This window comes from Callithrix jacchus, chromosome 2, assembly GCF_049354715.1.
Source record: "Callithrix jacchus isolate 240 chromosome 2, calJac240_pri, whole genome shotgun sequence".
NCBI classification, from domain to species: Eukaryota; Metazoa; Chordata; class Mammalia; order Primates; family Cebidae; genus Callithrix; species Callithrix jacchus.
In genome coordinates this window covers 22159362-22720037 of record NC_133503.1, presented here as the reverse complement: position 1 = coordinate 22720037, position 560676 = coordinate 22159362, and the positions used below count along the sequence as shown (strand labels likewise).

The window sequence follows — 560676 nt, the reverse complement described above, 5'->3', positions numbered from 1 at the left end:
TTCTATCTGATATCCATGTTGGACATTCTGTCACAGGGACACACTCTCAAAGGTGGGTGAATGATACTTAGGAGAGAACGTATGGGCAAAGAAAGAAAGAAAAAGAAAGAAAGAAAGCCAAAGAACTTTATGTTCACATTTATCCAACATTCATTATGTCCTAGACAGTGTGCTAAACTCTTTTTGGAGTTTCTCATGACTCTTATGAGAGAAAGAATACACTCTTCATCATTTCTATTTCATGGATGGGACACCAAATGACAGGAAAGTTTAGCTGTTGTCCCAAGTCCACAAAGCCTGGAAGAGAGCTGCTGGGAATGGAACTCAACTGTGGGGTCTCTCTCAAAGTTGGGCATTCAGCTACTGTGTCACACATTTCCCCCTGGGTCAAGGTAGGGGATACATAGAGTTATTGATAGAGTTGCCTTTTGAAATTTTGAGTAGTAAATTTTGGAGCCTGAGCCACTGGTGCTAGGCAGGGACTCCCATGAATTGAGTGCTTACTGACAGCCATGCATTTACTCATTTTCTTTTACTCTTCACAGTTCTTTGAGACAAGCGTAACCATTCTTCATTGACAGATGAGAAACAGTGGTTCAGAGAGTCAGTTGGTTCCTGAGGCTGTAGCTAGCAGATACGCGGCAAAGCAATGGGTAGTGGCTGCTGGAGATTGAAAAGTGAAGCCTGATACCTTCTTTTACTCCAGTTCACAAACTTGTATCTTGGGCTTCTCACCTCCTGCTCTTGATCCTCATTATAACTTAATATTCAGGGGTGGGGAAGGTGGAAGTCGCTCAGGGTGACTTACACCTAAGCTTCTCAACCTAGAGGTAAGTTCTTAACCTCTTTTTATTTTTTGGGAAGGGGGGCAGGTGGTTGTCACACACCTATAGAAGGTTTACATTTTCTCCCAGCAAATGCACAGACTCCACAAATGTGCAAAATATACACTTTCAGGGGGTTTCCCTCCGGCTAAGACATCTGTGCTAGAGACAGCCCTGAAAATAGATTTTTTCTATTATAATCAAATTGCCCTACGCTGTATTTGAAGATTTGAAAACAAGAGATTCACAAGTTTGTAGTGATTTAGATCTTCAGAAGCTCTCAGAACCCTGTTTACTCTTCCTGTGTTGGAGGTGGTGAACTAGGGAAACCGACTTGGCAAGTAGGTCAGGTGCAGAGCCGGTTAGCAAACTGTTTCCCTGGCCTGCAGGATGGTGCTCCTTCTGCTGCTGCAGCCACGCATGACCTACACACTGGGGTGTGAGACTGGAACCACTTGGCAGCCCTCTGCCAGGGGTCTTTATAAAAAGGAGAGGCTGTCGTTTGTCCTGGATGGCTCCTGTACTGATCTGTCTGCAGATAGGAGCTGGCTTAGATGATCTTTTGAGATCCTCTAGCTCCAGGTGGTCAGCTTCTCTTGCTGGATAAAGTGGCCCCTGAAGGCACCTGCTGTCCTTTCTCTCAAGCATCTTCTAGAGTAGGGGTGAGAGTGAGGAATCATGAACTCAGTTCCCACCATTCCCGATGTATCTTCAAGTCTAGGGTAATGGGACTTCTCTTGAGCTGGTTTACTTACAAGGGGAGAGGGAAGAGGAAGAGAATACTGGTAACCTGGCACTAGCACAAAGACAGGGTGTAGGGGAGAGTAAGGGTGGGATAGAATGAAGAGCAAGTTCCAAATCCACATTTTGATTGTAGTGGCCCATTTCCCACTTCCCTGGGCATTAATTTCACCAGCTATTGAACAGCCAGCAACACACCATTGAATTTACCGAGCCTGTGTCGACATAATCACAGCTGCAATGTGAAAACTCAGCCTATCAGACATTTTTCTGTGGTGGCAAGAAGCCAGGAGGAAAAAAAATAGAGCAAATCTGAGATTCAGAGATGGTTTATCCTCATTGTGAAAGAAAATAGTTTGTTACCTAAATGAGAACTTATGTCTTGATTCAGGTGTCAGGATATGGAAGAAATTATTGAGCAGATCGACAAGTTCAAAATCCTTGCAGATTTCAGACACGTTGTCATTTACCGGTGTCTTTTGTGAAGGCAAAACAAACATCTCATTGTAAGGGAGACAGGTATTAGCCTTAATAGCAGCCACGTAGCAGGACCCCACTCAGCAACCTTTGCTAATGGTGCTTTCCTTGCTGCTCCTCCCCTCCCTTCGCTGGAGATGCCTCTTAACCCTTCTGGCTGATTTTTGACCCATGGACTTGACCATTTGTTTAGGTGTCATGAGAATATAGACGATATTTCATTTTCTCGGTACTCCCTGGGGCAAAGCCAAGCACAAAGCTCTGACTCACTCGACGCTTGTGGAAGAAGAATCTTTTCATTATCCGTCTTATTGCATTAGAAACCTCTGATGTTGCAGAACTCCCATTTCTGTGAACCCTCCAGGGGAAGCTGCCACTGAATTTGACCTGTGGGGAAACTGAAGCTATAAGAGATTCAAGGATCTGCTTAAGACATCTATGGGAGGAGAACTCTCACCTGTGATCTTGCAATTTTTCATGGTGCTCTCTCTAGCTTTCAATTCGACCAGGCATATAGAGGAGCATCTACTCTGTGTAAGCATCGTGCTAAGTAGCATGGGCGATTCAAAGATGAATTAAACCAAGCAAACAATAACCTGACACTGGGCTGGGTACTGTGGGAGATGATGATAACGCTAAAGCACCTTTTACAGAGTACCCACTATGTGCCAGGCACTGTGTTGGGCAATCTATATACATTTAGTCAACTACTCACAACAATGCAAGGCAGGAATTCTCCCCATTTTACAAATGAGGAAACTGAGGTTCAGAGAGGTTCTGTGACATGGCCACGGCCATTCAGTGAGTAATTTAGCATTGGTCATTGGTATTCAAACCATTGTTGTCTGGCTCCAAAGCTTGCATCCTTCTCTCTGTACCAGACTGAGATTAAAAAAAAAAAAAAGGCAGCAAAAGGCTCAATGTTGGCCTGAAGGAAATAACAGCAGAAAACAGAATGTGACCAGGGTCCTGAGTAAGGCAGAGGTCAGGGAGGGGAGGGCAAGGGAGAGCTGTCTGGGAGAAAAGGTTCCCCAGAAGAGCACCTTGGGCTAGTCTTCCTTGCCTCCCAGGCCAGCACTTGATCTGCTGAGGGAGTTGAGAGCTAACTGGGATTCTAATGTTTACTAATGTGATCTTGGGCGGGAGAGTGAAGTGATGAAGAGCTTGAATGCTGGATCAGACACACCTGGGTTTATGTCTCAGTTCTATAATTTATTCGTTGTGTGTTCTTCAGGAAGTCACTTAACCATTCTGGGCCCAGTTTCCTCACTTGTGAAATGAAGACCGGAATAGTTCCTACCCCTACAGGCTGTGGTGAGGATGACATGTGAATATGTGTGTAATGTGCTTACCACAGAGTAACAGTGGCACTCTCTGCTAGGAGTTAGTGCTTACTAGGTGCCAGGCATTGGGCCCAAAGTGCCTTATGTACATTATCTCACTTAATCCTAGTGATCACGTTGTGAGGCAGGTACTATTGAAGTATTTAAATGCGAGATTATAAAATTAACACAAGACAAAAGTATGCCAAATTGCAGGGTCTTTATTGCCGGCATCCACGGAGGACTCACGTCTCCCCAACCTGTGGCCCCGAAAAGAGGGTGACAAGACTCTTTTATACCCATAAACCACCTCTGGGGGTGGGGTGAAGGGAGTCAGATATTCTGAGGGCCAGGGGATTCCGTAAATCACCTCCCGGGCAGAGAGGAGGGAGCGGGTCTCCAGACATTCCAAGGGCTAGGGGACTTGTTGTCACTTCAATTCTTACCTAAGTGGTTTACAGAAGTCAAGATAAGCGTTTGTTTACACATTGTCTGGGCAGTGGTGGAATCCACAGATCTTAGTTACTTATTACAACTCACAGGGGCCAGGATGGAATTAGCTTGGGCTGCTTATTCTGGTCATTACTGGTAAGCAAAGGCCAGCAATTCAGTCAGTTACTGATAAGAAAAGGTAAGCAGCTTTACATAGTGGGCATTTCACAGAGCAAGCTAGCAGTTTTATTTACAGAAGCCACGGTTAGCAGTCATTGTGAGGAGAATGGGGCAGCCATTACAACTTATTTTTGGAAAACAGCTTTGTCTTTTATAAAATGGCGTTGTTCAGGTTCCAGCTATAGCACATTATTATTGTTGACATTTGACAGATGAGGAATATGAGTGACAGAGTGGTTAAATGACTTGCCCAAGGCCACAGGGCTAACAAGTGGCACAGCTGAAATACAAAACACCCCGTAAATGAGGCTAAACACAAAAAGGGAATTGGAGGAGTGAGGCATCTGCTTTCGGAGGTGCGCTAGGGTCTGTGGGGACTCAAAGGAGAATTTTTGCCCCACCTGTACCCCGGTGGGAGGATGAGTTGCATTCTTTCTTCTGGGTGGCAGACAGTAACTATAGCAAAGCCTTCTCTTCTACCTCCAGAGGCAGCAGGTCCGACAGAGACTCCCAAGAGTGAGGAGTGTCAGCTCCCTCTGGGAAGGACTGCTTTTTGTCTCTGGTAATTATAAGTTGTCACTCTGGTGAGCATGCATTCCCCCAACCCAGGATTTCCAGTCATACAGCATGCCCTGGTAAGGCAGAGAGAGCTCAGTGGCAGCCCTTTGCAGCAGGCTGGTGAAGATTAATTGTCAAGTCACCTAGTGGCTGAATGCACATCGCATGTTTGGGGAGAGCCTGAGAGCCCTGAGGCAGGGGCTAGGGTGTGAAGGCACAGGGTGCCAGTGGGAGAATCTAGTTCCAGAGACAGGGTGCTATCTCTGGAACTAGAGAGCAGATCCATTCTATTTTATGCCTTTATGTTAGTCTGGTGGGACAGTGTAAACAGGTTGTCAAAACCCAGCCATGCGGCTACAGAATTGAGGGCAAGGGGGAGCGCATGCTGCTCTCTTGAATGACTCTGGCTGACCCTTGCTGGCCATGGGTTTGCCACCATCACTTTGGCTAAAAGTCTGTGGTACCTCCAGAATTTCTCTGGAAAAGATCTTTAAGTTGCAATCTGGTTTGAAGGTGAGTGTGCAGCTGTTTACCCCATGACCTTCTCAAGATAGATGTCACTGTCCACATCACAGACCAAGGGCAGGGAGCTGACGGAGATTTTACTGGGGCAAAAGTCCTCCCAAGCTTCCTTGGTATTGCTTCTGCCAGGATCTATTTTCCAACTGTATGTCCTAAAGTCATCAAAGGTTGAAAACATAAAGATGAAAAAAAAAAAAGCAAAAAAGATCTGTGGCAATAGTTCATTACAGCAGACATTTCGGGACTTGGCCCCTCTGGGCTGCACTGCCACAAGTCGGGATAAGAGACTACAAAAGTGTCAGAACTAGAAAACTCTAAAGATCATCTAATCCAAAGTCTACAAACTACAATTCGTGGATAAATCCAGCCTTGTGTCTATTTTGCAGATAAAGTTTCACCGGAACACAGCTATGCCAATTTGTTTGCATGTTGTCTATGGCTGCTTTCAGGTTATAATGGCAGAGTTGAGTGGCTGCAATAGTGACCGTCTGTCCTGTAAAGGCTAAAATATTTACTCTCTGGACCTTTGCAAAAGAAAGTTTGTTAATCCTTCATCTAGTCTAATGCTCTTAATTTGCGTGTGAGAACAGAGGCCCAGGAAGAGGAGGAAATTTGTGTGAGGTAGAGCCAGGGTCACTAGCCAGGAGGTTTGACTCCGTACCCACAGCTTGTTTTTGCCACCACTTTCATCTGTTTCTGCAGCATGGTGCAGGCTCCACAGGCTCTGAGTTTGAATCCTGGCTTTAGTTGACCAGATGTGTGACCTTGGGCAAGTTACATAAACTCTTTCAGCCTCTATATTTTCATCTGTGCCTGGAGGATAATGCTTTCTATTTCTTAAGATAATACACATACTAGCTAGTTGTAAAAATTAAATGAACTATATATAACCTGTTTTGCTTAGGCTGGGACTTGGCTCTTAAAAATACTCAACACAAGCCCTCTATTATTATTATATTGATGTTCTCTATAATTTATATGTATCTGTATGCATGTAGAATATATATGTAAGTATATGTATGCACGCTTGTATATGTATGTATGTATATACATAAGTTATATCTCCCCCACTCCAGATTTCTTAAGGGAAAGGGCTATCCCTTACTGGTGGTTCTTAAACATTTTGGGTTCTAGACCTTATTGAGAATCTGCTGCAAACTGTGAATACAGCTGTGGATACGTTCTTTACCCTACACTTGCCCTGAATTCCTTCTAGGGGCATCCTCAGTGCCAAGTCCGTGGCAGGGTCCCTTGATAAATTGATTTCCACTTTGTTACTTTTTATTTTTGTTTGCAGACCATCTCTGTTGTAACTCTCTTTATCTAGGTGTAAACTCTTTCACTTTTGGGCAATAGAACTAATTCAGCGTTTTACCATTTGTCATGGAAGAGAACTTGAACTGAATATAATGCATCGATGCTGGCCTTCCTTGTCCTCCCGGAGTTTACAGTCTAAGATGAATAACGGGAATGTGCAATGGAGGATGCATGGAGAACTGTGTCTGACATTGAACGGGGATGTGAGTTAAACGAGGAAATAAATACATGACACACATCTCAAATTTCTCCATCCTTTCTCTTCTTCCTTTTCTTGTGCTCTCTGAATGAAGACATCCAATCCTTTTGGGGGATCTTCACTTGTAGCTACCAAGTTCAGCAAGGTCTAAAGGAAGTGGTGGGAACTTTTCCTTGGGGGCATCTAAAAATTACATCTGGACAAAATGTTAGAGCCCAGCTTTGGAGAGGACAGACCAGGCCCCAGGGGAGCAAGGCAAGGCAGTGAGGTCAGAAGGCGGTTTCTGCCTTCTCATCTCCATTCTCTGGCAGAGGTGGCAGTGTAGGGTCCTGGAATGAGTGTGGGCTTGCTTGGGAAATAGCATGTGGCATCACTTGGGAACAGGAGCATAGTAAAGGGGGGACCATGGTGAGAAAGAGGCAGTTTCCTTTGCCCATCTTCATCGTGCATTGGGGAATGCTAGGATGGGAAATGCCCAGCATGTCTCTGCTGTTTACTGGACAGCAAACCAAAAGATTTGGAAGGTTGCCTTGGGAGTCCTGAAAAGATGAGGGGAGAAAGAGGCAGTATTTTGGTTATTTGGCTCCTTATGGCACTTGTTGAGTGAGTGCTCGGAGAATGGGGAAGATTTGTGGAAACTTTAGACAGAGGCAGCCTGGTAGAATGGCAATGAGCTATGTGGTGTGAACTGCAAGTGCCTGGGAGGGCCCCAAATATCTCCCCTGCCCTTTGGAGTGCTACCCACTTACAGGTAAGCACTGCCTGCTTTCTTTGGCCCCATTCAAGTTAACTATGACTTACTGAGTGCAGTTAGACATGCAGCATTGTGCCAAGTGAAACCATATCCATCATCTCATTTACTTCTCAGAACACTTCTGTGGTGTGTCTTCATTGGTTTGCACTGCTGTAAAGGAGTATCTGAGGCTGGACAAGCTATAAAGAAGAAAGGTTTATGGGGGCTGTACAAGAAGCATGATGCAGGCATCTGCTTCTGGTGAGGGACCCAGACTACTTCCACTCCATGGTGGAAGGGGAAGGGGAGCTGGCATCACGTGGGGACAGAGCAGGGAAGTAGAGGATGTGCCAGGCTCTTTTGAACAACCAGCTTGTGCAAGAATGGCACCAAGCCATTCATAAGGGATCCTCCCTCACAATCTGAACTCCTCCCACCATGCCCCACTTTCAACACTGGGGGATTGAATTTCAACATGAGACTTGATGGGGCCAAATAAAACATATCCAAATCATATAGTATGGTTGATATATATATATATTTTTTGAGATGGAGTCTTGCTCTGCTGCCCACACTGGAGTGCAATGGTGCCATCTCAGCTCACTGTGACCTCCTCCTCCCGGGTTCAAGTGATTCTCCTGCCTCAGCCTCCCCAGTAGCTGGGATTACAGGCGCACACCACCGTGCCTGGCTAACATTTTGTATTTTAGTAGAGATGGGGTTTCACCATGTTGGCAAGGATGGTCTCAATCTCATGACCTCGTGATCGGTTTGCCTCAGCCTCCCAAAGTGCTGAGATTACAGGTGTGAGCCACCACACCTGGCCAGCCTGGTTGATGTTGTCAGCTCCAGTTTACAGGTGAGAAAACTGAAGATAAGAGAGATTGATTAACTTGTCCAAGGCTATTCAGAGATGGGATTAGAGCGCAGGCAGTTTGACTAGAATATTAATAGTTTTCACTTGCCAGGTACCCCAAATTTGGCTGCAGGCTGGCCTTGCTGCTAAACAAAACTACAGGGACTTCTGTGCAAGCCTCAGCAGACCAGGGGCGTGGATCCCGGGAGGCAGAAGTTGTCCTGGGCTGCGTGCTGCTGCACAACTCAAGTATGTGCCCTTCTCTCTGGTGATATCTGAGGATCGAATCTCTCCTCCTACCACCTCCTGGGGAAGCTTAAGTGAGTTTATATCAGGATCCTGCTTTAACTCTTCCATGAGAAATGCCAGTTAGAAGGGAGACCTGATTTAATAATTGTCTTTAGGGATAGCAAAAGTTATCGTTCTCGTGATGGCAACCAACTGTTGTCAACTGGGAGAGGGAGACACACACACACACACACACACACACACAGAGAGAGAGAGAGAGAGAGAGAGAGAGAGAGAGAGAGAGAGAGAGGCAGAGAGACAGACACAGAGAGAGAGACAGAGAGACAGACAGAGAGAGACAGAGAGACAGACCCAGAGAGACAGAGAGACAGACACAGAGAGAGACAGAGAGACAGATACAGAGAGAGACAGAGAGACAGATACAGAGAGAGACAGAGAGACAGACACAGAGAGAGACAGAGAGACAGACAGAGAGACAGAGAGACAGACACAGAGAGAGAGAGGCAGAGAGACAGAGAGACAGACAGAGTGAGAGACAGAGAGACAGACACAGAGAGAGAGACAGAGAGACAGACACAGAGAGAGAGACAGCGAGAGAGAGACAGAGAGAGAGAAAGAGAGAGAGAGAGAGAGAGAGAGAGAGAGAACTCACAGATATAGACTCCAAAGACAAAGACAGCATGAGAAATGCCAGTTAGCCCTAAGGAAGTAGCTTATTAAACACCAAACCGGTTTCATCCAGACAGATTCAATTCTAGCTCCTGCCACTTCCTGGCTTTGTGACCTTGGGCAAGTTACTTTATTTATTTAAGCTTCCATCTGTTTATCTGTAAAATGGGGGTTTTAACGGTATTTACCACACGGAGTTGTTGTGAAGGTTAAATGGAACTGTGCCTGGCACCCAGGAAGCTCCCAATAAATGTTAGTTATTGTAGATATTTTTGTATAATCTTAAAAGCACACAAAAGATTTCCCAGTATCTAGAGTATTTAGGTACAGATTTTCTCTGTTGATCTCTCAGCTACCCTTACAGCGCTTTACTTGCCAAATGATGGCACCGATGCTTTTTTTTTCTGACATAAATTGCCCTGAACCAACAGTGGCTGGGAAGAGAAAACAATACAAATAACAACAGCTAACATTTGCTGAGAGCTTCTTGTGTACTAGGCATCTGTTATATGCTTTACATGAATTATCGCATTCTAATACCAGAATCTTATCAGGTAGGCAGAAATAATATGTCTGGCCTTTGAGATGCAACTTCTGAAATTGCCATATCCAGAGAGCTGGGGCTTGTTGGAAATATTTGTATCCACAGTGAGGTTGGAGATCAAGCCGGTGTGGGTGTTGGTGAGCTTGGGGAATGGGGTGTGGCGGGCAGTTGGCCAGTGAGCTCGCTGTGCAGCAGGAGAGAAACCCAGCTCAGTTCAGTAGGCAGAGTGGCAGGTCCTTGGACTATAATTCATGGCCACTGGTACAGTTAGTGTCAACAGGAATTTTCCTTGTGTATCAGACCAAAGAGGCTCACAGACTATAAACCGTCTTATCAGAGGCTGGCCATTTGTACCCTAGAAGGGAGGGGGAGGCAGGAGGACTCATGTGAACCTCCATCTGCTCCTAGATACTTACACAGAGGACCAGGTCCATGAGAAGGGGATGAAGAGAAGGAGCAAAGGGCAAGGAATAAATGCCAATGAATTTGTATTTTCAATGAAATCTCAGGGACTAAGGGGAAAAGAAATAAAAGTATTCAGTCTGGAGCTCTCACGTCAGGCTGGGTAAGTTGTCCCTAAAACAACTGGATCATCTCCAGGTGTGAAAGTCTGGCCTTTCGTTGTCACTCGAAAACTTTATTTCCTTGCTCAGTCCAGGGAACTGCCCACTTTACCCCTTCTTGGTCCTGCTCCGTGTGTAGAGCCCTTGAGTAGGCAAAGGTTTGTCTGCCTAGCCAGCTATGCTCAGACTTTACAGGGAACAAAAATCACCTAGTGTAAGCCTTAAGATGCAGATTCCTGGTCCTCAGCCCTAGATATCCTGATTCAGGAGGTTTGAAATGGGGTTAAGGAGTTTACGTTTTTTTAAGTAACCCAATGATTTGATTGGAGAAGACTGCATTTGGAGAAACATCATTTTAGTCCAAACATCCCTATTTTTTAATTTTAATTTTAATTTTTTAAAATTTTACTTTAAGTTCTGGGGTATATGTGCAGGTCATGCAGGGTTGTTGCATAGGTGCATACTATATCCTGCATTTCTCCCCCTGTTATCCCTCCCCACCCTTCCCACACCCTGCTGTTCCTCCTATAGCACCCCCCAACTGCCCTCAGTATGTGATGCTCCCCTCCCTGAGTCCATGTGTTCTCGTTGTTCAACACCTGCCTATGAGTGAGAACATGTGGTGTTTGGTTTTCTGTTCTTATGTCCGTTTGCTGAGAATGATGGTTTCCAGATTCATCCAAGTCCCTACAAAGGACATGAACTCATCATTTTTTATGGCTGTGTAGTGTTCCATGGTATATATGTGCCACATTTTCTGTGTCTGGTCTATCATCAGTGGGCATTTGGGTTGGTTCCAGGTCTTTGCTATTGTAAACAGGGCTGCAATGAACATACATGTGCATGTGTTATTATAATAGAATGATTTATAGTCCTTTGGATATATACCCAGTAATGGAATTGCTGGGTCAAATGGAATTTCTATTTCTAGGTCCTTGAAGAAGCGCCACACTGTCTTCCACAATGGTTGAACTAATTTACACTCCCACCAACTGTGTAAAAGTGTTCCTATTTCTCCACATCCTCTCCAGCATCTGCTGTCTCCAGATTTTGTAATGATCTCTATTCTAACTGGCAAGAGATAGCATCTCAATGTGGTTTTGATTTGCATTTCTCTAATGACCCATTATGATGAGCACTTTTTCATGTTTTTTGGCCTCATATATGTCTTCTTTTGAAAAGTGTCTGTTCATATCCTTCACCCACTTTTGAATGGGGTTGTTCAACATCCCTATTTTTACAGATGATCCAATGGAGGTGCAGAAAGTACACATTACTTGGTTGGATGTCTCGCAGAGAGGGTTCTTATAGGATATAGGTCTTAAACCCAGGTTTCCTGATTGCCAGTCCGGCCAGTCTTGCCTCCACTGGACTTTAAATATGGCATTGTGGCTGGTATGGTGGCTCACTCCTGTAATCCCAGCACTTTGGGTGTCTGAGGTGGACAGATCACCTGAGGTCAGGAGTTCGAGTCCAGCCTGGCCAACACAGTGAAACCCTATCTCTACTAAAAATACAAAAATTAGCCAGATGTGGTGGCATTCACCTGTAATTCCAGCTACTCAGGAGTCTCACAGGAGAATTGCTTGAACCCAGGGGGCGGAGGTTTGCAGTGAGCCAAGATCGCACCACTGCACTCCAGTCTGGGGGACAGAGCAAGACTCCAACTCAAAAAAAAAAAAAAAAAAAAAAATGGCATCGACCTTCACTTGCTGTAGTTTATTCTTGCCTAGCGTTTCTCCATTCATCACATCTCAGTTCAGGGTCACTTCCTCAGGGAAGACTGTCTTGCCCCTCCCCACTCAATCTAGGCAAGGTTCCTTTGTTTTCCACTCTCTCCTATAACGGAGAGAGAAAATGACCTCTCTCTCCTTTATAGCATTCACCCTGTTTGTGGTTACACACTTCTGCATATGACTCTTTGATCACACCCTGTCTGCCTCCCCAGGCTTCAGGCTCAATGAGAGCAGGGCAGTGTTTCTTTTCATTCCTTCAAGGGCCTAGTGCAGTGTCTCATGGTTAGTAAGTGCTCAGTAAATATTTATTAGATCAGTGAATGAATGAATGAATGAAAAAGGCAGGTTGATCTCAGCCTTAACTGAAAGTCAAAATAAAGCAATATTTATGAAACTTTTGCCTTTCAATGGCATTCTCTTTTTAGTCATTTTAAAGTTGTCATTCTTGTTTTTGGCCCAGCCTTTTTGATTCCAAACGCCCATTGCATTCCTGAAACCTCAGCTTTGTTTGATCATCTATGTGCCCATCGCAATTTTTCTATTTCTGTAGTGAATTTTGTGTTAGAAATCCATTCTCCTCTCTGCAACTCTCCCTTCCTTTCAATTATAACCCCTCCCCAAGATCCCAATGCTCTCCTGTTGCTTTCAGCAACCCCCAAATCTGACGTTTTCTAACCTTTTGTTCTCAAAGTCTACCAGTCCAATGTCCTATTTCCTCCAGGCCTGGTGAGTGTTAGGAACTCTTCAAAGAGATAGATTCCTGCTAACTCTGGATAATGGCCAAATCTGTTCGCTCCTCTTCCTCCCCTTTCAGTTTTAACTGAGATCATCACTTTCTTAACTAGAGCTGCGTGCTTCAATGAGCTGGTCAGATCCTTGATGATAGGAGGAAGATTCTAGTGATTAGCAAATATTTATTGAGCACCGTGTTAGGGTCTGAGGCTTATACAAGAATAAATTAAAAGTATTTCTTTCTTGCAAGGCTCTTTATGGGAAGAGAGTCACGGACTCACATTTGATAATGGTGTGGCAGTTAAACAACACTTCAAGAGATTTCAGTATCTTGTTACTTGTCCAACAGCTGATGATCACAAGTGCTATGAGTTTAAATTAGACTGTGTTTATAATGCACTTTGGAGTGGGCCTGACACATAGTAGACTCACTCAGTAATGTTAATCCTTCTTCTGTCTAAGGGAGGGAGAGATTTTTCTGGGCTGGAGTAGGTCAGCTGGTCTCCATTGAGGAGGGGTCTTCCTTTAAGATTCTGGAAAGCACTCACAATTTGTGACGAAAGCTTTTCAGCTCAACGAGTGTCCCCATTTGCATTCAGGATTAATTTCTTTTTGGGAAGAACTACTTTCCTTGGATTAAAGCAGGTCTCCTAGAACCTAGCTTATCCACGCTTTTTCATTTGCTGTGCCTACATAGGAGAGAGGCATTTAGAATCAGAGCTGGAAGGGACTGAAGAAGTTGTGTAGCCCTTTCCTCATTTCCCAGGTGGGGAAACTGAGGCCAGACAAGTTATTTGACTATGGTCCCTCAGAGCCAGAACCAGAACTGAGGCCTCTACTGTCCAGCCCCATAGTCTTAAAAACAACTATATGTTATTTTCAGTATTGAAATACTAAACAAATGAAAGCAGATTAAAAAAATTATCAAGGTGAATCGTGCTCATTGCAAAACTATGGAAATACCACAGAAGACAAAAGGAAAGTAACCCTCATTTCACCATCAAGAGAGAACATCATTGTTAACATTTTGGCAAATGCTTTCTAGAATTTACACACACACAAGTGTGCACACACACACACGTGTGTGTACAGGTCAGGTGCCTTTTGTTTGGATCCCAGCCTACATTTAGCCTCCCTTTGTAACCGAACTTTGACTTGAGTCTTCCACCAGTCAGGCCCAGGTGGACCCTCCCCTCCCTCCAGCTGTAGGAGTGGACCCCTGACCCAGTCAGAACCAAGGAGTGCCCAGGTGCTCTTAAGATGTGGGATTTGAAGATGAGGGGATATGAGGTTTGGAGCCAGGTCTGGAGGTGTTGTGGTTGCTATGCAGCCACAGTGAGAGAGCTTGTCTGGGTGTGAATGGAGCTGAGTGAATGTGGCTGCCCTTCCCACACACTCCCATGGGAATTGCCAGAATAATTTCTACCCTTTAAAGTAGCTAGTCGGCCATTACCAGTGGATCCAATTCTTAGCCAAAGGACTTTGAAACCTCTGAGGCCAGTTTCCTCATCTGTAAAATGGGATAACGCTTGGAGGATCACAGTGAGGATAATATACCACCACCATTACTAATAAACATGGTAGTTAAATTTAGAGCTGTCTTTATTAATTGCTTGCTAGATATCAGGGCTATGCTAAGCAGTTGAATATACTGCTTCATTCAGTCTTCACATGCACAGAGACTGGAAGAAAGGATTTGCTTATCATTGCCTGTGTTTAGAGAAGAACTAAGACACGGGGCCAGGTCCCAGCTGCCCTGATTCCTGGTGCAGTCATTTGCCAACTGATTGCTTTTGCCTTTTTGAACATTTGGGGTGGGGACCTTGACGCTTTTCCAAGCCTCTTGGTTGGGGAGTACCTGGGTCCTTTAAAGGGACAGATCACTGGTTCCAAACTAGAGAATGGGAAGGTCCTGCTGGGCTGTCAAAGGAGAGGTGGGGACACTGGCCAGAGCCCTCTCTGTCTGCAGAGTCCCCCTTCCTGGCTGTATCCAGTGTTCCCTAGATAACTGTGAGGGATACAGCACAAATTAATGGGCCTGCTGATCCCAAGCAAGTACCTGATGTGTTCTGTCCGAGAGTGACAGTGTCTGATTCCTGTGTGACTCATCAGGAAGGGAACAGACAGACGCTGGAGGCATAGGAGGAAGGAAAACCCCCACATTCTCACCTCCCACCAGCAAAGGGATGGAGAGGAATTTCTCCACTGCACACACCGCTTAAAAGGCAGGTGTTTTCCACATTTTATAGGTGGGGAAACTGAGGACCTATTACATCCAGTCTTTCATTTGTTCCATGGACATCAGTTAAGTGAGGACTTTGTGCCAGGTATCATGTTGAATTGTGTGGGAGACACAAACTTGGGAAAAACCCTGACTCTACCATCACCTGGGCTGTTGACTAAGATGTGGCAACAGGGAGTGTGACCCAGGGTGGGGCCTTGAAGAGGGAAGGCCCCAGAAGTTAGCATGTCGGACGTTTGTCTTTGAATAGGTTCAACTTCACCTCATGTCAAACATTCCTTTTTTCTTTCATTAAAAAAGCACATAACATCTATTTACCTCTTTAACAGTTTTTAAGTATTCATCATAGCATCGTTAACTCTGTGCACATTGCTGTACAGCAGATCTCTAGAACTTGTTCACCTTACGTGATTGAAGCTGCAGACTCATGGAACAACTCCCCATTTCCCCTCCTCCAGCCCCATTCTACTCTTGTTTCTATGAATTCAACTACTTACGTCATGTCGGTGAAATCATATTGCATTTGCCTTTTTGTGACTGACTTATTTAACCTAGCCTAATGTCCTCAAGGTTCATCCATGTTGTAGCATGCATCAGAATTTCCTTGGGTTTTAAGGCTGAGTAATATTCTATTGTGTATATACTGTGTATATATCAAATTTTCTTTACTCACTCATCTGACATTTAGGTTGCTTCTGGACCATTGAGAATAATGCAACAGCAAACATGGGTGCATAAATATCTTTTGGAGATCCTGTTTTCAATTCTTTTAATATATACTGAGAAGTGGGTTTGTTGCATCCTATGGTAGTTCCATTTTAAATTTTTGTGGAAACTTTGTACTGTTTTCCATAGCAGCTGTACCACTTTACAGTCCTACCAAGTGTAAGGGTTCCGATTTTTCCTCAATCTCACTAACAATTGTTATTATTATTTTGTTAATAGTGACTATCCTAATGGGTGTGAGTGATAGCTTGTGGTTTTGATTTAATGTTGCATATCTTTTCTTCTGCTTGTTGGCAATTTGTATATCTCCTCTGGTCTATTCTTTTGCCTACTTTTCAATTGGGCTATTTATCACTGCAAACATTCTTTGAGCATCTACGTCTACGCACCGAGAGCAGAGATGAACAGAAGCTCCTCAAGATGCTTTCAGGAGGCTTTTGGAATTTTTCTCAAAGCAACATATCTGGTTAGTCATAAGAAATTTAAACTACGCAGAAATTAAAATTATAACTTATAACAGGTTCATTGGTTCATACTGGTATCTAGAAATAATAATAATTCTCCTCCTCCTCCTCCTCCTCCTTCAGTATTGATCCTATCGGGATTCTATTTGGCTTATATGGCTGTACTGGAAGAGTGAAGGATGCACCTGCTGAGGTCCCCTCACTTCTCCCTTTGCCTTATCCTCTGAGAAAGGCATTTCTCTGGGTTCTTGAAGAGAGTAGATTATCTTTGATCTCTACTCTTTGGGAGCTTAGTGGAATGATGCCCATTTTGCATAATGAATAATTATAAGTTAATGTGCCTACTTAAAAATAACACACATATATGTCTACTATCTATAACATGCATAACAGTAATACATAATATAATGACTATATATTAATAAGTATACCTATAGGCAGGTTTTTCCCATCAGAGTAGTCACCTCAGGAGGCCATGAGCTTGTTTTCATAACCCAATTAAAACTATTTTCTCTCTTCTTTCACTGTTCTTCTCAAACCAATCTGCACATTCTTGTGACCATCATGGTGGAATTAAGCACTCATTCTTTGAGAGTAGATATAATTTTCAGAGCAATCCGTAGTCCTTATGAAGACACTCTGAGCTGGTCCTTGGCCTGTCTGTCCCAAGTCCATTCCATGGCCTGTCTTTCTCTGCTCTGCATGGCTCGGGGGCTGCCTACCCCCTACCCAGGCTCCCTGTCATCTGGGTGCCAGCTGGGCTTGGTCAATGGGGGGCATGGCAGGAGGGATAGAGATGGGAGAAGTGAGGACATTTCTCCCCTTTGCCCACTGTCTCTCTCTCCCTCGTGGGCTATTTCTGATTAAGGTTCATCACTTTCATGACTCCCATATACCAGACAGGTCTAGTAGTACAAATACATCTATAAAAAAAAAATAAATGGCTTGCTATACACCAGCATGAACTTGCTATGAAATATAATAGAAAAGAGATTCTACTCACCACAACCACTAAATATGCAATGCCCAGGAATAACTTTAACAAGGAACGTACGGGATGTATGTGAACAAAGTGACAAAGCCTCACTGAGGGGCATAAAAGAGGCCTTGAATAAACAGAAAGATGTATTCTACTTCTGGGAGTACTGTAAGGGTGTGAATGCTTCTCAATTTAAACGATTAATCTAATGCAATCCCACCAAAAATATCCTGGCATTTGGAGGGAATTTAGGAAAATGATTCCAAAGTGTTTCTGGAAGAATAAATGCTTAAGAATAGCCAAAAAAATTTCAGAAAGGAAGGTTAGGTGGAGGGAATTTCCCTACCAGATCAAAAAGGCTTGATAATGTGACTGAAGTTGAAACAGTGCTACTGGCAGAGGGTCAGGCTGGCAGATTATTGGAATAGAATAGACTATTTAAACTAGATTCAGTGATGTATGAGAATGACTGTGTTGATAAAGGTATTCGTGAAGAATGGAAATATAACCTTTATCAATATATTAATTGGGTATTTGGAAAAAATAAAGTTACAGTCCTACTTTTCACCTTACATACACTCTGTATTCCAGATAAATCTCTTGGCAGAGAGTTTGGGGATCCTGTGGTCTAAACAGTCATTTCGCAGGCTGTAAAACTGAGATCCAGAAATGAGAAAGAGCTTTTCTGAGGACACACAACACATTAATAGCAGGGCCAAGGATTCTTCACTTCCCTTTAAAACCCATCTTTACAGTCCAGTTCAATGTCTCCTACCACAGTTTTCATTTCCATGAGGAGCAGGGCTGCCAGGTGCAATTGCGCAGGTTATGACTGTATCATTCCAGGGGGTCCATTTACATCAAAATCTATATGAATGGCACCCTTCGGAGCTGTGCAGAGCACAATCTATATGGGCATACTTTAGAGTGCTGTTCAGGAGGATGGATCTGGAATTCATTCTTCAGCAAGGATGGCAAATACTTATGACATGGGGTGATGATTCTTTCTCCAGCACACATAATAGGCATTGCCTGTCAATTATGTTAGTCTTTCCCAATGTGCCCAAACTTAATCTCAGAATCCTTCTCAACCCAGTCCTCTAAGTTAAGTTATCTCAACACAGTTCTTCCACTAGTTGCCTGCCCTCCCTCCCTCCCTCCCTCCCTCCCTCCCTCCCTCCCTCCCTCCCTCCCTTCCTTCTTTCCTTCCTTCATTCCTTGGTTCCTGACAGGTTTTCACTTTGTCACCTAGGCTGGAGGGTAGTGGCATGATCAAGGCTCACTGCATCCTCAGCGTCCCAGACTCAAGTAATCTTACTGATTCAGCCTCCGGAGTAGCTGAGACTACAGGTGCACATCTCCAAACTTGGCTAATTAAATTTTTTTTTTTGTAGGTTGGGGTTCCACTATGTTGTTCAGGCTGGTCTTAAATTCCTAGGCTCAAGTTATCCTCCTGCCTCCGCCTCTTAAGTGTTGGGATTACAGGCGTGAACCACTGCTCCCGGCCTCCACTAGCTTTCAATTGTAGCTGGCCCTTGAACTAAAATCCATTTGCTTTAACTGTTTCGAGTAGCTCAAATTTGGCCTCAGAAGGATGCCCCTTCCAAATCTCTTCCCAGCTTCTGTTCATTGATACCAACATAGACGGGGATAAAACTGCCAAACAAACCAATCAATACTGCCATGGTAACACTAGAGGATGTTTTAAGGATTAAATTCAAAAATGCAATTAAAATCCTTAGTGACTGCCAGTAATTACTATTTTCAAATAACAATGAGCTATTTAAAAATCACCTTGTTGAAGTCTATAAATATGTGTTTGTTTTGCTAACAGCCCCTAATATATTCTCAAGCTAACCCCTAGGTTACAAACATACATTAGAGATACAAACTGCTGAGTATTGTTGAGAATTAGATGTTTATCAGAGTTTCAGTCATCAAACACACACACACACACACACACACACACACACACACACACCCCACTTCTGGCAATCAGTTTCTGTGGTCCGGAAGCTGTTAAAATTTATGGGAGATAGTTCTCTCTGCCCTCCTGTGTTACGGCTGTCTCCTGAGTCAATCTCTCTCCCATTCCTCCCGCTATCTGTGTTCACAGGAAACCAGTGACATGCAGGGTTGTGGCAGCAGGAGGGGTTAGGAGCAGCGGTCCTTCTTGGTTCTTCAGTGGTCCACTTTGGCATTCCAGAAGCAACCAAACACATTTGCTGGACCCAGATGCCAGCACAACTGGAATCATCAACAGAGCCAGCAGAGACACCACAGACCAGCCTTGCCAGGGCTTCTCTGCCTGTGGTTTGCCTGCCTGGCTGGGCAGGGTGAGGAGAGAGGAGGAGCGGGAAGGGGGTGGGAACAGGAAGTGGCAGGGAGCCCTATTGGCTAAGGTATTAGATGCGGGAGCCACGCCAGCCCTGAGCCCTCTGTCATTCTAGCCTCTGGCAGGAACATTTCTGTTCAGGCGCCAGTGCTCCTTGTCCTTTCCCTGCCATTGGGCCTTTTATAAGTGGGCAAGAAAGAGGTGACCAAACCCCTTAGATATCCCCTTAGGTCAGAGTGACAAAGAATGTCCCAGCAGGAAGGGACTTCCAGGATCACATGACCCACACTCTTAATTTTACAGATGAAGACATTGGGATTCTGGAAACACTATCTTGACTCAAATGTTTATCAACAAGGACAGGCCTGGGCTCTGTTAAAGACCCATACAGAACAACTCTGTGGAAGGTTAGTAGCTGGACTTGATCTTGAGAAGTGGGCAGGGATTTTAGGAACCTTGGAAGGCCATTCAAGGAGAGAGACATTTTTGGAAGTGGGGAAATTCTAAAAATCACTCTACCTAAATGGCTACCTACTTTATACCCACAGGAGGGACCAGTCCTAAGCAGAGCTAGGTCAGTTAGTGGGAGAAACAGAGAAAATGAGGAAAACAGTTGCTGGAGTTTAAAAAGCTGCATTTTCTCCCCAGCTCTGTCACGTCCTTGCTGTGTGACTTTGGATCAGTTGCTTGGCTGTCTGAGCCTTGACTTTCTAGCCATTGCCAATAGGCTCCAGAGGATTGCTGGGAGAGAAAAATAAAAGATGGTCAAGCACAGTGGCTCACGCCTGTAATCCCAGCACTTTGGGAGGCCGAGGTGGGTGGATCACGAGGTCAAGAGTTCGAGACCATCCTGGCCAACATAGTGAAACCCTGTCTCTACTAAAAATGCAAAAATTAGCCAGGTGTGGTGATGCATGCCTGTAGTCCCAGCTACTTGGGAGGCTGAGGCAGGAGAATCACTTGAACCCGGGAGGAGGAAGCTGTGGTGAGGTTGTGATTGCACCACTGTACTCCATCCTGGGCAACAAAGCAAAACTCCATCTCAAAAAAAAAAAAATACGCAGGCAATTTTTCCATTGTCTTATATTAGATAAATATTTATTTGAGAACTGGGCAGAATTTGGATATGTGGAGGCGTTTTACTTGTTTTGATGTGCTGAGCATAGAGTTAGGTGCTTTTCCATGTGAATTCATTAAATATATGCAACAATCCTGCATCTTTCTGAGTTGGTGACTTAGAGAAATAAGACGGTTTTTTCTTTCCCCTGCGCTGGGCAGTACTGTCTGTCCTTGAGAATTTTGTCAAGGGGGTTGTTACATTTGGGATTTCAGTGGAGCGCAGCTGATGAGTATGTTACCCTGAGATGATCACATCATAAAACAGGAATGGATTTGACAGAGGTCCTAATATGCTCTTCAACATGCAATTCGTCTCACATCATATTTCATTTCCAAACCCTCAGAAGCACGGGGTGCCTGTGCTGCTACCCTTCCTACCCACTCTTCCATACCCGCATTCACTGAACCGTAGCTTTTTAAATGCTTCCTCTCTTCCCTGAGAAGATACCTTCCACCTGACTCAGGAGGAACACTTGAGAATTCCAGGAACACATTTAATCACTTAAAATTAGTCTTTGCCGTCAGTCTCAGGAGAATTGATACAAGAGCTGGGAATTACGGCAAGCACACTCGTGGAGGCACGTTCCACAGAAGATGGCTCCATTTGGGCTCAGGTGTGATTTCGTATCCAAAGCTTTAAACATTTTATGTTTATCTAAATTGATCTTAATGTCCTGTCTTCTTCCTTCTACCTTCCTTCTTTTAGGTTATTTATTTTTAACAGAAGGAAGTCCCATTTAAAATTCATATTCTTTTGAATTCTAGAAAGTAGAATGTCAAAATATTAGTTCTGGTTCATCTTCAAGTAACAGGACTGTTGTTTATTGATTCAACAAATATTTACTGAGATCCTTCTATATGCCAGGCACAGTGCTAGGTACTGGGAATGCCAGATTTATGGGTAGATACCAATACAGCGTTCCATTCATCCATTCACCAGCAAGTATTTACCGAGCACCTACCACAGTTGTCAGGCACAGCACTATGTGAAGGGGACACAGGTGAATGAAACAGAAGAGATCCTTGCTTTCATAGCCCCTATAGTCCACCGGGAGCATTGAACTCCTGACCTCAGGTGAGCCACCTGCCTTGGCCTCCTAAAGTGCTGGGATTACAGGCAGCACCTCACCTGGTCTGGGAGCATTGAAACTGGACCATGCCTTCCGGGAGCTCACAGCCTGGTGTATGGGGCAGATATAGCACAAAAAATGCAAAACAGTATGTCAGGGCTTGAATACATCTGGGCTGCGGAGAGCCCTGGAATGCCAAAGGGAGGTTGGTAATGATCTTTTTTTTTTCTTCTTCAACTTTTAAGTTCAGGGTTCATGTGCAGGATGTAAAGGTTCCTTACATAGGTGGACGTGGGCCTTAGCGGTTTGCTGCACAGAAAGGATGGGAATGATCTTAAGGAGGTGTGGGATTGTAAATACTGAGCACAAGCTTGTAAAGCTGAGGCCTGGGTTTGAATTCTGGCTCTGTCTCTAGTAACTGTGTGACGTTGGTGTCCCCTTGTCTTAGTTTCCTGTTTTCTAAGAGGATAGCGGTAGCATCTGGTTCCAGGTGGTGAAGCTTCAAGGAGGTATTGTTTGTAAAGAAAGCATGCAACACAGTGCCTGGCGGCTGCTCTTCTTCTGCTCTCAGAGTTAATTCTGATGAGGACAAGTTCCTTGGAAGGTGAAGGTGCCACTGGGCCTGGGATGTGGTAAGCTGACGAAATGGGTCCATGTGGTGTTTGCTGCCATCTTGATCTAGAAGGGCAATGCCTTGTGAGAGGAAGAGCATCAGGCTCTGGCTGGCTTCACGTGTCAGCCTAGGTCAGCCTTTCTCAGAGTGTGCAGGCTGCTTAGATAGCGCTGAAATGGTACAGAGGCAAGTGTTGAACAAATCGAAGAGCTGTGTATTTTTGTGTGTGTTACGGAGATACCATCTTACCATTTACAGTAGTTCTACAATGCTTCTGTTTAAGATAAATTTATATACATTAAAACATGATTTGAAGAACTAGCAGAGGTATGGGAACATGGTAAAATCAGGATGGTGCTTGTTTGGATGCTCTGTTGTGCTAAAGGGCACATAGGCAATGCTGGCCTGGAATGAGCTTCTTCATGGTATCAGTTCTCCTTTTCCTTGCCTGTGAAATGATAGTGACAACATCACCTTCCTGGGGCTAGAGAACTGACGTGACAGAATGCATGTGAGGGGTCCTGCGTGGTGAGTGGGCCCCTCCCCTGAAGTTGCTCTATCGCTACCTCATGCATGACTGTATTGCCCTCTTTTATTGTACCACAAACTAAAATTAATTTGTTTACAATTCCTCTCCATAACACTGAAATTCCAAACATTCTGAAAACTGAATGTTAAAAAAAACAAGTTTGGCATACATCAGTTTATTTTTGAAATGAATTTGCAGTTTTCGTAGCAAAATTTGACCTAAACCGATGCAAAACTATCTGCCTACTTGATTTATCCCTCTTAGTGTAAATATTTATATGTATGATGACAGAACTGTGAATGTGCTCGACTCTGATGTGCTGGCCTGGATTCTATGGAGTACAGCATATTATATGGTATTTGAACTATATAACCTCTCTAAAATGTGAAAAATTCTCTATCCCCTGAAACATCTGGTGACAAGCGTTTCTACATAAAGGATTGCAGACTCTTAGTTGTTTGTTTTCCCAACCAGCACATAAATCCCAAGAGAGCAGGGATCACATCTGTTTTATTTAAGGTCGTAGCCTCAGGCCGAGACCAGAACTGGCACATAGTAGGCGCTTAGTAGATGTGAAGGAAGCCACTGAATGGGTATCTCCCTGCGGGGCACCAGGGCCTGTCTGTGGGGAGGGCGTTTCTGGCCCTTCGGCAAAGTGTAGCTGTTGACTACTTGGCCCTTTGCCAGGGAGGTGGATGTTCTGGCCATGTGAGGCGCCAGCCTGAGTCCCCTGAAACTGAGTCTACCTTAGTGTTTGGTTCCAAGAGTGATTAGGTTTACTTGGGATGGTCCAGGCTGGACACACCACCCAGAGAAGCCTTTCCAGTCCAGGCCCCTGTGGCCTATAAACTCCCAGAACCTGGTGCAGATTCAGGGCCTGTGAAGCTATTCAAACTGTGGGGAAAACTTGCACGTTTCTGCTTGCTTCCTGACCCACCAGGGCAGCCCCTAAATCTCTGGACTGGTATTTTCAAAAGCCTTTTGATGACAGTGGAGCCCCTGACTGCCTATCGGCCCACCTTCCACAGACACCACCCAGTTCTCTGCTCCTTTTGGCTCAATAGAGCATCTTGCATGCAGCAAGAACCTAGGAAATACTGAATGACTGAACGAAAGAAAGAAAGAACTGACTCTTGACACTTCATCTTTCCCTTCTTCCTGGCTTAGTACAACTCCTACTCTTCACCTTGGAGGTCCCCGCATGCATGTCTTGTGCTCCACTTTGTTTTGCAACATACTCAGCTATCAGTCCTGGCTCCCAGGCTCTGGTGCCACTTGGAGCCCCTCCTTCCAAGCTGCATCTCCATTCTCATATTCATCCCTGTTAAGCTTTACTTCATCATTTCCTATGGATAAAGCCCTGGGCATAAGCTCATTATCTCATTTAATTGTTTTATTCCCTCTTTGCAGCAGGGTGAAGTAACTCACCTGAGGTTTGGCAGAGCTGGGATTCAACCCCGGGTTTGACTGGTTCTTCTGACAATCTTTCTACATAGCCTGGGTCTGTTACAGCCTCTCCATTTTCCTCCTGTGAGTTGGCTCTACAGATTATCAATATATACTCAACTTTTAGCTCAGCTTGCTTAGCCCTGAAGCTCAAGGCAAACCCTTGGACGCCTGGAACCAACCGCTCAAGTCACCAAAGGCATGAAAGTCACTAGAAATGGGTTCTACAGCTTTGTGGTTAATGAGTTAGGCTCTGGAATTCCACAGAGCTGTTTTTCAGTCCCAGCTCTAACACCAACTGCCTCAAAGAATACAAGCTTCAGGAAACCATGATAGGTACTCATTGACATGTGTTTAATTAATTCCATTAATTAATTAAGTTAAATAATGCTCATAAAATGCAAATCAAAACCACAATGAGATACCATTTCATACCAGTCAGAATGGTTATCATTAAAAAGCCAAAAAACACTAGATGCTGGCAAGGTTGTGGAGAAAAAGGAATGATTCTACACTGTTGATGGGAGTGTAAATTAGTTCAACTATTGTGCAAGACAGTGTGATGATTTCTCAAAGACCTAGAGGTAGAAATACCATTTGATCCAGCAATCCCATTATTGGGTATATACCCAGAGGAATATAAATTATTCTATTATAAACATACATTCATGCATATGTTCACTGAAACACTATTCACAATGGCAAAGACATGGAACCAACTTAAATGACCATCGATGGTAGACTGAAAAAGGAAAATGCGATACGGATATACCATGGAATACTATGCAACCATAAAAGGGAATGAGATCATGTCATTTGCAGGGACATGGATGGAGCTGGAAGCCATTATCCTCAGCAAACTAACACAGGAACAGAAAACCAAATACTGTATGTTCTCACTTGTAAGTGGGAGCTGCATGATGAGAACACATGGTAGGTAACAACACACACTGGGGCTTGTCAGAGTGTTGAGGGGGAGAGGGGAGAGCATCAGGATGAACAGCTAATGGATGATGGGCGTAATACCTAGGTGACGGGATGATCTGTGCAGCAAACCACGTTGGCGCACGTTTGCCTGTGTAACAAACCTGCACATCCTGCACATGTACCCTGGAACTTAAAAAAATATGTGATGCTCATAGAGCTGTTAGTTCAGTGACTGGCACAAACCAACCATCTTCAAAGGATGGCTGTTATTTTCATTCACCACGAGGAACCCCTTTCAAATTTCAGCATTGATAACTTAAGCTTTTTGACAGGTGCAAGTTACTCCTCTTGTAGCCATGGTTGAATCCTAAGGCAGCTTTCCCCTACCAAAATCAGGGCCTAGATCGAGCAGTCAAAAGTTTGTGCCCAATTCTGATTTCCCTGCTACCATTTTGTCCTTGTCTCATCCAGAGTCAGGCCAGGCCTGCAGCTGAAGACCTGAGAGAGCAGGGCTGCAGGAGGGTGTTATGAAAATCCTCAACAATGAATCACCGATGCTTTGCCTGAGGGTTAAAAGCACAGTCAATTTATTTGGTGCCTTTCCCCCTCCAAGTCATGCAGCTCCTGCAGGATCCCTAGCTTGGGAACATTAACTCGAGTGTGCCAGTCTCCCCTTCCTGACTGGGTAAGCACCTGCTTACCTGCTTTTCCCTCCCGCATCAACCAGATTGCTTATGTAGAACCCTACTTCTTGCTGAGGTGTCAGTCCCCGAGAGGCTAGCTCTTAACCAATGGCATTGAAGTCGGTGGAAATGGAGCTAGGGAAGAGTGGTGTGAGTGATTTTCAAGCCGTGTTTGTACTTGACACTGTGTAGTTTTATTTATTTACATTTTTCATCAGAAAAGTCATCTTGGAGTTTATTGATTTAATAAGCCTGTGCAAGCAAAAGCAGTGCATAGATAGCTCCGAGGGGTTCTTGAAATTAGTGTCGTTGGGTTAACGCTTGTAGCAGGGAGGCTTTTTGAGTTGACATTTGCGTGTGTTTATTTGTTTTTCTTCAGAAGAAGGAGCCAGAAGACCATCTGGAACTCACTGAGCATAGCTTCCCTCTTAGAGGGTGGGTGGATATAGGACATTCTGGACTCACTGAGGGGATACAGTTAGAGTGGCAGGTGCAGCATGAGTTGCTGTATGATCCAAGGAGAATGAGTCCAAGGAAGTCTTTTAAACCTGGGATTATTGAAGGTGACTGTGGTAGGAAGTATTTTCCCAAGGCAGCCACGTCAGTGGATTTCCCATCTCATAGATTTGTCTTGCAATGAGACATTAACACACCACCTTTGGGGTGGGGATGGAGGATTGTTTCTGTTCCCTTCCCTTGAGATGGAGCAGATCTTTGTAGCTGCCTTGACATATAGAATCTGGTAGAAGTGATGCTGTGTGGATTCCCAGGTTAGACTGTAGAAGGCAATACAGTTTCTGTCTGGCCCTTAGAGCCCAGCTGTCATGTGTAAGGAAGACCACATATATGTGTGGGTGTTTCAGTTGATGGCTAGGCCCGCAGCCAAGGGTCAGCATCAACAGCCAGACATATGAATGAGTGAACCTGTAAGTGAGTGCAGCCTTCAGCCTTCAATTTTCTTGCTGAGATCCCTGAACATTGTGGATCATGGAAACAACTCACTAAACCATACCCTTTCTGAATGCCAATCTTCAGAAATGATGAGAGGTAATAAATGACTATTGTTGTTTTGAGCCTCTATGTTTTGAGGTGATTTATTATGCAGCAATAGATGACTAATTTAATAGATGGCAATTTAGAATAGGAGGAGCAGGATAGTATCCTACCCTTGGGAAAATCCTTGGCTGATATTGGGAGGAGGCTGGGGGTTCTGAATTTGCAAGGGAGTAGAGCTCAGTTGTTTCTGACAGTGGTTTGGGAGATGGCAGGAAATGCAACAGAACAAGAGCTTCCTGGCAGGGTGAATCCTTGAGGGAGAGGCAGAAAAACAACTCCGTGTCTACTGCTGGGTTTGGAGCCTGACTTTCAAGGCAAGCACCCCTTGCCCGTGGTCATGGCTGGAAATAGTATGCTCTTACACCTCTGGATGCCGGAGGCTTGTTGTATATCTTGGCACCTTCTGAAGGCTTCTGTGCCAGAGTCTATTTATCTGCCATTGTCCATTTCTTTTGTATATCATAGGAGATGAAGCTCCCTAAAGCATTTAAACAATCGTAAGTGTTAAGTTCAAGATAGAAGATCTCTGGTTTCAAAACAAGGAGTTTATACTAGTCATGTTCTTGGTTACAAGCAACAGATGGTTATTCTAGATGATTTAAGCAGAAAATGAGATTATGGAAAAGATTTGGGTAGTTCTCAAAATCACTGGGAAGTCTACAGGATATGGGCCAAATCATATGACAGAACCTGTTTAGTAAGGATGTGGATGCCACAGCCATTGGAACTTAAATGTCATTGAACCCCAGATGCAGCCACTGGCATGACCACCATTATGGTTCTTCAAACCTGGATGTGGCTACTTCTGCATCAGGATGGAACCTCTCTGCCTCTACCTCTTTGTATCACTAGTTACACTGATTGATGGAGCCTAGGTCATGTGCCACCTCCCAGCTACAAGGGAAGCTGGCAAGACAGGGATCTAGAGTTTCATCTTCAGACAATGGGGAATTCCTCCCCAGTAGGAAGAGGCTTCAAGTACTGGTCAGAAAAAAACTTACAAATGCGGGCCGGGCGCAGTGGCTCAAGCCTGTAATCCCAGCACTTTGGGAGGCTGAGGCGGGTGGATCACGAGGTCAAGAGATCGAGACCATCCTGGTCAACATGGTGAAACCCCGTCTCTACTAAAAAAAAAAAATACAAAAAATTAGCTGGGCGTGGTGGCGCGTACCTGTAATCCCGGCTACTTGGGAGGCTGAGGCAGGAGAATTGCCTGAACCCAGGAGGCAGAGGTTGCAGTGAGCCGAGATCGCACCATTGCACTCCAGCCTGGGTAACAAGAGCGAAACTCTGTCTCAAACAAACAAACAAAAAACTTACAAATGCCCACTTCTGTGTGTTCTGGACTTGTTGCTATATGGGTACATCAGTGTGTAGATGTGTGTTTGTGGTGGGGAGAGGGAGGATAGATTTTGAATTTGAGAACTGTGAAGAATTGCTATAAAGTATATTACATTTAGAAAATACAGTGTGGCGGCTACTTTCCTGTTTATTCTCGGCACCATTCTTCCCCTTCCATGCTGTGCATCTCATGTCCTGGACCACTGCAAACCACAGACCCCAGGCTCCCTTGGTAGGTTCAGTCAGTGCGAAGCACTGGTAGGAGGTTGGAAGATGAGAGAAGGCAGGAAGCCACATTCTTTCTCTCTCACTGTTTCTCATGTGGTCTTTGGGAATGATGTATCTCTACCAATTCCAACTTTAGTCACAACTGTTCAGTACTAGCTTGGATGAGCTCTCTGTGTTGGCACCAGTACTGGCTTGGTGGCCTCTCCTTGGTGATTCCATCACCCTTCTTGGCACCCCCAAGACTTATGCACTTACGCAGTCATAAGTGCATTCCTGGGCTTAGATAATAATAGTCTCATCTTTGTTCCAGCCCTAGGAGGAGTAGCTACTTTCTGCAGTTCCTACTTTCTGGGTTACTTCTCCTTTCCCATTTTTTTCTGTTATTCTATTATTTTCAACAGTTTATAACTAGGTTTCAGGATGAAATCCCCTCTATTTGAAATACCTAATATGCTTCTTGCTTCCTGACTAGACGCTACTGATATACATGGTAATTTGGTAAGAATAATATATCTTACATTTATAACATAGTGGTCAATTCCAAATAGGTTTCATGTTTGAAGGAGCCTACTCCAAAGAGACTCCATTACTTCCTCTTTCCATATGGGGAACTCATATCCACTGTTCAAAACTTTGTTCAGACATTAGTTCTTCCATGAAGTATTCTCTGATATCACCGCCACACTCTGTCCTCCTAAGCTCTAAGGTGCCAAATACAAATACCACATACTCATAGTAGGTATGTGACAGCAATGTTTGTCGATGTGTACACTGATGACCATGAAGATTTAAAGTGTATGTTTGCAAAAAAAAAAAAAAACTTCCAATAGCCCTTTTTAGGCAAGTGTGCTAATCTCTAAGCCTGGAATTCTAGTCAGATTTTATTAGTAGCTAGCTGTGCAACCTTGGATAAGTCTTGACTTCTCTTGGCTGCATGTTTTTCTCCTGAAAAATAAATGGGTTCAATCAGAAGGGTGATTTACAAACCTCTTTTAAAAGTTATGAATGATATTATTTGTAAGCCCACTATGGAAAACAGAAATAGGTGCACTGCTTGAAGTGAGCGTTGGGCATTCTAGAATTCCGTGAACTCTACTGCTCCCTCATCCCCAAACCCTTGTTTGTACTTCCACCAAAATGCGACGGCTCCATGGAGCATAGTTATAACTCTGCACTAGATGATGTGTGTATATTCCACCTCTACACACAGAGGCTGGCACATGAGGGGATGTTTGGCTGCAATTAATCAAACTTCTGGCTCAAAGTGGTTTAAAAAAGGAAGTGTAATAGCTTCATGTAAACCAAAGTTCAGGTAAACAAGTAGGTAACCAAAACCAACCAAATATGATGCCCATGCAGTGCTCAAATTGTAGTCTAAGCATGGCCTGACTTACGACACTTGATTTAGAAGTCTGGGTGCAAGTCTTCCTCAAAATCATTGAAAACAAGGCATGTATATTTTGGCCAACTGGATAACCACACTCGACTCAATCGTGGATATAGAATCCTGGGGAGATCTTGGAGTAAGGATAGTTGAAGTCTTTTCAACATCAATCTGATAAGATCATCATAATAGCTTTGAACACTGAAGCTTAGTGGTCCTGTAACCAACATTTTCTATTGAAATTAACCATATCTGTGTTGGTTTATCTTTTCCAACCCCATACGCAGCCTGACTAATTGTCTGTACTTAGTTGAGGTGGGTGTTTGCCGTTAACACAGCTTGATATAATGGGAAATCATCTTTGTAGCCAACCACAGAAGAGCTGCTTGATGGTTTGGTTAAAGCTCAAGTGTAGAGAGATTGAACGATCCAAGATGGCCGATCGCTAACATCCCAGGATTGCAGCTCTCAGGGAAGGCGCAGAGAACTAGAGGACGCCACACTTTCAGACAAAGTCTGGTCGCTCACGGAGCAGAAGATCCCCCAGTGGTGGAAACACACAAGTCGCCAGTGCGACTCTCGTGGTGGGCGCAGCGGTTCCGCCGGCACCTCGAGGCGGCAGTGCTCGGCGCAGAGTAAACTACTACGGACACAAGAAGGAAGCCCGACAGGAGAATCCTGGGCAGAAAAGCACCATCAGTTTTAACGCCGCTGCTCTGGCTCTGGGAACTAACAACCCGGACGCCCACTCAAGAGACCTAATCTGAAAGTTGGTAATTTCAAAGACGACAGGAGGATAAATTTACAATGACGGGAAGAAACCAGCGTAAAAAAGCTGAGAATACTCAAAGTCAGAACGCCTCTCCCTCTAAAGATGATCACAGTTCCACATCAACAATGGAACAAGGCTTGATGGAGAATGAGTGCCTCCTGATGACAGAATCACTCTTCAAGGAATGGATAATAACAAACTTCGGTGAGTTAAAAGAACATGTTGTAGCCCAACGTAAAGAAACTAGGAACTTTGAAAAAAGGTTTGATGAAATCCTATTGAGAATAGACAACTTAGAGAGGAGTATGAGTGAATTCATGGAACTGAAGAATACAATACAGGAACTCCGAGAAGTATGCACAGGTTTAAACATTCGAATTGTTCAAGCAGAAGAAGGGATATCAGAGGTCAAAGTCCAACTTAATGAAATAAAACGTGAAGAAAAGATTAGAGAAAAAAGGATAAAAAGGAATGAGCAAAGTCTCCAAGAAATGTGGGACTATGTGAAAAGACAAAATTTACGTTTGATAGGTGTACCTGAATGCGACGGAGAGAATGAATCCAAGCTGGAAAATACCCTTCAGGATATTATTCAGGAAAATTTTCCTAAACTAGCAAAGCAGGTCAACATTCAACCCCAGGTAATACAGAGAACACCACAAAGATATTCCTCAAGAAGAGCAACCCCAAGGCACATAATCGTTAGATTCACCAGGGTTGAAACGAAGGAGAGGATACTAAGGGCAGCCAGAGAGAAAGGTCGGATTACCCACAAAGGCAAGCCTATCAGACTTACAGCAGATCTCTCGGCAGAAACTCTACAGGCCAGAAGAGAGTGGGGGCCAATATTCAACATCCTCAAAGAACAGAACCTTCAGCCCAGAATTTCATATCCAGCCAAACTAAGCTTCACAACTGAAGGAAAAATAAAATCTTTTATGAACAAGCAAGAACTCAGAGATTTTATTACCACCAGGCCTGCTTTACAAGAGCTTCTGAAAGAAGCATTACACACAGAAAGAAACAACCAGTATTAGCCTTTCTAAAAATACACCAAAAAGTAAAGAGCACCAACATAAAGAAGAATTTACACTAACAAATGGATAAAACAGCTAGTCAACATCAAATGGCAGTAACCCTAAATTTAAATTGACTAAATTCCCAATCAAAAGACACAGCCAAAACCCAACGGCATGTTACATCCAGACCTGTTTCACATGCAAGGATACACAAAGACTCAAAACAAGGGGATGGAGAAAGATTTACCAACCAAATGGAGAGCAAAAATAAATAATAAATAAATAAAAAGCAGGAGTTGCAATTCTTGTATCGGATAAAATAGATTTTAAAGCAACAAAGATATAGTGGTAAAAGGATCAATGCAACAACAAGAGCTAACGATCCTAACACCCAGATAGGAGACTTAGATTCAATGAGACAGAAAATTAATAAGGATATCAAGGACTCGAACTCAGATCCAGAACAAGTAAACTTAATAAATATTTATAGAGCTCTCCACTTCAAATACACAAAATATACATTCTTGTCAATACCACATCACACCTACCCATAAGTTTAAATGAAACATTGATTGGCCATTATTAATATCCAATTTTTTTCAAAATAAAGCAATATTTCCATTTACTCTCCCTCTTTCTCTTCCTCTTTCTTCCTCTCCTTTACTTATTATTATTATTTTTTTTCTTTTTCTTTCCTTCTCTCAAAAAAAAAAAAGAAATCAACTTGTAAACCTCTAGATCTAGGTCGGCAATGTCTCTTTCATTGCTTGATTTCCTTTCTTCCCTTCCCTCCCTCCCTCCCCGCTTCCTCCCTTCCTTCCTTCCTTCATCCCTTCCTTCCTCCCTACCGTCCTTATTCCCTTCCTTCCTGCCTTCCTCCCCCCCCCAAAAAAAAAGCTCAAGTGTACTGAATTGTACTTTCATTAAGGAGGGAAGAAACATGGTAACATGGGGCAAAATAGAGGCAGAGAGTTTCTTTGAATGAGTCTGACACCTGTCTTGAGCTGTTATCAAGGAGAATCTTTGACCATGAGAATTAACATATATTATGTATCCACTCGATTTTTCATCATGATCATGATCATGATCATGATCATCTTTGAAGTCAATATCATTATCCTTGAAGGCATTGAGCATTACTAGGTGCTGAGTACTATACTCATCATATCTGATCTCCACAACCAACCTACTCATATATACAGAGGAGGAAACTTAACTCAGGGAAAGTTCCATTACTCTCTCTTTTATTTATCAGCTGGCAAGTAACTGAACTGAGAGTCAGATCTGTAGGTCTGTATCTGCTTAATTATAAGACCACGCTCATAATCACAACACCCTGCAATGTAAGAGTGGGCTCTCCATTCGTGTTTGTTTTATTAGCATGATGACATTGCCATCATCAACATGTCTCCTTGCTCATGGACAATCTGAGGCCTATGAGGTCCCTGTGGCAGGGCCCCCTATGACTTATCCTTAGCACGAGGCAGCTTCAAGTGTTTGCTTTCTTCCTATGCCTGGAATTGCTGGGCACTGTTGAGTTGTCACCTGGCTTGGGAGACTCACTGAATCAAGATGAAATCAATTAGCATGGGAGACCTGCCAACTCATCCTCCATGCTCCCAGCAGACAGCTTAATTTCCTTGCTGGTAAAAACTCCTCATTGGCAAGGATCGCGCTCCTGTCATGGGGGATTTTCCAGGAGATTCGCATGTCTCTCTTTAATGGCTACAAAAAGTCAATTAACGAGCTGAAAAGGCAAAAATGCAGAAGAAGGTGGAAGGGAGATGAGCATAGAGAGCCAGAGAATGTGGTCAATGATTAGAGAAAAAGAGCCAGACATTTAAGGCAGTCTGCGGGTCCCATGAGAAAGGATCCCTTGGTTTAAGGTGATGGCAGTGGCTACACTAGCTCCTGCTCTCCAAAATCGTCATTACCTAAGCATTGAAAGATCACTGGACCTCAGTTTTAATCCCTGAATGATACTAACTTACTCTGTTTTTTTAGAGCAAGTTCTTCCCTTTTCTGAATTGCATAGCATGGAGATTAAAAGCACAGACCCTGGAGTCAGACTGCTTAAATTTTGAATCTAGTCTCTGTATCTATGAATTGATTCTGAGAAAGTCATTTAATCTCTCTAAGCCTTAGTCTTTTTCAACTGTATAATGAGGATAATAATAATATTGATCTCAGAGGGTTGTCACAAGGGTTAAGTGCAATAATGCTTCTAGAGTTCCAAGCACAGAGGCTGGCATGGCAAACACTGCCTAACTTGGGAGGTTTTTGGTTGCAGCTCATCAAACCTCCAGCTTAAAGTGGCTTAAAAAAGAATGTGCAATAGATTTATTTAAACTAAGTTCTGGAAAAGGATGTCTTCAAGGTTGGTTAAATAAGTGCCTCAGTGGTGTCATCAAAGACCTGGGTTTTCCTGTATTTCTGTTTAGTGATTCTGAACATTGGTTCCAACCTTAGGCAGATAGCAGGATGGTTATATCACTTCCAAGCATCACATCCAGATGTGTTAGTGTTAGTGTCCAGAGGAAGAAAAAGATGTCTCTCCTGAGATTCTCTATTTGAAATGAAACTCTTTTGTAGAATCCCATTAGCAAATACCTGCTTCTGTCTCATTGGCCAGAACTGGATCACATGTCTATTGCGACCGATCACTTGTTGGAAGAATTTGACCAATGGAACTCACCCTGGAGTTGAGGGCTACAGTCAGTTTCACCTGAGGCTAGATGGAGGGAAGTTGATTGGGCTTCTATTAGGAAAGAAGAAGGCTGATGTGGATGCTGGCTAGGCATCTGGCAAAAATCTCCAGAAAAATAAATAAATTTCACTATTATCATTTTTATTGTTACTGTTATTTATTCTCATCATTTTCTTGTTTGGACTGCTTGCTCTCCCAGTCTCTTTCCTGTTCTGACAGTCTGTGACTCTGATCTTACTCAGCGTTCTCAGTGTGGGCTGGGCTAAGTTGGTCCTGCATCTTCTGATGACAGGGCAGCTGAGATGTACCATTTCTGCTTCCAACTTTCTTTCCCCTCTTACAAACACTTCAGGTGGAATAGCCAAACACTCCCAGGTGTGCTGAGCTACTAAGAACCAGCCAGAGGAAATTAATTTCAAGATTCCAGCCTGTCACTCACAACAGTGAGTTGTGTAACTGAGTGTAGGATATAGTTGATTATGTGCCAAAGCATCTGCTTTTCAGTCATGTATATGGGAGTCCTTTCTCTATTCAAGATGGCAAGCCCATCTTAAATAGTGTTTTGGATTTGAACATTTCTAGTTCATTTGGCTAGCTTATCTGTGTTTTATGGTCACAGATTACATAGTTAATACATTTTTTTGGGTCTTCTTGTTTTTTCTTTTTGTGGAGAACAGGGTCTTGCTAATCGCCCAGGCAGGTCTCGAAGTCCTGGGCTCAAACTATCCTTCTGCCTCTGCCTCCCAAAGAGCTGGGATTACAGGTGTGAGCCACAGCACCAGGCAACACATTTTTTTTTTTTTTTTTTAAAGAAGAACCAGTGTGGCTAGATTGGTGAAAAACCACTCCCATTTTTGGAGAAACAACCATGTCTTAGTCTGCTTTGCGCTGCTATAACAGAATATAACAGACTGGGTAATTTATAAAGAACAGAGATTTACTTTTTACAGTTTTGGAGGCTGGGAAGTCCAAGGTCAAGGGGTCTGAATTTGGTGAGGCCCTTCTTGTTGTATTAACCCACGGCTGAAGTTGAAAGGGCAAGAAAACATACACAAGAGAGGGGAAAGGGACAGACTTATCCTATTATCAGGAACCCACTTCCGTAAGAACAAACCCACTTCCTGGATAATGGCATTAATCCTTTCATGAGGGCAGAGCCCACATGACCTAATCACCTCTTAAAAGTCCCACCTCTCAACACTGTTGCATGAGGAATTAAGTTTTCAAATTTCCAGCATATGAGTTTTCAACCCAAACATAATAGCATGCCATTTAGGGATTGGAAAAATATTCCTCACTTACATGGGACAATCAATTATTTTTTGTATCCCAATCCTGAAGCATAGCTTAATTTTACATCCATAATTAAATTGGTTTTTTCTTTTTATTTATTTTTGGCTTTAGGCCATAACAAAGGCTTCTTGTGGAGAAGATGGCACAGACCACTTCTCTCTGTTGCAAGTAATCAACTCATTCAACCATCGGCAATCACTCATCCACTGGTCAATTGGCCTGAGTCAACTAGAAAGTGATGTGTTCGGTATTGATGGTATATATGAACCTATTGCCTCATAGTGCAGATAACGAGTTCCTCCACAGGTCAGGTTAGACCCTGCTGTCTGATGTCATAAGCTCCCAGGCAAGTGGCAGAAATTCAGCACCATGGCAGTTCTCTCAAGAACCAGCCAGGAAGTCTCTGGAATCTGGTGAAGTGAATTATGGTTCATTGAGTAACATGTTCGTCACCCTCTTCTAAGAAATAAATTCCATTTGCATCATCAGGGAGTCATAGACTCTTAACGCTTGAAGTAGCTTTGGACATTATGTGTTTAAGTGTTTTTGCAGCCAAGTCCATGGGGAGGGCCTAATTTGTGTCCTCCTGCAGGGACTCTGACACAGAGGTCCTGTTTATATGGAGTCCCTGTAGGCCTTCCAGGAGAACCAGTGAGAGCATATGTTGGCACTGACTGTTGCTCTAGGCTAAATTTCTTCAACCAAGGTGGAGAACAAGAGCTGCCCTTTAAGTCTTACACTGAACTGACTCTAAGTTTGAGTCTAATTCTCGGTTGGCCTGTTAGAGAAGGGATAATCTTGGATGTAACACTTTTTGCATCTTGCCCTCTATTTCAATCCCAAAGAAACCTCTCTGAAATTCCTAGAAGAGAGGACATGGTAAAAAAATTACATGTGTGAGTCAAATAAAAGAATCATCACACCAGGCTGCAAGACACTGAGAACGCAGGGAAACTCTTCTTGGGAGTTTGATAAGAGGTGGGTCTTTTGATTATAGGAGTGGAGGCATGACAAGAACCAAGTTGGAAGGAGGAAAAAAGAGAAGGGGCAAGGGCCACTTGTGAGATACGAAGCTTGCCTGAGTGACAAGTCAAGACTTGGCTCAAGAGTAACAGTAAATATGGTGGCCTGGAAAGCCTAGAATCAGCCACTGGCACACAAGAATGTCAGTGGCCAGTGAAGAGGTGGTCATGTGAACTGAGCTTATCCAGTCTATCTCCCTCTCCTAGCACCTTGAATCTTGGGAAGATTGGTTGGCTGTCATTTATTCCAGCCATGACATCTTGATGTTGTCAGTTTGGAGAGCTTCTCAACATTCTCTCTCTCTCTCTCTCTCTCTCTCTCTCTCTCTCTCTCTCTCTCTCTCTCTCTCTCTCTCTCTCTCTTTCATTAGAGACGAGTTCTGTTGATTGCATTTAAATTGCCCTAATAGTTACAGGGTCCCTTTGCCAATTAGCTAATTGTAAAATGAACGGACACCCAAGAAGCAAGTTTGGCAGTTTAAAGAGCTTGAGCCCTGAAGCCACAAGTTCATCCCTGTTCTACAGCTTGATACTACCAAGCACAGCTGTATGATCAGGCTATTGGGTGATGGAAACATGTCAATAGTGAATGCCTGATGCTTTGTGCAGGTGGAAGACGCAGATGGTTAGCTCTCATGACAGTTTTCCTTGTCAGAAATAATTGTTCTCTTTTTTGTCTCAGTATGACCTGTGCCAGCAGAAAGAGAGCTCTGGGAGTCAGCACAGCTGGGAACCAGCACTGTCTGACCCTGGGCAAATTGCTCTACTTCTCTGCAATCAGTTTCCTCACCTATAAACCATTGAAACAATACATAGCAGCCCAACATATAAAACTAAGAACAGCAGAATTGCACTGCTGCCAGAGGATGCTGGTGAGTGGAATCCTGTCTACCCAGGGAGGATTCCTGAATACTTTCCTCCTACCTCCTCTTTTGGTCCTTGAGGTTCTTCTGGGAAACCCTAGAGGTCTGAGGCACATCCTTTGATGACTATGGGGCTAGATGATCTGTAAAGGGCTCTCTAGCCTACAAGTTTATTCATTTTTTAAAAATGAAACAGTCACATTTCCATAGTTTCCTCCTCTTCATCCCCTCCCTACTGCATAATCTTCAGTTCTGAACACATACAAACTTTCTCTATGCACACAGGGAGGAAAAAAAATGAGCTGTTTTTGTGTTACGCACTTGTGGATTGGATCTTCTGTGTTTCCAGAGATGGCCAGGATCATTGACAAGATGCCAAGGAGCCACAAATATGTCCAATGCGATGTTCTCCTGCAAGAGAGAAGCCTCAGCCCTTTCGGGCCACCCATGCCACTAGTCAGGCTTTCCAGGGCTTCATGGCCCTGAATCAGAATTTCAGAGGTGCACGAAGTTCTGAAAGCCTCCAGTTTCTAGAGCGCATGTCTGGACATCCTAAGGATAACATACTTCTCTGAGAGCATCCTGACCTCTCAGATCAATTTATAATACTGATATTTAAAGGTGTACAAGAGATGTCAGCATTTCTGTTCTATTCACTCATACTCCTTCCCAAAGATTCTTCCCTCCTCTCCAAGACAGCCTTTGAAACCTCACTAAAGAGATGTCTAGTGCAGCCACGTTTTGTGCTAGGAGGTTTCTCTCCACTGCCTGACAACCATTGCTGATAGGTCTAGGAGTGATCACTTGACCAATCGATTCCCCTCTATTAAGACACAGAGTCTCTGTCATTTAGATGCTGACCGACAGGAAGCTGTGTTGGGGTATGTCTTTGGGATAGCTGCTGTGTTGAGCCATGTGCAATAGAGAAAATTTGCATGCTAAGAAGAGAATGCAGTAGATACACAAAATGAAGGTAGATAGAACACGGGGGTGGGTGGGGGGAGAGGAGAAAGGGGCAGAGACAGAGACAGAGAGAGAGAGAGAAAGAAAAGCTTTCTGATATTGTTCTCATCCCACAAGCCCCTGTAATCGTTCTACATTTGGCTGTCTTTAGAGTCCCCTGACTCCCTCCATCATACCTGAATTTTTATTGAAGTAGCCAGAATAGACTGTTCCTGGCAACCAGGCAATCTTTAATTAAGACAAAAGACTTAATAAAGCAACTTATGGCACCATCTACCCTGAAACAGCTCATGTATCTCTTCATTCACTCAACTGATATTTACCTAACCTAGATGTGGCAGCACTGTGGGTACCAGCATGAAGGATACAGTGATGAACAAATATTTAAGGATTTAAAATAATTTCAAGTGTGGAATGGCCTGGCCAGGTAAGGAAACGGAAGATGACTTATTTGAAAGGCAGTGATAAGGAGGAGGAAATAGAACTGCTTTATTGGCTCCAGAGGGCATAAGAAAACTTGGATGGGTAGAAATAAAAAGGGGTAGATTTGGCCTCAACACAGAGAAGAGCTTCCTAGAGGCTGGCACTGCCTGAAGATGGAAACTCTTGTCTTGAGAGTTGAGATTCTCCTACCAAGGGGCTTAATGGCCAGTTTTCACAAGTTTTGTAGGGTTAGATGCAAGCATTAGATGGAGGTTTAGATGAGATGACCTTTAAGATTCTGCCCCAAACCCCTGAATTCACATTTCACCTTGGGCCCACGTGGTCTGTGTGATCTTAGGCCAGTTATTTAACGTCTCTAGGCCTGTTTTCTCACGTTTGAAAACTGGGATGGGAAACTCTCTTGCGCTGTTGTAAGGAATGAATTATGTGGCACTTAGTAAGTATCTAACGTAGGGAAGAAGGAACTCAGAAAATGAGTGTTTTCTTTACTCTTCCCTGTTATAGGTGAGGGGTTTCTTTTTATGAAGTGCTGCTCTCAACTGCTACCACCACTTCAGGGATTTTATTTGCTTTAAGCAGTTGTAGTTCGCGAAGATGATAGAGCTTGTGTCTTATTCACCTTGCTTAGCATAGGATAGTGCCCCAAAAGGGCCTTAATAAATGTAGATATGGTTTATTATCGAGCCTTAGCTAACATTGCCAAACTGAAACTTGTATAAGGAATGCATCTCTTCTCTACCCTTTATTTTTTTAATTTTTAAAGTTAAAATTTAATTAAATTAATTAATTTATTTTGAGACAGGGTCTGGCTCTGTCGTCCAGGCTGGAGTGCAGCGGTGGCACTGTCTCAGTTCACTGCAACCTCTGCTTCCCGGGTTCAAGTGATTCTCCTGCTTCAGCCTCATGAGTAGCTGGGATTACAGGCACTCACCACCATGCCCGGCTAATTTTTGTATTTTTAGTAGAGACATGTTCTCAACATGTTGGCCAGGCTGGTCTTGACTTCCTGATCTCAAGTGATCTACCCCCGTTGGCCTCCCAAAGTGCTGGGATTATATGTGTGAGCCACCGTGTCCAGCCACCTCTCTACCCTCTAAGCTTAAACACTGAGTCACAGGCAAGCACATATGTACACACACACACACACACACACACACACATGCATGCATATGAACTGCAACCAAGACAATGCACACAGCATGCAGGCAGATATGCACAGACGTTCACTTCTCCCTCCCTGTAATCAAGAAGATGGAAGAAGAATTGGCTCGTGGAATGAGTCACAGAGACAGCCAGGATGAAGGAAGGGCAGGATTCAGAATCCCCAGGGAACCTTTATTTATAGCCCTGGCTGCTGGAGAGGGGGCTGGAATTATTCCTAAAGAGTTTCAGTGATGGAGAGTGATCAGATAACCAAAAGATGTCATTCCCACCGCCGTGCTTAGAGGCCCGCGCCTGTTGCTGCTGGAGCCAGCAGAAGCGCTGTGTCACTCCAGAGCTGTGGTTCATGGGAGGAGCCGAGCTGACTGCATTCCAGCTGGTCCATCGGCAGTCGCTGGGCCCCTTTCCCCGGTGCACAGACAATCTCTAGGCTAATCCGAGCAAATCCTCCTAACCCCAAACAAACACAAATCTCTGGGACAGCAGAGACCATTGATTGCGGAGCATGCAGCTTAGATTCAAAATGATACAGTCTAATCCGTTGGTCCCACAGCCCTGCCTCTGTCAACAGTGTGGTTTCTGTAACGAGCAGAGAAAGTGGCACGAGGAAAATGCAGCAGCAGACCTGAACTGGGGTGGGGACGGGAGGAGGCAGCTGGCTCTTTGCTGGGTTTTGAGCGACATCAGAAAAGTCTAGGGGCCATGTGCAGTAAGTTTCTTGGGTACAGGCTGTCTGTCTCATCCATTCTGGCACTCCTGGCACCAAGCACACAGAAGATGTTAGTTGATAAATGGATGTATGCATGATCTATGCAGTACCTCAGTGTGTGAAGGCCCCACAGCTCTGGTTCCTGAGTAAGATACATGATAGAGAAGAAAGAACATCTTTTAGGGAGCTAAGGTGACTAGGACTCTAATCCTGTCACTTCTTGTAGAAGACCTTGCACAGGTCACCTAATCTCTACAATCCTCGGTTTGCTCACTTGTAAAATGGAGACTCCCTAATATTTTGGGAGTCATGGTAGGGATTAAAGATGGTGCAGTAGGTTACTTCACTTTCTTATATGTGCTACCTAGGGGAAATGAGGTATTATTATCAGCCAATAACATTTTAGCTGAATTAATTGGACAGATTGCACATGGAAAACAGGGAATCCAGAACTGCCTGAGATGGTTTGGTTTACTGGCTCCTTATTTCCCATCCTCCCTCCTTGGCCTGGATCCCTATTCTGAGTGGGAGTTCTCTTCTCAATTGGCTCAGATGTGAGGCTGGAACTTTGTTTCCAGCTGGGGCAGGAGGCCCCTTGGACTGGACCTCAGCTGCCCAGTGCAAACCCTGTGCTCAGCCCTCACATGCTCTTCTTCTTGGTCCTTGACTCTTACCTTGGCTCCTGGACCTGACGTAGCTTAGGTAACAGCTGCTGCTCATCTCTGGACCCGACTGATTCAAGAGGGCAACTCTAGGCCTGCTGGGCCTGATGTCCCAGACTGTCAGAGCTGCCTGAGATCGCCTCGGCATTTGGTCCTCGGATTCCTGGGGCTCGTTCAGCCCTGGAGTCCTGACAAGACCGAGCTGAAGAGACCTGAACCTGCTCTTCTAGGTTACAGAGCACCCAATCCAGCACTTGAGGCTCGGGTTGTTCCCAGAAGAGGTCAGAAAACAGGAAGTAAGGCTCAGAAGAGAAGGAAGAATCAGGAAGTGGATTTCAAGAGCACTCATTCCAGCTGCCATCAACACATCACTTCCTAGACTGGGAGAATAAAGTAGTAGTTATTAAAAGCCCAGACTTTTCAACTGAAGAGATCTGAGCTTAAAGCCTGCCCCTGTCGCTTGTGAACTGGGCAGCCCTGGGCACACTGCCCCTTCTTTCTGAGCTTTAGATTCCTTGCTTATAAAGTGGAGTTAGGAGGCCGGGCGTGGTGGCTCACACCTGTAATCCCAACACTTTGGGAGGCCAAGGCGGGTGGATCACGAAGTCAAGAGATCGAGACCATGCTGGCCAACATGGTGAAACCTCGTCTCTACTAAAAATATAAAAATTAGCTGGGTGTTTGGCACACACCTGTAGTCCCAGCTACTCAGGAGGCTGAGGCGGAAGAATTGCTTGAGCCTGGGAGGCGGAGGTTGCGGTAAGCCGAGACTGCGCCACTGTGCTCCAGCCTGGTGACAGAGCAAGACTCCATCTCAAAAAATAAAAATAAATAAAAAATAAAAATGAAGTGGAATTAGGGACAGTCCCTACCTTATGGGGCTGAGAGCATTGAGAGAGATAATGGATGCAAGGTGCTGAGCAGAGGGCCTGGTGCACAGTAGGGAATCAATACAATAGTGGCTATGATGACTGTGCTTTGATGGCTTTTGTGACCACTGCCCTAGTGGCTGCTCAGGGTCATCAGGAGGACATGATGAGGTAAGAGATTTGAATGTGTTTAGAAGGAGGCTGGAGAGCATGATGTCAACATGGAGTACTGAAATTACTATTTTCTCAGTTTTTGACATTTGCCAACTGATGAACTGTTGCATCCTTGGATTGGGTGCATGGCAGCCAGAGGGTGTGAAGGACTTCCCCAGAGCTGGCTCCTGGCATGACCTTCCCATCTGGTGCAGTGGGAGGGAAGGGGCTTGGACAGAGTTCTCCTATTTTTCCAGGATCTTTGGAAGCCATCAGCTTAGCTCAGTTCTTCTAGCTTAGCAGAGTGGTTTACAAAGAGTGGAGGGGAGGCACAGGGGAAAGGGAGCTGAAACTTTATTTGCTAAGTGTTTTTCAGAGCCTGTGGCTCTGAGGAAGTGACACAGGGCCAGGCAACAAGCCTTGATTTATGACCCGAGGCTCCCATTCCAGAAAACACATCATCTGTCCTTTTAGTAAAGAGCTTCAACCAGAGGGACTGCCCTTCTGACTGCAGGCCTGAGTCCCAAGACTGCTGTCAAAGGCAACCCCCTTTTATGCACCCCTTAGGGGAAGAAAATCCAGAGAACAACTTCTGGGCCCTTGGTAGGGATGGGAACCTGCTCTCTCCTGGCCAGACAAGTAACCAAAACACAAGCACCAGGCCCCTAACGGTAAAAGGGAGGAGTGGTAGAGTTCACAACAAAATGACCTTACTGTCAGCTGGTCATATAGAGTCCAGAAGAAGGGACAAATGGTCCTTTACTTTTTACTTATAGCCCCAACAGACCCCACAGAGGCAGATTCCACTCAGCCAAATGTTCAGTTTCCCAGCATTCCAACACAGAGCCACTCTAACAGAATCTCAGTATGCCCCCCATGGCCACACCTTTCACAAACGGTATGTGTCACCCACACTTACCATTCTCCCCATCTTCTTTTTCACAGAACTGTATCCACAGCAGTGTGCTAAGATGGACCCCCTCTGCTGGATCTAGGGAATGAGCCATGTTTGGTTTCACTCAGATACATGACAGTTTTATTCCCATTCACCAATGATTGGTTTAGGGATGGTCATGTGGTTCAGTTCTGGCAATGGGATCTGAGTGAAAGTCTTTGGGAATCTTCTGAAAAGATTTTGCTCCTTGATAAGAAAGAGACATAGGAAGAGAAATTTCATTCTCTTTCTTTTGCATGTCATTGTATGAGGATGGGGTGCTTGGCAGCCATTCTGACACCATGAGGAGAGAGCCAAAACCGTGGCAGAGAAGCTAATTCACAGTCTTGACATTGTTGAGCCACAATCTAACCCTGGAACTGCCAACTTGTAGACTTTTGTTGAATGAAGTAATAAAAGTCCTATTGTTATGTTTTATTTTGTTTTGAGACCAAGTCTTGCTCTGTCTGCCATGCTGGGGTGCAGTGGTATGATCTCAGCTCACTGTAACATCTGTCTCCTGGGTTCAAGCAATTCTCCTGCCTCAGCCTCCTGAGTAGCTGAGATTACAGGTGCACGTCATCACGTCTGGCTAATTTTTGTATTTTTTGTAGAACAGGGTTTCACCATGTTGGCCAGGCTGGTCTTGAACTCCTGTCCTCAAGTGATCTGCTGGCCTCAGCCTCCCAAAGTGCTGAGATTACAGGTGTGAGTCACCATGCCTGACTCCTTATCGTTTAAGCAACTTTTAGTTAGGTATTCTGTTCCATCTATACCAAAGCATCTGAAAAAACCATCAGGGAAAACTCTTCTCAGTTGACACTCCCATTTTCTTCTCCCTTCCCTGCTTTAATTCAGGGGACTCAAACCTGGATGCCTGAAGGGGCCATAGCAGAACTGTGCAAAACTGGAACTTGTGTGACATAAGGGAAGTGAATTAGAGAGCGTGTGCCCCTTGCGAAGGGGCTGGTGCTGGTTATTGAGTTCCAGTTGGTTCTGGCTATGCAGTAATGCTACCCAGATGTGGCCAGATATTTTTATTTTTCAGGAGAAATCGGAAAACTGGAATTTTAGGTCTCTCTCAATTTAGAAACACATGTTCAAATTTTAAAGTAAGACACTGTATATGAACCAAACTGACATATCTGTGCACTATGTGTGGTCTCAGGGTCATATATTTGTGACCTGGGTTTAACCCCAGAGTTTCATTTTTCCTTGAGCTTGACCCTTAAGGCTGTCAGTGACTTACTTCAGATTTTGCTGTTGGGTAGGAGCTGTCGTTGTGGGCTTGAGTTATATGGGAATGGGGAAACAGAGGAGGGTAGAAAAGGGAAAAAATGATATAACTCTGTCCTGACATTAAGGTAGGACATCTGCAAGCCAGCAAGCCTTTATCCTGCAGGGTAAACCTTCTCTTAGCATAAGTCTTGTGCGTGGTTTTACTGAAAAGGCCACTATTGTTTTCTCCACCATGAATTATGTTACCAAAGCCCCCTTCTCTTATCTAAATGTCAGCGTGAGTCAGGCTCTAAGAATGGGGGTGGAGGGGATCTATACTACTGAGCGACCACAAAGCTAGGAGTTTGATGTAACTTCCCAGAAAATTGTCATCCTGTTTGACTTAATTAGTGCTGTGAAGACACAAGTTTTGTGCAGGAGCATGAATTCTCAGTTCCCGTTTAGCCCAGTTAATGTTCAGTTCTTTTCAGTGAAAGAAAATATTCCATGGAAAATACGAGAACATACTCCTTTCGTGCAAACTGCATTTGGGTGCATGAGTAAATTCAAACAGGTCCCTCTAGGGAAGGCCTGGACTGCTGTGGACATTTTAGACCTTTGTTAAACTAAATTTCTACGGACCTGAGGACTCTGACCCTCAAGGGGGCAAGTCCAGAGTCCTTGTCCCTGCACCACCCACACAGGTTGATTAATTTAATTCTTCAGGCTGTTAAGTTGGGAATCTTCATGTTTGCCTCCAGGTCATCAAATTAAAAGTTTTGAGAGCACCTTTGTTGCAAGGCGTCAGAGAACAGCTAACGTGAACTTCACGGCGTGTGCTGTGTACAGCCCAATGATGCCTCTCGATGACAAGAGAGGATGAGTCACCACCAGCTTCAGGGATTCGGAAGAAATGTCAATGAAGTCATGAATAATAGGTGCTGTACTGACACCTAAGAAGGTTAAGGCCAGGAATTAGTCGGCAGGGAAGAAGACTGCGAAGGAGGCCACCCACAGTTCTACAGAGCTTCAGTAGCCTGTGTCATCTGATTGGATAGTGATGAGCTGGGATAGCCAAGAAAATAAGGCATTTATTTCATTTTGAAGAAAGAAAATGTGTGTATGTTGTTAGTGGTGGGGGTTTCTTTCTGGGGGCAGAGAGGTGGACTTGGTGGCTTCTGGAAGCCCCACCACGCTTCAGGTCTTTACATGGCTGTCGGAGCTGGCATTAGAAATCAGTGGGTCTGAGCACTTCTCCAAGCATCCTGGGGTCTTCAGAGGGAACCTTCTACAGAAAGGCAGAAACGAATCTAGGCTACCTCTAGAGAGAAGACCCCAATAGCCCAGAAGGGCTACAGAATGTTAGGTTGTGTTTCAGTTCCAGTGGGAGACACTATCAAGACAGTAAGTAGCTGAGAAGACATTTTCTGCCTTCTGCATAATAAACAAGAGGTGGGGCTGAAAAGCTGTTGGTTGTGTTTCCACTGACCTTCCAATCAAATACAAGTTTGGTGATTCATTCTGGGGGAATGAAGCAATGGATGATCTTCAAAAAAATGATGAAATGCCACACTATTTCATGGTGTCTCCACGTGCTGTCTGTCTAAATCAACCAGAAAAATCCCAGGCCTGCAGACTGTCTAGAGAAGAAAGGAGGTAACACGATGGTCATTGCCATGGCTTTCACTCCTGTTGCCACCATCTTCCACTATATGTGTAGACTGAGGGGCTCTAAGGCAAGCACAATAACAACCATAAGGCCTGTAATAGGCTGTCAGGGTCAGGGTTTGTTGTTTGGGATTGACACCTGGGGAAGGGAGAAGAAACAGGACTGGACAGAGGGAGAAGTCCAACTGTGATGTTAATCAGAGCTGTCCTCAGCGAGCCCAAAAGACTGACCCTTTATCAGTGATTGGATGTGTGCTGTCAGGGAACGGTACTCTCCTGGACAAGGCGGCTCTCTGAAGCTGAGGCCACCAAGCTCAAGCTGAGAGCCAAAGTGTCTGCTGATACCACTTGTAGCAGCAGGCTCAGTGACTTCTTTCCTGAAGGAGGCCTGAGCACAGCAACTTATGTCCTTCAAAAAGCCCAGATCTTGGGTATGTACCCAAGGGATTATAAATCATTCTACTGTAAAGACACATGCACACTTACGTTTATTGCAGCACTATTTGCAACAGCAAAGACTTGGAACCAACCCAAATGCCCATCAGTGATAGACTGGATAAAGAAAATGTGGCACATGTACACCATGGTATACTGTGCAGCCATATAAAAAAGAATGAATTTCTATGCTTTGCAGGGACATGGATGAAGCTGGAAACCATCATTCTCCACAAACTAACACAGGAACAGAAAACCAAACACTGCATCTTCTCATTCATAGGTGGGAGTTGAACAATGAGAACACGTGGACACAGGGAGGGGAACATCACACATTGGGGCCCGTTGAGGGGTGGAGGGAAAGGGAAGGGAGAGCATTAGGACAAATACCTAATGGATTCTGGGCTTAAAACCTAGTTGATGGGTTGATGGATGCAGCAAACCATCATGGCACATGTATACCTATGTAATATGCCTGCACGTTCTGCTCATGTATCCCAGAACTTAAAGTTAAAAAAAAAAACAAAACAGCTCAGATCTTGAATCCAGGGAAGGTTTTCTTGCAGATTTCATAGCCATGAAGCTGCCTCTTAGAACCTTAATCTATCTCCTGACCAACCAGTCAGACAGAGCTAGTGAAATTTCTATGATGGTAGTGAGAGCCAGGTAAGACCTGTCAAGACCTCAGGTTCATGGTTCAGACAGACTTGGATTCAAAGTCCACACTCATACTCACTAGCTGCATGACTCTACGCGATTATATCACCTTCTCTGAGCTCCATGTCCCTTTCTGTAAAATGGGGATAATAATAGTGTGCTGGCCTGGGGCCCACTTGTCTTTCCATCATGTCTTTCCCTTTCTGCCTCTGTTCTGTGTCACAGAGAGCTTGTCTTTGCAAACTGCAGCTCCTGGGCTCCTGTGTTAGCTGGCTTCTAGTTGAGTTTGGCCAGTGATATTTTGGGGACAAGAAGCAGCAGCTAGCCAGGGCATTTCTCTCTCCCTGCTTCGGATGGTGTCCCCAGCAGCAGCTGCATCTCTGCAAGCAAGAGCACTCATTAACATGGACACACTCCAAAGGCCACATGTGCAGTTTCTAACAATGCTGGCGAGCCAGTGCCTTATTTTATTATTTTAAAATAAGATTATTTTATTTGATTAATCATAAGAATATCTTAATCTTATAAGATTATTTTAGTTGATTAATCATCACTCATGTAGAGGATACGATACAGGTTGGGAATTTTGATTAGGACATGAAAAAGCAGTGTTGAAGTTTATCAAGTTTATTAAAGCTTATTGTACTGCAGGATCCCTAATGAGTACATAAAGTAGTGGGGAAGGGCTCCAGGGTGTCAGAGAGGAACAGTAAGGCAGAATAGGAGACCCTGTGGAGAGATGTTTAAATAGTATGGAAGTAAAAGTTGCTACCATCACAAGCCTGCAGAGAACTAGAACCTCAAAGTCATTCAAAATTGGCATTCAAAGCCTTTCAAAAAGGGGCTTCAATCTACTTTTATAACTTTTTTTCTTAGACTCTGTATTGGGTTGAATAGCAGGTCTCCAAAAGATGTGTCTAAGTCCTCACCCCACCCCACCACCCCGGTACCTGTGAATGTGACCTTGTTGAAAATGATGTTAAGAATCTTGAGATGAGAGGATCCTAGATTCAGGGTGGGTCCTACGCTCAATGACTGTTGTATTTATAAAATAAAAGAGAGGGAAAGTTGAGATACAAGCGCACAGCGAATTAGAATCACTAGAGGCTGGAAGAGGCAAAGGATGGAATCTTTTCTAGAGCCTCCAGAGGAAGTGTGGCCCTGCTGACACCTTGATTTTTGGACTTCTCCTCTCCAGAAAGAATCATGAGATAATAAACTTCTCTTGCATCGAGTCATCGAGTTTGGGGTGCTTTGTTATGGGAGCCTTAGGAAACTAAGACAGACCCCAACTGCCAGTTATATTCGGCCACTGAGCTGTTTCCTGAATAGTCCAGTTCTTTGCTGACCTCGGGTCTTTAACCATGTTACACTGGACACATTATTATGTTTATATTTAATGCATATACAGGTAGCTATTTAGTTGACCAGGAATAAAAAGAAGAGGTAGACTGAAAGAAGCTGAGTGCAGAGCAAATTGATGACTAAGCTGCTAGGGACAGCTCTGCCTGCTTTTCCATGCTGAGTGGTGAGTGCTGTCCCGAAGGATGCAGTAAACAAGGCCATGGCTACTCCTCCTCGCCACAGCTACTCCTCCTCACCACAGCTACTCCTCCTCGCCACAGCTACTCCTCCTCACCACTCCCATGGTCTTTCCACAGGATGAGCATCTCATCACACCATATGTGAGTCCAATGTGGAAGATTTCATAGTTTTCATACAACCTGGCCCCTTAAAGCAAGCTCACAAATTCAGCTGAAGCAACAACAATTGATTTCAGGACTACAGGACCCAGTGGCTGTATCGAATTTCTTGAGAGAGAGTGTCATTTTCCGACACAGTCTCTCATAAGGGACTTTCAAGAGAACTTTGGACTATCCTCTATTTATGACTTTTTTGGGGGGGCTTTATGCATTGATTTTAGAACACAGATGCTGAGTAAGATTTGATTCCTTTGAGTTCACTTTGCTTAAATCCCTAGAATACTTCAACATGCCACTTTTCCCAACAACTTCTCATACCCTTATTAGTGCTGAATTTCTAACTTTTAAAAATTCCATACCATTTCCCTCCATCACTCCCATGTATCTTCACTTATAAGAATTTATACACACATCAGCTTCTCTTGCAGAATTTTTTGACATTGGGTGCTACATATCCCTGAATCTCCCATTGGCCAGTGGATCAATAAATGAATGGTTGGATGGCTGGATGGATTTGCTGATGAGTTTATAGATTTCGGAGAAAAGTCTAATGGAATCTAATAGCCAAAGCAAAGAGAGCTTGTCTACATTTACACTGCCAATGTTAGGCTTGATGCACAAATTGGGAATCAGATTGCCAGGTGGTGCTACACTTTTGCAGATAGACAGCTTACTTTCCCTGTGGACTTAAAATAAGTCAAGCATGAGGGCGCTCCTCTAAATCACTGGTGCAGGGATGCATCTATACTGCAACTCAGCATAAGTGTCAGTTCCTCAAAGAACTCTTCCCTGCACCTCCCAGTCTAGATGAGTCTTCTTCCTCTCTGTCATATGCTACCATGGCATTCTCTTTTTCTCTTCATAGCATTGCCACATTTTGAAACTATATTTGTTTTTGTGACTTTTTGTTTGCTCTTTTTCACCCTCCAACCACTTGGCTGACTTTAAACTCAGGGAAGTTAGGATTGATGTCTGTTTTCTCAACCATGGTAATCTAGTGTCTAGCTCAGTGCCTGCCATTGACTGCACTATATTATAGCAATAACATATCACATATTACTGGTACTAATGTCTAATATTGTTTGATTATGCAATATGTGCCAGGCACTGTTAGAAACTGCTTTACATAAATCATCTACTTTTACCCTCACAATAACTCTCTGAAACAGGAATGATTATTATTCCCACTTTGTAGATGAGGAGACTAAGATACAGAGACACTAACTTGTTCAAGGTCTCACAGCTGGGAATTGACACAGTGGAGATTTAAACCCAAGCATGCAGGCCCCAAAGTCAGGAAGTGTTCACTAAATATATGTTGAAGAAATGAATGAATCATGATCCATATTACTGTGTAGCTTCTGGACTAATTGCCTAGCCAGTGCAAGGATGTCTTCTACAACTACTCTAAGAGTGAGTTCTCCAGATCTTTCTGAAATACTTCTGGCAATAGGATTCATTAGCTTTTCCAGTTGGGCAACTTTAAAGTTGATTTTCATTACATCAAACTGAAATCCACTTCTGTGGTAATTTGACCTATGGACACTTGTTCTGCTCTCAGTAGTTTAAACGAATTTCAGCCCCTCTCATATAGCTCTGATAAGAGTTTTTACTTAGATGACAGCCTATGTCTCAGCTATATCTCCAGCTTCTGGCCCAACCATAGTGTATGGTACACCTGTTAAATGGAGGCATCCACACCAGGACCCAAGGCTGTCTAGGCATGGGTTGTCTAGGGTGGAGTAGAGTAGGATTGTTCAGCTCTGCAACCCTGGGGACTGACATATGCTTGTTGAATTCAAATGAAATGCTTTCACAGTGGTGATAATAATTTCTTCACTTTGTAGCTGAAAATTACAAAATATGTATGCATGCTAGGCTTCAGTTGATTTTTCTCTCTGTTGTTCAATCTCTGGTACCTTTTTTATTTGAGGGTTTAGGATATTAGAGCTATAAGCAACATGAGAGATGCTTTGAGGTCCAGAGAGGTTGAATGGCTGGCTTAGAGTCAAACTAAGTTTCCTTTTAGAACTTACACTTTCTGGAAACTATGTCCTTCTTACCATGATCTCCCATGAACCTGGCGGTAACTGTGATCAAAATAGTGTTGGCAACGAACTTTCTATCATTGGAGGCGTATGAGCTGATAATGAGTCGGCTTTTGAATAAGGATGTTGTACCTCCAACAATAGTTGAGACATCTAATGAGTATTGGTCTAAATGATCTTTCAGGTAATGTAACCTTCAGCCTTATAAAAACTATGCCACCCACAGACTGCACAGGGGTCAGGTAGAGTTTTGGCCACAAAGCTTTAAAGACTTCTATCAACCAAATCCTTTCTGAATATAGCAACATAGTTTTTCACCATAACTGGTAGGAGCCAAGATCATCATCCTTCAAGACTGAAACACTACCAAAAACACACAAGTTTTCAACACTGATTCTCAACACCTCGTGGAAACTTCCCCAGATCATTTGCCCCAATCCTGTTTATTCTTCACACCTAGTTCATCTCCTATGTACTCTGAGCATCCTTTCTCAGTCCTCTGAATTGGAATGACTCCTTCCCTCCCGTATTTCCCCACAGGACATTGTAACTCTCCTGTAAAAGCTGTCAAAGTCTGCCTTATATGATGCATCTTCTCCCATTTCATTAAGCATTAACACTGATTCATCTGTACATCATTTGTCATTATTAATTGTGTACCAAGCCAAGTACTTTACATGTTTTGCCTTTTTGTTTTGTTTTTACCTTATTTATTCTTTGCAATGACCTTATGTGGTAGGTGTTTATAATATCACCGTTTTACATATAAGGGAACTGAGGCTTGGGGGTTAGTCACTTTTCTAAAATTATGTGGTAAGTTGGTGCCACCACTGGGCTCCCGAGTTCCTTTGGAACAGAGGCCATGATTCTCTCATTCCCTAGCATTTTGATTTGTTTGCAATGGGTGTTTAATAATTTTTTTCCTGTTGTTTATATATATGATCCAGAACACATTAGGCCACACTTTCAATGAAGAAATCCTTTGGTTTCAGAGAATCAAAGCCAGGTAGATAAGTTGGCAATTGGACCAAGGTGAAAGCAGTTCTTCCATTGAGTTAGGAGAGCACTAAGGAGCTCTATTATGATAGGGACTCTGACAGCTTTCATCATGTGGTCAAGGGAAACACAGAAGATAAAGAACAGTGGTCTACATCTTTGATTTCAGTCATGGGTTGAATAAGATACGGAAAACTTTTATTTTTTAGCCTATTTCTGTCTTAGCAGTTGGTTTGAGAATTCTTTCCAAGGAGAGATCCACCTTTGTGGAGAAAAACCCCTTGACAAGTCTACTTACTGTAAAGCACTTACAGCAAGTAGAGCTGTCCCTGAGTGAAGAGGAAGAAAGGGAGAGGGAAATATGAGAGAGGGCAAGGGAGAGGGTGGTGGAACCAGCAAGATGGTGAATCAGCTGTGCTGTACATGATGGAATCACTCCCCAGAACTGTGTGATCTTCAGTGAATTCTTGAAAGTTGGCAAAGGGCAGATACAAATAGAATTCTCATGTAAAATAGAGAAAGCACTATGCCTTGGTACACAGGGTAGAATGGAATTAGTGAGCCAACAATAAGATTTTCAACACCAGAAACATGCAAAGGTCTTGAGGACAGCTTAAGGCTTTCCAATGCTGTAGAATTGGAGGTAACATCATTGAGATTTCAAGGATTTTGGGGGAGGGGCAGTGGGCAACTGTTTGACATTTGGTAACATACCCACAAGAGGTTATATGATTAATTTATATTCAATTGAAAAGAGAGTAAGTAGATGTTTCTTGAGCACCAATCCAATGCCAGATGCCGTGCTAGGTTGGACATCACTTCAAGGCTGCTGGGGAGAAATTATGAAGTAGATCTATGGGAATACTTCTCTTTGTTCTCTTGAAAAACGTCTCTGGGTTCTGCTGGCCACTCACTGGTTCCTGAGATAATTAACCTGACTTATTCCTCCAAGATTGGAACCGCAGTTTAGGAGCTTTCTTTTCCTCATTTTCTTTTATCAAAATTTGTCCATTCATAAAATGCTGTAGAATGTTGTTAAGAATGTTCTGAACTTACATTTTGGAGACCTTAGACTTTGCAGAAAATTCTTACTCCAGAACACCCTGGGTGTTTGACATGGGACAAAACACGTAACTTTTGGGAGACATTCTCATTTTGGTTTGTGTCTCTGTAATGGTTTTCATGTGTCTGTCCCCCACTACACTGTGAGTGGCATAAAGGCAAATACGATTATCTTTTTATTCTTTTTCTGAGACAGAGTCTCACTCTGTCGCCTAGGCTGGAGTGCAGTGGCACGATCTTGGCTCACCCCAAACTCTGCCTCCTGGATTCAAGAGATTCTCTTACCTCAGCCTCCAGAGTAGCTGGGATTACAGGCATGTGCTACCATGCCCAGCTAATTTTTGTATGTTTAGGAGCAATGGTGTTTCACCATTTTGGCCAGGTTGGTCTTGAACTCCTGACCTTGGGTGATCCACCTGCCTTGGCTTCCCAAAGTGCTGGGATTGCAGGTGTGAGCCACCTTGTCTGGACCATCATTTTTTTTTTTTTTTAAGATAGGGTCTTACTATGTTGCCCAGGCTGAAGTGCAGTGGCATGATCATGGCTCACTGCAGGCTCGACCTCCAGGGTTCAAGCTATTCTTTTGCCACAGCCTCCTGAGTAGCTGGGACTATAGGCACAAACCACTATGCCTGGCTAATTAAAAACAAAAAAAAATTTTGTAGAGATGAGGTTTCTCTGTGTTGCCCAGGCTGGACATTATTATCTTGTCTGTATCTTTAGAACTTTTATACAGTGCGTGGCAGTCAATAGTTTGTTCTAGGAGTAAATTAATGAACGAACACACAACTCTCCTTGCTACTTATGTGTAGCTCAAATGAGTTAGTAAATATGAAAGAGAATTTAAAAGACCTAATTTACCTGTTTATTAGAAACCACGTTGCAGCGAGTTGCCACATCAGAAATAATTGAGCTAAACCACTTTTATTAAGGTGTTAATGTTTTAGAGTTAGCTTTATGGGTTATGTCTGCCAAGGGCTACTTGCGTTTTTGTATGTAGGTTTTGAGGAAGAGCATATTTTACAAAGAGAGTTTAATTGATGCATAGGTATTATGAACAACAGTGACAAGCATATTGAAAAAGGGATTTTTCTGAAAAAAATGGGGGCTTTCTGGGTTTTTTCAAGCAGGAAATAAAAATCTGCCAGTTTGAATCGTTTCCAAAAATGCCGCTACTGTAGCATCTTTTTTAAGACTCTCGGAAAAATGCAATGCAGTTGTGACAGGCTGTATCTTTAACGCAGTCTCCATTTAAAATGAAGCACAAGAAACCAGAAACAAATGGCTGAGACGTATAGAGATTGCGAGAATTAGTGATCAGTGTTGGCTACGAACCACGCAAGTTACGCTTTTCCTTAAGGTTTCACGCACAAACTTCTCTCATTTCATTTTAAGTTGTATCTGCTTTGCACAGTCGTTTTCTTTTTTCCCCCAAAGCACCATGAATGATTTATGACTTTCTGACGCCACATATCACAAGATTACATAAGGAACAGTGAAAAACAAGTGATTGAGCCAAACTTAAAAAAAAACCCCAAACATTCCCAAAGTGGATTTCATCCTGACTGCGGTCAGCTAATAGTTTTTGACTTACCAAAAGTGCTCCTTCATTCCAAAGTGTGCCCCATTTCTGTGAGGATCCCCTAGATTTTCATTCACTGTTGACAGCACACCATGATCCACTCAGTGTTTGGTTCCCAGCAATGTCCAGTTTTCCCAAATCCACCCCTTCTCTCTGAAAGTGAACTTTGCAGTTGGATTGCAGAAACAGCCTCATTAGTTTGGTTAATGATTGTACAAAAATACTGATAGGAGTAATAGCTACCCGGCTTGTCATTTCTTTCAATCATAGAATAATAGGATTTCAGAGTTTTCAGGGACCTGGGATTCCCTAGTTCTTCCCATTATTTGGCAGATAAAGAAGCCGATAAACAGAGAGGTGAAGTAACTTGCCCAAAGTCACAGAGCTAGGTTGCCCTAAGCAGAGTAATGGACATAATTCAACCTCACAGTGGGGTCATCTGTGAGTGTTTATCAATAAACTTTTATCTCCCTACTTAAGTGAAGTGACAACATCAGATATTATTTTTTAACTATAGGAATTTTAGAGCTTATCTGATGAACTTTCTGTCATTGAGTTGTTCATGAAGCCAGAGCAAATCTAGGGAAGTGGTGGGGAGGAAAACTGTTTGCAAGGCAAGGGCTGTGTTGATGGCTAGAGTACTGGGTAGCTGGCTGTAAGGAGTGATGTATCTTTCCAGAGTCTGTGTCAGAAGTGGCCAAATCGGGGTAATGAGGGTTTGTCTGAAACCTGAGGTCTGGGTCAGTGGCCTGTACGAAATTCCAGGTTTGAGGGGTTGGTGTGAGACGGCAAACTGAAGCTGAGTGAAAGGTAAGGAGTCAAGGAGTCACAGAGGGCAAGATGGCTGAGCTCAATGGCCCAGGTGTGGCGCTGTGATCAAATAGAGGGACCACCAGATAGAGGAAGTGCCAATTGTTGGCTTAAGGGAGCAGGATTGGGTCATATGATTTCAAGTTTACAGATAAGAACGGAAAATCCACCAGGCCGGGTGTGGTGGCTCACACCTGGAATCCCAGCTACTCGGGAGGTTGAGGCAGGAGAATCGCAGAGACTGCAGTGAGCTGAGATCTGGGCAACAGAGTGAGAGCCCCATCTGGGTGACAGAGCTTATCTGATGAACTTGTTTTTTTTTTTTTTGAGACGGAGTTTCGCTCTTGTTACCCAGGCTGGAGTGCAATGGCGCGATCTCTGCTCACGGCAACCTCTGCCTCCTGGGTTCAGGCAATTCTCCTGCCTCAGCCTCCTGAGTAGCTGGGATTACAGGCACGTGCCACCGTGCCCAGCTAATTTTTTGTATTATTAGTAGAGACGGGGTTTCCAAAAAAAAAAAGCCGAAAAACAAAACAAAAAACTTGCCACCTTTACCAATGAGCAAAGCAAGCACGTTACAGAATAGAGTGTAGCATATGACTCCATTCATGCATAAATCTGTCTCAGCCTATGGAGTGGAGGGAATCATGTAGTTCCCAGGTTAAGAGCAGAGACTTAGGAGTTAGACATTCTGAATTTGCTTCTTGGTTGCATTTTTCTAACTGTATAATGCCGTGCAAGTCACTTAACCCTTCTTTGCCTTCAGTTTCTCAATCATAGAATAAAGCCTGCTTTATCAATTTGTTGTAAAGATCTGAGATAATGTACATGAGGCACTTAGCATAGTGCCTGGCACAGAGTAAAGGTAAAAAAGTTAGTAGCTATTTTTATTTTTAGACTTGACCTTTGGAAATGGAGTCTGAATTTGAAACCCATTTCTGTCACTTTACTGGCTGTGTGCTTTTAGGCAGGTTACAACCTCTCTGAGACTCAGTTTCCAATCTGTAAAATGGAACCAGTAGCCGCCACATTGTGAGATATTGTGAGAATGAAAGGAGGCAGCGTAAAGGGCTCCACCCAGGGTAAAGAAAGGTGGTGCAGCTGGCTGCGGTGGCTCACGCCTATTATCCTAGCACTTTGGGAGGCTGAGGTGGGTGTATCACCTGAGGTCAGGAGTTCGAGACCAGTGTGGCCAACATGGTAAAACCCTGTCTCCACTAAACATACAAAAATTAGCCAGACATGCTGGTGGGCACCTGTAATTCTAGCTACTCGGGGGACTGAGGAGGGAGAATCACCGGAACCCAGGAGGTGGAGGTTTCAGTGAGCTGAGATCAGGCCATCGTACTCCAGCCTGGTGACAGAGCAAGACTCTGTCTCAAAAAAAAAAAAAAAGGTGGTGCTCAGCACTGAGAGCACCAGGATTAAGTTCCAATGTTCGGTGATAGAATCAGGGAAGTGAAAAGAAGGATGCTCATAAAATGTTGACAGTTATTTTAATTTTTTTCATTGTTAGTGTCTGCGCTGTTCGAAAAAAAGAATTGTGTTTACAGTCAGCTTGTTTTATTGGGAAAAAAAGGAGTGGTTAGTAAATAGCAAAATCCCAGCTAACAAAGATGAAACCTATTGCTGGCTTTGCAATACTTGAGTGCTAAGGATAAGTAGCTAAAACCAAAAGAGACAAGCTCAGGCTGCACCAGAGACACTCTGATGTCCAGAGACTTCTCTCTTATGTGGAAATCACTGTGGCTGTTTTGGACAGGAACACGATTTTACAAATCACCTTATCAGGCTGAGTGTTTTGAGGGTGTTGATATCATTACAGCCAGCAGCAGGGATATCCTGATTTTAGGTCAATTGATGTGATGAATTACAGAATTTTGGACACTGGAAGTAATTTCAGCCTGCCACTAGGCAAGCTGTTGAACTTCTTTTTCCCTTGGGCTATGGGCAAGGATCTGAGAATGCTCCAAGGAGGTGTTACTGTGACAGTCTTCTCAATTGCTACCAAATGCTGCTGACTTTTTATCACCCCTTCTTATTCTGAGCCCTGGACTGCATCTAGCAATCTCAACTTTCTCTAAAGAACTCAGCTTATCCAACATGCTTATGTGTGTACCATTTGAAAGATCAATGATGACTGAAAAATGAATTAAGAAGGCCTGCCAGGCACAGTGGTGTGCACCTATAATCCCAGTTACTTGGGAAGCTGAGGTGGAGAATCCTTTGAGCCCAGGTATTTGAAACCAGCTTGGGCAACATAATGAAATGCCATCACATATAAATAAAATAAAATAAATTAAAAAGCCCCAACTTTCCCTCAGAAGGGAGATGCATTTATATCTTCACATGATACTTCATTCAACAAATATTAAATAAAATTCTATGTGCCAGGCACAGAGCTAAAAATTAAAAGAAACAAGGAAAGGAAAGGGGGAAAAAAGCAGAGCTAAAGCAACAAAAGGCAGATTTTATTTAAAGTTAGTTTAGAAAAAGAGGCGATGGACCAGAAATCAGAAAAAACTGGCCTTTTAGCTCCAGACCTTTCATTAAATAACTGCAGTCCTAGGCAAGTCACTTCTTTGGGCCTCACATTATTTTCATCTGTAAGCTGAGGAGAGGGGGCAAGTTGTCCCAGGTAGAATGATCCATTACTTTTCAGCTTTGGAGAATAGAATGAGACGGCATGCTAATATCCACTGGGGTTCACACCAAACCATTTTGATTATTTATTTTCTTTTTCTTGTCAGCAGAGGGAATGCCGGGTGCTCCAAAGAGAATGAAGAAGAGGCGTGTTTCCCCTTGCATCCATAAAACCAGGAGGCGAACTTGGCTGTGTCACCTGATGTTCAGAAAATGTCAAGACCAGAGGGAAGGCAGCTGGTCTGGGGTTTTCAGTGTCGGCAGCAAGAGACCTAGACTCATGGGGGTGAATACCGTGTGTGGGATCCAAACATTGCCACAGGAAGCCCAACATGTCCAGCTCCTGGAGGTGGACACATATCTTTCCTTCTACCTCTTTCTCCCTGTCCATGAGTGTACGTTCCAATTTAGTGACCTCAAACTTGGCTTTCTAGCACAAACTTGTGCTTCTAATTTCTTCAGGAGTTTTGTTCCCAGCCACACCAACCCCTCAAGATGTGTTTGCCCAGCAAATCTTCCCAGGGACAAGGGGACTCAATTCCACATATGTGTGTCCAAGATGACAGCCCTTTGGCAGCTGTGAAAAGCAGCTTCTGTGAGAGTGACAACAGATGGTGCTGACATCCCCTTTGGCTACTAAGTTTGCTTCTGGAGCAATGGGACCCAAATGACATTGGACTTAACTGCTTGTGTTCTTGGAGACGGTTGAGGTGTCATGATTTTGCAATAATGCTTCTTCCTTTCTCCCAGTCTTGGGAAAGAATATCCCAGTCCTTAGCTAGGGCTACCCAGGTGCTTCCAGGGGAGGTTCTTAGTCTGAGCCAAAGCCCAGGGATGGCGCCCACCCTCGCTGGCCAACTCTCCCTTGGGCTACCTTTGATTTTCAGCACTAACTCATGGTTTTCTGCTTTGAAGAAGAGACTGAGATGGCACGCTAATATTCATTGGAGTTTACACCAATTAACCAGAGACAGAGCACTCAATTGTCCTGTTTGTAAAATAAGCCAATGAATTAGATCAGGACTTTCTATCCTGTTCTCTCAGGCACCTTGGATGTTCCTCACCTGTGTCTGTAGATAGTGGAGGGAGAAGATGGGGCTTTGGTCCTTAAATCAGCCATCTCTCCTTTAATCTCTTCTACATTTTGAACTTTGTTCGTAAGATTTCCTTTGAAGAAAGTGTCCCCCCTTTGAAGATAATTTTACAAAGTTTCGTAAAACCAACGGAATGAATGCATTCATTTACGTAACTTGATTTTTTTTGACACCAGCTATGTTCCAGGCATTGCTATAGGCACCAGGGATTCCAGCTGTGTCAGCTGCTCTCACAGTCCTGCTCCTACCCGCAGGGACTCATCTTTCCTTTGCTCCCCAGCTTCTTGCTGCATGACCCGGGACACTGGCACGGGACTTTCTCAGCATGCTTGGCCAATGTTAGGGCAATCTGGGAGTGCTGGGGACCTGCAGGAGAAGCTTCAGGAGAAGCCTTCAGTTAGCAGATGAGAGTTGGTGGAAAATACCCCATGGTAGAGGCAACTTTGAGTCACGTGCTACGTTGTCAACCAGAGGTCCCCAGTGGGAATCTGACTCAGTTGCTCATTAACACATCATGTTTTGGCTGCTTTCCTTTCCATCTTACTTTCCAAATCTCCTACTGTTGCTTTCTGGGATCAACCCCCAAATGAATTACTGGGGCTTATATCCTTGGCTCTGGGGATGCCCCTCGAAGGCACTGGGACATCCTGACCTGTCCTATAGAGCTTACAATTGTGTGTGTGCATGTGTTTATTAGAAAATGGCTGGGGTCTTCTCTAGCTCTAGCCTAATCAAGAATGTAGACCCAAGGACCTGAAGCTGCCTTTGAGTGGGGCAAACCGCAGTCAGCCTTTTAACCAGCCTCTTGATTGAGTTGCCACATATTTACCAAGTGCCACTGTGAGCCAGTGTTGTACTGGGCTCTGGGTAGGGAGCCAAGCATTGGACTGGAAAATGGATCTCTATGATTCCTCCTTTAAGATCCATTGGCATTCTCTCAACGTAGGGATACAAGAGAAAATTCTGGCCTCATAAGTTGCAACCTGGAAAGAGAAGAAAAGACTTACCTATAATCCAATTTAAGAATAAAAGAGTTATAGGAGAGAAAGGTTCTTGGGTTGTATAACAGTGAAATATGCATATGATATATATGTATATATACAATAGTAATATTAAATGTGCACACACACACACACACACACACACACCCCTACATACCCCTCGCTAAAACTGTTTGCAGAATAAAGGTACTAGTAGCAAATGGTTACCTGCCTTAGCCTTGGAGTCAGGGTGGGGCTTGGTTTCTTGAGCCTTAGCTAAGTAGATTGACCTACAGCTCAGCCCTCCGGTTGGGGTCCCTTTCCAATAAGCAGATCAAGGAAGTTGGGCTCCTGTGCTACAAAGTGCAATGCAAGCAGAAAAACAGGTCTAGGAGTGTTTGTTTCTAGGTCCTTTCAGTATTTGCGGGTGAAATTCAGTTGGGCAAGGGTCTGACTACCGTAGCAGGGTCAAGCTCCAAAGAGCGTTGCTGTCCACTGAGTTCCATAGAGCCTCGGACCTTCATTCCCACAGACTGCTCTGTTTGACTCCCTTCTCCAGCAGTCACATTGGCTCTTGGCCCTAGATGATTAAGTTACATGTTTCGTCAGCTCAGGCAGGCGTGCAAAGCTTTTCTTTGAGAAACTTTGCTAAGCTGCAGAAGAATATGAAGGCTGTGTTGCCTGGTATTCAAACAACTGGCCTATTTGTTCTAATAAAACGGGTGAATTCCTTTAAAGAAAACAAAACTATTGTGAATGGTTGTTTGGCATGATAAAGACGAAAGCTGCTAGCTGAAATAAGAAGTCCTCATCTTTCACGAAGAGGCCCTACAGTGTGCCGTCTCAGCCTCCCTATAACCACATTTGGTCAATTTTTTCATTTCCCTTTTTATTTTTAATAATATAAACTTTGGATTGGACAGCTCAGATTGCAGTTGGCTGGAAAGGATCTCCTTCCTTCTCTTGGCTCCTGCCACCCTCTCCCGTCATTGAGCTTATGAATGATCAAGTGGTCAGCTGCTGGGATTGAGCAGGCGTTGCTGATTGGGATGGAGAGGGGCTGCAGCCTGTCTTTGTTTCCAAGTCTAAGTCTGAGCCCCAGGCCAGCCGCAATTGTGCCTCCAGGCCAAGAGGCTGTCTCCCCTTTTATTCCCCCATAGGTCCAGGGAAAGGATTGCCTGAAGCGCTAAACAAGATGGAGTTGTTGGGAATGGGGGAGGTACAGGTAGATGTCCTCTGTGTGAGGTGTGGAATCTCCTGAGGGTCTGGACAGTCCCTCATAGACATCAGCTCGGTTTAACCCAGTTCCTGCAGCCCTCGGAGACTAAACCTAAATACCAAGTGAGGGCTTCTTACTCATTTGGCTCCCTAAGTGATCCTCTTTTGGCAGACAGAATATATCTCACTTCAGTGTGGTGGCAGAGTGAGGGCCAGAAGCTGGCCTTCCTGCCTCCCCATTAGGCTCACTTTCAGTCCAGAGGCAGAAGACACAATTCCTAAGGGAGGTCTCAAGTGAACACCTAAGCAGAAAAACAGGGTATAGTCAAAATTTCCCTCTGAAGGGCTTCCTTGCTCTTGTTGGAGACTGAGTGAATGCAGTCATTTTTCTCCCAGTCTTGGACCAGATCACTACTGCTTCTTGGAGCCTCAGATGATGTAGCTGGCTTACACTTCGGTGAAGTGTTTAAAGTGTGTCTTTAAACCCTAGAGTCACTCTCTGCATGCGGTGGCGGTGATGTGTATGTGGCCATGGAGGTGCCATCAAAGCACATATGCAATCTGACACTCATCTTGGGGTCCATGGTCAGTGGGAGGAAGGACAGGTGGGATCACGTTCACTGTTCACTTGTTTTTCTCTCTCTGCTTGTTGATTTATCTCTCTGCTTGTTTATTCAAATATATCTAGTTCAATTAATGTAAGTTACACGTGGCTACAGGTGAATCCACTGTATACCATGGTTAAAAGCAAGAGCTCTGGAGTTATGCTGATGTGAATTCAAATTTTGGCTCTGTCCCTGTCTTGTGATCTTGTGCTACTTACTTAATTCTCTCTATTCTGTTTTCCTCAGCTGTAAAATGGGAATAGTAATGCCTGCCTCATAGAGTGCTTGAGAGATCTAGATGAGAAAACCAACACGTGTGACATGTTAAGCACAGGACCTGGTTCAAATAGTCAACAGCTGCCAGCTCTGAGGTTGCATGTGAGGATGTGAGGACAGTAATTTAATGGCTTTCCTGGAACTGAACACTGTATATATACAGAACTTGCCTAATACGGGATTTCATGGAATATCTTTTCACTCTTCTTCTTCGTTTCCTCCCAGTCTCTTTTAATTTGGCTTTGTTTGCTCTTTTATGAACTGGTTTGAAAATAAAAGCAAAAGCAAAATAGCAGAATGTGCAAGTTCTTGTGTTGTACCGCAGATCCTAGGTACAAGGTGTATGTGTGCCTACGAGAGGTTCTCCATGTATCTGGATGTAAGAGAAATCTTTTTAGCCTATGTCTCAAAGGAGAAGAAGCATGTTGGACAGAGTGTAACATTGATCTAATTAAAGACAGATGGTTGTATTGAGAATATTAATTATCTAATAGTTAATGATTTAGACTAATTTATTTATGCTTAACAAACATTTGGAAACATAAAAGCCAGTCCTGGCTGGGCATGGTGGCTCACGCCTGTAATCCCAGCACTTTGGGAGGCTGAGGCAGGCAGATCATGAGGTAAGGAGTTTGAGACTAGCCTGGCCAGTATGGTGAAACCCTGTCTCTACTAAAAGTACAAAAAAACTAGCTGGGCGTGGGGGTGCATGCCTGTAGTCCCAGCTATTTGGGAAGTTGAGGCAGGAGAATTGCTTGAACCCAGGAGGCAGAGGTTGCAGTGAGCTGAGATTGTGCCACTGCACTCCAGCCTGGGCAATAGAGGGAGACTCCATCTCAGAAAAACAAAAACAAAAATAAAAAACCAGTCCCGTGTCTGGTAGATATTCACAGTGTGTTTTTGGACAAGTCACTTCTCTCTGGGCCTCAGCTTCTCTCTTTGTACAATGAAGATGTTGACTTATTTTTAGTAGTGAAAAACATTTCATCAAGCAAAATGGTACATACAGCTCCTATATAAAAAAACAGGTCAAAGTGGGGCCTTTCTAGTTGAAGAGCTCACAGGTTGCCTAGAGGCTTTTAAATTTGGGGTCTTCTATGTCTTACCAAAAGCCTCTTATGGGCCTTCAAGCTGCCCTCTGGCCACAAGAAAAGAAACTCTTTGTACAAAATAGTCTTAATTCAATTGTGTTCACATCTTTTCACAGTCTAGACTCCTCCAAATCCCAGTAAGGAGAATTCTGAAGTGACTGTAGGAGTGAGTATGTTATCTATCATTTTTGGACTGCTTTCTTTGAGAGAAGCCCTGTGCTTAGATTCTTTTTTTTTCTTTTCTTTTTTTTGAGACGGAGTTTCGCTCTTGTTACCCAGGCTGGAGTGCAATGGCGCGATCTCGGCTCACCGCAACCTCCGCCTCCTGGGTTCAGGCAATTCTCCTGCCTCAGCCTCCTGAGTAGCTGGGATTACAGGCACGCACCACCATGCCTAGCTAATTTTTTGTATTTTTAGTAGAGACGGGGATTCACCATGTTGACCAGGATGGTCTCGATCTCTTGACCTTGTGATCCACCCACCTCGGCCTCCCAAAGTGCTGGGATTACAGGTGTGAGCCACCGCGCCTGGCCTTAGATTCTTACAAAGGTCATCTCATTTAATCCTAACAACTGCTCTTGAAAGTAGCTACTATTATTATTCCCACTTTGCAGCTGAGGAAACTGAGACTCAGAGTGGTTAAGTGGCCCAAGGTGACAGAGCTAGGATTTGAACCAGGTCTATCTGTCTCCAGAGCCCACATTCCTAACCCTTTATTGAGCTTCCAGCTGCTAAGGTCAAGGAGGGAATTACTCAGCAGGCTTGAAGAGGCTGCTCTACTTTATTGTCTAACTCACTACTTAAAACCACAGTCACTGCATTTGTTTAGAAGTGGTTGCCAGATGTAATTTTTGTTAATGGAGCTGTGTAAACTTGCATTCTATGAACATAAATAATTCACACCCTGAATGAGCTTGTTCGTTGGTGCGCCCTCTTCATCAACAACGAGGCCCTGGAAGGATTTTTTTCACGGATACCCTTGGAGACAGATTGTCGGATCAGTTTCACGATAATCCAGTCATCCTTGAGCTGGATGGAGAAGGTTGGTTTTTCTTTTGGCTGCTGTCTTAGCTGTCTTGCATCACTGGCCAACTTAAGGAGCTCCTCCCCACTTAGTTGTCCAATCAGCTTAGTCGGAGTCAAACTTCTGGCTGGCCAGGCACCTGTTAATCAGGGTGATCCAAGCCAAGGGCAAAGCCAGCAGCCGTCTTGACATGTTAAATGATGTGGACAGCCCAAGAAACATATTGGCCCTGCACTGCTCTTCTGACTCACCACTTTCTACGTGACTTGACTCTCCTCTTCCCCTCTCCGCATTCTGGGGTGTCTTTTAGTTTGCAAAGCATTTTCAGTTCCATTGTTTCATTTGATCCCCCGGTAACCTCATGGAGCTAGATAGTCTTAGTCCCTGTTGTCAGATGTAGAAACCAACACCCAGTGGGATTCATGACTTGCCCCACATCTCATGGCTCCTAATTAGCAGAGCAACGATTCAAATTTAGGCTTTCTGTCTCCAAACGCTACATCCCAATTTTGGCTCAGGCTATGGGATTTTAAATTCTCTACCATTCTTTTCTCTCCTAGTTGGACCTCTGATTTTATAAGCTCTGGTTTCTCCACTGTTGGATTCCATTTCAGTGGCTGATAGTTTCTGCTTCAGGTCCTGGTCATTTTTCCTTATGGATAACATAGTGACTCCATTTGTCTTTCACTTTATTCCTTTCTGTCATCTGTTCACAAAGATTTATTAAGCACCTTCTGTAAACCAGGCACCGTGAATAAGAAGAACAAGGGACCATCCTGACCTCTCTGCCATGTTGGATGCCGTCAACTGGGTTCTTTTCCTCTATTTCCTTCATTGGCTCCTTCTCCTTAGTCAATGCCTTCAATGTTGGTCCAAAAAATAAAAAGCAAAGCAAAAAACTACACATACATACCCAAACCAGGAAGTGGGCCCTAGCACAGAAGTGCAGATATAGTGCACCGGTGGGGTCCAGGCTGGAGTATAGACTGGAAAGTCATTGCTCATGCTTGGCATTTGGAGATCAGAGAGAGCGAGACTGGTTAGGGGAAGGGACAGAGTGGAGGTGCCTGCAGGCTGAAGCCACACTCTGATGTTTGTGTTGAGCCTACACTGAATTTTGGAAAAAAGCAAACTAGTCACTGACATTTAAAAATCAGAGCAATTTACACAAATCTAGGTTTCTGGCATTTCTTTAGTGTTGAGAATATCTGCAATACTAAGCCTACATCACAAGGTGACAGGTGACTACAGCTGAGTTGCTGTCACCCCTTTAGAGAGGCAGGCACACTCCAGGTCCCCACTTTCCCCAGACAGCTCCCTCCTCCATTTCCATTCCCTGCCTGGCCACTGAGGACTTCCAAGTTTGTGATCCTCATATAGAGTAATGAGTGGGAAATACACCTGAGAACACTCACAGTCACTGGATAACCCCTAGGTAGATCTCTTTTTCTAGTTTCACTTCAAATTCTTCCTTTTTGCCCAGATTCTAGTCGTAAGACAGAAATTTGATCTTCCTAAAAGGAAGGAAGAAACTCTTCACAGGTGGAGAAGTTTAATAACATTGCTCATTGCGGCAGGTGCTTGACGAAGGTGGTTATTCATTCCTACTAATAGAATTAAGCCCGCTGTCTGGTTTCTAGTACACTTACAAGTAATCAATACCTAAAGGAAGTTGGAATTAAAAGGTCCCCAGCCCTGCCTGCTAACGAGAAAGAACTGGAGAGGGTTGGGAATTTGTTGTTCAGTTTTGAAGCCAGGAACCACTCAGACAGGGCTGGAAAGCAATTTGTTTTTCGCTCTCCGATTGCCACTGTACTGATTTTACCCCTGCGATGTAATCTTGTTATGCTATGGTTACACTGAACCACATAAATTCATCCTTTGTCCTCCAATGAAACAAATGCTTTCTCGCTTGCCCTTTTTGCTTTTATGAAAAATGGCATCACCGTATTGTCTGCTTTAGTCATATGCTTTTACAAAAAGAAATTAGGAACCCAAAGGTACATCTTACACATGCTCTGAAGAAAACTCATCCTGAGTCCTGAATCGTTTTTGTGCCTTGCCTGAATTCTTTGAAAACCCTGAAAATGACATTATTATTATTATTTTTTTTTTTTCCAAAAAAAGCAAAGTGGCTCATTGTAGTTGACGATTTCCATAATAATAGCTTAAGTACCAGGATGTCAAAGAAGTGACCACTCACTTCCTGGGGCACCTTTTAATCTGTTGATTCTTAAGACATGATCCACTTAGTGACCTGAATACAGTGCGTTAGGTAATATACTCAACTGGGTTCTGAATTCGAGAACCACTTGGCTGCTAGCTTGCTGTGTGACCTTGGGGAAGTCACTTTCCCTCTCTGGGCCTCAGGATTTCATTTGTAAAATGAATAAAGTAGACTGGATCAGACTTCCCAAAGTTTAGTTATTCAAGTACCGCTTTCACGATTTCTGCCACAACTTTACATTATCTGTTCTATTGTTAATACACTATTTTTGGGTGACTTTAAGTGTCTCTTACAAATATACTTCATATTGCTATTAAAAATGAAAAACCAGTATCATGTTTCCCAAGTAGAAAATAATCCTAAAAATAAGTACAATGAGAACAGAGCAATTATATTCAGTTCAGATACGGTCAGCTGCCACACAGTGGTTGCTCACATCAGCGGAGGGCCAAACCTGCTTCCTGTGAAGTTACTCATTGAATCCCCCTAGTAAGTCTATGAAAGAAGGACCACTATTAACCCCATTTCACAGACAAGACGCTGAGTCATGGAGAAGTTTATTTACTTACATTCCAAGGTCATAGAGTGCCTGTGTGCCTTAGCGGTGATTTTAACTCAAGCAAGCTGTTCCGCTTGCCTATTGGTGTGAGCCTGCTCTCTGTTTGTTAACAAAGGGAGATTGTCTTATGTCCAAGCGTGTTAAAGACACACTAACACAAAAAGAGAGTTCTTGTGGATGTCATCAGAGGTGGTGAAACCGGATCGGAAGGGCATTTGGCAACCTCCCCCACTTTGCTCCTCCTGTGTGTCTGCTCTCTTCAATGCCTGCCCGACTGCACCAAGTTCTATTTTGTGATTCACTTGCTCCGTACTTAAATCCTTATCTTACTCATTTTCAATTGCCGAATATCACATTTTGCCCCTAGTTATTTTTCTTAAACTAAATTTTAGAAGAAAGACACAAAATGGGAATTTTCACACGAGGCGGCTCGCCTCCATTAGGAACACAAAGGGAGTCTGAGATTAGTGGCAATCAGCTCAGTCCTCGTAATGCTACAATAATGACTTGGAGTATCTTTTAATAGCAGTTAACACATCCTGGAGGGCCAGTGTGGTGATTGTCATTCACATCATCCCACAATTCTTTCATCCCAGGTTCCTGGGGGATTCAAGGTGGTGGCTGGTGACAGCAGGTAGGAGTGGAGGAAGGAGGGTTGGGAGGTGGGCGGGGTTGGAAACCACAGCCTCAGTACCATCTCTGGAGTGAGTGAGCTGGGACTGCAAGACTGATTCATAGCAGGCCTGGGGCCAGAGTCATGAAAAGTTAATCCAAACATTTGTGCAAAGTGCTTCCCTGATGTGCAATAAAGGGCCCCCATAAATGTGACACATTCCCCACTCTCTATGAGAAGCAGAGTTGAGCACCGCTGGCAGGTGCAATGGCCTGGAACTTCTTGCCAGGGTGCGAATCACTCATGCTTGCCCAAGACCTCAAATCCTGGTGGCTTCCGGGGAGAGCGTCAGGTGACTGGGATGTGGTGAGCGGATTTCGTATATTGGGGGTTACAGACCTGCTCTTATTTTTACCTTAATAATCATACTAGAAACAGCTATAGAGCCTGTGCTGTGTGTGGGACATTGGGCTAAGCGCTTAACATGCATGATAGCATTTAATCCTCTTCAACACTGTGGAGTTGGTACTATTCTTATCCCTACACTACAGATGAGAAAACTGAGCCTTGGAGCAGTTAAGTAACTAGTAAGTGGGCAAAGCCAAGATGGGTAGCCAGGCAGTCTGGCTTCAGAGCCAAAGCTTTAAAACCTGTGATATGCAAAAGGAGGAGGTTTATTAGATCCTCCGTGGCTCACAGAATGAAAGCGAGAGGGACATTGGGTGGGACAGGAACCAAGGAAGATCTGGGACTTGTTTCTTTAGGCCATTGCCATGGAATGACTCAGCCTTCAGGAGTGAATGTTCAGCAGCTGATTTTCTGCTCTGTGGTTTGGAGTGGGAGCTGATCATAGAATGGGCTGCGTTTTATTACCTACTGCTCTGGGCTCAGCTCTGGAGTTGGAGGTAGAAGGACTGTGTGCTGTGTGACCTTGGGCAAATAATTTAACCTCTCTGGGCCTTAGTTTTTTTTTTAAATCTGTAAAATAGGGCAATAATAGTATCAATTAGATAGGGATGTTGCAGGGATTATATGAGCAAATACTTGCCAAGCATCTAGCATGGTGCTTGATACTTAGCAAGCACACACAGAATGATTGTTAATAAAGTGGGTGGGCAGCTGGTTGGGCCCCTACAGCTGTGGATCCTGAACACCTCTCCCTTTTGTCTACTTTGTCAGCTCATCCTGAGGAATATGACCATTTTTTCCATATGGTCTGCTAGAGAACCTTGTTACTCAAAGTGCGGTCCGTGGACCAGCAGCAGCAGTGAGCTGCTCACCTGCGAACTTGTTTGATATTCATAGACCCAGTCCTCTCCCCAGACCTCCTGAATCAGACTGCATTTTACCAAGATTCCCAGGTATTTTGTAGGCACAGTAGTTTGAGAAGCACAGCGTCATAACTTTGAAAAGCAAATAAAAGAAGAGGTCTAGAATCTCTTTATCATCATTGGAGATTCAGTATGAAGCATGTGCTTTTGTTTTCCCAAGCTACAACCTTTAGAATAATAATAATTCCCATGATGGCAGGACTTCACAACGTGACTAAAAGGCAATCACACTCACTTTTTTGCTTGCTTTGCGGTAAGATCCTGTAAGGTAGGCAAAGCAGCCAGTGTTTTCTCCATTGTACAGTTGTGAAAACTGAGGCAACGAGTCTCAAGTGATTTTCCAATGTTACCCTGATACCAAATGTCAGAGCCAGAAAGCAAGCTCAGGTCTTTCGACGTCCTAATTCAGGGCTCATTGCAATTTCTATTCTGTTGATGAACAATGAGAGAATCAATGCTGGTTCTTCCTCCTTCTCAGTTACCAGGACGTAGCTCTCACCAAGTCCCATGACTTTGTTCCTTTAGGATGAACTTAGATTCAGGCTTTTGTTATGATTTCCCTTGTTCTACCTTCAGCTAAGCTCTGGTGATAATAACAACAATATCAGTGATTGCATATTGAAGATTTACTCTGTTAAGTAAGAGCCTTTCTTGTGTTAATTAACCATTTCACCATCCCAGCCACCCTGTGAGATAGACACTGTTATTATCATGGTCTTATTAGAGATGATACAATTGAGGCTCCAAGTGAGAAAGTTGTCCAGGATCAAACAACAGCAAGTAGTGGAGTTGGGATTTGAGCATGAGGAACTATTCATATCTCAATTTCTGCACTAGCTTCTGAGATGGTGTGTCTATGCATGGTCTACCCTCCAAGCCTCTGTAACATGGGTCTCTGTCTTTCTTCTCTTCCCTTCTGCCTTCCCTAGGAAGCCTTTTTTTTTTTTTAATAGTATGTTCTAATTGAAGCCCCCCTGTTTTTGCATTCCTCAACATGCACTAATATCCATTGAGCTTGATCATAAATTACTTGTTAATTTCTTGTTTTTTATTCTCATGAGAGTATAACCTCCAGGAAGGCAGGGGCTTCTTGGTCACAGCTGTTGTCCCAGCACAGTGACTAGCACAGAGTAGGTGATCAGAATGTTTTTTTTTTAAAAAAGTAGATAGAGTTGGGGACTTACTATGTTGCCCAGGCTGGTCTTGAACTACTGGGCTCAAGCAATCTTTTTGCTTTGGCCTCCCAAAGTGCTGGGATTACAGGTGTGAGCCACCATGCCTGGCCACAGTAAATGCTTATTGGATGAAGACAGTTCATTGCATTAGTTTGGTTTCTTCATCTAGGCTGTAGTTACAACTGGAGAGTATCTAAAACCATGTCTGTATCTGCACCTCAAATGGTTCCAGAATGCCATACAGTTGATATTTGTTGATACAAAGCTATGTGTTCCCCTCAGTGCATTCATCGAGGGCCAACACAGCCATTGGTATTTAGTCCTCTGGGCTTCTTATCTCTGTCTTAAACAAGGTGAGGTGAGGTCTTCACAATTACCTTGTTTATCATCACCAGGATTCAGGTAGAGATTTCTGGCCAAGCAGGGCCTGCGGTAAGGAGATACCTGACTCCCGATAACACCGCAGGCTGAGCTTGAGAGGGCCTGTGTGATCAGTGGCTCCATTGACTACAGCCTGAGTCCTGGATCAGGTGCCAGGCAGGGGCCTGTGGGAGGTCCAGGTCTATCCCTTCCCTGGCCCCTTGGCACAAACCAGTGCTGATGAGCTAGAGGAGGAATTCCTGCCTTTGAGGCATGAGCCAGCTGGGCTGCTGCTACCTATCAGCTAAGAAAAGAAAAGTCATCCCAGCCACCTGCGGTTGACCCAAGGGCTGGCGCCAGAGTGGGAGCTGGGAAGGTCTTCTTGGAAGGGCTTCGAGCTGCTAAAGATATCAGCTGGGTTCAGGTAAAAGCTTTGTGGATGGGGAGGTCCAGACTCGAGAGTGGAGGATTAACACTTAATTTTAGGCTGTGGGCTCACAGTCTGCCCCTTGGTTTGTCTTCTAAGGGCTGAGAGGCCACGGCTTATGCATTTATGTGATTTGGGTGGGCAGGGACCCTCATCTCTGTTTCATAAGGTGCGAAGATCCTTCTGTTTGATTAGTTGGGGAGGAATGGGCCCATGCTCCCTTCTGCCTAGCAGTCCAATACTGGGAGTGTTAGTTTCACCCACCACTCACCACTCACCACTCGCCTTTTGCAAGAGTCCTGATCTTGAGGCCTGCCATTCTTATCACCCCTAGATGAAATCCAGTTGAATTTCCACAGAGATAGGTATAAACAGTTCTACCACCAAAGTTTCAGAAGAGTGCCTTGAAAGAAGAAGAGGCGGGGCAGGGGGCAGCGGTGACCATGAGGAGGGAGAAGGGTCTCCTAGTAAAGGCTCTGGGGATATGTCCTACCAGATGCCTCCATTCTGCCTCTGAATCCTTTAAAACCCTCCAAGACCCTCTTCAAGTTTCTGTCTTTCCTCTGGTCCTCATTCCCTCCCATTCCCCTTGGAACCTTTTTGTACATGGCAGCTGGCTCAGGCTCAGGCAGGAAGTGGGAGTGTAAAAGGCATCAGAATGACGTGTCAGGCAATGGCTTGTGATTTATTGGAATGTTAATGTGTTTTTGAATTCCCTCTAGTGCCTTCCTCCTCCCCATGTTAAACAGGTAGCTTGGGCTTCTTGCTTCAGGGACTCTTGTCAACAGAAGCAGCCTGCAACCCATGGTTCATCAGCATCTTGTGAAGAGATGCTCTTAGGTGTCCTTGTGGGGGAGAAGAAAGAGGAGGCAAGAAGAAATTCTCTGGAATGGGAAGGGAAGAGAGGTCTGGGGCAGGGGCAGCCTGGGGTAGGGACCGGGGGATGCATCTCCTAGGCACATTCTCAAAGAGTGGTGCTTTCCGCTCTCTATGGACATCTCTCTCGCCATGGGAACCTGTGAGCCTTCTGTAGCAGCTGCTTAAGGGGATAAAGAGACCCAATGGGGATGGCAGCTGGTGCCCCCAGGAAGGTGGGACCCTGGGGCTGGGGATCTGGGTCACAGTGGAGTTCTGTGTCCTATGTGGGGCGTCAAAAGAGAGTGGGCCTTCCATGCAAGGGGTCACTACGGATGTGGACCTAGAAGAATCAGGGGCTTCATGATAGGCTGGAGGTTACAGATGCTCTTCTTGTTTCAAGACCATCACACAGTTACACTGTGGTTCTTATTCATAGCTGGGAGAGGGAGGGAATGGGGTGCTCCAATAAGGACTTTACCCCTCCATCTCCATTCTTTGGGAATAAATTGATTTTAAATAATAAAGAAGGTGATATTCTTCTCAAACTTGAGTTTGAGGCCTGCAATTTGTACTTGCCAGCTTGATTCCAGGGTGCGGACTGATTCAGGAAAAGGGGGTTTCGTTCTTTTGACAATATTTCCTATACCACCTGCACACATCCTCTTTTGCTCTGGCACTTCCATTTACTCATTTTATCAATATTAATTGTGGATTTACTATTTATTAGGTACTGGATTAAGAGTGGAGGATACAATGATGCATCAAGCCGCCTGCCGTTCCCTGGAGACCTCACAGTCTCACAGGGAAGATGTGTTCATCAAATAATTCTACAAATGTGTATATATGCGTGCATACGCTGGGATAAAGCCTTAAAGAAAAATAGCTGCTGCTACAGGAGTGAGTAGTGTCAGGTCTGATGAAGTCTGGAGTTGGGTGGGAAGTGGAGGGGTCAGGAAAAGCAGGAAGCTCTGTTTGAGCTGAGATTTTAAGACCCATATGTGTGCATGAGTGCACGTGTAAATGCGAGCATGCACATAGGTATATATGTGCACATATGTACCTGTATGTACATGCATGCGAGAACGGTATTTTAATGAGAGGGAAGAACATTCCAGAAGGCCTTGAGGTAGGGGAACAAGCCAAGTTCCTTTAAGGAACTGAATCAAACCCAGGTGGCTGCACAGAGGTGAGGCCAAGGAGGGGACAGTGAAAAGTAAGGTCGCCTAAGGCCTGAGACATCGGGTTGAGCAATTTGGCCTTTATTGTAGGAGTAATGGGAAGCTATTGAAGGTTTTTAAGCCTGGAGGTAATAGAATCTGATTTACATTTTAAACAGATTATTCTGACTGCTGTGCTCAGCACAGATGATGGGAAGACAAGAGCCAAAACAGAGAGACCAAAATTTTGCAAGGAGATAGATTTATCTGTAACCACAGGGAAGATGTTCAAACATCATTAAGTGAAAACAAAAACAAAAACAAGTTGCAGAACCAGAAGTATGAGGCTATTTGTATTTTTTTCCAAGCACGTGCACACTTGTGCATATACGTTCACATCAGAGCAGTTTGCGCATGCGTAGCTTCTTTCCAGCCCGTTGCTATCAGGGGCACTTCATTGTAGAATGGAAAACATCTTAGATTTGGGGTCCCAAGAGCTTGGGCTACTGTCACTCTTTACCAACTTTGGGCATGTCATTTAGCCTCTCCATGCCTCAGTTTTCACACCTGCAAAATGAGGGTATTGGACCAGATGAGCTTTAAACATGAATTCCTTCAACCTTTGGATTCTTGTGACTCTGGGCAGAAAGAAGGTGTGAATAAGGGAGGTTGCATACATTATGCAGGCAAGTTGCCTACCCCAGCTCTGTTTTAACACTGCAGGGTTAGGGTGACATTCTAGAAGAGCAGCAGCAGGATTGCGGAGAGTGAGAACATCTCCCAAGGCAGCCTGACAGCAGGAGGAGTGGGCAGCTGTCTCTGCGCTGTGATTTACCACCTGCCTGGACCGAAATAGGCCCATCTCCTGGCCTGCTCCAAGGAGTTCCTTCCTGGGAAACAAGAGATTAACTTATCCAGGACTGGTGCTGGATCTACATCAAAATATTCCCCTCCAGGATCCCACAAGCACAGCTGAAATAATTTTACTGGTGGAAATGAAAGAAGGGGACCAGGGGAAATGGGGGAATCAAGGTCTAACCAATTTTGACAGAGAGTGTCCTGGTGGCATCCTTCTTATGACTGACCTGATTGGGGTGAGGGGTAAGTATCACTGGGAGTAGAGTTGGGGTGTTGTTTCCAAAAGGCTGTACTTGGAAGTTCTGCAGGATGCAAGGTATTATTCAACATGGGAATTCCCCAGTCAAGTAAGTTGGTGAGCTACTGGCTTAAATAAAGTTGAGCAGGTTTTTTTTTTAACCATAGGACTTTTTCAAGTTTTACTAAGCTAACTTCATCATGAATTCTTGAGAAAGGAGAAAATAATATACGCTGTACCCACCTGTTTACAAATGGCACTTTCTGGGATAGGTCTTCCACAGGTCACACTGTAAAAATGACAGACTAGGCTATAGGTTTGTGGGGAGAGAGGCTGGGTCTTATTTCTACCTGAACACCCAGTACCTATGACAGTGATAGTTCCATGGTGGGTACATGGACTGTGATGGCTATTGAACTAAAAACTTCCAAACAAACTTTGCCAATTTTAAGATGTGGCTGGTACACCCTGGATATTTAAATTCCCATCTAATACATCTTATTTCTTATCTTACAGGTCTCCTATTAATATCAGTAAGGTGACTATAATAACCTCATTTAAATGGCTTCCTCATTATCTTTAAGAGCTTTATCCTTTATTCTTGATAACATTTTCATGTTCATTCATTGCAAGGTAAGTGGATGACCTGAATATTAGGAGACCTGAATTCAAGTTCTACTGATTAACTATTAAATAGCTATGCTAACAAGCGAATCATCTAAAGTTTTTGGGCTTTGATTTCCTTATGTTTGAAGGTCAAGGATGGACTATGTATCAGCTTTGCAGTGATAACAAATGTTGCCTGGTCTCAGTGGCTGACGGTAACAAAGGTTCATTTCTTGCCAGTGTTAGCTGTGGACGTGGGTCTGCTGCCTGTCTTCACTGAAGACCGGGAATCTTCACTGTGGGCCCAGGTAGAAAGTGCAGCCCTGATGGAGGTGTGCTGAGTTGTGTAATGGCTCCAAAAGCTTCTGCTTGAACAGGGCCTACTTCACATATGTTCATATCCCTTTGTCCAAAGCAAGCTGCTTGGCTGAGCCTACCATTAACAGGGTAGGGAAGTACTGTTGTCACTCAGGTCCTCAGAGGATTGGTTCCAGAACCCTTTGTGTATACCAAGATCCAAGGATGCTCAAACCCCTGATTTAAAATGATGTAGTACTTGCCAATAACCTACACACATCCTCCTGTATGCTTTAAATCATCTCTAGATTATTTATGATACCATTTATAGTCAATAATTGCTTAATGATGGAAATATGTTCTAAGAAATGCATCATTAGGTGATTCTGTCATTGTGTGAACATTCTAAGACTATATTACACAAACCTAGATGATACAGCTTGGTACACACCTAGGCTATATGGGATAGCCTATTGCAGCTAGTCTACAAACTTGTGCAGCATACGACTGTACTGGATACTGTTGGCATTTGTAACACAATAGTAAGTATTTGTGTATCTAAACAAAGAAAAGATACAGTAACAACATGGTATTGTAATCTTATGGGACCACCCTTATATATGTGGTCTGTCATTGACCAAAATGTCTTTATGGGTGCTGCATGGTTGTACTATGTAAATAGTCATTATACTGTATTTTAAAGCGTATGTTTTTTACTGTTGTATTGTTTTTATTGTTTTTGTGATTCACAGCTGGTAGAATGAATGGATGCAGAACCATAAATATAGAGGGTTGACTGTATGTATGCCCCTCCCACAGGAGGGCACTGACAGCCACCAGACTGTGGTGAGGATGTCTAACTTTTTGACTGGGAATCATCGGGGACATGGACACGTTCTATCACAGATTACATGGTAGTTATGTTCCTTCTCCCCATTATAGGAGAATACCAGGAATAGCTTTAGTATTCCTGGTATTCTCCTATAATAAATCTAACCTTGATGCACAACATTGGAAATGATTTTTAGTGGACCTTAATGAAAGAGAGAGAGAACAACTTTCCACTTGCTGTCAGCTGGCAGCAAAATTCTGGAATGGGTTTTTGCATAGAAAATGATGAGCAAATGGATTAAGGAGTAGTTTCTGTGCTTCAGTTTGGTTTCTAAGAGGCATGCCAGAAAGAACTCATTTGGTTTTAGAGGGGTGGTGAGACTGGTGCTCTGGGGAATGACATGCACAGTGAGTCGGGGTTTCAACAGAACTTTGGCAGCGTCTCTTTTGGATATATGACTAGAATTTTTTTTTTTCAGAGTGACCAACTATATCTGGCCAGTAAGAATGAAGAGGTGGATGGTCGCCTCGGGGCTTTGCACTCAGGCTTTCCTCACTGGGGCCATACTTTTAGCAACATTGAGTTGAACTCTGGTTCATCAGATCCATCCCTGGCACTAACCTAGGAAGGGCAAAAATGCACAGTGTGATGAAATTGGGATCCTTAAATGATCATCATAGGTAAGAATCATGGGTAAAATCAGCAGGATGAAATTGAACAAAAGTAAATACTAAGGCACAATATTTAAATTCCAATAACTGATTATATAAATAGAGTATTAGGGAGCTCTGACTTCATAACTGGCCTTCTGCTAAAAGATTGTAAACCCTAGAAGTCTGGTTGGGAGCAAGTTTAACATAAACTAATATAAAGTGACTGCCATATAAAATGCAATGTCGATACTATATATATATATATATATTTGCCCAGACTGGTTTAAAACTGCCGGACTCAAGAGAGCCTTCCAACTTGGTCTCCTGGAGTGCTGGGATTGTAGGCATGAGTCACCATGCCTGACCAGTTAATGATTTTAGATTTTATAAATAGAAGTGTAATCAAGTCTTATTTCTAGTCTGTGGACTTGAATGGACAACTGGATTAGGGACGGAGGAATATAGAGAGAGAGACAGAGAGATGTTAAGAGTGGGAGAATTTAGCTTGCCCTGCCACGCTGAGTGTATGCCCTGAGTTGAATCAAAGCTGAGATTTGTTAATCTGCTATTACCTTTGCTACTTTCATTTCCTTTGTGTCTTTCCAAGTATGTGTACTTTTCTGTGTTGAGTCTGAATCTGTGGTAGATGCATATTTTAATGCCAAGTTTAAAGGGCAAGTGACTTCCTAAATGCAAGCAACTGATCATTTGATCTAGTAGAGTGATCTAGCACTGGAGAAATCTGAAGATGTTGGATTTCTTGAGAGGTAATAATGCTGTTCTACAAAGCAGCACATTTTCAAGGGTAGTTTAGGTAATACTCAGTTTTTGCCTTGTGCGCTAATTTTAGAGTATCCTTTCTTTGTGAGATATGACTCTATAGTGTCAAGATCTATGTACGTGATGGTTCTGCTCTAGTTAAAGAGGGATGTTGACAAGTCAGAGCTCATAAAAAGAAGGGTGAAATGTCATTACAATAGTTGAAGGAATTAGGATATTTTGCCTATATAATGAAAGCTTGAGAGAATTATGAAAACTGCCTTTAAATATCTACAGGGCTGTCATGTATCTGGATACACTCCTGTATTATTCTGAGAACAGTTGGTGATAGTTTATGCAAGTTATGCATGACCTTAGGTAAGGAAGGTTTTTTCTAGCAATTTAGGATAAAAGATGGAGTAAATTGCTTTTGCAAGGCAGTGAGCTTCCTGTTCCTTGCAGTGAATTGGCAGAAGTTGATTGACCATGTGTCTGAGATGTTCATAGAGACATCTCGTCTTTTGTTTCATCAGCATGCATCCACCCCTTCAGAATTCTGTTGGTTATTGCACCTGATTTTCCTCTTAGAACTCTTGAAAGAACTCCACTCGCAGTTCATCTGTCTCAGATGAAGTGATGTTGACTCCACCTTTGGCTACAGGGACCAGCCTGTGAAGTTCAGGTCTGGCATCACATTCTTGGCTACGGTAATTATTTGGGGTGGGCACAGGAACTGATTCTGGCCAAACAGAACTGCTGAGCAAGGAGCATGGCTTTCTTTCCCCCTGGGTTTGAAGCAGGAAGGATGTAAGTCAGGGAGAGGGTGGCCCTCTTGGCATCATAAAGAGCTTGAGAATGAAGAAATCATGGAGAGGGCAGAGTCAAGAGATGTAGAGGGGCCAGGCCTCGATGACCACCAAATCACCCCTAAAGTTAGTGGCCCTGCAGGGCCACCTGGTCACGTGGACCAGCACATTCCATTTTGTGGTAAGACAGTTGGAGGAGGGCGCTCCAAAATTGGCAAGCAAAGGTCCATGATAGTTACAAGATGTGCCATGAGGTTAGAGTCTGTAACTTTCCACATGGTGACTTACAATATTATTCACCTAGTTATCTCTCAGATGTGTCTGTGGAGGAGCTAAACACCATTGTGAGTTTCATGAGCAAGAAACACATTGCAAGTGGCAGGAAACTGAGCACAGAGTTGGAGTGATTCCTCTTAATTGCTTCTGGAAGCATCTTCTCTTATGCTAGAGGTGGAAGCAGAAGTTAAAAAAAAGAAGAGCATTTGATTTTAACATCTTTGGGTGTTGCCAAAGTCATTTAAAAGTCTTAGTTCATACTTACTAATTTTGCCAGAAGTGACCTATGTGAGTACATTTGGTGGTGAGGATGGGGGCAGGAGAAGCAACTGTGATGTGGGAGTTGGCAATTGCGTCAAAGGAATTGAATGAGCTCAGATATGACAAGAGCAGAGGGCAAAATGATTATAGAGTCATCTAAGCCCACAGGTGAAAAAGATGTCCTTGTGAATTCCAGGCCAACATGACTTATAGTGTGGGTTTAGTACACTGGGGGCTATGGGGTGCCCTTAGTCACTTCTAAATTCAAGCTCCAATTTCTTCTTTGTCTTTCATCATCGAAAAAAACCCCAACCACTCAGAGTGGTTGTTCATTCATTCAATAAATATTCTAGACGTTGCCTGAGCATGTTTCAGGTGCTGGAAATGCTTCAAAGTACACACTAAGTCCCTGCCCCTCATGGAGTTTGCATTCTTTGGAGGAAAAGGTACTGAATAAATAATGTGAAATATTGTAACATCAGTTTCCTGCTGTTAACATAGCAAGTCACCACAAACAGAATGACTTAAGACAACACAAATGTATTATCCTCCAGTTCTGGAGGTCAGCAGTCTGACATGTGTCACATGGGTTGAAATCAAGGTGTTTGCAGAGCGATGTTCCTTCTGGAGCCTCTTGGGGAGGACCCGTTTCCTGCCTTTTTCAGCTTATAGGAGCAGCCCGTGTTCCTCAGCTCATCCCTTCCCTGCATCACTCGGACCTCTGCTTTTATCCTCACATCTCCTCCTCTGACTCTGACCCTCCCGCCTTGCTATTAGAAAGACCCTTGTGCTTACATCGGGATCATGTGGCTAATCCAGGATAATCTCCCTTTCCCAAGATCCTTAACTTAATCACCCGTGCAAAGCCCCTTTTGCCAGGTTAGGTAACATACTCACAGGCTCCAGGGTTTAGGATGTGGACATCTTTGGGGGCTGTTATTAAGCCTACTAGAAGTAGGGGTATTTTTTAAATTATACTTTAAGTTCCGGGATACATGTGCAGAATGTGCAGGTTTGTTACACAGATATACACGTGTCATGGTGGCTTGCTGCACCCATCAGCCTGTCTCTACATTAGTTATTTCCCCTAACATTCTCCCTCCCCTAGCCCTCCACTCCCTGACAGGCCCTGGTGTGTGATGTTCCTCTCCTATGTGTTCTCATTGTTCAACTCCCGCTTATGAGTGAGAACAGGCGGTGTTTGGTTTTCTGTTCCTGTGTTAGTTGCTTCACCAGAGATAGTTATAAGGGTTATGAAGAAAAAGAAAGCAAGGTGAAGAAAGGGAGAATGAGGCGGGGAGGAGAAGGCCCCTGTGGTTGTGGTGAGGTTTGTGTTGAAACATAATGGAACGTCTTCCAAGTAGAGGGACCAAAGGAGGCAAAGGCATGGAGGCTAAGCTTGGGCTGCTTGAAGGACAGCAAGAAGGGCTGGGGTAGAGTGAATGAGGAGAACAGTGGTGGATGATGGGGTTGATAGGTAGGCTGGACCTGGAGTGGGGCTTTGCTGTTCCTGATAAAGGCTGTTGACTTGATCCCAAGCGTGATGAGAAAGTGTTGGTCAAAAAACGACGTGACCCGGATGAATGATGGAGAAGGCCACTCTGGCTGGTGTGTGAACAGACCGTGGGAGCAGAAACAGGGGGAGGAGTTGGGAAGCTCCTGGATTTTGTCCAGTGGAGGGACGAAGGGCCACAGTGTGGGTGGAGGTGATGAAAAGTGGTCAGATTTAAGATGCATTTTGATGTTGGAGCCTCGAATTGTACAGGAACCACTGTGAGATTGGAGGTGAAGTGTGAGGGAAAGACATGTGTTAAGGATGACACAGTTTTAGCCTGAAATTCTGGGTGAATCGGGTGCCATTTGCTACAAAGGAAAGCACTGAGGGAGGTGCATATACTTTTAAAAATGGGAGTGAGAAAGAGAAATTGAGAATTGGATTTGGTTTGCACATACTAACTTTGAGATGCCTGAAAAGACGTTCAAAGGGCAATGTTGATGAGAAGTTAGATAATCCAAGTCTGGGATTCAGAGGAAATGCCAGAGCAGAAGACAAAAGTCTGGGTTGAGTATATGGGTGGTATTTAAAGCCACAGGGCTGGATGAGGTCCTCAGGAGAGTAAGGACAGAGGTGGGAGAGAAGACCCAGAGCAGAGCCCAAGGGCCCTCCTACATCAAAAGGCCTGGAACATCTGGTAGCAAAAAAAAATTGACAAGAAAGTCCAAAGAGTTGATAGAGAAACCAGGACAGGGTGAGGTCCTAGATGTCTAGTGATAAGAGCGTTCCAAGAAGGTGGGGTGTGATCAACTGTGCCATGTGCTAGCAGCACAAGTAAGCATTATGGGGGCAAACCAGTGGCGACCCATTGGGTTGGTGACACGAGTTGGTTGGGGACCTTAGGAGGAGATCTTTCAGTAGAGTGGAGGATCGGAAGCCTTGCTGAAGACGATGGCAAAGACAGTGAGTCGGGGAGGGACTGCAGGTGGCAAGAAGACACAGTATTTTCAAGGAAGTTTGCGCTAAGGGAGGCAGAGGAAAGAGTATGGTGGCTGGAGGGAGATGTGGGTGTGAAGGTGGTGGGAGATATTGCCATGAGTCTTTATAGGCTTAAGGAATGATCCAGCAAAGAAGGAAAGGCTGTTCACATAGGAGAGAAAGGGGAGAAATATATCAGCAAAGTCTCTAAGTAGGAGAGAAGCAGCGGGGGTCCCTCAGCATGGAGGGTGTCATTGGTTTTAGTCTAAGGATCAGTGGGAATTTGAAATTTGTGGCCTGAAAAAGATAAAGAGACTAGCCAGCAGTGTGTGTGTCTTCTTCTGTAGCCACAGTGTGAGCTGCTAGGGGTTTTAGGAAGTGGACTTTATTTAGGGCTGGGGTTTTGCCAGCAGACTGTGACAGAGTGGGGTCGGGCAAGGAGTTGTTGAAGGTGTCTGCAGGGAGCCCAGTATGAATGCGGCTCCAGGCTGTGCAGACCCGACGAGTCTCTATTCTTCTAGCCTTCCTCTGGCTTTGTTTCCCACTCCCCAAACCCAAATGGGGCAGTGTTTCTCAGTGATGGCAGAAACACCCGATGCTTGTTAAAAAGGCAGATTCCTGAGCCCTATCTGCAGCCTACTGAACCCAGATCTTTGGGGATGGACCCAGTGTCTCTGTTTGAAACTTTGAAGCCAGGGCCCCAGTGGTCTTAGCTTCCCTGGGGTTGAGAGCCAATGCTTTGGGAGTATCAACTTGCTTTTATAAGAAATCTTTGCTTAATTTTCTGTTCTAGGTGATATTTGCAACTTGGTTTAGATAAACTGCTGGAAATTTAGATTCTTCCATCATTCTTCCTTCTCATCAGCACTGCAACATTCCTCTTTAAAAAAAAATTTACCTCCCTTCCATCCTGACATGCTACCACTAGGCACTGCCTTTCCGGTGGAAATTCTCGAAAGATGCTAATATTTGGTATCTGAAGGTTCCCGGGGTGTGGTGTGTTTGGCTAAGAAAGCAGAGCTTTGTGGACTTATGAATAAACTCAAAGGACATATTCTTCTCTCCTTGAAGTTTATTTCCCAACAGTAAAGCCATCTGTTTTTCCACCACCACCTCCCTCAGCTCCACAATATATAAAAGCTGGTCTGTCCCTTTCTTTTGGCCATGCTCATATTCCATTTGGTCTCACAGAGGTATCCATTATACTCAGAAAGTTACTTCACATGAGATGTAAATGTTTAAAATGAAGGCTAGCAGGACACATGTTCAAATGAACTCGTTCCTTGTCAATGGGTCATGCCAGTTCCTATAAGTATTATGATCTCTGCTCCACTGATGCCCCAGCTACCCTGTTCTGCTTCCAGTTTTGTTTTCTGACCGAGCTCTTCCTGCCAGGGCCTGTGCATGTGCCATACGTTCTATCTGCAAAGCTCTTCCTTCCACCCCTATTTCACCTGGCGGATTCCTTTCCTTCTTCAGGCCTCTGTTTATGTATCACTTCCTCGGAGGCTTCTCTGACTACCACAGTGACTGTAGGTCTTCTCTCACTACCACCTCCTCCATTTGGTATCTCAGCACCACGTGTTTCCTTTCTTGTTTTTGTTACTGTTTGTAATTGTTTAATTAATAATCACCTATATTCTACAATATTTTGTAATTAATAAGAGGGCAGCATATAATCTGCTTTGTCCTTTATGTTGTTCTCAGTGCCTGGCACCTTATGGGTCCTCAATCTATTGCTTGAATAATTTAGATATGTCTGACAGGGGGAGTGGTGTGATTAAAACACACTTTGGTTTGTATTTCTCCTCTTCCAATTAGGATTAGGCTCTGCAGCAGGTGACCCCAAACTAAGAATAGAGGCTTGAACAAGATAGGGCTTTATTTCTTTTTCTAATAGGGGGTGGTCCCATGGCAATCAGGGGTTCAGATTTCTGGCACCTTTTGGCTCTATTTGGCCAAGAGTGTGGCCATTGTACTCAGTGTTCAAGATGGCAGCTAGTGCTCCAGCCATCACATCCATATTCTAGGCAGAAGTTTAGAGGAAGAGGTTAAACATGATGGAAAAAAGAGGCAATGCCAGCTGCCTTTTCGGAAAGCTTTTTGGAAGCTGCTACCACAACGCTTTTGCTTTCATCTCATTGTCCAGTGCTCAGTTGCATGGCCGTATCTACCTTCTGGATCTGGGGAGGGGTGTGTGGTTATGGCTTCAGGGGCCAACCATAGGGTTCACTGCCACTGCAAGCCTGAGTTCTGAGCCACTTGAGGAAACCACTCGAGGCAAGTGAGGAACAAATGCTCACCTTCATTCTTGATTAGGCTGGTTGGAGAATGCAGCTTTTAGGTGTACTGGCTAATCAGGCTTTTAAATAATTCCACTCCTGAATTAGACAGACTCACCTGGTTGCAGAGTGAGGTCACCATGTGCTTTGCTGTGGGGAGGGCCTTTGCCTTTGATGCCATGGCAGGGTCAGCTCAGAGCACAAATTCTCTGCAGTAGGCAGGTCCCCCGGGGCTGAGCCACCCATGTTCTTTCCTCCTCCCAAACCTATCGGTCAGATGAGTTTACCTATTTCCCATTGCCCCTCTGAGGCGAGGCATGAGTAAGGAGTGGGGCAAGCGGCTAGGAGGGTTATCCTGGGAAAGAATCAAGGAACAATGTGAAAATCTCTAACCTGCATCATAAAGCCCAAGTTACTTTGCAAAGCATCTGAGCACCTTCGTGACCTGCCTGGAATCTGTAGTTCTGCTTGATGTCTTTCCTCTTCATAGTCTCTCTGTGCCAACATCTTCATTCCTCAGTGCCTTTGCTCTTGCTGTCTTCCTGCCTGGAGGACACTGCCTTTTAAACTATGCACATTAGACCCCAACTCCCTTTCAGAGTCCAGAGCGCATGTCTTATTCTTCATCAATACCATTAAACCAAACCATCTCTCTTTGCTCCTGTTCCCATGGCACCCATGCCACTCACGCTATCTTCTCATTCTTTACATATGCCTCCACACAGACAGACACTACACGTTGCTTAGCAGGGAAAACAACAGGAGGGAGGCTTGCATGAAAGGAGGTAGGTCAGGTGGAAGGCAGGGAATGGAGGGAGGGAGAAACACGAGGCTGCAAAGTGACTGCCCCCGCCAGACTAGACCTGTGCTCTCTGCTCACCACCCTGACTACATCACCTGCCTGGCCCTTGGAGGTGTTGGTTTTGGGATTGGTGTTCTACAGCCTCCCCTGGAGGTGGCTGAGGCCATTTTGCCTGCTCCAGAGCCTGAGAAATGCCCTTGTATGGATCAGCCCATTGTCTTGCAAACAGCCCTTAGTCTTCCTGTAACCGGCACTCAGTGGCCCCTGTCCTGTCTCTCGGGGGTTGCACAGATTATACTGCCTGCCTTTTGCATGTGACAGTCCCTTTGACATTTGAAGTTCGATGTGTCACTGTTGTTTCAATCTCCTCTCAAAAACCAGCATATCATAACTATCGGTTGTTTTTCTAAGTGATGTTAATAAATGATGTTATGACTGATTGTTAAATGCCAGCTATGAGCTTTTAGCAAGTGAAGCAGGCCTGGGGCAGCAGAGGCAAATCAGAATGTCAGAATGTTATGGACATTTTAGAAATCTTTAGGCTAGGGGTAATAGACGTGTGCTCATTTTGATAAGTGGAGAGTTGCTGCTTAGAGCACAGTGTAGGTTCTCAGCCCACGCCGGGGTTCACTGGGAAAGGGGCTGGCAAGGATGAGGGATGCTGCCAGGAAGAGGAAGGAAAGGGCAGCGGAGGGAGGTCAGCCATTCGCCATCCTTGATTGTACCTAATATCAAGGGCTCAGAGAGGTAGAAAAAGTCAGGATGGGATTTAGAATTCCTGATTTCTATTCTTAAGTCTCTTCCTTCTGACCAAACTGCCTCATTGCTGTTGGTGTCTTTCAGGGAAATTCAGATGATCAAGACTTTAGATTGTTGCTGTTGCCTCATTTTCTTACCTCCTAGCTCTCTCAACTACCTCATCCGTGCCGATTTTTATGCTAATCTGCCTGTGCATCTCCTTCTTTAGTTAAATAAAAAATAATCATCCTGCTTCTTCTGCCATTCTTTTTGGAAGGCACAATAATCAGTCTTTAATGAGCTTGTGACTCTGAACCGAGGTATAATAATTTCAGTGACTCTGCAGCTTCCGTGGATGGAAATATATTTATTTTAGAAACTGGTGACCTGTGGGAAAAGGCTATTATTCTAAAGAACATGATGAGGTCATGGGAGTTGGTGGAGGGCTTGGGGAGAGGGGAAGAGAGGGAAGAGAACCAGTGAAACTAGAATTGCTTATGAATGAAAATAGACTGCTTTCTATTCTGAGCAAGAGATCCTAGTTTTGTGATTTTTAAAAAGGGATATTGAAGTAAAATATACAGAGATGGGAGAAGTTTCTTGAGCTTGGCTCAACCCTTTGCTTAGTTCCTTAGGTGACGTGAAAGATGGTTGGTGAGGTCAGCCTTAGGTCCTAGGGTGGAAGACTAGAGGGTGCTTGGAGCAGAAAATGGGATGGTTGGTGAACATGCTTCACATTGTGTTTTAGACTTGTTCCTATATTGAAATTTTACATAAAATACTATACTTTTTAATTATATAAAAGGTAGAAACAAACAAAAATGCATAATAATCCAGAATCCCATCCCAGTCATTACCACTAAGCAGATACAGTATGTGTACACACACACACACACACACACACACACACACACACATACACACACACGTATATATATATTATACATACATATATATGTGTACGTGTATACACATGCATTTTGTAAGATGGGAATCTTCTCAGGCATACTCTTCTTTAATTTTTCAATGTATAGTATATTGTGATCATCTTTCATGGTCAAGAAATACAGAACTGTGATGTTGTATTGGACTTTCATTGATTGTTCTCTGAAAAACAAATCCCATTTTGTCATTTCTTAACAGAACACAGAATTTCCAAGCCAAGTGGTTTGCGTGAGTCATTCTACCCTAGCTCCAGGGTGCACTTTGATTAGCTTTGCCAATCAGCTTATCTTATTACCTAAACCTTGGCAATTGGTTCAGGATGGACATTTGACCCATGTTGGCCAGGTTGGTCTTGAACTCCTGACCTTGTGATCCACCCACCTCGGGCTCCCAAAGTGCTGAGATTACAGGCATGAGCCACCGTGCCTGGCCAGTATTTTCATGTGTACCAATTTGGTTTTTAAGTAATCTTATAAGTTAAGTAAGTATCTGTTTGGCAAGTGCAGAACTAATGGCCAGAGAGACCGATGGACCTACCCAAAGTCCCCGATCTGTCCCATGTCATACAGCCAGTTAGTGGCAGAATGAGGTTTTCTGATTTTTGAGCAGAATGTTTTTTAATCAAGCAGAGAGATTACGTAGTCCTGTGAATAGAATGATTCTGAAGGATGAGACCACATTATTAGGTTAACAGTAAGGATATAAAAGAGATTTGTCATGTGAATCAGTTGCAATCTAAGATGTAAGACATGAAAAGCTTTAGAGATTAAGTCAGCAGTTCTCAAAGTGTAGACTGGGGAGATCTTTTTAGGTTTGTAAGGTCAAAACTCTTTTCATAATAATGTTAAAATGATATTTTCTGTGTCATTCTCAATCTCCACTAGTGTACAGTGGAGTGTTCCATAGGTTACATGATATGTGACACACAACAGACTAAATGCAGAAGGAAATATGAGAACCCAGTTGTCTTCTAAAAAGCCAGACACTAAAGGGAAGTGCAGAAATTTCAAACAATGCTCTGTCTCACTACAGACAGATATAAAATCTGTTTGAATCTTTAATATTTTTAAGGTGGTTTGAGACCAGAAAGTTTGAGAAGCACTGGATTAAAAAATAAATATGATTTTCAGTGAAATTTCTTTCAGAAGACTCATTCAAGAAAGTCTAGTTTCCTGTTGGCTTCTAACACCTGGACTCAAGGCACAAAGTACAATGTGACTTGGAAACTAGGCAATTGAGAGGTAATAGAATCAATATGGTTTATACCAATTTGTACCACTTTGGTCAACAGTTCACTTTGGGATCTAATAAATTTGTTGTCTATATTAATGAAATTGGCCAGAAACTGGCCAATAAACAGAATTGTCTGTCAATTGCTTTGTAGTTTGTAGACATGCAAAGCCACTAGAGTTCTGTGTAGTAAGTGGTCTCTCGTTCACTGACAGAGCACACATCTGTCAGGTTTTCTGGGTGCAAGCAATGGAAGCTGACTCTGGCTGATTGGACAGAGAAGGAGTTTATCGAAAGGATATTGAGAGCTCTCAGAATTGTCAGGAGAGATGGAGAGGAAGGTCTGAAGGTAAACTTAAGGAGCAATGAAAACACTGCTCCATATAACTAGGCTGATGGGGAGACCATTGCCCCTGCTGTTATCCCACTAAGCTTCTAGGGCTTAGAAACTACCACTGTTGCTGTGCCAAGATCTCAGCCTTGCAAACATTGTCACCCCGAGTCAGACCTCTTGCTACCATCCTTGCCAGCACAGTGGATCCCTGGAATGTCTCTTTACTTGAGTTGCTCTCTTAGAATCAAGGTCTCATAGGAGTGTGTCTTAGAATCAAGGTCTCATAGGAGTGTCTCATAGGAGTTGTCCAAACCTTGGACACACTTTCATCCAGTCTGCAAGGAAGGCTCAGATTTGATTGAAGTCCTCTGGGTTTTGCCTTGGAGTAGTGGGATGCACAGGGCTAAAACTATTCCAAATATAGCAAAGGCATTTAACAGGAGCTGAGAGGTCAGAAAATAGGACTGATGTCTGCTGCGTATGGTGTATGAAGTCACAGAGTTACAGTTATGCAGAGTCAGGCAGATTTGTGAATCAGTTTCAGAGCTAGGGTTCTGGCTCTATTGCTGCTAGCAGCTGTGAGATCTGAGGCAAGTCAAACTCTCAAAGCCTCAACGATATCACCTGCCTCCTTGGGTAGATGTGAGGATTAATTAATTTCCTGGAGGCAATAACATGTAATATAATATTATGTATATGTAGTAGGAACCCAATAAATGGTAGCCATGAATATTATCAATTTTCAGACTCTGTCATAGACACTTGCTCTCTAAAGGGGTAAGAAAGAATTGGGCACAAGGAGACCAAGGGGCTTGCCTATAATTTACAGCTCATATCGGGATATGCTTCTGAGCTTACTGATTCTGGGTTCAGCTCCTATCCCAGTTCCTGAGCCTCATTACCTTCTCATGCAATCAAAAGGTGGCAGAAGTGACTGGGCACAGTGGCTCACACCTGGAATCCCAGCACTTTGGGAAGCTAAGGTGGGTGGATCATTTGAGGCCAGAATTTCAAGACCCACCTAGCCAGTGTGGTGAAACCCCATCTCTACCAAAAATTCAAAAATTAGCCAGGTGTGATGGTGTGTGCCTGTAATCCCAGCTACTGGGGAGGCCGAGGCATGAGAATCACTTGGGCCTGGGAGGTGGAGGTTGCAGTGAGCTGAGATTGAGCCACTGCAGTCCAGTCTGGGCAGCAGAGTGAGACGCTGTCTCAAGAAAAAAAAAAGAAAGAAAAAGAAAAAGAAAAAAAGGTGGCAGAAGTAATAGAGTAATAAAGAAATAGTCCACATCAGCTGATTATTTTAGGGTAGGAAGATTTCAGGTGAGTTTTACTTATTTTCCTTATTCTTTTCTGTGTTGTTTGAAAAGTTACTGAGTACATAGTTTAAAAATAATGTTAAACACTTAAAATTAGCAGTAAAGGTGTTTTTATCTCGGGAAAAACCATCTGTCTCAATTTGGGTTTTCTCAAAGCTGAGCCTGAGACAGAGATTTGGGAGCAGGTAAAAGGTGATCTAAGTCTAAATCCTGTTCTCTAATGCGCATTAAAGGGATTACTACATGAGCGTTTTCCAAGTGTAGATCAGTGATCAAGAGACTGCTCCTAAGGATTACCCAAATAACAGGGTCCAGAGTGAAACGCGTTTGGGAGATGCTGGGACAAGCAAAGGTATCTTTACTGTGCAGCTTCTCAGGGCCTTCCCTCTGCTAATGCACACAGAGAGTCTCAGAGAGGGACTCACACAACCAGCCCTCCTTTTCATCCCAGGGGACTTTGTAGGATTAATATTCTGGTGAGCACACTTTGGGAAATGTTGGATGATCTCAGAGGCCACTTCAGGCTATAAATCTGATGATTTCTATGATCTCATTTAATCTTTTCCCAGAGTAAGCAAGAGGAGAAACTGTGGTCAAAATCACTCATCAAAACCAAGTAGCCAGTTGTTGGTAGAACTGGGGCTCAAACTCAAATCTTTTGAGCTCCCATTTTTGTGCCCACCCCACACTAAACACAGTATGAAGAAGGCACCAGGTGTTATGAGTTGAATTGTGTCTCCCCAAAAAGATATGTTGATGTCCTAATCCCCAGTACTTCAAAATGTGACCTTATTTAGAAATAGGACCTTTACAGAGGTAATCAAGTTAAAATGAGATTGCTAGGGTGGGACCTAATCCAAAACAGCTGGCGTCCTTATAAGAAGAAAGGCAGGTACCGGGCTCATGCCTATAATCCCAACACTTTGGGAGGCTGAGACAGGTGGATCACTTGAGCTCAGGAGTTTGAGACCAGCCTGGGCAACATGGTGGAACCCCTTCTCTATGAAAAATACAAAAAATTAGCAAGGTGTGGTGGTGTGCACCTGTGGTTGCAGCTACTTGGGAGGTTGAGGTGGAAGGATCATTTGAGGTGGAGGTTGCAGTGAGCTGAGATTGCACCATTGCACTTCAACCTGGATGACAGAGTGAGACCCTGTCTCAAAAGAAAAAAAAAAACTGGGAGTGAATTTGGATACAGAGGTAGATGTGCACAGAGGCAAAGCTGGGAGGACGCCAAGCAGAAACAGTGGCAGAGCCTGGAGTGATTCTGTCACACAGCGCCTGGTGCCACCAGAAGCTGGAAGAGGCAAGGAAGGATCCCTTCCCTACAGGTTTCTGAAGGAGCATGGCCCCACCAGCGCTTTGGTCTTGGTCTTCCAGCCTCGGGAAGTGTGAGACAACACATTTCTGTTGTTCTAAGCCACCAGTCTGTGGTATTTCATTATGGCAGCCCTAGGACACTGATTCAGCAAGTATGACATGAGCTTACATGCCCCTTTTAAGCCAGACTCAAGTCTGAAGTCTGAGCAGAGCAATTCATAGTCTGCCTGTTGGGAAAGCCACTGGCCTCCACCCTGGAGAGACAGTGCTTCTGTCACACAGCAGGAACAAGGAGAGTGTCCACCCTTCCTTTAGACCTGGTCTTCCTGTTCTTCTCTCCTCTGCCTTGGAGGTTCTTAAGCCTTTTAAAAACAAGCAGAACCCCTAATGTCCATTAATCCTTGTGCCTGGGCAGGGCTGTTTCTTTGTGCTGGGCTGCCGGGCCTTGGAATGTGACCTCTCTCTGTGGAAAGAGCCAAGAGCAAGCACTGCCAGCAGAGTTGGCAGGTACGGAGCTACCCAGGGTGCAGTCACCTGCTGCTTGAATCTATTTGTAGAAACCTCCTGAGTGCTCACTGCCTACAGGAAGGGCTTGAGCTGCTCGACCACATGAGTCACTTCTGCATCGTTCTAAGCAGACTTTACAGTTATGTGCCCATCCCAGGTTCCTGGGGCCTCAGGGACACACCAATTGACTTAATGTCTGGACTGACTCTATAAGACAGAATGGCATCCCCATTCTACTGATGCAGAAACTGAGGCCCGGGTGAATGAAGGGACTTTCCCAGGGTAATAGAATTAATTAATTAAGTATATTACCTATTGATTAATTAATAGTCTCAGTTCTGTCATTAACTATACTAATTAATAGAATTAATTAATGGGTAATATAATTAATTAATTAATTCTATTAATTAGTATAGCTAATGACAGAACTGAGACTCTCCTTAAAAAGAAGCTGCATATGGGAAGAACTGGATGCTTACATGATAAAATCTAGGTGCAGGCGGCTGGGTACCTGAGGGGGCAGTAGAAGAGGCAGCTCCCAAGGGAAGCACTGAGAAACAGGAGACTGCAGGGCCAAGGGGCCTCAGCTTTGGAATCAAAGCCAGGTCTGCATCCAGGTTCTGCCAAATACTAGCTGTGCAATTGTGCGAGTGGCTCTTTGTGCCTTAGTTTATCTGATAAACAAAGAAAATAGTTATGCCTCCTTTGTGGGTTGTTCTGACCGTTAGATGAGAGGATACACGTATTTAACTTGGTGTCTGGTATCTGCGACTCATCCCCTAACTCACCAGTGTTATGACTATGGTGGTGCTTAGCAGCCTCTAATTACCCTGTGCCTTTGCCTGGAGCTGACCGGTGGCCATGGCCTCCTCTGTGATAGGAGGGGCCTGACAGCGGCAGGGAGTGGTTGGTCAGGGAAATGGGCCAGGAGAGGCCCTCCACAGCTGTTGGGAACTGGAGAGCCATTGGGAACCAAGCCCTCAGAGGTGATTTCTGTAGCTAACTTTAAGAGCCTGTGAACAAAACAAATAAAATCTGGCAGAAGTTTTCAGAATGTTCTCAGGTGCTGCCAAGCCTCAATATGTTTTCTGAGCCACACCAAGGCAGAAATTCCCCACTCCCTGTAGAGGCAAAGGACTGTGACCCTTTCAGGGTAAGAATGCATCTTGAGCAATGTAGCAACCTGGGCAGTACTTGTGCTTGTTCCCACAAGGAGGCCCTGGCTCTCACTCGTGCACTCTTCATGCTGAGCTGCACCTAATGGCAAAGAAACACGGCTAGGGTAAAAGCAGCTCTGCTGAAGATAAATATTAACTGTGGAGCCCCTCAGGTGTTGAATAAGAGGGCAAAGTTCCACTCTTCACTTTTTTCACATAGAAGCATCTATTCCCCACCTATCCCCCAGCATAGATCTGACAGTGACTCTTCCTTGCTGAAATCTTCCGTTGCTCCCTATTGCCCATACCCTGTGGGATGAAGTTGAAATTCCTTACCCTGGCATTCAAGGGCCTTGAGGATCTGGCCTCAGTCTACTTCTGGAGACTGTCCCTTGTTGGGTTCCACATGAACCTAGACTCCAGCCATACCCAGGACTTGCAGTTCTCCAGATGTAACCAGGAATTCTACCCGACTGTGTGTTTGTGTGTGCTTGTGGGAAGGATGGGTGTAGTGGAGACGTGGTGGGTCCTCAACACATGTTTGCTGAATTGGCCATACTTTGTCATCTTGTCATGTTTAAAAAACAATTCCTGACAACATCGTGAGCAAAATAAAATGGCTATTTTAAGCCACTACCTTTTAAGGTAATTTGCTGCATAGTAACAGGGAATCAGAGCATCAGATTAATTTAGTATCTTAAAAATAATCTAGTTATTACTCATCCAGTATTAAAGACAGGAGACAAGTCTTGATTTTAAAAATGAGGCAGGCTTCATCACTGAGCTTTTTGATGGCAGAATGCTCAACTCGCAGGGAGACTACACTCAGTATTAGCTTTGACAGAGAGAGAAAAGTGAGAGCAGGCGACTGCAGCAATGGTGGCGTTTAATCTGCGATGCTCTCTTTGTCCTGAGGTGTTGTGCTGGGACCTCTCAGTCTCTCTTTGCTGGAGCTGCTGGCTGTTTTCATTTCCTGCAGGAGAAGGCATGATGAAAACAAGAAACTTTCCCTCCTTCCCTCCTGCTCCTTTCCTTTCCTTTTCTTTCTCCTTCCTTTCTTTCCCTCCCTCCCTTCCTTCCTTCTCTGTTGCACAGGCTGGAGTGCAGTGGCGCACTCTCGGCTCACTGCAAACTCTACCTCCTGGGTTCAAGAGATTCTTGTGCCTCAGCTTTCGAGTAGCTGGGATTACAGGCATGTGCCACCACGTTGGCTAATTTCTGTGTTTTTAGTAGAGATAAGGGTTTCATTGTGTTGGTCAGGCTGGTCTCAAACTCCTGGCCTCAAGTGATCTGCCTACCCTGTCTTCCAAAGTGCTGGGATTACAGGTGTGAGCCACTGTGCTCAACTTCCTTCTATTTTTCAGTGATTAAAAGTATCTAAGTGGAAAAGCAGGCTGTAAACATGACCGTGTGAGGCCAGAGTCCCCTGACCAGGGTAAAGTCTGTTTCATCATCCTATTCTCTCAGAACCCTGGGATAAGTTTTGCTAGGATACCCATTAGCTCATCATTGGTATCTGCTAAAGATCAAATTACTCTCCATCTATTTCCCTTCTCCCTTTCCCACACCCAATATTTGGTTCTAACCCGAAATGTGATTATATCTGGAGATGGAGCTTTTAGGAGGTAATTAAGGTTGAATGAGGGCTTAAAGGTGAGGTCCTAATACAGTAGCATTGGTGGCTTTATAAGAAGTGAGAGAGAGGAGAGAAATCCCTCTCTCCCTCTGCATGAACACCCTGAGAATAGTCCGTGTGAGGATCGGGAGAGAAGGCAGCCTTCTGAAGGCCAGGGAAAGAGCCCTCACTAGGAACACTGATCCTGGGCATCCAGCCTCCAGAAATGAGAGACACTATCTCCACTGTTTAAGCCACCTAGTCTGTGGTATTTTGTTATGGCAGCCTGAGCAGGGTAATATGGCCTCCCATTTCTGTTTGGTCCCTTGTAGTCCATTCATACAAGAGCCAGAGGGGCTTTTAAAATTATAAAGTCAGCTTCTATCCATTGGCCTTCCACAGCAAACTGAATTACATTTGGATTCCTTATATAATTACATCAGACCCCAAATGATCTGACCCTTGTTTACCTCTTAACTTCATCTCCAAATTTCCTCCTCCAAAATTCCCTGTCCTGGAGCCATATCGCTATTTTGTTTGTTTGTTACTGCCTCAGAACCTTTGTGCTTGCTGTTCCGTTCTGAAATTCTTTTCTCCAGATTATCTCATGACCCAGCTCAACTGGAATCTGCTCAGCAAGGGCTTCGCTGTCCATCTCATAGTCACAATCTATGATAATCACCTCATTTAACAGTCTTCATAGCATTTAACAGTATCTGAAATTGTCTTAGGTATTTGTGTACTTGTTTATGTTCCCTGCTAGAAGGTAAGTGGCTTGAAAGCAGGACTCCCGGCTGTCTTGTTAATGCCTATATCTCAATGCCTAGGATGACGGCAGGCAATAGGAAGCTTTGATCTTTGGTGGATGAATGAATGGCTGAAGGCCTTCTTCCTTCCTGCTCATCCTCATCCGTTCAACGCCTATCCATCCTTCACCACCTGTCTACTAAATCCCACCTCGTTAGACCTATGTAAGTCCGTCCTTTTTTGACTCTTTCTAGCAAGTAATTCATAGCTATGATAGACTTTTTTTTAAAAAAATGAAGACAGTTTGTTTACTGAGATATGCTGTGTATACACGTTTGAGCCCCAAGTTCTCTACCAAGTTCAATTTGTGTCTGGGATCCAGATGTGGTCAAGGGCAGTAACATGGGGCTGCTTTTGCTGTTTTGCTCTGCTGCTTTTGCTTTTTGTTCTGATTTTCCCACAAGCTGTTGCCTCTCTGGATGTAAAAGTTTCTTGTCTAAAGCCAGGAGTGGTGGCGGGTACCTGTGGTCCCAGCTAACCAAGAGGCTGAGCTGGGAGGATCACTCGAGCCCAGGAGTTCCAGGCTGCAGTGAGCCATGATGTTCTGAAAGACTTATCTAACTCTGCCATATGTTTGGATTTTATGGGCTTTGTGTGCCCCTCCATGCCCTACTGTAATCTTTTTGAGATAAGGACTGGACTTTTTACTTGTGGTTATATTTCAGGGTTTCCTCCCGCCCCCTCACCAACCCTGCCATCCAGGCTGCATAGAATGCAGGGAGCTTTATTATCTTCCAGCATCCTCAGGGTAGAGATGCAGGCTTTGGTGAAGTAGATTTCACACCTAGTGAATTCTCAAACAGACAAGCGATTATTAAGGCAAGAGACTGTTGAGTCAGGCTATTGTTTGAGCTCCTCTAAGTGTATATATTTGGTTCTCCTCCTCAGCAGAACCAAAGAAATTATGAAAGGATATGAAGAGAGCTGCAAACGTTGCAGAATTCCAGGCTATCAGTGAAATGTAGTTTCTGATCTTCGGTCAATTGCTCTTCTAAGCTAGGCCTGAACAATGTTCTGAGATTCTCTTTTACTAGAATAATTCCACCTAAGAATAGTAAGTATTAAATTCAAGAGTTAGAGCTGGAAGGAAAATAATCCAGCCTGACTCTCCTTAAGAAGAGAAGAGGAATCTGAGGCTTCAAAGGAGTCGCATTCAACATTAAACAGAGATCAGGGGTGAATGTGGGATGCCCACAGAGGCCTCTTGACCCTGCGAGTGCTTCTACCATCCAGGGTTGGTCCCTTTGTGCTAGCTGCACTCCTGATATTGTCATATAACACTTTTCTACCTGTAAACTTCAAGTTTCAGTTCTTCATGCATCCTCACTGATGAAATGGGGACCCGCCTCCATGGCCTTATTTTAAGGACATCAGAAAATTTCCCCACCTGCTGTCCACCCCAGTCTTCTATCCTGGCCTTCACTGGTTCCTGAAATTGCACCATTAGAGACAAGACATTTTATGTTTTTCTTTAGACTAAAAGTTGCAACCCCAATTGCTTATAAGGACCAAGCAGGTAATATAAATGGTGAATTTGCATAGGTGGGGTTGTGGGGGACTGAGGAGCACAGGCCATGTCTCCAGGGCCTAAAGGGGCAGCTGCCACTCCTCCCCAGCCCACAGGGGCCATGTCTTCTGTGTTTTCAAGAGGAGCTAGAAATGTGTATGTGTGTGTGTCTTTTTAAATTTGGACTTTTCTGAATTTTAAATGTTAGCAACATATTTTCAAAAATTAAAGTACCATCTCACCAAAAACCAGACCAAAATCTCTGCAAGCTGGATTTGATCTTTCACACATGCGTGTAAAGCCATGTATAGATTCATTCCAATAGCAGTTTGGGACATGAGGTGAGAGACATCAAAGAAATAAAGTATTTCCCCAGGGATCTGCGTGGAAAGCTGGGTGTGAGTGGTGTGCGCAGAGCCCTGCGCAGGGTGAGGAGAGTGAGATGCCAAAAGGCTGCAAAATGTAAGAAGGTGCTTGCTCTCAGGGTGGACCCTGGACTTGCATGACCCAGAGGATGAACACCTCCTTAAATTTTGTGTCCAGCGCGGTGGCTCATTCCTGTAATCTTAGCGCTTTGGGAGGCCAAGGCAGGCAGATCACTTTTGCTCAGGAGTTTGAGACCAGTCTGGGCAACATAGTGAGACCCTGGACTCTACTAAAAATGCAAACAACAATAAAAAAAATTTAGCTGGTCATGTGGCACTGCCTGTAATTCCAACTACTTGGGAGGCTGAAGCAGGAGAATCACTTGAATCTGGGAGGTGGAGGTTGTAGTGGGATTGAGCCACTACACTCCAGCCTGGGTGACCAAAGGGATACTGTGTCAAAAAAAAAAAGAGAAATAAAGGAAGAAAAAAAAGAAAGAAAAAGAAAGAAAGAAGAAAGAAAGAAAGAAAGAAAGAAAGAAAGAAAGAAAGAAAGAAAGAAAGAAAGAGAAAGAAAGAAAAAGAAAAAATTATACTTCACTGGCTTCACCCTACTCCCAGCCCTGATTGTGGAGGGGGGGGCCAGGTGAGTTGGGAGAATCATACCTATAGGTCAGGTTGAGTGCAGTATGAAGTAGTGTGAAGATGAAGTGGTGTGAAGGCCAGTTTTGCAGGGTGCATGCTTCTGCTGTGACTTTCCTGCCGTGGAGGAGGCTGGGCACAGTGTGTCCCATGCTTACAGCCTCACTGTTTGCTTCCCTGATATTTCCACACCCTCTGGAAGACTTGACTCAGTCCTGCCCCAAGTGACCTCAGTGGAAAGTGTGAGAAAGCAAGGAGCAGCAGTTGTTTTTATCCCCAAACCAAGCAAGGAAAACAGTTGTTGACATAATGCCTGACTATCGGCTCTCCGCTCTCCTGACTGTCCAGGGTCCTGGAGCTGCTGGAGACCATTCTTGGTGTGCTGGGAAGGGGAGTCAGCTGACCCAGGGGCCCCAGGAGTGCAGCATCAGCCTCTGCCTCCTGTGAACCACCCCCACACCCAGGAGGAGGGCAGGCTTAGGAGGAGGGCAGGCTTGTAACCCTGGCGGTGCTGTCCTGGTTAATTCTGAGGATGGGAGGCTAGGCCTTTGAGGAGCACTGGCCTCCCTGCCTCTGGAGTGGAGCTTGGCAGGAAGCTGGAGGGGCAAGACTCTGAGCAGTTCCTCCTGCTGCCTCTTTGGCTCTGCAGCCAAACGCCTGCGGTTTCAGCCTAGTGTTGGAGACAGCTGGGTTTGTTTTGGTGTTGAAACTGGGGTGTAGGGGGAACATGGTTTTAACGTTGAAAAAATAAATTGTTTTTAAGAGAGGGAGAGAAGGCTTCCAGTGGGAGCTCTTGAAGGCTTCTAACCCCACGTGCTCCCCACGGTCAGCGAATAAACACCTGACAGGAGCCAGCAGTCAGCAAGCAGCCCTGGGGATACTGACAGCAATATTATGGGAGTGAGATCGTTACCCCTAAGATGTTGGGAGGGTTCACCTTACCTTGGCGCAGGGATCCTGGGGACTCCCTGATTTCCCTGGATCCTTGCTGCAAGCTGCATTCTGTTATCAATACCTGCAGCAGATGTCTGGGGTTGCAAATCCCATGGGGGCTGCTCCTTAGGCTGATGGGGAGGAGAGAAATGTGACAGCTATCTGCAAATGTTGGATGTTGGAGAAGCTGTCATTGGAAAGGGAGCAATAGGCATGTCTGGGATCCCAGAATATGTAATTAGGACCAGGAGCAGACCTAAAGGAGAAACATTTTCCTGTTATTAAAAGCGCTCGCACACATGCGCACGGGCGCGCGCAGACACACACACACACACACACACACACACGAAAGTGTAGTGATTAGGGTGTCTGCCATTGTGTCTCAGGTCTCAGTCACCACCTGCAGCAGAGTGAGCTTCCATTGAAGCTCCTTCTTCCTCCAGCTAAAGTTGATCCTCTTCCCAGTGATTCTGTCTCATTAATCTGTTTCTTTCTTGCAAATTACTTATCAAAGCTTATGCGTATCATGCTTCCTGCCTGCCTCCTTGTTGATTTTCTACCCACCAGTCTGGGTGATGAGCTTCCTGGGGCACAGGCCTTTGTGCCTTGCTCATTACTGCTTCCGCAGTGCCTAGCACAGTGCCTGGCATGTAGTAGGAGCTCAGTAAAGATGTGTGGATTGAACAAATGAAGAATGAGAATGAGTTAATACTGCAGGAGGAAATAAAGTCCCCACCGCTGGACGATTTAAGCAGAAGTTGAGTGGCCAAAAATCAGAAAGTCCACTGGCTCCTGCTTTGGTTAAAGTTATGCTTGCTGCTGGGACTAACAGACTATATAATGGTTCAATCATGAAAGAGAGTTAGTTTTGCTCATGTAAAGTTCTAGCTGGGTGTTTCTGAGGGGTAGGCAGCTCTCCTCTAGCAGGTGGCTCAGAAGCTCAGGCCCCTTTCATCTTGTGTCTCCATCATTTTGTATCTGTGGCTTTTTTGGTCACCATGCTCAATGGTACCAAAGAGTTTAGAAAGGAGGTGATTACAGACCAAGCCTGGAAGAGGCATATATTCCTTCCACTCACATGCCATTGGCTAGAATCCGTCATATCTAATTGCAAGGTTTGAGTCATGGTCCAGAAGGAAGAGGAGACAAGTTTGGTTCATAACGTCCCAGGCTCTGTCCCAGGCTCTGACATGCCTGCACTGGGCAGGAGGTAGAACCAGATGGCTTCTGGGAGCCTCCCCAGCCTTTGTGTTTAATGTTTTGTGCTGTCCTTCTGCAACAACTTAGCCTCAGCACTTGCAGTACTAAGGAGAAGGTACTTGTCACCCCTCTTCCTTTTCTAGCTTTGCAATTCAGTTTTTTTAGATGGGGTCTCACTCTGTCACCCAGGCTGGAGTGCAGTGGTGCGATCTGAACTCATTGCAACCTCCACTTTCAAAGCTCAAACAATCCTCCAACCTCAGCCTCCTGAGTAGCTGGGACCACAGGCGTGTGGCGCCATGTCCGGCTAATTTTTGTATTTTTAGTAGAGATTGGGTTTTGTCATGTGGCCAGGCAAGTCTCGAACTCCTGAGCTCAAGTGATCTACTACCCACTTTGGCTTCCCAAAGTGCTGGGATTATAGGTGTGAGCCATTGCACATGGCCAAGCAATTCTTCTTTCTTTTGCTGAAGAATTTCCTTAAGTGTTTCTGATATGTCATGATGGACGATGAGACCATCTGCTTAGGTAACTGCAAAAATGTCTAAGTCAGACAGACCAGTCTAGGAATCCCAGTTCTATCATTCTCTAGGTATGCGGCATTAGGCAAGTTACCCAACCTCACTGGCTCTCAGCTATTTCTTCTGGAAATGAGGATAATAACTATAATAATATCTACTTTGTAACACCATAAGGCTTGAAAGAGCAGAGTTGTATATCATTTATGGTGCATTTACTCTAGATTGTCGTCCTTAGCTTTATTTCTATCATTTAAAAAAGTTTTCACAGAAACACTGTGGAGTAGATCTATTATTAGACCTAGTTTTATAGCAGAGAACACAGAATTGCTGAGAGATTAAGCAGCTTGCTTAAAGCCATGCAGCTAATAGTTTGGGAACCAGGACTTGAATGAAGTCATCCAACCCTACTGCCCACAAGCTTCATAATCAACAGTAACAGTTATGAGGATGAAACAGATGATTTTGTTGTTGTTGCAGTTTGCTCTAGAGGCTGAGCCAGTCCTAGGCCTACTTCTATATAAGCAATGATTTGCAAAACATTCCACAGTCCACAAAGTGTCTCTATGGCTCTTAGCTCGATAGTTCCTCACTATAATTTTGAGTTAGTTTTACTGTTGTGTCCCCTTTATAGGGGATAAAAATGAGCCCTACTTTGGGGGAGCGGAGGTGGTTGGATCACGAGATCAGGAGATTGAGACCATCCTGGCCAACATGGTGAAATCCCGTCTTTACTAAAAATACAAAAATTAGCCTGGCATGGTTGCATGTGCCTGTAATCCCAGCTACTCAGGAGGCTGAGGCAGGAGAATCACTTGAACCCAGGAGGTGGAGGCTGCAGTGAGCCGAGATGGCACCACTGCACTTCAGCCTGGCAACAGAGCAAGATGCCATCTCAAAAAAAAAAAAAAAAAAAAGAGCCCCAGGAGGCATGAATCACTGGTCACTGGCTGGGGTCACAGCCAGAAACTGGTGAAGTTGGCTTTCAGATTCTGACTTTGGACAATGCCATTTCTCTAGTTAAATTCAAGTTAATATTTTTTAAACACTTAGAAGGGTGCCTTCATAATAAACATGAAATGAATGTTTGTTTAAAAACTGAATTAAATAAATAGCATACCTCACTTCCCTCTTCAACAACTATTTCTCTAGTACCTGCTACCACCTGCAAGGTTAGGGTGGCTGTGGCTGGGGCCTGGGTCTCCTCTTCCTCCCACTTTGTGCCCCGCATCCTCAGATTACCCCTCAGTTTGGCTGGGCTGGCCTGCTCACCTTCCCCCTTCACTCTAGTTGGCTTTTCTTGGCCGGTCCCTAAGATCTGGGCTTTTCACTGTAATAAAACAAATATGGCTGCTTATTATTCCTGCTTTTCAGGTCCCTGCTTGGTGGTTTCATGGGATCATCTTGTAGAAAGGTGTTAACTAATAAAGATCTTATGTGTCATAGTGCCCTCTCCAGTAGCTTATTTGCCTTCCAATGGGGGGATTCAATTAACCCGAAGGAATGATTGGTGGCAGAATTTCAGGCATCTGCACAAGCCAATAGGAGTGACAGTTTCCGAGGAGAGGGCTTGAAGTCACACCACAGAACTCACGAAGAAGGGAGGGCTCAGCCTGCTCTGTTGTGAAGTCCATTCTGCCTGGGAGGAGACTGACAAGGCTTCTCTTTTACTCTGCCCCCTTTTATAAAAGCTTTTCTTTAAGTTTTAGAAAACTTCTAACGTTCCCCATCAAATTGGGCTCACAATTATTTCTAACTCATGTTTTTAAAGAAATAGACCCAGAAACTCCCAAACAATGAGGAAACCAAATTGGGAAGCATGTAGACACTTATTCAACAAGTTTCACGGAGACTTTGTTGTATGTCAGGGACCATTTCAGGTGCTGAAGGCAAGGATAAGCAAGCTGGTCAAGGCTGCTCGTCTCAGGCTATTTGGGCTGCAATAATAAAAATGCCACAAACTGATGGTTTATAAACAGTAAACATTAATTTCTCACAGTTCTGGAGGCTGGAAAGTCCACCACCAAGGTGCCTGATGAGGGCCCATTCCTCATAAATGCACCTCTTAGCGGTGTCCTCACTTAGCGGAAGGGGAATACGAACTCCCTCAGGCCTATTTTATAACAGCATTAATCCCATTCATATGATGCAATCACCTCCCAAATGGCCCCACCTCCCAATATCATCATCTTGCAGGTTTTGGTTTCAACATATGAAGTTCTGGGGGAACACAAACCTTCAGACCATAGCATTTCCCCCTGGTCTTCCAAAATTCATATCCTTCTCGCATACAAAATGCATTCATTTCATCTTAATAGTCCCCCAAAGTCTTAACTTGTTGCAGCACCAAGTTTTAAAGTCTAAGTCCAAAGTCTTATCTAAATATCATCTAAATCAGAAATTGATGAGACTTAAGGTATGATTCATCCAGAGGCAAATTTTTCTCCCTGTGAACTATGAAAACAAACAAGTTCTGCGCTTCCAAAGTACAATGGCGGGACAGGCACAGGACAGACATTTCCATTCCAAAGTGAGAAATAGGAAAGAAGGGAGGGGTAACAGATTTTTAGCAGATCCAAAACCTTAAGTCTCAAGACTAATTATTGAGTCCAGGCTCTGCCCTCCAGGATGGAGTTGGGCCCACAAGACTCTGGGAAGCCATGCCTCCATTACCTTGGGCTGCCCTGCTCCTCCACAGCTCTCCCGTGTTGGAGTTGAGTGCTTACAGCCCTCCCAGGCTGGAATCTCATGCCTCTGGCTTTACTGGTCTGGGATCTCAGGGGTATCCCTATCCCAATGCCTCTAATGGGCTTTGCCCTAATGAGGTCTCTCTGCAGTGGACCTGACCCTGTTGTTGTTCTCTGCCTGGGCTCATGTCTCTATGGGCATCCTTTCAAATCTAAGTGGAGACGTCCACATCCCCTCGGCTCATGAGCCAGCAGAGATGGCATCTCACATGTATCAAGATTTACTACTTGTACCCTGAATGAGGAGGGGCAGTCACCATGGCTCATGAACAACTGGAGCCAAACCTGGGGCAGCCGAGTAGCACAGCCACCCACTGGAGCAAATCTTTGAAATCCTTCTGCCCCACAGGCCCTGACACTCTTGGTCTGTAATGTAAGTGCCAACCTTGAGACTCTAAAAATGCCTTTGGGGTCATTTTTCCGTTCTTGATGAGTAGCACCTGGCTTTCATTGAAAAGACCCATCATACCAAATTTCCTTATCAAAAAGTCACTTGATGGCAACAGGCTTTCTCATTTTTTCCAATATGAATAGGCTGAGAATCTACATTTTTATGTTCTATTTTCTTTTTGATTAAGAATTCTGTCTTTAAGTCATTTCTGTCTTCCTGCATTTTACTATAAGCACTCAAGGGAAGCCATTTTGCACCCTCAGCACTTCCCTAAGAAATAGCTTCTGCTAAATATCCAATTTCATTGCTCATAAGTCCTACCATTACATAGCGAGGATTGCCTTTCCTCCACTGTCCAATAACATGTTCCTCATTTCCATTGAAACCTCATCAGAATGGTCTTTACCATCCATATTTCTACTAACAATCTTTCCTGACTATTTAGATGATCTCTAATAGAAAATAGAAATCTGAAGTTTTCTATATTGCTCTCCTCTTTTCTTTCTGTGTGCATAAATTTATTACCAGAAAGGGGGCCTGATCCAGACTTCAAGAGAGGGTTCTTGGATCTCGCACAACAAAGAATTAGAGGGGAATCCATAGACTAAAGTGAAAGCAATAAAGAATGTCTACTCCATAGGCAGAACAGCAGCATGGGCTGCTTGGCTAAGAATATTTATTGTTACTTCTTGATTATATGCTAAACGGGAGGTGGATTATTCATGAGTTTTCCGGGAAAGGGGTGGGCAATTCTTAGAACTGAGGGTTCCTTCTCTTTTTAGATCATATAGGGTAACTTCCTGACATTGCCGTGGCATCTGTAAACTGTCATGGTGCTGGTGGGAGCGCCAATGCATTATCATTAGCGTATAATGAGCAGTGAGGAAGACCAGAGGTCACTTTCGACACCATCTTGGTTTTGGTGGGTTTTGGCTGGCATCTTTACCACAGCCTGTTTTATCAGCAAGGTCTTTATAACCTGTATCTTGTGATAACCTCCCATATCATCCTGTGACTAAGAATACCTTAACCTCCTGGGAATGCAGCCCAGTAGGTTTTAGCCTTATTTTACCCAGATCCTATTCAAGACAGAGTCTCTGGTTCAAATGCCTCTGACACTCTCACCAGAGTTGCCCTTAAGATCTGCTCATAGTAACGTAGGCCTCTTATAGTGTGTAACTCAAAACTCTTCCAACCTCAGCCCATGACCCAGTTTCAAAGCCAGTCCATATTTTCAGATATATCCGTATAGCAGCATTTTCATTTTTCAGTACCAGTATTCTATCTTGGTACTTTCAAACTGCTATAACAAAAATATCACAAACTGGTGGGCTTATAAGCAGAAAACATTTATTTCTCACAGTCTTGGTGGCTGGAAATTCCGGGATCAAAGTGCCAGCTAATTCAGCGTGTAGTAAAGACCTGGTCCTAATAGACAGCACCTTCTCCCTGTGTCCTCACATGGTGGAAGGGGCAAATGAACTTCTGTGGCCCTATTTCATAAGGGTACTAATTCCATTCACGAGGGCACAACCCTTATGACATAATCACCTCCAAAATTACCCCACCTCCTAATACCATTGCCTTGGGGGTTACATATGAAGGTTTGGGGAAACAAACATTCTGACTGCAGCACCTCCCCCAAGAGCTTCAAGACAGGCTGTAAAATGTGATTCTACTTTTCACACTGAAAGTGGAAGCTGCACCAAGCGATCCCCTAAGGTTTCTCTGGCTTTAGGATCTACAATCACGTGACATGATCACAGCAAAACAACAACAGCAACAACAAACCAAGACGATAGCAAACCTATTGTTTTGCTAGTTCAAAGAAGTCCTTTCTTCTACAAGTAAAGACATAATGAAAATGAGGTATGTCTAAGACCACTATTCATATCCTGTTATTTCTTCTTTCAGCCTTCCATAGTAATAGGACCCCTGATTTATAGAAGGACATTTAGCCACAGAAAATAAAGACCATGTTTTCCATTCTCTTATGCAGCTCTTATGCATTCTTTTATGCAGCTGGGGGTGGCTATGTGACTCCATTCTGACCAATGATATGTGAGCAGAAACATGTGTGCAACTTTTGGTCATGATCTTAAAGGGACAGGACATGCACTTTCCACATTTCCTCTTCATACAGGACAGAGTAAACGGCCAGCATGGCTGTGGGGATAAGGGCAATTTCCTGGGGACAGTGAAGCAACAAGATAGAAAGAGAGATGTAAACAGCTTTTTTTTGCTTGTTGGTTTAAGCTCCTGATATTTGGGGTCTCTATTATAGCACCCAATTTATTTTATCAGTTAGTGAGAAAGTGAAGTTAAAATATCCTATGATTTGATTATTAATTTATTCTTTTGATTCTGTCAACTTTTGTTTTATGTGTTTTGAAGCTTTTTATTAGCATTTACATATTTATAATTACAGTATCTTCTGGATGAATTTACCCTTTGTTATTTTGAAATGTCTCTGTTTATCTCTGATTTATTTTTTTGTTCTCCAAATAGGTTTAATTTAATTTAATATAGCCACTCCAGTCTTGTGTTTATTGTGTGCACGGTACACCATACATACCATGGATGTGTATGGGATATCTTCGTTTTTGATCTATGTGTGTCTATATGTCTAAAGTATGTCTTCTGCAGACAGCATATAGTCTAGTCTTGCTTTTATATCCATTCTGTTAATTTCTGGCTTTTAGCTGGAGTGTTTAGTCCATTGTTTCTTTAAAAATAAACTGTATCTTTTACATCAATTTTAGATTTGCAGAAAAATTACAAAGATACTTTGGAGAGTTGCCATATATCCCACACCCAGTTTCCCCTATTACTAACTTCTTAAGTTACTAGTCCATTACCTTTTAATATGATCATTGACATGATTGGATTTAGATCTATCATTTCAATATTTGGTTTGTTTTCCCCTGTGTTTTTGTCTTCTTCTGGATTTTTGAATATATTTTAGAATTTCCATTTAATTTCTCTACTGATTTTTTAGCTATGCCTCTTTGTATTATATTTTTAGTAGTTGCTTTATAGGACAACAAGATAACTTTTTTTTATTCTTAGAGTTTAATTAGAGCTAATATTGTGCCATATCACACGAACTATCTAACACTTGCAAAAATATAGTTCCATTTAGTTCTGGCTCCTACTCTGCGTTCCTTATGCTATAATTGTTATACATAGTCTATCTGCTTACAGTATAAACCCAGTAAGATAATACTGTAATTTTTCCTTAAAACTGTCATGTGTATTTTAAGGAAATTAAGGGTAAAAATAGCTTTTATATTTATCCAGATATTTACCATTTCTGATGCTCGTTTTCGTTATTTGGTTTCCCACCGTGTCATTTTCACTAGGTTTGACAAAGTTCCTTTATCATTTCTTGTAGTACAAGTGCGGTAACAAAAAGCTGTCTTCGTTTTCTTTTGTCTGAAATGTTATTTCAGCCTCCTTTTTGAAGTGGTTGCATATAGAATTTATGCCCCAGAATATAGCATGATAGACTGACAGATTTTGCTTACAGCATTGTAAAATATTGCTTCATTATCTTCTGACCACCCTGATTTCTGATAAGAATTTTGTGGTCATTTCAGTCATCAGTTCCCTATATGCAATGTGTTGTTTTTCTGGCTTCTTGGAAGATTTTCTCTTTAGGTTCGTTTTACAGCAATTTAACTACAATGTGTTAGGCATATATTTTTTTTATTCCATTTGGGTTCTGATGAATATTTTGAATCTGTACATTTATTTATCTCTAACAAATTTGGATAGTTTTAGCCATTATTTCTTTATGTATTTTTTCTGTTCTATTATTTTTTCCTCCTTTTTCTAAGAAATGACTTATCCATGCTTTTTTTTAATTGCATTTTAGGTTTTGGGGTACATGTGCAGAACGTGCCAGATAGTTGCATAGGTACACACATGGCAGTGTGTTTTGCTGCCTCTCTCCCCTTCACCCACATTTGGCATTTCTCCCCGGCTATCCCTCCCCAGCTCCCCCCACACTGTCCCTCCCCTATTCCCCCAATAGACCCCAGTGTGTAGTACTCCCTTCCCTGTGTCCCTGTGTTCTCATTTCTCCTCACCCGCCTATGAGTGAGAATATGCGGTATTTCATTTTCTGTTCTTGTGTCAGTTTGCTGAGAATGATGTTCTCCAGATTCAACCATGTCCCTACAAAGGACACGAACTCATCATTTTTGATTGCTGCATAATATTCCATGGTGTATATGTGCCACATTTTCCCAATCCAGTCTATCATCGATGGGCATTTGGGTTGGTTCCAGGTCTTTGCTATTGTAAACAGTGCTGCAATGAACATTCGTGTGCATGTGTCCTTATAGTAGAACAATTTATAGTCCTTTGGATATATACCCAGCAATGGGATTGCTGGGTCAAATGGAATTTTTATTTCGAAGGCCTTGAGGAATTGCCACACTGTCTTCCACAATGATTGAACTAATTTACACTCCCACCAACATTGTAAAAGTGTTCCTATTTCTCCACATCCTCTCCAGCATCTGTTGTCTCCAGATTTTTTAATGATCGCCATTCTAACTGGAGTGAGATGGTATCTCAATGTGGTTTTGATTTGCACCTCTCTAATTACCAGTGATGATGAGCATTTTTTCATGTTTGTTGGCCTCATGTATGTCTTCTTTTGTAAAGTGTCTGTTCATATCCTTTGCCCATTTTTGAATGGGCTTGTTTTTTTCCTGTAAATCTGTTTGAGTTCTTCGTAAATTCTGGATATCAGCCCTTTGGCAGGTGGGTAAACTGCAAAAATTTTTTCCCATTCTGTTGGTTGCCAATTCACTCTAGTGACTGTTTCTTTTGCCATGCAGAAGCTGTGGAGTTTGATTAGGTCCCATTTCTCTATTTTGCCTTTTGTTGCCAATGCTTTAGGTGTTTTGGTCATGAAGTCCTTGCCTACTCCTATGTCCTGAATGGTTTTGCCTAGATTTTCTTCTAGGGTTTTTATGGTGCCAGGTCTTATGTTTAAGTCTTTAATCCATCTGGAGTTAATTTTAGTGTAAGGTGTCAGGAAGGGGTCCAGTTTCTGCTTTCTGCACATGGCTAGCCAGTTTTCCCAACACCATTTATTCAACAGGGAATCCTTTCCCCATTGCTTGTTTTTGTCAGGTTTATCAAAGATTGTATGGTTGTAGATATGTTGTGTTGCCTCCGATGCCTCTGTTCTGTTCCATTGGTCTATATCTCTGTTTTGGTACCAGTACCATGCTGTTTTGATTACTGTAGCCTTGTAGTATAGTTTGAAGTCCGGTAATGTGATGCCTCCCATTGTGTTCTTTTTGCTTAGAATTGACTTGGCTATGCAGGCTCTCTTTTGGTTCCATATGAAGTTCATGGTGGTTTTTTTCCAGTTCTGTGAAGAAAGTCGATGGTAGCTTGATGGGGATAGCATTGATTCTGTAAATTACTTTGGGCAGTATAGCCATTTTCATGATATTAATTCTTCCTAACCATGAACATGGAATGTTTCTCCATCTGTTTGTGTCCTCTCTTATTTCATTGAGCAGTGATTTGTAGTTTTCCTTGAAGAGGTCCCTTACATTCCTTGTGAGTTGCATTCCTAGGTATTTTATTCTCTTTGTAGCAATTGTGAATGGCAGTTCATTCTTGATTTGGCTCTCTTTAAGTCTGTTATTGGTGTATAGGAATGCTTGTGATTTTTGGACATTGATTTTATATCTTGAGACTTTGCTGAAGTTGCTTATCTGTTTCAGGAGATTTTGGGCTGAGGCGATGGGGTCTTCTAGGCATACTATCATGTCGTCTGCAAATAGAGACAATTTGGCTTCCACCTTTCCTATTCAAATACCCTTTATTTCTTTTTCTTGTCTGATTGCTCTGGCTAGAACTTCCAGTACTATATTGAATAAGAGTGGTGAAAGAGGGCATCCTTGTCTAATGCCGGATTTCAAAGGGAATGCTTCCAGTTTTTGCCCATTCAGTATGATATTGGCTGTTGGTTTGTCATAAATAGCTTTTATTACTTTGAGATACGTTCCATCGATACCGAGTTTATTGAGGGTTTTTAGCATAAAGGGCTGTTGAATTTTGTCAAAGGCCTTCTCTGTGTCAATTGAGATAATCATGTGGTTTTTGTTTTTGGTTCTGTTTATGTGGTGAATTATGTTTGTAGACTTGCGTGTGTTGAACTAGCCTTGCATCACTGGGATGAATCCTACTTGATCATGATGGATAAGTTTTTTGATGTTCTGTTGCAATCGGCTTGCCAGTATTTTATGGAAGATTTTTGCGTCTATGTTCATCATGGATATTGGCCTGAAGTTTTCTTTTCTTGTTGGGTCTCTGCTGGGTTTTGGTATTAGGATGATGTTGGTCTCATAAAATGATTTGGGAAGGATTCCCTCTTTTTGGATTATACTTATCCATGCTTTAAAGAAATTACTTATACAGTTCTCTGAGGTGATGTAATGTTTATCAAATTTTTTTTCTTTTTCTGATTATATAGTCTTCATTGCTCTGTTTTTAGTTTACCAATGGTTTCCTGTAATTTCCATTCTGCTGTTAAAACTCATCCAAAAAGAAAGGAAGCAGGGAGGACATTTTGAGAAATATGAATTTTTTTTTGAGATTTGTCTCAAAAATATGTGTCTAGTACTTGTCCACAGATGGCAATTAAAGTCAGAATTCTATTTTCTGCAAAAAAAAAAAAAAAACAAACAAACAAAAACCTCATCCAATACTTTTTTATTTAAAAAATCAGATATATTTTTCAGGTTTTATTTATCTCACTTTCATTTATCTGACTTTCAGAACATTTCATTATCATTAAAATATTCATTTTTAATCTTCTAATTTAAGAATATTAAAAATGTTTTTCATTTATCTGTTTAGAATTCCTATCTTTAATTTATTACAAGTATTTTTTTCCTCTTACCTCATTTAGCAAGGTTATACTGCTTTGAAGTCCTTGTCTGATAATTCCAGTGTCTGGGTCATTTTGGAGCTTGGTCATCCCTAGAGAGTGATTCACGTTTTTTTTTTTGGTTCTTCGTCTGTTGAGTAATTTTGAATCATATACTAGATATTGCAAATGACACATTATAAAGACTGAATTCTATTATATTTCTTGCAGGAGCGTTGATGTTTTGTTTTAGCTGACAATGAACTTGGTTTGACTCAAAGTATAAACTCTTGCCTGTAATAGCTGACAGCTTAAATCTTGGTTTGGTTTTAGCTACCGTAGGGTACACCCAGAGACTTGGGCAGGGTTTTTACATATAATTTGGGGCACCCTTTTCTGGACGTCTCTATTCTGGGATTTTTCTCTTACTGTTTAGTGGCTGTGCTTGCCCAGTCTCTTGTCTTCTGGTTCTTCTGGCCAGAAAAATGGTGGATTTTCTCTGGAGTTTTAGCTGTTTAATGTTGTGCTACTATTGTTGTCTCACCTAAGGCAAAAACTACAAAAACCAGACACTCACTCTGTACTGGTCCCTTCCTTCAAGTTTTAATTTTCCTACAAAATATGTCTGCTTATGTTCATTTTCTGTGGCCTTCTGATAGCTTTTCTGCCCTCACATATTCTCCAGAGTTTATGTTATTTACAGAAGGGTCAGTCTGTTAGCAGTTTAATTTACCATACCAGAAATGGAACTCTGAATGTATTGACTCTTTATACATATCTCAAACTGTTTGAAAGAATCTAAAAATTCTGAATTTATGTTATAGGACATCAACTTTATAGCATATTATGCAGTCATTAAAAACAATTTAGAACAAATAGCAACCAAGAAACATACTTATGATTAAGTAATATTTGCATGATACCAAATCATATGTTCTCTTTAATTGCAGCTGTGTAAAAATTGGTGAGTACGCGTAAACAAGAATTGGAAGGAAACTTAGAAAAGAATAAAATTCTTTTGTATTTTAAACATAGTTTCTATTTTTCATCTTTTAAAAAAGCAATTCTGTTATTTGTTATAAATTTGAATGTTGCTAAAAATAACTCACTAAGAAATATATTCTCCCAGCTCAGAGATTGACTTTCTATTTTTTTGATTGTTTCCTTTGCTGTGCAGAAGCTTTTTTTGCTTAATGTAGTCTTTTGTTTTTGTTCCCTGAACTTTTAGTATCATACCCAAAAAAATTATGGTGAAGGTCAATGTCAAGAAGTTTTCCCCTTTGTTTTCTTCTAGGAATTTTATGGTTTTGAAGTCTTTAAGTCTTTTAAGTCTTTAATCCATTTTGAATTGATTTTTGGTAGGTGTAAAATAAGGGTTCAATTTTATTCTTTTGTATGTGGGTGTCTAGGTCTCCCAACATCATTAATTAAAGAGGCGATCCTTCCCCCTTTGTGTATTCTTAGTGCCCTTGTTGAAAATCGGTTCACTTTGTATATTTGGGTTTATTTCTCTTTCACTGGCCTATGTGTCTATCTTTATTTCAGTGCCATACAGTTTTGATTATTATAGCTTTGTAAATATTCTTTTTAATACTATTGTAAATGGGATTATTTTCTTGATTTTCCTTTTTGGGTAGGCAGTTGTTGATGTAAGAAGATGCTACTAATTTTCATAGAATGATCTTTGTATCTGGCTATTTTACCAAATTCATTATTAGTTCTAATAGGATTTTTTTGATGTGGAGTGTTTAAAGCTTTCTACATATAGAATCATGTCATCTTTGAAGAAGGATTTTATTTCTTCCGTTTTGATTTGGATGTCTTTTATTTCTTTTTCTTGTCAGATTGCTCTTGGAGTTAGATTAAAATGTGGTACTGAATTTGAACAGAAAAAGGAGATAAATTCTAATTCTGGGTGTTGAGAGAAGTATCACTGCACTGAGGCTTCCAGTAGAAGGGTGGAGAAGCAGAAACCAGCCAGGTTTGGAAATCACATGCACTTTGTGGCTTGGGACTTGGAACAGATCCCCTTTTCTCTGAGGCCAAGTCCTCTGCCCTTGCAAAAAAATCTAACTTCCTATTTTAAATACAAGTAGCTAGGAGCAACTCCAAAAGTCATAGATGTTAAATAGTATCTACAAAACATGGTGGTGAGTTTAGGAACTGAATCAGAAACATATGAATTAAATTTTGCCTGAAATTACATAGAGATTTTAACAGACAGAGAGGAACATTCTTAAGAGAACAAGTATGTTTTGGCATTTCTCACTCAAATCCCAAACATTTGAGAGATGCCTTTGAATAATTTCTTTAAGAAAAAAAGCAAAACAAACAAAAAAACCCTCTTGAGACTCAACTTAAAAAGTAGGCTGAATTATAGTAGTAGTAATAGTAGTAGTAGCAGTAGTTTTTTCCATAACTTATCTCCAACCACTTTTTCCATATAGCTGAGTATGTTCCTGGTATAATACTACATCAGCAGGCATCAAAGGAAAAATCAGGTTCTGTATTCAAGATCTGTCCTCTGCCTCTTGCTACCTCTGGGAATGAAGGAAGTTGTTTTTGTTGTATGAGTTCAGTTTTCTCATGTGTAAAATGGGCTATTATACCTTCTTTGATGAGTTCTAAATTAGACATAAAACACACAATCTCACTGTATAAAATTTCTGATTCACAGTTAACCCTTGATAAGGCCCTGGAAATTGTTATTGTTACGTTGTTAAATAAATGTGCTTATCCAACATGGAGTTTTTCTTATTAACACATGATAGTAGTTATAAAACTTAAAATACTACTTACTTTATTGTTGACATTAGAAGAATAGAGAAGTTTAGGATTCAGCTACAGAATTGGCTAAATATGCTATTTTAAAATAATCAGAACTGGGTGCAAATTCTGCCTCTATTACATATTGACTATGAAACATTGTCAAGGGAATTAACTTTTCTGAGCCTCATTATTTTCTTTTTTTACTGTATATATATATATATATTATTGCATTTTAGGTTCTGGGATACATGTGAAGAACATGCAGTATTGTTGCATAGGTACATACATGGCAATGTGGTTTGCTGCCTCCATCCCCATCACCTACATCAGGCATTTCTCCCCACGTTATCCATCCCCAACTCCCCACCCCCCACTGTCCCTCCCCTAGTCCCCCCCCCGACCTCAGTGTGTGATGCTCCCTTCCCTGTGTCCATGTGTCCTCATTGTTCAACACCCGACAGTGAGTGAGAACATGCAGTGTTTGATTTTCTGTTCTTGTGTCAGTTTGCTGAGAATGATGGTTTCCAGGTTCATCCATGTCCCTACAAAGGACACAAACTCATCATTTTTTATGGCTCCATGGTATTCCATGGTGTATGTGTGCCGTATCTTCCCGGTCCAGTCTATCATCACTGGGCATTTGGGTTGGTTCAAAGCAAAGTACAAGTCTTTGCTATTATAAACAGTACTGCAACGAACATACGTGTACATGTGTCCTTATAATAGAATGATTTATAATCCTTTGGATATATACCGAGTAATGGGATTGCTGGGTCAAATGGAATTTCTATTTCTAGGTCCTTGAGGAATCGCCACATTGTCTTCCACAATGGTTGAACTAATTTACACTCCCACAAACAGTGTAAAAGTGTTTCTATTTCTTCTTATCCTCTCCAGCGTCTGTTGTCTCCAGATTTTTTAATGATCGCCATTCTAACTGGCGTGAGATGGTATCTAAATGTAGTTTTGATTAGCATTTCTCTAATGACCAGTGATGATGAGCATTTTTCATGTTTGTTGGCCTCATATATGTCTTCTTTTGAGAAGTGTCTGTTTACATCCTTTGCCCACTTTTGAATGGGTTTGTTTGTTTTCTTGTAAATCTGTTTTAGTTCTTTGTAGATTCTGGATATAAGTCCTTTGTCAGATAGGTAGATTGCAAAATTTTTTTCCCATTCTGTTCACTCTAAGGATTGTTTCTTTTGCTGTGCAGAAGCTCTGGAGTTTAATTAGATCCCATTTGTCTATTTTGGCTTTTGTTGCCAATGCTTTTGGTGTTTTAGTCATGAAGTCCTTGCCTATGCCTATGTACTGAATGGTTTTGCCTAGGTTTTCTTCTAAGGTTTTTATGGTGTTAGGTCTTATGTTTAAGTCTTTAATCCATCTGGAGTTAATTTTAGTGTAAGGTGTCGGGAAAAGGTCCAGTCTCTGCTATCTGCACATGGGTAGGCAGTTTTCCCAACACCATTTATGAAACAGGGAATCCTTTCCCCATTGCTTGTTTTTGTAAGGTTTGTCAAAGATCAGATGGTTGTAGATGTGTGCTGTTGCCTCTGAGGCCTCTGTTCTGTTCCATTGGTCTAGATCTCTGTTTTGGTACCAGTGCCATGCTGTTTTGATTACTGTAGCCTTGTAGTACAGTTTGAAGACAGGTAATGTGGTGCCTCCTGCTTTGTTCTTTTTGCCTAGAATTGTCTTGGGTATGCAGGCTCTCTTTTGGTTCCATATAAAGTTTGAGGTGTTTTTTTCCAGTTATGTGAAGAAGGTCATTGGTAGCTTGATGGGGATAGTGTTGAATCTGTAAATTACTTTGGGCAGTATCGCCATTTTCACCATATTGATTCTTCCTAACCATGAGCATGGAATGTTTCTCCATCTGTTTATGTCCTCTCTTATTTTGTTCAGCAGTGTTTTGTAGTTTTCCTTGAAGAGGTCCTTTACATCCTTTGTCAGTTTTATTCCTAGGTATTTTATTCTTTTTGTAGCAATTGTGAATGGCAGTTGGTTCTTGATTTGGCTCTCTTTAAGTCTGTTATTAGTGTATAGGAATGCTTGTGATTTTTGCACATTGATTTTATATACTGAGACTTTGCTTATCAGTTTAAGGAGATTTTGGGCTGAGACAATGAGATCTTCTAACTATACAATCATGTTGTCTGCAAATAGAGACAGTTTGACTTCCTCTTTTCCTAATTGAATACCCTTTATTTCTTTTTCTTGCCTGATTGCTCTAGCTAGAACTTCCAACACAATATTGAATAGAAATGGTGAGAGAGGGCATCCCTGTCTAGTGCCAGATTTCAAAGGGAATGCTTCCAGTTTTTGCCCCATTCAGTATGATATTGGCTGTGGGTTTGTCGTAAATAGCTTTTATTATTTTGAGATATGTTCCAATAATACCTAGTTTATTGAGAGTTTTTAGCATAAAGGGTTGTTGAATTTTGTTGAAGGCCTTCTCTGTATCAATTGAGATAACCACGTGGTTTTTGTTTTTGGTTCTGTTTATGTGGTGAATTACATTTATAGACTTGCGTATGTTGAACCAGCCTTGCATCCCCGGGATAAAACCTACTTGATCATGATGGATAAGCTTTTCGATGTGCTGTTGCAATTGGTTTGCCAGTATTTTATTGAAGATTTTTACATCTATGTTCATCATGGATATTGGCCTGAAGTTTTCTTTTCTTGTTGAGTCTCTGCTGGGTTTTGGTATCAGGATGATGTTGGTCTCATAAAATGATTTGGGGAGGATTCCCTCTTTTTGAATTCTTTGGAATAGTTTCAGGAGTGGTACCAGCTCCTCTTTGTATGCCTGGTAGAATTCAGCTGTGCATCCTTCTGGACCTGGGCTTTTTTGGTTGGTAGGCTATTAATTGCTGCCTCAACTTGAGACCTTGTTATTGGTCTATTCAGGGTTTCAACTTCTTCCTGGTTTAGGCTTGGGAGGGTGCAAGTGTCCAGGAATGTATCCATTTCTTCCAGGTTTACTGGTTTATGTGCATAGAGTTGTTTGTCATAATCTCTGATGGTGGTTTATATTTCCGTGAATCTGTGGTGATAGATTTATCATTTTTTATTGTATCTATTTGATTATTCTCTCTTTTTAGTGGTCTATTTCGTTGATCTTTTCAAAAAACCAGCTCCTGAATTTATTGATTTTTTGAAGGGATTTTTGTGTCTCTATCTCCTTCAGTTCTGCTCTGTTCTTAGTTATTTCTTGTCTTCTGCTAGCTTTTGAGTTTTTTTTGATCTTGCTCCTCTAGTTCTTTCAATTTTGAAGATAGGGTGTTGATTTTAGATCTTTCCTTTCTTCTCATATGGACATTTATTGCTGTAAATTTTCCTCTAGACGCTGCTTTAAATGTGTCCCAGAGATTCTGGTACATTGTGTCTTCATTCTCGTTGGTTTTGAAGAACGTCTTTATTTCTGCCTTTATTTCATTGTTTATCTAGTCAACATTCAAGAGCCAGTTGTTCAGTTTCCATGAAGTTGTGCAGTTCTGAGTTAGTTTCTGAATTCTGAGTTCTAATTTGATTGCACTGTGGTCTGAGAGACTGTTATGATTTCCATTCTTTTGCATTTGCTGAGGAGTGATTTACTATCAATTATGTGGTCAATTTTAGAGTAGGTGTAATGTGGTGCTGAGAAGAATGTATATTCTGTGGATTTGGGGTGGAGAGTTCTATAAATGTCTATTAGGTTTGCTTGGTCCAGGTCTGTGTTCAAGTCCTGGATATCCTTGTTAATTTTCTGTCTTGTTGATCTGTCTAACATTGACAGTGGAGTGTTAAAGTCTCCCACTATTATTGCATGGGAGCCTAAGTCTCTTTGTAGGTCATTAAGAACTTGCTTTATGTATCTGGGTGCCCCGGTATTGTGTGCATATATATTTAAGATTGTTAGCTTTTTTTGTTGCATTGATTCTTTTACCAATATGTAATGTCCTTCTTTGTCTCTTTTGATCTTTGTTGGTTTAAAGTCTATTTTATCAGAGACTAGGATTGCAACTCCTGATTTTTTTTTTTTGGCTCTCCATTTGCTTGGTAGATCTCCCTCCATCCCTTTATTTTGAGTCTATATGTATCCTTGCACATGTGATGGATTTCCTGGATATAGCACACCAATGGGTTTTGACTTTTTATCCAATTTGCCAGTTTGTGTCTTTTGATTGGGGCATTTAGCCCATTTACATTTAAGGTTAATATTGTTATGTGTGAATTCAATCCTGCCATTTTGTTGCTAGCTGGGTGTTTTGCCTGTTAGTTGATGCAGTTTCTTCATTGTGTCAATGTTCTTTACCATTTGGTATGTTTTTGGAGTGGCTGGTACTGGTTGTTCCTTTCTATGTTTAGTGCTTCTTTTAAGAGCTCTTGTAAAGCAGGTCTGGTGGTTATGAAATCTCTGAGCAATTGTTTGTTCATAAAGGATTTTATTTCTCCTTCGCTTATGAAGCTTAGTTTGGCTGGATATGATATTCTAGGTTGAAAGTTCTTTTCTTTAAGGATATTGAGTATTGGCCCTCATTCTCTTCTGGCTTGTGGGGTTTCTGCTGAGAGATCTGCTGTGAGTCTGATGGGCTTCCCTTTGTGGGTAACCCAACCTTTCTCTGTGGCTGCTCTTAGCATTTTTTTCTTCATTTCAACCCTGGTGAATCTGATGATTATGTGCTTTGGCATTGGTCTTCTTGAGGAATATCTTTGTGGTGTTCTCTGTATTTCCTGGAGTTGATTGGTGGCCTGTCTTGCTAGGTTGGGGAGGTTATCCTGGATTATAGCCTGAAGAGTGTTTTCCAGCTTGGATTCATTCTCTCTGTCACATTCAGGTACACCTATCAAATGTAGATTAGGTCTTTTCACACAATCCCACATTTCTTGGAGGCTTTGTTCATTTATTTTTACTCTTTTTTCTCTAATATTGCCTTCTCATATTATTTTATTGAGTTGGTCTTCAATCTCTGATATCCTTTCTTCTGCTTGGTCAATTTGGCTATTGAAACTTGTATATTTTTCACGAATTCTCTTGTTGTGTTTTTCAGCTCCATCAATTCATTTATATTCCTCTCTAAGCTGTTTATTCTCATTAGCAATTCATCAAACCTTTTTTCAAGGTTCTTAATTTCTTTGCATTGGGTTAAAATATGATCTTTTAGCTCAGAAAAGTTTGTTATTACCCACCTTCTGAAGCCTGTTTCTGTCAGTGCAGCAGACTCATTCTCCATCCAGCCTATTCCCTTGCTGGTGAGGCATTGTGATCCCTTGGAGGAGAAGTATCCTGGTTTTGGGTGTTTTCATCCTTTTTGCACTGGTTTCTTCCCATCTTTGTGGTTTTATCTACCTGTGGTCTTTGTGGTTGGTGAATTTCAGATGGGATCCCTGATTGGACATCCTTTTTGTTTCTTTCTTTTTCTTAGTTTTCCTTTTAAAAGTCAGGCTCCCCTGCTGTAGGACTGCTGGAGGTCTACTCCAGACCCTCCTTGCCTGGGGATCACCTGCCATGGCTGTAGAACAGTAAGGGTTACTGCCAGTTTCTTCTGTTATCTTTGTTCCAGAAGTATACCTGCCAGATGTCAGCCTTAGCTCTCCTTTATGAGGTGTCTCTTTGGTTATATGTGGGTCAGGAAGCTGCTTGAGGAGACAGTCTGTCCCTTATAGGAGCTCAAGTGCTGAGCTATGAGCTCCATTGTTCTGTTCAGAGCTGCTGGGCAGGTATGTTTAAGTTTGCTGCAGCGGAACTCATAACTACCTTTCTTCCCTAGGTGCTCTGTCCTGGGAAGGTGGGGCTTTATTTATAAGTTCCTGTCATTCTCCTGCCTTTTTTCAGAGATACCCTGCCCAGCGAGGATGTAGCCTAGTCACAGCCTGCCAGCAGAGGCATTGCTGAGCTGCTGTGTGAACTTCCTTGAAGTTTTTTTTATAGGGGTATAGTTAGAACTGCCTCAGTAATGGCAGACTGTCTCAGTAATGGTGGACTGCCTTGGTAATGGCGGATTGCCTCAGTAATGCTGAACTGCCTTGGTATGGCAGACTGCCTTGGTAATGGTAGACTGCCTCAGTAATGGCAGACTGCCTCTGTAGTGGTGGACTACCTCAGTAATGGCAGATGCCCTTCCCCCAACAGAGCTGGACCATCCTGGGTCCAGCTGTGCTTGCTGTGAAACTCTCGATCCAGAGTGTTTCAGATTGCTGGTCTTTGTGGGGGTGGGACTGGCCAAGCCAGATCACCTGGCTCCCTGTTTCAGTCCCCTGTTTTTCAGTTGAACGGGTGACTCTGTCTTCCAGGTGTTCCAGTTGCCAGTTGAAACGGCACACGGATATGTGTGAGTTTTTGTGTGGAGACCCGCTGTGCCAGCTGAAACCGCTGTGCTGGAGACTTGTGGTGCTTTTCTGCCCAGGAATCTCCTGGTCTGTGGGCAGTAAAAATTCATTTGGAAATGTGGTGATCACTCACTGTCTGCATTTTCGCTGGGAACTGCAATCCAGAGCTATTCCTATTTGGCCGTCTTTCACCTCATTTTTTCATTTGTAAAATGGAATCAGTAGAAGCATTTACCTCTTAGTGCAGCTATGAAGATGAAATGAACAATGGTTATAAATTTCTCAGCATGGTAACTTTATGTAGTAATTGCTCATAAAATGGTAACTATCATAGTATCATCATCAATAGTGTATTAGAGGCAAATATTCTCTCATTTCTTTACTCATCCCCACCTTAAATATCCCAATCCACTTAAATACCAAAACTCACCATCTAAAATAAAACACTACATGCAAATATCCTGGATACTTAGGTGTTTTCTTTCTTCTCTTCTTGGGTCAACTCTACTTCACATTACTCTTCAAATTTGCTCCCAGGAAGGATTTGCAGCTACATTTTTGCTGGAGAGACAGTGTCTGTCCATAGATTCATTACAATTAAATTAATTACTATCTTGGAATTGCAATTGCAACACTTTGATGTCGTAGTGACTGATTACTGAAGGAACCAATTTCATGCTTCTTAACTTGAAACCTGGGATTCTTGGGCCATAATTCTACAAAAGGAACAGATGACTCTAGGTACAAATTTACATTCTGTATCTCCTTAAGGAGTAGTCTGTTGGAAGTAATTACAGCATGTAAGTCCTGGAAGACACCTTGAAGGCAATCTTTTAGCAGGTGTTTATCAATCACCTGCTCTAAGCCCAGTATTGTGCTAAATGCAAGGAATAAAAAGAAAAATTTCTAAAGTACAATCCTTGACCTTAGGGAACTCACAATGCAATTAGAGTATTAAAACCTACTAAAATGCAAAATTTTCCCAAAGGAGTAATATCTTAGACAGGCAACATGAACTAACTTGTCCTAAGGAACAAGTTATTAAGTATTTTACATGAATTATTTCATTAAACTTTTACAATGTCTTGTGACACATGTACTTTATTATCTTAATTTAACAGATAAAGAAACTCAGGCACAGAAATCTTATATAATCTCTTCCATTAAAAAAGTCAGACCAAGAAAGAAATGAACCTTCTGTTTTACAGAAAAAAAAAGTAGAACAAGCTTTTCCACTTTGTCTATGTGTAAAATGGGTCAATAGCTACTATCAAGCAAGGAACAAAAGAGACAAAGTGAGATCCCCTATAAGAAATACATTTTTGGCCAGGTATGGTGGCTCATGCCTATAATCCCAGCACTTTGAGAGGCCTAGATGGGTGGATCACTAGGTCAGGAGTTCCAGACCAGCCTGGCCAAGATGGTGAAAACTCATCTCTACTAAAAATACAAAAATTAGCCAGTTGCAGTGGCAGGGGCCTGTAATCCCAGTTACTTGGGAGGCTGAAGCAGGAAAATCGCTTGAACCTGGGAAGAGGAGCTTGCAGTGAGCTGAGATTATGCCATTGCCCTCTAGACTGGGCAACAGAGCAAGACTCCATCTCAAAAAAAAAGGAAATAAAATCATATATATATATATATTTTCTGTGACTAAAATCCTACAAAAATGTTACAGTTTATACTCAGTTCTAATTGCTAAGCCTTTTCCTCTTCCTGTGACAACTTCCCTAAATCAAGTTGGCTTGTAAAAGAGTACTCTAAATGTAGTAAAACATCTCACTTCACATAAAACACCATCCAGGCTACGTGCAGATAATTTTTCAAATAACATTTTAGTGACAAAAATCGACAAGTTTCTTGTTGGAACATCTTGGTCATTAAAAATACATTAACAGCTCATTATTCAAGACACTACTAATTCTACTCATTTCCTGTTGAAGCTTATTAAATACTAAGAGCCTAATCAACCAGAAGTAGGGTTCAGTGGCCACAAAGAGTATGCTCCATTAAAGGAAAAAAAGACTTATGACCAAAATAGTAATTATAATACATTGTATTTATCTGACACTGAGCTCCTCTAATAGGTTGAATAGCTTTGAAATTCACACAGAAAAAGGTTGAGGATGCAATTTATTAAAAAGTAAAATTAAAGAAGGGCGTGTGAATGTGTTTACAGTGACAAGCAATGAGGTCTTCAGGGCTTTTCAGAATTCTTCAGAAAAGAAAGATGGCTGAAAGTACTTGTGCAATAGATTTTTAAAAAGCTATTTTAGTATCTACATATCTAGATCATCAGAACCAATTCTGCGTCAGCTCATAACCAGATTTCTCCACTCTATTACTTATTAGCTGGGCATTCTTAACATTTTGTTTGACCTCTAAGTTTGATGATCAGGTTTGAAGTGTCAGTCTCTGGGACTCAGTAAAATCATACTAAAGTAATATATCATACTTTCATGGGTTGTACTAAGACTTAAGATTAATGTATATGGAATACAGGCACATAGGAGAGGCTCCATAAATGTTATTATTGTTTTCACCCTGCTAAGTGAGGATTTTTAAGGGCAGGGGTTGTATTGTATTCAACTTCGCACCCTTAGCACTAGGACTGCGTTTGGCATACAGTGGATATTCAGTATTTGTTGCACTAAACTAGAGTCTCAAATCTGGAGCAATGTCTGATCTTTAAGATTTCTCTAAGCATCATGGCATCTTATTCTCTGTGGATGCCGAATAAATGTATGTTTTGGACTAATCAATAAGAATATATCGATTACTGGTTACATACTGAGTTCTGTTTTCATAAATGACTTATAGTTGATTTGGGAAAAGCAAGGTTTATACACATATGAAATAATGGTAGAACAATGCTTACTATAGATTTTCATTCACCTCCGCCCCCCCTTAACATCCATTTCCTCTTTTGCTGGCAACAGACCATGGTTTTCCTTGGTGAAATCACCACTCCCACACTCCATGCTCTTAGGAGTTGTTCAGTGTTTTCCAGAAGAAATGTAGTATTAAAAGAATCCAACACTGTAATCACGTCTGCCTTGTGGCCATGTGCAGGAGCTCAGGTAGTCATATTACCCAGCCCTGAGCAACTGCAGCATCCCATATCTGTGGCTACAGTGATTGGTTCACAGATGAGCATGATGTCATCAGAAACCTGTCAAAAACGCATTTTCTAAACTTCACTCTTATGAAAGTTACAAATTACTCTGATAGGCTCAAAGGATATATTATCGGCAGAATATACCAGGAGACAACAGGCTATGGAATGTTCAGAGACTTCAACTTTTTGAGGGGTGCCAGTTCCTCTTGGAAGATGCTCTTAGGTTGGTGGTGATGAAATTGTCCCTGTCAGACAAAAGCTTCTATCAGCTTTCAGAAAGCTTTCTGTGAGACATACTATAAAACTTCAGCATTATGGTTGCAAAAACTGACTTTAGCAAGTCTCGTCCATGTCTTAGTTTGCCATTAACACCATCATGCTTCATTGTCCACAAGTCATACAATAATAACCAAGCATTCCTCTGCTTGCACTTTAATCATTGGATGACGACACCTACCTCCCAAGTCCAGGAGGAGGTGAGCAAGTGGGCTAACAGACAAGTGACCCAGTCAGAGCCAATGAGACTCTTTCTGTGTGGGGAATCTATGGAGCTGCTGGGAAAGAGAGCCCCTGCTTCCAGCTGGGGCTGTTAAGAGGACAAAATTCCACGTGGAGCTGCCTGAAGCCATCTTGCCATTCCAAGGTGGCGACTCTGCCTAAGAAACAGAGAGGCAGAAAAAATAGTGAGGCTGTCATCCTAGCTCCACCAGTCATGCCTGAAGTGAGATCTACTCCTGGACTTTTCAATTTTGCAGCTAACAAAAGATTCCTTTTTCTTATTGCTTAAGACAATTTAAACTGTAAATTGTAAATTGTCACTTGCAAGATATAACACAAACAAGTGCATGACTCAGATTACCAATGTGGTGATTTTAGTGAACAAAGCAGAAATTATGCCTAGGGTAACGGGGATAACTTCTTCAACAGCACATGAAATAGAGACTGGTCTTTGAAAGCTAGGAAGCATTTGCATAAGTACCAAAGGGAGGACTCCACGTGCAGGACAAATTAATACAAACAACATGGAAAAAGATTAAGTGAAGAAAGGGAATATGGATGTGATGGAAAGGGTGCTGGAAAGACAGAGTTGTAGTCCTTGTTCTGCCACCAACCATGTGACCGTGTGGGGAAAGACCACTCTTCCATCTTGGAACTCCGTTTCTCCTTATGTCAATGCACAGAATGGGACTTGTACCACCTCTAAGACCTTCTCTAACTCTACCATCGGTGAGCCTTTAGAATCTTGAAAGGTTGTTCATAGTCCTCTATGTTTAAACATCTCCAGAGTTACTTGCCGCCTTTGGAATATAGATTCTTTTTGGTTTTCTGCCTTCTCCTCTACTCCCCATTTCTTATTCACTTGGCAGAGAGTAGTCTTTCCCCTTCATGTTCTGAATGGAATGGAAATAGACAAGCTACATTTACTGAAGAGCTGTGGCTTTAAAGCTTTGAAAGCACTTGATTGTGCCCCCAAAAGGCTCATTCTGAGTAAGGGTGATGAAAGCAATGGGAAGGGGCCGCCTGGTTAATTACGCGTCTGTGAACATGAAAGAGCAAATGAAGAACTTTCAGGCACTTTGCTCTTTCTTAGCCATCTTTCACTGCCCTATTCCCCTTCAGTGGAAAAGGCTTTGGCACCCAGGTCTAAATTAAGATCCAAGATGCACTGTATGCAAATCAGGCACTGAACTAGGGCTCTCACTGTGCAGCCTGTAGCATTTACCGCAGTAGCTGTCGTGTGTCCCCAAAAGAAATATTTTTATGTTCACAATCCAATGAAGACCAGACACCAAATCTCATCTGTGTTCATGTCCTCAGTTAGAATGTGTTTTGGGTTAAAACCATTGCAGAAAAACTTGTAAAACTAATTTGAAATCTTCACATTGGACTTAAATGGGAGACTTACTCTGACATATTTCACCGAATACTGAATTCCCAAGTCATCATCTAATACTACTATGCAAATATATTCATCTATTTACTGTTTGTCACCATCTTGAAGGCAGAGATTTTATCTTATTTACCACAGTATACACAAACCTGGCATAGAGTAATTGATCAAAAAATGTTTATTGAATGAGTGAATGAACAAATGTTAAGTAATAAGGGATTTATGTAAACTCTTTTATTGAACCAGAAACATAAATAGGCATCTATCAGAGTTTTTGATCAGTGTGAGAAAACCATGGATACTACACAGAACTGATAGAATTTTAAACCCCAAACAGATTCTACGTTGTATATACCTTCACTGAAAAGACATGTGCAGAATTTATCTCACTTTTGGAAATATTGACAATAGTTCATGGTTCTATGGGTTCATAAAACCCAGTCTGGGTACCTTTGAACCTTTTAACCTCTGTATTTTGGATGTAAGGTATAAAAAGAGATTTGTTTTCTTAGCCAATGCCTGAGACTAACATTTAGAGAGAGTGCTGTGTGTTGAGACAATGTTTGATTGGAAAAGCCTGCTTGGGCAGGTGAGTCCCTGTAGTTCATGAATGTTGAGCAACCTCAAGGCTTCTGAAAAGGGGCCAACGCTGCTGCTCTGAAGACATTTTGGGGGTCTTGGGAGAAGAAGGGAGAAGGGAGAAGAGTTGAGAGAGCTGGGTCAGATGGGGCGGGGTGAGGGTGAGGTCGACTGTGTGCTGCGATTCCTCCCATGAACTCTGGAATTGTTTTTAAAGTCACTGAACCCACGGACTCCTTGCACTTTTCCTTTTTCTTTTTCAGATGCATAGGCCTGAGTTTCTTAACTGGGAATGCTGCTGCGGAACGGATAGGGACAGTTCTGTACTTGCAGATCCGAAGTCAAAGACGCCCGGGATAAGGCACATCCTTGAAGATTTAAAGAAATTATGGTCTGCTACTGGCAGCGGATGAGATGATGTCTGAGTCTAGGTTATTTAGATATCTGAGGGATGGGAGGCTTCAGCTGACACTAGGGCTGCATGCTGATGAGGAAGCTACGGTAACAGGACATTGGTAAAAACAAACAAAAACAAATGCACTTCGACAAGACAGAAAAGATTCAGGTTCTAGGCCAAATGCCCTGTAATCGAGATTGAATTCCAGCTGTCATATCCGTTCCATGACTAAGCAAGACAAGAGCCCCGGAGCCTCCATTTCCTCAGTCCCCATCTCAAACGAGAAAATATTCGTGAGCTCTTCACACAGAGCTCAGCAAGTATTGTCGTTGTTTTGAGGTTCAGAATTTGAGGCTTTTTTGTCCAAAGCCCCTAGACCAGAGAGTGTCAAAGCAAGGACTAGAACCTGACCCTTCTTCCACCCCATTGGCTGCCCTTTCCCCAGGGCAGCCTTCTGAAAAGGGGCAAACACTGCTGCTCTGAAGACATTTTGGGGGTCTTGGGAAAAGAAGGCAGAAGGGAGAAGAGTTGAGAGAGCCGGGTCAGATGGGGTGGGGTGAAAGTGAGGTTGAGGGATGAGCTGAAGCCCCATCACTGTTTTCCAGGTAACAACATAGACAGAGGCACCAGCTTTGGGTTTTGTAAAAGCCCAGCTGCTTCTTAATAAAAAACATCCTGCCCGATGTGGAGTTATAAAAGCCAGGACTTGACTATTTTAAATAATAGCAGTGAGTTATGACTTCCTTTGTATTTATTAGGACAACACTATAAATGAGAAATTGTTGTGGTTTCCTTGGGGAGATGCAGAATTTAATTCCATGGGAATCCCATTGTATTCTCTCATTAGGGCTCCCTTTGCTGAGGAGGAATCGCATTTATCATCTGACGTCTAACATGACATTTATAGTCTTGTTGAAGCTGTTTGCAGTCTTGATGGGTTGCGGACTAGAGTTGTCTGAGCCTGGAGCTTTAGCAAGGCAGTGAAGCAGGGACTCTGGCTGCACAGGGAGCCCAGTTATTTGGGTTCAAAAACCAACTGAATTTTTTAAATGGTCATAGAAGAGCCATTTCTCATCTTAGGGCCTCCAAGTTCATGAAAGCAAAGGGTTTAAAGGTTGGGTTTAGACAAATTTCAAAGATCCAGCTGGAGCATTATATTATTCTAATAATTGGAGCCTATTTCATAGCTGATCAAAAGGGAAGTAGGGCCTTTGCTGACATGGGCTTTGCTGCTCCATATGTAGGGCTTCTGCATGCTGACTGCACAGTAGACAGCCTTCCATTTTCCACGTGAAATTCGAGTCAGTTGGGCTCTCAGTTAACAGCTTTAAATTGTCAGCTTTGTCTGGTCACCCAGGACCCTCCTGCTCATTCTGTCCTCCATCCCTGGGATCTGCCTGGGTCTGTCCAATCAGATTCAGACTTACATAGAATTTATATTAGGTCTTCATTGAAGATGATAGACTTTTTGGAGCCTCAATGAGGAAAACGCTGGACATCACGTACGAAAACTTGTACATATTCTGGATGATCATCCTTCTCCCAAGGAGATTTTATTTTATTCTGGCTGGTAGGTAGAGCAGGAACAGATCAGGCTTACCCAGCCAGTGACTGAGATGGTTCTAAGCTGGGAGTTAGTGAGGATTGGTCTATGTCCAGTTTCTCCTTATTCTTGGGAGCCTCCTTCTTAGCATCTGCGAACTCCCTCCAAATTTTGTCTCTTTTGCTCTGTGAGATTTTTTTTAGCCCCTATGCAGATGCCCTCCACTTGGTTTCTTGGCCTCTTATTCTCACACAGTTTAAGATTCAGCGAGTACCTTAAGGTAGAAAATGGAACAAAATGCCAGGCTCACTTCTTGCTGAGTCTCTTTTCTCTGAGATCTTGTGTCCTCAAGCCCTGGCTGCCTTGATTGTTCTCTGATGCTGTTAAAAGACTCTTTATTGGTATTTAACTTTAATCTAACATGTACACTTGTTTTCAGTGGGAGGATGGTCTGAATCAAGCTACCTCATCCTAGTCAGAAGCAAAAGTTATGGAATGGTTTAAGTCATGACCTTCCAGAGGTGATTCCTGTATGCTACGATAGAAGAACCTCAGACACACGAAACCTAGCTTGAATATCAGCACTGATTTTCATGAATTCATTCAACAAATATTTATTGCATGCCAACAATATTGTAAGCACTGTGTACTCAGCAGTGGGGATACAATGGTGAACCAAACGTGAAGTCTTCTTCTCTTAAAGTCTCCTTGGGAAGTTGTATAGGGAACCCTTGACATAAGTGATGCCATCTTAGAAAAAGACTGGATTTTTACATTTCAGAGGGCATCATGGGAACAGGGACAAGATGTTCGCTTAATCAGTAGAGATAACATCCCACCAGATAAGGGCATAACCCTTCACTATCAGTCCTCATCAGAAGACTCAAGAGCCTTAAAATTAGCAGGACTTCACCCGCTTAAGATGGTTGTCTGGACAGACCCCATCTGGCTGTCACTCATGATCAGCATTTGCTGTGGAAGGTTCTGCCGAAATCAGACTCTTCCTTGCCATACATTGATGACTGTCAGAATCAGGCCAGGACACTCTCCTTGTCCACGTCACTCTCCTTGGACTGCTTTGTAAACCGCCCCCTCCCCCCCCCGGCTTTTTTTTTCCTATTCCTGTTTTCTCTTCATGTTAAATATCACTATTTGGTGTGAAATTTTAACCTCCAACATTCATATGTTGATGAAGTATACTGCTATGTATGGCTTGCAAGACTGATTGACCTTTCAGATGGCCTGAGCCTGTGTGCCCATGGCTCTAATGCTGAGTGAGAATCGCCTCCTCGGAGACGCCATGTAGCTCATGGCTTTTATGATTGACACAGCATCAACATTCAACAAATGGAAAGACACAAATAGGTATGCACCTGGTTATGGCCTGCATAAAGACCATGAGGTAGCCAGGGGCTTGATCCATCCAGCCCGAATAACCAAAAGTAAGTATGAATGAAGCACAGAAGACCGAGATAAAATGGGGTAGGATTGGCATAGAGACGAGGATTGCTGGCCCTGGCAAAGAGCTTTGGTTTCATCCCAAGAGTAGAAGGGGAGGCCTTGGAAGGTTTTTAAGCAGGGGGATAATGCGATCTGATTTATTTAATGAAGATCACCTGGCGTTTGTAAGAGAATGGATTTGCGTTGCGCTGGGCCAACAGTCAGGGAAGCTTGATCCAAAGCGTTTGTGCTGGCGCAGCTGAGACATGATGGGGGCTTGGACCGAGACAGTGGCAACGGAGATGGAACGAGGTAACATACCAAGAAGAAAAAGCATCAATAGGATTGGATTGGGGAATAAGAGAGAGAGCAAGGAATAATAATAATTCCCAAGTTTCTGGCTTGAATAACTGAGTGACTATGTGTTTGTCCACAGTTATTGCATTAGTTTGCTAGGGCTGCCGTAACAAAGTACCACATACTTGTGGCTTAAACCTCCAGAATTTTATCCAGTTCTGGAGGCTGGAGGCTGGCTCAAGGTGCCGGCAGAGCTGGCTCCCTCTGAGGGCTGTTTGAAGAATCTGCTGCAGGCCTCTCCCTAGCTTCTAGTGGTTTGCTGGCAATCCTGATGTCCCTGGGCTTGTAGTCACAGTACCCCCAGTGTCCTTCATCTTCATATGGCATTCTCTCATCCCTCTGTGCCTAAATTTCCCTGTTTTATAATGACACCAGTTATACTGGATTAGGGCCTACGCTCATTACCTCATCTTACTTAACCCAGTCATGCCTGCGAAGATCCTATTTACAACTCAGGTCACATTCTGTGGTTCGGAGAGTTAAGACTTCAGTAGATGGGTTTCAGAGGATACAAGGCAACCCTGCATAGTCTCAGTTTTTTCACCTGCAGATGGGGAACAAAAATACTTACTTCACAGGGAAGCTAGGAAGAATAAACAAGGAGAAGATATATTTAACATGCCAAGGACAGTATTTGGCACATAGGGGAATTCAGGAATTGTTGGTCCCTTTCTGCCCTGTTGCTTAACCTAGAGAGAATGGAGAACTTCAGATTAGAAGGGAGAAGAGGAGAATCCATTAGGGAAGGGCACCTGAAGTCTCAGGGTCTCCCTGATATAACCCAGTTCTAACAGCGCATGATGCCTCAGGGCTGAACTAGCCCAAGAGTTGGAGGAATGATTAAATTGTACCACCAGGGAAATAATACTGGCCTGGGAATTGGGACCCCTGAATTTGAATAACTGGCTGAGTAACTTTGGGCAAATACCTGCCCCCTCTGGGCCTGAGATTTCCGTTAAAAGTATCAAGTCATGCTATGTTGGCTAAGCACACGTTGAATGGCGAAATTATAGAGCCACTACTAGGTGCCAGGCCCTGGGCTGCAGGGTGTATCCTACGAAATGTCATAGGTGGGGAGACTGGGCCTGACAGAGGATTCAGTGATTTGTCTAAGACCACACAGGAAGTAGCGAATTAACATCAGGTCTGTTCTCCCTTACAATCTGGGTTCTAAACTACGATGCAGCCCAACTTCCCTGTTCCCTGGCTTCACTATTCTAGTGCCCCAAGCATCTCCTTGGACATGCTCAAAGCTCCTTCTTGGCCTCTGGTGCTCTGTTAATGAATGTGGGTGCTGGCACAGCACAGTCATGTGAGAGAGAACCCCACACCTGGCTGCTGCACCGGGGCCTGCTCGATTTCCCAGTCTTACCCGGGAAGCCTATTCAGCGTGAAAGGAGCAATTAGAAGCTGCAATCAGAGGCATATGAATCAGAGATTCTTTCCTTTTAAATATTTTGACTCACTTGCCATTTATTTGAGCTCTAATCTATATTTATGTCTCTGTCTTTTGAAAGAGACTTCAGAAGGAATGGGAAGTGGGAGGGGAGATGGAAGCTTTTCTTTTCTGGACAATTAGCAAGGATTGTTTACTGGAGGTTGATTTTACTGTTGGGTAATTGTGTAGCCCCTCCCTTCTTGTTGTTGCCCCTAATAACATTAATCATGATTTTAGCTGCCGATATTTGGGCAGCCCCCTGGAACAATAAGGAATTGTGTGATGATTCTGAGGCAGCAACCACGGCAGTACAGTTTGAATATCAGAACCTGAAAATTCCTTGCATGGGGTCCCTAGTATGGAATGTGGCTTTCATGGGTATACAACCCTCATTGTGCGACTTTCCAAAAGTGGGAAGGGAACCATAAACATAACAGGATCAAATAAAAGGTAAAAGGACAGTGGGAAAGGGGTAACTCCTTGGTTCTGACCTAGGGAGAATACATCCGCAATCTCAGAACCGCCTTCTTAATATCCATAATCATGATTTTTTGAGTTTACTATAAGGTAAGTACTGTCATCATCCCATTTCATAGATGAAAGAAATGAGGCTCAGTGACGTTATATAATATGCCCCAACTCACTCCTTGGTAGAGAGCAGACCTGGGATTCAATCTCAAGCTGTCTATAGCTAATCTTAGGCTCTATATAGCCAGAGCTCATATGTACTTGATCACTATATTTACAAGCTAAGATTTGCAGAGGAAAAGCCTTCTAAGGCTGCAGGAAAGCTGATGAGCGTCTCAGGTAAGCAGCACTGCCCTGCCTTAATAATCCTAATCACAGCCACAGCCATGTATCTAGGGCTTATGATGAACCACCTCCGTACTTAATAAATACTTCAATACATTCTTTCATTTAATTCCCACTATGTTTCTAATGAAGTGGGCACTGTTTTATAGGTAAAGATATTTAGATTCAGAAATAAAAAGTGGTGTGCTCGGGGCTTGCTCTTAGTAAGTGGTAAGGCCAGGATTCAAAGATGTATTTTATTTCATTTTCATTACTGCACTCATCATCAATGACTTGGAAATTTCTTTGTCAGCTGGAGATTTAAGTTGAGGGCATTTTCTCAAATCTCAGAGCAACATCCCTGTTAGTAAGTTTTGCAATCTTGTTTGTTGGAATATGTTTCGAGGAGTGAGTTCCTCTTTAGCGTCTTAAATACTATGGCCCTGATTATCATATACTTCCCGACAAGTACAGAGCTTTTGCTAACTCTAATTTTCTTCCTTTCTGGGTTCAGCTCACACCATTCTGTCCTCGGATCCTATAAGGGATGATTAATCCAGCATGGCTTAAATGGAGCCCTTTGCTGTATCCTCCTCCTCTCCTCTGACTTGGGCCCTTGCTTCTTGTAAACAACCTTCTTTCCACACCAAACTGTCCTCGGATCCCCTCCCACCTTCCTTCTCCAACACTCACTTGTGCTTACAGCACCAAGAACCCTAGGGTCTACTTTTACCCCCTGACTTTAGTGGTGCTTCATAAAGAAGCTCTTGCTCCCTTAAAAATATAGTTGAATTATTTCATTCATGCCTGGAGAGGGTCTCCCATGCTCCGCCAAAGGGACAGAACAATGTAGAAAAGAAAAATGGCTGAACACCCTGCATGATTATGGATAAAGGGGAAAGTCAGCAAAATCCTTTCCTGATATCCATAGTAAAACCTGGAGTAAAAGAAAGCAGCAGAATGTGGGATTCTGGATGATGGAATTTTCTGGATATTTCAGAATTAATCTTTCTACAGCGTACAAGTCCTCTTTCTGTAAGGGTAGCACCACAGTCATAATGACTGCTTCTGGATGGGAGATTCTGCACCGTAGCATGGTCATCGTTCTGGACAGGCATGGGCTTCTACGGTGACTGAGGCAGACCCACGGCTGGGATTTGCCCTCCCTTCTGAGATGTGCCACATCCAAAAAGTTTTGTCTTCTTTTTTTAATTTCTGGCACCTAGAGGTTCTCTTCTGATTTTTCAATAAGGTCAACACATTTTCTTAAAAATTCAAATATTATCAGTCTGACATCTCTAAATGTTGAAGGGGCAGGGCTTCATGCCTCAGTTCACACTGCCCTCTTGACTAGATGTGGCTCCTGTGTCTCTACCTAGTGCTCAGATATCAGGGCATTAATAAAGGCGGAGGGCTCTCCTATTTTACAGAATTTGCCCAATATTCATTTAACTGAAGTGAGCAAGAAGAGGTAAGGTAGATGATATGTATATGATGGAATACTACGCAGCCATAAAAAGGAATGAATGAACAGCATTTGCAGTGTTCTGGATAAGACTGGAGACTATTATTCTAAGTGAAGTAACTCCGGAATGGAAAATCAAACATTGTCTGTTCTCACTGATATGTGGGAGCTAAGCTAAGAGGATGCAAAGGCATAAGAATGATGCAATGGACACTGGGGACTTGTGGGGGGAGTAGGAGGGGGACCAGGGGTAAAAGACTACCAATATGGTGCAGTGTATACTGCTCAGATGATGGATGCCCCAAAACCTCACAAGTCACCACTAAAGAGCTTATGTAACCAAATACCATCTCTACCCCAATAACTTATGAAAAAAATTAAAAAAAAAATCCTCACCAAAAAAAAAAAAAAAAAGAAGTAAGGTAAGTGCTTAACTTATTAAGTGATTAGTACCTGTATTTTGCAATCCTTATAACAAACCTGATATATGGGCATTTGTTTTCCACATCTTAGAGCCTGGGGAAACTGAGGCTCACAGAGGTTCCCAAAGTAAGTTGTTCAAAGCCAGCAAGGTAGTGACTAAAACTTAGGATTCTTTGCCTTCAATATATTTGCTCTTCCCACTAACCCACATTGGCTAGGATGCAGTTCAAATCCGGAAAACCCATCCCTCCAACTTGTAGCAATCACTCTTCTTTCAGGTGGTGGCCTTGAGCAAGTGTGGGCCATTGGGTGCCTGGCAAAAACACATTTAGGAGGCTTCACCCTCCTTCAAGATCTAATGGCACCAGCACTGTCACGGGCCCTGATGTAGTGTATCACTCCATTTCCCAAGCTCTTCCACCCGCCCAGTTTTCTCCCCAGCAAACAGACTCTCCTGTAACGAGGCCAACCTGGGAGCAGTTTTCTTATCATCTCAGATGGGAGATCACTTCCCAAACCACAATGTCTGGTTATGCAACTTGGCCAAATCTGGTAACTTTTCTGAACTGAATTGACCCATCTGTATATAGAGATTAGTAATTCCATGCTTTAATTGACAATGTCCAAGCATGCCGCCATTACCATGGTTTTATCTTTTCTCCAGGAAGTTAAATGATGTTTTAAAAAACAGCTCACAGTTACTCAGCACTTTTTATGTGTCAAGAACCAAATCTCTTTATATTCATGTTGTGGTTTATCCTCACAACATCTTTATGGAGTAGGCAGGTCGTTATTCCCATGTTAAGGACTAGGAAACGAAGAGGAAGTAACTCATCCAAGAAGTAAAGGGGCCTGTCTGAATGGAGAGCTCAAATTCATAACTTCTGCCCTCTGATACAGGGGAATGAAGCATTTCTTCCATTGTTCAGGGAAGAGGACTAAGGCTGGGGCCCAGAGGTATGGTCTTATCAGTAGAATAAGGATAAGAACCAGGGTGGGCTTTACTTTAAGGTTATGATACAATCTTACATCTCTGTTGAAACTAACAAGGATGTGGAGACTTAGAAATGCAGTTCTGGTGGCTCCATGAAACAAACTATGTTTGGATGATGCTCCACTTCCCAGCGAGGTCTGGAGGCTGCCCAAGGTCTTTCTTAAAGCAGCCCCTTCTCCTGTTGTCCCTGCTCCTCAGGCGAGTCTGCTGGCTCTGTGCCCACATCCAGACCTAGGAATTATAGCCTGGGCTGCCCTCACAGCCCTGGGGAGACCTCGCATAGCCTCCTGACCCTGGACAGTGGCCTGAGGCACCATGAACCTGTCTTTTTTAGGAGGCAGCGCTTCCTGCCAAGAAGGTGCCTGCTTGGGGCAGGAGAGGAATGAGTAGAGAGACGACTTGATTCTGTGCCTTGATCTTGGTTAGGAGAGGTCTTCAGGGGAGTTTGAGTCCCAGTGACCAGCCCCAGAAGCTTTCAGGAATTTTAGATTCTTGATTTGGCCCCAAACTCCCTGTTGGATCTGCTGGTGTCTCCACTGCCAAAAAGCCTAAGGAGGACACGGAGGCCTCCCCCATGGAAACCTCCCACCCGCAGCCCTCTTGGATGTGCACACTGGAGCCTCCTCGCGGGGACATGACCTTCAGATGGCGTGCCTCAGGCTGGAAGGGCAGCTTGGGGAAAACAACATCAAACTCCAAAGAGTTGATGGTTCTGTTTTGTACTTCAGCTTTCACCCTCTTTCCTTCCTTCAACTTCTTAGTTCTTTTCTCTTCTCTCTCATGAAAGAACCAGTAAATTCCGGGCTCAAATACCAGCTCCCTTACAATCATCTGTGTGACTGTTGGAGAACTACATAACCTCTCCCTGCCTTGGCATTTTTAAACCTGTAAATTAGGGATGATAAAATCTTTGCAGGTTTAAAAAATCACAGAGTATACCAAATGCCAAATATTTAACAAACAGCAATAATGACAATAATATTTTAGCATACTACCATGTGGCATGGTAAAAACATTTAGCTAAAGGGATTTTATTTTATCTCTAAGAATTCTGTGGACCAAGACTTTTAGGAATAGGTCTGTAATCAAGGTTCAAGAGACTTAAGAGTAAAAATATAGGCATCTCAACTATAGAGAAATATTGCAGAGGTTGCATAAGAATCCATCTCACAGTCACCTCCATGAGTGTCAAGATATCTCTGTTAATCTGATCTGTCTGTCTCTCTAGGTTCCCACATACATGTCCTTGTCTCCTTTTACCTGTCACTGGACAGCATACACACACTCAGAGACTACTCCTGCCTTGGGCCCTTCAACCCCAAAGAGAGCGGAAAAATGGATTGTAAGTTGATTGCTCAAACTCATGGGAAAGCAATAAATCTGCTATGATGATGGCTGGGCTTGGGACTCCTGTCGGCAGGAGACTCTATTGGCTGATGAAGTTGACGGCAGGGCCGTGTTGGAGGTACACCAGTCCTAGGGAAGGCGGATGGCAACAATTTCTGGTGGGTATTTTACTGTCTCAGATTAGAGTCTATCCACATGGCACTAGGCTTCCGGTTCTCCCACTAAGTGACCCTCTGTGTGTCACTTGCTAGCAACAGACAACCAGATCCTAAAACAGGGACATCAGAAATTTAGCTCTGCAAACTGTGGGCCTTTTCAAGGTCAGAGAGGAGGGTGATAAGACATCAACTATCCAAATCAGGAGATGACAAATAGGCTGCATACTCCACACATTGAAGGCTAATTATTTAAGCATGCTTCTAGATTGAGAATGGAAGTAAAAAAATGAAAAAAGTAACAACAACAAAAAAGCAAGCTTCTTATCTGAAATTGCAGTCCTACCCCTGAAGAAGCACACATCTGGAATGAATTCCAGGGATTGAATTCCCTGAGGCAATGAGCCACAGACCAGCTCTCTACCAGGACCCGGCCCAGCCACCAGGCGCTGGTGACTGAGCGCAGGCTGTGCTTTGCGAGGGGTTGATAGAATTTTTCTTGGATAAAGATTCCTGCCAAAGTTAGTTTTTGAGCCATGGCTCATAAATATACAGTATTCCAGGGAAAAAGTACAGAATGTCCTCCTGGGGTTGACAAGCGAATAGTTTCATAAATAACCCTCTTGACACGTGCAAGATGTTAACATTTCTGAGGTTTGTGGCAGGGGCAGATGTGGATTTAATTGCTCAATTCAGTCTGGAGCCACAACTGGACTTGGATGTTACTTCTTGGAGGCCCATGGAAATGTTTTTCTTGGCTTGTGAGCCGTTATCCTGGTTGTCAGCCCCAAGGATAAAGGCTTCCTCTTGGAAGATTCTGGGCCAGTGTAGGGTACCGTACAGGTGAATCTGACCAGACCAACAATCAATGGGACCAGCAAAGGACATCTGATAGATACAATCCTTATTCAATAGGAGGGCAGAGCTGAGCCATAATATTGACTGTTTTAGAGGCACCGACAATGCCCAGCCTGGGGATTGTTTTCATAACAGGGAGAAAGTTCCAAAGAAGCCTCCTATTTTGATAGTGTGTTTTTTTTTTTTTTTTTCCTTAAAGGTAAAATTTGGACAGATCCTGAATAGGCTAGATCAAACACTAAGCCTATAGGGATTTCAGTCAAAAGCCCAAGTGGATCTTTAATCAGTTTCTGGGACAGATTGGGGTTTGTCAAAAATGTGTTTCACACTGACCCTATCATATTTCTAGAATTCTCCTCTGAAATGCATTGAGGTTCAACTTATTTACATGCAGAGTGTTATCTGGGCAAAAGAAATGAAGACATTACACTCTTAAGATGCTTGATAATCATTTATATGGTGCGTTAAGGTTTTCCTAAGCCCTCCCACATCTACAACTGCAATTGAACCCTAGAGTAACACCGTGGCACCTGATCAATAGGGCACCTGCCACCATTCCCATTTTACAGATGGGAAGCAGAAGTCAGGTGAGAGGAAGATAATTGACTAAGGCTTCCTGATAGCAAATGGAAGAACAAGGATTTGAATTTGGGTCCCTGGCCTTTTGAAGCTATGTCAACAAATGTCTTGGTTTATCAAACAGGCTAGGAAAGCAGAGAGCAGGACCTAGAGGAAATGAGCTCTGGGATAAGATTTTGAGGCAGGAACAATGAGAAAAATGAGAAGAGGGCTCTGAGCATTTTGGGGACCCTCTTCTGATGGGAGGCCAACAGCATCTGATTTTTATTATGCCTTAACCAGGCATCGGGAAGATAATCAGCCATGCCTGTCCTCACATGCTACCTTCCTGGGGCTGGAGCTGGTGGGAGACACAGTGTCACATGATGTTCCCAGGTGTGAGAAGAACCCTTGCAGGTCTCAATTACAATATATTGACAGGCTGCACGGCAGCCTGATTCTGAAGATGGTTCCATATTCACCTGCGAAGAGAAGAACTTAAAAAAAAAATTAAAACAGGATAAGAAGTCCCTCCACTCTCTCATTTACTAGGTATATTATATTTCTGTAGATTAACTTAAAAGGTCTAATCAGCCTTCAATGAAAGTTAAGCTAAAAATCATGGTAATAACTGCTGTCATCTGCCTGCTGAGCCATGTACTGGTCCCAGAGGTAAGCTCTTGATATGTGGAACCAGTTTATTGAGTGTACTGAACTCCACGAGGACACAGGAAATGATTTCTCTCTCCCTCAAAATGCTACACTTCCAAACACTCTGCTAACTCCCTCCAGCCCCTTGACGACATATTGGACAGAGTCATACTTTGGTTTCTCGTCAGTTTAGGTTAACAAGTACTGTTTTTATTCGGAACCAAACTTGGGTCTGCTTGTCTGGCTTAGTAAAACCAGGTACGTACCCCAAGGTTTGTAGTGTTAGAACAAAAGGCTTTTATTGTAGGTCACCAAGTGAGGGGGACCAAACAGTTGAATATTTAAATCTTGACCTTCCTGATGGCTTGTAGGCAAGGATTTTTAAAGGCAGGGGCAAACTACAAGAAAGTGGAAGTCACAGTATGAATCATAAATCAGTACATGAAGGTTACACATTGGTTTAGACCTAAAGGGGTAAGATATATTGCAATGGAACTTACGGCTCACAGGTAGATTTAAAGACTTTATGATTTGTAATTGGATAGGGAAGAAAAATTTGTTTAAACATTTGGGGTCAGTGGAAGACTGTTAAGTGGCTAGGGGTGTGACTTTTCTAAGCCCCCCGCCCCGAGGAAAAACTTACAATAAAGAATGATGGTTAAAGTTTAGTCATTATTTTCTCCTTATCCGAGATCTACACGTCAATGAATCTGTTCAGAAGGGGTTTTCTTTTCTTTTTCTTTTTTATTTTTAATTTCTTACTTCTTTAGAGATGGGTTTTCGCCATGTTGGCCAGGCTAGTCTTGAACTCCTGACCTCAGGTGATCTGCCTGCCTCGGCCTCCCAAAGTGCTGGGTTATAGGCATGAGCCACTGCACCGGGCTGGGGTTGATTTCTGAAAGACAACTCAAGGACACATGTTAAGATATTATTATTTTGAGGTTCTAAAAGCAAAAGTCTCTTGGACTGTAACTTTCTTAGCTATTAGTTTAGGCTACTGTTATTTTTTTGTTTAAGAAATTATTTACTTCTGGGACTAGCTAGGTGCCTGGGATTTCCCTGAAGGAAATCAGAATTTTCTTTATTTTTATGTTTGGTATCTGTAGGCTCTTAAAAAAGACCCTGCAGTCTTACTTTTGTCATTTATACTCAATTTCAGATGTCAAATGGTCTCTCAGGGCTATACCAAACTTCAGTCTCCCATTCTATTTAAAATCCCCCCAACCCCAACCCAGGCTATAGGGATCTGTTGTGGGTTGGGATTGGGCACATGGTCTCTTTTTTCACTTGTATGGAACTTTCTTTCCTGTCTCTGTGGTGGGCACCTTCAGAGTCAAGGTAAGGTGTGAATTAAGGAAGAAGGGAGTCACTTGCAGAAATTCTGGACTCAGTCATCAGTGCTACTTTGGGGCAGTTGCCCATGTGCTGGCACTCCAGGGTATACGCGCAGATTCTCAAAAGCCTTGAATGAATATTCAGGCATGCCTCATGGGACACTCCTCAAATCTGCATCCTATTATTTTTTTCCTAAGCATTGTCATTTATTAGCTTAGAAAAACAATATCTCAAAGCCCTTATCTGGGTGTGTGTCAGCAGTGGTGGGACCAGAAAAGCTCACTTAATTCACATCTTGTGAAAACTCAATCACGCCGGCCTAATTGACAAGCATAAATGGCTCTGGCGAAGGTGAGAGAGCCAAGCGCAAATAACGATGCCATCAGAGTTGACAACAGAAGTGTGATGAAAGAGCATGCTAACAAGTGTTCCCTGCATAATGTCAGTCCCCTCACTGATCTCCTACTCGTAGTCAGATTAATAATTATGCTCTACCTGCGAACACAGATCTTCCCTTTCAAAACGCATTCATATCTGTGATCGCTTTTATTTGCCCCCCTCAATAAGGCAGTCGCAGCAGGATCTGCATTACTACTGGCCCATTTTCACATCAGAAGACCGAGCCCTGTGAAGATGAAGGCATTCCTGAGCTCCCCCAGCAGGTGAATGGCAGAGTAAGAAATGGAAATCCCGTCTCCTCCCTCAGAGTCCTTAGCTCCAGTGAGACACCTCAATAGTATATTCAAAGATGCATCAAAAAAGGCAACTGTCCTTGTCTGACTATGAAGCTGGGGTTCCTGCTGGGCTGCTTCTGCAGGCAGAGGGAAGAGCTCTTTCCACCTCCTGAGGCTTGCTTTTGTTCAGGTTTCCTGTGTGCACACTCACACAGGATGTGTTCATTTCCTTGCATATTTCTTTTCTTTCTTTAAGGAGAAGGTAGAAGACAAACTGAGGGGCTTTCAGGTAGATAGGACAATCTTGGTCCTGTCTTCCTGTCTCTAGAGCACCTGAAGGCACAATTTTCCAAATTCCCTTCCCCTCTTTCTACGAGAAGCACTGGGAGAAACAATAATTTCGGCAATAACATCTATTTGTAGAGCACTTACAATGTGCTAAGTATGGTAGTAGGTGTTTTACGTGCATTCTTTCCCCCTCACCCCTTTCAAGTACTGGAGAAAGAGACACTTTAGGTCCATATTTCTTTTTTCTCCAAAACCATTGAGATCAAATGTGTTTCAGAATTCAGAAGTCCTTTTAGTTTTTAGGAAGGTAACATGGGTTAAGTACTGTACATAGTCTCACACGCTCAACAGAACTTGCAACAGCATCTTGCTATCAAAGACATTCACTTTTCTGTGGTAAAACAGAAATAGTCACAAAAGAAGGATAAAAAAAAAACATAAATAGCTTCAGGTCAATGCAGGTTGACTTTTGCACCCAAGTCAGTGCATACCAAACTTAACAAAGAAACTTATCCTTTTAGAGCTTTTTAGACTAGAGAATTGCAGATGAGAGATAGTGGGTCTGTATTCTTATGCTCATTTTACATTTGTCGATCAAAAGTTCGGAGAGTTTCTCATCCAAGCAACATGGCTGCTAAGTGACAGGGCTTGGAGACAACCCAGGTCTCCTGACTTCAGCACCTGCTCCCTTAACAACAAAGGTTCCCAGGAACATTCATCTCTGGAGGCATCAGACATGAGCATCTCTACCAACAAGCAGTTTAATTTTTATTCTTTGAGGGTGGGGGCAGCAGAACCGTTGAAATCTCTTGATCCAGTTTTAAGAATACATGTAATTGACATGTCCGGGCACCGCCTGCTCTAAATCCTTGCTACTAAAGTGTGGTTCATGGACCAGTGATATTGACACTACCTAGGAGCTCATTAGAAACTCAGGATCTCAGGCCCTACCTGTGGTTTGTGAATCAGAAATGCATGTTAACAAGCCCCTCAAATGGCTCACTGTTGCAGCCCAGTTTGAGCAGCTCTGGCCTAAAGCTCTTTCTTCCCTTGTGTGGTCTCATGTAGCAATCCTCACAGCAATCCTGTGCGACAGGCACTGTGGTCATTCACCTTAGACAGCTAAAGCAAGGTCCAGAGACAGTAAACAGAGTTTCCCGTTACAAACAGAGGTCAGCTTGACTCCATGGCCTAGATTGTTCACCACCATGCTTTCTTTTTTCTTGCAGGCAGAAAGTGAATCCAGAAATACCCTTAGGGGCTTTGGATGGGCCTGCTCCTCTTGATGGCTAAGGAGAGAGTTGAAACTTAAGTTGCAAATTAGTTGCTCAAAAGGAGCCTCCCTTCCACTGTCTCTCCTACATCCTGCCTCAGCTCTTTTATCTGACTATAGTAGCCACGGAGCTATTTATGCCAATTCTGGTTCTCCTCCTTCTGGGCACATGTTGTGATTTCACTTTCTTATTGCATTTAAACACAAGCAAGGCCATGTGACGTGCATCAGCCGTCAGCCAATGATAGGGGAGTGAAAGCGATGTGCTTCATTTCTGAGCATTTAATTGCCAGTGCAGGAGGTGCAGCACCCCATGGCCCCCTGCCACAGAGGTCCTAGAAGCATATGTGGAGATGAGGCCTCTGCAGCCTGGTCCCTGAGTGATGACAAGGAGCAGAGCCCCCATCAACCCACACTGGTTGTATAACACAAGGGAGAAATAAACCTTTGTGCTTTTAAGCCACTGAAATTTGGGGGGTTGTTTGTTACCCTGGCGTAACCTATCCTATCCTGGCTGATTCTCTGACTCATCTTCCTTCCTTCTGGAGGCACTGATTTACTCTGTGGGAACGCCAGCCAGCAGCTCTGTGGGTGGGAAAAATATACCTGCTTTTATGTGCCCAAGCTAATAGCTTCTTTCTCTCTACTGCCTGTGAGAGCTTGTCTTTCTCTCCCTTTCTTTCTCAGCACCAGATTTATTTCTGATTTGTTTTTCTTGTTGAACCTCTACAACTCCTTATTTTCCAAGGCTATTTTTAGTGGCTCCATTCTACCCTGAAGGAAATAGTTCACATCTTGGTGCCCAGGGCTTTTTTAGCTCCTTTTAATGGGAGAGGATAGGACATATCAACAATTCTTTAAGCCACCATGTCATTTCCCCAAGAGGCTCAGTGAAGAACAAAATGTCTCCATCAAATGAGTTTTCGATGTTCGTCTCCAGCCTTCTCATTGTGCATGACCCTCTCTGGTGTGAATAAAGCGATTTTAACTTTCCATTGCTTTCTTCCTTTTGTAGGTTAAGCCTGTTGCTTAAGCCTGGTGATTTCATAGGCCTCCTGAATCAGTCTTTGGGAATGGTGTTCAAAAATCTATGTTTTTCCACAAGCTCCTTGAGCGATTTATCTACCGACTACTTGAGGACAGGTATTTGGGAAGTCTTGGCTTTGTATTCTACCTACTGAGCTATGCGTTTGTGGTAACTAATCCCTGCTCATCCAAATGTCATCATTGATAAGAACTATAATTAAAAAATGCATTCCTCATGGATGTTTAGAGCACAATTTTATTCATAATTGCCAAAACTTGGAAGCAACCAAGATGTACTTCAGTCGGCGAATAGATAAATAAACTATGTGCATTGACTATGAAATATTCAGTGCCAATATCAGAGCCATGAAAAGACATAAAGGAAACTTAATGCCTAAGTGAAATAAGCCTGAAAAGGCTACGTACTGTGTGGTTCCAATGAGATGATATTCTGGGAAAGGTAACATTATGAAGACAGTAAAAGAATCAGTGGTTTCCAGCGGTGTGTGGGGAGGGAGGAATGAATTGATGGAGCATAAGAGATTTTTAGGACTGTGAAACTCTTTTTCTGTATGACTTTATAATGTGGAATACATGTCATTATATATTTTCCCAAGCCCATAGATAGAACGTACAACACCAAGAGTGAACCCATATGTAAACTACGGACTTTGTGATAATGATGCATCAATGTAGGTTCAACATTTATAATAAACATATCACTCTCATCGAAAGTGTTGGTAGTGGGGGAGGCTGCACAGTGTGTGGGTAGGAGCTATATGGGAACTCTCTACCATTCCACTTAATTTTGCTGTGCCAGCCTGGGCAACATGACAAAACCTCATCTCTACCCCTGCCAAAAAATATAAAAATTAGTTGGGGATAGTGACTCTGGTCCCAGCTATTGAGGAGGCTGAGGTGGGAGGATGGCTTCAGCTCAGGAGGTCGAGGCTACAGTGAGTGGAGATCATGTCACTGCACGCCGGCCAGGGCAATAGATCCAGACCATGTCTCAAAAAATTAATAATTAAATAAATTGAAGTGAACCTAAAAGTGCTCTAAAAAGTAAAGTCTATTTAGAAAAAGGAAAACCAAACAAACAAGCAACATTCTCTTCCATGCTTCTGGAAGAAATTATGTCTCCCTGTAAGCAAAGCTGAGGGGAGGAGTTGAGTATTCCAGCTCCTCTATGGGTTTTCCATTTGCCATTCAATGTCTTTCTCCTTACTGGGATTGCCAACCAAGACAAAAGGTGGATCAGTGTGGAGCTGTCGTTAAGTGAGGAAGTGCTCAGGCCGTGGGCTGGAATAACCAGGATGATCAAGGCCTTGTTTGCAGCAGGTTGTGACCCATTTCCTGTCTGGCAATTCGCAGCCAGACTTCTACACTCTCTCATCCTGAGGGAATGTCTGGGAAGCCACAGCTTTGTGTTCTCTGTATTTGTTATGCAGGAGCTACAATCATGATGGCTTGTGGAGATCAGGAAGGAAGCTAGGCTTGGGGAAATCAGACAAAAGGGGCAGCGTGTACTTCAGAAGCATCTGGAGGGGAGAAGGCCAAACAGACTATGAGCAGAGTCAAGCAATACACAGAATTTAGAAGGTAGCAGATCAGAAGCCACGTGAATAGACTGGGCCACGGGGAGGAGGCAGGAGCACCTGACCAGTGGAAAAGCCTCTTAGCAACTGTCTTCTTCTGGAGAGCAGATGTGAGATGAAGGCAGCCATCCTAGGGTCTGGTGCTGGCTTCGGGAGTGAAGACGCAAGTGGGGTAGCCTGACTGTGATGGGAAGGAAGTGCTCAGAGTTAAGGATGCTACTGACACATCAAGTGAACACATAAGAGTTTAACCAGTTTCCACAAAGTCCTGTAGGAAGTCAGCTGCTGAACTGAGGATTTTCCATCCCTGGGAAGGGGAAGAAACTGTTAAAAGACAGCCAAGGAAGTAAGTGGCTTCTTTAGATCACAACACTTATTTGTGCTTATAATTCACACACCCATGTGCTTCTAACCCCAAAGAAATCCCTTCCTCTCAGTCCCAATTCTATTTAAATTTACTGGCCATCTAAACCTTTCTCTTTGGTACAGCTTGTGAATATTTTAAGAGAACATCTGTTGACAGTTAAAATAAATGAAAACAAAAGGATCAGCTTGGTTTGTGGAGAGCTGTAATTGACAGTCAAGCTTACATTTCACAAAAGAAGCTGAAATTTGTTGGACTAGTGTTTATAGAGTGGAAATAATACTAATGGTAATAGTAGGAGTGGTAGTTTTAATAATAGAAATAATAATGATACAAATATATAACTATTGAGCTTCTCTACTAAGGTCAAAGATTTGCTGCTGGGCAGGTTTAGCAAACCTGGATTCTTTTGTGGTTTCCCAGCTTTCTTTCTGTTTATTATAACTCATTTTCAGCATAGGCTCTGGTATAATTTATGCAGTAGTGTAAAAAAATTTCAAGGTCAATGTGATGACTGTTTCAGAGAAAGTACTCTCTGAATCTTCTTTTTCTCCCCCCCCCCCTTTTTTTTTGAGATAGAATCTAGCTCTGTCACCCAGGCTGGAGTGCAGTGGTATGATCTCAGCTCACTGCAACCTCCGCCTTTTGGGTTGAAGCGATTCTTGTGGCTCAGCCTCCCAAGTAGCTGGGATTACAGGTGTGCACCACGACCCCCAGCTAATTTTTGTACTTTTTGTAGAGATGGGGTTTCATCATGTTGGTCAGGCTGGTCTCTTGACCAACTCTTGACCTCAAGTGATCCGCCTGTCTTGGCCTCCCAAAGTGCTGGAATTACAAGTATGAGCCACTGTGCCCTGCCTTTCTGAATCTTATTTTAATGATAGAATGAATATTTAAATCTGCTGATGTTGGACTTTAAGGTTGAGGGTCCAGGTTAAGGGGTAAATCTGGGGTTGGGCTAATATTTGGGAAGGTACAGCCTGGATGATGCTGGGACTTGTTAGGGACTCTCCCAAAAGTCCTTGAAATCATACAAATGAAAACCTTTATAAACTGTGAAAGACCATTCGATGCCAAAACAAATTAACTTTCTTATTACAGGTGACCAAGAGCAGACGCTGATGCCAGGGGAAGACAAGAGGGAGCTGGAGAAGTGAAGGCAAAAAGATGAATTATTAGCAATTTCTAAGTCTATGAAGCATTAGGGTACAAAAGTTGAGAAACAGCTGTTCTTTATAGCAACCAAAGCCAGAAAATAAGCATTAATGACAGCGGAAGATATAAAAGATATTAACTGCAGAAGAAGGTGGGAAATAGCTTTTATTCATGCAGTCATACAACAAATATTTATTGAGCATCCACTATGCTGCAGACATTGTGCTAGGTGCAGGGAGGGTAAAGATCAAAGCCAAATCCTGTGCCCATGAGTAGCTCGCAAAGTCATGGGTATGCTAGACTGTAAGCGCCTCCAGGGCAGGGGCACATGAACTAGATTGCTACATCTGCAGATATGCACCTTCCTCATAGTAGATGACTAATAAAGATTTGTTGCATAAATGATTGAATTAAGGTTGAGCCAGAAGGAAAGACAAAGATGCCATCTGGTAATCACAGATCCTTTTATCTAGCCTGAGGCTGATTTATTTCTGCCTGGCGGCAGGAGGGGAGTTGACAGAGATCTATATTCCCTTGAAAACGATGTGTCTTTAGTCTTCCTTGGTGTGCAGTTTTTTGGAGAAAGTTACCTGGTCTTTGGAGAAGGCCAAATTTCACAAGTCAGACCTGAAAGTCTACCAACCCTCTGAGTCAAGTTCTTGGGCCCGAGAGTTCTCACCAGTTATCTGCTGTTACAAGAACACAGAACACTGCTTCCAAAGTAGAGTTTGTCACAAAAGTCCCTGATACACTATTTGCATATGGCTGGGCATCCACTGGATAGAAGAGGCAGCTCTGTCTGTACAAATCCCAAACTTTTCTGCTCATCCAAAGCTGTGCCCGATTCCCTTGAAGCCCACTGGATGACACCCACACAAAGGCCTGCCTGCTCCGAGGAGCTCCTCCCCGTTGCTTTCTTTCACATCTCAATAAACCTTCTCATCTTATATTTATCAAACACGATCACAAAGGGACCACTTAATGAACAGGCTGCCATTGTATGGAGGATGATTTGGAAGCTTAAAGCCATTAAAGAAACCTCACACTGTTCCAGACAACAAAAACAGTGGGATACACCATCTGGGAGGGAGCTTCCTCCGAAACAGATGCCAGTGTTTCCGTGATAAAGAACCTAATATTATAGCATCATACTATATTTTGCCATTTGGTTAGGAGAGGCAGTCCTCCTCTGAGCGAATGTTCCAGGTCTCACCAAATCATTCAGCACCAAAATATTTGCTCTGGCAAGGGGCGATGATTTATTCTTCTCTTGGGTTTATTCCCCTGTGGAGCCCTTGCAGGGCTGGACACATTGAAGGAGCGCAAATAAAACTTGTGGAGGAATCTGTTGGCTGTGAGGGTGGCATATGGTCAGAGTGTGGTCACTACATGCATGAAGGAAATGGCAGGTGAGTTCAGTTCCAAGGGTTTATTTCAAGACTAATTGATTTTTGACACATAGGCTTTAACTTTGCTTCAAAACAAAATGCTGGATTTGGCCTTCTATCATTCTGCGTCTTCTTAACCCTTATCTCCAACTATTTCATGTTTAGCTTACTTTTAGTGAGCCCCTTACTATGTGCCAGGCATAGTGCTAGGATCTGCAGGAGGATGAAAAAATAAATACAATATAGATACTGCCTGCAAGCACTTAAAAAGCTTACATGATCCATTTGATATATAACTACTATTATTTCCCCTATTCACACAAGAAACGTGTACCCATTATAGAAAACTTAGGCTGGGCACAGTGGCTCACACTTGTAATCCCAGCACTTTGGGAGGCCAAGGCGGGCAGATCACGAGGTCAAGAGAGCGAGACCATCTTGGCCAACATGGTGAAACCCTCTCTCTCTCCAAGATACAAAAATTAGCTGGGCCTGGTGGCTCACACCTGTAGTCCCAGCTACTCGAGAGGCTGAGGCAGGAGAATTGCTTAAACCTGGGAGGCGGAGGTTGCAGTAAGCCAAGATCATGCCACTGCATTCCAGCCTGGTGACAGATTAAGACTCTCTCAAAAAAAAAAAAAAAAGAAAAGAAAAGAAAAAGAAAAGAAAATTAGAAAGCACATACAAGCAAAAAGAAAAAAAATAAAGTTGGCCGGGCACAGTGACTCACGCCTGTAATCCTAGTACTTTGGGAGGCCGCGACAGGTGGATCACCTGAGGTCAGGAGTTTGAGATCAGCCTGGCCAACATGGAGAAACCCCATCTCTACTAAAAAACAAAAATTAGCAGGGTGTGGTGGAGCATGCCTATAGTCCCGGCTACTTGGGAGGCTGAGGCAGGAGAATTGCTTGAACCTTGGGGGCGGAGGTTGCGGTGAGCCCAGATCAGGTTGTTGCACTCCAGCCTGGACAACAAAAGCGAAACCCCATCTCAAAAACAAAAACAAAAAAGAAAAAATTAAAGTTAGCCACAACCCTCAGAGATAAGCCTCTGAGAGAAACCTCTTTGTTTAATTCCTTTTAGTATTTTCTTCTATGTAGGTGGCTTCTGTATTGCTTCTCTCTTGTCATCTTAGTCTCATCCCTACATTGCTGATGACATCTTGCCCTTCTGGCTATGCACATCCTACTTCCTGCTAACTTCCAGGTCGACCTTCTGGGAGGCTGATCTCATCCTCAGTAGAAAGATCATGGGTTATGGAGATTGTGGTTTGGATCTTGGTTTTGTCAATTTAAGTAACTGTGGACATGGGCAAGTCACTTAATTTCTCTGAGTGTCAGGTTTCTCCTCATTAAGATGGAGGTTAGAACCTTGCAGAGTTATTGTTATTGTTTTTTCTTTGCTTTCTTTTTTTTGAGACAGAGTCTCGTCTCCTCTGTCACCCAAGCTGGAGTACAGTGACATGATCTCACTGCCAACATCTGCCTCCCAGACAATTCTCCTGCTTCAGCATCCCGAGCAGCTGGGATTATAGGCACCCCCCACCATGCCGGACTAATTTTTGTATTTTTAGTAGAGACAGGGTTTCACCATATTGGCCAGGCTGGTCTCGAACTCCTGACCTCAGGTGATCCACCTGCCTCAGCCACCGAAAGTGCTGGGATTATGGGCGTGACCCACTGCGCCAAGCAGCAGAGTTATTGTTAAACAGAAATGAGTTGTGAAGAATAAAGAGCAAGGCTCTCTGGTCCTCTCTGGTTCTCTGAATCCCCATGTCACTTGCCCAGCTTACAGGCAAGATGATGTCCCATTGTTCCTAGGATAGTCTTATTTTGTACCCAACTCTCTCTCTCCATTCTTTATTCAAGTCACACTGAGCTTTCCTCGAGGAGTTTGCCTGCCCTTTTCCCTCTGCCTGAAGCACGGCCTCTCCCGCTCCTATTTTGTTACTTTCTTTTCATCCTTTAGATCGTATGCAATTGTCTCATCATTAAAGCATTTTGTCCATGTCCTTCAGAATGAAGCAGTCCTCACCTGTCTTCTAATAGGAACACTTACCTGTGTTTGGGGGCACCCTCATGGTGAGAATTTCAGGGTTATTTGTGTCTTTTTAAAAATTAACCTTGCGGCCAGGCCTGGTGGCTCATGCCTGTAATCCCAGCACTTTGGGAGGATGAGGCAGTTGGATTACGAGGTCAAGAGATCAAGACCATTCTGGCCAACATGGTGAAACCCCATTGCTACTAAAAATACAAAAATTAGCCCGGTGTGGTGGTGGGCACCTGTAGTCCCAGCTCCTCCAGAGGCTGAGGCAGGAGCATTGCTTGAACCCAGGAGGCAGAGGTTGTAGTGAGCCAAGATCGCGCCATTGCACTCCAGCCTGGCTACAGAGCGAGACTTTGTCTCAAAAAAAAAAAAAAAAAAAAAGAAGAAAATCTCCATGAGAGTGGCACCATGTCTATTATTGCTCTCCAATGAATTTCTAGTCCCTATCACAGCACCTGGCACACAGTAAATGCTCAATACATATTGTAGAATAATTACATGAATTCTGTTTTTCAGTTGCAAGCACCAATGGATAGAAGCTTCTTAAAGACCAGGGCTGTGCCTCCTCTTCACATGGAGCCCATTGTAGGCCACTTGGTCCATACCCCAAGAAGAAGCTTACTACATTAGCCCTAGTCTTGCAAATGGCTCTGGCCTTTCAGGAGTGTCCATGAAGAGCCTGGATTAGGCGCTATGGCATCCATGCCATTTCCTAGTTGTTCCCTTTTCCTCTTCTGCAGAAAGTCTATCAACCAGGGCCAGCCTGAATGCCTCATCCACCAGGAAGCTCTCCCTGACCTCCCTTTCTCACCAGCAGGGCATTCATTTTGCCCTTTGGTACCAACAGAACTGATTTCCCTCTGTCCTTGTAAATGCAGCTGGCTATTGTCTGAGCTGTTGGCTCATTTGCCCTCTGGCAAAGTCACTAGTCCTCAGACAGGTGCCTGGGGTGACCCGACTCCCAGCTTCCTGTTTTCCACTTTTCTTCCTTGGCTCCCATTGCTGCAGGTATACTGAATGCTTTTCAGTTCTTCAAACCCATCATGATCTCTGGCACTTCTGGACTTAGGTACATGCTGTTCTCTCTGACTGAAACTGTCTTCCTACCTCTTCTCCTTATGCTTAACTTCTAATTAGCTTCCCAGTCTTGGCTACAAAGTTACTTCCACCAGGAAACCTTTGATTGCCTAGGTTAGGTGGGCGCTCCTTCGCTGTGTTGTGTGTGCCTCCAGCCTCCAAATGCAGCATTTCTCACACCTTGTGGACCCGTCTTTTCTGCTAGAACATGTGCTCCATGAGGGCAGGGACAGGTCAGTATTACCTCGCTTACCTGGCGTGTGGTAGGTGCTTACTAACTACTTGGTGAATGCACAGAAAATGAATGAAGACTGCCTTAGTCACCTTTGTAACCCTCCATCTGTCTTCTCTGCCATCATCCTCTGTGCATAGCAGGTGTCGAAAAGATTTGTTGGGTGGAAGAGGATGGAACTGAGTCCTCCCGCCAGGTAAATGCTTCTGGTCACATCTCAGAAAAAGTGCCGTACAGTGAGCTCCATGCAGGGGCACCACTCTCGTCCACCTCTATCACCAGCACAAGCCTGGGCATAGGCAGGGGTTCCACACTGTTGCAAGGTTACTATTTTACTGGGTATATTGAGAGCTCTGCCACGCCTGGCAAGCCCCTGTCCCTCTCTGGACTTAGTGCCCCATCGCAAAGCAGAGATAATCACGTGACCTACCTTCAGGGCTGTTTTGAGGGTTAAGTGAATGATGACCTTAGCACAGGTAGGAGAGCGATGAGTGTGAGCTACTACTCTCCCCTTTGCCACCTGCCACATATGTTCCCGCCCCCACCCCCGCCCCCCTCCCGCCCCCCAGTCGAGGGCTGGCTTTGAGCTCCAAGCGGTGGAACTCAGGCTGGGCAGCTGAGGCGCAGACCTCGGGTCTCTCTGGCTCTCGCCGACCCGGCGCCACGGTCCTCGCCGTTTTGCTTTCGAGACACACCTGGCCTCGGCCCCGCGCCCCGGGCGCCGCTGCCCTTGGCCCGGCGGGCACCCCCCCAGCCCAGCGCCTTTGTGTGGCCGGCGCTCGTCGAAGTTTCCGCGGTGGTGAGTCACTGCCCTTTTTTTAGCAGCTGCGGTGGATGTGCATCATTATTCACCGAGGCTCCCGAGAGCCCGGTCGCCGCCGCCGCCGCCGACGTCAATGCAGAAGAGCCCGGCGGTCAGCCCGATGCGAGGGAGGAGACTGTGGCCCGCGCAGCTGGGCCTCTGCCCTCGCTGAGCCGCAGCGGGACGCCCTTCCCGCGAGCTGGGGGCGGAGGGCGCTGGGGAGCGCGCCCAGGAAGCTCATCCCTCGGGGGCGCCTTGGCGCCGAGGAAGGGCAGGCTGTGAAGACAGAGCTGGGGAAAAGCCAGGAAGCAGGCATCTGGGTGTCCGTCCACCCATCATTCAGTCACCTGCTCTACCACGGGCCATTCAGGGTCTCACACTAAGTCACTTAAGACCCTCTCTTCCATCCATCCATCCACGCACCCACCCACCCACCCACCAAGCCATCCAACCGCCAACCCACCCATCCACCCACCCATCGGTTCAATCATTCATCCACCCGTCCACTCTTCTGCCAACCACCTACCTGCCTTGCCTTCTGGACATTTGACATACTAAGTTACTTAAGGTCTCCTCTATCCACCCGTCAATAGCACATATTTATTTACATCCCGTCTCTCTACCCATCTCGGTTCATCTATCCTTCCATCCATCCATCCATCCATCCATCCACCCACCCACCCACACCTTCACTCGTTTAAATTAGCATCTGCTATGCTGAGTGCTGGGAACACAAAGATAATTAAGGCAGCATCTCCACCTGATCCTCTCAGAATTAAAGAAATAGGAGTAATATAATTCTATTATAGTGGAGTAAGAACTGTAGTAATAGTAATTGGAGTAATATAAAAATAGTAATAATGTAAGATTATGATCATAACCCTATTACAGTAGGGTAATAGTAGTAGTGGTAGCTAATGTTTATTGAGCGTGATTTGCTAAGCAGTGTCCTTAGCCTTCTATGTGCATATCTTATTGGAGATTCACACCTGCTCTGGGAGGTAGGTGCCATTCTTATACCCAATTTTCAGATGAAAGAAACAGAGGCTCACAGAAGTTAAAAAAGTCCAGTGCTTACATAGCTATTGAATGAGCAAGATGATTAGAAGCCAGTGCTTCTCGCCACTATCCTGGCTGGCATTTGTTACCTGGAGAGGTTAGCATGTTAAAAGCAGTTCAGGAGGATCAGGTATGCCATCTCTCTGAGCCTTGCTTTTCTGTAAAAATAGGGACAACTTTTAGGGATAATGTGTACTGCATATTTAGCCTTGCATCCATTTGCAAGGACTGATGTGTCTGAAAAACTTATTACTCACTAACATTAGAGAATAAGAACAGGGCCTGGAGAAAATGAGATGTGCCCATTATTATTATCCGTGCTCATTCTAGAACAATGAAAAATAATCAAAAAGAAAATCTCTTTTGATTCCATTATCTAGAAATGACAGTTGCTGACGCATTGCTTTATGTTCTTTCAAATGTTTATTATCGATCTACATGCATATATGTGTACATTATTTTTCTTTATAAAATTGATATTATATATTTTCAAAATTAAAAAAAATTTATTTTAAAAATGTAATATGACATGAACATATTTCCCTGGATTTAACATACTTTAAAGAAATCTATAAAGAGAAAATAAGCTATCGCCTTGGCTGCTGCTTCCCCTTTCACTTATTTTCCTCCTCCCCTCCTCTTCTCATTCTTCCTTTTCTCCTCCTCCATAGTGGTTAGAAGTTCTAATTACAACAGAATCCATTCCAGTTAGTTAAGTAGGAAGGAATTCATTAATAAATAGATTGAAGTGTTTATTATTATTTTTGTTGCTATTGTTAGAGTATTATTACTAAATACTTCATGCAATTGTTGGGTGGGCTGAATAAACAGTCTCCAGGGCAAGCTTCCTGGAAGACAGCTTTGCAAACCACCACGCAGAACTGGCCACCAAAGGAGCTGCAGGATGAGGAAACTGCTGTCACAGCAAAACAAAAACAAAATGAAAAAAACAACCCCCCCCCCCCCCCCCGAAACAAAGCTTCTCTGCATGTGAAGCTGTTAACAGCCCATTGGCCAAAGCAAGCCACATGAGAAAATTCAGAATCAAGTAGTGGGGAAATAGATTCTCCCTCTTTTTTATTGAAACAGGGTCTCACTCTGTGGCCTAGGCTGGAGTGCAGTGGCATGATCTCTGCTTACTGCAGCCTCTGTCTCCTAGGTTCAAGTGATTCTTGTGCCTCAGCCTCCAGAGTAGCTGGGATTACAGGTGTGTGCCACCAAGCCCAGCTAATTTTTGTATTTGTAGTAGAGACAGGGTTTTACCATGTTGTCAAGGCTGGTCTTGAACTCCCGACCTCAAGTGATCCAGCTGCTTCAGCTTCCCAAAGTGCTGGGATTAGTGGCACGAGTCACTGTGCCCCACCCAATTCTCCTTCCTAATGGGAGGAGCTGATAAGGGACCCTGCAAAGGGTGAGGATGGAGAAAAGGGCGAAGTATTTAGGCCAGTTGTGCCATCTGCAACATCAGGGAAGACGTTTTGGAGGAGGTGGTAACTGAACTAGTTGTGAAGGCTGAATTGAGGTTGGTTAGGTGAAGAGTGACAGGTCTGTTGCAGAAAAGCGGTAATGCAGAGAAGATGAGGCAGCAAGTGCAAAAGGCAACAGTCCTATCTGGGAATTGCTAGTGGTTCCATGTGGTTAAAGGCGAAGAGTGTAAGAGGAGAGCAGCAGGAGATGATGTTGGAAAGGTAAGTAGGGAGCCAGGTTTTAAAGAGCCTTGAAGTTATTATACATTAATAAAAGTGATAAACTGCTTTTCTCTATACTCGGAGAACATTTAGGCAATTACATGAGTGCGTTCCCCCCTTACATTAAGCAATATTCTAGCTCTCTGGTCATCAACTGGTTGCTTTATGATTCAATTATGACACTAACTCCCTGGAGTTGCACAGAACCCAAAAGTTAAGGGCTCAGTCCCACAGCACCGATGCCCCCTTTCAGACAAAAGTCACAAGTCCCCATGATCTGTATTTTCTGACTGGCTATGAATCGGGGGTTCCTAGGACTCCCCTCTTTGGGTTTGACAATCTGCTAGAGTGGTTCACAGAACTCGGCAAAGTGCTTTACTTATTATTACCAGTTTATTACAAAGAATACAGTTCAGGAACAGTCAAATGGAAGAGATATATACAGCAAGGTGTGGGGATGCGGGGCTGTCTGGAGCGTCACACCCTGTCTGGGCTTGCTGCCTTCCCAGCGCCTTCATGTATTCACCAGTCTGAAAGTTCTCTGAACCCTTGGTTTATGTTTATTTAATGGAGGCTATATTACATAGGCATGGCTGATTAAATCATTGGCCATTGGAAACTGAACTCAATCTCCAGCCTGTCTCCCTTCTATGGAGGTCTGGGACTGGGGTTAAAAGTTCCAATCCTCTAATCACATGGTTGGTTTCTCTGGCAACCATCCCCTATCTTCCAGGAGTCACCTCATTAGGCCTATTGTGAATAACAAAAGACTCTCATCTCTAAGACTCAGGAAATTCCAAGGGTTTTAGGAGCTCTGTGCCAGGAGCCTAGGATGAAGACCAACTATATATTTTTATTATATCACAATATTATAAATAAGGAGCCTCTTCAATCCTGATAATGGTGGTGGTGGTGGTAGTTGGAGGAATTTTAATATCTGTATTTTCTTAAGAACACTCTGTGGACAGCATTCAGAATGGAGGAGAGGAATTGAGATCAGAGGCAAGAACAGCAGAATGAAGTGTGTGGCAGTATCCCAGACGAGAAACAGTGGTGGCTCACGTCAAGACTCCAGTGGCAGGGGAGGAGAGATGTGACTCTATTGGCCAGATATGAAGAATTTATAGGATTTGCTCATTCATCTGATATAAGGATGAGAGGAAAGGAGTCAGGATGATGCCGTGTTTCTGGCTGGCTCAGTGGTAGGGATAGTCATAGCTCGTCTTGGTGGGAAAATGATTTCAGATTTGGACATGAACTGAGTTTTAGGGAGATGGTAGGCTGAATAATGGCTGCTCCAAAATGTCCACATTCTAATTCCAGGACCTTTGAATGTGCTACCTTATATGGCAAATGGGACTTTGGAGATGAGATTAACTCAAGTATTTTGAGATGGGGAGATGATTCTGGATTATCTGGGTGGACCCAATGTCTGGCTTCAGGACCTGTGAATATGTTCCTTTATATGGCAAAGGAGACTTTGCAGATGAGATTAACGGAAGTATTTTGAGATACAGAGATGATTCTGGATTATCTGGGTGGATCCATGCCCAGACAGGGTATGATGCTCCAGACAGACCTACATCCCCATACCTTGCTGTGTACATCTCTTCCATTTGACTGCTCCTGAGTTGCACCCTTTGTAATAAGCTGCTGATAGTAAGAAAAGCACTTTCTGAGTTCTGTGAGCCACTCTAGCAGATTCTCAAACCCAAGGAGGGGGTCCTTATAAGAGGGAGGAAAGAGGGTAAGAGTCAGAGAAGGAGATGGACAACAGAAGCCTAGGTTGGAATGTGCAGGGCCGTGAGCCAAGGAATGCAGGCAGCTCTAGAAGCTGGAAAAAGAGAATAGATTTTCTCATGAAGCCTCCAGAAAGGATGCAGCTCTACTGCTATCTTGATTTTAGCCCGCTTACCACTTGTTTTCGGGCTTCTGACCTCCAGAACTGTAAGAAAACAAACTCGCATTGTTTTAGGCTGTTATGTTTGTGACGATTGGTTACAGCACCAATGGGAAACGAATATGAGAAGCTTGAGGGAAGTCCAGGCAGGAGTAGGTGTCCAAGAGCTGAGGAGAAAACATCTGGAATGGAGATGTGGACAGCAGAGTGATAGACACACTCTGTCTGGGAGAGAGCATATCGACTGGATGATCACGTCGGATCTCCCAGGAAGATGAAGTGAAGTGGAAGTGGAAGACAGCTGAGAAAATATGAAGAAGTTTATTTCTGTGAAGGAGCCAACCAGAGAGTGGAGGGCAGCTAAAGATGGACAGAAGAAGAGTTTATGGATAAGGTCAGATACCTGAGCGGTATGTACCAGGATTGAAACCCAAAATGAAGTGCAGGTGGCAAGATTAGTCTTAAATTCTTAAATTGGAGGAGGGTGATCCGTCCACCAGGCCTGAAGGAAAAGAGGAAAAGATGGGGGTGTTACGGTTAGGAATAGGACAGAGGTGGGGGACAGTTTTCCATGTGCTGGTTAAAATGCTGACATTTTAGGACAGTTCCTTTCTGACTTGCTGTAGTAAATTGCCACCAAATCTTCACTACTTAGATTAAGAAAATGGGATGTAGAGGGGAAAAAAGGTACCAGTCAGTGCATCATCACAGAAACAAGAGCCTCAGCTAAAAAAATGATTTTCCCTTAGGAATCATAACAACATAAAATATAGGAATTGCCATACTGGGAAAGACACAAGTCCACACAGGCTGACATTCTGCTGCCAACAGAGGTCCCATGGGATGGCACCCAGAAGGCACAGTCATTCTGTACCCTCTCTTGATCTCGGTTAATAGACAGAGAAGCCATTTTCCCCATGACGTCAACCATAAAGGTTAGGTATATCCCAGCACCCATTTATGGCTCTGCCATGCACAAATGTACTCAAACTCTCTCACTGCTTGCACCAACCCCCTTGGGTTTATGTGTTTCATTAGTTTATTTTCAACTGTGTGACAGAAAGTTTTAAAAACTCTATTTCTAGCTGATTTTGAGGCTCAAAGACTGGTCATCTATCCCAGTAGGCATCAAACTTAATAATGCAAATGAAATACATGTAGCACATGATAAAACCTGACACATCATAAGTGATTCATAAAGGACAGTGATGACGATGATGATAATGATGTGTTTGAATCCTCAGTCATCCTGGTTGCTCTAAGGGAAGCTTGTCCAACCCGAGGCCTGCAGGTTGCATGCGGCCCAGGACAAACTTTGAATGAGGCCGAACACAAATTTGTAAACTTTCTTAAAACGTTATGAGATCTTTTTGTGATTTTTTTTTTTTTTTAGCTCATCAGCTGTTGTTAGTGTTAGCGTATTCTAGCTATGGCCCAAGACAATTCTTCTTCTTCCAATATGGCCCAGGGGAAGCCAAAAGATTGGACATTCCTGCCTAAGTCCTTGGCTAATTACTCTAAATTGCATTATCTTTTCCATTTTACAGAAGGGAAACTAAGGAGGGTCTGTTGAGGTTACGTGGCTTGATAACAAGAATCAGAGAAGAAAAAAATGGAAGGTCAGAGAGCAGTTCACTGAAAAGTTAAAGCTTAGGGTGCGAGCTAGAAGCTTAAGGAGTGGCTTTGAGGCACGCTGTCCTTACTGGCTATAACCCACCTGCCCAGCCCGGCCCCAGGGCTGTATCTGCTGATCAGCTTCCTTTGCCATAGTGGAGATCTGAACCCAACCCAGAGAGCCCCGGAGCCGACTAGCCTGACATGGATCCTTCAAGTCTAGTGTGTGAAAGGATCCGTTTTATTTATTCTACCCTCACGATGGAAATAGCCCAAAAAATGCCCTTGTGCTTACTAAGCTACTTCCCAGCCAAAGCCAGCCAGAGAATGTTAATTATCTCATCCTTTTCCCCTCTCCACCATGAATTACTGACGTCCGGAGCATGCTATCTTTAATTGTGAGGTATTCCAGAATGAGCAGGTTATCAAAAATGTGCAAAGGAGGAGAGTTTTGGTTCAGCCCTGGGAGGATGCTGTGGGAAAATTTATCCTTATTTATTTACATGGTAATGGGCTGAGATTTCGCCAGCTTGCTAATAGGTTCTTAAAGAGAAACAGGCTTCCTGTGGCCTAATTAGAACGATTGGTTGCCCTGCTGCCACATAAAACACCAAACCAAGAAGGCTATGGCTTCCTTTTCCAGTTTCTTCTTCTCTTTGGGGGACCATCTGTATTATTTGCCTGGGGGAGGCAGGATAGTAGAGTGGATGAAGCTTCCTCTGGTTTCAAGATAGCTACTCTCCATAGCTATCTTGAGATTTAATCTTCCCTCAGCCTCAGTTTTCCTATCAATCAAATGGGGATGGTTACGATTTTCTCCTAAACCAACTTAGCAAGTTTGTTTAGATGACAAGATTAAAATATTGGTTTTAAAAGAGCAATGATCATATTTTGTATCTCTGAAGAGTGCACGTGATTTTCTGGAAAGCAAGAGACAGGTCCTAATCATATTTAAAAATAAACCTTAGCATTTTCTAAGTGCTTGGCCAATTACTCCAAATAACATTCATTCCGGAGGTTGCTGGGGGGGGCGAGTCACGTGATGAATGTATTAGCTTGTGGAGCAGCCAGAGACAGGCTGCAGCGTCTCATTCCAAAACCAGGCAGGAAACAGCCTGGGCCACAGATAACCCCAAATCCCTCTTGCAGCAGCCATTGATTTCCCTTTCTTACACATGCCTGGAAACCTCGCTGAGGTCTTCCGACTCCGTCTTTACCCTTTTGGCCTTCTTTGTTACTCAGTACATGTTTGTTGTGTGCCTCCTACGTACCAGGCACTGGGCTGGGCACTGGGTAGAGACACGGCCCAGGGCAGGAGAGAGAAGGAAAACGAACATACAAATAAACATGTAATTACAAAGGAAGGTAGAACTGGAGACCTTGAGAAGTTACAGCAAGGTACAGCCAAATTATATGAGAGGGTCGGGAAAGGCCATCACATTTGAACCAAGGCCCAAAAGATGCATGCATCAGATCAAGAGTAAGGGAAGAGTCCTCTGGCTAAAGGGAACAGCACGAGGGAGGGCACTGAGCAGGGAGGCGTTAGAGGACTGAAAGCAGTGGGGTGGGGTGGGAGTGTGCATGTGTGCGTATGCACATGTGCTCACACATACAAGAATGAATCATGAAGAGAGGGGAGGGTGGGGCAGGTGAAGTAGAGGCCTGGGTTTAGACCCTGGCTCTGCTGCCTGTTATCTGTATGCTCTTGGGTAAGCCACATCACCTTGCGGAGCTTCAGTCCCCTGGTAGAGGGAAATGAATGACAGGTAGCTTGTGAGTCAACCTGAGGCTCAGTGTTCACTACAATAGCTTACGAGGCCTCTCTGATCTGACCCGTGTTAGCTCTCTGACTTCCTTTCCCTGTCCGCCTTAGTTCTAGCCGGCTGTCTCAGCACACGGGGCATGTTCTACCTGGGGGCTTTTGCACTCACTGTTCCTCTGCTGTCAGGGCTCTTCGCCTGCAAGTCTCACTCCCTCACTGCCCTCAGGTGTTCACTCAAATGTGCTCTCAGAGAGCACAGGTCTTTCCTGACCACTTGGTTTAAAAACACCACTTCCATTCAATTCCAAACATTCATCCCTGCACTCCGCTTTATTTTTCTCCATTGCGCTTAGCATCGTTCAGCACACTCTGTACTTATTTTGTGCATTGTCTGCTCTCCTCATGAGTATGAGGGCTCCATGAGGCCAAGGAGCATTTTGTTCACTGCAGTGTCCCCAGCATCCAAGGAGAGTGTCTTGAATATAATAGGTGCTCAATAAATAATGTTAAAAGTTTGCAAAAACTAAGTAGAACAGTACTTCACACAGGGTAGGTGTTGCATCCCTTTAAGCTGCTTTTCCTTCCTGCTCAGAAAGTTCTGTCCCATTTGAGCCCCCTGGAAGCTGAGCTCTTTTGTTCCCTTGGAATAATTCCCAGCTGTGTTAACTCTGTGCCCTTCCCAATAATCCCTTTCTTCAAGGTCTTGTGCAAGTTCTGTCTCCTCCACATTGTTTTCTTCCTGGCTTCCTTCTGCAGGCCTAAAAGATCTCTTCCTCCTCTAATCACTTCTAAGACTTTCCATCCTTATCTGTTCTTTCTTATTTTTTATTTTACTTATTTATTCATTTATTTTTTTGAGATGGAGTTTCACTCTGTCACCAGGTTGGAGGGCAGTGGTGCAATCTCGGCTCACTGCAACCTCCGAGTCCTGGGTTCCAGTGATTCTTGAACCCAGTAGCTGGGATTACAGGCACGTGCCACCATGCCCAACTGATTTTTGTACTTTTGGTAGAGATAGGGTTTCACCATGTTGGCCAGGATGGTCTCGATCTCCTGATCTCGCGATTTGCCTGCCTCAGCCTCCCAAAGTGTTGGGATTACAGGCATGAGCCACCGTGCCCAACCCTTACCTCTTATACAGTTATTCTTTTCTTTCTTTGAGACAGAGTCTTGCTCCATCACAGGCTAGAGTGCAGTGGTGCGATTTTGGATCCCTGGAACCTCCGCCTCCCAGGTTCAAGCGATATTGTACCTCACTCTCCCGAGTAGCTGAACTACAGGTGTGCAACACCATGCCTGGCTATTTTTTTTTTTTTGCATTTGTAGTAGAGACAGAGTTTCGCCATGTTGGCCAGGCTGGTCTTGAATTCCTGACCTCAGGTGACCCACCCGCCTTGACCTTCCAAAGTGCTGGCATCACAGGTGTGAACCACCACGCCCAGCCCTATGATTTTTATTACTGACTCTTTGTGACAACTTCTGCTCTGTCTTTTAACCTTTTTGTCTTCTAACTAAGACCCTAAATCATAGATTCTTAGGATTTTAGAGTGAGGAAGGGTCTTAGCAATATTTTCTTCACTTTTTCGTAGTTGAGGACGTTCTATAAGCTTCTTGAGGCATAGGTTTTTATGTTCAATTTCTTTAAATTTCCTTAGTAGTTTATTCAAAAAGAATTTATTGAATGCTACTATGTGCCAAGTCATGGATTAGGGATGAGGATATGATGGTGAACCTGACATAATTAGAACTTTTAAATTTTAACATCTTGAATTCTGACATGTTGGTGCTTTGCAACAATAGATGAATGAATTTGTAATAAAGGAATGAATGCCTGAACATTCATAACCGATTTGAAGTTGATTATGGTAAATTGATTTAAAAACAACAAAGTTGCCTTTATAAATACAGGATTTCAGTCTTTTTTGGAAGGGTAGTGAGTACTACTCCATGAAGAGTGGGGATGAGCAGAGGTGTGGAGAATATTTCTGAGTGAAATGGGGTGGTTGGATTAAGATTCAGGCCCAGAATTAACCTCCCCGTGGGAGATCCATCAAAATGTAGAGGAACAGGAAGGGTAGGTTGAGTAGCGTTTACTGTTAGATTAGAGGCAAATCAGCTCTTGATTTTAGTATGCTGGATGTATGCTGGATGAGGGAGGCTACACCCTGGCATCTAAGATCTCCTGGGAAGACTGCGATCCACTAGGGAGGTTCTGACCTCTCACTGGGATCCCTTCTCTAGAGGACAGAATTCTCTTACTGTCTTGCATATGATTGCTTATGGGAAACAGTTTTATGTTTGGTGACAGCACACACTGTCAAATTCATTTATTTCGCTCCCAGTGCACTCCCCCAGAAGGATGTTGTACTGCCAAGTGGCTCTGCCTACGTGCCGGGGTCTAGTGGCTTCCAGAACCTGGGGGTCTGCTTCCAATGATGCTGCACTCGGTCATTCAGCCAGAGTACATCTTAATTCAGCACAAGGTGTCACTGCAAGGGTGAAGGCTGCTGAGGGCAACGAGTTGTCAGTGGTAGTCACTGCTAGTTGCAAATGTGGTCAGTCTCTGGGTCTTGATTCCTCAGAGCCTGCTGCTCATTTGAAGCGTTCTTTATTCTAATGCTGTGTTGTCATTGTCATCATCATCATCATTATCATTGTCAATCATCATCATCATCATCATCACCATCTTCAGGCACCAATTATCCCTTAATAGGTGTGATTTTCTGGCTGAAGAAGCCCTAATTAACAAAATCTCCTTGGTCCTTTAGCAACCTTTAGAAGGTTTTTCAACAGAAAAGATGTTTCTATTTTGCCCAAATCAGACTAGGAATCACAGCTCTGAGAATGATGCTACAAACGAGCAGGTGCAGAAATGAAATGGGGAAAATTTGGAGGTAGGGATGAGACTTAGTACCAGGGCTAAGAATCAGAAGACCTGGGCTCTAGTCCAGGCATTTCTGTTTTTAACTTGGGGACTCCCATTCGGAGCATCAGTAATTCAGCCCCTTTTGATTAAGGTCAGTGCTTCTATCAACCGGGACCAATGATGCTTGTCCAATTTTATTTTTAACTCAGAAAATTGTGGGGGAAATTGAGTGAGTTATGGATGAACAAGCTTTGGTAGAATAGTAGAAGGGTGTAGGGTGACACATTCTATGTGAAGCATGTTAGATAATATATTCAATATGTCCTACTGAAATATATTCAAGATGTTCTACTAAATGAGACTATCATTTATAACTAAGGGCTCTAAGTTATAAAGGATAGAAACCCAATCCACAGTGGATTAAGCAAGAAAAATGACTTGTTGGTGTACATAATTAAAAAGTCCAAGATTGGATCTTCAGGCATAGCTGAGCTCAGGACAAAAAAATACTCTAGGACCCTGTCTCTGGACTTGGCAATCCTTTCGTCCGTTTGGTGCCTCCATTCCCAGACTTCATACTGACAAGGTGGCTGGAGCAGGTGAAGAGGCTTGTGGCTATAGCCTCTCAAGTTAAAGCCTGGTAGGAAAGTGTGAATGACGCTTTCTTCCTTGCCTTGTAAGTGAAGTCCCACAATTAACTAGAATTGAACCTGATTAGTGTGGTGTGGCCACACATCTATCCTGAACCAAGCACTGTGGCCAAGGAATGGAACTGGCTTATGCCTGGAAAGAAATGGAAAGCTCCATATGGATCACCAGATGACGTGCACTTCAAATATCCACCGGAGAGACTGACCAGTGAGGAATTCGTCAGAAAAAAAATCTAAATCAGTCATTACTACTAGCAAGCTGTAATCTATTAGGCAAAACCTGCTTACTGTCTTACTACTCCTCAGAGATGATGCACTCGCACCTCACAGACATGTATGCACTTTACATCATGCATTTTCTAGCAGGGATCTAAACTCACCAATCATTTCCTTCTAGAGGCAAAAGCGATCAGGGTTGTAACAAATATCTCTATGCTGTCTCTGTCACACTAATTCAAAGGACTCATTTGGCAATTAACCATGCAGTGATTGAAATATAGTTTGCATTTTTATTTGTATCGTTATTCTAACTCTCAAAATTTTAAAAATATTTTAATGAGCTTGTGGCTCATCTTCTATCCAGATAGTGATTTCCTTAAAGATAAAGACTATATTTCATGCTTCTTTGTCTAATACTGTATGCTCAAAGAGCATTTGTTAGTTTTCTTCAAGTTAAATATTATAATTAAATATTCTTTATCAAAGATATAAACTATAATGAATAAAAATACAATTTAAAGGAAATGTAAGTACCAATAGGACGTTAGGCAAGCACACACACACTTTCACATTAAAATCATGACCATGGAGGCTTATTTGGTGATTATAGAATGGTATTGTAGCTATTCAAATACCTTTGAAAACATGGCAAAATTATGACATAGCTGCTACTACTCATCTGTCCAGGGTCATGGCAGGCAAAACTGATGTCATACCACCCTTTTCTCTAAATGTGGACATGGCTTTGGAATTTGTCTCCATATAGTACTTTAGGAGGATATTACCAGTTGATTAAGGTGTTAGACCAAGAACGAAGCCTGTGTGGCATCCTGCAGTCCTGTTTTATGCTTTGGAGAGTTGCCCTCTAACTGAATTGAGAGCTTCAGGGGGCACACGTGGAGCTAGAAGGGATGAAAGGGACTTCTGCTCAGTTAGTAGTCAATTAGTTCAACAACTTGGGTGACAGAGTACAGAGCCAAACGATCCTCACAGTTGACATTAAATTCTATGTTCATTTTCTAATATTTTTATGGTATATATTTAAAGAATACAACATAAAGTTTTGATGTTTACATACACAGTAAAATAGTTACTACAGTTAGACAAATAAACATATTCACCATCTTCCACAGTTATTATTATTTTTTTTGTAGTAAGGGCACTTTAAAGTATACTCTTAGCAAATTTTCATTATACATATTATTAACTATAGTCCTCAAGCAGTACATTAGATTTCTAGGCTTATTTTTCCTACTTAACTGCAGATTTGTACCCTTTGACTACCTTCAAATCCTGAGTACCATGTAAGAGACACATCTCTGATAGCATCATATTCTCTTTTATAAAGAGATAAGATACATTCACTAATACTAGCATGTCTTAGAAAACTCACTCATTGACAAATCTGAAGTAGAATATACTACATGCTACATTATTTAGCAAAACTGGTTATGGAGGGAACCAGGGGAGCTTTAGCAGAAGAGCTACCTTTCAACTGATCTTTGCAGGGTGTGTAAATTTTTTTCCAAGAAACAAAGAAAGTATGTGTGTAGAAGAGGAGGGGTAAGATTGTTGGGCAGAGGATATGATAACATTTTTGTAATATTTGTAATGTTTGCAAAGAAAAGTGCATAAGTAAGGTAAGTGAAAGATAGTTTGTCACTAAAGAATAATGAGTCATCATTGTGGCTGTACTAGAGGGTTCATGAACAGGTGTGTCAGCAGGTGATGTCGAAAGAATAAAGTGACACCAGATTTTGATGAGCCTTGAATATCATATCAGGTAGTTAGGATTTGTCCTATGAACATCACATTATTAAGTAGGAGAGAGGTAAAGGACTTGATCACTTTGACTATAGTGCAGAGTATGGTCATGAGAGGTTTAAGACTAGACAACAGGAGATGGGCAGGAAAGTCATAATGAGGACCTGAACGAGGACAGCAGTTTGGTATAGATAGGAGAGAACAGAATCAAGACAGACATTAAGTTCATGAGATGCTTAAGGGACAGGGTGGGAATCAATGAGATATAGGGGCTTGATGATGCTTTTAAATAAGGAAGAGAACATACGAGGAGGAATGTATATCCAGGAAGGACCTAGTGTGGTTTAAAGAATGTTGAGGTACCAGCTGCATGCAGTGGATGATGCCTGTAATCCCAGCACTTTGGGAGGCCAAGGCAGGTGGATCACAAGGTCAGGAGTTTGAGACCAGCCTTGTCAACATGGTGAAACCCCGTCTCTACTAAAGATGCAAAAAATTAGCCGGGCACGGTAGCACGCACCTGTAATCCCAGCTACTCGGGAGGCTGAGGCATGACAATCTCTTGAACCCATGAGGTGGAGGTCACAGTGAGCCAAGATTGTGCCATTGCGTTCCAGCCTGAGTGACAGGGTGAAATTCCATCTCAAAAAAAAAAAGGAATGTTGAGGGTAAGATTTTCATGCTGGCACCCAAGAGGAGATGTTCAGTTAATTACTGCCTATGTTGATATAATGTTTAAAAGGCAAGACAGTAAATAGAATTGGCAGTGAATATTTGGAAGTCAGCATGAATGACATGAAACCGTAACAGTGGTTTCATCTATAATTGATCCAGAACAGTGGATCAGTTTTCTTAGAGTAAGCAGGACCCTGAAAACATAACCCTGGGAACAGCAACTTATGTCCTAGGTTAAAATAGAAGAACCCTTGTGGAGACAGAAAAAGAGTGGTCACAGAGATTGGAAGAGAAACATCATTGTACACTGAGTTGGAAGATTTCAAGGAAGAAAAAGTTGCTGTTGAGATCAGATTGGAAGAGAAGCAAGTTGATAGGATTGTCAGATTTCATAAGTAAAAAATATAGAACTGTGAAACTGGTGAGGGAATCAATTTAGTGTCAAAAGAAAATGAGAAATAAAAAAGTAGCCTGGGAAGAAGAGAAAATTAGAGATGTTTCTTGTTTTGTTTTAGAAAAATAGGGAAACTTACGTGCTTGTAGGGTGACAGAAAAAGGAAGTGGAGAGAAAGATAAAGGAATAAAACAAGAAAAAGAGGTAATTGCTGCAGTGAGATTCTGGAGGATAAGGAGATCAGTTGGGAGGTCAGCCTTAGAGAGGCGATGGAACAGCTTCTCCATGGAGCTGAGAGGTGAGGAGGAAGAATAGACAGTGGTATCAAGACATCTAGAAATGCAAGAGGGAAGCTGATGGAGTTTACGCATGACAGACCCTCTTTTTCTTTGTGGGCGAAGGCGGTTAATCATTTTATGATATCTGGGCACTTGTGTGAGCAAGATATTGAGCCTAAGGAAAATGGTCAAGGAAAATGTCTTGGGTGCTGGAGAGGAGAGTTTAAAGGATGTGAGAAAGCAGTATTTGCTACTGAGGCTAAAGCATACTGTAGTGGACAGAAAGGAATGTTTGGTGGGGAACAGGATATTGCATTTGGAGGCGGATAGGTCTGGATATAGATCTTGGCTCTGAGCATTTGTGTTCATTACTAGCCCATGCTGTGTAACAAATAACTTCCAACTCTCAATGACTTATAAAAATATTTCTTTCTTTCTCATATTACATAGTGTTGGCTACAGGTCAGTTGTAGCGCTTCCTTAGGCAGTGGTGGGCTCAGATTCATTTCTTCCTGCAAGACCCAAGTTAATGGAGAAGCAGCTTTTGGGACACAACTTCTCATAACAGAGGGAACAGGAGCAATAAACCAAGTTGAATCATGCAATCATATTAAAAGCCTTTGCTTGGTTGGATGTAACCTATGCTGTGTTTGCTAATGTTCCATTGGCCAAAGCAAGTCGAACTGCCAAGGCCGACATCTATGTAGTAGGGGTGAATACCAACATGGGGAGAAGGAGATGAAAATGGAAAATAATAAGCAAGCTACCACATTGTCTAAAGATACTGAAACTCTGGGCTTCAGTTATCCCTTGTGCAATATGGTGATATCAACATTTGTTTTCTAAAATTGTTGGGAAGAAGAAACAAAATTAAGGTGCGTATAAAACCTACTATAGTGCCTAGCATAAAATAATCTTTTATGCAAATGAGATTGTCTTGCCTTGGTGCTCAGAATATTGCGTAGCTCCAATGTCATAGGGAATTACATTAAACTTTCTGCTCCGTATTTTTCTTCTGCCAAATGACTGGATGATCTGTAGGATCTTTTCTGATGCTGAAGTCCTCTGTTTCTAAAAATCTTATACTACAGAGTCAAATAGTCCTTTACCCTGAAGGTACCCTCTGGCTTAAGAGGAAACTGTAAGTTTGTCAGAGGTTTTATTTGGCTTGCCTTTCCTCGACCCAGTCAACTACCAGGGGCAGAGAAAAGACTTGTTCAAATAAACCTAAGAAATCCATAGGAACTAAAGTGCACGGCAGATCATCTCATCATCCATTAGCAGCACTGTTTGAGCTTACAGAAAGAATGACCCTTCACAGAGAAAGGTGAGGATATTCTCACTTCACCTGGAGGAGTTTAGCCACCTTGAATAATAAGCTTTGCTGGCGAGTTGCGAGATCTGACAGTGAGTGAGGAAATTGTGGAAGAGGAGGCATTGAAAATGCCCAGAGACTTCCCAGGTGTTACCCGCTGCCTTGTAAATGTGTGAAATCCTTGAAAAGGTGTCTGGCAGAGCCCCGGAACCTACCCACCATATGTCATTGACTGTTTCACAGAGTGGAAGAAGGTAAAGTTATGTCTGAACAATGTTCAAGTGATCAATTATATCAATTAGAATTGTGAGTGGCTGCAAGGTACAGAGACCAGAGGAGAATGTCTTATACAAAACAGGGTTTATTTTATCAGGTAATCATACATCTGCAGGTAGGCAGACACTGCTTCACACTGGTATCAATGGCATGACATTTCTGTTGTGAACCAGTCTAGAAGAAGGTTGGTATGCAAAGGTTTACTAGGTGACAAACTGAAATGTAGACTTAGGCCCCAAAACTTCAAAGGTGCATTCCAAATTTAGTTTATAATTTGGGGGAGGGGTGGTTTACCAGATGAAGAATCTAAATACACAGAAATTTAAAATTAAACAGAGTTGGTTGGGCGCAGTGTTTCACGCCTGTAATCCCAGCACTTTGGGAGGACAAGGCCGGTGGATTACTTGAGGTCAGGAGTTCGAGACAGGCCTCACCAAGATGATGAAACCACATCTCTACTAAAAATACAAAAATTAGCCAGACGTGGTGGTGGGCCCCTATAATCCCAGCTACTCGGGAGGCTGAGGCATGAGAATCACTTGAACCCGGGAGGCAGAGATTGCAGTAAACCAAGATCATGCCACTGTACTCTAGCCTGGATGATAGAGTGAGACTCAGTCTCAAAATTAATTAATTAATTAATTAAACAAAGTTAATTGGTTATCTATCTAGGAACTTACCACAAGTTCTAGTCTGGCTTGGGTTTGTAAGTAATAGAACAAAATACAAGACATATTCCAAGTTTAAAAGCAAATGAACTTAATATGCATAGAAAGGAGATTATTATATGCAGGGAAAAGCTGGTAAAAAAAATCATGACAATCTTTCTTTCATCTTTGTGCAAATCTCTGTTATTTCTACCGGAACAGCCATCACCCTCCTGCCTCCCTGTAGTTATTCTGGTCTCCACACAGCAGTCAAAGGGATTTTTAATAAATATTAATTAGAGATCACTCCTATACCTAAAACACTCCCATACTTCCATTGCATTTAGTGTAAAATCCAAACTCCCTCCGCTGGTGTATTTGATAGGCCCACCCTTCCCCTTCAGCCCCTTCTTGCACCGCTGTGCCCTTACCTCTCTACTGGAGCCACACAGGCCTTCTTTCTGCTCACACCGTGCTAGTTCCTGCCTCACAGTCTTTGCAGGTATCATACACTTCACCTGGGCCACTCTTCCCTCAGAGGAAAAGTGGAGTCCTTTCAGTGCAAATGTTACTTTCTCAGAGATCTTTTCCCTGATCACCCTATGGGAAGCAGCCCTCTTAGTCCTCCCATTTATTACATTCCATTATCCTGTGTTTAAAATAATTACTGTCACCACCTGAAAGTATCATATTTATTTGTGGTTTTTCATCTGTGGTAGACTGCAAGCTCCCTGAGGGCACAGTCTGGCAGATGTATACACCCAGTAAGTACAGATGCTCGTTGACTTACAGTGAGGTTACAACCTGATAAACCCATCGTCAGTTGAAAATATTGTTAGTCAAAAATGCATTTAAAGGGAACAGTTCTACACTGCTGGTGGGAATGTAAACTAGTATGACCATTATAGAAAATGGTGTGGCGATTCCTTAAAGAACTAAAAGTAGAACTACCATTTGATCCAGCAAGAGCATTACTGAGTATCTACCCAGAGGAAAAGAAGTGATTATACAAAAAAGATACTTACACATTCATGTTTATAGCAGCACAATTCACAATTGCAAAAATGTGGAACAAGCCCAAATGCTCATCAATCAACCAGTGAATAAAGAAACTGCTACACATATGTGATAGAATACTACTCAGCCATTAAAGGAATGAATTAATGGTATTCACAGCAACCTGAATGGTATTGGAGACTATTATTCTAAGTAAAATAACACAGAAATGAAAAACCAAACATCACATCTTCTCATTTATAAATGGGAACTAAGTTATGAGGATGTAAAGGTATAAGAATAATACAATGAACTTTGGAGACTCAGGGGAAAGGGTGGGAAGGGGGTGAGGGATAAAAGACTACAAATTGGGCTCAGTGTATACTGCTCAGGTGATGGGTGCACCAAAATTCTACAAGTTCCCACTACACTTGTAACCACATATCACCTGTTCCCCCAAAACCTATGGATACAAAACATTTTTAGAAAAATGCATTTAATATACCTAACCTATCCAGGGAATACAATAGCTTAGCCTTGACAATCATAAACATAAGCAGAACACTTACATTAGCTTAGAGTTGGGCAATATCATCTAACACAAAACTTATTTCTTTTTTTTTTTTTGAGATGGAGTTTTGCTCTTGTTACCCAGGCTGGAGTGCAATGGCGCGATCTCGGCTCACCACAACCTCCGCCTCCTGGGTTCAGGCAATTCTCCTGCCTCAGCCTCCTGACTAGCTGGGATTACAGGCATGCGCCACCGTGCCCAGCTAATTTTTTGTATTTTTAGTAGAGACAAGGTTTCACCATGTTGACCAGGATGGTCTCGATCTCTTGACCTCGTGATTCACCCGCCTTGGCCTCCCAAAGTGCTGGGATTACAGGCGTGAGCCACCGCACCCGGCCCAAAACTTATTTCATAATGAAGTATTGACTATCTTAGGTAATTTATCGGATACAGTACACTGTAGCATATCAGTTGTTTACCCTTCTGATGGCACAGCTGACTGGGAGCTGTGGCTCACTGCTGTCCAGTATCAGGAGAGAGTATCATCTTGCATATTGCTAGCCTGGGAAAAGATGAAAATTCAGAATTCAAAGTACAGTTTTTACTGCATGTGTAGTGCTTTTACACTATCATAAAGTTGAAAACTGTAAGTTGAATCATCATTCATTGGGGACCATCTATATGTGCTAAGTAAATACACAATTGAGTGTTTTAGGTTTTCTAATAATTCAGAAAAGAGGGATATTATAAGTTTATGAGTCAGGGAACTCATGATGGCAGAGACAGGGATGGGCCGGGCTCAGAAGAAAGAGAAGGATTTGGATGGAGAGGTACCTAGGGGAAGCCATGGGTATCGTTGGGGTTCAACAGGCAGGGTCTTCACGGTGATTCTGCTTCTTAACTGACAGAAAGAGTGCCCACCTTTCTGTCCGTGGCAGATCACTGGGAGATCAGCTTTCCTTAAGGAAATAGGATCAAGAGCATAGAGCAAAATACCCAGATGACTTCATCAAAAGAAAATATGTTACTCTTGCATAGACCAAAATAAACTCCCCAGACTGAGGGGGTGGGACCAAGGGACAGTTCTTGAGCTGAAGAGAAACTCCAGGACCTTCCAAGGCATTCTTTGAAAAATGCTCTTTGGATAAAACTGCAACTTAAAAATAACTTCTGTTGGGTGTGGAGAGGAGAACAACTCAAATACTGGGGCCAGAAAACCAGAGTAAGGGCCAAATTTGGGCTAAGAAAATGCTAGATTCTCAAGATCTTTGGAAAGCAACTTCTTCCCTCATTTATTTACTATGAATACAGTTTCTTAAAAACAAATACAAGGAAATCAACAATTTGTAATTTTTAAAGTGTCAGACAAGTATGCTAATCAATAAATAGATTATTTTCCAGTATGATGACAGAAAATAATAAGGGTCTAGGACCCTAGATAAATAAATATGACACCACTGGAGAAAAAGATGGCATTTAGAGAAAGGCCAAGTGAGGTGGTTCTAACCCTTAGAGCAAGAGGTGCATGGCCTTAAAATGTAGCAGAGATTGCACCAGCCTGGGAAGCAGGCTCTCCTGGAGGGAGAATCTAGCTCTACCACCCTTGCTATGTGATCTCAGGTAACTTACTTCACTTCTCTTACCCTCAGTTTCTTCATCTTTAAAGTGGGAAAATTCATGTCTGTCTCTCAAGGACATTTTGGAGATTAGATGAAGTACTGCAGAAAAACTACTTCATAGAGTACCTGAATGTTAGAAAACTTTACATAATCTTGGAATTCCACTTCTCTCATCACTTTTAGAGGGTTGGAGAAATTGGAGAGCTTCAGAATTTGACACCTTATGAAAGTTGAGAAAGTTGAGATTCCTTAACATATTTCCATTAGCAAATACTTGTTAACTTCTATTTGTAAGACACAGTGATGGATAAAATGTAGCACAAGATTCTTGGTTTCCTTATCAAGGAATGAAATAGTTATTGATTACCACAACAAGATGCAGAAAAAAGAAACCCACGGGAAAACTTACGGGATTAAAGTGGTGAGCATTTATTTAGCTTATAAATCTGCAAGTTGGAAGTTTAGGTGGGGCTCAGCTGGGCAGTTCTTCTGGTTTAGGCTCATTTGGCTGGGAGTTGACTGATCATTCATTGGTCTGTGGTGACCTCAGTTGGTATGACTACCTGGTCAACATGGCTTTTGTTCTATGTGTTTCATGCTCCAGCAGATTGGCCAGGCCTGTTCTCATGGTAAAGGTACAGGAGCAAGAATAAACAAGCCCAATTGTACAAGTGCTTTTCAAACATTTGTGTCACATTTACTTAACAGACTATTGGCCAACATAAGTCAAGTGGTTAAATGCATAATCAGTATGAGGGAAATATATACTTGCATGTCAAAGGATATGGATGCAGGTAAGGATAAATAAATGGGGCCATTAATGCAATTAATCTGCTTCAGGGGAACTAGATAAATATATAGGTAATTTAATTTTATATAAACACATTGAACAAACATACATATATAATTAAATAAGATGAAAGATAATAATTCATAATCACACAGCATTTACTGATTCTAAAGAACTTTCCCTCAAAATCTTTTGGTTTAATTACCCACAAATGACTACAGAACAGGCATTACTGTTCCCATTTTACAGGTTAGGAAAGTCACAAAGACACTAAGGAGGAAAGCCTGGACTTGAACTTCTGATGACAAGCTTCCCCTTTGCCTCACAACCTCTTAGACCAAGAACCAAATGGGTAAAACACACACACAAGAGACAGGACTGAACTTACCTCAGATGTAAATGCACGTACAGCAATGAGTTTCAACTTTTTTAAGGTCCCAAACCCCCCCCCCCACTTTTTTTTTTAAAAATAAATCTTATGTAGATTTCCCAAGTATTTAAATTGATAAAAAGCTATTTTGTATCCTAACTTTATTTTAGATTCAAATGCATAATATTTACCTATTATACAATCAATATATAAGAACAATGAGGCCATTCTGGGGAACTCAGGTGTTTGAAATCAAAGACTGATATCAAATCCAGTCCTACCCCTAGACTTTTCTGTTACACAAACTGGTAACATCCCTTTTGTCTTTTAGGCCAGTTTGATTTGGATTTCTATCTTTTGCAACTAAAATATATCCAATATATCCAGTATTAAGAAAATCTGACTCAAACAGATTAGTTGTAATAATAATATGGTTTTAAAAGCAGTTCATCTTGTAATGTCAGGAAATACTTTAATAAAAAGATAGCAGAAGATTTATTCCAAGATTTATATATACTTCCACACAAAAGGGTGAGGTACATTAACATATATGTTAGACTCAAAGCATTAAAAATTGATATATGGCACAGTTGAAGGTATGTTTGTTTATTGCAGATTTTAAAGTGGTTTATATGTATTTAAAAATGAAATTTGAGAATATTTTTAGGATCCCTGAGATACCCTTTAGATCTTTTGGGTCCTCAGGATGTGGTTAAAAAAGTATTGATAAAACAAAACAGGAAGGGGTCTAAAAGAATATTTGAGGCCTCTGAAACATGTCTTTTATCACCAGAACAAAACATGACATATACAGTGACTCTGGGGCACATTACTGGGACCTAATTAGCATCCTCAGATGGGATCCATCAGATTATTCTCTCCTGGAAAAGAATGGAAAGGGAGGGACTGAGAGAGAGAGAGGCTAACATCTTCTACTTTCTTCCTCCTCTAACATCAGAGTTCTAAAAAGTTTTGAATATTTTTGCAAAAGGTAACTGGTGAGAGGTGTTCAGCATAATCCTAAAACTCTTCATTGTATTTAAGTTTGCTTTTTCTATAAATGGGAAAGTTCATTGATGCCTATGATCGTATAGGAAATGTTCTCCTTGTGCCAAATATTATTTCATGGTTCCTTAAAAGTATAAGGTAAAATAAATATAAAAACATGGCAGTTTATATTGTTGACTCAGACTGTGAGTTCATGAAGGCAGCAGCAATGCTTACCTCTTTGGATAGTGTCTAATTCAGTTAAGTAAAAAATGGGAACTTCTTTTATAAAACCACTTACATACCTATGATGATGAAAATGGAAGTATAGGATTCCAGTCTTGTTCTGGTGACCTTTGGAAATCTCATATTTAAAGCCTTAGAGGTCTAATTCCCAGAGACTTCTATTTTCTCAGGATAAGATTAATTAGAGGAAGCTGGGAGTGTTTGGTGGGTCCTTCCTGAACTGTCAGAGACACCAGGATACTAGAGATGGAAGGGATCTTAAATTTCATTCCAGCTGCCTCTACTACAGGACCTTCGATCTCTTCTTTGCCTGAAAGCTTCTTTCATGGCTAAATTGAGTTGAAATCTGTTGTGAAGGAATATGAACCTGACAGAAAGCAGAGTTCAGTGGATCATGAGGCAGGCCCTTGTAGGGTAACTCTGGTGGTCTTCCATGCACACAAGGAGAAGCAAGATCTGGACAGGATCCTGTGAGCAAGGAAGGGTCAAGAGTTCTAGGACACTTTGGTAGATGAGAGTGTTGGTAATATCCTTTTTCAGTTCACCTGATATCCACATAAAAACATACAAAGAAAATATACAACAAAATGTTAAAAAATTAATGGCAAGGTACTTCCATGAATCCCAAATACAGGCTGTGGGGATAAAGCAGCCGCTTCTCCAAGACTCACACAGTGTTGGTGTCTATGCATACAGATGGAAGGGAGGCAATGGGGTATCTGGTAGACCTGAGAACAGGAGAAACCCAAAACAGGAGCAGAAACTTACTGCAAATTGCATGAAACAATTGGAGAGTGGCAGCTAAAACTAGAGGCATTTGGGATGATCCATCAGCTGGGGAGCATAAGGGATCCGAGAAAAAGGTAAAAAGGTGGAGCATCTGGAACAATCTAGCCCCTGTGAACTCCCCAAACTGACACCCTCGTCTCTCCCCTTCCAGGACGGTGGTTCACACAGGGAAAAATGCTGGGATAGAATAAAAATTGAACAAGATACAGACAACAGAGATGAAGAAAAAGAAGTAGAATTACAAGCAGAGGGGTAGGGAGGAAGAGTGAGAAAATTCCAGAAAGCAAGCCAGGTAAATTGTAAGAAAAAGAAAGAACTGGATGGATAGGGTGGCTCATGCTTGTAACCCCAGCAGTTTGGGAGGCCGAGGCAGGTGGATCACTTGAGGTCAGGCATTCGAGACCAGTCTGGCAAACATGGTGAAATCCCATCTCTATTAAAAAACACAAAAATTAGCTTGATGTAGTGGCACACACCTGTAGTTCCAGCTAATTGGGTGTCTGAGGCACAAGAATCACTTGAACCCATAAGGGGGAGGTTGCAGTGAGCTGAGATCATACCACTGAACTCTGGCCTAGGCAACAGAGAGAGACTCTGTCTTTAAAAAAAAATAATAATAAATAAATAAAGGAAGAACTGGGGGAGGGGTTGAGGTAGGAATGAATGCCTGTAAATTAAGAGACATACAAGATATATACCAAAGAATAAACTAGTGTCTAGGGTCACACTCTGGGTGATGAAATGAAGGGAAGTCCAACAAAGTCATTCCCACAAGTCAAGACCGTGGTAACTTTTGGTTGATGGCTGTGATTTGATGGGGCCCATGGTGGGCTTTGGGATGGCTTGGAAAATTCTGTTTCCTGACCTGGTGGTGGCTAAAATGGTGTGTGTCATATAACAACTCATGAAGCCAGACAGTAGTGTTGTAAGTTTTTCTATATCTGTGTTTTATTTTACTCTACAATAGTAATAAAAGGAGCGGAAGGTTAAGGGGATCTCAGATCCCAACTAATAGTGAACACTAACACTAAAGCCAATGTAGCTCTAGCTAAAATCTATTGAACATGTACTGTATGCAAGGTGCTATGCTAAGTGCTTTACCATGATAGTAATGTTCTCAGAGTCTAGAGTCCAGTGTCTTGCTTAGTTTCCTTTGCTACTGTGTGAATTTGGGCAAGTAACTCATTCTCTTTGAGCCTCTGTATTCTCGTCTCTAGAAGGGGCAATGGTATGTCTCTCATAAGACTATTGGGGTGAGATTTTCATGTGAATTCTTTAGCTCAGTGCCTGGCACATAGCAGATGCTTAGTAAATGGTAGCAACTGTTGTATCTGTGTGAGTTGCTGTTATTACTCTCACATTATGATTGAAAAAAATTAAGGGTCAAAAAAGGCTAAGTCATGGAATTATTCAGTGCTAATCCCAGACATTCAATCTTTCCCAATGCTTCTCCAACTCACTAACTTTTTTTCTGAAATAAAAATGGTGCAATGGCAAATGACAGTGGCCTGGCCTGGTTCCACAGCTCTGTTCTGAAGGTTATCTGAAATCTTGCTCCCTCACTTGCCCCAACCCATGATGTTGCAATTTCACTCCAAGAAACAGACCTCAGTAGTGCTGTCCACTGAGTGTCTGCCTGAAGCATTCTTGGAAGACAGAGAGCAGGCGGGAAGGATGCAGGCAGTGCAGCCTCTTCTGCAGAGGCATAAACAAGTCCCCGCTCCCAGAGGGACCAGGAGCCCAGTGCGGCAGCTGGCTGGATGAGTCACATATATCGTGCTGAGAGAGAAAATAAGTGGCATTCCTCTGTGCTGAATTTTGAGTGTAAACAAGCAGATTCATGATAATTACCAAATATTAGAAATGTATTGTTCCTTCCCCATTCCCAAGACACTTCTAGGATCTCCAGCTGTGCTAATAACGCTAGGTGCACCACTTTCCCCAGCCACAAGTGTTGTTCCAAGACAAAGGCTCTTCATCTGTGTTTGTCCTTGTTTTCTATCAACACGTGAAACCTAGTTCACCTATGTTTTATTGGGGTTTCCTGCTTTGTCTGCAAGCAAGGAGGAATAGAAGACAGCATTTGAAATTAAGAAATTAGATAAGGTCTCAATTCTCTGATTCCCCATCTCTCAAAGGGGAAAGTCATATTTACCTTATGAAAGGACTAGTGTGAAGATGACTGAAGGAATATATGCAAAGAGCCTTATGTAGAGGTTGGCACACAGTAATGAAGGTTCCTTCCTAGCTGCTGAGAAGGTATGCCGGCACATCTTCAACAGAGAACTAAGATGGCAGACAAAGAACGTACATGCTTCTTTCCCCTGTGGTATTCGTGATGGACATTATTAACCAATTACAATATTCTTTCCTACTTGGATTAATTTTCTATCGCTGCTGTAACAAATTACTGCAAACTTGGTGGATTATAAGAACACAGTTTTATTATCTTACAGTTTTATAGGTCTGAAGTCTAACACAGGTTTCACTGGGCTAAAATCAAGTAGGGTTGCCTTTCTAGAGCTTCAAAAAGTGATCTATTTTTCCTTGCCTTTTTTTTTAAAAAAAAGCTTTCAAAAGCCTCTGATCCATGCACAAAGCCCTGTATGTCTCAGAGCCAGCAACAATTTGCCACACCCATCCCACACTTCTCCCTCACTCTCTCTGACCACAGCCAGAAAGTGTTCTTTGCTTTTAAGAATTACTGTGATAAGACTGGGCCACTGGGTAATCCAGGATTGCCTCCCCATCTCCAGGTCCCTAACTTTAATCACATCTGTAGAGTCTCTTTTGCCATCTAGGGGTTAGGATATGGACATCTTTGGGGGCCATTATTCTGCCTACATTGCTCAGTGCCTATAGGCAGCCACTATTAGTGGATCAGAGTTTGACCAGAGTCACTAAATCCGCTTGGCCTGTGAAATCAACGCTATCCATGCTTTGGAGACTGATCAGGAAAGATACAAAACAAAGCTAGTCAGAGAACAACCAAAAGCAAAAAAAAAGCAATTACCATGTGCCGAACACATTTAAAAAAATCAAAGCAGCATTATTGAGATACTGCTGACATGTAACCAACTACATGTTCAAAGTGTACAATTTGATAAGCTTTGAATTATGTATACACCTATGCAACTATTATGACAAGCGTCATTACGAACATCCATCCCCACCAAGAGTCTGCTTGTTCTTTATAATCCCTCCGTCTACTCCATCCCGTCTTCTTCTGTTCCCAGATAACCACCGATCTGCTATCAATATAGACTGGTTTCCATTTTGTAGAATTTCAAATGAATGAAGTCATACAATAAGTCCCCGTTTTTATCTTTTTTTTCAGTCAGTGTAATGATTTTCATATTCAGCCATGTTGCTGTGCATATCGGTAGTTCATTGCTTTTTGTTGAGTAGCATTTCAATGTAAAACGCAATTTTATTTGTTTTTTTATCTGATGATGAAAATTTGGGTTGCTTCTGGGTTTGGGCTATTATAAATAAGTCTGCTACACACATTCATGCACAAGGTTTTTTGTTTTTTTTTTGAGACAGAGTCTCACTCTGTCACCCAGGCTAAAGTGCAGTGGTGCAATCTTGGCTCACTGCAACCTCCATTTCCTGGGTTCACGCAATTCTGCCTCAGCCTCCCAAGTAGCTGGGACTACAGGTATGCCTCACCATGTCCAGCTAATTTTTGTTTTATTATTATTATTTTTTACTAGAGATGGGGTTTCATCATATTGGCCAGGTTAGTCTCAAACTCCTGATGTCAGGTGAACCACCCACCTTGGCCTCCCAAAGTGCTGGGGTTACAGGCATGAGCCACTGTGCCTGGCCCAAGCAGAAGTCTTTGTATGGACCTATGCTTTCATTTCTCTTGCGTAAATACCTAGGAGTACAATGGCTAAGACATGTGGTAAGCATATATTTAACTATTTAAGAAAGTGCCAAACAGATTTCCCAATGTATTTGGGCCATTTGACCAGCAGCGTATGAGGACTTCAGTTGCTTTCTGTCTTTGGCAATACTTACTGTGATCAGTCTTTTTAACTGCAGTCTTTCTAACCGGGGCAGTCTGGCATCTTACTGTCTTATTTGCATTTACTTAATGATGATGTTGAACATTTTTGTAATGTGCTTATTTGTTATCCACATATCTTCTTTGGTAAAGTGTCATTTCAAAACTTTTATATATTTTTTACAAATGTAAAAGGTTCATTTTTTTTGAGTTTGTTTTTTTTTTTTTTATTACTGGGGCACATGTGAAGGTTTGTTACATAGGTAAACTCACGTCATGGGGGTTTGATTTATAGATTATCTCATCAGCCAGGAATTAAGCCCAGGACCCAATAGTTATCTTTTCTGTTCCTCTCCCTCCTCCCATGCTCCACCTTCAAGTATACCCCAGTGTCTATTATTTCCTTCTTTGTGTTCATAAGTTCTCATCATTTAGCTCCCACTTTGCAGTATTTGGTCTTCTGTTCCTTTCCTGTGTTAGTTTGCTGAGGATAATAGCCTCATACATGTTCCTACAAAGGACATGATCCCATTCTCTTTCATGGCTGCATAGTATTCCATAGTGTATATGTACTGCATTTTCTGTATCTGGTCTACCACTGATGGGACATTTAGCTTGATTCCATGTCTTTGCTAGTGCTGCAATGATCATACACATGCATGTATCCTTATGGTAGAATGATTCGTATTCTTCTGGGTATATACACAATAATGGGATTGCTGGGTAGAATGGTAGTTCTGTTTTTAGCTCTTTGAGGAATTGTCATACTGCTTTCCACAATGGTTGAACTAATTTACGCTCACACCAAAAGTGTATAGGTATTTCTTTTTCTCCACAACCTCACCAGCATCTGTTGTTTTTTTGACTTTTTAATACTAGCCATCCGACTGGTGTGAGACAGTACCTCATTGTGGTTTGATTTTCTAGTGTAGGCACTTAGTGCTATGAATTTTCTCCTAATACTGCTTTAGCAGCATCCCATACATTCTGATATGACTTATTTTCATTTTCATTCAGTTCAAAAGACTTTTAAAATTCCTTTTGACATCCTCTTTAATCCAATGACTATTAAGCAATGTTTCATATGGTTTTCAATTATTTGGGGGATTTTACAGATATCTTTGTGTTATTGATCTCTAAGTTAATTCTGCTTCGGTTGGAAAACATATTATATCATTGATATCCTTTTAAATGTACTAAGACTTGTTTTATGTCCCAGAACATGGTCTAACCTGGTAAATGTTTCATATAGCTAAGCACCTTAAATGCCTTTTTTATATTTAATCTTTATAACGATGCTGCTATTATTTCCACTTTAATAAAGAAGAAATAGGTGATACTGTCCTCCTTATTTTAGAATTAATCAACTTAAATAATGTATTCAGTGCCAGACAGCTATTAAATAGGAAAACTAGAATATGCTCTCATCTGACACGAAAGCCAAGCTATGAACCATTCTTTCATGATTGCTCCACCCACATCCTCCTTACAAACTGGGTAAGACCACACAAGAGGCTGATTTCAGAGGCTAATTTTTCTCTCCAAGTCTTGCAATCTGTCTCCTAAATTGCTCCTTTCTAGTGTAAACACAATTGCATCAGTTGCTAATACAGATGTAAAGGTGAGTTCTGTCTGATGGTTAGGAATGTGCAAAGCCCACCTGCTGATTCAAGTCAGAAACTTGCTGCTGAGCCTTGTTGCTGACTAAGGCTCAATTACCAGATCATTCAAATAACACCCAGGAACAAAGACTGACATTAGGTATTTTTGCCTCTTCCTAGCAGAGGATGGCTGATTGTCCCTTAAAGCCCAATGATGCTCAGAGAGTCTCTGGATTAGTAGGCTTTATTTATGTCTGTGGAATTTGCATAATAGCTTTTAAGTCAACCTGTCTTGAAATGGCTCTTTCCTTTCTCTTCTCTTGAATTTAATGGTCAGATATTTTATTGCTAGTATATGTAGTAGTAGTTCTTGTTCACTAGGACTGATGCCGATGGGGAGCCTCATGTTCAATTCAACAAAAGAGTTTTTGATCATCTGGCAAGTTCAATTATCTAAGTTATCCAGACCCCTTCTTACTCCAGTTACACCAGTTATTTGAACAAGCCTGCTAAAGATCCTTCTGGCTGCATCTACGACCTTGCACAATGGGTTATTTGAATAAATGTCCTCCAGGAGCATGTTCCTGTTACATACAAAGTCAATTTAGCTTCAACACTTATTTGCAGGAGCTCACATTGTCAGTGATTGACTACTTCCTAATGCCACTTAGGCTAAAATCTCAAAGGAAGGGAATGTGCTGCCTGGGTGAGCACTTCTTTCTGAGTGCCATTTCTCCACAACTTGAAATGCTAAATGGTCAGCACCAAAGGAAGGAAAAGAATTCCTGGGGATGTACTTTAGCACCTAAATCTCTAATCTTTCACTGAAATAGACTGGTTGCTACATGCTTATTATTATCCTGGAGATTACTAAGGAGTTCATATTCATAGGAAAGCATATACAGCTACTACCAATTAATCTATGCCATGCAACATCTGTTTGTTGAATTTCTTCTGAGAAGTGATGAAACAGGTATAAAATGAAATCGTCTGTGCCAACTTTAAAGCCTGAAGAAGCCTCCATTCAGTATGACCAAAAAAATCCACTTATGTTTCTGGTTGCTACCAAATGGAAGCTACATGGTTGAAAAAAAAAAAACCATCTGTCCTCGAGACCCCACAAACTTTTGACAAGCCATTAGCCAGGAATGGAAAATCAGTTTTGGTTTATGTGTCACTATTGATTGGCTGGCATTAGTTGCTGGGAATTCCATGTTGAGAAATGACTCTGAGGCCTTACCCTCCATCAGTGGGAAAAAGCCTGGTAATTGATTAGTGATGTCTGCTATGAACACAGTAAGGAGGTATGGTGGCATTCCCAGAGTGCTAGACAAGAAGCCAGAGTACCAGAGTGCTGGGCACTGGGAATATAGCAGTGAACAAGACAGATTCAGCTGATGAACTCATAAATCTTAGAGTCAAAATGATTACTAGAGTTATTTCTTGGTTTGTTATCCTAAAATTTAGTGCTTCTTCCTCTGCCCACCAATCACTATGAATGGATTATTGCAAAATAGCAGCAACATTCGTTGGGACCAGTTCTCTCTCAGAAAATCCCATAAGTTTACTATGTGGACACCTTTCATATCTATGTAGACAAAAGGTGTACACATAACAAGACTTGTATTTCAATCATTGTAATATTTTCTCTTCATAAGCACACTGGCCAAGAAAAACTTCATCTTGAACATTTCTCCATAGTCATAGACAGTGGTAATCTTGGCCAGGGTCAACCCTTATTTACAAAGAATGGAAAGCAATGAGCAAGAGAAGGCCAAGCATGGAGGTGTATGGGGTAAGGAGTTACTATCTTTTTTAGGCCCCCATGAGAAGGCAATTCCTGAGACAAATTAATCATACCAGGACAACGTGTGTTCACCTTCTTACTAACTGGCTAGCAGCTGTTTCCAGATACTTCCCATTTTGGTTACGTAAGCCAGGCTCACTCAAATGCACAGACCTTTTCTATGTAGCTCAGCAGATGCTGTCAACTTCTCTTCATTCTGATGGGATCAGGCTCTGCCTGCGAGGGCCTTGTAACCGCAGCTCTGCAATGCTGGCACCAAAGTCAAGGTGCAGAGCTGTCTGGAAAGGCCACCCTCTGTCCACAGATGATGCAATGGGTCAGTGTCTTTCTTACTATGGTGACAGCAGCTGATATGGAAATGGTTGTTCTTGCTTCTACACATCCCCATTATGCCTCACCCAGACTTACCCAATGCTGAAAATATTTGCCCACCCAGCATTCATTTCTTCTACTTCTAGGAAGTGCGTCAAGATTATCTTTTGGGAAATCATTCTTGCTGAACTCCCAAACCAGTTGTTTTGGATAGTATGTGTTCCACCTCAGCCCCAAGCTGAGCGTGTGATTTATACCTGGTCAAACCAAGTCACAGGAAGTTTTTAGGTATAGACATGTTACTCATTCTTCATTCATGAGTGTCAGCTCTGGGATTCTGCTGAAGTGATTAGGAAAGGGATGGGATTTTGCTGGCTATTGTCAAGCTGATGAAATATGAGCCTGGAGCCATTGGCGTCTTATCTTTCCCACAAGCAGTGTCGAATATGCTAGAAAATACAGTTCAGAGAAAAAGCGGAGTTGAGGGACTGAGAGGAACACATTTACACTGATATAATTTGAGCATCTGGATTTAACCTTACCTGTACTTAACTACACTTTCAGATCTTTCAGTTGTATAAAAGAATTTATGTCCTTTTTTGCTGAGGGAAATTTTGAGTTAGACTTCTGTCACTTGCACCCCCAAAAATTCTGATGAATGTACAGAAAAGTCCTGATGAAATGTTCTCCCTTCATAGAGATTTTTATAGGAATTGGGCAGAATTAGATATAACTCTGAAAGTGCCAGCTTTGAGCAACCAATACCTTTCTAGAAGTACTGTTAGGTATCAGTACATCAGCACACGACAATCAAGAGCTTAGCTGCTAAGCACTGTGCCGTGTACCATGGCGGGGAACAGGACCCCAGCTAGGGTTTCTGTTCTCACTGAGTGTGCAGTCTAGCCAGGAACACTGAATTAACATAGGTTAATACTTCAAGCAGAAGTTCTTACCTTCATGTCCACAGCACATTGGTGAGTCACAATACATTATGAGTTATACCACAAGGAATTTGTGACTCATGAAGCTAAAGTACCAATGTTGGCAGATGATTTAAAAAACAAACATGAATTAGAGTGAATTCAAGGTTATTGCAATAATAATGTCATATTCATTCACTTGGTTCTCTAGAATGTTTTTCTGAGTGGGAGAGAAAGAGTTGGCGTTATAGCTATGGCCCACGCACCCCTGTCTCCCGGAGGGTGTTGTTCCCAAGGATGTCATCTACCGTATGTGTTGGGACAATGATAATAACATCAGCATGAAGCAGGAGGAGGAGCAACAGCAGGAGAATTGCCAGTGTTTATTGTGCACTGATGAGGCAGTAGGTACTATGCTGAGTGCATTACAAGGATTGTTTCATTTAATCGACATGAGAAACCTCTATGTACTTATTCTCCTGTTTTGTAATTGAAAGAACAACTACCTGCTGAACAGAGTGAGTCTGTCTCAAGCACTTCTGGAGTTCAGAGAAGGGAACTATCAGTATAGGCTAGAGTTGTTGGGAAAGGTCCCAAGGAGGATGTGTGACTTAAGTAGAAAGAAGTAGAATCTGTACAAGCAGAAAAGCCAAGGAGGACATTGCATGCTTTGGTAGAAATCAGACAGGTGCAGTACACAGGGTGCCAATCTCACCCTCTGGACACCTTTAGCGCTGGTACCAGGATGCTGCATTGGTGTTCAGCTGTTGCATTGTCTTGCAGTGGCTCTTGCACACATCCCATCCCACCTCCAGGGCTTTGTGGAGGCTGTTGCTTTTACTCTTGCCCCGGTGGCCGAGTATCTCCTGAGTGATACTCAGGACCCTCTGAAGTTCTTTCTACCCTCCCTTGAGAAGAGAAGCTGCTTCCTAGGGGAGAAGCAAAGCAAACTATTTTTCCCTTGGCTGCCAGTTCCTAGGACTCTCCACGGAAGTAGTAACCCTCCAGGACCCAACTCCCGCTACAGACTTGTCCCATGCTTCTCCTTGGCTGACCCCAAAATCTAAATCAGCCTCTCCTGCAAGCCAAAGCAATTAAGTTGATGCAAAGTAACTGAGGTTTTGCCATTGAAAGTCATGGTAAAAATCTCCACCTACTTATGCACCAACCCAATAGCTGCCTTGTGTCCCACTCCCTCAGTTTCCTTCACAGAGCCAGCCAGCTTGTCTGGTTAGCTACATGGCTGGCATCCTGAGACAAGACTTGATCTCACTGCTTCCCATGTCAAAAGCTTTAAAGTTAAAACGAGCATTTAGTAAATGCCTAGTGTGTGGCCAGCCCTGGGCAAGCAGTTGCATGTGTTGCTTTATTGAATCTTCACCAGGAGACTATAAAATGGGACTGGGATCATCTACCTTTTATAGAAGAGGAGACTGGAGTTCAGAGATGTTAAGTAAATGATGTCATGTTGGAAGGAAGGGCAGCTGCATGGTGCCAGACAGACCACACTCTTAAGCATGATGCTCCCCTCCCTCTCATACCTCAGTAGTTGTTGTCTTCAGGATAAAATCCCACAGCCTTGACCTGACAATCCAGGCCCTCCACCATCAAGCCTGATTTGGTTCTCTAGTCTCCACTTCCCACTGTGCCTGACAACGCATTTCAAGTGCTGGACCAGACAAGATGGCACACAGTTTCCCACCTCCGTGCCCTCACTTATGCTGGTTCTCCACCGGGGATGCCATCTCCACTTGCTGACCCACCCTTTAACATCTACCTTTTCCAGGAGTATTTTCAATTCATTCTCTCACTTAATTGTTGCCAAAATTAAACTCTGCCTCTTCCACGTATGTCCTTCATGCTGCTATTTGCATACAGTTACTTTATCATAAACCCCTAACAGGCAGGAAGTGGGTTTTACTTTTCATAAGTTTCACATGGGGACTTAGATCAGAGCCTTGCCCTCATGGGTAGGTTCTGTTTCTCCTCTGCCTGAAAGCAGAAGATCCTTCCCAGAACTTCCTTACACCTTCCTTCATCCAACGCTGAGTCTTGCTTTTTCATGTGTCAAATAAAGTGGATGAGCTTAAGATAGAAGAGAACCATGGATACTCCAGGCATATAGCAGTGAAAAAGGTAAACACTGTTTCTAATCTAAAGTTTTCTCTCTGAGATTCCCAAAAGTTCTACCTTATTTATGACCCCCGGCAACTGCTAGCTTCACATCATGGTGAACATTTTCTTATGCAAACCCCAGGTCCACTGTCCTTGTGAGCTAAAAATCCTTAAAGCTAAAGTTTCGTAAGGATATTGCATTTTAACAAAGATTTCATTTTCCAAAATGGTATCATGAGATAGTTTCTGATATCAGAATGGAGTAGCTTCAGGGGGACAAATGGGAGGTCTTTCCACCCCTGGAATTGTACCATAAGGGGAGTGCCCGCCCTGCTTGTGAGAAACTCTGATTTTGTCCAGAGCACCCTACGGCCCCTTCGGTCTGTCTGAGCATCTAAGACGATCATTTGAATATGATGGTGAGAATGCTCAGGGAACATCTTGATCAGCCTTCCCAATTCACAAATGGAGAAAATGCCTTCACTTTCCAAGCTGACAAGCACCAACTAGCCCAAATCCCAGTGTCTCCCTGTGTGTACCATCATGCCACTATATCACTCAGTCTTTCTGGATGCCCCTGAAATGCCTCTGAAAAGTCAGAGAAAAGGATTGCCACATGAAAAGGGAAAGGAAAGTAGGACCATCCAGGGACTTTCCGGGGACTTATCACTTACGATCCTGTCAAAGTGACTTATGATGGACTTGGCTCTGGTGTCCAGGAATTAGAATGAGAGAAGAAAGGGAAGGTGGGGAAGAAAAGGCTTGATGCAGGGTAGTAAAGGTGGTATTGAGTGGAACAAGGGCCTAAGAATTCATCATCCACTCAAGAGACAGACAACAGACTAGGAAGAGCTGCAGCACAGTCCTGCAAAGAATAGAGAGCTCCATCAGGTCAGGCCCTTCCCACTGTACTGGGCACCTTCTCTGGAAGGTATACCTTAGCTTAAAGACAAGGCCAAGTGGTGTGGTTAGTTCTGGGCCACTTAGGAGGAGGGGGCCTTCTGAGTCATGGAGAGTCTAGAACCTTCTCTCTATATCCCTACATCTAGAGTGCAATAGTAAATGCTCAATCAATATTTATTGGGTGAATGAGACCTTGGAAACGGTAATATGCTAACATATTATCTTCCGCTAAGACCTTTGTGCAAATTAATTTAAAATGAAAACAAACCCTTCTTTGGTTCTTTGTATCTTATTAATGTAGTGCATGAGGAATCCCACTTTGTTTCCACAGTAATCTTGAGAAGAGTGCATTTGTGGCCTTGAGTACATAATCTTTCTGTGCCTCGGTTTCCCCCTCTATGAAATGGAACTACTAGTTCCTACCTCCTAAAGTCTTTGTTGGAATTAAATGCCACGATACATATAAAGCACTTAGAGTCCTCCCGTAGAGACTGTGCCTTCTCCATAATTGGGGCCTGTTTCTTCATTCCTAGAAGGCAGGACAGTAAGTAGTGCCTTGGGATGCAGAGACCAAGCTGTGGCTGCTATCAACTCTCTTCTCTCTCGCAGGTCATAATCTGGGACTGTGACCCGGCTGTCAGACAGTCTCTCCACAGGACAAGATATGGGCTGGTAGATGCTTCTGGCCTCACAAGCTAAGTCCAGAATTTTGCTTTAGAAGGCATCAGAGATCCTTTTGCTCGGTTGTTTACCTGTTCCGAAGCATGTGGAAAGCGCTCTGGAACTTTCAGACAGTGTTATCGTAGAACTAGAGAACTGGCAAGGGAGAAGGTGGAAGGAAAAATCAGAGAAGAGTGCAGGATGGGGACTGAGAGGGGTGCTGGCTACCCCTATCTTCTTGCCTTGATGTTTGTTCTCTACGTTTTTATTTCTAAAACTTTTTATTTTCATTTTACTTTTATATTTGAAGCCAGATACTTTCCCTTTTTAGCAACATTTAGACATTATGCAACATTAATGAATACATTCGGGGCATTTTTTTTCTGGAGGCACTGGTATAAGCAATTAAGCTACCATATTGCATGGAAGGGGGAAGTGGAGCAAAGTAAGGCTGGAAGGCTTTATAGGGACATGACCATGAAGGATTCTTAAGATCTGTCAAAAAGTTTATATTTGTCATGAGGACAATGGAAAGTCATTACAAGATCTAGTAACATGGCAAAAACATGCTTTTTAAATGATCACTCTGGTTAGAGTGCAACATGATCGAGGCAAGATCTAGTAACATGGCAAAAAACACGCTTTAGAAGGCATCAGAGATTCCATGATCACTCTGGTTAGAGTGCAACATGATGGAGTCAAGTCTTGGAGAAAAGACAGAAGCAAGGAAATTGTTTCAGACATTCAAACAAGAGAGAGTGATGGCTCTCAGATCAAAAGGGAGTTATAGTGTGGAGGTAGTAACTTGAGAGCCAACACAGAGGTGAGCGTTGCATCTACATGAGGGGTTGAGAGAGCAGAGGGCGTGTATGGAGAGAACAGGCTCAAGAACAGAACCAAGAAGAACGTCAATCCTTAAGGGCCTGGCAGAAAATAGAACTGGTGAAGGAAATGAAAGAGTATCAGAAAACATACAAGGAGAGTGTGATATCACAGAATCTAGATAGTTTATATATATATTTTTTGGTGTGTGTGTACAACTCTGTAATTTAATTTAATTTAATTTTTTCCAACTCTTTTTTTAGATTCAGGAGGTACATGCATAGGTTTGTTGCCTGGGTATATTGCATGATGGTGAGGTTTGGATTACGGATGATCCCGTTACCCAGGTACCGAACACAGTACCCAATAGTTAGTTTTTCAACCCTTGCTCACCTCCTTTCCTCCTTCCTCTAGGAGTACCCAGTTTCTATCATTCCCATCTTTATTCCATCAGTACTTAATGTTTTGCTTCCACTTATAAGTGAGAACATGAGGCATTTGGTTTTCTGCTCCTGCATCAATTTGCTTAGGATAATGGCCTCCAGCTGCATCCACATTGCTGCAAAGAACATGATTTCATTCTTCTCTATGGCTGTGTGGTATTCCATGGTGTATATGTAGCACATTCACTGTATCCAGTCCACCATTGATGGGCACCTAGGATGATTCCATGTCTTTGCTATTGTGAATAGTGCTGTGATGAGCATGTGAGTGCATGTGTCTTTTTGGTAGAATGATTTATTTTCTTTTGGATATACATACTAGTAATGGGGTTGTGGGGGTTGGATGGCAGTTCTGTTTTAAATTCTTTGAGAAATCTCCAAATTGCTTTCCATAGTGGCTAAACTAGTTTATATCACAGGTGAGCAGTGACTATCTGGGCATAGGGGTAAAATAATTTACCAAGATGATTGCAGGTAAAGAAAGACAAACTTATTAGAGAGTGTGAAAATACATCGCAAGGGGAAATGGGTAGAATCAGCAGAAGCAGGGCTGACTGCAAGGAAACAAAGGCTTGCTGGAGATTTAATAGAATGGTTCTGTGTGCTGAAGAGGGCTTGTGTAGTACTAATAACATCAAGGTTGCTGTGAACTAACTTGCAATTTGTTATATTAGCCAAGGGTCTGAGGATAGTCGGGTGCAGGATGATTGCAACTTGTGCAGGAGGGCTCTGTGTCCTGGACCATGAAGAAAGGCAGACTTGTAGATTATCTGCTGCTTCTTTTTGCTTTCCTCGGCTGCCACCAGCCTGACTTCTTTCCCCAATTAGGACTCCACAGTTTACATTCCCACCAACAGTGTGGAAGTGTTCCCTTTGCTCTGCAGCCTTGCAGCCATTTTTTTGTTTTGTTTTGTTTTTGACTTTTAAATAATAGCCATTCTGACGGGTGTGAGATGGTATCTCATTGTGGTTTTGATTTGCATTTCTCTGATGATTAGTGATGTGGAGGATTTTAAAAAAATGTTTATTGGCCGCTTATGTTTTCTTTTGAGAAGTATCTGTTGATATATTTTGCCCCTTTTTTAAATAGGGTTCTTTGTTTTTTACTTGTTCAATTTTTTAAGTTCCTTATAGATTCTGGATAGTAGATCTTTTCAGATGTGTAGTTTACGAGTATTTTCTTCTATTCTGTAGGTTGTCTGTTTACTCTGTTGATAGTTTGTTTTGATGTGAAGAAACTCTTTAATTAGGTCCCACTTGTCAATTTTTGTTTTTGTAACAATTGCTTTTGAAGACTTAGTAATAAATTCTTTTCCAAGATCTGTATCCAGAATGATGTTTCCTAGGTTTTTTTCTAGGATTCTTGTAGTTTGAGGTCTTACAGTTAAATCTTCGATCTATCTTGCATTAATTTTTGTATATGGTGAAAAGTAGGGGTCCAGTTTCATTCTTCTGCATATGGCTTGACAGCTATCCCAGAACTGTTTATTGAACAGGAAGTCCTTTCATCATTGCTTAATTCTGTCAACTTCATCAAAGATCAGATGGCTGTAGGTGTGCAGCATTATTTGTGGGTTCTCTATTCTGTTCTATTGGTCTATGTGTCTGTTTTTGTAACAGTACCATGCTGTTTTGGCTACTGTAGCCTTATGGAATAGTTTAAAATTGGGTAATGTGATGCCTCCAGTTTTTTTTGTTGTCGTTTTGTTTTTTGTTTAAGATTGGTTTGGCTATTCAGGCTCTTATTTGGTTCCATATGAATTTTAGAATAGTTTTTTTCTAGTTCTGAGAAAAATGATGTGGGTAGTTTGATAGAAACAGTATTGAATCTGTAGATTGCTTTTGGCAGTATGGCCATTTTAATGATATTGATTCTTCCAATCCACGAGCATGGAATGTTTTTCTATTTCTTTGTGTCATCTATGATTTCTTCTAGCAGTGTCTTGTAGCTCTCCTTGTTGCTCTCTACATTTTTCTAAGATGGGTCTTCGAAAGGGCCCAGGGGTCTGGCCAAGCTAAGTTTCTTCTCCCCACCCTTCCCATGCCACCCCACCTCCCCAGCCTGGTAAATTGGTCCTAATGCTTTTGCCTCCACTTTTCTTCTCCTCTCCACTAACGCTGTGTTGCGGATGCCTGAGCAAGCCTTACAGGCAGATATGACTCTGAAAACATCAGAGCCAATGGAAGAAGAGACACAGGGCACAGAGAGAGTGAAAGAGAAAAAGTAAAATTTTCTAGAAAGGAGTAGAGTTGGGCCATGAGGGGAGATGGGAGTAAGAAGGGAAGATGAGTACTCAGGAGGCAGGCAGAGTGGGCGAGCTATGGAGAGAAACTCTGAGCCAGGAACAATTAACATCAGGGGCTGCAAGTGGCAGCCTGTGGGCTGAACCCAGTCAAACACTAATTCGGGGGCTCACACAGGGTTTCAAAATTGGGAAAAATTCCCTTAAAAACTCAGATTTTTGGCTTGAAAGATCTGGTCATGCAAAGTTAACATTTTTTCATGTCAACATGGAATGAAGCCAGGTGGCAGTGACTCCCCGTAGAGGAGGCACATGTCCTCTCAAGTTTGCTGCAGTCCCCACCACTCTCTATTGTCACATTCAGCCTGCTTCACTTGCTTACATTATCTGCCTAGTCCCTAGAGGTACCTGGGGTTGGGTGCCTTTGCTTATTTGTGTCATTTTTAGTATGAGAATTATCTTCTTCTTTTCTAGCTCCTCTCCAAATCTAGACCTGAGCACAGAGGCAGTAACTAAGAGATGATTTTGAAGGGTGGAAAGGAAGGGGTAGAGATGAAAGGGGAAAGAAAATTTGAAAGTAGGAAGGGAAAAATCCAGGACAAGGGAGAGGGAAGGTAGACAGGTGGAGAGAACAGGAGGATTTAGGATTCTCCTTTCCCATCTAGCCCAACTGGCTCCCCTCAATTTCCTTGAAAATGACATGTAATCTTTGTGGGTCAGTAACTTTCCTCATTAGTGCAAGATTGCGTTCAACACATTCATCATCAAATAATGAACTTTCCATGGTGCTCCTCTGAGAGTGAATCAGATACAGATTCTTAAATAAATTAATCAACTTATTGTTTAATAACACATTGTTTATATTAGGTTTCCAGGATGATTGATGTAATGTTTATTGAACTTAGAATTCACACTACCATATAACGACACCATTATTGCTTTCTTCCAGCTAGTGATAATTTCACAAAACGAGATATTTGGTCCCAAGCGTTCTTGGGTTAAAGTGTTCATAAAAGGTGGTGGAGCTGTGTGGGTGGGGTAGGGAGAGAGAGAAAGGTAAAGTTTATTGTCAATTGTTTCATTAAAACATCAGTCAATCTTAACCACCCTTTAAACAGTTCCTGTCTCCCTGACTACACATGTTTGCTGGTTATTGAAGTTGATTTTCTGTAAAAATGTCAAACTGTACACTATTTCAGAAAGAAAGCACTCGCATGCTAAAGATGTTAAAGGACTTTCTGTTTATTTGTTTGGATCTATCAGAATTAGCTCTCTAATCAGATTTTCCTAACCTACCCAAATTGGTGTAGAAACTGTACATTTCATCCATTCCATTAATAATTCTTAAGCCCCCACTATGTGCCTGACCTTCTTCCAGGCACTGGGATATAACAGGAGAAGTCACTTTGCTCAGGCAGTCCTCATCCTAGAGGGCAGAGTTGGGAATGAAAGAATCCGACATGGATCCAGGGTAATTCTCAACAAAAGCTGGAGCTGTGAAATAGTTTAAACCAAGCCCAGTAGAGTGAGTAGGAGAGGGGCCTCTTAGAAAAGTGCTCACTGAGGAACAAACCTGCCCTAGCTCCTGAGTGACAGAAAGAAACATGCCCTGTGAAGATTCAGGGACCAGTGCTCCTGGTGGAGGGAAGAGAAAGTGCAAAGATTTGGAGGCAGGAAGGAGCTTACTCTGTGCAAGATGCCAAAGGAATGGCAACATTGGAGTTGGGAGAGACGGGCCTGCTGGAACCACTGAGATCAATTATAATGTAAAATATTTGAAGGGGTATGCAGTTTTCTTACTTTTAAGCACTAATACTAATTGGAAGTAGGCTAATAAATAACTGTACTGTAGAAATCCTTAGGGAACTTATTTTGATGCATAGAGAATGATAACTATTTGTAATTATCATAACAGAATTGTCTGTAAATAAATGCTTCTAAAAAATTCCTAATTTGACATTTTACAAACATTTTGTCCTCTTAAGCAGTTTAAACATACTCTTTCCAAAATGTTAACCTTCCATTTGCATTCTAAATCTTTTTTCTCTTCTGTCCCTCTTCCCCTCAAATAAGTTCTGAACCACTCTTATGAGCTTGAAGTTCTTCATAGATTTTGAAAGTCAACACCAGTCAAGTTCTTATCTGAATTATCACAAATTCTTAACAAAGTCTGAGTTTTTGAGCACTCCCGGAATAATAATAATTGACAATTGTTACATTAGTTATGTATATTTTCCCATTTGTCAATTTATGTATTTATTTATTATTATTATTGTTTTTAATTTGAGATAGAGTCTCGCCTTGTCACCTAGGCTGGAGTGCCGTAACATGATCTTGGCTTCCTGCAACCTCCGTCTTCTGGGTTCAAGTGATTTTTGTGCCTCAGTCTCCCAAGCAGCTGAGATTACAGGTATGTATCAGCACACCTGGCTAATTTTTATAATTTTAGTAGATACAGGGTTTCGCCTTGTTGGTCAGGCTGGTCTTAAACTCCTGGCCTCAAATGATCTGGCTGTCTTGGCCTCCCAAAGTGCTGGGATTATAGACGTGAGCCACCATGCCTGGCCAATGAGGGTATGTTATTAATCTTATTTCATAAAGGAGGAAAATGAAGCTAAGAGAAGTTATGTAACTTGGCCAAATTTACACAGCAATGAAATAGAGGAGTCAAGATTAAAACCCAGGTCCTCTGGACTACCTGGTTATAAGCATTATAAAAATGTTGTATTAGAAGCCGAGTGGTCTGGTTTCCGGACTCTACTCTACCATTTACTGTGTAACCTTGGGCTAAGTGCTTAACATCTCTAGGGTTTCATTTTCTCCTTGGTAAAAGTGCCATTTATGATACCTGTGTAGTCTTGTCTCCTACATGCCACGAAGGGTGCCGGTGCTGCAGATACCATGGAAACAGGATGCAAGAGTTAGCGTCATGAAAATTCCAGTCTTGTGAAAGGAACAGACGCGATTCAAATGAACCCACAAATAAATGTAAAATCCCAATGAAAGCAGGTGTTTGAAATGGCTACCCAGGTGGGCCTGGCCTAGCCTAAAAGTCCAGGGAAGACAACCTGTGGAAGTGATCTTTGAGCTAAGACCTGAGAGTTGGACGGAGTTAGCCAGATAAAGGGGAGGGGATAGTTGTGGGATGGGCAATGTTCAAGGGGTGAGGAAAGCCCTGTGCAAAAGTCCTGTAGAAGGATGGAGCTTGGCTCTGAAATAAGGCCAGTGTGTTTGGGGCACAGGATGTTAGGATATGTGAAAGGAGAGGAAGCTGGAAAAGGAGACAGGATCAACCATGCAGGGCTGTGTTAGGTCCTTAGGGACCTAATGTTTCCCAGATTTTATGACTCATTTTTGCTGACTCCTGTCTTTCTCCTTCTTTCTCAAGAATCTGTTTCTCTAACCCAGATGTCCTCCTTTCTTTCAAAAGAATGAAAAGACCTGCTCAAGGGGATACCATGCCAAGGGCATGGGCATTGCTCTGGCCAGCCTGCACTGCTGCTAGTCCACGGCCAGCACATACGTGGCTCTGACCTGGTGTGTGGGTCCCCTGCAACCTGCTGCAGGCCAGTGGAACAACACATTCCTTCCCAAGACAAGAAAGCCCTTGACATCCGTTCCTTGGCAAAAGAACCAGACCTGCCAGGAAGGCCCAGTGGCCAAGGCCTCAGATGCTGGAAAGGAAATTAGTTTCGGCTAAAACAGAGCTGAATGTCAGACCTTTACACTCCCTGCCTCAGATGCTAATCTGGCTGGTGACAGTGGGCTATGAGAGACAAAAGTTATTCAGGCACTTTGTATTGGATGCCCCCTCCTTTTCTGTTTCTGATGGTGTGATGAAGGATTCGGGCTGCTGAGCTCCTGCATTAATCAGATTCATTCCATTTTGTTAGGGAGGACTGTTTTCTGATGTCTCTGAGGAAATAAAGATGATGAATAGAGGGAAGTCTCATACTTTATTAGCATGGATGGGCAGACAGATCCCAGTAGTAATTAATCCCAGGATGTTTACAAATTTTTTCTTCTTTGTCAACCTAGCATCAGAGTTTGCTGTTGTTGGCATAAAGTAAGACTGGAAGCTGAACAATCATGTTCTCCTCATATAATTAGAAAGAGAGATTGCAAAATATTGATTAATCATCCCATGATGCTTAATAGACAGTGGTGTCCTAACTGTCAGGACCCCCAAACTGTAATGTAAAGCAAATTTTAGGTATGTGGGACTCTCGTAGGAAAGCTTAGAAAACTCCATAGCTTAAGCTTGTGTTAACAAAGACTCTTCTGCTTGATATGAAAAAGTGGGATACCTAGAATGTAAGGGCTCCCCACACAATGCAAAACAGCTATAAATGCTTGAAGAAATTGAGTTGTTTCAGAACATTAAGAATATTTCAGAGTATTAAGAGTATTTCGGCATATTAAGAATATTAAGGGAAATGCTTTTGTTCCAATCCTGGGATTACTCAACATCTTTGTAGAACATCCAAGTTCTTTCTGGCCTAGTAAGGACTGGAGGATGGCTAAAGGTCAGTTGTCGTGGTATGATTTGCATTGTTGTGAGGCTTCGGGAACACTGTGAGAGCTTCCATTCCTTTTATGCTCTGATTCAAGAACAGGAGATTTAAGCTTTGATGCTGCCCCCATAAATCATGAACCATGTGACCTTGGGTAAGTCGATTCACCTCAGCTCTCTGGATTTCAGTTCAGTCATCTGCAAAATCAAGGAACTGTGGCCACGCAGAGCTTGGAGTTTCTACATGGCTGAATGTAAAGGTCTATACTTACAGCAATTTTAGCATATTAGGCTGAAGGTAAAATCAAACAATGATAGACACCCTCCTGGTTTGTAAATACATTTTGGATCTGAGGGTATATTTGTGGAGTAGTGGTGGAGGAAAAGGGTTTACCTATTAATTAAAAATACATTTTGAAGCTTTAAAAATAAACAGCTAATAGCTAATGCATGTGAGGTTTAACACCTAGGTGATAGGTTGATAGGTGCAGCAAACCATCATGGCACATGTTTACCTGTGTAACAAACATGCACATCCTGCACATGTATCCTGGAACTTAAAATAAAATTTTAAAGAATACATGTGAATTATTTGTAATCGTACACTGAATAGATAGGTATTTCTGACGAGTTCTACAGTGCTTAAAACAGTTTCTTCTCTTTGATATTTTATTTATTTATTTATTTATTTATTTTTTTGAGAGGGAGTTTCGCTCTTGTTACCCAGGCTGGAGTGCAATGGCGCGATCTCGGCTCACCGCAACCTCCGCATCCTGGGTTCAGGTAATTCTCCTGCCTCAGCCTCCTGAGTAGCTGGGATTACAGGCACGCGCCACCATGCCCAGCTAATTTTTTGTATTTTTAGTAGAGACGGGGTTTCACCATGTTGACCAGGATGGTCTCGATCTCTTGACCTCGTGATCCGCCCGCCTCGGCCTCCCAAAGTGCTGGGATTACATCTTTGATGTTTTATACTCCCCAAAGTTTTTAGTTGTTGCTTTTTTGTACATATTCTCACCTTGTTTTCAGACACTTTATTCCTCAAACATGGGAAGGTCAGCATCAGCCAATAGATTGAGAATTTGCATCGTCTGAGTTAAGGAAAGCTGTTTGCATTTTCTGGAGCACTGAGCAGCTCATCTTGAACCTTCTTAGTTCTGGGAAGCTCCAAATCCGTTTGCTGAGGCGAGAAGGAAACACAGTTCTTGGAGGGGATCCAAAAGCGAATGAGACGGCACTGCCAATGGTCTTCTGGTCAACCCTGGCCTGTGAGACTCCACATGGGTCCTGTCCATCACACTCTGCTCATGAGAAAATGCCCAAGAAATACCCACAAGTTTTAAGCAAACAAACTCTGCTTCACTGGAGATATGCTGTTGTTTGTGAGACCACCAGGCCAAGCGAATATTGCTGAACAAAAAGTAAAGAAAGGGAAACTTTAAACAAAGTTTGCTTAAAGATGCAAATTAAGAAAGACCATCATGTTCTCTCTTGAGACTCAACCTCCAGTTAAACCAAAACCTAGAGTTCACCACGGTAATTTTCTAAACCTATTGAACCAGATCAAAATCTCTGAATCTAAACATGCTGCCAGCTGAACCTGAACAGAGCCAATATTTCATTTGGTTCAAATCCATGTTTTTTTTTCTGCTCACAGAATTACCTAAGTGATTTGGTAGCTGGCATTTTTTTTTTTTTTTTGCTCCAAAAGCTTTTAGAAATGTGTGTGTGTGTGTGTGTGTGTGTGTGTGTGTGTGTACGCACGCACGTGCTGGTGATGAAATATTGGTGCTTTTTAAAAAATGACATATCTATTCCTAAAGTTGTAGTTAGTTCCCTTACATCTTTTATATGAGAAAAAACCCCACAATTTTGTGGATTTAAAGGTTTTCTTTCTTTTAATTTTTTCTTTTCTTCCTCTTTTTTTCCTTTTCTTTGGTTAGAAAAACCAACACAACTGCGTGGACTTTCATACATAATAACTCCAGATAGTTCCTGTTTGCCCAGTTCCCAGATAAAAGAAAAACAAAGCAAAGTGTGGGGCGGTTTATCGTTTTTTGAAACAGGATACATTTTTCCCATGTTCGGATCTGAAAATACTCAGCTGTAATTTAATCTACCTTTATTAGATTACCCAGTTATGTTCACAAAATTGTGGAAACCATCTTAAATTAGTAAGGTCAGGGAAGAAGCGGCCTGGATGTGAGAATTCCCGCTGCTCTTGTCTGACGTGTCTTCCAAACAAAGAGGCCAGTTGTGGGTGAGGCACTTGGTTCACTAGGGACAGCAGAGCTCACCACCTCTCCATGTCCCCAGTGGGAGTTCACCTTCCGCTTCTTCCACGGTGACTTCTGAGCAACCCTAGTCCTCAAAGTATGGTGTATGGTTGTAGAACAGGCCAGAAATGACCAAGCTGGCAAAATTTATCCTTTACTTGTCAAAAAAAAAAAAAAAATGCCTTAGGCTTATAAACCCCTACATAGGGTTGTCAAAAAAAAATGCACCCAATAAAATTTCAATTTCAGATAAAGAGTCGTTTTTCAGTATAAGCATGTCCCAAATATTATGGAAAATATACTTATACTAAAAACTATTTATTGTTTATCTGAAATAGAGTTTTAACTGGACATTCTACACATATTTGCTAAATTTGGCAACCAACATCAAGTCACACAAAAAGGCCAGGATACCATTCATAGTAGCAAAAATAAAATGAAGTACATTAATTATCCATGTAGTAGGTATGAATTTTTGGCCATAAATATAGGTATGTATGATATATCATCTCCTTCATTTTTCAAAGAGAAACCTATTCTGCCTCTCAGTGTGCAACCCAGCAGGAAATTTAACCTCAGCTGTGAGAGGGCCCTGCACCATCCCAGGGTCCCGTCTGAATCCAGGACTGTCAGGTAATATTCAGAGAACAGGGATGGGATCCAAACCCTATGCTATTGTCATGGCCAGTGATGTGCTCACAGGCTGGGGCTCAGTGGTCACTGTAGATATGAGGGCTCTATTTTGAGTATTTTGAGTTCCCTATGGTGCTGAAGGATTTTTTTTTTTTTTTTGAAGATAAAGCAGCTTTGCACTTGGGAGCCATATTTGGGTGATAATCTCCCCATCCTAACGCTAATCTCTTTTTAAATTTTACAAACTGCCTTCTTCTCTCCTCTGGGTAACTTCAAAGCAGTTCTCTCATTTCTAGTTGACCTCAAAGGTACAGTTTCTTCAATAATTTCTAAGCTCTGATGAAAGACAGGAGACGTTGTTGCCTTCAGGTAATTTTTTTTTTTTTTTTTTTTTTTTTTTATTTTTTATTTTTTATTGGATTATAGGTTTTGGGGTACATGAGCAGAGCATGCAAGACAGTTGCGTAGGTACACACATGGCAGTGTGCTTTGCTTTTCTTCTCCCCTTCACCCACATTTGGCATTTCTCCCCAGGCTATCCCTCCCCACCTCCCCCTCCCACTGGCCCTCCCCTTTCCCCCCCAATAGACCCCAGTGTTTAGTACTCCCCTCCCTGTGTCCATGTGTTCTCATTTTTCATCACCCACCTTCTGCCTCTTCTACACAACATAATCCCTAAGGAAGTAGTTTGTTATGGGTCTGACTACCTGCTTGAAATGAAAGAAGGCAAAAAACATACTGTAGTAGATTAGATTATTGTTCGGTAAATATTATCTTCCTCTCTTCCCATCCCACATCCAGAAGAGGAGTCTTCTTCCCCCACCCATTGATGTTGAGCTTTGCCATGTGACTGCTTTGTTCAATGGGATACAAATGGACCTGAACAAACTGGGCTTCAAATGTGCTTGTGTAGCTGATGTGCCCTCTTCCACCTCTGCCATTGTCATTGGCACTTGTCCAAGGAGAGTGAGACATGTGAAGCAGTTGTGGACCAACTCACGGCTTGAAGACAAACACAAACAAGACTGGTGTAGACCTAAAGAACTCCAGCCATCCCCAGACACATGAATGAGAAATATATACTGATTATTGTATGCTATTGAATTTCAAGATGGTTTGTTATTGCAAAATAACTAACAGGTACAGGTACAAATGAAAATTCCTATTTTGGTAGGTTAGTAAAATACCGATATACTTAACACTTAGCTGTGATTTTTTTTTTTTTTCTTGAGACAGAGTCTCACTCTGTCATCCAAGCTGGAGTGCAGTGGTAAGATCTCGGCTTACTGCATCCTCCACCTTCAGGGTTCAAGCGATTCTCCTGCCTCAGCCTCTTGAGGAGCTGGGGTTACACGTACCTGCCATCATGCCTAGCTAAGTTTTGTATTTTTAGTAGAGACAGGGTTTCACCATGTTGGCCAGGCTAGGCTGGCCTCAAACTCCTGACCTCTGGTGATCCACCCTCCTCAGCCTCCCAAAGTGCTGGGATTACAGGCATGAGCCACCACACTCGGCCCAGATATTAAAGTACTTACTGCATTCAAAAATTACAAGGCATGAGGCTGAGATCCTGTGTTTAGCAGGCTCTTTCTCTGCATAATATCTGGCATCATTCTCTAAGTTATTTATTATTTGTAATAGCTGGTATTTATTTGATTTCTTGAAGTTAGCAAAGTGCCTTCATATTCATTATTCTATTAGATCTGTTTTATTCAATCTTGAGGTGAGGTTGTAGCAATAGCCCCATTTGATGAGGAAACTGTGCCTTAAAGACATCAAGGTTTTTCCCAAGACAGCAAGCCAGTTTTGATCTCTGGATCAGAGTTAGGACTCCAGTCATGTCCTTCCACTCCTCTCTTCACAGCATGTTTGCTCTCAGAGTCTCCATCACAGGACTGAGCCCTTTGTAATTCTCAGTAACCACCTAAGAAATAATGGAGGGACCAAAACTTTTAACCAGAGTTATCAATGTAAAATCAAAGCTCCCAGGCAGCATTTCACTAGAGGTTTTCTTTCCATAGCCCTCTATTAATGCTTCTCAAAGTGTGTGTTAACGGGATTTGGGGTACTGAAAGGGGCGGGTAGGGGGATGGAGATAGAGAAAATTAGATGCGATTTTAAATATGTTTTAGAAATTCTGGTCTAAGCAAATTAAATGTCTTTACTGCAAGGCTTTTATTGCATCTGAAAGGCTTATTTGTATGACTTTCTAGATGAGGAATAGAATGTACTTCATTTCTCAAACTTATTTGACTACGGGACCTTTTTATCAGATATCATCTAGCTGAACTAGGGTTTGTGGAAACCACTTTAGACAACACCAGCCTATGTCGCTGAACTGCTTTGACATCTTTCTTTTGTGCCATCCAGAGCTGTTTGTGCAGTAGGCACCCTCTGGGCCCTTTGTGCTTTTGTTAAAAACAAAACTTAAGGGGATGGTAACTTGGTGTTTTAATTAAGGTTCTTTTAGTAGCAAACACAGAAAGAAATTGGCTAACTTACTTGAAGATATCAGAAAAGCTCATGGAATTATAAGAGTTGTTCAACAATTAGGATTTGAAAAGAGCCAAAACCAGAGGAGTTTGGGGGATTTCAGCTCTGGGAGTTGTCGGAAATGCCACTCAAATGACTCTGCTGCAGAGGCACCCCTCTGCATCTTTCCACTTGGATTTTAGGGTTTCAAGTTCCTAAGAGAGAATCTGATTGTTCTGGCTTGGATCAGATGTCTCTGGTTTATTCAGCCATGAAGACAGGAGAGAAGGTGCCACTGAGGTAACTGCTGTGATCTGGGCAGCCATCCCGATTCGTGTCTCCTGCATCTGGCATGCAGGAGAGTCACATCTTTTTTGGGGTTGGTTTGATGTTGGAGTATATAGCTAAAACTACTCTTGAAAGTCCATTACATTTCCTTCCAGGATCAGAAGACATTGCTGTCTTTTCCTTTTATCACCAAACCTAGAAGTGTAGAGGCAAAACATTTGAATTTCCAACACGGATTCACACTGGGCCTGGACAAGCACCTTTGCAATGAGAGTTTCCCCTGAAACCAACTAGCAGTTGCTCAGGGGCAAGCCAAATGGTAGGTGGCCTTGTTTGAACTTTCCCAGTCCTCTCTAGCTACTTCTCTTTTGCCAAATGCAAGAAGCCAAATTCATGTAGTCAAATGTGTATATGATGCAACTCCATTGTACACAGAGCTAGATTAATATAATAGCCCTAAACAAATCTAAGGAGTAAGAGCCTTAACAGTCTCTTTGATTGTTACTAAGAAATGGACGTGGTCCTCAGAATGGTGTCCTGGAAAAAAAAGGAGCTTTAGGGGCCGTGTTTTGTACATTGATTCAAAGGCAATCTAAACTTCTACTTTTTTTTACACAAGTCAAAACTGAGGTTTAGTTCTGCCTTCTGAAATTTCAAATTCAGATGCAAATGAGGCTTTAAAAAAATAAGTCCCCCAAGGGCCCCATCACCTACTACTATGTTGTACTGTGGGGCTTTATTTGAATATATTTTGTTTTTATTACTTTGTTCTCTTTTCTCGCTGTGATTTACAAAGCAGTGTGGGAAAATGGTTAATGCAGAATAAAAGTTAAAATTAAAACCACTTTTTCCACTATAGTGCTGTCTCCTTCCCACTCCCGCATCCCTGGGGACCTGTTCAGCTGAGTTTAGTAGCACAAAGGCTACTGAGTTCTAGAACTATATTCATAATCTACCTAAAATGGATTGATTTCCTAGCTCTGGAACCAGATACATGATTGGGTGACTATGGCTGATAATTTGGAGAGAATTGACAATAATGGAATAAACTCATTTTAGTGTGCCTGAGAACTCTGGAGATTTCTGGCGTTTATTAAACTATTCAGATTAGCCCGAATAACTTTACATTTGAAAATGACATGGATTTGGGTCTGAATAGTCCTCAAGGAGGACAACTACTATTGACAGGCTTTGCCATCAGACTTGTTAGATTGAACAAGAATAGGAATGGCACAGGAGAACTCTGTCTCTCCACTCACCTGAGGGATGACACCTGAATCTTTTCACTTTGTCTGAAAAATACTTCCACCCAAACCAGTGACCCAGCCTAGGCTCTTCCATCGCTCAAATCTTTGTTGAGTACTTACGATGTGTCAGGCTCAGTGTTGGCTGCTTTTATACACACTATTTGTTTAATCCACACAACTTTTTTCTTTTCACAAAGCATGTTAAAATTTTATTTTACATATGAGAATACTGAGACTCATGATTATTAAGAACCTTATTTTAGTCAGATAATCATAGTCATCATAATCCCAATCATAATCATCTTAACCACCATCATCCAAGTGAACAGAAAAAAGGTCTCTCAGAATAGGAGATAAATGTGGAAGATTGAACTAGTGCACATGAGATAAATGGGTAAGTACAATAATAGCAGCATATTAAAGGCATGGTGCTATGCATCTTTAAGTACCTTATTTAATTTAATCATCATATTGATGATATGAAGTAGGTAGGAAAATGAGCCCTGTTTTAGAGGTGGGGAAATGGAGGTCTCAGGGAGCTTAAGGAAATCATGGGCAACTGAGCACTGGGCTTCAGCCCTTGTGTAGGCACAGCTTATATAACAAAGCAGGTATCAGTGACAAAGGGTATTGAAGTAAGTCAAAACAGCTTCAAACTGCAAGTAATCAAAAAGATTCCGAGTGGGACAAAAGCTCTTTTACTTAACAAGTGTGCAGGGCTGTTACACAACATCCAAGTGTTTGGGGATGTGAGTAGGAAGTTACCTCTGAACCGTGGCTCTAAGAAGTCGAGGACAAGAGGCTGAATGGCTGCCATCAGTCAAGAGCTTCTCTAAGAAGAATGAGGTGCACCTCTTCTCTGCCCCCATGCACAGGTGCACTTGACTAGGGGCTATCTAGTGCCAACCAAACTTCAGTATATTTATGGGGAAGTCAGGAATCCAAAGAGGGTTTGAGGATGAAGTTACCATTACATCTGACCTTCTACTCTGCTGTCCTCTGGCTAATAGAGGGATTCTATTTCTAAGTCAAACTGTGCATTAGATATCTCTTTGAAACACAGCTGTGTTGAATATTTAAAGGGAATCAAAACCTTTCAATAAGGAAAGAACTTTGATGAAACACCAGATTGGCACAAATTGAGAAAGGGATGGGGGATTTGGGTAATGATGTCTCTTCAAGGTGTTGGAAATTACTGAGACAGATGATAGAATCTCCAGAAATTTCTTTAAAATATGTGGGGGTAGCAAAGCTAGCAGAAGACAAGAAATAAAAATGAGAGCTAAATTGAAGGAAATTGAGACAAGAAAAAAAATTCAAAAGATCAATGAATCCAGGAGTTTGTTTCTTGAAAAAAATTAATAAGATGAATAGGCCACTAACTAGACTAAGGAAGAAAAGAGGGAAGACCCAAATAAACACGACTAGAAATGATGAAGGGAATGTTACTACTGACCCCATAGAAATAAACCCAACCATCAGAAACTCCTATGAATGCCTCTATTTACATAAACCAGAAAACCTAGAAGAGACAGATACATTCTTGGACACATATACCTCCCAAGACTGAACTAGGAAGAAATGTATTCCTTGAACAGACCAATAATGAACTCTAAAATTGAATCAGTAATAAATAGGCTATCAACCAAAAAAGGACCCATACTAGATGGATTCACAGCTGAATTCTACCAGATGTACAAAGAAGAGCTGATGCCATTCCTATGGAAATGATTCCAAAATATTGAGGAGGAGGAGAGACACCCCTTCAACTCATTCTATAAGGCCAACATCATCCTGATACCAAAACCTAGCAGCAGATACACAATTAAAAAAGAAAATTTCAGGCCAATATCCTTGATGAACCTTGATACAAAAATCCTCAACAAAATACCTGCAAACAGAATTCAGCAGCACATCAAAAAGCGAATCCACCATAATCAAGTAGGTTTTATTCCTGGGATGCAAGGTTGTTACAGCACACACAAATCAATAGATGTGATACACTACATAAACATAATTAAAGACAAAACCCACATGATTATCTCAATAGATGCAGAAAAGGCTTTCAATCAAAGTTAACATTCCTTTATATTAAAAACTCTCAACTGGGTATTGAAGGAACATACCTCAAAATAACAAGAGCCATCTATGACAGACCCACAGCCAACATCATACTGAATAAGCAAAAGCTGGAAGAATTCCCCTTGAAAACCAGCAAAGACAAGGACGTCCTCTCTCACCACTCCTATTCAACATAGTATTAGAAATCTTGGCCAGAGCAATCAGGTAAGAGAAAGAAATAAAAGGTATTCAAATAAAAAGAGAGGCAGTCAAACTATCCCTGTTTGCAGATGACATGGTTCTATAGCTAGAAAACCCCAAATTCTCAGCCCAAAAGCTCCTTCAGCTGATAAACAACTTCAGCAAAGTTTCAGGATACAAAATCAATCCACAAAAAGCATTCATATGCACCAAAAATAGCCAAGCTGAGTCAAATCCAGAATGCAATCCCATTCACAATTGCCCCAAAAAGAATAAAATACCTAGGAATACAGCTAATCAGAGAGGTGAAATATTTCTACAACAAGAATTACAAAACACTCCTCAAAGAAATCAGAGATCACACAAACAAATGGATAAAATTTCATGCTCATAGATAAAAGATAGAAGGAATTGATAAAATGTCTGTATTCATGAGGGATATTGTTCTATAATTTTCTTTTTGCATATAATTTTCTTTGTCTGGCTTTGGCATCAGAGTAATACTGATCTCACAGAATGAGTTGAGAAGTGATCCTTTTTCTAGAATTTTCTGGAAGAATTTGTAGAGGATTGCTCTTATTTCTTTAAATGTTTGATAGAAATCACCAATAAGTCCATCTAGGCCGGAGCTTTTTTTTTTTTGGTGGAAAGATATTTTAGTCACCAATTTAATTTCTTTACTTGTTATGAATCGGTTCAGATTTTCTATTTATTCTTGTGTCAGTTTTGGTAATCAGTGTCTTTCTAGGAATTTGTATATTTTATATAAATTATCCATTGGTGTAAAATTATCTTCTTACCTTTTTAATTTCTGTAGAGTTGGTAGTATCACATTTTCCTTTTTAATTTATTTTTCTTGATTAGTCAAACTAAAGATTGTCAATTTTGATGATCTTTTCAAAGAAATCAACTTAAGATTTATTAGCTTTGTTACTTTTTTGTTTTATATTTCATTGATTTCTATTCTAATCTTTGCTATTTCCTTTCTTCTCCTTACTTTGTATTTAGTTTGTTCTTTGTTTTCTAGATTTCTAAGGTGGAAACCTTGGTTATTGATTTTAGATTTTTCTTCTTTTTTAAAACATAGTCATATAGAGCCATACATTTCCCTTTAAGCACTTTTTAGCTGCACCCCATAAATTTTGTTGTGTTGTGTTTTTATTTTCATTCAGTTAAGATTTACTCTGTGGTTTCAACTGTGATCCATGGGTTGTTTAGAAATGTGTTGCCTTATACCCAAGTATTTGTGGATTTTCCATATTTCTTCTGCTGTTGATTTCTAATTCAATTCTGTTGTGTTTGGAGAACATATTTTATATGATTTTAATTTTTAAAAATGTGTTGAAACTTATTTTATGGCTTACCATGTGATCCATCCTGAAGAATACTTCAAAAGTGCTTGAAAAGAGTGAAGGCACTGATGAATCTTAGCATTACAGAGTGGGACAACCAGAAATTATGTGCCCTGCCATGTAATGCAACAGGTGGTTCACAGTATCACCCATATTAGACAAAATAGATTATACTGCAATGGAAATAACCCAAATCTTAGTAACTATTTATCTACTAAGGTCCCAGGCTGATGAGAGTCTATCTTGACATGTCCTCTCATTTTTCTTCATGGCAGAGATAAAAAAGCAGGGTGAGTTTTGTAAGAAAATACCCATATTTTTAAACATGCATGCTTAGGTATATAAAGGTAAAATTGTATCTGTAATTTACAACACTTAAAAATTCTTAAGCAAATAAAAACGTTACAGATTAAGCAAATGTGGCAAAATCTAAGTAATTGTGGGATCTCAGTGGTATAAATATGAGAGCATGTTATGTTCTGTTTTGTATATGTTTTAAATTTCTTTAGAGAAAATGTTTTCCAGATTTAATCTAATTATATCATTTCTTTGATTAAAACCTGTATGTTGCCTGTTCTTTTTCTGACAAATTTCTACTTATCATTTGGATCTTGTACCGTTAGCATGATTAACGTTTTCTTCTTTGTTGATACCATTTTTATTGGGTACTTAGCATTTGCTAGGGACTGGGTTAAACATTTAGCCTCTTTTATGTTTTTAATATTACAACTAGCAGAGTTATTTGTCATCTGCTTTTTGTAAATGAGCTTGTCCAAGATCAGGCAAGTGGGTTGGGAAACTAGGATTTGAGCCCAGGAAGGCTGACTCTATCGCCTATATCATTAGCCCCTTGGTTTCATGGCTGCTCAGTATCCCTCTCTTGTGTCTTCTGAAATTAGCATGATGCCTAGCTCAAGGTGCATAGAAATTTTTGTTAAATGGAGTTTGATAGCTGGATTTTAATCATTTTTTTCATAGTTCTTTATCTGCTCATTGATTTGCTCATAAACAGTCACTGTCCCCTTGATATTCTAATTATATCATGATGATCCATACATGCTTGCGGAAAAGGAGCATTCCAAACCCAGAGAAAAAAAGATCAGCCATGTCCTCTCCCAAGCACAGCCTTTTCTATGTCTTTACTTGGTGCTCCCAATGACTACTGCTTTGAACACAATGTAATGCAATACTTCGTTTACGTAAGCACCTCTTGTCTAGTCTGGAGCTTGGGGAGTTCGGAACCCTATCTGATGTATCTCCCAATCTTCAGTGCCTAACACAGTGATTGATATGCCTTCGGTGAATTAGTATGTTTATCAAACACGTAAGTGTACAAGAGCTAGTAATGAATTCCTCTTCATTTTAAGCCTGCCCTTTTAAGCCTACTTCCGATGTTGTTTCCGTAAAAAATTTCCTAGTCCCTTCCAAAGTTAATCACTCTCGACTTTGTGATATTGTACCTATGTAGACATTTATAATTCCATTTATATTGTACCACACATTATTATTATTATTAGTGCCTGTTTATCTCTCCAACTAGATGTGAGCTTTGCAAAGTTGGGACAGTGTTTTATCATATCTGTCTTTCCGACACCTAGCAACATACCGGGCCCAGCATAGAGGCCTAAAACAAAAACAAAACCATCAAAACTTTCCAAGTCATCAAAATGCAAGATGATCAATATATTCATATATCGTCTTTAGCAGATATTACAAATAAAGGGATGTGTGACATTCTGGACCATAGGAAAAGATTTCTGAGTGACTTCTGATGTAATTAGAAAGTGGAGGTGCTCCTTAGTAGACTAACACTACCACCACCATTTCAAGGTCTTCTTATCACTTTCTGTCACTTGCCTTTGAGACATAAGTTAGTCGTTGCCACTTTGTATTTATGTTGCCTTTTCTCTGCTAAGACTGCAGTATTCCACAGGGCCAGTAATTTAGTTTTGTTTTCCAAAATTTTCTAGGTTTACTATAACTGGGAAAATAAATTTGGGGGTAGAATAAAGCAAACGCCTATGGTATTGTGGAAAGACTTCCCTCTATAACCTCAGACAAGCCGTTTCCCTACTTGGGGACTCAGTTTCCTCATCTATGAAATCAGATCTCATTAAATAATGCATGAAGCCTCTCCTGTGTTTCAGAATCTATGATATCTTTGGCCAGGGGATCATCTCCTATAATAAGAGGAACAAACAAAATCTGTTATCTGGCTGGCTCAAGACCCATGTTGCAATTTGTCTTCTTATTTAATGTAGGATGGAAAAAACCTGGAGCAATGATTCACAGCCATCCTAACCACGAGGTTCACCATGTAAAATAAAATACACAGTGGGATAAGTAGAAATACAGGGCCTATCTAGGAAGAAGGACAGAGAGTACAGGTAACCTAAAATTTTACCTTCCCATCCCCATCCCTGTTATAACCACCTTGTTGGCCCAGAATTCAAGGTCGGCAAACACGTGGCAGACAGGCCTCCCATCCTAAATGCTGTCCGTGGCAGGTATTGCTTATTGATGATAGCACTATTTTCTATTAAGGCTAGACTGGGAATCGTTCTCAATATAGTGCTTCTTCAAACACCAATGATTGATTGGCATTGACATGTAAGCTGAAATCTATTTACATCTTGGGCTCAAATTTCCTCCTGATTCAAGCAGAGAAAAGTAATTTAAAAAAGATTTATGATTTAAAACAGATAAGGGACTTTGGGCAGGTTACCTACTTAGGGTGTTGATTTGTAAATGGAGAATTTACAGGGGCTCCTCCATTCAAGCATTCTGTGATTTGTGGATTCTAGGCGTTCCTATCCCTTTTTGAAAAATGGGTCACCTGTGTAATACTGTTATTACAAATCTCCAGCTTCATAATGTATCAGGATTTAGGTGATGTTGAATGTGTCTGGACACATCAGACATGAAAAGCGTTAGATGTTCACACAACTGCAGGAGCTATGAGGTATCTTTTGTTAATCCTCTCCAACTTCCAGACAAGTTCTCTGGGGTTGGAACAATCAGATTAGACTTGAGTGAAGGTTGGCTTATAATGTCAAGGAAAACCTAACAGGGCTGGCATCTGTTAGCAGTCATTGCTAGCATCTCTCTTTGGCAAGAAACTACTTTTTCTTGTCTTGTTTCAGGCTTAAATTGCTTTTTTTTTTTTTTTTGTCTTGGATGCTAGATCAATAATCTCAATCTCTTCTCTGTCTCTCTCTCAATTTTTCTGAAATAAAGTACTATTTTTTGTGCTGAAGGTAGAACTACAGAGGTTGGAAAAGGAGGTAAGAATGTTAATAGAAGGAATAAAAGATAACATTTATTGGGTACTTTCTATGTGTCAAACATGGTGTTAACACATTTAATCATGACAAACTATGGCAACCTATTAATAATCTCTTTTATAGATGAGAAAATTCAGGCCTGGGGGATTAAATAATTTTTCCAGAGTCCTGCAGTGAGTTTGTAGAAGAGGAAAATCTGTGAGTCACGTGTCTTTCTTCTTCCACCACGCCACACTACTTCTCTCAATCCAGCACTGCAGGACTTTCCTCAAATCACCCCAAGGCATTAGTTAAGTCTTGTTCAGTGTAGTTAACAGAAGACTCATCATGAGCAAGCTGTTCCTCTTCTCTAGTGGCTCTGCTTTCCACTCGGTTCTCAGTCCCTCCCTTCATGGTGGGAAGATGGCTGTCATGAGCACTAGACTTTGCACCAATTCCTTCAGCAACTCCAATAGGAAAAACAATTCCTTTCTTCTATAGCCTTAGTAAAAACCCAAGATTGTGTCTTTTGGGTTTGGCTTGCATTAAATGCCCTACCCTGAGCTATCATTAGGGCTAATTAGAAAGAAATGGTTTGATTTTCTAGACCTGGCCAGCCACCCACTCCTGGAGCTGGTGGGGAAAAAAAAAACCATCTAAACCAAAAGAGCCGAAAGTTGAGGGACTAGTGCTATAAACAAAAGTCAGGTCTGGTGCCTTGAAGAAAAGTAGATGACAATAGACATCCATTCATTAACATCATAATATTCTCAAAGAACTAGCCTTGTGGTCATGCTTTATACATCAATTAGAAACTTTGTCCTGGTCAAGTTACAGAAGTTTAGAATGCTCCCTGGTACTTGTACTGGAGCCTAGGTCTAGTGTGTTAATACTGTCATCCTGGGCCATCTCTCCATTGTCCATGCTTTTGCATCTCAAGCCAACCCTTCACAAAGGCCCCACAGCCATCCCAGACAGAAGCAAGAGTTGTTTTTCTTCTCATTTTCTAAAAGTTTGCACTTTTGCCCAAGAAAGCTTTAAGTACTGCATCATCATCTACCAGGTTAGGAAGCAGGGAGGTCCCTGACCCCCCTGGGGTTCTCTTGGCTCTCAGATTAACATAATTGTTCTTCAAACCCTATTTGTAGTTCAAGGCCAGAGTCTCATCCACCTTTTCCACGAAGCCTTTTCTAGACCTTTCACTGTAGTTCTGGCAAAGATTCTTTGTTGACCAAACATTAGTCAGCCTCCTGAACCTTCTAGACACACTTGTGCACTTCCTTGTAAAATCCAGTTTTAGCAAAAACCCTGCTAAATCAGTTTAGCAAGAAATCCCTATCCTCCATATCCGATCACTCTCAGTACTGATCAGGCTCCTCATCTTCCACTATCCCTTCGGTGATGTCTGATCACACTGGCCTGTCTTCAACAAGAATCCTGTTAGAATGGTTGAGCCAGAATCCCTGTTAATCCTGATGTTACTTCTCACTGATTCTCCATCCACTTGTCCCTACCTTTCTCATTGGCTATAAATTCCTCTTTGCCCATGTTGTATTCACAGTTGAGCTCAATCTCTCTCCTTCATGGAAAAATCCCATTGCAGTGGTTCTTATACCTATTGGGATGGTCCTAAATAAAATCTCCCTTATTGTGCTTTAGCAAGTTTCATTGAATTGTTTTTCCTTAACAGAACGTATCTACTATATCTTGTGATGCTGGATTTTCTTTCTTTAAAAATATTTTTTTTAATTTCAAAATTATTGATACATATAAAAGAGAATTTGCTATATACATATAGATGGCTTATAAAGCATAATTATAAAACACATGCCCATGAACCCACCACCTGATGTAAGAACTTTCCCTATTAAGGTTACGTATGTGTTATTTTCCAACTCCATTCTCCTCCTTTATCCCAGCAACTATTAAGCTGAACTTTTCCTTTATATGATCTTTGTTTTAAAAAACATTTATTATGCATGTATATTTATCTAAATAATTCACAGTGTACTTTTGATCATGTTCATTTTTTGAAAAGTTACACTTTATGTAGTCTTCAAGAAATTGCCTTTTTTGCTCAAAACTATTTCTCAGATATATCTGTGTTGTGTGTTCATTCATTTTCACTGCTGCATACAATTTCATGTGTGGACATACAATAATTTATCTATTCCCCATAAGAGATATTTAGATTGTTTCTGCAGTATTGCTACTACAAATATTGAAGCAATGAACATTCTTGTACATGTCTCCTGGTGTGTATGTAAGAGTTTCTTTGGAAATTCTGTTTTAGGTGGTGTTTAGAAATGCAATTAATTTTTATATATTACTCTTATTTTCAGCCACTTTATTCATTACTTTTTATTCATTATAATAATGGTTCTGTACATTGAGTTTTTTTAAGCTAATCATTATCTGTGAACAATGGCAGATATTCTTTCCTTATAATTCTTATGGTTTTTCTTGTCTTATTGCATTGGCAGTATTGACTTCCAGACAACACTGAATAGAAGTTGTGGTGATGGGGATCTGTGCTGGCTGCCATTATACACTGCCTAGATTCAAAATGAAGGACTCATGCCTACAGCTACTGAGAGTGCTATCTGAAGACAATGCTCAGCTTTAAGCCCTTTTTGAGGATCATCTTGCTTGAAAAAAGCTGTCTCACACAACGTATGCCTTCTTCCGGGACCAACCAGCATCCAATGACTGATTGACATAGGGACATAAAGGCCTAGCCTCAATTTCCCAATTGGGTACAATTCTAAAGGGCCAGTTCCAGAACCCTCCATGAGGTTGGCTGAAGTCCTCATTGGAACCGTGTCCTAGCTCAACTTCTTCCTCTGCCCAAGCCAGCTTCCTTCCTCTTTCTTCCACATACATCAATCCCAGGAGAACTTCTGAGTAAGCATTTTGTTTCCCAACCTCTAGCTTGATGTCTGCTTCTTGTAGACCACAGTCTATGACAGCACCTTATGCAGAGCCTTATTTTGAGAAGAGAATGCCTTTACTGTATCACCATGAAGAATAAGGTTGCAGTACAGTTTTTAATAGATATTCTTCATTCGGTTAAGGAAATTTCCTTCTATCTCTCATGTTCTAATTTTTTTTTTACAGTTATGAATGGGTCATTTTTCTCTCCTTGAAACACAATAGCTCTTTGATGAGGAGCTGCTAAAAGTAAACTCTCTCCATTTATCTGAAAGTGTTTTTTATTTTGTCCTTACTCTTGACAGATAGCTTTTATAAGCATACAATTTTAGCTTGATAGTTAATTTACTTCCATGCTTTGAAGATGTTTACTGAGAAATCAACATTCATTTATGTGAGGAACATGCATTTTTTCTCTGGCTGCTTTTAAGATTTTTCCTTTGTCTTTGATTGGTGTTCAGTATCATTGCACTATGTCTAGACATGAGTTTTTTTTTATTGAATACATTCTGCCTTCTGTATCTATGGATTTCAGTTGGATTTGGGTTCAGACTCACCTGAGCTTCAAGTAAATACAGCCACCTGAGTGATTCCAGACAACAAGTGGAGCAGAACTGCCTCCTCTAAGCCCAGCCAATCCATAGAATCATGACAAATAATAAATCACTATTGCTTTAAGTTGCTAAACCTTGGGGTGGTGTGTTGTGAAGCAATATATTTATGAGACAGTAATATTCAGAGTATTTGTCCAAAATGTTGCTGGCAATAAAGTCCTATTTGAAGTTTCCACCTGGATTTGTATGTTCATTTCATTAATAAATGAAAGCCTAAGCTTAAGCTTCTATCGTTTAGAGTAGAATTGCATGGTGGTAAAAATCACAAGCAGGATTCCCATTTTGGATTCACCCTTAATAGGTTTGTGATCTTAATTAATATTCCTTAAACTCTAGCTTCAAAATTTTCATTTATCAAATAGGAATAATACTAATGTTTCTATCATAAGGTTATTAGATGGATTATATATCAATACATTTAAAGCCATTATTCAGAGTCCAGCTCATAGTTAGTTACAGACTTAGGAATTGTTTTCTTTGTTATAATCCATCTTGGTTTTTTTTTCTAAATGTCATATCTTCTAGGTGCTTGTAATATTGCTATATAGTAAGAAATATTGATTTGGTTTCTGCTCCTGCTTTCTGGCACATACTAAGAAAGACCCTTGGCCTCTCTGGAGTGACAAAAGTGTCTTTTGTGTGCCAGTGAAATGACTGGTGGCTAGGAGCTTCTGGGCAGCCTTAGTATAGGGGCTAGTTGCCTTGGGAACCAACCAAGTGGCTAGAAGATTGAGTCTGTAAACCCCATCCACCACCTCTGGGGAGGAGAGAGAGGATAAATGTTGACTTGATTGCCAATGGCTAGTGATGTAATCAATCTTCCCTATGCAATGAAGCCTCTGTAAAAACCCAAAGAGAATGAGTTCAGAAAATTTTAGATTAGTAAACAAGATGACACTCATGTGCTGGGAGGGTGGCACCCCCCAACTCCTTGGGTCTGGAAGGTCCTGCACTTGGAGACTCTTCTAGCCATGTCCTATGTTTCTCTTTATTTATATTCTTTAAAATATCATTTGTAATAAATGGGTAAATTTAAGTAAAGTGTTGCCCTGAGTTTTGTGAGCTGCCCTAGCAAATTAATTGAACCCAAGGAGGAGGTTTTAGAAACCCTAATTTATAGCTGGTTGGTCAGAAACACGGGTCATGACCTAGGACTTGCAATTGGCATGTGAAATGGGAAGAGGATGGCGGGGGGCAGTCTTGTGAGACTGACCCTGAAGTCATGGGATCTGATGCTATTTTCAGCCAGATGGTGTTAGAATTAAATTAAATTATAGGACACCAGTTGGCGTCCACTGGAAAAGCTGGTGTCAAAAGTGTTGTGTTGAGTGACTTATATAAGAGAGTAGAGAGAGAAAAAAAACAGTTTGTTTTTCCTTCTGAGTGCTAGATAAACATTTTTTTTTAAATTAAAGCATCAAGGAATTTATGGATGAATTTCTTTCAAATTCATCCATAAATTCTCTTCAAATCATAGCTGCTCCTGCTTCACTATGATTTACTATTGTTTCTTCCTGCTCTAGGGCTTGCCCCTTCCTGGTCAAGACACTCCAGCATTAGAATCAAGCCATCATCCAGTTTTTGTCCCTGATCTTTACCAAGTTCAGAGTTGAACATATTTTAATCAGGGGTCAGATCAGCTCCTTGCAGAGAGGAATTTCTATCATCCTTTTTCAAATGTACATCCAAGGGCAGAGTTCACATGAAGACGCAGGCAACAAAAATGCTCTTCTGGCAAGTTCTCAGGTCAAGAATCTCATTCTGGGAAGAGTCCTGTGTAAGTAAGAAATCTGATTCTGCTCGTCAAAAAATGTCATTCAGATCTCGTCCTCCTTTAGCATGAGGCCTGGTAAAGTGATGATTATGCTGGCTGTCTAAACACTCCTTTTTATAATGTTATAATGGAAGCCTAAGAAAAATAACTCAGTGGAGTAAAGAAAAAGCAAGAGATAATGTTTTCGTAGACAATGTAAATGGGGTGCAGTTATTTTGGGAGCGTTTCACAATTGCTGCCTGTCTGCTCCTGGATCTTTGGATAAAATGTGCTCCAGCATTGCCCGGAAAGGACACAAGAGAATCTGGCCAAGTTGCTGATCCATTTTTCAATGGGAAACTGCTCCACTAGGTGGACCCCAAACAGACGCCATCCCAGGATGGTCAGCAGGGGTGGAAACAGTAACGAGATGGTAGCATCTTGTTTTTGTTTTATTAACCACAACCCATGATGTTTGCTTGGAGCCCATAGATCCTTCCTCATCTTCAAACCAACCCCATGTTAACAGAACTCTGAGCTGACTGCATCAAGTAGTGAGGATTTGCTTCTCATCTTCATTCTTTTGCTTGACCAGCATTTTGCAGGATTTGGCAAAGCTTCTTGGTGCACTCTCTGGAGCTGAGTAAGTAGCAACATCTTAAAGTCAGTTAGTTGGCTGAAAATGGATGAGTCTTAGGCAGTTCTTGTTCATTTCATACATCCCAGGTAAGCGGTTCTGTTCAGCTGGGAATGGAATCCCATCACTTAGAAGACAGGGAGGAGGATGTAGGAAGAAGGGAACAGGGGCATAAAAGAAAAAGGCAGCAAATGGCCAAAGGCCACAGTTGGGCTGGGCATGAGAAGCAGCAGAGGGTAGCGGTTTCAGTGAACAAAACTGTCCCAATCCTGTCTTTGCTACTTACTGCTTCTATAATCTAAAAGGAATTGTTTAAACCCTCTGAATCTCCTTTCCCCTTCTACAAAATGGAATCATTTGGTTTTTATAAGAAAAGTACAGTACATAGCACATAGTGATTCCTCAGTAAATGATTATCTCTGTTACTGCTACTAATTTTTCGTCTAGACTAAGTCTGTGTGTTATCTACACATCACAGATATCAGTATTGGCATAGGGAGTTTTGTATCAAATTTGAGGAGTTGGAAAGACAACCACCTGTGCCACGTTGCTCCTGGACCAGCCTGGCAAATGGTCCCTGAAATTCCAATCTTTGGAGTTAATCCAGAAGGCAGTAATCTTCCTGTTCTCTTACCTGTCTCTCATTTAATGTGAATATATTACTCATGAGTATGTAGTAACATCTTAAAGCCAGAAGTCTTATACCAGTGCATGACACAATCACGGTCTGTTATCTTTGTTTCTTTTATGAGGGGAGGAGTATTTTTCTGGTCACTATCAGACAATATGAAGTACCCTGATCACTGTAATTCCTGAAGTTCAGGCTCACTTAGTCCTAAGATGGTCAAAAGGTCAAAGCTCCTGCCTTCACTCATATTTGTCATCTGCTGCACCCTCCACTAGGAAAGATGACCAGCATTGTTCTTTCCCTATCCTCTGTCCCGGCCCACCTGCTCCTTATGGTCTGTGTCTGGTCCACATGAACTCTATGGCTCTGGAATATTCTGGGGTTTCAAGAAAACCCGAACACTGCAGCCTCTCCTTAGCTGGTTACAGACTCTCAGCAGCCCATCTCTTGCCCTTCAGATTTCAGTCTCTGTGTGCAACTGTCAAACCCCCAGCTGCCTTGGACAGCTCCTGTCACCAGGCTATAGTGAAGTGGAAGTGAGGATGAGACTCATGGCACAGCCCTCTCCAAAGAAATCCTCTCCATGAATCCTCTCTCCCAATCCTTTTATACCCTGGATATGGATGAATGGTCCTCAAAGGAAATGTCTGCCTTTTGGTCTGCCACAACTCACTTTAGCATTTAATACCTAGTGTGTCTTGGTCCTCAGTTGACACTTCTAATTTAACACCTTGTTACGTAAACCCATTTCCAAGGGTACGATGATAACTGTGATGTATCTTTTTGGGGCATGAATTTTGCTCCCCAATTTGTGCTGAGAAGGACAGGTGATGAAGGGAATGTTTGCAGGGCAGGGAGTTTGAATATATTAACTGATAAGAAATTCAAACAAAAAATTAAACCAGATTGAAACAAAATTGAATATACATTAAAGTAAAACATGAGATGTCAGATAAGTATTTTATTTAGAATGGCTTTTACAAGCACTCCCACTTCCCTTCACCACTAGAGTAAATGTTCACACTTCTCTCCCATTAGGAGAGTGCTTGGGGGAGGAGGCATTTTTTGAAGCTCTGCACGAAGACATTATCAGCTATTTACAAATTGCAGTGAAGACAGCAATAAGTCACTCAGTAGCTGCATCGACCTCCTGACATTCATTATCACATCTTTTGCAGACTTACATGTTAAATTATCAGGGATGAGGAAACAGAACAATAGCATGCTGCTATGTATTTTCTGGCAGAATCTGAGGAGTAGGTGTAGAGAAGAAAGAACCTCTTAGGGCCGGGAGTGGTGTTTCATGCCTATAATCCCAGCATTTTGGGAGGCCAAGGCAGGCAGATCACCTGAGATCAGGAGTTTGAGAACAGTATGGCCAACATGGCAAAACCCTGTCTCTAATAAAAATAGAAAAAATTAGCCTGGCATGGTGGTGGGAATCTGTAGTCTCAGCTACTTGGGAAAGCTGAGGCAGGAGAATAGCTTGAACCCAGGAGGCGGAGGTTGCAGTGAGCCGAGATCATGCCACTGCACTCCAGCCTAGATGACAGAACAAGACTCCGTCTCAGAAAAAAAAAAAAGAACCTCTTAGAATTGTGCTGTCCAGGATGGTAACTCCAGTCACGTGGAGACTGAGCTCTTAAGTTGTGATGAGTTCAACTCAGATATTCTGATATCTGAAAGACAGTCTGGATTTCACAGACCTAGTTATTTCATGGATACATTTTTTTTTTCATATTGCTTACATGTTGAATTGACAATATTTTGCATATATTAAGTTAATAAAATGTTCTTATAATCAATTTTCCTTTTAAAAAACTGTTAAAATCACATAGTTGGGTCACGTCTGTGGCTTGCATTCTATTTTTATTTCATGGCTTTGTCTTTATATCAACTCATCCAGTGACCAGCAAACTACGGCCTATGGATCCAGTCCAGCTATTGTCTGTTTTTATAAATCAAGTTACATCAGAATACAGGTACATCCATTCCTTTGTATGTTGTTTATGGGTGTTTTCAAACTTTAATGGCAGAGTTGAGTTGTTACAAAAGCTCGGCATATTTACTTTTTTTTTTTTTTTTTGAGACAGAGTTTTCGCTCTTCTTACCCAGGCTGGAGTGCAATGGTGCCATCTTGGCTCACCGCAACCTCCACCTCCTGGGTTCAGACAATTCTCCTGTCTTAGCCTCCTGAGTAGCTTGGATTACAGGCACACACCACCATGTTCAGCTAATTTTTTTTGTATTTTTAGTAAAGACGGGGTTTCACCATGTTGACCAGAATGGTCTAGATCTCTTGACCTCGTGATCCACCCATCTCGGCCTCCAAAAGTGCTGGGATTACAGGCTTGAGCCCCCGCATATTTACTATTTTTTATAAACTAGAAAAAGTTTGGAGACCCCTGATAATCCAACTCTGTATGTATTTTACAGGGGAGAAAGCAAATCCCAAAGAGTGAAAATGACTTGCCCAAAGGCACATAAACACTCCAGAATGGGGCAGGGTTTCACCCTGTACCTGCTCCTTACACTACACTGTACCTCAGTTTGCTCAGTGGGACTGAGACAGCAAAAGGCATTCTACCTATTAGTGTGGGCTCAGCCTCCATTTCACAATAAGTCACTTAGCTCCATCCAAGGGCACAAGAAGGCTTCGAAGAGATGGCACAAGGAAAAGGGTCACAGAGAAGGCCAGGACACACCTTGGTGGGAGTTCCTATGGTAACCAAACTACTGTATTATTTTCTTACACATTATTTCAGAAATATGTGCACTGGGTCACAATGAAATGCTGTGTTAACTACATCTCAAAGGGTTGATACTAAAAACTCCCTTTAAGCATTATTGCTGAGTTTTTGCAAAATCCTTTTTAAACCCATTGGCCAGTATATTACTCAATGGTCTTTCATAGGGAAAGTCAGAAGATACATTTCTTCTAGGACTCAGTGCCAGAAAAAATGTTGCCCTTTAAGATGACAGTCTTGCATAGTGTTTTTTAATCATATAGTGAAAACTCTACAAGCCAACATGTTGCTTGGTTTACTGAGTTTGTGAGATCTGGGCTTAATTTTGGTAAACAGATTATCTAAGGGTTCTACCATATTTGTACCCTTCCTTCAGTCTCACTTAGCTTTAAACTTTTATGGTAATTGTTCAGGTTTAGCAATACATTTCTTTTTATACTTAAGTGCTACCTTCTTTGCACTTTTTCAACAAAGATTTATTTAGGACCAAGTAAGAGCCATTCCTTTGAGATCAAAAGTATTAATTTCTGTTCTCAGGGGATTTACAGTATGAATGTTGAAGTGAAAAAAAAACCACGTATTGACTGGACAGGTGGTCAATAGGGGCCACCTGTCCTTTGAGTGGAATGGGTGACTGTACATTGTGATTTCATGAACCTCTAAAAGCTCTCCTTAGTACTCCAAATATCATTTTCCTACAAATTCTAATCAGGATGATAGGTACATAATTTGTATATGACCAATCTCAATTTCTGTGCCCATGGCAGACGTGACTAATGTACCACAGCATTATTTTATACTATTCGATTATATTCAGATTGTGGCATGAAGCACACAGCCACTGTAAGTCAGAAAGGGATTTTGAATCAAGTCCGTATGTTATCTAAAAATCCACACGTAGAGGATTATTCATTGGAGTAGAATTGTAGCTTCCGATTAAAAAGCATGTAATTGTGGGAGGAGCAAAACTAAATGGAAAGTGATTAACACTTTAATCATTTAATTCAGGTAATTTAGTTAATGATCAGGTATTAACACTTTAGTGTAAATTAAATGACTTTTCTTGGCAGCAGGCTTACATAAGTCGTTTGATTTTAAGACATTGGCATCAAGAGCTGACAAAGAAGCAGAAAGGAAAGATTTGAGGAGGGGTTAGAACAAACTTTTGCCTATTTTACCATTTTGCATGCCAATGATATTCTACCTGGATAATAAAGAATCCCTAAACTCTCCCTTGGGCCTCAAGGGCAGGATTTTTGCCTCGAGCCGCCACTTGGTTCCACTTCCCTTAGCTTTCTGTCTTCATTCTCATTATACATTCTTCCTAACTGTAATACTCCTGAACACATGTGTATTTAAAGGAGATTAATCATTCAAATACCGTAATTAGTTCAAGAATTGTGTCTTTTCGAGATGGAATGAGCTAATTAATTTTTTTTTTCTCCCAGGGAACCTGCTCTCAGATGTGAGCTAATTAGTGAGCTGCACATCAAAAGAAGTGAAGTGTATCTTGTAAATAGGATTTCATTTAAAACAGATCAAAGAAAGATTTACTGAATCACTCCCTCATCCGCTGACTTCTCCAAGTGGACGGTGAAGAGAACAACAAGTCACTGGCATGATAAACATAGCTCCAAAAGAACAACTGTGATGCTCAAGTCAAATATTAATGAGGAGAGAGAACCAAATATATCCAGGGGAGGTATTCTACCTCTTGGGACATTCACAGTTGGGTTTCTGATGTAGGCCAGGAGGGCAGTAATGTATGTTTGTGACCCAGTCTACTTCTAAAGCTACAAGGTTGAAAATATGATCTCTAGACTCTGTTCTGACTGGCTGTGTGACCTTGGGCAAGTTGCTTAACCTCTCTGAGCTCACTTCTCTTATCCATAATGTATAAATCCCAGTCCTTTCTCTACTCACTTCCCAAGAGACTTGTAAAGATCAAGTAAGTTGATTAATGTGACAGGGTTTGGAAAAAATTTAAAATGGCTATACAAATGTGAGGCATTTTTGGCATTATTAATGAAGTCTCCTTAGGCAGAATAAATTAGAAGAACAGAAAAATTTCCCAGATGATTTTGGCCAAAATTCCAGCTCCTGAGGAAAATAGCATCCCAGTGGGCTGCCTGTGCAGATCAGATTTGCAGCATAATTGCTCAAGCCCCTTTCTCCTGTGATTACAGTTAGAAATTAGCCTCCAAAGAAGAAACGATTAAAACTGAGAAGAGATGAAAACATCTTTTTGTTTTCCCTTGAAGTTCCAGATTTCTGAACATGGCAGATTTTGAAAAAACAATCTTACTTTCCTTCTAAGGTTTATTCACGTTTCCTCCAGCTTAGAAGGACAAATGGAACCAAGCAGCTGGTGATTGACAGTGAGAAGTGTTCCTTGACTCGAATTCAAAATGAAAACTGATGTAAAGGAAATCGGTAAATACAATTTTTATTACAAAAATAGCTTCATGTTATTTTTCTGGTGGTGGTTGTTGAATACGAAGAATTTCAAGGTGGATGAGGAAGTAGGTAGGATGTTTCCTAAAGAAAAGCCCTACACAGAGAAACAAAGGCCAACTTACTCCTGCAAGCAAGGGCATGAGCACGTTTAGAGAGGTACACTTGGATCTGGGCATCTTCTGGTCAGGGAGGAGGTGGCTCTAGACACTGCTGGGAAGGCCTCAGTCCCTTTGCATAACTATTATACTTGGTAACAGTATCAACCCGAGCTGAGGACTAGGTCCATGGACACTCTTAGATCAAAGACATGAAAGGGTCCTCCTTCTTTTCTGAGCCTCACCAACCTGGGAAGGTGTACGTCTTCCTAGAGGGAAGACCACATAAGAGATAAAAAGGGGCCTGAAAGTAGCCCTCCCACAGCTTCAGACAAGCCAGAAGGTCCAGATGAAAACAGGGGCTGGAGGGAAGTGGAGGGAGTCCTATTCTGAACAGCGAGACCTCAGGCACTATGGCTTTTGGCAGACGTAACCTTTTTCAAACTTTTTTAAAAAACTAAAGTAAAATTTATGTCATATAAAATCAACCATCTTAAAGTGTGCATTTTGGTGGCATTTTAATACATTTGCAATGTTGTGCAACCATCACTCTAATTCTTAAACATTTCCATCACCCCTAAGGGAGACTAGACCCATGAAGCAGTCACTGTCATTCCACTTTCTCCAGAGGCGATGTTTTTATCGGGGTACTTTCTTCCCTCCCTACATTGTTCCCCAAATCATACTCAGGACTCACTAGATACCTTCTTCAAAGCTGGTTGCAAACCCTCCATCTGTGTGTCTGTGTAGACTCAGCATTTGCTTCTCTGGACAGTAGGGTAAAGTTGGCTTAGGCCACAGGAGACTCCCAAGACTCTGTGCTGAGTGCTGTCACAGGTGCCTTTGCCCAAAGGCCCTCATCTCTAACAAAGGCATGCCAGGCCTTTGGGAAGCATCTGCAGGTGCTTGGTGAGAAGCATTCATAGCACATTTATGGCTGGCTCTGGATCCAAATCAGAAGTGGAAGCATTTTTTTTTTTTTTGACCAAGAACACATTTTCAGCTGGATACAAGTCCTTTGCCCCAAATCAGTGCTTCAAGAGACAGTATCACATCTCTCATTGTGTCCCCAGAAGGCCAGCACAATATAGCTCAGTCAACATCTGTGGAATTGCCCACTAGGAGAGAAAGGGTTGGTTAGCATGCTGGTAAGAGTCTGTCTGTGGAGTTAGCCTGATCTGGGTTGGATTTTTGTTTATGCCCCTGTAATATTGATCTCTGGTTTATCTGAGCCTCACTGTCCTCATTTGCAATAGAAAGTTATGATAACACTTCTCTTTTAGGGCTATGGTGAGTATTACACGAGCCAACGGTAGATATAGACAAAGTGCTTAATACAGTTGGTCCAATGTTGGAGACCTCCACACATCACAGGAAAAATATTGTCTCACTTGTAGGACCAAACAAGAGGGATAGAAGACACAAAATGTTGTTGGAAAAGTAAGGAATGATCTTGGTTGGAGAGACAAGACTAAAGGGTCAACTAGACGACAGCGGGATGGTTTCAGGCCAACTAACGGGAAGCAAGATATCACTTGTGCTTCTGGCTTGCTGAGTCTCAGAGATGATTCTTTCAAAACCCTTTTCACGCAGCTGGGGGCCAAAGAGCAAAACTGATGGGTTTTGTCCAAACAACCAGCCTAGCCTTTGGTCCCATGTGTTCTTGCAAAACTGGAAAACTGACCTTTCTCGGCTAACCTCCTACAATAGGACTCAAATGTCCCACAGAGGTCCTGTCCCTTGGCATCCCAGATAAAGGTCCCAGCCTGGGGTGTGAGAACAGAGTCTGTATTAAGCAGCAAGAGGCAGATTCCCAAATACCAGGAGGAGCTTGTTTTAAGATGTGGAGTTACATTCCCCGCTCTGCATATCTGCATTCTCATGGGAGGCGGGACACATTTCTTGCAATCCATGTATGCCCCTGAATTCTTCCTACAGCAAGCTAAGCAAACTGGTGACATGAACCAAACTGTTTCTGCTTCACCCAAATAGATTGTTTTCTGGGGCCATCATGCTTCCTGAAACTTTCCATGTTGGACAAAGAAAAGTAGTCTATTTTGGAGCTATGATGGATTTAGTTAAGGTAGGTCAAAGTTATTTCTCTTCTTTGTTAGAGAATTGCCTTTTGTCCTGATTAAATATTAAATTTGGGCAGGACCAGTTTTACCAAGTCTATCAAAAACAGAAGAAAAAAAAAAAAGGAGCTGCAGTAGCACTAGAATGTATGTGTGTGTGAGTTTATATTTATCTTGAATTTTTTCTTATTCTAAAACGTCAACCAGTTCTGTTGTTCATAATCTAACTGGAAGCAGCGGAAGAGTGATGTTTTGAGACACACCAAGAACTCAGTTATTCTTAGCCCCTCCACTCAACGTTAATAGAACAGACCTGGGTTGCCTTTATGAGAGGCATGAAACTTGCAGTATAACTGAAACTTGAATGACAGAGTCAGGATTAAATATCTTTTTTAATGTCTAATTTTATTTTTTAAATTTGTGTGGGTTACAAAGGAGGTGTATATATTTATGGAGTACATGATTTTTTTTTCTTTTTAAAAAAATTTCCATTGGTTTTTGGAGAACAGATGATGTTTGGTTACATGAACAAATTCTTTGGTGGTGATTTCTGAAATGTTGGTGTACCCATCACCTGAGCAGTGTACACTGTAACCAGTATATAATCTTTTATCCCTCACCCTCCTCCCACCTTTCCCCCCAAGTCCCCAAGTCCATTATATCATTCCTATGCCTTTGTATTCCACTTTTGAGTGAGAACATTCGATGTTTGGTTTTCCATTCTTGAGTTACTTCACTTAGAATAACCATCTCCAATTTCATCCAGGTTGCTGCAGGTGCCATTATTTTGTTCCTTTTTATGGATAAGTAGTATTCCATGGTATATAATATACCATTTTCTTTATCTACCTGTCGATTGATGGACATTTGGGCTGGTTCCATATTTTTGCCGTTGTGAGCTGTGCTACTGTAAACATGTGTGTGCAAGTATTTTTTTCATATAATAACTTCTTTTCCTCTGAGTAGATACCCAGTAGTGGGATTGCTGGATCAAATGGTAGATCTACTTTTAGTTCTTTAAGGAATCTTCACACTGTTTTCCATAGTGGTTGTAACTACCTTACATTCCCACCAACAGTGTAAAAGTGTTACTTTCTCACCACATCCACGCTGACATCTGTTATTTTTTGATTTTTTGATTATGGCCATTCTTACAGGAGTAAGGTGATTTCGATTTGTATTTCCCTGATCATTAGTACTGTTGAGCATTTTTACTTATGCTTGTTGGGCATTTGTGTATCTTCTTTTGAAAATTGTCTATTCATGTCCTTGGCCCGCTTTTTATTTGAGTTCCTTGTAGATTCTGGATATTAGTCCTTTGTCGGATGTATAGATTGTGAAGATTTTCTACCACTTTGTGAGTTTCTGTTTACTCTATTGATTCTTTCTTTTGGTGTGCAGAACCTTTTTAGTTTAAGTTCCATCTATTTATCTTTTCTTTTTTTTTTTTTGCATTTGTTTTTGGATTCTTGGTCATAAAGTCTTTGGCTAAGCAGATGTCTAGAAGGATTTATCCAATGTTATCTTCTAGAATTTTTATGGTTTCAGGTATTAGATTTAAGTCTTTGATCCATCTTGAGTTGATTTTTGTATAAGATGAGAGATGAGGATCCAATTTCATTATTCTACATGTGGCTTGTCAATTATCCCAGCATGTTTGGTGATAGGATGTCCTTTCCCCACTTTATGTTTTTATTTGCTTTTCCAAAGACCAGTTGACTGTGAGTATTTGGCTTTATTTCTGGGTTCTCTATTCTGTTCCATTAGTCTATATGCCTGTTTATATACCAATACCATGCTGTTTTGGTGACTATAGCCTTATAGTATAATTTGAAGTTGGGTAATGTGATGCCTCCAGGTTTGTTCTTTTTGCTTAGTCTTGCTTTGGCTATGTGGGCCCTTTTTTGGCTCCATGTAAATTCTAGGATTTTTTTCTAGTTCTGTAAAGAATAATGGTGGTATTTTGATGGGAATTACATTAAATTTATAGATTGATTTTGACAATATGGTCATTTTTACAATATTGATTCTACACATCCATGAGCATGGGATGTGTTTCCATTTGTTTGTGTCATCTATGATTTCTTTCAGCAGTGTTTTGTAGTTTTACTTGTAGAAGTATTTCACCTCCTTGATTAAGTATATTCCTAAGTAGTTATTTATTTGTTTTTTGCAGCTATTGTAAAAGGTTGAATTATTGATTCTCGCTTGGTCACTGTTGGTGTATAGCAGAGCTACTGATTTGTGTAAGTATCTTTCAACTTTGCTGAATTCATTTGCCAGTATTTGGAGATTTTTGGATGAGTCTTTGGGGTTTTCTAGGTATACAATCATGTCATCAGCAAACAGCGACAGTCTGACTTCCTCTTTACTGATTTGGATGTCCTTTATTTCTTTTTCTTGTAGAATTGCTCTGGCTAGGACTTCTAGTACTATGTTGAATAGAAATGGTGAACGTGGGCATCCTGTTCTTGTTCCAGTTCCATGAGATGTTTTAATACAGGTATGCAACGTGAAATAAGCACATCATAGAGAATGGGGTAACCATCCCCTCAGGTATTTATCTTTTGAGTTACAAACAGTCCAATTACACTGCTGAACTTATTTTAAAATGTGCCATTAAGTTATTATTGGCTACAGTCACCCTGTTATGCTATCAAATGGTAGGTCTTATTCATTTTAAAAACACTTTTCTTAATCCATTAACCACATTCACTTCCCCACCATGCCTCCATACCCTTTCCAATCTTTAATAACTATCCTTTTAGTCTCTATGTTCATGAGTTCAATTGTTTTGATTTTTAGATCCCACAAATAATGTTTGTCTTTCTGTTCTCAGTTTATTTCACTTAACATGATGATCTCCAGTTCCATAATGTTGTTACAAATAAATCTCATTCTTTTTTTATGGCAGAATAATACTCCATTGTGTATATGTATCACACTTTCTTTATTCATCTGTTGTTGGACTCTTAGGTGGCTTCCAAGTATTAACTATTATAAACAGTGCTAAAACAAGCAGTGGAGTGCAGATATCTCTTCAGTATACTGATTTCCTTTCTTTCAAGTATAAACCCAGCAATGCGATTGCTGGGTCACATGGTAGTCCTATTTTTGGCTTTTTTTTTTGAGGAACGTATAAACTGTTCTCTGTAGTGGCTGTACTAATTTACATTGCCACCCTTCCCAGTGTACGAGGGTTCCCTTTTCTCTGCATCCTTGCTAGCATTTGTTATTGCCTATCTTTCGGATATAAGCCATTTTAAATGGTGTGAGATGATATCTTACTGTAGTTCTGATTTGCACTTCTCTGGTGAACACCTTTTTATATGCTTGGTTGCCATTTTTATGTCTTTTTTTGAGAAATGCCTATTCAAATCTTTTGCCCACTTTTTGGTCAGATTATTAGTTCTTTTCCCTGTGGAGTTGTTTGAACTCCTTACATATTCTGGGTATTAATCCCTTGTTACATAGTTAGTTTGCAAATATTTTCTTCCATTCCATGGGTTGTCTCTTCACTATTTTTTGTTTCCTTTTCTGTGCTGAAGCTTTTTAACTTGATGCAATCTTATTTGTCCATTTTGCTTTAGTTGCCTGTGCTTGTGAGGTATTGCTCAAAAAATTTTGCCTGGCTCAATATCCTGGAGATTTTTGCCAAAGTTTTTTTGTATTAGTTCCATAATTTGCAGTCTTAGATTTAAGTCTTTAATCATTTTGATTTTATTTCTGCATGTGGTTAGAGGCAGGGGTCTAATTTAATTCTTTTGCATATGAATATTAGCTTTCTGAGCACCATTTATTGAAGAGACTATCTTTTCCCCAGTATATATTCTCAGCACCTTTGTGAAAAATGAGTTCACTGTAGATGAGTGGATTTGTCTCTACATTTCTTATTCTGTTCATTGAATGTTTTTATGCTGGCACCTTGCTGTTTTGGTTACTATAGCTCTGTAGTATAATTGAAAGTCAAGGAATATGATTCCTCCAATTTTATTTTTGTTGCTTAGAGTAGCTTTAGCTATTCTGGGTCTTTTATGATTTCATATTAATTTTAGTTTTTTTCTATATTTGTTATAAATATTATTGGTATTTTGATAGAGATTGCATTGAATCTGTAGATTTCTTTTGATAGTATTGGAATTTTAACAATATTGATTCTTCCAATCCATGAAAATGGAATACTTTTCCATTTTTTGATGTTCTCTTCAGTTTCAAAACTAGAGAAATTACATTAGTTGACTTCAAAATATACTACAAAGCTACAGTAACCAAAACAAAATGGTACTGGAAAAAAATGAACACATAGACCAATGGAACAGAATATGGAACCCAGAAACAAATCCACAAACCTACAGTGAACTCATTTTCAACAAAGTTGCCAAGAACATACACTGGGGAAAAGACAGTCTCTTCAATTTATGATGCTAGGAAAACTGGATATCTATATGTAGAAGAATAAAACTAGACCCCTATCTCTTGCCATTATACTACCTATATATGTCAGTTATTGATCTGTTCAGGCTTTGAATTTTATCTTGTTTCAATCTTGGTAGATTGTATGTGTCTAGAACTTTGTCCATTTCCTCTATATTTTCCAAATTATTGGCATATAGTTGCTGATTGTGGATAATTGCTTCAGTAATTATCCTTTGAATTTCTGCAGTATCAGTTGTAATGCAGGCACTTAGAGCTGTAAACTTTCCTCTTAGTATTGTTCTTGCATAGGTTTTTGTATGTTGTATTTCCATTATAATTTTTTTCAAAAAATCTTTCAATTTCCTTTTTGAGAAAATGTCTTGCTATGCGTTTCAGGCTGGAGTGCAGTGACATGATCATGGCTCACTGCAGCCTCCAACTTCTGGGCTCAAGCAATCCTCCTGCCTCAGCCTCCCAAGTTACTGGAACTACAGGCTTATGCCACCACACCTGGCTAATTTCTGTTTTTTTTTTTTGTAAAAATGGGGTTTTGTCATGTTGCCCAAGCTGATCTCGAACTCCCAGTTTCAAGCAATCCACCCATATTGGCCTCACAAAGTGCTGGGATTACAGGCAGGAGTCACCATGCCCTATACTTTCAATTTTCTTCTTAATATTTCCATTGACCCACTGGTCATTTAGAAGCATATTGTTTAATTTCCATGTATTTGTATAGTTTCCAAAATTCATCTTATTATTACTTTCTAGTTTTACTCCATTGTGATCAGAGAAGATTCTTGATATTGTTTCAGGTTTTGAATGTTTTAAGACTTATTTTGTGACCTAACATGTTGTCTGTCCTTGAGAATAATCCACGTGCTGAGGAAAAGAATGTGTATTCTATAGCCACTGGATATAATGTTCTGTATGTGCCTATTAGATTCATTTGGTCTATAGTGCAGATTAGGTCTGATGTTTCTTTGTTAATTTTCTGTCTGTCTAATGCCAAAAGAGGGGTGTTGAAGTCTAGCTTTTATTGTACTGGCACCTATCTTCCTCTTTAATATTTCCTTTATATACATGAATGCTTCAGTGTTGGGTGCATATATATTTAAAATTGTTATATTATTTTGCTAAATTAACCCCTTTATCATTATATATTTACCTTCTTTGTCTCTTCTTACAGTTTTTGTTTTGAAATATATTTTGTCTGATATAAGTATAGTGATTTCTGTTCTTTCTGGTTTCCATTGGTATGGGGTATCTTTTTCCATTCCTGTAATTTCAGTCTAGGTGTGTCTTTACAGGCGAAGTGTGTTTCTGTAGGTAACAAATCAATGGATCTTTCTTATTGCTATGTGATTTTCTCTTTCTTCTTTCTTTCCATCTTTTTGCAGTGAAGGTTATTTTATCCGGTGATATGATTTAGTTTCGTGCTTTTTATTTTTTGTGTAATTATTGTATGTTCTTTGGTTCGAGGTTACCATGAGATGCAAATATCATCTCATAACCCATTATTTTAACCTGATAGCAACTTAACACTGTTGGCATAAACAATCAAGCAAAACGAAAACTAATAAGAACTTCACACCTTACCTTCATTCTCCTGCTTTTTCTTTTTCGAGACTGAGTGTCACTCTGTCAACCAGGCTTGAATGCAGTGGCTCGATCTTTGTTCACTGCAATCCCTGCCTCCTGGATTCAAGTGATTCTCTCACCTCAGCCTCCAAAGCAGTTGGGATTACAAGCACAGGCCACCATGCCCAGCTTATTATGCATTTTTAGTAGAGATTGGGTGTCACCATGTTGGCCAGGCTGGTCTTAAACTCCTGATCTCAAGTCATCTGCCCACCTTGGCCTTAACATGCTGGGATTACAGGCATGAGCCAATGCACCCAGCATCCCTCTGCTTTTAACTTTTGGTTGTTTCTATTTATATCTTATTGCACTGTCTATGTCTTTTGTCTACAACAATTGTTGTAGTTATTATTTTATTGGTTTTTCATTTAGTCTTCCTACTTAGGATAAGAGTAGTTTACACACTACAGTTACAGTGTTATGATATTCTGTGTTTTCTTGTGTACTTATTATTATCAATGAGTTTTGTACCTTCAGGTGATAATTGCTCCATTAATATCCTTTTCTTTCTGATTAAAGTACTCCCTTTAGCATTCCTTGAACTTCAGATTTGGTGTTGATGAAATCCCTCAGCTTTTGTTTGTCTGGAAAAGTCTTTATTTCTCCTCATGTTTGAAGGATATTTTCATCAGATATACCATTCTAGGGTAAAAGGTTTCTTCCTTGAGCACTTTAATTATGTCACGCCACCCTCCCATGGTCTGTAAGGTTTCCACTGAAAAGCCTGCTGCCAGACATATTGGAGCTCCATCATATGTTATTTGTGTCTTTTCTCCTGCTGCTTTTGGGATCTTTTCTTTATTCTTGACCTTTGGGAGTTTATTAAATGCCTTGAGGTAGTCTTCTTTGGGTTAAATCTGCTTGGTGTTCTCTAACCTTTTCATACTTGGAAAGTGATGTTTTTTCTAGGTTTGGAAAGTTCACTGTTATTATCTGTTTGAATAAATTTTCTGCTCATCTCTTTCTTTACCTCCTCTTTAAGGCTAGTAACTCTTAGATTTGCCCTTTTGAAGCTATTTTCTAGATCCTGTAGGTGTGCTTTGTTGTTTGTTATTCTATTTCTTTTGTCTCCTCTGTGTTTTTTCAAATAGCCTACTTCAAGCTCACAAATTCTTTCTGCTGCTTGATAAATTCTGCTATTAAAACTCTTATGAATTCTTCAGTAGGCCAATCGCATTTTTCAGCTACAGAATTTCTGCTTGATTCTTTTAAATGATTTAAATCTCCTTGCTAAATTTATCTGATAGAATTCTGAATTCTCTTTGTATTATCTGGAATTTCTTTGAGTTTCCTTAACACAGCTATTTTGAGTTCTTTGTCTGAAAGGTCACATATCTCTGTTTTCTCCAGGATTGGTCCCTGGCACCTTATTTAGTTCATTTGGTAAAATCATGTTTTCCTGCATGGTGTTGATGCTAGTAGATGTTCTTTGGTGTCTGGGTATTGAAGAGTTAGGTATTTATTGTAATCTTCACTATCTGGGCTTATTTTACCTTTTCTTCTTGGGAAGGCTTTCTAGATATTTGAAAGCACTTGGATTTTGTGATCTAAACTGTATCTGCTTTAGGAGGCACCACAAGCCTAGAAATGCTGTGGCTCTTATAGACTCATAGAGGTGCTGCCTTCATGGTTAATATGGTTTGGATATGTGTCCCTGACCAAATCTCATGTTGAATTGTAATCCCCTGTGTTGGAGGTGGGTCCTGGTACAAGGTAATTAAATAATGGAGATGGATCCTTCATGAAAGGTTTAGCACCATCCCCTCAGTGTTGTTCTCATAATGGTGAATGAGTTCTCACGAGATCTGGTTGTTTTAAAAGTGTGTAACACCTCTTCCCTCACTGTCTTCCTCTTACTCCAACCATGTTAGACATGCCAGCTCCCCCTTCACCTTCTGCCATGACTGTAAGTTTCCTGAGTCCTCCCTAAAAGCAGAAGCAACTATGCTGTCTGTATAACTTATAGAAACATGAGCAAAGCAAACTTCTTTTCTTGTAAGTTGCCCAGTCTCAGGAATTCCTTTATAGCAATCTGAGAACAGACTAATACAGAAAATTAGTACCAAGAGTAAGATATTGCCATACATATACCTGAAAATGTGGAAGCTGCTTTGGAACTGGGTAACAGGCAGAGGTTGAAAAGTGTGAAGGACTCAGAAGAAGAAGGAAAGATGAGAAAAAATTTGAAACTTCCTAGAGAGTTGTAAATTGTTGTCATCAAAATGCTGACAGTGATATGGACAGTGAAGTCCAAGCTGAGGATGTCTGAGATGGAGATGAGGAACTTACTGGAAACTGGAACAAAGGTCGCTTTTGTTGTGTTAGCAAAGAGGTTGACTGCTTTGTGTTCCTGCTCTAGGGATCTGTGAAACTTTGAACTTGAAAATGATGATTTAGGGTATCTGGTGGAAGAAATTTCTAAGCAGTAAATTGCTCAAGATGTGGCTTGGCTTCTTCTAACAGAGAGAATACAAGTTTTTTGCTCATATGTATGAGCAAAAAAAGATGACCTGAGACTGAAACAGATTAAAAAGGAAAATAGAGGGTAAAAGATTAAGAAAATTTGCAGCCTGGCCATGAGGTAGAAAAGAAAAACCTGTTTTTAGAGGAATAATACAAGTGGGCTGCAGAAATTTCCATATGTAAAGAGGAGTCAATACTGACAGCCAAGACAATGGGGAAAAGGCCTCAAAGGCATTTCAGAGACCTTACCAGCAGGCCCTCCCATCATAGGCCCAAAGCCTAGGAGGGAAGAATAGTGTTGTGGCCCAGGTCCAGGCCTTCACCACCCTGCACAACCTCAGGACACTGATTCCTGCATCCCAGCCACTCCAGCTCCAGGTTTGGCTCAAAGGGGCCCAGGTACAGGTCAGGTCACTTCTTCAGAGGGTGCAAACAGAAAGCCTTGGCAACTTTCATTTGGTGTTAAGCCTGTGGTTGCAGAGTGCAAGGGTTGAGACTTGGAAGCCTCTTCATAGATTTCAGAGGATGTATTGAAAAGCCTGGATGTCCAGACAGAAGCCTGCTACAGCGTCAGAGCCCTCAAGGAGAACCTCTACTAAGGAAGTGTATTGGTCTATTCTCACAGTGCTAATGAAGAAATATCCAAGACTGGATAATTTATAAATAGAAGAGTTTTAAGTGACTGACAGTTCCACATGACTGGGGAGACCTCAGGAAAATCACAATCATGGCTAAAGGCACCTCTTTACAGGGTTGCAGGAGCGAGAATGAGAGACCAGTGAAGGAAGAAGCCCTTTACAAAACCATCAGATCTCTCAAGGACTAACTCACTATCATGAGAACAGGATAAGGGAAATGGTTATTGAACTAACTCACTATCATGAGAACAGTATAAGGGAAACATTATTCAATTATCATGATTCAATTATCTTCACTTAGTAAGATCTCCAACATGCCCTGGAGACATTTTCCCCATTGTCTTGGGGATTAACTTTGGGATCCTCATTACTTATGCAATTATCTTCACTTATGTCCCTCCCAGGACACATAGGGATTATGGGAACTACATTTCAGGATGATATTTGGGTAGGGACACAGCCAAACCACATTCTTCCACCCTTTGCCCCTCCAAAATCTTATGCTCTCACAATTTAAAACACAGTCATGTTCTTCCAACAGTTTCCCCAAATCTTAACTCATTGCAGCATTGGCTCAAAAGTCCAATTCCAAAATCTCATCTGGGACAAGGAAATCCCTTCCACCTAGGAGATTCATAAAATTAGAAACAAGTTAGTTATTCCTAGATATAATGAGGGTATAGGCATTAGGTATATATACCCATTGAAATCCAGTAGGGCAGTAATTAAATATTAAAATTTCAAAATGATCTCCTGTGACTCCATGTCTCACATACAGGTCACGATGATGCAAGAGGTGGGCTCCCATGGCCTTGAGCAGCTCTGCCCCTGCGGCTCTGCAGTACAGCCCTACTCTCAGCTGCTTTTACAAGCTGGTGTTGAGCGCCTGCAGCTTTTCCAGGCACACAGCACCTGCTGTTGGTGGATCTCCATTCTAGGGTCTGGAGGACAGTGGGCCTCTTTTCACAGCTCCACTAGGCAGTGCCCCAGTGGGGACTCTGTGTGGGGCCTATGACCCCACATTTCCTTCTGCATTGCCCTGGCAGATGTTCTCAATGAGAACCCCAGCCCTGCAGCAAACTTCTGCCTGGATATCCAGGGGCTTCCACACATCCTATGAAATCTAGGTAGAGGTTCCCAAACCTCAGTTCTTAACTACTCGGCACCCACAGACTCAACATCACATGGAATCTGCTAAGGCTTGGGGTTTGCATCTTCTGAAGCCATGGCCTGAGTGTACCTTGGCCCCTTTTAGCCACAGCTGGAGCAGGTGTGATGCAGGGCACCAAGTCCTAGGCTGCCCACAGAAGGGGGACTCTGGGTGGGGCTCATTCAATTATTTTTTTTCCTAGGCCTCCAGAGCTGTGATAGGAGGTGCTGCCACAAAGATCTCTGACAAGCCCTGGAGACATTTTCCCCATTGTCTTGGGGATTAACATTGGGTTCCTCATTACTTATGCAAATTTCTGCAGCTACCTTGAATTTATCCCAAGAAAATGGGTTTTTTCTTTTCTATTGCATTGTCAGGCTGCAAATTTTCCAAACGTCTATACTCTGCATCCTCTTAAATGTTTTGCTGCTTAGAAATTTCTTCCACCAGATACCCCTAAATCATCTCTCTCAAGTTCAAAGTTTCACAGATCTCTAGGTCAGGGACAAAAATCCTGCCAGTCTCTTTGCTAAAGCATAACAAGAGTCATCTTTGCTCCAGTGCCCAACAAGGTCCTCATCTCCCTCTGAGACCACCTCAGTGTGACCTTTATTGTCCATATCACTATCAGCATTTTGGTAAAGCTATTTAGCAAGTCTCTAGGAAATTCCAAACTTTCCTACATCTTTCTGTTTTCTGAGCCCGCCAAATATCTAGGAAGTTCCAAACTTTCCCACATTTTCCTATCAAATTCTAAGCCCTCAAAACCATTCCAGCCTCTGCCTATTACCCAGTTCCAAAGTGGCTTCCACATGTTTGAGTATCCTTATAGCAGTACCCTACTCTCTGAGATACCAATCTACTGTATTAGTTCATTCTCACACTGTTATAAAGAAATACTCAAGACTGGGTAATTTATAAATAAAAAATGTTTAAATGACTCACAGTTAAACCCACATGGCTGGGGAGGCCTCAGGAAAATTACAATCATGGCAGAAGGCACCTCTTCACAGGGTGGCAGGAGAGAGAATAAGAGCCCAGCATAGGGGAAAGCCCCTTATCAAACCATCAGATCTCATGAGAACTAACTCGCTGTCATGAGAACAGGATGGGAGAAACCACCCCCATTATTCAATTTTCTCTACCCGCTCCTTCCTATGACATATGGGGATTATGTGAACTACAATTCAAAATGAGATTTGGGTGCAGACACAGCCCAACCATATTAGGCAGTGTGCGAGGGAAATGTGGGTTTGGAACTCCCACTGGAACACTGCCTAGTGGAGCTGTGAGAAGAGAGCCTCCAACCATCCAGAATGGTATATACACTGGCAGCTTGCAACTATTGACTGGAAAAACTACAGGTACCCAGTGCCAGCCCATGGAACAGACATGGGGGCTGCACTGTGCAAAGCCACAGGGGTGGGACTACCCAAGGCAGCCTGAGACAGGGAGTCAAAGGAAATTATTTTGGAGCTTTAAGATTTACTGACTATCCTGCTGGGTTTTGGACTTGCATGAGGCCTGTAGCTCTTTTCTTTTGGCTGATTTTTTCCTTGGAATGGGAGAATTGTTCCAATGCCTATACCTCCATTGTATTTTGGAAGTAACTAACTTGTTTTTGATTTTATGGGCTCATAGGCAGAAAGGACTAGCCTTGTCTCAGAAGAGATTTTGGACTATGGACTTTTGAGTTAAGGCTGGAATGAGTTAAGAATTTACAGGACTGTTGGGAAGGCATGATTGTATTCTGAAATGTTAGAAGGACATGAGATTTGAGAGGGGCCAGGGGCAGAATGATATAGTTTGGATATGTGTCCCCACCCAAATCTCATGTTGAATTGTAATCCCCAGTGTTAGAGGTAGGGCATGGTGGGAGGTGATTGAATCATGTGAGTGGATCCTTCATGAACAGTTTCACACCATCCCCTTGGTGCTGTTCTCATGGTGGTGAGTGAGTTCTAACAGGATCTAATTTAAAAAAATGTGTGGCACATCCCCACTTGCTCTCTTCCTCCTGCTCTGGCCATGTAAGAAATGTCTGCTTCTGCTTTGCCTTCTGCCATGATTCTAAGTTTCTTGAGGCCTCCTCAGAAGCAGAAGCCATTATGCTTCCTGTATAGCCTGCAGAACTGTGAGCAGTTAAACCTCTTCTTGTAAATTACCCAGTCTCAGGCATTTCTTTATAGCAAAGCAAGAACTGACTAATACGATGGTCTTGGACAAGATCTGGGAGAATTCTCTGCATTAGCAGAGACTCTTGTTCTCTTCCCTTACTTTCTCCCAAATAAACAGAGTCTCTCTCTGTTCTGAGCCACCTAAAGCTGGGGGTGGAGTGACACAAGCACCACTGCAGCCACCATGACCTTGACTTTGTTGGTCAAGCATGAAGCCAGTATAACACTCTGTCTAACCTAAAGTCTCCTGTAATTATTCCCTGGCTACTGCCTATGTTCACCAAAGCCCTGGAGCTCTATCATAATCAGGTGATGAAGTTAGCCAGGCTTATGCCCTTCACTGTAGGGAAGCAAGGTTCCCCAGGCTCTGGGTGAATCCAGAGGTGCCATCTTGGAGTCAGAGATTAGAGGCAAAAACTTTACAAGGCTACCTGGTGTTCTATTGTACTGAGGCTAAGCTGGCACTCAGTCACAAGATGCAGCTCTTCCCACTCTTTCCTCCTCTTTCTAAAGGCAGAGGAGCCTCACCCTGCAGCCACTGCCACCCAGGCTTTCCAGTACATCCTCTGAAATATAGAGGTAAGCTGTCAAACCTCCTTCATGTTTGCATTCTGTGTTCCTGCAGGTTTACCACAATGTGGAAGCCTCCAAGGCTTATAGCTTGTGCCCTCTGAAGTAGTGGCCTGAGCTGTACCTAGGGTGCTTTAAGCTGGAGCAGCTGGGCCCATGTAGGACAGTGGGGCCCTGGGTCTGGCTCCTGAAACCATTATTTTCTCCTAGGCCTCTCTCTGGGCCTGTGATGGCAGAGACTGTCCGGAATACTTCTGAAATACTCTTGAGGACTTTTTTTTTTTTTTTTTTTGAGATGGAGCCTTGCTCTGTCACCCAGGCTGGAGTGCAGGCATGATCTCAGCTCACTGTAACCTCCACCTCCCAGGTTCAAGCAATTCCCCTGCCTCAGCCTCCCAAGTACCTGGGATGATAGGTGCCAGCCACCATGCCTGGCTAATATTTGTATTTTTAGTAGAGATGGGGTTTCACCATGTCGGCCAGGATGGTCTCTTGAGGCTTTTTTTCATTGTCTTGGGTATTAGCAGTTTTCTCTTTTAAGTCATGCTAATCTCTCTAGCAAGTGATTGGTCTATAGCCCACTTACATTCCTCCCCTAAAAATGCTTTTTCCTTCTCTAACATATAACCATACTACACATTTTCAAAAATTGTGTGCTCTGCTTCCCTTTAAATAGAAGTTCCCATTTAAGTGCTTTATTTGCTCCTGTATCTGATCCTACGTGGTTAGAAACAGCCATGCCACACATCTTGAATGCTTGCCTGCTTAGAAATTTCTTCTACCAGACACTCTACATCTTCAAATTCTCGGGGCGTGGACTCATTGTAGCCAAGCTCTTTGCTAAGGCACAGCAAAGAGCAAGAGTGACCTTTGCCACAGTTCCCATTAAGTTTCTAATTTCCATCCCAGACCTTGTCAACCTGGCTTTCACTGTCCATATTTCTATCAGCATTGTAATCACAACCACTAAACCAGTCTCTAAGAAGTACCAACTTTCCCTGATCTTCCTGTCTTCTTCTGAACCCTCCAAACTCTTCCAACCTCTGCCTGTTACACCGTTCAAAAGCTGCTTCCACATTTTCAGGTATCTTTATAGCAATGCTTTATCCCCAGTACCAATTTTCAGTTAGTCCCTTCTTGCATTGCTATAAAGGAAATACTTGAGGCTGAGTAATTTATAGAGGAAAGAGGGCGTAATTGGCTCATGGTTTTGCAGGCTGTATAGGAAGCACGGCTCTGACACCTGCTTGGCTTCCGGTGAGCCCTCAGGGGGCTTTTACTCACGATGGAAGGTAAAGTGGGAGCAGGTGTGACACATGGGGAGACCGAGAGAGACAGAGAGAGAGAGAGAGAGAGAGAACACCACTCTTTTAAACAACCATATCTTACATGAACCCAGTGTGAGAAAGGAATTCACTCATTACCATGAGGAGGACATCAAGTCATTCATAACAGACCTGCCTCCTTGACCCAAACACCTCCCACCAGGCCCCACCTTCAACATCATTTTAACTCGAGACTTGAAGGAGACATCGAAACCATAACAAATAGCAAACCCTCCATCATCTCCCCCATGAGATCCTCAGTAAATTCAACATTGCTCACTAATACGTTGATGCCAGAAGATTCCTTGGGGCGATCTTGGGACCATGAAGTGACTGTTAATGTGAGGGCTTTATACACACCCATGTAGGTATCTACCTTTGCCTGTGATTCCAGTTTGATATTTTTTCTTTACTATGTAGTGTAACTTTTAAATGATTTTGTTTAATATGTTTGCTAAATATTTGAGGACCCTGGAGGATACTGTATTATTTATGAAGGTAGAGAAAAATGCCCATTTAATCTAAAATGTATTCAGAAAAGAGGGAAAGAAACACAAAACAAACAAGAAAATCCAACAATTTACCATAATTGCCAGAGGGAATTATTTGAGTGATATTTACTATCATTTTTGAAGCACTTTAAATCGTATCTACAATTTAATGCATTATTTTCTAATTTTATTTAAATTTTACATTTCAACTCTCTTTTCCCTGCTCACTTAAAAATACCACTTTACATAAGTTCCTTCACATTTGTCATTTCACTGGCTCCTGTAAATAACTCTCCTCTGAGATGACCACAACAGCTATGTTTTTAACTTCATATTTTCATATCCATTTTCTCATCTGCTCCGTCTAACAAGCTATGAAGCCAGCAATGCTCCTGCTATTATTCCCATTTGACAGACAAGGGCACTGGGCCCAAGAGAGATCAAGTTACCTGCATGTGGCAACCATCATGGAGAAAAGCCTAAGAAATAAAATCTCTTGGTTCAGAGAACTAATATAAAAAAAAAAAGAAGATCAAGATTATTATATTTTTTTAATATCTAGTTTTGGGAAAAGACTGGAAAGAAACATGAAAAATGAAATGAGCTGCGTATGAGGGTTGTGATTATGGGTAAGTGCTTATTGTTTAAAATCTTTTCTTTAATGTTTTTCTAATAGTGGTTTAGATGTGAATAAAAATTGGAAAAAGTAAATAGAAAGCTTCTTGGGGTTGAGTGGAAAGTGGTCTTGTCTTACATTTTCCTAATAAGAGGCAGCCCATTTCATTTGAGATATTTCTGTAGTTCAAAACTCAGCCCCTGGTGATGTTTATACTTGTTAATCTCTCAATTTTGAAAAAAAATCAATAACTAATATATACTGATTACCTACTGTGTTCTAGGCACTGGGTTAGGTGCTTTACATGGAATTTTATTTTATTTTTTGAGACAGACTGTCACTCTGTCACCCAGGCTGGAGTGCAGTGCAATGGCACAATCTTAGCTCACTGCAGCCTTGATCTCCCAGGCTCGAGTGATCCTCCTGCCTCAGCCTCCCAAGCAGCTGGGACCACAGGTGTGTGCCACCACATTCAGCTAATTAAAAATTTTTTTTGTATAGATGAGGTTTCACCATGTTGCCCAGGCTGGTCTCAAATCATTGAACTGAAGTGATCTGCTTGTTTTGGCCTCCCAAAGTGCTAGAATTACCAACGCGAGCCATCACGCCAGGCCCAACGTGGATTATTTTGTTTCCTCCACAGCAACTTGAGGCAGGTATTAGTTCTATTGTACAGATGAGGACACTGAGGCTTAAAGAGTTTAAGTGGTTTGCTTACAGCAACATGGTTTGGAACGATAGAACCGAAACTGGACCCCAGCCAGCTTGACATCGATAGTTATGTCCATAAGCACCATGCTATGTCATCTCCAAGTTCTTCTGTTTGTCACTGTTAGTTGAGTCTGAAGACATAAAATCTACAATATTTGCACGGAATATGGATTTGTCCCTTTCTCCTTGTGCCTACTTATATTACCCCCTTCTCACATCTGTTTAATTCTATTCAAGCTCAGAATGAAAAGTAGGTGTCATCTCTACTGCCACCTCCTATGGATTAGCTGTGTCTGTTTGGAGTGTGGTATTGACAAGGATTCTAAGGCCACAAGAAAAATTGCCATGATTGATTTGCAATGTCTGCCATGGGCACAGGAGGTAGAAGTGTAGCCAAGTGCAAGCAAGTTACCTTCCAGCATTTGAAGGTGGGCAAGAGAAAGCACATGGATTGCAGGCAAACGACCCCTGCTTTTTAAGCTTTACAAGTCATTCAAGGGGAATAAAAGTGGTTTTAATTCGAAATCACTTAAAAGCGATTAGAGAGAAACCAGGAGCCCCAGGTGAGTGACAGGGCCCTGCTGCATAGCAGGACTTCCATTGCTCCTGCCCTTTACTAGCAGCAAGATCTGCCTCCTTTTCTCTGTCAAGTGCATTTATTTATCCAGCAAATTTTAAGGGTCTACCATATGCCAAACACTATTCTAAGAAGTAATGAAAGAGGAGAGAACAGATGGACAAAAGCTCTGCTCTCAAAGAGCTTATATTCTAATGGGGAGCGAAGCAATAAACTAGTAAATAAGCAAACAATATAACATTTCAGTGTTTAGTGCTGTGAAAAAATAAAGAGATCCAGAAAAATGAGACTGGGGTGGTCGGGTGGAGGTTTTAGGTAGGAGACTGAACAGGGCCTGGCCATCTCCTTATTATCTCTGCAATGACACCGACCTATTTGCATATTCAGGCTCAGCTGCAGTCAATTGTACAAAAACGTCTGCAGTTTGGTAGAGGTGATGTTTTGGTTCCCAAATCCTCTCATTTCTGCTGTGTGGTCTCTAAATTGTTTAATAGAGCTATACCCCTTCTAGTCTCCCTGTCTTTGCCTGTGCTTTTGCCCCCACCCCCACCTGGAGTATGTTTCCTATCTATTTCATGAACAAGACCCATCATTCTTCAAGGTCCAGGTTGAGTTATCCCTAACCCATTCAAACAGAGTCAAGCGTCTCTTTTTAAAGTTACCACGAGCCAGTGGACATTGCTTTTTGGATTTTCCCGGGACAGCCACTGAAACTACCAGCCTTTTGACTTCAAGGCATCATCCATTAATTTCCAGCTTTACCTGTGCCAGGAATTAGTGTTGTGGGGGCATGGCTAAGGTCCCTTTGTAGCCCAGTGTCTCATGGGCTTGGTACATGGTAAGAACTTGATAAATAAACAATGGAGGAGAGGATGGGCTCGACTGATGGATCTGTGGATCTGACACAAGCTCTGTGCTAGGCCTTCCACAGGTTGCTTTAGCTCTACAGTTTTCTCATCAATAAGGTAGAGATGGAAACATCCAATTCAAAGATGGTTATGATGGTTACACATAAAACATAAGATGATTCCTGCAAAACGATTTGTGAAATACCAGGCACAAAGTTAGCCCTCAATAAATGATAGCAATTAATAGTAAATCTCAAACTGAGTCATTTATATTTGCAATAGTAGTAGGATAGCTGAGAGTTAATGAAATATGAATGAATGAAATGATAGATGGATGCTTTTGCTTTCATGACTGTACTCGAGTGGGGATGACTGCCCTATCCTAAACTCATCTGGCTTCATATTATCCTTCACCCTGGACTACCTAGCACCCCTTCTGGTTCTAACTTTTGCCTTAGGTACGCTGCTTGGGGCTTAAAAGCCTGTAATCTTAATGCACCACTGCTCATGGGTTTGAGTGACACCCAGAGATTTACTGAATATGGAACTGACATATGCATCACATACAGTTGTACTATTTTTACTCTTTCCATCACTTTCTCTCTTTCTCATCTACACATCAATAACTAGTCATTTATGTGGCATTTAATGCTTCATAAATGTTATGAGCCTTTATACAGCACTAACTGGGAGGGAGGGATACAGTGAAATGAGTTTATTGGTATTTTAAAGCTAATTTCTCAATGTTATCCTTGTGTTTCCCCGGTGGCTTGCATATTTAGGCCTAGAACCCTGGGCTTTGCCAAGCAAATTGTTATTGATGTGTGGCGTTAAAAAGGCAGGAACAAAAGGTTTCTTACTGTGCTGACTGGGAACTCTGCATGCCTTAGAAGAAATCATGCCTGGAGCAGCTGAGCTGTCCTGGCTTTATGCTTACTGATCTGTGACAGAGGCTTGGGCCTTTCCCTGAGCCTGTCTTACTCCCAGAGTACTGGCCGCAGAGTCCGGGTGACATCTGCTTGTGGGCAGAGGGACACGGACAGCAAGATGGCCTCTGCCTCTGACATAGTAACTTTCCTGCCTAAGAAGCTGAGTTGCGGCATGAGCTGATGGGGACTGTGGGACTGGTCCCTAGTCCCTGACCACCAAGACAGAGGTCAGGGAACACAGGCAGAGGTCAAATTTGCTCTTCTGGCCTTTGGTATCCTTCCTGGCTCCAGAGCAGAAGGTGAAATCAGGAAAGAGGTAAAGCACTGGGAAGTGCACAGAAGTTGGATGGAAAGACACACACACACACCTGCACACACATGAACACACATATGTGCTCACACAAATTATACTGCTGTTAAAATTATGGTTTCAAAAATACTTAATACAGGGGAATTCATATTATTTTACATAGGGGAGTAACACTATATTTAATGTAGTGTTAAATAAAAAAGGAAAGATAAGAAACATATACAACTTTACATGTGTATATGTACATGATTAAAAACAAAAATAATGATAATCTCAATTTGGCTGTATTATATGTAATTTTTTTTCCTTTATGGTATCCTTTCACATTTTCCAAATTTCTACAATGCTCTAATATTATTTTGTAAATTATTATTTTTTTTATGGTAAGGCAGTATGATAAGGTACAATCAGAATGAGAGATGCTGGTAGTAGAGGATTTTAGACAAGTTTCAAGGAATAGGAACTCAGCTCAAACCGGCTAAATAACAATTGAGATATATTGGGTCGTTTAACCAGGAATCCAGAAGCCCTACGTTCAGACATGGCTGGATCCAAGGGTGTCACAAGATCCTGGAAACCTAGGTCTTATCTTTTTCCTCCTCCTCCTCCTTGGTCAGTACTATTAGAGGCAGCAGAGTAAAATGATTGAGAACATGGGCTCAGCAGCCAGGTTGCCTGGGTTCAAATTGTGCCTCTCCCACTTAATAGGTTTTTAAACTCTGAGTTACTCAACACTTCAGTGTGTCAGTTTTCTCCTCCGTGAAATGAGGATAATAATAGCAATAATCCTTATAAGCATAAAAACAATAATCATAATTCTAAGGTTTGTGAGGATTAAATGAGTTAATATACTCTAATTGTAAAGCACTTAGAGTAGTTCTTGGTATATACACAATACTCAATCACTGTCTTCTGTCACCACCAGCATCATCATCATCACTTGTCGTTGGTAACCTCAATTTGCAGATAAGATCTCACCAACTGGCAAAATGGCTACCAGCAATCATCCATCTACAGCCTTCAAGCTTAGTATCCTCAACGGAAAGAGAATTTCTCTTTGTGTCCAAATATTAATCATAGGAGAATCTACTTCTGTGCCCAAACTTGAACAAGTCACTGTGGTCCAGTACATAGATTGGCCAGTCTGGGTCACAGGTCTTTTCTGTAGTGGGGCTGGGACACTAATTCCTGTTCCCCCAGGGCCTGAGAGTATGGAAGAAGAGTTTCCTTAGAGAAAAAATAAGACTGGGAATAGGTAATTGAAAAAATTATTATCACCAAGGAGGGCTTTTCTCAAATTGAGTTTCCTAAACCTCTTGCTCAGCTTCAGTTTGGATTTTGTAGCCCTATAACTTGTAGCAAAGAAGAACACTCTATCCCAGGATGAATGAGGACATGCAGGTTGGGGCAGAAAGGACACGTACATGTAATACTACCTGATCCACCCTGTGCCCATTGGGCAGATAGGCACTTGGCACCTAGGTACCCGGAAAGGATACCTGTACTTGTTTACCAGAATTATACTGTTACAATTTGGATAAAGGCACTGGAGAGAAAATAATGAATTACGAATTATCAACTATTTTAAGAGCTCTTGATTTTGTCTCTAGTTCAAGCACAGGAAAGATTTGGCAGACAAGGCATGTTGAATCATGCCCTCCAGCCCTTGATGAATGTGAACGTCTGGTGTCTTGTGTGGAGCTGCTTAGGCTTTGAAGCTAATGCAATAAACTTATACATGCATTAAATGATACATTTATAACTTGGGTAATTATACAATAACACGCATCTTTAGAATGAGAAGCACCTCATTCTAATTACAGACATACCACCACCTGGCCCCCTTCACTTATCCTCTATGTAGTGTAGCATGGTAAATTGAGTGCAAGGAGTTAGAATCAGAAGTGAGGTCTGAAACCCCAGCTGTACCTCTCACTACTCTTTGGGATTCAAGGAAAAGCATTTTGTACTAAAAGTTACTGAACTTAAATGAGGATTAATAAACATCTGAAAAAGACATGCTCAGATTATTTCTGTCCCATGAATGTTTATTACTTTAGCAGGAGGATTTGTACTTTCATTATCCATGTTGCCATTAAGAAGTATTTTTTTGTTGCCTTCAATTTTTATTTAATTACTCATTCAATATGTACTGATTACTTACCATGTACCAGGCACTCTGGTAGAAAACAGCTACAGCTATAAATAAGACCCAGCTCCCACTCTCCTAGGGTTTACAAGCTGGTAGAGACCAACAACCAAGCAGGCAGTTACCCAGAGAATGGTGGGCTCTATGTCGACCAGGTGTGGCCAGACCCCTGGGCATCCTACTGGCTCTCAGTCTGACTCTTCTTCAAACTGATGTGTGTTCAACATTTATTTGGAGGAGATACTGAGTTACGGGTGGGGTAGTGGTGGAAAAGGAGCATGAGGGAGGACGAGAAAGGCATGGTCAGTTTGGTGCTTTGAGAAATTTCTTTGAACTGGAGTCAGGCCAAGGTGGGAGTAAGGAAAACTATTTAGGAAGCCACTACTTTCATCCGTATGAGATACTTCAGTGTCCCAATCCAAAGGACATGGACATATATGAGAAGATAAGAGGGTTGGCTCACAGGATTAGGGATGGGAGAAAGGAGAGAGAGGAAATAAGATGATGCCCGTATTTTTTCTCTTTAGTTAAGTGTTTGAATGAGCATCATTCAATGAGATGGAAATACATGAGGAAGAACAAGTTGGGAACAGCAGGGAAAGGCGATGAGATGAAGCCACCAAAGCCACCCACCATCAAGTGGTACCTCAACTCCTTTTCCCAGCAGACTCTGGTGGCAGCACTGCTCAAAGAATGTTAGATGGGCCCTGGTAGTTTCTACTTATTGACATGAAAGACTGAAGACAACTGTTTTGTAAGCAAAACACACTCACCCTGGCTTTAAGATCACAAAGCATTTCTTAAGGTGCATTTGCAAGCTAGTGAGTCAGTGGCAAAGACCCTAGGCCTCACAATGCATTTGTGACATTTCTAAACCCAGAAGAAAGTGTTCACAGTGCTTTAGTGATCAGCATGATTAGCTCAAACAACCAATTTGTTAAGAAGTAATCTGTGCAAATTATCCAAGTGAGAATCTTTTCCATGATTTGTGGTTTAGCAGAAAGCATTTTCTTTTATTATTTAATCCCCTGGGCCCTGGGGAATGGTTTTGTAGTGATCCTAGGCAACGAATACTGTGTTTATTTACAGGACCTATTAGAAATAATATCACTTTGCTCTCTTCTTGGCTTGGAGGCTAAAACAATGGGTGAAGAATGAAAATCTGGAGATTCTTGAGAAGATTGGAGAACATGGGAGTTAGCATATAACACTAAAATTACTCACATTCCCAAGGCCTTTTAAGATTCATGCATTAATTTTAAATACGAACTTTTTTTCAAAAGGCACAAAAATGTATTCGAAATTAACTGGGTCTTAATTCTTAGGGATGTCAAAACCCTTTGAGAATCTCATAAAAATTACAGAACCTACTCCTAGATTTCACATACATGCGTATGCACATTGCATACAATGCAGGAAGAGCTCATGGATTGCCTAATGTCTGCCTGTGGACTCCAGGTCAAGGAAACCTATTGCTATGGTTTGAATATTCATTCCCTCCCAAACTCAAATGTAGTAGCATTGAGAGGTGGGACCTTTAAGAGATGATTGGCTCATGAGGTCTCTGCCATTATGAATGGACTAATCCATTCATAGATTAATGGACTGATGGTTATTTGGGAGTGGAACTGGTGGTTTCGTAAGAAGAGGTACTGGGCACGGTGGCTCACACCTGTAGTTCCAGCACTTTGGGATTCCTAGGAGGGTGGATTGCTTGAGCCCAGGGGTTTGAGAACAGCCTGGAAAATATAATGAAACCCTGTCTCTACAAAAAAGATTCAAAAATTAGCCAGGTGTGGTGGTGCACACCTGTAGTCACAGCTACTTGGAAGGCTGAGGTGGGAGGATCACTAAGCACAGGAGGAGGGGTTGCAGTGAGCCGTGATCACACCACTGCACTCCAGCCTGGGTGATGGAGAGAGACTCTGTCTCAAAAATAAATAAATAAGTACATACATACATAAATACACACACATACACATATATGAAGAGGAAGAGAGACCTGAGCTAGCATGCTCAGCTCCTCACCATGTAATTCCCTGCACTATCTCAGGACTCTGCAGAGTTCCCACCAGCAAGAAGACCCTCACCAGATGAGGGCCCTCAACTTCAAACTTCTCAGCCTTCCTAGCTGTAACAAATAAGTTCTTTTTCTTTATAAATTACCCAGTTTCAGGGATTTTGTTATAGAAAACAGAAAAAGAACTTACTGTGAATTTCATGGCCTGTCATTCCTGTTGTTCTTTATTTTAATTTGGGGGAATAAAAAAATAAACAACATGGCTCCATTTGTATAATATATATTTCTTACCTGTCCAGAGATAAGTACACAGCAGCCTAAATCTTCAGAACATTCTGATAACCCAGAAAGAAGCGAGATAGGAGACTGCAGGACGACCACACACTAAAGTTAATGCATTTTATTCCAAGAGTCACTCTGGTGCCCTCTAGGAAACTCTTACCTGTGGTTTGTCACAAAATTCTAATAAGCTCAGTTATCTGCTTTCCTAGGTACACGCAAATCAATCAGAAAACAGAAGATGGGCTGCTACAGACAGGAACACTGATCACTTTAGGAACACAGCTTATTGAAAGCTTGACAGCAATGAAAGAGAAAAAAAAAATCTCTCCACATATTTATTGAAGACCCACTCTAAACCTGACAGTGAGCCTGACACTATGCATAGAATGGTGAATACTTTTACAGTTTGATTTAGGAACTGGAGCTTGGTAAGGAAGAAATAATTACAACAAAATATGGCAAATGTTCCAATAAAGATATATGCTAGTTGCTACACTGAGAATAAAGCAAGAGATAACAGGCTCTGGCTGTGGAGCTGAGGAAGACTTTAGAGCAAAGGGAACATCTGAGTTGGTTTTTAAAGGATGACGAAGAATTGACCAGGCAGTTCTAGGAAGGAATGAATTTAGACCAAGGCATGCAGGTGTGTGTGAATAAGTGTGTACAGGCAGGTGTCAAAGGGCAGAGGTGGCTAGACAGGTGTAGGAGGGCAGGTGCGGAGGGGTAGTTGTGAAGAAACAGGTGTGGATTGGTAGGTATGGATGGGGCTCAAATGAATTGGTACTGGTAATAGAGGAAGCCTCACTGACAAAGAACATTGGTATCACTCTATAACAGTGATTGAATGCTATGCCAAGAGGTTCGGAATTTTCCCAACAGGCAGTAGAGAATTTTCTCATAGAGAAGAAGCCTGAGGGAATTAGGTTTGGTTTGTGAAAGTTAATCCCAGCAGTTAACGCCTAGAGAATGGACTAGCGGTGATAGTGACTGGTCTGGCAAAGAAAGCAGTTAGGAAACTGTGACCATGGCCTGAGTGAAAGACGACAGGGACTTGAACTGAGGCAGTGTTGGTGAAGATGAACAGAGAAGAGAGTGTGTGTGTACATGTGCAAGATGGAGAGAGAGGGAAGGAGAAGGAAAAACGTCATGTGTGTACATGTGAGCAGGACATATCTGTGTGCTGGCTGAAAGACCGTGTAAACTGAGATCTTCGGGTGTTAATGAGGATGAGAGGGAGGAAGGAAGAAGAAGGAAGCAAGCATGTGATACGTCAATAATCCTGTTGCCTGTATAAGCAAAACATTTACATCTTCCCCCACCTTGCTAATTTAGATCCCTGTCAGTTTAGAAAATTGATTTATTTGGATGGGGCAGATCTCAAGTTTGCCTTTGATATATCCAGAAAAACTGTTGTTACCAATGCTGAACCATGGCCATCAGAATCCTTTGGGTGTCTTTGTTAAAAACAGTGATTCCTGGAAACTTAGCCCAGACCTACTAAATCTCTCTGGGTGGGATCCTAGAGGTCCACAGTTTCAACCAGCAGATCAGATGATTCTGCTGGGCAGCTGTGATTGGGAACCACCAGTTTAAACAGGTCAACTAACAGTCAACTTGAAAAAGGATGGAAAATGTTCACAAGAGCAAACGATTCATGTACCATTTATGCAATGCATATTCTACTTATATTTTCTTTATTTAGAAAGATACAAGGCCCTCCATTTGACGCCAATTTTGGTGTCAATTCCTTAAGTCATCTACTTAAGGAATATGCTTAAGGAAATACAATGAATTATTCTTAAGCATATGAATAACTGTACATGCCTATATGCCTAAGAATAATTTATTGCATTTCTTTAAGCATATTCCTTAATTAAGTCTCTTTAGTATTTTGCTCTCAATCTATTGCTTTGATAAATAGCAAAGAGTAGTAACAGGCCAAACTAAAGCTAAGCAGCCTACAAAAAATCATCAGCTATGGGTCCCACTCCATTTCTCCTTGCTTCCTGCCCTAGGTGAGCTCATCCGGCCTCATTGCTTAAATACCCTCTATGCCCATGACTCACACATTTTTTATCTTTAGCGTGGGCCTCTCATCTGCACTTCAGGGTCATATATTCAACTCTTTCCCTGTCACCTCTACTTGGAGTCTCACATGAATCTCAATTTTAAGGAGGACAAAACGTACTGAACTCTTAAATCACCCACCCAAACCTCTCTTTACCCCAGTCCCTGTCTTCCTAATCTGGGACCACCCAGGAGCTCAGGCCAAAAGTCTGGGAGGGATCATTCTCGACCTCTCCGTCTTCCTAACCACCTCTCCAACATTAATGTATTTCTAAATCCTGTCAGTTTACCTCTCAAATCTGCCTATGACTCTCCACTGGTACTGATATGAGCTTGATACAAGCCACCAGTATCTGAACGTTGCAAGCTACTTTCACCACAGTGGCCAGAGTACTCTTTAAAAATTACATCACGGGGGAGGACTCAAGATGGCGCTGTGAGAACAACCCAGGATTGGAGCTCTCGTTGAATCCGCAAAGAGGTGAGTCAGAGCGGCATTTCCAGACTGATCTTTGTTGCCCACAGAACGGGGAAACTCCCAAGTATAAAAAAGACATGGGACGCCAGGCAGTATGTCTGCCTGGCGAAGCCGGCAGCCGGGGCGGTGGCGGCTGGCCCTACCCAGCAATCCCCACAGGGCGTGCTTGTCCGGGTGCCCTGTTGAACCGGCAACCTGAGACTTGAGAGGGCTGGACTTGAGACTGAACGAGACTTGGACAGTAGGCCAGCCCAGGGGATTGCAGGGACAGAGTGTTAGGGGTACCCAGTGGGACGAACAAAACCGCGATTTCAAACTATCCCGAGCAGACGGTCCGAGACGCTCTGTGGGGGAGGGGAGTCCAACACTACGGAGGCAACCCGCCCCAACTGAGATACACGCCCACTGCTGACGCAGCCTGCCGTTGCCGAGGCAACCCGTCCCTACTGAGATACACGCCCACGGCTGACGTAGCCTGCCGTTGCCGAGGCAACACGCTACAACGAAGAGACTCCGCCACAGGGCGTGGCAGAGACCACAGCAGAGCCTGCAGGAACAGGGCGAATCACACAAAAGCAGGGCGGAGCCTCGGCAGCCAAACAGTGGCTAGTCTGCCTTCTAGCTGGGCAGGACACCTCATCGGACATCAAAAAATAAAGCCCGAACCCCCCAACACAGAGCATTTGAGAAAAAAAGGGTTTTTTTTAATGAGCTCTGTTGCAGCAGAATCAAACATAGCAGCCTAACGGCCCTGAATGAACAACAGAGCTCACAGCTCAGCAATTGAGCTCCAAAAAAGTACAGACTGTCTCCTCAAGCAGCTCCCTGACCCCTCTATATCCAAAAGACTGACATCTGGCAGGCATCATCCTGGGACAAAGATAGCAGAAAAAGAAACTGGTAGCATCCCTCACTGTGCCACAGCTGCTAGAGGTGCACTCCAGACAAGCAGGGCCTGGAATGGACCTCAGCAGTCGTACAGCGAAGGGGCTAGGCTGGTAGAAGGAAAACCAAGTAACAGAAATACTTCATCATCAACAATCTGGGTGTCCACTCAGAGACCCAATCGAAAAGTCAGCAACTACGCAGACGACAAGTGGATAAACCCACAAAGATGGGAAGAAACCAGCGAAAAAAGGAGAAAAACACCCGAAACCAGAACACCTCGCCTCCTATAAAGGACCAAAACTCCTCACCAGCAAGGGAGCAAAGCTGGACGGAGAATGACTGTGACGAAATGACGGAATTAGACTTCAGAAGGTGGATAATGAGAAACTTTTGTGAGCTAAAAGAACATGTATTAAATCAATGCAAAGAAACTAAGGAACTTAAAAAAAGATATGAGGAAATGATAACAAGAATGGATAACTTAGAGAGGAATATGAATGAATTAAAGGAGCTGAAAAACACAATACGAGAACTTCGCGAAGCACGCACAAGTTTCAATAGCCGAATTGACCAAGCAGAAGAAAGAATATCTGAAGTCGAAGACCAACTCAATGAAATTAAACGAGAAATCAAGATTAGAGAAAAAAGCGCAAAAAGGAATGAACAAAGTCTCCAAGAAATGTGGGACTATGTGAAAAGACCTAACCTATGTTTGATAGGTGTACCAGAAGGGGACGAAGAGAATGAATCCAAGCTGGAAAATACTCTTCAGGACATCAACCAGGAAAACTTCCCCCACCTAGCAAGACAGGCCAACACTCAAATGCAGGAAATAGCGAGAACACCACAAAGATATTCTGCAAGAAGAGCAACCCCAAGGCACATAATCGTCAGATTCAACAAGGTTGAAATAAAGGAGAAAATACTAAGGGCAGCCAGAGAGAAAGGTCGAGTTACCCACAAAGGGAAGCCCATCAGACTCACAGCAGATCTCTCGGCAGAAACACTACAAGCCAGAAGAGAGTGGGGGCCAATATTCAACATCCTTAAAGAAAAGAACTTTCAACCCAGAATTTCATATCCAGCCAAACTGAGCTTCAGAAGTGAAGGAAAAATAAAATCCTTTGCGAACAAGCAAGTACTCAGAGATTTTGTCTCCACCAGGCCTGCTTTACAAGAGCTCCTAAAAGAGGCACTACACATAGAAAGGAACAACCAGTACCAGCCATTCCAAAATCACACTAAATGCTAAAGAGCATCAACATAATGAAGAATCTACAACAACTAACAGGCAAAACAGCCACTTAGCATCAAAATGGCAGTATCAAATTCACACATAACAATATTAACCCTAAATGTAAATGGACTAAATGCACCAATCAAAAGACACAGACTGGCAAATTGGACAAAAATCCAAAACCCATCAGTGTGCTGTATCCAGGAAACCCATCTCACATGCAAGGATACACAAAGGCTCAAAATAAAGGGATGGAGGAAGATTTACCAAGCAAATGGAGAGCAAAAAAAAGCAGGAGTTGCAATTCTCATCTCTGATAAAATAGACTTTAAAGCAACAAAGATCAAAAGAGACAAAGAAGGCCATTACATACTGGTAAAAGGATCGATAAAACAAGAAGAGCTAACGATCCTAAACATATATGGACCCAACGCAGGAGCACCCAGATACGTAAGGCAAGTTCTTAATGACTTACAAAGAGACTTAGACTCCCACACAATAATAGTGGGAGACTTTAACACTCCACTGTCAATACTAGACAGATCAACCAGACAGAAAATCAACAAGGATATCCAGGGCTTGAACTCAGACCTGGAGCAAGCAAACCTGATAGACATTTACAGAACTCTCCACCCCAAATCCACAGAATATACATTCTTCTCAGCACCACATCACACCTACTCAAAAATTGACCACGTAATTGGAAGTAAAGCACTGCTCAACAAATGCAAAACAACTGAAATCATAACAAACAGCCTCTCAGACCATAGTGCAATCAAGTTAGAACTCAGAATACAGAAACCAACCCAGAACCGCACAGCTTCATGGAAACTGAACAACTGGCTCTTGAATGTTGACTGGGTAGACAATGAAATGAAGTCAGAAATAAAGAAGTTCTTAGAAACCAATGAAAACGAAGACACAACATGCCAGAACCTCTGGGACACATTTAAAGCAGTCTCTAGAGGAAAGTATATAGCAATAAGTGCCCATATGAGGAGAATGGAGAGATCCAAAATTGACACCCTATCGTCAAAATTGAAAGAGCTAGAGGAACAAGATCAAAAAAAACTCAAAACCCAGCAGAAGACAAGAAATAACTAAGATCAGAGCTGAACTGAAGGAGATTGAGACACGAAAAACCCTTCAAAAAATCAATAAATCCAAGAGCTGGTTTTTTGAAAAGATCAACAAAATAGACAGACCACTAGCCAGATTGATCAAAAATAAAAGAGAGAACAACCAAATAGATGCAATAAAAAATGATAAAGGGGAAATCACCACAGATTCCACAGAAATTCAAACCATCATCAGAGAATATTACAAACAACTCTATGCGCATAAACTAGTAAACCTGGAAGAAATGGATAAATTCCTGGACTCCTGTGTCCTCCCAAGCCTAAACCAGGAGGAAGCTGAAACTATGAATAGACCAATAACAAGGTCAGAAGTCGAGGCAGCAATTAAGAACCTACCACACAAAAAAAGCCCAGGTCCAGACGGGTTCACAGCCGAATTCTACCAGACACACAAAGAGGAGCTGGTACCATTCCTTCTAAAACTATTTCAAACAATCCAAAAAGAGGGAATACTTCCCAAATCATTTTACGAGACCAACATCATTCTGATACCAAAACCCGGCAGAGACCCAACAAGAAAAGAAAACTTCAGGCCAATATCCATGATGAACATAGATGCAAAAATCTTCAATAAAATATTGGCAAGCCGAATGCAACAGCAAATCAAAAAACTTATTCACCATGATCAAGTAGGATTCATCCCGGGGATGCAAGGCTGGTTCAACATATGCAAGTCTATCAACGTAATTCACCACATAAACAGAACCAAAAACAAAAACCACATGATTATCTCAATTGATGCAGAGAAGGCATTTGACAAAATTCAACAGCCCTTTATGCTAAAAACCCTCAATAAACTCAGTATCGATGGAACGTATCTCAAAGTAATAAAAGCTATTTATGACAAACCAACAGCCAATATCATACTGAATGGGCAAAAAATGGGAGCATTCCCTTTGAAATCTGGCACTAGACAAGGATGCCCTCTTTCACCACTCCTATTCAATATAGTTCTGGAAGTTCTAGACAGAGCAATCAGGCAAGAAAAAGAAATAAAGGGTATTCAAATAGGAAAGGTGGAAGCCAAATTGTCTCTATTTGCAGACGACATGATAGTATACCTAGAAGACCCCATCGCCTCAGCCCAAAAACTCCTGAAACTGATAAGCAACTTCAGCAAAGTCTCAGGATATAAAATCAATGTGCAAAAATCACAAGCATTCGTCTACACCAATAACAGACTTAAAGAAAGTCAAATCAAGAACGAACTGCCATTCACAATTGCTACAAAAAGAATAAAATACCTTGGAATACAACTCACAAGGAACGTAAGGGACCTCTTCAAGGAAAACTACAAACCACTGCTCAACGAAATCAGAGAGGACACAAACAGATGGAGAAACATTCCATGTTCATGGTTAGGAAGAATTAATATCGTGAAAATGGCTATATTGCCCAAAGTAATTTACAGAATCAACGCTATCCCCATCAAGCTACCATTGACTTTCTTCACAGAACTGGAAAAAACCACCATGAACTTCATGTGGAACCAAAAGAGAGCCTGCATAGCCAAGTCAATTCTAAGCAAAAAGAACACAGCGGGGGGCATCACACTACCGGATTTCAAACTATACTACAAGGCTACAGTAATCAAAACAGCATGGTACTGGTACCAAAACAGAGATATAGACCAATGGAACAAAACAGAGGCACCGGAGGCAACACAACATATCTACAACTATACAATCTTTGATAAACCTGACAAAAACAAGCAAGGGGGAAGGATTCCCTGTTTCACAAATGGTGTTGGGAAAACTGGCTAGCCACGTGCAGAAAGCAGAAACTGGACCCCTTCCTGACACCTTACACTAAAATTAACTCCAGATGGATTAAAGACTTAAACATAAGACCTGGCACGATAAAAACCCTAGAAGGAAATCTAGGCAAAATTATCCAGGACATAGGAGTAGGCAAGGACTTCATGAACAAAACACCAAAAGCATTGGCAACAAAAGCCAAAATAGACAAATGGGACCTAATCAAACTCCACAGCTTCTGCACGGCAAAAGAAACAGTCACTAGAGTGGATCGGCAACCAACAGAATGGGAAAAAATTTTTGCAGTTTACCCATCTGACAAAGGGCTGATATCCAGAATTTACAAAGAACTCAAACGGATTTACAGGAAAAAAACAAACAAGCCCATTCAAAAGTGGGCAAAGGACATGAACAGACACTTTGCAAAAGAAGACATATATGAGGCCAACAATCATATGAAAAAATGCTCATCGTCACTGGTCATCAGAGAGATGCAAATCAAAACCACATTGAGATACCATCTCACGCCAGTTAGAATGGCGATCATTAAAAAATCTGGAGACAACAGATGCTGGAGAGGATGTGGAGAAAAAGGAACACTTTTACACTGTTGGTGGGAGTGTAAATTAGTTCAACCATTGTGGAAGACAGTGTGGCGATTCCTCAAGGCCTTAGAAATAGAAATTCCATTTGACCCAGCAATCCCATTACTGGGTATATATCCAAAAGACTATAAATTGTTTTACTATAAGGACACATGTACACAAATGTTCATTGCAGCACTGTTTACAATAGCAAAGACCTGGAATCAATCAAAATGCCCATTGATAATAGACTGGATTGGAAAAATGTGGCACATATACACCATGGAATATTATGCAGCAATCAGAAATGATGAGTTTGTGTCGTTTGTAGGGACATGGATGAATCTGGAGAATGTCATCCTCAGCAAACTGACACAAGAACAGAAAATGAAACACCACATATTCTCACTCATAGGCGGGTGATGAAAAATGAGAACACATGGACACAGAAAGGGGAGTACTAAACACTGGGGTCTATTGGGGGGAAAAGGGGAGGGCCAGTGGGAGGGGGAGGTGGGGAGGGATAGCCTGGGGAGAAATGCCAAATGTGGGTGAAGGGGAGAAGGAAAGCAAAGCACACTGCCATGTGTGTACCTATGCAACTGTCTTGCATGCTCTGCTCATGTACCCCAAAACCTAAAATCCAATAAAAAATTAAAAAAAAAAAAATTACATCACAACATGCTCCTGCTTACAATCCTCCAGGAGCCTTCCGGTGCACTCAAAATCTTATCCAAATCCCTTCCCCAGAGCCAAATTACAAAGTTCTGAATAAAATGGCCTTCCCTCCTCTTCCATCTCATCCAAGCCCTGTGTCCTTCCATCACCAACCGCCAATCAAACAGACATTCCTCCAGGTCCTTCAACACCCACTTTAACCCCATTATAGGGCCATCACTTCTTTCCCCACTAACCCCAGGGTACAGGACCCCTCATCCAGCTAAAATTCTCCTCTAGATCTGAGCCATACCTCATCTCCTCTGAGAGGTCTGCCCTGATCATGTAAGCCAGGAGTTGGCATACTTCTTCTGTAAAGAGGCAGATAGTAAATATTTTAGGCTGTGCAGGCCGTGAAGTCTTTGTCACAACTACTCAACTTCAACTGTGGCATTGTAGCAAAAGCAGCCATAGACTGTATGTAAATGAACAGACATGGCTCTATTCCAATAAAACTTTAATTATAAAAATAGACAATGGAGTGATTTGGCCCTCAGCTGTCATTCACTGATTCCTGATCTAAACCGAAGTTTGACTGCTCTGTTATTCCTATGCAGAGCTTCTTAAAATTCATAAATACATACCCACTACTGCCTGCTAGATCTATGAGGGCAGGAAGGAACTTGGACTCTTAAGGATCTGCTAGAATATAGAGCCTGGTGAAGTGCTGGCCATACAGTGAGGCCTCAGCAAACGTTAAACATAAAGGAAGAAAGGGGGAGAGAAAGGAAGAAAGGACGAGAGGATTTCTTCTTTAAGCCCACGTACTTTTCATTAAAAGGCAGCAACCACAACTGGCTCATATTTTTAACTCTTTCTCTTTGTCAGGATAACTCAGGGTGAATGAGTTATCCATTTACTGTTGTGTTCATTTCTTCGTTCCTTCAGTGTCGCAGCGTTTACTGTCTTCCTTAAGTGAGTGCTGTGCTAGGTAAACAGACCCTGGCCAGGCCCTTCTGAGCATCCAGTCCCGAAAGCCGAGGGCTCTTCCCACATCTCTGTCCCCAGAGGCCTTTTTTTTTTTTTTTTAAATGTTTTGTTGTTGTTGTTGTTGTTGTTGTTGTTGTTGGAAGCCAAGGGAAAATTCAGATTTTGTGAAGTGAAATTGAGAGGCACGAAGCAATTAGCAAAGAAGTCCCACAGAGGCCTCTCCTCCAGGAGGGAGCCCTGCCCTCTCCTTCCTGCCTCATTGCTGTGAAACAGCCCTCCATGGAACTCTCCACTATGAATTCCTCCACGTTGGCAGATGAAAAGCAAGTAATTGTGTACCCCGAAAGTTTAGCAGCAGCATTCCTTTGAAAGAGACAAGACACCTCCCTGTGGATACAAGTCCCACTTCACTTCTTCCTCCCCCAGTCAGCTCCCATCTTCCAGGACTCCCCCTGGCTAACTGCAACACCATCTAAGAAGCTGAGAGCTGGGCAGTCATTAAAGATCATCAGCTAAAGAGCTCTTCACCGGGCCAGGATTATGTTTAGCAGACAGCAAGACTGTTTCTGCCGGCTCCCGTTAAGTTTCATCAAAACTGTGCCTAATTAAAACCTTCAATTTAATTATGCTCCTCTGCATTACAAATTGTGATCAAATTGGTTTAATTTGGTACAAGGAGCTATGTTCGTTTCACATGCAAAGCGAGCCCGCTCTGAAGCTAGGCTCCGTGTCCCCAAAGCTTCTCACGACCCTCTTGTACTATCAGGATTGCCCCCCCCCCCCGCGACCCTGGATTTGGAGAATCGCCCGAGGCTTGGGAAATTGGCAGTTGTTGCTCTGCCCACATCTGCAAGAGCTGTCCTGAAGCCACACTGAAGCTGACAGCTGTCTTCCCCCACCCACCTTCCCCTCCCAGCCTCCCTTTCCTCCTCTGCTTTTGAAACACCCTCATCTCGGGAAAAATCACACCCAATCTGTCAGTGAAATATGCTGTGGGATTGAAGCCCTGGCAGTCTGTTTCCACTCAGGAGAGAAATCTCCGCCTGCTAGTGGTCCTGCGGAGAACTTTCCAAAGTCCTTCATTTATAGAATCCCAAAGCTCCCTGATCACCCAGTCCCAGGCATTCTCCCTGCCTTCTACCCATAGTCAACAGGCACTGCCAATGCTGGGCTTCCCAGCACTTCTTCATCCCTTCTGGGGTCCTTATCCCATCCTATATAGCCCCAAGATGTGAGATCACCCAGGTAACTCCTCCACCTTATACCTGCTGGCAAGCAGACATTTCAAGGTGGTCTTGCCTTCATTGAAACCCCTGGGCTGGGGTTCCACTCCCTCTAGGGCTACCCTTGCTAACCTTCCAGCTCATCTGATGGTGGGATTCCTGTTTCTCACTGAATGCCTTGTGTCTCAAGCTGAAGTGTGAGCTCCTTCTATGCATGTGTGCCCAGAATAATTTATCCTCTGTGGAGCCGCAGGCTAAATGCCACCTGTCATACTGCAATGTCAGTTTTACTCAAAGGTAATTTAAAATCTTATTTATATATTGCAGAATAGAATGAAAAATTCACAGGATGTTTTAAAACAAGAGACTTCAAAGATAAGCGGCTGGGGATTGCAGCCCAGACCCCTTGGGTCTTAGTCAACTTTCTCAACCTTGGGCAAAGAAGTCTAAGTAGCCCTGATGAAGTGTTACTAACCCTCATAAAACATTTGCCCTTCACTGGGACTTCCGAAGCCAGAAGACTTATTTAAGGGGTGGTCATTCCTCTAGGAAGGATGCCTAAATCTACTTCTGCCTGTCCTCTCTGCAACTCCATTCGCAAATTACCAACTGCTTGATTGGACATTTTACTTGCACACTGTGCCTGGGATGGCCCCAAAATTAACTTGTTCACAACTCTAAACCTACCGCGTCCCACCAGCACCATCAGGCCTGCTCTCCCTTGTCAGTTTCCAGCTTATCTTAACGGTGCTCCAGTTTTCCCTGGCACTGGCTTTGGAAGTACAGGAGACATCATCAACATTAGCCAGAAGTAAACAAAAATTCACCAGATTTTAGTCATTTTTTAAAAAATCTGCTTTTGGTTACTGATTCTATTTGACCATGTACTCCATAATGGTTTAAGGTGAGATGCTTCATCCTAATTTAATAATCTTCTATCCCCTCTGCAAGACCTTTGTCAACTTCTTCGGTACATAATACAGGCTCAGCGAATGTTAGATGTTAATAGAATTAATGATATATAGAAGATCATGACACGGTGAAAGATGTCACTGTGTGGTATATAACTCACTGCTGTGTGAGTGAGAACAGAAGGTTGCAGTTGGTCAGGAGACAGTGGTCTCCCCGTATGGTGTGACAAATAGTTCAGGGAGATTTTGAGAGGTGCCCAGGGATTCTAAGGCCTGCTTGGGAGACAGGCAAACCCTCTTTTCCAGAGCTCAGGGTTTATGCTGCTTTGGCCAGATGATGCTGAGTGGAGAGAAGAATCCAGTGGAAGGGGCAGAGACAGGCATGAGGGCAATGGCTGGTATGGCATGAAGCCAGAAAGACATGAAATAAAAAGCAGGAAAGGCATCACAGAGCAGACACTCAAGTATTTATGTGGTGAATTAATTATGGTAATATCATAATGGCTAAAACATTTATTGTGAGCTTGCTCTGTGCTGAGCAGCATGCTCTAAGTGCTGTGCGAGCATTACCTATTTAGTCCTTGCAACAGTCTTGAAAAGGACATGTTATTATTCCAATTGTATAGGTTGGGAACTGAGGATCAAAAAGGTAAGGTAATTTGTGCAAGGTCACCGAGGTGGTAAACGGTGGAAGTAATATTTGACTCCAGAGCTTGAGTGATTCACCATGTCGCTTTTCTTCCTCTTACTCAAAAACCTGCTTTATTATTAAAATTTTTCTTTTTTTTTTCTGAGAATGTTCCAACCCCACACTCAGTAAACTCTTAGAAGGCAGGGGCAGGTTCTCAGAGTTCTTTGAATTCTCAATTCTTCATCCAGTGTCTTGTGTAGTAAATACTTAATAAACACTCTAAATTTATTGATAGAATTATTTGTTAATGGATCAATGCTGAGAAAACCAGGCACTGTAGCAGACAAGGAAGAACTTTCTGGAAAGGAGCACTCAATGCAGACAAGGAAGAACTTTCTGGAAAGGAGCACTCAGTGCAGACAAGGAAGAACTTTCTGGAAAGGAGCACTCAATGCTTATGAAGCCAGTGTACTGTCACCTGTTCACTCACACAGCTTACTGGTTCTGCTGCCTGGAACCCTCTTTTCTTGCCTTCTCACTTCTCCTGGTTTATTGCCTCCTGTTCTGTAGGCCTCAACATAGATGCCTTCTTCAGGAAGCCATTCCTGATGGCCCCGAAATTTTGGTTAGAGGTTTCCAGAGTCTTAAACTTCTCCCATCACAGCATTTATCTTACTGGATTGCAACTGCCTGTTGACTCTTTAGCCTTCTTCATCTAGGTCATAGGCTCATCGAGAATTGGGTTTGCCTCAGCAAAATATATACACGGTAAATATATATGCATATATATAAGTTTTTACAATGAGCTCTCCCACCCAATCCGAAATCAACATTCATATTCCCCAAATCTTCAAGGAGCAATGAAGGAGCAGTGAACACAAATTTCCCTACCTCACAGTTTTGCCTACACTGGGATTGACATTATCTCAGGGTATGACTGAGAGAAGCTGAAAGAGGTGCAAATGGCTTATGACCTCATCCAACAGTTAGCCCCAGTTATGAGGGCATAGCAATCTTGGGCAAGTTCCATAGCCCCTCAAACTTTAAGGTTAAAAAGTGACAAACCACTCTACCTCTCTTGCGGGGTTGTTGTAAAGATGCTTTGATATGTAAAACAGTGTTTGGCACCACATACATGCCCAGTAAGTATCAGATGCTGTATATGTTATAATTATATTACGTTATTATATTGTTAGCATTATATGGTGTTGAAGTGTGAGATTTTTCATTTCTGTTCACGTAGAATAACTCTGCTGGAGCACTTTAGCATCAGTGGTATATTATTAAGCAATTAATGTATACAGATAACACAGAGGCAATTAATGAGATATTCCGAGATGCCCAGGGCTTGGAAGCAAAGTCAGACTCTGGAAGTGACAAACTCTGGCCTCAGCTAACTGAGCAGGAGTGTGGCATGCAGCACCACAGACTGGATGGAACCAAAGGACTCATCAAAAGCCTGAGATGTCTGGCTCAGCAACATTTCTCACTTTTCAGCCTACTTCCAATTCAGTCCACATGGTCAAAAATTAAAACAAGTTGTGAAGAACCATAACATTTTGATGCTGATGAAATGTTCTCAAGTTTTCCTCAGCCATAAAGCTTTCCATGACAGCAGTGTTGAGTAAGTTTCCCTCTAATTTCTTCAGCCATGAACAACAAACAATGCAGGCTGTACATTCAAGAACAAAATGTGGAATTGTGATCAAATGAATTAACAACAAAGCAAACCTGACATATTTAAGAATAAATCTTATTATTGTGTTGCATGGTAATTAGACAAAATGAGAAGTTTACATAATAGCTGTAATTATTTATTTATTTACTTTCATATTGTTAAAGCAAACTTTTATAGATTTTCTCTTTTCACTTTGTTAGTCATTCTGCATTTATAAACAGTCTCTGTGTTAACTGTTTTCTCCAATGCTCCTTAAGATTTAAATGGAATCCTCATTGCACAAAGGTATAACTAGAGGCAAGCACACTCACACACGTTAGCAGACAGAGACCTGGGGTTGGAGTTTCCATGCGCTGAGTTCTTACATCTATCCATGCTCCTTCCTCTCTCTTTAGCTCCTGGGATGACCTCTGCCTAGAAAATGATTCCCAAGGCTTCTCCTGCACTTCTCATTCTCTCTTGAGGTAAGAGTTTCTAGATAAGAAAATCCAATAGTCCCTTTTCTATAGAATAAATATTAACCACCTTTGGTGACATTGGCTCCTATAACAATAGAACTTCCATTGTGAAATGGCTCAAACATAATAGAAGCTTATTTTTACCCACCTATAAACCCAAGGCATGTGTTTCTGCTTGACATGAGACTCTCCTCCATCCAATGATATGATGACCCAGGGCTCTTTCTATCTTGTGGTTCCACACCCCACTAAAGGCTTGTCTCCATCATTGGCACTAAGGTGACAAAAGAGAGAGCATGAACAAGAACTCGCTGCTTCATAAAAACCCTGGACTGAGAATCATACCCATCTCTGTCACTAGAACTCAGCCACACAGTCACATATATAGCTTCAAGGGAGGCTCAGAAATGAGGTCAAGCTGTGTGCTCAGGAAGAAGAAGAAGAAATAGGTTTTTGTGTACATCTGGTCATCTTTGCCCTTTCTGAAATCATTGTGGAAAAAAGGAAGTAGAGTTAGCAAACCAGATATAGACTGGAGACGGGTGGGTGGAGAGAATGAGATGAACTATCAGAGAAAACAAAACAAAACAAAAACCTATAGCATTCATTAGATAATTAGGGATATGGTCTTTAGAGTAGTATTATATTAATGCTTAATTTCCCGGGTGTGACAATTATGGTGATGAAATTGAATGACCTTATTCTTAGATGATACCTTCAGAAATGTTCAGAAGTGATGTGCCATGATGGCTTCAACTTACTCCCAAATGCCCCCGCAAGTGCACATGCACACATACAGGGGAGGGTGAGAGAGGAAGTGATTGTGCTAAAATATTAACAATTGGTGAAGCCCAGTGAATTGTATCCCAGGAGCAGCAGTCCCTAGGTGTGAAATAGCATGGTGTGTGCTGAAATCAGGAAGCAGAACTGGGCTTCTGGAGTAATCTTTGCCCAGCAAAGAGGGCAGAGATGAGCCCAGAGAATGGTAATGATCATGATGGGGCTTGTATAGCATGAAGCTTGACTTCATTCTGAAGGCCAAGGGGAGCCACTGAAGGGCAGGGCAGGGACAGGGTCTGGTGGGTATTTTAGGTAGAATGTGTTCAGGGCGGATTCCAGGGGAATAAGACTGGATGAAAGATAAGCGTATCAGTCTGTTTAATGATGCTTATAACAGAATCCCTGGAACTAGGTCATTTATAAAGAAAATAACTTTAGTTTTTATGGTTCTGGAGGCTGAGAAATCCAAGGCTGCATTTGGTGAGAGCCTTCTTGCTGGTGGGGACTCTTACAGTTTGCCAGGGTGGCACAGGGCATCACATGGTGAGGGGCCTGAGTGTGCCAGCATGCTAGCTCAGGTCTCTCTTCCTCTTCTCATCAAGCCACCAGTTCTACTCCCACAATAACCCATTAATCAGTTAATCCCTGAATGTATTACTCCAGTCATGAGGGCTCTGCCCTCATGAATTAATTTCCTCTTAAAAGCCCCACCTCTCGATATTACCACATTGGGGATTAAGCGTCAACATGAGTTTTAGAGCATTAATTCAAACCACAGCAGTAAATTATTTAATTCACACAGTAATTATTTGTCCTTTCAGAGGCCAGCCCTGTGCTAAGGGCTGTGGATGTGCAGAACTGGGGTAGCCACTGGGAGGTATCTAAGAGAAAAATCAAACTCGGTTCCTGACTTCTTGGAGTTTAGGGTCTGGTAAGTGAATATATTTATAAAGTAATAAGTATAAGAACAAGTGTGAAATTATAGCTGTGATGAGTTAGGAAGGAGACATTCATGGTGCCCTAGGATCCCATGATGACTATGTCTGATTTTTGGTCAGGGAAGGCAGCATTCCAGAGAAAGTGATGTTTGAGCTAAGAGTTACAGGATGAATAGGAGTTATTCACCAAGCAGAGGGAATACCATGGATAAAGCCTTTCTAGTTGGAAGCAGTGTGGCATGTTTGACAAACAGAGAGATCAGTGTAGCTGGGAGGCAGTGAGTGAAGGACAGTATAAAAGATGAGATGGGAAAACATAAACAAGGACCAGCCTTTGTAGGCCCTTGTAAGCCGTGACCATGGATTTGGCCTTTACCCTATGTGCACTGGGAAGCCATAGATGGCTTACAGGTATGTGAATGCTGGGGATGGTGAGTGGCATAACCGCTGTAGCTGTAGAGTGCAGAATGGATTCAGGAGCCCAGGCAGGAGGCTGCTATAGCTGTCTCAAGAGAAATGATAAAAGAGGGAGACAGGGGATGGAGTCAAGAAGTCTTAGATGACAAAAGAGGTAAAATTTGGTGTTTGATTTAAGATGCCAAGGTTACAGGGTTGTAGTTGACAACTGGCCAGATGATGGTATCCTCAAGTGAGAGAAAGAATTCCAAAGAGGAATATGTTAAGTTCAAATTGGGACAGGTTGAGTTTGGGGTGCCAGGTGCAGTTACCTAGCAGAGAGTTAGATAAATGAGTCTGAAACTTAGGAGGTAAGCCTGGGCTTGAAATAGAAACTTGTGAGCACTCAACATTTAGATTTAGATTTGAGATGATGTCAATAGTTAAAGTATATTTTCGTTTGAGAAGAGATCAGAGAAAGAGGAGCCCACTTGAGACACAGGGAAGCCAAAGTCGAAGAGAACCTGGAGATTGTGGAGTAGCCGAAGCCAGGAGTTCTGACATTTAAGATTCCACACGTAAGTGCGGTTGTGTGGTATTTGTCTCTCTGTGCCTGGCTTATTTCACTTGGCTTAATGTCCTCTAGGTCCATTCATGCTGAAAAGGACAGAATTTTTTGCTTTTTAAAGGCTAAATAGGACTCTGTCATGTACATAGATTCACACTTTTCATCCACTTATTAATTGATGGGCACTTGAGTTGTTTTGATATCCTGACTATTATGACTAATGCTGCAGTAAACATGACAGAACAGACATCATTTCAACATATTAATTTCAATTCCTTTGGATACATACCCAGAAGTGGAATTGCTGGATCATATTGCAGTTCTTCAGTTCTTCATTTTTTGAAACAGAGTGTCACTCTGTGCCCAGGCTGGAGTACAGTGGTGCAATCTTGGCTCACTGCAACCTCTGCCTCCTGGGTTCAAGTGATTCTCCTGCCTCTGAAGTAGTTGGGATTACAGGTGCCCACCATCATGCCCAGCTAATTTTTATATTTTTAGTAGAGATGGGTTTTTGCTGTGTTGGCCAGGCTGGTCTTGAACTCCTGATCTCAGTTGATCTGCCTGCCATGGCTTCCCAAAGGGCAGGGATTACAGGCATGAGACGCTGTGCCTGGCCCATATTGTAGCTCTATTTTCAGCTTTTTGAGGAAACCTCCATACTGTTTTCCAAAATGACTATATTAATGTATAATATCACCAATAGTGTACAAGTATTCCCATTTCTCCACATTCTCACGAACATTTTTTATCTTTCATCTTTTTTACAATTGCTGATCAATGGGGGTAAGGTGATATCTCATTGTGGTTTTAATTTGCATTTTTCTGATGCTTCAAGATGTTGAGAACTTTTTCATAGATCTGCTGGCCATTTGTATGTCTTCTTTCAAGAAATGTCTATTCAGGTCCTTTGCCTATTTTATAATAGGGTTACTTGTTTTCCTATTATTGAGTAGTTTGAGTTTCTTGTATATTTTGGATATTAACCCCTTATTCTATAAATAGAAGGTGGTGGGAGGGTGTGAAGGGGGACAAGGGATTAGACAGGACGACTAGGTTCTGGTATTCTATTACACAGCATGGTGACTATTGTTAATACAATGTATTGTATATTTCAAAATAGCTAAAAGAATGGATTTTAAATGTTCTCCCCACAAAAAAAGTAAGTTTCAGTAATTGGTATGTTAGCCTCATTTGATCATTCCACAATGTCTACATGTATCAAAATATCACATGGCACCCCATAAATATATACAATTATTATTTGTCAACTAAAAATAATACAAAATACTTTTAAACGAAGGTGTTAAAAAAAAAGAAGCCAAAGGGGTAGTGAGATTCAGGAGTTGTCAGATGCTCAAAGGGTCACTTGAAGATAAGAACTGGAGACTGTCCATGGACTGTAGTCATTAAGGATATCACTAGGGACCTTGATGACAATAGTTCAAGCAGAGCAATGGTGCTAAAGTCAAAAGCCAGTGACATGAGGGTATAGAAAGAGAAGACAGTGGGTGTGAGTCCCACTTAAGGGGAGTTGGATGACAGACGACAGAAAGATGTTCAACAGCAGTCATGGGGATCTGGGTCTTGACTGGAAGGGCTTCATCCCTCATCTGTCACACTTGAGTGTATTTTATCTGACAGTCACTAAATAGACACATAAGAAATTAAAGCAGTGTATTGTCCTCAAAAAGCATGTGCTCTGAAGCTATTTTCAAACTCCACTTCATGGAACCATGGGTTCTAGAAATACCATTAGGAGCGGGGAGCAAGGGGGAGGCTGGGGCCTTGGGACTCTGGCTGCTAACCCTTCTCTGCACTTATCTTTTCCCTGGGTTTCCACATTTAAAATATTCTTCACAAACATGCATTCTGTTGCTAAGGAAACAAGTTTGTAAAGTGGTGTATTACAGGCTACAGCATTCTACACCAGAGGTTGGCAAACTTTTCATCTGCAAAGGGCCAAATAGTAAATATTTTTGACTTTGCAAGCCATATGGTCTCTGTTAGAGCTACTCTTGCTGTTGTAAGGTGAAAATTGCTGTAGAGCATATTAATGGGTGTGGCTCTGTTCCAATAAAACTTTGCAAAAACTGGGGGCAGGCTGCAGTTTGTTGACCCCTGTTCTAGATGTTGATGAGGTGTGGCACAGCTTTTTCAGCCTATTCTTTCTGAAGGTATTTCTATAAGACATAGCATATCATAAAAGAGTGACTATTCTGGCCAGTCTCAGCGCTGATTACTTCTCAGGATTCTCACCCTTAGCTCCCTGACTTTGGTTTCTCCCCAGCTGGAAGGTGGACCATCTCCCATCCCCCACTGGGGACGGCTAAAATATTAGTCTTTTTCTCAACCCTACCTCCCGTCTTTATCTTTTTACCCTCTGGTCTATTTTATTCTTCCTCTCAATTTAAAAGAAAGACATTTTAGAAAACCATTCCTCAAACCAAGCAAAACCAATCTTTAAAAATGTTGGCTGAAGACAACTCCCTTTGCAAAACAAAAAACTCATGGAATGGGTTCTTATTAATATTTCTTTAGGGAAGCATCAGCCTTGAGAATTCTAGCATTATGAGCTGAATGTCACAGCAGAAATCAGCAAACAGAAGAATAGGGCTCCATGGGCCAGGCCCTGCCTAGGAGGGAAGCTGCCAGCTCCCTGGAAAATGAACTGGAGGCATTAGGAAATCTAGGTCACGATCTCAGATCTGGGGCTGGGTAATAGGATGAAGAAAGGTCAGGGGAAGGAGGCTTTTTCTGTGCAGAAAGGAAACACCCTGTTCGCGTGTTTTGGAAAGCAGAGGAGGGTAGGAGATGATAGAGGATGAAGGAGTCCAGGAATTGCTCATTTGGGAATCAGGCTGTCAGGCATGAAGACGTCCTGGCCTGGCTTGTGATGGCTCCACAGGTAGGGGGACGGGGCCCTTGTCCCACAGTATATTCTTCACTAGCCCAGGACAGATGGATATTATTCCATTGGAATTTCTCTAGGAATGCCTTCATAAAATGATAAAAGATCTGCTTAAAAAGGGAAGCTGAGACTCAAGAGTGCTGGAACCTGTAACTGGCCCCTTCATGTGAAGTTGGTTGGCGAAAGTCAGCTTGAGCCCTGGCAGGAAGGAAATGAGTACTGATAGAGGAAGGTAAGCAGAGGGCAACGGCTTCAGGAGTATGTGATTGAACAGGCAGAGAGGAGACAAAAAGAGTAAATAGGCTAGAGGAGAAGGACGGGTAGAGGAGGGAGTGCAAAAGGAGAGAATCGGGCACCAAGACATTTCAGGCTTTGTGACTACCATGCCCAGTGACTCTTCCACTTTTAATATATTAAGAATGATCTCTGGCACTATTACAGTGGCAAATTCCCACCCACCTACAGAGATTCTCATTCAGGAAGGAGTCCCAGTGTTTTCCCATTTCCCATATGCAGCTGGTGATTCTGAAAACCACTGCCTTCCAAGCCACAATGACTGTGTTCAGGGAACCAGCCTTTGCAATACAGCAGATGTCCTTTGATTTATTGAATGAAGGTATCTGGGTCTGGGTATTCTGAGTGTGAGTGTGCCATCATTACATCCAAGGGAATAAAAATACAGCTTCTCGATACAAAATATTGTGACTTCTAACGTGTAGTGTTTTACAGTTATTTCTCATTTGGTCCTTATAACCCAATGAAGTAAGCAAGGCAGGAATTATAATCCCCATTCTACAGATGACGACTGAGCCTCTCAGAGACATTTGTCCAAGATCATATGGATAACAAATGATGGAGCGAGGAATGGTCAATGAACCTTCCCATCCCTCATCTGTTATCCTTTCTTTCCATTCCCTGCTTCTCACCCCATTTACCAGAAGCTCATGATCGGCAGATAGAGGCCACAGGATGAGCAATTAGCTGACTTGGAGTTGCGATCAGACATACTAGTATCGCATTTTAATGCAGTAGTAGCAGGTTACACTCACCAAGGTTCTTGTTCGAAAATACAAATTTCCTGACACTAGCTTAAATGTGCTAAATCAGGACCTCTGAGGGCGGAGCCCAGAAGTTGCAATTTTATAAAAGCTCCCCACGTGATTCTGATGTGCAAAGGTTTGAGAAGCAATGTAATAAACCAAGCAAAGCAACCACAGAGACTGCCTAGTTCAGAATTGGCTCTCATCTATTCCTGGACTCATTACCTAGGGAATGGATTACTCAGTGTTTAGATTCTGCCCTCACTCCCACCTCTGCCTCCAATTCTACATTTTCCCGTTTTGGGGGTTCATTAGCAACATCTCTTAAGGGAAGAGAGAAACAACACAATTTAAATCAGTCTTTCAGTTTGTGAGTACCTCTGATGGCTTCTGTAAAGAAGATTGAGATTCCTTTCCCCACCCCCAAATCATGGGCAGTCTGCTAGAAACCTTAGAGGGTAAGAGTGTGGTTTTGAAGCCTAATTAAAAAAAAAAATCCTGACTTTCACAAATGGCAATAGATGCTTCAAATACACCTGATGCGATGGCTCACTCTGTGAGGGTTCTGCGTGGAAAAGATCAACCCGCTCTCAAAATAGAATCTAGAGATACAAAGGAATCAGCAATAGCCTCACGTCTTTGTACACAATGCAGTTTAGCTTCTGGTATTTTTATTACCAATCAGAGTAGGCTTGTCACCATCAGCCATCTGCTTGAGTCACTGCCCGGCTGCAAGGGCCGTGGCTTTAGAGAAGGAACACTGAAATCAAAGCCCCAGCTCATGGAAGAGTCGCAGAGCAGGGAGCCATCTGAGACCTGCAAATGACATCCTGCAGTATCCTGAAGGACCCAGTCACATTCTACGTCAAGAAAACTCGCCTACATACTGGATCCATAAAGAGAACAATGACTATGACATCAGGTGGAAGCTGTTATATTCATTCTCTCGGAGGTGTTCAATATTTCAAAGTGGTCTTTGCAGTCCCATTAGAATGACAGACTCTTCTTCCCCCCACCCCTGCTGCTTTCTACATTCTAATACAGGCTTCTAGGGGAAAAAAAGGTGAGTGAGCTAGCATGGGGTTTGTCTCCAGAGAGTCAAAGGAATCCTGACTCTGATTATTGCCCCTACATCAAAGGAATCAGCTTATTTTTTGTCTGTTTTTATAAAATCAATATACAAAATCCTTTCATGCAGATAGAATATTTCCTGAGTCTGAGATTATTGTTTGACTACCAAGTTAATAAGATGCTTTAAAATTTTTATTCCACATCTAAGCCTGACACCGGAGCTTTAGGAAGCAGAAAACAGTCTCTTGTGTCAGAGGCTGCATCAGTGAAAAGCTACAGCCTAAAATTAAGGCTCTAAGAAAACAAGATTTAAAAAATTCAACTAACATCAAGAAGAAAGATGTTTGGAACTGGGGGTCACCAAAAAAAAAAACAGATTAGGGAAAAATTATTTTGTGTTCTGGAAACAATAATGCGTAGGCCCAAGAAAGGGGAAAAAAAGTATGAGTGAAATTCCGATAGTTAAAGAAAAGAACAAATGGCTGGTGTTGATGAGAGTGTAGTCAGACTCTTGCAAATACAGCCTGCCATGGAGAAGAGCAGTGATGATCTCAGAGGGTCTTAATTCATCACGTAAATGTTCCCTGGCATTTATGCTGGGTAAACCAAGGACAAAATAGGTAGTGGAATATAACAGCTATTTCTCTAGAAAACTCTCCCAGATTTGTGGGAGGAGGTCAAGGAACAAACGGTAGATCCACTTCAGGAAAACGGCCAGCCTTGTACTAGAAAACACAGCATTGACAGAATCTGTCCTCAAGCCAAACTTGGAGCCAGGCAAAGAACTTGAACTTGAAGATGGCGGGGCTTGGACCAACTGTAGCGGCTGTTTCTTTGCTTCTCCAGGCCATCACAGCTAGAGGTGATCAGAAACACATCTCACTTGTGTGGTCGTATCCCTGAAACATTGTACAGCCAGTTTTCTATTTGTTTTCCTTTGGGGGAAAAAAATACAAAGTCTGTTTCAAGTCAATAGCCAGATTTAATCTGTTATTATTATTTCTTTGAGGTAGTCATCAAGATTAGAGGTGCAAAATATCAATTGTGCAATTTTAACTGTTTTCAAAGGAAGACAAAATAAATGTCAGGTCCAACGAGGTCATGTGGCCTTCAGTAAATAATTGTCTCCACAAGTCTCTTTTGGTGTATTCAAACTAAAGTAGCTTGCAATGCCTCTCATTTACAGAGGAGAATTTATGCTTCTGCAACATTATATAGTTTAGAGTCCAAAGCAAGCCCCTCAGGCCTCAGTCACCCTTTCTAGGTATTCATCTAAAAATAGGAATGGTCTTTCCAGCTACCCTTTGTGGAATACCAAAAATGGTATGATAGAGGTGACTTCTAGGTCCATTTCATAGACCCTCTGACACTATTTTTTTTCTCCTTCAAACATTCATGTTTTGGGAGAAGGAAGAATCTTACATTAAAGTTTAGAACATTGTACTATGTTTTCCACTTGAATCTTAATCAAGACTCTAGTTCTATGTAAACAGAAACTCACTCATACCAAAATAAAAAAGAAGGAATTTATTACAGGAGTAAAGAAAGGAGAGCTGGGTGTGGTGGCTCATGCCTGTAATCCCAGCACTTTGGGAGGCCAAGGCGGGCGGATCACATGAGGTTGGGAGTTCAAGACCTTCCTGACCAACATGGAGAAGCCCCGTCTTTACTAAGAATGCCAAATTAGCCAGGGGTGGTGGCGCCTGCCTGTAATCCCAGCTACTCGGGGGGCTGAGGCAGGAGAATGGCTTGAACCTGGGAGGCAGAGGTTACAGTGAGCCAAGATCATGCCATTGCCAATCCAGCCTGGGCAACAGAGCGAAACTCCATCTCAAGAAACAAAATAAATAAATGAAAAGAAAAGAAAAAAGAAATGAAACCCCAGGCAAGAACACATGGGCTCAGTGGAACCAAGCCACTGAAAACCAATGTTACTATTTGTAGCATGCTATTAGGTTGGTGCAAAAGTAATTATGATTTTTGCCATTGACAGTAATGGTAAAACTGCAATTACTTTTGCACCAGCCTAATAATTCTCTTGTGTCTACACCTATTTGCAATTGATTCATCCTTTGACTAGATTTTATCATTCACTATGCCAAAAGATGCTGTTCTATAGTCCTCAATCTCTGGAGACTAACAAGTGCCTCTGAGTATTCTAAATTCCTTGTGGAGAAAATATAATGGACTGAGGTGAGGATCAGTGTCCATGCTGTTCCCATGACTAGGACAAAGAAATAGAGTTGTGTAATACAACCACAGCTGCCAGAACCCACCAATGTAATGTGTGGTCGAACTCGAGAAGCGGGGGTAGGTAGACACCTCCACATGCACCTACTACGATCTATTACTGACTTCTCTCCTTCAACGGGAAATATTGAGACCTGTTTGTGTGCAGTAAATTCTAAGAAGTCCTGATCTCTAGTCGAGAAGTTGACAATTGAAAGAGGGACCAACGCACACAAGAAAATACAAGATTCAGGCAGTGTGAAAAGTGCTATAGAGAAGGGTCTTTCAAAATGCTCTCCGGGCATTTTGGACAGAGTAATTCTTTGCTGTGGGCTTGGGGTGGGGTGAGGACATTGTCCTATGTATTGTAGAATGTTCAGAGTATCCTTGGCCTCTGCTCATCAAATGCCAATAGCACACTATCTTCCATGTCAGTTATTACAATCAACTATGTCCCCATACGTTGCCAAATGTCCCCTTGGGAGGGGCAAAATTGCCCCTTGGTGGGAATGACTAGCTGGAGCAATATGAAATCACAGAAGGCACTAAAATCAGACCTAGAGATCCAGAAAAGGTATCTAGAAAAGAGGTGCTGAAATGCAATATTGAAGTTTTGAGAGACAAATAGGAATTAGCTACCAGGAAAAGGTTTGCAGGGTTGGTAAATGACAATGGAAACTGCTGTTTTCTAATTCATAGTCGAACATTTTGTTCACTGCACCAGTGTTTTGAGAAGTACGTTACTCAGGACACCAGTCCTTCAAAGTCCTCCTAAACTCTCGGCGAATAGAGCTTTCTGATCAATCATTTAGATCCTTCCCTTGGAGATTCCAGTGCATTTTATTTTAGACAATACATTTTAGTACAGTAAAAGGTATTATCTAAAACAAAATGCAATGGAATAGGCTTTGAGAAGTCCTGAGACAAGGTGGTCTTTTTGCAGCACTCTTTGATAAAGAATGTAGGCTTTGGAAAGAGATTCCCTTGATCTGTGTTATGATCTTACCACTGACCAGTGGTATTGTCATGGGATCCTTGGGGTGGTGCTTTTCCATTTGGAAACCTCTGTGGCCAGTGACGCCTTTGCCTGAGATTTTCTTGTGCCCACTGGGCTTATTCTGCCCACTCAGCCTGGCAGACTGTGCTTGGTTTGCACTACTGGCCTGGATCCTACACCTGCCAAGGGTAAATGGAATAGTGAGGTGTGTGTGAGCCAGCAAGCATGGGGTCTGGCCACTGCACACAGCCAGGCATGCTGACTGAAGTGGGGCAGGCAGCTCTAGGTGCTGGTGAGGGCACCAGCTCCCTGATAGGCTGTGGCTAAACCAGGTGTTCAGCACGCAGCTTCCACCACTGGCACCAGGTGATGCAGTGACACCCAGGAACTTGGAGACACCAGGAACTGCAGAGATCCACAGAGGATGTCACAGCCTTGGCTTGAAGAGCTCCTAGGTCTAGGATCCCTGAATGGCCACAGATCTTCCCTCCTTCTTCTTCTCTTCTTCTTGCCACCTGCAACCTAGTGAGCAGGGGGCATGTTTCAGCCCTGTTTCTGAAAAGCTGCTTTTCGCCCTGCCATTCTTTGGGTCCTGAGTTCTTGTCCTACATCCAGGAAGAATGAAGTACGAAGACAAGTGGAGGGTGACAAGGCGAAAAAGAGCTTACTGAGCAAAGAACAGCTCAGAGGAGATTTGTAGTGGGTAGTTCCACTGCACAAGCAGGATGTGTCCTGATGAGTATTTAGCTCTCAGCAGAAAGAAGACCCTGGAGTGGGTGGCTCCTTTCCACAGGCAGGTGACCCTATTGAGGATTCAGCTATCAGCAGAGAGGAGACCCTGGAGGAGGTAGCTGTTTTTCACAGCTGGTCATCCTGTCAGCTCCCTGAGTCTGGGTTTTTATGAACTTCAGAGGGAAGGAAGTGTTTGCTGATTGGTCCATGGGCAGCCATGGGCTGGCCTGAAAAAAGCACCATAAGTTCCCCCTCTGGTCCACAGGACTGGCAGCCTGGCCCCAGACTTTAGGCCTTCTTGGGCTTGAAGGTGGGGCTTCACTGGGGACTCACCCCTTTCTGCCCTGGAGCCTGCCTGCCTCCTGTGGCTGTTCTTGGCACTCAGGCAGTTCGTGCTGAGAAGTACCTGCAGGCAAGTGCCAAGATGCCCTCAGCACACTCCCCCTCCACCAGCCTCTGTTCCATGCTCATTGGCACCCAACGTCTAGAGTCAGTGTTGCCCTGAGTGTGCGCACACCCAGTGCAACAGTGTTCGAACTTGAGCTCAGCTTTGCTCCAAGATTGGAGCAGATGCCAGGAGTTGGGAGAGACCAGGCAGTGGGAGCGGCACTCCCAAGCCTGCAGTGACCAAGGGATGGGGTGTGCCTTTCTGGGCCAGAGAAAGTCCAGAAATGCCTGGGTCTGCAGCCACAGCATGGCCAGCTGGAGCTGCACCTGTAAGGATCAGGCTCCTGCCTGCTCCTGGACCCCAAGAGCACAAAGATGCCTAGGTCTGGAGTCATGGCCGGGCAGCCACAGCTGCACCCAGGGAGCCTAAGGCTCCTACCCCGCCAGCTCGGAATTGGGTGGGACTTCTGCCTGTTCCCAGCTCCAGACGGCTTTGTGGAGCTGCACCTCCCCAACTGTAGGTGGTGTCATGGCAGCCACCACTCCACATGAGCCACTGCTGCCGTATTTCATTGAAAAAGTTATTTAACCTGTCAAAAGCTTGGGTTGCTTATCTACATAAACAAGATCATCATAACAGGACCTATGTCATCTGCTTGCTGAAAGGATTAAGTTAGATAACACATCTAAGGCATCTAGCACACCCCTTGTCTTATAAGAGATGCTGAAGTGCTATATGTTTTAAACATAATATTTCCTCAAAAGAATTTACAGAATTAAGAGTGCATTCTGAGAAGCATTTTAGAAAGCTTTGTAGAGCATTCTGAGCCACTCACTTATTAGGGTCTAACTTTACTTATTTGGAACACACAGAACATATATGTTTCCTTGGGTGGCTCTAAGAATGGGATTGGATAGAAAAGAAAATCGCTCAGGGAAAAGAACATTACATGACGTTTGTGGCAGACACTGAGAAGCCCACCCAGCAGCCATTTTCAACTTCCTCCCTACTAGCAGAATCCTAATTTTGTTCAAGGAAGTACTTTTTATCGCCTGAAGAACTAGATCATGGTTGTTTTAAGCCAAACTTGGCAGTCTTTCACTTTTACTAATCAGCTTTGTCTCCAGCTTTACTTGTAAAGGGGTGAGACCCAGTTCAGTCTAGTTGTGTACAGTTGACCTTTGAACAGCACAAGTTTGAACTGTGTTTGTCCATTTATACATGGATTTTCTTCTGCTCAGCCCCCAGAGACAGCAAAGCAACCTTCTTCTTCCTCCTCCTGCTGGGCATATTCAAGATGACAATGATGAGGATGAAGAACTAAACAATGATCCACTTCCACTTAATGAACAGTAAATACATTTTCTCTTATGATTTTCTCAATGACATTTTATTTTTCTCTAGCTTATTTTATTGTAAGAATATGGCATATAGTACTTGTAACGTACAAAATATGTGTTAAGCAACTATGTTATTGGTAAGACTTCCGGTGAACAGTAGGCAATTTGCAGTTAAGTTTTGAGGGAGTTGTAGGTTATACACAAATTTTCAACTGCATGTAGATTAGTGCCTCTCACCCCTGTGTTGTTCAATGGTCAACTATATATGCAAAAGTCTGCCGAGAGTCTTTGGGGGCAATAATGTGTTGTGTTTTTTTAATGAAAGATACGAGTGAATGAAGAGTTTGTTGGTGCTCTCTCTTCTTTTTTCCTGCCTTGAACACAAATGTGATGTCTAGGGCTGTAGCTTCCATTTACGTAACAAGTCAATGAACATGAACACAGCACCGACAGTTAAGGATGATGAAATAAGCAGAAATACGTTAAATCTTTAGTGACGTTATTGAGCTAATGAACTAGCCCAGGAACTGCCTACCTGCAGGCTCCTTGCTAGGTGAGATAATAAATGACTTTCTTGTCTCAGCCACTGTTCATCTGGTGTTCTATTATTTATGGACAAAAGCATCCTAACTGAAACAACACAAATATGAGAGCTAATTACTATAACTTTTCTCTAGGAATTCCTTTTAGTTTAAAGTTGTGAGTCTCTTCAAGTTGCGGCTTGACAATTGTAAATTACTGATGGAGTGCTTGAGGCATCCTAGGAATTCTCAACATGTGTGCATATGAGGAAAGAAATACTGTTTCTTCCAAGAAAGTCTGAAAAACCAACAAAAATTCATTTTCTGCATATTCTTTCTCTCCACATCATCTAGGTTCTTTCTCTATAATTTTCTGAGGCCAAGGGCCATTGTGCAAAATGATGCATATGTTCTAATTGTTGTTTTCTCTGAATTTTTCAGGAAAATTTTTATTTCTACCAGCTCCTCTCCATACAGCTGACTTCTCAAGCTGCATCACACTGGCATGAGATGTACACTTACAGAGAGGCCTGCTTCCTCAGGAAGTGTGTTTGTGAATCGGAAATGGAGGCAGAACTGCATTGAAAAGAGAAATTTTTCTTGCTTTGACTGTAAGATTAGATTTCCTGAATTTTATGTTATTAGATTCAGTTTGCTAGTATTTAGTTGAGAATTTTATACTAAATTTAAACGAGAGGTATTCATCTCTCATTTTCTTGTGATGTCTTTGTATGGCTTTGATATTAGGGTAATACTGACTGTTTTCTTTAAAATCATTAAATAAATATTTGAATTTCTAGAAAATATTTAAATTTTTTGAAGATTTCTAAAGAAACTATATTAATTACTCTTTAAATGTTTGGTAGAAGGCAGTAGTAAAAACACCTGGACCTGGGCTTAACTTTGTGGGTAGGTTTTATTATTTTTGTTATTAATTCCATCTTTTTACTTATTATAGGTCAAGTCAGATTGTCTTATTCTTGAGTAAGTTTCAGTCATTTCAGTCTTTCCAGAAATTTATCTATTTAATCTAAGTTATCTAACTTATTGGCATATAATGATTTATAATATTTCTTTATAATCCTTTTTATTTCTCTAAGGTCAGCATTGATACTCTCTCATTTCTAATTCTAGTACCTGAGTCTTCTTTTTTTCTTGGTCAACCTAGCTAAAAGTTTGTCAATTTGATTGACATTTCAAAACAATTAGATTGGCATCATTACCCTTTCTCTATTCATTTTCTATGCTCTATTTTATTAACTTCCACTCTAATTTTTAGTATTATCTTTCTTCTGTTTTCTGTAGGTTTAATTTGTACTTCTTAGTGTCTTCAAGTAAAAGGATAGGTTATTGATTTAAGATTTTTCTTCTCGGGTCTTAACATAGGCATTTACAACTATGCATTCCCCTCTGAACATTGCTTTAGCCACATCCCATAACTTTTAATATGTTTTGTCTTAATTTCATTTATCTTGAAGTATTTTCTGATTTTCCTTTTGCTTCTTTTTTAATCCACTGGTTATATAGGAGTGTATTTTTTAAATTTCCACCTGAGTTTCCCAATTTTTTCCATTATTAATTTCTAATTTCACATGGCATGTGATCTATCTTCGAGTACATTCTTTACATATTCGAGAATAATGTATACCCTGTTGTTTGGGGTAGAATATTCTGTAGATGTCTATTAATTCTAGTTGGTTTGTAATATTGTTAGGAGACTCCTATTTCTGTTGATTTTCTGACTAGTTGTTCTACCCATTATTAAAATGAGGTATTAAAGTTTCCGACTATTATTATTAGATTACCTATTTCTCTCTTTTTTGTCAGTTTTTGCTTCATGTATTTAGTGCTGTATTATTAGGTGCATATATGCTTATGACTTACATATTTGTCTGAAGGATTGACTCATTTATCATTATAAAATATTTCTCTTTTTCTCAAGTAACATTTCTCATTTTAGAGTCTATTTTGTCTGATATTGGTAGAGCTACTTCAGCTTTCTTGTGGTTGCTGTTTGCATAGTATATTTTTTCCGTTCTTTTTCTTTCTTTTTTAATTTTAATTTTAATTTTATTTTTTAAATTGTACTTTAGATTCTGGGTACATATGCAGATCATGCAGTATTGTTGCATAGGTACACACATGCAATGTGGTTTGCTGCCTCCATCTCCCTGTCACCTACATCTGGCATTTCTCCCCAAGTTATCCCTCCCCAACCTCCCTACCCCACTGCTGTCCCTCCCTTGGCCCCTCCAACAGACCCCAGTGTGTGATGCTTCCCTCCCTGTGTCCATGTGTTCTCATTGTTCAACACCTGCCTATGAGTGAGAACACGTGGTGTTTGATTTTCTGTTCTTGTGGCAGTTTGCTGAGAATTATGGTGTCCAGATTCATCCATGTCCCTGCAAAGGACACAAACTCATCATTTTTTATGACTGCAGAGTATTCCATGATATATATGTGCCACATTTTCCTTGTCCAGTCTATCATCCATGGGCATTTGGGTGGGTTCCAGGTTTTTGCTATTGTAAACAGTGCTGCTATGAACATATGTGTGCATATGTCCTTATAGTAGAACAATTTATAGTCATTTGGATATATACCCAGTAATGGGATTGCTGGGACAAATGGAATTTCTATTTCTAAGGCCTTGAGGAATTGCCACACTGTCTTCCACAATGGTTGAACTAATTTACACTCCCAACAGTGTAAAAGTGTACCTATTTCTCCACATCCTCTCCAGCATCTGTTGTCTCCAGATTTTTTAATGATTGCCCTTCTAACTGGCACGAGATAGTATCTCAATGGAGTTTTGATTTGCATTTCTCTAATAATCAGTGATGATGAGCATTTTTTTCATCTGTTTGTAGGCTTCATATATGTCTTCTTTTGAAAAGGCATAGGCAAGGACTTCATAACTAAAACACCAAAAGCATTGGCAAAAAAAGTCAAAGTAGACAAATGGGACCTAATTAAACTCCAGAGCTTCTGTATAGCAAAAGAAACAATCATTAGAGTGAACTGGCAACCAAAAGAATGGGAAAAAAAAATTTGCAATCTACCCATCTGACAACGGGCTGATATCCAGAATCTATGAAGAACTAAAACAGATTTACAAGAAAAAAACAAATGAATCCATCCAAAAGTGGGCAAAGGATATGAACAGACACTTGCTTTTCTCTTTCTTTTGACTGTTTTGTATCTTTGAATCTATAATGTGCCTCTATAGGTAGCCCATATTTGGATCTTGTTTTTTATTCAGTCTAACAATCTTTGCCTTTTGAAAGATTGTTTAATAAATTTACAATCTTACTGATATAATTGGATTTATGTCTGGCATTTTACTTTTTATTTTCTACGTGTCTCGTGTGTGTGTGTTTTTGTCTTTCTAGTCTTCCTTCACTGCTTCCTTGGCATTGAGTGAATAATTTTAATTAACCATTTAAATTCCTTGAATTGTTTTTTTAGTATTTTTTGAGTTTTTTCCAAAGTAAATACCCTAGGATATACCATATACATTTTAACTTACAGCAATCAGATTCAGAGTTATGCTAGCTTAGTTATAGTGACACATAGAAATGTTTTTGTACATATATAGCTTGATTTCCCTTTTTGTGATATTATTTTTATTTATATTGCATCTTAATGTTAGAAATCCCACACTACATTGTTATAATTACTGTTTTGCCATCTGTAGTCATTTCTTTTGCCCAATATAGCTGTATTGCAACTCATCTCCTTTGTACTGTATTGACAAACATATTACAAATATATCACATTTCTATATGTTATAGACCCAATAATATCTTACATACATATTATTTGTACATTGCATCAGTTAAGAGACAAAAAGAGAAAATATTCATTTATACTGTCTTTTATAATTACATAACCTTTATCAGTTCTCGTGTGTGTGTGTGTGTGTGTGTTGTATTTGAATTAACACACGGAGTCACTTGCTTTCAGCCTGAATAACTTCCTTTCGTGGAGAGCGCTTCCTTTTGCTTAAGGTGAGTCTGCTAGCAACACATTTCTCTCTGTATCTGTTTATGTGGGAATGTCTTTCTTCTGCCTTCATTACTGAAAGTTGCTTTTGTTAAATGTAGAATCTTTGGTTGACAGTTCTTTCCTTTGAGCACTTTGAATATGTTATTCCCTTGCCTTCTGGTTTCCATTGTTTCTGCTAAGAAGTTAGCTTTTAATTTTACTGTGATTCCCTTATAAGAAAGGAGTTGTTTTTCTCTTGCTACTTTTGAGATGATTTCCTTGTCTTTGACCTTCTGCATTTTCACCATGATTTATCTGTTTGTGGATCTCTTTGTAGATATCTTACTTGGAGTTATTTGAACTTCCCAGATGTGTAGGTTAGTGTTTTTCAATAAAATGAAGGCAGTTTCAGTCAGTATTTCTTCAAATAATTTTTCACACCTACCTCCACTACTTCTGAGAGCACCCATAGATCTCAATTTCTTCACACTCTGTGGGAAGCAAAGTTGATATTTTTGGGAAGACAGAAGCAGCTATCTGTAGTGTGGCTTGTTTCTGCCCCAGGCAGTTTCTGAACCAGAGCTCTGGAGCTGGGAGTGGAGAAGCTTTAGGAGCTGAGCATTCAGTGAAGGGGGTTCAGTAAACTAAAATCTTCTTACTTGCTTCTTCTGGCATGGAGTCTCCAACTTACAACCCAAGCAAGAGCAATAAGGGCTCTAGTATTCTCAGCACATTGTGTCCAAGCTAGACCCTCATTTCATGAGTGGGAAATGGTTAGAACAAGGGAGCTTCCCAACTCCTTGATCACACTACCTTGGGACTTGGCCTTAGTGATAGGGAAGTGGGGGCAGGATGAGAAATGCTGATGTCTTGTTTCTCCCGGGAATAAAGCCCCAGACAGGGAGCTGGGGGTAGAGGGTGCCTTGTGTATTGACTGCACCAGTCCGGAGTAGAATTTCCACCTCACTGAATTGGGAGAGGATAAAGGAAGTAGTCTTGGTTCAAATATCAATACTGGGTTCATTTTTCTTATTGAATTTTCGTAGGTTGTCTTGAATAGATGTTTCTTCATTTGTTATATGTCCTTAGGACCATTTTCAGAGGCTTTAAATGTTTGCTTTAAATAATTTTCACCAGTTTCACTAGGGAGTAGACCCACAGAGCTTTTTAAACTGTCATTCAGAAATCAATTTTATGGTCTGCATTTAAGACCTTTTATTTGATAGTTTTATATCTGTGACTTGTGGTACTCCTGGTCATTAGAGAAGGCTTACACTGATTTTCAAAGGATGACTGATACTATTTCATTTGAAAATTGGTGTTTATTAGTAGAAGCTAGAAGTCTGAATATGCCTTTCATGGTTAGTGAGATTTCTGGTTCTACCAGCACTTCATTCATTCATTCCACAAAGTTATGTCAAATGTCAGAAATCCCTAGCACTGTTCTAGGTGGTGATGATACTGAGTTAAACATATACACACACATACACACATGCACTTACTTTTTTTTCTTGGAACTTGAGATCTAGTGGGTGAAGACAAGTAATAAATAAGCAAAGAGAAGGCCAGGCACAGTGGCTCACACCTGTAATCCCAGCACTTTGAGAGGCCGAGTTGGGTGGATCACCTGAGGTTGGTAGTTCGAGACCAGCCTGGTCAACATGGTGAAACCCCATATCTACTAGAAAATACAAAAATTAGCTGGGTGTGGTGGCATGTGTCTATAATCCCAGCTACTCGAAAAGCTGAGCCAGAAGAATCACTTGAACCCGGGAGGCAGAGGTTTCAGTGAACCAAGATCACACCACCGCACTCCAGCCTGGGCAACAGTGAGACTCCATATCAAAAAAAAAAAAAAAAAAAAGCGAAGACATACATAAACAAGGTGACCAGAAATGATGATAAATCCTATGAAGGAAGCAAGATCACCTGGTAAATGTGAGGCTCTCTAAGGTGGTGCCTTAGGAGCTCAGACTGGAAAGACTAGGAATCAGTCCTACAAAGAACCAGAAAGAGCATTCCAGGGAGAGGAACTAGTGAATGCAAAGGACTTGAGTCAGTAGAGAGCCTCGTATGCTGAAGGAACAGAAACAAGTCCAATATGGTTGGAAGAATAAAGGGGAGAGTGAAAGAAGAAAGGCTGAGAAGGCAGATGGGAGCCGAATCAGTCATGATATGGAGTTTAAGTTGTATTCTAAGAGCAATGGGAAACCACTGGAAGGTTTTAGGCAGAAACATGGGGATGGTGACATGAGAGATACTGTGGGAAGCAGAATTCAGATGTTTAAAATCCAAATTTTCAACACTGACCTCTACCCTCAGTTCAGATTCCACATAAATTTTTATCGGTTCTTGACCTTGTTTTCTAAGCATCCTTCTCCTTAATGTAAGTTGATCTGACTATTTCTCTAGTCCACCATCAGAGCCGGATGTACCTTTGACTTCCTCCTTTTGAATCTCCCACCTTAACTCTATCATAGGCTCCTCTCTGCTCCCAGGAAAAGAATGGCAGGTCCACCTCCATTTTTGTAAAGGATGCCCTCTTGAATTTTCCCTATGCAACTCAATTTCCTTTCCCTGCTACCTTGTACACCTGTAGCTATTCCTGCCTGTAAAGCAGCTACCAAATCTACAATTACAGAATGGCTCTCTGGCTCTCTTCCAAACAAGAGATGTTTTATCCTGATTTCCCAATGATTACTGTACGTTAGAAGTTCCCTACCACTCTGGTTGAGTTTCTCTGACTCTGCCAAGCCCCAAAGTCAAGTAGTAAATTCTGTGAAAACAAACACTTAAGTGATCCCTGTGGAGCTCTGGTTTTGAATTGCGTTCCTCCTGCAAGAAAACACATCTGTTTTATAGCTTTAGATTTTCCTTTCTACGGCCTTCTTATAGGAAGGCATGCCCTGAGCCAGCATTTTCTCCCTTCTCAATCCCATGATAATAGTTCCCAGTAATGGAGGCTGCAGAGTCATGGTTGAGAGTGTGATCTTGATTTCTTGGGTTCATGTCCTGGCTCAGTCACTTCACAGAGGATATGGACAAGATGACTTCTCAAAGGTTCCTATCCTCTGTCTGGAAAATGTGAATAAAATGATACCAGCCTCAAAGGGCTGTTGTAAGCATTGAACGATACAATGCCTAGCACACAGTAACTACTCCGTAAGTGTTGACATTACCCTTACAAAGGAAAAAGTGACTAGACCAGTTTATTGACATAAAAAGACACATAAACAGAAAGAGAGAGTGAGAGAGAGAAAGAAAAAGCATAAATCACCACATTCTACCCCAGTGTAATGCCATGGCTTTGTCTGGGAACTAGGACAACAGAGTTTGAGAACAGATGCCAAGGCTGGGAAGAAACAAAATTTAGGGAGACTTGTGGAAGCTCTGAGATGCATCTTTTACCTCAAGTTGCAGGCAGACTACAAAACTGGGAAGTGTAGCTCCTTCACTCTGTCTAGAAACCTCACCCTCCATGTCCTTACCACCCAAGGGGACAGGCTGCACAGGTGAGTGAGCAGTCCAGACATAGGCTGAGATGTACTTATCACACTGTCCAAAGAATATTCTCTATTGTTGGATTTGGCAGTGAAATTTGGAAGTTATAATGGAGAAATAGCACAAGGAGGCAGATAAAGCAGTAGACTCATCATGGGCATCTGAGTCCCAGTCCTGTCTCAGGCAGTAGCTGGTGGGAAGAGTCTTCAGAGCTCGTTTTCCCCTGCTTAATTAGTTTTCTCGTGTGTATGGTGGGGAGGTAGGAGAGATGATTTTGAAGGGCACCTCTTCAGTTGCAATATTCTACAATGGTAAAGAACATAGTTGTACCTATTTCTAAAATTCTCTGGAAGAGGGTTATATAGTTTGGATATTTGTGCCCTCCAAACCTCATGTTGAAATCTGATCCCTAATGATGGGTATGGTGCCTGGTGGGAGGTGTTTGGATCACGGGGTCAAATCCCTCATGAGTGGCTTGGTGCCATTCTCATGGGACTGAATAAGTTAACACTCTTAGTTACCATGAGAACTGTTGTTGAAATGAGCCAGACACTCCTCCCCTCTCTCTCTTCTCCTCTCTCTCCATGTAATGTCTGCTCCCCTTCATCTTCTACCATTAGTGGAAGCAGTCTGAAGTCCTTACCAGAAGCAGATGCCTGCACCATGCTTCTTGTACAGCCTGCAGAACCATAAGCCAAGTAAACCTCATTTCTTCATAAATTACCCAGTCTCTCCGGTACTCCTTTATAGCAACACAAATGGGCCAAGAAAGACAAAGAGGAGGAGGGGATTGGGCTACCTAAAATAGGGAATGACTTAGTAAAAGCCTTGCAGAACCTTGAAATCAACTCCTCATGATTTGTGTTCATCCTAGAAACATGATGACTAAAATCCTAACAAAAATTAGAGTGGCAAGCATGAAAGACAATCAATACCAAATGTTGGGAAGAATGTAGAGAGACTGGCACCCTCATGCACTGCTGGTGGGAGTGTAAATGGTACAACTAGTTTGGAAAACTGTTTGGCAGTGTCTGCTAAAACTGAACCTTATATGTACTGTAAGACCTAGCAATTCCACTTCTAGGATTATCCCCAACAGAAATGCCCATTCATATGCACTAAAAGACACGTACAACAGTGTTAATGGCTGCATTCTATGCAGTAGCCCAACACTGCAAATAGCCCAAATACCTGCTTAGAATAGAGTAGATAAATCCTAGCATATTCATATAATGACACACCTACAGCCATAAAATGAAATGAACAACAGCTATGTGCGAAGCCATAAATGAATTTCATGAACATGATAAGCAAAAAGAAGCCAGACATGAAAGAGTATGTTTTGATTGACTCCATTTGTATGAGGCTTAAAAACAATAAAAACTAATCTGTTGGAAGTCAGGAGATGATGACCATTCAGGGGGATTAGTGATTGGGGGGCACTAAGATTTCTGCAGTGCTAGTAATGTTCTTTTGCTGTGGGTTCTGGTTGCACAGGCAAGTTTACTTTGTGAATGTTAATTGTGCTATATACTTTTGATTTGCATATATGTTATACTTCAATAAACTTACCAAAAAATAAAAGCTCAAATATGCAAATCATATTTGAGCTTATTTCCCCTCGAGGGAAGGAAAAGAGTCGCATTCTTGCAGCAGGTACATATCTCCGAGCTCAACCTTGGAGAGTTTTAAAAAATGCCACTTTTGGCTCTCTCCACTGAGCTTCATTTGTATTCTTAGTCCCTCTTCTCACCCTGTCCTCCCATACACATCCCATTCTGCCAGCGATAGAAGCAGTATCAGTCAAGCCTGTTTCTCTCTCACCTCCATCTCTCTGGATTGATTAGAGCTTTAGTGGTCCTGTACTAACTAGAATAGGCTGAAGAGGGCTGATCTTGGTGCCATAGCCTGGCACTAAGGTAACATGCACTGAGAGGCCCTGTCCTCACTAACCTCTGGCTATTTGCCCACACAGGTTTCTTTGTCCTCTCTTCCCCTCATAAGACTTCTTCAACTTTACTTGGTAGACTCAGAACCAAGACCGGACTTGTGCATTCTTCCAAAGCAATGAAAACGGGCACCCACCTATCCAAATGTGGCACAAAGGCGTGGAAGGTTGTGGTTACGGAAAATACCATGGGAAAACCACAGGCCAATATTGTAAAGTTACAGTCTTCTCACCTTTTCATCTGAGAAACATGGTGTTCATTTTGGTAGCCTGTGTGATCTATTTTGTGAGCAGATTTCCCAAAGAAGAGGAAGAAGAGGGTATTCATGGTGGAATGGGGTGAAGGAGAGGCAAGTTACAGACAGGGTCAGGGCACTCATATCTTAGGGCTGCCATAATAAATAACCATAACCAGTGATACCAATGACCATTTGTATTCTCTCATGGCTCTAGAGGCTACAAGTCTGAAATCAAGGGATTCGCAAGATTGGTTTCTTCTAATGGGTATAAGGGAGAGTCTGGTTAGTGCCTGTCTCTTAGCTTTTGGTGGCTGCTGGCAGCACTGGGCATTCCTTGTCCTGTAGAAGTATCATTCCAACCTCTGCCTCCATTATTACATGGCATTCTTCCCTATGTGTCTCTGTGTGACCAAATTTTCTTCTCTAATAAAGACATAAGTCATTGGATTAGGGCCTACCCTAATTCAATATGACCTCATTTTGACTTAATTACATCTGTTTATTAGTTTGCTAGTGCTGCCATAACAAAATACCACTAAGTGGGCGACTCAATCAACAACAATTTATTGCCTTGAAGTTCTGGAGACTGGAAATCCAAAATCAAGCCATCAGCAGGGTTGGTTCCTTCTAAGGGCTGTGAAAGAAAGGTTTCAGGCTCTCTCCTTGGTTTATGGATGGCTGTCATCGTCTTCAGCTCTTTATATCACCTTTCTTATGTGCACGTCTGTCTCTGTGTTCAAATTTCTTCTTTTTATAAGGACACCAGTCATATCAATTTAGAGTCTACCCTGATGACATGATTTTAACTTTATTACTCTACTTACCACTGTAAAAACCTTATTTTCAAATAGAGTCACATTCTAAGTTATTGGAGGTTAGCACTCTATATCTTTTGTGGGGATAGATAGTGATGGGGGCACAATTCAACCCCTAGTAGGGGTTGCAAAGATCCTATTTCCAAATGAGGTTGCATTCACAGGTCCTGGGAATTAGGATTTCAATGTATGTTGTTGAAGAACACAATTCAACCTAAAATAATGAGCTCCTATAAATCTCTGATAACTTCCAGAATAATAACTTCATAATCCCTCAGGTCAGGATATAATTCTAGGAATCTTTTGACTGTGTGTGCCCTGAGGTCTCCCAGGACTCCACATGTACCTCTAGCATATTACTTACTACATCATATTGAAACTTGTGTGACATCTGTTTAGGTTTCTGTCATCAACCCCCCTACATACACTGCTTAGAACTGCAAGCTCCTCTAAGATAGGGACTAAGTCTTACTATTCACCTTTGCATTCCCAGCTCAGCGCCTGGCACAATACAGTGCTAGAGGAGTGTTTGTTGAACAGAACTGACTTGTTGGCCTGCCACTTGCCAAAATTGTCGTTTCATACTTTGCCATCAGTCACGAGCAAATAAGCAAGCCAAACATGTTCTTGGATGATTAGGTAAATTATACAATCACAGGCTGTCAGGACTGGGGAGGGCTCCTAGAGATTTTCTAATCTAAGAATGGCAGATAACTAACATGCATCTCACCATTTCCAGCTCTGCACCTATGACAGGCATCATTATCTATCATGGCATTCTTTCCCACTGAACTTGGATCAAACTTCAGATTTGTTCTTAACTCCAAAAGATAAAACCAAATACTATTTCTTGGGAAGTTTAACTCCATGCATTCCAAAAGATGAGAAAATTGAGACTAATTATAAGGAAACATATCAAAGATGACCCAATGATGGTGGTAGAGAACTAGAAGCCCCATCTTCTAATGCATAGGGCCATGTTTTTTCTGCTCCACCCCCCAGGTTTTCCAAAATGTTCTAGTAAAACTTGTATTATTGATGTATTGCTGCATTAAATGACATTGACTCACACAGTGAGAAAAATCATCCTTCTTATTTTTATTATTCAATAGTTTTAGGGGAACAGGTGCTGTTTGGTTACTTGGATAAGCTCTTTAGTGGTGATTTCTGAGATTTTTTTTGCACCCATCACCTGAGTAGTGTACATTGCATCCAATGTGTAGTCATATGTCCCTTACGCACCACCCAACCTTCCTTTTCGAGTCCCCAGAGTCCATTATACCATTCTTATACCTTTGTGTTCACATAGCTTAGCTCCCACTTATAAGCCAGAACATACGATGTTTGGTTTTTCATTCTTCAGTTACTTCACTTAGAATAATGATCTCTAGCACCATCCAGGTTGCTGTGAATGCCATTATTTTGTCACTTTTTATGGCTGAGTAATATTCCATGGTATACATATGTATCACATTTTATTTGTTCACTCGTTGGTTGATGGGCATTTATGCTGGTTCCATATTTTTGCAATTGCGATTGTGCTTCTATAAACATGTACGTGCAAGTATCTTTTTCATATAATGACTTCTTTTCTTCTGAGTAGATACCCAGTAGTGGGATCTCTGGATCAAATGGTAGATCTACTTTTAGTTATTTAAGGACTCTCTATACTGTTTTCCATGGTGGTTGTACTAGTTTACTTTCCCACCAAAGGTGTAAAAGTGTTACCTTTTCACCACATCCATGCCAATGTCTTTTTTTTTAAATTTTAACTATGGCCCTTCTTGCAGGAGTAAGGTGGTATCACATTCTGGTTTTGATTTTCATTTTCCTGATAATTGGTGATGATGAGCATTTTTTTCATATGTTTGTTGGCCATTTGTATATCTTCTTTTGAGAATTGTCTACTCATGTCCTTAGCCCACTTTTTGATGAGACTATTTGTTTTTTTTTCTTGTTGATTTGTTTGAGTGCCTGGTAGATTCTAAATATTAGTCCTTTGCTGGATGCATATGTTAAAAATATTTTCTCCCATTCTGTAAGTTGTCTGTGTGCTCTGCTGATTATTTCTTTTGATGTGCAAAAGCTTTTTAGTTTAATTAAGCCCAATCTATCTTTTTTTTTTTTTTTTTTGCATTTTCTTCTGGGTTCTTGGTCATAATAGCTTTGCCTAGGTAAATGTCTGGAAGGGGTTTTTTTTGGTGTTATGCTCCAGAATTTTTTTGGTTTCAAGTCTTAGACTTAAGTCTTTGATCCATCTTGAGTTGATTTTTGTATAAGGTAAGAGATGACAATCCAGGTTTATTTTTCTATGTGGAGCTTGCCAATTATTTCAGCATCATTTTGTTGAATAGGGCATCCCTTCTCCACTTTATGTCTTTGTCTGCTTTATTGAAGACCAGTTCGATATAAGTATTTGGCTTTTTTTTTTCTTTGAGACGGAGTCTTGCCCTGTTGCATAGGTTGGAGTGCAGTGGTGTGATCTCAGCTCACTGCAGCCTCTGCCTCCCAGTTCAAGTAATTCTCTTGCCTCAGCCTCCCAAGTAGCTGAGACTACAGGCATTCGTCATCACTCCCAGCTAACTTTTGTATTTTTAGTAGAGACAGGGTTTCACCATGTTGGCCAGGCTGGTCTTGAACCTCAAGTGATCTGTCCACCTCGGCCTCCCAAAGTGCTGGGATCATGGGCATGAACCACTGTGCTCAGCTGAGTATTTGGCTTTATTTCTAGGTTCCCACTTCTGTTCTGCCTGTTTCTGTACCAGTACCACGCTACAGTTTGGTAATTATAGCCTTGTGTACAGTTTGAAGCCGCCTCCAGATTTGTTCTTTTTGCTTACTCAGTCTTGCTTTGGCTACGTGGGCTCCTTTTTTGTTCATATGAATTTTAAGATTTTTTTCTCTCTAATTCTGTGAAGAATGATGATGGTATTTTGATGGGAATTGAGTTGAATATATAGATTGCTTTTGGCAGTATGGTCATTTTCACAATATTGATTCTACCCATCCATGAGCATGGGATGTGTTTCCATTTGTTTGTGCTGTCATTTTATTTCAGCAGTGTTTTGTAGTTTTCCTTATAGAGATCTGTCACCTCCTTGGTTAGATATATTCTTAAGTATTTTATTTTATTTTTTAATTTTTCTACAGCTGTTGTAAAAGGAGTTGAGTTCTTGATTTAATTCTCAGCCTGGCACTGTTGGTGTATAGCAGTGCTACTAATTTGTGTATGTTGATTTTGTACCCCTAAACTTTACTGAATTCATTTATCAGATCTAGGAGCTTTCTGGATGAGTCTTTAGGGTTTGCTAGATATACAATCATGTGATTGGCAAACAGTGACAATTTGACTTCTTTACTGATTTGGATTCCCTTTATTTCTTTCTCTTGTCTGATTGCTCTGGCTAGGACTTCCAGTACTATGTTGAATATAAGTGGTGAAAGTGGGGGTCCTTGTCTTATTTCGGTTCTCAAGGAGAATGCTTTATGCTTTTCTCCATTCAGTAGAATGGTCATCTTCTGTTTATGTGGTGTATCACATTTACTGACTTGTATGTTAAACTAAGCCTGTGTTTCTGGTATGATACCCACTTGATCATGGCATATTAACTTTTTGATATACTGCTGCATTCAGTTATCTAGTATTTTGTTGAGGATTTCTTTCATCTATATTCATCAGGGATATTGTTTGGTAGTTTTCTTTTTTTGTTATTTCCTTTCCTGGTTTTGGTGTTAGGGTAATACTGGCTTTATAGAGTGATACAGGGAGGCTTCCTCTTTTTCTAAGTTTTGGAATAGTTTCTGTAGGATTTATACCAATTCTTCTTTAAATATCTGATATAATTTAGCTATGAATCCATCTGGTCCTGGACTTTTTTGGTCGACATTTAAATATAATTTCTGTTTTAGTTTTGCTACTTATTATTGGTCTGTTCAGAGTCTCTATTTCTTCCTGGTTAAATCGGGGAAGTTTGTGTATTTCCACGAATGTATCCATCTCCTCTAGATTTTCTAGTTTGTGTGCATACGGGTGTTTATAGTATCCTTGAATGATCTTTTCTATTTCAGTGGTATTGGTTGCAATATCTCCCGTTTCATTTCTAATTGAGCTTATTCGGATCTTCCTTCTTCTTGGTTAATCTCACTAATAATCTATCAATTTTATTTATCTTTTCAAAGAACCATCTTTTTTGTTTCATTTATCTTTTGTATTGTTTTTTGTTCATTTGTTCGTTTCAACTTCATTTAGTTCTGCTCTGATCTTTGTTGTTTCTTTTCTTCTGCTGGGTTTGGGTTTGGTTTGTTCTTGTTTCTCTAGTTCCTTGAGGTGTGACCTTAGACTGTCTACTGATGCTCTTTCAGATTTTTTGATGTAGGTATTTAATGTTATGAAGTCTCCTCTTAGTACCACTTTTGCTGTATCCCAGAGGTTTTAATAGGTTGTGTCACTATTATTATTCAGTTTCTTACTGGTGGAGGGTGTCCAGGTTCTTGGCATTTTGGACAAAGAATAGGACAAAATGCACAAACAAAGCAAGGAAAGAATGAAGCAACAAAAGCACTGATTTATTAAAAATAAAAGTATAGGGCTGGGTGCGGTTGCTCACGCCTATAATGCCAGCACTTTGGGAGGCCGAGGAGGGTGGATCACAAGATCAAGAGATCAAGATCATCCTGGTCAACAAGGTGAAACCCTGTCTCTACAAAAATACAAAAATCAGCTGGGCATGGTGGCACGTGCCTGTAGGTAGGAGAATTGCTTGAACTCAGGAGGCGGAGGTTGCGGTAAGCCAAGATCACACCATTGCACTCCAGCCTGGGTAACAAGAGTGAAACTCCATCTCAAAACAAACAAATAAATTAATAAAATAAAAGTACACTCACAGGGTGGAGGCGGGCCTGAGCAAGCAGCTGAAGAGCTGGGTTACAGAATTTTCTGGGGTTTACACACCCTCTAGAAGTTTCCCATTGGTTACTTGGAGTATGGCCTATATAAATGAAGAGGCTGAAGTGAAGTTAGAAAGTTATTTACTTGGTGTACACTCTATGCAAATGAAGGTGATGAAGTGAGGTTACTACTTGGTGTACACCCTATACAAATGAAGAGGATGTTTCCTGTCTTAGCTGAAATGAAATTACAAGTTATTCACTTGGTCATAGAAAGTTGGGGTTTCTTTGTTTGATTTAGTTCTAGGAAGTCCTTGAGTTCCCTGCCCCAAGACCCTATGCTCTTGACTCAAATTCAAAGAATTTTAAAATTTTCATCTCAATTCCATTATTGACCTAAAGATCATTCAGGAATAGAGTATAATTTCGATGTATTTTGATGGTTTTGAGGGTTCCCTTTGGAGTTAATTTTCATCTTTGTTTCACTGTGGTCTGAGAGAATACTTGATGTAATTTCAATTTTTCTTAAATTTATTGAGAATTGTTTTGTGGCCTATAATATGGTCTATCTTGGAGAATTTCCATGTGCTGATGAAAAGAATGTATTTTCTGTAGTTGTTAGGTAGAAGGTTCTGTAAATATCTGTTAAGTCTATTTGTTCTAGGGTATAGTTTAAGTCCATTGTTTTTTGTTGACTTTCTATCTTGATGACCTATCTAGTGCTTTCAGTGAAGTACTGAAGTCCCCCAGTATTTCTATGTTGCTGTCTATCTCATTTATTAGGTCTAGAAGTAACTGTTTTATAAATTTGGTAGCTCCAGTGTTAGATGCATATATATTATTTAAGATTGTGATATTTTCCTGTTGGACTCATCCTTTTGTCATTATATAATGTCCCTCTTTGTCTTTTCGAATTGTTGCTTTAAAGAATGTTTTTTGTCTAATATAAGAATAGCTACTCCTGCTCACTTTTGGTTTCCATTTGCATGGAATTTCTTTTTCCAATCCTTTATCTTAAATTTATGTAAGTCCTTATGTGTTAGGTGAGTCTCTTGAAGACAGCAGATACTTTTGGTGGATTTTTATCTATTTTGTCATTCTGCATCTTTTAAGGGGAGAATTGAGGCCATTTACACTCAACATTAATATTGAGATGTGAGGTACTGTTCTATACATCATACTAGTTGTTGCCTGAATGCCTTTTGTTTTTCTATTGTGTTATTGTCTTATGAACTATGTGAGAGTTATGCTTTAAGGAGGCTCTATTTTAGTTTATTTTGAGGCTCTGTTTCATGATTTAGAATTCCTTTTAGCACTTCTTGTAGTACTGGCTTAGTAGTGGTGAATTCTCTCAGCATTTGTTTGTCTGAAAAAACTTTATCTCTCCATTTATTAAGCTTAGTTTCACTGGCTACAAAATTATTGGCTGATAATTGTTTTGTTTAAGGAGGCGAAAGATAGGACCCCAATCCTTTCTGGCTTGCACGGCTTCTGCTGAGAAATCTGCTGTTAATCTGATTGATTTTCCTTTATAGATCCTTACAGCTCTTAAGATTCTTTCCTTCCTCTTGACTTTAGATAACGTGATGACTATGTGCCCGGGTGATGATCTTTTTGCAATGAATTTCCCTGTTCTTTCAGCTTCTTGTGTTTGGATGTTAGATCTCTAGCAAAACCAGGGAAGTTTTTCTCTATTATTTGCTCAAATAAGTTTTCCAAACTTTTAGATTTCCGTTTTTCCTCAGGAACACCAATTAGTCTTATGTTTGGTCATTTAACGTTCTCCCAAATTTCTTGGAGGCTTTGTTCATTTTATTTTATTTTTCGTGTTTGTCAGATTGGGTTACTTCAAAAGTCTTGTCTTCAAGCTTTGAAGTTTTTTTTTTTTTTTTTTTACTTGTTTGATTCTATTTTTGAAACTTTCCAGTGTATTTTGCATTTCTTTAAGTGGGCCTTTCATTTCCAGAAATCTTGATTGTCTTTTCTTTATGATATATATTTCTCTGGAGGATTTTTCATCCATGTTCTGTATTTTTTAAAAATTTACTTAAGTTGGTTTTCACCTTTCTCTGGTACCTTTTTGATAAGATGGAGAAAACTTAATAATCAGAAGCTTTAAAGAATTCAGAAGGTTGATTATTAAGCTTAATAATTGAGACTTGTTTTGTGGCCTGGAATATGGTCTACAAATGAAGAGGATGTTTCCTGTCTTAGCTGAAATGGAGTTACAAATTATTTAACTTGGTCATAGAAGGTTGGAGTTTCTTTGTTTGATTTGTTAAGATTTAAGAATTCTTAATCTAGCAATTCAGAGATTTCTTCTTGGTTTGGCTCCATTGCTGGAGAGCCAGTGTGATTTTGGGGGGCTGTTATAGAACCTTATTTTGCCATATTAACAGAATTACTTTCCTGGTTCCTTTTCATTTGGGTAGATTGTTTCAGTGGAAAGATCTGGAACTCAAGGCTGCTGTTCAGATTCTCTTGTCCCATGGGTGATCCCCTGATGTGTCTTCCCCTAGGGATGGGTCTTCCTGAAAGCTAGACTGCGGTGATTGTTATTGCCCTTCTGGATGTAGCCACCCAGCCAGGCTACCAAGTTTTGGGTTGGTGCCGATGAATGTCTGCATGGAGTCCTATGATGTGATCTGTCTCAGGTCTCTCAGCCATAGATTCCAGAACCTTCTCTGGTGGAGGTGACAGGAGAGTGAAGTAGACTGTGGAAGTCCTTGGCTGTAGTTTTGTTTAGTACACCAGTTTTCTGGAATGCTGGTTATGCTAGCAGTGAAGTTGTCACATGGACAGGCTCAGGACCCCTGGTTAGCCAGGGTGTTGCAGGCAGTGAAATTAGCTATTGTTTTCTCCTTTTTCTGGAGCAGGGTTGTTCTGTTGTGAGTTGCTGTCGTGTCTTGAGTTGGTTGAGCTTCAGCCAAAAAGTAGGGCTTTCAAAAAAACATCATCTGTGGTAGTTTAGGGGGGATACAAGCTTGCCCTAAGACTCCTGGATAGGTATTTGGGTTTCTCAGGCAATGGGTGGGGCCATAGAGCTCCCATGAGTTTATGTCTTCAGCTAGTAGGGTGGGTAGAGAAGGACCATCAGGTGGGGCTGGGGTTGGGAGTGTCTGAGCTCAGATTCTCCATGGGTGGGGCTTGCTATGACCACTGTAGGGGATGGAGGGGTGGTTCTCAGGCCAATGAAATTATGTTCCCTAGGGGATTATGGCTAGCTCTGCTGTGTAATGCAGGTCACCAGGAAAGTGGAGGAAAGCTGGAAGGGACAGACCTCGCCCAGCTCTCAGAAGCCAATCTCACTCCCACTGTGCCCCACCAACAGCACAAAGTTTATATTCAGGCAGCCAGTGAGCGGGGCTGAGGTCTTGCCCCAGGCTATGAGTCTCCCTGATGAGAAAGTAAGTAGGGCTCTCAGGTTTTGCCCTTCCCTGCCTGCCCACACGGTCAGCTGCACTTCTGCACTTGTATCAGCACTTCCCATTCACACTCCAAACCTCATCCCCCAGATTCTGCTCAGGAAAATTCATGCTCGGTCAAAATTATTACAGAGTTCAGATGGGAGCTTCTCTGTGGCTCCTCCCCAATTCCAATGGCTGCCTTCCGTAAGAAACCCTGTGAGATAAGGCCAGAAATAGCTTCCCTGGGCTCAAGCTGGGAGCCAGGAGTACCTAGAGGGCTCTTCCCATCTCTCTGCTTTTTATCTGTTATATTTTGTTCAACTCCCTAAATCCATGTCAGCTCTATGTAAGGTTAAATCCTTCTCCCATCTGGATTTTCAGGTTCCCCAGCGGAGATGTGTGTATGGAGGCAGACATTTCCCCCGCACACTTTGGGAATTCACAGTTTTTTGGCTGTCTTGTGAAGTTTGTAGTAGCAGGCCACTTCTTTCAAAAGGTCTATCAACTCTTTCAGTTTTCCTGGTATGTTTCCTGTGGTGATTCTTGGAACAAAATTTCACAATGTGAGTCTCCACATGCTGTCTGTCCATCCAAGTGAGAGCTGCACGTTGGTACTGTTTTCTATCAACTATCTCCAAAATCAATCAAATCACATTCTTTTTCAAACTTTCTGAAAATATCAAAGAAAAACACTGAATTTGATGATATTATGTCTTTAATACTCTATTTTTCTTTAAAGAAAGAGTAGATGAAAGTCCAGTCTTTAGTAGATTGTAGTATTTGGTTAGAATTTAATATCAGTACAAGATTTTTTTTATTTATGCCTAGGATTACCACCCTATTATGACAAACTTTTCACATGTGACAGTGATAAAACATTCCTTTTAAAATAAATTTATTTACATTTTTCAAAAGTCAGTATAAAGAAAAAATATTAACTGAATATAGTATACGTAGCACACAAATGTGGCAAAATAAAGGATGTGGGAAAACGTTGTGTAGCACTGTGCACACATCCTTAGTCAGTGGTCCTTGCTACTCTCCAAGACAAATGATGCTTCTTCCCTTTTTCTCCACTGGAAAATGATTTCTTTTTGCTTTGTCTCCTGCTTCTTGTTTTCCTCCTGCTCCCAACCAGCCTCCTCCTGAGGTTCTTGCCTGCCAGCCCCCATACCTCCGCAGTTGCTAGACTCTGTCATTTTCAGCATAGCTCCCTCCATCTGCCAAAACCCAGTCCAAGTCTGCCTCTGCAAACCATATGGTCTGGCAGACAAGGCGGGCTCAATGTTGATTCAAGAGTCGAAAGCAAATCCACTTTAGCCCGCATCCTCCCTTCTTAGCAGGAGAGGAAGCAAACTTTGTTGTCCTGCCTCTTCTATCCCCCAGCTTGAAGAAGGCAGGCCTCAGTTAGCTGTATGATGCCTGGACCTTCCAGTCCTGGATTCCTGCTGCCTCTCTCCTCCACAGACACTATTCTTAGACTTTTCTGGTTTTTATCTTAGAAAGGAGCATTAGCCAGGTACAGTGGCACATGCCTGTAGTCCCACCTACTTGCGAGGTCGAGGCAGACGGATTGCTTGAGCCCAGGAGTTCCAGACCAGCCTGGGCAATATTGTTAGACCCCCATCTCTAAAAAAGTAAATAAAACTAAAAAGGAGCATTTTGTATTCACTGGATAATCCTTGAGTAAGCAAAGCTTCCTTGAGTCAGGAGGAAATAGGCCAGTCAGCTTCCCTCGTAGTGCTGGGAAGTGAAGGCCCACAAAGGCTGGGTAAAGACAGAACATGGACCTACGGGCAGGACAGGCCAGCTCAGGGTCTGCATGCACAGTCTCTGAGGACACGTGGCAAGCCAAGCAGCTGGCCCTGGAGGTCAGCATCACCATGTATCCTCTCCAAAGTGAGGTAAAGCCCCACCAGCCACTGGAGAAAGAAAAAGAAGAGAGAGGAGTGAATGAGAAAGGAAGTAAGGGAGAAGAGGCATGTGGAAAGGTCCTACCTGAAACTAGTTGTAGTGTTCCAAGATCTAATAAAATATATCACAAAGGGGCATCCTAAATTATAAGCGGGTCTAATTCATTCATACACAAAGCCTCTGTGATGGCAGGAAAAAGTGCTAACTGAGCCCCACTGTGCACTGGCTGGCTTTCATATAACAAATATCAGGTGTCTGCTATGTGTTAGGTGTTGGAGCCACAGCAGTGCACAAGACTTACCAGTCCTTGCCCTCATGGAGCCGACATTGAATGGCTTAGTAAGGTCACAGTGAGCAAGTGTCTGCTATGTGTTAGGTGTTGGATCCACAGCAGTGCACAAGACTTACCAGTCCTTGCCCTCATGGAGCTGACATTGAATGGCTTAGTAAGGTCACAGTGAGTACCTGGGCATTACAATCAGTTGAAGCTTGCTGTCTTGCCCCTTAGCTCTGTAACCTAAGGGGGTAAGTATTCTTACCTGTGAAATGGGAATAACAAGAGCCCTACTTAAAGGGTCTTGGTAAGGATTTAAAAACATAATTAATATATGGCATAGTAGGTATACAGTGGTATCTCATTAATTTTTGTCTTTTTTTGAGACAGGGTTTTACTCCTGTTGCTGAGGCCAGAGTGCAATAGTGTGATCTTAGCTCACTACAACCTCCACCTCCCCTGCTCAAGCAATTCTACCGCCTCAGCTTCCTGAGTAGCTGGAACCACAAGCCAGGTGCACACCACCACACCCAGCTTATTGTTTTGTATATATTTTTTTCTTGCTATGAAGTCTCACTCTGTCACCAGGCTGAAATGCAGTGGCAAGATTTTTGCTCACTAAAACCTCCGACTCCCTGGTTCAAGTGGTTCTCCTGCCTCAGCCATCTGAGTAGCTAGGACTGCAGGCGCATGTTACCATGCCCAGCTAATATTTGCATTTTTAGTAGAGATGGGGTTTCACCACCATGTTGGCCAAAATGGTCTCGATCTCCTGACCTCATGATCCTCCCGCCTCAGCCTCCCAAAGTGCTGGGATCATAGGCATGAGCCACCGCACCTGGCTGTTTTGTATACTTTTTATAGAGACAGGCTTTTACCATGTTTCCCAGGTTGTTCTCAAACTCCTGAGCTCAGGAGTTCTACCCACTTCAGCCTCCCAAAGTGCTGGGATTACAGGTGTGAGCCACTGTGCCTGGTCTCATTGATGTTTTAATTTGCATTTCCCTAATGATAAATGATGTTAAGCATATGTCTATGTATTTCTTTTCTATTTCAATATCTTTTTTTGGTAATGAATCCATTCAAATATTTTCCCACTTTTTAGTGGGTTGTCTGCCATATAACTAAGCTATAAGAGGTCACTATATAATCTGGATGTAAGTCCTTAATCAGATGTATATCTTGCAATTGTTTTCCAAACAATGGCATTGTCTTTTCATTTTCTTAATGGTGTCTTTTGAAAAGAAAAAATTCTTAACTTCTATGAAGTCCAATTTAATACTTTTTTCTTTTATAGATTTGTTTTTGATAGCATATCTAAGAAATCTTTGCCTAATTAAATTTCATAGGCTTTGTTTCTTTCAATTAAGCCTATGATCCATTTTAAGTTCATGTTCTATGCATGGTGGGAGATAAGGGTCAAGGTACATTTTTTGCATATAAGGAACAAAAACAATTTCTAATTTTTATTGTACAGATGAAAGAGTGAGGCCCAAGTAGGCCAAGTAAGAAGACTGAAGACATGCAGCTTAGAGGCGACTGAGTGATAGCTGAACCCAGGTCTTATGATTCCAAATAAAGTGCCCTTTGCGTGTTGCCTCCACTGTCTAGGTGCCCACATTTTCTTTAAGATGGTGATAAGCTCCAGGTTTGGGGCAGACAAACACTTTTCAACTTCTGACTCCTCTGCTTGCCCTGGACAAGATACTGAGACCTTCAAAATCTTCATTGATTTTTGTTTTTAATTTGTAAAATCAAGCTAAAAAAATACCTTCAGATGAGGCTGCTGCAGGGCTGTTTGAATAATGCATATGCATATAAAGGGCATGGACAGGCCTGGCATCTAGCATGTCCTTCATATAAGGCAGTGTGATGGAATGGATTTTTTTCATCTCCTCAGCCTTTCCCTTGCCTGGGACCCAAACCCATCTCCTAGGCAGCACACTCTTAACTGACACTGCAGAAGATTTGGGATACACTGAACTAAGGGGCAGGCCCTTCCTCTCATAGTAATTCACTAGGCCTGTCCTCCTTGAGTTGCTTTATCTCAACACTAGAGCAGTATATTTGTTTAATAGACATTTACTCTGAAGATGTTTTGGAAATTTCTCCCATCCCTGTCCCTAGGCTAGAGATACACATGGATTAAAGAATAGAAGTTATGGCAGACCAACTTGAAGATGGCCCCCCATCATCCTAGCCTCTGGTATTCATGCCCTGTGTAGTCATTGCTTCCCCTTGAATGTGGGTGAGATCTGGGACCTGCCTCAAACCAAATAGGATATGGCAATATGACTCCAATGTGAGTCACTTCTGCAATTACATTACATAAGATTATAACACTTATCTTATGAAAACGACTCTTGGAGGTTTGATGAAGCAAGTAGCCAGATTTGGGAGGTCCACATGGCAAGATCCTGAGTACAGCCTTTTCCCAACAGACTAGAAACTGAGGGTGGCTTCCAGCTGTCAGCCAGCATGGAACGAAGGCTTTAGTCCAACAGGCCACAAGGAATTGAATTCTGCCAACAACCACATGAGTCCTAAATCCCCTCTTTCCCCAGTGGAACCTGGAGATGAGACTGGAGTCCAGGCTGACACCTTGAATAAAGTCCTGTGAAAGTTCTTAGAGCCAGAGACATGCAGCTAAGCCACGCCTAGACTCCTGATTACAGAAACTGTGCAATGGTGAATGTGTGTTTTTTTGAAGTCATGAAGTTTGTGGTAATTTGCTATGCAGCAATCGAGAACTGACACTGAAGCCAAGATTAAAAAGAAGCAGAATGCTGGAGAGAAGAGCAGAGGAGGTGAAAGATCAAAGCAGAGGAGGGAAATGACAGGGGCAGGACTCCCTTCATGCCCATCCGAGGTGTCTCCCTCTGTCCTTTAAATACCCTTGGTGACCCAGATGGAAGCTCAGCAGTCCCATGACTCTGGGTCACAGAAAGCCCTGCTACTACCTTAAATAGTAAACATGGTCTCATTTGGAAGTTAGGATGCCTGGTTCCTTCTAGTAATCAAAACTGGACTGGAATGAGACTTAAATTTTCTACTTTCTCTCAGGTAGGGCCAGCCTCCTGCCTGCTGAGCAAGTGTGGGGTCAGCTTCTCATTTATTTCCCTACTTCTCCTTCCTCAGCTTGCAAATAGTGGCTCCTGGTCTCCCCACTATGGAAGCATGAGAAGATATGGGATGGGTGAGTGGAAGGAGTAAGGGCAGTACTTACCTGTCTGGCACTATTGGGAGATGGCTCTGGGCTCTGGGCTCTGGGCTCTGGGCTCTGGGCCTGGCAAGGGTGTGGAGCTGGCTTTTCATTTTCTGAGCACTTTGGGGTGACTTCAGTGGCTCTCCTGATGGATCACCCTGTCTGCTATTCTCATGATGCAAGCAAAAGTTCCCCTTTGTGTGAATTCTTCCCACTTCTCTCCTCAGCCTGTTTGTTTTTTGAAAGGCCACATCTTACAGCCTACTCTGTTGGAGTAACTTGCCTTCTGGCAGAATCCCTCTCCAGCAGGATGTTTTTTTATTACTTTTATTATCATTATATATATCATTATATATATATATTATTGCATTTTAGGTTTGGGGGTACATGTGAAGAACATGCAAGATTGTTGCATATGTACGTACATGGCAATGTGGTTTGCTCTCTTCCTCCCCGTCACCTATATCTAGCATTTCTCCCCATGTTATCCCTCCCCAATTCCCCAACCCCCACTGTCCCTCCCCTAGTTCCCCCCTAAGACCTCAGTGTGTGATGCTCCCCTCCCTGTGTCCATGTGTTCTCATTGTTCAACACCAGCCTGTGAGTGAGAACATGTGGTGTTTGATTTTCTGTTCTTGTGTCAGTTTGCCAAGAATGATGGTTTCCAGGTTCATCCATGTCCCTACAAAGGACACGAACTTATTGTTTTTTATGGCTGCATAGTATTCCATGATGTATATGTTAGATTTTTTTTAAAGCAACTCCATGCTAACATTCCTGCTATGGATTCAGCATCTGGTACCCAGTATTCATGCACTTTTTACCTGCCTATGGAGGGGAGATGGTTACTCCTTAACATAGCAGTAGCTCCATCTCCTTCTGCCTTGCCATCTATGGTAGAAATCCTTCAGATTCCCACAGAGTGTATCAAACATTAGTCTCCCACAGCCATGTCCATCTGCAAGGGGCATGCATCACAGGCTGAGTGGCTTTCTGATAAAGCTCTCTACAGTTGAAAGGAGGGGCAGACCACTCTTCCTTCTCCTATGGAAGATGAGCTTACAGAATGGCAGCAGATACCCAAATACGGTTTGCTACAAATTCTTTTTCAAAATCAAGTATTGATGATTTATGTTCTAAAATAGTTTTTTAATTGTATTTTGCTTTATCACTCACTTTGGAATTTTGTGCCCATCATGTTTTAGTTGAAATGGTTTCAGATTAACATATTGTTATATGATATTATTGGTCTCATGGTCTCCCCAACAACCCACCCCTTTTCCTCTTTGGCTAACTGGAGTGACCAAACCTATGTTACTTTGGCCATTTGGCAGATACTAGATTCTTCTTAGTATCTGTTGGTAGTCTCTAGATGCAGGAGCGGGAGGAGTGATATGTTTATTTTCCTGCAACTTTGCTCCAAGGCAGTGTCTTAATATGAAAGCAAGTCTCAGGCCAAATTCCATCAACCATACACATCATTTTTTAGCAAGCAGGCAGACAATCACTTGTATTTTGGAAAAGATTCCCCCTCTCTCTGCCTTCAGGTTCCCTGACATGCCCCTTGGAGGAGCAGCTCCCTCAGAAACAGATTTCCTAAAAGTACGATCCAAGGCCTCATCACTGGGGCAGCCAGAGGGATCCTCTATGAAGTGGGGGGATGTAGGGTCACTGGGCTCCAGAACTTCCACCTCGGGTACTGATGGCTGAACATGCACATTTCTTCTGCTCTATTCATGCAGAAGTAGTGGATCCTGCTACCCCACTCCTAACTGATCTTACTCACAACAATTTCATCAATAAAAAATTACTTCTAACATCCCATATGCCAATTAACTAACTCAAAAGAATTGATTCAGGTAAGGACTCTTCATATACTAATTAACCACTCTTTGCTAGAGTGTTGATTAGTGTTAATTTGCACACATACGCATCACACCACTTGTTCTGAAGTATTTTAAAGTAAATTACCATGCACACAATACAGCACTAATGGAATCCTCATTTTATTTGAGCTGCCAAGTACACAGCCCTGAGAGATAAATCATGATTGCTCTTGCTAATTCAATCACAATACACTTGGCATGTTTTGTTTTTTTTGCAATACTCACTTTTCCAGCCTTTACTTGTGATCATAGGTAGTCACGTGACAGAGTACTTGTCTATGAAAAGGAAAGGAAGGTGTACTGAGAAGTGCTTTCCTCCCTGACAAAAAAGAGACACACAAAAGACAATTTCTCAACACTCTGGGTGCCTTTGTTTCTTGTCTTTGTGTGTGATCAAAAGAAAATGTGATGGTTTGTAGTTGAGGCCTCCAGGATGAGGATGAAAAACTCAAATGCTGAGGATGGCGGAATGGAAAGCCCTGGATTCTGGTGATCTAGTTAAATCATTATTTTAGTCTGTTTGTGCTGCATTAACAAAACACCTGAGACTGGGTAATTTATAAATAATAGAAATTTGTTGTGGAAGTTTGAGATCAAGTGCCAGCAGATCTGATATCTGGTGGAGCTGCTCTCTGCCTCCATGTTGGTGTGAGGTTGCTTGGTCCTCACATGGCAAAAGATGGAAGGACAGAATGGCCTAGCTGGCTCTCTTGAGCTCTTTTATCAGAATACTAATCCCATTCATGATGATGGAGCCCTCATGGCTTAATCTCCTCCTAAAGACCCTGCCTCTTAATTCTAGCACGTTAGATCTTAGGCTCCAAAACATGACTTTTTAAGGACATATGCACTCAAACCATAGTAGTTACCAACCCTCCAGAGTCAGAGTTAGCAAAGTTCAAGGAAACTTATGCCTTTATTGAGTTAATATATATATCTGTATACACACACATATATGTGTATATATAATATATACATATATATGTACATGTATATTATATGTACATATATATATATATATATACATATACACCTATGGTTTTAGTCACTGCTAGTTAGGTTTTTTATTATTTGTAGCCCAAAGTATTTCAACTGACACATTTAGTCTCCAGAATAACTGTGGAAGGGAGAGATCTTTTCTAAATATCTGATGCATTTAAATAACACACATGTACATGCATGCATGCATACACACACATCCCCCACTCACGCTCCCAAGGTAGAAGACCTACCTTCCTCAAAGAAGCAGAGAACTCAAGTTCTTCCTCCTCTCTTGACTCACTGAAATTTCTCATCACCCAATGCCATTGCTACCACTTCTGGAATCCATTCACCAGAGGCATAACTGAGGGGTTTTATAAGAAATGCGATGCTCGCATCTCAGATTCACCATCCGAAGTTATAAAATCCCTCCTTTATACCACTGGTTACTTGTGGTTTTTACATTGCTGAAACTTGCAGTTGGATGTTGGAACACATTTCTAAATAAACGTGATTATGTTATATACATCATTTTAATGCACAATTCTCACTTTATTTGTGCTAATGACTATTACTTGCTGCTTATTTTATGTCTGTCTTAGACTATGGAAATGATGTTAGACAAAAAGCAAATTCGAGTGATTTTCTTATTCAAGTTCAAAAATGGGTCATAAAGCAGCAGAGACTACTTGCAACACCAAGATCGCATTTGACACAGGAACTGCTAATGATGGTGCAGATGCAGCGGTGCTTCAACTATTTTGCAAAGGAGAAGAGAGCCTTGAAGATGAGGAGTGTAGTGTCAGGCCATCAGAAGTTGACAACGACCGACTGAGAGCAACCATCGAAGCTGATCCTCTTGCAACTATACGAGAAGTTGCCAAAGAACTCAACGCTGACCATTCTATGGTCATTTGACACTGAAAGCAAATTGGAAAGGTGAAAAAGCTCGATAAGTGAGTGCCTCATGAGCTGAGTGAAAATTTAGAAAATTGTCTTTTCCAAGTGTCGTCTTCTCTTATTCTACAAAACAAAGATGGACCATTTCTAGATTGGATTGTGACATGTGATAAAAAGTGGATTTTTTTTTTCTCCAGATGGAGTCTTGCTCTGTTGCCTAGGCTGGAGTGCAGTGGCACAATCTCAGCTCACTCTAACCTCTGCCTCCAGATTCAAGGGATTCTCCTGCCTCAGCCACCTGAGTAGCTAGGATTACAGGCGTGCACCACAGCATCCAGCTAATTTTTGTATTTTTAGTAGAGACAGGGTTTCACCATGTTGGCCAGGCTGGCGAACTCCTGACCTCACGTTATCTGCCTACCTTACGTGGCCTCCCAAAGTGCTGGGATTATAGGCGTGAGCCACCACACCTGGCCTAAAAGTGGATTTTATATGACAACCAGCTCAGTGGTTGGCCCGAGAAGAAGCTCCAAAGCACTTCCCAAAGTCAAACTTCCACCCAAAAAAGGCTGTGGTCACTGTATGGTGGTCTGCTGCCAGTCTGATCAACCACAACTTTCTGAATGCCAGTGAAACCATTACACCTGAGAAGTATACTCAGAAGACTGATGAGATGCATCAAAAGCTGCAATGCCTGCAGCCAGCATTGGTCAACAGAAATAGCCCAATTCTTCTCCGCAACAATGCCTGACCCGACCGCATGTCACACAACCAGTGCTTCAAAAGTTGAACAAATTGGGCTACGAAGTTTTGCCTCATCCACCTTTTTCATCTGACCTCTTGTCAACTACCTACCACTTCTTCAAGCGTCTTGACAACTTTTTGCAGGGAAAGATGCTTCTGTAACCAGCAGAATGCCGAAAATACTTTCCAAGAGTTCAACAAATCCTGAAGCACAGATTTTTACCCTACAGGAATAAATAAACTTATTTCTCATTGGCAAAAATGTATTGATTGTAATAGTTCCTATTTTGATTAATAAAGATGTCTTTGAATCTAGTTATAATGATTTAAAATTCACGGTCCAAAATCTCAGTTACTTTTGCACCAACCTTTGATACATTATGCTATCACAGCTGAGAAGAAGGTGACACTTGGAACGAGCTAGGCTTGAATGCCCTAGCATTTCTCAAGGTCTCTTTTATAGAATTTCTTGCTCTCTTCTGCTTCATCCTGCTAGATGAGAGTTGGGCTCTAAAATTTAGGCTGCCCAGATCTCCTCCTCCAACCCCCTGTCCTTATTCTCCTCCAAAATCCTATCAGTAGAGGAATTCTGGAAGATTATAGTAATAAGACACATGAGCATTTAGGAAAGACCGGCATATAAGAAGTTGGAATTGGCAGGGCATGGTGGTTCATCCCTGTAATCCTAGCACTTTGGGAGGCCAAGGCAGGTGGATCAGAGGTCAGGATTCAAGACCAGCCTGGCTGAGATGGTAAAACCGTGTCTCTACTAACAATACAAAAACTAGACGGGCATGGTGGCAGGCATCTGTAATCCCAGCTATTCGGGAGGCTGAGGCAGAGGAGAATTGCTTGAACCCGGGGGGCAGAGGTTGCAGTGAGCTGAGATCGCACCACTGCCCTCCAGCCTAGGCAAAAGAGTGAGACTCCATCTCAAAAAACAACCAACCAACAAAAAAAAAAAAAAAAAAAAAAAAAAAGCCTTGGAGCTTTTAGGCTAAGTTTATGGGATTTGTGTGCAAATCTGTCATTTCAGAGTGTTCTGGTCTGCTCTGGCTTCTGTTTCTTCAAATGTAAAATAAAAACAGTAGCATCCTCCCTAGAGATCTCTTAGGTTTAGGATAAGAATTAAATGGGATTATCGAAATGAGAGAAGATTTAAGACAGTGTTCTGGATGATGTACTCTGAAACTAGACTGCCTGGGATGAAATCATGGTTCTCTCTCTTGCCAACTGAGTGACCTTGAGCAAGTTACGGTACCTCTTGGTGCTTTAGATTCCACATCTGTAAAACGAGGATAAAATGATACCTGTTTCAAAGGCCTTTGGGCTTTAATGAATTAACACATGGAAAGTACTTGCCATGTAACCAACAAAAGTAAGTACAATACAACTATCATTATCATCATCATCATCAGTACATTTAAAGGAACTCTGAAATATGAGTGCGCTATATGAAAGCATAGCGGAGAATGATGAGATAGCATTCATCACCCCAAGTTAGAAATAAATATTAGTAAAACCAATACGATTTATGATTTGAAGGAATAGAGAAAAAAGCAGAGGCCAGGTGAGATGGCTCATGCCTCTAATCCTAGCACTTAGAGAGACCCAGGCAGGAGTATTACTTGAGCCCAGTTCAAGTTCAAGACCAGCCTGGGCAACATAATGGGACTCCATCTCTACAAAAAACAAAAAAGTTAGCTAGGCATGGTGACACATTCCTGTAGTCCCAGCTACTCTAGAGACTGAGGGGGTGGAAGCCCAGGAGATAGAGGCTGTTTGAGCATAGGAGGTATAGGCTGCAGTGAGCAATGATCGCACCACTGCACTCTAGCCTAGGTGACAAAATGAGACTTTGTCAAAAAAAAAAAAAAAAAAAGAAAAGAAAAAAATAAAAAAAAAGAGATAAGAAAACAAAAGGAAGGGCAGGGAAGGAAAAGGGAAACGGGATAAGACACAGTGAGAGGGAAGAGGGAAAGGGAGAGGAAAGCCCAGAGGGGAGGAAAGGTAAGAGGAGGGGCAGGGAGCTGAGAGGAAATACACGGCAAGTGAAACTACACAAAGTGTAAATAAAGACTAAGTGACAAGAACAGGAAGAAACTGCCCATTTTCTTTTCAGCAGGCATCACTGTAACTTAAGGGGGAACATTGTTCAAAGTGTACCATTTCCCGCAGAGTCCAATGCGGCTTACCCACAGTTTCATCAGTCGTGTTCAAGCTGAATTGAAAGCATAGGAGCCAGCCCTTCACCTGAGGGTACTACCATGTAGTGTTATTATTTCCATGACAAACAAAAGCTTTCCTAGGAAATGGAACAGAGAAAGTAACTGAATTGTCTGTAAAGTAGTGGGAAATTTAGGGTACCTAAGTATTCCACATTTGTGAGATTGTCCTATTTTGTTATTCCCACCCTAGTGGTGCCTAAAGGTCCTATTTTTGAACGGGGATCCAAAACCAATCATCAGAGTGTGCAGCTTGCATGCGAGGTCAAGATGCCTCATTTCCTGGTTCCCGGTACTCACTACATCAGGAACAAGAAAATTCATTCCCAAGACCAACACCTGAACTGTTCAGCACCCCTCCTCCCTCAGAAGGACCTATCTGTCATCTTTATTTGTTCCAAGGATTGCCATGCAACCCCCACCTTTCCTGGTTTTCCCTATTCCAGTGTAAATGCCCAGAAATATTTTGCATTTTAAAATATAAAATAATATATGAAAAAGACTAAGCAGAGTTCTTAAAGATATACTATATTATGGCACTTAATTACTCTTCATTTTCATTCTATTATACAAATTGGGTCTTTTAGATAGTCTCTAGCTAAACATTTCAACGAGACAGGGAAGTGCAATTTGAAGGTTTCTTGAGTTGGTTGGCTTTGGGCATGGCAGATGAGAAAAATCACCTGCAAGTGTATTATAATTTGATAAATCATTAATCACTTTATTTTTAAATAAAATAAGTTGCAGAATTAATTCATCAGAATCATACTCAGGAGTTCTGCTATCAGTTCGAATATAGAGGCTTATAAAAGATCATCATTCTAATAGCAACAAAAATATCAGAAAAACTAAACAAAAAAATCTTATTTGTTAAACCATTGAAGACTGCAGATTAAAAAAAATTCTAAATAAACTAAAATTCATGGAGGGAGAAGACCCTTCTTGAATGAGCAGATGGAAGACCATTTCAATTCATAGGGGAGTTGCTGAGTCTGGGGGAGAAGCAAGCCTGCTGCAGGTGGAGGGACTTTGTGTGAACAAGGAGAAAATAGCCAAGCTTTTAGGAGCGGTGCCTGGGCTGGCATGGTGGACGGGAAACTGAAAGAGCCCTAAACTCAGAGTTAGCCTTCCCCATCCCCCAACTCACTCCCAGAGAAATTTTATTCAAAAAGTAGAACAATCAGAAAGCCTGGAATAAGGTCCAGAACTCAGAGATTTCATAGCCTTGCGGTGCTTAGATCCCAAAGTCTTGCTGGAGGGAGGGGTCTGATCCCTCCCAAGTCATTTGATCCAGAAGTGAACTGAGAGGAACTCTACTGTTACTCCAGCCCCAGTTCTATTCAACTAGTTAGATTGATGAGCGCAGGCCCTAACAATCGCTGCCTCTCAGACAAAAGGGTGAGCCGTTTCCGCAGAAAATTATAATCTACTTCAGTCTCCACTGGTCTTTCATATATATGCTATGCCTGAAATAAAATTAAAAATAAAATTAAAAATAGTCTCTCAGACCACAGTGCAATCAAATTAGAACTCAGGGTTAAGAAACTCAGAACCGGGACTTTGAGAGAAGATGGCGCTATATGAGCAAGTCAGGATTGCAGCTCCCAGTGAAAGCACAGAGGGTGAGTGGACACCGCATTTCCAGACAGATCTTTATTGCCCACAGACCAGGAGATTCCCAGGTGTAGGAGCTCCACGGTCCACCAGCATGGCTGTTCCGGCCGGCACAGCTGTTTTGGCCGGCGCTGCAGCACAGCAGCATTCCATACAAAATACACTGGTCTGGTTGCCCTGTTAAACTGGCAATTTGAGATTTGGGAAGGCAGATTAGCACATTCATCTGATTAAATAGGACTTAAACAGTAAGCCAGGCCAGGAGATTCCCTGGCAGCGATGTTGTTTCAACCGGCACAGTGCGTCACTGCACAGGAAATCACACAGATCCCGGCATCCTTTCAGCAGGTGACTGGAACACCTGGGAGAGAGTCAACCACTCAACTTAAAAAAAAAAGGGCTCTGAGGCAGGGAGCCAGGTGATCTGGCTCGGCGGGTCCCACCCCCACAAAAAAAAACAAAACAGCAATTGGAAATGCTCGGGGTTGAGAGTTTCATGGCAAGCACAGCTGAACCCAGGAAGGTGCAGCTCGGTGAGGGAGGGGTGCCTGCCATTACCGAGGCACTCCACCACTATGGAGGTACTCTGCCATTGCCAAGGCAACCCACCATAACAGAGAGAGTCCGCCATTACAGAGGCGGGCCACCATCACCAGGGCAGTTCTAACCACACCCATATAAACAGGACTACAGGGAATTACACATGGCAGTAGGGCAGAGCCCAGAGCAGCTCAGCATAGCCTCAGCAGGCAGGCAGTGACTAGACTGCCTCCTGGCCGGGCAGGACAGTGCAATGGATACTCATAAATAAAGTCCTAACTCCCCAGGACAGAGCACCTGAGGAAAAAAAAGGGGCTTTATGAGTTCCATTGCAGCTGACTTAAATGTACCTGCCTAGCAGCCCTGAATGAACAACAGAGCTCACAGCTTGCACTTGAGCTCCTATAAAGTACAGACTGTCTCCTCAAGCAGCTCCCTGACCCACATATATCCAAAGAGTCACCTCACAAAGGACTGATCAGACTGACATTTGGCAGGCATTATTCTGGGACAAAGATAGCAGAAGAAGAAACTGATAGCAACCCTCACTGTTCCGCAGCTGCTACAGGTGTTCCCCAGGCAAGCAGGGCCTAGAGTGGACCTCAGCAGTCCTATAGCAGAGGGGCTAGACGGATAAAAGGAAAACTAAGAAACAGAAATACTTCATCATCAACAATCTGGACGTCCACTCAGAGACCCAATTGGAAAGTCAGCAACTACTCAGACGACAGGTGGATAAATCCACAAAGACAGGAGGAAACCAGCACAAAAAAAAGGAAAACACCCAAAACCAGAACACCTCGCCTCCTACAAGGGACCACAGTCCCTCACCAGCAAGGGAAAAAAGCTGGATGGAGAATGAGTGTGATGAAATGACAGAATCAGAATTCAGAAGGTGGGTAATGAGAAACTTCCATGAGCTAAAAGAACACGTTCTAACTCAATGCAAAGAAACGAAGTACCTTGAAAAAAGATTTGAAAAAATGATAACAAGAATAGACAACTTAGAGAGGAATATGAATGAATTGATGGAGCTGAAAAACACAACATGAGAACTTCGTGAAACATGCACAAGTCTCAACAGCCGAATTGACCAAGCAGAAGAAAGGCTCTCAGAGGTTGAAGATCAACTTGATGAAATAAAATGAGAAGGCAAGATTAGAGAAAAAAGCACAAAAAGGAATGAACAAAATCTCCAAGAAATGTGGGACTATGTGAAGAGACCTAATCTACATTTGATACGTGTACCTGAATGTGACAAAGAGAATGAATCCAAGCTGGAAAATACTCTTCAGGATATTATCCAGGAAAATTTCCCCAACCTAGAAAGGCAGGCCAATATTCAAGTCCAGGAAATATAGAGAACACCACAAAGATATTCCTCAAGAAGAGCAACCCCAAGGCACATAATCGTCAGATTCACCAGGGTTGAAATGAAGGAGAAAATGCTAAGGGCAGCCAGAGAGAAAGTTCGGGTCACCCACAAAGGGAAGCCCATCAGACTCACAGCAGATCTCTTGGCAGAAACCCTACAAGCCAGAAGAGAGTGGGGGCCAATATTCAACACCCTTAAAGAAAAGAACCTTCAGCCCAGAATTTCATATCCAGCCAAACTGAGCTTCATAAGTGAAGGAAAAATAAAATCCTTTGCCAACAAGTAAGTACTCAGAGATTTTGTCACCACCAGGCCTGCTTTACAAGAGCTCCTGAAAGAGGCACTACACATAGAAAGGAACAACCAGCACCAGCCATTCCAAAAGCATACCAAATGCCAAAGAGCATCAACAAAATGAAGAATCTGCATCAACTAATGGGCAAAACAGCCAGCTAGCATCAAAATGGCAGTATCAAATTAACACATAACAATATTATCCCTAAATGTAAATGGCCTAAACGCCCCAATCAAAACACACAGACTGGCAAATTAGATAAAAAGCCAAAACCCATCGGTGTGCTGTATTCAGAAAACTCATCTCACATGCAAGGATACACAAAGGCTCAAAATAAAGGGATGGAGGAAGATTTACCAAGCAAATGGAGAGCAAAAATGCAGGAGTTGCAATTCTCATCTCTGATAAAATAGACTTTAAAGCAACAAAGATCAAAAGAGACAAAGAAGGACATTACATAATGGTAAAAGGATCGATGCAAGAAGAAGAGCTAATGATCCTAAATATATATGGACCCAATACAGGAGCATCCAGATATATAAGGCAAGTTCTTAATGACTTACAAAGGAACTTAGACTCCCACACGATAATAGTGGGAGACTTTAACATTCCACTGTCAATATTAGACAGATCAACCAGACAGAAAATTAACAAGGATATCCAGGGCTTGAACTCAGACCTGGAACAAGCAACCTGATAGACATTTACAGAACTCTCCACCCCTAATCCACAGAATATACATTCTTCTCAGTGCCACATCACATGTACTCTAAAATTGACCACATAATTGGAAGTAAAGCACTCCTCAGCAAATGCAAAACAACTGAAATCATAATAAACAGTCTCTCAGACCATAGTGCAATCTAATTAGAACTCAGAATTCAGAAACTAACTCAGAACCGCACAGCTTCATGGAAACTGAGCAACTGGCTCTTGAATGTTGACTGGATAAACAATGAAATGAAGGCAGAAATAAAGAAGTTCTTTGAATCCAACGAGAAGAAAGACACAACATATCAGAATCTCTGGGACACATTTAAAGCAGTCTCTAGAGGAAAATATATAGCAATAAGTGCCCACATGAGAAGAGTGGAGAGACCCAAAATTGACACCCTATTATCAAAATTGAAAGAGCTAGAGGAGCAAGATCAAAAAAACTCAAAACCCAGCAGAAGACAAGAAATAACTAAGATCAGAGCTGAACTGAAGGAGATAGAGACACCAAAAACCCTTCAAAAAGTCAATAAATCCAAGAGCTGGTTTTTTGAAAAGATCAACAAAATAGACCACTAGCCAGATTGATAAAAAAGAAAAGAGAGAATAACCAAATAGATGCAATAAAAAACAGTAAAGGGGAAATCACCACAGATTCTACAGAAATTCAAACCATCATCAGAGAATATTACAAACAACTCTATGCACATAAACTAGTAAACCTGGAAGAAATGGATAAAGAAGCCGAAACTATGAATAGACCAAAAACAAGGTCTGAAGTTGAAGAAGTAATTAAGAGCCTACCACACACAAAAAAGCCCAGGTCCAGATGGGTTCACAGCCGAATTCTACCAGACACACAAAAAGGAACTGTTACCATTCCTTCTGAAACTATTACAAATAATTCAGAAAGAGGGAATCCTTCCCAAATCATTTTATGAGACCAACATCATCCTGATACCAAAACCCAGCAGAGACTCAACAAGAAAAGAAAACTTCAGGCCAATATCCATGATGAACATAGATGCAAAAATCTTCAATAAAATACTGGCAAGCCGACTGCGACAGCACATCAAAAAGCTTATCCACCATGATCAAGTAGGATTCATCCCAGGGATGCAAGGCTGGTTCAACATACGCAAGTCTATAAATGTAATTCACCACATAAACAGAACCAAAAACAAAAACCACGTGATTATCTCACTTGATGCAGAGAAGGCCTTTGACAAAATTCAACAGCCGTTTATGCTAAAAACCCTCAATAAACTCATTATTGTTGGAACATATCTCAAAATAATAAAAGCTATTTACAACAAACCAACAGCCAATATCATACTGAATTGGCAATAAAACTGGAAGCATTCCCTTTGAAATCTGGCACTAGACAAGGATGCCCTCTTTCACCACTCCTATTCAATATAGTACTGGAAGTTCTAGCCAGAGCAATCAGGCAAGAATAAGAAATAAAGGGTATTCAAACAGGAAAGGAGGAAGCAAAATTGTCTCTATTTGCAGACGACATGATAGTATATCTAGAAGACCCCATCACCTCAGCCCAAAATCTCCTGTAACTGGTAAGCAACTTCAGCAAAGTCTCAGGATATAAAATCAATGTGCAAAAATCACAGGCATTCCTATACACCAATAACAGACTTAAAGAGAGCCAAATCAAGAATGAACTGCCATTCACAATTGCAAAAAAGAGAATAAAATACCTAGGAATACAACTAACAAGGAATGTAAAGAACCTCTTCAAGGAGAACTACAAACCACTGCTCAACGAAATAAGAGAGGACACAAACAGATGGAGAAACATTCCATGTTCATGGTTAGGAAGAATCAATATCGTGAAAATGGCCATACTGCCCAAAGTAATTTACAGACTCAACGCTATCCCCATCAAGCTACCAATGCCCTTCTTCACAGAACTGGAAAAAACCACCTTAAACTTCATATGGAACCAAAAGAGAGCCCACATAGCCAAATCAATTCTAAGCAAAAAGAACATAGTGGGAGGCATCACACTACCGGACTTCAAACTATACTACAAGGCTACAGTAATCAAAACAGCATGGTACTGGTACCAAAACAGAGATATAGACCAATGGAACAGAACAGAGGCATTGGAGGCAACACAACATATCTACTATCATACAATCTTTGATAAACCTGACAAAAACAAGCAATGCGGAAAGGATTCCCTGTTGAATAAATGGTGTTGGGAAAACTGGCTAGCCATGTGCAGAAAGCAGAAACTGGACCCCTTCCTGACACCTTACATTAAAATTAACTCCAGATGGATTAAAGACTTAAACATAAGACCTGGCACCGTAAAAACCCTAGAAGAAAATCTAGGCAAAACCATTGAGGATATAGGAGTAGGTAAGGACTTCATGACCAAAAACACCAAAAGCATTGGCAGCAAAAGCCAAAATAGACAAATGGGACCTAATCAAACTCCACAGCTTCTGCACGGCAAAAGAAACAGTCATTAGAGTGAATCAGCAACCAACAGAATGGGAAAACATTTTTGCAGTTTACCCATCTGACAAAGGGCTGATATCCAGAATTTACAAAGAACTCAAACAGATTTACAAGAAAAAAACAAACAAGCCTATTCAAAAATGGGCAAAGGACATGAACAGACACTTTACAAAAGAAGACATATATGAGGCCAACAATCATATGAAAAAATGCTCATCATCACTGGTCATTAAAGAAATGCAAATTAAAACTACATTGAGATACCATCTCACACCAGTTAGAATGGTGATCATTAAAAAATCTGGAGACAACAGATGCTGGAGAGGATGTGGAGAAATAGGAACACTTTTACACTGTTGGTGGGAGTGTAAATTAGTTCAATCATTGTGGAAGATAGTGTGGCGATTCCTTAAGGACCTAGAAATAGAAATTCCATTTGACCCAGCAATCCCATTACTGGGTATATATCCAAAAGACTATAAATCATTCTACTATAAGGACACATGCACATGAATGTTCATTGCAGCACTGTTTACAATAGCAAAGACCTGGAACCAACCCAAATGCCCATTGATGATAGACTGGACTGGGAAAATGTGGCACATATAAACCATGGAATATTATGCAGTGATCAAAAACGATGAGTTCGTTTCCTTTGTAGGGACATGGATGAATCTGGAGAACATCATTCTCAGCAAACTGACACAAGAACAGAAAATGAAATACCGCATGTTCTCACTCATAGGCAGGTGATGAACAATGAGAACACATGGACACAGGGAGGGGAGCACTACACACTGGGGTCTATTGGGGGGAATAGGGGAGGGACAGTGTGGGGGGAGCTGGGAGGGATAGCATGGGGAGAAATGCCAGATATGGGTGTAGGGGAGTAAGGCAGCAAATCACACTGCCATGTGGGTACCTATGCAACTTACATGTTCTGCACATGTACCCCAAAATCTAAAATGCAATTAAAAAAAAAGAAAGAAACTCAGAACCGCAGAACTTTATGGAAACTGAACAACTGGCTCTTGAATGTTACAGGATAAACAATGAAATGAAGGCAGAAATAAAGATGTTCTTTGAAACCAACGAGAACAAAGACATAGCGTACCAGAATCTCTGGAATGCATTTAAAGCCGTGTCTACAGGAAAATTCATACCAATAAATGCCCACATGAAAAGCAAGGAGAGATCAAAAAGTGACATCCTACATCAAAATTGAGAGCTAGAGGAGTAAGATAAAGAAAAAACTCAAAATCTAGCAGAAGACAAGAAATAACTAAGATCAAAGCATAACTGAAAGAGATAAGAGGCACAAAAAACTCTTCAAAAAATCAATAAATCCAGGAGCTGGTTTGTTGAAAAAATCAACAAAATAGACCACTAGCCAGATTAATAAAAAAGAAAGGGAAGAAGAGTCAAATAGATGCAATAAAAACTGATAATGGATTGGGAGGGCAAGGCGAGTACATCATGAGGTCAAGAGATCAAGACCATCCTGGTCAACATGGTGAAACCCCGTCTTTACTAAAAATACAAAAAATTAGCTGGGCATGGTGGCACGTGCCTGTAATCCCAGCTACTTGGGAGGCTGAGGCAGGAGAATTGCCTGAACCCAGGAGGTGGAAGTTGTGGTGAGCTGAGATCGCACCATTGCACTCCAGCCTGGGTAACAAGAACAAAACTCTGTCTCAAAAAAAAAAAAAAAAAACCAAAAAACTGATAATGGAGATATCACCATGTATTCCACAGAAATGCAAACTATCATCAGAGATTACTACAAACAACTCTATGCACATAATCCAGTAAACCTGGAAGAAATGTATAAATTCCTGGACCCTTGCATCCTCCCAAGCCTAAACCAGGAAGAACTCAAAACACTGAATAGACCAATAACAAGAGCTAAAGTTGAGGCAGCAATTAATAGCCTACCACCCAAAAAAAGCCCAGGTCCAGATGGGTTCACAGCCAAATTCTACCAGACGTACAAAGAGAAGCTGGTACCACTCCTTCTGAAACTATTCCAAACAGTCCAAAAAGATGGAATCCTCCCCAAATCATTTTATGAGACCAACATCATCCTGATACCAAATCCTGGCAGAGACTCAACAAAAAAACAAAACTTCAGGCCAGTATTCGTGATGAACATAGAGCAAAAATCTTCAATAAAATATTGGCAAACCGATTGCAACAGCACATCAGAAAAGCTCATCCATCACAATCAAGTAGGGGGGTTTCTCATATGCAAGTCTATAAATATAATCCACCACATAAACAGAACCAAAGACAAAAACCACATGATTATCTCAATAGATGCACAGAAGGCCTTTGACAAAATTCAACAACTCTTTAGGCTAATAACTCTGAATAAACTAGGTATCGAAGGAACGTGTCTGAAAACAATAAAAGCTATTTTCGACAAACCCACAGCCAATATCATACTGAATGGGCAAAAACTGGAAGCATTCCCTTTGAAATCTGTCACTAGACAAGGATGCCCTCTCCCACCATTCCTACTCAATATAGTATTGGAAGTTCTAGCCAGAGCAATCAGGCAAGAAAAAGAAATAAAGGGTATTCAATTAGGAAAAGAGGAAGTCAAATAGTCTCTATTTGCAGATGACATGATTGTATATTTAGAAGACCCCATTGTCTCACCCCTAAATCTCCTTAAACTGACAAGCAACTTCAGCAAAGTCTCAGGATACAAAATCAATGTGCAGAAATCACAAGCATTTGTATACACCAATAAAAGACTTAAAGACAGCCAAATCAAGAACGAACTACCATTCACAATTGATACAAAGAGAATGAAATACCTATGAATACAACTAACGAAGAATGTAAAGGACCTCTTCTAGGAGAATACGAACTACTGCTCAAGGAAATAAGAGAGGACACAAACAGATGGAAAAACATTCCATGCTCATGGTTAGGAAGAATCAATATTGTAAAATTGGCCATACTGCCCAAAGTAATTTATAGATTCAATGCTATCCCCATCAAGCTACCTATGACCCTCTTTAGAGAACTGGAAAAAGCCACCTCAAACTTCATATGGAACCAAAAGAGAACCCACAAAGCCAAGGCAATACTAAGCAAAAAGAACAAAGCTGGACGCATCACATTACCTGACTTCAAACTATACTACAAGGCTACAGTAATCAAAACAACATGGTACTGGTACCAAAACAGAGGCATAGACCAATGGAACAGAACAGGGGCCTCAGAGGCAACACCACACATCTACAACCATCTTTGACAAATCTGACAGAAACAAGCAATGGGGAAAGGATTCCCTGTTTAATAAATGGTGTTGGGAAAACTGGCTAGCTATGAACAGAAAGCAGAAACTGGACCCCTTCCTGACACTGTACACTAAAATTAACTCCAGATGGATTAAAGACTTAATGGTAAGACCTCATACCATAACACCCTGGAAGAAAAACTAGGCAAAACCATTCAGGAAATAGGCATAGGCAAGGACTTCATGACTAAAACACCAAAAGCATTTGGCAACAAAAGCCAAAATAGACAAATGGGATCTAATTAAACTCCAGAACTTCTGTACAACAAATGAAACAATCATTAGGGTGAACCAGCAACGAACAGAATGGGAAAACATTTGTGCAATCTACTCATCGGACAAAGGGCTAATATCCAGAATCTACAAAGAACTCAAACAGATTTACAAGAAACAAACAAACAAACAAACCCATCCAAAAGTGGGCAAAGGACACGAACAGACACTTTTCAAAAGAAGACATATATGAAGCCAATAAACATGAAAAAATGCTCATCATCACTGGTCATTAGAGAAATGCAAATCAAAACCACATTGAGATACCGTCTCACACCAGTTAGAATGGCAGTCAGTAAAAAATCTGGAGACAACAGATGCTGGAGAGTATGTGGAGAAATAGGAACACTTTTATACTGTTGGTGGGAGTGTAAATTAGTTCAACCATTGTGGAAGACAGTGTGGCAATTCCTCAAGGACCTAGAAATAGAAATTCCATTTGACCAAGCAATCCCTTTACTGGGTATATATCCAAAGGATTATAAATTGTTCTATTATAAAGATGCATGCACACGTATGTTCATTGCAGCACTGTTTACAATAGCAAATACTTGGAACCAACCCAAATGCCAATTGATGATAGACTGGACAAGGAAAATGTGGTACATATACACCATGGAATACTATGTAGCCATAAAAAATGATGAGTTAGTGTCCTTTGTAGGGACATGGATGAATCTGGAAACCATCATTCTCAGCAAACTGACACAAGAACAAAAAAATCAAACACTGCATGTTCTCACTCATATGTGGGTGTTGAACAATGAGAACACATGGACACAGGGAGGGGAGCATCACACATTGGGGTCTGTTGTGGGGGAATAGGGGAGGGACATTGGGGGGTAGGGAGGTTGGGGAGGGAGAACATGAGGAGAAATGCTAGATAGAGGTGATGGGAGGATGGAGGCAGCAATCCACTTTGCCGTGTATGTATCTATGCAACAATCCTGCATGTTTTGCACATGTACCCCAGAACCTAAAGTGCAATAAAACATACATATTAAAAAAACCCACAGGCTAAGCCCATATTTAGGGGATCAATGAAGCAAGATCACCAAAGTCCCTTGAAATAAGGATTCAGCTTTTGATACACACACACAAAAATGTGTATATGTAAAGATAATATATAAATGTATTTACAGAAAGGCAAAAACATATAAATAATAAAACAAAAATGAAGGCCAGATTAAGATATTTTCAGAAAATTAAAAACTGAGAGAATTTGTAATCAGCAGACGTGCACTGTAAAAATATGTATTAAGAAAAATTTTTTCAGGCTGAAGGGAGAATTATGCAAATATAAGTCTATATCTGTAGGTAGAAATGAAACACTGAAAAGGAAAAAAATGTATATAAATATAAAAGAAAATTCTAAAAATTTTCTTTATAAGACTATTGGCTATTTAAAACTTAGGTAAGAATATATTCTCTGGTTTATGATATATTACAAGTAAAACATATGACAGATAGCACAAAAGGTGGAGGGGGTGGGTAAATGCCATTGTACTGTTGCAAGGTTCTAACATTGTTCATGGATTGGCATGATAATAATTTAAGGTGGATTGTAACAAATTAAAGAACAAATATTATACTAATCTCTATATAAGTAACTACTAAAAATAATATAAAGAAGCATAGATAAATTTCATCAGACCGAAGGGCATGTGTCCAAAACTAAATGTCCTGATTTGGGCCTAGAGTTAGAAAGTGTAACAGGAGAAATAGACAGCAATTCACCCCTCTGAAAACGTCTAATACATGTTTATGCATTTGTCTGTATCCAGCCCATACTTTTATGTTCACTCTTTCTTCCTATGCCTCTTTCTTTCCTTTTCTATTTCTCCTCTTTTATTCTCTTTACTCTCCCTCCCACTTCCCTTCTACAATGTATGCTTTCTAGGTATATTTTTAAAATTTATTTTATGTATTAAATAATGGTATATATTCCCTATCCTTTTTTTTCTCAGAGTCAAAATATCTTACATTTTCTTTCTAAAAAATGAAGTGAATTTTTTTACTGTGTGAGCCATCCTTAATTCTTCAAGTGAGTCATACTGATCTTTGCTATAGGATTACACATTACACTAATGGCTTCTTTCTGAGTGAACTTCAGACTGTATATATCTTTTTTGAATGGGAGCAAGTTTCAAGCTCTGTATTACAAAAAATAAATTTGTAAATTCCCCTAGCTTAACCTCTGAGTCCAGTGCTTTCTGAAATGTCTGAGTGAAAGTAAAAGGACTAGGAAACAGAATGCCTGGAAGTGGGAAAAATTATATTTCTCCAGGGGATGCATTTGAGATAGATTTCAAATGGCTGATTCATATATTTAGAAGTTCTAATTGCTTGTGCATTTTAAATAAGTTATCTGGCTATGCACCCATGCACATGCACACAGACACACACTTTGCAGGATCTTTCAAGGTAAACAGCCAAATATGTCTTATAACAAATTATTTCTTGTAAATCAGAACCATTAATACCAATATCAATTTGCAGTTTCCAAGGAGGGTTAACTTTGCTTGGCCACCACATTTGCCATAAACCCAAGGCTGTTCACACTAGTATACTCTGCAATCAGGAATGAGGAGATCTGACAATGAGGTGACCTGCTATTCAGGCAACACACAGGCTGCTGGATGTTCTTATCTTTCTGGCAAATTCACTGGGGAACATTTGACCATGGCCACTCCACAGCACAGCTGCTGTCACTCCAGCATCGCATGCGTGGAAGAATGCAAGTGCACAACTTGTTTGCCTGGAGACTTGCCCACAGTTTATTACCAGAGAGTCCAGTCTATTTTATCTTAGCCAAATTAAGGTTTAGGAAGTGTTCATTTTGTGGTGAGTTCAACTTTTCTGTCTTTGACCCTTATTACTCTCACAGAACCAAAGTAGAAAAAGCTTAGCTATTCATAAACATTGCATATAAATTAATCATAATTTGGGTCCTAAGGTTTTTTTTGCAATAGTAAAAGTCAAAGCAACGCCACTACATGGCTCATCTTTCTATAATAAACAGCTGCTTTCCTAAGAAAAGTTGCACTAACAAAATCTATCCTGTAATAATTTCTGTCATTTATTGACTGCTTATTCTGTGTTAGACACTGTGCTGAGGCCTCACAAGGTTAACTTTATTTCATAGCCCTAAAGATAAGCACCATTATGATTCTTATTTTACAAATGAAGAAACTGAGGTTGAGTGCTTAGGTCATTTTTACACTATTCTTGATGGTGCCTAGGTTCAAAGTCTAATTCAAACAAGTCTAATTCATAGTGGTTTTTCCTAATCACTGTGCTCAACCACTTCCCATTTAAAACAAATTAAAAAATGGTTGAAAAGGAAAAAAACAGTTTAGGAGTTGGAGAGTTTATTTTATACAGTTTTATTACTTTTGCTGCTCATCGTTAGTGCAAAATGAAAATAAGTCATAGCACAGTTTAAACTACAAATGGTCAACAAAAGTAAACTCACACTGAGAAACCATCACCCTTACAAGTAGCAGTGTGTTTCTTTGCTTTGAAAAACAAATTTTTCTTATTTAAGTGATGACAATGATACAGTGGTTGTATCAGAATGCTAACGTTCTGCACAGTTAAAGTTGTATGCCTTAATTGGTCAATGCCACTATGTCTAGCTTGCATTCTGAAAATCAGCTGTTGGAGAAATACCCGTAAATCTAAGGTAGCTTTTTCAGCTAGAAATAGGCCAGGTTTATCTTTATTTTTTTAGACAAAGTCTCACCCTGTCATCCAGGCTGGAGTGTAGTGGCACCATCATAGCTCACTGCAGCTTTGAACTGCTGGGCTCTAGTGATCCTCCCACCTGAGCCTCCTGAGTAGCTGGGACTACAGGTGCAAGCCACTAGTTCCAGCTAATTAAAAAAACAAATTTTTCTTGTAGAGATGAGGTCTCACTATGTTGCCCAAGCTGGTCTTGAACTCCTGGCCTCATATGATCCACCCATATTCGGGCACCCAAAGTGCTAGGATTATAGGCACGAGCCTCTGTGCTCAGCTAGGTCAGATATTTTAAGAAGACCTGTGTTTATTTCTTACTACATCTGAATTTTTAAGTTTCGCATCATATGGAACAAACCACTGGCCTCATTCTATTGGCTTTTTTATTTATGTTAACTAAACATCTACAACCATCAGAGAACTGGGGGCCTTGTGTCCTGAGAAATAGCATAGCAGGAAATACATAGGAAATACATAGAAATACCATGTAGACTTCTCCTTACATCCCATACTCTCCCATAGTAGATAGATAGCTACTCAGTGTATTAGCAGATTTCTGCTGTAATAATTCTATGTAGCAACAACCCTCCTCCCAAACCTCAATAGCTAACAAAAAAAAAAAAATCAAATCAATGTTGATAGGGATGGATATAGGTTGTCTGTGAATTGGCTTTGCTCAGCTGGGCTAGGTTAGATGGCAATCTGTGATTTGGATTTATGCCTGCTTTATATGTCTTTATTCCAGGACTCAGGCTGAAAGAGTAATGGTTACCTGGAACATATGCCTTACACCCAAGGTCAAAAGTTTGAGATGTCTGACAGAAACTTGCTGTCTCTTAAAGTGTCTGCTCAGAAGTGGTGCATTTTCATTTTACGTCTGCCTATATTCATTGGCCAATACAAGTCACATAGCCTAGCCCGAGTAAGTAAGTGGGGGCAGGCATGTATATTCTGGTTACTATTGTGACAGGCACTAGAAAGTACGTGGCAGAGGGTGTGAGTGTATAATCCTTTATGGAAAGGAATAATGAGTTGAAAACTATAATTCAATATAATCACACTGAATATTTCCTGCAGTATGTTGCTCATACATTTTTTATAGGACCCATGATATTTTATTACAATTGTGCTTATATAAAGATGTAATTCTTCAGTAGACTGTGTGACTATGTTTTCACTCATTTCCAGCCCTAAGGACTAGGACACTGCTTCTCACTTTAGTAGATATTCAATAAATATCCAAAGAATGAAGGTAGGAATAAATATACTTAGAAGCCTGTTATTATGAACAAACACAAATTACTTAATTCTCAAAAGAAGATGATACCAAGGCAACCTCTACTGGAAAGTTCATAAATTACTGCTATAGAAAGTAGTTATCTACAAGAAAAGTCTTATTTTGAAATATTCCAACTTTGTATCATGTTATCCATTTGTTGGGTATATATTTTTGAGTGTCAACTATGTGCCAGGTACAAGGATGTGAGAGCGAGTAAGATAGACTCAATTACTGCCCTCACCAAGATACTGGGCAAAAGAGACAAACAATAAATTATCACATCCATTATTATGGAAGTGCAGGAGCACCTGACCAGTCCTGGGAGACCAGCAAAGGCTTTCTGGAAACCATGACTTCTAAGCTAAGATCAAAACAAAATAAATAGAAAGAGAAGGGGAAGCAAGAGGAACATTCCAAAAAAAAACAGAAAAGAAAACTGTATGTGAGTAAGAAAAAACAAGGGTAAAACACAGGTTCAGATTCAGGTAGCCGGTTGAATGGTGTTACAATTACGTTTACTAAGAAGAAATACAGGAGAAAGAGAGTGTATGTGTTGGTTAGGGTGATGGGGAGGTGATGGGGATTTATTTATGAATATTGATGGCTTGAAGATACAAGTGGTACCTCCTGAAAAAGACACCCAGGTGGCAGTTGTATCTGAAAGTCTCAATTTCAGATGAGAGGTAGGAGTTGAGATATAAATTTGAGATTCATATGTGTGTGTGTGTGTGTGATTCACACATATATATATGTGATATAATAAAGAATATATCTGGTCTTTGTACCAGTTCCCGGCACAAAAATTTTAAAACCTTGAGTAACAACAATATCTTTGCTATGCTAATGGGATGACTCATGGTGGGTTCCTAGTTTAGGATGGGGGCTGGTCACCAGAAAGACCAATCACGTGATTAGAAGGTTAGAACTTTAGGCTGCCAGCCCAGCATCAAGTGAGAGAAATAAGGTTAGAGATTGAGCTCAACAACATGGCCAGTAATTTAATCAATCATGATTTAATCAGTCATCAACAATCTGATCAATCTGATGAAGCCCCAGTGAAAACTCTGGAAACCAAGGCTCAAAGGAGCTTCCTGGTTGGTGAACAACTGATGTGCTGGGAGACAAATACACCTGGATTCCTAGAGGAGAGGGCAGAGAAGCTCAGGATCCTTACCCCTCTCACAATCTTGTCGTATGTGCATCTTCTGTTTGGCTGTTCCTAGGCTGTATCCTTTATAATAAAACTGTAATGATAAGAATAGCACTTTCAGAGAGTTTGTGACTTGTTCTAGCAAATTACTGAACCAGAGGGAGTCATAGAAACCCCTGAATTTGTAGCTAGTCAGTCACGGCTGACTGAGACTGATGTTTAGTTTCTAAAGTGGGGGCAATCTTGTGAAGGATGTTGTTCTTAATTCGTGGGATCTGTGCTAACTCTGGGTAGTGTCAGAATTGAATTAAATTGCAAGACACCGGTTGTCATCAGAGAATTGTTGTTGGAACAATGAAGAAATTGAGGTCATTTGCTGTTGATGAGTTTGCCCATGGGAAGCATATGAAAAGACGATCTAGGGCAGAACCCCAAGAAATATGGGCATCTATGGAAATGTTTCCCAAAATGTCATTTCAATACCATTGGTGCTAAATTGAGTTTAGATTATATAGAAGTATGCTTTTATCTAACGGCTATGTATTTATTGTAAATGTGTTGAGCCATACCTTTCCTGTATAGCAAATTGTACTGCTTTTTTTTTCCATTAATAACAGTGACATGAAATTCCTTATAAGAAAATTAATTTGAGTATATAAAGTGACATGGTTTGCATATTTTTCCCATCAAGATTTCATGTTGAAATGTGATCCCCAATATTGGAGGTGGGTCTAAGAGGAAGGGTTTGGGTTATGGTAGTGGATCCCTCATGACTGGCTTTGTGCCTTTGAGGTAATGAGTGTGTCCTCATTCTGTTAGTTCATGAGAGTGATAGCCGTTTAAAGAAACTAGCATCTCCTCTTCTTTTTCTTGCTTCATCACATGACGTGTGACACACTTGTTCCACCTTCATTTTCTGCCATGAGTAAAATCTTCCTAAGGCCATATCAAAAGCTGAGTAGAAGCTACTGTTATGTTTGTACAGCCTATAGAACTATGAGCCAAATAAACCTATTATCTTGATAAATCATTCAGTCTCAGATATTCCTTTACAGCAATGCAAAACAGACTAACACATAAAATTGGTACCAAAGAATGGGGCATTACTATAAAAGTACCTGAAAATGTGGAGGCAGCTTTAGAACTGGGTAATGGGCAGAGGTTGGAAGAGTTTGGAGGACTCAAAAGAAGACAGGAAGATAAGGGAACGTTTGGAGTTTCCTAGAGACTAGTTAAGTGGTTGTGACCAAAATGTTGATGGAAATATGGACATTAAAGGCTGGGCTGATGAGGTCTCAGATGGAAATGAGAAACTTACAGGGAACTTGAGCAAACATCACCACTGCTGTACTTTACCAAGGAACTCGGCTACATTGTGTTCATGCCCTAGGAATTTATGGAAGGTTGAACTTAAGACTGATGACCGTGGATATCTGACAGAATAAAGCAGAAAAGCATTCAAGAGCTGGCAGGCTGCTTCTAACAACCTAGGATCAGATATAGGAGTGAAGAAATGACTTAAAGTTAGAATTTATAATTAAAAGGGAAGCAGAGGATAACCACTTAAGAAATTTACTACCTGGCCATGTGGTAGAGAAGGAGAAAGCATTTCAGGAGAGAAGAGCTGTAGCACAACCACTGACTAGAGAGATTCATATGACAAAAAGGGAACCAGGTGCTAATATCCAAGATGATGGGGAAAAGACCCTGAAGCCATTTCAGAAATCACTGAAGCAGCTCCTCCCATTACAGACCCAGAGGCCTTGGAGGAAATAATGGTTTGGTGGGCTAGGCCCAAGACCCTGATCCCCTGTACAACCTCAGTACACTGATCCCAACATCCTGGCTACTCTGGCTCTGCCACAGCTCAAAAGACTCTAGGCATAGCTCAGGCCACTGCTCCAGAGGGCACAAATCATAAGCCTTGGAGGCTTCCATATGGTGTTAAGCCTGTAGGTACACAGAATGCAAGAGCAAAGGAGGCTTGGTGGCTTCCACCTAGATTTCAAAGGATGTATGGGAAGCCTGGGTGCCCAAGCCAAAGCCAGCGGTAGAGGCAGAGCCCATAGAGAGATACTCTACTAGGGCAGTGCCAAGGGAAAAGGTAGGATTGAAGTCTCTACACAGAGACTAACTGAGAGAGAGAGACATCAATCCTACACTGGGGGCTCCACCCTCGCAACCTCATCTAAACCTTCTTATCTCCCATAGTCCCCACCTTCACATTGAAGATTGGGCTTCAACATAGACATCTGGGTGGGATCGGGGAGACATAACATTCAGTCAATAGCACAGCCAACAGAATATGAGGAGTCTAAATGTGGGGTATGAAAGAAAGAATAAAGATGTCAAGGTGATGGCTTGAACAAATTAAGACTGGGATTGCTATCCCTGAATTGGGAAAGATGGTGGCTAGAGCAAGTGTGGGACAGGAGAGTTCAGTTTTGGATAAATTAAGTTTGAGAAGCATTTAGCATATCCAACTTGTAGTCTGATATGTGCTATTTTGGTGGGGAATCAGGAGCAAAGGCATGACTAGAGAGAGCTCAAGAGAGAAGTGAGAAGAGAAGCTGAGCATTGTAGATAATTCTTGCCAGGAGTCTTCTGTAAATGGAAGAGAGAAATGGTGGGAAGCCAAATTGGGGACAGGGGTCAAGAGGATTTCTTTTAAGTTGAGAGAAATAGTAGTTGAGTTGTGTGTTATCTGGAATTGTTGAATATTGAGAAAAACTGATAATGCAGGTAAAGGGAATCAGAATGTGCCACCTCAAGATAGGCCACTTTTGCACAAAGATTATTTTGAGCTGAAGGCAACTGAGAATCAACAGATGCAGGGAAGTTTTCTGCCCTCCCCTTATCAGCCTAAAAACAGGGAATACATTTCCCATTGGGGAAGGTGCCCCTTCATGCCAGGATGACAAGGGCATACTTATCACTGGAGTTTCAGAGTCAACACCAAAACAAATGTGTATAACTAGACCTTACTAAAACAATCTTTATTTTCCATTAATTTCCCCATATATTTCTTAGTCATGTTTCTATAATTTATCATCCTTTGAAACCCAAGTCTCCTTACTTTTGATAAAATGGTATATAAGCCCCTGAATGTAACTGCTTTTTTGAGTTTTGCTTCTTTTCTGTAAACTCCTGGGCATGTAAATATTAAATAAAAATTGTACCTTTCCTTCTGTTAATCCCTCCCTTATTAGTTTAATTCACTGGGCCCAGATACTGAATCTAAGAGAGTATAAGAAAAAGTTTTTTCTCCCTGACATAGGAGAAAGAACAGAGATGAGAAAAAGAAAAAGGTTGCAAAAAGAGACAGACTTAGGAGGACCAAATGCCAGAAGAATAGGATGCCATGGAGACCAGAAGAGAATTTCTAGAAGATTCAAGGAGTTAAATGCTTCTCAGAGGTCAAGTGAGATCAAAGGTGAAGACATATCCACTGGACCTGGGAACAAATATGTCTTTAGTAACCTCATAGAGAGGAATTTCCATACAATAATGGAAATAGGCAAATAATTGCTGTGTTGGTCCCTGAATGGGAGGTAAGGAAGTGATAACAGAGTATGGATACTTCAAGAAGCTTGGCTGTAAATGGCAGGAAATAGAATTCCACTACTGAGGGGCTGACATCAAGTCAGTGGTGTTATTGTCTGGTGTTTAATATGGGAAGGGACTTAGCATCTTTAATATTTGATATGGTTTGAGTCTGTGTCCCCACCCAAATCTCATCTTGTAGCTCCCATAATTCCCATGTATTCTGAGAGGGACTGAAAGGAAGATCATTGAATGATGGAAGCAGGTCTTTCTTGTGCTGTTCTCATGATAGTGAATGGGTCTCATGAGATCTGATGGTTTTACAAATGGGTTTCCCTGCACAAGCTCTCTCTTTGCCTGCTGCCATCCATGTAAGATGTGACTTGCACCTCCTTGCCTGCTACCATGATTGTGAGGCCTCCCCAGCCATGTGGAACTATAAGTCCAATAAATCTCCTTTTGTAAATTGCTCTTTCTTTTGTAAATTTGTAAACCAGTCTCGGGTATGTCTTTATCAGCAGTGTGAAGACAAGCTAATACAATATTGATGGAAGATACCAACCAGGACACAGAGGTCAGGAATATACAAGATAAGTGATATTTACTAGAAGTCAACTGATCCAAGACAAGGGAGAAAGGGAGGTGTTTAGAACACAAGTGGGAAGATGTGTCCTACATAAGGAGAGTGTGGCCTCCATTGGAATAGATGTGAAAAGCCTAGTGCAAAGTCAGTACTGCCAGCTATCCCAGGGAGAAGATCACCTTCATGTTTCCAAACCTACTTTGTAGGCTCAACTACCCCTCAGGCAGCTACCCAACAGCTACCCAAGGGCCTCCCACCTTCACTGACCTCATTTCAACTACTTCCACTCTCTCTTTATTCTCTTGTCCTATTTGAGGCCTGACATTCTTCAGTCTAGTCCCCCTAATTAGCAAAACAGCTTTACTCATTTGCATTACTTAAGCAGCATTTTCCTAGAAAGTACTGAAGGTATTATGCTAATCACAAGGACAGTCTTTAGATACAGGAACTGAGGTAAAAGCACTATAAACTAATTCAACCTCATCTAGTTTGCAGCTCTATTGCTTATATACTGCTTTCCAAAGTAAACAAAACAAAACCTACACAGAATGTTATTGCCAGAGAGAGTTCGGGAATCCCCTTGTACAGGCTGTATCATTCATCCTCACCAACCTCAAGTTCTTTTAGCTCAGAGGAGCAAAGTATTCTAAAACCACACAGCTTCTTGATAACAATTATCAAGAACTTCCTTCCACTTACCCTCCAAACTTTTAAAACTTCTCCATCAGTTTTACTAGGGCACTAGAGTGTATTGAGAAGAAGACTGAAGTCCCAGGCCAAAAAGCTGGAATTTTTCTTTTTTTGTTGTTAAAACAGAGCCTCACTCTGCCACCCAGACTGGAGTGCAGTGGTGGAATCTCAACTAACTGCAACCTCCACCTCCTGGGTTCAAGGGATCCTCCTGCCTCACCCTCCTGAGTAAATGAGACTACAGGAGCATGCCACCACTCCTGGCTAATTTTTGTATTTTTTGTAGAGACAGGGTTTTGCTATGTTGGCCAGGCTGGTCTCAAACTCCTGACCTCAGGTGATCCACCCACCTCAGCCTCCCAAAGTGATAGCATTATAGGCATGAGCCACCATGCTTGGCCAAAAAGCTTGAATTTTTTTTTTATTTTAAAAATTGTACCTGTATTTTAAGCATCATACAAATTTTGTACCATTCCCTATATTTCTGTGTTTTGTGCTGCTTTTAATACACTCCCCCTTATTTTGTGTACAATTGAAACTCCTGGAGAAAGAATCATGTTTAAGTTTCTTCTAATCCACTATTTCAATTTTAAAAAGCCAGCACTAGATGGTGTCATTCTTGATAATACCAGCCCATTTTGCACATTTATTTCTGATAATTAGTACTGAATAGAACTTGGGTCTGCTTGCCTGGTGCACTGAAAAAGCCAAACAATGACACCAGGATTTGCTGCAAGAGAAAGTGGGGCATTTATTGCAGGGCGTCAAGCAGGAAGAATAAGGCAGCTGATGATTATGACACAAACTCCCCAGTTACTTACAGGGAATTATTTTTAAAGGTAGGGCTATATTTCAAGAAAGGAGAAGTTACAGGGAAATTGTAACTTGATACCCCTTGGTTATACGTTGGTTTGGTTTAAAAAAGGGGAGTATCTTTGTAACCACCTAAAGGGTTCACCTTACCCACTGCCTTGACAGAGCCAATTTATCAAGACAGGAGAATTGCAATAGAGAAAGAGTAATTCATGTAGAGCTGGCTGTACAGGACACTACATTTTTATGATTACTTAAATCAGTCTCCTGAACATTTGTGGATGGGGTGCAGCCAGTGAGTCAGGAATGCTGACTGGTTGGGTTGAGATGAAATCATAGGGAATCGAAGCTGCACTGAGTCAGTTCCAGGCGGGGGTGGGGTACAGAGGGTAGCACAAGATCAGATAAACTAGTTTATTAATCTGGGTGGTACCAGCTGATCCACTGAGCAAAAAATCTGCAAAATGTCTCAAACACTGATCTTAGCCTTATCATAGTGATGTTATCCCCAGGAGCAATTTGGGAAGGGTCAGAATCTTGTAGCCTTCAGCTGCATGACTGCTAAACCATAATTTCTAATCTTTTGGCTACTTTGTTAGTCCTACAAAGGCAGTCTACTCCCCAAGCAAGAAGGGGGTTTGTTTTTGGAAAGGGCTGTTATTGTCTTTGTTCTAAACTATAAACTGTAAACTAAATTCCTCCCAAAGTTAGTTCAGCCTGTCCCCAGCAATAAAAAAGGACACCTTGTAGGTTAGAAGCAAAATGGAGTTGGTTAAGTCAGATCTCTTTCACTGTCTCAGTTATAGTTTTGCCGTGGTAGTTTCATCTTGATGTGAGAGCTTACAGGTCATAGGTAGACTTTTTTGATTTGCAATTGGTTAAGGAAGCAAAGCTTTGTCCAAAAACTTGGGGTCAGCAGAAAGGAATGTTAAGGTTTGGCCTATGGGTGTGACTCTCTCCTGGCTCCTTAGGGGGAAAAAAAAGATAGAACAGAGAATGGTAGTTGGAGTTAAGTACTTAGTTCACAATTTTCTGAAGTCTACATGATAGAAGTCAACATTTTACATCTGGTGGAGGGGTCGAGATTTCTGAAAACAACTCAAGAACATATGGTAAGATGTTAGCTTTTGTTTCTCCAGGAAAGCAGACATCATGTGACTCTAACTTATTTGAGTGACTATTGTTTAAGCTTCTTGCTTAGTGGGTTACTCACTCACTTCCTTAATTGCTGGTGGCAGAGCAAGCTAGGTACATAGACTTTCCCTTGAAAGGACTCAAATCTTTCTTTATTTTCATGCTTTGATTGGGGTGGAGAAACCCAGCAGGCCCCTATAAGGAGCCCTGATTCATCTCATGATCAGTAAAACAAGTCTTTTATTACTGCTGTTTCTATATGTAATTCTTAACTCCCTATTCAATTATAAAATCCTATATGCAGATGTACTGGATACAGTGTTTAGTCTTCCTAAGACTCTCCCCCTTCTTTACTTTTCTTTTTCTGAGATAGTCTTCTGCACCTTCAACCCATTCCACTTCCACAGTTATGGTGGAAGCTGTTCTCTTAGTACAAGAGGGACCACCTCAGGTCACAGCTGATTGACCTGAGTATCTCCTCCGCTTCCATCCCCCCCATAGTTGATTGGTTCAGGAATAGGCACCTGATTTAGGTGAGACCAGTCAGAGAATTTCCATAGGCTTGGAGGACCCAGAATGAGGAAGTCGTTTTCTCTCCCATGGCCAAAATAGAAATGATACATCAGGAAACGTTGGTGGACATTTTTCTACCATATGGAGACTGAACCCAACAAACAGTAAAAAGCAGATGTGAGATCTAAACAGAGAAGAATACTGATCTTGTTGGAGTTCTACTTCTAGTTGTCCCAAGGCCCAGCGGTGGCCCTGCCTTTCCCTTGACTTGATAATGTATTCCGGAGTTAACAAATTCTTCCTTTGCTTAAGCAACTCTGACAAGGGTGTCTGTTACTTGCTCCAGAAGGAATAAAATGTAGTAGTTCTTCAGAAAGCCTGTGGTGCTGAACAAAGATCAGGGGATTAATAAGTCCTTGTTGATTGCCTGCTTGCCACTTATTGGCTTGAGTCTTGCTGAGAGATACCATCCTGAGAAAATATTGACTGCCATAGACTCCAACCAAGAGATGTAACACAAGGCAATTCACACTTGCAGTACTTGTAAAATTCAAGACCACTGACCAGCAGGGAGAAAGTGAAAACAAATGAAGAAGCCTCTGCTGGGAGGGCAGACAGAGTGATGGCTTCATCCCAGAATAACGCACTGGCAAGGGGAAAGGAGCAGGGAAATCATCTGGGCTGAGTATCAGAAGACCTAAATCTTCATCTTGGATCTACTGCTCACTAGGTGTAGGACTTTGGAACAACCATGGAACTTTTCTGGGTTGTGTTTTCACATCTATGAATGAGGAAGTTAGAGGAGAAAATTACCAATAAGCTTTTGCGATACAAAAGCTGAGGGGGCCAGATGCAGTGGTTCACATGTGTAATCTCAGCACTTTGGGAGGCTGAGGCAGGAGGATCACCTGAAGTCAGGAGTTTGCCACCAGCCTGGTCAATATGACAAAATCCTGTCTCTACTAACAATACAAAAATTAGCAAGGTGTGGTGGCAGGTGCCTGTAATCTCAGCTATTCAGGAGGCTGAGGCTGGAGAATTGCTTGAACCCAGATCGTACCATTGCACTCCAGCCTGGGTGACAAAGCAAGACTCCATCTCAAAAAAAGAGAAAAAGAAAAAGAAGAAAAGCTGAGGATTCCCCTCCTTCCATTGTCTGAATGTTGTGTCCCCCTAAAATTCATACAGTAAAATCTAATCATCAAGCTGATAATACTAGAAGGCAGGGCCTTTGGGAAGTAATTAGGTCACGAGGGCTCTGTACTCATGAATGAGATTAGTGCCTCATTGAAGAGCCACAGAGAGCTGCTTTGCCCTTCCATCATGTGAGGACACTTAGAAGGGGCCACCAATGAGGAATAGGGCCTTCCCAAGCACTGAATGTGCTGGTGTTTTGATCTTGGACTTCCCCGCCTCCAGAACTGTAAGCAATACATTTCTGTTGTTTATAAATTACCCAGTCTAAAGTATTTTGTTTAAAACACAAATGGACTAAGACATTTCCCCTTTACTCATGGGGCCTTCTAGCACTTCTGCCCTCATATTAAGGAAGTTGTGGGATCTCTTCACAGTCTCTCCATGGTATGCCAAGTCCCGCCACAGACACAGATCTACCATCTGGAAAGGGTAGAGAAGGTCACTGGGAAGGTCCTTCCTTAAATGGAATCTTGGACATCACCAGTCTGGACCTGAGACTGTAGGAGAATCTAGGCTTCCAAATCAAGGTAGCAGAGTGACATGCCTGCAGGCACAGGACACTGTGCCAGGTAGAAACAGGAGCCAAATGGAAAGCAAATGTCTGCTCCTGTTTGGTGTGTGATAATGAGGGCCTAGGAAACCTATATCTTCTGTTTAAAAAAACACATGCATACACACAAAACCAGAAATTGCATTGTCATGTAAAATTTCATTGTTTTAAAATGTGAGTGTCAGAAAGAAGCAAACCAACCAACCCACTGTAGGGCAAAAACAACATGAAAGTAGTGAAAAAATAATTTTTTTGACTCAGTTTGATGCATGACCTCTGCACAATATGGTGTATGTGTTCAATTATGACTCTGAGTCTCATGATACTTTATCGTATCAATCCAGTAGAGCTGCCAATGTCCCAGTGAGTGCCACTGCATAGTATCAGGGTCAACACATTAGGATTGCCTGATTTGTGTAAATGTAAAGTCTGCAGTCTGATAGGTGGGGGTGGTAGAGCCAGCATGCACGCTGGTCATATCCAGGAGGGTTTGCCGAGCATAAGAGCCCTGAGCTTCCATGGCTTCACGACACTTGCTTCCACTGTCCTGGTGCTTGAAGGGGCAGTCTTGGACTGGGAACTCTGGCTCTCATCCAAGATCCCATCCTCAGCACTGGTCCAGGTGCCTTCTGAGCGAGAGAGCATCCAGAACTTCAAGCCACACCCACATAAGCCATCACAGTACTCTGTATAAAGATTGGGGTGCTGTGGCCTCTTCTCTCCCAAATGAATGTGTACGTGTCTATGTTGTGGTATATCTTAAGAAAAAGTTTGATTTAATCAGATTAGATAGTTTCATGTTGGATAATCTTTTGTTATATCCAATAATTTTATAATAAATTTGAGTCATTTGGAAAGCCCATCATTAGTGGGTTCCACTTATTATCCCAAAGCCATGCCGCAAACGTAATACAATCCACCAATGGCCTTAGACTTCCAAACTTAAACAATGAGCCTTCCAAAAATGACAAAGAAGTATGTTTCTCAACGGACACTCCAATTCCCAGTTTCCTGCCTTTTTTTTCTTCTTGGTCTCTCTCTTTTGTGAACATAAATCTAGTTCCAAGGTCAGAAGACCCAAAGGAGTCCAAAGTCATTAACCAAAGTCTTTCTTGTGCAGATAAAGTGGTAGCCTCATAAGGAAACCAAAAAGAAATGAAGTAGAAAGTCAGGGGTGAGGATGCTAGAATTAGGTCACTCATCTATATTTAATTCTGTTGGCTCTTTATGCAGCTTAACATTTACTTTCCATTTACCTCTGCTTGTTTTGCTGATAAGGAAGCAAAATTCAGACATTTTAAGTGCCTAGAAAGGAAGGATCTTCCAGTCACCATTTTCGATAAGCCTCTTTGACATGCAGACATACACCTCAAGCTTAGTTCAGTGGAGAAAGATCTGGGATTTTCACCACTAAGTCCCCAGTGTTAGGGACCCCCAGCTCTCACCATCTGCCCTGTTGGTTTTGCTTGGTTTTCTGCTTTGTGCTCCCTACAGCCAAGTTGGCACAATGTCACAGTTTCAGTTTGGGAAATAAGGGAGCATGTGAAAGCGAACTTATGGGAAACAGCATGTTGGAAGGAATCCTCTGGAAACTTACCCCTGCTTCCTAAAGAGAAGCCACTCCTGTCCTCTCCTCTGTGGTCAAGGAACACCCAAGGACATCAGCCTAGGCGGATAGTGAGCTGTGCAACTTGCAGTCCCAATATTCCACTTGAAAGGTGTTCTAGACTCCTCTTTTCAACCCAGGGCTGAAGGCTGTCTAAGAGATGTAGAAATGCATCAAACAAAGAAGTAAGGTAGGAGCCTTACAGCCCAGGAGATCCCAAAATTATCTCCACAGCTTGGAGGATGAAAGGCAGCACCATTCATACTCTTGCAAGGACAAGAGGTGCCCACTGACACTGTTCAGTGTGGTCACCTTCTTATGAACCAAGGAGACAAGCAGTTCTAACCCTGTTTTGATCTTGAGTCCCTTTGAGAATGGGATAAAATGTATGAACTTTCTCCCTGCACATACCTACTTACAGGTATACAATTTTACATAAATATTCAGGAGTTTCAGACACCCCTTTAATTCATCCATTGATCCCAAGCTGGGAAACCTTTTATAGTAAAGCTGATAATTATGGTCTATGAAGTCACTTCTTCCAAAGCTTCCAGTAAGTAATAGCAGAGAAAAAATGGAGGCCCCAGAAGTCTGTGTGTTTCAGGAAAAAACTCTATTCCTATCTCACCCCTAAATATTCTCCGCCTTGACATCATTACGTCAGTGCTAATGTCTTTATGTCTCTTTTCCCAGTTTTCTTCAATCATTACAGGACACTCAATGTTCCCACACCAGTCCTTATGTCCCAAACTTCAATCCTCATGCAGGTCAGGAGCAGCAGGAAAATTACCCCTGCTCACTCTGCCATTACCTAGCACTGTTGCCCAGCTTCATTTTTTTCCAAAGTACTTGACACCACTTCATATCAGCTGTGCTTCACTTGTTTGACCCTGTTAGAATAAAGGTAGGGATTCCTATCTGTTTGTGCACTGCTTTTTCATACATATCTAAAAATGGTTCTTGGCATGTAACAGGCACTTCATAAATGTTTTTTGAATGAAAACCTGATGAATGGAAAGCTAACAGTTATTGAGCTCCTACTAAGTGCCAGGAATGCAAGTGCTTTTACTACACTATTTCACTTTATCTTTGCAACAACCTAATGATGGAAGGACTATTATTATTATTATTATTATTTATTAGTTTTTCAAGACCGAGTGTTGCTCTGTCACTCAGGCTGGAGTGCAGTGGCGCGATTATGGCTCACTGAAACCTCTACCTCCCAGCTTCAAGCAATTCTGCCTTAGCCTCCTGAGTAACTGGGATTACAGCTACCTGCCACCACACCCATCTAATTTTTGTATTTTTAGTAGAGACGGGGTTTTACCATGTTGGCCAGGCTGGTCTCAAACTCCTGACCTTGTGAACTGCCTGCCTCAGCCTCCTGAGGAAGGACTATTACTACTTTCATTTTACAGACAAGGAGGCTGACACTTACAGAGGTTATGGAGGGTCCCCAAAGATAGAGAGCCAGTGAATGATGGAGCCAAGATGTAGACCCAACCATCTCACTCCAGCAGCTCTGCTCTTAAGCACTGGAGTCTTGCTGTGGTTTGAAGTCATTACATGAAATATTCTAAGTCATGGTTTATTCTGTATCACAAATGTCTTGACTTCTGTTTTCTTTCTTTTCCTGAGCTATGTTTTCTGTTTTTCTAACAGATTAAGAAATAAACCTTAGCTGTTTCTCACAAACACACACACACATATATACCTCATTTCTTTTCATAGTAAAATTGTAATGAGATTTGGAACACTGGACCTTGAAATATTTGATGAGAACAAGCATCTCCATGAAACTACATGCCATTACTCACTTTCTACCACCCCCGCACAAACAATATCCATTTAATGGCAAGTCAGTTTGGAGAAACCCAGTAGTGGCAATTGAGCATTCATAGCATGTTTGGAATATAAGCCAGGGAGCCCAGCACACCCTCAGAATGATGCATTCTGCCTGCAAGCCTGCAATAGCACATTCATTTCTCATTCATGGGGAGAATGGGACACTTCTAGAAAGAACTGGTCTGGGGCAGGTGACTGGGGATTGACCCAAAGCAAGCACATCAACCTGAAAGGACAGATTCACCTTCTAAGATAGAGTTCTCACTGCCTCTAAGATGCTGCTGCTGGGGTAGAGATGCGAGTGCCTAAATCACCAAAAAAAAATAATAATAATCACGTATGAAAAACCTGCTTTAAGTTCCACATTCTCATATATACCAACTGTGTATGTGCTAAGTAGTCATTCCTTGCTTATTTGTATTAGTGAGATTACTGAAGGTTCAAGTTCAGATGAGCCCCTTCTCTTTTCCCCAAAGTCCTAGCAGGGCTTCAAAGGGCCGCATTAAGATAGTAAAAGTTTCTGATAAAATTCACTCATTTGGTATGCATAGACATGCCAAGAATTGAGAAAGAAAAGAAAAGAAGAGAGAAGAAGAGAAAAGAAAAGAAAATCAGAGCTCTTGTCCTCCTGGGACTGTACTCCTGGGAGTACAGCATTTATGCTTTCTACAGAGCATACTGTTAGGTCATTAGTGCTGAATCAGAGCAAGAGCTGCCGTGCTGCTGAGCCATCCAATAGGACCTGAGATGCAGAAGTGGATGCCCCAAAGCATCTTAGCTACATCAAGTCCGATGGCAGCATTTTTTTAGTAGGACCTCAGAAGTTGTGTATCTCTCATTGGTCCTAGAATCTGGGATGCTGGCTTACATGCAGATTCCTGGGTCTCCTCATTAGAATCTCTGAGAGTGGGGGCCAGGAATGTGCATATTAACAATCTCCCCAGGAGATCCTGATGTTCACCTTCATTTGGTCCCTGGTCTAGTGATCACTGCTTTAGATCCTTAGGTCTACAGTGAAATTAAAGGGTTCAACTTGTTACTCTATATTCTTTTAACTTTGGTGATTTTTCTCATTGTGCTAGTTTAAAACCATCTATTTAGGAGTTAGTAGAGAATTTATTAAGAGCTTGAGATTTACAAATCAAAAAAGAAATGGTCAAAATCAGCACTTAGTTTTTACAACAACCTTGGACAATTTACTTAGTTCTTCAAGCCTCAGGCAAGTCATGTTAGATGTGGAGTGATACTTACCTCTTGGTATCGTTGGAAAAATTAAATGTGATAAAGACTGTAAGGTTTTTAGTCCAGTGACAGGCCTGAAATAGGATAATGACGAGGTGGCAGTGGTGGTGACACAGAGACCCAGAGCTGGAATGAGGGGAGCTGACAGATTCATGAGGAGTCCTGGTCTTTAGAATCTGAGAACTTGGCAAAATAACATAAGAGAAGGGATGAGTAAGTTCATGTGAGGATGTTTGCCAGGGACAAAGAAAGCACCCTAGTTCCAGCAGCTCTAAAAATATGCCCCTCAGAACAAATCCAGCCTGTTATCTGTTTGTAAATACAGTTTTGTTAGCACACAGCTACACCTATTAAGTTATATATGGGCTATGACTACATTTAAGCTGCAGTGGCAGGGTTGAGTTGCAAGAGATATGGTCTGGCCTACAGAGCCTAACATGTTTACTAGTTGGTCCTTTTAAAAAAAAAAAAAAATGCGTCAACCCTTACCCTTAGTGAACTGCCAGAGGAGCTTTTATGTTATAGAGGAAGAGGGGCCAAGAGAAGAAACTGATTCATGAAGAAGACAAAGGTGCCAGCTATGCTGCCTATGCTGCCCAGCAACATGCCACATACACACACTCACACTCACAATACACCTCCATCACAACCTCCACATGCACACACTCACACTCACAATACACCTCCATCACAACCTCCACATACACACACTCACACTCACAATACACCTCCATCACAACCTCCACATGCCCAGGAGATTTCAAGGACTTGTTCAGTGTCCTCCTTCTAAGGGTTTCTCAGGACACCCATCCTCCAGCCTGGCCAAGGGGAAGGGGCAAGAGGATGAAAGCCACGACACTTAAACCCAGACCTGGCCCTGCCACTAACCAGCTCTGCAACCCTGGGAAAGTCATTTTGTCTTTCTGAGCTTCAAGGTCCTCATTTTACAAATGAGGAGTCTGGAGTTGTTTGAGCCATTTACTAACGCTACACACAGCCTAAGTTCAGGCCTTCCCTGAAGGGATTATCTGTCTTAGTGTGCTTGCCAGAAATCAAGGAGTAGAGAGGTAAGAAGTTGATTTGGTTACTGGGTATCTCTTGGTCCCCTTCCACATCGAGTTGCAGGCTTATACACTGGGAGAGGCATCCTTAATCTCTACCCAGTTTTGGACCTAGTGGCCAATAAATGAATGTTGGTTTACATTCATTATGTCCCCTACTCACCCACCTCAAATTCCTGGCTTGAAGCCCTATTCCTCAGTGTGACGGTATTTGGAGATAGGGATTTTAGGGACGTAAGATTAAATGAGGTTATAAGGGTGGTGTCCTAATCTGATGGAATTAATGCCCTTACAAGAACAGCATACACTAGCGAGCCCTCTCTCTCTGTGAGAGACACAGTAGAACACACTGAGAAGGTGGCCATCTACAAGTCAGGAAGAGGGGCCACAGCAGACACTGACCATGCTGGCACCTTGGTCTCAGACTTTCAGCCTCCAGCATTGTGAAAAAACAAATTTCTGTTGTTTAAGCCACCCAACCTCTGGTATTCTTTTATGGCAGCCTGAGAAGATTAATACAATTAGATTCTAGGTGCGGTGACTTTGTAAAAAAATAACATTTGCACCAACCTTTGCTCAAAGGGCTTCTTCTGCAGATGAGGAGTAGAAAGAAGTAGTGGCAGACACTGAGTATCCATGTGGCCACCTGAATCTTTCCATCTCATCTAATCTTTCTTTTGCTTGAAAGTTTGTTTTTATAAAATGAGAAACAAAAAAAAAATGGACCTTGAAATCATGAGGAATGCATTTGGATCCCAGCTCAATGGTATTGTGCAAATAAAATCTAACTTGAGAGTTTGGGGGTTGATCAAATCTGTAGTCAAAAACCCGATTCACCTTTAGCTGTATTACCTTGGTCAAGTTACTCCACCTCTCTGATGAACAGTTGCTTTATCTACAAAATGAGAATAGTATTAGTAATTTACCAGGTCATTGTGACGATTAAATGCAGTAGAGCATATAAAGAATCTAGCTCATAATGCTATGCAATATCACAAATGTAGCCTTTGAGAAGGTAGTTGTGCTGGTCATCTTTTGTGTCATAAGAAATTACCTCAAAACTTACTGACTTAATACAAAATTTAGTGACTTAAAACAAAGTCTTATTTTATAGTTTCTTTGTGCCAAGAATCTATACATGGCTTAACTCACCACCTCTGGCTCTAAGGTTTTTTACAAGGCTACAACTAATGCATTGGTCAGGGCAGCAGTCTCACTCTAAGTCTTGACTGTGGGAGGATCTATTTACTCACATGGTTGTTGGCAGAATTTGGTTTCTTGCTGTATTGAGGGCCTCATTGTCCTGCTGGCTCTCTCATATTCCTAGTCATGTTGGTTTCTCCATAGGGCAGCTCAAAACATGACAGCAAGCTTCCCAGAGAACTGACAAAAGAGAAAGAATGTCCAAGATGGAAGTTATAGTTTTTTTTGTAATTGAACCTTAAAAGTGATATTCTATGAACTTATACCACATTCTATTCATTAGAAATGAGTCACTTAGTCTGGCACATACTCGAGGGCACTGGCATTACCAAGGATGTTATCAAGGGAATGAAGACCAGGAGGTGGGCTTCTCCTGGTTTTCATTCATCAGGAAGATCTTAGAGGCTGCTGACCACAACAGGGTAAAGTGTGAAGAAGAGTAAAAACATGCTCTGGAATAAGACTGTAGTCAATCCTCTTTATGAATGAAATTTCCCTACAGGCTAAAATTTATTTGTAACTTTCAAATCAACACTCCTGGCACATTTGTGTTCACTTGCAGGATTCTTAGAGCAGTTGAGTCACTCAACACTCAACACAAGCATTCCTAGCTGAGGTGGGACAACAATGTGATCCTCTGCTTTTTCGTTTCAGCACTCAGACTGAGAACAAGTGTCCCTTTTGTGGTCTATTTAGTGTCCCATGTATTTTTTCTCATTTTTATGCTTTAGATTGGTGATTTTGCGGTTTAAAATGGTCCCAAAGCATAGTGCTGAAGTGATCCTAAGTAGAAGGCTGCTGTGTGCCTTACAGACAAAATATATGTGTAAGAGGAGCTTCATTTGGGCCTTACAGACAAAACATATGTGTAAGAGGAGCTTCATTTGGGCATGGGTCACAGTGCTGTTGGCTATACGTTCAATGTTAATGAGTCAAAAGTACATATTGAATAAGATGTGTTTAAACAAAACACAGTTAAAACAGGTTACATGTTGACTGGAGGCTCAAAGGAATCTAACCATGTATTTCCTCTAGGAGCAACTGTTTAATATTCACTTATTCAGTGCTCATAGCCACTTTACAGAAGATAACTGCCACAAATAATGAGAAACGACTGTACTTGGGTAAAGTCAACTCCGCCACTTGCCCAGCTGTGCCATCCTGGGAAAGCTTCTTAACCTCTTTGTGTTTTGTCTTCACTAAGAGAAAAATAGGGATAACCATAGGACCTCCAGCCAACGGCTTTGGGGAGGATAAACTGTGACATTCCTGGTACAGTAACTAGCACACAGTAAATACTTCATAAACAGGAGATATTATTGGAATTATTGTCTGAGCTCCGTTTCTTCAAGATCATAGCAAATTTTCTGTAAGTGTACGTTCTTCTATTCTGGGGCAGTGTCTGCTGCAGAGTAGGCACTAATGAACAACATGTTGAATGAAACAAGAATTCTCTGATCATATTAGGGGGAAATCTAAAGCTGGGAGAAAGCAAGTTCCTGTTTCTGGGCTCTGGGTTTGATATTACCATTGTGGCTAGTGTGAGTGGGAATGTGTGAAACGTTATAAGAACTCTCTCATTAGAACCCACATCAAGACACTAAATCCATAGTATTGACAGACTGTTGACTCACCTCTCCCAAGAACCCAGAGAATGCCCGGCAGATGGAAATGTACCCAAGACGCGGAAGCAGTGGTATTTTCCCCATGTCACCAGGCGTGAGGCCAGAAGCTGATTCGGCAGTGGTCTACAATGGGATTAATCATCTGTAAATAAGTCACCTACGTCGTCTTGGAGATGATTTTTTTCATCTCTACATGCCAAGTCATCACCATAAGAACCGAGGTGTGACATCCATATGGCCTCTGGGTTTGGCATCTGACCTTGGTTTTGCAAGTTGATCTTCAGGCTGTCTTTCCTCAAAATGGAAAGCATTCGGGAGCTGTCCACTACAGACTACCTCAGGGAGAGGGTGCAGGTGGATTTCAGGGGCTACCACTATTAGCTCTCTCTTAGGAAGCCAGAAATTATTCAGGAGGTTATTGGGGGCACAGCTAAAGGAGGGTATGCATTATATCCTGTTTTCTTCAGGGCATCCTGATGAAGCTGTGTGACTCAGAACCAATTAATCTCTCTGAGGTTTAGTTGCCCTCATCTGTGAAATAGCATCTATTTTGCAAAGCCTATGGAAACTCACCTGGTTGAAGGAGAAACTTAAGTTTATTCTCAGTGGAGTCATATCACCACCTACCCCTTCTTCTCAGGGTTAGTATTAGCTACTAACAATAGTTAACTTTAATTGAGCACTTATAACTTCCCAGACATTATCTCATCTATTCTTCCCTCAACACTACTATTTACATTGTTCAAGTAAAGAAACTGAGACACAGAGATGTGAAGTAACGTGTCCAAAGTCACATAGTTAACAAGTGGGGGAGATGGAATTTATCCCCAGGTCATCTGACTCCAGAGTCTGTGTTAACATCTAACAGCTTCCATTGAAGATATCTGTATTTTCACAAGGGCCTCTTAGCAATAACAAGATGCATGCTGTAAGTTTCAGGTGGTACATTCAGCTAGTGAGAAAGACACCTGCAGAAGACAGGCCCTGCAGCATACCTCTCCCATGATTATCTTCCTCTACTTGAGAGCTGACCACATAAAATGAGATTGGAAAATTAAACTCACCATGATTTCTTCCTTCTTAAATAAAGAGCTGTGATTAATTTGGTGTATTAAGTTGTGATTAACTCTGAGACTATAGGGTCTCAGAGTTTATAGAGCTGAAGTGCAGAGGGCAGAAGTCCCTCAAATTCCGCAGACCCTCTCCCACTCTCCAGCTTCATTTTTCAGTAATGCACTGTTTATCCAATACCTGCTCAGTGCTAGGGACTAGACTCAGCATCTGCTGGGCCATGTCACTACTCTTCCCAAGAATTTCTGAGCTAGCTACAAAAAATTTCCACTTTACAGACGAGAAAGTGAAGGCAGAGCAGTTACATGACCTCACAAGATAGAAAACCAGCAATAGATAGAACTGGGATTCATGTCCAAGGCTGCCTGGCTTCAACACCAGACCTCCCTTTCCCTACATGGTCACCCCAGAAGGCTTCCCTGATGCTGGAAACCTATGCTTTGTGCCAAAAGGCTTTTTTAGTCTAGCTGCTGAAACTGTGGACTGTGAAGTGTGGCTATGGAGTGTGATGGGAGATCGATGTGCCACAAAAAACAAAACCCTCTCTGGAGACAGAAGATGTGGTCTGGAACACCAGGTCACATATATTAGGGGCTTAATGTGACTCGGGTTGTAAGTTACCTTCTATTACACCAAGGAGGGATGGAACTGGAAAGCTTCTTGTGCCAGAATTCCTACCTTGGATGACGACCACAGTTTCGAAGAATGTTTCTTATCCACCTCAAAAAGGTCAACTGACAGGCCAGCACCACAAAAATCCTTTCGAACACGGAAAATCTTTTAAGCATTAATACCTTGAGCTGGAAGCAAAAGTGTTGTTTTGTTTTTAAAGACATAGGACAGATGCTGACACCCAACCCTACGGCAGTTTGGTGTCTACTGAACCAAAAATGGCTACAGCAGCACACACTGGTCTAAGTATAAATTGAAATAATATTCTGGAGGACAATTTAGTAATATAGCTCAAAGAGCTGAAAAATGTACATAGTCTTTTATCCAGCCATTCTGCTTTTAGGATTACAGTCTAAGGAAACCATGAGATATGTGCACAAATGAATTCATCACAGCATTATTTTTGTTTTATTTTATTTTTCCATAAGTTATTGGGATACAGGTGGTATTTGCTTATATAAGTAAGTTCTTTAGTGGTGACTCATGAGACTTTGGTGCACCCATCACCCAAGCAGTATACACAGCACCATATTTGTAGTCTTTTATCCCTCACCCCCTCCTACTCTTCCCCGCAAGTCCCCAAAGTCCATCGTATCATTCTTACGCCTTTGCGTCCTCATAGCTTAGATTCCACATGTTAGTGAGAACATACGATGTTTGCTTTTCCATTCCTGAGTTACTTTACTTAGAATAATAGTCTCCAGTCTCATCCGGGTCCCTGCAAATGCAGCCATAAAAGGGAACTGCAAATTCATTCCCTTTTATGGCTGCATAGTATTCCATTGTGTATGTATATATTACAGTGTCTTTATCTACTCGCTGATTGATGGGGTTTCAAGTTGCTTCCACAATTTCGCTATTGTGAATTATGCCACTAGAAGCATGTGTGTGCAAGTGTATTTTTTGAATAATAGATACCCCGCAGTGGGATTGCTGAGTCAAATGGTAGTTCTACTTCTAGTTCTTTAAGGAATCTCCAGTGCTTTCCATAGTGGTTGTACTAGTTTACATTCCCATCAGCAGTTTAGAAGTGTCCCCTGTTCATCGTCTCCATATCAACATCTATTGTTTTTTGATTTTTTTATTACGGCCATTCTTGCAGGAATTAGGGGGTATCACATTGTGCTTTTGATTTGCATTTCCCTGATCATTAGTGATTTTGAGCACTTTATTCATTTATTGGTTGGCCATTTGCATATCTTCATTTGAGGTTTGCCTATTCATGTTCTTAGCCCACTTCTTGATGGGATTGTTGGTTGTTTTCTTACTGATTTGTTCGAGTTCATTGTAGATTCTGGATATTAGTTCCTTGTTAGGTGTATAGATTGTAAAGTTTTCCCTCACTCTGTGGGTTGCCTGTTTACTCTTCTGACTATTCCTTTTACTGCATCACAGCATTATTTTAAAAAGAAAAATAATAGGGCCGGGCACGGTGGCTCAAGCCTGTAATCCCAGCACTTTGGGAGGCCGAGGCGGGTGAATCACGAGGTCAAGAGATTGAGACCATCTTGGTCAACATGGTGAGACCCCGTCTCTACTAAAAATACAAAAAATTAGCTGGGCATGGTGGCGCTTGCCTGTAATCCCAGCTACTCGGGAGGCTGAGGCAGGAGAATTGCCTGAACCCGGGAGGCGGAGGTTGCGGTGAGCCGAGATTGCGCCATTGCACTCCAGCCTGGGTCACGAGAGTGAAACTCCGTCTCAAAAAAAAAAAAAGAAAAAGAAAAATAATAGAAACAATCTACATGTCCATTAATAGGGATTTATTATATTACCCATTCTGATTGAACTAGACAGGTGCTAAAAGCTCCGGACTTTCCCTCTCAATCTTGCTTCTCCTCCACAGCTCCCAGTGTGGTTGATGATACCCTCATCCATGCAGATGCACCAGGCAGAAACCCGGGTGTTCCTGAACACCTCTCTATCCTTGCTTCCCCTTCCCAATCAGCCACCAAGTCCTGTCCCATACAAATGCTAAAGAGACCTCAAATCTGTCTCTTTTTCCTGTGCTCACTTGACACAATCTGAGTCCAAACCACCAACCCCTGTATCCTGGATACTCTTAGGTGTCCGATATCCATCCAGAATCTCCAGTTCTAATCTCTACACACTTCTGTAGCTAGAGTTCTTTTAAAAGAAAACTCTGATGATTTCTTCCTTGCTTTCCTCTCAAAGTTTTCCCATTGTTCTTGTGGTAAAATAATTCCACCATATGCTCAACCACAAAACCCCATAGCAGGGGTCAGCAAAATTTTCTGGGAAAGGCCAGATAGTACATCCTTTAAGCTTTGTGGACCCTACAGTCTCTGAAACAACTATTCATCCCTGCCAGTGTGGTGTGAAAACAACCACAGACATTATATAAATCAATGGGTGTGGCTCTGTTCCAATAAAATTTTATTCACAAAAACAGGTGGGGTGCTGGATTTGGCCCCTGGGCTGTTGCTTGTCAATACTTGTCCTGTAGTATCTGCTTCCTATTTTTCTTCCTAATTTCCACAAAGCCACTTCACCCCCAACTAGTCACTGTCTCCTCCTTAAGACCTCAGGCAAGCTATTCCCCAACCAGCAATTTTCCTTTCTATTCCCAGCCTGCCCTACTCTACCCTTCTAGGACCAGCACATTGCCCTCTGGCCAGCAGTTTCTCACTATTCCAGTCTCACCTTCAGAGTTTTTCTTTTAGGTGAATTCCCTACATCCAGGATAGGTTAGGATGCCCCATTCTTCCAAGACTTCATACTTGTTCTTTGCTGAGGTTTTCAAATTTGAGATTAAACAATTCTTAATGCAGTTGTGTGTTCATATGTCACTTCTGTTAGACTCAAAGTTCTAGGAGATAAGGAATTATGCAAATTATTGAACACAAGTATATTCTTAGTGCCTGGCATGGTGTCTGACACATACAGAAGGCATTAAATATTTGTGGAAATAAATATTTGTTGACTGAAAAAAATGATCACAAAACTAGAAAAAGAGGCTTGAACAGATATACTGAAATATGAGGAGATAAGTGTATAGGTGATTTTAATTTTTTTCTTATACTTTCTTCCACTTTTCAACTGTTTCACAAAAAGCATGTATTATTAGTCTACTCAGAAAAATAATTAATGAATGGAGAGAGAAAAAAGCCCTGCTTCTGTGTTCAAATAACCTGTGAAACAAGCCCATTTTTGGCAAATTCTACCTATAGAACCATCGTCCTTTCTCTGCTTATCCAGAGCTGCTTAATAAGCCCCTCTACTTCCATTCTTATTGCCTTTATCTGGTCATTCTTCATTTTCTATAGGTCACTTCCTCAGATCCAGGAGCATCTGTGTATCTTGGTAGTGATCTGAATTGTGCCACTGCTTCTATTCCTGTGGCAGATGGGCACTAGTGTACATATACCCACACAGCCTAATTGGCCATCGAGGGCTTTCCAATGCCAAGTTTAGGAAGGGGTTAAGAGATTAACTGCTGCCATGTGAAATGACAAGCACCGGTAGTTTTGCAATGCAGAAGCTGTCCATGCAGATGGGAAGTGGAACAGCTAACTTATTCATTTCACTCACCAACAGCTCAGCTTCCAACATCTGGTCATTTCCATGCCAGGCTGGTCTCCAAGTGGTACACAGGGGCAGCAGGCCACATGGCCACCATGTTCCAATTTACTCATCCGATAATTCCCTCCACATTCAAGAGGAAACCAATGAAGATGAGAATAATTATTATCTCCAAATAGAGATAGCATTTTGGTCACTTTCCAAAAAAATCTATGTGGGTAGAATAAGAAGGGAGTCAATGATTGACAAAACATTTGTGGGTTATGTAATGGATTATGGGCCTACAAAGAAGTAAAAGATCTATCACTGACGTTGATTTTTTAAAGTTCCAGATTGGATGCATATTCAACACAATCCCATAGAAAGATAAGCAACAACACAAGGTAAGATAAATAGCAGGCTTAATTGTCCAAAAAGTGATAGTGACAGTTAGGGACATGATAGTCACATTCCTTCCAGTTCTGTGAAAGTCAAGGAAGGCCATTACTTCACATTCTTAAATTTCATGGCATATCTGAGTGCTATTGGCTGCAATTAACAGAAAATCCTGACTTAAGAACTTAAGTAAGAAAGCAAGTATCATTTCATATTTGAAGTCCAGAAGTAGGGCAGGGGTTGGTAACCTAGCAACTCACGAAGTTATCCTGAATCCTGCTTTTTCCATCTCTTCACTTGGCCATCAAAGATTGTTTCAACCTCATACCTAGAATTAAAATAGCTGCAGCAATTATAGGCATGACAATCCTTTCTTATGGTTTTCTGTTTGGAATGAGGAAACTCTTTTTGGAAATCCTCCAGCAGATTCCCCTGATGTGTCATTGGCTGGAGCCAATCTCTGGCACAGGGATGAAAATGACCCTTGGACCAATTAGACTCACCAGTGGAGTTGGCTGTAGGGTCAGCTTCTCCTGAAACATGTGGTTACATGGGAGATGGCTTTTGCTAGAAAAGAAAGAAAATGAATTCTAAGCAGCCAACCAGTACTGTCTATCACTCATGGATAATTTCAAGGTGAGAAACATTTTACACCTGCAGAATCTGGTATTGCAATGACCTTTCCAGCTTCATCTCTCACTATGTAGGTCTCCATCAGACACCCTAGACTACCAAGCAGGCTGTGATTCTCTCAATTCTTCGAGAGCAATGTGCTTTCTCAAACCACTCTGGAATTAATTATTTCTGTTTCTCAACTTTAGGCTAATTATACATGGTTGTTTGCCCAGAATCGTCCGGGTTTACACTGGTTATCTTTGTATTATTACTAATAGTGACCCCTTTTCATAAGCCTTCCAATTTGGATAAGAACATGAAAAATATTTAGGAAAGAGAAGGGAAGTGTTCGGGGATTGGGTGTGCAGAGTCAAGGAAGGAAAGTAGGATGACTCTCAGGCATCTCACTTGGGAGGTTGGGTAGGTAGAAATAGAAGTCATCAAAACAGGGAATCAAGGAGGGGAGATTATTTTGGGGGAGATGTTAATGAGTTAAATTTTGGACTTAGGACATAACTGGGTACAGATGACCAGGTAAATGTTAATTATGTAAGTTCAGAATTCAAGAGAGAAAGACATTATCTGGTGATAGAAATGTGTGAAATAGGATCATCCCTGTAATCCCGGCACTTTGGGAGACCAAGGCGGGTGGATCACTTGAGGTCAGGAGTTTGAGACTAGCCTGTACAACATGGTGAAACCTCATCTCTACTAAAATATAAAAATTAGCTGGGTGTGCACCCGTGGTCCCCACAGCTTGGGAGGCTGTGTGGCAGAGGTTACAGTGAGCTGGGATTGTGCCACCACCCTCTAACCTGGCCAACAGAGCAATAATCTGTCTTTTAAAAAGGCAGTGTGTGAAATAGCATCTAGATACTTGAAGAAATAGTATCTAGATACTTGAAGTCATGAATATGAAAGAGATGACCCAGAAGAAAGGCAGAATTAGAATGTGCCCATGGTAAGAGTCCTGGTAAGACCAACACTTAGAAGTTGTAAAATGGAGAGGAAGCAGTGATGCACACTAGGAAAGACTGACCAGAGGGAGAATTGGGGAATCAGGAGAATAGAGGCATAGAAGCCCAGGAAAATGAGAATTTCTAGAGGAAAGGAATGTCGGTGAAGTCCCTAGTGTTACAGAGAGCTCAGATAAGGTAAAGACCAAAAAGAGTGTATTGACATAGGAATTCATTGGCCACCTTTCCTGGAGCATTCAGAGAACAGCATAGAATTATATCATTTTAGTTTGAAAGACGACATCATTAATGACCTAGTTTTTAATGAGAAAATGCTGTTTTCACAAGGTTAGTTAAGATTTAGTGGCGGAGCCTAGACTAAAGCTGCCAACACTTGATTCATTGTTCATGGAGTTGGCCTGTCACATTGTGCTGTCCCTTTCTGTGTGCTGAAACTGTGGAGATTGGTGAAAGTGGGAAGCAGGCAGGATCAACACAAATCAGTCTTCAAGAATCTGGACAGACAATGTGACTTCCTCTTCTCCCCATCTTCACTACTGCTACCTTGGCTGCAGCCACGATCACAACACACCTGGACTGCTGCAGTTGCCTCCTGACTGATCTCCCTACTACCTCCAGCCCACCCTCCTCACATCAGAAATGCATCATAGTACTTCTCTGCTTAAAACACTTCAAGGAAGCACCAAGGCAGTTCAAAGAGAGAAAGAAGCTGGCACAAAAATAACTGGATAAACATCTGAAAAAAAAAAAACTAACCACTATAATGGCCAAAAATACAATTTAAAATGAATCATAAATCCAAACATAAAAACTAAAAGTGTGCTGTGCTGTTTCTATTATAAAACTTAAAAAAGTAATTCATAATCTTGGGAAAGGCAAAAAATTTTAGATGCAGAACAAAAAGTACTCATCATTAAAGGAAAAAAAAAATTGACTTCATCAAGATTAAAAGCTTAATGCTCATCAGTTAAGAAAATGGAAGAGGCCAGGCACGGTGGCTCACACCTGTAATTCAGCACTCTGGGAGGTCAAGCTGGGTGAATCATGAGGTCAGGCAGTTGAGATCAGCCTGGCCAAGATAGTGAAACCCCGTCTCTACTAAAAGTACAAAAAGTAGCCAGTCATGGTGGCACACACCTGTAATTCCAGCTACTCGGGAGGCTGAGGCAGGAGAATCACTTAAACCTGGGAGGCTGAGGTTGCAGTGAGCCAAGACTGCACCACTGCACTCCAGCCTGGGCAAGAGAGCAAGACTCCATCTCAGAAAAAAAAAAAAGGAAAGAAAATGGAAGAAAGTCTTAGACTGGGGGAAAATGTTATTATATATATATGCTTATATTCCAGAATATATAAAATCATTTTACTAATCAATAATTAAAAGACCAAAACCTCAATTAAAGAACTTTACAAGACACATCACTAAAGAAGATATATGTAAGGACAGAAAGCAAATTAAAAAATGCTCTAAGTCATTAATTATCAAGGAAAGGTAAATTAACATTTTAATGAGCTACTATCTCACACCCTAATGGCTAAAATTAAAAAGGACAGACAATCCAAGTGTTGACAGGGGCTTTGGAAGCAGCTGGAACTCTAATACATTGCTGTGTGGAGGGTAAAACAGCCCATCTACTTTGGAATGCCGTGGGAAGTTTTTTATAAATATGCACCTATCAGAAAAAATAAACAAAATTAGAAGACTTATACCACACAATTTCAAGAATCAAACAGTGTGATAGTGGTGTAAGGACAGACATATACAAAAATGACACAGAATAGAGGATCCAGAAATGGAATTACTGTATATGGTAAATTGATTTTTGATGAAGGTATGAAAGAAATTTAATAAGGAGCAGGATAGTCTTTTCAATAAATGGTTCATGAACAAGTGGATATACATATACAAATGTGAACATCACATCATATACAAAACTTAACTCAAAGTGGACCATAAATCTAATCATAAAAGTAAAATGATTAGACTTCTAGAAGAAAACCTGTGACCTTAGGTTCGGGAAGGATTTCTCAGGACACAGGCATTAACCATAAAAGAAAAAAAATGATAAATTAGACTTCAGCAAAATAAAAATAAATTGCTTTATAAAATATACTGTTACAAAACTGAAAATACATGCCACAAACTGAGAGAAAATGTTGGCCACACATATCTCTGATAGAGAGGTATGTTTGTATACAAAATATAGAAAGAATTTTCAAAACTCATTAACAAGAAAGTAATGTAATTTTTTTTAATGTAAAAAGATTTAAGCAGATATTTCCCCATCTATGAGAATGATACTAAGCATATGAAAAACTGCTCAATATCATTAGTCATTAGGAAAATGCAAAATAAAACCAAGTGAGAAAAATGGCAAAGTAAGCTTCTTTGAAAATTCGCTCCTCTGTAAAAGCAGTGAGAAAACTCTTACGTATTGCTGAGCATCTAAGAAACCATGTGCATGGCACTTGCCAGGAAAGGCCTGCGAAGGCCCTAAGCTCTCACTTCTTGCTGACCATGAGGCTCTATGCAAGAGGAGATTGCGGGCTGAGGTGGAGCTGTCAACTGCCTTGCTAAGTGTTCAGAGCATGTTCCTGTATTCACACACAGTCACTTTGCAAAGACTGGGTGACTTGTCGGTTCTAGGCAGTTAAGACAATATTTGCACAGTCATTACCTGTCTAGTAAGCTAATTAAGCAGTGACTTCAGTGGCCACACTCAACAAAGAATGCAGATTTGATAGAAGTAGGTCATAAAAGTCAGTAAACAAACAATAACTACAACGGATAGCAGCAGCAACAACAACCCTAGAAAGGGGAGAGAAACTGATCTCCAGAACTGCTGCCTTATGTTATTTAAAAAATATGGTTTTCAACAAGAATTATAAAATATTTAAAGAAATAAGAAAATATGACCCATATGCAGGGAAAAAGCAATCAATAGAAACTCTCTGAAAAAGCACAGATATTAGACTTACCAGACAAAGAATTTAAATCAGTTATTTTAAATGTCTTTTAAAAAACTAAAATATGCCATGTCCAAAAAAACTAAAGGAAATTATGAGACTAATCTCTCACCAAATAGAAACTATCACTAAAGAGAAATTATGTAAAAGAACCAAATACAAGTTCTAGAGTAGAAAAGCATAATAACTAAAGTGAAAATCCACCTGAGGGGATAAACCACATATTTGAACTGGCTGAAGAAAGAATTAGCAAATATGAAGACAAGTCAATCGAAATCACCCAGTCTGAAGAATGAAAGAAAACAGAATGAAGGAAAATCAACAAGACATCAGAGACCTATGGGATAACACGAAGCATACTGAGAGATGCAAAATGGGAGTGGGAGTAAGGTAGGTAAGGGATAGAAAGAGTATTTGAAGAAATAATGGCCAAACTTTCCAAATTTTATGGGAAAAAAAACAACGTTAACCTACATATCTAAGAAGCTCAACAAATTCTAAGTAAGATAAACCTCAAAGAGTTTGACACTTAGACAAACCATAATCAAATTGTCAAAGCCAAATCAAATAACATTCTACTATACACTAACTAGAATGGTCAAGATTTATTTATTTTATTTTATTTTTATTTTCAGTAGATATGAGGTCTCTCTCACTCAGACTGGTCTCAAACTCATAGGCTCAAGCAATCCTCCTGCCTTGGCCTCCCACAAAGTGCTGTGACTACAAGCATGAGCCACTCTTCCTGTCCTAGAATGACCAAAATTTTAAAAGTCCCCTGGAACTTTCTGGCATTGCTAGTGGAAATGTGAAATGAAAAGCTACATAGGAATATATTTCTCACTTTCATATAAGTTAACATATACTTAGCACATAACTAAGCAACTTTACTCTCAAAAATTATATTTAAATACTTATAGCAACTTTTTTCATAACAGCCCCAAACTGAAAACATCCTAAATGTGTATCACCTGGTAAAGGAATGGATGAACAAGTGGTAGCATATCCATACAATGGAATACTACCCAGCAATTGAAAGGTATGAACTAGTAACACATGTATCCACATGGATAAATATCAAAAGCATTGTAAGTAAAAGAAGTGAGACATAAAAGACCACATAACCATATGATTCATTAACATATGAAAGTCTAAGAAAGGTAAAACTATGATGACAGAAAGCAAATCGATGACTGCCAAGGACAACAAGTTGGGGAAGGACATTGATTGCAAAGAGTCATGAGAAAATTTTGGGGATGATGTAAAATTTCCATATTATGATTGTGGTGATGGTTACACACCACATGTATTTGTCAAAACTCATCAAATCATTTACTTAAAATAAGTGAATTTTATTGTATGTAAATTATACCTTAATAAAGCTAATTAATTCAAAACATAAAAGGAAATAATAATAATATACCTACTTGGTGATCCAGCTATTCCACTCCTAGTTATTTACTCAGGAGAAGTCCTCAAAAAGACTTGTATAGAAATGTTTATAGCAGCTTTATTTATAATGGCCAAAACCTGGGGGCTGGAGGAAGCCCTTCAACAGGAGAATGGATACGCCAATTATGGACATTTATACAATAGAATGTTACTTAGCAATACAAAGGAATGAACAACTTGGATGAATCTCAGAAACACTGTGCTGAGGGAAAGTGAGACACAAAACAATTCATGGTGTATGATTTTATTTATATGAAGTTAAGAATAGGCAAAACACATATATGGTGCTAGAAATGAGAAGAGTGGTTGCCTATTCTGGGTGGTAATTGATTGGAAAAAGAAGAAAAGTTCCCATGAGGGAACTTTCTGGGGTGATGAGAATATTCTATGTTGTGACTAGGGAATTTATTGTAAGGCATATGGATTTATCACTCCTGGTAGAATGGTACACTTAAAATCTGTACATTTCAGCATATGTAAATTTCATAAACTCCAAGTGATCCTCATTACATTTAGAATAAAATCAAGACTCTATGGAGACCTTCAAGGTTCCAGCCTGCCTTTCCAATTTACTCCATTCTATGCTATCTTTCCCTCCCTGTTCTCCAGGCACCTCTAGCTAGTCCCAGTAATCATGGCCTTAGCATGTGTTGTCTTCTTTGCCTGGATGCTGTCCCCTGCTTCTTCACATGGTCGGGCCATCCTCATACTTCAGGTCTAAGATGAATCCCAGTTTGTCATCCTCATACTTCAGGTCTAAGATGAATCCCAGCTTGTCTGAGAGACTTTTCTTGACTATACCTGAAGTAGACTTCCTTGGTTGTCTTTGCCCTCGGTCTGTTTCTCTCATGGCATTTATTAATAATTCTTGCCATTTTTTGGCCAATCTACTTACTTGTGCCAGCCCACAGAAGGTAAGTTCTCAGCTCTGTGAATGGTATAGTTCAGTATTTTGCTTTTCTTTGTTGAAGGGTGTAGACTATGGAGGTTTAAAATTTGTTTTAATTACAAAACGACACCCATCACTTTTTTTCTCTAAACCTGTCTTAAACACTTCATCCCTGTTGGCCCTGGCTTTCCAAATTAAATTAAAAGTTTCCAAAGGTAAGAGTCAGACTAATTTATTTCTTCCCTAGACACTTACATGGTTTGATTTGATTTGCTACTACCCGCCCCCAAATTGTTGAGCTCACCTGTGATTATGTCAGAACATCAAAATCTTCAACCTTAGGAGTCTTTTTCTAGGTCAAAACAAAATATCATTAGAAGATCCCTGTGGAAATACAAATATACTCTGGGGGGGTAGACTAAAATGTTGTCATGTAGGTATAATGACATGCTGTGAAGTTTATGTCCCTCTAAAAATTCATAGGTTGAAATTCTAGCCCCCAAAGTGATAGTATTAGAAGGTGGGGCATTTTGTGAGGTTCCACCCTCATGAATGGGATTGTTTCCTTATAAAAGAGGCCCAAGGGGGCTTGTTTGCCCCTTCCACCATGTGAGGACTCAGGGAGGAGGCACCATCTATGATCAGAAAGCAGGCCCTCACCAGACACTGTATCTGCCACCATATTAATCTTAGACTTCCCAGGCCCCAGACCTATAAGAAATACATGTCTGTTGCTTATAAGCTACTAAGTCCATACTATTTTATTATAGTGGCCTAAAAAGACTATGACTATTTTTAATAGTTCAGCACTCTTTTACTCTCAAAATTGTCCAGTTTTGGATACTAAATTATATCCTACCCATCAGGAAATCTTATTGGTGTAGTGGCACAGAGGAGAAGGGAGCCTTGGTGGGGGCTGAGGGACAGCTGCGCTTGGAGAAGAGACAGGCACATAAAGCTAATAGGAGGTGTCAGGTGTTCAGAAAGACACAGGAGTGGAAATGGTGGGTGGCAAAAGAGACTCCAGAGGGGAATAGGGGATGTTCTAGAAGAGGAGTCCTCAAGACAAGCTTTGCTACTTAACAATTTTGTCAGGTGCCAGTTCAGCCCACAGCACACACAACACATTTACCTTTCCTGGAGGCAAAGGTGATAACTAGCACCAGACTTGTCCAGAAGAAAGTTAACACATTTTAATAATTTATATTCAACCCACAATCCTTGTTTATTCTAGCAAAGGAGTTAGGAGCATCTATTTCAACACTAATTCTTTGGCTGAGTTATTTTCCAGCAGTAGCTGAAACTATGTACAAGGTAAGCCCAGAGGGATGGGCTGAGGGGAAAATCCTCCATGGACCTGGATGAGTAGTGGTTCTCAGGACAAAATGTTGGCTAGAGAATCCCAGTTTCTTGGTCCCTCAGGGAAAGTTAGTGCAATTCTTATTAATGCTTACCTCAAGGTTCTCTGTTCTGACAACTCACTGTGAGCATCTCATAAGCAGAGGTGGTCTACAGGGAAAAACTCCTTTTCAGATTTATCTTTCTCCAAGCCTGGAAAAAATTCCCCCTTTTTTCTGTCATCTCTTGTCATGGCTGTCGGCTGATTTAAAACCCAGGGCTCATCACCAGGTAAAATATTCACGTTTCCAATCAAGGTCTGCCAGAGGTTGAATTTGCCTTTTTTACCCATTCCCTGCCACAAGCCCAAAGAGCAAAGGCAATGTCACCATGAGCTGTTTTACAACATGCTCATCATATATCATGCCACGGGGAGAAAAGAGTCATGGTTTTTGTGAACTGCAAAAACTTACACTAAACATGTGGTCACTTGGCAGCTTTTTGGATTGCCTTACTTTTTCTTCCCCAGCTGGGCTTTTCTTCAGAATTGTTTTCCCAAGTGGCAGCTTGTGTTTATTCTACTGGGCTTTTGGAGAACTTAGGAAAAGGAAAAATCAACAAAGTGTAGTCATGCACATGGAAAACCATATGCTTCATAAAACTGCATATGTGCTGTGTTTAAGATGTAAAGGAAGATATGCAAAAACAGCCACCTGCCGACTTCCCAATCCACCTCAATTAAAAACTCAGAAAGCCCTTGTTCATAGGCAGAAACTACAGTGGTGCCTTAAATTTCACAGATTGTTAAACCTGAAAGCTGAAAGAGCTATTCAAGGTTGCAAATTCCAATTCCTACAGGGAGTACACAGGTAACAAATAAGTGGAATGAGCCAGGAGGGATGGTCGGTGTAGAACTGGGAATGAGGGTCTTGCCTTTAGACAATTGTTGCCAAACCAAACACAAAGAAAGCTAGAAATCCACATTATTTTATGAATTTTCCTGAATTTTTCAATGTTATTGAATTATTCAGATTTAGTCTAAAACATTCTATAGACTAAACAATATACAACTCCACTAAGATTTGATCCACGGGTTTCCAGTGTGAGACTTCTGTTCTAGAATAATTTCACTGTTTTTTTTTTTTTTTTTTTTTTGAGACAGCATCTCACTCTGTCACCCAGGCTGGAGTGCAGCGGCACAATCATGGTTCACTGGAGCCTTGATCTCCAGAGGCGCATCCAGTTCTCCTATCTCAGCCCCCCAAGTAGTTGGGACTACAGGTGTGTGCCACCAGGTCTGGCTAATTTTGTGTGTGTGTGTGTGTGTAGAGATGGGATCTTGTCAGGCTGGTCTCAAACTCCTGAGCTCAAGTAATCCACCTTCCTCGACCTCCCAAAGTACTAGTATTACAGGCATGAACAACCATGCCCAGCCTCATTCTTAATTAATAATAAAGAAGTTTGAGTAAACAGAGATACTTTCTCAAAGTCACACTGATTGTAAATACCAAAGGTGCCACCAGGGCTCAGCTCTTCTAACTTCCTGGTATTTTCCTCCTAATTCTGGTATTGCACCACCTGCTTTAACTTGCAAGGTTTTATATATAGGTATTCAGAAGGTCAATTTCATTGTGCCTTTGTCCTGATTATTTTTCTTTTGCCCTTCCAGATCCATTCTGCACCCTTCTTGACCTGTGTTTCAGGAGGCTGGCCTATGTAGACTAGGTCAAAGAACTTCTTTGCTTTCTGACTTTTAGCTGAGGCTCACCACCGGGAGCTCCCAACTCGTTCAGAGGGAAGGCAGGAGGAGAGTGAAAATGGTGTGCTTATTCTCCTTGCTTCTTTCCCATTTCTTTCCATTAAGGGCTGCTCCATGGAGCTTATTTCTCTGAGTTTCAGTAACGGCACCGTCTCCTTGCCCCTTCAGACTTGAGGATAGTGAGGGAACAAAAGCTCACGATGTGGGTCTCCGCACTCTCCTCTGTCGCACGTTCGGTAGTAATGGCTCCCTGTTGTTATATTGTTTGTTCCTTGCTGGTTTCCCCAAACTCTGTCCACATGTTTGTAAACAGTCTCTTCATTTCAATCTCTTTGGTTACCCAGTGGAAGTAACCTGGCCACCACTTGCTTTGCCTGAGTGTCCCTTAGTACTGAGAATTTTGTCTCCTAAGAAATCCCTCAGTGCTGGGCAAACTAAGTACTATTTATATATTTCTTTTCAATTTTCTGCTTTTTGTATCATACTACTTCTTCTATCTTTAATAATTTAAAGTGCTCTTATTTTATAGTCTCATAAAGATAAGTCTATTATTTTGAATCTTTAAGGTGCTAATCATCCTTTTGAGGCATCTTGTAATTCTTCCTTATGATGGTAAATCTCCGGCTCTGAATCCTTCATTACCTGATTTGTAAAAATGTCCCAACAATGCTGTTTCACAATTGCCCCTATTATATCCTAGGGTTTTCACAGACACAGGCAATCTGTGCTAACTTATCACTGGTATACATTTAGACACCATGCCCATATGTGGCCCAGACCTGGGGTTTTGATTTTTTGGACACAGCTTTTTCTTTTTCTTTTTTTAAACTGGGGTTCTAGATGGGCGGCAAGCTTACTTGCTTCTTTCCTGGACTCAGATGTGCAGTTTTTGTAGTCACCATCCAACAGACAATGCATCGTTTCAAGGCTCATGGCTTTATGCTGAGGCTCAGTTCTATTTTCCCTACCTAGCAAGGGCTTGAGGCCACATTTCCTGTACTCCAGTGGGTGTTAAATACCCAACCTTCAGCTCTTAGGGCTTATATCTGGGTTAGAAAATTTTGCTGAAATACCAACTCTCCATTACTGTCCTGGCTTTGATTTCTCTCTTCAATTCTTGTACCTGGGGATTTTTTTCTTTTATGCCACAGTATTTTTAAAAATTCTATTTCTATTTTTTATTCATCCTTTCTACAAGTTTGCTCTGCCAGATTATCAGAACCAAAGATCACTTTGAAACACTGCAGTTCATGTCCAGTATAAAGTTGAGGTAAACTATGTGGTCCTGTTTCTTTCTGTCTTGCATAGTCACTAACAAAATTCAGCTGACAAATTAAGGTCAAAATAGAGTGAGTCTGAGGGGCCTAGACTTGGATACCTAACAGAGTGTGAGTCACTTCGGATATTAATCTAGCCTCATTTATAGTGATTGGCACCAGGAGGCAAGGTGGAAATGAAATATTCATTGCCCATTCAATATTACCTAATTTGTATGTCTAAGTGTTGACAAAAGAGAAGCCTTTGCTGTCTACTTTATGAGTAATTGTAAATTAATATGCAACCCTGCACCCATTCCAGGGAGAAGAGAATCACTTGGATTTGCCAACTGTTCAACAGTACAGCCTGGTTTTATCCGCAGATGTCACCCATCCCACCTCCCACTGTTGGAAATCAGCTGGAACAGAGAGACTTCCTAAGAGAAGTGCCTTTGGATAACGTCATAGAATCTTGAATCTAAGAATCTTAAATAATCCAGATTAAAAGCAACATTAAAGATTATGTTTTAATTTAATAAATGAGGAAGATGAGGCACAACTTGTATTTCAGGAACAGATATTTCCTCAAATTCTTCCAAGCACTTTTGCAGCACCGCCAAACATCGCCATTTTGCTCCTGCAATTATATTGTTGTTATGAGGATTGCTGATATTTTTGTTTTCACTTGAAAAGTTGTATTGAACAGATCCTTAAATGTTCAATACCTACAAGGATATAGTAGGCAGGACTGAAGTGCTATATCCATCAGCATGACTTACAGCCCAAAGACAGTTGCTTTTTCTACATTTGCTTTACATTGGACCCTGAGGTTTCCTAGGGCTTGGTTAGAAAAGAAATGCTCAAGGGCTTTGACACTTTGCAAATGTCAACTTGAAGTTCCAGACACTTCTCCAAGCATGTAGGCTGTCAGCATAAAAACCAGGGCTCCATAGCACAAAGCAGGCATCTCCACCATTCCCCAGCCTGGGGCCCTCTCTAGGGAGATTCAACTCAAGTTCAAGGCTGGACGTGGAGGCCCTCTCTGAATCTAAGTTCTTTATTTAACAAAAAGGGCAGGGGCCACTGGGAGATGGTCTCAGAGGAATAAGGCTATGTGGGGGTTAACCACAAGGGAAAAGAATTAATGTAATTGGAAAAGAAGAAAACGATCATAATAAAACTAGTATCATCCATGCCCTTCTCATTTATTATCTTATTTTATCATTACCCCAAAAAAGTGGTGAATTAAGAACCAGTATTATCCCATTTTACAGATGAACAAAACAAAGGCACAAGCAGCTCAGTAGTGGTCATACAGCTGGTAAGTGGCAAAACCAGAATTTGATTCAGACATTCCTACTCTAGAGACTCCAGTGTTAAACCACTATGCGCGCTACGTCACAGATTCCGAGGAGCACCACGATTCAAACGCAATGCTTATATGTTCCATTTGCATTTTCTTAAGTCTGCTCCCTTCTTTTATAGTTGTAGGTTTTGTTAACCATAGTCACTAAAATTTTCCCGTATAAAAAAGCAGCAGGGTAAATACTTTACATGAATACATTTTCTTACTTATTCTCGCAACCCTATGAGGCATTATTAACTGCTGAAAAAGCTGACACTGAAGGTTATTAGCCCAAGGTCATACAGGTAGTAAGTGGCAGAGACTAGACTTAAAGCCAAAGCTTCTAATTTCTAAGTCTGAGCTCTCATTACTATGAGAGTGAACCTCAAACTCTATACCCTAGGAATCTTTTAGGAAAGCAAACTCCAGGCCTCTATTCACAAATTCTGAATAACAGGTCTGGGTAAAGCCCTAGAATCTAAATTTTTTTAGAAAAGAAACCTCCCTGGATGACTCTGATGCCAATTGCCTGAGGATTCTGCTTTCCCAAACCCTCCCCACCACAGTTATTATGACTATAATAGGTCAAGCATTACCTGCTCAGCTGTATTTTAGCTGTAACAAAGTACTACTGCTAAAGTTGGAGCAAGATGTCTAATTCCTCTTCTCCTTTATTTGTTGGGACTATCCAAACCCAACAGGTTCTATGCTATTGCTCACTGAATTTGCTCCCGATATTGCAGGTGTCTCTTTCTCCTCTCTCGGCCTGTCACCCTGAGTATCAAGGTGACTGTGTTAGTTAGGACATTTCTGACTGCAAGTGACAAAACTCAATTAAAATCAACTTAAGCAAAAGAGGGAATTTACTGGCTCATTGGACTGAAACATCCAGGGGCAAATCTACCTTCAGGCACCATGTTCAAGGAATTTCTCTCTCTCTCTGTCTCACTTTTGTTTTCCTTTACGTTGCCTTCGTTTTCAGGCCCAGGATCTCCTCAAGAGTTTACGGCCACCTGCAGCTTCAAGCTTATATCCATGTAGTTTAGTGCCTCTAAAGAAAAGAGAGAGTCTCATTCTCAATTGTTCTGGCAAAAATCCTGAGGCTGATTTTTATTAGACTGCCTTAAGTTCTCATTCTTGAACCAAATACCTTAGCCAGAGGGTGTAGAACATTCTGATTGGCTGAACATTGGTCAAGTGCCCACTGTGGGTGAGAAGGTCAGCCTTACCATTACCACATGGAATGAAAATGGCAGACAGGTGGTTCTCCAAAGGGGAGAACTGAAAAAAATAGAAAGAAAGGATAACAGGCAGGGAAAACTACCTAAGTCCAGCACATTGGAGCAAGATGTCTAATTCCTGGTGCAGAGATAGACAAGCTACAATGTATTCTCTTACCAGATGATGACCTGGTAGGATATTCCCATACCTAACTGAATTAGGCTGGCTTGGGGACCCTGACACTCCACACTAGCAAAACAAAACAAAACTTGGCCCTTTACAAACATTGTAGAACACATCATAGAATTTTATGGTTGAAAAGGACCTTATCGATCTTCCAGTCCAGCCATTTAATTTTGACATTTTAAAAAATCAACAGAATTAACCATTTTGAGTCAGAAGATTCAATAAACCATTCACTGACCACATAAGCAAAGAGTGAGCATGTTCTTTTGTGGAAGCATCACTAGAAGGTTTTGGAGTCTTGGGTTCTGGTTGCAGGAGGCGGCAAGTCCCTTCAGCAACTTGGTACCTATCTTCCTCCATCTGGAGAGCTATAAGGCTTTTCTCAGTGATGTACTATCAGAGTCAGGACTAGAACCCACGTCCCCAAGCCTAGGACTCTTTCTTTCAACTCTGCAGTTCTTTGTGGGAGGTATCTCCTTTTCTTACCTTGGTTGTATTTTCTTCCCTCTTCACTGTGATTTATGCTTTCCATCCATCAAAAGTTTTCATCGCTCCTTCAGCCAGCCTTTAGTGACTGCCCTCCAAACACCTAATTTTAGTGGGAAAGTAGCAATAGGTGAGACATGGTTGGTGCCCTCAAATTTATAAGATGGGTGTCAAACTTCTTGAAAAATAGCACTTTCCTGCCAGCTCACCCCTTTTTGCCACATTTTCCCTTCAGTCTCAACAGTTCAGAACCCTCCCCAACCTCTCTCATGGCCCCAAATCTCCTCCTCCTCAGGGAGGCTGTGTGGACACAGACTGACTGTTCACTCTTCCACCCCAAGGGCCCTGAATAATCTTTCTTGGAGCTCATTCTGCACCACTGACACCCTCTGTTAAAATTTAATGGCAAGCCTAGTAAAAAGATGATGAGCTTTATTGGCAATTCAAATCAGGTTATTGGGCACCATCTGCCTTTCTTCAAATTAATGGGAAGAAGAAATGGATCCTTTGGGCTTTGTTTATTTTTAGATTATGACAAAGGAACCCAGCAAAATGCCTCTAGACCATGTTAATCCCCACTGTAAATGAGGCCAAAATACCGAGGGGCAGAGGCGGGTGGTAATAAGTGACGGTAAACAGGTTTCCATTCACATGCAAAGATCATGGGAAAAGCAGAGGAAAGTATTCCTGTCTTCCTGCCTTCATCATGTCATTTCCCTTCCTGGTGTTAGATATAGTGAACCCGAAGTTTCTCTTCAAAGAATCTGTATGTAGGTATGTTCAGCTCTCTTATTCTTTAATTCTCTGTTTTAAAGTTTAACTTCCTTGTAGTTCCAGTAAACAACTTCTCCACCAGTTCTAATCAGTAGTTCACATTTGTTCCCCCAGCCCCCAGGCTCCATCCTGATTCATCCCAGTCACCTGCTCTGGTCACCTTCTTTGACCTACGTGACCCCTGGCTACCTGCTCTGACCCACCCATAACCACCCTTCCCACCAAACCACCCACCCTGCCACTCCAGCTCGGACCTCTGCTCTTTTTAAAGTAGCCAATCAGGATTAATTTGTGTGGTCTAACCCTAGCCAATAGGGGAAAGACAGAGCAGTAGAGGCAACCGCCATCAGGCATAAGTACCCCTTTCCCTCCCTTGTCCAAATGTGCAGTCACCATTGCTCCATCCATGAGCTGCACCCTTCTATAGAAGTAAACTGCCTTGCTGAGAGGATTTATCTTCAAGTGCTATTTCTTTTGCAGCACTGAAATTTTATTTATAACACTGGACCAACTGGGAAAAAAAGCCAACAGAATTATAACCCCAAGGAGGTAGCTGATTGAGACCGCCTGAGTAACAGAAGGGTGGCAAGAACGTCCTCTCTTCTGAAACACGTATCAAATTCAGGCCAAGCTGGTGGTTATGCCTCACCTTTGATTTCAGTTCTGGAGGCAGATGGAGCTTCAGAGACCTGGAAAATACTAGACAGATCAACTTTGGACTTGACCAAGAAATTCCCTCCACACAGTGCCCCTCCCTCAGGCTGACTTTCTAAAGCTCTTCCCCTCACAGGCACTGGCCCTAGAACACTCCAGTTAAAAAGCAAACAGGTTACCCAGGAGATGAACAAGTAACTCATTAGCAACTGCCACCCCATCAGCACAGGTTCCTGAGCAGATGGCTGCACTGCACTCTGAGGGGAGAGCACTGGGCTGAGAAGGGCGGATAGGCTACAGGGCTGAACATGAGTCTCCTGGGAGAAAAGACAGAAGAAAGGGAAGATTCTGGTAGGAGAGAGAGATGAAGATATGATACCTAGGTTCTAGGGAGCTTGGAGGCAAGGATGGAGTATTGCCCAGAAAAGAGGAGAAGAAAGTAATGGAGAGCTAGAGAAGTCACAGAAAAGGGCAAGGAGATTTCAGATATAATTTTTGCTAAGTGTATCGTCCCAGATTGGAAGGAATACCAGAGCATTTGGTTTTTCCATCTTTGATACAGTCATAGGTATTTCTGTGGTGGGGGGTGGGGGGCGGGGGACAGGGGAAACAGAGGAGGCTATTTATTTTAGTAATCTGTACGTTGATGTATTAATAAATTAAAATGATCTTATTGCTGTAATTTGTTTTGTTTGTTATAAAGTATAAGAACAACCTTTAACAATTTCCAGCAGCAATTATTTCATTTGGGAGTATTTTTCGCAATAGACTTTAGTGCACAATTGTCCACTATTTTACAACCTCCTATTGATGTCCTGTCGGTACCTCATAATTATAAAAGTATTTCATCATTAATATGTCTGGGAAATGCTGAAATCCACACTCTCATTCCTTCTGTTTCAAGTGGTCTTTGTTTGCACACACCCAGCAATGGAGAATGCCATGCCACCAGCAGTGGTAGCTCATTTTGCTGTTGGAAAACTCCGCTGGGTAGAGTAATCTTATGTCAAATCCAGTGGCTCTCAAACTTTAGTGCACATAACTATTAGTGTAGAGTTTGTGAAACCTGCCTTGCTGGGTCTTATCCTCAGAGTTTCTGACTCAGTAGATGGAGGGTACGGGGCCATAGAATTTGCACAGGTGACTTAATCCCATCCATCTCCCTATAATTTCCACTCCCTCTTCCCTGTAATTCCCAGAACAACCCAGCAAATTGAATTCCCTTTCTAATGTGCAGAACTTCAAGCACTTAAGCCCAGCTTCCCATTGCAATATAAGCATCACCAGTGCAGGGATACGGGTCAGTACTGGTTTCCTTGCCTTCTTCCCAGTGACTTAAATGGTGTTGACAACAGTGTGCACGTAATGAAAATCTGTTGAGTGACTGGAACAGAGTAACTGCTGTATAATTGTTGCTTGTTATTATTACTTCTGAGGAATAGAAACCTCACAAGACAGATCTTCCTTCCAGAGGGCTCCAAGCTAAGCTACAAATGCACTCTTACCCCATCTTCTACATTTCTCAACCTCAATAGGGCCGAGAATTAGACAAAGAGTATACTTTTGCTTTGGGTAAGTAATTTCTAGGTTTTTCCATGCACAGACCTGACAGGGTTGATGTTACATTACATCTTTTTAGAGAATGGGCTTACAAAAAGAGTGACACGGTGGATATTTTCACCAAAGAATTATCTTTTTTTTTTTTTTTAGATGGAGTTTCACTTTTGTTACCCAGGCTGGAGTGCAATGGTGCGATCTTGGCTCACCGTAACCTCCTCCTCCTGGGTTCAGGCAGTTCTCCTGCCTCAGCCTCCTGAGTATCTGGGATTACAGGCACGCGCCTCCATGCCCAGCTAATTTTTTGTATCTTTAGTAGAGACAGGGTTTCACCATGTTGACCAGGATGGTCTCGATCTCTTGACCTCGTGATCCACCCACCTCGGCCTCCCAAAGTGCTGGGATTATAGGCGTGAGCCACTGCACCCGGCCAAAGAATTATCTTACCGAGTGGAAGGAAATAATAGAATAATGAAACTTGGCAATTGGATGGGAAATGGAAGAGTAAAACCAGTCTCCTGTAGTGGATGTGCTCCAGACCCCCTGGTAGTAATTTACCCTCAAATTAAAACCCCATAAGTGGAAAAGAGTACAAAAATGGGCATGCCAAGGGCCTGGTGTGAGAGTGGTAGGTTCTTACTCCTGGCTTTTCCAAGAGAATGGTGTCCCACCATTGGTGTGGTGTCCCTCCATTGGCGATGAAGCTGTTTTGCACCTGTAGCTGGCCACCTTGCTTCCCCAAATGCCTGCAGGGCAAATGGCTTCAGTTTAAGGGAGAAGAAATAAAAAGCCTTTGAAATGAATCATCCTAAAAGCAACTCATTTTTTGTTTTAGGGCATAAGTCGGGTATTTGAGGGCTGACTGGAAAACTTCCTTTTCAGAGTCCTTCCTGATCTCAGGAACAAGTTTTTCCAAAGCCATCCCATGCAATTGTCTCAGCAAAGAGACAAAACCAGAAGACACTATTTCTATAATTACAACTAATTACAATCTCATGATTCCATTTAATCTCCACATAAGAAGTTCACCAATTGAAGAACAGCATTGATCCTCTGTGCCTGAGCCAATTAGATATTTTGGTCCAATCTGAATGGTTACCCAGCCTTGGCCAGGATGAATTTGTGTTTAGAATTTTATTTTTCTAGCCTCTGAGCCATCCCAGATTTTAAAGGGACACTGGAAATCATCCATTTGTGCATGTCTGCTCCAGCAAGATCTGCATACTTCAAAAATCATTAAGAAGTTAATACTGAAACCCATTTCACCTTTCTCCCCAGTAACAAGATTTTTTTTAACATTGAAGTGTTTAGATTTCCCCAAGAAAAAATTAAAATTATTTCTTAATACCTTGGAATTTTGATCCAGATAGTCTAGGAGAAAATAGATTACAAGTGACATCTCAATTTCAGGCACCTCATTAGTCAGGGACTTGATTTCCGATGATTGCTCTGCTAATCGACTCGCAAGCTGACTGCTGCTCTCTGGGGAAAGAACTCCGTGAATCCTGCTTCTAGGCCTCCAGGGGTTTGAGACTCTTGCCTTTCACCGTCTGAGGGTCCCTGGGCCTCCAGAGAAATCACAGAGGCAGCGGTGTCTCTGTCATTTACCTACCCTGAAATCCGAGGCAGGTTATTTATCCTCTCTGACCCTCCTCTTCCTTGGAGTATAGAAAAAAGAAAATGCTGCTGGCCGGAAAATTTGCTCTAAGTATGAGAGCATGTATTACTCTAGGGGCCACACACAGTCACTGCCCAAACAAAATCACTTATTTGTTTCTTCAACAAAGAGTTAAGCACAAGAGTGGACATGCAATATCCAGGCCTTGTTTTCCCGTCAGTTATAATCTGATGAGGAAAACAGATATGAATCAAATAATCCCCCAAATTATTTACAAACAGAGATAAGTGCAATAAAGGGAAAGAATCCAATTTTGTGAGAACTTACAGCAGAACAACTGCTAGCTCGGTGGAGAAGAAAGAAAGACTGAGGTCAGGGGAGAGGGGAGGAAAGACGGAGGACGCAACATTGGAACTGAGTTCTGAAAGGTAAGAGTGCGGGGAGGAATCCACATTGTAGTCACTGAGGGGGCAGGATCAGGAAAGAGGTTGTTGGAGAGAGCAAGGGGCAGCACGGCAGAAATGGGGCTGGATTAATCACCAGCAATTTTACGTAAGTTATTGGCAGGCTTTATCCCACATAGGCATACAGTGAAGTCCTTGATTAAATGACAAAAATTTCCCAGTATATCTTAAGAAAAAACTTTTAATCTTGCTATGAAATAAGACTTGACAGAAATACTTCCTGATCAGGTTACTGATTTCTCTGAAAAATGCTTAATTTATGTGAAAGGAGAAAAAAAGGAAAATTATATAATTTCATATAGCTATATAATTATATATAGTAGATAGGTAGAAAATGAATAAATAAATTCATTATAATTTGTAATAAGGAGACGGATTTGGAATTGGCAAATGATCTGAGATACGGGCTCAACCCTGATCACTACTAACTATATTACCTTAAGCAAATGTGTTATCATTTACTCAGAATTTTCTCTGTGACAGGCATTGTGCTAAGTGGTTACACAACACATATCATTGAATTTTTGCAGCCGGCCAGTGAGCTACCCAAAGTCCTCCTTATCATCATCATTATTATCAACTCTACTTCACAGAAGATTCAGAGGCTTTGAAAAATTAAGTGGCATGCCTACTTTCACATGTGTGATACATAAAAATCTTGGCATATGAATCCCAGCCACTGGTTCCAGAATCTGCATTTTAAAATCAGAGCATCGTTTCCTCTGTCCAGCCAGAAAGTGGTTCTGAAGATGAAACAGTCACAGAAGACCTTTGTGAAACCCTCAAGGCCTCACCAGTGGCAGAGGCCGCCAGGATAAACAGCTCTGCCTGCTTGCCTTGAGACCAGACCCTTTCAGGTTCACTCTAACTTGATTCCAACTATCCAATCTGGGTCGTCAGAAGGAATTTCCTTAGTAGGGTGCTTCACCTGCCCAGGGGCCCATGCCTCCACCGTAATTGCCAGTAAAGTACCACATGCATGTGCATGTGCACATGTGCACTTTTTTTTGAGGTTGGTTACCCAAAATGTTTATTAGCTTCTGGGAAGTGGAATCTTCTCCCCAAATTCTGAATCAACAGCATTTACTCAAAACAATAAGGGACTGAGAAGTTCAGGAGAGAGTGTTAATTCAGTCTGGTCTCAAACAGGAGATACTTGCTCACTAAACACTTTAGGTGGGTGCATGATGTGTCAGTCCAGAGGTCTAGCCATGGCTGGAATCCTTTAAGAATTATTTCCAGTTTACTCGAAACAAAACAAAATGAAAAACAACTTACTTACTCCTTTGTATATTTAGGAATTCAATAACTTACAGAAAAAAAATCTTAAACACATTAAAATCTGAACAATCTGTATCCTTCAAGTTCTGTACAGACTTCACCAATGTATACTGAAAATGCTTTAGCGCCTACCTTTCCCTTGACACTGGTTTTCACCAATGGTATTTCACATAAATGTTTTCATGCATTGGCATGGCCCAGGTTCTTGTTATTTTAATAACCTGATAGTATTTCATTCTGTTAACATTTCTTGAATGCATTTAAGTTAAAAAAGAAACTCTATTTTTGATCTTTGACTCCTTGATTTTTGCTTTAACATTTTAAAAAACTGATATGAAAAATGCTAACAATGCATGACTTAAGGGTTTCAGAGGACAGGCTTTGGAATCCAACAGACGGATATTTGAATACCATTTCTACCTCTTACAAGTTATTTGACCTTGAGCAAATCACTCAGGCTGTCTGAGCCCTAGTTTCCTCATTGTAAAACAGGGATAATAGCAATAACTTCCTCTTCAAATTGTTGCAAGATTAAGCAATGTAATATGCTTAAAGTGCTTTGCAGAGTGCGTGGTACATGCTAAAAGCTTGGTAAATGATGGTTCTTGGCATAATAGACAGGAAATACAGAGTTGTACCCACCTAAGGCATTTTCTTTAAAAGGGTGAAAATGTTATTTTTCCAAGGTCATAAAGGGAGGAAATCAGGGGAAATAGGAAGTATCCGAATTGACCACATGTTGGTGTCAATTTACTTGCCAATTCCAAGTTTGGGTGTCTGAAATGAACATTTCCAGTCCTAAAATGAGGATGGCAACCTGGGGCTGGTGAACATGAATAAATATGTTCAGGGAATAAATACACTCTACATGTCTCTGCCATGACTCCTCTGTTCAGCCTCAATGCTGCCCACCTTTCTGCAAACCAGGTTCTTCCACGCCAAGTTAGCCCTCCACCACCACCACCATCAAGGAGAATTTTCTGACACCTTCCCCAACCAATTATCTGAACAAGCAAGCCAGACAGAATCATGACAATTCTCCCTTGTCCAACTCATTTGCTTTATAGATCAGAAAATGCAAGGCTGAGGCAAGTAAATGAATTTCCAAGGTTGCATATCTACTTAATGGCAGAACTGGCATGAACAGAACCTGGTCCCCTCGAATCATCAACCACAGATTTTCTAATCAGTCATTTGTGTTTCACCTTGATGATATTATATTGAGCCATGAATCTCCTAGACTATTATTGACTTGATCTTTAATTTTTTGTTCCTAAAATTAAATGTAAAAGGAAATATTATATAACGAAATATTAATTGATCAAAATATTATTACCAATTAAATGAAATAAAAGATAGTCATAAAATAAATAGCAGAGCTATAATTAAATTCTAGGTAAAATGCAATGATTTATCAAAGGATCAGAGATGGAAGCAAATGCTTTCATTCACAAAAGAAGAGAAAGGACGGAGGACATTGCAGGCAAGGGTACAAAGCAAGCAAAGTGATAGAGAAAACACCCAGCACTGAGTGGCAGAGAATCCTCTTCTTAACACCTGATTAGTTGGCAGCAACAACAAAACCAACACCCAAAGGGCAGCAGGGTCTCACGTTTCTTAGCTATAATTTTTAGAGATCGATGATAAACTCTGTGAGGGACAAGTTCCTCCACTCTTAAGGGTGGCATTGGGTAGAAGGGGAGCTTTCACCAAGGATGCTTTAAGTTTCAATTGTGTGCCTGAGAAAGCCCTGCAATTGGCATGGCCTAGAATATCAGCACAGGGGCAGGAAGCTTTCAGTCAGCCTCAGTGCAGCAGAGTGAGGAACGAAAAACGTACTTATTAGGATTGTTGGCCTGGGAAACCCTGAGGTATACCAGTGAGGTCGGAGCTTAGGAAGTAAGGTTTGCTCCTCACAGTTGAGTGCCAAGTGCTGTAAATAACTCGGGGCTGGCTCATTATGGACCTATTTCAGCTAATCCTCCACAGGCAACAATCCTCCTCTTTTCTGGGACTGTGAAGCCTGGGGAAAACCACTCCTTTTCCAGTCAGGCTTGAGAGGGAAGAGCCAACCTTCTTTAATAAATCCCCAAGCTCACAGGATTCTTCTTACTATAGCTAGTGCTAAAAAGCGCAGAGTCTGCATGTCTCTGAAATGTTCAACACCCATTCTACCCCTTCTCGATTACACAACAACAATATTAACATGTCTATTATACATCCTATTCATCTTCTCTATTAGATGCTACGTTTCTAGAACAGTTATCCATATAATCACTTAACTGTGCATTAATCCAATCAATAACCGAGTGGCTCAATGTACTCACCTCCATTTTAGACCAAAAAACTTTATTGTACTTATTTCTATTGGAATCTGGCCATTATCTACATCTCCAGCCTCATCTCCCACTACACAGCACCCAACACTATAAGCTCCAGCCACATGGACTCTTCTTCCTAGACAGGGAGCTGGGCCTCCTCTCTCCCACCATAAAGCATTCAGATGTGCTGACTCTTCTGTATGGGCATGGAACAAATATTCCTTTCCACCTTCCTCCATCATCTAATTAGCTTCTACCCACCCTTCAATCTCAAGTCTCACCCTCCCCTCCCAAGCCCAACTCCCAGGCTAGACCAGCTTCTTAAATCCCAGGCAACTGAACATGCATAGTCTGTAAGTACAATGAGGCAAGGGATCTTGTCTGGTTTTGCTTCTCAGCAACTAGCATGGTGTCTGGCCTAAAGTAAGTGCTCAGTATGTGTTTGTGGTTTTAATAAATGAATACATGAACAAATGTGTCCTTTCCCTCAGGGTTCTGTCATATCTTTGAGGGCCATAATCTCATCTCATATTCTTAGTGCGTTGCACCATGCCTGACATATGAGCACTTAGTAAATGTTTGTTGAATGAATATGAAACTTCCATGTGCAAGTCTCCCCTTTAAAGCACTGTGAAGGACCACAAATAAGAAGTTACACGAACAACAAAACACCAAGCATATAAACATATGGTCCCAAACCTCAGAGAGTTTTCAGCAAAATACGGGAAAGGGGACAGGTACATGATAACCATAATAATGGCGAGAAGAAATAAAGGGCACGGAAGGAGTACAGGCAAAGGGCTAAGGAAGTTCAGAGTAAGGGAGATCACATGTGAGAAAGAGAATGGACAGGTTTCAGGGAGGAAGCCCTGAGCCCAGCAGCTGTCTTAGTCTTTATCTGGAAGCCATGTGTCCAGTGCTCTGTTGGGCAGGGCTGTTCCTGGGTCAAACATGTGTAAGGGAGGTGCCCACCTACCACCACTCTACTTTTGAAGCCTTTCTCTGTTTCGTGAAGGCTCTAAGCAGGGCAGAAAATTTAAAAGCCTACAGGAGCTGAGAAACTAAGATAACCAAAGGTGCAGGTTTACTGTGGCCGATTCCAAAGCACATCTCCCACCTGACAGGCAGAGGCAGTTGTTACTCAACTACTGTCAGTTGCCATCCTGTGTGAATATCAGCCCTGCGTGGTGATTTTTATTTCCCAAGAAAATACAGAGATCCAGATTCCTAAGTGAAATCTTCCAGTTTTTAAATGTTGGCAACTAATTCAATTCTTAGGCTCAAAAAACACTCTTTAGGTCTGTGGATGACATCCAGACTGTAGAGCTCATCCAGTCATGAACAGCTGGCTTACAACCTCTGGCCTAAACAGATTAAACCTGTGAAAAATTAAAGCCACCATTTTGTAGCCATGTGATTAGCAAATGTTAACAAATCTGATCAAATCAGATGTTGCCAAGGACGTAGAGCAACAGGAATGCTCATATTCAGCTGCCGGGAATGATGATTGGAACAGCTTCTTTGGAACACAAATTGGCATTATTGAGTAAAGATAAGGACATGCATATCTTATTACCTAGCAATTCCATTTTTGGCATGTTCTCTGGGGGAAATTATTGCAAATATACACAAAGAAACATATAACATATAAAGAACATACAAGGATGTTCATAACTGCATTATTTACTATGGCAAGAAACTGGAAACAAATCAAATGCCAATTAAAAGAATAAACTTCGGCATAATCACAGAACAGAATAAAAATAACTAAAGTTCTATCAATTAACATGGATCTGATGTCTTGATGGGTCAGTTATAGCCTTCTAAGTAAGATCTTCTAAGGTCTCTAAGATCTTCTCATCTCTAATGCGAAATAATCCTAGATATTACATACCCATTGTTAGTGTAACCTTTATTCATTCAGCAACTATTTATAGAGCATCCATATGCCAGATGCCTCAGCTAGATGCTGAGGATACTGTGACAAAGCAGATATGGCTCCTGTCCTTACAGTGTGGTAGGAGAGACAACATTAAACCATCAAATAGCAAATAGAGATGGAGAAATGGCGAAAAGAACAGGATGCTCTGGGAACATAACGGAGGAGGAACATAGCTTAGATGAAATAGGGAGGAATATGAAAGGTTACAAAAGTCCTCTCTGTAAAAGGGACAATTAAGTTGAGGTTGGTGAAGTTAGCCAGGAGAGGAGAAAAGAACATGCCAGGTAGAGGGAACAGCCCTGGAAGGACCCCAAGCATGCAAACAGCTTATCCTGCTCAGAGGGATGGAAAGAAACTCAGTGTGGTTGGAGCATGATGCATTAACTCTGGAAAGCTTGCATGCAATGAGGAAAAAGTCTGAGTTCATCCTTCCACCCAATTTTCAAGATGGTTGGCAAGCAAGCCAGAATGATGTATGAAATCTAAATGTCAAAACAAAACAAACTGAATTTAACCCACAGGCTCGTGCTGTATGAACAAAACATTCTACTAAACTACAATCCATTAGAAGAAAGAGAATATTAAGTTCAAATGTTTCCCTTCTGCCCACGCTGAAGCACCAGAGGTTAAGACCAGACACTCAGAGGATCAGAGTTCATTACCCAAAATATTTTCAGATATTAAAGCTAGACAAATTCATGTGATCTGCTAAGCTCCATGCAAGAAAGTTATAACCATTCAATGATTACTTTTCTTGTGGTTTCCAATTCACAAATTGTTGCCTCTCTATGCCATTTCCATATATCTATATATGGGTGTATGTATGTGTATATATACCCACACATATGCATATACTACATAGACATACAAATATTTCAGAATCTAACTTAAAATTTTCTGCCCTTGTTGTTTGATACTGGGTGCCTTGGCCAGAAACCCCAACTAAGCACAGCTCACATGCTACAGTTAAACTTTTAAAAAATTTTTATCTCTTAGGTAATTATGAATGGGACAGCAACAGGGGCTCCAGCAATAGCCCACTAGAGACTTAAACAATTGGCACCAACACTTTTTAGGAACAGGCAAGCAGTATTTTAATTTCAACAATGGTTTTTGCCAAAAGCCCTCTATAACTAATTTTGCAGTCAGAGTCCACAAGACCTATTTAGTGTTTGGCTAAATCTCATGGAACATCTCGTTTCCCTTCAGTTTTTCATTAGTTTGGATTAAAAATAAAAAAGCTAACAAGCATGGCTTGCATGAATATTTCCAAATTATACCACATCAGCATTTTCAGAGGTGACCCCACTCCCTTTTCTCCTCATCTGAAATGCCTTCATATCCACAGTCAGTTTGGCAATGCTATCTCCGTTCCCTGGTAGAATGTGGCCTGACCTTGCTCCAAGCAAAAGATGTGGAGAATGACTTGTTCCTTACCACGCATGCACATGGATTTTATAGTTGCTGTCATCTTTGTAGCTTTTTGATTTGCCAGGAGCCCAGCAAGGAGCAGAACCTCATACCAAACAGCTCCCACTTTAAGAGCTCTAAATGAAACTAGCAAGCAAAGAGAGGTGGGGTTCAGGAGATGCATGCAGAATAGAATGCCCTGGAACTACAGGCAGATGAATTGTCTTTCAGGATCCGTGACTCACACAGGTGTCTGCAAAATTTTCCACGAAAAAAAGGTTGAAAATACGGCATAGCCTGCTTTTATGATGTAAGTGCAAGTGATTGTGCTAGGCACTGGGGTTACTTTGAATGAAGAGGTGAGTTATTGCTTGCAATTATTCACCACCCACATTCACCCACTGCCATGTAACTTCCCCGTGCTTTCTGGGGATTACTCTGGGCTTGACCACGCGTTAAGCGTTGGTCAATACAATTAGAACAGGCATGATATAGGGCCGGGCGCGGAGGCTCAAGCCTGTAATCCCAGCACTTTGGGAGGCCGAGGCGGGTAGATCACGAGGTCAAGAGATCGAGACCATCCTGGTCAACATGGTGAAACCCCGTCTCTACTAAAAATACAAAAAATTAGCTGGGCATGGTGGTGCGTGCCTGTAATCCCAGCTACTCGGGAGGCTAAGGCAGGAGAATTGCCTGAACCCGGGAGGCGGAGGTTGCGGTAAGCCGAGATCGCGTCATTGCACTCCAGCCTGGGTAACAAGAGTGAAACTCCGTCTCAAAAAAAAAAAAAAAAAAAAAGAACAGGCATGATATGAGCCACATATAGGCAGAAGCTTTAATAGGCATTGCCAGTTTCTGTAGATGTTTTACTTCTCCCCTCTTTCCCGAGAACTGCATGTCCCAGACAAAGGCTGTTCTCTCCACCAGACTTAGAATGAGAAGATACATGGAGCAGAATGCTGCCCAGAACAGAACCACAGCTGACCTGAGTGTTACAGGGGTTAAAAAAATAAATGCTTGTTGCCGAAAGCCGCTGAGATGATTGGGTAGTTTATTAGGTTTATTAGGTTAGCCTGATTAATGCACTTATTAATGCAGAAAAACAGACTAGATCCCTTATCTTATGGACCTGATGGAGGCAGACAATAAACAGATGAACCAACTAATGATTATCATAACTACTTCTTTTTACATTGGGTGACATCTAATTATGTACATCTTTTCCATTTACACCTCTTCCACATCCAACCACATGTGGCCCTGAGCCTGCTTTCTTCTGGCCACATTCTCTGCATTGACAACTCCACCTATTCCTATAGCTTCCAGAAGCACCTCTTTTCAAATGTCCCTGAAGTTTACTTCTGTGGATGACATCCAGACTGAAGACTTCATCCAGCCAGGCACAGCTGGCTTACAACCTCTAGCCTAAACAGACTAGACTTGTGAGAAATTAAAACCACAATTTTACATCCACATGATTAGTAAATGTTAAGAAATGTGATCAAATAAAATGTTTTGAAGGAAGCAGAGCAACAGGAACACTCATACTTGGCTCCTGGGAGTGACAATTGCAACAGCTGCTCTGGAAAACAAACTGGCATTATCATAAAAGAAAAGGATATGCATATCTTATTACCTAGCAATTCAATTTCTGGGCATGTTCTCTAGGGAAATTGTTGCTATTGTTGTGCACATGCTAGACCCATATTTCCAACAGACAGCTGGATATGACGTCTGCAGGACCACTTGTAAACCCACACTCACCATGAGCAGAACTGAATACATCTATTATCTCTCATGGTTTCAGAAATTCAGGAAGTGCTCAGCTGGATGGTTCTTCCCTGGGGTCTATTAATGAGTGTGGTGCTGAAACAGTGAGAGGGGCTGCATGTATTTGGTCTGTTCAAGGCATTCTCTCTCTCTCCCTGCAGCCCCCCTCTCCAAATGTGGTCACAGGGCCTCCCTTTGTGGCCTTTCCATGGGTGGAAAGTTTGGGCTTCCTTACAGCATGGTAGCCTCTGGACTGTCAGTCTGTTTACCTGGTGACTGAAGGTTCAAGGGTGAAATTACTCCAGACAGCAAGACAGAAGCAAAGTCACTTCCTGTGACTTTCCATCAGAAGTCATGTAATATCACTTCCACCATATTCTCTTGGTTATGATTAGCCCTCTCAGAACCAAGAGAAGTAGAACCTGCTTTATGATGTGGTGGGAAAGAAGATCCTGTTGTAGTTATCTGTGGACAATACAATTTGCCACACCATCAATCAGATCCTCCTCCCCGCTTCTTTTCTGTGACTGGTACCACATCCTGACATTTTACTTCCACAGCTGTTCTCCGTTTTTCATTCTCATAACTCTCTCTTTAAGACTAGGTTTAAACAACTTTCAATATGGGTTAGTGGTGATGTTAGCTGATTCTCACTCCAATTTATCTTCTTTCCTCTTCACTGCTACCTAGTCTTTCTTCCTAAAGCAACTCCTGATCCTTTACACATCCGAAGAGGGGAAGACATATAGCAGGGGCTCTTTAAAGATTGGGTTTTCCTGAAAATCTTTGAGGACTCTCCTATATCTGTTTGGTTAGGGACAAAGTCCTTGGTCTGAGATTGAAAAATGTCTATAATATTCATTCATTTGTTCAATAAATATTTATTGAGCATCCACTCTGTGCTAGACATTGTGCTAGGAACTAGGGATAAAACAGAGACCAAGATGAACAAGCTTCCTGCCTTTGCAGAGCTTCTGTGTAGTGGGGCAAAGGGAAACATTCACTTGTTCAATCAAAAATATTTAATGTGTTGCAAATACAACTGTCCATTCTAGGTGGGAAGACTTCAATCGATATAACATTAATATGTCCACATTGTGCCTTATTGAACACGACAAATTTAATTTCCTGCTTCTCTTTCTCTTGAAATATACACTCCAAATAAACTAGACTGTGAATTTATTCCCTTTTTGTTTGCAGAAAGTTTCCATTTCTACATTTTAATTTATGTTGGCTTCTTTGTCTGAAAGTCTCCTTGTTCCTCCCCAATCTTCAAAATCTATCTCAAATCCTGTATACTGTAAGAAATGTTTCACTCTGCTCTCCAATTGAGTGTGGATTCTTCCTCCTTTGTATCTTCACAGTGTGCAGTCTGCATCTTTCTCAGGATACTACTTATGTTCTACTTTGTGTGATAGACAATATATGTGAGTCTTGGCTTCACTACTAGGCCACTAAGCCCTTAAGGGAAAGAACTGCTCCCTATTCATCTTTATTGGTCTTTGTTATTCATACTTACTTATGGTGCATACTCAATATTTATTCAATTAGTGGAAAGCCTGGGAACAAACTTGAGAAAATACCAACATATTCCTCTGTTTTAAAACAGGGAATATTATCAGAGTTGTTTGTTTGTAAGTTCTTAAAAATCCTACTCAGTTTGGCTTCAGCAGAAAAATAGAATATATTGGTGACACAATTAAGAAGCCCCTAGGTGGTTCAATGTCGTTGGGAATTTCTTCTTTCTCTCCGTTGGTGCTGCTTGCCACTGTGTTGCTTGTTCCTAGACAGGGTCTCAGGTGGCCCACCAGGCTTCTATAGCAACCTTTTACTTTTTGCTAAGGTTCAGGATCAAATGTCATTGTCTCAGCTGAGGTCTCATACATAACCCTGTACCAATCACTGTGGCCCAGGAATGTGGCCCTCTATACTTACAAGTACTCCCTAGAGGAGACAGAGGAAAGGTGAATTGTCAAGTAGTGCTGTGAGAAAAGCAACCTGATGGGCATGTGAAGGGTGGACTGAGGGCAATGCCAGACAAAACAGGAAAGTCTAAAACGGCATTCCGACTCTGAGATGGGGACCTCAGTTCACCCTTTTCAGGAAAGATCAGCCAAAGCAAAGGAACAGGAAGCATCCTATCAGACCTAAGATGCAAGTTCATGAGCAGCCTTTGGGCAGGACTTAACCCTCAGGCCCACAGGCAGTGAGGAAATCATTGGATTGGCAATAGAACAGGAGTCAGGAAACTTGAATTTTCTCCTTAGCTCTGTGACTTCTCTCTACATGACCTTGAGCAATTCACGTAACCTTTCTGAACTTCAGTTTCCTCATTTCTAAAATAAGTCAGGAGGGCTGCATGGTCACTGACTTCCTTTTCCATCTTCCTTTTCCATTCTGCACTGGTATTTCTGATCTGAGTATAACTGATGCTTCCTTCATAACCGCTCTGGAATTTACTTCTCCCTGTCTAGTGACTGAGGTCTACACAGAGTCATTAAGATTATGACCTCTTTTGCTTACCAGCTGTGGGATTGTGAGCAAATTACCTAATCTCTCTTTGCCTCAGTTTCTTTATCTATAAAATGGGGATAATAATAGTCCCTAGCTGTTTGGGTGGTTGTGTGGATTAAACTAAATGCATATATGCAAAGTGCTTAGGACAGTGTGAGGCAAATTTTAAATGAATATATGCAAAGTGCTTAGGACAGTGTGAGGCAAATTTTAAATGAATATATGCAAAGTGCTTAGGACAGTGTGAGGCAAATTTTAAGTGCCACATAACTGTTGGGTACTATCAGAATTATTTGCTGTGTTAATTTATGGCTTCTCTTAGGATAAGAGGCTGTTGAATCCAGGACATGGAAAGATGGACAGTATTTGAAAGATACATTTCTTTGGCCATGTAAATAATTCAGAAATGGACACAATGATAGTCTGCTTTTGGCTTGAAGAAGGAAAGCAGTGCATTGTGGGTGTGGTAGGCATATTTTTTCAGAACTTTAAATTAAACTATATAATTTTGTAAGTCTGATTACATTTATCAGGCAAGCAGAAATGACCATTTGAAATAAAACCTGCCTGCCCTCCATTCTTGCCATAATTATGGATAGATTTCATTTGCCTGAATCCATAGTCCTGTCCCTTCAACAAACATTGTAACCACTGAAGAAAAAACATCACTCTTGTTAGCCCAGAAGCAGTTATACTGTGCCCTCGCTCCCTGAAAACTGCTTTCTACATGCTGCAGGGACAGCACAGTACTTAGGGACACACACACACACACACACACACACACGCACTTTTTTGTTATTGTTCCAAAGGCTGAAGTTTCACCAGTTTCAGACTCCTCCAACAAATTCCAAATGAGTCATTTCCCAAAATCTTCCTTGTCAGTCCTGCCTCTTAGTGCCAACACTCCCCGTGCAGAAGATAAAATCAAACAAGAAGCCATGAAATTGATGTGCCCTGCTGGCTTCTAGAAACAACCTCATTTCATTTGCTAGAGTTACTGGGAATTGCTTCCACAGCCTAGGTACTCATGGTAGGACCCTTCTCCTTACTCTTGAGGCTAAGTTCAAAGGAGGCGTGAGCTAACTTGGCTCTGAATGCAAAAGGCTTCAGTCAGAAATAGCAACTCACACCTGTGTTTCTCTTTCCCAAGGGCTTTCATTTCTATTACTATATCTGTTTTTCACAACAACCCTGTGGGTAGATATGATTATTATTGCCATTTTATAAAATAGGTAACTGAGGTTCAGAGAAGAAAAATGATTTAACTAAAGGCAAAACAAATCCATGTCTCAGCAAGGCCAGAGACCTATGTCTCTATGACATCTGCCTCAATGATTTTTCCCAGAAACAACAAATAGGATTTTCCTCTTATGCCATTTCTCAGGCACATAGGACAAGATCAAGAGCTGCACATTCCAATGGAAATATGTTTGTGAGTCTCAAATGTAATTGGACATTTTGTATCTCAAATGTAATTGTATATTTTGTCTATTGGTGGTTGTGGCTGGCCAAAGGTCTAGCATTGAAGAAGATTCTAAGGTCACGCATAGGGCTGTGATTGTCTCATATACTATGGGATAAGAAAGCATGTGCACCAGGCATCTGCCCCACACTGTATCATGATATCTAGACTCTTTAACCTTCTTGTAGCTCAGCAATCTATTGATCATTATGTCATAGAAGCATAAGAAGTATATATTTTCATTGCAAGCAAGCTCAAATACACTTAAGCCAAAAAAAGGAGAAGGTATTACATAAGAGCATGGAGGTGTCTCTTGAAACCCAGTGACAGGAAGTGCTGACAGTCCTCTCCATGGACTGAAACCAAGAAATGAAATGTCATCAGAAACCCAGGCAGAATCTTTCTGTCACTTAACTTCTGTCTTCTAACTCTTCTGTCCCCCCATCTACCCCAAACCCTTTCCTTGATTTTCTTTCTTTCTCTCTCCTCTAACTCCCTCCAGAGCCACATGTTCATTTGTATCTGCATCTCTCTGAACATTCACTTCATCCTTCTGTCTCTCTAGACTTGTTTTCTCTCTTTTTCCAGGCACATGGGACAAGATGAAGAGCTGCACATTGTGATGGATATACATTTGTGAGTCTCAAATGTAATTATACATTTTGTATCTAGTAGCCACATTTAAAAGAAGCCAAATAAAGAAAAATTAATATTAGAAATATATTTTAATTTGTATATTTATAATATCATTTAACATGTAATTTAATACAAAAATTTAATGAGATAGCATTCTAAATTTTTTCTTTATATTAAGTCTTTGAAGTCCAATGTGTAGTTTACACTTAGAATATATTTCAATTTGGATTGGTCACATTTCAGATGGCCAGTGTTTAATGGCTACCAAACCAGACAGCACAGTTCTAGAGTTCAATTTCTTTTTCTCTAGCAGCCAGCAGGGAAAGGATTGGCATCTCCGAATCTCTGTGTCAAGCTTTCAGGACAGAATCTGATTGGCTCACATTGAGTCATTTGTTCATACCTCATCCAATCAGCCTTGGCCAGTGTCTTAGTCTATTTTGTGCTAGGACAGAATACCTGAGACTGGGTAATTTATAAAGAATAGAGATTAATTTCTTATAGTTCTGAAGGCTGGGAAGTCCAAGGTCAAGGGGCTCCAACCTGGTGACGGCCTCCTTGCTGCATCATTTCATGGCAGAAGGTGAAAGGGAAGAGAGACAAAGAAAGAGAAGACATAGGCAAAGCTCACACTATCAGGATCCCACTCCCACAATAACAACATTATTCCATTCATGAGGCAGAGCCTCATGACCTAATCACTTCTTGCTGATCCCCACTTCCAACACTGTTGCACTGGAGATTAAGTTTCCAACACACAAATTTTAGGGGACATGTTTGCACCATAGCCACCTGGAAGGCAAAGCTCCCCTTTTATAGACATGGCAGCCAAAGAACAGGGCAGTTCTCAGAAACAAAGATGGAGGACTTGCCTGAGCCTAAAAGATGCATTACAATGTTTGCAAAGGACTTGTTAGGAAGAACCATCTAGTGTCATCCTGAATTCTCTGGAAGATTCCAGAGGTTCTCCATAATCTTGCATTTGGGGGAATATAAAACAGGTTTCATAAGGCAAGAGCAACCCAAGAAGAATAGTGTGCTGCCACGTAGAAAAGATAAATCAAGCATGCATTTCTAATTCAACAGAGACCCAGAGCTGCCCTTAGAGACAATACTATACAGTATAAACTCAGCGGTGGATCAGAAGTTTGAGGTGGAGACTTACTTCCACAAGTTCAAGACTCATCTCCTAGAATGAAGTTTATCCAGGAAGTATAATCCCATGCTACTTGGGAATCTGCCCTGGCCCTCTGGCCTGCCTGGGCCTCAGAGGGGGATCATTTTTTTATGCCAATCGCCAACACCAAGAGCTCTCCTTTATACAGACACTTTTCAGTTACACAAACAATTTTGTGGGAATATCCAGTAATCTCTAATTTTGTTTATGGAAGCTCTTCAATATAAAGAAGGCTTAAGTCCTTAATGAGAGCAGAGGAAAGAGCTATCTCTCTTCCTCAGGACACCAGGGCTTCAAAAGGAGTGTTATGCCACTCACTTAGTGAGTCATAACCTTTATGAGGTGACTGGGTTGACTGTCACAGCTCCTCACCAAACACTTGCTCTTAGACCTTAGGTAATGTGAGTGACAGAGAAAGATGGCTGCATGGAAGATGGCTGCATGGAAGATGGATGCATGGCAGCGACTCTGAGAACAGCTAATGCCAGGAAGGGTGGAAAGGTGAGAAGGTAAAATTCCTGGGAGCCCATGTCTTCGGTTGGGGCAGAGCCACTGGTCAATATTTCTCATTCTCAAAGTGTAGAGCAAGGATCACAGTTTTCCATGGCCTGGAAGATAGGATCTAGCCCCCGCCTACCTCTCTGCCCTCATCTTGCAGTTTGCTTTATTCCAAAACTGGTCTCCTTTCTTTTTTCTTTTTCTTTTTTTTTTTCTTTTGTTTTTTGAGATGGAGTCTTGCACTATTTCCCAGGCTGTAGTGCAGTGGCACAATCTTGGCTTACTACAACCTCTGCCTCTGGGGTTCAAGTGATTCTCCTGCCTCGGCCTCAAGAGTAGCTGGGATTGCAGGTACTGACAACCATGCCCAGCTAAGTTTTTCGTATTTTTAGTAGAGACGAGGTTTCACCATGTTGGCCAGGCTGGTCTCAAACTCCTGACCTTGTGATCCACCCACCTCAGCCTTCCCAAGTGCTGGGATTACAGGCATGAGCCACTGCACTTGGTCCCTAAAACTGGTCTCCTTTCTATTCCTTGCTCATGACAGTCCTTCAGAATCTTTCCCTCTTCCCCAGCTCTTTGCATGACTTGCCTATTCTTGTAGTTCAAGAATCAACTCAAGTGTCCTTTTTTCATTTAGGTCTTCCTTGACCCAGTCTCTCAGCTCCATGCATAAAGAAGTATCTTACACCTTCCTTCAGGTCATCCTTCACACATCGTGGGGGGTGAGAAGTGTATTATTTCTACCTGTCTTGTCAAGAGCCCTGCTTTCACTCTCATCCCAACCTAAAGGTTGTGTCCTGCCAGAGACTCTGAGGCAAGTTAGAGGGAACTTAAGCTCCTCCAACTTGATGGCTCAGTTTGCTCTTCTGACTATTCATTGAACAATGATGCATTAGGGGTATGAGTTGATGAGCTCAGTAAGGGCAAGAACCATGTGATTCTTCTTCATTGCTTTTCACTGGCATCTAGCATAGCACCTGCCACAGAGACAGCCCACAACGAACTTAACCAAATGAGTGAGCACTGACATGAGTGCCGGGCAATGTGTGAAATGCCAAGTGTGGCAAATGTGCATAGAACTATATGACGCTCAAAGTCAAGGGGGAAGGCAAAACTGAGAAATTTAGCATGAGAACATAAGCTAAATGTCCAAGGTTCTCTGGGCTTCGTAGTAAAGGTAAAATTTGAGCTACACAATGTTTTATTTCTTCTGCACCCCCTGGATAAGTCTGATACCTCTCGTGTCAATTATCTGTAAGTAAAATAGTTTCTTTTTCGTGATATATAGTAGAGAATAGTAGGTTGTGTTTTAATCCATAGTTTTCTTAATAATTGTGCAAAATGAAGCAAGTCTTTCCGGGCCTCACCTTCCTGCGCTTGTGCCAACTTCACAGGGCTGTCCAGAGAATTAGATCCATTACTACACATAAAAAGCCTAGCTTGTGACATAGTAAGCACTCTAACAGTATTATTACCATGTAGTTTTAACACCTTCTAGACACTGTATCTAGCCTTCTTTTCAATGCGCATTGGGGAAAAAAGTGCCTTTTTAAAAATGTATTTTACTAATAGCTAATGCAAAAAGGAGTATCAGTTCCAGGCTCTGTCCAAGTTAATACAAATCCCAGGTTAGTGGAGTCTGAACTTAATTGGCTTTTTCTCCTTGTGACATTATAATTTAGAATGTAAGTATTTTTTCCCTAGATGGGAGAAGAGTTTCACTGTTACATCAGAGAACAATATCCTCATGGCTGCGGAAATTTTTTGAAAAAAAAATTGTATTATAATAAAATGGGCAAGGCAAGATCTTTTGTTATGTGAAGGTTTAACTTCAGTAGAGAAACCTCAGATGGGTAGATTATTGTCCATGCCTCAGAGAGACTTTGAACCCCAGGAAATGAGGGGAGGGTCAGTGGGGTTTGTTAATAATGCGTCATTAGCTAGTCAATTTCTGTACTTTCTGGCTACAGAAACTACACACCCTGGCTTGCCCATGACAGTCCCAGTTAGTGCCCATCATTGTTGTTTAATTAATAGTAACACTTTCTTGCATTCTCAAAACTGTCCCAGTTTGGGTGACAAATTAGATTGTCACCTACTCGTGGCTCTTCCTTTCTCCCCAGCAGAGAACTCAAGACCCAACCTGGAGTAATAATGATGAAAATTATATTTGCACAGCCCTTGATATATACTGGGCACGGTGTTAAATATTCATCATGCATTATTTCATTTATTCTTCCCAACAAGGCTGAGATAAGCCTTCTAGTAGACATGGGCACAGAAAAGATTTCACCCTACCCCTCAACCATATTCAACATAAGAAATGCTATACATGCTAAGTTAAATAATTAAAATCCTCATGCATTTTGAAAAATAGCTTTTTTCCTGATGTGTCATTACAAAATTCAGAACTCATGCATCCAAGCTGAACTTTTCACATTTTCCTTCTCTTTCTTGCCAGGACCTGAAGCACGTACTTGATCCGCCTGTGTTCACTGATCTAGAACAGCTCACAATAACCCAGCAAGGTGAGTGTGACTGCATCCACTTTACAGATAAGAAGCCTGAGGTTTAGAGGAATCATCTCACTGTCACACGCTAGTTCCTCGGTTTTAAAACGTGATGCTTAGTCCCCCTCACATTTTAACATTTCTGGAATAGAGAATCTCACAACAGAAGAACATTTTTTGGTGTAGTATGTCTCTCCTGGCCCATTTTTATGACTTTAATAATGTATCCGATACCTGACAGCTCCTTAGGCTAAAGGACACATATGAACAGCAAAACTGACATTCAAACCTGCTCAACCTGACTTCTTATCTTTAACCACTGTGCCACGCTGCCTTGAATCAATCTTTATTAAATGTCATTTTAAATAAAGAGAAAAATGTTTAGCAAAACTTAAATGTTGTTTTGGTAAACATAGTGTATAAACACTGTTCATAGTGCCCTAAACACTATGCATAGTGATGAAAAGAATACCTACCTCTATGGTTTTCAGCCTTTCAGCTTCTTTCTAATATTCTGTAGGACTGACAAGGGTGGGAGCTTGGGGGTGAGGATGGTGGGTGGGAAGGTAACAGCACCAAAAGCATAAGGAGAGGGAAGTAGAAAAAGCAAGGCATTGGGGCAAGGGTCCCCAAATTAACTTTTCTGATCTCACTTTGCAGGGAACAGACATTGCATTGTAACTCCTAGCAGGCTAGGTCTTACCTGACTTTGACTGTGCTTAACTATTCTGAGCTTCAGTTTCATCATCTGTAAAATGGATGTAATTAGAGTTGTAGATATGACAACTTGAATCAGGCTGGGGATTTTTCCTGTCCTTCCTCTAGAGCATTAGAAGAGGTATTACAAGAAAGGCACTTAGAACAGACCCTGGCACACAAAAGTCCTTAAGAAGTGTTACCCATCATTATCTGTCATCTCTTCAATCTCATTTGAGGCCATCACCCCTTCCCTCCATCATCTGCCAACACACAATCCCCAGCCATGTTAGTTTTCCTTCAGTTACTCCAACAAACCAAGAGCCCTTTACCTCTTCAGAGTCCTCACACGTGTTGTTCCTTCCTCCTGGCATGGTCTTCCAGAATTCCATCTTTGAAGAGCCAATTCATGCTCATGCTGAAGCCTTAGCTACATTATCATCTCTTTAGAGAAGTTTTCCTGGATCCTCTCCAAATACAATCTCACTCTGCCTTTCTATTGTGTATCTTTGCTTACTCCCTTCCTATCCTTCATCGGAATCTAAAATGGTTTCATTCATTCATTAGTACAGGTACTTATCACCCGTTGCCACCACACCAGGAATATACACAGTCCTGGTATTCTTGAGTCCCTGTACCTAATGTGTGCAATGCCTGGCACGATAGATGCTCAACAATTTGTTGAATTGCATTTCCCAAAAGTAATAAATGAAAGCCTCAGAATCTAAACCCAGGTCAGTTTATAGCCAGAGGGAAAGGGAAATGGTTTGTTTTATAAATGGTTTTCTCTCCCATAGGAACTTCCTTCCATCAAGAGCCTATGACTCAGCATTCTGTTCCAGGTGCCTCTCGTGTTTATCTCCTACTGCACGTGCTTCATAGTAGGATTAGGTTTTCATGCTCATGTATTTGATGATTTGGGTTCATCTCTGACACTCTTGGGAATAGGCACCTTCCCATGGACCTCTGCTTGAAAGTAGTGAAAGGTGCCTCACAAAGCTCTCATTACCTGTGCCGTTTGGGGAGCTGCAGCTTTATTGAAGGTACCACCACATTGCTTCCTGAATCGAACATTTTCTAACCAGATGCCAGTGGGATTTAGGGAACTCAAATCAGGTTGGGGATTTTTCCTGTCCTTGGCAGGGACAGAGTGCAGGGTTATCGACTTCCTTGTGTATTAGAGTCACCTCCAGGTTTCAGTTAAAAATGCACATTCCCAGCATCACACCCCATGAGAGTCTAAGTCAATATTTTTATTACAGTGATATTTATCCAGAGGACCTTTTATAGCTTCCCATACGCTTGGTGCTAGGACAGGCAGCTTCATATACATTATTTGGTTTAATCTAACTAACAATTCTATGATATATGCAGTCCATATATCCCTCTTCATAGATAAATAAACTGGATATAAGAAAAGTTAAATACTTTTTCCAAGGATTTGCAACTCATGAGTGGGGCTCCAAAGTCTTGCTACTCTAAATGTGGTCTGTGGACCCACAGGTTTGGTATCCCCTGGAAGGTTGTTAGAAATGTAGACTCTTGGGCTGGGCACAGTGGTTCACAACTGTAATCTCAGCACTTTAGGAGGCTGAGGCAGGTGGATCACTTGAGGTCAGGAGTTCGAGGCCAGCCTGGCCAACATGGTAAAATCCCATCTCTACTAAAAATAAAAAATAAAAAAAATTAGGTGGGTGTAGTGGTGCACTCCTGTAATCCCAGCTCCTCGAGAGGCTGAGGCATGAGAGGCAAGAGAATCTCTTGAACCTGGGAGGTAGAGGCTGCAGTGAGCTGAGATTGGGCCACTATACTCCAGCCTGAGCAACAGAGTGGGACTCTGTCTCAAAAAAAGAAAAAAGAAAAGAAAAGAAATGCAGGCTCTTGGGCCCCACCTCAGATCTTGTGAATCTGAATCTGCATTTTAACAAGATACTCAACTAACTGATATGCACATTCAACTTTGAGAATCCTATGCTAGTGTACCTGACTCAAAGCTGGGGTTTTTTTCTCTCCTCTCTTGTCCAGTGGTTTTCAAACATGAGTTCCCATAAGAATCACCTGAGATTCATATTAAACAGATAATTACTTATCCAGGCTCCACTATCAGACGCTGTGATTTAGTAGTTCGGGGTGGAGGCCCAAGAATCTTTTAACACAGCCCAGATGGTTCTAATGTGAGTGGCCTAGGATCACACTTAGAGAAACACAAGATAGGAAATGCATTAGCCTCACTTTTCCTGTCTAATGGAATAAAATAGGATATTTTTTATATGAGCTGCTCGCTTATAAAGACTCTGCTTTTAGTGGCCAGGTGCTCACGCCTGTAATCCCAGCACTTTGGGAGGCCGAGGTGGGTATACTTGAGGTCAGGAGTTCAAGACCAGCCTGGCCAACATGGTGAAGCCCCATCTCTACTAAAAATACAAAAATTAGCCAAGCGTGGTGGTGTGTGCCTATAATTCCAGCTACTCTGGAAGCTGAGGCAGGAGAATTGCTTGAACCCTGGAGGCGAAGGTTGCAGTGAGCCAAGGTCATGCCACTCCACTCTAACCTGAGCAACAGAGTGAGACTCTTGAAGGCAGGAGACTCACTTGAACCCAGGAGGCAGAGGTTGCAGTGAGCTAAGATCACGCCACTGCACTCCAGCCTGGGTGACAGAGCGAGACTCCATCTCAACAACAACAACAAAACTCTACTTTTAAGATCAGTTCCCATATTTGTAATGAGGAGAGGAGAGAAAACAGACCCTTCTAAATCTTAAAACATGGAAATGGGACAGGCATAGTGCCTGTAATCTCAGCTACTCAGGAGGCTGAGGCAGGAGGATCACTTGAAGCCAGGAGGTTGAAGCTGGGCAACATAGTGGTACCTTGTCTCTAAAAAAAAAAGGTGTTTAAAAAAAATAGCTGAACGTAGTGGTGGATACTGTTGTTCCCAGCTACTCAGGAGGCAGATGTAGGAGGATCACTGGAGGCCAGGAGATTGAGGCTGCAGTGAGCTATGACTGCACCACTGCACTCCAGCCTGGGCAATGCAGGGAGACCCTGTCTCTAAAAGAAGTTAAAACAAAGATTAGCTGAGCATAGTGGTGCATACCTGCAGTCCTAGCTACTTGGGAGGCTGAGGTGGGAGTATCACTTGAGCTCAAGCATTTGAGACTGAGTGAGCTGTGATTATGCCACTGCATTCCAGCCTGGGTGACAGAGCCAAACCCTGTCTCCAAAAAATTAAAAATAATATTAATAATAAAACAAAAAAGAAAATCGGAGGTGGAGGAACTTTAAAGATAACTTGTCCATAATCATGTGGCTCATTGGTGGCAAAGCTAAAGCAGAATCCAAGACTGCTGATTCTTTCCATTAAACACCAATCACCAAAATACAGCTCAGTAGCAGCAGCAGAAGCACAAGTAGCAATTATATAGCTCTACATGTAAGTGCTTTTACATATTAATTTAAATCTCACAACAGCCCACAAGGTAGATACTATTATTCTTTTTACGCTAATGAGGAAACTGAGGCACAGAGCGGGTAAGTCAACTTCTTAGCAAGTGAGTGTTAGACTCAGGATTCAAACCCGGGCTGCCTAGCTTTGGTGTTCAGATTCTTAAGGTACTTAGTAAGCAAGGAATAAATGAATGGATGAATGAATGAGTGGATGAATAAAATATCAAATGCAAACTGTTCTGGAACACCCTATCAGGTTTTTTAAATTAATTAATTATTTTTTTAAAATCCATTTTAGGTTTTGGGGTACATGTGAAGAACATGCAAGATTGTTGCATAGGTACACACATTTCTCTCCATGCTTTCTCTCCCCAACTCCCCACTGTCCCTTCCCTATTTCCCCCCAACAGATCCCAGTGTGTTGTACTCCCCTCCCTGTGTCCCTGTGTTCCCATTGTTCAATGCCCACCTATGAGTGAGAACATGAGGTGTTTGATTTTCTGCTCTTGTGTCAGTTTGCTGAGAAGGATGGTTTCCAGGTTCATCCATGTCCCTACGAAGGACACGAACTCATCGTTTTTGATGGCTGCATAATATTCCATGGTGTATATGTGCCACATTTTCCCTGCCCAGTCTATCATCAATGGGCATTTTGGTTGATTCCAGGTCTTTGCTATTGTAAACTGTGCTGCAATGAACATTCGTGGGCTTATGTCCTTATAGTAGAACGATTTATAGTCCTTTGGATATATACCCAGTAATGGGATTGCTGGGTCAAATGGAATTTCTATTTCTAGGTCCTTGAGGAATCGCCACACTGTCTTTCACAATGGTTGAACTAATTTACACTCCCACCAACAGTGTAAAAGTGTTCCTATTTCTCCACATCCTCTCCAGCATCTGTTGTCTCCAGATCACCTATCAGGTTTTATCCTTCTCTTTGTCTCAAAACAAATGGGTTGAAGTGGAAATGCATCACACCTCTGTTAGCATCTGTTCAAAGGGCATAGGAGCTGGAGGCAGACATACCTGAATTCAAACCCAGCTTTTCTGCTCATCAGCTGTATAACTTTGGAAGAGTCACCAAAAAATCTACATAAACCTTAGTTTTCTAATATGTAAAACAGATGCAAGGATAGTGGCCATCTCTTAGGAGTGTTGTAATGAAAATAAGCCAATGTCATTAAAACGCATGATTATTTTTAAAACTGCCACATATTTTTGGGGCCATGTTTGGTTTTCAAATAAGCTTGATGTTGTCTTAATAGTTGTAAAGCCTCCTGAGGGCAAGGCACTGTTCCAGGATCCCCCACTGACTGTGTTAATGAGCCCTTACTCACTGATAGGGATCAGCCTCTGTCACTGGTGCTGTGTTTACATACCAAGAGATGGAATAAACACTTCTTCAAGGCATAGTTTCTTTGACCCGTCTCTAACCCAGTTTCTCCTTTTACAGAGAGAATGCAGGAATGAACAGAGAAACTTCTATGAATAGCAGAAGAAGAACTTTGTTTTAGAGAAAAGTTACCTTGAAAAATAATTGAACAAGGCATCAATAGCAGACTTCCCTCACCCTGGTTTGTGACCTCAGGCAAATTGCTTTGTTCCTCTGGGTGTGTATTTCTCTTCCTGTAGAATGACCAAGACAGTTGCTCTGGTCTCCAAGGGCTCTGGCCTGTATTAACATTCTAATTCTTTGAGTCCTCATTCAATGATGCTCAATTTCCCACTCGCCCCTCTTCAGCTTCACTGTGGAACACTAATGGAGAAGAACAAGGCTCTTATCAAAAGAGAAGTGTATAAAAATTATTAAGTCTTATAATATCTATAAAACCATTAGAGCTACTACATATTGAAGACCTATTGTATGTTACCCACTGTGTTCACACTTGTACACATAAACTTTTCAACAATCTTAGGTGGTAGATCTTACTGCTCTGATGTTACAGATAAACTCAGAGCTTAAACTCAGAGCATTTAAGATACATGCCCAAGATCCATAGCTAGTAAATGGCATGGGTGGGATTCAAATCCAGTTTTTTGTGTGTGTGATCCAGGGTAGATTATTGGTTTAAAAAGTAAAAGCAAAATGGTAAATGATTTGTATAATATACTACAGTTTAGCCAAGAAAACTGAGGTGGTAAGTACAACTCATATAACCACTTGAAACATTGTATATCTATATCTATGCAATAGAAAAACTGTAAAAATGTTAAGTGGTTACTTATAGTGGGAGTGAGGAAATTGAGTGGAGATGGCAGAGACTCCTTTTAACATATCTTGTTTTTAAAAGTACTCCCTAAATATCCAAAGTAAAATGAATCAGAAATTTGTAACCAGTGATTGGTATAACCACACAGTGAAGAACTTCTCAGAGTACTTTAAAGTGCTTCAGCTCTGCTTTAAAGCACTGTTATGTGGCTGCACATTCCTACTAAGATACAGCCTAAGACAAAAAAAAGAACAGGAAAAAACAAATTATTTATAATAATTATACTAATGGTGGTAGTGTTCGTATTGTTAGCTTGAGATGGTTATGGGTGTAGTGTGAGATAAATCAAATGAACAATTTTGAGGGTGTATTTGAAAACCAGGAATTTCAACATGGGAAAAAGGAAATACATATAGAAGATAGATGATGGTAGGTAAAAATCCTGTAATTCTGAATTTCAACAACAACGACCTTTATGGTGCACATCAGGACAGGAAAGGCCTAGCAACAGCAATCCAGAAGCACTAAGCACTCCTCGTGCCTAGATTGCTATCTCTAAATACCACTTCTCACTAAGAGAAGTCCAGGCTCCTTGGCAAAGTGACTCATTACATGTCTGGGGCAAGTAATGTGCAAAGTGACCCTGGAGAATTTGTCATATCTGAAAGCAAGGAAGCTATCAAACATTACTGAGATTCTGTCAAATGAACTCAGAAGCCAATATGAACAGACTCCTATTGGCCAAAAATGAGATAATTTGAGAATGGACAACTTACAAATGATATCCAGTATGTTTAAATCCATTATATTGAAAAACATTCATAGTTACCCTTAGAAGTTGCTGCAGAACCAGCACATTATTTAGAAAACTGGCACAAAAAAATGTAAAGAGTACAGAATTAAATATGAATCATGTTTTTCTATGAGAATTATGCCCTAGCATAACCAAATCATTGATGAGGGAAGTCGCTGATGATGTATGGAACTATTCTGGCTAATTAACAAAAAAAGGCAGCACATAGAATTAGTCTATCACCATTTTGCAGTTCCTAATGAATTAATGCATCTAAGCAATGACCAATGACTGCTCACATTTCAGAGACAGACAATCAAACACAGTGTGCCTTCTGCTAGATAAAGAGAGCAGCACCCTGATGAAGTAGTCTTGCCAGAAGAAATTGATTGTGAATTTAATCAAAATTCAACATCCAACCACTGATTGACAGAAAACACAGGGTACCAGAAATCTATTAAATGTCACCACAAAGATGTCGTCAGCAAGACCAAGATGTGGGAAACTCTACAGGACAACCCACCCAGTTTCTTCTGTAAGATACTGGTGAGGAAAATTATTTAACGGGAGAAATGAGACAGAACCTGTAGATTACAAGGGACCTAAGAGATGCAATAATCAATTACAATGTATGGGCCTTGTGTGGACCCTGATTCAAATGAACAAACAAAATTAAATAACAACAACTGTTTATAAGACAGTTAGGGAAAAGTGAACAAACATCTATTAATTTTTTGATGATATCAAATAACCATATCATAATATATGAACATTATAATTTCAAATCTGTTTGTAATCATTAATGTTTTTAAATGTGATAATCCATGACTGCTTTTTTTAAAGAGCTCCTATCTTTTAGAAAATAAAACTAAAATATTTACCTATGAAGTTATATGCTGTCTAGGATTTGCTTCATAGTAATGCAGGGGAGAGAGGTTGGGAAAACAGATGAAATAAGACTGGTCATGAGCTGATAATTGTTGGAGCTGATGCTAAGATTCACCTTTTACTAGTTTACTTATAGATAAATTTGAAATTTTCTCCAATAAAAAGGGTAAAAGCAAAATTCTCACAAGGCCACTAATGGAGAATTCTAGATGCATGGCCCTTGTTTCTGTGGCCACCTTGGGACAACATAGGCTGAGTAAAGAAACTCTGGTCTCCTCTCCTCCATCCTGTTCACAGCCCATTGATCTCCAGAGCCATGGTTTCTCTCCTCCCTGGGGGTATGAGCATTGCAAAATGAGAAGCCTGAGAGCAAGTGCCAACATTATACTCTCAGCTGCAGAAATCAATATTCCTCTTCAGAGCCTGAGGTGGGAGAAGGCGCCTGGCACCTGGCCTGAACTCCAGCTCCAAGGGTATAAAGCAAGTTATGTTCGCCTCACTTCCTTTGCCTTTCCTTACGAGTGCTACAGATTGCCTTTCAGAGCTCGGATCCCTGCAGGTTAAACTCATCACCGAAGGATGGAGTCTATTTTGCCTCCCCTTGAATCTGGGGTGGTTCCATGATTTGTTTTGATCACTAGAATACTACAGAAATGACATTGTGCAACTCCTGAGGCTGTGCCTTAAAAGACCTGTAACTTCTGCCTCTGCCTTGGCCACTTGCAGAGTTTCTTTTAGGCATCTCATCTAGCAGACATGCCGTGAGGAAGCCCAAACAGCTATGTGGAGGAGCTCACATAAAAGAGAAACAAGGCCCTTGGTTGAACAACCAGTGTCTAAGTGCTTCACCCAGCACCATGAGAAAAAGAACCTCCCATTTAATCCATATGACCTTGAGAAATTTATTATTGTTTTTGTACACTAAGTTTTGGAGTGGTTTGTTAGCAACCATAGGTCAGCAAAAAAAAAACACAAAAAAATAGAGGTTCAAAAAAATACATGGAGAATCACTAAATAGTCTGTTGTTCTCTGAGTCTTATTCAGTCTATAGTCCACATGTGGAACTTCTACATAATGTTAGAGCCCTGGAAGATCATGGTCATAAAATGTGGAAGTCTTCAAGGAAGGACTGGAAAAAGTATTCAGTCAAAAGCCCAGAACTGAAGAGATCCCACCCACTGGGAAAACAATGTAAGGCAAGGAAAGCAGACTGACTGTCATTCTGATGTTCTATGGGGAGCCCTGGGACACAGTAAAACCACACCTTGATCTCCTAGGACTCTCTACAGGCCCCTGCCAGCCTATCCCTGATACCTTTGAGATATGAGGTCTCTCCCATGAGGGAGCAGTCATCCCCAGGTAGGAATTATTTGCTTAAACTCTGGAATTAGCTGATCAGGGTTCAAATCTCAGTTTTGCCACCAGCATTTAAGGGAATATTGAGGCTGAGCACGGTGGTTCATGCCTATAATCCCAGCACTTTGGGAGGCCGAGGTGGACAGATTACCTGAGGTCGGGAGTTTGAGATCAGCCTGACCAACAAGGAGAAACTCCGTCTCTATTAAAAATACAAAAGTTTTATTGCATGGTGGCACACACCTGTCATTCCAGCTACTTGGGAGACTGAAGCAGGAGAATTGCTTGAACCTGGGAGGCGGAGGTTGCAGTGTGTCGAGATTGTGCTATTGCGCTCCAACCTGGGCAACAAGAGTGAAACTCCATCTCAAAAAAAAAAAAAAAATAGACAACATTGCACCTTCTTATTCAGAATTTTACCGAGGATGGATCACCATTGAGAAAATCAGTTCAGTATTAGCATCACTGCTGGTGGTATTTCCTTCATTCTCTCAGCACACTGAGAGAATGGCATCCGTCTGCAACTGGAGCTGCTGCATGCAAGGTGGTTTTACATAATGAGTACACACATTGATTATGTTGCTTTTAGAATAGTGAGGTCTGAACATTTCCATATCTAAATATACATTACTTTATTCTAAATTATTTTTCTTTTGCATTTTCTTTATAATAAAGATAGATATTATACATATATTTTAAGTACATGCTAAATGGATTATATTTTATTTAAATTTCATTTCACATTAAAGAGAGTTAAAAAATATCTATCATGAAAGGGTACTTTAAATCGAATGGGGTTGGGAATACTGTTGTATTGGAAGCTCAGCTGCATGGCTGTGAGTTACTCATCCTCTCAAATTCTACATCTGTACAAACAGATATAGCATCAGTGCCTGCCTCATAGAGTTGCTGTGAGGATCAAAGGATAGCACTGGGCTCCTGAATGTAACTATCATGATTATCACAATGATTACTCTAACTAATAATACCAGCATTATCTTCACAGCTTTGTCTAACTGAAACTTGACCTCAGCTCAGTAAACAAGGACCTTTGTGACCTGACCCCACTCACATGACACCACTGGGGACCCTGTGATCCAACCACACTTAACAGCTTTCAATCACCTGGGCAATGTGTGCAGTTTTAAGTCCCTGGACTGTGTCACGCTGTTCTCTCTGCTTAGAAGGCTCTTTTGTGTGGCCCCCACCCCTCCTTCCAATCTTCCTTCAATACTCAAACCAGCTAGCACCTCTTCTAGGAAATCTTCTCCACCCACCAATCTGATATCACCGCCCTCCTTGGTCCTCCCAGGGCACACAGTGCTTCCTGCACGTCTCATAGCTATATTGTAATTATTAGTTGATATACCCACCTCCCATGTTAGACTGTGAATTCCCTGACAGCAGAGAGGATATTGTTTGTATCTTTACATTCTGGCACAGCAGTTGGTGCTCAATAAAATGTTTGTTGATTGCTTGAATGAAGTGAGAGTGAGTGAGTGAGTGAGTGAGTGAGTGAGTGAGTGAATGCTACCATCTCCCTAGGAACGCACTTAAGAGCTAGGAAGTAGCAGGACCTGGCCTGAAATTCAGGTCTTTAAACATCCAGCCCAGTTGCTTTCCTGTAGTAATGTGGCTTACTACAGTGGTCTGCCCTGATCAATATTGCAGAAGAAACTCTTTTCTTCCTGGAAAGTCTGACCGCCAATTTCAGAATTCCCAGATGTCTTGGGCAAAATATTACCTTTGAAACAATGAGGAGTAGTATACCAATGTAAAAAATGTGAGCGTCTGGAACATGGCAAAGGCTCTCAGGAGTTGTACATCGACTGGTTTATAATACACAGGTAGAGCATCTCTGGCCCAAAAGTTGGATATCAAAATGCTCCAAAATTCAAAACTTTTTGAGCATCGACATGATGTTCAAAGGAATATTTCAGATTTTGGATTTGGGGATCAAGGATGCTCAGTCAGTAAGTATAATTGAAATACAGTTGATCTTGAAACAACACAGGTTTTGAACTGCACGGGTCCACTTATACAAGGATTTTTTTTAACCAAACGCAGATTGAGAATATAGTATCTTGGAATTCACTCTTTCTGGGGGTTGCCTGACGGGCCAAGAGTCAAGCTGTCAGGTGACTGGGAAACAGCAACCAACCAGCTCCTTAGTGAAGAGGTGTGCAGTCTCAGGTCCCAATTTTGGGACAACTGGCAGAGTGGGACTTGTGCATACTGGCTTCCTCAGGTCCAGATGTTTCTGTTAAATGTTCATATTCCAGTGTGCCCAGCACCCATTTTATATTCCCACCTCAGTTCCTACATGGGGAAGTAGACAGAGCATGGGACTAGGAGTGCAAGGACCCAGTTCTAGACCTGGTTCTGCTATTAGCCATCTGTAGGACACAGTTTTCCCATTGGCAAAATGATTGCACTCAAATGTATGCCAAGGTTGCTTCTAACCCTTAGTATTCTCTGACCTTGATACTCAAAGCAATGTCCTCAGACCAGTAACATCAACATCACTTGGGACCTTGTTAGAAATGCGAAATCTCAGGTCTCACCCAAGACCTCTTGAAGTAGGATCTGCATTTCACAAAACTCCCAGAGGATTCCCATACAACTCAAGCTGTAGAAAACACTGCTCTGCGTTTAACAGCTGGGCTGAGTCTCTCTCCTCCTTCCAGAAAAGTACTTTTGAATTTGGACAAGAGCTGCTTCCACTTAGCAGACTAAGAAGAGAAGGAGGAAGGTAGCTTTTTGAATAAGGTTTGTTCAACCTGTACCACCTAAGTAAACTCTAAACCAGATTCTTTCTGTCCTTTTCTACCTTCCTTTCTTTTTTTTTTCTCTTCTTTTCTTCTTTTGTTTTCCACTAGAAAAATGGAGAGGGGGAAAAAAGATCCCGCCATTTTCCAACAAAAGAATTTCTCTGCTCCTGTTTCTCTAGTGCCCTTGGTCTTCCTGGGACAATCACTGTGTGTGTGGCCCAAGAGCAGGCCAAGAGCACAGTCCCCTGGATGATTGGAGCCATCAGCTGAGGAGGTAGAAGAGGCTCGGGAAGTGGGAGAAGGGGAAGCCAGAGAGGGCAGCACTGATAGGGCTCTGCAGGGAGCCAGGCCCCACTGAGAGTGCTTCTAAAAACGAACATTCTGGTTCACTTTTCCTCTTCTTTTGCCAAAATTTTCCTTCTGGGAATGGGGCCACAGGAGACTGTTGCCCCCATCCTCAGGCAGCCACAAGGGAGATTCAGAGACCAAAGCTACCCCCTATTGCATGCTGCTGGTATGCACAGACCCTGATAGACGATGACTGCTTTGTCTTATGAGAAGGCAAAAATTAACACGTAATCTTCACAGTCCTTCTCCTATCTGAAAAAAGGATTGTGGCTTCTCCTGATGAGTTTTTCCTCTTCTGCACCCTTTCAGGGAGGCTTCTGCCATTGCTAGGTGGGTTCTTTGGAAAAGAAAAAGGGGAGAAGAGGTCCGAGGACTGGTGATTATGAAAGAAGGCATCTTTTTAGCTAAGTTTTAAGGAAAAAGCATGAGAATAGTTAAATCATGTGAGGGTTGTTGATGAGAGAGAAAATAACTGACAAAGTGTCTTTATAAACTGGTACTTCCCAAAGTACAGTTCCAAGACCACTCCAATAGCATCAGTGTGGTTTGGAAATTTGCAAATTCTCAGGCCCCACCCCAGACCTACTTTATCAGATTCCCTGGCAATGGGATCCAGAAATTCCTTTTCATATGCTTTCCAAGTGATTCTGACAGCTGCTGAAGTTTGAGAACTGTTGTTATAAACTATTATTTCTACAGTGCATGAGAATGGGAGGTAAAAAACTGGAGTTCATTTGAAATAATTTGACTCTTTCTCTGCATACTTTGGCTCTAAGACTGGAAGCTGTGCATCACCAATGGGACAGGGTTGCACTTTTCTTACTGGTGTTCACTGCCTGGAAGGGTGGTCTGATACCATCGATCTTTACCCCAAGATGTTGCCTTGCTCTTGTGCAGAATCGCCCTGCAAAAGCCAATCATCCTGTCCCTGAGTGGATCAGCACTGCTGCTTGGAAAACAAATCACAGGATGTAAATAAAGTGGAAGGACCCATCCTTGGAGGTTTGTGCTCAAAAACTGACATTCTCAAAGCCCTGTTTTTATTCAATAATAAATGGCACATTTAATTTCTGCCCCAGACTGTAATCCTACCTAAAACTATAACCAAAACTGGGCAGAGGCTAGAGGACTGAAGAGAAAATATATTCTTGTGATCCAAGTTTTCTTAGATCTTACCAGGCTATAAATACTGAGAAGTTTCAGAACAAACCCAGATATTTCAGTTTTGACTCTGTCTTGTTCAGAAAGGGGTGCAGCATCCCAAGTGTACCATCAGTGTCTCATGAGATGCTCATCAATTGGGCTTACAATTACCATGTGTCATCTGTTCTACATGGGGTGCCTTTTGCTGGGCACTGCCCTACCCAGTAAGTCTGACTCACTTAATAGGCTTGGAAATAGTTTAGCCAATTTTTAATGGCCACATAAAATTCCACCACAGGGAAGTACCATACTTGGAATACTCAACCCATAGTTACAGCCCTTTCCCATTATTCCCTGTCACAAACAATGCTGCAATGAACACTTGAGTAACAAAAATCTGATGTATTTCTGTGAATATATGTAAATTAAACTCTTGTCAGTGGGTCAAAGAAGATATGCATTTACAGTTGATTGACATTACCAAAATGCACAGCTAAAATATTGCATCCAGTTATCTGCACATTGACTGAATAAAAGCCTTTGTTTCCTCATTCACTTGTCAATACTGAGTACAGTCGCCCTCCGTATCTGTAGATTCTGTATCCATGGATTCAACCAATCTCAGATTGAATATATTTTAAAACATAAATAAATACAAATAGCAATACAACAAAAAAGTACCTATAAAAATAATGCCGTATAACCACTTTTTACATAACATTTACATTGCATTAGCTCTTATAAATAATCTAGACATGATTTGAAGTACACAGGAGGATGTGTTTAGGTTATATGCAAATGCTACACCATTTTATATGAGGGACTTAAGGATCTTTGGATTCTGGTAACTGGAGGGTCCTGGGGCCATTCTCTTGAGGATATTGAGGGATGACTGTTATCAAACATTTTAAAATTTGGCCAATCTGATAGGTGAAAAATTGCACCTTGCTGTTTGGATTTACATGCTTTAATTTGATGAAAGTAGAACATCTTTTCATTCATTTATTGAATATTTGCATTTGCTTTTCTGGGAACTGCCTTTCATATCCTTTGCCTATTTTTCAATTGGCCTGTTCATATTCATTCTTATTAGTTTCTATGAGCTCTTTGTAAAATAAGGAAATTATCTCTGTCTGTTTTATGTGTTGCAAATACCATGTACCACTTTATCATTCGTCTCTTGACTTTGTAGAATTTGCTTCCATAAAGACATTTTAACTTTATATAGGCACATTTACTAATATTTTACTTTATGAAGGCTGGTATGATGGGGAAAGAATAGGCAACGAGGTTACCCACTTCAGATAGTATTTGCTTGCCTGCTTTGTACTTTCTGAAGCCAGAGACTTGGCATTGACACAAGGCTGAAAAGGAGTGGGAGGAACATTGTTCTGGTCCACCTGCTTGCAAGGCTATGACTGCTGCTGGGTCAGCCACTTCCATAGACCTGGAGCAACACCCTTTTCACCTTTCACCTTTGGTGTGAAAGACAGCTGGTTGGTTCATGCTCTTTTACCCTCGTGGAGAATTACCTTTCTGGGGCCTCATCACTCTTCTACAATCTGACCTTGGTGGGGTCACTGTAGGCCATCAAACAAATGTTACAACTGAATCTCCAAGAGAGCAAGTTGAAGTTGTTGTCCTTTTCCTCTCAGGGGGCCACTGTGCTCCTAAAAGTATAGGTGCAAATAGCCCATTCATCTCTCCCCAGCATTAAGGAAGGCCCCCTCTTCCTACTAATGGAGGAGTAAGTAATGAGCCCCTAATTCAACCAAAATGTCCTGGTACAAAATTAATGAACCCACTGATCACACCTTAAATCTTCCAGAGAAATATGTCAACTTAATTGAATCTCTTCCTGGTAGCACTTCAAGAAGTATAAAAAGGGAGGTGACGAACATCCAAGTTCTGTGGGAAAGGACACTTGTGGGCAGGGTGGAAGGAGATGGTCAGCCATGGGCACATCTACGCTGCCCAGGGTTCTGCCCTAGGGTCAGCTCCACTAACTGCTCTCCACTGCCCAGCCCAGCCTGCCTCTAAACATGCCATTTTGATTTTTAAAACCACACCTATGGCAATAGCTGTTAGCAGGGAGGTGCACCAGGCACTGCAGCTGTTTGAATCCCAGGTGGTTTGTCAGAATGGAGTTGGTGAGTCAGGAACTCTACTAAACTCCTTTTGGATCAACAGAAAGGGAGCAATAGAGTTACCTAAGATGGAAAGCTGGTGTAACTCACATCCTGCTCATAACCCTGTGCCCAGTGCCCAGGAAATGGAGATGAATTTTGCTTCTCAGCTCAGTGAGAAGAAACATCGCATTACCTCAAGTCCAATGAAATCTAACTCTTAAGCCCTCACTCACAGGTTGGTGATAAATTCCGTCTCAGGATTTTGAGAGAACGTCTGCCCCCTGAATTCATACCAGAATCCAGGATCTTATTTGGAGATGAGGTATCAGAAGCAGAGTCGTCCTGAGTGAGCTCATCGTGACATGACCATGGCCTTGGAAACATGCTGCTCATTCCTGGGCACTGCTGGGTATTTTGTGAAAGCCACATTCCACTGTGCTCTGAGATCCCAGAACCTCCTGAGGGTGCAGAGTGTGGGTGGAGTGTAGGGCCCTGTCAATTACTGGACTCGCTCAAATCCTGCCGTTTCCTCAGTTGTGATTTTAAAACATGTCTGCACATTCTCAGACCTTCCTCTCATTAAGATGTGAAGCCTACTTCCTCTCCCTTTGAATAGCCAATCCTTGGTGTGATGGGTGGAACTGTGCCTTTCCCCTCCTCTCAGATTCAGATATTAAAACTCTAATCCCCAATACCTTCAGAATGCCACTGTATTTGGAGACAGAGCCTTTGAAGAGGTAATTAAATTAAAATAAGGCCATTAGGGTGGGACCCTAATACAATTTAACTGCTGTCCTCACCTAAGAAAAGGAATAGGTCATAAACACACACTTAGAAGGAAGCCCACTTGAAGACGCAGGGAGAAGATGACCTTCCACAAGCCAAGGAGAGCAGCCTTAGAAAAAACCAACCTTTCCAACACCTTGATCTCAGACTTCTGGCCTCCAGCACAGAAAACAAATTTCTATTGTCCAAGCTGCCTACTCTACTATGCTTTGTTATGGCAGCCCAGCAGACTAATGGCCTTGGGAACTCACTTCTATGGAATAGAATGCAGTCAAACTGATGCTGTGAGACTTAGCCTAAGTCAGAAAGGGTGATGGAGCTTCTGCCTAGTTCTCTCCCAAGATGCTCACCTTTGGAACCTGGCCACCACGCAGTCAGAAGGAAGCCCAGACCCCACAGAAAGGTGTAGGTGTTCTGGCTGGCATCCCCAGCTAGCGGCCCCAGCTCTGACAGCCAGCATTAATTGCCAGGTATGTGAGTTAGCAAAGCATGAGAGGAGTCCAGCCCCAGCCTTCCAGCCACCCCAGCTGAGTGGAGAGAGAGACATGCTGTTCCTGCAGCATCCTGGCCAAACTGCCAATTCGTGAGCAAAATAAATGTTGTTGTTTTAAGCCAGGGCATTTTTTAAAGCAGCAGCAGATAAAAAGAACACCAGTCTTGAGGTATCAACAGCTTGTTCTGCTTCTCTAACCTTAAGGAAGGTTTTCTCTCTCCTCCTCCCCATTTGGAAAGATCCCATATAATCTCCCCTCCATTTGTCTTTAGTTATACAATATTGGCTTCTCTTTCCAGGGGGTAAGGAACGGGGGAGGGGAGGTTTATGCCAGCCAGTGTCTCTTATTAATTTACGCTAATACGGTAATTTGAATGTTCTCCATACAATACGTTTTTATGTCAGGTGGAAGGTAAGGTCCGTAAAAGTAAGCAGGTCACTGCGTTTTGATACAGTGGCGATAAACAGGTGCAGGTCCCCACTGGCCACCTCCGCTCTTGCTTCATGCCTGCTTTGAATTTACATTCAACACTCTGACACATCCCTCCAAAAAACCCAATTCCCAAAGTCCTGGAGATTCATGCAGGCATCATTAAAAGTAGAATTGGAAGGTGGAGAGATGGGTACATTTCCCACTACTCAAGAAAATTTTTGGAGTCTACCATAGACATCACCACCTTTTCTTTCTAGTCTTCCCACAATCTATCCCCTCCCCACAGGTACCCTATCACTGCCACCAGCAAAATCCTACCTCTCTTCCCTAACTTACTACACCCAGCCTAATAAAAATCCTGGGCAGCCAAATAGGAACAGCTTATCATTCCTGGAGCATGCTCCAAAGGCTTTCAGCTCATTCCAACACACTTCCAATCTCATTTTAGCATTGTTACTCATGTTACTTGTTTCTGTTTCTTTCCCTTGAAGCTCAGAGAAATTGGCAAGAGTCGCCCTGTTTTCTCTTCTCTTTGCTGTGCTGTAGAATGCAACCATGGCAGCCCTCCTCCAAAATTCCCATGCCAAAGTCAACAATGAGGTGGAGAACCTAGACCCAGGCACCCTGTGCCTGGTGTCCCAATCTTGTTGTGCCAAAGGGCTTATCTGCAAATGGCACGCAGCACACGTCTCTAAAACAGCAACAAGACAAGGCAAGTGCAAAAGGAAATGCTCCATCATTATCTTTCTTGCTAGATGAAGGGTACTAGAGTCCATTCTTCATCTCGGAAGTGGGCAAACTGTGGCAATCAAACCGGTGGGTAACAACAGGAATGTAGGTTAGTGGAAGTCATCCACCTCGCACAGAGGTAGCAAGATGTAACAACTGTAACGGGAACTTCCAGATCACTTCTGTGACACACATCATGCCGAGCGCTTTATGCACTATCCCACTTAATGCTCAAAACAACCTTATGAGGCAGGTACAATGACCAATGAGCAAATGAAGACAGTCCTCCTGTCTCCTACTCAGTATCAAAGGAATCTGGTCTGAAAAGGCCCAAAAGAAGAGCTGCCTTTTTTTTGAGTATGTGCTAACCCCTTTGAGGAGAGGTCTCTGTTTGGTTGCACACAGCAGCCCTGTGAGGAAGGTATGCTTATCATCCTCACAGAATGAATGAAATGGGTTCAGTAGGTAGGTGGGGAGTAATAAGCTTAATGGGCTGGATGGAATCCAGAGGGCAGGTAAGTCTGGGAGGTCTGTGAATCATCTACATACTGTTGGCAGATTGCTTTTAAGGTTTCCATTTTTCAGTGGTCACTCTTCTATTTAATATTCAACTAGAGATAGTCTGAACCTCTCCCTCTCCACCAGACCACATGAGCATGAGGTATCTTCAGTTTTAGTGCCACTCCCTGAAGAATCCTTACTGCTTTGTCCAAATCCCTTCAGGTGACTTTTTGTCGTCTTTAGACACTGGGGCTTTGCTCATCCTTCTTTGCCTCAAGTTGAACATTTGAGAGCATCTAATGCTCATTACCAAAGTTGGCACCTTCCCAAAACTGACACCAAGTTCTATCCCTCAATGGGGCATGAGGGCCAAGCCCACCTTTTTATACAATTCTATGGAGAAGTGATGGTGCCCTTGGCTGGCACTGTTTGAATGCAGCAGCCGCAATGAAAGTGTCTATCTCCCACATTACCACACGCACACCAGCACCAGGTATTAACATCTTCAACAAGTGAAAAATTGATTGCTTTAAATTTGGATTGCAAAATAAATTTTTTACACTGCAAAGCACAAGACAAGTTCAAGTCAAACATATAACATTAGTTAGAGGGCACACATTCTACATGATGATAATGTTTAGGGTTGTCAGAACAGAAACCATAAAGGTGACCTTTATTAAGTACTTGCTAAGTCCCAGGTACTCTGATAAACACTTTATACACTTTAATGACTACCCTGTGAGGTGGCTATCGTTACTGTCTTGTTTACAGGCAAGGAAGCAGAGGCACAGAGAGATAAAGCAATTTAATGTGCTCCAGGATTTAGCAAACCCATCACAGAGCCAAGACTGCCCCCACTAAGGCAGTGGAGCATCCAAGAAGTGGATGTGCCTTAATCCCTCCTCTGTCACCCACTTTGATGTGATTCAGGCATATTATGTCCATCTCTAAGCCTCCGCTACTCATCGTTAAAATGTTGGAGATCCACCTGGTTGCCGTTAAGACCAAATGGGAAGGGGAGGAAGGAAGAGGTAAAGTGGAGAGGAAAAGAAGAGACGGGGAGGAAAGGGGAAGGGAAGGAAGGTCAAAGTCCTTGATTAATGGTGGCATAAGCTGTAAAAACGTCCAGCACTCTGATTATTTCCACCAAAGCCATTTCTTCAGGTGCACTAGATTCCGGGCAAGCCAGGCCACTGACCGTGGATGTGGAACCTAAACCTGGTCACTTCCCATTCCTGGGCACCCTCCCTATAAAAAGAACAGAGTTGGTTACCCCTAACGAGTCTGTAGAGCCAAAGCATGTGTCATAATGGAGGCCCTAACCGAGTGGAATGACTTGTGCCTATAATCCCAGCACTTTGGGAGGCCGAAGCAGAGCGATTGCTTGAGCCCAGGAATTTGAGAACAGCCTAGGCAACATAGTGAGACCTCATCTCTACAAAATTAAATTTAAAAAAATTAGCTGAACATGGTGGTATGTGCCTGTGGTCCCAGTTACTCAGGAGGCTTACACACATGGATTGCTGGAGCCCAGGAGTTCGAGGTTGCAGTGAGCTATGATTGCACCATTGCACTTCAGCCTGGGCAAGCGAGCAAGACCCAGTTTCTTAAAATAAAATGGGGGTCCCTACTGTCTTGACTCATGCCTTCTCTCCCGTTCCCATCACCTGCCAAGCAGCAGATGGGCCGGTAGCCACCATCGACACCTGCAGGCGGTGGGAGGCCCTGCTGCTGCTCAGGATAAAGGCTCAGGACTCAGTGGTGCTGTTAATACTTCATTGAATTGAGGGAAGGACTTTGATTTTCTTTAGATCGAAGGTCTAGGGGAGGGTTTGTGTTTGTTAAACTATCTCATGCATCAAGGACTGGAATTTCCACTCTGCTACCTGTTTTGTCAAATGCAGCAAGGAATTTTGTACTTTTCTCTCATAGGCACATTCAAGACTGATCTAAATTTCAGATGCAGCAAGTAGTGGTCTTGGTTTCATTTTTTAAGGGTAGTATAAAGGTATTCCATGTCCCCAACAAAATTCTCTCTTTACTAAGCCTGTTGAGAATGACTTTCTTGCTATTATCAATTAATTCCTTTGGACTAGGCTCTGCCCTCTTTGTAAAGAGCATTTTGAAAATGGAAAGTTGGTGATAGAGATAATCCATTAAGTCTCTATCTCATAGTACAAATGACCATCAGACCTCTGGTTTTAATTATTCACCCTACAAATTCAGGAGAAAACTCCTCGACTCTCTGTGACTCTGTTTTCTCAGTTGTGAAGTGGGAATAACGGGACTGTAAAGATTAGCTGACGCAGCCTACATTAAGGGCACAATGCCTGGCAGTCAACACGGAAGTGATGGAAGGCGTGGTGATGGGAGTAGTAGCAGCAGCTGCAGCAGGAGAGGAGTTATTGTTATTCACACCAGAAGCGATGAGAAGTTCAATCACTCCGTACCTGGAAGGGAAAAGAAGTGCTAAAAGGAAAGAAGATAGAAGGCAAAAGTCACCAACTGGCCCATTTTGCTGAGAGCTGCTCCTGGGGACCACATGGCAGATAGAGACAATCAGGATGCCTGTCATCAACTCGGCAGGAGTTAGGTTCCAGGAACCTCAGCGCAGACACTGAATTCATTCACTCTGAATCTTCATAAGAATTTGATGAAGTAGATTCTACTTATAGCCATCATTTACTGAGAAAACGGAGGCTCAGAGAGTTAGGACAACTGGCCTTAAAGGCAAACGGCAAGGAGGCAACAGAACCAGGACCCAAACTATCTCTGTGTGACTTCAAAGCCTAAATGGCAAACTCAGAACCACTGCCCTAGGAACCATAGGCATCATCAAGCAGCTTCATTTCTGCCTATTCCCTGGCCCAGGAGGCTGCCGCGCTGGGGGGTTTATGGGAGTACAGTGCACGTAACTCTTCTCTCTTCAGTCTAGGGATTATAACCTTGCAGCAAGCAGACAAGCCCTGGCCCAGGCAGGGCTAGATCTAACGTCCTGCTATCTGCTTCATTTCATCAGGCTGCTGGCGGCCAAGCACAGGAAATTAAAAGCAACTCGTCGATCATAGAACGCGGCACCCAGTGATCGCAGACAGAATCCATCCCCCTTCCCTCCCACTTCTTCTTGTGCAAGATCATGGCTCTTAGCAGTCAGCTGCTGAACTTGTGCAGGGAGTCAGGCTGTCCTAGTAACCAGGACCCTGGAGGTAAACAAAGGGGCCCTGCCCTCGGAGGGCTTGGAGTCTGGGGAGGTAGGCCCTTTACAGTGTGTGTGTGTGTGTGTGTGTGTGTGTGTGTGTGTGTTCTTGAAAGAGACACAGAAAAGAGTGGTGGCCCCTGAGGGGCAAACTAGGGTCAGAGGCAAAGCCCAACCTTTCCATTTATATCAGTTTGTGTGCTTGAACTTTCTACCATGTGCTTGTGTTAACTATTTTTACAAACAATACATCTTTTAAAGATGAAATAAAATACAGGTCTACATAGAGGATACATTCCTAACCTGTGGAGAAGAGCAAGATTAGAAATGCTTTCTTTCAGATGCTACGCTCGAGCTCTAAAGAACAAAATAAATAAGTAACAAAGAAAGAAGAGGGAGCTCCAGGTACAGGGAGCTCAAGCAAAGGCTTGGAGGTATGGGAGCGCCAGGGCAGTAGCTTGCTGTATGGGAAAGGGCCTAGCACTGGAAGATAAAGGATTGGATTCTCAGTCCTTCTCCTTCCTCCTTCATCTGTAGCGACACACCACAGCACTGCTCAGTTCTAACTGCACGCCTATTGTGAGATTAATTGGAAAGGTGGGGAGTCATTTCGCCTGCTCCTTTCCTCTGTGTCAGCAGCAACACCTCACGGCCGAGGTACCCCGTAAGCATGGGCATCTGCTGTTTTGCTTGCCTGGCATCCCTTCTTCTGAGTTTTGGCAAAAGTACCCCCTTTCCTTCCTTGGTCAAGTCTCCCTCTGTTCTCCCATGTGGTCCTGAGAAGATGGCTGGCCAATCTTGACACACTTACTCCATGCTAACCCAGCGAAGGAGGGTGAGCATGTGACCCAGACTCGGGCCACAGAACTTCTCTTCTAGGTTTGGTCTTGGTGGAAGCCTCTTTAGCATGGGAAACCTCTGGGCCAATTCATCCTCAGGGGGTTGCCCTGAAGTGGGGTCTACTTGTTCTTGCTTATTGGGTCCTGACTGTTCAACTTCCCCTTCAGTACTACGTGCCTCCCAGAATCCTCCCAATAGAACACTCTGTTGGCTTTTTAGCCTGTCCATGTCTGTTATTTACTACCAAAGAACTCCGGTGAGTGCCCCTGTTCTTTAAGAGTCAAATAAAAATATGGTTTGAGACCCCAACCTACACACGACGAATGGCCCTCACCCTTCTGGAGAATTCCTATCTCTTGCCATATTTCACTGGTTTCCAGTGAGTTATTTTAGTTCATTGCTGGTCTCATCATCCTCTGTGGAATGTCTTTACCAACACAAACAAGAAACTCAACAACTTTCTTCAACTTCTTTCTGTTCTACCCCCACAAATAAAACCCACTTACACAAGGTGGTGTGTGTGCGTGGTGTTTGTGTGTGTGCGTGTGTGTATGTCTTTGATAAAGAGAAAAATACTTCACACACAAAAAAGTACAACAAAAAGTTAGACAACTCTGTTCTTAAAAACTTTAACCAATGCAAATGTCAAATTCTAGTTTCTCTCTGCTAGATCTTTTCTGCCTCTATTTTTTCTTTTTCTTGAAACCCTCTCATCCAATGTTATGCAAAAAAAAAAATTCTTTCTATCACTTTGTCTCAACTTACATTATGCAAAAAAAATTCTTTCTCTCTATCATTTTGTCTTCTACTGACTTTGCTCTCAGGATTTCAAGGCAGTTTTCTCCCAAAAGAGAATTCTGGGGCTGGGTGTTAACATACTTCCATCCCATTACAATGATTTCTGCAGACAGAAGATTAGAACAAGGCCAAATGACCAGTTGTGGCACCTTTCAGTCATAAGTGCAATTATTCTGGGTACAGTAAGAATGCCAATCCTTCTTTCTACTTTAATTCACATTCAGTTAGATGGAGCAATAATCTCTGTAAGCCTCTTTCACAGGCGATGATCATCTCTCTCCAGAGGCAAGGAGCCCTCTAGGGGAAGGAAGTCATCAAAATTAGAGCCACAGGCAGCTGAGGACAGGGCCAAGGACCAGCAGGGATTCTGGACATGGTGGGTTTCTGGTTGGCACCAGGGCTCTTCCCCTGCTGAATTTTTCTTTTGCAACTTTGTGTGTGTAAGCCCAGTCACCATACACTCAGGATCCTGAGAGTGTGAGATCTACATGGTATTTGTCTTTCATAGTGCCCACCCAAACAGTGATTGGCGCTGGATACACAGTGGGTCACATGCTTACAGAATTAGCTTGTAGAATTACCATGTCCACTCTCAGAACCCAGAACGTATCCACTCCCAGAATTAGCATATGCTTGTAGAATTACCATATCCACTCTCAGAACTCATACTTCTCATAAATCGTTCATTCAACAAACCATATGAAATCACTTCTCTGTGCTAAGCAACACGGGAAAAAGCAAAATAATTCCCAACTCCTGTCCATAGGAGTCTAAAAATCTAGTAGAGGATAGAGAGAAGAAGCAGGCAATTATTCAAAGGTAAGATAAGTACCGGGTCCTGGATCCACTCATCAAGTGGCTATTGAACTTCTCTATGTATTAGGCTTTATCAATTACCTAGGATTCGGGGGAAATAATGCACATCTCTGTTAAAAAACAAAACAAAACCTGTGAGTTTGATTGTGCATTGGGTGCCTAGAGGACAGGAAAAATGGACAGGAGAAAATTCCCAAGCACCTAACACAGTGCCAAGCACAAAGAGTCGCACAGCAAATATTTATTGAATGAAAGCTGACTAAAACAAATAATTACAGAACATGATGCAGACTATGGCAGAAGCAAAAGTGGACTGTGGCTGTTTGGAAATCAGAGAGCATCTTTTAAAAGGGAGATGGCATGTAAACCTTGCTGAGCAGGAATGTGCCAGAGGTAAGAGAGAGGACCAGGGTTTCAAGAACAGGGACTGGCCCCTATGAAGGCTCTGAGGCACAGACCACTGTGACCCATGGAGAAACGGTCTGTTGAGAAGGAGTGTGAGCTTGGTGGGGATGATAGGGAATGGCCAGTAATGGGGTTGGAAAAATAAGGCTAAGGCTATATCCCTGAGGGATTTATGACATATGAACACTGGAGAAGCAAGTGGACAGCCGCTGCTCCTCTTCATCTGCACTTTCATAGCAGAAAGTAGAAGGCACCTCTCACCTACTTGATAACAGAGGAGGTGAGAATGTGAGCTTTAGAATCAAGTGGACCCTGGGTTCAAATCCCATCTCTGCTACCTTTTAACAGTGAGCTGTTGGGCAAGTAACTGAGCCTCTCTGAACGTCAATCATTTCATCTCCAAAACAAGTATCATGACATTAACTTCAAGGGATTGTTGTAAAGAAATACATAAGGAAAGGTATGTAAAAGCTTGAATAGAGTGTCTGGCTTACAGTGACTATTAATAAAGCATTGTTTTGTTATTGTTATTATTGTAATGATTATTATTCCTGTAATTCTATTTGGAATAATGTTACTACTCCTCTATCCTTTATTGCCTATACTGCCTATATTAAATTTGAGACCAGTCTTTTCCATGTTTATTATCCACAGGGCAAGTGAATTTAGAGCCATTACTTGATGGTAAGTGGGGATCACTCAGGTTGGAAGGAACCTCCAAGAGTATGTGGCCCCACAGACCTCAATTCACCACTGAGGAGCCTGAGGTCCAGATACCAAAGGCTAGGCCCTGGTCCCACAACAGCTTACAACAGAGAAAACTGGGCTAACCCCTAGGCCTTCAGGCTCAGATCTACACCCTCCAGGTACAGCTCACAGTCTCCCATTTAACCCCGTTGCCATGTCAACAAGGCCAAGATTAACATCTACTGCAAATGCCAACCTCTCAAGGCACCTATCATCAGAGAGCCCTGCACGCCTCACCAGGCCCACGGAGCTGGGTTTGCTTTCTTCACACTCTCTACAGCATCCACAGGGTGCTGCTCAAGTCTGAGAACAGACTTTGCCCTGGAGCCCTCAAAGAGGAGATGAGGGGCCCCTCCCAGCCAGTGTCAGCTTGCAGTGGGAACAGAGCCAGGGGCAAGGCCAGAGCCAAGCTGCCACCGGAATGTTGTTGCTTCCCCAGGCTCTCATCCCCAGCAGAGGTGGTGTAAGGCTGTGGCCAGCCTTGCCATAGCAGGGGGTGTGTTTCTCACCAGCAGGCCTGGAAGGGTTGCTTTGGAGTCTGTCCCTTCTCTGTCATTTGCTTCAGGCTCCCACAGGTGCCCAGAACTGCCCCCTTGGTCAGGGTCACGGCTCTCCTCTGGAAAAGAAGCTCAGAGGGAGACCCTCTGCAGGAAAGGAGGAGCCTGGCTTTTTCTAGAACTCCCTCAGTAGCTCTCAAAACCTTTCACTGAGGGATTTAACGGGAGGACTCACACGGCCTGAATGAGCCAAGCCAAGCACTCATCTTCCATTCTGTTCCCTTTGTGTGACTCAGAATGCCTGCCATACCCACAGTCATATTTAAATAAATATTTAGCAAACGAAGTTATTGCTTCACCATAAGGAAAAGCAGTTATTTTCTGCACCAGAAATTATTATTCTCTACTCACAGCTGGCCAGACCGGGATGAGGTTCCTAACCCATAGGTAACCAAGATGTCAGCCCATGTGCGAACCGTGGTCTGGCCAGCAGGACTATCCTGTGCTGGGTGGTACTGACCCTCTGAGCCAATCAGATTTGCTTTCATGTCTTACTGTATTTTCTGAATACACATCGGGACCTTCCATGTGCCAAGCACTATGCTAGGTTCCAGTAATACAAATGCAGAAGGGGCTTTGTACCCAGACCGCTGTGCTCTTAGAAGGAGCTCAATATATGAATCCCTTCCTTATTAGCAACTTAGACTAATTGTCGGGATTTTGTTGTCACATATACACAACTCTCATTTATAATGTAACAGTTACTTTAAATAAACGAATTCATTTATCAGAACCCTCGAATTCAAGGAACAGAAACCTAACCCAATCTGGCCTAAAGAAAAATCAGAAATTTACTGGCTCATATCCATAAAGGCCAGGTCTAGAGCTGTCCTCAGGAAATTACATGATAATATTGTCTCTCCCTCTCTCCTTCCTCCCCTATCCCATCTCACTCCATGTCTCAGATCTCCACCTCTCTCCATGTGTTGGACGCATTCTTTCCTCACATAGCAGAGCTTTATCCACACAGCAGGAGACCTGGCATGAGCAGCTCCCGGCTTCATCAACCTAGATTAGCAACTCCCAAGGAAACAATGATTTCTCTCTCCCAGCACTCACGTAAAATTCAAGGGAAGAATACCAATAAACCAAATGTAGGTCATGTGGCCATCAAGGAGCCAATGGCTGTGGCAAGAGGCATGAGATCCTGTGATTGGTCAAGCCTTGGTCACATGACACAGCTTCCCCACCAAAACCACATGGTGCAAAAGAGCAGTTCCTCCAAGGAAGGAGGGTGCCTTTCCATGGAAAGGAAGAACATGCTGAACAGGATGGAGGGGAGGAGGCAGAGAGAGATGTCTGCTACACCAGAAGGAATAAAAAGAGAAACTGTTATTATCCAAAAGAAAAGGTAGAAAAGGCCTTTACCAAAGAGTAGTTTTAGGATTGTTTCTAATGGCCAGCTTTATTAGAATACAGAAGATTTTGTTATGCTTTAAACTATTTAATGAGTGGCAATTTTCATAAGATATACAGAAGGGGTGAGTCGGCACTGAACGAATACAGTGACAGAGGGCAAACCAAATATCTTTGAGAAAGGAAGAGCACTCACATGCGTTGAACATTTATTGGGTGCAGTGCCTTGTTATGCAACTCTGTTGCTATCCTATGAGGCAGGCACTATTGTTTCCCTCCATTTACAAGAGCAAGAGCTCATGCTCAAGGAAATTTCCAAAAAAAAAAAAAAAAACCCTAAAAAAACACAAAAAGCCTCACTGATGGTCCCATGGCTAGTAAGCGTGGAGCTGGGATGTGACTCCAAGTTCGCCTGATTCCAAAGCTCATGCTCTTTCTACAAGTTCAGTCTTTCCAAAGGCAAAATGCAGTCCTGCTGAAAGGTGGAGAGATGAACAATGAGTCCCTCCTCTATTTATAGACAGAGAACAAAACCAGACAGCCCAAAAGGGCAGAAGTGCCAAGAAGGAAAATAGTTTTTCTGAGTCCTTTATGAGAACATTTTTTATTCCCAAAATGGAGATGGTGCTGGAAAGTAAGATTGCCCAACATCACGGACTCCTGCAGCAGCCAGGGTAATGGCGGTCAAGAAAGGGCAATGGATTCATCACCCAAGGGTCATCAGTGGCCTGAAAGAGGCTGCTTCAGAGAGGATCATATCCAGACCTGATATTTCAAGCGGTTTATAGCAAGCAACTGGTCGAGAAATGGAAGCTTCCAAAGTAGACCTACTCATTTAAGAATAGCAGTAAATATAATGATATCTGCATGTTTTCAAATTACAGGGAAGCAATGAATCAAGAAGAAAAGTTTTAAAAAAAAATCAGACTTTAATAAAATTGAGTGCTTATCTTATTTTGTAGATTGAAAAGTGCAAGAAAGAACATCTCATTAAAGACAAAAATAAAAATTCAAATTAACTGGACCAGCTGAGACTCTGCACTGGGAAAACATGAGTCTGAGCCACTACAGGGCTCTCAGGGAGTTGTGTCTTTCCTAAGACACTATTTGTCCACCCTTTTCTTTGGGCAACAGATGCCCCTCCTGACCACATGGGTTGTCATATAAATGGTCTGGCCACTTGTGATACTTCCTTCCACTGGAAACAGTAAGTTGACCTGATGTGACTCAAACCAAGACAGCCAGTTATCTCTCTAGGATTGATGGATGGGCACCGGAAGGGAGAGCAGTCTTCTGTCTCCACTAGATTGTGAAACTGGGGTCACCCAAAAGAATGGCATACACAGCCCCCATTCATGAGCAACCCAGATTAGCAATGGCCTGGGCAAACAGGATTCTCTCTCTCAGCATCCATACGTAAAATCCAAAGGAAGGATCTCCTCTGGACATGTGAAGGAAGCCCATTCATAAGTAGGAAAAAATGAGGCCAGTCCAAAGAAAGATGGAGAGAGAAAAAAAAAATAACATCCTTCAAAACTCTGAATCTAGCCAAACCTGATCCCCATCCCGGACTTTTCCCTTTTTTTGGGCCTTAATCAAGAGTTCAATTGTTTTCCTTTTTAGCTGCCATAGATAAGTGAGAAAATGTGCTTTTTATCTTTCTGCATCTGGCTTGTTTCACTTAACATAATGACCTCTAGTTTCATCCATGTTGTTGGAAATGACAGGATCTCATTCTTTATTATGGGTGAATAATACTCTTTTTTTGCATTTAAGAAAGTTTGAATTGGGTTTATCTGGCTGGCAGCCAACATAGAGTTCACTAATGTAAATCCCACTGAAGCCTCAATCAAACCTCCATAGGTTGTCCTGTGAATGGAAATTAAAATTTTGATGTGCTGGAGCCACTGAGAATGAATATAATTTTTTTGAAAACACATGGAGCTCTGTCCTCAAGAAACTCATGGTCATGGGAAGTTCTTTTGCTTTCCTGCTACAAATAAGAAATCCCTCAGAAAGGTTGATGATGTCAGTGTACATATCTGTGGTGGGAGAGGGGATGGCAGGGGAGACACAATCCTCTTCCCAAAGGGAAATAATTACGACCAAGCTGACTACTACACTTGACAGATACACACAGAAACCAAAGGGAGGTGCACAGAGTTTTGCATGATTCTCATTGAGACACATCAGCCCACCTGGAGCCCCTCAGTGGCCTTCCAGATGTCTTTTCTCTCTTGCCTAGCTTTTCCTCCCTTTCTTGGGATTCCATTGTCCTGTTGCCCTTTTGGGATCCTCTGCCCTCCCTCCAGGGCACCCAGAAAACCAGCTCCATTGACTCCCACAAGGAGCTGAAGAGAATTGAGTCAGATTCCTCAGGGAAGGGGGCTTTGGGCCCTTGGGTAAAACATCAAAAGCTCAGCAAATTTTTCCCTAACAATGCCGTCTCTTCTCTCACAGCACCTTTTCCATTCACAACTACATTTGGAAGTGTTTGTCTCTTTTCTCTGTCTTACCAAAAGCATTTTCCCCAAAAGAGGGGTGGGAAGAAAAAGAAAATTAGAGAGGCACCAGTGCTCAGGAAGAGTCTTAGAGCTGTCCCACAGGGAAGGCCATCGGGCGGCACAAACTCAAGGTTTCTGGGCAGTCGCCCTTCCCTCCCTCCACAAAAGCAATACGCCGTCTTATGCTTGGAACATCACTTCCAAAGTGTAAAGCCATCCTGTACAGCTATTAGATGCCATTTTTAATGGTCTCTACTCCAAAAAGCTCTTTGCATACATAGTAGACCTGCAATAAGGAGGGTTTTTAAATGAACGGATTCCACCAGTTTATGGAATTATTTTCAAATTCAGAGATCCCTGCGCTGTCTTCCACAGGCTGCTGGTGAAGAAGTGAATCGTTACAACCCTTCTGGCAAGTCATTTGGCAGTGTGCTTCAAAAACCTTAAAAATGTTTTTTTTTTTTTTTCAACCCAACAATTTAAATTCCAGAGCATGAACTAGCTCCACCATTTACCAGCCATGTGATTTAGGCTCTCTGAACCTCAGTTTCCTCATCTCTAAAATGGGATAAAATCATAGGCTGGCTGTGAGGATTAAATGAAATATATGGAATGCCTTAGATGATGTTCAGCATATGTTTAAATGCTATGGAAGTATCAGCTAAGTAAGTGATCAGAGAGAGAAGTAGAAATACATCTCAGTATTATTTTAATTGGCAAAATTTAGGAATATGTCTAAGAATGGATTGTTAGCCAAACTATGTGCATCCATAAGATGAAATATTACATGCCCATATTAAAAGAATATTTAATAATATGGTAAGATGTTCATAATATATCATCAGGCAAAAAAACTCAGGTTTTGAATAACATACACAGTACAATCTGAATGTCAATATAAAAGGTAAATACTTCAAAGTATTATTGGCAGGTATCTCTAAGCTGATGGTTCAACCTTTTCTGCAACAGAATCACCTGGGGACCTTAACAAAACTATCCTGCTGTAAGGATACCACGCCTAGAAATTCTGATCCAATTGGCCTGGGCTGTGACCCGGGCCTCAGGATTCTTATTTTCTTCCACATGCTTGGATACTTTCCCCAGATTACTTCCCCAAAGTTTTCCAAAATAAACATGTATCGCTTTTATAATTAGAAATTAAAACCATAAATGCTATTTAAAAGACATTTCAATTACCCCTATGAGAGTGGCTGACTAAGCAATTATTTCAGTGACTGGCTTACCAGATCGTTTTCTCTCAGGGAAAGCTGGAGGTTGGCAGAGAAGGGAGAGGCAGTTTCAGAATATGAGTCACTGCCCTCAGGAACACACTTAGGAGGGGCACTAGATGGTGACGGAGGGTGTGGGGCTTAAGATGAGGACACTGGCCACTTGGGGGGCCAAAGCAGGAACTGAAGAAGTCCTCCTGACAGGCTTTATGGGCTGAGCCTGGTGCACAGGCTGCTTGGTTATTTATGACCCTTCCTGTCTGAGGCCTTGCTCGACACCCCTTGTGATACTGGGGTTTCATTTATGTATGTCAGCATCGTGTTTTCTTCTTTCCAGCACACAGTCTTGATAAGGGCCAGGAGGAACGGACACAACAAGGAGAAAGGAAGCCACAGAAGGTCTTCGGCTGCTAAAAAAAAATGTAACTGACGAAGAGTCCAGGGCTGTTGGTATTTTTCTTCCTCTGTGTCTAATATTAAAGGCTTTGGGTCTGATGACTGAGTTTCTCCAGCTGACATAGCATTCATTTATTTTTTCCCATTCATTCAGCAAGTCCTCCTTGAGCTCTTATTATGTGCCAAGCCCCGTGCCAAGTACTTTTCATCATTTAATTCTTATCTAGAGGCTTAAGCAAATGACTCAAGTACTATGATTAGCTTGCCTTTTGCAGATGAAAAATTTGAAGCTCAGGGACGTTATAGGCCTAACGTTGCCCAGCAAGTTGTTAATCATATCATCATCATCAGAATAGTTATTGATTATCCAGAATGTACTTTGTGGCAGGCACTGTACTGAGAGCTTTAAGCCCATTTGTCCTTAACCACTGCAACCCTGCAATAGCCCTATGAAGAAAAGTTTATTATTATTAGCCATGATTTACAGATGGGAAAACTTAGGCACAGAAAGGGAAGGTTATTTATCCAAGGCCACACAGCCTCTAGGCAGTAGGGAAAAATTTATACTTAAGTATGTCAAACGCCTGGCTTCCTGTTGTTAAACCCAAAGTTATGCTGCTCCCACCACTTAGTGACTGAGCTCCAGAAGTCGGGCTTGATGCCTTTAGCATGCAGTATATTTAAGACACTCGCATGAATTAAAGATGTTCATCTCAGTCTGTTTTCACCTGTTCTCAACACCTGAGATTGCTACAGTCTACAGGCAAATAATATGAGGAAGTGGAAACCGACTCCATCCTCATTTGCTTTTGTTGTTGTTGTTGTTGTTGATAAATTATTCTTCTCTTCCTAACTACTATTTTAGGCATGTGCCCATTATCATCCAAAGAACCACGGCAGAAGAGAATTATGGGAAGCTGAAAGAGAAGGCAAGAAAAGGGCGCCTGCTGGTTGCCACGGTAAAATGCTCGAAGGGAGCGGGAGGCAGCCATTAGCATTCAGTTTAATGGTGTGTTTAGCCCCATCCATAACTGGAAGTGTGTTTACCATTTCATATTTCCTTAGTGAGCAGGGCCACAAATCTCATTCTCCACATTGAAAGCCAATTAATGGTTCTAGTTATATGTTGGCTCACACTGTTCCTCAACCAAAGGATGGGACAGTGAGAGTTCCCCAGTTACCCCCAGCTGCGAGAGCAGATCCCTCACACACTGGCTTTATAGGATTAACCACTTGCTGTCAATGGGTCCAGATAATTCTAAGTTGCTTAGGATGTGGCCCGGGCACCCCTACACTGAAACTAAAATGGGGTCACTTCAAGCCCCAGGAGCACTTCATCCCAGTGCTTCTCATTTAAATGGCACATTATGAGCTGTTTATCCACCCAGCAGCCTGCAATGCTGTGAAGCTCCATTGCCCACATCCTGCAAATGGAGATACTGAGATAAAGGTACACCACCTAGAATGTAAGTCAGCTACTTCTTAGAGGGAATGGAAAAGTTCCTAACCACAAGGAATTTCCTAAATGTCTCCCCAAACCTTCTTCCTCTGCCCCAGGGGTTCTCAAGCCTAGAAGCCCATCAGAATCACCTGGAAAGCTCTGGCTCCATCTTAGATCAAGTGCATCAACAGCTTTGGGGGTAGGGAAAGGCATCTCTATTTCATCAATGCTCCTCAGGGGATTCAACTAGGCAGCTTGGCAGGAGAACCATGGCTGTAACCCCCACCACCATCTCTCACAGCCCCTCATTTATAAATCTGACATTTCATCCCTTCTGCCAAACAGATTCTTCACTAAAAGTTCTCATTAGATAGTCAAGCTAAATCGTTAGCATGGGGATGCTGAGGCCTGACTGACCTGGGTTTGAATCCCAGCTCTGCTACTTTCTGGCTGTATAACTTTAGATAGGTGAGTTAAACATACCAGGCTGTAATCTCATTATCTGCAAAGCAGGAGTGGCAATTGCGGCGACCTTATAGGGCTGTCAGGAGCATGAAGTTCCTAGCACAATATTACTGCCCCATAATAAATGGTAGTTATCACCATACACAGCCATGGCCTAAGCTATTTCTTACAGAAGATGAAGAGAAGGAAGGCTGTCCTGGGCCAGTGTGTTTCGTGATGGACAAATGGGGCAGTGCCCAATTTTATATTCCCAAAACCCACTTTTTCAACACCCAGTGAGAGGGTGATGTTTCCCCTTGTTCAATTAGAGAAAGGCCTAACAGCAGCAAGAACTATACACTGGATACTTCAAGGAGATGAACAGTTTTGAGCAACCTTGCCTTTCTCCTTTCTGAGAAAAATACTAAGTCTGGATACTCAGAACATCCAGGTGCAAGCGAAAAACTAGGAAAACAAAATCCAAAATACCACCAATTATCTGGCTTGGGACAACATACATAGATTCAGGTCATTGCTCTGATTCTCCGTTTTCCACTTGTGCATACAGATTCCTCACGACAGTAACTTACATGCGTTTCGTGCTGTTGTGTGCTGGAGCCATATTGTTTTCTTCTATAAACTATCTTATTTATTTATTTTAATTTATTATTATTATTATTCTGAGACAGAGTCTCACTCAGTCTCCCAAGCTGGAGTGCAGCGGTGCGATCTCTGCTCACTGCAACTTCCACCTCCCAGGTTCAAGCGATTCTCCTGTCTCAGCCTCCCAAGTAGCTGGAATTACAGGCACACACTACCACCTCCAGCTAATTTTTGTCTTTTTAGTAGAGACAGGGTTTCACCATGTTGGCCAAGCTGCTCTCAAACTCTTGGCCTAAGTGATCCGCCCGCCTTGCCCTCCCAAAGTGCTGCTATTACAGGCATGAGCCCCCACATCCAGCTTCAAACTGTCTGATTTAATTCTCACACCAGGCCCTTGGATAGATGCTATTTCATGTAAGCAATCAAGGCTCAAATAGGTTAAATCACTTATCCAAGATTACACAGTAAGCAGTAATATTGAGACTTAAACTCAATAAGCCTCACTCTTAACCAATCTACTGTCCTACTCCCAATGCATCATGATGACCGCATGGCCAACAGATTGCAAAAGTTTAAGTGTAGCAGGCTCCAATCCCCAAAGTCCAGCTCTGCAGCCTCGCTGTCACCTCCCATCATTCCCTTTCCCTGCTTCCTTTGAAAGGCTTTTGGGACATAATAATAGCACCTTTGCCAGAAGCATTGGAGTCCCACAGAAATATCAGGTGACCCAAAGCCCCTCAAGCATCATGAAGTCAGCTTACGAAGCAATATCACACCCTTTGCTTCCAAGACTTTTCAAAACTTTTTCCTACTTCTGATTGCATTCTATTCTCCAAACAAACATATAGATAGATGTGTTCTCATTTCAAAGAAAAGATAAGTTCAGCAAGAAGGGGTGAAAACCAGGGCCAGAAAAGAAGTCAAGCATTTCTGCCTCCTAGTTTCTCTTTTCTTTTTCTTTGCCTCTAGTACACATCTTTAGGAGGCAATAGGTGTTAAAATGAAAAGTAGATGGCACATGTGCTGCCAGACATTCTACTTCACCTCTTGCAGAGATCTCTTGCAGACATCACTAATTGATCTCTGCACTCTTCTCCACCAAGGTGGACATTACCTAAATACTCTTTTCAGCTATGGACTCCTTGTAGCAACTGCCAATCAATTGATGCCAGCACTGCAGAAAATGCATATTTTATCCCTGGTATAGTAATTAAGATCATATACTTTGGAGTCAGTGAAACCTCGATTAGAATCCCAGGTCTAATTGTGTGACCCGGAACTTGTTACTTGATCTTTCTGGACTTTAGTTTTTTTAATCAGTAAAATAAAGATGATCATACCTTCTTCACAGAGCTATCATTAAAAGCAGATGAGAAATGCCTGAACAGCTCTGAACTCCTTGCCTGGCTCACAGAGGCCCCTTAGTAAATGGTATTCATCCATTCTTTAATAAACATTTTAGGGGCATTACTATGTACCACTCTGCTGGGAACTTGCACTACGGGGAGAAGCAAATAAGATAAGGTGGCACATTCTGGCAGAGAGAGCAGTTTTTGGTAAATAATTTTTTATCAAATAATTTCAGCTTGTGATAAGTGGTATGAAAGAAAAAATTTGAGTGATGAAATAAAGAACACCAGGGTGGGGTGGGAAGCAACATGGGGCCTCTTAGACATCACAGAAAGTTTCCTCCCTCTCAAGTGCCAATTGGAGATGGGACTGAGTGGTGTTTGGATGCACTGTGATGGCAAAGGAGGCAGGTTATTCATAGTGCTTCGCCCCCCACCCCCCCAGCCCTCTCTGATTTGACTTACTCTATCCCTGAGAAAAGAGAAATAGCAGAATATCAGCACTGGATTCATGGGCTCTGACAAGGCCCCTTTTAGGTCCCAGCTAATCTGCAGCAATCAGCCTGCAATCTGCAGAGCTGACCCAGTTACCCCAGCAAATCAGCCCTGGACCCCCTGGGGACCCATCTTAACACAGGTCTTCCTTCCTCTCTCTTTCCCCTCCCCTACCCCACCCCGACTCTCACTTCCCTAAGTTCCTCCCTTCACTTTCCCCCACCTTCCTCACTCTGCTTCCCCTTGCCAGTGGGTGCAGAGCCTTAGGTGCAGCCCTCTAGCCCCCTTGACAACTACCTGAGGCTAGATTGGATTTCATTCCCTATTAGCTTGAGAAAGAGAGAGTCAAGAATCAATGCCTGGAAAGAAAACATCTCTGAAGAGATTATAGGTCTGGGAGCCACCAAAGCACGACTTGAAGGATATGTGTGCATTCAAAAAAGGACAGACTCAAATAATTATAACCTGCACATATAGGATGCTTGACAAACCATTTTCCTGATGGTCACCTTCCTAGCAATGCTGAGAGGCATTAGGCAGGTGATGATGCTAGAAGCTCATTAGTATCAAGGGTCTTTCCTAGGGCTGCTTAGCCACTTAGCCAGTCGGAGAGAGAGCCAGGACTAAAACCTGGGTTTATTTAATGCAGTTTTCTCCCTCGGTATCAATCAGAGTCCTCTGGAGAAAAGAATCAATAGAATACAGAGAATATATATATATATGGAGAGAGAGAGAGAGAATTCATTTTTCAGAAACTGGCTGACACAATTGTGGCAGCTGGTAAGTCCCAAACCTGTAGGCTGGAATTTCAAGTAAGAGTTGATGTTGCAGTCTTGCTGAAATCCACAGGGCAGGCCAGCAGGTTGGAAACTTGGGCAGGACTTCTAGGCTACAGTCTTGACGCTGAATTTCTTCTCTAGAAAACTTCAGTTTTTGCTCTAAGCTTTCAACTGATTAGATGGGGTTCACCTACAAAATGGAGGGTAATCTGCTTTACTTAAAGTTAACTGACTGCAGAGGTTAATCACATCTACAAAATACCTTCTCAGCGACATCTAGACTAGTGTTTGACTAAACCGCTGGGTACCATGGCTGAACTAAGTTCACACATAAAATAAACCATCAACGCCCTCTTTAGGACATTTTTATACATCAATGCACTTAATCCTCATGATAACCTGTGAAGGAAGTTGTTGACATTATCCCCATTTTACAGATGAGAAAACCAAAGCTCAAGAGAAAAAGTAACCCACCTTATCTCACACAGCTCAGGTATCTGAGCTAGGAAACTGCTTCCTATTATAGAGACTTCTCAGGGTCCGAAGGATAAAGTATTGACACCTGCGTTCGGCATAAACCTACCAGAGCTTACGCGCACTGCACTGCTCTTCCGCCAGCATTCAAGCATTACTTCCGTTACCGAGAAATACCTCTCTGGGCCTTCTTCACGTCAATTAAGGGATATGCATAGGTATCTTTCTGGAAGGATACACACAAAACATGGAAGGTAAACCAGATGACTGGGGGAAAGGAAGGGAAAATAACTTTTTATTATGTATTTGTTGTGCCCTTTGAAATGTGAAAGCTGAATGTGTTGGTAACTAAGTTAATGAAATTAAATAAAACAATAAATGAATGAATGAATTAAAAGGAACCTGCAAGGATCTCAGACTCATAAGCCCATCATTGCACTTTGCTTTGGACACAAAGAAGAAAGATGAGGCAGATGCACCAGCTACCCTGTTGGTCAACATTCAGCTCTCAATGACTTCCAGCTTCTTCCAAAAATCAAAACCACCCCCAAAGAATGAGGATTCACCACCATTAAGGATATTCAAAGAACATGCTTCAGGCTCTGAAAAAAATTCCAAGAGAAGTTTGAAAATCCTTCTGAGCCAAAGCAGTATCCCTGGAGAAAGTATATATTACCCTCAAGGTGATGCTTTAAGGAAGAATTCACTAGGCTGTGTTATTCCCAGTTCCATTTTCTGCTCTTTTTTGCTCTCTTTCTTTTTTTGATCTGTGACATAACAGTCTTCAAGTGCCTGGCCGACTACTCTGTGAAAGAAGAATTAGACCAGGAATTGTGGTCTCATTCCTTCCCAGTCCAGGCAGGTCACATAAACATACGAAGTCCCCAGGGTGTGACCAGCAGGGAGTTGCAGGCTACAGGAAAAGGGCGGTGCCTGCCCACCAAAGCACCCGCAGTCAACCACATTCACTATATTGTGCTGGGCAACGAACTTGTCTAGATCCAGATTTGGCCATAGTCTACCAGTTTATCCCCACTAAATTAAACTTTTCCTTCTTGAATAAGACAGAAGTGAAGCCAGCAGAGTTACAAGGAGGAAGACTTCAGATCATTATGAGAACTAATAAGCCAACAATGGGAGACACTCAGCAATGAAGTGATCAGCTACCGGAGGCATGAGCTTCCTGTCACTGGGAAGTATTCAAGGACATAAGTTAATTGTATGCTGGCTGTGTGGCTGAAGGAGTTTCAAGCATCCAGTGACCACTTGGAATTGATGACCTTTAAATTCCTTTCCTACCTAGAGACTGACAAACGACAGACTCAGGAATATCCATATGTAGTTGTATTAATTCACAATTCTTCCTCTTTTCTCCCTACTTGCCCTTCCATTTCTGACAACCAAAAATTCTTTAGAGCATAGATTCATTTTTGACATGTGTTAAAAGGAAATGGGAGATTTTTTCCCGATTTTTTCCATTCCCTTTTTCCAAGATACTTTTCTGTTTTTTCCCTTTTTCCTTGACTCTCTCTCCCCATCTCGATCTCTCTCTCCTTCCCCCTGTGCCTCCCTCCCTAGTCTTCTGCTTGTAGCCCCCAGATTTCTTAGGAAATCATTCTCAGTCAAGTGGTTTGTGTGGGACGATACTTCCTGCTCCAGGCTTGGATTATGTGATTCAGGCCTATCCAGTGTTTGTAGTTTTATCCTCTTGGCTACAGTGGTTGGTTTGGAGATGGCCACATGAGTTAAGATGGTACAATCAGAGTGAATTCAGGGATTTATGTGGTAGCTTCAGGAAGACAACCCACTTTTCCACTCCATGTCTGACGTGAAAGATGCAGACATGGAGACATCAGCAGCCCTCTTGCTGCCATGCTGAGATTGAGGATGAAGGCCAGATGACAGAAATGGAGAGAGAGACTAGATTTGGAGTCTCTGGATCAAACATTCTCTGAATTGTTTTGTCATGTAAGATAATTAATTTCCTATTTTGCTAAAATCATCTTGAATTGAGGTTTCTGTCATTTATCACCAAAATAATTTCAGTGAATACCATCTGCCAGTAGCAATGTGTACCTCAGATTTAAAAGAAATGTGTCTGCCAAAAATCCCCATGAAAATGCAAGTACTTTTGAGAGAAAGACTTCTGTAAGCAGTAGAATTTAAGAATTATAAACATGGCCGTAGCCTCAAAAGTTTCCTTTGGGAAACCACTAATGATTTTCGAGTTTTATTTCAACAACAGAACCCTTTTTCAGAGAGAATCATACACAGAACTCTACTATATACATCTCTCTTTCATGCCAGTTTCACTGTTTAAACTCGCCATGGGAGTTCTGTTAGGTACATACTGTGTCCACCAACTAGAGCGTTTCTCCTACTCACCGTTTTCCTTGACTTACCCTAAGTCAGTTTGCTAAACAAACTCCTACCGCCCTCTGGATAATTCCGATTCAACATCACTTTAAAATGCCTTCTCTGATGTCTAGGGTTCAGTGCCCCAGCAATGTGCCCCATATCATGCTGTCCTCTCCCCCATAGCACATACAACACACAGGCACAATCTCCCATGTCCTGATCTGCCTGCCCACCTGGAAGCCAGCTCTGGGAGTTCAAATTGGGTCCTATACTGTAAAGTATGACATATATCATGCCTATAACTATGTGCTAAATAGTGGCATGAATGAATAAATGAATAAATAAATAAACAAATGGGATTGTGTGACATCTGATGCAGCAGCCATCTACTTCTTCAGATCTGAGTTCAGAGTTTAACCTCAACTCACAGGCTGAGGGATAGACAGCCAGAGTGACACACAGTCTTCCCTACTTTCTCTGCAAACTATCATTCCCCACTGGTCTTTGTCTGTTTTTAATGATTCTACTTTACAATTTTATGTCTTTGAGTTAAGGGATAGCAGTCACTTCTCTAAGCATGAGTATACTTTGAGTGAGTGACGTCAAATTCTGCTAGAATGTAAGCTTCATGAAAGCAAGGATTTGTTTCTCTGTGTTGTACACTGATGTATTTTTTTTACACTGAACAGTGCCTGGCATACAATAGGGACTCTATAAATATTTTTGAATAAATAAATGAATCAGAGGGCCTTCAAGTCAGAAGAGAACTTGAAGAGTAGATTGTTTAATAATTTCCAAAGGACTGTGTTCTGAAGAACTAATGTTTTGAGAAAACAAGAGTTTTATGTCCTAAGAAGTGTCTGAACTACTGCATATAATTTCTTAATTTTAGTGATCCACATGCACATTAAAAAGACTAATAATCTATGTGGTAAATAACTACGTTAGCTTGTTTAGCCTTGAGTTTTCTAAATGTATTTGTCCAGAAAGCACTTTTCGTTTGTTGTTTGTTAGACAGCACATACCTGTTGACATCCCATAGAACTGATGTTCCAAAAACACACTTTGGGAAATGCTATCCTAGACTTACTTGCTCATTTTTCAGTGGAATGGTAATGGTTTACAATGGTGTAATGTTTTATATTTCAAGTGATGGCCTTGTTACTAACTCCTGTAAGCCTCACGAAGTTCTGAGAGATCACTCAGATAATATCCCTATTTTGGAGACAAGGAAATAGAGGTCTGGAGGGGTTAAGGGATTTGCTCAAGGTCACACAGCTAGTTAGTGACAGAGATGAGAAGAGAATCCACGTCTTCTATTCATCCAGTTAGCCCCAATTAACACCTTGACAGCTGTCTATCTCATCTCTTTTCCATATCAGAAAGTACGTCGAAAGCAGTTTCTTTTTCAAAGAAAGCTGAAATGAATTGCTTTTGCTGGAGAAAGACAGAAATATTCAAGAACATGAGAATTCTTGTTAAGAATTTGCATTGATTTTTCTCCTTACCAACTACTTCAAAGGATTAAGCATTACCCCAAGCATCCTGCTTGCCCTTACTGTCAGCCACATGCATTTGTCCAGCCCAGAAGTGGCACATTCATGGCTCACATGCCATCGTGGCCTCTTCCTTGACTGTAACAGGCGTGGCTAATTTATTACTAACCACCGAGGTCAGGCATGACCTAAGGTTTTCTCAGTCAAGCACTTCAGTGGCCACTATCCAAAGATCAGACAGAGTTAGCCCAGGCTGAAGCCTGTTTGCTGCCTTTGATTTCTCTTTCTGCATCATTCCACCTCTCATTTCCACCATTCCTTGGCTAACAGAGTCCTCACAGTGTCAAGAGTTCCTTTTTATATTTGTTTAGAGTATATATATTTTAAACTTCAAAGAATTGATGCTTAATTTCCTAAGAACTCAATGATACATACGTAAGTGAAACTGTTTTGGAAACACTAAGTTACACTTTCAAAGACATTATTATGATTACAGCTCTTTTAGTTCATCTGTCTAGACTAAAGATAGAATGCTTTATCTGTTTTCTATTTCAAATTTTGGCTCATTTGTGCTAACGACTGAATTCTTCAAGTGGACCCCCTTTCGAATATGTTTTTTTAAATTAAATTGGGTGTCATTTAAAATAGGTCTTTGGTTAGGGCAGCTTTAGGTAGTACAGCATTTACAAATGTCTTACTTAAAGGAAAGACTACCTTTAAGATGAAAGTTGAGAAGCAAACAATGCTCAGTTTAATTTCAACTGTCTTTGTCTATTTGAGCTGCTACAACAAAAACTCCCAAAACTAGGTGGCTTATGAAAAACATAAATTTATTTCTCACAGTTCTGGAGGCTGGGAAGTCCAAGATCAAGCCACTGGCAGATTTGGCCTATGATAAGGGTCCATTTCCTTTGTTCATAGACAGCTGTCTTCTTATCATAACCTAATCTGGAGAAAGGGGTGAAGGTCCCTCTCAGGCTTCTTTTATAAGGGGCACTACTCCCTTCACCTAATCACCTCCCAAAACCTCACCTCCTAATATCATCACTTTGGGGGTTAGAATTTTAATGCATTAACTCAGGAGGCACGCAAACATTCAGGCCATAGCACTCACTATCATTGAATTTAGTGCCACCTTTAGATCCAGGCACGAGGGGCCCTGCCCAGGTTCCTGTACTGTAGAGAAGGCTGTTTGCTTCCTCCTCTAACTATACGTCTCCTCATGGAGTGAGGACTCCCAGGGCACAAGGAAACATGTCCACCCAGTGTCTGCACCCACCGTCTTCATACTAAGTACCCAGCAGCCTGGAACTGCCTGACTTAATGGCCCTGAGTTCACTTCTGAGGACCAAGCAGGCCTCTTCCCCAGGACCCACCTTCCTGAAAAGGTGTGGACAGAGATTGGATGTGGGGTTGGGATATGCACTTGCCTGCACTTGAGGCCCCTGTGGTATAAGACGGAGCTTGAAGTGGAATGGAAAGGAGGTGCAACCCAAGTGAGACTCTTTTGACCCTGCCTCATTCTATCAGAGACATCAACCTGAGGCATCCAAGAATTTGCAGTTCAAAACTGGCCTTCCAGAGAGTCATGAAGTTCTACTTGTCAAGGTAGGAGGATGGACTATATTTTAATTTAACAGTTTTCTGGCTTTATTTACACATTTTAAATATTTATACATATATAAGTGGACCTCTCTATTAGTCTTATCCTGGGCTCCGCAAATCTTAACATGGATCTGAGTGCACTTTTAGGGCCTTTTAGTTCTCAAAGCAGACTTATCTAACTTTCTGTTATCTGATCCATGATTCAAGGTCAACCTGATGTATAATCTCAATTCTAAATAAGACATGCAATGGCGATTCTGTCTCCACACTGAACTCAAACATCCATTATTGACTGAGCGCCCAGAAGTTTCTCCAGCTTTATGACTTCATCAGTTTAAAGTTTACTAAATAATTTATCTTTTTTCAACCACCGATATAATATCGGTAGAAGTGCTGGTAAACAGCAAAGTGCTATTTAAATGTATTTTTATTTTTATTTCAAGCTTTCAAAAAAAATTCTTACAGAAAGGAAAAGCTGTAATTTCTCACTTCACTATATGACTAGGTTTGTGGAGATTTAATTTGTGATTCCAATCAAAAACATGGGAAATGAATGGCTTTCAAAATGCCCTGGTTTACCCATGTTTTTTCCATAAATTTGTTTTTTGGGAGTCTTAATCACTGAAGACACAAACTTGCTTAAAGTAAACAATTTTAACTTAACATTACTTAGGAGGATGTGCACAAAAGCCATAAATAACACTAGCAAATGCATGTCCTTTGTATATTTCCACCTTCCCAAATTGTCTCCAAACATCTGGGCAGGGGCTCAACTTTCCCTGAAGCCTGTAGGCATATCAAGGCCAGTGGGAGCTCATCACTGCCAACCCAATCAATCAAAACCAGCTAAGTGCCCATGTCAGTTTCCAGGGGCCAGCAGACTTTGCAGATTGTAAGGAGAGACTAGAAGGAAAGAAGAAGGAAAAAACTTCTCTAAAGTCTTACTTCATGCTTATCCAGACAGTGAACCATAGGCATAATAGAAATTCGAAGAGGACAAACATTTATTCCAGTTTATAATTCCTACCTGTTTCTACCTCTACATCCTTTTAACACAGGCATTTACAAGCAGGCCATGGACTGGAAAATTGCCATTCTCAGAACCAACTGATGTCTATTTATCTCCTACGGCTTGTGCTTGGCAGATTTTCTTAGTCTATACACTTTTGTTGAGTAGCTACTATGTGCCAGGTTCTGTTCCAAGTACCTGGAATAGTGGTGAATAAGACGAATAAGGTCCTGCTTTCATTAAACTTAAATTTAATAAGATGATTTTATCTTGTAAAGAATGTCCTCTTTGAGATTCCTTCCCCAAATCCTCACTTCTCTACCTCTAATTCTCCCTGCAAAATTTGGGACAGGAGCCAGATAAACTAAAAAAGGAAAACAGAATTTTATATTGTAAGTGGTATCAAGGAAATAAACCGGGTGGTGTAATACTGTGTGACTGCAGGGAACACTGCATTAGCTTAGGTGGTCAGGGGAGGCATCTCTGAGGATGTACCATTTGAACTGACATTTGGGTAAAAGAAACAGACAGGCAGCCCTCTGGGGTTCAGCCCTTTCAGAGAGGATGAGGCTGACTGCCCTCTACTTTGCCTACTCAGCCCATGGGAAAACCCATTTATCTTGCCCTACAAATGATATGAGTCCTATTGCTTCTACTGCCACCCTCTCTCCTAGCTCAACTATCACGGCCATTTTCCACCAGCCTCCAGCTTTCAGAGTCTTCTAGGCAGACTAATGCATCCCAAATACCTCCACCATTTACTCTTGCAGCTCTTTTACTTGCCGGGAAGTAGTAAAGGTAGTTAGGGGGAATTACTCACTCCTAAAACATCCCTTCATTTAATCCTATCTTTTAAAATGTCTGGTCTTCTTTCTCTTATACAGGATGGATGTGAATGATGGACATGAGGCACCATTTTGCTTTCTCTCAGTAACCTCCCAAGGATATATCTAGGATCTATGTTTTCCAGAAAGGATTGGGTACTTAATAATCACTGACCTCTGTTCTGGGGTCTCAGTTAAAGCTCCAAGAATACAATGAAAGTCAATTTAACATCCTGGTACATTAATCCATGAGCTTAAAGGCAGTCGTCTCCAAGAAGCAAGATTTCTTCTCCAGGAAAGGTGGCTTCCTGTGAAGATAGGCTTGTTGACTTCATTGGTAGGGAGGTTATTCTTACAAGCCTTCATTACATCCTTCTTGAAAGCCCCCTTCGACTTCTACTGGCTGTTTCTGCAGGAAGGAATGTCATTTACATTAGTAATGTCTGCTTTGAGCTTAGAAAAAAGAGTTGAGGCACAAGTGCTGCTGTGTATTTACTATTCCTGGCCTAAGTAGGAGCTTACATGTATAAAGACCTCATATAGAAAGAGTTTCAGTAAGTGCTAACCTCCTATTGGACCATAATGAACTCCCTTCTAGACTAGCATGAGAATATAAACCACTACATCATTGTACATTATTCTGCATTATTCACATTAATGAGATTTGCTTAAATTAGAAAAATATAAATGTGCATATATTTTCAGACTTTCTTCAGGGGAAATGTGTTTGGGGGCATTTTATCTGCAGAACTGGACATGATCCAATTCTAGGCTTTGCCAGATATTTACTTAGGGAAAATTGAAAATTATTCTTTGCTATATACACTTTCCAGTGAGATCGACATTCCTTCAAGACCAGCGCGGTTACCTCAACCCACCAGCCCATGAACGTGCACTACTGCCTGGACCTGAGGTCACATGGTCCCAAGAGCATCCAACCAATCAGAGCTCAGCATCAAGCTGGCTACCTGCCAAGCACAGACGCCCAGAGATGGTTCATACCCGTGATCCAAAATCAGGACTTATCTCTAGTTGTCATGAATTGCATACTTAATAAGCCACATAAGTCCATTTAAAAGGTTAACCCATGGTTAATGACCAACAATAAAACTATATAGTTATAACCCATTGTGTAAACATCTACAAGTGGGAGAGAACTTAACAAGGGCAGATCATTAACATCAAATTACGCAAAGAGGAAAAAAAGTGGCTTTCTCTGGAAAAACATCAGCTTGCCTTATTTGTCTTATGACTGACTTTTATATAGGTCTTGCCGGCTCTAGAGAGGCTTCTAAGCCCCCAGGTGTGGGAAAGACTTGTGTTTTATTCATTCCATTATTTCTTGCCAGACAGCAAAGTGAAAGGCATGTTTTGATTACAACTGACATTCAAAGTCTGGACAAGGGTGAAAAATCTAAACTAAGTAATCCTGAGATCTTATATTATCAGAAGGGGGAATCATTTTAAAAATCATGTGGTCCAACCCTATGGTAAAATCCAGAGAAGTGAAGTGACTTCTCCAAAACCACACAGCTAGTGAATGACAAAGTAGGACCGGTGTTCCAGGGTTCAGACTCCTAGTCAAGTGCTGCCTTTTGAATATACTCTATTTCTCTGTGTGTATTTTTGAAATGTTTTTTAGTTAATAGGCTTTATTTTTTAGAACAGTTTTCCATTTCCAGAAAAATTGAGCAGATAGTAGAGAGTTCTCATATACAGTCCCCTACCCCAACACATTGTTCCCTATTATTAACATCTTGAATGAGTGTGGTGCATTTGTTATAATGAATCAATATCAATACATTATTATTCAGTTTACGGTTTACATTAGAGGTCACTCTTTGTGCAATATGGGTCTATGAGTATTAACAAAAGTGTGACATTACATATCTATCATTACAGTATCACATAAATTATGATACTTCAATTTCCATATGATGTTACACTGTCCCCAAAATCCCCTGTGCTTGATTCCTTATGAAGCGGTCCTTTTTGAGCATCATTAGGACTCTCTTGATGGAAGCCCAGGCCCTAATATTTTTCATGCCTTTCAATTTGTTGCTAGAAAGGTGTTCCTCTAAGTTAATAGAAAGGTCACGAAATATTTCATCACCTCTTTGGGTTTTGTGTTCATCCAACTTGAGGGCCATAGGAGTTGAATCACTGCTATGGCTGCTGAAAGGACCTGCTTCTGGAGATGAGCTCTGCCCCTGTTCCCAGGACGTCTGAGAGATACCTTGGACAGCGTCCATGAGAGTCACCTACTGAGGCAGGGTGAGCACCCTCTAGAACCTTGTTTCTAGAACTCAATCTTTTGTTATTTCAGATGCACTTGCTGCTTTGTAAATGCTCTTTCCAGAATAGAAAAAGAAATAGCTTCTCTACAGCATATTAAAAGAAGAAGCCCCTGTATTAATCAAATTAATGAGGAAGAAAATCAATAAAAGTAATTATCACAAATAAACTTAAAAAAATAAACAACTTATTTACTCAATTATTCACTTTGCCACTAAGTGTTTCAACTTCAGAGAACCATAATTTAAGTGAGGTACAGGCTGCACAAATGAGTACAGCCTAGAAAGGCGTGGGCGTGATGATTTCTAAAAAGGATGGGTAAGAAACCATGCACACCTCATACCCACTCCACGGGTGAGCTTGAATTGATGCAACTTTTCAGAGAAGCAATTTGGCAGTATTTACTAAGAGATGAAAAAAATTCATACCCTTTCATCCAGAAATTACATTTCTAGAGAATTTATCTTAAAGAGATCATCAGAGAGGTAGTCAAGAATTTTGCAGAAAAATATGTTTCATAGCTTTATAAAACAATATCAAAGGGGGAAAAAAGGAAACAACCCAAACATCTAACAACGGGGAGGTAGTAAGATGTTCTTGGTGGTTTCCTGCTAGCCACATCCTAAATCCTGTTTGAGAGGTAGACCCTACTGGGGACTCTTAATGGGAGTAAGGGCCTTCTCACTACAGAATCAAACAGAGCAATCCTTCATACTGCCTGTCCTCTTGTAGGTAAAGTAGGACACATCACCTAGGCTTGGTCAGCAAGATGCCCCTGTTTAGAACATTAAAACCTAAGTAAATTCCAGAGACAGATTGTTTCTGTGGTCAGCCCTGGCTAGAGGTCCCACTGCTGAGCCTATTTTGATTTCTGTCCCTTTTCTTAGCCTATTTTTCCAGGCCTCCCATAGGTCCTAGAGCTACCTAATATGATTCCAGTAAATTCATCTTCTGCTTAATATAACCAGTGTTGTTTTCTGTGGCTTACAAACAAAAACTCTGACAGACACAGAGAATGATCAAATATATTATGAAACACCTATTAAATATAATATTAATCTATCAAAATCCATGTTTTCAACACATATTAAAGACATAGAAAAAAAACAACATTGAATGCTATATAGATCACAGTTCCATAAATCTATGTACATTTAGATAATTATTCTATCTATAAATCTAATCTCTGTGTGTGTGTGTGTGTGTGTGTGTGTGTGTGTGTGTGTGTGTTTAAAATACTGAGGGAAAACACACATATATGCTCAGCCCTTTTATCTAAGAGGGATCACAGGTGTTACAGGATGCTTCTTCCACCATCTAGGGCATTTTATCTTCAAAACTAGCTTATCTATTGCCTCCTCCAGAGAGCCTTCCTCAGAGTGGGTTAGGCCCCACCTTTGTGTTTTGAGAGCCTCTATTACATTCTTGCATCATAGCACTGAACTGTAGTTATCTCTTTAATTAACCTGTGTCCCTGACCATTTTTCACTGCCCACTCTTTCCTTTGTACTTCAAATACTGCCTGCTCATGGTAGAAATTCAATAAAAATTTGTAGAATAGATACATGCAAGAATTATTGTTATGGTAAGAAAAAAATGATGTTATTCAAAAGAAAGGGCTGGGAACAGAAGATATTCAGGTGAGAAATAAAGACAGAAAACTATTACTTTACAATGAGCGAATTACATGTGACAGTGAGTTGACTATTTTGGACCCAGTGAAATGGACAGATATTGTGTTGTCTAGTATATTAAGATTGGTATAGACAGATAAACCATGGCTTTTTTCTTGGTCTACGTCATTGCAATAACTGCCTCCCCTCTCCTCTTTTCCTTTGTTCCCAGAGATATTGCCCATTCATCCAACTGCTGCTATCCTGCCAGTAGATCTTCTGAGATTACCATCAGCTAAATATTGCATTGTCTTTGGACAATTTTCCTACATTGTGACTCCTCACTACATTTTCAATGCTTTTCTAGTCCCAGAAAGCTACAGACTGTTAATTCACCCTTGCTTTTGCTTTGCCTGAGGAAATTGAAAATAAACTTTAATTTCCTAGTCAAGGGCTATTGTGTGGTTTGGAGGGGGAAAAATACTGTTAGATGGAATTAGGGAATATTAGGAGAGTTTCTGAAGGTAGTGAAGGTACACAGTAATTGATCACTTGCCCACATTAGTGAGAGGTCATTCCAATGAGAAGAGGTTCTGTCAATATCTGAGGTCTGTTTGATACCTGGCCTCAATCTGTCAATCACTCCCAGTAACCGTATTCATAAGCTTCAGATCTGAATTTTGAATTCCATCAGAAGCTTTCCCCTGGCCTTGGAGATGCCATTTAGACCATTCTCATAGTTAGTTATCCCTCACACCACATAAAATGGGGGGGAAAAAACCTTCCTTTGGGGCAAATCAAAAATCTCTGGTAGAAAAATAAACGCAGATGCTTTCGGAATACAGGAACCCCAAGTCTGAGCATCTGAAGGCAAAGGAAGAATAGAGAAGTATTGTTGGTAGTGCCACCGCCTGTAGGAATTTAAGGGAACTTGCATCTTAGGAGCTGTTCAGTGAAGCCCTAGAAAGAGCCTGAGTGGGTGTGATGAGAAGCAGAACAAAAAAAAATTTTTTTTTTTTGAGACGGAGTCTCGCCCAGTCTCCAGGCTGGAGTACAGTGGCTCGACCTCGGCCCGCTGCAACCTCCGCCTCTTGAGTCCAAGCTATTCTCCTGCCTCAGACTCCTGAGTAGTTGGGACTAGAGGGGTGTGCCACCATGCCCAGCTATGTTTTTTTGTATTTTTAGTAGAGACGGGGTTTCACCATGTTGGCCAGGATAGTCTGATCTCTTGACCTTGTGACCCACCCACCTTAGCCTCCCACAAATCATTATTTCTGAGAAGAACAACTAACACATTAACCTTTGGAGGTTTAAGTTTCTGTTTTGGTTTTTATTCTTTTTGGGAAAACTATTTTTATTGCAAAAAAAATGTAAAGTTAGCCACAAAAAAGTCAAAAAGTATTTATTGTGTACCTACTGTGTGATAGGAGCTGGGTTTCAAATACAAGTGAACATGAAATAAATGAGCCTTAGATGCACAAAAATGTGTGTGTGTGTGTGTCATATGCCATTTTTACCTTATTGCATCTATTATGTATATAAATATTTTCTTTTTACTCAACTTACGTCCCACATTTTCCCATGTTTCCAAATGGTCTTCATGATCAACAATTTAATTCTCACAAGTGACCATTCTCCTTCTGTAGAACAAATTGCTGGTGTTGTAAATAACACCGAGGAGAACACCTTTGTGGCATATGGCATTTTTTTCTTCCTTTGTAATAGTTTCCCGGGAGAAATCCTCAGGAAATCGTTTCCCTGGGGAAGCCAAATATAATAGATACATTCTACATGTTCCATTTCTATAACACTGGCAGGTTTTGCTCTGTCGCTGATAGCATTGCTCCTGGCTGAGCCCGATACCGCTTCGGAATTCTTCTTAACACAATAGCCCAAGCAGTCTCGATCATTCAACCTCAGTAACCAATGCCAAACAAATTAATGAGCTTGATCTGTATTGCCACACCAAAATTTTATCTTGGAGATATGTCAGGGGAAAATGACACTTTCACTTACCCCCCTTTCCTAGGAGCTCAGCTGATTATCCTTTCAATCGATCCAAACTTACCTGTGGTTCCCCTGCTCACTTTTGAGTTTCTAAAGATTCACTGCTACCCCCGACCCATGGTGTTTCATCAGAGCTCACCACATCATGACACAGACTACCTTTCGAGAAGCACTGGGTATCTCCAGGACTTAAACAAAAGCGGCAGATTTCCTTTGGCTAACCTGGCAATCTTCCTACCAGTTCAGTGATCTCTAGTCATGGGAAAGAAACTTCCCACTACAGTGGGAAAGAGACCCTGACATCTTTATTATTAAGTTAGGAAAAAGGAAACCATGATGCCTCCACAGATCAGTATCCTTGTTCTAGCCAGGAAGGGTCCACTGACCTTTATATAGAAAGAAGTGTGACTGGCTCTTGAAGTCACTTTTCCAGCAGTGTCAAGGCCTGGCAATGCCATTAACGGCTTCCTCCCCCATACACAATTAAAGCCTCCAGCCCTAAAATCTTTTGAAGGTATTGCCTTCTACTTGGGAGTTTCTCCAAGTTCTGCGTCTTAGTTTTCACACCAAGTCTCATTGCTCTCTTTTCGAGCTTTCCCAGTTTGGGTACATCTGCTACTTTGGCTTATTGGTATTTCTCTCCTCCGGTTCTTTCAATAACAGCCTTGCTCCACACACAAACACCTCCATTCATGAATTCACTGCCCCCTTGTTATGCTTCCCATGTGAGTTTGGTGGGACTTGCCAATTCCATTCTGAAAGAATTAGTGCATGGCCTATCCTTATCCCCCTTGGCTAAAGTGATTGGTTCACAGGATAAGCGAGTAATAGTAATACTACTATTAGTGATCATAGTCTCTTCCACATTTCTAATTCTTCTAAAATGGATTGGGGGAATCATTTTTCTCCCAAGATTGCTAGGCTTGGTTGATATGAGCTTGGAGCGGACTGTGGCCATGCCGCCTTTGCCCTCGGCCATGTGGTGGAAGCTCATCCACAATTCAAGATAAGGAGGCCTGAGTATAGAGATGGAAAGGGAGGGACTGGTGAGTCCTGTTGATCAATTTGAGGCTCTGTATCTAATTTGACTAAATGAAGGGGGAAAATTCTAAGGGTCTCCTTTATCCCAAAGCTCCCAGAGCCTGCCCTAACAACAAAAGTGTGAGGGTAGCATGGAATACTATGCAGCCATAAAAAAAGAATGGGATCATGTCCTTTGCAGGAACATGGATGGAGCTGGAGGCCATCATCACTGGCAAACTAACATGGGGATAGAAAACCAAATACTGCATGCTCTCACTTATAAGTGAGAGCTAAATAATGAGAACACATAGATACGGAGAGGGGACCAGCAGACACTGGGGCTTATTAGAAAGTGGAGGGTGGGAGGAGGGAGAGGATCAGAAAAAAATAACTATTGGGTACTAGTTTTAGTACCTAGGTACTAAATATAAAATAATCTGTATGAAATAATCTGTACAACAAATCCCCAGGATATAGGTTTACCTATATAACAAATCTGCACATGGACTCGTGAACCTAAAATAAAAGTTCTAGGCTGGGCGTGGTGGCTCACACCTATAATCCCAGCACTATGAGAGACCAAAGTGGGCAGATCATGAGGTCAAGAGATCGAGACCATCCTGGCCAACATGGTGAAACCCCATCTCTACTAAAAATACAAAAAATTAGCTGGGCATGGTGGCGCACACCTGTAGTCCCAGCTACTAAAGAGGCTGAGACAGGACAATCACTTGAACCCAGAAGGCGGAAGTTGCAGTGAGCCAAGATTGCATCACTGTACTCCAGATGAGGAATAAGAGACTCCACCTCAAAGAAAAAAAGTTCTAAAAATATAAATAAACAAGTAAATAAATACATAGATAAATAAGTGTGCGGCTGGTATGTTGGTTAATTGTGTAAGTCAACCTGACTAGGCTAAGGGATGTCCAGATAACTGATAAAACTTTATTTCTAGGTATGTCTGTGAGGGTGTTTCTGGAGAAGATTAGCGTGTGGATCAGAAGACTGGCTAGATTGTCCTCACCCATAAGCATGATCCTATCTATTAAGGATCTGACTAGTACAAAAAGGCAGGGATGGGTGAATTGACTCCTTCTGCTTGAAGGAGTCAACATCCATGTTCTCCTGTTATCAGAGATCAGTGTTCCTGGCTGCCAGGGCTGCAGACTCTGGCTGGGATTTACACCACTGGCTCCTCTGGTTCTCAGGCCTTTGGGTTTGGACTGAACTATCTCACTGGTTTTCCCGGGCCTCCAGATTGCAGGTGTCAAATAGTGAGACTTCTCAGTCTCCATCATCCGGTGAACTGAGTCCTCATAAGTCTCTTTCTATATATCTATATCATCTCCTATTGGTTCAGTTTCTCTAAAGACCTCTAATACAGTAGTATGATCACTCTGAGAAAGACTTGGATCCCTGGTGCAAGTCTATTGACGTATAAGGCCTGGGGTACAGACTGCTGGTCTACTCGCTGCTTGAAATGCTTGCTTTTTTAACAGAAAAAAAAAAAAAATCCTGAACTGAGTGGGTCAACCCTAATATTGTTTCTCACAGGTCTACAGGGGGATATTTGCTAGAAGTTCACAAATTTGGTTACACAAATTTTAGCAATATTCATCAAACATCCATAAATTTCCATCAATAACTTTCCTTAGGAAGACAATTTCTCAGGACCTTAGTGAAATGCCTCCTTTTGACAGAGAGGCAAAGTGAGTAACAAGCAGATTAACGAGTCAGCTAAATGGGTGTGCTCACCATACCCTGAGTGTTTCCTGTACACTCCTTCTGCATATGCAATGCTCCCACCTCAATCCCTTTCTTCCTTTCTGCCATGGACTCTATGGACACCCACATTTTTTCAATTGTGCCGCCTGTCATCCAAATCTGTGTGGGTATGGGCTGGCTGCAGGGGTGACTTACTGAGAAGAATGGTGGGTTGAAAGTCTCCATACCTAGTATATAATTTTTGGATATGAGCCAGTTATTAGTCAGGTGTACCTGGAGGCTTTATTGAGATTTCTTTTCCTTTTGTCAATAATTTTTCAGAAAGCCTGAGTTTTATGAGATAGTTGTAGCAGAATAAAATTTAAGAACTTCCAGATCCCAGATCATATCACTATTGTATTCAACTTCAATGACGCTACTAATTGATCCAAAAGTTCTATCTAACACCCGCACAAAGTAATGACAGCTAGTAACACTTCATGCTCCTATCACTTAGAGTGAATTAGCTACTTAGGAAAACATTTTAATTACTGAAGCTCACATGGGCTGTGCCCCAGAGGCAGACAGGCCGAAGAAGGATGGAGGATATGACTCTAAAGTGCCCTCTCCTCCAAGAAGCCTTCTCTGAGTTCCTTTTCTTTTTGTGTCTCTCATTAGAATCTGATCATTTGCTGCTCCTCATTAACAAGAATTTACTAAGTAGCCACCACGTTCCAGACACTCTATTAGATGTTGCAGGGAAGGCTTTCTTCCTTCTTTTCCGGAAAGAACATATATCCTTCTATCCCTCCCCACTTACCCACTCCTCCACAGAGAGGGAAGAGGAAAGAAGAAAAGCTAATCTAACTGATCATCCTTTGACATTTTATTCAACCATGAGTAGTGTTACTCCTGCTGGCTCTCCAGCCCATCCACAGGTGAATGGTTGGGGCAAGCCCACCATCCTTGCCACATCACTGGTGGGCTAATGAATGCAGGATCTCTTCCTTGTCTCTCACTACCCATTGACATTTCTGAGCACGGAGGTCCCAGGATTTAGATTGAGGATGAGAAGGAAAGGTCTTATTGGCCTTGGATCTAAGCTATGTATTCCACTCCAGCTTCAGCCAGAACTTTTTCATGTGAACAACGGGTACTAATTTGGCTATTAGAACTATGATTCCCATCTAGATACTGAGCACGCAGATCGATCCTTCATCAGATAGGCAGGTGCAAGTGTTGAGTGACAGACTACCAACTGCTCCTCACTGGCAGTACAGTTAATTGCATCCTTTCTTGTTAGGGTGGCAAAGTGGTCATAGACTCAGTCCCCCCGGATTGAGGAAAGGTACCCATCTAAAACTCCTTTGTGATAGTCTTCTCTGAGCCACAGAGTCGGACCAAAGCTCTGTGGAGAGGGTGGGGTCTCCCTTGAAGAGAAATGGTGTTCTTACTACTGGTCATCCTAAAAAGAGGTCAGTCTTACACAGGTATGAGGGGAAACACTGCTTGCTCTGTTTGGGGTTTGAAATCAATATGCAAGATGACTAGAGAACTTCCAGGAGAGGGGAGGGTTGAAGGCATAGTTGCTGTTTCCAGTCACATAAAGGCAGGCCATAAGCAAGATGGATCTGCCCTAGGCCCAAAGGCAGTTCTATCCTGTTCAGTATTGTTCTCTAATGTGTGTTCCTCTTCCATTGTCTCCAGTCACTGCTACTTTCTCCTTAGACACTGTAGCCAGGCATCTTGGCACTGTGGAAATGGAAAAGCTAGGTTTCTGCTCAGCCCTAAGATGGAGATAGACTAGGAGGGTAGAGACCCACCCCCAAGGCCACAGAGCGGGTAGCAGGAACAGACAGCAATGGATGACAGCATGGACACCAGATAAGGAAAATGGGAGGAAGAGTGGGATGCAACTTGTAACCCGGCATACCACCGCAAAACATGAGCCTCTGTCCATTTCTCTGTTACTCTCTCAAGATCAAAGCCCTGGGCAGAAGGGTGTCAAGAGTGGAGCAGGTGCCCATGCCCTGGTTGTCTGGAGTTGCAGGAAGAGAGGAAGAATTTTTGTAGTGGGGGGCCGGTAACTCACAACAGGAAGTTCCCCTTCTCACATAGGAAGCAGGGTTAGAAAAAAAATACATATATAGAAATTGTTATATATAATATATATAATTTTATAATATGTCATTTATATATGAAATATACATATAATTTACATATATTTTTATATATAATGTATATGTATACATTATATATTTCATATATAAATTTTATATCTATATATATAGATATATATATAGAGAGAAAGGATATCGATGGATATCCTCTACCCAAAAACTATTTCTGCTACTTTCTATGAAAGTACCTGGAATTTCCTTATTAGTAGCTCATTCTTAAAGTTATGAGGTCCTTTAATCTTCAGGAGTTATCTATTAAGTCATAAATATCTCTGGGAGAAGTCATATTTAAGGCCAAATGCAGTGGCTCACACCTGTAATCCTAGCACTTTGGGAGGTCAAGGCAGGCGGAGCACCTGAGGTCAGCAGTTCAAGACCAGCCTGGCCAACATGGTGAAACCCCATCTCTACTAAAAATACAAAAATTAGCTGAGCATGGTGGAACATGCCTGTATCCCAGCAACTTGGGGGGCTGAGGCAGGAGAATCACTTTAATCTGGGAGGTGGAGGTTACAGTGGGCCAAGATCACGCCATTGCACTCCAGCTTGGGCAACAAGTGAGACATCTCCAAAAAAACAAAAAAGAAGTCATGCTTTATTTTATTTATTTATTTATTTATTTATTTATTTATTTATTGAGGCAGAGTCCCACTCTGTTGCCAAGCTGGAGTCCAATGTCACCATCTCAGCTCACTGCAAACTTCGCCTCCCAGGTTGAAGCGATTCTCCTGCCTCAACCTCGTGAGTAACTGGGACTACAGGCGCACACCACCATGCCCAGCTAATTTCTGTATTTTTAGTAGAGACAGGGTTTCACCATGTTGGCCAGGATGGTCTCAATCTCTTGACTTTGTGATCCACTCATGTTGGTCTCCCAAAGTGCTGGGATTACAAGCATGAGTCACCGCCCCCAGCCAAGAAGTCATATTTTATTAAACCCTCATTGATAAACACCTGAGTAGGAGTTTAAACAAATGATACCCAACATTGAGCAAGCAGAAGGGAAGGCCCAAAGAAATGGGACCCCTAATTATTCTTCTACTTACAGGTACTGCTATATCCCCAATGCAAAAAGTTGCAGTTGTGACTAATAAAACATAATTTGTTAAAAAGTATTACTATCACCCTCTCCAAGGTGGAAAACATATGCAAGCTGCAAGTGAAAAAGAAATGAAACACAATTTGCATAGTACTATTTAATCATGGGAAATTAAAAATTATATTTGTTATACTACATAGAAAACAAAGTCCAAAAGAATATTCACCATTTACAATTAATATGCAGACAGTGAGATGAGAAGATGCTTTTATTTCCCTTTGTTAAATTTGTTTAAATTTATCAGAGTCATTTGTATAAAACATCTTTTAAAAAATCAAATAGTTCCACAAGGTTTATACTGGATAAACAAGATTTCTTGTCTCTCTTTGTAACCCCTATTTTCTCTCTAGGGCCAATCACTGTCAGCTTTGGGATGTTTATCTTGGTTATTTCCTTCCATATATAAAAATAATGTTTGTAAACCAGTACATTCTGATTTTTGCGTTTTATATCGTACCCACTGGCTGTCCCCTCTGACCTTAATATTCCCACACAGGTCCCCTGCCTACATACCCTTCCTCTCTCTCTGTCCTCCTAACACATTTGTGTCATGCTTTTGTTAAGTACTTTTTAAAATACTTACATTTCCAATGCTAACATTTCTAATACTATAACTAAATTTTCAACACCATCCTTTCCAATACTGTAACTATACTATACAATACTAAAACTATGGAGTGACCATACTATGACTTTGTTTTCTTTCTTGTACAACTTTGTGTTTTTTTCTGGAATTATCTTTCTTTGTTTTTGCTGTTGTTGGGATTAACATTGTTTCTTGCTAAGTTTTCTATGTTCCTGTTACTAATTTATCCCCCAACTCTCCCATGGAACCCTAAGAATTTCTCTCAATATACCTGAATCCACTAGCAGTCTCTCAGTTTCACTTTTCTTTTTTGTTGTGTTTTGAGAGGGAGTCTTGCTCTGACATCCAGGCTAGAATGCAGTGGTGCGATCTTGGCTCACTGCAACTTCCACCTCCCAGGTTCAAGCAATTCTTCTGCCTCAGCCTCCCAAGTAACTGGGACTACAGGCACATGCTACCATTCCCAGATAATTTTTTTGTATTTTTAGTAGAGATGGGGTTTTACCATGCTGGCCAGGCTAGTCTTAAACTTCTGACCTCATGATCCACCTGCCTCAGCCTCCCAAAGTGCTGAGATTACAGGCATGAGCCACCACCCCCAGCCAGTTCCACTTTTCTTAGGAACATCCACCATGGAGCCTTCCACGTTTTCCTTTCAACCTGTACTGGGTTTCTAGACCTGTCAAACATCTGTCATTGTGGGACTTCTTTCGCCATTAGCCTGGGAATTCCCTTTAGCTCTCCATTGTATTGGATCCCCCACTTCCAGTATCCCATGATTTTCTATTTGTTGTTTTATTCTCTCAGTAAAGTTGACACAAACTGAGAAGAGTTACCACGAGATGTAAAATTTTTAAAACCTTACATATTGGAAAGTGTCTTTTAGTCCTTACACTTGATTTGTAGTTTGTCTGGAAAAGTAATTCTAGAGTGAAAATTATTTTCCTTCAGTAATCTAAGGGCACTTCTTCATTGACTTCTAGCTTCCAATGTAGCTGTCTAAAAGTCTCATGCCATTCTGATTCGTCTTTTCTGTATATGACCTATTTCTTCTCTCTGAAAGCTTTAAAATCTCTATTTCTGGCATTCTGGAATGCGTTGTGCTTTGTGAGGGCCCTTCTAATGTCATTGTTTTGAATAGTTTGGTTGATGCTTTCCAGCTAGAAACTCATGTCCTTCTGTTGTTGAATATGTTTATTATTTCTTAGGTGTTATTTTTGTTATTTAGTTTTGTATTCCCTTTTTAGAATTTTTATTAAGTAAATGTTGGTTCCCCTACATAAATCTCCTCTGTTTTCTCCCTGTCTTCTAGCTTTTCTCTCCTGTTTTCTATCTACATTCAAGATTTCCTCTACTTTATCACAGAGATCTTTTATTGTGACTTCTATTCCTGTTACCATATTTTTAACTGTCAAGATGCTCAGTATGAGGAGTAACATCAGCAAAACGGTGAAATAGAAGTTTTCTACCATTATCTCCCCCATAGAGCATCACTTTTGACAACCACTCATAGATCATACTACCTTTGTGGGAGTCTGAAAAATCCAGCAGAGAAGTTCCAGCACACTGTTGGGAAAAAAATCTGAGAAAAGCACATTAAAGAGAGTAAGAAGAAAAAGTTCACTATACCCATGTCACTCCTCCCCTAGGGCAGTACAGCTCAGTACAAAAAGAGAATCTCTCGGCCCATGATTTCTCCCATGAGAGAAAGTAAGAACATAGGAAGTGAGCACCTGGCTTCCCCAGTCATGTGGAATGCTGCTCAAGAGGGCTACACCTTTCTTTTCCACCTTTCTTTACCACTCAAAGTACCATGGTGATTGGCAGAGCTAAGCAGTTGGGAAAGATTGCAAATAGAGAAGAGAATAAACTCACAGCAACCAAGACTGCACATTCAGCAAAGGGTTGCAGTTTTAATTAAGTGCTTCATGAACTTCATCAAGACACTTGCCCAAAACTACTTGAGACAACTCACCTGCAGACTCCCCAACTGACCCACAGGCTTCTACAATGTTATGCATGCCTCACACAACTCCCCTGCCCCCATGCCAGCTTCCCACTTGTGGCCTCATGGACTGAAAGTGTGCATCCCAGCAGGAGGTTTATAAGTATGTGCAGACAGACAGCCTGACTTGGCAGGATTGGGAAAAAAAGTATGCAAAGCTGAGTATTTCAGGGCACAATTCTAGGAAAACAAGTGAGAGGATCTCAGCACCTGGTTTGGCTCTGCAGAACCAAGAGAAGGCAAATAATCTTAATAATTCATCCCCCAAGAGAGAATAAGAGGTGGGGAGGGGACATCTTCATATAAAAGTTCAGAGAGAGCCTCAGAATCCCTAGTCAGACTGACTGGTGAAGGTGTTTCTCTCTTAAAGCTGGTCAGTAAAGACTAGAGGAGTTAATTGCTTCTTCAAATGCAAAGACAGCAAGCTAACACTTCAAGGAACACAGAAAATAATTGTGACACTAGCAAAGAACCATGACACGAACAAAGGAACAATTTTTCAATAACCACCCCCAAAGGAATGGAGATCTATGAATTCCCTGACAAAGAATTTGAAATAATTGTTTTAAGGAAGGTCATTGAGCTAGAAGAGAATAACTCTTCTCTTTATTGAGATAGATGACGCAACATTATCAGAAAAGCAACACATGAACAAAACAATAAACTCTCCAGAAAGAAATTATTTTCAAAAAGAAAGAAATTCTGGAGCTGAATAATATAATGGATGAAGTTAAAACGCAACAGAGGTCTTCAACAGCAGACTCAACCTAGCAGAAAATGAAGAATCTATGAACTCAAAGACAAGTCATTTGAAATTATCCTGTCACTAAAGAAAAAAGGATGAGAAAGAGAAAAGATAGCCTACAGAATTTGTGGAATGCCATTAAGAGAATTAATATAGAGGCTCCTTGACTTAGAATGGGGTTATGTCTCAATAAACCCATCATAAGTTGACAATATCATAAGTCAAAAATGCATTTAATACACCTGACCTACCTAACACCATAACTCAGCCTAATCTACCTTAAACATGCTTAGAACACTTACAGTAACCTAACGCTGGACAAAATTATCTAACAAAAAACCTATTTTATAATAAAGCACTGAATATCTCATGTCATTTATTAAAAATTGTACTGAAAGTATAAAACAGAATGATTATATGAGGACCTGAAGTATGGTTTATACTGAATGTATATCACGTTCATGCCATCATAAAGTTGAAAAGTTGTAAGTTGGACCATTGTAAGTTGAAAACCATGTGTACAAGTCTAATGGAAGGAGGAAGAGAGGAGAAAAGGGCAAAAAACGTATTTAAAGAAATAATGGCTGAAAACTTTCCAACTGTGGGGAGAGATATGGATGTCCAGATACATGAAGTTCAAATGTCTTCAAACAAATTCAACCCCAAGAGTACTTCGCCAAATCCATTGTAATAAAAACATCAAAAGTCAAAGATAAAGAAAGAATTTTGAGAGCAGCAAGAGAAAAGAAACTCACCAAACATAAAAGAATACTATAAGATCACGGAGGATGTCTCCACAGAAATATTCCAGGCCAGGAGAGAGTAGGATGATATAGTCAAAGTGTTGGGAGAAAAAAGGCAACCAAGAATACTTTACCTAGAAAAGCTGTCCTTTAGAAATGAAGAAGAGATACCACCGTTAAGTTGTTATTGGCTTAAAATAGGCTGTTATGCCTCACTCTAACCCCAAAGCAAAAATCTATAGTTAATATCTACAGAGAATAATCAAATTATAAAGAAAAACACCATTACTATAGCAAATAATCAAATTATAAAGGAAAACAGCAAGATAGTTAATATCCCAAATGAGGTAAGGAACTCATAGAACACAATAGCAAAAAACAAATAACCCAATTAAAAAATGAGTAAAGAACCTGAAAGGGCATTTTTCTGTTGAAGACATAAACATGGTCAACAGACATATGAAAAGATGCTCAATATCACTAATCATCAAGGATGTGTAAATAAAAACTATAATAAAATATTACCACATACATGTTAGAATGACTATGATCAAAAGTGTTGGCAAGGCTGTGTAAGAAAGGGTACTATTGTACACCATTGGTGGGAATGTAAATTGATACAGTTATTACGGAAAACAGAATGGAAATCTCTCAAAAAAATTAAAAACATTGTTACCATATGATCCAGCAGTCGCACCTCTGGGTGTACGTCCAAAGGAAGTAAAATTACTAACTTGAAGAGATATCTGCACTCCCATGTTTAATTGTAGCAGCATTCACAGTAGCCAAGATATGGAAATAGCCTAAGTATCCATCAACAGATAAAAGGCTAAAGAAAATGTGGCATATGTGCACAATGGAATGTTATTTGGTGTTCAAAAAGAAGGAAATCCTGCCATTTGTGATAGCATGGATGAACCAGAAGGACACTATGCTGAGTGAAATAAGATAACAGAAATACAAACACTGCATGATCTTACTTATATGCAATCTAAAAAAAAAAAAAAAAAACCTTGAACTCATATTAACAAAGTAGAATGGTGATTATCAGAAACTGGAGTGTGGGGAGAAAGAGACGATGTTATTCAAAAGATACAAAGTCTCAGTTATAAGACAAAAAAGTTCTGGAGAACTAATGCATGGCATGGTGACTACAGTTAGAAATGTATGTTATATTTGAAATTTGCCAAGAGAGTAGACTTCAAGTGTTCCAACCCAAAAAAAGGTAACTGTGTGAGGCCTGCTAATTAGTTTGATTGTGGTGCTCATTTTACAAATATATGTATATCAAAACATCGCATTATACACCTTAAATAAATACAATTTTTCTTTGCCAATCACACTTCAACAAAGCTGGGAGAAAAGCTCGTTCCTTTTTTATAGATGCAATTTTTTATCTGTATGAAGAAAATACTGACTTATTTTAAATTTTCTTCTTATCATCACATTGTCTTTGTTTTCTCAGTGTTTTATTGTTCCTGTTAATTTACTTGCTATCTACATTTCAAGTTAGAAGCCATGCTCAGTCTTTGACTACATTGGGGGAGCCTTTGGCTATTCTTTGACTTAAGAGAGAAATACTGACCAGAAAGACCCAGCCACCACTCCACTGGGGACACCCAAAGGGCAGTAGCTGCGGGATTCTTTTCTTGCGTTGGTCTACTTCCCCTGAAAACAACCATCCAATCTACCTGTGTTGTGCTATGAGCCTGGCTGTTGCATTCTGGGAGCTGAGTGGTAGAAGGAAGCTGGAGTCCTCCACATTCAGTGTAATATCTTTCACTTAACCCCCCTGCTTTGAATAAAGCACACGTGATATTCTCTTTCCCTATGCTCAGCTGTGTCCTGAGCCCAGAACGTCTCAGTTTCAACCTCTCTGGAAAGGACACATTCTGTTTTCTGCTGAATTAAGAAAAGGCAAGTTGCCTAACTGCTCAGGCTGGCGGATGGACTCTGAGAATCCGATTGCTCTTTTAATCAGACTTAAACCTATCCTCCTGTGTTCAGAGCCACCTACACCTTGGTTTCTGGAGGAGCCCTGAGCCTCCAATTTCTAAGATGCCAGAGGTTCTGCGGGGGTGAGCTGACATGCTCTTTATGATTCTCTTCCCTCTTGCCTCCCAGGCTTTCCTTAGGGTTTAAGAAGACCCTTATGAGTCCTGCATCCCAGCTTGCCTTCTGTTGACTTCTCCCATTTTTCCACTCACTTTGTCTTTGCGGGTTTTACCACCTTCATTCAATCAATGCTGTTTTAGCTAAGTCTGGGGAAGAAACCAAAATAAATAGATCTGTTCACTCTGTGACATTTAAGTGGAAGTTTTCAGGGCATTTTGATTTTTTATGTTAAAGCATCTTGATTTTTTATGTTATATATGGTAAAAATAAATGTATTTATTTCCCATTATAATTAAAAAATAAATATTTTAAGGGCTTTTCTGAGATCATATTAGCCCTGACCATATATTTTCTAAAAAAAAAAACAAAACAGCAAAAGCAGGTGAAACTAAAATTACCATCTCTATCTGTGACAGCTTTTTCACATGAAAACTCAGCTCAGGTCCTGGAAAAGGGTTGTCAATTCCCTGGTCTGTAGGGCCAGTTCAGGGTTGGAGAGAGAGAGACACCAGGAATGGGAAAAGTAGTGGAGGGAAAATGCAGAGAGAAGAAGGGCTTGGCCAGGAGCAGGGTAGGGGAAAAATCATCCCACCTTCTTCACAGACCTCTCCACAGGCAGGCCCTGCCCAGCAGAACAGATACCATCATAATGAAACCCTTTCCTAAACAAAAAGAGTTTGAGAGTCCAACCTAACAGAAATCAATGCCATAAAATCCCAACAGAACTAGAGAATTAGGGCAGTCCCCCAAAACCCACTGCAATGGGCTCTGACCTCAGAGATACCGATTGTGGCCAGTGGGAGGGGCAGGGACACCAGGAATGGGACCAAGGAGGGTGTGGTCATGTTCCCTCCCTCCCTGTTTTTCTGAGGAAATTTAATTTCTTTTTAGGGGGTTCTTTTTCCTACCAGAATCCCTTATTCTTGTTGAGGCCACAAAACCTTCACCTCATTTCTTTTGTTTCGGGTTCTCTGCTTTTAAGTGTTTAGGCAGAAACCGAATTTGTAATCCAGTTATTGCTACTCATTTGACTATTGTTTGAAAAGGCAAATAGATCAGTTCTGAACCCTATTAGAGCCCATCCATGTCCCCTCCAGCCTTGGGTCTGCTGGAATGCACTGTATCCCCCTCGCAGGATGACTTGCTATTCATATTTAGCAGATGCCATTTGCCGTCTAATCCTCTCACCCTGCGCTGTGTTTTAGCCACTTGCTGCAGCATAAAAACATGCCATGGTAACTATGTACTTAAGAGCCTGTGTTCCTGGCCCTTGATTCTGAACTGAAAAAGGAAACCAAATAATGATCAACTCATAAAATGAAATGCCCAAATTAGATTTTGTTCTTTCTGTGGCCCAGCCCCCAGGATTGCAGTGACTAATGCAGCAAATGGAGTGAAGCACAGAGATTTTAGGCCCTTGGGTAAAGCACAGCTTTGGCTGCATGTCAGAGGGTTGGAAACCCAGGGAAGGAAACTGCTTGGAGCAGTCATGTCCAGTGCCAAAACAAGGCGGGGATGATTGCAAAGCACTACGGTGGCTTTCTCATCAATTCTATCTGAAATCCGCTGGAGGAAATCCACAATATGTGGTTTTCTGGCCTATAGTAGCTTTTAATAATGTTGGTCCAATTCCTAGGGGGCTGAGCATGATACAGCCCTGGCTTAGTACCCTACAGCTGAGTTAGCAATTAAAGCAGTGGCTACTGTGGCAGGAAGAGGGCAGGGAATGGGAGTAAGAAGGGCCTGAGAGGGAACTCCCGGCGTGCTGGTAGGGTTCTGACTTTTTATCTGAAGGCTGCTTGGGGTATTCAGTTTGTGCAAGTCCATCAAGCTGTACATTTATGACGTGCGCGCTTTTCTACATGTAAATTATTCTTCAATAAAGCATATTTTTTAAACTTACATCAGTGACTTTTACCTGTCTTGAGTCATAAAGCCCTTTGAGAATCTGATAAAGGATGAAAAACTCACAAAAGGAGAAAGACTCACAAAACCCCTAACTGTGCATCTAATCTTGGGAGTTTCATTGACTCCCTAAAGTCATAAACAGAAGAGAGATGACCTATGGGCCCCAAGTAAAGGTTCCCTGCCTTCCAGGATTCTCTGCCTTCTTTGTTATTTCCACTCCCATTTCTACTCAAATGCAGAGAATCAGCTATGGATCCTGCAGACAGGCTACCCTGCCCAGCACTTCCACACTGCCAGCCTGGCTCTTCTCTGGTCTCCTTTGTCCCCAGTGCATCCTGGGCACCTCTGTCATCATGAGAGTCTTCTGCTCCAGACCCACACTGCCTATTCATGGCTAACTGGAACAAATGGAAACATCTCCTCCCAGATTTGCAGGAGCTCCATCAGACCCCCTTTCTTATCTACCCAACCCCATCTCATACCATTCTCCAACCACAACCTGCAATTTTAGTGAAGTTCCCAATGCGTTGATTCATTTGTGCCTTTGAACATTCCACTTTTCTCAGCCCCAAATCCCTCTTTCTGTGTGTGAAGCTCATACAATACTATAGCTACCATCCTGCCTTCTCTGAGGACCCTTTCTTAACCACACCAACAAAAAGCTCTCCCTCTTTGGAACTCCGTAACATTTTTATTTCTATCCCTGATTTTGTTACATGGTCCTGTATCAGTAATTTGTTCATTTATTTGTTATTCTATAAGGATGGTCTGTTATTTTATTTAAACTCCATTAGTTTTTTATTGCTATAACCAATTACCACAAAGTTAGTGGTTTGAAACAACACAAATATATTATCTTACAATTCTCTAGGCTAGAAGTTCAACATGGGTCTCACTGGCTAAACTCAAGGTATCGACAGGGCTGTGTTTCTTTCTGGAGGCTCTAGAAGAAAATCCATTTCCTTGCCTTTTCTACCTGTGAGAGGCTACCTGAATGTCTTAGTTCATGGTCCCCTTTCTCCATCTTCAAGGCCAGCAACAGAGGGTTGAGCTATTCTCACATGGCAGAACTCTGCCCTCCTCTTGTACCTCTGTTTCTCCCTTTTAACGACCCTTGTGATTACAGTGGGTCCATCCAAATAATCCCAGATAACCTCCTTATTTTAAGATCAGTAGATTAGCAACCTCAATTCCATCTGCAACCTAAATTCCTCTTTTCCATGTAAGGTAACATATTAACAAGTTCTAGGGATTCCGATGTGAACATCTTGTTGATGGGGGTGCATTTTTCTGTCCTGCCACAAATCCTATAGCACTTTCTTATCTACATTTGATTTATCCCATGGTCCTGTATGATTCAGTCATTCATTCTGTAGTGAACATCTGTTGTTTTGTGGTCCGGTATTTATTTATCCCACTTCTAATTGTGATATCCCGAATTTACCCCTGGGAGTCACTACATCCCACATCCTCAGGTCACATGTAAGGTTACCGTACATGTACTCGGTGGAGAAAAATCTCACCTCAAGTCCAGCTTTGGCCACAGTGACTCTTTCAGTGATGGCCATGTGACCCAGTGGGAATCAGATATTGGTAGAACTGGTCGAAGTCACTGTTGACCAATGACTATCTGTGTTAGTATCTAAGGCTAGTTTAAATTTTCCTTTTCATTTTCTTTAGTGGCAGGTTGACCTTTGCCTATCTAGATATAGGGTAACATCATAATGATAACAACAATAAAAATAGGAACAGTATCAATAAATGCTAACATTTCTTGAGCCTTTACCCTATATCAGGCACCATTCTAAGCAGTCTACACACACTAAGAACATAAGAGAGGCTTATGCTCTTTGCCTTTGTATGTGAATTGGAAAGATGAGACTCTGGACGTGCCAAGAATACTATGGGAAGCCTGGAAATGAAGCCCACACTGGAAAAGGCAGATCTGACAGAATATTAGTGCCATCATTTGAGTCCCCTAAATCAAATCACCACTGAAATCAGACCAACCTTTGGGCTTTTCAGTTATGACATTTATAAATCTCTTTTATAATTAAACCAGTTTATATCTGTCACAACAGGAAGAGTTCTAAGTGAAACATATTCCTTCATTCACTTATTCACTCCTTCATTCACTCATTCTCCTTCCTTCATTCACTCCCTCATTCAACAGGTTCACCCTGACTGCCTACATTGCATCAGGCACTATGAATAGGAGATACAGTCATGAAAAATACAGACATGGTCTTTGCCCTCATGGAACTTACCATAAAGTGAGGAAGACTGACAAAAGACTGACACACTTCAATATAATGTTGCTATTATGATGGAGATTGTGAAAGCATTCAGCATAGGCAGGTTACCTAAAATTGGAGGTCAGGGAAGCAATTAAGCTGATGTAATAAGGTGAATATGAGTTCACCAGGCTAAGACAGGAGAGAGGTGATGATAAATTACGTTTCAGAGAGAGGAAAGAACATACGAAGAGGCTAGAAGGCAAGAGATCTCTACTTTTTTCCAACTCTCTAGTTGCCTCTACAACCAGAACATAAACTCAGAGTTGTGTTTTGAATTCTTTCTACACTGGGAACAATACCTAGTATAGAAGACTTACTCAAGAAAAAAACCTAATGACCAGTGACTATCTGTGCTATTATCTAAGGCTAGTTTAAGCCCTCATTTTCCTTTTCTTCAGTGGCAGGTTGAGATTCTACCTGTCTGGATGTAGGGTAATATCATAATAATAACCACAATGAAAATAGGAAAAGTATCAGTAAATGCTAACCTTTCTTTAGCCCTTACCAAATATACACATATTTAGAAATAGGGTCTTGCCTTGTTGAACAGGCTGATCTTGAACTCCTGGCCTCAAGCAATTCTCCTACCTAGGCCTCCCAAAGTGCTGGGATTATAAGCGTGGGCCACTGTGCCCAGTCATATATGCATTATTTAATCCTCACTATCCTTTGAAGTAGTTGTTATTATTATTATTGCCATTTTACATGTGAAAATACTGAAGCAAAAAAAGATAAGCAATTTGCGGAGGATGGCAGATATTTCTGATTGACTGACAGTCATTCATCCTGTCTTCTCCTTGCTAGAAGAACCTCAGTTTTGTTCAGGGGATCATGTCATGCAGGGAGTGGAGTCCTACCCTAGGCCCAGGGGGATGTCATAATTGGCCTAAATCAATGGCCTAATCCCATTTGCATTGGTCATGATTAGGCATGTTAGAAGCAATCGCAGACAATAAGACATGAATAGAAGTCTGCTAGGAATCCTTGCAGACTAAAAGGAGATAAATGAGAGAGACTCTCTTTCTGTCTCTGGACATTGCCATCTACATGGAGTGCCTAGAACTGGAGCAGTCTTCCTTGAACTGTCAGAGTAAAATAGAATAGGGTCTAGAGACAGGCAGTTTCAAAGCAACTCATGGCTCACTTCTTAGAATTGAACCAAAAGGAAAACCCCACCTCTCCATGCCCAAGTGACAAGAGGCTGAAGGTCCCTCCCTCAGCAAAACTCCTCTCCCCTTCCACAAACAGGAAATGCCTCTGATTGGCCACGAGCCAAGCCTTTACCTTGGCCTTTGACTGGCTGCAGGCCAAGCCTTCATTTGCATAGGGGCTCCAGCCTCTGATTGGTCACAGGCCAATTCTTCATTCACATAGGGTATAACCTAATTGGAAGCCTCTAAAGGGTGTTAGTAAGTTCTTCTAGTTAATAAAAACCGCAGGGGACATTATACTCAGGGCTCTTGAACTACTCAAGCCCACTCATGCTCTGTGGAGTATACTTTCACTTTAATATTAATAAATCTGTGCCTTTATCTTCCATTGCTTTGTTTAAGCATTTTTGCTAAATTCTTTCTTCAATGCACCAAGAACCTGGACAACTCATAGTCAAGACTTCCCATCTGGTAACAAGAGGAGTCAGCTCAAAGAACAACCAACAGAAGGAGGATGACAGCCTGGAAGAATAAAAAGAAATTTGTCCTTAACAATATTATTTAGCTGCCAAATTGGCCAACCCTGGCACTGACTTCTCTCTGGCCTTCTTGTAATATGATATGCCGCATTTCTTCTCATTTAAGATGCCATCAGTTGTAAGATGGACCATTACATTGTATCTGACTAAAAAAAAAATTTTAATGCTGCCAAATTATGATGTTATGATGCTATATTGTCATTTAGAATTTTTAATATATACTTTTAGAATTTTAGAATATACTTAATAAAAAGTTACATTTATATTAACTTATGCCTAGACTTCTTATATCACATATCACTCTTGTGCATTTAAACTTAAATATAAATATACTAATTTAAAATAAATTTATCTGGGTGCAGTGGCTCACACCTGTAATCCTAGCACTTTGGGAGGCTGAGGCGGGTGGATTGCCTGAGCTCAGGAGTTTGAGACCAGCCTAGGCAACATGATGAAACCCTGTCTCTACTAAAACACAAAAAATTAGAGGGGCATAGTGTCACACATCTGTAGTCCCAGCTACTCGGGAGGCTGAGGCAGGAGAATTGCCTGAACCCGGGAGGCTGAGGGTTCAGTGAGCGGAGATCACACCATTGCACTCCAGCGTAGGCCACACAGAGTGAGACTCTGTTTCCAAAAATACATACATAGATAAAGTAAATTAGTCAAGGTATTGCTAAATCTGCTTTACATTGAGTCAAACTCTTGAGAATCACTTGTCCACTCAGAGTTATCAATGTTCTAGTTTTTCCACATACAATTGTCCTCGGTACCATGAAGAACATTGGTGATACTGTGTTTCTCAAGACAGTGCCCTTCTGTAATCTCTGGAGTTGTTTCCAAGAACGCCATCACCATTGTGCAGGTTCAATGCACAAGGACAGGCAATGCTTAGCAACAGCAATTGCATGACATACCTCATATCAGAGATGTTAAAAATATAAAATGTATGTGTGTGCACGCACATGTGTGTATACATCTTAGGCTAAAAAATGGGGGGTAACAATTTTTTCTTATTGTTAACACACTTTTAGTTTGGCTTCTATTATTTGCAGTAAAACACTTCCTTTCTGTTGTGATGGTCATCAGTTTAATACGTATCAGAGCTTCTATTTGAACCCAGTCATTCTAACTCTACACCAGGCTTCTGATCACTATGTTATACAGCTTTTGTGTTTTAGACAAAGTGGCAGATCTGATTTGTTGATAGCAATTCCCTGGAGTGTTGTGTTGAGAAGATTCAGAGGACATGTTCTGTGACTGCCATGGAATCCTGAGTGGTGAGTTGTATTGTGCAAACCACATATTTACCTTTCTCAGATAATTGTGTCAACTCTCAACTTTCATTCAAAGCCATGGATTCCTACAGATAGAACGGGACCAGCTTCAATCTAAACATTTTGGGGCAAATAGGCAAGATAAAAGGATATCCAAATTAGGTATTGCACGTCTCCAGAGAGTACCATTCACATAGACTATGGTGTAAATGGCAGCCCCTGTTTACATGCAGTAAACAACTTGCACGGTCGTCCATGGCAGGCCTTGAAATAGTAATTCTCTATTTCAACATCATGGATACAAACTTTGCAGCTAATTGCAATCATTTATTCTGAAATTTTATACCCAGTATGAAGGTCAAGTTATTTTTATGTCTAATTAAATTTCTCCTATTTAAATTGAATTCTCTTCCTGGATGACACAGACTTAAGAATAATACAAAGCATTTAGTCTGGCTCTGTGGAGGCTCAATATTCATCAAACATAAGTGAATCATTAAAAATCTTTCATATATTTGAAGGCAATAATTAAGTCTCCTATTCTCATTAGCTTCTCCAGCTAAACAAACCCAATTTACTTCACAAGCTATTACTATGGGTCGAGAACTATATGCATGCTAAGCACTTTGATTCTCGACATCATTTCATCCTCACTATAACGCTATACAGTAGGCAGGCAGTTATCCCATCTCACAGATGAAGATGGTTGTGGGTAAAAGTGCAAGTGCTGAAGTCAGACTGCCTGGATCCAAAATATCCTGCTCCACATGATCTTGGTCAAGTCACTTCGTTCCTCTATGCTCCAGTTGCCTCAACAACGAAATGGAGAGATTGAAGTGCCTACTTCACAGGATTGCCTCGGTGTTTAAAGTATTCAGCCTAATGTCTGACACTTAATAAATAATCAACACTCTTTCACTGGCATTGTGATTGTAGTTCTAACATTCCATATGCAGGAAGGAACTGAGCAGGAATTTGAACTCCAGAATGTTTTTCCCTACTCTGCCTCTCTAACTCTGCCACAGGTTTGAAAAGGACTTTTGAGACTCTGTCACCCAAACTCTTCATTTCACAAACAGAGGATCAGAGGCCCACCAAGGATCATTCCTGCACACTTCCCCACCAGGGAGAACAGGGCTCTCAGAATAGCCACTCTTGGCATGGCGCATTGACTCACACTTGTAATCCCAGCAAATTGGGAAGCCTAGGCAGGTGGATCCCTTGAGCCCAGGGATTCAAGACCTGCCTGGGCAACATGATGAGACCTCGTCTCTACAATAAATAACAAAAATTAGCCACGCATGGTGGTCCCAGCTACTCAGCAGGCAGAAGTGGGAGGATTGCTTGGGCCTGGGAGGTAGAGGCTGCAGTGAGCTGTGATTGCCCCACTGTACTCCAGCCTGGGCAACAGAGTGAGACCCTGTCTCAAAGAAAAAAAAGAAAAAAGAAAAAAAAAAAAGAATAGCCACATAGCCACTCTGCCACCTGTTTTAATGCTTCAGACCTATCTACTGGGTTGTTTCCCCTCCCATTGGCATGAATGGAGAGGCCTTTGAGAAAAAAAAAATAGCCATCTTATAAGAAATCACTTGAAGCTGTTCTGGTTTTTGGCAAGAGCTTTTCCTTCCACAAGGCCAAACTGATAGAGCTTCAGAGGAGTTCCCGAACCTGGAACCTCCCAGCAAACCTAGGACCTCACTCTGCCCAGGAGAAAGTGCATGCTTGGAAACTCCAGAGCCCTACAGCAATTATAAGGCGTTATTTGCTTGCCCCGGGGACTTTTTGTGTGAATTAATGTCTCCTATTAAATATGAAATCCATGATAATAAATTGTCCTGAAGGGCTCAGATGTCTTTAATCGTGGTTTTATCTTCTCCCCCAGGCCTGGTGACTTCTAATGAGCTCCAGCTCACATCCTGGATGAATTATCATTGGAGGAGTGTGTGCACTCAGTGAAAATAAACTAGCAGAGACTCATGTTTACTTTTTAATTCACTCTATCCAAAAATAGTTTCCCTTTTAAATAACATTTTTCAAATAGAGGAGTGAATGCTGACTAACCCTCTGTGCTTGGTTCCTCATGCTCCTCCCCCCCGTCAGAAAAAAAAGAGACACACACACACAATTGAAATTATGGAGTACAGTAATATGAACTTGAAACATCTGTGACCTTTGACAAGTTTTTTTCCCTATCCTAGGCCTCAGTTTATTCATCTATAAAATGAGGAGACTAAGAGCTACCTCTCATGGCTGTTAGGAGGATTTGTGTAAATAAACTGTCTAGTTCAATATTTATAATAAGTTATTTATTTATTTATTTTTATTTTTGGAGAGACAGAGTCTCGCTCCGTCACCCAGGCTGGAATGCAGTGGTGCGATCTCGGCTCACTGCAATCTCTGCCTCCCGGGTTCAAGCAAGTCTCCTGCCTCAGTTTCCCAAGTAGCTGGGACTACGGGTGCATGTCCCCACACCCAGCTAATTTCTTCTGTATTTTAGTAGAGACAGGGTTTCACCGTGTTGCCCAGGCTGGTCTCAAACTCCTGAGCTCAGGCAATCTGCCCACTTCAGCCTCCCAAAGTGCTAGGATTACAGGCGTGAGCCACCGCACCCAGCCTGAATTTATAATGCTATAAAAAGTTGTATATAAATTGAATTTGGGAAATCCATCCTGTTTTCCTATTGATTTACTGGATTTCAGAGGTACTTCATCTTTTTTCTTTACTTCTCCCAGAACTATAGCAAATGACAGCTCAAAACTGGTTTTCTGCCTGCCTCTGCCTTCTCTAAAATAGTCATGATCTATTAGCAAATTCTTAAATGCCCTGGGGAATTACTGCTTATAGGGATCTTGTGTTAAAGTGATGCCGTTGCCTATAAAATAAATAACCACCTCCTAATGATCTGGTTTGTAAGTTGGTATATTGAGTTTCCATAAGCTGAACCAACACCATGAGGATCTCTCCATTTTGATTTCCTCAGCTACCTCATTGGTTAAAAAAAAAATAGATGCAATTTTTTATGCTCCAAGAAAGGGAAGGAGGAAGCTGCCCCCCACTGCTTTCTATAGGATAGATCACTGTTGCTGTGGTTTAAAGCTTTTATCTTTTAGAGCAGTTTTAGATTCATAGCAAAATTGAAAGGAAGGTACAGAATATCCCATATACCCTCTACTCCCGACACAAGCATAGCCTCCTGTATTATTGGCATCTCCCACCAGAGTGGTGCATTGGTTACAACTGACGAACCCTCGTTGACACATCATCACCCAAAGTCCATAATTTATACAGTAATCCTCGCTTATCCCCAAGGACTAGTTCCAAGACCCCCAGTGAATGCCTGAAACCTGGAATCGTCCTGAACCATAATGTACCATGTTCTTCAGACCTAACAAGTGGGTAGCAGAGACAGTGTGGATATGCTGGACCAAGGAAAGATTTAAGTCCCAGGTAGGACAGAGCAGGATGGCTCGAGATTTCATCCACACCACCCAGAATAGTATGCAATTTAAAACTTGCAAATTGTTTATTTCTGCAATTTTTGTTTAATATTTTTGGACTACGGTTGATCACAGGTCACTGAAACCTTGAAAAGCAAACCTCAAGAGACTACCACATTAGGGTTCACCCTTGGTGTATGTTCTGTGGATCTGGACAAATGTATGATGACATGCATCTACCATTATAGTCTCATACATGGTAGTCTCACTGCCCTAAAAATTCTCTGTGCTGTGTTTATTTATTACTCTCTTTGGGCTAACCCCTAGCAACCACGGTCTTTTTACTGTCTCCATAGTGTTGCCATTGTTTTGTTTGTTTTCTATAATTCCTTCTTTCAGCATCTAGAAGAGGAAAGGGCTTGCAGGCAGGGTCTCTCCCAGCCCTGGTGATGAGGGAATAGCTCTGAGTATCAGCATGTGAATCTGGGCGTGGGTGTTGGAGAAGGGACTGAACTTCTGAACTGGAGCTTGGGTCTGGGTGGAGACGGAGTCACTGACAGGAAGAGCCCTTTGTCCAAATAGTCGCCATCTCTCTTCCCAGCACCTTTTGCCCCGTTCCCTCATGTATCCCTCACAGGGCTGCTGCAACCCCACCGAGTGGAAACCAAAACCCAGAGGGACTCTAGTTAAGGACACCATGACTTCCTCTTCTGTTCTGAGACAATGAGTCATCCTCTGGTTTCTCCATTGATTAAAAGATGAATATAAATATGTACTCCCTGGGGAAACCATGCAGTCTAAGGATGAAACCTCAGCCATTATTCATAGGTTTAAGATATACCTTGTTCCTGACAGGTGCTTCAGGTTATAAGAAAGTGCTCTAAGAAGGAAGCCAAGAGCAAAAGATTATAAAAGAAAATAGTTGAGAATATTTTTACCTAAACTCCTCTTGTGGGTATAAAATTCACAGTTACAATTCTGGAAACACTGTTTCTATGAGCGACACAGAAAAAATCAAATCAATCTTTTTACATCAAGATAACACCATCAAATGAGATTAGAGCCCACCCATTTTGAGTAATTTGTTCATTTAAATTGAAGTTCTCTCTCCCTGCTTTCTCCTTCTTGTCTCCCCAGGAGCAAATTAAGTTCCTGGAAGACTTGTTATACCCTCCTGACTTGTTCTCCCCTTCCTCGGGAAGGGCGTCTGTTCCAGGTAGTACCTGCAGTCCTGGTTGGTCTAAGTAACACCCAATGTCATGGCTCAGCATCAGCTTTTTTCCTTATCACACACAATTCTAAAGTGTCCACAGCTGATATGACAGAGGCACAGTAAATGTAGATTGTCCTCCCTGTGACTCAGCCTCTACTTGGTTCTCCTGATCCTGTTGTGCTGTCTCTCTGAGCCCCAACTTTTTGCTCATCCACACTAAGACTGCCACAGTGTCCCCTCAAACCACATCACAATGATCCCATGCAAATAACTGGTTCTGACTTCTTAACTACGTTCCTCTCCTCTACCACAAGGTATGGGACATTTTCAGATCTCATGCATACCCATTTGACCTGAGGCATACTCAGAGGCAGAGTACAGGGGAATATATCTCAGATCCTTTCCACTCAAAATGCCAGCATACTGCTCGACTGAGGCCACCTCATGTGGGCATGGGACACCCCAACAGACAAGTGGTCTCTTCCCAGAATTTAGATTCTGTTTTTAGATCTCCAACCCTCTCTACTCCTTGATGGGTTCAATACAAACCAGGAGAGAAGGGGCAAGTAGAGGATAATCATTCCATCTTCAACCTGTTCAGAGTGTTGTGTGAATCCTCAGAGGATCCAGGGAGAAAATGTATGTAAGGCATTAAGCATGGGGCCTGGCACATAGAAAGTGCTCTATCAGTCTTATGAAGATTAAAGTATCCTCATCAGCTAGCACAGTCTAATATTTAATCAGTTACTTGATGGATTTGTTAATATAGCTGTGTTCTCATCACCCAGGCAAGTACAGTACCTTACACATAACAAGAGCTCAGAAATTCTTTGTTGAATTCATTCATTTTGAGGAATAAAATCCAATCTTCCTGAAGATAAGTTCTTTTCTTTCCACTGAACTAGTGAAGGATGGGGGGGGGGTGCTGGTATTTCACCTGGGGATCCCAAAGGGACTAGGATATGAGTTGGCTAGAAAAGGGGTAGGGAAGTATGGGGCTTTCCCACCCACAATAGTCCTGCTTTATGTTCTTCTTTCACAATTATTTGACAGAGCACCCCATGAAATCAAATTGCTAAGTCAAATTTAGGAAATGGTCCTGAAATTGATGGGTGCAGGGAAGTATCCTTCAGTCAAAATCAGAAGAAAGTGAGTATTGCTGATCAGAGGCACTCCTCTTACCTCGAGATGGGAAGAAGCTATGGGAGGTGACACAGCAGCAGGAGGGCTACGCTCAGAACTGTGCCTCGCATACGTTGGGCATGTAGTTGGTGGATGAGTTAATGAATGAATGAATGAATGAATGAAATAACACTTCCAGATTGGCATTCTAAACCTCCCAGTTTGTTTGTTTGTTTGTTTAAGACAGAGTCTCGCTCCAGTCTGGAGTTGGTCACACAGGCTGGAGTGCAGTGGCATAATCTCGGCTCACTGCAACCTCTGCCTTCCAGGTTCAAGCAGTTCTCCCTGCTTCAGCCTCCTGAGTAGCTGGGATTACAGACATCTGCCACCACACCTGGCTACTTTTTGAATTTTTAGTAGAAACTGGGTTTCGCCAGGTTGGCCAGGCTGGTCTCAAACTCCTGACTTCAGGGGGGTTCCACTTGCCTCATCTTCCAGTGCTGATATTCCAGGTGTGAGCCACTGAGCCTAGCCTGAATCTCATGTTTGATTCCCCTTTGTTCTGAGGGTCACCCTGGTACACACTCACTAGACCACACCTTGGCTACCTGAGCTTCCAAAATCAATGTACACAGAACATTGAATGCCCTTGGTTCACCCGTCACTCAAGCAGTAGTCTTTGCCCAATACGTAGCCTTTCATCCCTCACCCCTCTCTCTCCCTTCCCCTTAAGTCTCCAAAGTCCATTATATCATTCTTACACTTTTATATCCTCATGGCTTAGCTCCCACTTATAAGTGAGAACACACAGTATTTGTTTTCCATTCCTGAGTTACAGTCAGTTCTGTTTTATAGCAGAGTAGGGTAACTACAATATAACAACAATGTATTATATGTTTCATAATAGCTAGAAGAGAGGAATTAAAATATCCCCAACCCACAGAAGTGACAAATACTCAAGGTGATGGGAACCCTAAATACCCTGACTCAATTATTACACATTTGATGCATGAAACAAAATATCATATGTACCCCACTATATATCAATAAAAATTCAAAAACTGTTTAGAAAACAGTAAATGCCCAAAAGAGCAGGATTCATTAGTGCACATACATGAACAAATCCCTGACACACCACACTTCAGTCCAACAGTAAATTAAATGAAAGCTAGCTACCACAGAATGTTCTATAATCTATTCAGTGTGGGCATCTGAGATGCGTAAGAACCAGTAATCAGAGCTTTGTGGCAGAAGTGTAGGAATAAAATGTAATTTCTGCCATCAAGATACTTGTAACCTAGCTGTGAGAAAAAAATAAACACAGAGATATAGATCTATTCATACTAGGAAATATGTTTGAAATTACATGTGGGTGATAATGGTCATTTCATGCTACAGGTTTTCAAAATAGCAGGTGATATCTTTGAGGACCACAGAGGTGAGGGGAGACTTTCTGGAGGAGATGAGATGGCCTGAGTCATGAGCACAATTTAGATTAGAAGGTGGCTGGTGGCAGGGGGAGTCCCTGAACACTGAGGAGGCTGTGTTGAGAAGACAATGGTGAGAGTCTCAGCTAATAATAATAGTTTGACATAAATTATCTCACGGTGTCTCCTCAACAACTTTCCCAATATCATGTGGCAGATATTGCTGGAGTCTCTTCTTCCTCCTTTGTGACAGGACTTCTATTTTGTTTGAGGTAACTACATGTTCAGTTAAAATACTTGATATCCCAGCTTTTTTTTGCAGGTAGTGTTGGTCATCTTGACATAGTGTGTTCAACAAAGTATAAGATACAGTCAGTGAGTGGGCTTTTTTTTTTTTTGGAGACACAGAGTTTCACTCTTGTTACCCAGGCTGGAGTGCAATGGCACAATCTCGGCTCACCACAACCTCCACCTCCTGGGTTCAGGCAATTCTCCTGCCTCAGCCTCCCGAGTAGCTGGGATTACAGGCACGCACCACCATGCCCAGCTAATTTTTGTATTTTTAGTAGAGACGGGGTTTCACCATGTTGACCAGGATGGTCTCGATCTCTTGACCTTGTGATCCACCCGCCTCGACCTCCCAAAGTATTGGGATTACAGGCATGAGAGTGGGGCTTTCTAGAAAGCTCTCCAAAGAGGGATGGCTCATGTCTTCAGCTTCCTGCCAATTTTTCTATTCCCCTTTATCTTGCTTGCAACCAGGAAAGCCATCTGTGGCTCTGGAAGATTTTGGGAGCCTGTGTCCTTGATGAGCCCCTGGAACAGTGGTACCAACCCTGGCTTGCTCACCTCTGAACTACTTATTATATGAGAAAAACAAACTCCTATTTGGTTAAGTCACTGCCACCTGACCTCTGTGGTTTCCAGCAGATGCAGTCTTAGCACATATAGATAGGTGACATTCCTACCTTGTTCACAGACTAGGAAACCAAGGCTCAGTAAGTGTCACCCCTCATAAGCAGGAAATCCAGTATTTAAATCCAGACCAATGCAGAACAAGGCTGGTTGGTTCCAAAACTAGACTGAGAACCTGTGAAACCACGCCAGAGTAACACTAAAAATTAAAGAACCAAAGCAAAGCCAACTTTTTACCCTCTCGCATAACCTTTTCACAACCTACCTTTTATTTGATACTAGCAGGTGTCTCTCTCCCTCAAAACACTGTTTCAGAATCTAGAAAGCAGGACGAGGACTACAGCTTTAATCATGCTTATAGCAACAACTTCTCCCCCGCTTCCCCATGCCCAACTCTGGCTAAGTGGGTACCCCCAAAATACTGGATGGGTTTAGTTTACCACAAATCACTCAGGATAACACTCAGGATAAAAAAAATCACACAGGATAACTGTCTCTGGAAAAGCCATCCCTTTGTGTATGGGTGTGTGTAGTTGTGCATGTGTGTGCCTGAGCATGTGTGTCACACTGTGAACACGTGTATAAATGTGTATCCAAGTGTCTGAGAGCAGGGGCAGAGGAAGAATTTTTTATTGCTGTCAAATTCCATCCTTCCACTCGGCTCCTACAGACCAACAGTGACAGCACCAATGATTATATTAGCGATAACTAAACTTTTTGTGCAGGACCTGAAAATTTAATTTCCTTGTGGGAAGCGGTAGAGAACTAAGCTTATTTGGGGCCAAGAACTCATGAACTTTCCCAGAAAAGGAAGAGAGAACAGCAGATATAGCCACTGGCCTCTGATTTTTCTTGAAAAATAAAAAGGCACAAGCTCATGTTTAAATGCCCCCTTTGGAAACAGCTCCAGATTCTTTTTTCTCTGTACGTAACCCACATCAGAGTGGGTAGGAAGACATAGCAGCCCTTAAAAAACCACTAAATTGATTCCAATTTATTCCGGATTTGTGATTTTTTTTTTCTTTTTCATTTAAAGAAGTATACTTCCATCATTTTTTTTTTCTTCTCAAGTTGCGTGGATGGTCAAAACCCTGATAATATGCACTGCATGTTCACCATGTACTAGGAACTGTTTTAACAGTGTTTGCATGCTTTATCTCAGCTAATGTTTCCACTTTGAAGATCAGGAATCTGAGGCACAGAGAACATAGGTAACCTGCCTAGGGTCACACAGACAAAAACTGGCAGAACTGGGATTCAAACCCAAGCAATGTAGCTGCAATGCTCAAGATCTTAACCATGGCACTATATAGCCTGATAATTCTGGAACTCTCCTCCTGGTGTCTGAGTATATGAGTTCTTGGAATACAAGCAACAAATGCCACCTCTGCTTAACTTAAGCCAAAAAGAAAGAAAGAAAGTGGAAGGAGAGGAACGGCACATGATCCACGGTTTCGAGAGACAAAATCCCAGGAGAGCCTGCTTGCCACCATCTTAGTCGAAGCTCATCCATTGAGAAGGGTTGTGCTGGGGACCTAAGCTAACCATCCCAGGCTGCTTGTGAGGAAACGGAGGCTGTACCACCAAACCAAGAGGATATGGATACAAAGCAGGAGAAAATGAGGCACATACATGCTACCATGTCTCCAAGAAAGGAACAGATCTGAATGGAAGCTGATTAATTTGAGGTTGAATTCTGACGTAAACTTGGTACCAAGAGATTGACATTCAGGTATTTTTTAAATGATAAAGTGATCCACCCTTAGAATTCATCCATTCGCTCAATCATGAACGTCCTTTCACTAAATAGTCCTTATTGTATCCAAGTAGGGCACTGGGAGATTCACCGTTCCCAAAGGGCTCCCAAAGAATGTTCATGTGGGGACATCAGACATGCGCCCATTTGTGTTCCAAGCTCCATTACACATCACCGACAACTGACGCAGGGGTAGGTTCTCAGCGTACAGCAATGACAAGTCAGACACAGTCCTTACACTCCATGAGGCATATGCGCTGCATGCCTGATCTTTCAGGAGATATGACAGACTGGGATGAGCATTATGATGAGGCAGTGAAGTGGCCTGGGAAGGCATAGAGCATAGGAATGCAACTTGGAACATGCTGGATTGTTTCCATTTGCCACTCCAAGATCTACTTTCCACCTCTTTCTATCCTTTTTTGCACCCCCAGGAGGATCACACTTATGCATCCGAAACAGGGTCTTTTGTCCACTGGCCCCCAGCTAGATTCAACCAGTGGAGGCACTGGCAGGAGACTGGAGAACAGAGGGAGAACAAGGTGGAGGCATTTATTTGCCTAGTTCCCTCCCTCAAAGGTGGCTGTAGGTTGGCTGCCTCCCTCTGCATGAGGCTACAGGTCCCAGCAGGTTCCCTGACCTACATTCCTACAGCTACCACCACCTTCTCCTGGCCCCAGTAACTGCTCCCTCCCCAGCCTGTTCTAGCTTAGCAGGGGGAATGGCTGCCGGGCCTTCTTAGCTCCTACTTTCCCCGTCAGATTCCCTTAATTCTGCCCACACTTTTGGGAAAGCTCCTTTATTTACTCTGAGTGAGCCACATTTTGTAGAGGGGGAAGTAAGGTTTACCTAGGAAGTGACATAAAAGTGGATACGAACAATTGAAGCAACAATAGCAGATGATAATACATTTATATTAGGCGACCTGCAGAGCAGTTAGTCCCAAAAGCAACTACCATGTGGGTTCTGTCAAAGACCTTTTATTCTTAGATGTACTAATTCAATATTGTAAATGATATGGCACAATTCGTGGGGAGATGCCAGAGATATACCCAGAGTTAATGCGATTAACCCCCCTACATGAGCACCGTGGGATGTCTGCCACCCACACAGCCAAGGTATGCTCCTTCTGGTGTCTCCTGCCCCCAACCGCAGCTGACTGAACCACAGGTAGGCAGACACCAGGTCTAAGCTGGGGCAATGAGTTACCCCTTCTTTGGGGACTGAGGCTCAAGAATGTTCCTCCTTCTCTGCCGGCCAATTCTGAGAATAAGCAGAATAAGCTGCTGCACATTTGTTTGCCATCACTGCACACAAACGTGCAGCAGCAGTCCATTGAGCATGAAGGATCCTCGCTTATTTGTGTGTTTTTAACTCAGGCTCCTGGCAGAAGGCAATTACAATATTTCTTGAAGGGGCAGCTTTTCTAATGGGTACAATTGGGCTGTGGGCAACTGGACAATGGGGAGGGCTGGGTATCCTCATGTCACACGTCCACCAATGCAGTGAACGCCAGTCCAGAGAGAGAAGAGGCAAGGCAGACATTCAGAAGAGCCAGAGACTAGAGACTGTGGCACCTGAAGACGTGAGAAACTGTGAGAGCACGTCCCCCAGGTGCCTGTGCCACTTCGGTCCAATCAGCCATTTCCACCCCTGGCTTCCACAAGCTGCCCCTTACAATCAGTTCCCATAATTTGCTGAGTGAGCTTGAGCAACTTTCTGATACTTGTCTACAGGGATAACATTTCTAAGCTATTAACCAATGTGCTCTTTATTCTAGAATTTCCTTATACCCCTGGGCTGTTCCCCCTTTTTGTGTTTAGTCCAGCAGTCTGCCTTCATTCCCTGAAGGAATAGCTGACATAAGAGAAAGGGGGGGGGTAAAAAAGAAGTTAATGATTAACTTTGAGCTTCAAGGGCTTACGCACAGGCAAATAGGATGGCCACATGCACAAACCACGTATCTCAGAGAATACAAGTGGAGTAAAGGTAAGGCGTCCTATTCCCAGAATAGAAAGATGTCCCTAGGCTGGAGATAAGGGAGCAGGGAGAATAGAGATCAATTAGGACCTAATTTGTAGGACTCAAGGACAAGGTGGAAAAGTGTGTAGAGATGGCTCAGGCTCTGCTTGAGTCAGCGCTGTCCTTTCATATTGCCCAAGAGCTATGCAGAGAACTGTAGACGCCCAGGGTCCATTCCAGTAGGCACCATATGTTTCCTGAGCTAAAGCACCTGGGAAAATCCCCCACTGACTGCAGAAGTGATGTCCATCAGACTCTGATACTTTCTTCAGTCCACTCTGACCCACCTGCCCTCTGTGGCACCACAGACCACCCAGTGACTGTCTCAGCAGGCACCGTACATAGTATCGCCGGAGTAGGAGAATCAAGGGATGTGACCACTTAGAGAACTCATAGTTCTCTAAGTTCAGCAAGAAATGAGACTTGATAAAAAAATATCATTTTATCTTTGTGGGCAAGCTGATAAAATGAAGGTGAGATGGCAGCACATTTGGGGGAATTGGGAACCATCTGAACAACCAATGAGGCAGAAGCTTGATTATGCCAGGATCTACTTTGAAAGCAGTCTCTGTCCTCAGCTCTGTCCTTTGTCCTCATCTCTGTCCTTCTCAGGTGGCAGCTAATCAAAGTACAGGCCATTTCCTGACTCAGCAGAAAGAGAGTCATGATCCACAGCAAGGTCTGCCACGGCTGGGACATGGCACCCGGCACACGCTCCTGGCATTTGCATTCTCTGCCCTCTACCATAGCATCCCTGCCACACCTCCTTTCTTCCTGCGCACAGACCACCCGGAAGTCAGTCTATGGCTTACTTTTTGTGTTGCAGGTACCAGTAAGCCACCCAAACAGACTTCAAGAAAAAAGGAAAGGTCTATTAAAAGGATACAGGGTGTCTCCAAGAACCCAGGAGAGGAGTTCATCTGGATGCTTTCCTAGGCTGCTACCACGATGAGCAAAATCTAATAAGCTAGACGATTCTGTGGTTGGATTTTTAAAAACTCCAACTGCACCAATCCTAGAAGGGAAGGAATGCAGCTTGATGCTAGCACATGTGACAAAAACACTTAGGATTTTGACTGCCAGCTCAGAATGAGTCAACAATGTGATATGACTGCCAAAAAAGCCAGTGTAATCTTGGGCTGCACTAAACAGACAGGAGTGATGGTGCGGCCTTCAGTTCAGAGAATCATGTATCAAGGCCCACTGAACAGAGAAGGGCGGCCAAGGAGAACTCAGAATCACGCCCTGTGGGGGAAAAAAATGGGAGTACCTGGGATATTGCTGTCTGGCCTTCTTTTCGGGGATTGGTGGGACTGTTCTGGACTTGAGCTTGCCAGTTAGGAGTCTAGGGTTAGACTGCCTGAATTGAAACCCAACCCAGCTACTTACTAGGTTTTTCCTACATGCCAAGAATGAAATAGTTATTCTCATCACTACCTTCTGAACAAACACCATCTTCATCCCTATCATACAGATGAGAAAACTGAGGCACAGAGAGGTTCAGTAGTTTGCCAAAGGTCACACCGCAAGCAAATTGAAGAACTAGGCTTTGAATGCAAGGAGAGTATACTTTCTTTGTTCTTCCCCTAAGCAGCTATATGACCTTGAATCTTGTCACTTCCAACTATGTTGCAGTTAGCCCTAGGGCTACATGACCAAGCACCCGAAAACATAAAGGCTTCAAGCAAAAACACTTATTTGTTCACAAATCTGCAATCTTGGCAGGACTTGGTGGGGACAGCTCATCTCTGCTCTACTGGCATTAGCTGGGTTGGCTCAAAGGCGGGGTTGGAAGCCTCATTCACCTTTCATTTGGTACCAAACATCTGGAGGCTGGAACAGCAGAGGATCCTTGGACATCAGTCTCTGCAGAGTCTCCCTACATGCTCTCTCCAGCATAGCACCTGCAGGGCAACCAGACATTTCACATGTTGGCTTGTGGCTCCCTGGGCATACATCCTGAGACAAATGACAGAGCCAGGTAGATGCTTTCATGTCCTAGCCTCAGAAGTCACATCGTATGACTTCTCCCATATCCTCAGCACCATGGGAATAACTACAGTGCTTGCTTGCGAGGATGAATTGAGACAATGCAGGTAAAATGCCTAGCACATTGTCTGGAAGCTGGTGAGGATTCTATAAATTCAGCTGTTGTTATTTTAAAAGTGGCTCAAAAAAGACATCTTAAAAAGACAAATCTGCTACTACTACCGAAAATATGCATCACGTACCCTTAAGCCCAGCAAATACCTTTTGTACACTGGTATCTTTCCTTGCCTCCATGTAGCCAGATGCTTGCTAGTCTGGGAAGTCACGCCCCACTCTCTTGCCCCATCCCTCTGATAAACAAGGCCAGTTGTTGGAGCTGCCTGGCTTGTGCTTCCCAGGAAGGATACCTTGGCTGACTCAGCTGGGAAGGCATCCAGTGATTCATTAAGTATCAAAATTAATTAAATGTCCTCAGATCTTGGGAAGGGAGCAAATGCCCAGGAGACCCAAGACCCTCTCTTATCCCAGGATCCCAATGGTTCCTCAGAGAGGAAAACATGGACTTGAAGATTAGCTGGGCCTTCATATGAGCGGAGGTGTTAGTCATTCTGGGCACACATACATCTCTAGCATCAGTAAGAAGAGTTGCCAGCTCCTTTCTGAATATTCAAACTCATGGCTATCCCCCCTCCCGCACCCATTTCCATGGCCTCAATTACCATCCAAGCTAATGAGTCCTAAATCCATATCTCCAACTCAGAATTATTTCCGGAGCTTGAGACCTGCCCCACTCAGATTTCCCACAGGGCCCCAAAAGTCAGCATGACCCCTAATGCTGGACTCATCTCCTTCCCCTCACCCAGACCACGATTCTCAGGGAAGATTTCCATGGTGCACCCAGTGGCCCAAACCAGAACTCCAGCTCACCTTGACATTCCCCTGCCCTGCCCCTGAGGAGTGACCCACCACAGTTCCTGTAGTTTCTACCCCCTAATCTCCCTCTGCCAAGAGTTCTCTTAGACAACATCCTCATAGCTTCTGAACCCAACTCTGTCCTTCTACAATTTTCCCCTCCCTGCTGTAAGATCTCTGCAAAGATCAAATGCAAACATGAGCATTGCCACCCTGTGTAGGACTCTTCAGTGACTCCCCCTTGCCTTTCAGACCAAGTCCACGCTTTTTAACATGGTTCCAACGCCTTGCTTGATCCAGTGACTATACATCTGTTACAGGCTGAATTGTGTTCTACAAAATTCATACATTGAAAGCCCCAGCCTCCCGTACGGCAGAACATGACTTATTTGGAGATAGAGTCTTTAACAGGGTAATTAAATTCAAACAAGGTTGTAAGTGGAGGCCCCTAATTCAATATGCCTGATGCCTTCATACAAAAAGAAAATGAGGATACAGACATGCACAGAGGGAAGCCCATGTGAAGACAAAGAGCAAAATGGCAATGACTGCCCCAGGAGAGAGGTCTCAGGAGGAACCAACCTAGCCAACGCCTCGGTCTCGAACTTCCTGCCTCCAGAATGATGAGAACATAAATTTCTGTTGTTTTCACTACCCAGTCAGTGGTACTTTGCTCTGGCAGCCCTAGCATCATTCTCCATCACCTCCCTACATTGCCCTCCCCAAGTTATGAAGCGCTAGCTGTGCGCTACATGCCCTCTCCACTCCAGGCCGCCCCCACTCTCATCTGGACATCTACGCTGTTCCCGCAACTCTTCATCCAGCTAACTCCTTCCTCCAGGAAGCCATCCCTGACCTTTATCTTTAAGTATCTCCTAAAACACCCCCTCCTTCCCCTCTCAGAGCCCTGTGTTATGACTACCCATTTACTCTGTGTCCAGGGGGGACTCCTGCTGTGGGATCCCCTCTGGTGCCCTTTATACCTTACCTTTCTCCAAACAGGATTTCTGTGTGTGTGCCAACATCAGCATCTGGTCCATCTGTGCACTACATGAGGACAGGGACCATGTATCTTGCTCACACCTGTGCCTAGAACAGTGTCTGGTACCTAAAAGGTGCTCAATCAGTTCTTTAGGATGACTGGCAATTAATGAAAATAATTCAAATAATTCAAAATTGATCATATTTAGTATTTTTTAAAAAAAAAAAAAAACTAAGTTCAGAAATGTCTTAATAGAGATTCCCAGGGAAGTCCCCTTTTGAGGGCTTAAGTTTACAAAGCAAAGCCACTCTCTCATAAATCTGTGTTTCTTTGGCCACCAGAGACTTTGAAAGAAAGGGAGGTTTATAGGCCCTAAACAGAAGGCAGCTGATTCAGATTTAATTCAGGCACCAAGGCCACGCTTTAACATGTACAACATTCGGGGCTGAAGTCACAGTCTGGGCCCATATCTTTGTTTCAGGAAAACTGAGCCCCAAAACTCCTGGCCATTTCACTGGGAGTTGGGAAAAGGCCCAACTGCTTCAACAGACAGCAAGAAGCCCTGCACCTTACAGGTAACCTGTGGCACAGGGGCACATATTCATTTTGGTCTTTCAAAAAATTGATACATAATGATTGCACATATTTATGGGGTACAATGTGATGTTTTGATACATGTACGCATTGTGTAATCATCAGCTCGGGGTAACTAGTGTACCCGTCCCTGACAGCATCTCTTGTTTCTTTTTAGTGGGGAACATTCAAAATCCTCTCTTCTGGCTATTTTGACATACAAAATACCTTATTGTTGATGTAGAACATTCTGGTCTTCACCCACACTTGCTCCTGGAAGTGCTGCTCCCATCCCCACCTTAGGACAATGGGCCCGAGTTTCTGGGGACAAACCACCTCCCTTACCCCATCAGCTGAGAGTGCACTGACTCTATGAGGAGCCAAGGGAAACCACTCTCAGGCCATTTTGGCTCCAAGCATTCTCCGCGGAGATACTGGAGCTTAGCCTGCACTGTACCTCTAGGGAGTGAATCATGGTTGTCTAAATCAAGACCCATTTCTTTAAGAGAAAAAGAACCAAATTCTAGCTCCTTTTGGAGCGAGAATGATGGCCCATTCCAAACAAATCCCACCCACCAGACTCCCAGCTCCTCCCCTGATTCGTTTCCATCTGTGTCACTTGCCCCATCACCTAACTTAGGTGTTTGATTTATGTGCTCATTGGCTGTTGCCCTTCCCTAATGCCCATCATCACCAGCAGAGCGAGAGGTTCTCTGAGGGCAAAAACTCGCTCTGTTCTGTACCCTGCTATTTCCTTGATGCCTGGCACATTCCTTGGTACATAATAGGTTCCCCACGTGTGTCTGCTGAGTGAATAGATATGAATAAATTCATGAATAAATGCACATACTTCCTTCTTTCCTCCACAAACACATGGAGATGAGTCTCCACTCTCATCACTACCTTGGTGACTCCTCTTAATTCCACAGCAGGGAATCCCATCTGGTGCCCTTTATACCTTACCTTTCTCCAAATAGGATTTCTGTGTGTATGCCAACATCAGCATCTGGTCCATCTGTGGATATTGCCTGGGGCCCTATAAATCTCCCTCTAGGGTCAAGGCAGTTTCTGTCCGTAGAATGAAAGCAGCCATGACTTCATTGAGTCTAAAACCCACATAAACAAACTACCAGTGGCCTGGGGTCCCTGTCCCCTGCAGGCAGATGTTCTCAGGTAACAAGAACCTGAGGCCAGGACCTTCGCAGTGGTGGTGTTAGGGATGCTCAGGGTCCATCAGCAACTGCTGCCTCAGGTTGGGCTGGAGGAGAAGTGGTGGCCTGGAGACTCTGAGGGCAGGTGGATGTGGGGCAGCAGGGAGGGTCAGGATCTGGTCTCCTGTGTTGGCTCCACCAGCCCTAGTAAGCCATTCAGACCTCCTGAGACTCACCTATGACTAGCTGCCTTGTGGGGCCATTAGGAGAAGCAGGGTGGGCTTCACAAGAGCCCCTCTCCTCATCTGTTCCCTGCTCTTTACCCCAAGAGAGGGGAACAGCACTGTGGTGAGCAGCACAGGCCAGGCCTGAATCCTCCATCTGCCACTTGCTCACTACGTGACCTCCCACAGGTTTCTAAGCCAACCTCATGCCTCAATATTGTTTAAGGGTCTGGCACACGGTTGATGAGCAGCAATTATGAAATGTAAAAGGATGCAAGAGAGTAGCCTGATCCCAAGGTGAAACTGAGAAGAAAGCTGGGTGTGGTGCAAAGGTCGATTCTTACTGTTGGTATCTCAGAACTTGAAGATCGTCCTGTCCCCACTATTCTCCCCACTACATTTCAAGGTGCGGGGGGCACATATTGGTGTGTGATCTCTGGTATGGCTGGGCTGCTGGCCTTGGGATTGCCCCCAGAAGCCGCAGGTACTAGAGCCTTTCTCTTAGTTGTGACTGAGTTGAGATCCATATGTGCTCTCCACTGTACAGAAGTGGAGTCAGAGAGATGGCAGTTTAAATCCCAGCTCTGCCACTTAGCTGTGTGACCTTGGCCAAATCAGTTACCCTCTCTGTGCCTCATTTTCCTAATGTGTAAAATGCAAATAATGATAGCTAGCACCCCTTATACTCATACGGTGGCACAGTACTGGATACATCCACATCCCCAAAACAAACCCCATGCTCTCCAGTCTCCCTGTCTTTGAATTTGGTGGTTCCTCTAACACTCTCTTCCCTCCTCATCTCTGCCGCCAGAACCCAGACTAATCCTCAGGGGCCTGCTCAAATAACACCACTTCTGGGAAGTGTTTCCAGGTGTTTCTATCCCGTGTGGCCTCCTCTTCCTTCCTGTATCCTGGACATACAACCTTTCTACAGAAGTCACCCAGGCACAGGGTGAATGATACACGTACGTTATTCTTAGCCCTCTTCCTGACCATAAGCATTGGAATCAGACCTGGCTTTGACTCCAGCTTTGCTACTTAATAGCGGTGTGACCTCAGCTAGATTACTTAAGTTCTCTGATCCTCAGTTTCCTCATCTGTAAAAAGGACATAATGAAACACCTACCTCATAAAGTTTGTGGCAAGGATTAAGGGAGGTAACACCTATAAAACCTTAGGCACAATGCTTTTAGTACATTATATGCGCTCAATAGGAGTTACTTTCATTGCAATGATTATTAGCACTAAGTAGGAGTTGAGTCTAAAAGGCTTTCACTTGAAATTCATTTCTTAGGGGCCCCCTCCAATGCTCATAGCTTCTAAAATGCACCTCTTGGGGTTAGCGATGGCCCCAGGGAGGGGCAACTGGTGAATTCTCAGTAAAGACTTCGCCGCTCTTTTGGCATCAGAACTTTTGGTTCTTACTGGAAAAGCAGAGAAGAGAAGACAAAGAAACAGAAACCTGAAGGAAATTCCGAGGAGGCCCACATGTTCTCTGTTTAAACCCCAGGACAAGCCTGCAATGTCATCACTGAGGACTTTGAGATTCAGAAGATTTAAGTGACTTACTCAAGGCCACACAACCAGTGGAGACATACCCAGATGGCATCTACTCTAAGGCTCTAAGGAAAGAAGAGGGGGCAGGTGGAGGAAGGAGGGAGAACACGCATCCACCAAGAGCACGCACTCCCATGATATGGCAGAAAAGCAATCCGTGGAAGTGTATGGTCTTATTTATGGGAAATTAATTCAGCATACAACTTCATTATAATACCATTTCTCGAAACATTAACTCCCATCAATGTCGTAAAAGTCTGGGAAGCTACAAAATGTCTTTTTCTAAAACCTCCTATTATCTACAAACATCCACTTTTCAGGCCAACCAAGATTTCCCTTCTCTCCCCTTTGCCCTGTTGGTTTTAAGCCTAGAAAGGTCTGGAGTGGCCCAATGTGTTAATGGGGCTTGAAAAGGTTCTCATCGGCCTGCAAGCCCAGGGGAAAGCAATGCTCACTAACTGCTCGTAAATTAGAGTCTCCCTTTTTGGTTTAAATCCACGGCCATAGATGTATTATCTTCACCAGTCCTAGAAACGACAGTAAAGAATTCTTCTTTCTCTTGTCCGATATCGCCCTCTAGTGATCCAACTCTACTTGAAAAATAGAATGAATCCAGGAAATAGGCAAGTGAGTTACCTGGACCCCCTCACTCCCTCACTGGTTCACCCATTCAGCTGACCAGTCTTCCCGCCCCGCCACTCACTTTCTCATTATTGGTTACGGGCCTATCAGGCACCAATCAACGTGGATGCCGGGATGACCCACGTGTTGAATGTTCACTTGCAGAACCTGAGAGTCTGGAGAAAATGGCCCACATCTGAATCCCAGCTCTGCCTCTTAAAGGCCCAAAGACCCTGGAAGTGGGAGTTAGTTCACCAAGCTGGGCCTGTTTCCTCACCATGGAGTGGTAATACCGACTTCTCCATCTTTAAAATATACTATTACATGCGTATCCTCCTGATCTTTTTTGTTATTTGTACAGATGGGGCGGGGGTCTTACTAGGTTATGATGCCCAGGCTGGTCTCGAACTCCTCAGCTCAAGTGATCCTCCCACGCTGGCCTCCCAAAGTGCTGGAAGTACAGGCATGAACCACTGTACCTAACCTTGTCTTTATTTTCACAACCAGCTCCTGGAGCACACTTAGGTTTTTGTCACAAAGAAAAAGGAGAGAAGCGAATAGGTAAGCTCAGTAGCCTCAGGTTCAAATCCTGGTTCTGCCACTTACCTACCTTGTTACCTTGGAAAGACTACTTAACCCCTCTCTGCCTCTTTTATCCTGTCTGTAAAATGAATACAATCATAGGATTGAGCATGATTTAGGTTTGCAAACTTTGGAGTAAGCAAAAATTCCCTGGGGAGCTTATTAACAGGACAGACCCTCCTTCCCAAATTTAACAATCTGGAAAATCTGAAAATGGCCCTGGACCTCTGAGCAGTTAACAAGCTGCCTAACACTGCACCACAGCCACTGAGCACAAGTGCGACTGAGCCAGTGCACTGGTCCTCAAACTTGGCTGCACATTGAAATCAGCTGGGAAGCTTGAACATGCTGATGTCCCCTCACCCGCCCCCTCTAGATTCCAATATAACTAGTCCAAGGTAAAGTCTGGCATCGGGATTTGTAAGAATTGCTGGGGCAATTCCCCTGTGCAGCCAGGGCTGAAACCCCACTTCCTTAGCCCAATGCCATAAAAGCTTAATAAATGTTAAAAGAAGTCCTACCACAGATCCACATCATGACTCAAACGCTGTGCTTTGATTCAACATCAACAACAAAATAGGAAGCCTCTATCAGGTGCCAGGCACTGGAGATAGAGCCATCATTAAGCCAAAACAAAAAGAAATCCCTGTGCTCAGGGAGATGGCAATAATGCGGCGGGCCAATTTGTCATTTTGTTCTGGGCCCCCAAAATTATGTAGCCATCCCATGAGCTGGGGCTGCACATCACAGATGGCCTTGCAGCTCACAGTAAGAACTCTCTTTCTCTTTGAGATGGGAAGCATAACAACTCCCACAGTTTTCTGTCTTGGAACAAAAGGGGATTTAGAGATGCCACTGTAGCTTTGAGAAAAGTTACTGTCTGATGATAAGATTTCAGGCAGGGAGACCTGGGGGAGAGGAGACATATGTGAAGCCGCAGGACCTGCCCTGACTTACTGCGTCCCTTATGTCTGTCTATTCCCCTCCAAGTAAAGCTGAGCAGGGGATGCACAACCATGGCCAGGAGCTGGTGGCTCCTGTTTCCTCCCCTCCCCCACCTGCTGTCCTGCAGCGTGCAGGCTCCTCTCATCCCAGACTCAGTGGCCAGCTGTAGAGGTGAAAATACTTACTCTTAATCAGGATTTCGGCTTTGCACCTGCTTCCTTAGCTGGAACTGAGGCTAATTCCAAGGCCAGGGATACAGAGGGTAGAAGGGAAACCCTTTTGGATTACTGCAGCTATTCAGCCAACCCCCAGCTGCTCATTAGCACCTATGAATGAGGCCAGGGAAACCTGGTGAAATCTTGTTAAACCTCTGAGGGCCTGGGAGAAGGGCGGACACAGAGACCTCTCCTGGTCATCCAACCAAAAATAAATGCCTCCATCACTCTCTCTCCCCATTATCCTGCATTGTCTTTATTCATGGCACCTATGGTGAGCTGACATTTTACTCTGTATGTGTTCACTTCTAGTGGTCTTCTTAAAGATGGAAGATCGGTTAGGTGAGCTTACAGGACCCTTTCCCACAGAGTCAAGTGGTCTCCTCCATCCCCACCCCGGAAGGGGGAGGGCAGGGATGGAGCCCCCAAATGGGGCATCAAATGAGATCACAAAAGAGCAGCCCTCGCACAGCCGTCAGACTGTCCTGTTGGCCTACAGAGATTTTGTTGCTGCTGTTCGTTTGCTTGGTTTCTGTTTTTCTGCAAATGGCGTGATTCCACATTTAAAACCCAGGACTGGAGATCTCTCTGGAAAAGGGGGATAGTGACGGTGGGTGACGCATCCTCACACAACACCAGCTACTTGTTGCTGAGGTGCTGCTGCCCTTTAACTGGGCTGGGCTCTTCAGGACCCCATCCCCTCTGGGCTGCCCAATTCTTCCCATTTCCTGCCCAGCCCTGAAGGCTTGGATTGCACACCCCTCCCCTCCCTGTCCTGCTGGCTTTGCTCCTCCTCCCATGTCTGCGGGCATCTGTGTCCCCTCCTAGTCGTGGAGCTCAGGTTGTGCTGGGCAGGATAATTTGCCTGGTGGGCGACAGCTTCACCCTCCCCACCAACAGCTGCCAGCCTCCCTGACCTCAGAGCCACAGCCCTGATCAGCCAAGGTCACCTGGGAGTCGCCAGACATCTCTCCTCTGCCACCACACGGTGAGCCAAGGAGTTTATTACTTTCTCTCCTTCCCTATGCAGCTTCTAAGAATTTGGCCATGAGAGTGATTTATTCGGGTCACCAACAGCCCAATAGACATAAACACTCAGCCGTTATTGTCTCTGGTCCCCTCCACCCTTCATTTCCCAACACCCCTCTAAATATTTCATTAAAAATGAAAAGAAAATTTCATTTCTTTTCATTTTTCTCTGCAGCCCCAATCCTGCAGCCCTGCAAATCTACTCAACTATCTCTGGCACGCAGCCTATTCCTTCTTATTATTAATAAGACTGAGAATAATGGATAACAAATAAGACCCTGCTTTCAAAGGGCTCTCGTGCCATCGACCTAGAGCCTCACAAGAACCATACACCGTAAATGGTGACATGCAGAGTGTAAGTGACCTGTCTACGATCAGCAGCTAGTTAGTAGCCGAGCCAAGTCAGGAATCTATTTTAAGTGGTATTATTTATGGCTTATCAGGAAATTATCATTTTAAAAACTAAGCCAGTGAAAAAGACAGTTGAGATTTTAAAGTAGGCCTTTATTACATTTCAAGGGCAAGATTTATTCTCCTTCGTACTGTAATTAAAGTAAATGGAATACAATTTGGTATCATATTTGCCTTTCCAACAACCTTTCAGAGACACCTGCATTGCTCTACAAAAGGAAAGCCATCTGTTCATGCATTCATTGCATTAAATACCCACTCACTCACTCAGTCTACAATGATGTGTTGCCTGCCTACTGTGTGCCAGGCCCTGGGATCAACACAGGGCACACATTGGTGAGCAAAACAGATCAATTCCGGCCCCATGTGCTTAGAATCTAGTGATGAAATCAGGTGTTAAACTAACATGTGCACCAAAAATGTATGACCACAAACAAGCTAAGTGCCAGGAAGGAAAGGCACAGAGGCCCTGGTAGCCTCTAAGAAAGGAATCGTTCTGGTCCAGAAATTCAGGAAGGGCTTCCTGGGGAAGTAGCCATTGCCCCAGGAGACAAGAAGAAATTAACACAGGGAAAAGGACAGGGAAGGGAGAATACAGGGGAGGTAGAATGTGCAGCGCCCCCTAGTGCATGGGCCAAGTAGAGTGCTGTCAGGAACCGAGAGTCGTGGTGGTTTTGGGGAGTATGGTGTGTGACCAGGCAGCACAGGTGGGAGGGGTCAGACTACCCAGTCTTGTGAGCCCAGGTAGGGATCTAGGTCTCTTCCCAGGGAGCAGTATAAAACTGCTCAGAACAGGGATTGACCTGATCGGATTAAATCCACTTACATGCTGGGCATTTGGGGTGCCACAGGGAAAAAAAATGTTTCAACCCTCAAAGAATTTCCTGTCAGATTCCCTGGCATTAATAAAGCTCTGCTCAAAATTAGGTCGGATTTTTCTCAGAAATATAGATATCACTCTTGAGCTAACAATGTTTTTTAAAATACATAAAAGCTAAAATAATAGGCCAGGCACCATGGCTCACGCCTCTAATCTCAGCACTTTGGTAGGCCAAGGTAGGAAGATCACTTGAGGCCAGGAGTTCAAGACCAGCGTGGGCAACATAGTGAGACCCCCATCTCTACTAAAAACAAAAAAATCCACCAGGCATAGTGGTGCATGCCTGTAATTCTAGCTACTCCAGTGGCTGAGGCAGGAGGATTCTTGAGCCCAGGAGGTCAAAGCTACAGCGAACTGTGATCATATCACTGCACTCCAACCTGAATGACAGAGTGAGATCCAGTCTTTATTTAAAATAATAATAATAATAAAAATATTTACTACCTCCTAAGCATTTGCTGCTTTACGTTTTTATTTATTATTTCCTTCAATCCTTGCCTCAAGTTGTGAGCACTGTCACTCCCATTTCATAGATGAGGAAAATGAGGTTCAAGGAGGGATAGTAACTGCCCAAGGTCACACAGCTATGGGGAGATCCAAGGTTCAAACCAAGGACCGTCTGAATGTTGGCTCTGCCATCTCTAGGCTCCATAATCTTGGGAATTTTTGCCCCGAAATTCAAGGACAGCCAATGCGACAGGTATAGAGAATGTGTTCCTCCTGGAATGTCAAAGTCGCCAATGGGCTCCACTTTGCCAAAGCCACTGGCCAGCTCTTTCCTTGTCTTACTTGACCTTCTTAAAACACATTCCTTGTTGATCAGTGCCTGGTTGTCCTCCTACCCACTGCTATTCCTTCTCAGTCTCCTCTGCCCGCTATCCCTTTTCAACTTGACCTTTAATTGTTAAGCTCTACAAAGCTCTGCCCTTGGCTATTTTTCTATTTACAATCCTCTATTTGATCATCTCATCTACCCTAGGACTTTAAACTGGGTCCATAAACTGGTCACAAATCCACACCTCCTTCCCCTACCTCTCCCCTGATCATGTCTCCACACAGTTGTCTAACTGACCCACCAAGTTAACTCTGGATACCCACCACCAAACTCTTTCCTCCCCTTAACAACTCCCTCTCATTAAATGGCACCTCCTTGTACGTTGTGGCTGAGGCCAAAAGTCTAGGTCTTATCCTTGACTCACCTTTTTCCCATATGGCTCAGCTTCACTCCACTGACAAGCCCTGTTGTTTTGCCTTTCCCTCAAACTCTATTCTGAATTCAACCACTTCTTACTACTTCCATAATACCACCTTAGTCCAAGCAGCCATTTCGTCTCATCCTGGACTATTGCAGTTGCCTCCTAACTGGTCTCTCTGCATCCTCCTTTGCCCTCCTACATTCTGTTTTTCAGATAGTAGTCAGAGATTCAGGTGTTCAATTTGTACGCTTAAGAGTATGACCTGGGTCCGAATCTTGCCTCAGTCATGGGGCAAGCCTCTTAGCTGCTTGGTTTCCCCATCCCTCAACCAGGGGTAATGAAATCTATGACAGTATTTTGTGAGCACTAAGTGAGATGGTGTGTATGTCATACTTAATGTAGTTCCTGGCTTGTAGTGAGTGCTCAAATGTGTTATTGCTACATGCTGCTCAGATTTCCTCACAGGAAGCCTTGCTCCATGAACATCAGTTGAAGGTGATGCTGGTCAAAGAATGAAGCAATGCCTAATCCATTGTATGTCAGCTTCCTGATTCCTGTCTGGCCTATGGTGGCCATGGAGCATCACTTCCCACCCCATCTCTGGATGCCTGTTGACAGTCACAGATGTACACACACACTGGCCTACGAGCAGAATTTTGAAATGTGAAGCAAGATTGGATTTGAATAGCAGTTTTCTTTGCTCAAAAAGAAACCACTCCCTGAAACCACTATCCTCCAGACCTAGATGGAAGCCCTGACATTCAGAAGCTCCAGCTCTGAGATAGGGTTTTGCTGTCACAACTTGGAAGAGCCAAAGGTTTGGCCAAGAGAAGAGGTGGATGTGGCCAAGGATAGAATCATGATGTCTGTGCCCTACTGTGGAATTCCCAAATTATGAAAACAAAAAAATCTCATTTTATGGAGACAGGAGACCGAAACATCATAGGCTGGAGAGTGCTTGCCCTCTGGTGAGGAATCACAAGACTGGTCCCTGCATTGCCTTCTCTCCTTCCCTCACCCCTTCCTGGTAAAGTGGGGTGAGGCTGCAAAGTCGGACAGAGATGGGTTCAAGTTCTAGCTCAGCCACTTACTGGCTGTGTGACCTGGGACAACTATGAGCCCTCTTTGAACATTGGCTTATTCACCTATAAACTGAAAAGTAATGGTATTACCTATTTCATAAGGAGCTGTGATCACTGTAGAAATAAAAAGCATCAAATCTAAAAAGGGAGAGGCAATAAAAGATAGCAGTTAAGACTACGGGCTCCGGAGTTTGAATCCAGCTCTTCCACTCACTGGCTGTGCAAGCTTCGATGAGTTACTTGATCTATCTGATTGTCTAATCTGTAAAATGGGGATAGTAATTGCTCCTCTCTCCATGATACATTTTGGGCACTAAAGGTGTTAACACATGTCAAGATCCTTGAACAGTGGCTGACACTTAGAAAGTGTCCACTTGCTTTTATTTCTCCCTGCTTCCTAGAGCCCACAAGTGACTTGCTGTTACAAAGAGCGTGGGTGGAAAGGAAGTCCTGAGATCAGGTAGAAGATAACTCCACTACACACTTCATAATATGAAGGCTCATTGTAATTTTGCTCGATTCCCAGAAAGCTCTGCACCTGTTAGTGAACTAACTCCTGAAAATGAGCCTGCTGGGACCTACATGGAGCAAGTGATTTCACAGAGCTGTAAGGGAAGACGTGCAGATGGACACAGGTTCTGTGCCATTTACTCTTAAGGCTCACTGACCATAACCATGCAAAATGAACTGACTTCAAACAGCATCTGGCCTCTTGCCTCCAGTAGGTTCTCCACTAAACAGCCAAAACAGACTTGGCAGCATTCAGCACTGCCCATCATATTCCTGCTCCTCATAAACCCCAGAGAGAGTCCAAGCCCCTCACCTGGCCTTCAGATTTTCATACAGTCTGCCTCCAGCTCCCTTCCCTGATGCTTTCTCTTCATGAGATGTTCCCTCTGTCTGCTCACCCCAAACACACGCACCACTGCCACTCTGGACTACTCACTGTCCCAAATGTAAACCATGGGTTTATATCTTTATGCTTTTTTCCATTTGGTTTGCTCAGTCTGGGTTGCCCATTGTATTAGTCCATTCTCTCAATCCTGTAAAGAAATACCTAAGACTGGGTAATTTATAAAGAAAAGAGGTTTAATTGGCTCATGGTTCTGCAGGCTGTACAGGAAGCATAGTCACTTCTACTTCTGAGGAGGTCTCAGGAAGCTTCCAATCATGGTGGAAGGCAAAGGAGGAGTGAGGTGTCTCCAATGGTGGGAGTGGGAGCAAGAGAGAGGAAGGAGGTGCTACTCACTTCCAAACCAGATCTCACGAGAGCTCACTCACTATCGCGATGACAGTACCAAGGGAGATGGTACTGAACCATTCACGAAGGACCATGCCCATGATTCAATCACCTCCCACCAGGCCCCCCCCCAACACAGGGAATACTCACTCACCTGTGCACTCAATGCCACTTCATAGGTACAGAGGGTGGTCTCACCATCTGGTGAAAGAGATGCACAGTTAAGATATGGCCGTATGCACGGACAGGATGTGTCTAGATGCACAGACATTATGTGGGCAAATGCTCCATGGTACTAGACACAGACAATGGATTTTACAAATTCTAGAAGGCTGGGACCACCTGCTATCAGGATCCGGGGCCTCAGAATCAACGAGACCTGGTTCATATCACCCTGTGTTGGTAGGACCCCCAGTCCCTCCCTCCCTGTGTTCTATGATAGTGGTGAAGAGCACAAGTGTCATGTCAGACAGAACTGGGTTTAGAAAAACAAAAAAACAGCTCTGTGACCCTGGGGACATAATTTTATCTGTTTGAGCTTTAATTTCCTTTATCTGTCAAATAGAGTTGATGTTAGAATTGATGTCATAAGTTGTTAGAATTAAATGAGTCACTCTGTATAAAGCACCTAGAATGATGCCAGGCACAGAATTTGTATCCAGTAAGTGGTCACTGCCATAGTGGTTGGAAATACTCTGGCCATTTTTATTCTCCAAATTCCACCTCACATCCAGCCTCTCCATTAGCTGGCACTGTGCAGCATGCATTACTCTCTGTAAGCCTCAGTCATTGAATGACTGCCCAGAGAGACAAGGCAAGGTGAAAACTACATCCAATCTTGTGTTCACAGGGACCAGCCCAGCAGATGCAGGGGTGGATTGGATTTGGTCATTCCTTTATTCATTCATTCACTTATCCACAATTATGTGTTGAGGGACTCTTGCATGTCAGGCCCTGCTCTGGCTCTCGGACCCACAGTCAGCAGCACAGAGATGCTCCCTGCCGTCAAAGAACCCACCTTCCAGAGCAGTGCTCTTCATTAGAAATCCCACGAGCACATATGTGACTATATTTTTCTTGCAGCCGCTTTTCTAATAAGGTGCAAGGAAGCTTAATGATATATTTTATTTAGCCCAGTAAATCCAAAATACAATCATTCTGATACGCCATCAATATTAAAAATTAGTAACTGGATACTTTACATTCTTTTCTGTGCTAGGTCTTCGAAACCCGGTATGTATTTTTTACACACAGCCCATTTCAGTTTAGACTGGCCACAGTTCAGGCACTCAGTAGCCATGTGGCCTCCATCTTAGACAGAGCTGCTCTCGTGTGTGTGTGAGACAGCATCAGCTACTTTTTGAAATTTTTTATTTTAGTTAGTATATTGAAGAGATATCTTCACTTCTATGCTTATTGCAGCATTATGAATAATAGCCAAGTTTTAGAAGCAACCTAAGTGTCCGTTAACAGACGAATGGATAAAGAAAATGTGGTACATATACACAATAGAGAGCCATAAAAAAGAATCAGATCCTGTCACTTCCAACCACATGGACGGAACCAGAGGTCATATATTAACTGAAACAGGCCAAATACAGAAAGACGAACATCAATCACATCACCTCACTTTACTGTGGGAGCTAAGAATGAAAACAGTTGAACTCGTGGACATAGAAGTAGAAGGATGGTTACCAGAGGCTGGGAAGGGTAGTTAGTGGGGCTAGTTAATGGGTACAAAAATATAGAAAGAATAAATAGGACCTAGTATTTGCTAGCACCACAGAGTGACTACAGTAAAACATAAAATAAAATTTGTTCATTTAAGGATAACTAAGAGTATAATTGGATTATTTGCAACACAAAGGTTAAATGTTTGAGGTGATGAATAGCCCATTTACTCCGATGTGATTGTTACGCATTGCATGCCTGTATCAAAATACCTCGTGTACCCTGTGAATACGTACACCTACAACGTACCCACAGAGATGAACACACTTTGTTCTCCCACATTCCACCCCTGCAAAGCTTTCACTGTTTTTCAAATCAAATCTAGGCAACAGGCAAACCTGGCTTCAGCCCCCAGCTCTGCTAACGATTAGCAGTGAAAATGTGAGCAAGAGCCTTGTTTCGTTTGATTTCCTGAGGCTGCCGTTACAAAGTACCATAAAGGGGTGGGGGTACTTAAAATAACAGAAATTTATTCTCTGACACAAACCAAAAGTCCAAAATCAAGGTGTTGGCAGGGCCATGCTCTCTCTAGAAGCTCATAGAGAGAAACCATTTCGCCCCATTCTCTTAGCTTCCAGTGTTGCCAGAAGTCCTTGGCATTCCTTGGCTTGTAGATTCACCCCTGTGGTCTCTGCCTCCATCATCACAGAGCACTTCAATCTTACCTCTTATTGTGATGTTTTTCTCCCAGAAATGATGGTTTCTGGCATCAGTAAGCAGAGAGAAAAGTGTCATCTCAGGGGCAGGGTGGGAGTGAATGGGAGAAATTTTGTAGACACTCTCCTTGTGTGTCAGCAGATGCTAGCTACTGGAATCCCAGCAAGTCACTTATCAAATATCTGAGTGCTGGATGCTGGGGACAGAGTGATGAACAGGATGTGGTCCATCCAGGTGCTGGCATACAGCATGAAGAGATTGCAGATTCACCTGTGCGTCTGTGTCCTCAGGTGGCATTCTCCTCTCTGTATCTCTTCTGTTCTTAAAGGACAATTATCAGATTAAGGGCCTGCCCTACTCCAGCATGACCTCATCTTAAATTGCATCTTGATTGCATTTGCAAAGACCCTATTTCCAAATGGGGTCACTTTCACAGTTAGCAAGGGTTAGGACTTCAACCTATCTTTTTGGGGTACACAATTCAAGGCACAACACAGGGTTATTGTGAGGATTCAACCATCCACTGTGTGCAAATGCTCTGACATTTCAAAGAGGCTCCTTTTCTAGGCTACTTTGGATTTTCTCTGCCGGCGTCTTGGCCCTATCGCTGACGACGGTCATCTCTGGCAGCTCCCATCGCTCCCAGACTTGCCAGCTTCGGGGTATGTGACTCAAAGTAGAAATGCACAAGAGATGACTCCCCATGGAGCAAGCTTGGCTTTTGGGGGACTCAAAATGGGAAAGAAGCAGAAGAGATGTTTGTCCTCCTGTAGAGCCCTGCTCAGGGGACAGAGGTCCATAAAGGCTCTTTGTGACTGTCCAGCAAGTTGGAGCAACCTACAGGGCTGCTGCAGAGCTGTGGACATAACAATGCATTCCTTCCCGTTACCCTCCTCCTTCACCACCGCACACGCACACCCTTTCCCTCGAATCTTCTTCCCTGAGGTTGCACTCCCTCCTGCCCCCAGTTTGTGCACATGATCCCTCATGTACTTTTCTAGAGTACCTGGACTAAGATATTCATAAAGGGAAGTTCTGTTACCTTTCCAGACTCAGCCGAATGACATCACCTTCACCCCCAGTTCCTTCAGGCTCCCAGAACAGCCTGAACACTTACATCGATGCTTCCTTGCCTGCCTCCCCCACCTGTCTGTGGCCCCTGCCATGAACTGCAATCTCTTCATGCTGTATGCCAGCACCTGGATGGACCACATCCTGTTCATCACTCTGTCCCCAGCATCCAGCACTCAGATATTTGATAAGTGATTTGCTGTGATTCAAGTAGCTAGCATCTGCTGACACACAAGGAGGGTGTCTACAAAATCTCTCCCACTCACTCCCACCCTGCCCCTGAGATGATGCTTTTCTATCTGCTTACTGATGCCGGAAACCATCTTTTCCAGGAAACAAAAATCACAATAAGAGATAAGATTCACTTTGGGAGGCCAAGGTGGGTGGATCATGAGGTCAAGAGATTGAAACCATCCTGCCATCCTGGTCAACATGGTGAAACCCAGTCTCTACTAAAAATACAAAAATTAGCTGGGCATGGTGGCGTGTACCTGTAATCCCAGCTACTCGGGAGGCTGAGGTAGGAGAATTGCTTGAACCCAGGAGGCGAAGGTTGTGTTGAGCCAAGATCATGCCATTGCACTCCAGCCTGGGTAACAAGAGCGAAACTCCATCTCAAAAAAAAAGAGAGATAAGATTTAAATTCAAATATTGCTAAGAGAGAAAACATAAATCCTTAAATTCCGACTAAGGTATAAATGACTAATAGAATGGTTCTTTTCTGATAGGGGCTGGGGAGTCATGGGGTGGAGGAGGTGAAGGGACAACGCTAGGGCAGAGGTGACTAGCCCAGGGCATTTTATTCTTACATAGAATCAACACCATGCTGCCAGCCAAAGAGACAGCTACCCTCTGGGGGCAATCTGAGGGGTGAAAAGTGCCTCTTCCTCAAGGTAGCTCTACCATTGTTCTGCTGTGGTGCCCCAGTGAAAGAAAGCTCACAAAGCCAGAACACCTGGTTCTCTCACTGGCATTTCCGTCTGCTACTGTGGGATCTTTCGCAAAGCCTTTATTCACCCTCTCAGTTTCTTTAAACATAACAAGATGATGATGACAAAGACACGTTCTCTGGTTTATTTACAGGGTCGTTGGAAAACTCAAATGAAGTCATACATATGAACCTGCCTCCCAGTATGTAAAGTGATTTGCACATATAAGGCATGTATGTATGTATGAATGTATGTATGTATGTATGTATGAATGTATGTATGTATGAATGTATGTATGCATGTATGTATGTATGAATGTGTGTGTATGCATGTATGTATGTATGCATGTATGTATGAATGCATGTATGCATGTATGTATGAATGAATGTATGTATGTATGCATGCATGTATGAATGTATGCATGTGTGTATGAATGTATGTATGCATGTATGGATGGATGGATGGATGTGTGTATGTATGCATGTATGTATGTATGTATGCCTGTATGTATGTATGAATGAATGTATGTATGTATGAATGTATGTATGTATGCATGTATGTATGAATGTATGTATGTGTGTGTGTATGAATGTATGTATGCATGTATGTATGTATGAATGTATGTATCTATTTGAGACATGGTCTCTCTCTGTTGCCCAGGCTGGAGTGCAGTGGTGTGGTCAAAGCTCACTGCAACCTACAACTCCTGGGCTCAAGCAATCATCCTACCTCAGCCTTCCGAGTAGCTGAGACTACAGGTGAGAGCCGCCACACTTGGCTAAGTTTTCTGTATTTTTTGTAGAGACAGGGTCTCACTATGTTTCCCAGGCTGGTCTCCAACTCCTGGGCTCAAGCAAACCTCCCACCTCAGCCTCCCAAAGTGCTGGGATTACAGGTGTGAGCCATTGTGCCCAGCCAAGATAGTTATTAGTTTTCAAACTGTGGTGAGGGTCTTTATTCATAGAAACCTGGAGCTCTCTGGGAGGGGAAAGTCAAGGAGCAGAAATCTAGCTCTCTCTGTGTGCCTCTTAACCACTCACACCCATGGGTGCCATTCTGCCTCTAGGCCTCTGGGGACCAGGAGTCCCTTTGCCCCTCAGGCAAAGGGGAGCTGTCACTATTTCCCTGTGTGCTGTCACTCAAAGCTCCTGTTTCCAGCCCCCACAACCCCAGGAGAATTTGAGCTCTAGGCCTTTCTCCCAGAGTCAATGGGCTCCCCCCAAATGACTAAAACTGCCTGAATTGGAAGCTAAGGAGCACTCAGTTCTTACCTCAGCTTTAACTTGATGGGGTATTTGCTAGACGTATGCTTTCCTCTTTGGGGGAAAGTTTTAATGAAGAAATCTGAAAAGTGACGAGGACCACAGTGTAAAACCAGAAAAGCAAAAACCACGGCAGTGTCTCCTCCCAGAGGGTGTTTCTGTTCTCTCCAGGAAGCACCCCCAAATCTAGACTTTTCCTTTCCAACTCTGCATTCCTCCTTGTGCACGGCCATTTCTGCACTTTCAGTGAGTCAAGGCAGTTACAAAGCCTGCCCAGGTTCAAGGGGAGGGAACACAGACCCCCCGCTTCAATGCAGCTTTATCCCATTATAAAAATGTCCACAGTGTAAGAGCAGCATGAAGGATGGGCTATACGTTGCTGTGGTTATCTTTGGAAAATACTATCTATCACACTGACTCTTTAATGAGGGGGAAGAAATTTTCATTAAAAGCTATTAACTCAGGCTAAAATATAAAACAGAAAATAGTGAATTATTATAAACATTCATACTGCAAGAAAACAGCATTTTTGCCCAAGCATCCTCTTAGAATACATTTTGATAATGATAATAGCAATTTACTAAGAGCTTCCCAGCTATAAAATGTCTCCCCATCATTACCTCCTTTTATCCAGCATCGCTGTGAAACAGGTACATCCACTTCCCAGTTAGGGAGACTGAGGCCCACAGCAGTACCTCACCCTGGCTCACGCATTCGTTAGTGTGAGTTTTGGGGATTCAGCCCAAGGCTTCTGACTCTGATTATGGTTTCCTGTCCATATCTGACAAGCAACCAGTTTGAGTGGCATTTAGGATCCATTTCATGTACTTGGAAACTCAATACAAAATGTCCAGGCGAGTCTTGAACAAGCTGGCTGTGACTTTCCCGCAGTTTGAGTCTGAACAAATCACTTTCCTCTCTGAGTTGCAGTTTCACCAACTGTAAATGCAGAAGATTGCTCTAGAGGAATTGAAACTTTTTCCACCTAAAGAAAAATGTAAGTAATCACACCCTTTCTCCAGGAAAAATCTTATATGAGGATTCCTACTCTATGAAATATCTGTTTCAAAATAGAGCTGCCCTGCCCACTAAATCTAAGCATGCAGCCACCCCGTGACCCTGCAACACCACTCTGGGTATATACCTGACAGAAATGTGTCCATTTGTCCCCAGAAAGGCTGTGCAAGAGTGTTCATAGCAGCGATGTTCATAACACCAAATGATGGAAACAAACTGGATGCCAATTAAAAGCAGAAAAGCTAAATAAATTCTGGTATAGTCACACAACAGAATACTACACAGCAATGAAAAAGAGTGGACTCCTTCTACATGCAACAACATAGATGAATCTCCTAGACACAATTTTGATCAAAAGAAGTTAGACACAATGAATGCATTCTCTACGATTCCATTTATTTGAGTTCAAAAATAGATAATATGAAAATGGTGGTTCTCTTTGGTTACAGCACTGATTGGAGAGAACAAGAGAGAACTGCTGAGACTTTAGAAAGATTCTTTATCTTGATCTGGGTAGTGGTTACATGGGTGCATAAGTTTACAGAAACTCATCAGGCTTTATTTTATTTATTTTTTGAGATAGGGTCTCCGTCTGTCACCTAGGCTGGAGGGCAGTGGCATAGTCAGAGCTCACTGCAGCCTCAACCTCATGGGTTCAAGTGATCCACCCACCTCAGCCTCCTGAGTAGCTGAGACTACAGACAAGAGCCATCATTCCCAGATAATTTTTGTATTTTTTGTAGAGACAAGGTATCGCCATGTTGCCCAGACTGGTCTTGAACTCCTGAGCTCAAGCCATCCGCCCACCTCAGCTTCCCAAAGTGCTGGGATTGCAGCCTTGCACCAGCGTGCCCAGCCTCATCACACAAATTGAGATTGATGTGCTTTGTTATATATAAGTTGTACCTCAACAACAACAAAAGGGTAAAAAGAGAAATGGAATTACTTTTGTTGCTGTATACCACAAGATCTTGAAGACCCCTCTCCACCCTACTACCTCTATCCATTCATACCCTTGAAGGACTCTAAACTTCCATGGGGTACAGTTTAAAAGACCATCAGACTAGACCATGTCTAAGGAACTCCCAGCCCTGACAGTCTGTGATTCACCTTTGGGGTTCAGATTCAACTGCCTTTCCCTAGAAACCATCTGATATGGTTTGGATCTGTGTCCCCACCAAATCCCATGTGGAATTGTAATCCAGTATTGGAGGTGAGGCTGGTGGGAGGTGATTGATCCCGGGAGCAGCTTCTCATGAGTGGTTTAGCACTATCCCCTTGGTGCTGTTCTCATGGGAGTGAGTTTTCATAAGATCTGGTTGTTTAAAAGTGTGCGTGAGCACCTGCTCCCCTCACTCTTTCTTGCTCCTGCCCCATGAACCACCTCGCCCCCCACTTTACCCTCTGCCATGATTGGAAGCTTCCTGAGGCCTCCTCAGAAGCAGAAGCTGCTTTGCTTCCTGTACAGCCTGCAGAACTGTGAGCCAATTAAACCTCTTTTCTTTATAAATAACCAAGTCTCCGGTATGCCTTTACGGCAGTACAAGAATGGACTAAGACATCGTCCTACAGGCGACAGCTGTTTCAAATGTCCAAATCCCCACTCTATGGTTACCTTATCTCACCCTGTTCTTATCACCTTCTTCCTCACCCTCTGATGCCCAAAACCCACGCACTGACCCCAGGACCACAGCCTCCTACTCCACCCTCCTTAAGCATCACCATCTGCTCCCAAAGTCCCACAGGGGCCCCTGCAAGCTTACCTCCTAGTGTGAGCACAGGCTCCAGAGTCCACCCACATAGTTTCAGACCCTGGCTCCCCTACTTGTAGCTGGATGAGCTTCTTATCTGTACATTGAGGTTGGCTAATAATAGATTAATTAAGATTAATAAAAGATTAATTAAGCTAGTACCATAGCAAGCACTTCACACAGTGTCTGATGCATCCTAACTGCTCAAGAAGTGTTAGCTAGTATTCTCATCATTGTTATCCGTCCCCGTTCTGTTCTGTTATCACACACTCATGGCCCAAAGAGAGACAGCTTTTTAAAATTTAACAAGGCTAGACGTGGTGACTCACACTTGTAATCCCAGGACTTTAGGAGGCTGGGGTGGAAGGATCACTTCCTGAGCCCAGGAATTTGAGACTAGCCTGGGCAACATAGTGAAACTCCATCTCTATTTACAAGAAAAAATTAGCCAGGCATGGTGACATGCACCTGTAATCCCAGCTACTTTGGAGGCTGAGGTAGGAGGATGGCTTGAGCCCAAGAGGTTGAGGCTACAGTGAGCTCTGACTGTGCCACTGCACTCCAGCCTAGGCAACAGAGTCCCCGTCTCAAAAAATAATAATTATAACAATAATCTAGTAAACTACCACAGCTTTGCTGGACATCCTCCTCACAGCTTTTTTTGAGTAGACTGTGTGTTGTATGCTCAAAGTTGCACAAATAATCAAGGCTGGAGACAAAATTTAAATTTGAGCCTTACTGACTCCAAAGCCTGTTGTCTGAGCCTCCATGCTATTTGCTTAAGAAACTGTGTAATGGAGTTGATGGAGAGGGTACTTAATCTAAAGGAGTGAGCATCTGCTGGGGCCACTGGTGTGATAGAAAGGATTTAGAATCAGACAGATCTGGGTCCAATTTCCGGGCTGCGTGCTTTACCAGCTGCGTGGATTTCCACTAATTGCTTTAACTGCTCCAAGCCTCAGTTAGCTTGCCTGTAAATTGAGACATCATTGTGGAAGGCGTTAAATGAACTTTATAATATAGCCAAAAATTTAAAAAAGCTAACCCTGGGGATTTCCAGCATCAGGTGATGCAGATGAAGAGTGATTTGAGGAAGGGAACATACATTTCATCCATGCTTCACCCAGATCTCCCTCCAGTTCAAAACAGAACCCCTCAACCAAGGACAGCCCCTCTTATGACTGGGGATTTTTTTTAAAAAATCAAATGATGCCAAAGTGCAAAATATTAACTTTGTGGCTCTGGTCTCTCTTCCTCTGTTGTCAGTTTTAAAACAGTTGCTAAAAACTAACATCCCCTTCCACACTATCTTCCTCTTCTTGTTCGTAAGACAGAGCCTACAGGAGAATTCAAGGCAGTTTTGCTTTCAAAGGGCCCATTCTTCTGATTCCCTCTTCCTTCTCAGCCTGAGCTCAACACGACTTTCCCTCCCTACCTCATTCTGCTCTACAGACACAGCTATGCCCCACGTGAGGGCAATTCAGGTGACGCCCTAGACTCTGATTTTACAACTCCCAGTTTGCAGCAAGAAGCAGGCAGCTGAAGTAAATTCTTAGAAGGAATCAGAAGGGGAAAAGAATTTGGCCATCACTGTGGGTTTAAAAATGCCAGAAATTCATATACACCCCATCTAAACATAATCCTTCACAACCTCCGAGAGGTAAGTGAAGCAGTCCTTTTCTCTCGCTCACTTCCACATAACTTGCTGAGGCTACAAAGTCTTTTGGCCACACTCGCTTTGTCGTGTTTAATGTGTTGCCTTTAATAACCCACATAATGAGATTGCACCTCTCGAGGCCCGAATCAAAGTCATCCTGTGAAGTGGGCATCTTCAAGGAACTGGGAAGAGTACAGCCTTCCTGGAAGGGCATTTTGGCTAAGAATTAAGTCTTTAAAAGGCTGATATGCAATAACTACCATTGAACCTAGTTTATCAAGAAGTCTTCCGCTAACCACTGTTTCAAACACAAAACTGCCACCAACTGTGTGTTCTCAAATCCTCTTTAATGGTGCTTGACATCATCTTAATGCAACTCCATTTATTTCCAGTTATGAAGGATTATTCAGTGACGTTTTTGTTTCTGTTGGACTCAGTCCCATGCATTTCAAAGCCTGAAACTTGTTTTCAGGTAATGACTCTCTTTTCCTCCCCACCTCCAAACACATACATAAACCTAGGCTTGAGTTTCTAAGCCACTTAAGGGGGCAGGGAGTGGGGGGTGGAGAGTATGGTCTCTTCTCACCACACCATCTCCTCTGCACATGCCCCGTGGTGTTGGGGCAGGATGGAAGGAGGGAAGGACAAAACGTCTCCTCGTTTAGCTGATCATGATGAGAAGCTGATCCTCTTTATTTCAGTGGTTACTATTTCCTGGATAATGCAGACTGGGCTTTGACTCCTGTGTGGCTCCTTCACGGGACTCATCCATTGTGTTCTTTGCAGAATGTTGTAAGGCCATCCCCTGCATATTCACCTATATGGGTGGCCCGGCTAGGGCTCCAGCTGCTTCCTTTCCTTTTCATCCCCAACCACAGTCTTCCCTATATTTTCCTTCTGCTAGGGGCATCTCATCCAGTGGGCAACCCACTTGGGGCATATTGGCAGAACAGCTCAAGTCCTACTTCCCAAGGTGTTCCCTTGACCAGGAGGAAATACATGTGTCCTTGCCACACCTGAGAAGCCACAGACCCCAATATCCATGTCCTAAGCAGCATCGGGTGCTCCTGCTGGTCCAAGACTCAAACAAACATCAAAGGAAAAATAACAGACCTCAAATTAATGGAGTCGGACACTGGAAGAATAGGAATCCCAACTTATTAAATAATTCTCTTTGGGCCTCTCTCTCTTGACTTTAAGGTAGGAAAATACCCATACCTGCTTTTTCTCTTGCATGGGGAAGTGATGAGAAAAGTCCTATACAAAGGAATTAGTAAATAAATAAATTCTATGGATGTATTCACAGAGTTGATGGATTATTTTAATGGTATGATATGTTAAATGAAAAGAGCAATGTAGCAGATTGTGTTTTCCAACATGGCAGAGACATCACCACCTGTCTCACAGGCTCTCATTAAAATGTGACCTTGATAATCCTCCTATCAAATGATGGAGTCTATGTCACCTCCCCTTGAAGCTGGGTAGATCTTAATGTCTGCCTTAACCACGTACACTGTAGTACTAACATTACGTGACTTCCAAGGCTGACTCATTAAAATGCCATGCACTTTCACCTTGCTCTCTTGAGATGCTCACTCTTCGGACCCAGCCACCATGAAGTGATGAAGCCTAAGGCACCACATGGACAGACCATGAGCAGTTGTTTCAGTGGATGACCCAGCTGACATCTCAGCTGATGACTTACATCAACTGCCAGGCATGTAAGTGATGACTCTCCTAATAATTCTAGCCCTCACCCATGAAGCCATCCCCAACCTCTGCATCTCCCCATCTGAGGCCCCAGACATCACTGAACAGAAACAAGTGATTCCACCATGATCCTCTCAAATCCCTGATCTACAGAATCTGTGGGCATAATAAATTGTTGTTGCTTAACCTTTAAGTTTGGAATTATTTGTTATGCAGTGATAGTAACTGAAACAAACAAGATATCAAATTGTCCACAGAGCATGATCCATGCATTTCATACATAGATAGTAGGGTAAAAAATATTTAACACTGCAGATGCCTCTGTCTTCTAAGAGGAGAAGCACGGTTCATATTAACGAGAAAAATAAATCTCTATCAGACTCTATTTCATTTACAAAGACTGGTGGAGAGACATGAAGATAATATGAGAATTTCAAAGCCTCCACTTTTTCTTCTTGATTAATGATGAATGAAACTCAGATGATCCTTGGTGTGAATGATGTCAATAGTAGGTTTTTAAGGAGGTCTAGGACTGTGTAGGGGCTGTAGAGCTCTTCTAGGATAAGTGAGAGAATTTGAATGTTTTAGGGACAGAGAAGGCAAATGACAAGGTGGAAGGCTGGAATCTTTCAAGAAAAGTGGTCAGTGAGAAAGACACTCCCTACAGCAAGGTTGTTAAGGGACTTTTCAGCAGTGAGATATCTAAGATCTAATTTTATCTCTTTTTTTAATTTGTAAATTTTTTTTCCTTCTAAGGAAAGCAACACTAATATGATCTATTTTAAACTCTTGGCATTTATATGATTTTTTAAAATCCCTCCTGAGTCCCCATACTTTGAGTAAAGTTTGCTAAGTGTGCATTTCTTGGGAGAAGGTCCCGGTGGGAACAAAACACAGATGCCGAGTTTGACACGAAGCTTGGTGCCCTGCACAGGGAGGGCAGGGTGCCATCCCTTCGTGTGAGACCGTGGATCCAGAGCTCCTCAGTGGTGGGCACAGAATGCAAGAACTGTGGGGACATGGCTTCCTCTACCCAGATTTCAAAGGATTTCTCAGATAGACTGGAAGCCCAAGCCAGAACTTTTCCTCAGGGGCAGAGTCACTGCAGAGAGCTCCCACTAAGGCAATGTCCAGCAGAACTTTGGAGTCAGAGTTGCTGCAGAAAGTCCCTAACAGTCCTAGTAGAGCCATGAGGGTAAGGCCATCCCCAAGACCCCAGAACGGTAGAGCCACCATGATCAGATAACAGCCTGGGAGAGCTGCAGGCATGAGATTTCAACCCATGCCTCTCCCTAAACCCCTGTAAAGCCATAGGGGCAGGGTTGCCTAAGGTATTGGGGGCCCAACCCCCATCCCATCATAGCCAAAGGTAGGACACTGCGTCAAAAAATATTCTTAAGACTTAGGATTCAGTATTATTCACCTTATTGCGTTTTGAATTTGCTTGGGACTTGTTTCTCCCTTCTTCGTTCCCATTTCTTCCGTTTGGAATGGGGATATCTATCTTTTGCCTGTTCAGCTAACGCAGTTTGGAAATATTTTGTTTGGTTTCACAGGCTGACAATTGGAGGGGCTTTAACTCAGGATAAATTGTGCCTTGAGTCTCACCCATATTTAATTTAATTGAGACCCTAAACTTTGAACTTTTAAATTGGTGCTGAAACAGTTAAGACTTTGGGGCTATTGGAATGGAATGGATGTAGTTTGCATATGAAAAGGACATAAGTTTTGGGGACCAGGTTAAGAATGCCATGGTCTAAATGTGCCGTCCAAAATTATCGGTTGGAAACTTAATCTCCAATACAACAGTATTTGGAGATGAGGCCGAATGAGAGATGATTAGGCCATGAGGGCTCCACCTTCATGAATATATTAATTCCACTATCACAGGAGTGGGTTTGCCATAAAAGGGTAAGTTTGTTTGCTGAGAATGATGGTTTCCAGGTTCATCCATCTCCCTACGAAGGACACGAACTCATCATTTTTTATGGCTGCATAATATTCCATGGTGTATATGTGCCACATTTTCCCTGTCCAGTCTATCATCGATGGGCATTTGGGTTGGTTCCAGATCTTTGCTATTGCAAACTGTGCTGCAATGAACATTCGTGTACATGTGTCCTTATAGTAGAACGATTTATAGTCCTTTGGATATATACCCAGTAATAGGATTGCTGGGTCAAATGGAATTTCTATTTCTAGGTCCTTGAGGAATCGCCACACTGTCTTCCACAATGGTTGAACTAATTTACACTCCCACCAACAGTGTAAAAGTGTTCCTATTTCTCCACATCCTCTCCAGCATCTGTTGTCTCCAGATTTTTTAATGATTGCCATTCTAACTGGCGTGAGATGGTATCTCAATGTAGTCTGACACAAGAGCAGAAAATCAAACACCACATGTTCTCACTCCTAGGCAGGTGTTGAACAATAAAAACACATGGACACAGGGAGGGGAGCATCACACAGTGGGGTCTGTTGAGGGCAAATAGGGGAGGGACAGCGGGGGGTGGGGAGTTCGAGAGAGATAGCATGGGGAGAAATGCCAGATATAGGTGATGGGGAGGAAGGCAGCAAATCACACTGCCACATGTGTACCTATGCAACAATCTCGCATGTTCTTCACATGTACCCCAAAACCTAAATGCAATGAAAAAAAAAAGAAATTTTAAAAAAGGGTAAGTTTGGTCCCCTTTTCTCTCCTTCCCTTCCACCTTGGGATGATGCAGCACAAAGGCCCTTGCCAGATGTTGCCCGTCAATCTGGGACTTCCTGACCTCCAGAAAAGAGCCAAAACCTTTCTGTTCATTACAAATACCCACCTCAGGCATTCTGTAACAGCAATAGAAAATGAACTAAGACCATTTTCAAGGCATGCCACTCTTTATTCTCTTTCCAGATCTGAAATCTCTCAACATTTCAATGTTCCCATCTGTACAATGAAAAGCAAATGATCAGCAAAGTCTCTTCCAGCCCTGATGATTTAGAATGTTTCTCTTTGACATGAGTTCCTTCCTTCAGTCAAATTAATCTACTTACTTTCCTCCCTGTCCCCCACTCCCATCTACATATGAGCCCAAAACATTTGCCTTTGCTTATACCAGTTCTCTACCAATAGTGCTATCATTTCCTCTCTGCTGTTTGAAATACTATGCAACCTTCCATAACCAATAGAATTTCTACTTCCACTCTTCGTCCTTATTTTTTCCCCCTGAAAAAGTTTCCCTTTTATAAATTCTTGGGGCATTGTCTAGTCTAGGGTTTGGTAAACTGTAACCTACAGGCCAAATGCAGGCCATTGGCCCAAACTGTTTGTTTTTATAAGTAAAGTTTTACTGGAACACACCCATGCCAATTAACTTACATATTATCTATGGCCCTTTTTTGCCATAATGGCAGGGTTGAGGGCTTTTAACAGAAAGAGTATTGCGGCAGGCCAGGTCTCCATTAGCAACCAGAGCAGTTAGCCTTCACCATTACCTTATTGTCACTCTGATGAATGTGTAAGTTAAACACTGAAGAACTGGAGAAACTGGTGCCTTAGTACAAAAGTTAGAATGTAAAAACAAGTCCATTAAGACCCCACCGGGGCTTTCTCAGACCTTAGAGTTTAATTAAAATAATGGAGTGTTCTTGCACACCTTGTACCAGCATCTACTTTAGATTAAGTGATTGTTCCAAGCCTCGGAAATAATTTTCCAGACCCCAGGCCCTACATGTAGGCATATGGTTTTAATTTATCTACATGTCAGAGGCATTTAAGCCAGAGCAACTCTATCTTGAATGGGGGCTAGATAAAATAAGTCTAAGGCCTGCTGGGCTGCGTTCCCAGGATGTCGAGGCATTTAGTCACAGGACAAGATATAGGTCATAAAAGCCTGGCTGATAAAACAGACTGCAGGAAAGAAGCCAGCCAAAACCCACCAAAACCAAGATGGTGATGTGAGTGGCCTCTGGTCGTCCTCACTGCCACAGTCCCACCAGCAGCACCATGACAGTTTATAGAAGGCATGGCAATGTCAGGAAGTTACCCTACGTGGTCTAAAATGGGGATATTGAATAATCAATCCATCCCTTGTTTAGCATATCATCAAGAAATAACTATAAAAATTGGCAACCAGCCACCCTCGGGGCTGCTCTACTTGTGGAGTAGCCATTTATTCCTCTACTTTCTTAACAAACTTGCTTTCACTTTATTCCATGGATTCGCCTCAAATTATTTCTTCTGTGAAATCCAAGAACCCTCTCTTGGGGTCTGGATTGGGACCTCCTGGTAACATAAGCACTGGAGCAAAACTTGTACCTTTGAGTTGGTGTGGTGGGTTACTCGGACCTCCTCCTTGGAACCAGCTGCAGAAATAAACTCCCTTCTTTCCTAGTCTGCCCGCATCTTGTTATTGGACCGTGAGAACAGGCAGTGGGGGCTCGTTCTGTCCGGGAGCAGTGTGACTCATACACTGTTTAAATATTTACTGTCGGGCCCTTAAAAAAAGTTTACTAACCTGTAGCTAATCTATGCTTCTCGAACTTGCATACGACCAGATCCAGGCTGAGATCCAAGCCAGAGATAGCAGAATCCACATGGCCAACGTTGTGTATCTTCTTGGAGCATCAATTTTACTAGAAGACTAGGAAGGAAAAATAGTTAACAGACTCTAAATGTAGACATTTAATAGACATTAAAGTAAACACATTTATATTATGGAGTAGAATCCAACCTTTTGAATGAAACTATGAGTGAAAATTCCAAATGTGACCCAAATTTCAAGCATGGGGAGGTCTCTACACATTGTTGATGTTCCTTTACTCTTACAAATATTTTTGTAAAAAATTTGAGAAAACACCCATGTATGCTATTTAATTTGTGGTGCAAGTGTTGCAGAATTTTGCTCCTTAGTTCAATTAAAACTGGGTTCTTGTCACACAACGAGGAAAGATGACGTGTACAGACATGCTGAAGGGTGATTAGAGAGGAGTTTATTGGGAAAAAAGAAAAAAAAACCTCAGCAAAGCCAGAGGGGATCCTGCCAGCGGGCTCCCAGCTCACACCACCACACCAGGCTGAACACCAGGCCACCACACAGGAACTGGAGAGGCTGGGCTCCTCCCTCCTGCAAATGGTGGGAATTTTTCATGGCTCCACCCCATTCTCCCAGCGGACAGGCCAGTCAGTCTGATATTCTTCGGGAGACCCCCTTCTATCTGCCTAGGCACTTGGCCATCCCAGAAGTACGTATCTTCTGAGTCTTTGTATTCTCGCCACTTCTGGCACAGTGCTTGACTATAAGAACTCCAGAAGGGCTGGCATTATTTATTAACATAAATCCTAAAAGGTCTTTACCTGTCAGAATGGCTTAGTGGAGTTCTGCATGTAGGCAGAGGGATAAGCCAGATGACTCTGCCTGCAGAGGTCTCATACACTGTGGTTTATTAGTGTCTGTTCTGTCACTATGGCAACAAAAAGTCTCATAAGATCTAGTTAAATTAATATTCACAGTAATGTCATCACTAATATAAAATTCAAATTAGTTCTTCCTGAGCTAAAGGCAGAACCAATCTTTATATGAATGAACTAGTGATAACCTCGTTGTTTTGTTTTTTATTTGCCTTTTTTTCTTTTCCTTTAGTTTAATATAACCGATTTATGTATTTTGTAGGGGAATGGACATATTAGAAAGTTTACCGTGTCCCTGACTCCTGACCCAACCCCTATTACCATCCCACCCTGTATTCCTCACCCCAAAGCATCTCTCTGACTTCTGAGATATGAACAATCACTATTGCATAAAACAGTGACCCCTGGGTTTTGTTGTCTGTTGTTGTTTATCTTTGTTTTGTTTTTGAATGCAAATGTGCCTAGGGAAGAATCACATGTAAAGTTACCAATCTCTTCTTAAGACTCGGCAGATCGTTTTGGCATTGGTTAAGGGTGGGGTGGAGAAAGGCAGTCCTAGCCTCTGAATCCGAGTTAGATCTGAGGCCAAACCCCAATTCTGCCATTGACTTGCTGAGCTACTCTCCTAATTACTTGCCACTGATGCACCTTCATTTTTCTTTCCTGTAATATAAAAGCTGGAAACTGGGTGTTCTCCAAGAGCTTTCCCAGCTGTAAAATTCTATGGTTCAAGGCAGCATAATTAATGGAGGAATCAAGGACACAACCACATGGATAGAAACTCAAAAAGATTAGTTAAAGAATAATGTGTACTGCATAAAACCACTTTAACTTTTTAATTTAATTTTTGGAATAGGTAGCATAGTCCATCCACATGGACTATCTCAAAAAAAATTAAGAACTACATTCAAAAGTCTTCTTCCATACCTCATCCCACCCCTCTTTCCACATCCCACATGCAAAACTCCTATTAGGTTTTGCATGTAAACTTTCATTTTCTTTATGCACATGCAAACAAAAGTTAATACATAGGCTTATTTTCCTCTTTGTTAGCACCAAAGATAAAATGCTATATATATTCTTCTGCATCTTGCTTTTTCCCCACTTAATATGTATTTGAAAACTTTCCATATTAGTACAGAGAGTGCCTTCTTTCCTTCTTTCCATTTTATAACTGCATGGGATTCCATTACAAGGATGCACCATACTTATTCAGTCACTCCCTGTTAATGAATATGTGGACTATTCTAATGTCTAAAGACCTAATGAATATGTAGGTCTTTTTAGTACAAGCAATACTACAATGAATAACCTTGAACACATGGGCTTTTGAGCATGTATAAACATATACCTATCTAAAGATAAATTTTAAGAAATGGGATTTCTTTTATAATTTTGTACCTTTACTTTATTATTACTATTATTTACTTAGAGGCAGGTTTTCACTCTGTTGCCCAGGCTGGAGTGCAGCAGATCAATCATAGGTAATTGCAGACTCAAACTCCTGGATTCAATCAATTTTCCCGCCTCAGCCTCCCAACATGCCAGGACTATAGGCATCAGCCACCACACCTAGACTTGTGCATTTGCATTTTTGATATGTATTGTCAAATTGCCCTCTACAGAGATTACTCACCTGCAATCAAAGTTTAAGTGTCTCTTTTCCCTCAGCCTCTTCTATACACTGTTACCAAATCTTGGGTATGGACCTATTTGACAGATTTTTGAAATGCTATCTCAATGTGAAGGGGTTTTTTTTAGTGATTTTTTAAATATACAGACAGGGTCTCACTATGTTGCCCAGGCTGGCCTCTAACTCCTGGGCTCAAGCCGTCCTCCTGCCTCAGTCTCCTAAGGACCTTGGGCTTTGGGAATTCACCACTGCACCCAGCTTCAATGTGGTTTGAATTTTTATTACTCTTTTTTTTTTATGAATGAGGTAGTGAATCTTTTCTTATGGTTAATAGCCATTTGTATTTTTTTCTCTGTAAATTAATACTTTAAGCTCTTTCCCATATACATAAATTTTTTAAAACATGCATACTTATTGTTTATAGCCATGAACGTGCATGATGAAGGGTGGGAAGGAAACTCTAACCTCAGCTGAGAGGCTGCTACTGGCAAGGACGGCTGGCAGGTGGGACAGGGCAGAGAGCAGAGACACAAAGGATTATCCATGAGAGGGTAACATTTTTTTTTAAATAAAGCACATGAAGCAAGAAAAAAAATTAAAAAAGAAAGGAAGGGAAGGAGGGAGGAAAAGAGAAGACAGGCTTTAAATTCAGTAAATCTGGGCCTGAATCTCAGCCAAAACACATGCTCTGTGGCCTTTCAAAGCTCTCATAGCCTCTCATTCTCAATTTCCACATCCCTGGGATGTAGAGAATACAATAATGACTAAAGATAATCCATGTAAAACCATGATTAGCACACCATTGTTGCTCAACAGTCATATTACATTGTTAATATTAATTTGATTATTATTCAAATATATATGATACCTCAAGCCAAGAGAATGGTCTGGTGGCTTTTCCTGGCTCAACCACCTGTTTCCTGTTAGGTTTCCCCAGAGGGTGACCTCTTCTTGGTGACAGCACGCCAGCGGTTTCATCCTCTTGACTATTTTCCAAACGTCCTCCCCAGAGCTGCCCCTGTTGGTTTAACCGGCGTGACTGAGAGAAGCAAGGATGTGCTTCGGGTAGGGCTGGGACGAGGAGCTTCCTCTGTGTCACAACCACTGTTTCTAAAAGCTGTGACCTCTGCTAGCTGTGAGATTTTGGCTTCCCGCTGTGGCTACATCTGGAGAACCACATCCATGTTTACCTGCAGCCTGAAACCCCCTGGCTTCAGAGGAAGCCAAAGCCTCTTTCTCCTAGTTCACATTACCTTGTCAGGCAGCAGGCTTCCCTACCACACCCCCCACCACCCTGCACCCCCCAGGCCTCTTGATGCCTTATATTTTTCCAAAGCCTCAGAGAAGCAGAAAAGTTATTTCTTTGCTGTAAATTCCTTTTATCAGAACCGAAATTATTAGAGCAGTGAAGTTCGTACACATCTTCTTCCATCTTTGGATTATTTTCTGAATTGAAACAGTTTCTATTTTTTCATTATTTTGATCCTAAAACTTCAGAACACTAGAAGGGAGAGAAGAGAAAAAGGAAGAAAAAGAAACAAAGAGAATGGCCTAGGCAGAAAGAAGGAAAAAGAAACGGGGTTGGAACAGATGGTGTCCTGGCAGGGTCACTTCTTACGCCATGGAGAGTTTAGAAGTGATCTAAAGGCTTACGTCGGACACCACCAGGTCCTTGCTCAGTGGCTAAACCTTTGATCTTGGAGACCAAATAGCTCCTGTGCAGCTAATGCCCAACTATAAGTGAGAGAATGCTGGCTGAGCTTAAAGGAACACCCCCTCTGACCATAACTGGAAACTTCACCAAACCAGCCAAGACAATGTCCTTCAATTACAATTGCAACAATGAACCAATAACCTATCAACCAAATCCTGAAAATTATGGAGAAAGGAAGTACTGTTATTCACGACAGGTGAAATCACTTTATCCTTGGCAGAACTGATCTGAAGGGAAATTGTAAGACACATGAAATTTAACTTCCCTGGCATTTGTATTTCTTCTTTTAATAACCTGGATTTCATGAAACCAGGAAACCCTTCTGTAGCATCCCTCGCAGGCCTGCCAGCACATTTACTGCCGGTGCCTCACCTCTTTCCTTCATCTGATCCCTTTCATTGGCCCCGTTTTCTGGAGCTCTTTGCTGGGAGACAGACAACTGCCTGTTCTGAGAAACCATTCCATTCTAAAATGAAAACGGATGCTGCAGTAGGTAGAATAATAACCCCGCCAGATATATGCATGACCTAATCCCCAGTATCTCTGAATTTGTTACAGCATAGCAAAGGGGACTGTGCAAACAAGATTAAGGTTAAGTACCTTGAGATTATCCCGGTGGACCCAGGACAGCCTAATTCAATTACAGGAGTGCTTAAAAATGGAGACACTTTCCTTAAAAATGAGTCAGAGGTGAGAGGAAAGAAGAGTTTCTGACTTTGAAGATGGAAGAATTGGCCATGAGTCAAGGAATTTGGGTGGCCTGGAGAAGCTGGAAATGGCCTTCAGTGACAGCCAGCCAGGAAACAACATCTCAGTCCTACAACCAGAGGAAATGAATTTTGCCAACAACCTGAACGTGCAAGGAAACAGATCCTCCCCTAAACCTCAGTAAGGCGCACACCTGCTGACACCTCTATTTCAGCCCAGTGAGACAACGCCAGACCCACATAAGACCCACAGAACTGCAAGAGAATAATGTTGTGTTGTTTGAACTACAATATTTGTGAAAATGTGGATTTTTTTCCTCCTAGCAGCAGAGAACTAATACAGTGCTAACATGAGACTCAGTCAGTAGGGATTTCAGTTAGTTTGTTTTCTAAAGCAACCATTACGGTACAATATAAGGGGAAATATGTGTGCATTTTGGAGAAAGCAAGTTGTTTTGCCACAATTTGTGGTCAGGTGTGTACACATTCACCTGTTCCATAAATATTTCTGGAATGACTAGTGTGTACCAGGCACGTGGCTCCCTGCACATACGCTTCCTTTTTTAGACCATGTCTACATAAGTGGATTCAGTCAGCTAGTAAGTCAATAAATGTTCACTGAGCATCTACTATGTACTAGGTACAAGGACAATCCAATTAGAATTCATTGAACGGTTCTTTAAGCTGTGTAGGATGCCTGGGGAGCCTGAGATTCCAAATTCTGCGAAGGAAGATTGGAACCAGACAGCATTGAAGTCTGTTTTCACAACAGCTATGAGATGTTGTCTTCCTTTCATAAATCAGAAAACTGATCCTTAGAGGAACTAATTGACCAAGTCACACCACTAGTAAGTGATGGAGCTGGAATTTTTAAATTAAAAACAAATAACAGGGCTTGGCACAGTGGCTCACGCCTGTAATCCCAGCATTTTGGAAGCCTTTAGTCCAGGAGTTTAAGACCAGTCTAGGCAACTTGGTGAAACCCCATCTCTACAAAAAATACAGAAATTAGTTGGGCATAACATAAACGCACAACACAAAATGTAGCATCTTAGCCATTAGCCACTTTAAGCATACATATAAGTAATGCTAAGTACATTCGCATCATTACGCAACCAGTCTCTGGAACTCTTTGTATCTGGCAAAACTGAAAGTCTGTACTCATTAAACAACTACTCATTCCTCTCTCCCCACAGCCCCACAGCCCCTTCTAACCACCATTCTACTTTCAGTTTCTATGAATTTGACTTTTCTAGGTACTTCGTGTAAGTGAAATCATACAGTATTTGTCTTTTAGTGACTGTCATATCACTTAACACGTGTACATGAATGTTTGGGACTATCCCCATGTAAGGATGAAAGGGAGGGTTCCCCTTGGCCCTCTGAGGATTTACTGAAATATCAACTAGCAAAAGGCAGGTGAATTGGAGAAAAAGGCATACAGAATTATTTAATGTGTATACACAGGGGACTTCAGACTGAAGAACAAGGATACAAGGGAAATTGTTCATTTTCATGCTTGGGTTAAACAAAGTATGAGCAGCCATGTAGAAATAGAATTAGACCAAAAAAAAAAAGAGGTCTAATCTAATTCTAATGCTAAGAGACTGAGCAGGGAAATCCAGCAAGACCTGTTTGTCTAGGTTCTTCTGGGTATGGGGCGGGACCCCTCTCTGGAATGGAGGTCAGACAAGGTAGGTCAGATAATTTCTTTATGGCCAGTTTTTACATAGAAAGGCAGAGGGGAATATTAGACTAATAATTCTAGGTTTTGTGTCTGTCTTTGGGAAAAAGGGGTTCTGGTTCCTAGGACCTACCTTGGGAAAAAGGATTCTAGTTTCTCTGGCTAGCCTTGGGGGAGAATGGAACTGGGAGACAGGAGGGCAGACGTCAGAGAAAATCTTTTGCTTCTGAGGCCTTTATTTTGGGGTATTGTTTTCTGAGCCCCAACACCCACCAGCAGTTGTGCCTGGGGAACAAGATCAGAGAGAGTAGAGAAGAGAGAGATTTTCCATTTTTCCCTTCGTACAGCCTGTATTGTCAGAATGTTTCACTATTAGCTTCAATTGCTTTTGTAATGAAAATAATCCTATTATATTTGCTGAAGTGTGTAGAGAAGGAATATACTGATGTTTGCAATTACCTTTGAAATACAGGTATTTCAAATTTATGTAAACAATGGGATGGGCTAATAGATGGATAGAGGATTAGATAAATGAACATGTGATAAAGCAAAAGTATTCATTGTAGAATTGAGATGACAAGACAGATAGATGGGTGTTCATGGTGCAAGTCTTTCAAATTTCTGATTGTTCAAAAATGTTCATAATAAAATTTGGGGGTGGAAACCTTACTGTTTATTCAGTGCACAATTCTCGAATGCCTATTATGTGTCAGGCATGCACTGTAAGTTTCTTGAATTCATGTCCAAGCTGCTGCAATGGCATTTAAATGGCATCACAGGACATTGTTGTGACCCCCTGCTGATTCATACTGCCGGTTACACCACAGGCCCCTTGCCTCCTAGAAAACCAGGACTCAGCAGCAGAGCCGCCTACCTTTGGATGTGGTGTCCCCGTATTGGACAGTCCAGTGCCTCAAGGGAAGAATGGGTCAGAGTGTCAAAGAATCTGTATTTGCCCAAGTTCCAGGAGAAAACAAGGAACATCCTCAAAACAGTCAACTGGAGAGAGTTTGCTGAAGGCACTAAATTCAGAGATGTGGTAGAACTAGGAGGCAGCTGGGGATGGAAACGCACCCTGGGGAGCCATTACCACCCCTAGGTCTACAGGGCTGGGAAAGGGTAAGGTTTCTAGAGCTCAGCCAATGGAAGCCATGGGCATAGGAAACAGACACTGCCCAGGATGCAGGAAAGGGGGCACAGAGCGCTTAATGATCCCGCTTCTCTCTTTTCCCACACTCCCTTCTTCTGCTAGTGCCTTCCGTCACTGAACCTCACAGGAATCAGAAAGCAGGAGTGGCCAAGTGACAGTGCCTTTGGAGGTCAGCATTCCAGAGAGCAAGCTGGACAGAGCATGAATCTGGGGACAGAGGAGGATCAGGGATACGTAGTCAGAAAAAAATAAAAAATGTAAGGACAATAATCTTACAACTGGCCGAGACTTATATCAAACTAATCTTATAATTCATCAACCAATACAAGTTATTTTAAAAAATGGCTGGGCATGGTAGCTCACACCTGTAATCCTAGGACTTTGGGAGGTCAAGGTGGGCAGATCACTTAAGGTCAGGAATATCAGACCAGCCTGGCCAACATGGCAAAACCCCATCTCTACTAAAAAGAAAAAATTAACCTGGCGTGGTGGCACATGCCTGTAACTGCAGCTACTCGGGAGGCTGAGGCAGGAAAATCACTTGAACCTGGGAGGCGGAGGTTGCAGTAAGCTGAGATCACACCACTGTACTCCAGCCTGGGCAACAGAGCAAGACTCCATGTCAAAATAATAAAAAAAAAAGAAAAGAAAAGAGGCTATTATTAATCATTACACCAAGTCTACAGGCAAACCCAGAACTGCATGGCTACTCAACTTTTCTCATCTATTTCAATGCAAACAGTTACCCCCAGTATGCAAATGGGGAAACTAAAGAGGCCTGCACAGGTCAAGGGCAGAGGTGGAAAAAGTCACGACTGCTGACACCCAGCCTGGGACTCTTGATTCCTCACCATTCGGTCACAATGATCAAGCTTAGCAAAACATTGCAATATGCTCACGTGACTCTGGGGAAAGGACAGCTCATCTGCCTGTCCCAAGAAGCATGTGGTTTGAAGCTCCATTCTTTTCTCATTTTTTTCTTCCTGCTTTTTGTGGTCAAATACTGGGCTGGCTAGAGGGGAAGCACTCGGGTGTCAGTGGGGTTTCACTGCTATTTCATTACATAAGTGAAAGCCTGCAACCGGGAATGAAATGCAAAACAGGGCCATCTGACAAGCTCCTTGGCTCTTCCCAGAGGGGCTGCAGGGCTGCCTCAGTCACCCCTGTGGTGCCTTCCTATCTCTGGGGACAAGCTGTTGAGACTTCTGGGAAATACCCGTTCAGTGAATTCCTCATCCAACAACTATTACTTGAGCATTTTTTAAGTCCCAGGCACTATGCTATATAAGGATGATGAGAAAGACATGGTCACCGTGCTCATTAAGATCCCATTATGGAAGATAATAGGACATTATGGGTGTTGGTTAATAGACATATATATATATACACAAATAAATCAATTACAGACCACAGTTAGCACTAGAAAGGAACTAGAGTGCTCTGACAAACAGTCATAATGACCAACTATTAATGTCATCCTTTCTCCACAACTGCTCTGTGAGGAACATACAATTATTACTTCCATCTTACAGAAGTGGGAACGGAGGCAGAGAAGTCAGGTGATTGCCCAAGGTCAACTCGCTGGTATGTGTCGGAGCTGAACTTGAACCCGTGAGTGGTGTTTCAGAGCCTGGGTCTTAAGTATATGTTCCCCAACCACTGTCTATGTTGGGGAGCACATACTTAGGCAGGTATGGAAGGCCTTTCCAAGGAGGGGGCAGAAGAATCTTCTAGGCAGAAAAGGGAGGTGGGTCAATGAACAAAGTGGAAAAGGAGCCTGGGGTGCTCGGTAATCTGTCAGAAGGCCTGGGAGATTGGGGCAGGGGTTGGATTTTATGCTAGGCGCACTTTACAAAGTGTCTTTGCAGACATACATTTTCCTATGTTACCATCAGAGAACCTGGTCACGCCAAGTGGCCATGTATTATCCATGTTTTACAGAACAGCATACGTTGTTTTTGGGAACTCAGGACAAAGGTGAGTGAGACTTTGTCCTGAGTTCCCTTTGTCCTGAGGCCCCTGTGACTTTGGACTCATGTCCAGTGCTCCCTCTATGTGACCTCTGCTAAGGAACAAGCCGCCTCTATGATTCTTTAAGTACCACGCACCATGGTAATGCCAGCTCATCTTGTTCCGTTCTCTGCCTTCTCCTCCCACCCCAGAATTCACCTCTCCAGCTGCCTCAACAACCTCATTTCTAGGGGAATCTGATAAAAAAATTTGTGCTCATTTGCTAATAGGTAATAAAACCCTTTTGGAAACCTAGAGAAAACTGGTCTTTAGATTCCTGGGAGAACTTACAACAGCCTTTCCATTTTCCCAGTCATAAGATCAGCCTTAAGCTATTAGACATTTCCTTCCCTGCCAAAGAGGAAGTCATTCATATATTAATGGCCTATTCCCAGAGGAATCTAGCCCGAGTTTGAGCCCAGGGCCTTCTGGTTAACAGGTGGCAGTTTGCAGATGCCAGTAAACTAACCATTGTTCAAAGCAGCTAATTCTTTGCCTGTGAATATGATCTCATCAGCCTTGGAAACCAGCCCAGGAGATCAGAGCAGCAGGCCCCGCACCCCTAGGGCTCTCAGCCCCTCAGCATGGCCCCAAACACTGCCTTCCTCTCCACCTTAACTTGTACCATGTCCTACCTTAACCTTGGGGCCTAGACGCCCCAGACCCTTCACAGGTCCCAGAGTACACCATGTGACAGACTTCCCCACCTCCTTCCCAGGTTGTCTCCTTTACACCTGTGAAACACAACCCAGAGACGCCTCCCCCAGGAAGCCTTCCCTGACCATCCTGCCTCTTCTTGGTGCTTCCATAATCATAATTCTCTGAGTGCCCAGGATATACTGCACACTCTGTTATATACTCCCCAGGGATTATCTCAATCTGATAGCAATTCAGAGACACAGAATCTCTCATCCTACTGTTTTATCATTGAAGAAACCGAATCACAAGGCTATATCATGGCTGGGCAGGGAGTGCTGGAGAGGGAATACAAACCCAGGATCATCACCATCTGCCATGCTTACCAGCATGACTCACATTTATTGAGCACTTACAGCATACCTCCCATAGCCCTAAGCCCTTGACATACATTTTCTCATTGAATCTTCACAGTAATCCTACAGTTTAGTCACTATGAAGTATGTATTATTATTATATCTATTCTGAAGAGGAGAAAGGTTTTAATTATTTAGCTAAATCACATATGCAGCAGAGAATTTGTGATTTATTCTCCACAGCACACTGAAATTGCCCAGATTTGCTGACACTGCTAGTAATTTACCCAACATTCGTTCTTCTCCTCTTTCGTAATAACGAAGACTATATTGTTAGAGATGACAGTGTGCCCAGATCAAAAAAGAAAAAGTAAAGGCTAACCAAATTATCTCCTATCCACCTTTGCAGATAGGGTAGGCAATGAAACATAAGTCAACATTATGGGATGGGGACCCTAGAAAAGTGATTTAAAGAGGGTGTACCCTGACCAGTATTGTGGCTCACACCTGTAATCCCAACACTTTGAGAGGCCAAGGCAGGCAGATCACCTCAGGTCAGGGGTTTGAGACCAGCCTGCCCAATATGGAGAAACCCTGTCTCTACTATAAATACAAAAAATTAGCTAGGCATGGTGGCAGGCGCCTGTAACCCCAGCTACTCAGGAGGCTGAGGCAGGAGAACTGCTTGGACCTGGGAGGTGGAGGCTGCAGTGAGCTGAGATTGCCTCATTGCACTCCAGCCTGGGCAAGAGGGTGAGATTCTGTCTCTAAGTAAATAAAGAGGGTGTACTCTGCTAACATCATTTTGCATTTACCCCTTTCTCCCTCCTCCTGCTTGAGACATGCAGTGTGAATTTCCAACAAGTGTCTTATGACCATGAAGCAATCCTACTAAACACTGCCAAGTAGAAAAATTGAAGAAACTTGGGTTCTTGGTGACATCACAGAGCTCCCAAACCAGCCCTGGGCCACCCCTGCTCCAAATTTCAAGAAATTTGAAAGAAAAAGAGACTCTTGTTTAAATCTCTGTTGTTTTGATTCTCTATTACTTGAAGCCAAATGCAATTCCTCACTCATTTACTTTGCTATGTGTCTGATGACCTGTACCCTCAGTTGTGAGGTCCTCAAGACTGAATATGCTGTTTTCTTGGTCTTGGTACCAGTCCCCTAGCACAGCACCCGCTCAAATCAACCCCTTTTTGCCATTCTATTCCCTCTACTCCTGCCTGGGCAAAAGAGGTCATGTTAGGAAAACAGACATCTCCCCTTACAGAGGGTGAGAGGTTACAACGCCAAATTAAGGGAAGAATGAAGAAAAGCGTGAAGGGAAAGAAGGTGAATTCCATCTGTGAACCAGGGGACTGGGAAGAGCCCATGCTGGTTGAGTGCCAGAGGTCCACTTGGTCTTCTGTCTCAAGCCACAGTGATGTCATTTCCATACCTAGGAAACCCAAGGTCAGGAGCCAAATCAAACCTGGAGAGTGGAGTCAGCAGAGTACCTGAGCCAGAGCTCACTGTCAGTTTATGCAAAACAGCCAGCATCCCAAGTGTTGCAGCAATCTGAGGCACTCTGGGGATGGCCTGCTGCCCACTGTCTCCACCAAACCTGAAGTCCATCTGCAGGCAGCATTTCACAGGTGAAATGCTATGGCACATTGTGGCCCCGGGACGAGTGCACTGGCTATTAGGGAAGTCAGCTTCTCAGAGGCTGTTTTCTCATCTGCACAGTGGAAATAATACTGCCTTCCCCTGCTTCTTTTTTTATTAGTATTTTTATTTATTTACTTTTTATTTTAAGGTGGAGTCTCACTCTGTCATCCAGGCTGGAGTGCAGTGGCACGATCTCGGCTCACTGCAACCTCAGTCTCCCGGGTTCAAGTGATTCTCCTGCCTCAGCTTCCCAAGTAGCTGGCATTACAGATGCACACCACCATGCCTGGCTATTTTTTTTTTTTTTTTTTTTTTTTTTAGTAGAGACGTGGTTTCACCATGTTGGGCAGGCTGGTCTCGAACTCCTGACCTCACGTGATCCACCCGCCTCGGCCTCCCAAAGTGCTGGGATTCCAGGCATGAGCCACCACACCTGGCCCTTCCCCTGCTTTCATACAGGAGCTAGGAAGAGGGTCAAGTATAACAATGGACAGGAAAGCCCTTTATAAACACTGAAATTTTACACAAATCCAAGGTAATGAGTGTATATTTGTTTTTCTGAGGTGGCCTCTGCATCCACAATTATAAGTTCCAGATCCCGAATACTACATTCATTATAATCTTTTTCTACACTCAAGTGTAAGCTGCTGGTAACAGTTTTTTTCTGAAATGGAAAAGGTGGGCATAGGGTAGAATTCCATAGCAGTGAAAAGAAAAAGCCAAGAGAATGGAAGACAGATGCATGAGGAGACCATGCTGTTTCCATAATGTGTAGCCCTGGGATGGCGGAAGGTGGGAACTGAGATGCGCTGGTTTTTTTGCTTGTTTCTGGCTCCTCTGGAGATGGAATAATCAGGCTGTAGGTGATCTTCCTTAGCTTAGATACTTATAAGACATTAACTTAATTTCTTCTTTATCTTTTTCTTTTTTTTTTGAGACAGAGTCTTGCTCTGTCACCCAGGCTGAAGTGCAGTGGCATGACCTCGGCTTGCTGCAATCTCCGCCTCCCGGGTTCAAGTGATTCTCCTGCCTCAGGCTCCCTAGTAGCTGAGATTACAGGCACTCACCACCACACCCAGCTAATTTTTTTTTTTAGGCTGGCCTTGAACTCCTGACTTCGTGATCCACCCGCCTAGGCCTCCCAAAGTGCTGGGATTACAGGCTTGAGCCACGGTGCCCTGCTGACATTAACTTAATTTCTTTAGGGGAGTGGGGCTGGGAGTTTGATCAGATGGGAAGGAAAAGGACTTTTATACTTTACCTTACCTTTCCAAATATTTTTGTTTTTACCACAAATGCATTTTTTAACTTATAAAAAGTATTTATAGGCAGGGTGCAGTGGCTCATGCCTATAATCCAAGCACTTTGGGAGGCTGAGGTGGTAGGATCTTTTGATCCCAACAGTTCCAGACCAGCCTAGGTAACATAGCAAAACCCTTTCTCTACAAAACATTTTCTTAAAAGCTAGGTGGGCATGTAGTTCTGGGCAGAAGGCTGAGGTGGAAGGATCACTTACGCCCAGGGACTGAGGAGGCAGTGAGCCATGATCACACCACTGCGCTACAGCTTGGGGTCCAGAGTAAGACCCCTAGTTAAAAAACAAACACACACACGGGAAACAAATGAAAAATAAAATAAAAGTATTTATGTGTTTATTCAGAGTGTAAAATGCAATCAACCAAAATATTCATAAATGACGTTAATATTACCTGAATTTTCACACCCCCTACCCCTTCATGGGGCTGCCACTTGATATAGAAATCCATAGTGTACCCCAGTAGTTAGGTTCTGGCCATCGTATTGATGCCATTGAAGGGATTTGAGGCTGGCTCACTTGCCATTTCTGTCCAGCCTTGCCCTGGCATTGAGAAGACCAAGAAACTGCCCCTAGCGTGTAGTTGCAGGGATGGCGAATTCCCATCATTTGTCAATCCCGTGGGTCCAAGATCAGAAGGGATATGCTTTAACTCAATGATGGTGTTAAGTCATGAGATGAACTGTCCATTAGCTAATTTATCCATTAGCAGAGGTTAGCTTATCTGATTAGCTCATTGCCACCATCGCCTACTCATGCCAATAGAGAGCAGAACCTTAAGAGAATAAGCAACGGATGTGCTCATTTTTATGGATGACAAAAAAAAAAAAAATTAGAGCTCAAAAAGACCTGAAGGATGATCTAGCCAGGAGGTTGTAAACTGGAAAGCTCTGGCTTTACGTATTTTTGATTATCAATGTAGCGGTGTTTTCTTTGAATCTGAAAGTCTTTATATGCACTTTTCCTTTTATAATCATACTCCTCATCCAGTTATTCTATACCTGACTACCTCTAATAGTTATGTTTCCTGCCTGGTTTCCAAAATGACCCTGCCAGGCCTTGAGTCCAGCCTTTGGAACCTGTCCTGGCACCCTTTGGCTAGGACCAAGAATCCAAAAGGATTAACAATAAATGCTCTCAAGAGGTGCATGGCACCCAAAGGAGAAGTAGATACAAAACTAAACTAATAAACAAAAATAAAAGTTGGACAGACAACATAATGTCTCTGAATCTCAGAAATCTCTGAACGTCTCCTGTAGAATGGGGTTAATATGTAGAATGCCTAGCCTAGAGTTGGGGAAAATCTGATCAGAGAAAGCATGTGAATTGCCTTCTCTCATCTTTAAAGAATATTCCTGTCCTTTCAAGAGTGGTCTTTACCATCCTGGTCAACATGGTGAAACCCCACCTCCACTAAAAATACAAAAATTAGCTGGGCATGGTGGTGCATGCCTGTAGTCCCAGCTACTCAGGAGGCTGAGGCAGGAGAATTCCTTGAACCCAGGAGGCGGAGGTTGTGGTGAGCTGAGATTGGGCCACTGCACTCCAGCCTGGGTAACAAGAGCGAAACTCTGTCTCAAAAAAAAAGAGTGGTCTTTAAAGAATGTGTCTGTCCTTTCCTTCCCAGAAGACTCAGCATGCTCTCCAACCCTCTTGCCTCATGACTCCACATCCCTTATCTAATAAAAACTAAGTAAAGGAGTAAATATGATTGGGGTGTTCCAGAGAGGTGAGCTGAGGCAGAGGATGACAAAGTAACCTGTCCTTCATCACTTGGGCAGGTGCCTCCATCCAGCAGGCACTCACTTAGCCTGTAACAGCAGTTGGAGCTATGTCATCAGTTCCACCCAAAACTTGGGCAGTGGAGGTGCATGGTCTTAACACCACTCTTCTTGATAACTGATCCCACACAAATGGGCTAACCAGTTGCAGAGGCCAGTCAACACATATATACCAACAGCTTGCTTACTGGTTTCTATTCTCTGTTTTTTTCTTTTGGCAAACGAAACATCCCTCAGCCAGATTCTTGGCTTCTACCTTGTCCCTTGGGTCTGATAACTGTTGGTTCATGGACTCCAACCTGGACTGTCATTTTAGCAACCTAGCTAAAACTTCAGTCAATGAGGGGGAAATGATCATTTGATGGCATAAAAAGCCACCATCCAGGGGTAGGCCACAGTGTGGCCTTGTGAGCTGGGTGCCCCAAAACACTGTCCAGTTCCAGTGAGCTGCAGAGCTCCTGTGTCCTGACCTCATCTGTTGTTGGTGGACATTAACCTGACTTTAAATGACTAAGTAATCACATCAAAATAGAAACCAGGGCGGCTGGTCCCCGTTGAAATCTTGGCATTTTGGTCTCTCGTAAGCAGTGACTTTCCATCTGAGCCCACTTCTTTCTTCTCTTCTCTCCTCTCCTCATGATATTATCTTTCTTTGGATTTTCCATGGAGTTTCCTTTCTTAGCATTTGGTTCCTTGGGTTTTTATCACTTTACACTAATTTCCTCTTTGTCACTAGCTTAAGTCCTACTCTTCCCTCTGCCTCTGCCTCCTCCACATAACTCTCTTCCTCCTTTTAATTTTCCCTGTCTCTTTCTGTAAGTATTCCTTGAAACCCTTCTACTTTTGGTAAGAATTGAAGAGCCCATCAAGGAGAGAAAGTGGAGTTTATTAGTTAAGAGCAAGAACTTTGATGGCAGCTCTGAGTGTGTCACCAAGATTTGCCCTTAGCAACTGCGTAGCTTTGGGCACATGATCTAGCCACTCAGCACCTCAGTTTCCTCATCTCAGCAACAGGTATAACAACGCTCATTTCATGGGATCAAACATAATGCTGTGTATGTAGATAGCTTTGTTAGCAAACAGTCTTACCATATGATATATTCTAAACAAAAGTTAGCTTAGGGAAAAAAAAGGATTTACACAATCTCTGCTCTCTATCATGGTTTAAATCAAGAGAGTCTCAACTATGTTCCTCAAAAAACTAAATCTCGAAGACTTACTTGAGATGAGCTGGATAACAACAAGATAAGCCCTAATTACCCTTCCGCTTTTAAAACAGTTTCTATTTTCTCTCTTTTGCATATTGGATCTCTGAATAATATTCTGAAAAAGGGATTCCATTGCTATGTAATTTTTTTTTCTGAAATTGATTTAAACTGATTTTTTCACTTGTTCTTTAGCAGAATTATTTTATCTTTGTTCACTCCAAATGAGTAGGTCCCTGACACATGGAACCTATGAAGTCATTGTTCCACGCCTTGTTACTTCTTTGTAATTTGAAGCCCTTCTCTCTATTTTAAAAAGTACGACTGACATTTCTTTTCTGTAAAGAAGTGGTAGAGGAGTTTAGCCCTCCTGTCAGACTCTCTTGCAAGATCTTTTCACCAGCCTCTGACTATCGGACAGTGAAAGACGGTTGTTAGGTACTTGGTTTCATTTGAAGAAAATGGATTGCCCATTTTCTTTACTATTTGAGAAATTTGGTTACAGCCAGGATTTCACCCAATAGCCTGTGGTAAGGAATTGAATCTGACAAAACATTATCCATACTAAGTAATATTGTTTCACTACCTTAAAAAATTATCTTAAAAAAAAAGTCTAGGCTGGGCGCAGTGGCTCACGGCTGTAATCCCAGCACTTTGGGAGGCTGAGGTGGGTGGAACACGAGGTCAAGAGATCGAGACCATCCTGGCCAACATGGTGAAATCCCATCTCTACTAAAAATACAAAAATTAGCTGGGCGTGGTGGCGCACGCCTGTAGTCCCAGCTTCTCAAAAGGCTGAGGCAAGAGAATTGCTTGAACCCAGGAGGTGGAGGTTGCAGTGAGCTGAGATCGTGCCGCTGCACTCCAGCCTGGCACCTGGCGACGGAGCGAGACTCTGTCTCAAAATAAATAAATGAATAATAAAAGTCTGACCTTATTGAAAACAGATCAGAAATAAAGATTGCCTTTATTCTCTCAAGGGTCACCTAGAGGTATACTCACCCCCAATCCCCCACACATTCACCCCCTTCCCCATAGTGGATGATCACAAATATGTACACAGACTTCAGTGAGATTCTGTGCATTTGGCAGAGACGTTCAGGTGCCTCTTTCCTTCTCCATATCCCTTTTGCATTCCCCATTTACATTCCTAGTATTTTACTGAGGGAGGTGGGGAGTTACAGGGAAGGTGTTTAAAGAGAAGAGAGAAAAGAAAAGAGCAGGACAACTAAGATGGAGGCTCCTCAACCCCTCCACCAGCCGGGTTGTGAGCCCTCATGAAAGTGAGTTTGATTGGGATAAGCCACTATAGGATTAATGTTCATGAAAGATGATGTACAGACAGCTGCCACAGGACCCAGGAAACCAAGAGGGACGTTTGATTGAAAGCTCGAAGACAGCAGAGCTCAAAGACTCATGACAATGTCATGGGTCAATGTATTCCCAGCGCCTAACACACTGCTGACACATTGTGAATCGAATCTGACAAAAAACTATCCATAGGCACACACTAAGACACACAGCAAAGAACTGTCGGATGAATACATCAATGAATGAAAAAATAATTTGGAGAAGAGCCGTTTTCCCTGCCTCCCCAACTGCCTATTCCACAGTAGTCCACATGGGAGCTGACAGCCTCTCTGCTTGCCCTCCTGTTGGCAGATCCATCCTCCACTGCAGCAAGAGTGATCAATTCAAAATATAAATATAAAATGTAAATCAGGTCTTCTCCTTCCCTTGCTTCAAATCTTCAACTTAGGACTTAAGATATAACCAAAACCTTTGCCTGCTGGCTGACTCAGGGGTGCCTCCCTGACCCTTATCCTTTCATTCTCTGTGCTGCAGTCACTGTAATATTTTGCTTGTTCCCTTGACAAGCCAAGCTCATTCCTGACTCATGGCCTTGGCACCTGCTGTTCCATTATTCTGGAAAACTCTTCCCCCATCTTTAAATGAAAAGATGCTTTCTTATTATTCAAACCTCCGGTCAAATGACACCTTTTCACAGAGGCTTTTCTTGAGCACCTAAAGTCACTGTCTATTCATTTGTTATCACACTGTCATTTTCTTTATCTTCACAGCATTACGCATATAGAAATTATTTAATTCATTTATGTGGCTCCATCATCATCAGTCTTGTGCAGTCCAATATCAACTCTTTGTCTATGTTGTTTGCAGCTGATGATTCCCCAATGCCTAGAACAAAACCTGGCATGCAGTGGGCTCTCAATAAATATTTTCTCAATGAATATTATGAAATTATGAATATGTATTATGCAGCCTTGGCATCCTGAGGGCTCTGGGCAACACCAAGTGAATTTTCCCAGGAGCGAATGCATCAGAGGCAGCAGATAGACGCTCCAAACTGAGGCATCAGGAAGAAAGAAGTGTGAATGATGATAGCTGACATTTATAGAATGTTTATTATATGCAGAGATTTTTTTCAAGTCCTCAATGTTTATTATCTTTTACAATTCTTACAGCCACCCCTGAAGCTAGGCCAAATTATTATTTCTTTTTAATGGATAAATAATTGGAACAGAGAAGGGAAGCAACACCCCCTAGGTCACAAAGGTAGTAAATGGAAGATCAAAATGTAAATCCAGATTTTTAGCAACTACACTACACTGCTTCTCTCAAACTGACTTACTGAGAAGCACACCTTCCCTGGGTGGAGGCTGGTGGAGGCAGGAAGAAATATGAAGCAAGTCAGGTATTGATATCGGTGTGAACACAGAGGTACCTCCAGACTGGTGAAGCTTGAAGCCTGGAGTGTACATAATGAATGGTCTCATGCTGAAAGAAAAATGCTCTGGAGTCTGCCACTTAGCCCTCCGGCCAAAAACACATCTGGTTAAATTCCAGGTCCACAGCTGCAGCAGTGCCTCAGGCAGTCCGTCTGCCTCCATCCCCACCCCTGATGCTCAGAGCCTGAGAGCCAGGCCCGACCTACAGACATGTTTTACTTCATGCTCACAATGCGGTCTATATCATATATTTTTTTAATTATAATTTCAGCCAGGCTTTAAAATAGCTACTTCACATTTAAGTTCAGAGTTCCAGCTCTTCTCCAAACATCACAAGAACTGTGATGCCCATCTTTCTTTCACTTTCTTTCTGGCACCGTCAGCTGGATGTGAGCAGCGAACTCCCTCTGGGAAAGAGCATGCACCATGGGTTCACTGTGGTCCCGCTGCCCCCTAGCTTGTCCTCAGTCCTGAGCCTTGCCTTCCTGTCTATGTGTATTTGTTTACATGTGCTGTGTCGACCCTGGGAGTTTGAGTTCATGATGTCTGGTGGGTATTAACTGCCACACCCGGCACCCTGGGACAGCTCTGACGGGTCTCTTACCTCGAGTCTCACACCGCTACAGCACCATCCTTCATAACGCCACCAGATTCCGGCATGATCCCAGCCACCTCACCAGAACTCAAACTGGAGCTCATCCCCAGCACTGCCACTTGCTATGTGGCTTGTCCTCTCCTCCTCAGTTTCCTCACCTGTAGAATGGAAAGAAGAAGAATAATAATATCCACTGTCTTCATTTGTCCCTGCTACTAGAACAAATTACTATACACTGGGTGGTTTATAAACAGCAGAAATGTATCATTTATAGTTCCGATGCCTGGGAAGTACAAGATCAAGGCTCTGACAGAGTTCATGTCTAGTAAGCCTCCATTTCCCCATAGACAGTGGCTTCTTGCTGTGTCTTCACATAGTGGAAGGAATAAGCCAGCTCTCTGGAGTCCATGTTATCAGGGCACTAATTCCAACCAGGAGACTAAAAGGCTCTACCTCCCAACACTATTACCTTGGGGGTAAGGAATTCCACATATGAATTTTGGGGAGACACAATTGTTCAGACCATAGCAACTACCTTGCAGGGCTAATGAAGATTTTAAAGACTTACAAATTCCTTGGAATATGTGTGACAGAAGACCTAAAATTAAAACCCAATGTTATATGTTGCCTTGATATCTGGGAGAAACTGGGAGGGCCTCAGATGGCATAACCCCAAGCTCTCCTCCCTACCCTGCAATAGCAGATAAGGACTCCCTGCCAAAGAACCTTTCTTTTCAAAGGGACCAGGAGTAGTGCCTGCTTATCTCTTAGTAGCAGGTTTTCATTCTGTGTCAGTCAGCAAAATTATTCAAATGAGCCAATCACATCCTCCCACAGGCACCAAGCAGCACCACAGCCTCATGATACTACAAAGCTTGCCTTCTACATTGCAATACCTGCTACTTTACTCTGTTCCAAAGTATGAGGGCTACCACGTGGTGTTCTCCTTCCCTGGATGATAGTGCAGAATGTGTGACTGACAAGCTGCTGTCCATCTTGCTGTTCAGTGTCAGGTGTTATATGTTGGCCATCCCTATAATCCTAGGTCAGGGATCCCCATTTCAATAATCGGTTGAATATGAGGTAAGTAAAATAGTATAATGAAGTGATTAATGGTGGCTGCTAACAACCCTTGAATAACTACTTTTGTAAGAAGAAAAAAAATTTTCATTTTGCATTCTAGAAAGTTTTCCATACACATCATCTCATTTAAATTGCTCAATGACTCAACGAAATGTGTTACCATCCCATTTTACACACAAGAAAATTGAGACTCAGAGAGGATGATTTTTACAATTGGAATCATCCCAATGTCAGTTATCTATGGAGCTCTAATAATGAGTGCCAGGAACTATAGGAATATATGATCTTATGCTCTCTCCAGAGTGCTGCAATGTAGGTACAACTATGCCATTTAGCTAATAAGTAAGTTACAGCTCCCAAGGCTTATACAACCCAAAGTCACAAAATCTTAATCGGCAGAACCAAAGATTTAGAAAAGACTGAGTAGTCTTTTCTGGACCTAGAGTTAGCTCTTTTGACCTCATTGTGCTTGATATCAGTAAAATCAGGACTGAAATCCAAGTCACGAGGATTTGAGATCTCAAATGTAGTGTCTTTATATTCTCTGTATCATGTTACTCCCTTATAGGAAATCAATCAATCAGTAAACAATAAGAACGGTTCATGTCCAAACCTCTCAGTTTGGCTTTCAGGCCCTTCCACTTGGTATCCATCTTATGAATCACTACCACTTTTGCTTTCTCATCATTCCCAGGACATTTAATCAGTAGTGCCACAATACTTGTTGTATTAGTTCATTCTCACAGTGCTACAAAGAAATACCTGAGACTGGGCACTTGGTAAGGAAAAGAGATTTAATTGGTTTACAGTTCTGCAGGCTGTACAGGAAGCATGGTGGCATCAGCTTCTGGGGAGACCTCAGGGAACTTACAATCATGGTGGAAGGCAAAGGGAGAGCTGGCATTTCACATGGTAGGGGCAGCAGGAAAAAAGAGAGTGGGGAGGTGCCACACACTTTTAAGCAACCATATCTCATGAGAACAGAATCAAAGAGATGGTGCTAAACCATTCATTAAGGATCCACCTCCATGATTCAATCACCTCACACTTGGCCCTGCCTCTGACACTGGGGACTATAACTGAATATGAGATTTGGGTGGGGACAAAGATCCAAACCATATTACTTGGCCTCATGGAGGCACAGACATAAGATCATTAAGCTTACAGATGCAACTTTAAACACATTTGTGGAATCTTTCGACAAAGAAAATTTAACTCATAGGGTTGTGATATATTCAGTTCTATTGACTTTGTGGTTTCCAGTCCTAAGATTATTCTCACATTAGTGGAGAATAATTACAGTTAGAATTCCAGATAAAGTTTAACATTGGATTTAAAAATACAGAAGTATCCAATTAGATTTTGATTATCTACTAAATTCACTGAGAATAATTGCCTTCCAATGTCCATCCCATGAAACATTAAAACAATCACTAAAAGTTTTGGTGGGAGAATATCATAGCAAGTTTTAAATATCTGATTCATTTGAAATGTGCTTTACATAGTGCTTGTGTGATTTATAGTATTTTTCTGAGTACAACAACTTTGGCCTTGATTAATTTCATATTCTCACATTTTGATTCTGACATTGTGAATAAATGAAATGACTTCAAGCATCCACTTAGAATATACAATGAAAAAAGAGGAAGTTGAGGCCACCCAAACTAAAATATATTTATACATATAGATAGATATCAATATATAGATTAGATATAGATATACATATATAAATACAGTTGACCCATGAAGAGTGAGGGGGTTAGGGATGATGACCCTACCATGCGGTTGAAAATTTATGTATCACTTTTGACTCAGCCAGAACTTAACTACTAATAGCCTTCTATTGACTGGAAGTCTTATGAATAATATAAACAGTCGATTAACAGATATTTTCTGTGTTATATGTATTTATACTGTATTCTTATAATAAAGTAGCTAGAGAAAAGAAAATGTTATCAAGAAAATCATAAAAAAGAGAAATATATTTACTATTAAGTGGAAGTAGATCATCATAAAAGTCTTTATCTTCATCATCTTCATATTGAGTAGTGATGTGATTGGCTATGTCCCCACCCAAATCTCATCTTGAATTGTAATTCCTATAATCCCCATATGTTGTGGGAGTGACCTGGTAGGAGGTAATTGAGCCATGGGGCTGAGTTTTTCCCACGCTGTTCTTGTGATAGTGAATAATTCTCATGAGACCTGATGGTTCTATAAAAGGAAGTTCCCCTGCACATGCTCTCTTGCCTGCCTCCATTTAAAACATGACTTTGCTCCTCTTTCACCTTCCACCATTGTGAGCTCTCTCCAGCCATGTGGCACTGTGACTTCATTAAAACTCTTTTTCTTTATAAATTATCCAGTGTTTGGTATTTCTTCATAGCAATATGAAAATGGACTAATACAAGTAGGCTGAGGAGGAGGAAGAGGAGGCATTGGTCTTGCTGTCTCAGGGGTGATGGGGGCAGAAGAAAATCCATCTCTAAGTGCCTCCATGGAGTTCAAACACACATAGTTCAAGAGTTAACTGTAATCTCAAAAGTGATTTTTCAAAAATCTTATCAGAATTATGAGGTCAGTAGACAACTAGTTGAACTGAATAGTTTTGAACTCATGAATAATTTTAACATTGGCAGAGCATGAGAAAAAGAGGTGGTAGCTATAAAGGCAGGTAAAAAGATAATAACTGAAATACTCATGACTTCTTAAAGATTAAACGTCTGCTTGTATGAAAGTGTTGAACCCTGGGAGACACAGACATGAAAGAAGGCCTCACCCACTTCATAGTTCTTCTCCATGGGCCTCCACTGGGTACTCATGAGAAACACTGGGGACAGGTAGAAGACCGAAGAGGCCCTCCTCAGTGGGGTGGGAGTTCTGAGGCTTCCACGTTTGAGAAAATACAGGAGTACACAGAGAAGTTCATCCATTTCTGAGCACTCTATGAGTACAAGGTAATAACTAGCCTAAAGGATAAGCATGAAACCCACTCACACCCCAGAGTCTTCTCTGATATGGAATAAAAGCTGCCTACCAGCAAGGGAAGGGTAGGAAGAAACTTACTCGTGCCCTGGACCTTACTCTGCTTTGACACAAGGCAAAAGCTGCCAGGTGAGAGATTGGAAATTCACTCATACTCAGTATCCCCCACTGATATTCTGAATAGGAGAAAAGGTTATTATATTAGTTTTCTTGGCTGCCATTACAAAATATCACAGACCGGGTGGCATAAGCCACCAGAATTTATTTTCTCATAGTCCTGAAGGCTGGAAGTCCAAGATCATGGTCCTAGTAGGGTTGCTTTCCTCTGAAGCCTGCCTCCTTGGCTCACAAATGGCTGCCCTCCTGCTGCAACTTCACATGGTTGTCCCTCTGTGCATGTCTGTGTCCCAATAACTTCTTCTTCTTTTTTTTTTTTTTTTTTTTTTTTTTTGAGACGGAGTTTCGCTCTTGTTACCCAGGCTGGAGTGCAATGGTGCGATCTCGGCTCACCACAACCTCTGCCTCCTGGGTTCAAGCAATTCTCCTGCTTCAGCCTCCCGAGTAGCTGGGACTACAGGCATGCGCCACCATGCCCAGCTAATCTTTTGTATTTTTAGCAGAGACAGGGTTTCACCATATTGACCAGGATGGTCTCGATCTCTTGACTTCGTGATCCACCTGCCTCGGCCTCCCAAAGTGCTGGGATTACAGGCGTGAGCCACCGCGCCCGGCCCCTGTGTCCCAATATCTTCTTATAAGGACACTAGTCATACTGAATCAGGGCCCAAACTAATGGCCTCGTTTTTACTTAACCACTTCTTTAAAGACCATATCTCCAAATGCAGCTATATTCTGAGGTACTGGGGGTTGAGATCTCAACCTATTAATTAGGGGAGTAGAGAGTGACATAAGTCCTGTAATCCTGTATCAGTCAGTAATCCTATATCATACATATATATATCATACTACATATAATCCTATATCAGTCAGTAAATGCACTGCACTCAGTCCTGAATTGAGTAAGTGCCAGAGGTTGCCTGCAACTAGAAGGAGGAGGAATACTGAGAAAGCGCAACTCCCAAGGCTTAGGTGCACAAGGTCTGCCTAAGAATGAAGCTGGAGCAAGAGATTCAAAAAATGTATACCATAAGCCTTGCACTGAGTAATAAGCAGTCACAATCTTTCACTGGAAGAAGGCGAAAGAGTGAAGAGGGTGTGCTGAAAGTTGAGGATGGAGCAAATAAAATAAGAAAAACACTTCAGGACTTCAGGATCTTTACTAAACAGCTGCCGTGCACTAATGGTAATAATAGCCACAACAATAAAGAAAATTCAGTTCAACAACTGAGTCAATTGACTCAACTTCCCATACTAAAGACTTAACAGAAGAAGAGATATGCCCATTCTGGACAGTAGTTACTATTTAACTTAGTCTCTAATGTTATTTACCCATAACATTCAGCATTCCATTAAAACTAACAAGACACACAAAGAACCAAGAAAAAAATCCTCTTGTCAAGAAATAAAATAGGCAAAGAATAAAACCCAGAATGATCAATTACAGCAAAGTTTCAGGATACAAGGTTAATCTTGCACAAAAGTCAATTGCTTTCTTAGATATCACCAATGAACAAGTAGAATTTGAAATTTAAAACGTAATACATTATTTACATTATCATCCAATAAATGAAATACTTAGGTATAAGTATTTGTATAAGATCTAGATGAGGAAAACCACAAAACTCTAATGAAATAAATTTTAAAAAGAACTAAATAAGTGCAGAGTTCTGTATTCATGATGGGAATACTCACTGTTGTCAAGATGTCAGTTCTTCCCAACTTGATCTATAGATTCAGTATAACCTCAGTCGAAATCACAGCAAGTTATTTTGCGGATATTGACAATTGGATTCTAAGGTTTACATGGAGAGGCAAAAGACCCAGAATACCCAACACAATATTAAATGAGAAGAACAAAGTTGAAGGACTGACACTACCCAACTTCACAGTTTACTATGAAGCTACAGTAATTAAGACAGTGTGGTATTGGTGAAAGAATAGATCAATTAAACAGACTAGGGAGCAAGAAATAGAGCCACATAAATATAGATCAACTAATGTTTGACAAATGAACAAAGGTGAAGAATGTCTTTTCAACAAATGATATTAGAATAACTGAACATCAACTAGACACCAGACCTTATACTTTTCTCAAAAATTAATTCAAAGACCCAAATAAAAAATGCAAACCTATAAAACTTTTAGATCATAACAGGATAAAATCTAGATGATCTAGGGTTTGGTGATGACTTTTTAGATGTAACACCAAAGACACAATCCATGAAATAAAGAATTGATATGATAGACTTTATTAAAATTAAACTTCTGTTCTGCAAAAGCACTGTCAAGAGAATTAAAGGGCAATCCACAAACTGGGAAAATAAATCTGCAAAGGTCATATTTGATAAAGGACTGCTATCTAAAATGTTAAAATAATCCTTAAAACTCAACAATAAGGAAATAACCCAATTACAAAATGGGCTGAAGCCCTCAATAGATACAAGAAATAGAGATGGCAAATAAGAAGGTATACAGATAGCAAATAAGCATATGAAAAGATGCTTCACATCATATATAACACCAGGGAAATGCAAACTAAAACAACAATGAGAGTAGTGTGATCAAGACGACTGACTAGACATAGGTCTTTGTCCATAGAGAGGAACCAGAATAGTTAAGTGGATACTTACATCTCAAATATATCATCTAGCATTCACCAGAGAAGTGATGGGAATCACCAGAAGTAAGTGAGGAGAGGGTTCAAGGCACCTCGCCAGGCAAGGGACCGGCTGAGAGCTGAGCGAGGCTCCTGGATGTGGGGAAACAGTAAGAGAGTAACCTCTAGGGCTTCACACTCCAAAACAGGCTATTACAATCTTGGCTATGGGAGAAACCTCCAACCTCTTAGGGCCTCAGGCCTGATCTAGAGAGCTGCCTAAAGATTGCACAAAAGGAAACACACACAGAATTCCACAGGCATCTAAGCCTAGAGCAGCTTCAACTGGACACCATTTCGAGAAGCTAGAAATCACAGATCTACAGACATGGCTGCAGCTGTTGCACTTTTTCAAGGAAGGAGAGGGGAGACCAGGCACTCCCGTGCACCTCCTGGGAAAATGCCTACCACTCTGCAGCCTGCTGTTGAGATTCAGACATGAGCAGACTGCACCCCCCACAGCTTCTTGCTCATGCTGCTTGCCAGGGAGGGGCCCAACCCTCTCTAGTCTCAGGGCCAAAGTATCAATTTGATAGTTTAATGCTGGGCTGTGCCTGTCCTCAGGCCGAGTTGAAGGTAATATGGCTACAGACGCCACCCAGCCAAAGGAGGGACAAGAAGGACCAAGCTCTCCTATGCACACTTAGGACAATACTCGCTGCCCTGCTACAGGCAGCTGTGCAACTGAGAGCTATCCCAACCAATCCACTGCAGCCACCAGCAACACCAACATGAACTAATTGGGTCCAAGTGGGTTGGTTGCTCCACCACTGCTACTGCTGTAACGCACACCACACAAGCTGCTCAGGGGTCTGAGAATCTGCTTACACACCCAGCCCACTGTTCCCATTACTCAATTCTAAACAAGCCACCTGGAGGCCAACGAACCAACTCTCCAGAGCCCGCTAATACAAGAGCCAAGGTAAGCTGACCTAGGGTCTAAAAACAAGCACATTCAGGCCACTTCTGCCACCACTGGGGCCCTAAGACTGACTCAGTTGGTGTCCAAGTCCCCAACAAAACATTGCCACAACCTCAACTAATAACTGTACTCTAAGGTACTGAGGAAATCACAGGTACTATTGACCCTTTTTCCTGCCAAGAAGTCAAACAAAGATCAAACCACCACAGTCATCTAAAATCAAGGCCAAAGTATCCTACTCAACCAACAACATATCTGCAGAAAAAAAAAAAATTCTCTATTTCTGGGTATATATCCGAAGGATTATAAATCATTCTACTATAAGGACACATGCACACGAATGTTCATTGCAGCACTGTTTACAATAGCAAAGACTTGGAACCAACCCAAATGCCCATCGATGATACATTGGATAAAGAAAATGTGGTACATATACACCATGGAATACTCTGCAGCCATAAAATACGATGAGTTCGTGTCCTTTGTAGGGACATGGATGAACCTGGAAACCATCATTCTCAGCAAACTGACTCAAGAACAGAAAATCAAACACCACATGTTCTCACTCATAGGTGGGTGTTGAACAATGAGAACACATGGACACAGGGAGGGGAGCATCACACACTGGGGTCTGTCGGGGGAAGAAAACAGGTGAGGGACAGTGGGGGGTGGGGAGTTGGGGAGAGATAGCATGGGGAGAAATGCCAGATATAGGTGATGAGGAGGAAGGCAGCAAATCGCACTGCCATGTGTGTACCTATGCAACAATCTTGCATGTTCTTCACATGTACCCCAAAATCTAAAATGCAATTTTTAAAAAAGAACTTAAAGACACGTCTTTTGAAATAATCCAGTCAGGTAAAAGAATAAAAGAATAGGGCCGGGCACAGTGGCTCAAGCCTGTAATCCCAGCACTTTGGGAGGCCGAGGCGGGTGGATCACGAGGTCAAGAGATCGAGATCATCCTGGTCGACATGGTGAAACCCCGTCTCTACTAAAAATACAAAAAATTAGCTGGGCATGGTGGCGCGTGCCTGTAATCCCAGCTGCTCAGGAGACTGAGGCAGGAGAATTGCCTGAACCCAGGAGGCGGAGTTTGCAGTGAGCCGAGATCGCGCCATTGCACTCCAGCCTGGGTAACAAGAGCGAAACTCCATCTCAAAAGAAAAAAGAATAAAAGAATAAAAAAATAATGAGCAAATCCTTTGAGAGAGTTGGGGCTATATAAAGTGACCCAAAGTTATGAATTATCAGTATTCCAAAGGGAAAATAGATTTTAAAAAGTTTAGAATACCTATTTAAGGAAGTAATTGATGAGAACTTCCCAAGTTGAGCAAGAGAGTCACACATCCAGACACATAAGACTCAGCAATCCCCAGGCAAATCCCCTCTGAAAAAAGGACTTTACCTCAGCATATTGTATTCAGAATATCTAAAGTGAAAGTGAAAGAGAGAATTTTAAAATTAGTGGGAGAAAAGTGGCTGATCACCTATAAAAAAAAAATCCCATCAGACTAACAGCAGACTTTTCAGTAAACTGTTTAGTCTAGAAGAAAATGAGATGGTATTCTCAAAGTGCTGGGGGAAAAAATACCTATTTGTCAAAATTTTTACATCCTGCTAGAATAAGCTTCACAATTTAAGAAAAAATAATCTTTCCTAGAAAAGCAAATGCTAAGTAAATTTGTCACCATTAGACCAATCGAAAATGTTGAAAGAGGTCTTAAGCACAACAATAAAAGGTCAATCAATATTCACCATAATGAAAACATAAAACTCATAGATCTTATAAAACAATCACACAAAAGAGGAAGAGAAAGGAATTAGGCTAAGCACAGTGCTGCACTCATGTAATTTTAGCACTTTGGGAAGTCAAGGTGGGTGAATCACTTGAGCTCAGGAGTTTCAGGCCAGCTCAGGCTAAATGACAAAAGCAAAAAAATTAGCCTGGCATAGTGACACACACCTGTATTCCCAGCTACTTGAGAGGCTGAGGTGGGAGGATGGCTTGAGCCTGGTAAGCTGAGGCTACAATAAGTTATGATCATGCCATTGCACTTCAACCTGGTTGACAGCATGAGACCCTATTTCAAAAAAAAAAAAAAAAAAGGGCCAGACATGATAGCTCACACCTGTAACCTCAGCACTTTGGAAGGCTGATGTGGGCAGATCACGTGAGGTCAGGAGTTCGAGACCAGCATGGCCAACATGGCAAAACCCCGTCTCTACCAAAAAAAAAAAAAATTATCTGGACATGGTGATGCACGTCTGTAATCCCAGCTACATGGGAGACTGAGGCAGGAGAATTGCTTGAACCCAGTAGGCAGAGGTTACAGTGAACCGAGATCACACCACTGTACTACAGCCTGGGTGACAGAGTGAGACTCCATCAAAAAAAGAAAAGAAAGAAAAAAGATAGGACTCAAAGGGCAACATAATAGAATTTCATAAATCACAAAGACAAAAACAGAAATAGAAAGAAACAAAGAAATTATAAAAACAACTTGAAAACAATTAACACTGTAACAGAAAAAACTTCCCATATCAAGATTAACCTTGAGTGTAAATGAATTAAATAATACTCGATTTAGAAGATACAGACTGGCAGAATCATTTTTGTTGTTGTTGTTTATTTCAATAGTTCTGGGGGTACAGGTTGTTTTTGCTTACATGGATAAGTTCTTTAGTGATGATTTATGAGATTTTGGTGCATCCATCATGCAAGCAGTACTGTACCCAATATGTAGTCTTTTATCCCGCACCCCTCTCCTAACCTTACCCCCTAAATCCCCAAAGTCCATTATATCATTCTTATACCTTTGCATCCTTATAGCTTAGCTCCCACTTATAAGTGAGGACACACAATATTTGGTTTTCCATTCCCAAGTTACCTTACTTAGAATAATGGCTTCCAGCTCCATCCATGTTGCTGCATATTTCATTCCTTTTTACGATTAAATAGTATTCCATGGTGCATATGTACCACATGTTTTTTATCTACTTGTTAGTTGATGGTCACATAGGTTGGTTTTATATCTTGCAATTGCAAATTGTGCTGCTATAAACATGCACATGCATGTGTCTTTTTCATATAATGACTTCTTTAGGTAGACATGCAGTAGTTGGATATCTGGATCAAATAGTAGTTCTACTTTTAGTTTTTTAAGGACTCTCCATACTATTTTCCACAGTGGTTGTACCAGTTTACATTCTCACCAGCAGTGTAAAGGTGTTCCCTTTTCACCACATCCACTCCAATATCTACTATTTTTTTACTTTTTAATTACGACCATTCTTGCAGGAGTAAGGTGGTATCACATTGCAGTTTTTAATTTGCAGTTCCCTGATAATTAGTGATATTGAGCATTTTTTCATATGTTTGATGGCTGTTTGCATATCTTATTTTGAGAGTTGTCTATTCATGTCCCTTGCCCATTTATTTGGTTTTTTTTTTCTTAATAATTTGTTTGAATTCCTTATAGATTCTGGATATTAGTCCTTTGCCAGATGCAAAGGAAAATTTTGTGAAAATTTTCTCCCATGTTAAGGGTTGCCTGTTTACTCTGCTGATTATTTCTTTTGCCATTCAGAAGCTTTTTAGTTTAATTAGCTTTTATTTATTTTTGTTTTCATTGCATTTGCTTTTGGAGTCTTAGTCATGAATTCTTTGCCTAGGTCAATATCTACAAGAGTTTTTCTGAAGTTATCTTCTAGAATTTTTACAGTTTCAGGTCTTAGATTTGTCTTTTTTTTTGTTTTTAAATGAAGTCTTACTCTGTCTGGCTGGTTATTTATTTATTTATTTATTTATTTATTTATTTATTTTAAAGCGGAGTTTTGCTCTTGTTACTCCATTGCTGGAGTGCAATGGCGCGATCTTGGCTCACTGCAACCTCCGCCTCCTAGGTTCAGGCACTTCTCCTGCCTCAGCCTCCTGAGTAGCTGGGATTACAGGCACGCGCCACCATGCCCAGCTAATTTTTTGTATTTTTAGTAGAGATGGGGTTTCACCAAGTTGACCAGGATGGTCTCAATCTCTTGACCTCGTGATCCACCCGCCTTGGCCTCCCAAAGTGCTGGGATTTCTAATGGATACAGGGTTTCACTGTGTTGGCCAGGCTGATTAATCCATCTTGAGTTGACTTTTGTATAAGATGAGAGACAAGGTCCTGCTTTTATTCTTCTACATGTGGCTTGCCAGTTTTCCCAGCACCATTTATTGAATAGGGTTTTCTTTCCCCAGTTCGTGTTTTTGTTTCTCATATGCTTTGTTGAAGATCAGTTGGCTGTAAATATTTGGATTCATTTCTGGATTCTCTATTCTCTTCCATTGATCTACATGCCTATTTTTGTCTGTTTTGTTGTTGTTGTTGCTTTTTGAGACAGGGTCTCATTCTGTAGCCCATGCTGGAGTGCAATGGTGCAATCTTGACTCACTGCAACCTCTGGCTCCTGGGTTTAAACAATTCTCCTGCCACAACCTCCCTAGTAGCTAGGATACATGTGCCTGCCACCATGCCAGGCTTATTTTTGTGCTTTTAGTAGAGACAAGGTTTCACCATGTTGGCCAGGCTGGCTTCAAACTCCTGACCTCAAGTGATCCGCCCACCTTGGCCTCCCAAGTGCCGGGATTACAGGTGTGAGTCACTGTGCCTAGCCTACCTGCCTATTTTTATACCAGTGTTATGCTGTTTGGGTAACCATAGCCTTGTAGTATAATTTGAAGTCAGGTGATGTAATGCCTCCAGACTTGTTCTTTTTTCTTGGTATTGCTTTGGCTATGCAGGTTTTTTTTTTTTTTTTGGTTCCATATGAATTTTAGAATTTTTTTTCTAGTTCTGTAATGAATGATGATGGCATTTAGATGGGAATTGCATTGAATCTGTAGATTTCTCTGGGTAGTATGGTCGTTTTCACAATATTTGATTCTACCCATCCATGAGCATAGGATGTTTCCATTTGTTTGCATCATCTACGATTTCTTTCAGTAGTGTTTTGTAGTTTTCCTTGTAGAAATCTTTCGCCTTCTTGTTTAAGTATATTCCTAAAGGGTTTTTTGTTAGTGTTGTGGCCGTCATAAAAGGGTTTGAGTTCTTTAATTGATTCTCAACTTCATCATTGTTGGTGTATAGCAGTGCTACTGATTTGTGTACATTAATTTTGTATCCTGAGACTTTACTGAATTCATTTATCAGATTTAGGAGATTTTTGGATGAATCTTAAGGGTTTTCTAGTTATACAATCATAGCATCAGCAAACAGCAACAGTTTGACTTCCTCTTTCCCATTTGGATGCCCTTTATTTCTTTCTCTTGTCTGATTGCTCTGGCTGGAACTTCCAGTACTATGTTGAATAAAAGTGCTGAAAGTGGGCATACTTATCTTGTTCCAGTTCTCAGGGGAAATGCTTTCAGTTTTTCCCCATTCAGCATGATGTTGGCTGTGGATTTATCATATATGGTTTTTATTACTTTGTGGTATGCCCTTTCTATTATCAAGTGTTTTTATAATAAAGGGACACTGGATTTTATCAAATGTTTTTTTCTGTGTCTATTGAGATGATCATAATTTTGGTTTTTAATTATGTTTACATAATGTATCACATTTATTGACTGGTGTATGTTAAACTATCTGTGCATTTCTGGTATAAAACCCAGTTGATCATGGTGGATTATCTTTTTGATATGCTGATGGATTTAGTTAGCTAGTATTTTGTTGAGGATTTTTGCATCTATGTTTATCAGGGATGTTGCTCTGTAGTTTTGTTTTTCTGTTATATCTTTTCCTGCTTTTGGTATTAGGGTGATACTGGCTTCATAGAATGATTTAGGGAGAATTCTTTCTTTATCTCTTGGAGTAGTTTCAGTAGAATTGGTACCAATGCTTCTTTGAATGTCTAACATAATTCAGCTGTTAATGCATCTGGTTCTGGATTTTTTTGTTAGAAATTATTTAAATTAATAATTTAATCTCTCTGCTTGTTATTGATTGGTCTGTTCAGGGTTTCTATTTTTTCCTGATTTAATCTAGGAGGGTTGCATATTTTCAGGAATTTACCCATTTCCTCTAGATTTTCTAGTTTGAATGTGTACATGTGTTCATAGTAGCCTTGAGTGATCTTTTATATTTCTGTGGTACCAGTTGTAATATCTCCCATTTCATTTCCAATTGAGGTTTTTTGTATCTTTTCTCTTCTTTTCTTGGTTAATCTCACTAATGGTCTATCTGTTTTGTTTATTGTCTTGAAGAACCAGCTTTTTGTTTCATTTAATCTCTTGTATTTTGTTTGTTTCAATTTTATTTAGTTATGCTCTGATCCTTGTTATTTCTTTTCTTCTGCTGTGTTTTGGTTCAGCTTTCTCTTGTTTCTCTAGTTCCTTGAGGTGTGATTTTAGATTGTCTATTTGTGACTTTCAGACTGCTTGATGTAGGCATTTAATGCTATGAACCTTCCTCTTAGCACTGCCTTTGCTGTATCCCCGAGGTTCTGATAAGTTGTGTCACTATTATTATTCAAATCATGTTTTAATTTTCACGTTGAATTCACTGCTAAACCCAAAAACACTCAAGAGCAGATTATTCAATTTCCATATATTTGTATAGGTTTGGGAGCTCCTTTTGGAGTTGATTTCAGATTTATTCCACTGCAACCTGAGACGATACTTGATAGAATGTTGATTTTCTTAAATTTATTGAAACTCATTTTGTGGCCTAGTATATGGTTTAACTCAGAGAATGTTCCATGCACTGATGAGAATGTACATTCTGGGAAGAATTTTTTACAAATATCTGTTAAATCATTTGTTCTAGGGTATAGTTTTAGTGCATTGTTTCTCTGTTGACTTTCTGTTTTGATAACCTGTTTAGTGCTGTCAGTGGAGTACTGAAGTCCCCCACTATTATTGTGTTGTTGCCTATCTCATTTCTTAGGTCTAATGGTAATTGTTTCATAAATTTGGGAGCTCTGGTATGAGATGCATATAAACTTAGGACTGTAATATCTTCCTGTTGGACCAATCCTTTCACTATTATATAATGTCTTTGTCTTTTTTACCATTGTTGCTTTAAAGTCTGATATAAAAATAGCAACTCCTGCTTGATTTTCATTTCCATTTGCATGAAATATTATTTTCTACCCCTTCACCTTAAATTTATGTGAGTCCTTATGTGTTAGGTGAGTCTCCTGAAGAAAGTAAATATTTGGTTGGTGGATTTTTATCCATTCTGCCATTCTTTATCTCTCAAGTGGAGCATTTGGGCCATTTACATTCAATGTTAATATGGAGATGGGAGGTGCTGTTCTATTCATCATGTTAGTAGTTGCCTAGATACTTTGTTTTCTTTTTTTCAATGTGTTATTGTTTTACAGGGCATTTATGCTTTATTTATTAAGGAGGTTCTATTTTGGTGTATATCAAGGTTGTTTCATAATTTAGAACTCCTTAGCATTTCTTGTAGTGCTGGTTTGGTAGTGGCAAATTCAGCATTTGTTTGTCTGAAAAATACTTTGTCTCTTCTTCAATTATGAAGCTTAATTTTGCTGCATACAAAATTATTGGCTGACAATTATTTTGTTTAAGGAAGCTAAAGATAGGACCCAATACTTTCTGGCCTATAAGATTTCTGCTGAGAAATCTGCTGTTAGTCTAACAGGTTTTCCTCTGTAGGTTACCTAATACTTTTGTCTCACTGTTCCTAAGATTCTTTCCTTCAACTTGAATTTATACAGCCTGATCACTATGTGCCTTGGTGATAATCTCTTTGTAATGAATTTCCCAGGAGTTATTTGAGTTTTTTGTATTTGGATGTCTAGCTCTCTAGCAAGACCAGAGAAGTTTTCCTTAATTATTCCCTCAAATAACTTTTCCAAACTTTTAGATTTCTCTTCTCCCTCAGGAACACCAATTATTCTTAGGTTTGGCCATTTTACATAATCCCATATTTCTTCAAGACTTTATCCTTTTTTTGTTTTCTTTGTCTTTGTCTGATTGGGTTAATTCAAAAGTCTTGTCTTTGAGTTCTGAAATTCTTTCTTCTACCTGTTCTCATCTATTGTTGAAACTTCCCACTGCATTTTGTATTTCCCTGAGTGTATCTTTCATTTCCAAATGTTCTGATTATTTCTTCATGATATCTATTTTTCTGAAAATTTTTCCATTCATATTCTGGATTTTTTAAAATTCTTTAAGTTGGCTTTCACCTTTCTCTGGTATTTCCTTGAGTAGCTTAATAATCAACCTTCTGAATTATTTATCTGGCATTTCAGAAATGTCTTCTTGGTTTGAATCCATTTCTGGGGAACTAGAGTGATCTTTTGGGGGTGTTATGGAATGCTGTTTTTTCATATTCAAAGAATTACTTTTCTGGTTTCTTCTCATTTGGGTAGACCATTTCTTCACATTATTCTTGAATTTATTTTTGTTTTGACTGTGGGGTGTTTTTCTATTTCTTTTTCCCCCCGTTTTCAGGTTCAGACTTTAGTGACTTGAATGTTTATGGTTTGTTCTAGCATAATTTGATTCTCGGTGCTTTTAGGGGGAAAACACTGTATGAGTTCCTTTATCATAGAGAGTCTTTGTGCTCTGGCTTTCCCAGATGCTGGTTGTAGTGGTTACATACTTGGAGTGTGGGCTAGTTCACTATCTCCTATGGGATTGGAATGGTAGGGATCTCTTGAGGCTTATCTCATTCTCTCATGGTATACACTTTATTTATTTGTTTAAATTTTCCCAGTATTTTATTTAGAGTTGATGATTCAGGCTTCAGGACAATAAGGGAGGTATCCTTAGGTAGGCACTGGTTGTAGTTAAAGCAGGTTTGTAGATATAATACCCACCGGAGAGCAGAGGTCCCGCCCTTGATGAATGTGGCTGGCAAAGCTCTCAATTAGATGTGCAGAGGTTTTATCAGAATGAAGAGTGGGCGCTACCTCAGTTCCCCTGCCAGGCCAGCAGGTAGGCTATCTAACTCACAGTCTCACTCTTGTCCCAGTGTTCAAGCCATTCAGATCATACAAGCACCTCTTTTCATCATAGAAATGTTACTCCAACTAGGAAGGAATTCTGACTCTGCCTCTCTTGCAGCCCTGAATCTGGGCAGTGCTCCTCCTGTGGGCCTACAATCACCCTCACCCTGAATTGTTCCAGGAAGGCTATCTACAGGTGCATCCACATTTCATTCCCATGGGAGAAGACACAGCTGGGTATGCAGTATGTGCTGGGGGAACAAAAACCCGTCTCCAAGGCCCTTTATGATCATGGAGGCTGCCTGCCTGTTGGCGTAGGCATATATATTTTTCCTACTGTGCCCAGCACTGCAATTGTATCTCAGCTATAACCAACTTTCCACCAGAAGAAAAATCAGGAACTAAAGGCCTGCCATGCAGATTATTTTGTTCCATAGGGTGACTCCTCTATGTGGTGCTCTCCCCCTTCCACCAGGACTGGGCTTCCTGAGAGCTGGACCGCAGTGGTTGTTATTGCTCTTCTGGGTCTAGCCCACCAGTGGGACTACCAGGCTTTGGACTAGTGCTGAGGAATATCTGCAAAGGATCCAGTGATGTGACCTGTCTTCAGGTCTCCCAGTAATGGATACCAGCGTCTTCTCTAATGGTGATAGCAGGGGTATGACACAGACTCTATGAGATTCCTTGGTTGTAAATAGGTTTAGTGTGCTGGCTTTCTCAATTGTCAGTTATGCTAGCAGTGAATTTGGGATATGGGCAGACTCAGGACCACTGTTTAACCAGCACGTTGCAGGCAGCAGTGTTAGCTGGGCTCTCACGGTCATTTTCTCTTCCCTAGGTTCAGTGTTATTCTATTGAGAGGTGCTGTAATGGACTGAGTTGGTTGGCCTCCAACCAGGAGGTGCCACTTGCAAAAGAGCACCAGCTGCATTAAGCCTTTCCTAAATTATCCAGGGGAGGTATTCTGGCTTCTTAACCAATGGGCAGGGCTATAAAGCTCCCAAATGTTTATATATGTGTGTTAAGTTACCAGGGAAGATAGAGAAATACTATCAGGTGGGGTCAGGATTAGGCAGGCTCAAGCTCAGACTTTCTTTGTGCAGGGCCTGCCTCAGCCAGTCTGGGGAACAGAGAGTGGTTCTCAGGCCACCGGGGAAATGTTCCAGAGAAAAGTATAACTGTTTCTGCTGTGCAGAAGAGTTCACAAAGGGAGTGGAGATTAGCTGACAGCGGTAGTTCCCAACCAGCTCCCACACAGTTGGTGAGGCTAGTCTCACTGTGGGCAGTGTCCACTAACAGCACCAGGTTTAGATCAGGCAGCCTGCACACAGAACTTGGACCTGACCCAGGCCATAAGCTTCTCCATAGAAGCTTAGATCCAGGCAGCCTGCACACAGAACTCAGACCTGACCCAGGCCATAAGCTTCCCCACAGAAACAGCAATAACAGCTTTGAGGCCATTCCCCTCCCCATCTGCCCACATGGCCAGGCACCCAGCTTCTGTGCTTGTGTCTGCAGCACACTTCCTGTTCACCCCTGGATTCTGTTCGAGAGAATTGTCCCCACTCAAATTTATATCACAAAATTTAGTCGGAGCTTCTTTCACCCTGATATCCTGCCCTGAGTTCATTGGCTAACTTCCCCAAGGGCACCTGTGAGAAATAATCCAGGGATGGTTTCCTTCAGCTGATGCTGCAGACTGTCAATGCCTACAAGGCACTTCCCACTGCTGCTGCTGCTTTAATATTTCACATTCTGCCTAAATTCATTCCAGCTCTCAGTAGGGTTAAGGCCTTCTCCCATGATCTAGGTTTTCAGATTCCCCAGTAGGGATGTGTGTTTGAACCTAGGTTCTCCCCATCTCACACTCTGGGTACTCACAATTTTTCACCTGTCTCATGGAGTAGGCTACAGCCTGCTGCTTCTTTCAAAGGCTCTGTGAATTCTTTCAGTTTTTCTGGTAAGTTCCTGTGGTGCTGCATGGAAAAAAAAAATTAACAGTGTGAACCTCCACCCGCCACTGTGTCCTTTCAAGTGAGAGTGGAACACCAACACTACCTCCTATCCACCATCTTGAAAAGAAGCAGAATGGGTTTTTCTTAAATGATCCAACAGTATGCTGTCTATGAGAAAGTCATCTTATCCATAAAGACACACACAGACTGAAAAAAATAAAGGTGTGGAAAAAGATATTCCACACAAACAGAAACCAAAAGTGAACAGGAGGAACTATATTTATAACAGCTAAAACAAGCTTTATTATCAAAAATACTAATAAAAGAAAAAGAAGGTAATTATAGAAAGATAAAGGATCGAATCAGCAGGAGGATAGAACAAACCTAAATATATAGGCACCCAAATTCATGAAACAAATATTACTAGACCTAAAGAAACAGATAACACTATAATAACAGTGGGAGATTTTAGCACCCCACTCATAGCACTAGACAGGTAACTGAGACATAAAATTAACAAAGAAACATTGAACTTAAATTGAACTTTAGACAAAATGGACTTACCAGTTTTTTTATATTACATGCTACCCAACAACTGTAAAATGTTCATTCTTTTCATCAGCACATAGAATATTCTTCAAGATAGACCTTATTTAGGCCACAAAGCAAGTCTTAACAATTTTTTAAAAATAAAAATCATAGCAAGTATCTTCTCAGATCATGGTGGAGTAAACTTAGAAATCAATACCAAGAGGAACTTCAGAAACTATACAAATACATGAAAATTAAAGAGCATGCTCCTGAATGATTACTGGGTCAACAAATAAATTTAAATAGAATTTTTTTTAAAAAAATTGAAACTAATGAAAATGAAAAGCCAACAAACCAAAACCCATGGAACACAACAAAAGCAATGCTAAGAGTAAAGTTTACAGTATTAAATTACACCAAAAAAGTAGGAAGATCACAAATTAACAACCTAAAGGCACACCTTGCAGAACTAGAAAAACAAGAACAAACCAAAACCAAAGTTAGCTGAAGAAAACAAATGACAAAGATCAATGCAAAACGAAATAAAATGAGACCCAAAGAAAGATCAATGAAATAAAAACTTGATTGTTCAAAAAGATAACATTACCTAGATTAAAAAGAGAGAGGCTCCAAATAAACACAACCAAAAATATAAAAGGGGCATTACAACTGATACCACAGAAATACAAAAGATCATTGGAGACTATTATGAACAACTATATGTTAACCCACTAGGAAACCTAGAGGAAATGGATAAATTCATGGAAACATACTACCTTCTAAGATTGATTAAGGAAGAAATAAAACTCCCAAACAGACCAATAATAAATAGCAAAATTTACTCAATAATTTAAAAACTCTCCCCACACAATAAAGCCCAGGACCAGGTGGATTCACATTCAAATTCTACCAACTATACAAAGAATAATTAATTCCAATCCTCCTGAAACTATTTTTAAAAAATGAGGAGGAAGGAATTATCCCTAATTCATGATATGAGATCAATGTCACCCTCATACTAAAACCAGACAAGGATGCAGCAAAAAAAAAAAAAAAAAAAAAAAAAAAAAAAAAACCAGAAAACTACAGATCAATATTTCTGATGAACATAGATGGAAAAATTCTCAACAAAATACTTGCAAATAAAATTCAATAGCACATTACAAAGATAATACTAACCAGGCATTACAGCTTATAGATGTAATCTCAGCACTTTGGGAGGCTAGAGCAGGAGAAGTGCTTGGGGCCAGGAGTTTGAGACCAGCCTGGGCAACATGCTAAAATCTTGTCTTTACTAAAAATTTAAAAATTAGCTGGGTATGGCAGTGCACACCTGTAGTCCCAGCTACTCAGGAGGCTGAAGCAGAAAGATTGCTTGAGTCCAAAAGTTTGAGCTTAAAGTCAGCTATGATTGTATCACTGCACTCCATCCTGGATAACAAAGCAATACCATGCCTCAAAAAAAAAAAAAAAAGAGAGAGAGAGAGAAAATGCAAGGATGGTTTAACATACACAAATCAATAAATGTGATACATCACATAAACATAATTAAGGACAAAAAACATAATCATCTCAATAGACGCAACAAAAGCATTTGATAAAATTCAGCCTCTGTTCATTATAAAAATCTTCAACCAGCTAGGCATAAAGGAACATACTTCAACATAATAAAGCCAATATGACAAACCTACAACAAATATCACACTTAATGGGGAAATTGAAATCATTCTCTCTAAGAATTGGAATAAGACAAGGATGCCCACTTTCAACTCCTATTTAACATAGTACTGCAAGTCCTTACCAGAGCAATCAGTCAAGAGAAATAATAAAAACTATCTAAACTGAAAAAGAGAAAGTCAAATTATTCTTGTTCACTGATTGATTATATAATGTTATATCTAAAAAACTCTAAAGACTCCACAAAAACACTTTTGGATTTGACAAACAAACTCAGTAAATTTTCAGGATACAAAATTGATATACAGTAGCATTATCATAATTCTCTAGCCATAAACCAAATTAAGAAGGCAATCTCACTTATAAGAGGTACCAAAAAAATTAATAAAATATCTCAGGATATATTGAATCAAAGATGTAAAAAATCATTTTAGGGAGAATTACAAAATACTGGTGGAAGAATTTATGAATGACACAAACTAATAGAAAAACATCCCATGCTTATGGATTAGAAGAAATAATTTCTTTTTTCTTTTTTTTTTTTTTTTGAGATGGAGTTTCATTCTGCTGCCCAGGCTGAAGTGCAGTGGTGCAATCTTGGCTTACTGCAACCTCCACCACCCAGGTCTAAGCAATTGTCCCACCTCAGTCTCCTGAGTAACTAAGACTACAGGCATGTCCCAACACACCTGGCTGTATTTTTAATAGAGATGAAATTTCACCATGTTGGCAAGGCTGATCTCGAACTCCTGACCTCAGCCTCCCAAAGTGCTGGGATTACAGGCATGAGCCACTGTGCCAAGCTGAATTAATATTCATAAGATGATCAAAGAGCCCAAAGTTATCTACAAGTTAAATGCAATCTCTATCAAAATACCAATGTCATGTCCACAGAGGAGGTTTAAAAAAAAAAGCAATGTCAATTTTCACAGAATTAGAAGAAATAATTCAGAATTCAGAGTTAGAAAAAATGACCTCATATGAAGCCAAAAAGGAGCCCAAAGAGCCAAAGCAATCCTAAGTGGGGGGGAAATAAACAAAGCTGAAGGCATCACATTGCCTTACTTCAAAGTATACTACAAGTCTTTAGTTACCAAAACACTATGATACTGATATAAAAATCAACAGAGTTTAATAGAACAAAATAGAGAAGCTAGAAATAAAACCACACACTTAACAGCCAACTAATCTTTGACAAAACTGACCAGAACATACACCGGAGAAAGAACATCCTTTTCAATAAATTGTGCTGGGAAAATTGAATTGCCATATGCAGAAGAATGAAACTGGACCCCTATCACTCACCAAATACAAAAATCAACTCAAGATAGATTAAAGACTTGAATGTAAGAAAATGACACTATAAAAATGCTAGAAAAAAATAGGGAAAATTCTGGTAGACAGTGGTCTAGTCAAGAATTCATGTGGAAGACCTTGAAAGCACAAGCAACAAAAACAAAAATAGACAAATGGAATTTAAAGTATAAAGCTTCTGCATAGCAAAAGAAATAATCAACAGAATGATAAACAATCTGGGAATGGGACAGAATATTTGCAAACAATATACCCAAGAGGGGACTAATATCCATAATTTACAAGGAACGCAAACAACTCAACAACAAAAAATAATTCCATTAAAAAGTGGGCTAAGGATATGAAGAGACACTTTTCAAAACAAGATAAACAAATAGCCAACATTCATATGAAAAAATGTTCCATATTACTAGTCACCAAAGAAATACAAATTAAAACCACAATGAAATATCATCTTATACCAATCAGAATGACAATTAGTAAAAAGACAAAAAAAAAATAACAGATGTTGGAGAGGATTTGGAGAAAAGGGAACTCTTACACAATGTTGGTGGGAATGTAAATTCGTACAACCTCTATGGAAAACTGTATGAAGATTTCTCAAGGAACTAAAAATAGAACCACCATGCAATCCAGCAGTGCTACTCAGCTGCGTATCTACCCAAAGAGTAAGAAACCATTATATCAAAGAGATACCTGCACTCATATGTTTATCACAGCATATGGAATCAATCTAAATGTTCATCCAGATAGAATTGGAAGCCATCTGCTAACATGAAACAACTCAGACACAAAAAGACATGTTTCTCATGTTCTCCCTTATAAGAGGGAAGTAATGTGTACACACAAAGCAGTGGAGGACTGGATAAAGAAAATGTGGTATATACACACAATGGAATACTGTTCAACCATGAAAAGAATGAAATTATATCTTTTCCAGAAACATGGATAGAATTGGAGGCCATCTGCTAACATGAAACAACTCAGACACAAAAAGACATGTTTCTCACGTTCTCACTTATAAGAGGGAAGTAAGTAATATGTACACACAAAGCAGAATGTGGAGTCTGGGATAATGGGCAATGAAGACTCAGAAGGATAGAAGGTTAAGGGGTAATGAGAGGTTGCTTGTTGGGTACAATGTGCCTTGCTCTAGTGATACAGGATGTACTGAAGGCCCCGACTTCACCACAGTTCAACATATCAGCAGCAAAATTGCACTTTACTAATGAATAGATACACATAATGAAACAATGAGATACCACTACATACCTATTAGAATGGCACCAAAGCACTGACACCACCAAATATTGACAAGAATGTGGAGAAACAGGAACTCCCATTCATTGTTGGTGGGAAAGCAAAATGGTATAACTACTTTAGAAGACAGTTGGGTAGTTTCTTACCATTCAACTCAGCAATCGTTCCTGCTATATTTACCCAAAGAGCATGAAAATTTTTATCTACACAAAAACCTACACATGGATATATGTAGCAGCTTTATTCATAATTGTCAAAACTTAAAAGCAACTAGAACATTCTTCAATAGGTGAATGGATAAATAAGCTATGGGACATCCAGAAAATGAGAAATTATTCAGCACTGAAAATAAATGAGCTAATAAGCTATGAAAAAACATAAAGAAAATTTAAATGCATAAAAGAGTGAATTTTATTATATTTAAATTATATCTCAGTAATTTTTAAATCTCTTTAAGGAAGTTACCATTAGGATAAATTGAGTAGAAGGCACACAGGATTTTTCTGTGGCATTTTATACAAATGTATGTGAATTTACAGTGATTTCAAAATAAAAAGTTTTGAAGAAATATTTTTTTAATTATGAGACTTTAAAAATCTCTTTAAGAGATGCACAAAGAAGAAAAACTGAGAAGGAAAAGGCTTACACTAAAAATCAGAACTCAGGAGGAGTGTGGATCACAACCATGGATTTGGATTTCAAGATGATTTACCCAAAGTCATATTCACGTGAGAGATGAAGACAGCCTTCTTCCTTCTGAGGTTACTCAAGCTGTCACCAGAAAGCTGCTGCCAGTGATGACTCAAAACATTCTCCAAGATTAGGAGGAATCCCACAATCCTCAGCAAAAAACACAACTTAAGGTCTTTCCCCAAAAGCTCATGGTGACAGTTCCTGCCGAGAGTCAAGTCAATCTGCAACCCTTCCAAATCTCCCAGCCGTACTTTCCACCAATGAAGAAGACCAACCCAGGACAAATGGCCTTGGCTAATGAGAGACTGGTAAACCGCAAAAACACTTCCCAAAAAATCCACAGGGTCACAAAGTGGCAGAGCTGTCCATGACAGTTGATGAAGTTCCTCTTTGGGTTCCACATATGCCTCACAGACTTCCTCCCTTTAGTCCAGCAGCCTCAACTCCATTAACCACAGGTGGGCATCACTATGGACTAAGTGGGGTGGGACATTCTGGCAGGAAGCAAAGGGATAAGCAGTCAAGGAGAGTTTGAACTTCAGTTTGGGAAAAAGGCCTTCTGTACACCTATCTAGAAGACAGAACTTGATTTTCATCAGAAGACTTGAGTTTCATCTCTACTCAATTATTGTGGAAACTTACAAAAGTTCTTTAACCTGTTTCTCATCTCTGTTGGTGATAATAATACCTCTCCAGAAATATTAATATAATAACTCTTAAGAAACATTAAGATGCAGTGAGGTCATGGATATTTGAATGCTGGATTTTTCCTTTTCTTTAAGTCAGTGTTTCCCAAGGTGTGGCACACGAACTATTAATGATACATAAGAAAATTTTAGATTAAAATAGACATTAATTTTAATCCTTATTAACTTGACTTAAAAGATATTAGAAAAATATAAGTAGCTTATTACCTTGCCAAGATTAGGTTAATTGCAAAACTGAGTCAAAGTAAAATCTACATTAAAAAATCTATTAGGTTAATAATTTCTGGCCGGGCATAGTAGCTCAGGCCTGTAATCCCAGCACTTTGGAAGGCCAAGGTGGGCAGATCACTTGAGGTCAGGAGTTCGAGATCAGCCTGGCCAACATGGTGAAACCATGTCTCTACCAAAAATATAAAAAATTAGTTGGGTGTGGTGGTGCCACAAGAGGCTGAACCCAGGCCTCTTCAAAAGAATCGTTTGAACCCAGGAGACGGAGGTTGCAGTGAGCCAAAATCATGCCACTGCACTCCAGCCTGGGAGACAGAGTGAGACTCTGTCTCAAAATGATAACAATAACAATAATAAACTCTAAAATTTAGTAAGCATATATGGGAGAAATAATAAAGATGATTAAAATTTGAGAAATAATGCTTCCACATATAAGCATTATTTCTCAGCAGAAATATAAGAACCAGGCCTGGGAACCTCATCCCTCAGTCTCCTGAAAGGAGGATCTTTGGGCCTTTTGTATTTTATAATATAGTGCTCTCTTTGTTAGAATCCAGGGACACATTATTTTTGGTCGTAGTATTAGATGCAGTTGTACTTTTCCTAAACATTTGTCTCATGGACATGCAAAACTATGTAATTGGTAGAGTTTCTCTATTTGCATTGACAACAAGAAAGCTTAAAACCCAACCCAACTTAGGGATAATTGTCAAATACATATAGAACTGTGTCACATTCTTTTTATTTTTATTTTTATTTCAATAGTTTTGAAGGTACAGGTAGTTTTTGATTACATGGATACATTTTTTTCGTGGGGTTTTCTGAGATTTTGATGTACCCGCCACTTGAGCAGTATACACTGTATCCAATATATGTAGTCTTTTATCCTTCACCTCCCTTCCACTCTTCCCTCTGAGCCCCCAAATCCTTCGTATGGCTTTGCATCCTCATAGCTTAGCTGCCACTTACAAGTGAGAACATATGATGTTTAGTTTTCCATTTGTCAATGACTTCACTTATAATAATGGCTTCCAGTTCCATCCAAGTTGCTGCAAAGTCCAATATTTTGTTCTGTTTCATGGCTGAGTAGTATTCCACGGTGTAGCATGTTCATTATTTATTAACCTCATTTCTAACTCCATTTAATGTTCCTGTCTTATCGTTTTTGTTTCTTTTCTAGTTATTTTATTTTATTTATCTTTGAAACAGAGTCTCGCTTTGTTGCCCAGGCTGGAGTGCTGAGGTGTGATCTTCACTCACTGCAACCTCAGTCTCCTGGGCTCAAGCAATTTGCCTGCCACAGTCACCTGAGTAGCTAGAACTACAGGCATGTGCCACCACACCCGGCTTTTGTATTTTTAGTGGAGATAGGGTTTTGTCATGTTGGCAAGGCGGGTCTCAAACAAACTCCTGGCCTCAAGTGATCCTCCCATCTCCACCTCCCAAAGTGCTGGGATTACAGGCATGAGTCACTTCACCTGGCCTCTCTTCCACTTTTAACTTATTGTCTTCTTAAATATTCTTATTCTTTTAAGCTATCTTGAATCTTATTTGAAATATGGGAAAATGTAAAGTTATAAATATCCTAAGTTCCTTTTCTTTTTTTTTATTAAGTATATCCTTCTCTAAGCAAAGTTTGTCCTAAAATTCAAAAGATCATTCTTTCTGAATCTTTCCATATCCCTAGGTTAGTACAGATTTAAGAGTGAAACAATCAATCACTTGGTATCATTTTGAAATTAATCCTTATAAAAAGCCCATTCTTTTCAGGGTTACATTACTACAGTACAAAACAGATAGTTATTAACTTATTTCAGACCTGGGCAACCCTATGGACCTAAAGTAAAATGGGAAGTGGGTTCTGTGGTGGAATTGGACTTCCTCCTTTTTCCTCAAAAGCCAAGATTTTACTGACAAAAGCAACAACAACAAAAAACCCAACCTAAAATGATACCAAAATCTGGTGTCAGAACATTCAGAATACCCTAAGAGGTGGGAAACTATTTTATTCATAGTTCATATACTAAGTCTCCTAAGCCAGTAGACTTTTCATGACCTAGCTCCTTGTACCTACCAATGTTTTCAGTGAGAAAAGATTTTATGTTTGTTTTGGATTAACTCCGACACTTTTTTAGTATCTTGTTTGCATATTTTTTCTGAGCCTCATTTTCTCTCTGTGAAATAGACAATTTTTATTCTGACTATTTCAATATAAAGCCACAATGAAATACTCGTCAAGACTGTTTCAGTTGCATGTGACAAAAATTCAACTCAAACTAACCAAGAGCATAGCTAGATGGTGGTGGCAGTGGAGTTGTTAGAAGTTACTTAGATAAATATCGAACAGCCAAGACATTGCATAAAGGTGGAGCTCAGAGACCAGAAATGGAATTGCCACCTTACTCTCTTTGCGTCTTCTCATTTCTGTCTCAACCCCACAAGGCACCTCGTTCTTTCTTAAAATAGACCAGCCAGGAACGTGGCCACCCAGAGCTCTAGTACCTCAAATCTTACAATGCAAAAGCAAAACCCACAGAGGAATTCAGATTCACTTTTTCTAGTCTCGAACTGGAATATCCTACAAATTGATCAAATTGACCAGTCTTGGGTCAGGTACTTATCACTGAACTCACCAACTGTGGACACAAGTTTGAGTATTCTGATTGGCCTGGACTAAATCAAGTGCCTGTCTCTGAGCCAATCAACACTGTCTAGGAGAAAGATCTCAAAAAAGATGGCAGCTCCCATTGAAGTCACATGATTAGAGTGAAAAGCAGCAGCATTTCACAGAGAAAAAGAAGATGGAAACAGGTGGACTCTTCTGGGCAGAAAAAAAAAAGAGAGAGACTTATTGTAGGTTTTTAAAATCAGGATTATTAGACACATAAAGTAAAATGATTTCCAAGTGACTGAAGACTCATACCAAGTGTCTCCTACTCCTGACATCCTTTCCTGATTATATTTTCAATTATAAAACCTCACTGGCCTACCCACTATAGTTATGCAAAGTATACCTTTCACTCAATTATGTTTAATTTCATATTTGAGTATATGCTATAATAAATTGCTTTCTAACGAACTATTTAAAATTTGTCTTCTTCACTTGGTTATTCCCTGATGATAGAAATTAGCTATTTCTTGCTGGTCATGGTGAATTGTGTTAATTTATTTTTGCTCCCAGGAAGGATATTTGCATATTACCTGGGTCTATCACAGGCAAAGTCTTAACCCAAAGGAGTGACTGTGACACTGGGAATGTTAAACATACACAACTGAACATCTTTGGGATTCTACACTCAGGCCCAAATGCTGTGAGATCATTAATATAACCCCACTATATTAATATATTCATTGCCATCATCTATTTTGGGCTGCTGATAGACCTATGGCAATTATACATGCAGAATATGTTATCTGGGAAGAGGTAGGCAACATTGTGTTGTGGTAAATAAAGACCACAAGCTCTGAAGCCAAACAGAACTAAATTTTTCCCGAGTTCTTCCACTTATTTGTTTGACTGCAGATAAACTACTTTACCTCTCAGAAGATCAGTTTCCTCGCTCTAAGGTGAATACAGTAATAGTATCTCCCTCAGGGAGCTGTTTTGAACATCAAATGAGATAAGGTATTCAAAACTTTTACTGAGCTACTTGGTATACAATAATTGCTCAATAAATGATAGCATTCTTTTAAAGGTTCTAATTCAAATAGTAAGTCCCATTTCCCCAAAAATATACATATCCATCAAAACACATGATACAACTTGCAGTTAGAAAATGTGGTAATTATACCTAAACTCTATGGCAAAAGGGCTACAAAATAACAATACTACTTTCGAGCATATTCCTATATAAACTGTAAAATCTTTTGCCAAGATAGATTTTATAAGACTGTGATAGTCTTGTAAAACTTTATTAAATTTATCAAAGTTGTTTAACTAAGACTCCCTTTAAAAAGTCCCCACATAGGCATGTGGAATTACACAACTATCTCCTCCCAATCCCTGGAAAGTAGTATGGAACCACAGAAGATTGTTTGGATAAGAAATTAACCTTTCCTGGTACACTTCTGAGAATTTGAGGTTGTTTTGTGCTGCAGTTATAATATAGCCTAACCTGACTAATAAAGAACTTTTTAATTTTTCCCCCCAGGCACCCACTTAGAATGGCCTTTCCAGCACTCCCCTCCCTGCAATGCCTAGACATTTACTTAGTACTTTCTCCACCAAAACATACCTGCCCATATCCCATGTCATCAGTGACAATGAGTTCACATATTAATTCCTGCTCACACACTAATGGCAACAGAAGTATAAAAATGTTATCCTTTCTAGGAACAAACGCTCATGTTTTAACCAGAGCCAAACACAACAAAATGTCCAAAATGTTCACAACAAAAATTCTTCCAAGGAGAATTTTTATCACCAAGGAAGTCCAAATGGAAAGAAATTTGGGATAAGCAAGACATTTTCTGACTATATTCTCAAAAATGTCTTATGATGAATTCTTTTTTTTTTTTTTGAGACAGAGTCTTGCTCTGTTGCCAGGAGCCAGGCTGGAGTGCAGTGGCACAATCTCGGCTCACTGCAACCTCCACCTCCCGGGTTCAAGTAATTCTCCTGCCTCAGCCTCCCAAGTAGCTGGGACTACAGGTGCATGCCACCACACCCAGCTAATTTTTTTGTATTTTTAGTAGAGATGGGGTTTCACCATGTTGGCCAGGATGGTCTCGATCTCTTGACCTGGTGATCCACCCGCCTCGGGCTCCCAAAGTGCTGGGATTACAGGCTTGAGCCATTGCGCCCAGCCATGATGAATTCTTATACTTCATAAAGTACTTTTACACTCAGTATCTCAGGGACAATAAGTATTATCCACTCTACCATAAAAGGAATGGAGAGGCTTAGAAAGTTTCATTTGGTTGCTTAAGGTCACATGGCTAATAAGTGGCAGATTTAGAACTAGCTGATCCAGATCTTCTGATGCCAAGTTCAGAATCCATCACTCAATATGTATTTATAAATCACCTACTATGTACCACACATTTTGTGGGCTTCGAAGATATAGAAGTAAATAAAACAGAAAAAAATCCTTATCCTCATGAAGTTTATATTCTAGAGAGAGAAGAAAAGGGTAGTCAAACACTAAATAAACACGTGAATTTATTTTGTGTCTGTTGGGAAGTATTATAATGAAGAAAAATAAAATCAAGGTACGGTTGACAGTGGGTGCTAGAGAATGCCATTTTATACAGCATAGTCATAGAAGGTCTTTCCAAAAAGGTGCATTCCAGCTGAAACCTGAATGAAGGAAGAGGAAAAGTCTTTCGGCTATTTAAAGTATAGACCTTCCAGCCGGGCACGGTGGCCCAAGCCTGTAATCCCAGCACTTTGGGAGGCCGAGGCGGGTGGATCACGAGGTCAAGAGATCGAGACCATCCAGGTCAACATGGTGAAACCCCGTCTCTACTAAAGATACAAAAAAAATTAGCTGGGTATGGTGGCGTGTGCCTGTAATCCCAGCTGCTCAGAAGGCTGAGGCAGGAGAATTGCCTGAACCCAGGAGGCGGAGGTTGCGGACAGCCGAGATCGCGCCATTGCACTCCAGCCTGGGTAACAAGAGTATAACTCCGTCTCAAAAAAATAAATAAGAATAAAAATAAATAAAATAAATAAAGTATAGACCTTCCAGGGGTGACAGCAAGGGCAAAGGCTCTGAGACAGGAGGGTGTTTGATGTTGTTGAGGAACAGTAAGGAGGCCAATGTAGTTGGAACAAGGTGGATAAGGGGGCAAATTGTGGGAGGTGACAGCAATGAGGAAGTAGAGGCAGATCATGGAGAAATGATAAAGATTTTGGGCCAAGGTAAAGATTTTGAGCATTATCTCAAATAGAATGAAAGCACTTTGGGCATGAGGGAGACTGGGCAGTCTGAGAGGAGCTAGCAATGTGACAATTAATTAATTAATTAATTAATTAACTATTTATCTGGGGGAATCTAACTAAGGTCATGCTCATAGGGCAACTTATAACCTTAAAATGAATATGTTGAAGAAGCAGCTTCTCCGCTCCTTCTGGAATCTCTCCCTAGTTCAGCTCGCCTGCTTCCACTCCTGCCTCCACCATGTCCACCAGGGTGACCCATAAGTCCTACAAGGTGTCCACCTCTGGCCCCGGGGCCTTCAGCAGCCGCTCCTTAACGAGTGGGCCTAGTGCCCGCTTGAGCTTCTCCCGAGTGAGCAGTAGTGGCTTCCGGGGTGGCCTGGGTGCAGGCTATTTTGGGGCCAGCGGCATAGGCATGGGAGGCATCACCGCCGTCACCATCAACCAGAGCCTGCTGAACCCCATTAAGGAGGATGTGGACCCCAACATCCAGGCCGTGCGTACCCAGGAGAAGGAGCAGATCAAGACCCTCAACAACAAGTTTGCTTCCTTCATCGACAAGGTGCGGTTCCTGGAGCAGCAGAACAAGATGCTGGAGACCAAGTGGAGCCTCCTGCAGCAGCAGAAAACGGCTAGGAGCAACATGGATAACATGTTTGAGAACTACATCAACAACCTGAGGCGGCAGCTGGAGACTCTGGGCCAGGAGAAGCTGAAGCTGGAGGCAGAGCTTGGCAACATGCAGGGGCTGGTGGAGGACTTCAAGAACAAGTATGAGGAAGAGATCAATAAGCGTACAGAGATGGAGAATGAATTTGTCCTCATCAAGAAGGATGTGGATGAAGCTTACATGAACAAGGTAGAGCTGGAGTCTCGCCTGGAAGGACTGACTGACGAGATCAACTTCCTCAGGCAGCTGTATGAAGAGGAGATCCGGGAGCTGCAGTCCCAGATCTCCGACACGTCTGTGGTGCTGTCCATGGACAACAGCCGCTCTCTGGACATGGATGGCATCATTGCCGAGGTCAAGGCGCAGTACGAGGAGATCGCCAACCGCAGCCGGGCTGAGGCGGAGAGCATATACCAGATCAAGTATGAGGAGTTGCAGATGCTGGCTGGGAAGCACGGGGATGACCTGCGGCGTACGAAGACTGAGATCTCCGAGATGAACCGGAACATCAGCCGGCTCCAGGCTGAGATCGAGGGCCTCAAAGGCCAGAGGGCTTCCCTGGAGGCTGCCATTAGAGATGCTGAGGATCGCGGGGAGCGGGCACTCAAGGATGCTCATGACAAGCAGAAGGAGCTGGAGGCCGCCCTGCAGCGGGCCAAGCAGGACATGGCAAAGCAGCTGCGTGAGTACCAGGAGCTGATGAATGTCAAACTGGCCCTGGACATCGAGATCGCCACCTACCGCAAGCTACTGGAGGGCGAGGAGAGCCGGCTGGAGTCCGGGATGCAGAACATGAGTATCCACACGAAGACCACCAGCGGCTATGCAGGTGGTCTGAGCTCTGCCTATGGGGGCCTCACAAGCCCCGGCCTCAGCTATGGCCTGGGCTCCAGCTTTGGCTCTGTCGCGGGCTCCAGCTCCATCAGCCGCACCAGCTCCACCAAGGCTGTGGTTGTGAAGAAGATTGAGACCCGCGATGGGAGGCTGGTGTCTGAGTCCTCTGACATCCTGCCCAAGTGAACAGCTGCAACAGCCCCTCCCAGCCTGCCCTTCCCAGCCTGCCCCTCCCAGCCTGCCCCTCCTGAGGCTGCCCCAGAGCCCAGGAGGGAGGTTGCTGTGCAGGGGAGCGCAGGGAACAGGAGACCCACCTGACGCTCAGCCCTAGCCCTCAGCCCACCGGCGCTCAGCCCTCAGCCCACCGGCGCTCAGCCCTCAGCCCACCGGCGCTCAGCCCTAGCCCTCAGCCCACCGGCGGGGAGTTTACTGCCTGGGGACCCCCCTTGCCCATGCCTCCAGTTGCAAAACAATTCAATTGCTTTTTTTTTTTTGGTCCAAAATAAAATCTCAGCTAGCTCGGAAAAAAAAAAAAAAAAAAAAAAAAAAAATGAATATGTTAAGAAAGAAAAAAGGCTGGGTAAAAAACAGTGATCTATGCTTTCATCTCAAGAAGTCAGCAATAGACTAATAAATTAAACATGGTAGATTACAAGTATTGGTTTGTAAATACTCAAAATAACAAATTGATAATATTGGATATTCATATCCATGTACTAATACTTTCCAAATTGATCTACTAATACAATGTAATCCTAACAAAATTTCAGTGGATTTTTATAAAAGTTGACAGGCTGACTCTGAAACTGATATGGAAATGTGAAGGACCAACAATAATCAAGACCTCCTGAAAGAGAAAGGATAAGATAGAATGACTGGTTCTACTCATTAAAAGAGTTATTTTAGGCCAGGCATGGTGGCTCAAGCCTGTAATCCCAGCACTTTGGGAGGCAGAGGCGGACGGATAACCTGAGGTCAGGAGTTCGAGACCAGCCTGGCCAACATAGTGAAACCCTGTCACTACTAAAAATACAAAAATTAGCCCAGTCTGGTGGCACATGCCTGTAATCTAAGCTATTGGTGAGGCTGAGGCAAGAGAATTGCTTGAACTCAGGAGGCGGAGGTTACAGTGAGCCAAGATCACGCCACTGCACTCCAGCCTGAGTGACAGAGTGAGACTCAATCTCAGAAAAAAAAAAAGATTTATTTTAGGATAACATAATATTGGCACAAAGGTAGAGCAGTAGATCAATGGAGAAGAAGAGATAGCTCATGAATGTATAGATACTTGCCTAATGATGAGTCACGGAAAAGTACTGGAAAAAAAAAAATCTTTTCAATAAGTGGTACTAAGTTACTGCATATCCACATAAGAAAAATGAAACTTGATCTTTACTTCACATCATACATAAAAATCAAGTCTATGTGAATTATATATCTAAATGTGAAATACAAACCAATAATGCTTTAGAAAGATACCATAGGAGAATATCTTCACAATTTTGCAGTGTGAAAATAGTTTTTTTATTATTATTATTTTTTTTTTTTTTTGAAACAGGGTCTTGTTCTGTTGTCCAGGCTGGAGTGCAGAAGTGCCATCATGGCTCACTGCAGCTTCAACCTCTTGGGCTCAAGCAGATCCTCCCACCTCAGCTTCCTGAGTAGCTAGGACTACAGGCGCGAGCCACCATGCCTGGCTAATTTTTAAATTTTTTGTCAAGATAGGGTTTCCCTATGTTGTTCAGGCTGATCTTGAGCTCCTGGGCTCAAGCAATCCTCCTGCCTTAGCCTCCAAATGTGCTGGGATTACAGATGTGAGCCAGCCCAGGAAACAGCTTTTAAATTAAAAAATTCTAATGTGAAACAAAAGGATTAATAAATTAGCCTGAATTAAATTTAAGAACTTCTGGCTGTCAAAACCTACCATGAAGAGAGTGAAACAGCAAGCCACTGAGTGGGAGAAAATGTCTGCCACGCATGTAACCGATAAAGAGCTCATGCCAAAATTAAAGGCTTCTACAAATCAATAAGGCAAGACAGCCAATGGACAGATGGATTAAAAACTTCACAGATAACTGATAGACTGACAAGGTGCTTGGCCTCAAAAATAATCACGAATATACAAATTTAAATGACAATAAAATAACTGCAATCTCATCAGAATTGCTGAAATGTAAAAACTAGTCATTATTTTATTTTAATTTATTTTGGCAAAGGTGTAAAGCAAAGGAAACTCTCATGTGCTTACTTGTAGGAGCATATGTGTTTATATCCACTTTGGAAACCAGTTTGGTATGTCTACCAAAGTTGAATATACAAATGAACCCATGAGCTGGTTGTTTCATTCCTAAAATGGTATATCAAAAAGAAATGTATACCCTGTAATCCCAGCATATGGGGAAGCCAAGGCAGGAGGATCATTTGAGCCCAGAAGTTCAAGACCAGCCTGGGCAATACAGTAATACCTCCATCTCTATAAAAAATTTAAAAATGAACCGAGTGTGGTTACACATACCTGTAGTCCCAGCTACTCAGAAAGCTGAGGTGAGAGGATTACTTGAACCCAGGAGTTTGAGGCTGCAGTGAGTTATGATCGCACCACTGAATTCTAGCCTGGACAGCAGAGTGAGAGACTCTGTCTGAAAGAAAGAAAGAAAGACAGACAGACAGACAGAAAGAAAGAAAGAAAGAAAGAAAGAAAGAAAGAAAGAAAGAAAGAAAGAAGAAATTCATACATATATTCACAAAAAGAAATGTACAAAATGATACGTCAGTATAATTTGTTACAACCAACAACTCAAGCCAAATGTTCATCAGCAGGAGAATGTATAAAGATTGCATTTCATGACCAAGTGAGATTCATCCTGGAATGAAAGATTGGTTAGTTAAACATCCAAAATTCAATCAATGTAATATGCCATATCAACAGAATAAAAAAAGAAAAACCACATGATCTCCTCAATAGATGTTTTAAAAAGATTTTACAAAACCCAAAACTCTTCCATAATATTAAAAAGAATAAAAACTCAAAAAACCTAGGAATAGAAGGGACTTTCCTCAACCTAATTCAGAGAATCTGTGAAAAAAACTCACAGCTAACATCATACTTAATGATGAAAAACTGGATGTTTTCCCCTAAGATCAGAAACAAGACAAGAATATCTATTCTCACCACTTCTATTTAACATTATACTGAAAGTATTAGCCAGTGCAATTAGGAAACAAAAAAAGGAATTTAAAGGTATTCATATCGTGGAAAAGAGAAGTAAAATAATCTCTATTCAAAGATGACATAATCTTGAATATAAAAAATTCTAAGAGCAGCAAGAAATTATTCAAGTCAATAAATGAGTTTAACAGTGTAATTTATCAGGGTTTCCAAGGAAACAGAACCAAGAGAATATATATATATACACACAAACACACACACATTTAAATATATATAAATTTAAATGTACCTATGTATGTGATATATACATATATATATATATATCACACACACACATACACACACATAGAAAGAAATTTATTATAAGAGATTGGTTCATGTGATTATAGAAGCTGACTATTCCTAAAATCTGAAGCCTAAAAGCTGGGGACCCAGGGGAGCTTATGGCTTAGTTCTAGTTCTAGTCCAAACATCTGAGAACCAGGAAAGCTAATGTTGTCGATCTAGTTTGAAATCAGCAGACTCAAGATATAGTACGAGCTGATGTTCCAATTCAAGTCCAAAGGCAAGAAAAAACAGACATTATAGCTCAAAGGTAGTCAGGCAGGAGAAATTCCTTTTTATTTGTGGGGAGGGTCAGCCTTTTTCTCTATTCAGACTTTTAACTGATTAAAGTCCAGCTACATTACAAAGTATCTACTTCACCCAATCTATCAATTTAAATGTCACACTAATCCAAAACCTTCTCCCAGAAGCGGCCAGAATGTTTGACCAAATATGTGACCACCTCATGTCCCAGTCAAGTTGACACAAAAAATTAACCATCACAGCAAGGTTACATGAAACAAGATCAATAAACAAAAATTAATTGTATTTTTATATAATTGCAATGAACAATATGAGAGTTAAAGGAAAAATTCATTTATAATAGCATCAAAAAGTGTTAAATACTTAGGAATAAACTGAACAAAGGAAGTGCAAGAGTTATATGCTGAGAACTGTAAAACACTGTTGAGAAAAGAAAGATCTATATAAACAGAGAAAATCATGTATTCGTGAATTGGAGGACTTAACATTGTTAAGATGGCAATATTGACTAAACTGATATGTAAACTCAGCACATTCCCTATCAGAATCCCAACTGACTTCTTTGTACAAATTAACAAGTTGATTTAGAAATTTATATGGACTTGAAAGAGATCTGGAATTGCCATAATAATCCTAAAAAACAGAAGAATAAAGTATGAGGACTCAAATTTCTTTATTTCAAAACTTAGTACAAAACAACAATAATCAAGACAGTGTGGTACTGGCATAAGGAGAGGCATACAAATCAATGGAACAGAACATTGAGAGCACAGAAATAAACTCATATATCTATGGTCAGCTGATTTTGACAAGGGTGCCAAGACCCTTCAGTGGGGGAAAAATGGTCTTTTCAAAAAATGGTGCTGGATAACTGAATAGCCACATAAAAAAGAATAAACTTGAACTCTTACCTTGAAACATGCACAAAAATTTATTCAAAATAGGTAAAGGACCTAAATGTAACAAGAAAAACTATAAATCTCTTAGAAGAAAACACGGAGCAAATCTCCATGACCTAAAACTTGCAAAGAACTCTTACACATGAAACAGAAAGCATGGGCAGCAAAAGAGTACAATAGATAAATTGGACTTCATCAAAATGTAAAATGTCTGTTGTGTTTCAAGAGACATCATCAAGGAAATAAAAGCAACAGAATGAGAGAAAATGTTGGCAAATCATATATATAATAAGGGACTATTTTAGTCCATTTTGTGTTGCTATCAAGGAATATCTGAGGCTGAGTCACTTACATAGAAAAGAGGTTTATTTGGTTCATGGTTCTGCAGGCTGTACAAGAAGCATGGCACCAGCATCTGCTTCTTGTGAGGGCCTCGAGAAGCTTACACTCATTGCAGAAGGTGAAGGGGAGCCTGTGTGTGGATAGATCACATGGCGACAGAGGAAGCAAGAGAGGCCGGGGAGGTGCCAGGCTTTTCTGGACAACCAGCTCTCACAGGAGCTAACAAAGTAAGCAAACTCACTTATTACCATGAGGATGGCACTAAGACATGCATAAGGGTGCACCCCCATGACCTAAACACCTCCCATTAGGCCTCACCTCCAACACTGGGGATCAAATTTCAATATGAGGTTTGTGGGGACAAACATCTGAACTACAGCAGGAACTTATATCTACAACATATAAAGGACTCTTACAGTTCAATAAAATGAAGACAAATGACCCAATTTTTAAGATGGCCAAAGAATCTGAATAGACATTTCTCCAAGAAAGATATTAAATGGCCAAGAAACACCTTAAAAAGTACTCAAATCATTATCATTAGAGAAATGCAAATCAAAACCTCAGTGAGATACCACTTCACACCCACAAGTATGGCTAGAATCAAAAACCAGATGCTGGTGCGATGCTTCTTGTGCAGCCTGCAGAACCATGAGGCAAGTTAATTCCTTTTCTTTATAAATTACCCAGCCTTGGTTAACGAATATTGGTAAGGATGTGGAGAAATTAGAACCCCCACACACTACTGATGGGAATGTAAAATGGTGCAGCCACTTTAAAAAATAATCTGACCATTCCTCAAATAATTAAACATAGAGGGCTGGGCACAGTGGCTCAAGCCTGTAATCCCAGCACTTTGGGAGGCCAAGGCGGGTGGATCACAAAGTCAAGAGATCGAGACCATCCTGATCAACTTGGTGAAATCCCGTCTCTACTAAAAATACAAAAATTAGCTGGGCATGGTGGCGTGCACTTGTACTCCCAGCTACTTGGGAGGCTGAGACAGGAGAACTGTCTGAACCCAGGAGGCGGAGGTTGCGGTGAACCAAGATCGTGCCATTGCACTCCAGCCTGGGTAACAAGAGCGAAACTGTCTTCAAAAAAAAAAAAATAGTTTTCACATGACTCAGCAATTCCAACTCTAGGTAAGTACCCCCCAAAAATAAAAATTTATGTCCACACAGAAGCTTGTACACAAATGCCATAGTAGCTTTAGTCCTAACAGTTGAAAGGTGGAAACAACCCAAATGTTCATCAATGGACAAATGAATTAACAAGATGTGACATATCCATACAACGGAATATTATTATTTGGCTATAGAAAGGAAAGGAGTACTGATACAAGAATGCACCTTGAAAACATTATACTACGTGAAAGAAGCCAGACAGGAAAGAACACATATCATATGATTCTACTCATATGACAGTCCAGAATAGGAAAATCTGTAGATATTTAAATTAGAGTAGGGGTTATTTATGGGGGCCAGGGTGGTAGGTAAGTACTAGCTAAAAGATATGGGATTTCATCTCAAGGGGATGCAAAGTTTCTAAAATTGTGGTGGCTCACACCTATAATCCCAGCATTTTGGGAGGCTGAGGTGGGAGGATCACTTGAGCCTAGGAGTTTAAGACCAGCCCCGGCAACAGAGTGAGACCTTTACAAAAAATTTAAAAATTGGGCCGGGCGCGGTGGCTCAAGCCTGTAATCCCAGCACTTTGGGAGGCCGAGGCGGGTGGATCACGAGTTCAACAGATCGAGACCATCCTGGTCAACATGGTGAAACCTCGTCTCTACTAAAAATACAAAAAATTAGCTGGGCATGGTGGCGCGTGCCTGTAATTCCAGCTACTCAGGAGGCTGAGGCAGGAGAAGTGCCTGAACCCAGGAGGCGGAGGTTGGTGTGAGCCGAGATCGCGCCATTGCACTCCAGCCTGGGTGACAAGAGCGAAACTCCGTCTCAAAAAAAAAAAAAAATTGGCTAAGTGCCATGGTACATGCCTGTAGTCCCACCTACTCAGGAGGCTGAGGCAAGAGGATTGCTTGAGCCCAGGAGGTCTAGGCTGCAGTGAGTTATGATTTCAATGCTGCACTCCAGCCAGAGTAACAGAGCAAGACGCTGTCTCAAATCAAAAATAATAAATAAAAATTGTGTAAAATTTAGTATGTTCACATGTGTAAACATACGTGTGTAATCATATGTGAATATACTAAATTTTACACAATTTTATATTTACAATTGTTACATGTATGTGAATATATTAAAAGTCATTGAATTGTATACTTTAAATGGGCAAACTTTATAGTATATGAATTATATCTTAATAAGGCTGTTTTTTAAAAAGAAGAAATACTAAATTTTAAAGACAGTACAAAAAATATACAAGGCATCTCATTAGTTAATTTTTACATTGATTACATTTTCAGATGATAATATTTTGTATATATTGGGTTATATAAAATACACTGTTAAAATTAATTTCATCTGTTTCTTTTTATTTTTTAATATGGCTACTAAAAAAATTCAAAATTACATACATGGCTCACTTTATATTTCTGTTGGACAGTGCTGCTCTAGAGATTTTACACAAATGACTTAAGCATTCTGAACCCCAACTTCCTTGTATGTTATGAGGCTGTAATAATAGTACTGGCTTCACACAGTTATGGCGAGGATTAAATGGTTTTAAACTTAGCATTTGGATGTTAGTTTTTACTCTAAGTATTAGTTCTTATTATCAGGGAAGCCCCTGGGTACCACTGAGTACAGTGGTCATGTCAAAAACCCCCAGTAGACTCCTTGGATTTATTTTACTATATAAAACAATTTTAGAAATGAATTTTAGAAGCCATCACACCCAGGAATCACCAGCTGTCACCTTGCCAAACTGTTGTTGAATAACCCCATGGTTTCAAAACTTGAATTTTATCGTGGGACTGTAGTCTCTACTTTGCTGTAGGCCTAACCAGCCCTATTCCCTTAGCAGAGCCTCACACTTGAGTTACCTCCTTGGTATTGAAGGTATTTGTATTTATACCTGATCCTTCACTAGTCCAAGCCCCTTATCTTCCTGATGAAGAAACTGGGGCCCGTGGAAAGAACACTGAGCGGCTAAGTGCAGAATTCAGCCTGGAAAGGACCAGGCCAGCCCTCACACATGCAGGGCAATGTCCAGAGGACCCTGACTAGCAGGGTCTGCAACACAGGCTGTTTAGCTTGTGTGCTAACATGCTATCCTTGGGAGTCTTGGTGGGACTTTCAATCTTCTTTAGTTTATTGCCACTGGAGAAATAAATCATTACTGGCACTCATGATACATTTAATGCAGACCAGGGGATCATTCTGATGGGAAGGGAGAGAAGATGGCACTTGGAACTCAGAAGTTCCCAATGGCCTGGTTTAACATACCCAAAAAATCCAACTCTGTGTAAATCTGTCAGTTAGTCATCTCTGCGTAAATCTGTCAGTTAGTCATCTCTGCAGCACTGATCTTCTCCCTTTTATTTCCTTCCTCATATTTGTTTATCAAATAATACTTAACAAAGCTCAATCATTTGATTCCCAGGGTAACCCCACGAAGAAATGCAACCTGGGATAATTACCCCCATTTCATTCTTGAGGCCCAAACTGGGTCTACCAGAAGACAGGAATGGTAGAGCTAAGCAAGGACCAGAAGAGAGTTTGGCAAAGTTCACTGAATGGCATATTTTGGTTTTTCCATAACCAAATATCACCTGCATTATATAGTTATTGCCTTTCTTTTTCTTTTTTCTTTTTGCTCTGTCACACCAGTGCGGCAGTATGATCATAGCTCCTGACTGCAGCCTCGAACACCCTGTCTCAAGTGATCTTCCCACTCCTCCCACCTCAGCCTCCTCAGCAGCCGAGACTACAGGTACGTACCCCATGCCTGGCTTTTTTTTTTTTTTTTTTTTTTGAGTCTCACTACATTGCCCAGAATGATCTCGAACTCCTGGCTTCAAGTAATCTTCCCGCCTTTTGTTTTTATTTTTCTTTAACAGCACTTACTGTTTTTGTGAAAGTCATCTGATGTTGAAAGGGAATTTTCCTTCAGTGTGTTCGGTAGAAAACCAGTATCACGTGCCATTAATAGAAGGTTTATATTTATAATACAAAACAATTCTAATTAGAAACTGTTGTCTGGAGAGCTTCTAAAAATCCTAATGCCCAAGCCAGAACTTAGAGCTATTAAATTGGAATTCCTCTAGGGAGGAAGCAATCAGGCGTAAGTAATTTTTTAAAGCTCTCCCCAGGAAATAGCATCATGCAGCCAAGGATGAGAACCTCTAGAATAGATGCTATTGCCTGCTAATGCCTCTGAGGCTGAAGAGTGCTTGCCCTCTCTTCAGAAGAGAGACCGACAAGTGATAGGGAGGTATTAAAGAGACACTAGCCTAAAACCAAGACTTTCTCCTTAGCATCAAAAGAACTGAAAAGTAACTTTGAAATGGGGAAAGTTCTCATTGGTGATTTGTTACTGTTAATGAGTCCCTCCTTTGCAGTCTAAAACCACCTCACAGGGCACTTGCCCTTTGGAAAACACTGGATCAGAAGACCCCAGGTGGTGTGCTTTCTATTCCTGTGCCCTTTCAGCTCCAGAAGCTACTTTCCCAGCCAAAGACTCCCACAAGGTCACTGGAGAACCCCTACTCAGCTCTGAGTGTTCTCCAGCAGGGACTCCAAATGCCTGCATTTACATCACACTGTCAGATCCATCTTTCTATTTCAAAATGACTCTTCTCAGTGGTTCACATTAGATAACCTTAAGGCAAAACCGGATCTCTGTCTCCTTTCATTTCCTCTCAAGAAGCCCCTTGTTTTCTCCCAGGAATGTCTGCCCTGGAGAAAACTTAAGTCAGCCCTGCCCTTTTGGATCTTAAAAGGACGTATCGCTAGGGAAGAGGGAGAAAGAGGAGACTGACTTGGTGCAGATCCCTGCATGACTCTGAGAGGGTCTTCTGCTGTGAAGTTTCTCTTTCATCCCTCATCTCTGAACACACACAAGACGATTCTAACGGAGAGATGCATTAGAATGAAAGCCGGACTTTTGGGTGGAGATTCCAGATCTCCATGACATCATTTTCTTATCTGGCTTGGGACATCACTGCAATAACTGAGTACCGGCCTGTGTGGACTCCAGTTTGAAGAGCTGCCCCAGAAGGACTATGTGGCCTCAAGAGCAAGCAGTTTGTCTCACTAGGCAGGTTGCTGAGCAAACCTCTGATCTGCTCACTTCCCACATTTACAACCCAGAATGCTGACACAGTGTCTACCACCAGACAGGCAGGTTGCTTTACTGTCTTGTCAGCAGAATCCATCCCTCTTGTTTCCCTTAGAGCCTAAGGTTCTGCTTTGAGGTCTCCTCCGTATTCACCATCTCAGAGTTACACAGTCCCTCCTCCTAGCCTTAGCTCTTGTTGTGCCCATAGTCCAGAATGTTCTTATGCCCCATCCCTGACTGTCCAAAGCCTACCCACCCTCAAAGCTGATTGTAAATGTCACATCCTCCATGAAGCCTAAGATGATTCCTCCAGTCAAATAACAGTAATGGAATTAACAAAAAATAACAGTAATAATAATAACCTACATTTATTGAGTGCTGCTGTGGTCAGGCAACGGGCTAAGATCTCACATGCATAATCTCAACCAAATCATATACTAGATGTATCTCATTATCCCTGCCCTTTTGAGATCAACTTACTTGTTCTCTCTGTGCCTCATTTTTCTCAGCTATCAATGGGGATTATAATATGTCTTCCTTGTAAGATTGTTTTAAGTATAAAATAAGCTGGTGTATATAAAGCATGCAGCAGAGTACCTGATACCATTGTCCGACCTACCCTCTGCGGGAAGACAGAGCTCGTTCAGAAAAAACCGGGCCGCAGGTTAGAAGAAAGTCTTAAGTTCAGGCTTTATTGAGAGGAAAGAGGCTCCGGGCGGGCTAGTCAGGAAGAACAGGAAAATGGCCGCGCTGCTCAGAGGAGCAGGGTTCTTTTATAGTGGGCTGAAGGGCCGGGGGAGTGGGGAAGCCGAGAGAGCCGAGGTGGTGGGCAACGGTTGGTCAGTTTGAAATGCCGGGCGGGGAAGCCGCGCGGCGGGAAGCTGGGGAGAGCTGATGAGGCGGGTGGTGATTGGTCAGCCGGTTGCCGGGCGGGAGGTGGCTGCGGCCGGGCGGGAAGGCTAGAGCGGTATGTAGAGTGAGAGATCAGGGAGCCTCTTTGTGGGGGGGGGGGGGGGGAGAGCTTTCACGATAGGGGCAGAGTTTTCCAAACAACCATGCTTTTGGCTTAGCGAATATCATTAGTTTTTGTAACAACTTTAAGGTCTGTGTTTGTACTGATAAGGACAGGAGGTATGGAAACTCTGGGTAGAAGAGGGTAGGGTCCCTGGTGAGGAGTCCACCCTCAAGCCTGGACCTACAGCCCTAGATAAGAACTTCACATCCTTGTTTTCCCACTCGAATGTTGCCTTTTCCAAAACCACCCTGGCCTGCCATGCCCCACCTCCACCCTATACCCATAAAAACTCCAAGCTCCACTGGCAGAAGAGCAGAGCCTTGCAGCAGACATGGAGGGAAGAGAAGTACCTGAACATCAAGAGGAGAAGAGGCAGCTAGACAACAGACTATAGTCAGAGAGGAGTTTGGCCAAGTGGCCAAACTCCAGAGGAAGAGTATCTTCCCACTCTATCCCCTTTCTAGCTGCCTATTCCACTGAGAGCCACTTCCACCACTTAATAGTCTCTGCATTCACCATCCTTCAAGTTCGTGTGACCTGATGCTTCCTGGACTCCAGACAAGAAGCCAGGTACCAAGAGGGCAGGGTGTAAAAGGCTGTCATTCTGACCCTCCACTGAGTTGGTAAACACTTAGCCATCTGTGGAAAGCAAATGCTAAAAGAGCATTGTTTATAACACATGCCATCTTGGGCTCCAGAGGTCACAGACAACCCCTAGATGCTGCCGCGGCTGGCACAGGGTTTGTTCCTGATGGCAGCCAAAGGCACTCACCCTGGCTCCTGCTCCTGCTCCTGCTCTCCTGTGTGCTCCCCTTCCTGCAAGGGGTTTGAGTGCAGTGGCCAAATAAACAAGCCACCCCGTCACAAGTCCCATGAGGGGGTCAAGGGAACTCCCCCACCTCAGTATTATTCTCATCTTACAGATGAGGAAACCAAGCAATAGAGACGTTGAGTAAACAGTCCAAGTTCAGTGAGAAGCAAGAATTTTACTTCCCTCTGGTCTTCACTGAACTTTGCTCATCACAAAGATGATGTAAGGATAATCTTCCAGTTGCCATGGGAACTCATTTCATCAGCATCTCAGCCGTCCTGGAAGATTTGCATACATGACATTATGCAAAAAGAGAAAGTTAAATTGACTTGAAGTCAACTGGCTCTACTAGCTACTGTCCTCTGAGACACTGTGATATTTACATTGCATCATGGTTCAGGGTATTCGAAAGACAGGTGTGCGCATTAATCCGCATACTTTCACTCACCAGGAATGTGATCCAGCTAAGGAAGCAGATGAGAGAGACCAAGGAACATGCTGGTGGAGCAGGTGTTGAATTCCTTCCCTGCATTTCTGCTCTTCCGCTCTTTAATTGGCATCTGGCCGGATGTTCCTGATTGCCGAGGCAACGCCTAAGGCTTAGCCGGCTTAACTGCAGGTCTGCACAATAATAAACTCTTCAGAATTTCAGCACTAATTTCTTCATTAAGGGCCCCAGAATTATGGTTGCATATCACCTACTCATTTCCTCTTGGTTCTACCTCACATGCTTTCATACTGTTGCTGACCATCTGTACATGTTACTCACCCCTTTCCTCCTTCCCTCTATTCAAATAAGCCAGGCTGGGTTAGCACTCCGGATGCATCCCTGTTGATGGCTGGACAAATAGTATACAGTTTCCAGAAAGGGTGACAACTTTCCTTCCTGGAATCCCTGCACAAAATGCAGGGTCACATATGGCCCTGAGGAGGGATTTGGTGGCAAAGAGATATCTGAGTTTCATAGTTTGAAAGTACTACGCTGGCTGTGGTTCCAAGCTGTCTACCAGGTCACCCTGTGGTGGCATAGTAAATTCACAGGACTGTGGTTTAAATTTTCCGAGGGAAAGAAGGGATCTTCCGGATCTGGTGAATACTGCACAAACCCAGGGTTGTTCATGGTTTCAGCATTAGATCACATCATACTCCTTTCAGTGATGGCATTATTTGGGGGAAACCATGTTTTTGGCAGTTACTGTGACAAAACGCAAGTGCCACAAGGAAATCAGTGTGGAACAGGAAATGAAAGTGTCAGTGCGCA

General features: G+C 41.9%; 4 long non-coding RNA genes and 1 pseudogene across 48 annotated transcripts; 3 read left to right on the top strand and 2 right to left on the bottom strand.

The window, feature by feature from the left end:
* Positions 1 to 300367: 300367 nt before the first annotated feature.
* On the bottom strand, positions 300368 to 496758 carry LOC103788949 (uncharacterized). Of its 44 annotated transcripts, XR_013532471.1 has the most exons (20): positions 494795 to 496754; positions 493115 to 493224; positions 484778 to 487039; positions 484167 to 484239; positions 482458 to 482580; positions 478662 to 478708; positions 425915 to 426148; positions 424934 to 425113; positions 419124 to 419252; positions 418557 to 418673; positions 417988 to 418163; positions 358703 to 387194; positions 357714 to 357860; positions 351416 to 353046; positions 344718 to 344781; positions 344475 to 344542; positions 343849 to 343963; positions 336979 to 337108; positions 336578 to 336620; positions 316157 to 334847 (listed from the first exon to the last, which is right to left on the bottom strand). It is a non-coding gene; the product is annotated as an uncharacterized LOC103788949 (long non-coding RNA). The 44 variants fall into 44 exon arrangements; XR_013532474.1 differs by having other exon boundaries at positions 316139 to 334847; positions 336979 to 344781; positions 357406 to 357860; ... (2 more) ...; positions 486938 to 487039; positions 494795 to 496756; XR_013532464.1 differs by having other exon boundaries at positions 316140 to 334847; positions 336979 to 344781; positions 357406 to 357860; ... (2 more) ...; positions 486938 to 487039; positions 494795 to 496756.
* LOC144581542 (uncharacterized) lies at positions 378677 to 382915 on the top strand. Its single transcript, XR_013532432.1, has 3 exons — positions 378677 to 378783; positions 381245 to 381311; positions 382787 to 382915. It is a non-coding gene; the product is annotated as an uncharacterized LOC144581542 (long non-coding RNA).
* Positions 496759 to 497313: 555 nt separating the features above from the next.
* Positions 497314 to 558338, bottom strand: LOC144580685 (uncharacterized). The gene is made up of 4 exons (XR_013530674.1): positions 558209 to 558338; positions 533482 to 533576; positions 514880 to 515028; positions 497314 to 498338 (listed from the first exon to the last, which is right to left on the bottom strand). It is a non-coding gene; the product is annotated as an uncharacterized LOC144580685 (long non-coding RNA).
* On the top strand, positions 500477 to 503418 carry LOC118150080 (uncharacterized). Its single transcript, XR_004737898.3, has 3 exons — positions 500477 to 500589; positions 502269 to 502544; positions 502678 to 503418. It is a non-coding gene; the product is annotated as an uncharacterized LOC118150080 (long non-coding RNA).
* Positions 546015 to 547869, top strand: LOC144580682 (keratin, type II cytoskeletal 8 pseudogene; annotated as a pseudogene). The gene has a single exon (XR_013530670.1). The product of XR_013530670.1 is annotated as a keratin, type II cytoskeletal 8 pseudogene (transcript).
* Positions 558339 to 560676: the final 2338 nt, after the last annotated feature.